General features: G+C 44.9%; 2 protein-coding genes across 14 annotated transcripts in view; both read left to right on the top strand.

Moving 5' to 3' along the window:
- The first annotated feature begins 87,909 nt into the window (after positions 1-87,909).
- Positions 87,910-362,412, top strand: Sipa1l1 (signal induced proliferation associated 1 like 1). Of its 5 annotated transcripts, none has more exons than XM_032908070.1 (23): positions 87,910-88,010; positions 88,525-88,585; positions 219,152-219,212; positions 252,238-254,036; positions 267,199-267,329; positions 271,242-271,430; positions 283,892-284,066; positions 293,442-293,545; positions 296,299-296,456; positions 304,774-305,347; positions 305,944-306,218; positions 310,765-311,034; positions 324,233-324,379; positions 327,434-327,558; positions 329,295-329,413; positions 331,908-332,350; positions 342,911-343,150; positions 343,808-343,973; positions 349,223-349,469; positions 352,463-352,609; positions 358,709-358,823; positions 361,325-361,409; positions 362,040-362,412. In XM_032908070.1, exons 4-23 carry the CDS (start codon positions 252,539-252,541, stop codon positions 362,181-362,183), a joined length of 5,352 nt encoding a protein of 1,783 aa, XP_032763961.1. In that variant the 5' UTR covers positions 87,910-88,010; positions 88,525-88,585; positions 219,152-219,212; positions 252,238-252,538; the 3' UTR covers positions 362,184-362,412. The 5 variants fall into 5 exon arrangements, with proteins under 5 accessions (XP_032763961.1, XP_032763965.1, XP_032763962.1 ...); XM_032908074.1 differs by having other exon boundaries at positions 361,328-361,409; XM_032908071.1 differs by having other exon boundaries at positions 87,941-87,983.
- A 155,440-nt stretch (positions 362,413-517,852) lies between these two features.
- Positions 517,853-576,716, top strand: part of Rgs6 (regulator of G protein signaling 6) — a 509,526-nt gene continuing 450,662 nt past the window's right edge. For 6 of the 9 annotated variants that reach the window (XM_032908075.1, XM_032908082.1, XM_032908079.1 and 3 more), the window contains exons 1-2: positions 517,853-518,236; positions 545,642-545,745. In XM_032908075.1, the coding sequence (XP_032763966.1) occupies positions 545,662-545,745 (84 nt within the window). In that variant the 5' untranslated portion in view covers positions 517,853-518,236; positions 545,642-545,661. The other 3 variants (XM_032908076.1, XM_032908078.1, XM_032908077.1) reach the window with 3 other exon arrangements.

Consider the following 576,716-nt stretch of genomic DNA (forward strand, 5'->3'; position numbering starts at 1 on the left):
GGTGGCTGTTTTCAGACCCCCCCACTTTCCCTTACATCTCAGTGGGAGACAACCATATGCTCTTGACACGGCACCTTCCCTCCTGCGCATGCTTCTCCTCCACAGTCTGTAGATGATGGCGGGCTCTCCAGATGGCTGAGGTGCTGCCCCTAGCTGGCGTCCCTGCCTCTTTTCCATTTACACCCTGCTAGGTTAAAAGCCAACGGATCGGAAGCAGTTGAGTAATTTTCTTCCTGGGGTTTCACACAGTTTCTTTCAGGGACACCCAAGAGCCCTTCTCTGTTTTAGGATAGAAGTATTCCTTCCAACACTCCAGCTCTCTTCTTAGCCCCTAGAACTGACTTCACTGCTCACCACTTCCCGGTGGGCCTTTCCCACCAGACACTCGGGACAGTCCTTGGCTCATTTCAGTAAAACCCCTCCAGCTAGTGAACTTAAACACAGAGCCGTTGCGCCACAGGCTGTATTAGCTACTGCTGTGCTGTGCATCTGACTTCCTCTCCCAGATTCTAAGGCCTGGGAGAAGAAATGGGTGGGGACATGTTCCTATCTCTTGGCTCAGCACCTTGGCTCTCAGAAAATAATCAAAACGCTCAAGTTTCATTCGCAAAGGAATCTTTCGACCGCCCTTCTTATATTAAACATTTAAACGCCATGAATCAAATAGCTAATCCCACTAGGGTAAAGTTTAAGGTGCTGTGGTATGCCTTTGGGTGGTTTTTGTCACTGTGATGGCTAATTACGACTGCCAACGTGATGCGACTCACCCGGAAGAGGAGGCTCTGTGGGGAACAGTCTGGATTAGGTTGATGAAAACAAACCCTTTCTTCTTCAAATTCTTTTATCCAGGTTTATTTTTTTATTTATTTTCTTTTTATTTTATATGTCTGGGTGCTTTGCCTGCATATAATATGTGAACCATACGCATGCCTGGGACCTGCGGAGGCCAGCAGAGGGCATCGGATCCCCTGGAACTGGAGTTACGGATGACTGCGAGTCACCATATGGATGTAGGGAATCAAACCCTGGTCCCTTGCAAGAGCAGCAAGCGCTCTTAACTGCCGAGCCATCTCTCCAGCCCCTTGTCAGGGTATTTTATCAAAACAGCAGGGAAAGTAAGACAGTAACAAACCTTGACCTTGATAAAATTCAGCAAAACTAATTATTCTTTTGCATGTAACTCAGAAGCAACTGCTAAGAGTCCCGTTTCTAAATACATGTCCTGTCTGGAGAAAGGCCCCTGTCTTCTCAACCAAAAATGATTTAACCCTTTGATGGACTGGAGAGGTCTCTCAGGTCAAGCAGAATAGGATAGATGGAACCGTCCGACATAGTGGAAGACATACTGTGAATGGCCGATGAACATTCAGTCAGTCTGACACAGGACAAGGCTCGGAAACAACTGTAATGTGAAGCCCCCCTCACTCGCTGCCACCTCAGGCCCCATCCAGAAAACTGAAGTCATCTGTGGTGAGGATGAGTGGAGGAAGGACCTGCCAGGTGACGGGCCTGACATGTGACTGGGGACAGAACAACCCTAAGGGTGCACAAAGAGAACCAATAAAGTACAGTGCGGACCCCCAAATCTGGGGACCCAGGGGGAGTGCTTGTTGCAAATCGGCTCTATTCACGGCAGGCAAAGCCTCCAGTGAGACGTCCTCGTGTGCCCTTCAGATAGTTCGGAGTGAGGACAGTCTCTTCTCAGAGGAACACACAGACAAGAGCACAGAAATCCCAACCAGTCTGTGAGCCCAGAGAGTGACAAGCTACCTCTGCCTCACGGTGAGCAAACACCTGACAAAGCTACCTGAAGGGAGGAGAGGTTTATTTCAGTTCAGAGTTTCAGAACTGTCAGTCAGTCATCCTGGAGAAGGAATGATGGACCCAGCCCTTTGTACCGGTGTCAAGAAACAAAGAAGGAGACAGGAAGGGGGTCATGGGCTCCTTCCTTCGTCCTTGTTCCGTCCTTGTTCCTTTCTGTTCCTTCCCTTCCAGCCCTGTCAGTAAACAGGAAACAAAGTATCTGCCTGGGACTCCCATCAGCCAGTGTGCTGGGCTCTCTGCTCTCTCTCCTCCCCCTCGCTCACTAGCGGCTGGTAAAGGGGTGGGGTTTCTATGAATGCCCTGAGCTACCTTTGTGCTGTTTTTAGGCTTTCTATTCTATAGACCAGGGGAAAAAATGCTGAAATTAGGAGACATTTGAATGTTCCTCCTCAAGCCCAGAAAAGCTCTCTGCTGTTGCTATGTTTAAGAGCCCAGCGTCGAGCTGTTTGGGCTTATGTCTTGCTGTTATGTAATAAATACATTTGTTGGCTTTGGAAATCTGAGTGCCTCTTGCAAGGATGAAAATGGTGGCCCCACAATCATGTGTGCCCCAGGGACGCTTGGAAGAGGGTGGGAGAAGACAACAGAGTGCTGTGGTAATAGTCAAAGAGGGAGGTGTGCGGAGAAGATATGAATGACTACTGAATTCCCAAAGGAAACAGCAGAGGGGAGGAGAGAAGAGAAGAGAAGGGAAGGGAAGAGAAGAGAGGGATGCTGTGTGTGCGGTGATGCCAGGGAATGTGTCATCAGAAACCAAACAAAAGCCGGCTGTCGAAGACAAAGAGACACAGGAGAGGTGGACGAGCCTATTGGAGAAAGGAGATTTTATTAGCTCCTTCTATTATATAACAATTTACCCTAGTCCCGGCTGCTTAAAATAGCATGCATTTATTACCAGGCAATTGTGTGGTTCAGAAGTGCAGCACTTAGGCTTTGCCTGTATGTGCCCCATAGGCTCCAGTGTTTGCACACGTAGTCTCCTGCTGGGGTGCTGTTTGGGAAGGCTGTGGAGCTTCATGGAGGAAGTGGCTGACCCCCAGGAGGCCATGAGACCTGCTAGCCCAGCCCCATTTCCTGTTCTCTATCCACTCTTAAGTGTGGATTCAGGGTGACCAGGCAGCCTCTTGCATTTGCTAATGTGCCTTCCTCATCTACAGCCATGACCTCACCCCACCCCCATAAGGGTGGGTGTCCCTGCAAAACTATAAGCCAAAAATCAACCCTTTCTTTCTTTGTAAGACTCGAAGTAAGTCTTAACTACCGGGAGACCAACCACACCACCCCCCCAAGTGAGACACGAACGGAGTTCGATGCAAACGCAAGAGGTTTATTTTCGGGCGAGTCAGGGTCGACCTTCAGTCAGCCCCTCACGGCGAGTGACTAGAAGTCAACCCCAAATGTCTACAACAAGCAGTTTTTATACTTTTTAGGGGTACAGGTTACATCAGCAAGGTTACAGTTCAAACATATTGACCTTTGAATCTATTGGCTGGCAAGCACATGACCTGCATTCGAACTCTGGGACCAGAGGGTCAGGTGACTATTAGTCAGTACATTCTGCGGTTTTTCAAGAATGTCCCTGCTCCTCCCAAGAACTGTGGGTGGAGAATGGAACTTGGCCTAGCCTTGACCAGAGGCAGGAAGCTGGAACCTGGCCTAGCCTTGCCCTGAGGCAGGTGGGTGTAAGGCTGGCGAAAGCCCCTAGGGTCCTTCATTTAAGATGATTTGTCTGGGTATTCATCAGGGAAAGAATCAAGAAATGAAGATAGGCATCGTGTAACCGGTTCTCTGCTTGGCTAGGATCTCACTTGAAGTATGGAGTTCGAGTCTGCACTCCTCCACTGTTACCAGCAATGTAGTTGTGCTTGGTCGCCGGATCAAGGCTCAGTGTTCTTGCTGATACACTTCCTCACCCCAGCGCTTACAGGCTTCATTGCCATTAGGCCTGCTCTTGGACTCCTCAGTAACGCGGTCCTTGTAACTTTGCCAAAAGAGTGTAGATGAGACCCACACAGCATGGGGCTGAAGGAAAGGTATGCACTCTCAGAGGACGACAGCAGACAGTGGAGTCCACGGTCTGGATCTATACTTTAGGCAGGCTTCATAGCATGTCTAGAGTCTCTAGATTAGAGCAAGCAGATTTTCCTGAGGGAGTTATTTCCCGTTTTGGTGGCTGCAAGGCCCTTTGGGATGACTCTTACAGGAGAGGCGATAGTGTGCCCTTCTTTATCTGAAAGCCTCTGGCTAGGGGTGGGATAGAACACTGCTATACAACACGTGCCTCCCATGCATGAAGCCCTAGGTTCAATGGTAGCTCGTTTTAGCATGGCATTAACTGGGCATGGTGGTACACACCTGTATCTTAGCACTGAGAAGGTAGAGGCAGGGATATCAGAGGTTCGAGGTCAGCCTTAGCTATATATACTGAGTCTGAGCCTGTCTTAAAATTAAAAGGCCTCTGTGTGAATAGTAATCCCTGGCAGCCTAGAGTGGCATTGCCTCTGCCCAGGGCCAGAGAGAATACTCAGGTCACGTTCTCCTGACCTGAGTCAGGGTCCCCGAGTTCTAGTCCATGGTTTTCAAGCTGCTGATTATGAGAGCAATTTTGTTACCAATGGTCAGGTCTGGGCTGTGTGCTTCCAGGTTTTTGGGCTCTTATTGAAACGAGGCTCCCACAGGATTTGCAGAAGTAACAAGAGAACTTTGTTTAAAGCAGAGAGCTTGGATAGATCAGATCCACTGTTGAGAGAGACAATGGGCCACAAGAGGAGAGGTACCCAAGGGCCCAGTCACTGCCTGGACCTTCTTTTTATTATCATGGTGGTTTGAAAGAAAATAGACCCCCATAGGCTCATACATTTAAATGTTTGATCCTCAGTTAGTGAAACTATTTGGGAAGGATTGGGAGATACGTCCTTGTTGAAGGCGATGGGCCTCTGGGGGTGGGCTTTGAGGTTTCAAAAGGTCACACCAGCCCCCCAGACCTTGCGCCTTCGTCCTGCGGGTTGTGATGCAAAGCTCTCAGCTACTGCTCAGCACCATACCTGCCAGTCAGCCGCCATGTGCCCCACACCGTGATAGTCAGAGACTAGTCTTCTGAAACTGTAAGCAAGTTCACATTTAAATATCGTCATGGCCTTGGCCATGACGTCTTATCACAGCGAAGTCGGAGGTCTATATATAAAGGAGGGATTTGGTTACTGGTAGTATGGTTTAGGTGGTTACCTATTTTGATAGACAGATTCTGTTATATAACCATTTTTCTGTTCTGTGTATCCCTTCTTATAATACATCTGATTTCAACGTTATGCATGCTCAGTTGCGGATAATGTAGGATAGCAAACAGAGGACTCCCTTTAATTCATGTAGAGACAGTTTTGCCTTGTTGCACATGCATCCCAAACCAGCTCTGACCTCTCTACTCTTTTTTTTTTTTTTTTTTTATTAACTTGAATTTTTCTTATATACATTTCAAGTGTTATTCCCTTTCCCGGTTTCCGGGCAAACATCCCCCTCCCCCCTCCCCTTCCTTATGGGTGTTCCCCTCCCCACCCTCCCCCCAACAGTCTAGTTCACTGGAGGTTCAGTCTTAGCAGGACCCAGGGCTTCCCCTTCCACTGGTGCTCTTACTAGGATATTCATTGCTACCTATGAGGTCAGAGTCCAGGGTCAGTCCATGTATAGTCTTTATGACCTCTCTACTCTTATAAACGGATGAGAAGGATCGAATGAGGTCTAAGCTTCATGTTCATTAGGAAGATGAGAAGCTTATTCCATTGTCTAGAGAGGTGTGTGTGTGGCTCAACTCAGGCTGGGGTCCTAGGTTGCTAATAGGTTGCTAGATTCCTTGTTTAAAGTAGAGTGTGTGCACAGCACTTGCAGATGAGAACCTCAGGCTAACAGATGCATTACAGAAGAGGTATGTGTGCATAGCCCAAACCAAGTGGAGTCCCTAAGTTGTTAAGCTATTCCCTATGCTTGCATGCTTCAGGTCTGTCTCTACTGTCTTCCAAACTTGTCAATCTCTAACTAGCTTCCTAACACCAGGCAAATACTTTCATGCATCCGATCTCTCAGATTTCTTAGTGCTGCTTTTAAACATCTTATCTGATTAAGTCAGATTCACCCACCCACACCAGGGGAGGGGGCTATTGGGGTGAGTATACCAGGGAGCAGGAATCTTACGGGCCAACTTAGGATTCTGTCTGCCACAGTGAGCAAACGTTGGTGCTAAGCAGGGATCCATGGCATGTGATTTTAATACATCTCATTGCACAATGGATGTTTATGCCCCCTCTCAAATTCTAAGCTAAAGTCCCAGCCAATGATGGTATATTTGAAGGTGGCTCCTTTGGGGGAGGGGTAATGAGATCAGATGAGGTCCCCAGGATGGAAGCAGTGACCTTTAATAGGAGAGATATCAACCAGGACTTTCTTCCTGTCATGTGAGGACACTCACTATAGGAACATGGCAATTTGCAAACCAAAAATGGGACTAGGTGACGATTGTACCAAACCCACCAGCACCTGATCGTGGACTTCCAACTTCCCAACTTGTGAGGAGTGAGATTGCGTTGTTCTAACTGTCCTGCCCACCCTCTGTTTTGACACTTGGAGCTAAGTAAGCACAAAACAAAGGTCTCCTGAACCTACTTCAACATGGACCTTCTGGAGGACAAGCTGTTTTGAGGCTCTGAACAAACGCACCCATTATTCAGAGTTTCTGGTGAGTCTGGATTCCTCGGGAGGATTTTTCTTTATTCATTTTGTTTGTCTCTCCTCAACTTTTCAAAGGAGGATCTTGCTATGCAACCCAGGTCAGCCTGAAACAGTCTGGAATGTGCTGTATAACCCAGGCTGCCCTATAACTTACCCCATACTCCTCCTGAGTGCTGGATTTCAGGTATGCATTGCCACATCAGGCTTCCTGAAGGACAGTTTGTTCCTTTCTTCACCAAGGAAATGGGTTCTTGTGATCCTCAGGTTCTTGTCCTCAGGGGTCAAGGAGCAGATAGGACCAGGGAAGAGGCCAGAGCATGTGAGGAATGTGAGAAACTGCTCAGAACAGCCCCTTGCAGTAAAAGTCACCTGACATCAGGCCCAGAGGAAAAGAATTACAAACAAACCATGAAACAGCACCACAAAACACAACCCACTCTCTTTTTTCAGGTTACACTAAAAAATAAATAAATAAATAAATAAATAAATAAATAAATAAAATAATTGGTTATTTTATTTATTTACATTTCAAATGTCCCCCTTCCCTGTCTCCCTCCCCCAAATCTCTCTATTCCCCCTCCCCTTTGCCTCTAAGAAGGTGTTCCCTCACCCTCCTAACCACTCCCACCTCACTCCTCTAGCATCCCCCTATGCTGGGGCAACAAGCCCAAGGGCCTCCCCTCCCAGTGATGCCAGATAAAGCCATCCTGTGAGTCTGGTGGTGTCAGAACTCCTGCGGTCAAGCTGTCTCTGGGTGGAATAGGGGTGGGGGACTGGAGCACAGATCCTTAGGTTACACATTTTAGTAAATGAAGATGCAGATTACACTCCTGCTGTCTTCAACTATGACTGGCATCTTCACAAGAGCACAAAATGTCTCCTAGGAAGGGCAGTGGGCCGTAACTGGAAAGTTAAGCAGTCTTTTTTTGGCATGCAATCATTTAAAAATCTAAAGCCATCAATGACACTACAAAAATAATGTTGAGGTTAAAGTAAACCAAACACAACTCTTCAAGGAGTCATAATTCTGGTGAGAGCATCTCTGAATTCTCTGCCACACCGTTGGAATGTCTGTGCGGCTTTCTACATTCCGTGAGGAAGCCGTATGTTCTGGGTATATCTGTGTGTGTGTGTGTGTGTGTGTGTGTGTGTGTGTGTGTGTGTTATATGTGTGGTGTATGCACTTGTGTATGTATGGGGGTTAGTAGTATATGTATATGGTGTGTATGTATAGGGGTTAGTAGTATAAGTGTGTGGTGTGTATGTATAGGGGGTTAGTAGTATAAGTGTGTGGTGTGTATGTATGGGGGTTAGTAGTATATGTGTGTGGTGTGTATGTATAGGGGTTAGTAGTATATGTGTGTGGTGTGTATGTATAGGGTTAGTAGTATATGTGTGTGTGTGTATGTATAGGGGTTAGTAGTATATGTGTGTGGTGTGTATGTATAGGGTTAGTAGTATATGTGTGTGTGTGTATGTATAGGGGTTAGTAGTATGTGTGTGGTGTGTGTGTATAGGGGTTAGTAGTATATGTGTGTGTGGTGTGTGTGTATAGGGGTTAGTAGTATAAGTGTGTGGTGTGTATGTATAGGGGGTTAGTAGTATATGTGTGTGGTGTGTATGTATAGGGGTTAGTAGTATAAGTGTGTGGTGTGTATGTATAGGGGTTAGTAGTATATGTGTGTGGTGTGTATGTATAGGGGTTAGTAGTATATGTGTGTGGTATGTATGTATAGGGGTTAGTAGTACATGTGGAGAGGCCACAGAGGGATGCCAGGTATCCTACTCTATTACTTTTGGTCTTACTCCCTTGAGACAGATTCTCTCATTGAACCTGGAGCAATCTCTGCCTCCCATGGGCCTGGTGTTACAGGAGGCATATACTCAGCTACATGGCTTTTAAATGAACACTGAGGATTTGAACTCAGGTTTTCATGCTTACACAGCAAATGCCCTTGCCCTGTGAGCTACCTCCCTGCTCCTCACCAGAATGTTCTCTCTTCTTGTTCACTGTTTCGGCACCAGCTGGGCCACTTGTTGAAAGAAACCCAAGAATCCATTACACCGGGCTGTCTTTCATACAAGAGAATGGAGGCACACGCTAGCACCCCAGATTGCCCTTCTCTAATAAGAAGCCTTGGTTCTACTCTAGTGTCCCCAGCATCTAGCTGATCATTAGCTCAAAGGCCAGAAGAACCTCCAAGCCCCAATCTAAAACAGAGCCCAAGAAAGACCACCCACAAGGGCTCCTTGCTCACATTGCTTGGAATCTTCTAGTGAAAACTCAACTCACTTCTTGCTCCACTGATGGAGAAATGAGCCCCAAGTGAAGAGAGCCTGGGTCTACAGCTGTAAGGGTCCAAGACTCACCTAAGAATGGACTCAAATAATATGTAAACAAAAAAGTGTTTTATTTTGCAGAAGTCCAGCATGCTAGGGTCTCCCCATTACAAAAACAGAGACACACAAGTGAGCTTGCAAGGCCTGATTCAAAGTGCATTAGGGAATTCCAGAGTAGGTGACCTCTATGTTAATCTGTTGGGTCCATCCCTACGGACATTCCATTACCGAGGTGTGGGGCTGGAAACTTGCTGCTGAGGAAGTCTGGAAGCCACTGCTGACCCATTGTCCTTGCCTCAGGCCAGGTGTCCGGGCAACTTCTGAGGCCTGGACTTACCTGGAATTGCCCAGTCCTTGGAAAGAGAGATTTAGGTCTCATCTCCTTAACTGCCAATCTGAAGCCTGTCTTGGAATCAGCCTAGCCTTCTCTCTACCACGTTCAGATTGGGCTCTTCAGTAACAGAGAACTGACCCAAATCAGATCCCTAGGTTCTTTCTGTTTTCTGAGGGCTTAATCAGGGAAAATGCTGATAGCACATGGGTGTGACCAGTCCCTTGCCTCAGCTCCAGGAGGGATTGGGTGGGGTGGACCTGGGGCCCTAGGTGTTGCCAGAGCCTAACTTCTGGGATTCTTTGCTTAACTGCAGACCTCCTGAGAAGGTTTTCCTCTCCCTAGTTTCAGCCTCCGGCAAATCAGACCTCTGCTTCCATTTCCAGGAAGGGGAGGGTATGGGAAGGACTAGAGGGATTGTTAACCACAGCTAACCTAAGTCAGATCTCCAGGCCACAGCGGTAAGGCATCTCTATGGGTCCTCTGGGGGCAACATAAGCAAGCAGCTTGGTCTTAGCATCCTCTTCTGACTCAGGGCTTAGTCAGCCCTTTTCTGGGCCCCTCTGCAGTTTGCTCCACTCTGCCGTTATTTAGCCGGCCCTTGAGTAAGAGGTGACAACCAGAGGCAGAGCAAACAACTGGAGCCTGTCCCTCCTGGGGGGATGGCAGACCTGACAAAGTCAGTTCATTCCTTTTAGTCTTTGTCTGTCTGAAAAAGTAGAGATCGCTATACCGGCTTGAAGGTTGTTTTTGTTTTGCTGGGTGAACTGGAAATGCTAAGAAACCCACCCCCCCACAGTCCACCCTACCTAATCCTATTCCCCCACCCCTCCACCCCTCTGCTGCAGAAAGCGCAGTACGGTTGTGTCTGTCAACTGTGCTTCTGGGTAGCTGTCACTACCCGTCTCCTAAACCAGGCTAAGAATAAGAGGACAGTATTGCATCTTCTTGATATTTGACAGAGAGGAAGAGCTGTGTCAGGAAGTGTTGAGTAGATTTGAACAAGGTCCTAAGCCACCACGAAGTAAGGGCCTTATGTGTCTTGAGTTGGTGGTTCTTATATAAAATTTGTTTTTTTCTGTTGAGGACATATCTGAAGGAACTGGCGTCATGAAACGAGACTCAGTAATAACTGGGGAACCTACATTGCAGGCAAAAATAACCACTGTGAGCCCCACCACCTACTGGGAGTCCTCCAGCCCCGGGGTAGGGTGGGGGAAGTGTCTATCCTGATCTCTCACCATTGTCATACACACATAATTCTATGTGTAACTCATCAGGAGGTTTCTTGGCTGTTGGGAGGACTGCACCCCTCACATATCATAGTACTTAGGTTGTGCCACACATTTCCTCCCTACCTACCCCAATGTTCTCGATTCTTGAATGAGACACACACACACACACACACACACACACACACACACACACACACAGCCTTATATTTAATATGCCTTGATCAGCTAAATGGTTGGGCCACTCCCAACCTTCCACATTGCCAACACCTCCCTTCCCATACTCCTGAGTTTTCACTAAAATCCACCTTTGCTGCCCAGCGGGGCAGGGGAGCCCTGGGGCCGCTCTCCCCTGGCTCTTACGTGATTGGAATTCTGTCTCTTCTGGAGCTCTCTAGACTCGATCTTATTCCTTTCTCGGCATGGTGATTCTGCTTCCTGGGTCCCCTTGCCCAAGAACTCGAGAGTGCCACTTCTGTCTCTCTGCCGGGTCATTAGCCGCCAACAACTTTATTTACCAATCAGAACCAGCTGGGGGCATGGACCCTCAGCAGGATTCTTGTGCGATTTTGGGAACCCAAATAACAATGCAACCAATAAACCAAATCAACACACACCAGAAAAAAGCATCAGATCCCATGACAGATGGTTGTGAGCCACCATGTGGTTGCTGGGAACTGAACTCAGGACCTCTGCAAGAGCAGTCAGTGCTCTTAACCACTGAGCCATCTCTCAGCAGCACTGAAGAAAATAATTGCACAATACTAGAAGCTGGAAGTTTAATATCATGGTACCTTTGTACCTTTAACATGAATGACCCCTTAACATAGCCCCATGATGAGTAATATGATCGTCAGCTTGATCAGATCAAGACTTCTGGGCTTGACTGTGATTGAGTTTCTGCAATGGGTTAATTGGGGTTGGAAAGATGTCTCAATGGTTAAGCGTACTCACAGCTCTTCTGATCTTCTGATATGCTCATAACCACCTATAACTTCAGCTCCAGGCTATCCAATACTCTCTCCTGGTGTCTAGGAGGACTCGCACACAGACGGCATACAGACAAATATATACATGAATTAACCACCTCTCCCCACAACCATTATTATTGGGTTAACCAGGCTGGGTAACCAGACCAGATAAAAACAAATCAAGTGAGAGGCTAGAGAGAGGGCTCTGTGGTTAAGGACACAAGTCCAGTTCCCAACATCCCATGGTGACTCACAACAGACAGTAACTTGGGTTCCAGAGACTCTGATGACCTCTGTAACACACACACACACACACACACACACACACACACACACACAAATATTTACATGCATAAAATATAAAATAAATATGTATATTTTAAGTGTGCTAAGTACTTCTTCAATTGCGCATTCCTCTCTCTCTGCTTCCTTACTGCAGATGCAGTATGACTGGCTGTCCATCGCCATGCCTTCCTCACCACGATGAGCCTTCAAACTGTGAGCTAAGATCAGCTTTCCTTCCTAAAGCTTTTTCTCTGGTATTTCGTCCAGCAGGAAGACAAGTGACTGATGCCAGCCCCTGTGTATAATGTTGCTAACTTATTCAGGACAGTGACTCTCTTGTGAGCTAAGCTCCAGTCAAGGTCCTTCTAGTGCTGTCATGGCAGGGATTGTGTTTCCAGAACATAAATTCTCAGAGACACATCCAAACCGCAGCGCCGTGTAAATTAAGTTCTGCAGGCTGTAAAAATGTGTGTTTTGTATCTTAAGGCATCAAGTTTTATGGTGGTGCCATAGAAATGCAAGCCTGAGGGCTCAGATCAATGGCTGGGGTCACGCGTGGACACCCGCCTTCTCAGCTCAGTGTGGTTATCGGAACGTTCTTCTTTGTCACAGAGTGTTCTGGTACTAAGCCAACTGCTAACATGCATGTCAGGGAAGCTCAGAAACCAACATGCCTTTCAAGAGTCCCATAATAGGAGAATTATTAAGGATTTGAAGAGGTCGTTTAAATGCTCAGCTGTCCACTATGTTTTACGTATTGCCTTTCGAGGTTTGGGGGGTGCTTAAGCAATCAGGGGTTCAGTGGTTTTGCGAGTCCCCAGGAGCATTCAGCGTGTGTTGTGATTGGGGGTTTCTAGTTTGCGGGCCAGAGACACCGCCGTGGCCTCTTGCACTCGGGTTTTGTCTCCTGATCACCAGCTATTCTTCATTTCTTCTCGACATCCCTTCTCATGCCTCAGAAACATTGATGTCGTGCAGTCTAAGCACACAAGTTTGCAGATACTGGACTGGGTGTGGGAGGGAGGGAGACTCTAATGATGGCTGTAGTGACTTAGGCATTGTGTTCCAAGGGGGATGGTCTTAAAATCAGATGGATTGTTCACGAAGGCAGATGGACAGAGTACAGTGGGAAACAGGACTAGTTGATATTAAAGGTTTCTCCTCTTCTCCTCTCCCCCCCTCTGCTCGCTAATCTCTCCTTCATGCCCTAAGTTGTCTCCAGCTTCAGCAGTGTCCTGAGGGAAAACTTAACAGCAACATAAAACTAGATGGACCCCTGAGCGGCTGAGCGGACACTGCACTGTGGGAGCAGTCCGGAGAGGTGCAGGGGTGCCGTGCAGGGGAGGGTGGCTGCCAATCTGGGACAGGGGTCTCCTTCGCAGGTGCTGGGGTCCAGCCATGCAGCAACCATCCTTCCCCCTGGGTTAGAGGACCTTATCCTAGGAAACACCATTGCTGGAGCCTGTTCTCAAGTCAGTCTTCCTACACAGTCCCCTCTAGGAACGAGAAGACAGCACTCCCCGAGCCCCTGTGTGGAGGAAAAGGAATCTCCAATCTCACCGGGGCAAATGTGTGGGGCATTTTTTTCATCCACTTGGTTTTTTGCACCCGGCAAAGTTTGGGTCCCACACCGTTTATCTGTGCTTGTTTCAATGAAAACTTTTTTATAGTTTCATGCCTAACTTTCCCTGCTCTCCACTAGGTCCAGTGTAAAAGCCAGTATTATTTTGTGCTTCCCGGACTTACTACCGTGTCTCCAACCATGTTTGCTCATGGTTTATTGGCAGATCAGGAAGGCTGCGGCCCTACCTGTCAGCCTCCATAACATCCTGAGTGCCTGGACCAACACTTTATTCGGACCTGGGGCTTTGAGCCTTCCTACTTAGACCCCTCTGAGAACTACTGTCAAGAGGTCGTTGTGGGAATTTTAATCCTTATGTAGATCAGGTGATGTTCCCTTTTCCAAACCGAAGGACTGGCCTGCGATCTCACAATGGAGTTGTTGTTCATGGAGGGTCCAGGTGAGAGGCTCCATCCATCACTGCTGGGGCTCAGCCCAATTGAACCTCGAATCCCAGTGACAGCGAGACAATGACATCACCACGAAGTCCATACAAAGAACCCACTATTCTTCCACGTCTCGAAGGAGAATTACCTTTTAAGCTCTTTTTTTTTTTTTTTTTTTTTTTTTTTTTTGCTGCGTTAGGTGTATAATGTCATTACCCAGACTCTCCCCAATTCAGTTCAAGGGCATAGATGATTTGTAGACCCGCTCTCGAGTGAAAGAGGAGGCTGACGCCTGGCTTGCTGAGGGGAAGAGAACAACTCAATTTGGAAGAAGAGATGATTTCCCAGGTAACTGAAGGTTATATTGACCTCGCTCCCCCGCGGGTCTAGTTCCTGCGTCTCTTACGCAGATTCTCAATGACAACTCCTACCCTTACCATCGTTAGTCTCCACGGAGCATTGTTCTGAGGATTTATTGGTTTATAAAAGGTGCTGATTTCTCAAAATAGCAAAGGGCTGTCTTCAAGTCTCACGTAAAACCATGACCCAATGAGTTTTAGTCTTCACAGCGTGAAGACAGGGGGGACATGTGAGCCGCAGGGTAGCTGTTGTCATAGCTGTTTACACGGAGTCAGGTTTGTCTGAGTCAGGGAGTAGACCGGGCTTTCGTATGAATTAGCTCATTTCGTCTTTACAGCAAACATTCAAGGGAAAGAGGATTTTTCAAAATTTGTTTTGGTTGTTGTTTGGTGCACATGGAATATAGCAGACCCTTAATCCTAGACATCCCCGCCTCTAAAACTGTGAGAAATGCGTTTCTACTATTTATTAGCTATTCGGATTGTGATATTTTGTTATAGCAGATGGACTGCGGCAACACCTAAGAAATAAAACTCTCACACAGGAGAATTCAGCCCATTTCGAAATGATCTAAATGCTTGAGCCGGCATCAAACAGAAAGCTGTGACTAGCAGTGCTCTTGGGACCCGAGCTAACAGGAGGTCAAGGTTTCTGATCAGTGGACCTGGCTAACACACAGTTGGGGTTCCTAATCAGGAACAGCTGCCCCAGGGGCTCCGTCAGCCATTCATTCTACTGCTTGGAGTTTTAGGTGTGTTTCCTGCACTTTTAATGGAGAGCTCACCAGCTTGTGTGCAGAGACTCACCTACTGTGACCTTACCCAACAGCCACTGGTTTTTCCCAGCCCAACCTGGCCCACAACTGTGTCCACTCTGAAAATATTTTAAATTCTCAACTGTTCAGCCGAAGAGAAATGGTGGAGGTCAGAGAGACGGTTCAGCATTAAGAGCGCTCACTGCTTCTGCAGAGGATCTGAGTTTCCATTCCAGCATCCACATCTGGAGGCTCACAGCAGCCTGCAGCCCCAGATCCCTGGGACCTGGTGCCCTTTTCTGGTCTCCACGTGCAACTGCACTCACATGTGCACGTAAGCATGCACAGACACACATGCGCATACATAAATCTTAACATAGAAAGAGGAATGGCTGGTGTACTGGCCAGTAGGAGTATCCATCCCACATTGTACTGCCCAGAGTGCTGTGGAGAGATGCTAGGGAGCTCAGAACAGCTGACGTCAGTTGTCTACTGGAGCCAGGCGCTGTGCTGGGCGCTCTGCTGCCTTATCTGATCTCATTCTATGTTGCCATTAACCCCTTAGCCTTATTGTTTTAGAGGAGGAAACGGTGGTTAGGGGTGGGCAATGCTCGCCAGCCCTCGCTATGCAGCTGGCACACAGATCTGAGCGGACTGTGGTCTGCCTGCCCTCACTTCTGACATCCATTGCTCGGCTTTCCAATGAATGCCTGGAAGCTAAAGACTAGAAAAATTCAGGAAGTGCCCATGGGAAGGGCAGAAGTCGAGCTGGATATTGACAATCATGAGGAAGAGGAGGGAGGTGAGGAGACCACATAGAGCTGGTCCTCCTGCTCTCTCCAAGGTGGCAGAGGGAAAAGGTGAATTAGACCATTCTGTGGGAGGCATTGCTGAGCAATTTAAATCCAGCATTGCCTTTTGAGCCTAATCTTATTATAGCATATCTCTCCGCATTCCTTTTGTTTATGAAGATGTTTACAGGCAGGGATTCCAAGTCAATCAAAGTGCATCAGTGTTAAGAGAAATTATTTTTGTTATGTATTAAGACAACCGGTCCAATTCTGTGATCTCTGAACCAACAAGCACAATCAATTTAGCTCCTGTCGCAACGGTAAAGAGTGATGTGCTATGGGGAGGAAGGCATACGTGAACAACTGCTTCCCTTTTATTTCTCACACATGGTAGGGTGTCCAGAAGAGTAAATCTGCAGTGATTGGAGGAATAGTTGAGAACAGCACATCCAGCTTGAAGTTGGCACAGGGACAGGACCCTTGACTTATGGCTTGCCCTGCCCGGTAAGTTGCAAGTATTTCTATAACCCAGAGCTAAGGACCAGAGAAACAAGCCTGGCTTGAAATATTCCACCTCTAACCATGGGGGACACCATCTCTCTTATTCTGCTGGGCACACCTCACTCTGAGATTGCCTCTTGTAAAATCCTGTGTCTGAACTTTGCTCTAAAGCTTCTTGAACCAGTGTCCTTCCTTGTCATTCATCTCATTCCTGCCTTCAATCTTCTTGTCCTTTTTCCTCTCTGAAAGTAATTTTCCCAAAGACATCGTTCAGTCCGTGTAAGAGGGAAATGACTTCATTTTTCTTTAGCATCTCCAAAAGAACCTTTTCTATTTCAAGAAAGCTGAGATCGAGTGATTTCGCCTCTGTACATCTGGCAACCCATCCTCCGTCCTCTTGAGAAAAGCATCGCTGTCAGCAATCGTGCGGTTTGTGTGGACGCAGCCTAGCTTCCACTCTTAACACCAAACGGTCCAGGCCTTTGGGGGTCACAGATTTGTGGCGCGCGACGAACAGCACAGAGCCTTGAGTTGTTGCTGGTTGATGGGGAAAACAAACGACTTCCTGTGGCACAGAACAGGAAGCATGGAGGTCGGTTGTAGCCAGTCCTCTGATCACGTGATAGCAAGCATTGGGGGTGGAGCCAGCGTTGATCCAGAATAGAGGCAGAAAGAAACCAATTCTGTATGCTAGCATAGCTATCACTCAGGTGCACTGTGACTCTGGTCTCCATGTTACCCAATGAAGCTGCAAACCAGCAGCTAAATCCCCTCCATCTTGATGTATTAATACAGCATAGGGTAGACTATGGGAACCAGAGAGAGTGCTTTTCACATTCTTACTTTTGCATAGTAATGTAAAGCAAGTCCCATGGTCAGTTAGCGGTCTTCCATACGGCTCGGTTGAGTGGAAACCTAAGTTTTGGATTCAAGCATGGTGGCATATGGCCTGAAATCCCAGGACTTGGGAGACTGAAGCAGGAGGATCATGAGTTTGAAGCCATCCTGGGCTACATAGCAAGACAAACCTCCCCCCCCCCGCCCCCCTTCCCATGAAGCTGACAGGGAGCAAGGACAATGAGGGACATCCTTGCCTCTTAAAAACTTTGCACTGGAAATCACCGAAATCAAATCCATTCTTCCCTAGGTAAAACGCGGTCACAAAGCCACATTAGCACAGATGAGCCAGGAAAGAAAGTGCGAATTGTTGGTGATTCTTAGCCACAGATAGGAAGATGGCAAAAATTAGTAACATAGCATGGGGCTCACACTGACAGAGAGGGCACACGGTGTTAGCTCCAGTTTCCTAAAGGTCCCTGCCCTTAGGTGCCTAACCTCTAGCTCATTCTCCAGCTTCCTTCCATCTCTGGCACGCTCACCGCATTCCCAGCGGGCAAACTCATTCCACGAGGCACCAGTGAGCGATAAAGACTTCACTGGAGCTCTCCACGACATCTGTTCTGCTCTCCAAGCTCTTTTCCCTTGCCAGAGACCGCACCTCACCTGTCACCCTTCTCTGGCCAAGTGCTTCCCTTCCAACATCAACAGCTTCTAAAAGTTCCAATGACGATCTTAGCCTTTTGCCCACTCTGCAAAACAGAGACCTGCGAGTAAACCCCAAAGCAGTGACACATTCCCCCACACCCACACAGCCCACTCTTGGAAAGCTCTCCTCTTGGAACAGGGCAATTTTTTTTTGTCAGAAAAATTTATTTCTGTGGAAAAAAAAAACAAAAGCAAAAACAAAAAAACAGAAGTACCCTGAAATATTAAGTATTTGTCTCTATGAAATCAAAATAATTTTTAAAAAATTTTCTAGGATTTAATTTTTGTTTCCATACATTTCAAATGATCTTTAAAATACATGATTTATTTCTTTAGTAGCCTAAAATATATATAGTTAAAGACTTTTGGTCTTTCTCCAACATCATTGATCATTACAGAAGTGCATGCCTTTAATCCCATCACTCTGAGGCAAAGGCACGCAGATCTCTGTGAGCTCCAGGCCAGCCTGGTCTACAGAGCAAGTTCCAATGCTACGCAGAGAAACGCTTTCTCAAAAAACAAAACAAACCAAACAAACAAACACCAAAAAAGTAATCAAAGCTACAGAAACATTCTAACTCACTAATTCACACTCGTTAGGAGCACAGTAACACACACACACACATCGGACAATAAGAGTCATTATTGACTGTATTAGTTCATTTTCTGTTACCATAGCAAAAATAACTGAGGTTGGGTATTTTCTCAATTTGGGAGACTGAAATCCAAGGTCAAGTGGTGAATCTATTTGGCCTCTGGTCCAGGGTCCTCTATGTCTGAGAAACATCACAGCCAATTGTTTTATGATGAGAGTTCATGCATAAGGGAGGGACCACTTCCCAAGGCAGGAAGTCAGAGAGAGACCAGGGGGCAGAACCACATGCCAAGGCAGGAAATCAGAGAGAGACCAGGGGGCTGGGATCAGTTCTGCTCATTTGTTTTTTATAACCACCTACTCATAGAAAGTAGCCGAGACCCAAAGAGAACAACTTAATCTTTCTGAGAGCAGTGCCTGATGACCCTATCGCCCCTACTCTGCCCTACCTTCCAATGTCTCCACCATTTTCACTATTATCACAGTGAGAAGCAAGCATCACTTGGGAACCATTGGGAGCCACACCTAAGTTTTATCCTAGGAGATGGCAGAGACTGTGGAAAGAAGGGCGTTATGTACCTTCCTGATAAAATGGTACCGCCGTGGAAAACAATATGGAGACCAGCAAAAACCAAACACAGAATTGCTGTAAGATTTGTAATTCTGTGTACATACCCTAAAGAGTTAAGAATTTGAACAGATGTTTGCACACCTATGTTCACTGGCAGCGCTGCACCATAACTAGATGGATGCACAAGCCAAAGAGTGGAGTAATTTTAGCCTTGATCAGGAAGGAGGCTCTGCAGCTTGCTGGGTTCACGGATGAGCCTTAAAGGCATTATCATGATAAGTGAAATGAGCCAGTCATGAAAACACAAGACTTGTGAGGCTGCACTTATCTGAGCTTCCTAGAGGACTGACATTACAGAGACATAGTTGCAGTATGGTTCAGAGGCTGGGAGGCGAGAGAGATTGGAGTTATTATTTAATGAGCATACAGGGTGCTGGAAAGTTCTGGAAATAGGTGACGTCACTGCTGTACAGCCAAGCAAGGTGTCAGGCCACACACAACCCATGCAGTTAAGAACGTCAGGTGTGTGCTGTGGGCATTTTATGATTTCTGTTTGTTTTTGGTTTTCGAGACAGGATTTCTCTGGGTAGCCTTGGCTATCTTGGAATTCACTCTGTAGACCAGGCTTGACTCAAACTCAGAAATCCATCTTTGCCTCCCAAGCACTGGGATCAAAGGTGTATACCCCCATATCCGGTAAGTTTTTTGTTGGTCTTTTTGGTAATTAAAAAAACGTATCTTGGGGTTGGGGATTTGGCTCAGTGGTAGAGCGCTTGCCTAGGAAGCGCAAGGTCCTGGGTTCGGTCCCCAGCCCCGAAAAAAAAGAAAAAAGAAAAACAAAAAACAAAAACAAAAACAAAAAAACGTATCTTGGGGTTGGGGATTTAGCTCAGTGGTAGAGCACTTGCCTAGGAAGCGCAAGGCCCTGGGTTCGGTCCCCAGCTCCGAAAAACAGAACCAAAAAAACGTATCTTTCTGTAGGCAGTTTTTTTTTTTTTTTTTTTTAAAACTTGGTAGCTTATGACCTCTAGAAATCATATATTTGGGGGACATTGTCAAAAGACGTTACTAACATGTATGAAAATATTCTTATGAAACTCAGTACTATGTTCAGTACAAATATGCCCAATAATAATAATGGTAAGGATAAGACTGGAAAGACTGAACCTGCTCTTCCAGAGGACCTGTGTTAGATTTCTAGAGCCTACACAGTGGCTCGCAACAGTTAGTGACTCCAATGCCCTCTTCTGGGCTCCTCGGAGAATCAGGCCCACAAGTGGTACACAGACATACACGCAGGCAAAACACCCATACACACAAAAATAAAAAAATAAAATGAAATGAAAAACAAGTTAGAAAACCAGATACAATTTAGTCATTCCATCTGTTCATTATTCATTTTTAAACTGAATTTGTAAATGACATTAAGAACATTCCACCTGTATTTACACAAGGCCTAGGGATTGAATAGATATGGCTCGCTTTTCTTGGGGGATTTCCTATCCAATGAGTAAAAAGGAACTAATTATAGTGTACAGTGAGATGTAACAATGGGCCAAGCGTTGAGGAGCGAGCAGAGACTGCTGCCTCGGATTCAAAGAGGAGTCCTCCATAGCTCCTTCAAGCTGAACCTTTGAGCAATGCGGGTAGACACGGAAAGCAGGTGTGAAGAGAGATGGAGGGAGGGTGCTGGGATACGAGCAAGCCAAAGAAGCCACTAATTCTACCCTGTGAAGTCCCCAACTGGTCACAGGGCATCACAGGACAATGACCACGATGGCTGGATGTGGACAGGAAAACAGTGTCACGCCATGATATGATGGTGTTGTCTTTACTGGGAGGACGACCCAGAAATGGGGCGGAACTCAGAGAGCCATGCCAAAGCCAACAGTGCATCAGAGCCAGAACTAAGACCTTTGCTGGCTCAGTGGTGGGATTCTAGATAAAAAAAAAAACCCAGCCTACCAGAACTTTCTGTGCAAGCTGGGCACCGACCTGCGCCTGTCAGTGCCCGATCCCGGGCAGCTGTTGGGTTTAGTGTCTGACAGTAAAAAGAGTAGAAGACATTTTTATTAAATATGGAGGCTTAGGCAATGCTTCTGGTCAGCATCCAATTTGCAGCACAGTCGTTTCCTACCCTAGCACACACAGTAGATTTACTCCTACAGACTGCCATGAGACTAGTCCACAGCAGAGAAGCCATCACTGTGGTCCAGGGAGTGAGGAGAATAGAATGTGCTGGGGAACCGGACGTCCATGTCAGTCATTCTGTGGGAACAGGGGAGATCATAAGGAGGAGTCAGATGTGTTGACCTTGAGCTCAAGGACAGTTCAGCAGCCATCTTGTCAACCAGCAAGTCATTCTTGTCTTTTGGTGTCTCTGTTCTTTGAGGCCCCCACCATATCCTGCTTCCTGCCTTCTCTTGGGTCCTTGAGACTCCTCTCCACATCAACCACTTCTCTTAAAGAACCTTTGTCCTGACTCTGAAAGGCACTGGGTGTCTAAGATACACAAGCCTGCACAGGTACCCTTCATCTGTCCACGGCTGGGACATAAAAAGTAAGGAGACATCTCCATGCTTTTTGTGAAAAATCCCACAACTCAACCCCTCTTGTGTTCCAAGTCCCCAGCATCCAGCCATCTTTAGTGAGTCAGGCCCTGACAGGATCTTACACACAAGGTAATAACCTTTACCCCTTCCCTACCTGGAAGGCTCCTTAATTTCCCCAGGTGGGGTAGATTCACAAAGAACTGGAAATCTCCTGCCTGGTGTCAGGACACCCAGGTCTTGAAGCACAAAGCCTTGGGTGCTTTTCCCGGAAAGAAAAGGAGGGAATTATCTGTCCTTTGTTCCTCAGATTAGGAAAACAGAAACTAACAGAAACTAAAGCAATTTCCCAATCGCTTGGGCCACCTCCTTGCACACTGATAGTCTTGCTCTCTGATACCTGCAGACAGATCAGCTGGCACCCCCAGTCTGACACCTCGAAGTCTGTCAGAGCCACTGCTCCTAACACCTTTTATCTACCTGTAGATCTTCCTGGCCCCTACTCTCTAACTCATGGGCTCTCCTGCCTGACAAAAGATGGCCGCTGCTGAATGGCACTCCCCACTGTCTCCCCAGTTACTCCTGGTACTCACCTCACCACCCCAATGTGCCTGATCAGATCGATGGGTAGACTCGGTGACAGAATGAGAATGGCTGAAGGCTAGAAATCTGAGCTCTATGTCTGAACCCTCTCTCCTCTCATGTTTCTGAAACGACTTTGGAATCAGGGTCCAGGCCTGTAGAGCCCAAGGGAACACAGTCATTTGAGAGGAAGCCAGCTGTCTCTAGACCCAGGCCAAGAAATCCTAGGAGCTGATGGCCTGCACTCAGCTATGTGGCCAAAAAGCTTCACTTCTTTGCTTCAGAAGTGACTGGGTAGTTGCATTGCTTTTCTTAAAGGAAGCGCCTCTCAGTTGGCTTTCCCCAGGGATGATGGAGTCCTTGGTCCTTCTTCCTCCTTGTCTGCTTACGAGTCTTTCTTGGCTCCCTCAGATGCTTAAACTCTAGTTCACATGAGTGGGCTATTTCTACTTAATCTCTTACATACAGTTATTTAAGGAGGCTCTCAACCTCAGAGTCTCTCTCTCTCTCTCTCTCTCTCTCTCTCTCTCCCTCCCTCCCTCCCTCTCTCATTTTCTACCTGGTGGGCAGCCAGTGAAAGCAAAGTCAAATTCTCTCTGAAGCCCAAACTAAGGGACTTGGTCCAAGTCCTTTACAGAACATTCTCAGCCAGGCTTGCTTGGTGGGGCGTATTTGTAATTTTAGCTACCGAGGAGGCTGAGGCAGGAAGACAGCAAGGCTGTCCTAGGTTACGTAGAGAGTTTGAAAGACCTGGGCAACTTAGGGAGACCTTAAATAAAATTAAAAGCTTAAATAAAATTATATAACTGATTAAAATGTTATTTATTATTATCATCGAGAGAGGTCATATCCGTATGCACACACTGGTCTGTGCATGCTACAGGGCGTCTGGGGAGCTTGGAGGACACCTTTGAGGGACTGGGTCTCTCCTTCCACTTAGGATCTAGGAATGGAAGTCAGGTCTCCAGGTCTACATGGCTCCTGCTTTTACCCATTGAACCGTCCCACAAAACTTACAATCAACCTGTTAAAGGGTCAGGTATAAGTCAGTGAGACAGCCCTTCCCCAGCCTGCACTGGGCCAATACCTAGTAACGTGCCGACACAGCGAGTACGAAGATTCTCCAACACTGGGGGTGTCCTTTTCCAGCCCAGCACTACGGACTTAGGCTAAGTCTCAGTCCATTCTTACGCCAGGTGCCTGGGATGTTTGGGGATGGTTTTAAGAGCTCTCCTGCGTGCCGGCTCCTGCCAACCTCAGCCACCCATCAGTCTAGAAGCTGTATCCATTCCCTTCCTCCTGGTTGTGGTTCACATCTCCCTCCTGCTGCTGTTCTCGCACATGCTCAGAGCAGCTGACGATCTGATTTATGTCTTCCAGATTTGTTACCTCACCCGCATACCCAGGCTGGCAGATATTTTAAGCGCGTGAATCAGGGTGTCTGGCATAGCTTCCTCTGCAGCAGAGCTCCGGCTGCAGGCAGAATGAAGTTGGGAGGGGGAGCAGCTCAACTTATCAGGGAGAAGCTTTGCATTGGTAACTAGTCTGCCTGGCAACAGCACAGGCAAAGAAAGACACAGGGCCCCTTAGTATCAGAGTCAAAGCGTGCACCCCCAAAGATCAGCGCCTTCTACATAGTTTTGCTCTAATGCAGGGGGTTGGTTATGCCCCCCCTTTTTTTTTAAAAAAGGAAGATAAATTTGTCTATGCGTGTTCCAGATGATGTCCCCTACCAAGCCACAAGAGAGGGAGACATGATGAGTAGCAATATCACCAGTCCATGGCCATCCATGGATCATAAGAACTCCATTTCTGGAGTAAAATGGGTGGCTGGAAAACAGTTGGTACCAGGCAGTGTCCTCTATGATTCTGTGTGGTCATCTTGTTTGCAGAATGGGGCTGGAGAGAGAGGCTAGCATTCTTTTCCATTCCCAGTCTCCTGAGCGTGCACTCATGCCTGATTCCGGTCTATTTCCTGCAGAACTCATGCAGAATGAGGGGCAGAGCAGATAAAGAACTTGCATAGACTTCCCAGTACTTGGGGTGACCACAAGACATCTCAGTGTATAGGGCAGTGACTGGCGCAGTCAAAGCTGAACCAGGGTGTGTTGGGTACGACTTGGCCCTGGCTCTATTGATACTCGAGGCATCCTGAAATTGTGTCTCCTTTCCCCTCCCCAGCATCCTTTCCACCATCTGGAGAATGAGCCAATGATCCCACAGAAGTCTTCCCGGGTCTGGCATTCTAGGATTGCGAAGTCAAAGATAGTCTTACCATCCTAAGAAAGCAGACGTTTAAAACGTTCCTGTAAATGTTTATAAGTCAGATACCTGAATCCTTAGATTCTCCCTTCTCATCTCAGCGTGCACACAAGCCTTCAGGCTTCAGTGTCCCCAAGCATACATAGGCCATGGTATCTGGGGTGCATTTACATTTTTAGCATCAGTGTAATTCTATTTGGTTTCGTGCCACAGAAAGTTCAAGCCTGATTCAATTAAGGAGCTTTATAAAATGAGATTTTCAAAAGGAAAGACAACGCATTGCATATGCGAACCCATTGTACTTTATATTGGTATCCAGTCAGGCACATTAGGGGCGACTTGTGCTCAGGCCAAGAATCTGTTAGCAATCCACAGAGCTGAATATTTTACTGTCTTATTTGGAAGCGTGGAATTTAGGAGCTGGCTGGGGCTTGGAAGGTAGGCAGGCATGTATAACAAGGGCGAGAGGACTTTGGTTTCTTCTTGCATACCGCTCCGCTCCTCCTGATGTAGTCTGCACGGTATGGGCCTGAAAAGCAAGCAGACAAAAAGCCATCTGTTAAACCTAGGGAAGAGAAGGCCGTCGGCAACGTAAAACAGAATTGGATTCAGTCTGCTTGCAGAGCAGGGGCGAAATTCCTGCAAGTCAGCGAAGGGGTGGAGACAACAGGGCAGATGACAGGCGGAGGGAAAAGCACCCCAGGTAGCAGCTGCAGCTGGGTTTTTCCGTCAAACCCACACTGCAGAGAGGCGATCCTCCTTGGGAACAGAATGGAAGGCAACTCAGGACTCAAAAGAAGGGAAGTTGAGCCACTGTTAATGGAGAAACCAAAGAGCCTCAGAGATTGGTTAAAACCTCAGGTCTGGGTAAGGACTCAGACAGAACCCAGGAGAACAAAGAGCCTGAGATGACCCACAGTTGAGTAGCCGGGGGCAGCCTCAAGCTATAGACTGGGAAGGCATTGTTCAAGTGGGAAATGTTCTTCAAGGGGCTCCTGTTGAAAGCTTGGTTCTGGGCTGGTGTCACTAGTTTGGGAGGTGTTGGAGACTCTCAGGAGTGTGGCCTAGGCTCTCCCAGGGAAGGGGGCATGCCTTTGAAGATGGCATCTTGCACATCCCTCTCTCCTCCTCTTCTCTCTTCCTCACTATGGTGAAGCAAGCAGTTTCTCTCAGACATAATGTTTTTATGTTGCCGTAGGTCTAAAACCCTTTACTCTGTGCCAATGTATAGTACTCATGGTCACTCCTGAGGAAAAGTGGAGAACTCAGTTGGAATCAGGAGGTTTTGGAGGCCAGGGCACTGAATTCAAAACAGTGACTCTGAAATGTCTAGATCTCTTTTTGTTCCCGTAACTGTGGCTGGGTAACCGTTTAAAGGAACTACACAGCAGTTTTGGCACAGCCAACAGACTAGGAGAATACAGAGCAATCAGGACAGAATTATTTCCTTTAGTCATCAGATGTCGTCAGATATTAGAACTGAATGCAAGTTCAGTCTGTCTCCCCTGTGCTCGCAAGCCATTAAAGATGCAGCAGAAAGGGGTTAGAGCCAACTGAATACATTACCCAAAATTATAGGCATACGTACTATCTCACAGAGCAGGATGAGACAGCTGGGAGGGGTGTTTGTATCAGGACTGACGCCGAGAGCCTCTCCCAGTCTCTCCTGTCTGCTGCTTCCCATCCTTCCAGTGACGTTCACTTGGGATGGCTCTACTCACGCCATTTCAGGCATTGATGATATTTAACATGGAGAAAACCAAAGGTCCTCACTTGCATTACTTCTTAGGAGCAAGGGATTCCTTCTCGAGAGCATCTCCCTCAATTTTCCCCTCACATCTTGTCTGTCAGAAATTCATCACAGACTCCCAAGGCCAAACCAATCGAAATGACATCAGGAGATTAAAGGAATTGATAAAGCTTGGGCCTTCCCCGAGGGGACATGGTCACCTCGTGTTGGGGACCCTGACTTCCAGTCTTCCTGTCCCTCTGTTTTTCATCTTTCTGACAGCATTATGAGCCCCTTCTTAGGATTTGAGTCCAGTGTGCTCTTCAACTCTAACTAAACTGACCTGCCATGTCCCAGATAGTCAGCAAAGAAATCTAACTGGAGCTGTGACAATGACGTAAAAAGACATTGCATTTCATCATGACAACATCAACAAGTAAAGATCTTGAGTCATTTTTCTGTGATGGTGAAGCCAGCGAAGCAGTTAATACAGCAATCATCTCTCCCCTGGACTTACTATTGACTGCCACATGATTGATGACAGGCTACAAGTCTATTCTAAACTCAAGAGCCAACTTCTATGGTCCTCGGAAGCTTTCCTTACCTCAGTGAGTCAGCAACACGAAGAATCACAAATAGATGTGAGAATTAGGGACCCGTGTGTGCCCACTCCCTGCCGCTGCTCCACTCTCTCCATTTCCTTTCACTGGTTTGGGTATTAGCCTTCTTCACTTTCTCCTTGCTGCAGAACTGTGCGCGCTATGGTCCCCACCTACGGATTGAGATACACTGAACCAGCAATCCCAAAAGGGTGGAGCCCTTTCCTCCTCTCAGAGGAAAAGCAGCCTAACGTCTGCAGCAGGCCAGTGCTCCGTGCTCCCCATTCGCCTTGATAGAACAACTCTACATGTGGCCGCTTCTCGTATTTAAGATGCCGAGTGTTGTCTCCTGCTTGTTTATTTCTCCAAATTACCCTCTTCTAGGGGCTTGACACATCATAGGTCTGTCAGATGTCGGCCAATCCGTTAGGCAGGAACTATTCCATATAACACTCCCTGACCTGGGTGTGGTGGCTACCTTTAGTCAGAGCTCTAGGGAGGCAGAACCAGGGGGAATTATCTGTGAGTTTGAGGCTAGCCTAGTCTACATAGTGAGTTCCAGGACAGCCAGCCCTTCATAGAGAGACCCTGCCTCAGAAACAGACAAATGGAAACAACCAAAATACTCCTACTATGTCTCCCAGTCAGTTGTTGAATGAACAAGAGAAAAAGTATGTTTCGGATTCCTGGTTTGATGAGATTTCTCATCTTCACCCCTTTACCCTTTAAACATGCCAAGTACTCTCTACATGGTCTACTAACTTGTTCAGAGAGTGGTGTGCATCCTTAATCCCAGCCCATGGGATCTGTCAATGTGAAACCAGCAAGTTCCAGGACAGCCAGGGCTACAAAGAGAAACCCTGTCTCAGATACAAAAACAACAACAGAAAGGAAGGGAGGAAGGGAGGGAGGGAGGAAGGGAGGAAGGGAGGGAGGGAGGAAGGGAGGGAGGGAGGAAGGGAGGAAGGAAGGGAGGGAGGAAGGGAGGAAGGAAGGAAGGGAGGAAGGGAGGGAGGGAGGGAGGGAGGAAGGGAGGGAGGAGGGGAGAGCGGGAGGGAGGAGGGGAGGGAGGAAGGAAGGGAGGGGGAGGAAGGAAGGGAAGAAGGGAGGGGGGGAAGGGAGGGAGGAAGGGGAGGGAGGGAGGGAGGAAGGGGAAGGGATGAGGGGAGGGAGGAGGAGGGGAGGGAGGAAGGGAGGGAGGGGAAGGAGGAAGGAAGGAGGAGGGAGGGGAGGAAGGAGGAAGGGAGGAAGGAGGGAGGGAGGGAGGGAGGAAGGAAGGGAGGAAGGGAGGGAGGGAGGAAGGGAAGGGAGGAAGGAAGGAAGGAGGAAAGGGAGGGAAGGAAGGGAGGGGGGGAGGGGGGGAGGGGGGAGGGGGAGGGGGGGGGGGGAAGGGGGGAGGAGGGAGGGAGGGAGGAAGGGAGGAAGGAAGGGAGGAAGGAAGGAAGGGGGGAGGGGGGGAAGGGGGGAAGGGAGGAAGGGAGGAGGGAGGGAGGGAGGAAGGAGGGAGGGAGGGAGGAAGGAAGGAAGGAAAGGGAGGAAGGGAGGAGGGAGGAGGAGGAGGAAGAAGGAAGGAAGGAAGGGAGGGAAGGAGGGAGGAAGGAGGGAGGGAGGGAGGGAGGAAGGGAGGAAGGAAGGGAGGAAGGAAGGGGGAGGGAGGAAGGGAGGGAGGAAGGGAGGGAGGGAGGAAGGAAGGAAGGGAGGAAGGGAGGAAGGAAGGGAGGGAGGGAGGAAGGAAGGAAGGAAGGAAGGGAGGAAGGAGGGAGGAAGGGAGGAAGGAAGGAGGAAGGGAGGAGGGAGGGAGGGAGGAAGGGAAGGGGAGGAAGGAGGGAGGAGGGAGGGAGGAAGGAAGGGGAGGAAGGGAGGAAGGAAGGGAGGAAGGAAGGAAGGAAGGGAGGGAGGAAGGAAGGAAGGAAGGGAGGAAGGAAGGAGGGAGGGGAGGAAGGGAGGAGGGAAGAGGGGGGAAAGGAAGAGAGGAGGGAGGAGGGGCGAAGGAAGGAAGGGAGGAAGGAGGAAGGAAGGGAGGGAGGAAGGAAGGGAGGGAGGAAGGAAGGGAGGGAGGGAGGGAGGGAGGAAGGAAGGAANGGAGGAAGGAAGGGAGGGAGGAAGGAGGAAGGAAGGAGGAAGGAAGGAAGGAGGAAGGAAGGAAGGGAGGAAGGAAGGAAGGAGGAAGGAGGGAGGAAGGAAGGGAGGAAGGGAGGAAGGAGGGAGGAAGGGAGGAAGGGAGGGAGGAAGGGGGGAAGCGAAGAAAGGAGGGAGGGAAGGAAGAAAAGAAGGAAAGAAGGAAGGAAGGGAGAAGAGAGGAAGGAAAGAAGGAAGAGAGGGAGGGAGAGAGGGAGGAAGGGAGGAAGGAGGGAGGGAAGGGAGGAAGGAAAGGGGAGGAGGAGGAAGGAAGGGGAAGGAAGGAGGAAGGAAGGGAAGGGAGGAGGAAGGAGGGAAGGAAGGAAGGAGGAAGGAAGGAGGAAGGAGGGAGGAGGAAGGGAGAAGGAAGGAGGAAGGGAGGAGGAGGGAGGAAGGAGGAAGGGGGGAAGGAAGGGAGGGAGGGAGGAAGGGAGGAAGGGAGGGAGGGAGGGAGGGAGGAAGGAAGGGAGGAAGGGGAGGGGGAAGGGAGGAAGGAGGGAGGGGAGGAGGAAAGGGAGGAAGGGAGGAAGGAGGAGGGAGGGAGGGAGGAGGAGGGAGGAAGGGGAAGGTAGGAAGGAAGTAAAACAAGAAAGGAGAATAATATTGGCAGGAGACTGTTCTCTCAATAACAAGAAATATATCAGCAAATACAAACTAATTTAGAAACTTCTAGATAAAGGCAAAGAGAGGAAGATTCAGTGCACATAGTTAGTTTCTTTTAGAAGTTAGGCTTGCTTTTATTTACTGCATATGGAGAAGAACGTCTTGTGTCAAAGACTGGAGTTATTTACTTCAATTATCTTGGCTTTCAATCCTGCCTCCTCCTCTTCCCTCGAAAGACAGAAAGAACATTTTTATTAAAAAGGAAACCCACATATCTTTCTGTGGATCAGCTACCTATGATGTCATGGAAGCACTCATCAACAGCCTCCTTCAGAGGAGTGGGTGTAGGATCTTGGCTCAGATAACATTACTGAATTCTGGTGTCACCTCCAGAGGGACAAGCCTGAGCACATACTTAGATAAGTGATTCTCAGGCCAAGTTACGTGTTCAAACACCTGGGGAGGGGTGCATGCCCTGGGCTCTGGCCTGGAGACTCCAGTTCAATCTGGTGTAAGGTAGGGCCAAGGCATTGGTGGGTATTTACGTTCTCTAGCAATTCTTTCCTGCATTGAAGTTGAAACTCACTGACTGGAGCATTGAGAAGTTCACCTGTGACTGGCTTTGTTGTGTGGCTATCTGCAGCCAATGATGCCAATCTCTGGAGGTGAGAGAAAATCTTACACACACACACACACACGCACACGCACACACACACACACACACACACACACACACACACACACTCGAACACTGTGAGTGATGTAGCTTTACACACAGATTTCTGCTTCATCTCACCCACGACAAAGTGTAAGCACTGTGGCAGCTACTTTGTCAAGTTAGAGGTACGTTGTGTGTTAGTCGTTGCAACCAATGCTCAAAGAAATGACTTAAAAGAAAAAGAAAGAAGAAAGTTTATTTTGTCTTAGGTTTCTGAGTCAGTCATACGGGCCCAGCTCTGTTACTTCGGGTTTGAGGGAAAACTGACAACCATGGTGAGGAGACAGCATGGGGGAAGATGCTATTTGCTTCATCGTGACCAAGAAGCAGAAAAACACAGGTGGAGACTGTGGAGGAGGACAGCTGATGGCCTCCTCTGGCCTCTGCTTGTTCATGCACAGGTACACACAGACGCAGACACACACATACACAGACACACACACACAGAGACACACACACACACACACAGAGACACAGACACACACACACACACCCACACACACACACACACACACACACACACACACACACACACACACACACACACACACACACACACACACACACACACACACACACACACACACACACACACACACACACACACACACACACACACACACACACAGACACACACACACACAGACATACACACACACAGACAAAGACACACACACAGACAAAGACACACACACAGACACACACACAGACACAGACACACACAGACACAGACACACACACAGACACAAACACAGAGACACACACACAGACAGACACACACAGAAACAAACACACACACACACAGACAAAGACACACACAGACACACACAGACAAATACACACACACAGACACAGACAAAGACACACACACAGACAAAGACACACATACAGACACAGACACAGACATAGACACACACATACACAGACACAGACACACACACAGACACACACACACACAGACACAGACACAGACACACACAGACAAAGACACACACACACACACACACACAGACACAGACACACACAGACAAAGACACACACAGACACACACAGACAAAGACACACACACAGACACATGCATACACAGCTACACAGACACACACACACAGACACATGCATACACACACACAGACAAAGACACACACAGACACACACAGACAAAGACACACACACAGACACAGACACACACATACAGACACACACACACACAGACACAGACACAGACACACACAGACAAAGACACACACAGACACACACAGACAAAGACACACACACAGACACAGACACTGACACAGACACAGACACACACAGTCACACACAGACACAGACACAGACACACACACACACAGACACAGACACACACACACACAGACACAGACACACACAGACATATTCCTTAATTGATAAGCTGCTCTTGCAGCTCTGTGAAGGACACAGTTAAAAGTATGAAAAGACAAGCCATAGGTTAAAAGAAAATGTTTGCATGATACATATTCAATAAAGCATTTGTAATCTAAAGTATATAAAGAACTTTAGTGTCTGTGTGTCTGTCTGTGAGAGAGAGAGACCTAAGCAAAAAATTGGACTAAAGGTCTAAACAGGTACTTCCCCAGATGTCCAAGAGCACATATCATAAGGGAATTGCAAATTAAAACAATAATGCCTTTGTGAATAACTAAAATTAATAACACAGTCACTTGAACTTCAAGCCTTGCTGAGGGTGTAGGGCATTAGGAACGGCATTTATTATCCAGAGGACGCCAAGTGGTCTAGCTGATTCGGAAGACGACTTGGCAGTTTTTTAAAAAGCTCACCATTGACTTTCCAGATGATCCAGCAAGCAAAAACCTACATATTTTCCAAAGAGAAGTGAGGAAATATGTGTGCTTATACAATAGCGCACAACTGTCTATAATAATGTTTTAGTTCTCCCAAACTAGAAACCACCTAGATAGCTTTCAGTAGGCTTTTCACATTGATAACTTGTGTGGAACCTGCCCAATGGAATTACTCAACATGAGAGAGGATATATCAGCCACAAAGAAAGAAAGAACTTAAATGTATTTTGTTCAATGAAAAAAAATCCAATCTAAGAAGGCTGCATAATTTATGATTCCAGCTATATACTTTCCCAGAAGAAAGTCAGAATTATAGACAATGTCTTACTTTTCTACTGCATGATAAAGCACCACGTTCAAGGCAACTTATGGAAGAAAGTGTTTAGTGTGGTGCCCCTGGTTGCGGAGGATAGTAAAGTTCATGACCAGCATGGTTGGAAATATGATATCACGGCAGCAGGCTGGCAGGCATGGTGCTGGGGTGGACCTGAGAGCAGACCTGCTGAGGTAACAACCGTGAGGCAGAGAAAAAGAGACATAGGAAACGGTATGGGCCCACCTTCAATGACACACCCCTTCCCACAAGGCCATCTCTCCTAGTCCTCCCCAAACAGTTCCACCAACTTCAGACCAAGCATTCAAACATATTAACCTATGGGGGCCGTTCTCATTCAAACCATCACAGACAGAAGGCAGAGGCAGGAAGATCAAGGACTCAAGGGATTATTGGTTGCCAGGGATCCTGGGGGAAAGTGAACAGAGAACAGAGGTTCTCAGGGCACATGACTATTCTGTGTAGCACCCTAATGGTAGATGCAAGGTATCAGATATGCGTCAAATCTCACTGAGTGTACAACCCAAAGAGTAGACTCTGAGATTAAGTGCACCTATAGTCTTCACCTATAAAAATAGATTTCCCCCTAAATGTTGACAACCAATATGGTTTTCTTGCTATCTTAAAATCTGATCTGAGCCAACAAACATATGTGAAACGGGTAGCCTCCATCAAGACCTTCCTTAGGTTTCCACTTCTTACATTTGAAAGTGGTTACCAAATAGCACAGCTGTGCTGTGGTGTGGAGGGTCAGCTAGGTGTTCAGAACCACAAGTGATCATTCCTGAGTACCAGATGGCTGCTAAAATTCATGACTTATGAACCACCTAGGCTGCTAGCACAGGCTCAAGTCCTAGATGATAACAGCCTAGTAGGTCGCTGGTCCAGATTAAATGCGGGTTTGAGGGCTGAGAATATGGCACAATTGGTAGAGTGTTTGCTTAGTATATTTGACCCCCATCCTCCAGCAATGCCTGAAACTAAGGGCAGGTTGCACATGGCCGTAATGCCAGCAGGCTGGAGGAAGAAGCCGGAAGATCAAGAATTCAAGGTCATCTTTGGATACATAGAGAACTTGAGGCTAGCCTGGGCTACATGGGATCCTGTATCCTAGATTGGTAAGTAGATAGAAAAAAAGATGGATGAGTAGGTGGGTGGGTGGGGGATGGAGATAGATAGATAGATAGATAGATAGATAGATAGATAGATAGATAGATAGATAGATAGATAGATAGATAGATAGATAGGTGGGTAGTTGGAGAGGAGAGGAGAGGAGAGAGAGAGAGAGAGAGAGAAGAGTTTTTAGAGGTAAGTTAATGACGAAAGGGAGCAGAGGAGGAACTAACTCCTGGGGACCAGGATTTAGTTCAGTGAATATTTGGAGATAGAAAAACGTAAGCACCAAAGCTTGCTAACAGAGCCAGGCTCTCCTGATATGGTGGATGGAAATTAAAACCAGGCTGGGCTGGAGGGGTCTGAGACAAGTTTACAGCAAGCGGGCAGACTTTTATAGCCTTATCAGAAACCCAATACAATGGCAGTTGCCCGGAAAAACAAAAAGATGTTCCCAGGGTACAAGGGCATTTGCAATCTAAACAAGGTACACAAGATTAATGTCTAAGACTAATTGTTCTGCCAAGCTTCTATGCCTCCCTGACTTCTACGGAATGCAGAGAGATACAGGTGGCCTGCATGTTCCACTGCCCGGAGGGGGGGGGGTATCTCAGTTTCTCAGGTCCTGAAAGGCACACAGTGCCCCAGGAACCATGGACTCTAACCTGAAAAACCTATGACACATGCCTCCCAAGGCGGCTGGACTAGGGCAACTCCTTGATTCCCTGCAGAAAAGGACGCTGAGTTATCTGACAAAGACTATCTTCAAAGAGGTTTTAAAATCATGTGAGAGGTCACTTTTCTTTTCTTCTTTTTAAGAGAGAAGTCACTGACTGCAGCAAGGTACAAATTAGTACACAGTCGATGTAATATACTAAGAGCTTTACTTCTCTTGTGCCCAATAAATTTTTTGTGCATTGACTGCATTTTTGGGCTCAGTCCCAGGAAGTTGGGAGAAACAGAAAAGTTAATGACATTTGCAGTTGAATAAGAGGAGATGAACACACACACACACACACACACACACACACACACACACACACACACACACGAGTAAGTAGACTTGCAGGGGACAGTCGCAAAGGAGAATTTTCTATACAAAAAGAGAACCTGGTATCTTTTGAAGGACATAGAAGTCTTCGAGGAAGATGATGGATTGCTAGGATTTTTCTAGAAGAAGGCCAGACAAGGTGACAAGCCAGGACATTTCAAGCAATGATGTAGCAAGGACAAATATTAGGTGATACAATTTGGCTGGGGTGGGGCATGCCCAGAGCGGCACAGCCAGCGTGACTGACAGGTGAGATTCAGGCAGACGAGGAGAGGTTTGGACGTCTGACTGGAACAGTGCCTTAGCTCAGCACACGCTTGTCAGGCAGCAAGCAGTACTGGGGCCTCTTTGCTGTCCGAGAACTCGATGCTGGCGGATATTTCTTTCCTTTCTTCCTCTATATCTCTGTCTTTGGTCTCTGTTTTCCACTCCTTTATTAGAACGATTTCTTTTCATTATTTTTAACGACATGTACGAGAGAGAGAGAGAGAGAAAGAGAGAGAGAGAGAGAGAGAGAGAGAGAGAGAGAGAGAGAGAAAGGGAGAGTGGGTATGTTGAGTAAAGTTAGAGGTAGAGAGGTAGAGGTATTTGATCATCCTGGAGCTGGGGTTACAGATAGCAGATAGTTGTCAACCACCAGACGTGGGTACAGGGAACTGAACCTGGGTCTTCTGGAAAAGCAGCAAGCTCTAACTGTTGAGCCTCCCCAGGAGACCCCTGACCCCCACCCTTGTCATTTTCCTCCTTTTGAATTTTCCCTTTCAACCCAGTCCCTTATAAAAATCTATCCCCTTCCAATCCCATCTCTGCACGGAGACATGGCTGTGGCCTAATCCCGTTCCATTCTCTATGGCCCCGCTTTTAAGTGTTTTCTGAGATGTTTCTAATGTCTTAACCTAATTAAGCCGTCAAATAAATAGCTTTCTGATCACTAACTTCTTAAAAATCATTCTCAATATCATTCATTAAAAGAAGAAAGATCTTGTGCTGCCCGCGGTTGACCCCGTACAGTGTTGGTGAGACGGAACAAGGCAACACTGGCCAGGATGTAGGTTAAGGCAGAAATGCATGAAACTAGATCTGGAGGGGCAGCTTTTGGGACCCAAATTAAGACAAAGTATCAGAACCAATTCCCATCAAGGAAGTCTATTGATCTTTCAGATATGTATATCGGTAGACTACCCACTGAAGTGTTCAGGAGCAGATCCAGATTTCAGACTTTGTTTTCCAGATGTTAGAATATTTACATATGCACGATAAGGTAACTTAGGGATGCGACCAAGTCTGAACACGAAATTCAGTGTTTCATGTGCACTTTAGATCCATAGCCCGAAGGGTACTTTACACAATCTTGTCAATGCACCTGTATTTTGACTGTGACTTATCATCATGAGATCATGAGATCAGGTGTTGAATTTTTGTTTGTTTCAAGTATCATCATCATCATCATCATCATCATCATCATCATCATCATGTTACGTTGTCTGTATGAGAGACAGGGGACAGAGGGACAGAGAAAGCAGGGGAAATACTGAGAATGTGTGTAGATGTACCACAGAAGAGACCTGGAACACAGTGACTGCACTGGTATAGTATGTACATGCCCTGGGTGGAAACTCCAAACACTGCAAACAAAAAGACTATGATAAAGTTTATAAAAATGGTTTGAAAGTGAGTTTCAAACCCAAACTGGATTAATTGCTTATTAGGGTAAGCTCAACCCACTTTGTTTGTTGCTTTTGTTTGTGGGGAGTGGTTAGAAAGAGTCTATCTGTATAGCCTTGGCTGTCCTAGAACTCAGTCTGCAGACCAAGCTGACCCCAAACTCAGAGATCTGCCTGCCTCAGCCTCTCGAGTTCTGGGCTTGAAGGTGTACCACCATGCCTGGTTTACAGAAAGACTTCATAATCTAGACTCCTACAACAGGGCTTCCTTTTCACCTCACATACAATTCAAACCAACCAAAGAAACAGGAAGATGCTGCCCGATGTCAAGTCATACCAATAAGTACCAACAAGGAAGCAGACATTGTCACAAATGGGACTTTAGAAGCTCTCATGAGCTACAGAGCTGGGGCAATAGCTCAGGGATAGGTCTCTTGTCTAGATCTGTAAAATCCTCAGTTCAGTCCCCAAACACCATCATGGTCAAATGATTATATTTATTCTTTATAAAGTCACTTCTGGATCTTATATCAAAGAACTTTGCTAGGTCAAGACTTTTTTTAATATTATTTTTTAAAATTTCATGTGCATTGATGTTTTGCCTGTACGTATGTCTGTGTGTGGGTGTCAGATCCTCTGGACTGGAGTTACAGACAGTCACAAGCTGTCATGTGAGTGCTGGGAATTGAACCAGGGTCCTCTAGAAGATCACCTGATGCTCTTAACACTGAGCCATTTCTCCAGCTCCCAATATTATTTTTTTTAATCCTTCAATTGTTTAAAAAGATTAAATTATGTGTGTGTGAGTGCGTACATTTGTACACTTATGCCTGCATGTGCCATGACATATGTCTTAGGCTCAGAGGATAGCTTGTCGTATCCTTCCATGGCGTGGATACGAGAGATGAAACTTCTGTCTCCAGGCTTGACTATAGGCACCTTTACTCACTGAGCCATCCTGCTGGTTCTAATCCTTCGATCTTCTGATTCCTATGATCAACACAGGGATCCAACTTTTCACCCCTTCCTGCCTGAAAGGCCACGGAAGATGCTATTTCTAGGGTGCTGGCAGTTGTGGCACTGTGAAGCATCCTGGGTAACCTGTAGGGACGGTAAAGACAAGTTCTTCAGGAGACCACCCCTGAGTGGAGTCTTAAAAAATATATAAGAGCTAACTAAATAGCTAGAGAATTGAAACATAGTAACAGTTCAGCTAGACATTAGAGTTGAAAGGATAGAAGGGGTGGGGGAGGGGCGCACAGAGGAGAACTTTAATGGGGCCAAGGGGTGCATGCTCAGGCTTGTGGTATAGAAAGCTGTCAGTGGACACAAGTGGACATGGATTGACTGGAGCCAGGCTAGCAGAGCTCTTTGAACGGAAAACCCTTTCCTTATGAGGATCACTGTCCTTGCTGGCCTCGCACCACTCGCCTAATAACTAGTTACTAACTCTGAAACCAAGTAACCCCCACTTAATTGTTTCTCCACAGTTTAGACTAAAATAGCAGCAAGCGTTCCAGGAAAGGATGAAAGCTGCCAGTGTCTGGTGCTAAGTGGACCGATTCTAAAGCTCAGATCCAGAGTTCTTGAGCCTCAGTCAGCTCCTCTGAAACCTGAGACTACAGCCATCTCCAGGCCTGGCAGTTCACTGAGAGAATCCCGTGGCTGGAAGGAAGCCCAGAGGTCTCTCTCCACCCAGAACAGAAATCCTTCCCAAATACACCCAACAGGTGGCCCAAGGGCTCCCGCTTACCACTCTACCTTCAAAGCAAAGTTCGAAGGCCTCCGTTCCCTTGGATCAGAAAGTTCTGTCTCATGTTGAGCCAAATTTTTTTTCCTCTCAGGGATTTCTACCCATTAGTCAGCAATGTCTCCTTCTGAGTCCTCTTTCTTCAAGGGAAAACCATTAGCCGCAGAGACCACAGGCATTAGGAAATGCTACCCTCTAAATACCGTACTTAAACTGCACCAGTGGTTCTACATTTTAACACAATTCTACAATTTCCCTTAAAATATGCAAGAAATCATGATGTTCAGACGGTAAAGGGCTTGCCTCTGAAGCATAAGGACCCCAGTTTGAGCCCCCAATATCCACATCAAAAAGGTGGGCATGGTAGCATATATGGTCCCAGTCTGGAGAGACCTTCACACATAGATCCCTGGAGCATGCTGGCCATCCTGTCTATCCGAATTGATAGGCTCCAGGCCGAGAGAGAGACTGCCTCAAAAAACAAGGTGGACGGTACCTGAGGAATGACACTCAGTTGTCTACACTCACTTACACGTACACGCACACACACATTCAGGACAGGCAAGGAACAATACAGTGATTGATTAAAATAACAGGACAAGGTGATTTGAAATTTCAATGTTTGTGGCTCTTCAGAATGACACTGAATTTTTTGATACCCTTTGTAACACTGTCTCATCTCACCTCACAATGTTTCCAACATTTTCTGCAACAGTCAGGGTCTGCATTTGTCTTCAGCAGTAGACGTTGTACATCTTGGCTCTCTCTACGTCTTGATTCACTGGCTCATCTGAATTTAAATTAGGCTGGTTCACTCAGTTACATCGGGAAAAAAACGTGAATCCCCTAATTGCTTTAAAAGCTGGTTCTCATGGAGGAGAGATCACAAATTCATTTTCATTCCAACATACTAAGACCTTAATTTTTGTAGAAGTCACTTTATTTTAAAAAGAGGAGCCTGATATTGCATGCATGACATTATCAAAGAATGGATTTTTTTAAAAAAAATGTATGAAAATGGAGGGGGTTTGAGAGAGAACACTGACAACCCAAAGGACTCTATGATAACTGGTCAGTTTTTCTACTTTGAGTTTCCACATCGCCCTGGTTAGAATGGTGACCATCAAGAAACCAGGCAGAGAACGCTGGCAAAGGTGAACGCACAGAAACCATGACAATCTGGGAGAAGTGAAAGCTCGGACTGTGACATCAGGCAAACAATTATCACGTGTGTTGTCTCCTACGCAGAATCTAGGTTTGAAGGGTGCGTGTGGCGGAAGCAGAGAGAACAGAGAGAAGGGAGACAGAGACCTCAAGGGCTGGGGGAACACAGAGGGCGGGCTGTGTAGGAGGAGGGAGGGAGCCATCAAGAGGCAGGGTGGTGGGAGTGGGAGATGCCACTGGGAGAGGGGATATGTGAGAGATACGTAATGACATCTCCCGTCCCTACTTAGCCTGGTGGAAGCACCAGGCTCTGCCTCCTAAAGGGTCTGCTGACTCAGCACCGTCCCACTAGGAACCAACCAGCCAGCATGAGATGGGATGAGAGACCAAAGCTAAGTCACAGCTCTGTGTCATTCCATGTTGTCACTGCTCATCAGGCCTCCCTGTGTCCTGTAATGGCCCTTTCCCATTAGTCTTTGTTACTTAAAAAGTCCCAAGCAGGGAGGTTATGGTATATATCTCAGGGACAATGTGGATTCCTAAATGCAGATACCCTGTACACACACACACACACACACACACACACACACAGAGAGAGAGAGAGAGAGAGAGAGAGAGAGAGAGAGAGAGAGAGAGAGAGAGAGAGAGAGGCCTGAAAATAACCTGGGTGGAATTCTGGACATCTTGCCACGTCTGGCTTAGACTTCCAAGAACCAGTTGGGGACTAATAGCTACTACCTTTGTTGTCCTTGTTACAACAAACCTTTTTCTGCGAGCCCTGTCTGTACCATTCACTGACTTCTTTCCCTCCCACAGTGGCTATATATTGCAACAAAAGGAAGCCCAGTGCCTGGTTGGGCAGCAGGGCACGCATCTAGTAAGATCACACAGGCATGGATTAGGACCTGTAGGAAGTTCACTTTAGTTCCACAACAATGGATGAGAAGCCCTGGTGTGTGTGTGTGTGTGTGTGTGTGTGTGTGTGTGTGTGTGTGTAGCTGGAAGACGTTGTTGACTCCTACTTATGAAAGGGGATGAAGGTGACATTGCTCTGCTTTACCCCTGTCCTGAGCTTACAGCTGAGGATTGGGAAAAGGGATCCGTTGGGATCCTGGAAGGTCAAATAGTGGATGGCATTACACTGTGGGCCCAAAACTTATTCTGAGACCTGAGGTTTGCAGGGTTGGGGCTCTGGGCAGGATCTTGCAGCATTGATGGAGAAGCCCCACATGGGTAACAGCTGAGTGGGTGGCAAAGGTAAGGAGAGAAGGAAAGCCAGCCTGCTGTCAGACAAGCCTGAGCGGACTCTCCATTTTGCTGGTAATATAGCATACAGCCCTGGGCAAGCTATGCAGCCTTCCTTCCCCAACCTTCATGTCTTCATGCCTAGGATGGGCACAATAACCTAACAGTGCACAGGGTAACCAGGAGAACTACACAGAGACAGTGAGAACTCCCCAAGCCACTTCCCCTCTTTCTTCATGTTGATGTAGGGAAACTGGCACTCTGCTATGCTGCCAGGAAAAGTATGCAGGTTTTTAAAAGGGTAATCTGATAGTTTCTCTTAACTATTTTTAGCTCTGTGATTTTCAGATCTGCAGTCCACTTCTAGGGGTGTGTGTGTGTGTGTGTATGTGTGTGTGTGTGTGTGTTAGAGCCATTCATAAGCAGGGGAATCACTTCAGTAAACGAGAATGAAACAAGCCTGGGCAACATACAGAACCTGTCTAAGACAACACACACACACACACACACACACACACACACACACACACACACACACACACACATACACCCCACCACCACCACCACCACCACCACCACCACCACCACCACCATCACCACCATCACCACCATCATCCCAACAACAACAACAACAGCAACAACAACAACACCCGACAGAATGTCCTAGTTAGGATTTCTGTTGCTGTGAGGGACTCTATGACCAGAAGCAACCTGGGGGAGGAAAGAGTTTAGCATCATTGAAGGAAGTCAGGATAGGAACTCAAACAGGCCAGGAACCTGGAAGCAGGAGCTGTTACAGAGGCCATGGAGGGTGCTGCTTACTGGCTTGTTTCTCCTGGCTTGCTCAGTCTGCTTTCTTGTAGGACCACCAGCCATGGATGGCACCACTCTCAATGGACTGGGCCCTTCCATTTTACTTGTTAAATAATAAAGTAGCCCACAGGCTTACCTGTGGCCTGATCTTATGAAGGCCTTTCTTATGAGGTCTGATGACGATAGCTTGTCAAGTCGACATGAAACTAGCCATCAGAGTCCCCAAGCATCAGGCCTGTGGACAACATTGCCTGTCATTCTGTACTATCGTCGGGACTGGAAGCAGCCTGGCTCTACTTAAAAAGTCATCAATAGGACTGAAGAGATGACTCAGCAGTTTAGAGCACTGACTGCTCTTCCAGAGGTCCTGAGTTCAATTCCCAGCACCCACATGGTGGCTCACAACCATCTGTAATGAGATCTGATGCCCTCTTCTGGTAGCTACAGTGTATTCATATACATAAAATAAATAAATTAAAAAAAAAAGTCATCAATAATTTTCTAAAGCCTCCACAAAGCATAGATGCCTTCTTGGCATCGTAGAAATAGATGTTATATAAGCCTTAGAACTGCAGATTGTAGAATAAAAAAAAAATCTTAGAAAAAGCGTGGCTTATTATGTCTTGTTATGGATGAAAACAATTTAGGCCCATGGAGGTAACCCCAGTGTCCCAGCTAGAAGAGGACAGAACCCCACTGCACATCAGTTAAATTCATGAGTAGGAAGTCTCCAAACTTAGCTGTGTCCTTCCCAGTGTGGCAGGAAGAGTTGTTTATCCATCATCTAGTCTCCTTTTCTTTTTAAAGACTACTTTTCCTTCCTAAGAGTTCAGAATATTCACCTGCAAGCTGTGGGGTAGCTCAGTAGGTCAGAGTGTTCGTCCATTGTGCTGAAGGCAGGAGTTCGATCCCCGGAGCTGCATGAACTGTTTCCCTTATTTAGGAAGACAGGGGGAGCTGGCACACAACTTCTTTACTCTTGCTCACGTCCCCTCCTAACATGAAGCCATTCTCTCTGCAGTGTCAGTCCCATGCTGCCCTGCGGTGGCAGAGCCACACCCTGGCAGGAGGTACAGGAGTCTGGGAGATCCAACATGAAGACAGTTCAGGCCCCACTCCAGCCTTGGACTCGATGCCCTGTCACTTTGGCATATCACTGCAATCCTTTTCCCTTTCCTGCCACCCTCTCCAGGTTTAGTCACACTTTGTGTCCATTTTCCTGTCACCTCCAAGTCCCTGCTACTCCTCACTCTAGAACTGCCTTTTAATTCTGCTTTCAATTCCTACTCCCTTAGAAGATGATAACTCCCTGACGCCCTGCCTCCTTACTGTGGAAGCGGCTTGGACATGTCCAGCCTGACCAACACCTGTTGTTGTTCACCCATGTGCCCTTCAGAGCCTTTGGCCTGGCTCACCCACCTTTCCCCTCTTGAACTCTGACCTCTCCTGACAGTAACCTCATTCTTGCCTGCCAGATCCAACCTAGGCTCTGACCCAGCTTCCTCCTGCTTCCCCTACCCGCGCTACCCTTGGTATGGAAGTCCCTACCACTCTGACTAATTTTTATGGTTGTTTATTTGGCTCTCTATGTAGCCCTTGCTGTCCTGGAACTTGTTACGTAGACCAGGCTAGCCCTGAACTTTAGATATTCACCTGCCTCTGCCTCTCTAGTTCTGGGAGTAACAACATGTGCCACCACACCTGGATAACAAGTTTTAAAAGATTTGTTTTATTTTTACTTATTTTTTTAACTTTATTTTTACTTTGCTTACATGTAAGTATATGTGTCTGGTGTCTATGGAGGCCGGAGGACAGCACTGGATCCCCTGCAACTGGAGTTACAGATGATTGTGAGCCACCACGTGGGTGCTTGGAATCAGATCCCAGCCCTCTGCAAGAGCAGCAGGTACGTGCTCTTAACCACAGAACCATTCGGCATATTGGAGTGGCTGGTTGAACCAAGTTTGGTGGGGCTGCTCGAATGGGGCTTCTGTCCTAAAAACTCTGGTTACAAGGCTGTCCAGAAGATCATCCCTGCACCCACCAGCACTCCCAATGTTGTGGGCTAGGCGGTCCCTCAGTGAGTAGGAAGCTCTGCTGTGGCCTTCTTCTTGGCAAAGGATGCTAAAACCTGATACCATCCAGGAAGTAGTAGAGAGATGGCTCAGCGGTTAAGAGCACTTACTGTTCTTCCACAAGTCCCCGGTTCAGTTCTAAGCACCTACATGGGGGGCTCACAACTGCCTGTAACATCGTCTCTGCAGGTGTATGATGCACATACATATACTCGGTCACATAAATGTAAAACAGAAGAAATAAGGAAAAAACTAGGTTGTAAAGTGGACATTAACAAGCACCTTAAAGGCCATCCTTGCCCACGACAGTGCGTATAATGATTGTTTAATGCTGGTCTCTCCTCTTCTAGCAGGCGAGCTCTTGAGAGCAGGGGACTTCGTCTACTCTGAACAGTGTCCCAAACAGCGCTTGGATGTACAGTGCTTCCTTTAGAAGAACTTGTTTAGTTTCTGAACCGGAAACCCATGGGAGAATCTTGAAATAGCCCAGGCTCACGGTGTTTATTTTTAGCGACTTCGATCCTGGGCTTTGACTTGGATTCTCTGGTGACATCTTTTTAGCATTGGTCATTCCAGCCTGGGCTGTGGTTCCAGCACTCCAAATGTAAAGCCGACAGCAGCTTCTGAGAAGAGGAAAGTTAGGAGAGCTTTTAAAACCCGGAGAGCGTATAAAAATCCATCAGCGCTGAGAGGATATAAAGGCACGTTAATACCAAAGGTCAAAGACGGGGTTTCTCCTATCTTCTCCCTGACGAAGAAATTACTTTTAATCTAAAGAACATGCCCCAGTAATTTCCAAATGTAAACAGATGGGATTTGAAAGCGGGTGGATTGACAAGCCCGTGTTTGCTCAGCGCAAACCAATAAAAAGAGCGTTCCCTTTGTTCTTTTTCATTTACTTAAGTAAAGGATAGTATCGCTGCAGGGGAGGGAAGTGGGGTGGAGCAGGAGCCTTCTGGGGCTCCCGGGACACACGCAAGGGTTAAAGAGACAATTCACACCTGTGAAAAGCAGAGGACAAGACAGTAGGCGGAGACCGGAAGGAGAACACGGGAGACCGGAAGGAGAGCGAATGGAGGCGTTTCTAACAGTGCCTCCTTCACTGAGGCAGGGATGAACTAGGCCCACCTCCCGAGACCATCACCCAGGTCTTTTCTGCCATGACTTGAGGCTTCTGCTTGGAGGAGTTCATTAACTTCCTCGAGGTTCTGCTTTCTTGATAAAACTCGTGATCCAACATTATGCGATGGCCATTATGCGCTACCCTAGTTAGCAGATTTAGGACAAATTACCATGATCCCTAGAACCCAAAAGATTTTGCTTTGATTCTTCACTCTTGTGTTGTTTCCAGAGAGTCTTAGGTAACTCGGGCTGAATTTACTGTGTCACCGAGTCTGACCCTGAACTGGATCCTTCTGTCTCTGCCTCCCAATTGTTGATATTATAGGCATGGGCCACCGCACCTGACTATCTGGCTCATATGTGGTCATCAGGCTGAAACGAAGACAATGTCTGACACACAGAAGACGTTATCGTCCTCTTAGGGAATCAAGTCACAGAAGACAGACTCAGGAACGGTTTAAATAAATTGATCTGAACTTTTGCAGTCACATTCTTACTGAAAAATGTATTTTTTGAGCATACTGTCTACACTGTGCATTTATTTCAAATTGATAAAAGCCTGGCACAGTTGTGTAAGCCTGTAACCAAGTAGTGGGGGAGCAAGACAGGAGGATCCTGGGGGCTGATAGTAGCCTAGTTGAAGGGGTAGGTTCTAGGTTCACCGAGAGACCCTGTCTCCAGAAATGAGGTAATGAGGTGGAGGGAAAGAAACTCAGTGTTGACCTCTGGCTTACACACACACACACACACACACACACACACACACACACACACACATACACACACACACACACACACACACACTCGAGCACATACGTGCACAAAATAAAAATAAATTATGATCATGTCATTGGATTGATTAACGTTACTAATCTTTTGTAAGCCAAGAAAGTATAGGTGAGTTTAAAATAAAAGCAAAGACTTCTCTCCCCACGGTGTAAAAAAGTCTGGGGGTTGGAAATGGGTTCTGTTGACTCAGAGTCAACATTCTGTCACGTGGGCCTCTTAGTGAGCTCAGTGGTTAGAACCTGATGTGGATGAGGGAGGTGTTTGTTATGTCTGTTGGAACACGCGGATCAAGAAGCAAAGCTCTCTGGTATTTCTCAAACCAAACCATGCAAGATATTGTTAGGTGCCCCCAAATTTCCCCTCTGGTGAGTTTGCTTCCCGGGATGATGTCTGTGTGGGAAGCTTCCTCCTGTAAGCTGAGGCTCAAGAAAGGATGGAGCTGTGTGCAGCCTTTTTGGCTTTGGTTTTGTCAGTTTGAAACTAGAGATATTTTGAGGGTAAGACAAAAAAAGAAGTTACAAATAAAAGTTTTACTTCCTTCTTCCTATAACCAAATATATGAAACATTTTGTCTATTTGTCTGTCTATCTATCTATCTATATTTATCTATCTATCTATAGTCTCAATCTGCCTATCTCTATTTCTTTTTCGGGTTTTGTTGTTGCTGTTGCTGTTGTTGTTCTATTTTTTGAGACAAGTCTTGCTATACAGCCCCAGGTATCTTGGAAATTGTAAAGACTAAGTTAGCCTCGTATTTGTGGCCATTCTCCACTCATGCCTGAGACCCCCGACCTTAGTCATGTGCCACCACACCCAGCTTGGCACAACAGCTGTTGTGCGTATGGATTGGAGCCACAAGCTAAAGGTTCTCCTTAGATTACCTTTATTCTCACCAGGAAGATTTGGAATGTCTGAAGACTTTTTAGGTTGTCATAGTGTGGTGAGAGAGGCATGCGGAGATCGGGGATTCGGCCATACCCTAAAATGCACAGAGGGCTCCATCCCCACTCAGCCTAAATATTAATCAGGTTGGAATGGAGAGACTGCGCTACATAGACAATGAGGAAAAAGTGGGTATCTTGTTTGATCTTAAAGCTTTGGCGTCTGGCTGGGGAGCTGACTCAGTTGGTAAAGTGCTGTTGCACAAGCATGGGGGACATGAGTTTGGACCCTCAGCACCCACATAAAAGCCAAGTGTGGCGTCGAGCACTTGTGATCCCCGTGCTGAGGACAGGAGGACACTGAGGAACTCTAATCAGCCAGGCCAGTGAAGTAGATGAGCTTCAGGCTCAGTGAGAGACCCCGTCTGACACAGCAAGGTGAAGAGGAAAACACGTGATCAACCTCCAGTATCTGCACCAATGCTCAGACATCTGTGTACACACAAATGAACACACACACACACAGACACACACAGACACACACATGGACACACATACAAAGACACACACACACAGAGAGAGAGAGAGAGAGAGAGAGAGAGAGAGAGAGAGAGAGAGAGAGAGAGACATGGACACACACACAGACACACACACACACCCAGACACACACACACACCCAGACACACACACCCAGACACACAGACACATACATAGAGAGAAAGACACACAGACAGACACACAGACACACACAAACACACACAGACACACACACAGGCACACACAAACACACAGACACAGACAGACACACACACAGAGACAGACAGACACATACAGACACACAGACACACACATGGACACACATACAAAGACACAGAGAGAGAGAGAGAGAGAGAGAGAGACACACACAGAGACACACAGACACATATACAGAGAGAGAGAGCGAGACAGACAGACAAACACACACAAACACACACACACACAGACACAGACACAGACAGACACACACACACACACACACACACACACAAACACACAAACACACACAGAGAGAGAGAGACAGACAGACACACACACAAACACACAGACACACACACAGACACACACACACACACAGACACACACAAACACACACAGACACAGACAGACACACACACAAACACACACAGAGAGAGAGAGAGAAACAGACAGACAGACACACAGACACACACACACACACACACTTTAGGTGAGTTGTCCCGACACTGAGGAATTCAGGGCCCAATTTTGGCTTTCATCACTTCTTCTCTAGCATCCCATGCATTGGTCTTTTGTCCTCGACTTGTCCCCTTCTATATAAGCTTCAAATGTCGCCTCTGCCTATCCACTATCTAGAGGAGCTATAGAAGAGCTTTTTTCCTATATGCTCTCTGTTAGAGATAGTACCCATAACCACACAGCCTCCAAGGGCACCCCACACCAGTCAGGGCTATACCTGGAGTAGGACCAATATCCACTGGGGTGGGGGGTGGATGCTAGGCTATGAGGCAGGCTACCTGGCTTCAAATTCCCGCTGTGCTGCTAATTGCTGAGTGGTATGTCTGTGCTTGGTTTTTCCCCTACACCAAACAGGAATATTATTAGATCTGAATTCTTGGGTTTATGCAAAGGCTAATCCTGCCCCAAAAGGTTAATCCATGTTACAGCTTGCAGCTTGCAGAACAGTGCCTGGTCTGTGTGAAGTACTCTAGTAATGATAACTGAGTTATAAGGGCACAGGATACACCCTAGACATACAGATTGCTAGGGCAGACATAAACAGAGACAAGGTGAAGACAGCCAGGACCACATTCCTGGCAGCCATGTGTACGGTTCTGCTTAGACCCCCATCTATCACCAAGCACATTTACTGGCCATTGTTATTCCTACAGCATTTCACTTTTCTATCATCTGTCTGTCTGTCGGTCTGTCTGTTTGTCCATCTGTCTGTCTGTCCACCCACCTGTCCATCCATCATCTGTCTGTTTATCTATCTATCTATCTATCTATCTATCTATCTATCTATCTATCTATATCTTTTTCTTTGTTTTGTTTCAATTTTTTGAGACAAGGTTTCTCTGGGTGGCTGTCCTGGAACTCACAGAGATCAACCTTTCTCAGCCTCAGAGTGCCGGGACTAAAAGTGTGCACCGCCACTACCACCGCCACCACCGCCGCCACCACCACCCAGCTCTGCTTTTGTTTGTTTTTGTTTGTTTCTTTTGAGATAGGTCTTGCTATATAGTCCCAGCTGACTTAGCCATTGTGTATAGCATAAATTAGCCTCAGACTTAGGGCCACCCTCCAGCCCTAAGATCTCCTCCTGAGATCTAGGTTTTAGCCAGGGGCCACTAGATTCAGCTCAGCCAGCAGTGTGGGTGCAGTCAGTTGGGACGCCGAGAGCCTAAACTAATGGTTCTTCTTAGGTTCCCTTTATTCCTACCAGGGACATTACTCTCTTTGGAAATCTTTACTTTCTTTCTCTGGTGCCCATGGTCAATGCATCTGTCAAGACGAGGCTCACCTGGCAGGTGCAGGGAATGACAGAGGCTTGGCAGCGTGACTAGTCACTCATGCTGAGCCCTGCCCTGCACCAACTGTTTGTTTAGTGCAGGCTTAGGCACCGCAGCAGTGCCCATTGCTGTACAAGGGTCTGAGGAGCTCTCAACACATGTCAGACATAAATGACCCTCAGACCGCAGCTGGGATAGGTGCACTCTGCCAAGTCAAGAGGAGAAAAAAAAATTACAGACCCACCTCCTCCTGCACCAATTCCTGCTGTCCAACTATGTAAGCACTTTGCCCCCAGTGGTGGTTATGTAAACTGTGGATTATCCATTAGGCAATGTCTGAGAAATGTGAATGGGGAAAAAGGGAGAGTGGGAAAAAGCTAATAGGTTTCCTAAGAGAGCACCATATGTGTCATGAATAACTCAGATGTTCTTGCTTCAGGTAGATAACTCTGGGGCTGACTGTAGAGTTGTGAGTACAGCCAGACCAGCAGAACACAGGCATGCTGCTGCTGCTGCTGCTGCTGCTTGTAATGATGGTGTTGTTGTTGCTGTTATTGTTATCGTTGCTGTTGTTGCTGCTGCCGCAGGTTGTCAGAAACCAGAACAAGGAGAAAGACTGACGATGACCGGTGTTCACAGAATAGTGCATTTCTACGAAAGGAGAGAAATGAGCATGTTGGACTCCGTCACCCATGTAGCTGGAGGTTAAGAGCCACTGGGATGGGTGTAGAGTACCAGAAAAGCCGGAGAACTTCTGGAGATGTTTTCTATTTACTTGACACCTAAGTTTTAAATATTCAGGGGAGCTGAGAAAGGTTAAAGATCCGTAAATAAATGGAGAGAAATCATGAAGAACAATGCATAGAAAATGAACAAGGGGAAGGGGGAAACTATCTCCTGGGTTAATTTCACACAATTGTAATCCCAGCAGAGTAAGGAGGATGGTGAGTTTGGGGCCAGCCTGGACTACATAGACCCTGTTACAAAGCAAATGCCTGGAGAATACATAATGTATATACTTGGATACCTGTCCCAGAGGTGGGACAAGCTCAGCCTTGCAGGACTCAGTGTCTCAGAAAAACCAATTACACAGACATGGAATGAAGCCAGTCATGAAGCCAAGTAATGAGAAACCTAAGTCAGGGATGGCACAGAATTCAAGAATAGTCTGTGTGTTTAGTGAAGACAGCTGGAAGAAGGCAGTTCTGAGCCAGGCTGGGTTTCAAAAGGCATAGGAACTATGAGAGAGAGAGGGCGGGGGTGGGGGGTGGGGGTGAGGGGTGGGGGGAGTGTCGAGAGCACTATGTCAAAGGAGACATGACGGTTGTGTAACTGTCATTGTCTCAGTTGTGTAACATGACGGTGAGTGACATACACGGATCTCAACGTCTTGGTTTCTGGTTGGTGGTTTCTACCACCTTTGGGTTCCCTACACAACCTCAGCTCCTTTTAGGGCAGCCGTGGTGCATACAATGCTGTATTCCAGTGGACCCAACAGTTGGCATGCAGTCATCATGCAATACATGCTAACCCCTTCCCCTTCCACACGCCGATGCAAACCCTACTTTGATCAGTATAGACTTGTTGGTTTGTAGCTGATCAAGATCATTCCTTGACCTCAAGTGGCATCCCTGTCTCAGGCGAACACATTGAAGGCAGAATTGTGACAGTGCTCTCATTGTGCCATAACCGTTTGGTCACTTATCTACCTTTTCCTAGCTCCTTGAGAAATATAGTTACAAGCTGTATCCCCAAGGCTCTGTGGCACACCGGTGAGGCTTGATAAACATTTTCTAAATGGATGAAAGTGACCTGTAAGGAAAGACAGGGACTAGGGAAAGGTCAGGTGCGACTGCACAGAGAGCATCTGGAGAAACGTGGTGTAGGACAAAAGATTAAGGAAGAAAATGACCTACACGTCCAAAGTGGAGTTAGAGAAACCCTCACAGTTAAGTCAGGGAGAAAGAAAACATCTTACCAACAACACAGGAAAAGAATAGGGGTAGAAGAGTCTGATTGCATGTGTGTGTGTGTGTGTGTGAGAGAGAGAGAGAGAGAGAGAGAGAGAGAGAGAGAGAGAGAGAGAGAGAGAGAGAATGTGATGTGGGGGGTTAGAAACGGAAAGAAGGAAGAAAGAGAGAGGGAAAGAAGAGAAGAGAGACTGACTCCAGACCTAGAAAAGCCACCTGACCCTAAAGCCCAAAGGCTTGTATTCTGTGTAACGCCTAGGCTCATTGAAAGGGGTTTTCAGTTGCAGGAACCAGGACTTATGCTTCTAATAAGATGCTCAATGCCCCCACACAGAGAAAAACTCCTTAACCCAAGAAGGGTGTTACACAGTCGACAAGCACTCAGGGAAGCCTTGAGGTAGTGTGGTCCATGCACAAGCGCTGAGCTTCTCAGAAGGATTCCAGGCTCTTGGACCAAGTTCATTTCATTCCAAAGGGCAGAAAATGAAATATGCATGCTCTTGTTGCCCTATTCTGATATCTTTGGCAGGCCCTGGAAAACTAGAATGCTGTTCTTGAAGAATGGAAGCCAAGACAAAAGGCAGAGTCTCAAAGTAGGAAGATGATTGTTTCCCAAATGGAGAATGAGAGAATCCTCCCAATGCCTATTGAAAAGCAATGCATTGAGACGCAATGTGTTCACACAATGCCAGTACTTGCGGAGTGGAGGCAAGAGGATCAGGGAGTTGAAGTCATCCTTGGCTAAATGGCACACTGGATGCAACCTAGGTTTTGGAAGACCCTGTCTCAAAGCCCACCACCCCCAAAATGCACTCTGTGTCTAGGTATGCATCTACATAAGAAGTTGGCCAGTAGAGAGATAGTCTAGATGAGGTGGATGTGGAAACCCACATACACATGCACACACATACACATTAACCCTTCCCATGGTAGAGCATACCCTGAGGTATTGTGTTGAACCTTAACATGAAAACCACCCCTCCATATTACTTTAGTTAAAAATCCATGGAACGTATTATTCCTTAGCTCCTGTAAAGAAAAGCAGAGAACAGCAAGCAAGAGGGTCCCCCGAAGAGAGCTGGGCCAGACCAACCTCACTTCCTTCTCTGTGGATGACAGAAGGCTATAGTAGCACTCAACTGGCAATATGTCTGACACTGTCCCTGAATATAACTTTACAAGTAAAATTAAGATTCAGAATGGCACCTGGCAGATGTGAAACTCGGAGGATTTCTCATGGCTTCTCTATCACCATGTCCCTCTTGGCATTTTAATCAGTAATGCTAGTGGGGAGGAGGTAGAGTCCTAGTGAATGTACCTTACTGACATGAGCACAGTCATGTCAAGCATCACAGTGCCTCAGACCCATGGGAATGACAGAACCTGGTGCAAGTATTCATATTGACAAAGGGTTGGCCTTTGGTTAGAACCAGTGTGTTCAGACGGTGTCAGCTGAAGTTTCCTCATCTTGGACGTTGACTGAGTTTGCAGAAATGCTTAACCTCATCCTCCTCAAGGATGACTGTGACTGGACCTTCCACTGAGATTAGCTACCCCCACCCCCGTCTGTGCTGTATATATGAAGTGCTGAATGCTTATGGGTATACATGCGTGAGGTGCCTGTGGAGGCCAGAGATATTGGACTCCTCTGGAACTTAACTCATGGGTGTCCATAAGCACCCAGATGTGGATGTAGGAAACAGATCTAGGTCCTGCAGAGAGCCGTGAATACTCTTAACAACTGAGCCATCTCCTCACCTTCTCAAGATTTCTTTTTATTATTTGTAATTATGTACTGCATGGGAGGTGGTATTCGTGTGTGGATTCCTGAAGAGGCCAGAAGTATGTGATCCCCTGAATCTGGACGTATAGGCAGTTGTGAGCACCCTGACATGAGTGCTGGGAACTGAACCCAGGTCCTCTGAGAGAGCAGTGCATATTCTTAACCATTGGATCAGCTCAACAACCCATAGAGTTCCCTTGTGTAACCCTGGCTGGCCTGGAAGTCAGTAAGTAGACCAGGCTGGCCTCTAACTCACAGAGATCTGCCTAGCTCTGCTTCCCAATGTTGGCGTTAAAGGTGTGTGCTCAGCTAAGTATGCATTTTATCACCACCTCATAAATGAGAAAACTAGGGCTCACAATGGAAAAATTGGCATGTACAGCATCCTAGATCCAGTAAGTAGGTAAGCAAAGACTTAAATATAGGCTCTGTGGGCTTCCAAAATCATTGTTGGGAGGCAGGTAAACACATTTACGATGTTCTTATGACATGGAAGCTATCAGGACTAGCTGACGCATTAGACAATTATCCAAAATATCAATAGTTCACCGTCAACACAGAAGTCGAAATAATGAACTGAAGTAGAGTCAATAACTGGAGGCCCAAAAATAGAACAAACAGCCGGGGAAACAACAACTACATAAATACAAGATGGGCGACAGAGTGGCCAGCAGCAACGCGACAGCAAACTTGCTGGTTCCCCTTACAGGGTACGCTGAGTAAATGTGTAATGTGACTACCTAATAAGAAGAATGCAGCTTTAATAGACCTACAAGACCCCAATCAAAGGGAGACTCGTGCTGTGCCGGGCCCTGCTTAATGGCCCTCACCCTGCAGTGTGTTCTGGAATCATGTTTTGAGAGGGATGGCGAGAAAAATAACCTCAAGGAAAATGGGGATTGCGGGAAGCATCTGGGTGCATTCAGCTGCAAAGGAGAAGACAGAGGCACTGGCAAAGCTATTTTCAAATGTATAAGGGCCATTTCTCAAGCTGCTACTTGCAACCAGCACGTATTCCGCTCATGAAGAGACAACCAGCCTGTGGGGACACCAGCTTTGTCTGCCTTCAATGGTTATGACCAATAGGGGCCCTAGGACCTGGTTATCTTATGGGGCATCAGACACTGATCTTCCAGAATAGTCCTTAGAGAGCTGTGGTAAAGAACGCAGGAACACTGGATCTGGGAATGATATACAGATAATCAAATTTGCTGTCTCCTGAACGAAGCAGCACAAATTAAAACAGACAAGAAAACAATATGGAAAAAAACCCTAATGGGCTGGAGAGGTGGCTCAGTGGTTAAGAGCACTGGCTGACCTTCCAGAGGTACTGAGTTCAATTCCGAGGAACCACATGGTGGCTCACGGCCATCTGTTATGAAATCTGATTTCCTCTTTTAGTGTGCACGAAAACAGAGCACTCATGTACATAAAATAAATAAATCTTCAAAAAAAGAACAGCCTAACCAACAGACACACAAACAAGACTGACTATCGGCTTAGAACTTTTGAACTTTATCCAGAGTATCCAGTTGAAAGATATAGGTAGGTAATGTGAATTTGGGGACTATAGTATGGGAATGAGACGCTGGAATTTATTATGGTAATATTTCATTTTAACAGTTGTTGATGAGGGGCTGGAGAGATGGGGCAGCGGTTAAGAGCACTAGTTGCACTTCCAGAAGACGCTGGTTCAATTCCCAGCACCCACATAACAGTTCACAACAACTGTCTGTAATCCCAGTTCTAGGAGATCCGACACCCTCACAGAAACATACATGCAGGCAAAACACCAATGCACATTAAATAAATAAATAAATAAATAAATAAATAAATAAATAAATAAGGAATCATTAACTTAAAATAAGTTATTGGTGGAACTGAAAAGATGGCCCAGAAGTTAGAACTATATACTGTTACTGCAGAGGACCTGAGTTCAGTGCCCAGCACCCTGTTACTGCAGGGAGTCTGACGCCCCTTCAGGATTCTGTGGGTATTGCACGCATGTGCACAACCCTTAGGACCACACACACACACACACACACACACACACACACACACACACACACACACACAGAGTTACAAATAAAATAAATCCTTTTTAAAAAGTTGTTGATGACTTTGAAATGTAGCAACTAGTGGATCCATCAAAATAAAGAAAATGAAAACATGGAAAGGACATGAAAAAGACTCAGAAATTATTACCCAATCCCATGGGATGTAGGCTGTGGGCTAATATAAATATTACGGCCCTGGGGTAAAGTTAACAGGGTCAAAATTAGGCCAGGTGCAGGAGTGCATAGCTATAGTCAAATTGATTTGCTAATTATCAAATTAGGAAGTATGATGAAATGTAAAGCAAATATACAGTATCTTATCGTTATGGAACTTAAAGGTCCGGATGCATTATCACTGGGCGGAAACCAAGGTCTCAGGAGAGTTAGCCTCCAAAGGCTCCCTGGGAAACCTATTCTCTGTCTGTTCTGTGCTCTAATCTCTGGGAGCACTCCTTGATTTTAGGGACACAGTATCTGCAACGTCTCCTTCCATCTTTAGCCATACACCCTTTCCCATCCTGTTTAAGGATACACATGTTATGGTTTGTATACACTCAGCCCAGGGAGTGGAACTACTTTGTGGAGTAGGCATGGCACTGTGGGTATGGGCTTTAAGACCCTCATCCTAGCTGCCTGGAAGCCAGTATTCTGCTAGCAGCCTTCAGATGAAGACGTAGAACTCTCAGCTCCTCCTGCACCATGCCTGCCTGGATGCTGCCATGTTCCTGCCTCATGATAATGGGCTGAACCTCTGAACCTGGAAACCAGCCCCATTTAAAAGTTGTCCTTATAAGAGTTGTCTTGGTCATGGTGTCTGTTCACAGCAGTAAAACCCTAACTAAGAGTACCAGGTCTAACACGCTGTGGGGATCTTTGTGGGGAGTATGTTCAGCCTCTCTTGGGCAGCATAATCCTGGAGCATGGATGGGGGGAGGTAGCTCCCACTTCTGCAGGTTCCTGGACATTCAAGAGTAGACACTGCGTAACACACCAGTTCCTAGTCAATTCTAAAAGCCCAAATGACTCATATTAGTCTTGTGCCCAATACCCTGTGTTCTCAGCCTCCAAAAGAGTTTCTGTTCTGTGCAACTAAATCTCATATTGTTCAAATCCAGTGTCCAGTTCAAATGCACACATTGACACAGTGTTTCTATTTATCGCACAGATCTCCCTTACATGAATATCTATGTGACCAGACTATACATTTATTATGCCAATCGATATAAAGAAAAGGCAGTGCCCTTTTCAAATTATGTATTTAGAAATAGGTTCTGCTACTCATTAAGCTTTTTTTTTCTTTTTTTAGCCATGTGGTGGCTACAATGGGACAGGTGGAATACAATGAAGGTGGGCTATGGGTGTAATTTGGATCTGTTAAAGTTAATACAATGAAATAACTTGAGAGGTTTATTCCAGGAAAACTGGACTCTATCCACTCTCCTTCTCCCTGCTCCTGTCTAAGGCAAAGTCTGCATATATAGTGAAATGGATTGTATGACACCATGGCTGCTTCAGTGGGGAAAGAAAGACAAGTCCTCAGACACCTGCCTGTTTACCCTACAGACACCAGGGCTCTCCCCGTGATTGGATGCTCCAGGCTGTTTCTTCTGAGAACTCCGTCACTGGGCTTGACATCCCACACACTCCGACAGTAGCATTCATGCATTCCTGCCCTCAGACAGTCAGACAGCTCTGGGTTCCCGAGGGCCCACACTAGCCAGGAGAGATGAAAATCACCACCTCTGGCTGAACCACCTGACTGCCTGGGCCCTACCACTACAGCTGTTCCGTTAGATGTGGGGGAGAGGCAGAGAGAGCCGGCCTGGGCCTTTTGTATTGATTTTTGTTTTTATTTTTGCCTATAGCAAAATCTTGTTGACATGGTCTTTCTGGAGCAGACAACTTTAATTCATGGCCAGGCGCAGGAGAGAAGACCTTCTAGGCTGGAGAGAAATTCTACGGTCGACCCCTACAGATGTTGTCTTGATGTCTAAGGGGAAGCTATTCTAACCTGAGAAGTCTTTTCTTTCTTGATTCTGTCTGGGGCTGTAACAGTTTGTTGACATCAAGGAATTTGGCTGTGATCAATATTGTCAGTTCTAGGCAATATCCCCTTTTCACTCCTAAAACAATAAGTCTTCTAACTGTTACCTCAAGCCTAATGACAGAAGGTTGCTGGGAACCAATTAAGGAGATGAGAGCGCATCTGTGGAGCATTTGACAATAGTTCCTGATTATAACTGACTGGAATGACATTCGTTACAGCTCAGTCATAGTTACTTTTAGATTAAGACAATTTATTCTCTGTGTTCTCAGTTACTGCCTACATCTAATAAAAGGCCCTTAACAATTTGGTTTTACATTTTTCCCTCTGAAAAAATATTCTCTTCTATATCAAGACGCATAAGATAGATTGCCCACAGTTCCACGTTTAGTCCTTCTATGATTTATTGAACAATTACCATATTTCAGATCATGTGTTAGGCATTGAGGATCCAAAAATCAATAAATGTTATATCTTCCTTTAAACCGCAGTTCAGTGGCATACACTAAACATACAGCATACATAATCCTATGACCTATGACTTCACACGTCATAAAGCGCTAATCAAATTTCACAAAATACCCTCTTTTTTCTTTTTAAAAATACTTATTTTTATTTTATGAGGTTTTTTGTCTGCAGGGGTATCTGTGCGTCTATGTAGGACGTACCTGGGAAGGTCAGAAGAAGGTATCAGATCCACTGGCATGGAGTAACAGATAGTTGTAAGCTATCATGTAGGTGCTGGGAACCAAACATGGGAACCACAGGGGCGGCACCATCTCTCCAGCCCCACCACACATCCACATATGAGCTGGGCCCTGCACTGTCTGGTAAGGAGAAAAGTAGATAATTTTCTCTGGACAGTGTTTCATCCTGAGCCTCACAGGCTTGTTAAGCCAACAAGACAAATCTTCCTCAAAGACGGCAAGAATAAGTTCGCAAGTTTGGACTCTTTTGTTTGTAACCTGGTCCACCCACAGGAAACAGCAACTGTTGTGAGAAGAATAAGAAGGTAACGGATTCAAACACAAGATGGGCAGCTGCATAAAGCGAGGTTGAGGTTCTGCGCACCCCAGGGAGGAAGTGACTAAGGCATGGAGTCAGAGTTCTGCAGTGTCCCACACAGCCGGCCTCTTCAAACCCAGGCTCCCCACTGAGCTGAATCACTGATGTCTTCCTCTTACCCAATCACCACGGCCTCTCTTCCAACTGCACTGCCGAGCAAACACAGAAATTGTATATCTCAAGGTGGATGGTTGAAAATGCCTTTAGCTCCTGATCCCTGCGTGCAAGACTTTGTCATTGACCTGCTGAGTCATATTTGGCAAGTTCAGAGTTTCTCTCAGAAAAAAATATGGATTGCGAAAAGCTTGAGGACATTTCACTTGCAAAAGCTCTGTAGGCATAAAAATGCATTAGTATTGTCTACCAGAGGACATTTATATGTACATAATTCAATTTGAAAATTCTTTAAATGTTTTAAAATTCAATTATCATTGTGTGTGGGAATGGAACACACATGGTGCGATGCATGTGTGGAAGGCAGAGGATACCATGATACATGTGTGGAAGGCAGAGGAGCATGTGTGGAAGGCAGAGGGAAATACCGCCGGGTTGTCTTGTCCCACCAGCTGCCCAGTAACGACAAGGAGACCCTTGAATTATTCTGCAAGCTTGGCCTCAGCTTGTCAGACTCTCAATTAGCTCCTTTAGGTAAACCCAACCATTTAACGCTGTCTCCCACAGGGGTTGTTACCTCTCCTCAGTACTAGCACCTGCTCCTTCCTCTGTATCTGGCTGGTGAATCTTCTTTCCCAGAATTCCTCTCTCCGCCTGGATGTCTCGCCTTTCCTCTCCTGCCTTGCTATAGGCCGTCCAGCTCTTTATAAGCCAATCAGACGGTGATGAAGAAGATGTTTACAGAACACTGACACAGGTGTTGCCTCACATGCAGTGCACGTGGAGTTTTCCCAACAGGAAGCCTTGTGGGATTGGTTCTCCCCTTCCATTTTTGTGTAGGCTCTTGATGTTGTAGATGGTGGAGTAGCCAGGACTACTCCACCAACCACGTTTACCAGCCAAGCCACCTCCCTAGTCCAAAAACATACTTTTCTTTAAGATAACTCAGTTTTAAATTATTCCATTTTTACTAACATGAGGGCATCGATCCCATTACAGATGGTTGTGAGCCACCATGTATTTGAACTCAGGACCTCTGGAAGGTGTCCAACCACTGAACCTCTCCAGCCCAATAACTCAGTTTTAAATCTTCATTTTTACTAACATGTGTGCATGCGTTTATGTACGTGTATATGCAGGTGTCCACAGAAGATAAACACAAATATACTAGGAAGTGAATTCTGGCCCTTTGAAGAAACAGTGAGTATTCTTAGCAATTGATCTACCTCTCCAGTCCCCAAAAACATATTTTTATTGGAGGTTTGTGGGGTGCAGTGGTGGACACCTTTAATCCTCCCATACAGGAGGCAGAGGCAGGAAGAGCTCTGTGAGTTCAAGACCATCCTGGTCTACATAGTGCGTTCTAATTCAGTCAAGGCTGTACAATGAGACCTTGTCATATAAAAAATAAACCTGTGGATGGCTAACTAGTTGACTCAGTGGTTAAAGTACTTGTTACTGTTGCAGAGGACCAGGGTTCAGGTTTCAAATCCCACATGGCAGTTCACAAGCGTCTGAAATCCCACTCTCAGAGAATATGAGGGTCTCTTCTGACCTCCAGAGGTACTGCATGCCCATGGGGCGTGTACTTGTACACAGGCAAGATGGTCACATAAAATAGTAAGACCGGCCAATACAGACCATCTTGTCCCAGCTTGTTCCTCACTGGCAGGAACAGCTCTTGGGACTGGATCATCCGCATGGTTCTAACACTTGGCGTGGAAGCTATAACGAGGCTGGCTCTTCCTCCACTGAATTCTTGGTCTCAGTGAGAAGTGCATATATGGGGCCGCACATCCTGGCAGCGTCATGGACCTGTGTGTGTGTGTGTGTGTGTGTGTGTGTGTGTGTGTGTGTGTGTGTGTGTGTATGTGTGTGAATTTCTATCCTTCATCTGATTGTTAAAGGCACGTGCCAACAGAAATAGTCAAGGACAACTGGAGCCCCTTGATATAAGCTTATTGGGTAAGAAAAAGGCTTCTGTTCTTTTTCTCGGAGTTTAACTAGCAATTCTGGTCATGCCCCAGAGTTGAGAGAATGACAGAATGTATATACTTTCATGGTAGCTATATGGGCTTCATGAACATCAAGTGCAAGGAACAGAAATGGAGAGGAAAGCCAGACACAGAGATCCTTCTGCTGGCACTGAAGGAAGAGCTGGGATAGCCTCTCTCTCTCTCACCAGCCAGCAAATATACTCAGGATATTGACCTCAACAACGATCAAACTATTATGAAAATGTCAGCACTGTATCCTGCAAAGAGAAGAAACTGGCTGAGCGTTTGATGACACTAAGGTGAATGCAAGGTGAAATAGAAGCAAGACCTGGCTTTAAATGTAACTTCTAAATTAATAACCTTGTCCCGTCCCCCCCCCCGCCAATAAAGAAATTCATGGGGTTGGGGATTTAGCTCAGTGGTAGAGCGCTTGCCTAGGAAGCGCAAGGCCCTGGGTTCGGTCCCCAGCTCTGAAAAAAAGAACCAAAAAAAAAAAAAAAAAAAAAAAAAAAAAGAAAAAAAAAAAAAAAGAAATTCAAATGTGCCAGGTATGGATCTAAAGCAGTACTGGTTTTACTAAATTTATGTCATTTTTTTTGTAACCTTAAAAAAAAAATCTCATTTTCTTCAACAAACCAACATTGCCTTGGGGTGGGGGTGTTTGTCCTGTTTTCTCTTTTTAAGTCCTGATGCGCTGTACGGAGTGTGTGGCGTTACCGTTACTGGCGTTTCAGAGAGACTGTCATTGATAACACAGAGCGGGGAGTGTTAATGTCACAGAGGTCTCTCCAGGTGAGATTGTTTTCTTCTTAGTGACCGATCTGATTTCCGTAGCACAGCTGGGACCCAGAGTGTGTCAAAGGCATGGACACATACTCCTCACTGTAACAGGCCCCAGGCCTAGCTCCCCAAGACCTTAGCACAACTGACTCCATAATGGAAGCTCCATTCAGGCTGCAACACTCAACACACCTCCTGCCAAAACAGAGGCCCGCTCCAGCACAGTGCAGAGTTCGGGGAAAGTCTCTAAATGGACTAACCTCGCCTTTGGCTTCTTCAGTTCTGCTTCTGGCTAACTGTTCTTGTTAACTGAAGTGTGTCAACTCAGGACATGGTTTTTGTGCTTAAAAGCTCACCCTGAGAGAGACTTGGAGCTATACTGGGATCCCCAACACCCAGTGTAGTCACTGGCTGTCCAATAAAGACTTTCTATTGGCTTAAACCATGTCCAAACAATCTTCTCTGGTAAATACCCCACAACACTCATACCTACTTCCTGGTATGGGAACATGAAGAAGTCTCTCAATTGAACTCTAAACAGGAAAATTCTGGTCCTGGGGGTGTAGCTCAGTGGTAGAGTTCTTGGCTAAATTTACAACACTATAAATAATTATAATAATAATTAGCAACAACAATCAATTGCCTGTTTAATCCTACAGAATTTTAAAAACATGTATGTAATTTTGTTATATGTTTAATTGCATGGATGTAGTGCACCATGTGCCTATCTGGTACCTGTCAAGGTCAGAAGAGGGGGCTGGATCCCTTGGCACTAGAGACACAGACAGTTGTGAGCTGCCACGTGGGTGTTGAGAACTGGGCACAGATAATCCACCAAAGCAAAAGGGCTCTTAAATACTGAGCCTTAAATATTCTCTCAGGCTCAAATTTTAATTTTTGATTTAGTATTTTAAAATAGAAGCAGTACCAAATAAAAACACATAAGCAAATGTAGGTTTTAATGAATCATTATGAGGATAACCTTCTTGTAACCTATATCAAAATCAAGAAGTAGTATTTGGCCATGCACTCCCTACCTCCCTGAATGTATCCTGGCCCTGTTATAATGCCCTCCTATCCTAAGAATCTACCATTCTTAGTGGTTCTCAAGGTGGTCCCTGAACAAAGCCGCATCATTACCTTGGACTTGATAGCAATGTGAGTTCTCAGGCTACGTCAAGGAGCACTTAGCGGAAACGCTGTGTGATGGGGTATAGAGCCCAAAACTTCATAAGTTCAGAAATCTAACAGGCGATTCTCACACATGCTTAAAGTTTAAGAGCCACTATTGTGGTAGTAATCGGTCCCTTGTGTTTTTATATTTTCAATATAATTATATTAAAAGATTAAAATAAAAGGTTTCTCATATATACACGTCTAGACACTATAGTCTGTTCTTGCTTAGTTTTTAAATTAGACATGCCTTTGCACCTCTACTACCTTAACAGTCTCTGTGCCGGCCTCCTCTTTCCTTACGGAGCGTTTAACTGCCCGATTCTCACCCGCCCCCCAGTTCCGATGTTGTTGATTGTCGACTCACGGTGCGGTTCAACAGATTCTTCTGTCCTCTGTGTTCCCTGCAAATTGGCAACTGGGTCCAGAGACATAATTGGATTTCGGTTTGACCTCATTGGCAAGACTGCAGCTGTGCCTTCTCTTGTTGGGAGGGAAAGGGGAATGAGAAGTCCTAGACAGTGCTTAGACACACCAACTCCTTAGTGGTCACAGAGAGTGACGGCCGAACCCCGCCTTTCGCTTTTTGTTTACCATCTAAACCATTTTCGTAGAGAACCCTTTCCCATCCACGTGAGTATACAAGTTATCCAGTACTTGAGTGTTCCCTTTTTTCAGTCAGTTCTCCAGATAATGAGTTAGTTCCCCCATCAACTTCCAAAAGTGGCTGGTGATTTCTTTTTAATTTAATTATAGACTCAAAGACGTACACACATTTGACATGTAAGCACTGTCACTACCAATGTTCAGGTTATTCCCTTTTGAGTTAATGCCACTTTAAGTTGGTCTCTGAGCCTTTCTAGAAACTAGGATGGTAATGGACTCCAGATTCCCATGTTTCCTCCCCTAAATCATTTATTTCTTCTAGGAATTGTGGCTTCTTTTACAGAGAAATGATATCTCCAGATCAGGAGGGGTGCTGTAGTGGAGCTCATTTTGATGAGGTAAACACTGTTTTTAGACATTGAAAAACAGTGGCTCACCAGTTAAGAGCACCAACTGCCTTTCCAGAGGTCCTGAGTTCAATTCTCATCAACCACATGGTGGCTCACAACCATCTGTAATGGGATCTGATGCCCTCTTCTGGTGTGTCTGAAGACAGCTACAGTGCACTCACATGCATAAAGTAAGTAAAGTCTTTTAAAAAGGAGATTTATTTCATGTTCTGCATATGAGTGTTTGCCTGCATATGTGTGTGTATACCATGTGTGTGTGTACCATGTGTGTGTACCGTGTGTGTGTGTGTGTGTGTACCATGTGTGTGTACCATGTGTGTGTACCATGTGTGTGTACCATGTGTGTGTGTACCATGTGTGTGTGTACCATGTGTGTGTACCATGTGTGTGTACCATGTGTGTGTACCATGTGTGTTGTGTACCATGTGTGTGTGTGTACCATGTGTGTGTACCATGTGTGTGTGTGTGAGTATACCATGTGTGTGTGTGTGTACCATGTGTGTGTATACCATGTGTGTGAGTATACCGTGTGTGTGTATACCATGTGTGTGTACCATGTGTGTGTATACCATGTGTGTGTGTACCATGTGTGTGTGTATACCATGTGTGTGAGTATACCATGTGTGTGTGTACCGTGTGTGTGTGTACCATGTGTGTGTATACTATGTGTGTGTATGTGTGTGTACCATGTGTGTGTGTACCATGTGTGTGTGTGTACCATGTGTGTATCATGTGTGTGTGTGTACCATGTGTGTGTGTGTACCATGTGTGTGTGTACCATGTGGTAGGGCCTTCAGAGTCCAGGAAAGGGTGTTGGATTGCCTGGAGTTCCAGGTGGCTGTGAGCCACAGTATGGTGTTGGGTATCGAACCTGAGTCCTCTGGAAGAACAGCCAGTTCTCTTAACTGCTGGGCATCTCCCCAGATCCCCCTTTTAGGGTCTTTTAATGAATAACATTTACGGTGGGTGGGTGGGAGGTATGGTACTTTGTAACAAATTACTTCAGGATATAGCACTTCTTTTTTTCTTTTCTTTTTTTCTGAGATAGCATTTCTCTGTGTAACTTTGGCTCTCCTGGAATTCTCTATAGGGCAGAATGGTCTTGAACTCAGGGACATCCACCTGCCTCTGCTTCCTGAGTCGTGCATGACCACCACTAGCTGGCTAGGTATAACTTTCTAGAACACTATTGCCACAGTTTCTATGGCTCAAGAATCCCAGAGTGGCATACATGCTTAAATTAGGGTCTCTTGTGAGGTTACCGTCAGCCAGGCTGCAGTCATCTTACAGCTTGGCAGGACTGGAAGATTAGCCCTCTAATCCTGTCCAGTTGGTGTTGGCTATTTGTCAGGACCTCCTGGGCCTCCCTACAAGGTTACTTGAATGTCCTAATGGCATGGCAGCTGGCTTCCCCAAGAGAAAGTGAGTCATGAGCATCACGGAGGCGTCCGTGTTTTTGATGATAGTCTTGGAAATCTGTCAACTGCACGATATTCTATGGCTTACATGAATCAGAGGAGGAGAGGAAGCTATAAAAGCATGTGCATGTCTGAAGAAAGAGTAACTGGCGACCATCCTCGAGGTTGATTGTATTTAAAGAAAGAAACTAACTCTGCTGGGTAGTTTTTATTGTCGTTATGACACAACCAAGATAGGAGTCTCAGTTGGTGGAATGGCCTTGATCGGATTGGCCTGTGACCAAGTCTGTAGAGAATTATCTTGATTGTTAATTGACGAGGGAGGGCCCAGTCGTTGTGGGTGCTATACCTGAGTAGGTAGTTTTGGGTTTTATAAGAAGGTAGGCTGAGCACAAATCAGAGGAAGCAAGCCAGTAAGCGGTGTTCTTCTGTGGTTTCTGCTTCAGTTCCTGTCCTGATTTCTCACACTAATGGCTTATGTAAGCCAAATAAACCCTTTCTTTTCTGTAATAGCTACTTTTCTATTACTATGATAAAAATACCATGGCCAAGGCAACTTATAGACGAAGGGTTTGAAGTTATGGTCCCAGAGGGAGAAGGGTCCATCACTGTCACTGAGTAGTGGCAAGCACAGTGACTGGAGCAGCAAGCTGTGAGCTCACGCCTTGATCTGTGTCTTAATTAGGGCACCCATTGCTGTGAACAGACACCAAGACCAAGGCAACTCTTATTAAGGACAACATTTAATTGAGGCTGGCTTACAGGTTCAGAGGGTCAGTCCATTATCATCAAGGCAGGAAGCATGGCAGCATCCAGATAGGCACGGTGCAGGAGGAGGAGCTGAGAGCTCTACATCTTGTTTCAAAGGCAAACGGGCAAAGGCTGACTCTTCAGGCAGCTAGGAGGAGGGTCTCAAAGTCCACCCCCAAAGTGACTCACTTCTTCCAACAAGGCCACACCCACTCCAATAACACCAAACCTACTCCAACAAGGCCACACCTACTCCCTATGGGCCAAGCATATTCAATCCAGCACAAATAACAAACAAACATGAAGCAGAGAACAAACTGGGAAGAGGTGAGGGTTTAAACTCTCAAAGCCCACTGCTACTTCCTCGATACCTGCGTTAGCAAGGCCACGCCTCTGCAGCCTCCCTAAACGGTGCTGCCAACTGGAGGTCAAGTGTTCCTATATCTGAGACTATCAGGCATTTATCCGTCAAACCATTATACTAAGTCGATTTTGATGTCATGTGCTACTTCTGGTCACAGTGTGGGACTTAGCTGCTGGTTTAGCTTACTTTCCACTATCTCAGAGGTTCTTTTGCAATTAGAGTCTTAGGAATTAGAATGTCCCATAATTGCCCAGTCGTTTTGATACCAGCTCGGGTCTTCAGAGAAGCAAGCATTAAGGCAGGGTTAAACATGCAATAGATTTTGGAAGGGAAAGCTCTGGGGCATGTCAGGGAAGGAGCTCAGAGTCACAGGGATACAAGGCAAATCTCACAAAGGGAACTGGACAGAGAGGCGGGAGGGGTGGATAGGCACAGGCACAGCCTCCCGCTGCGGCTCAGTTCTTAGGCTGCTTTCGTCTAGACAAAGCGAGACTCCTTCAGCCAAGGCTGCCGGTTGTACGTGTCCTAAAGCCAACAGGAAAAGCTCTGCAGTCAAGTACCCACACTGGACTCCTCTGTCAGCTGATGGCAGCAGAGGGAGCCAAATCCAGGATGGGAGGTAGATCTACACAACGAGAGTTGAGGCTGTCAATCAATTATGCCGCTGGAAGGTGGAGGTGAGAGGCACATCTCCACGGTTCCTACTACTTGGTTACGATGCACAATCAAGTCAGACCGAGAGTACCCATATTAACACAAGGATAAACACTGACGAGCCAGAAGGCTCATCGTATGCTCCCCCACCCTTTGCTCACATCTATATTTACAGCAGCGGAATATAGTAATTGCATGCTGTTGCACTGTTTCTTTATTTCTTCATCCAAGAAGTCCATATCTTATCAGCCCGCATCAGGCTAAAATCACACACACACACCTATCCTCTCTGCTGTGTCACTTGCCCTTGTCATAATCTGTCACCTGACTTTGGCGCATTCCTTCACATTTGAGTGTCAGACATTTAGAACACAGTCTAGTTACTGACACATACTGAGGTAAGTGAAATGTGAAGATCTATCCCCCTGAGCTTGTTAGCCACTCAGCCTGTGACTCAGTGAGCTCCAGGCCAGTGGAGGCCCTGTCTCAGAAGACAAGGTACACAGGTCCCGAGGAGGGCATTTAATGTTGCCTTCTGGCCTCCACACATACATGCCCATGTGTGCATTCCTGTCTGCTCCCCCAATGATTACGCACACAGAGGTCTATGACTCTGAGGGATTTGACTTCATCTGGGACTCCAGAGCCCAAGGTAGGTAGATAGCACAGTGGTGAGAGCTTGGGATGGGAAGCTACAACAATCCACCAGACCTGTGCTGAGGTCATTCGTAGCCTCTGATCCAACATGGGCCCAATGTGGAGTTTTAAAGCTCCAATAAAAGACTTTCAGAATGTACCCTGGAGCAGGTTTGTTTCGTGTCTGTTTGTTTGCATGACCCTGAACATCAGGAGAGCGTGGGGCCAGGGGCAAAGTGTGAGTCAACCCTTCTACTGTTAGAGATACTTCAGTGGGGCCGCTTGAGAGGCATTAACCCATGTATAACTCAGGCATTGAGGGGGAGGTTTTCAGCTTTTAAAGCCTAATTTAAATGACAATAAGTGCAGATTCATAAAGAAGCTGGGGCCGCACAGCGATTGTTCCAGAAACACATGCTTTCATCTGAGCTACGTCTTCCCCCTCTCCTTTCCCATTCACCCCAGCCCCAGAGTTGTCGTAGTACAAAATGGCTCTGTAAATTAGTTAAGTACACAGGGACAAATCCAGACAAACACACGTTCGTGAGGAGAATCCCATTAAGGCTCCCAAGATGAAGGCTAAGATTCTCTCTGTGAGAAAGTACCGTGTGACCTGATAACTCACCCATGATGATTGTGTACTAAGATCACAAAGGGCTTCTTTGGCCTGCTCTAGGGGGGCCTCCGATTGGTCCTCCCCCATTTCCTTCACCTTTACCACGTCCCCTGGAAGCGTGGTGCAGGCCTTATAGATGTTGGTGGCCTGGGTTTTTTGTGCTCCCCAGGGAACTATGGTGAGCACTGTGGGAAAGTTCTGGTGGGTAGGCAGGTCAACACTCCACCTTGCAGAGAAGTCTGTGTTGAGCATATCCATGACTATTCCTGGTCTAAACCCCATCTTGGCCCTTAGATTTAAGGAGAAGGATAAAAAGCAAATGGGCAAGTGGCTTTGCCTCTTGATTTCTCTGGGCTATACTCTTCCCACTCAAACCAAACACCTCCCACCTGTCAAGGAAAAAAAATCTAGTGCTAAAATATAATCAGACTTGTAAAACAGAACATGGGGTGATTATTTTAATTACAAGAAGTTTTTTTTTCCTTTGCTAAAAGGAGCATTTGCCAATGGATTCCTTTAAATAACCAATCCCTTGCATGTTTAAGAGGAGTCATGATTGACAACAGCATGACGCAGGGTAGAGTTTTTTTGGAAACACATCCCATAAGTGTCATCTGGGTGGCCTTGCTGGATGAGGACGGTGGAGAGCCAAGAGAACCAAGGCTGCATTAAAATAGCATTTCTAGAATTAAAGCAGAACAGAGTTACCTTTGAATATCCCCTGTCTGGCTCAGGTGACCTAAAGCTGACTTCTTTCCATCTCTTTGGTAGTCAATGCTTGCTTGGTTAGCTGTTTCCGAGATCTGGAACTAAGGGTTAGGCTCTGGAGTCAGCTGCCTGGAATCAAGTCCCACGAATGATACTCGCCCGTCCTATTATCTTGCAGGAGTTATAAACTCATCTCTTTTTTTTTTTTTTTTTTTTTTTTTTTTTGAGCTGGGGACCCAACTCAGGGCCTTGCCTTCCTAGGCAAGCGCCTACCACTGAGCTAAATCCCAACCCCATAAACTCATCTCTTTAAGGTTCTGTTTTCTCATCAGGAAGAGGGATTGACGTGAGCCTTAAGTACGATGATGTATTAAAAGTGATATGTAACATCCCGTCTGCCTGCTACATACTAAGTGATTAACAGCGATTAATAACTGGTAGATGAACAGGATGCCGTTCCAATGCCCAGGAAATAAGAGAACAGATGTCTTGTTCTATTCTAATTACATGATCCACAAACCAGGCGAAGACTCAACACACAGCTAATTATCTAGTTAGCTCGGAAGAACAATCTACATTAGAATAAATTCCAAGCATCAACTTTCAGCTGATTCCCTTGCATTTCAAACATTCCTTCTCCTGCCTATCATCCAGCCTCTCATTTTCTACTGGGTACAAGGGGCAGGAAAATCTTGCCAGTGACTCAATGGAGATGTTTGTTAATTGAAATCAGAACATCCTCTTCAAGTGCGATATCAAGAGTTGTTCTTGGCTTGGAGCAGTTATAAACTTTCTCCTTTTAAAGATGGTTCCTGCTAATAACACATAGCAGTGGTTCTGATCTGCAGCAGCTCAGCTCCCACCAAAAACCTCTGAGGAATGCGGATTCCCAGATCCTGCTCAGAGTTATTAGAGCACAATAATCAGTGTTTGAAGAAACCCTTGGGAGCAATAGAGATCTATTGTATGGATGGCACATCACCCACTATGTTCCCAGCAGACATTGCTAATGAGATCTCAAGAACTCTTTTCCACACAGTGCCCAGAGTCACCACAAATCAATCAGCATTGGCGTGGCTGGCAAGTGCTCACTGCTGGAAGGTCTCAATTAAGCATTCCTTCGATTTCTTGGATTTCCACTGCAGAAAGATTAAGGCCCTGCCAAAAGACGATGAGAACCCTTAGGACAATAAGAAAGCAGGTTGGTTTCTAAACCTGACCGTCATCCCTGATGCACACAAGAACTCTTGCTATAGCACATGAAATTGCCCTCAAAAGTGCAGGCTTAAAATCTCGAGGGAAGGCTCTGACCAGCAAGCTCTACTTCAGTAGAATTGCTGCTGTTAAAAGCCTGAGACGCTATGCTAACTGCCCAGCTGAGGGAGCATAACAGGCTCCTGCTAGCCACCTACCAATCCCCTAGCTATTTCAATAGTCCAGTTTTTTTTTTTTTTGTTTTTGTTTTTTGGTTCTTTTTTTTTTCGGAGCTGGGGACCGAACCCAGGGCCTTGCGCTTCCTAGGCAAGCGCTCTACCGCTGAGCTAAATCCCCAACCCTCTATAGTCCAGTTTTTAATAGAAAACTAGACCCCATCAAACTTTACACCCTGTCACTGACTAACTTTATCTTTTCTGATCTGTTGCTCTTTTCAAATATCAGTCCGTCTTTGTGGGAGGTGGAGATTTAAATGACTTTTCAATTGGACACATATTCAACAAGCCAACTAAAGAAAGTAAAGAGAAAACATTAAACATTTGCAAAACCCCATCAATGTACAAACATCAGGACCCAAGGAGAGCTGACTGCTGCGACCAATCATGTTTCATAGCTGAGCTATAGAGAAATATGCTAATGGCAGGACCCATATTGTCTCTGTGTCATTGGTAGGAAAATGGATGGAATTGGAGATCATCATGCTAAACAAAATAAGTTAGGCTTAAAAGGCAAATGCCACCTGTTTTCTGTCATGAGAAAATTAGTTTTTCAAAAAAGATATGAGGGGCTGGAAGGTATCTCAGAACTTAAAGTGCTCACCTTCCAGTCATGAAGGCCTAAGTTAGATTCTTAAAGCTCACGTTTAAGATGCTAAATGTCATGACGTCGCACTTGTAATCCAAACCTGGGGGAAGCGGAGACTTGTGGGTTCCTGGAGCTTTCTGTCTAGATAGTATCGACTATTGACAAGTTCCAGGCCAATAGAAGAGACCCTGTTTCAAAATAAAAAGGGGAGGGGCTAGAAAGCTGTTATGTAGAGATATACAAGAGAGAATTGACTCCACAAAATTTTCCTTTGCCCTCCGTCTATGCACAGAGCCACGAGTTCCTTTCCTATATCACACAGACAACGAAAATACCAATAACGTTAACATTTCTAAATGTGGCTAGCACTTAAGGAATGACACGTATAGTTATCTTCTGGCCTCCTTAGGCACATACATACATGTGTGGGCATCGGTAAATACAAAGGATCAGCACACATAAACGTGTACATATATGTATGTAGGAAAGAAGAGAGTCTACAGCCATATCACTCTGAACGCACCTGATCTTGGAAGCTAAGCAGGGTCAGGCCTTGTCAGTACTTGGATGGGAGACCACCTGGCAATGATGGATACGGTAGGCTTAAAAAAAGATATGAAGGGGGGTATTTAGAGGGAGGAAGGGAACCAACCAGAGAAGTAAGGGAGAGAAAAAGGAGTAATGGGGTTGAATATAATAAAATGTATGCAAATGTCATAATAAAATCGGCTAACTAACATAAAGCCAAAGGAAGTAAATTACTTCTCATCTGCTGGGTGAAAGAAAGTATTCTCACTCTTTCAGACAGACTGTTCCTTGGGCTGTGGGCACCAAGACTTGTGCAGGATGTTACCATACTGCCTGTTTCCTTTTGATTGCATTTCTCTATTTGCTTCTTTTTGTTTCAAGTGTTAGAGAGAGAGAGAGAGAGAGAGCGCTAGTTATTAATTTTGATTTAGAGATAGGGTTTCAAGGAGCTTAGACTGGCCTCCACCTTGTTGTGACTTTGAACATGGCGGTTCCCGCCTCCGTTCACCAAATCCTGGGGTTATAAGTGTGTGGCCCCCATGGCCAGCTTCCTTTTAGATGGAATTTTAGTCAACAACATATCAACATTATAGAGTGTGGGATCAACCTATAATCTTTGTTGTTTTTTGTTGTTGTTGTTCTTTTTGTTTTCTTTGTAAACCTATAATCAGGTTTACACTGTTTCTTTTTTCTTCTTCTTCACTATCTGTTGTGGTGTTCCATTATTCAATATCTGAAATGTGTGAAAGTTTCTTATTTAAAAATAGAACTTGAAAAAATGGGAGCTTCCTTTATCTCTGCCCATATTGTCTAATGCATTGAAGTTAACGTGTACAAACCTTCAATGAACGAGGCTACTTCCTCACTAGCGTTTCTGACAGATGGCCACTGCTATTAGTGACAGCAGCTGATTATCTTGGGACTTTAAATATTCAAAGAATTCAACATAAATTCGTAACTAGTGTTGCTTGAGCGTCGATGCATGCTGGGAGTTCTCAGCTAGAAAGAAGACTTGTGCTGAAATTAGCTGGGCCTATAACTCAGTCCAAGCTCCCACTCCAAAGCTAGATGTCTAAATCAGAGCATTGGAGTGAATGGATAGGGTATGTGAGCAACAGTGTCAGCCCTTGGGGGTTACAAGTGAACGCTAAGGAGAGGACATCTGCTTAGATTGTTGCAGTCTATGACTGGAATGCTGTCCAAAGAATGAGGCTGGCAGAAGCTAGGCGAATTCATGGTTCTCTTCATGAGTCCAGTGAGCGTCTGGAATGGAAGTCAGCTGTCTGAGGTAGAGATGACAGCTGTGGCGGGATGTACACGATGCTGCCTGAAGACTAATTTAACTCCTAAGCAAACCAGACTTTGGGTCTAGGATATAGAGCGATTCAGGCTCCACCATGATATACTGTATCACACATCCCTCCAGCATTCTGGCTCTCTTTCCCCCTTGTCCTGGGCAGTCAATATGCCCAGGAGTGAACCCTCAAAATAACTAAGGTAATCATAGCACTTGTGATCCAGGCATCTTGTCTCCTTTGCAGTCACTGATGACAAGTGACCCAGCTATAACAATGAGGCAGAATGGAAGGGTTTGGGGAAAGCACTTGAGCACCTGATTTTCTGTTAAAGGGCAGAACGGGCATAGCATTTCATCCTGCCTTGGCTGCCTTCGAATCTTGGAATCAGTGGCAGGGACCAACTAAAGCACAGAAACCCCAGCTCCACCATCACTGATCCATGAAACTAACCTCAAAAGCTATGTATGTCTAACTGTTGCTGTGGAAGAGTTAGAACTCCTGTCCATGCTCCATCACTCGCCGTGGAAAGCACTCCTAGCTAATGTCATCCCCCGTGATGGAAGTGAGCATCCTAACTGGTATCACACCAGGAGAATGGAGCTGAGCATATGTGTGCAGAACGCACAGTGATAGCATTCATACAGGCAGACTGACAGCATGGTCTCTCCAATCCCATCTGAAGACTGTTCGGAGATTACAGTTAGCTGAGGGTGACTAAGACATTAGAAACTATGAGAAGCAGTAGAGTCTATTAGGGTGGACAGTGTTTCCACCATGGGCTAAGGAGCCCTCATACTCCATCCTTACTATTCTAGGCAGCCGTTTGGGGCTCTACACTGAGTCATAGTTAATCCCAAACTGTGTCCTGGCTCCTAGCTATATGATCTTCACAAAGCTCCTAAACTACATTACTTCCTAATTTCTTCATCCTTAAGATAGAGATAATATTAGCACACACCTTGTAAACATGTGTAAAAATGAACGCACTAACCCATGGAATGACTTCTACTCAACATTGTATACACAGTGTGATGATTGAATGAGAATACCCCCCTCCATAGACTAATATATTTGAATGCTTGGCCCCTATTTGGTGGACTCTTTAGAAAGGATTAGGAGAGGTGGCCCTTTTTGGAGAAGGTGCTTCATGGGGGTGGGACTTTGAGGCTAAAAATGTCAACACTAGGCCTCGTCTATTCTTCTATTTTGCAGATAAGATGTAAGGTCTCAGCTACTGCAAAGCCACACCACACCACGCCACGCCACACCTACCTGCCTGCCCGCCCACTTGCGCCCCGCCCACCAGCCTACCAGCCTGCTATCATACTTTCCACCATACTTCCAGCCATGATGGTTGGGAACTAACCCTCTGCAACTGTAAGCAAGGCCTCAGTTAAATGTGTTCTTTGATGAGTTGCCTTGGCCATGGTGTTTCTTCGCAGAAATAAAACAGGAAGATACACAGTAATATTCAGTATGGGATAAAGCCGGTGTGGTGGCACAGGCCTTTAATCCCAGCTCTCGGGAGGCAGAGGCAGATAGAACTCTGTGAGCTCAAGGTCATTCTGGTCTACATAGTGAGTTTCGGGGCTGCCAGGTGCCACATAGAGGGACCCTGTCTTAAAACAAACAAACAAACAAACAAAAACAAAAACACTAATAAAGGATATTTATTTTATTTTGAAAAGTAGCTAAGTATATGGACTTAAGAGTTGGAATACAGGGGTTGGGGATTTAGCTCAGCGGTAGAGTGCTTGCCTAGCAAGCGCAAGACCCTGGGTTCAGTCCCCAGCTCAAAAAAAAAAAAAAAAAAAAAGAAGAGATGATGGAGGATCACCGGAGGAGGGGTGGAGGGGGGGTGGGAATAAGAGATAGATTGAGTAGGGGTGCTAGAGAGAATGTGGAGGGAAAGTAGACCACCATTACACTCCACTTTCAGGAGACTGACTTAGACAATCTGTTCTTCCTTTCCCAGCTGACCTCACAATTCTAGGGCACATCAAGTATTTCAACAGTGTAACTGAAGAAAATTCACCATGTGGAACAGTGTTAGTCCTTGTTTCCTAATTGCCCATTCCAACAAATCTAATGTTACCAAAGGATCATCTACAGTGCCCAGCCCAAGACATACATAAAAACAAAGGATTACAAGGAAGTAGGACAGAAGCCACTGGGCACTGGGCGCTGCCTATAAATGATGGTGACTAATGAGAAGACATGGGCACCATGTAGCTGCTGTCGTGTAGTTGTGCTTTTGTTTTTCCTATGAAATGTAGTTTCTGCTTTTGGAAAGGAATCTATTAAGAGTTCTTTGAAACAAACAAAGACATTTCTGTCTCTAGAATGAGAAAAACTGGCTTCCAAGACATTAATGAGAGACTGTCTAGACTTGTCCTGAATTGGCCATCAGATGCTGCCAAGCTCATGGCCAACCATCCCCCAAATACCCATAGAGATGGGCACTGGGCCAGGCTTCCTGAGGTCTCCTGGTTGTGTCCAGCTCCCACAGCGGACTCATTATCGTCCAATAATGACTACAGAGTAGCCGCTAACAACCACGGACTGTCTCCACATCCCCTGCTTACATGTCCTCTCAGCAGCCTGGAATCTGATTCTTTGACTTCTCTATTTAGTCAAAGCTTAGCATCCATGCTGCCTTCTCCCACTACATGCATCCCACAGATCACTCCCTCCTCTCCACTACAGCTTTGTCACTGTTGGGGACATGCACCTTCCAACTGTTAGGCAACTCGGGTCCCAACTTCTCAGGTTCCAACTACCTGTTTGTTTCTTTCTTTCCCACTGTGACTCGGGTGTCCCTGATAAAGAGAGCAACAGGGCAGAGCTCATAGATGCCCAAGAACATGGAACTCTGGGAATGACCTGGAGGTCAGTGATCTGAATGACACATCCCTGGGGGAAACACTAACTCTAACCAACCCACAGTTAAAGCCTTTATTGTGCTTTTGCCTCAAGAATCAAGTTGTTGGTTAAAATCCGAGCATATTTTCTCAGACTCTCACTAGAAATCTCAACCCGTAAACTGTTGTCACCTATCTGTCTATGATGCTAAGTGGCTTCGTGGCTCATGGCTCTGCTCTGTGGTGAGGCAGCGTCCTAGCTGGAAGGCTTCTGAACTAGAAACAACACCTTCTTTCATTTTCTCCCAGGGAAGTGTGAGTGTCACACCTTTCCACTACAATACCAGCACTCTGTAACAAAGGTAAGCTTTCTCTCCTGTGTGATTGACAGGTTTTCTAAGAGTGGTAACACTGTATTTGCTCACCTGGAGTCACATGGGATTCAGCCCACATTTGCTAAGCCCCCAGCTACAACCTCACAGCATGCACAACAGTTCTCCCTCAAAGTCGCCCTGACATTTACTTTTCCCTGTTACATCATAGTTCCATATCATAATTCATTTTCATGCTGCCGGACAGATATGAATTATGAGTGGCTACAGATCATCGGACGGTAGATTCTAATCTTTTAAATTCTAACTTATTTTCCTAAAATTTATTCTACATTTTACTAGTATGTTGATTTCGGGGAGAACTTTGAAAAGCTCGCCCACAAAATCCTATCGTATACTGGCTTCTCCTTTAGACGGTGCATTTCTTAGTGTCCAGGAGTGTGTTAACCTCTCTGGCCATATATTCTTTACTGGGACAGACAGGTGGCCAGTAAAGTTTGGAAGAAATGGGACGTGCCGATTTCAGAGCTCGGGCATGGAGAGACACGTTTTTCACTTCCCGCCCATCTCTGGAAGCCCTACTTTAAGTCCCAGAAATGCCAAGACTGCCTGACTGGAAAAACTAGCCTTCATCAGGACGGTATTCGGACCGTAGCTGCTAAGGTGCAGGTGTCTGGTTGAAAGCCTCCAGACCACCAGCAAGATGCTCTTGGAGCAGGAGGCTCTCTCCTGGCTCGGCTCCCTTGCGGAATCACAGGTTACAGTAGACGGTTGTGTTAAGCCTGTGAGATTTAGAGTGATTTGTCACACGAGATAAACAAGAGAACAAAATCCTGGGGAGAGTAGCATCGTGTACTCGACTCTCCCGCTCTCTCCCCAGAGATCAGCTTTTATCCTAACAGCTATTCTCTCCTGACTGGGCTGAGAGGGAGCATATGTGAGCAGGGTTTTTTTTGTTGCTGTCATTTTAATTTTTAAATTAGAGCTGGCAGTAGCTAAGAATGCTGTGGTCCATTCTGTGTGTGTTCTCAGGCCGTGCAGACACAGAGGGCCAGACCAACCTCAGGACATGAAGCTTGCGAAGAGAATTGTCTTTAGCATTCAGAACCTGAAGAAGATGAAACCCATAATTCTGTTTTCTGATTAGTGGAGGGTTCCACCACAGAGAGAGGTATGTTGCTGACAGAATGGACTTAGATGGAAATGAGATATGAATCTTATCACCTGTAATGATGACAGTTAGAACCACGAGATTGAATGGAAATTACACAAGATAGAAACATTCTCTCTCTCTCTCTCTCTCTCTCTCTCTCTCTCTCTCTCTCTCTCTCTCTCTCTCTCTTTTTGTCACCTTCATGGTTGATACAAAGATATAACCTCAAAAGAAAAGAAAGAAACATGGGGGAGACGAAGACAAAGGATTCTGAGCAACAGGAAAGATGACTGTGAAAAGTTAACCATTCAGTATTCACTTAGAATTTTGGATTTTGGGACCTTGGAAATCATGTTACAATGTTTTATGGATTCCCCCAACTAATTAATGAGAAAACTTAATAATAAACTAACGACAAAATAATGGGTTAGTGTGAAAATTCTTGGGCAGGGTGGGAAGAAATCGCAGTATCCATCCTAACACCTGACAAGTGATTTGACTTATTTTAAAGGTTTTCTTGCTGTAAAGTGAGATCTGTTTCTTCCATGAAATTGCCCGAGTTAGCAGGAGGGACAGAAAAATAGTGTAGAAAGAAAGGAAAGGATACATGGTCATTAAGTCAGGCCATCTTTTGAGAAATTTCGAATAATCTTTCTCTTTCAATGCAATCTCTTTGTAAAAATTTAAGCAAATCGCTCTTTTATTTCTGCTACATATGCACGGATGATTAAGTGTGTATAAATAGCTCCCACCTGTGAGATGGCTCAGCAGTTAACGGAGATTTCTGCTAAGCCAGAAGATCTGAGTTTGAGCATTGGGACCTGCATGACGAAAGGAGACAGCCAACTCCAGCAAGTTGTCCTTTGACCTCTCTACAGGTCATGGAACATGTGCCCTTACCACACCATGCACTCACACGCAATAATAAAATTAAAACTTCACACATAGAAATAAATAAATGTAATTTTTAAATTGAAAAACAAACAATCATGGCTACATAGTAAAAGGGGAATAAATGTACTAGGGAGATATACAAACAGAAATACTGTCTAAGAATTCTGTTGCTTCTGAGACAAGAAATAGTCCCACCCGAAGACTTAGGGTGTGTATCTAAGAGACTTCTTATTGCTGTGACAAGATCAGTTTGTGACAGAACACCTCACAAAATCAGCGTGACAGAGGCAGGGTCTGTTCTCACAGTTGGCCATGGCAGAGCAGGGTCCTGAGGCAGGAGTGTATGGAGGCTGGTCACATGGCATCCACAGTCAGGAAGCAGGGAGAGATGAATGCGGTGCTCAGCTGGATTTCTCCTATTTCCCTTTTTATTCAGGCTGAGACTCCACAGCCTGTGGTTTTCTACCCGCTGTGTTAGGATGGATCTTCTCACCTCAGATACCCCAAAGTGGAAACTCCCCCAAAGACGTGCCCACAGATTTGTCTCCGGGGTGGTTTTAGATCCTGTTAGGTTGACGGTCAGAGTCAGGAGGTCCTGAGGAATCCGTGTTTTGTAGAGAGCCCTGAACCATCAACCCATTGCTGCTATCACTACCTTGAGCTCCATCCATTGCACCACAAGAAGCACTGATTTCACTAATCATTATTGCTCATTTCCCCCTAGTATTAAAATGAATTTAAATTGAAGATACTATTTCTCTTCCTAACTGCATGACAGTGTAGAGGAACAGAAACCTTTACACTATAATTCCTCTACACTGTATCTTTATTATGATTCTCCCTCCTTCTATCTCAGGAACTATCGTCCTGTCGTCTCCCCACACTTTTGTCCTGGCTCCTCCGTGCCATTTTCTGGAACTTGCCCCCAGACTTCCGGTTGCAGCTGACTGGGCTGGAGGTGGGCGGGCACCGCACTTACAGCTGGTACCGTTGGGCTCTTTCCCTTCAGATATTTTGTAGTCGTGGGAGATGTTGTTTGGAATGAGTTCACGAGGTATTCTCCCTGCGTGGACCAGAAAGATGTTCTAGAGAGGGAGAGCAGGGTGAAGACAGCTACAGAGGCGGAGGAGTAGCGGAGGTGTGTTCTTGGTGCTCGCTCCCCGCTGAGGGTATATTTTGGAAATCGAGGATAAATTTTTGTTCTTTTCTTTTTCAAACAAAGTTCTTGCTTTGTGTAAAGCTAATTCTGGTGGCCCCACAGATTCTGAAACAAAACAAAACAAAATGAAAAAACAAAAATCCCCAAGAGGCAAAGGGGGTTGTGGATGGCTTCCAATTCATAGGGCCAACAACAAAACACGTACTATTTCATTTAGGTTTTGTTTGGTTGTTTTTTTTTTTTTTTTTGTTTTTTGTTTTGTTTTGTTTTTGAAAAAAGTACCTCAAAGTCAAGTGTGGTAACACACACCTTTAATTACAGCACTTGAGAGGCATAATCGGATGGATTTCTATGAATTGGAAGCCAGCCTGTTCTTCACAGTGAGTTCAAGGCTAATTAGAGCCACATACTATTGACTTGTAACGTAAAAACATCATATCATCACCAACATCATCATCACCATTATCATCACCACTATCATCATTCGTCATCATTGCCATCATTGTCATCGTCGTCATCATCATCGTCATCACCATCATCATCATCTTAAATGAAACAAATCTGGAGAGGTTAAGAAACTTTCCCCAAAGCCAGATAGCTACTAAGGTAGAGGTGGGACTTGTGACCAGGTTAGAATGAATCCACCATGGTGACCTGTATATTCTTGGGTGGGACACTGGTCTCTCTACTCTTGCTCCGATACTGTAGAGCCAGGGATTCGAATGAGTTTGGTAAACCAGTCAAGTATCATGGAGTTGGTCTTAGCTTATTGGTGGGACCGTGTTTTGTGCTGCCCTCTAGAGGCAGTAGGGAACAAGTAAAGTATTACTACCCTTCAGGCCTACCTGGAAGTTGGACATAGTTCTAAGAGGTCTTCAGGGTTTCCCTGACACAAAAGTTAGTGTGTGTTGGCCACACCAATGCAATGACTGAGATTCACTTGAACGATCATGGCTGCTACAAGACCAGCGGGGATAGGCGCCACAACTAGGTCTTCATCCCTGGTCATCCTGCCAACAGGAGCTGTGGTCATTCCTGATAGCCAAGGTTGCGGGGTGTAAGAGATGAGGGTGGTGATGGAAGACAGGAGTGGTGAGGAGAAGAAAGAAATCATATTAAGGAAGTCGAAATGGGCTTGTGGAGGTAGCTCAGTGGGTGAGGTTGAGTTTAAATTCCATATATAGAGATCTAAGAATAACTATGCCAGCACTGGGAAGTGGACACTGGTGGATCATGAGAGCTCCTTGGCCAGTGAGCCTAAATAGTGGTTCAGTGAGAGACCCCGCCAAGAGGCAAAGAGGCAGAAAGCAATAAAGGAAGACATCCGATACCCTCTTCTCTGCAGATGCACGCATGCATACACTGTAACATGTGCATGAGTATGCACACACGTGTGTGCACACACACACAGACACACAGACACAGAGACATATACAGAGACATACACAAAGACACACACAGACACAGACTCAGACACAGATACACACAGACACAGAGACACACAGAGACACACAGACACACACACATACACACACACACACACACACACACACACACACACACACACACACACACGAAAAAGGAGAGACCTTCAGAAACTCTGACCAAAAGTCCAAATGTCAGAATCTCAGATTTTTGACTAGGAACAACCAGACCTACCCGCCCCCCTGCAAGGAAGGTAATGTATTAGCATGCATTTGTCTAAAGGGGTGTGGTCTTGGTTTTCTAAAAAAGAAAAAAAGAAAAAAAAATCTGTCCCATCTGAAATTACTCAGATAGTTGGCTAAAGAGAGAATCAAATTACAGTTCAGAATTGAAGTCTTCCTTGAGGTCTTGAGATTTTCTTGTAAGTTCACTGCGAATCTACCCCACAGTGTGTGTGTGTGTGTGTGTGTGTGTGTGTGTGTGTGTGTGTGTGTGTGTGTGTTATAGGGCCAAAAGAAATAGTGTAAGATTGTATGTTGTGGATGTAGATACACAACACACCGTGAGACTGTGTATTTAGCATGTGCATGACCCTGGGGATCAATCCTCAGTTATGGAGGGAAAATTACATGTAGTGGCCTCAACTCTTTCTCACACTCAGTGGCTCCCGATCCACTCCCAAGTGAAGTGAGTAAGTAAGTGAAATGAGACTTTGTGGACAGTGACTTTGTGATGTGCAGGAGAAGTGGTGCTGGGCTGAGCTGTTATGTGGTCCTAGATACAGCTGAACCATTGGCCCGTACATTCTTCCCTCTTCTCCCTTAAAAGCTAGTAATGATGGCTCCTTGCTGTAAGAGCTCCTAGACAGAAATACTCATAGTTCCCACTCTCAGGAACACACGGCCACATGCAGCTCTCTCCCTGGATGCTACCAGGCAGGGGCAACTCCAGAGCCTCTGTTCTTGTGAGTGTTGTCTCTGTTGGCTGACAATGCTACAAGACAGATGGGTCCTGGGAGGCCTCAGTTGACCGTGCCTGTATCACCAGCACGCCTTTTTTCGTTTCTAGGCATTTAGAAAAAACAGGGAAATAAAGAGAGAAGCCTTTTCCAACATCTTGTCTACCGTGAAATCAGATGAAAGGGATAAAGAGATACGAGTTGGCTGAGAGGGGATTGCCAACCTGGAATAGAATAGTCAAGTTATTTAAAACAGAGCGACGAGCTCCCTGAAAGGAAATACTATTGGAGAGATAAATAAAAAGGCACTGTTCAGAGATGCCTTCTTTTAAACATAACTGGGACAGCATGTACCGATGGCTACATGGAAATAAGTGGCGGAGGATTGGTGGGCTAGAAATTTCAGTCCTGCTGGGATTTTTATTGAATCCATATTTGTAAGAAATTGATTTGAACACAGTAATGTCATGAACAGCTTCACGGGACAAGGGCTTTAAGGGAAGATCACTGTAATATGGAAAGAAAGTTTTGTGCGTGCTGTAAATGAAAGTGTTACCTCAGTGCAGTGCATGAACGACAGTGGTTGTTCTCTCCTTTGCACACCACCCCCTTCGGCACCAACTATGCGTCTGTAAATCCCTCGCCTTTTAGAGTTCTCTGCATCCTGAATATACATCTGAGCACAAGCCCATCTCTTCACAAACCTTTCAGCTCCTTAGGAAACAGAAGAGAAAGCCCAAGGCCCTTGCAATGTTGGTCCTTGGGGCTTTTGTCCTTCTTCTCTCAAAACCGACATTGGTGCCCAAAACCTGGGATGCTTCCCAGCCCCTGCTCCTCTGTCTTCATGGCTCTAAAAGCTCCTGGAGACTTCCTAATAACAAGGCGCTCGCTCTCAACAAGGGGAAGTAAAGGCAGATGAACTGCTGCTCCACCAGAGTGATAGCTGTGTGCCAGCTTTGTTGTTGAACATCATTCATTCATTCATTCATTCATTCATTCATTCAATAAGCATTTCTTTGGTGTCTTCCTTGTGCAGGAACTGCTAGTCTATAGAGATTAGGTGACATAAGTTTATTACCTAGCATTGCTTCCTGAGGTCAGAAATCCCACGTGGCATTTACCTGCTTGAAATCAAGGCTGTGGGCTGCATTCCTGCTGAAGACCCTTCAGGAGAGTCTGAATCTCCTGGGGGTGGGGGTTGTCCATAATTGTTGATTCATGATCTTTTTCCTCCATGATCAGCACGAGTTACATAGCATCTCCAACTGTCCCCATGGTTTTTTGTCTCTTTAATTCTGATTGTCCTCCCACTACCTATGAGGACCTTGTGATTTCATTGGCTCCCTTGAGCAGCCCAGGTATTTGAGAATCTGACACTGGAAGATCCCTTGGCCAAAGGAAGTTGAGGCCAGTAAAGGCAACATAGTGAGACTCGAACAAAGAAAAAAAAGTGAGAATCAAACAAAGAACCACCTGCAAACCAAACACACAAGAGAAAACAGGAGCGTCTAGAATTCTAATTCTATTTCAAGGTGTTGGGATCCTGCGGTGAATACAGATGTGTAGTTCCTGCCCCCAGGGGCCTCCCACTGTAGATAGATAATAAGCCAACCAACAGTTAAAGAGCAGAAAGCAACAGGAAGTTAAGGAAAAAAGGAATCTGGCAGGAGCCTGGGAAGTGTGAGGTTGGAGCGACTTCTGTTAGGTCCTGGTGATCACAACAATCACGATAGAGGAGTGTCCAAGTCGCCTTTGGTAAGCCAACAAGAAGGAATCGAGCACGAAGAAACATGAGGAGAAGGCTCAGAAGTCAGCCAGGATGACTAGACCACTTCATATGCAGAGATTTTTAAAATTGTGCTGCCGGTGAGGAACCTGCCTCCTGTACCTTGGAGCACTGCCCCACATAGCTAGAGCTGCACTTCAGCCCAATTTAGTGAAACTGTCCTCAGCCTGAAAACTTTAGTGTGTGGAGATGGTTCTGACTCTGTAGGACCTGGGGCAATCGGGGAAAGTACATTGCTAAGACACCACCTGATCCAGAGAAGGAGGCTGTGGGGGGCTGTGTGGGGTGGTGGGGGGAAGATTTTGACTTGCCTTTGCCTCTGTCCAAACTCTTGTTCTGCTCCTTCCCGGCTGGAATCCCCTGGGTAAGGGAAGGAGGCTCAGATCTCCTGTGAGAGAGAGCACCAGGGCTCCCGAGAGTGAACAGGCAGACATCAACCCAGTCACCTTCATACAGACTAAGGGAGCCCAGGGACTGAGTCATGCAGATGCTTGAGGGAAAGAGTGCTCCTGGAAGAGGGCTTAGCAGATGTGAGGCCTGGAGGCAGGAGCATACCTGATTAATGTAATTAAGGACAGCGGGGTCATCACTGTGGCTGCCAAGGAGGAAGTTGGAGAACAGAGTTCATCTTCTGTTTGTTGGTTCTACATTCCCGTGGATTCAAATAAGCATGGATCAAAGATATATTCACACACACACACACACACACACACACACACACACAGAGAGAGAGAGAGAGAGAGAGAGAGAGAGAGAGAGAGAGAGTAATCAGTGTCTTGGGACCAAGGAGAGGCAGGGGGCTGCGATCTGGATATAAAGTGAATAAATAAATTGAAAAAAATTTAAAAAGAGGAAAAAAAAAAAACAACAAACGCCAGTGTCTTAGACACATACAGGCTTTTGTGTGTGAGGGGAGTCAGTATTTCCTAAACAATTCTGTATAAGACTCATATGTATTACACGTACTATGAAGAGGACAATGATTTAAAGTGTTCTGGAGGATATGCATAAGTTATATGCAGATTCTGTGCCATGTTCAATACAGGACCAAGAGTTTGTGTGTTCGTGGCAGGGGATAAGGGTGGTGGGAAGGTAGGCCCTGGCCCCAGGCCCTCTGATGTCAACTCAGTATAATTCTCTAGATTGAAATGTGAGCTTTGTGTTTTAATATTATTTTCTTCAAGTTTCATGAGAATCTCTGGGAAGTTTCTTAGCAGCGAGGTGAGATGATCTGACTTATGTAAGCTGGACGCTCTACATCAAACACGTAGGTCAGATATTAGTGGCAGAGCGCAGAGTAGGTAGGCTACATGGAGACTAGCAGGGGGACACCATTGTGACAGTCTTGAAGCAGAGACGAAGAGTTCCCATGGGTGGAGAGTGGTTGCATTCTGGACATGATCTGAAGGAAGGGCCAGCAGTGTTTATTCATGGCTTAGATGTGGGCTGAGAGAAAACAGAGACGCTAAGAATGACATTAAGAAGTTTCCTCTGGGTTTCTGGAACTCTGGGAGGGCAGCATTAACTGGGATGGAGGAGACCATAGCACATTGGTTTTGGGGGGATACCTAGACCATGTAAGTTTTAGATGTGAGACGTTTGTATATTGGGGTGTTGAGTAAGGATATGGACAGTCTGGAGTTTGTGGGATGGCTGGCCTGGAGAAAATGGTAGCAGTCAGTATGTCACAGCCACCAGATTGCTAAGGTCTTAAGAGTCATCATCAGAGTGGTAAGGTCACCACAAGGTGAGAGAGAGAAGCCCGAAGGGAAGATAGATATCCACGGAAGTCTGAGACCAAAAGGCTGAAAGGTAGGACTCTTCACCCGAGGTAAGGAACAGAAAGAATTTCCAAAGGCGGGTCTGCTGGTTTCACGTCTGCTGCCGAGGGTGTGGACACAGAGCCGGGTGAGGACGCAGAGTTTAGGATGAGGTTTCATTGCTGTTTCTGAGAATACCAGTGTCCATGGAGTGGCTGGTAAGAGGCTGCTCCTAACGACTGCAGGAGAATGGAAGGGGAGGGAGGGAAGACAGCAGGGACCGAGCATGCTCTTCCCAAAGACTCTAGATTTGAGGCGAAGCAAGGGCAGACGTGGAATTTACCAAGGTATCTGTCTTAGTTAGGGTTTCCATTGCTGTGAGGAGACACCACGACCATGCCAACTCTTAAAAAGGAAAACATTTAATTGGGGCTGGCTAACAAGTTCAGAGGTTCAGTCCATTATCATCAAGGCAGGAAGCATGGCAGCATCCAGGCAGGCATGGTGCAGGAGGAGCTGAGAGTTCTGCATCTTCACCTGAAGGCGAACAGGAGGAGACTGCTGTCTTCCAGGTAGCTAGGAGGGGGAGTGGGTCTCAAAGCCTACTCTCCCAGTGACACACTTCCTCCAACATGGTCACACCTACTCTGACATTGCCACGGCTCCTAACAGTGCCACTCCCTGGGCCAAGCATGTTCAAACCACCACAGTACACATTCCAGAATGCCTGCAAATTACAGGAAAAAAGCTTCAGGGACCTCGGACTGGCTCAGTGGGTGAAGTGCTCTCTGTAGTTCCAATCCTGAGAACCTACACAGTAGTGTATATCTGTAATCCCAATGCTTCTATGGGAGGCAGAGATGGGAGGATCCTGGAAGCCCAAGGGCAGGGCAGCCTGGAGTTTGTAGCCTAGCAATAAACAACAAAGAGACCTTGCTTCAAACAAGGTAGAAGAAAGGTGGGGACCGATACCTAAAGCATCCCATTCATACGCACATGCAAAAGAAAGATGATTCACTGGAGTAGGGAAATTCGCTGGTCTCAGCCAGAGAACGTATAGTTACAGAATCCACGTCCCTCAGTTGGAGAGACTCGGAGTAGGACACAGGGCAGGAAGTTAATCCCAGCTATGGTCTGAGAGGTTGCCATGACAGAAAGCAAAGCAGAGAGCCTGTATCCTGACAGGGTAAACTAGATAGAGTGTGCAGACGCATGCTGGCAGGCGGAGTGTCCAGGAAGGCCGTGCGTTCAGCTTTTTTCTGTTTGCTTTGTTTCGCAGACGAAAGGAGCAAGGCCACGGGCAGTCACACTCAGTGGTTTGGTGAAGGAGAGCGCGTGATATTGTCTTTATAGAGCGGAGAGGGAAGCACGGTGGCTCCTCTGTAATTTAACAAAGGAAGCTAATTGATTAGAAAGCAAGTGCAGTTTCAGACGTCTAACGAGTACTTGTCTGTAGCTGGGAGAGTAAGGAATCCCACATTAGGGCAGGGTTAAACTACTTGAAGCTAAAGTAACAAACCCGTCACTTTTACCCAACACTGGAACTTGAAATTTAGCGCCCTTCACCAGGGCCTCGTAAAAAGTACTGAAGAAAGTTAACAGGTTTGGCTAGTACTTCGGTGGACTGTTTCAAAGGGCTCTTTGGGATTCGTAAAACAGGTGGCCTTCAGAACGGTGCTGTGTTGATTGGCCACTCTTTAAGGGTGAAACTGTTACATTACTGAGCAAGAACTGACTTAAAATATCCAGGGCGTTATGAAGGGTTTGATCCTTAAAACAAACAGATGCATGGGCTGATGGTGACGTGAGGTGACTTGGTGGGTAAGGGACTGGAGGACTGGCGTTCAATTCCCAGAATCTACAGGGTTGGAGGCGAGAACGGACTCCTACAGATTGTGTGCTCTGAGCCTCTGACCTCCACATGTGCTCGACGGCATACACATGTCCACACCCATTCATGTGTGAATAAAAGACTTTTAAAAGATGCTTCAGTTCCTGCCATCCTATCTTTCTTACCTTCCTTCCTTCCTTTCCTCCTTCCTTCCTTTCTTCCTTCCTTCCTTCCTTTCCTCCTTCCTTCCTTCCTTCCTTCCTTCCTTCCTTCCAGTTGCCTTGCTATAAGACACAGTAATTCGGTTTCTCTTTTACTTGAATCGACATGTTTATTAAACAACAAGGAATCTGCTCTAAGTTAGTGTAAAAGCCGACCACCAATAATGCCTTTTAAAATTATTACAGGGCCAATGTTTTTGATGTCTGTGTTGTTGAGACAAAAGAAGCTTGGATATAAAATTATCAGCATGTAGCAAAATATAGTGCAAATGGCCTACTATAAATGAAACACCCATTTGCTTTTTTATTGTTCAATATAAAAGGGGAATATCTGTCATTTATTGGAAACTTTTATGGGTCTGAAGTGCTACAGAATTTTAAAGCTGTAATAACATGTGGGCTATCCCTCAGTTCTTACAGATGTAGTGTAAGAGACAGTAAAGTTCTCAAGGAGTCTCAATTATTAGTGGCACAGAACCCAAGCCCCCCTCTCTTGGCCCTAGCTACTATTTTCTAATCACTGTGCCACTTAAGTTCCTAAAACAAAAATGTTCAGGCATTTAAGATGAATCAGCAGGTAGATGAGCTTGTCTTACAAGCCTTGTGACCCAAGTTTTTAATTTTTTATTGGATATTTTTTTATTTACATTTCAAATGTTATCCCCTTTCCCGGTTTCCCATCCATAACCCCCCTTTTCCATCCCCTCTCCCCCCTGTGACCCGAGCTTGATTCCCAAAGCTCACATAAAGGTGGAAGGAGAGAATGGATAACATAAGGTACTATCATACCTTCACACTCTTGTCCAGCCAGACATCATCTCTTCCTCCTCCCCTCCCCTCCTCCTCCTCCTCCTCCTCCTCCTCCTTCTTCTCTCTCTCTCTCTCTCTCTCTCTCTCTCTCTCTCTCTCTCTCTCTCTCTCTCTCTCTCTCTCACACACACACACACTATTGCCACAGGTATCCCAAAAGTCTTAACTGTTTAAGTCTTCATATAGTAAGGTCCTTTAGGTTTCTATGTGTATGGGATTGAGTTAACAGTTTCCTCATATTGATATTGACATTTAAAGATCAATTTTTTAATGGTGAGTTCTGTTATACACTATGGAATCTATATTTATTCATCTTTGTTGACATCAAAACTTCATGTTTCTATCAACAGCAGGATATTACTTAGTAAAACAAAAATCACCACAGAAAAGTTTCTCCAATTTAGAAATAAAATGAGATTTCAAACAATAGCCTTTTGGAATATATATATATATCATGTCTATGCCTGGTGTTCTTGAAGGGTGTCAGGTCTCCTGGAACTGGAATTATAGTTGTTGGCCCACCAAATGGAAGCTGGAAATTGAACATCAGTCATCTGGAAGAGCCGCTGTGCTTTACTTAATCCCGGAGTCATCTGTCCAGTCCCTCAATAGCGTTTTGTAATCAGGTATAAAGGTATAATCTGAGGATTCATAATTTTTGTTTCCTGTTCCCTTCTACGGCGAACTAGGTTTTTACAAAGAGAAAAGAAACATGTAACCACAGGAAAAAAAAAAAAGATTGAAACAGAAACCAGAGTTTAGCAGAGTAAAAAACTTGACTGTGGTGCAGAAACTGACATAAATTCCAGGTACTCTTTGGGGTTGGGCAAAGTAAAGTAACTGTGGACACACAAGGACTATTACCTTCATTTTCAACAACAGACATACAGTACCTACTAGGGTACAAAGCCCGCTGAGAATACCAACATGAGTGTGCTACATGCGCAAGAAGCCAGCTCGTGGGGGCGTTAGGATGGGGAAAAGAAAGCATAGTGCGGGGGCTGGAGATGAGATTACACAGGAAGGCTCATAAACCGAGTACATGGTGGACATTTAGAAGTAGAGAGATGCGCTGACTTCTAAAGCCCCAGATCTTCTCTGGCCAAATGCTCCCACCTCCGAGAAGCAGGTCTATGGAAGCCCTGCATCCTCCTCCAGCCTCCCCTTCCCCACCGCTAGGCTTGGGGCAGCGGAGGAGGCAGGTGAAAACTGCACTCGGCTGTCGAGTCGTCATGGCAACCAGAAGTTCAACGGTCCTCACTACTCTGCTTCCACTTCCCCCGGCCCGAGCTTGGGCTTCTAATCTCGCGAGACTTGCCTGAGCGCAGAACCCCGCCGCGGTGATCTCACCCGAGACTGAAGGAGGGAGGAGAGGAGGGAGGGAAGGGATGGGGCGGGGAGAAGGGCCAGTGCAGCGCCGCCACCGCCGGCAACTTTGTGAGCGAGTTCAGTACGTGCGTGAGCGAGTGAGCGGAAAGTCAGTGCGGCCCCGTGTCCCGGGGGGGAGGGCCGGGGAGGGAGGGAGGGTGGGCCCGGGAGACCTCCCGCAGCGCGCTCATCGCCGCCGTCCGGGACTCCCTTCCCGCGCTGTCCCTCCGCGGGTCCTTCAGCCCCGGTGGGCAGTTACCTGTCCCCTCCCCCGCGGCCACGCAACTCCCCTCCTCCCCCCACGGCGCCCAGCACGGTGTTCCGTAGCCGGGACTCTCCCCGGGCGCCGCTCGCTCGTTCCCCGGAGCCGGCGGGCGGGATGAGGGGTTCGGGGGCGCGAGCCGGGGTCCGGGCTCCTGCACAATAGTTGATGCCCCGGGACTAATCACTTCGGCCTCCGCAGCGCACCGAGTGCGGCCGCTGCGGGGACCTCCTCGGAGCGAGGCTGGGGAGCTGTGCTAATCCTGCCCCGGCGGCCCCGGCGCTCGGAGCCTCAGATCTCCGCAGAGGAGGCGGCGAGCGAGCGCGCCCCGACCGTCTGCACGCTTTCTCTTTCTCCCCAGGGAGAGCGCGCGGACGACGCGCCCCGGACGCGCGACTGCACCGGGAAGCCCAGGCCAAGCGGTAAGTGGCTCAGGAGGGCAGGGCTGGGGGGGGGCGGGACGGCACTACTGACAGTGCCCCCCCCGCCCCGGGCTTGGGATTCGCGGTCTGGAGCTGGACGCTCACAGCGGCTGAAAGTTTGATTTCCGATTTAGTGGCGTGCTGGGGATCGCGGTCCCGGCGGGGGCGAGTCTGCGCTTCACCGCGCACAGCGCGCGCGCACGTTCGCCCCTCGGGATCCGGATCGGCACCCCTAGAGGCCCGGATCCCCGCATCCCCGCCCGGTGGCCGTGCTTACCCTTCGGCTCCGGGCTCCTCGGAGCGATCCTTCCCCATCGGTCACTCGGTGAGCTCTTTGCAGGTGTGCTGCAGGGGCCAAGGCCCAGTGGGTTAATGGTGGGGAAAGGAACGATTCGGGTGCGAGCTCAAGGGTGTTAATTTCTCTCCTGGGAGATCCTGGGGACTGAGATGGGGTGGGGGGGGATGCTCCAACCTGCGTTCCTTGGAGGAAGGAAACCGTCATAAGGTTGGAGAGGCATGAGGGTGCTGTCTGTATACAGAACTTTTTCTTTCCTTGCCCTTTCCAACTTCGCTCCTGACCTTAAAGGCAACTTGCCAGGTTCATAAGTCGCTCCATGGCATTTCAATGTGGGCAAGCTATCGCGTTGGGCAGGTTGAAATTTCATTGGGGCTCACCGAATCCAAAACCAGAGGCACGGGAAATAGCTAGCTTTCAAGGGAGGTGTTGTGCCGGATTGTTGGCATTCCTCTTGGAAGGGGAAGCATTGGGGACAGGTAACTCGTAGACTGCCTTGGTGCTTTATGGATTTGATTTTTTTTTTTTTCCTGACGGCTAGTTGAGAGGCAACCTTCACTGAAATTCATACTACCAAGCCGGTGATGCGATGCAAATTTCAGAGGGAGGTGTCGACTCTCATCAGGTTCCAGGTCTATCTGGATGAACTGGGGTTGGCGTTTCCTCTATAAATCGAGCCTTTCATGTTGAAACTCTGACTCAGAGTCTTAAAGCCATTCTTTTTTATACTGGTACTCTGTGGGAGTGAAGTGTTAACTTTCTCCTTTCTCGAATGGAGTATCTCCAAAGCAAAGGTTCTTTGGCTGATCCTTTTGGACAGCCACAACATAAAGCCCTCCGGGATTGCTCCAGCAGTGTCGTTTAGGCACAGGAATGATTTTCTGTATGTTGGTTTAACGACTTTCCCATATCCTCTTGTCCTTTCTCCAACACTGCAATTAAGCTGCCTTTACTGGGGTGGAAAAAAAGCTGATAGGATTATGCAAAGCAGTTAAAAGGTTTAAGTAAAGCAGTTGATGGCCACTGATGTGTCCACCTCTAAGGTGACAACCCAGTTATTAACTAGAATATTATTTCTGAAGCATTTTCCCATGAAATATGTTATTGGCACGAAGGCATTAACAACAGTGATTTAAGATAACCTGGGTGACAGCTTGAACATAAACGGTTGGGGCAAATGAGATATTTGGAGTGGTGACTTGCTTCAGTGTCACATAAGACTTTTTTCTTACCTCACTCTTAAAGAATTCTTGAAATTGACTATCATTAATTAGGTTTTTCCAGCTGACAGAGAAGGAACGGGTTTAGCAAGTGGCTGGAGACAGTAGTAGGTGTAGCTGTTAGCGTCTCCGCAGTTCTGGGACTTCACAGCCCTGGGGCCGCGGGACTTGCTGTGTTTGACTGTCAGGCAGTTTTGTCACTAAAATGACATTCCGAGATTAACTCTTCTTTTGACTCAGTTCTTCAGTGGTATTTCCTTTTATATTTATTTCATATTTGCTTTGAATTACGTGTGCAGTAATGGTGTTGTTTCCTCATTTGAAAACAATCTCAAAGCAGCGTTTGAAGCGCTTCCTCACACCTGAGTGTACTGTAGCTTGAGGACGGCTTGAGATTAGCAGTTATGCAGACTCTGGGGTCTTGGTTAACTGAGGTAAGGTGTGCGTAAGTTGTGCTTTCAGTTGCAGTGTGAATTTTCAGTCAGTGACTTTGAAAATGCTCTCTGAGAGCACAGAGAGCAGCATTAAGTGGACCCCAACTCAGATCTGACTCTTGGCTGACTTAGTGGAAGGTTTATGTGGTAATAAGGCCTGCTGTCTCTTGCCTAGCTGTATTGTTTTTAGCAGAGGTCCAGTCATTGCACAAATGGTCTGACTTTTAATGAAGCTTTTCGGGTTCCTTTTTAGATATGAACCTTTTGCTTCACTGGCCAGATCAGAATAGCACCCTCCCTTTTCTCAAACTCTGATGGACGAGCGTCTTTGTTTCCTTTCACATTGCAGAAGCTGAATCTCAAGATTGGAAAAAGAAAATTTCCCTGTAATTGTAACCTTTTGAGCCTTGTGAGGCAAACAGTCTTTACAGAGTGCCACCAGCAGAGGCATTTTCTCTTGGTTTCTGGGACTCTAGCACTTAGCAAAATCATTCTTGGGCTTAGGGGACTGTTGGTCCAGCGACCATGGGATCACATCCACATCTGAGGGTGTGAAGATACCCCATGTCCAAGATTTTGCATATGAGGAGTTTTGATTTTTCAACTTATTTAAAGGATTCAAATTACTTTTCTTCAGAAGTTGTGGATTTCAAATACCTACTCTGCCACTTTCTGGCTGGGATGACCTTAAAAAATAGCTGTACCCCTTTCCCTGTCTGACACTGCAGGGTGAGCACAGAGCTGTGCACCACCTTTGCTATAGAAGCCAACCAGAACATGGGTGTGAATATATGCCGTAGCTGAAGTCTCTTTTGCCATTGCATTTTGCTGCCTTTGGATGAACAGTCATGGGTGACTGAAACTAGAAGGAGTTTGAGCTGAGTTCCTTTGGCCCAGCTTTCCCAGATTCCAAATGAGGTGCTTCAAGCCCAGGGAGTTGACATCCTTCGTATGGTATAAAGCTAGATATAACCAGCATTCAGGTTAACCAGCCTTCCTGATTTAAACATGTTCCTGTGTTTCCCCTTTTGTTCTTTTCCTGCTGACCATGTTGAAGTTAGTTTATGATCTCATATTTAAGCCTTCAGTGATTATTAAATAAAAGGGAGAAGCAAAACTGAAGGAAACAATATCTACATTAAGGTTGAAAAGTTACAGAAGTAGCATCAATGTCACGTATGGTGCCTAAGCTTTGGAGTTACTCAGATAGCTAAGTTATGGAAAAAGGAATCCTAAATTAAAGTTGTTGTTGTTAATGTTATTTTACAGATAGCTTTATCACCTTAGTGTCCTGATCCTCTTTAGGGACGTTAAATTTTCTTGCTGTCCATCATTTCTTTTCCTTAAGTTTATTTGGGGAAGAAAGGAGTGTGAGCTGTGGGAAGGCGGAACAATTGTCCTGGAGCCAGCTTTCTAACACAGGTGATTCGAGCAAGGGACAGAATGTCCCCGTGCAGTTTAATTTGCAACTAGGTCTGTAATGAAAAGCATCTGAGCTCATCTTTTGAGGGAGAGAACACTTCACCTTCTCATCTCATCCTCCATCTTCTAAGGTGACCCAGGTGTCCTTTTGGGACAGGGTTTCACCCAGTGTGTGGCCCTGGCTGGCCTGGAACTCACCATGTAGATAAAGCTGTCCTTGAACTCAGAGATCTGCCTTCCTTTGCTTTCTGAGTATGGGAATGTGTGTGTGTGTGTGTGTGTGTGTGTGTGTGTGTGTGTGTGTGTGTGTGTGTGTTTTTAAAAAAAACAAAACAAAACTAGAGAGATGACCCTAAAATGGCATGGAGGGGCATTAGGGTTGTGGAGGTGCACCTTAAGGAAGGTGACAAGTTGCTTTTGCAGGCCTGAGATGAGGGCTTCCAGCCGATGGGTTCTAATTGGTTACTTACCATGCTGCAGGTCTCTCTCTAATTAGATTTGTAGTATGCCCAACTTGAAGTTGTGGGAAACAGGTAATTACATAATGTTAGATGAGAGGCTATGCTTTCTGAGGAATGCTGGCTTGGAGATGGAGAGTTGCTGGTTTTTATAAACTCAGAGACTGCTGGGGCTGAAAGGACATCTAGCCATAGTTTCCTGAGGTTCCTTCTGACTTCCCTGAGCTGAGCCGTTGATCCAAGTTTGAACAGGTGTGGTTATTGATTGTTTTGTGGTTCATTCAGAGCTTTGCTTCCTTTTACAATGAGTTCTGATCTCAGAGGATTGCTATTGAGAAATTGAAAGCAGAGGGCTGTGTGCCAGCCGCTCATGTTTCTGCAGCCTGGGCGGCTACTATCACTGGGTTCTTTATTTCTTCTTAGGCCCTCACCTTCTACTTCCTCCTCATCCAGGACAGAAGGCCCAGGGTCTCACTGTTGGTAGGCAGTGCTCTACCACAGACTATATTCTCAGCTCTGATAGAGTCTTTTACCTGAGCCCCCGATATTACCTTCCTGTGGTTAACGCTTTCACATAAGGAATGGTAGATCTCAGCCTGGCATTTGTGAGCCCCTTGCATGTCTTTTCGTGTACTCAGAGGAGTAGTTCATATTGAGCTGTCTCCAGGGAAGAGGCTGTTTCTTCGGGATACTGGTAAAAGGATGTCAGGATTTTTGCTGTCCTACTGTTTGAGTCACCTGTGTGTCCCTAGCACTAAGTGGGAAGTTGGCATCTTCTTCTTATCTCACGAAGAGCAGAGTTGAGGGCTCAGTGGTGTAGTGGACTTGCTTAGCATTTGTGAGGTCCTGAGGTCAAGCCCAGCATTCCTATCCTCCCTCCCCCTGAGCAGCCTCCTCATGACTCCTGATCTGTGTACTGCTGGACTGCTTGTCCCCAGAGACCGAGACAGACAGCAGTCCCCAGAGACCGAGACAGACAGCAGTCTGCTCTTGAATGAGCTGATCATTTTCCATCCTTCCCAGCTTCACTGAAACTTAGAGGAACTCACTAGTCAGCCTACTGGATTCCAACTTCTAAGTAGTGTGTGTGTGTGTGTGTGTGTGTGTGTGTGTGTGTGTGTGTCGTGAAGGGGGTGGGGGTGGAGTCCCTAGCTCAGTTGTGTGGGAGAACTGTACCCAAGCTTGAATGTAGTTCTCAACCCTGACTCCAGTTAGAGAAATTCCTGTGGTACTTCACAGTTTATTCCTATTTTAAAATTAGGGCCTTAGTGCTGAGGTGCAGGGAAAGGAAGGCTACTGATTGCATAAGGAAATCCTGTTTGAGTCGGGGCGAGTCCAGAGTACTAGTGGGGTCTCAGAAAGGCTTGTTACAATCTCATGCTTGCTCTTCTGGGATTGTTCTGGAGCTGTCTTCAAAGTACTGTGTAGCTGAGGCTGCTTGGGTGGGATGTGTGCTGGGGGGAGACCATGAGGAAGGCCGTGGTTACTGCAAGGTCCAGGTCAGGATAGCCAGGTAGGTGTTGGAAGACACTCGGTAGGTGATTATGTATGTCTTGCTTCTTTCCAAAGTGACTTTGTATGATCTTTGGATCTGTGTTTGATAGTCAGGTGAATATATATAGCTCTCTGTGGTCATGGAAATTTCATTCTGGATAGATGAAAGACGAAAGAGAATAAAAGAGTTCTGTTTATTGAAAAAAGTGGTTTAGAAGGAATCTAGAACTGCTTGCCTACACGTAAGGGGACATCAACTTGGTAATTGTGTGGTCCACTTAAAACAGTATAGTAAAAACACAAGTATATATGGTTTGATGGTTTTAAGTTTACTCACCTTTTTGTGAAATCGAGCTCTAAAATTGAAAAAAAAAAAAAGTTTTGTATCCGAAACTGTTCATCAGACAACTTCTACTTTCTTTTCCCTCCTACCCCAGTCCCTGGCAACTGCCAACTTTTTGTCTTTCGATTTGGTTATCCCTTCTTCCCCCAAACACCCCTCTCACCCCCCGCCCCCCGACATCACACATAAGTGGAGTTATGTAGTGTTTGCCCTTAAGTGACTGGCTTATTCTACTGGGCATGTCCTCAAGGATGACAATGTGTAATATATGACAGAACTGCTGTCCCTTTAGGATGGTTGTGTGGGATGTGTTTACCCCTTGCTGATCCTTAGTGTTTTTTGAGACAGGGCTTTTCTGTGTCACAGAACTTTGCTGACCTGGAACTCACTCTGTAGACCAGACTGGCTTCAAACTCATAGAGACCCGCCTGCCTTTGCCTCCTGAGTGCTGGGAAATAAGGAGTGTGCCACCCGCCACAGCTCGCCTGGGTCTGGTTGGAAACAGTGGTACACAGATGTCCTTTTCAGAGCTTGCATTCTTTTGCATGTTAACTTAGAAGTGTGATTGCTGGGCCATGCACAGTTTTGGGAAGCTTTTCATTCCATGTTTTCCCTGGTGGTTGTACCCCAACAGTCTCCGCAGTAGTTCACTAAACTTCCAGTTTGTCCGCATCCTCACCAATGCTTGCGTCCCCCTACCCCCTTTTATATTGTGGCTGTGCTGTATACTCGAGGTGGAATCTCACGGTGTCAATGGTAACTCTGGTGGGTGGTTCTGTTTCGTGCCCTCTGATGGTTTTTGATCACCATGTGTTAAGTTCTCTGCCCATTTTCCATTTTTCTTTTTTCTTATTTCAAATTTAAGAGTTAATTTGTATATTCTAGGTATCAGACCTTTATCAGATACATAATTTACAAGTATAGAACCTCTATAGGTTCCTTTTTTCTCTTGATTGTGTTTGATGCACAAAGTTTTTAACACATTTTATTCATTTGTATTTTATGCATATGAGTGTTTTGACTTCAATATTTGTGGACCACATGCATGGCAGGTGCCCATGGAGGCCAGAAGAGGGTGTTGGAGCCCCCTGAAATTGGAGTTATAGATGGTTGTGAGCCACCATGTGGGTGCTAAGAACCAAACCTGGATCCTCTGCAAGAGCAGCAAGTGCTCTGATCAGCTGGGCCATTACTCCAACTCCATGTTCAAAAAATTTAAGAGTTTTCCATTTGATCTAGACTCTTGATCCACTTTTGAGCTCATTTTATATAATCCATAAGACAAGCTATATGCTATGGCATGTGGACCTCACACAGTTTGCAGTACTGTTGAGAAGACAGTGCTTTCCTTCCCTAGTGGTTGGTGTTCCTGTTCAAGGTCACATGACTGTGTATAAGGGTTCATCTCCACAGAAGTGACTCCAATCCATTGGTTTTGGTTCTGTGGTGTCACTTTTCATTTCACAGGGCCAAATGTTGAGTGATAGGAAAGCTAAAATAATGTTTTTGGGTTCGTTTGTTTGTTTGTTTGATGAGTAGACCAGACACATTTAAAGGAGGAAGTAAAGTGATTTAAATGGCAAAATGTGAGTGAAGCTATCATTTGCAAGTAATCTGCTAAGGGTCATGGGTCCAGCATTTCCTGATTTGCAACGAACATGTACAGAGTCCAATGTCTCGAGGAAGCTTCAGAAAGAACCTTGACTTAGTCCTGAAGATTGCCCACTAACTCAGTGGCTATCTTGTGTGTGTTCAGACACCAGACCGAGTAAAGGCCAGAGGTCAGCATTGGGTATTGTGCTTTGGATGCCAATTTTTTTCAATCAATCAATCAATCAATCAATCGATTGATCGATCTATATCTATCTATCTATCTATCTATCTATCTGTCTGTCTGTCTGTCTGTCTGTCTGTCTATCTGATACAGGTCTCTCATTAGCTTGGAGCTGCTGAACTAGGTGAGACTGGCTGGTTAGCAAGCCCTGGGGTATCTATCTGTATCTACCTCCTACCACACTTGCCTCTTAAGTGGGTTTTGCTGCTTTATATTTGTTTTTAATGAATTCTCTAGAAGCAATCTGAAAAAAATTTTTGATCATTTATTTTGTATGTATAGTTGCATGCATTTATGTGTAGCATGTGCATGCCTGGTGCCCACTAAGGCTAGAAGAGGCGTTGGATCCCCTGGTACTGGAGTTACAGTCCACCTGTGAGCTGCTGTTGAGTGTCAGGAGCCCAGGTCCTCTAGGAGAACAGTTAGTGGTGTATTCATACAGGGAAAGCCGCCTGCTTCACTTCTGACACAGGCGAGCAGCAGCTGTTTATTGTGAAAGTAGTTCTTATTAAATGTTCTTTATGTGGAGGAGAAAAGAAACAGTTTTGTTTCTCGGTTTCCAAGGAGATACGTTTTGGCAAATTTATTTCATCAAGTGCTTTTCTAATTAAGAAAACTAAGGAAACTGCCCGTAATATATCTTGGCTACAGTTTCCCTGAGACCCAGGGAGTTCTCAAGTCTTAGTTTCTCCCACATCCAGTTCATTCCAAGGGAACTGAGAAACCTCCCGGGTTCTGGGTAACCCTGGGTTTTGCGTCAGCTGTTGGAAGAGCCTTGATCCTCTAGACCTCAGTTATTTCGTTAGCCTTCGTTTGTTCTTCTGACAAGTCTGTTGCTCATTGTCGAGTACCTGTACACCAAGCATCCTTTTCTTTGAAAAAGAGGAGGAATTGAGCCGAATGACGTTTTCTTTAGAACCTATTGTTATATTGCAGGAGTTAATTGTAATCAGTGAGATTTAACGCTTTGAGTGGTTGATACTGGAAACATTTTTGAAAGCACTAAAGAGAGAGATTTAGGGTTTTTGTTGTTAATGCTGCTGGCTTTGTTTGCTTATTTTCTCTTAAGACATTTTAGCAAGAAAATTCTGTAACAGTTAGTACTTTAAGTATTAGTTTTATTCTGATCCAAAAATAATACCTACTTAGACTTGGCTCTGAAAGGCTTCTTTCCAGGTCATATCGGTGACCGGCATTTTTGAGTCCAGTCTTTTTCCTGTTACCGACACCCAGGAGTCTCATTCTTACACCTTGTGAATAGTAGGCTGTAATGTGATAACCCTTTCTCCTAGGTGCCCTGGCCTGAGTCTTCGAGAGCCCTGCTTGCTTGTGCATGGCCCTCTGGAAATGTGCTCACCAATGCAGCCACAATGGAGGTCTGAGTGCGGTGCTTTGCCAATCAGCCTGGCATTTGCCCATGCTGCCAGATAGTCCATGTTCAGACCACCTAATCGGACGTTTTGTCTTTGTGAAGTTAGCATTTCCATTTTAATGCTGGAACTCTAATGTAGTATTGACTATACATCAAAAGATTCAGTTATGCTAAGCGAAATATAAGGATTTCTTCCCATGAGCAAGGGCTGTCTGTTGGCTGCTGTAAATCTGGTCTCATTGTTGCCAAAGAACACTGGAAGGTCTGTTTCAGTGTTGGCTCTGTTACATGCTACATGTGATTCTGGCTGCTCCTCTTTCATCTCCGTGAACATACTCACCGAGTGCTTTGTAGATGGAAGACACCCTTTCAGAGCGTACATCAACAGGTAGCCCTGGGGGATGTGAGACACCCTGGGAGGGTTTCGTATAAAGTTGTGTTTTAGTTATCTTTTTTAAAGGGTGTTTTCTCTACACACATGTCTGTGCATAAAGTGTATACAGTGTCTACGGAGGCCAGAAAAGACTGTCAGATTCCCTAAAGCTTTGTCTTAAAAAACAGACTGGTTCACAGAATCAGGAGGGTGTGGGTGCAAACAGGCTCAAGTAGTGCTCGAAGAAGATGGTGATAGCAGAAGTAGGGGTGACAAGCTGAGCCTGGGCTCTGGGTGTGTCCTGGAGCTGACCTGGTTTGCTGGGGAGCTCTTGTGCACTGCAAGTGTGCAGTCAGGGATGACACTGTTTTGCCAGAGCAGCTGGTGTAATAGAGGTGCCATGGACCAAAGGAAGTGACTGGAGGAGCAGGTTTGGGTGGGGAGTTCAAGTTGGGAGTTGACTTGTACATGGGTATGCAGTGCTTGTTGACATCAAGTAGGCAGTGGGCTGGTCTCTCAGTGCTCTTGAACTTGGGTAGCCTTATCTGTGAAATGGGGAAGTATCTACCCTTCTCAGAAATTTGGAGATAAAGACAGGAAAGGCTGTCTTGTTTCTGTGAAGACTTGACTACCCATCTTACTACTGACTTTGGGATGTCTGGAACCATTTAGCTCTCAGACTAGCATGTACTGTGCCTGGTGAGAGGTTTCTCCTGGATCCATCCTGGAGTTCTAGACAGTTCCCTGGGGAACTTGTACTCTAGCTTCCCAGGCTGTCAGAGAGCTTCCTTGTGCATAAAATCAGGGAGGCAATTTAGGGAGTCTGGTGCAGGTCTGCCTCTTGAACATTGCTTCGACCAGAGTAACTTCATTTAAATGGGAAGATACTATATTGGGAAAATGTATTATTTCCCAGATAGTTCATTGTTTTAGGCCTTCATAAGCTAGGTAAGATTATAGTTGTAGGCATAATGTTTTTTGGTACACTGTGTAAAGTTTACTCTTGTGTTTACTCTTTACTCAAATGCTGATTTCTCTGCCCTCATATCTCATTTCAATTATTGTAATGCTTATACCAAGAGTCTACTGTCTCAGGTTTGGGTAAACAGTTCTTACCGTTTACTCTCTGTCTTGAGAATAAATGCTAATCACCCAGTGGCTGGACAAAATAGAAAATAGGGCTGTGAAGAAGAAATGTGTTTCCTTATAGTTGATGCCTTCCCTTGGGGTGGGTGGTGGCTCAGAGGGTAATAGTTCTTTCAGCTTTTATAGAGGACTGGGTTTAGTTCCCAGCACTCACATGGCAGCTCCCAGCTGCTCCTAATTCCAATTTCAGGGCATCAGATGCCCTCTTTTGATATCTGTGGGATCCTGCACACATGGGTTACACATACTAACACTCAGGTGCACATGTACACATGAAATAAACTTTTTAAAAAACAGATACCTTCCCAGTAGTTGTCTGTGGGTTTAGGTAAGAGGTTGGTCATGGTTCTTGTTTCTTTGAGGGCAGTTTTGGATGGAGACTAATGCTCTTCATACGTCGAATGCAGTCTATGATTCATTGTGGTACGACCATAAACTATGGTGATGCTTGCTGTTGTCCTCAGAGTTTGAGCATTAGTCAGGCTGGACTTGAACTCCGTGTGTACTCCATGCAAACCTTGGGATCTTTTCAGGTATCTTCCTGTGTAGCTAGGGCTACAGGCTTATACCATCAAGATTCTAATGGGCATTACTTACTGTGTATGCTCGTTGCAAGTCCTGGGGTGCAGAGAGAGATGATGAACAATACTTTTGTAACTTTAATTTTTTTCAAACTTTATTTTTAATGATGGTTCTTGAATACTTTAAGCTCCTTGTAGCCCACTACCCACCAGAGGTAGCGGGAAAGAGAGGATACAGGGGAAGTGGACCTATTTAGAAAGGTTTTTTGGAGCAACTCCCTTCTGTGTTGTCTGGAAATCTACAGTTCAGTTCACAGGTCAGCAGTGGCAGCTCGATCCACTCGCAGACATGTCACGGATGCACCAGCAGTCCCGTTTCCCCAGTAGTGGTGGCACTACTAGCAGAGACAGCCAAGCCTCTCAGTCTCAGCTCGAGTCAGTAGGAGGGACCAGCAGGAACAGCAGGGGAAGTTCTCCGCTGTGCCTCTTGGGGAAGCAAAGATCAGCAAAGACACAAGACCCACAGGTGTTGGACAGCTAGCTCTACCAGCAAGCCAAGCTCTCTCTGTCACTCTGTGGAGTTCTTTTTCTACCCTCCAAACATCACGTGTCCTCCATGTGCCTTGCTTCAGTATATGCATCCATTCAGCTGGAGCCCACAGAGTCCAACAAGTAGAGCTCAAATACGCAGTGTAAGGCGGACCAGTGCATGCGTGTTGTTAGCAAACAGTCTTCATCCCGTGTCCTTTCACATGCTTGCTTTAGCAGAAAATCCTCTCTCCTGTGTCTGCTTCAGCGAAATGTTCCTTCATGTGTTTGCCCCAGCAAAACACCATCCAACTGACTTTCTAAATAACCTTAAGTTTCTGCTTCATACCTTGGAGGGTCTGGTCACGTAGTATGTTAATGATTGATGAATTGTGTTGAGTGGGAAATGGTTTTAATGATAAGGGAAAGTATGGAATGACTAGAACTGTTTTTAGCTAAGTGTCTTGGAGGCAGGAATTATTTTAGTGCTCTCTGGTGTCTGTCAAGCAAGAAAACCTTTCTTTTTGATAGGCTTTTGGTTATATCTTCAAATCTATTTTTTTAAAGAAAAGTAGTTTCTTTTTGTTTTATGTGCATTTGTGTTTTGCCTGCGTGTATGCCTATATGAAAGTATCGAATCCCTTGGAACTGCAGTTATAGACGGTTCTAAGCTGCCATGTAGGTGCTGGGAATTGAACCCATGTCGTCCAGAAGAGCAGCCAGTGCTCTTAACCACTGAGCCATCTCTCCAGCCCTACATCCTCAAATTTATACAATGGGTCTGTTCATTTGCTTAGTAATTGTTGAGGTACCTAATCCGGTTTTCCTCGATTTGGCTTACTATATATTATTTTGTTTCAGTTTCCAAGAAACTATTGGTATGCTGTATAATATTACCACAATTCTGAAAAACCTCAAACCTTTCTGTTTATGAAGTATATATTTAAAGGATATAGAGCAGTTGTAAGAATCATCACAAAGGGATCCATGTTTAAATCGTCCCATCTTTCCCATGCTTGCTTTTGCTGGCTTTCAAAGTAACAGAGCTGTGCGGTAGCTTGTGCGTAGTAGTTCCTGCTCCTGGGACGCTGTCTAAGCGGCTGCACTTACAGTGCTCATTTACATATTCTGGAAGGTTTTTCTTAGTGTATTTGCATCCTCTCTCACCGACCTGTTTTCCCACTTAAACTGTCCAAGTCAGCACTTTTTATGGTATTTGTAGAGTGGTGTGACCATCTCTTTCCATAAACAAGTAGAACTTTTTTATCAGCTAGAAAAGACTTCCAGACCCATCTGCAGTCACTCCCTATCCTCATCTCTCCCTCTCCCCAGCACTAGTACTTCCTGTGGACTTCATGTAAATGGAAGCAGGTGCTGAGTGATAGGTGGTGACTGGCACATGCTTCCCAGCTCCATCAAAGCACTTCTTAGCATCATTTTCTCCCTCCCTCCCTCCCTCCCTCCCTCCCTCCCTCCCTCCCTTCCTTGCTTCCTCTTGTCTGCCTCCCAGCTCCATCAAAGCACTTCTTATAATTTTATTTGTTCGTTCATTCATTCATTCATTCATTCATTCATTCATTGGGACAGGGTCTTACTATGTAATTCTGGCTATCCTAAGCTCCCTATGTAGCCCAGGATAGCTTTGAACTCAATTTACTTTCCTCTGCCTCCATAGTGCTGAGCTCACACGTTGTGTCTCGGTATCTGGCTAAAGCACACCTTATTTTTGTAGACACTGTCACTTTGGTAGTGTTGTCACAGAGTCAACAGTACAGAGTCCCTGTGTGAGCATGCAATAACTGCAGCCTGTGCTGCAGCCAGACAAAAGGGCAAGCTCTCTGGTCTGGGACAGCTGTGTATGTGGGACAGAGTGAGATTTGGGGCTTTCTTAAAATAAGCCACTCCTCTCCCATGTTCTGTGTTTCTCCATTGAGTTCCCCCTTATTTCCACTCTGAAGTGTTCTTCAGAGTTTTTCAGATTCCTCTCAGAGTCATTGAGCCTTCCCTTCCTTCAATTTGTGGCCTGCCTCGCTGTTTCCCCCCTTCAAATGGGTTCCTGTTTTCAACATTTTCTGTTTCACTGCCACCGTCTCAGAGCCAGCCCTTCACCTTTACATCTGAGTGACTGGGGCAGTTTCCTTGCCAACCAGTGTGCAGTTCTGACTCGAAGGCTACCCTGAAGCTCATGTCTGCAGTGCTGTGTGCACCAAGCCCACACTCCTGCTTGTGTGACTGCTTGTCGTCTCTTTTCTCTCCTGCTTATCGATTTCACTGTCTTTCACCAGATTGTCCCTGCTCTTAACATGCTGGGCTTCTCTTCAGCCCCTGTAACAACCTTTCTGGTTCCTTTGAACCTTTGTCTGTTGTCTGTTTCGTTGTATTTCCAGGTTTACTTTTCTTTAGATTAAAAAGTATGCACAGTCACCAGCAGCCCTCTTTGCTCTCGGCTCCTTCTTGTGAGGTAACCCAGGCTGGCCTCAAACTCCTCCTCATCTCTCCACTGCTGGGGAATGTTGAGATTATAGGTGTGTCCCACCACTCCCAACTCGAACTCTAGTTTAAATTGGATCTTTCTCATCCTTTAAGACCCACCTCTTCAGTGAGAACTTCTTGGACATTAAAGCTCCTCCCGAGTTTTTCTCTCTTTGGAATTCATTTTGCTCTGTCATATTCTTAAAAACCCAAGCATGTAATAGTATAGAGTCCCTAAGGTAGGATGGTGAGAGTAGTACAGATGTTTGCACATCAGCAAGGTCTTTTCCAGCAGAGTTACCTGCAGGAGCAATAGGCACTCACTCCTGAGAGTCCGTCTTGGACAGTCTAATGTAGGGACATTCAGACTCCACATCAAGGGTCAGTTGGGTTAAGTCCTCCACAGTGAGTGTCAGAGTCACCTGGCAGGCAAGCACGGTGAGTGTATACACCCTCCTTTTCCACCTTGAAAGTCCACATCAAAGCGTCAGACAAGTAAGTCACTCGGAAGCGTCTCAGTAAGTTGATGTCTTAGTCCTGAGAGCCCGTGAGCATCTCATTGACTTGCTGGAGTTATTGTACTTGTGCTGTAAGACCATGAAGGTAAGGTTTTTGGTTTTGTCTGCTTAGGACATAGAGCCTAGAGGGATCGGATGCAGCTGACAAGAGGAGCCCTCTGATTTCTTTCCAGGTTTACCTTAGACGGTAGGGACCCTTACTCATTTTGTATGTTTCTTTATTTGCACCAGAGGAACAAGTACTTGTTCATTCCTGGCTGGCAGACATATCAGCCTGCTGCTTCCTGGCTTGTCCTTGTAGGGCTTGCTGCTGTTTTACCTCACTAATGCGTTGCCTGCAGAGGAGCCACCTAGTGCTCAGTTGCTTCATGGCAGGAGCCTGTTGCTTCCGTCACAGGATTAACGTGGACAAGATGGCTGAGGATGCACTCATGTCACTCTGTCCTTAAACTTTAACAAGCTGCAAGGTACACCATAGCCCTGTGAGTGGGGCTGGCCTGCAGGTGGTAGGACTCCTCCCTTATCGCCTTGCACTGCAGCAAGCTATATTGCAGTTTGCAGCCATCACTTGGGAACACAGTTGTGTGAGTACAGTCTGTTTTCCTGTTGGAAGTGCCAGAAAGCCTGTCTATGTATAATAGGGTAGTTCTGACCTCCCAGTCAGCTAAGCTAGTCAATTTGTTTTAAACACTAGTTCATGCTGATGAACTACACTCCACACCCATTTCTCCAGTGAAAGGCAGTCTTCCTATCATGGGTTTCAGCTGGGAATGCAGTTCATAATTAGCTTGTATTGTTCCGCATTTTTGTTTTTTAAATCATTGCTGATGACCAGTTCTTAGAGTTGTCATATGAGTTACCTTTTGGTGTTCCTTGACTCCCAACTTCGTGTGGGATATCGGCCTGCTAGTGTGACCTCCACAGTTAATGTCTTTCACCAAATTCCACTAATAGGTTTGTCCTATGTTAGATTTTGTACTTATCCTCATGTCATTTCTTTTGAGATAGACACAGAGACACTTAGGACATAGGACCTGAAGATTACTGTGAGAGGCTAGGACAGCAGGCAGCCTGCTTCTGTACACTCAACTGGTTTGCAGGAATGGCTTTTTCCCTCATCGCCTGCTGTTGTTGGCTTCAGCCAGAAAACGCAGGCATTAGCAATGAACTTTAGGTAGAAGGTTAAGAGAGCAAACTTCTAGAGAAAGGTCTTGGGTACAGTATTGAATTTCCTCCCTTCAGGGAGTCAATGTTGGAGTCATTGAATGCCTTCTGAGTTCATAGAGTGGTTGTGGGGGATGGGCAGCCTCACAGTGAACGTCTACACAGTGCAGAAGCCCGTGGCATTGGGTTGCACAGTTTCTAGAAAGAGCAGTTAGGTGGAATGTAAATATTTATCATTGCAGGGAAGCAAGTTTAAATCTTAACGGAATTCTTACTAAGGACAGATTTTGTTTTTCCTCCAGAAAACTTTGTTCTCAGCCCAGGGGAGACAGGAAATGTGGGGCATGTATACTTGCTGTGGAATGCTTGCCTTCTCACCTTGCACTGTGGATGTGCTGTGGCTGCTGTTTGTAATCTTGTATTGACTTCTACCTTTTGCCCCGGCATCTGCTTTGTTTGGAAGTGAATGTCTTTAAAGCCCAGGGGCATGTTAGAAACATACTGAAGCGAATAGAGGTATGCAGAGGCTAGTGGAAGTGAAGGCCTGAGAATACAGAACCAGGTGTAAACACCATCCTGGCTGCTAGGAAATGGGCTCTCGGTTCCTTAACAGAACACGTGGCCTGATGGGAAAGGACAGCACAGGCTGGCTTTGGGGAGGAAACAGCAACTTTTCACCAGTGTCTGCGGAGTTGCAGTTCCACACGTTTGCAGAGGACAGTGTGCCTCCCCTTACACACTGTCACTCCTCCCAAGCAAATGCTTGAGACTTTTCTTCATGCTAAGTCATTCCTGGAGATTTTCTGCTTTGGGCTGTTAGATAAGGCTTTTTGGTAGTTTAATAACAAGTCTGGGCTGCTGTTATCTTAATCCTTTGTTTGCTTTAGTATTTAGTCTTATTTAATCTTAGGAATAAAGATTAATTTTTGAGGATATCGTTAAACTTTTGTGGCTGAACAGGACCACTGTATGCCTTCGGAATGGCAGAGAGTGCCATGTGGCTTAATAAATTCAATTCCCAGGACTCCATTTTGTAGCAAGATGTTTACAGTCTTGCTTTTGGCCTACCAAGAATGGAACAGTGGATTCTCTGAGGTCTTGAGTCTTGAGGGAAGGCTTCTGTTGACTGCTTACTGTGGACAGCAGCCTTTCCATCTCTCAAATGCTGTAGAAGGGCAGTGACCCACACATCCCTTAAGGAGTTCTCTGGAAGACAGACATGAGGGAGCTTGCAGAAGTAGGAGCAGAGCTGACGGATTTCTCTGTGAGGTGATTCTGAGGCACACATACATTCTAAATCTTGTTGAGGGGGTTGCTGGAGGTCCAGAGTCTTGTCAAACACTCATTTTATTTGACCTCTTCTGGGGAAGTAAAGCACAGCCATCTCTTGAGGACAGAATGTGAAGCAATTTTAATAGTTTCCATTTGTCCACGTTTACGGTTAGGAGAGTTTAAGTTGTGGGGAGGAAACATTTTTAAGCAAATGCACAACATACTCCAGCACACAAAATCAAGTCTGTTATAAACTAGCATTTTCCATAAAATTTGATACCTATCAAATCTAGGAGTTCTTATTTTATAGTTTAGATTTAGAAATGGAGTTAGTGGCTAAAGTGCTTGTCTGAGTCTCAGTAATCTGTGTTAGGGGCAGGGCCACCCAGACATTGATAGTCACAGACTGAGTTCCATTGCACCCTGTGGTTTCACTTTTGAAAAGGGGACAGTGATGGTGAGTAACTCTCAGGTGATTGAAAAGGTGAAAGGGGAGAAGTAATGAAGAGGAAATGGAGCCCCTCACACTTTTCCTCAGGTGTCAGGTGGGGAAATGTAGCTGGAGGATAGTTGAGCTGATGGGTGGTGGGGGAAAGAGGGTAAAGGAAGGGACAGTTTTCATATTTCTTGGTTTAACTTGAGGTGACTATCCAGTGAAGAGGGATGTGGGCTCTGTGTGGGAGGCACTTGTTTCTCCTTGCTCCTTGTTTTTTTTCCCCACTCACTCCATAGTTGAGGCTGTCCTGTGTGTGAGGCGTTGTGCCAGGGGTTCCAAAGGACCAATCCATGTCCATGAGGTTGAGCTCAACTTGCAGATAAAATAGTTTGAGGGCCAGGATGGAGGAAACCCAGGCAAGATTTGACAGGATAGATTAAAATGTGTTTTGCTTCTCCCAGCTTTGATGGCTAGACCCGAACCTTTTGGAATGTTGTGTTTCTAGACCCTAGTTTTAAATGCACCCCTGAACTACAAATAAATTAAAATCTGGCATAAAGTATATGGATGGTGTATTACAGTATCTTTGTGTCTGTGAAAATGGCAATCCACAAATCTCCTATATATGAAGACAGCTGACAAGAAGCCCTAACTTACTGGTAATTCTGAGAAGCGGGCTGATTTGTACTGAGAAGTTGGGTTAAAGTGGCCATTTTGTTTTGTGATTCAGTCACGACTGAAACTGTGTAAGGTTCTGGTGGCCTACATTTTCTGAAAGGTGTCATGTTTCCAAGCCACCAGATCTATAAAAAGAGGTGAGGGAATCCCCAAACGACCAAATTCTGGTTGGAGGTATGGGTGCAGTAATGCTGATAGACAAGAGTAGTGGCAGCTTCTAAAGAGGCGGAGAAAGGCAGGGCCATGGGGAAAGAGGCTGGCTTTAGAGTGGCTACTAAGAAGCACTTCCCGTGCCGTGTATAGTGGCTGTGTCTTCAGTGTCTTTCCCACTTGTCCTTCTACCCCGCAGCCCTAAGCAGACATTAATGTGCTTTCTGTTTATACAAATCTGTACTTTCTGGACGTTTCCACTCTTGGCTGAGTATTTGATATCACAGGGCAAGTGTGTCCTCAGCTTTTCAGAGCTAACCAGTAACTCTGATTCTACAGTCTCAGAGCTGAGAGTGCCAGTTCACAGAAGTTCATAGTGCACACTGCTAGAACTGTGTTCAGGGTACTCTCAGACACTGTTGAGAATTCCGTCCTAGTCCCAAGCAACCTTTCATCGGCTTTCCCTGACACAAGGGCAACAGCTATGCTAGTTAGTGTCTTGGTGTGACAAGTGCCTGACAATGGCAGCTTAGTACATCCTTTCTGGCCAGGAAGGCACAGGGTGAGGGAGGCTGGGTGCGTCACATGCTGGTGCTCAGCCCCTCCTGCGTTGAGTTCAGGATCCCAGTCTGTGAGATGGTGCCATCCACATTCAGGGTCTTCTGGTTGTAGAGACCTCTCAGGATGTACCCAGAGTTGTGCCATCTAGGTGCCTCCGAATCCACTCAGAATGACAACAAGGATAGCATGCCAGCATTTCAGATAGCAGTGAAATCAAACTTGCTAACTCAGTACAATCCACAGATAAACACAAATTTGATACTTAAATGCTAAGGAATAACATTGGAAAAAATATGAAAAGTTTGTTTTCTGTAATTTAACTATTGTATTTCTGAAGAAGTAGGAAAGTGTATGTCCAGTAAAAAATGCTGTTGTTTAAACCAGCATGATCTTTACACTCCGAGCCAGTGTTTCAGGTGGGTGCTTATTGTTCTGTATGGACTGACATGCATACTGTGTGAGGGCGTCTGTGTGTAGCAGGCTAATCAGTGTGTAGATATTTTTCATTCTATTAGTTGTTTTTGGCAGTTGTGTATTCAGAAACCCTGACTTGTTGTCAAATGTCTCACGGCCCCACCCCAATGTAGTGCTGCAAATTGAGCGCTATGCTTTGTGAAAGGGCCATTTGAAAGCCAAAAGAAAGCTGAGCAGTCCTTTAAACTGTGTACTTTTAGCTTCGGGAACTATTTTTTTAGCAAGCTGTTTGTCTCTTTTTGGGGAGAGACCTACTAGTGCAGGTTTTGTCTCCACAGCAGCTCTGGGAATCTCTGTGGCACTGCCTATTTTTCATTTTGATGTTATTAATTATTGGGTATCATGTCCTTAAGCGTGGGATAAGATTAAGGTGGAGGCTAGAGAGATGGCTCAGTGGTTGGAAGCTCTTGCTGCTCTTGCAGAGGACCCAGGTTTGGTTCCCAGCACCCACATGGTGGTTCCTGATTATCTGTAATCCCCTTTCAGGGGATCCAGTTTCTCTTCCGACATCAAAGGACTCGTATGGTGCACATATGCGGGCAGGCACACTTAAATTGAATAAGTAAATATTTTTAAAAGGCTGATTAAGATTAGAGCATAACGATAGATACCAATGAATAAAAACATTCAAAGTAGGCTAGTGTGTCATCTCTAGCCTGGAAATACTGAATTTTGTGACCCATAGAGCCAGTTAGACAGCCAAAGGGTCACATATGGTAACACGTTATCACAGTAAAGCTCATCTCAGCAACTCATCCATCTCCGCTCCCAGGAAAGGATTCTTAGGAGTTTAAGAGTTTTCTTCTCAGATCTATTGCCTTGTTTTGGGGGCTAGTGGAGTGCTCTCATTTCTTTTGTTACCAGAGCTCAAAGGGCAGTAGTCTGTGATGAAAGCAGTTTTGGTCAGCAGGTTTGGGGGACACCTTCCTCAGAAACAAGGCATCTGCTCTGAGGGCCTCCTTCCCTGAGCTAGGGTGGACTAACCTTAGCAGCATCCTCCACTCAGGTCTGCTTTCTGTTGAATTAAACACCAGCTTTCTGGTTGGAGAGCCTTGAGCCTTCTGCAGGATTGTCATTGGCTCCCAGAATTTGTAAGAAACATGTAACCTTCCTTTCAGGAGGGTTGCTTTTGAGTATCCCCTGAAGAATACTCTGCCATTTGATAGTACAGAAGACTCGCTTTCTCAGAGACGTCCAAGTCCTTCGTAGGAGCTGGTTGGGGCCTCACAGAACAGTGTTAGAACAGCTGATTCTCTCTCCTGGCTCCGATAGCTGATGTTGTGGAACCTGAATGCTCTACACTAAGAAGAGGATTTGAAGGTGTGTGATTGCTCCCTGGTATTTTTAGTCTGCTTTTGGTGTTAGGTAATAGTGTCAGGTTTTAGTTGTCTGCTGTGTCAGTGGTTACGTGATTATCTTTTCCCTCAGGGCTAAGGGAATGAGCAACAAGTTCACAGCCGCCTGAGGAAGTAAGTTATGCCTTGGCATGCAGGGCTGATCACTTGGCACACGCAAGCATTAGCTCACCGTGCCTGCTACTTGGGAAGGCTCCGAAGGTGCTACCTAACTGTTCTTCATAAACCTGGGGCGGCCAGGGAGTGGTGCTCACTGTGTCCCGTCCTCATGTGTCCTGCCAAGTTGCTCCGTCACATTCTTTATTGATAGAAAATTAGTTAGACAAAACCGTTTTCTTCTCCTTTCATGGCAAGAGGTGATGAAACTTATGAGAAAGAACTTATAAGGAAAGATCTGAAGTGCTGCTGTGGATCTGAGCCCTGGGTTTAGACAAGGACCCAAGTAGAGGGGATGTCTTGTGTGTCTCCATCCATCTCAGTTCTTCATGTGTGGAAAGAGTGGAAAGAGCATTCACTACACACGGGGGTCGGGGATCTCAGTGGCATGCACAGGCCTGATGTAGATAAGCTGAGTTATTAAGGGAGATAACTGCTTCAGGAGAGTGTTCGAAGGGCTGAAGAAAGAGTGGCTGGGTATAGTGTTGCATACCATGGATTTCAGCATGCTAGGGGCGGGGGCGGGGGCGGGGGCGGGGGCGGGGGCGGGGGCACAGGCAGGGGCATGGGCACGGGATTTCTGTGAGTTTGAGGCCATCTGGGTTTCATACATAGCAAGACCAGTCAAGGCTATGTAGTGAAAGTCTGTCTCAGAATAAAGTAAAGTAAAATAAAATGAAATGAAAGAGACTGCAGGCAGAGTTTCTGGGAATCGTTGACAGGAGCCATTGTGCAAATAGCCTATGTTAGAGCTGCATTCGTCAGGATGCCTCAAATTGGAAACTGAAGCTAGACTCTTCTCATTTGAGCCCCGTGGCATTGTACACCTGGCAGGCCACCTTGCTGTTTCTCCTTGTGACTGTTGGGAATGACTCCCACGAGGGGTGTGTGTGGTTGGAGGTACCCCCTTCACCAGTCTGCTGGTCCATGGAACAATGAAAATGGGAAGCATAACCTCCCTTCCTCAATTCCACTCTTAAATTCTGTCTTGAGAAGGTGAGCTTTTCAGTTTCAAAATAGAGGAAAAATGAGCAAAGGTGACCCCGTGTGCCTGAATAACCAGTGCTCCTTGTAGCGCCTCCTAGAAAGCATGCACTGATGAATTACAGAAGTATAGGATTGTAATGCATTTTAAAGAAACATTTTTTATAGCAGGGAATGGTGCTCTAGACCTGCTGTAGCTTAGTTCTGTTAATCTGCTAAGAGCCTGTGGTGTTGGGGCCAAAGATAAGAACAACTGCATGCTCCTTAGTCCTTAGTGGCCAAGGCTATGGGTTCCTTCTTTTAATCACAGAGAGCTGAGCCATCTCAGTGGGCCACTGTAAGTTCATTGCTACTACTAGAAGAGTAAATTAAAGATTTATTTATTTATTATTTATTATAAGTACACTGTAGCTGTCTTCAGACACACCAGAAGAGGGCATCAGATCCCATTACAGATGGTTGTGAGCCACCATGTGGTTGCTGGGATTTGAACTCAGGACCTCTGGAAGAGCAGTCAGCGCTCTTAACCACTGAGCCATCTCTCCAGCCCTAGAAGAGTAAATTAATGTATGTTTGTGATGACGCACTCAGAATGTTGGGATAGTGTAACAGCACATATGGCCAGTTACCTAATTTTTATTTTCTTAAAATGAAGTTAGCTCTAGGAGAGACTTAATAGAGTATGCGTTTTTGGGGCGGGGAGTGGAGTGGTGGAGTATGAGGTGCTGACAAGATGGCTCAATGGATAAAGGGCCCAAGCACGATGACTTGAATTTGATGGACCCACATGGTGGAGAGAGGAAGCCAGCTCCTGCAGGCTGTCCTCTGATCTCTGTGGTATATGCTACTCTGTCCCCACTAAACAGACAGAGGTGATTACCCCATCTCAGAAGCCCAGGCAGGTGAGCCTGTGGCTGCTCTGGCTATGAGTAGCTGGTTGGTTAAAAAGCCTGCTGGCTTCACCGCTGGGCCTCCTGAGGGGAGCAGAGCACCACTGCACAGGAGGCCTCGAGTGTCCACAGGGTGTCTTTGACACTGCCCTTGATGTGAAGAGCTTTAATGTGTCAGGTGAATATTTAGATGTCTATTCTTGTGTTTAGAGAAAATGAATCATAGAAAGGATAATTTGTGCGAAACACACTGAGGGAAGTACTCCCTGAGCAGTGTCCCACTGAAGGTCCGAATTCTGTGGTAAACTAAGCTGCAAAGATGAGGGGCACTGCACGCAGCTCCTCTGGTCTCCCCCTGATGATTCTTTTAAGACACTTGCCCTTGCCCTCACAGTGAGTCCTAGTTAAGAATGGCCTCTTCCCTCTGCTCAGACACTGCTCTGCAGTAATGTTCTTTGCCCTCAGCCTCTTTGCTCCTCAGGCCATCCCTGAATCTTCTTATCCTGCCCTCCTGCCCGTTTTTTCCCAGTCTTGCATATCCCTTCTTAGTCTGTGCGTCGCCCAGACAGCCTGTCTGTATTAGACGGTGCTCTTCCTGTTGGAGTACAGGGCCTGTGAAGGCAGACAGACAGACGGCCAGACTGCTCCTCTCCAGCATGAAGAGTGTGCCTGCCCTGGGCTTCATGAGAATAGGCATGGAATGAGTGCCTTGGCAAAAGCAGCCTCCTTTATGGATTTGTATTAGTGAAGTGACAAACTCTTAGCTCTAGTGTTTATCGGTTGGCTTGCAGGGATGACATAGCTGTCCATTTGTATACAGAAAATAAGTGAGCTGTGGTATGTGCTGTGTTTTTTGGAGCCTGTTTGCTTTTTTGGCAGTAAACAAGGAACTCGGATTCAGATGAAAAAGCCATTACTCTAGAGGACTAACTGATAGCAATGAACAGCCATTCTCAGGCACAGACTTGGACATGGACCTGGCTTTAAAGGCTTTTAGTGTCACTGTTGCAGCCAGACAGCTAGGTTTCAGGGTGTCTGGGGCTGAGTTCATGGGGGAGGAATGAGGAGGGAAGGGAAGGGGCAGGGGGACAGAAACTCCTTCATGTTGATGCCACAGAGTCGTTCAGATATGGAATCCAGAACAGCATATTCTGTTTGTCTAACCCTTGTTGGCCAAGCTACAACAGTTCACAGTGAGATGTACTTCATGAGGATGACACCCTACAGCATCCTAAAATTCTTCTCATTTAAGTTTGTGTTAGTCAGGGTGCAAGGTCATCTTTCAAAACCATTCATTTATTTGGAGGAGAGCTATGCCTTAGCCCTGGTGTAGAAGTCAGGAGTTGGTTTTCTCCAGCCAGGTGGGTCCTGGGGACCAAACCCAGACTGTGGGGTTGTCAGTAAGGGCCTCTGCTGCTGTAGGGTGCTCACCACCCTATAAGCCTTCTTGTTACTTTATAAAGACATAGTGACACTTTGAGAATTCAAGGCAGATAAAGATTACATATTAGGAAGGTGGTGAGCCACCTAGCAGACAAATGCCTTAGAAATTGGCTAACTTAGAGCTAAAGTTAACTCTTGCTCCTTACGCAGTATTATAAAGCAGTCATGGTAGAGTCCGGGCTCCTCTTTACCAAAACGATCTTCCACAGGGAAGGAACACATATGCTCCTCGTAGGAGGATTCAGACAGCAAGTCCACATTTGTTTTGAAATATCTTTTATCTGATAAATTTTAAATAGTGATGCCTCAGATCGTAGATCTGCCTCTTCTGCCTCTGCAGTGTTGAGATCAAAGGTGTGCGCCACTGTGCCCCACACATGCTTTAGTTTTCCTCTGTGTACACGTGCATTTTTTTTTTTTTTGGTTTTTTTTTTCGGAGCTGGGGACCGAACCCAGGGCCTTGCGCTTCCTAGGCAAGCGCCCTACCACTGAGCTAAATCCCCAACCCCAGTACACGTGCATTTTTATTAGTTCTCTATAAATGTGTTCATCTGAGTAACTGTCATTGAAACTTGAGAAAATCAGTGAAAGACCACCTTAGGTTTTTGTCTTAGAAGATGAATGAAAATGCTGCTTCAAGGTACGGCTACTGAGAAGGTTTATTCAAGAGAGAGAGGAAGACAGCAGGCAGAGGCATCTAGAAGAGTCCATGAGAGGAGAGAGGGGGAAAGAAGGCCAGAGGGGGAGAGAGAACAAGGAGAGAAGGATCAAGAAATGAGCCAAGGACCAAGAGAGTGCCCTGCAGAAATGGCAGGTTTCTCTAGGGAAGAGAAGCTGGGGAAGGGAGGGGAAAGGAAGGGAAGAATACGGAAGGAAAGGGAATGCCCAGACCCGGGGCTGGAGAGGCTTAGGGTAGGGGGCGGGGCGGGGTGGGAAGTGCCTGGAGGAGCCACAGTCACCAAGCAAGCCTTGTCCCAGGTTTCTTTGGGACCTAAGAAATGTTCAAAAGTCAAAGTTTTAAAGGAAGCTACCATGGAGATGACTAACTGGTTGGTCTGTTCCCAAGTTACTACAGTGGAGGAAATTGACTACTGTGTGAAAAGATGGACACATTTAGAAACTAAAGTTAAATTTGAGAAGAAAAGATTGCTATTTCAACATTTTGATTTAGGAAAAGAAGGCATATTTCTCTTTTTACTAGATGAACTAGTCGTCTTTGGGGCCCACTTTAAAAGGCACATGGCTTGTCTGTCAGCTTGTATTTGTTGTCTCCTGAGAATGAAAGTAGACTACGGATGTGGGTAACTGCAGGCCCCTTCTCCAGTCAGGGACACTCCGAGAGTCTTACTTCTTGATCTTTTATGTAATTAAAAATTATTTCTTTTATGTGCATGAGTGGTTTGTCTGCAAGTCTGCACCTGGTCCCTGAGGAGCACACAAGGCATTGGTTTTCCTGGGACTGGAGTTACAGAGCTGCCATGTGGATGTTGGGAACTAAACCTGGGTCCTCTGCAAGAACAGCCAGAATTCCAAACTGCTGAACTTCTCTCTAGCTCCTTATATAACTACTTTTATTTTGATGATATGTGTTTAAATGAGGTCTCTGTCATGTAGCTGAGCTGTAATTTGATTCATAGTTTTCATAACTGATCAGAGAGCAGGTGTGACTATATAGGGGGCCTGGGCTGGCAGGAAGGAGCTCTGACTTAATTTCATGGTAAGTTGAGGGTATTACTGTGGGACAGGGCATGGAAATAGTACATGGCACAAAGCCTGGGATGTGTATCTGCTCATAATATATTTTCTGTGTTGTATGGGCACATACCATATCTCAGTGTTGCCATAAGAGACTTTTCCCTTGAGATGAGAGCCTTGGGAGCTGGTGCCCCTCACTCTAGTGTCGGCAGAGTTCCTAGAGAGGACTCACCATGCAGTCCCTAGTGATCTGTGGAGTCCCTTTTCTGCTAAGCAGGCACCTTTCGTGAGTCTTCTCAGTATTGCTGAGAAAAAGCCTCTTAAGACAAGGAATTTTTGGCTTGAGCTGTTTGTGACAGTTGGGAACAGTGGTCTAGACTTGACTTGTCTTGCTCAGGTTTTCCCTTGACTGAAGGGTTTTGGATTTAGTTGGGCAATAGCAAAAGAATGTTGGTCTACTAGGCATGCTAGTGTTTTTCCTGTGCTTGCTGACTTAGTCTGTGTAGCTTTATTACCAGCAGTATCCAGTGCCAGGTGGGCGTAGGACATCCCTACCGGATCATTCCCGCCCTGTTCTGAAGTCCTGGGCAGAGGTACAGGTGTGGTGTGTGTGTGGCAGGTATGTGGTGGTTGGAAATGTCCAGTCCTGGGGAAGAAATGCAGGTTAGGCCGGAAGCTGCTCCACTTTGTTGCTGCTCCTGTAGCCTAGACCTGTTGGAGATAGTTCATAAATCCGTTTGTGATTTGGCTTCTATTTTTCATATTTTCTGGATTTGAACAACTTGGTAACTTGATCAAATATGGTACAAAGAGAAGTAGTGAAGCTTTCCCAGCAGAGGCTCCAGCTGCAGCAGGCTCATTACTTAAAAGGTGTTTGAAGTTTAAGCTGAAGCCCTGGGAAGACTACAGTTGGCTGACTGAGTGGGGATCTGGGAAGCCACCCACTTTTCCCATCTGTATCTGTTCTGTATCTGTATCTGTATCTGTATCTGTATCTGTATCTGTATCTGTATCTGTATCTGTATCTGTATCTGTATCTGTATCTGTATCTGTATCTGTATCTGTATCCGTAGCCGTAGCCGTAGCCGTAGCCGTAGCCGTAGCTGTAGCTGTAGCCGTATCTGTATCTGTTTTGTATCTGTATCTGTTCTGTATCTGTATCGATCTGTATTTGTATTGATCTATATCTGTAACTGTATCTGTTCTGTATCTGTATCTGTTCTGTATCGATCTGTATTTGTATTGATCTATATCTGTAACTGTATCTGTTCTGTATATCTGTATCTGTATCTGTATCTGTATCTGTATGTGTATCTGTATCTGTATCTGTATCTAGAAAGCAGGTTTCCAGCAGAAGTCAACATAGTGTATAGAAATATACACTATGTTGCATATTTTTATCTTTTTAATCTTTATAGTACACTTATATTTTTAAATTAATTACCACCTTTCAGTCCATAGGTAAGATACCTTATTTGAATTTACTATAGTATTGACTGTTAGCTGATTTCTGAGATTTTTGCAAAAAGTAGAATCAAGCTAGGAATGGTGTATGCCTGTGATCTCAGCACTGGGGAGGCAGAGGACTTCTGGGATACAAGTATGCATTCAAACACAGTATCAAATTCTTCAGACAAATTTTCATTTGCTTGGTATTAATTAACTAAGAAGCATCAGTGGGGTAAATTTCACAAACACAGAGAAGTAATATACAATGGCATTTGAAAGACAGGCTTCTTATTCACTGATAAATGGATATTAGCCCAAAAGCTTGGAATACCTAGGAAAAAATTCACAGATCATATGAAGCCTAATAAAGAAGACCAAAATGTGGTTGCTTTATTCCTTCTTAGAAGGGAGAACAAAATACTCACAAGAGGAAACACAGGGACAAAGAATGGAACAGAGATTGAAGGAAAGGCCATCCAGAGACTGCCCCACCTGGGGATCTGTCCCATATGCAGTCACCAAACCCAGTCACTACTGCTGATGCCAAGACATGCTTGCTGACAGGATCCAGATATGGGTGTCTCCTGAGAGGCTCTGCCAGAGCCCTACTGATACAGATGAGGACGGTTGCAGCTAACCATTGGACTGAACAAGGGGACTCCAATGGAGGAGTTAGAGAAAAGATTGAAGGAGCTGAAGGGGTTTGGAACACCATAGGAAGAACAATAATATCAACTAGCCAGACCCCCCAGAGCTCCCAGGGACTGAATCACCAAACAAAGAGTACACATGGAGGGACTCATGACTCCAGCCACATATGTAGCAGAGGATAGCATTGTCCAGCATCTATAGGAGGAGAAGCCGTTGGTCCTGTGAATGCTCGTTTCCCCAATGGAGGGTAATGCCAGGGTGTTGAGGTTGGAGTGAGTGGGTGGGAGTGGGAGCACCCTCATAGAAGCAGGGGGAGGGAGTATGGAAGAAGGGAGAAATGGCATAACATTTGAAATGTAAATAATAAAATATCTAAGAAAAAAAGACAGGCTTCTTTAAGATGGTTTATAAAACTGTATTGAAGGAGTGTGTGCTCTGCACCAGCTTTCTAATTCCTACCACTGTTAAAGGTAAAGTCTTATATTTTATGTGCGTGAGTGCCTGCAAGTATGTGTGTATGTGTACCACGTGTGTGCAGTGCCTTGGAGTGCAGTGCTCCAGATCCAGGGCGTCTTGGAGCTACATATGGTTGTAAGTTGCCACATAGGTTTTGTAATTTGAAAGCTGTTTCATAAAAGATAATTCTTTTTTTAACATCTTTTTTTTTTAAAAAGATTTATTTTATATGAGTACACTGCAGCTGTCTTCAGACACACTAGAAGGCATCAGATCCCATTACAGATGGTTGTGAGCCACCACGTGGTTGCTAGAAATTGAACTCAGGACCTCTGGAAGAGCAGTCAATGCTCTTAACTGCTGAACCATCTCTCCAGCTCCAAAAGATAATTCTTAGAAGTGTTTCTCCCTCTAGAGACTGGGCTGGGGAATGACTGGTAATCCGTGCAGGATGGAGGTGTTGTCAATGTGAGGAACTGTTGTATTGTTGTAGGTGTGAAGAACTCAAATAGAATGCCCCAGATTTGGGCACACTATATATTTTCTGGGGACTACTTCTGAAAAAAATTGTCCTGCTCAGTTAACATTCACAGCATTTCTTGGGAAATTGGATGTATTGAATGCTTCTTAAGCATGCATTTAAAAATTAGTTTTTATTTATATGTATGAGAGTGCATAAGTGCACTGTGTGTGTTCTGTGTGTGTGTATGTGTGCTGTATGTAGATTTGAGAACAGTGTGTGGGCTTCAGTTCTGTCCTTCCACTTATGTGGGTTCTTGGGGTAGATCAGGTTGTTAAGCATGGGTGGCTTTACACTTGGCAGCAAACACCTTTCCTGCTGAATCATCTCACTGGCTCTCTTAGTGACTTAATTGCCTCATTCCACAGTTTATACATAACACAGATTTTTAAGTTTTGTAGCTGTACTTGTTTACATACATTTATCATGCATTATACTCACAGTGATTGCCTGTAAACTCTTTGAGACAAACCAAACTCAGTGAAGAGTGTTCTCTTGGTGGAGGCCTCAGTGCTGATCACAGCAGGTTTTATTCAAGAGTCATTTTACATTTTATTTTTCCTAAATAATGTTATGTCAAGTTTCAATAATAAGTATACTAGAAACAAAGTGAGGGCTTTGTTCTTCTGTCTTTCCCAGAGATTCTTTTTTAGGATGTCATGTCTCTCCCCCTACATTGTGTGGGGGCAGCACAGGGTGTGTGTGAGCATTCATGTGTTTGTATGTGTATTTGTGTGTATATTTGTGTGTGTGTGTGTGTGTGTGTGTATTTGTGTGTGTGTGTGTGTGTGTGTGTATTTGTGTGTGTGTGTTTTTTCCTCTGGCACCTACCTACACCTCTGTGTCTAACAAACCTCTAGAGAAGTTGATTTCAACTCTTTCTTGCCCTTCTTTGCCCTGTAAGGCGAGGCTGTAGATGTCTCAGGACTGACTTTAGTGATATTCTTTTTCTTTTTTGGGTTTTCAAGCCAGGGTTTCTCTGCATAACAGCCCTGGCTGTCCTGGAATCTCCCTGTAGGCCAGGCTAGCCTCCCAACACTAGCAGAATTCTGAGTGTTGGCAGCAGCTGTGTGGGACTCGAGGACGTGCTCTCTTTCCCAGCTCATTCTTCTGAGATTGACGTTTCCCTGTTGTCAAAGCTTCTAACTTTTTAGCTATCAAAAGCTAAGTTTCTCTCTGACAATTTTGGTAGAACCATTAAACTTCAAAGATAAAACATACAGAGCATCATGCAGTTCTGTTTTCCCTTGTCAGCTCCCTCAGGTTCTGTGTCCCATGGTCTGAACCACTTGCTTCTGCCTTCCACAGTACGGCCTCTCTTGACGCTCTCTTGGGATTGCCTTGGGTTTCACCTTTGATGAGTTTTTATTCTCTGGAGTAAGTTCCTTTCCTTCCTTGTTGTGCATGCCTGTGTGTGTGTGTGTGTGTGTGTGTGTGTGTGTGTGTGTGTGTGTGTGTGGTGGGTGCATATGCCTGCCTACCTCTCATTTATTACAATTGGGATATAAAACAAAATTTGTTTCATAATTGTGTGTGGGAGCATACTGATTTTCATATCTTATGTGTATCCTTTAGTCTGGCTAAATTAATTTATTAGCCTGAACAGTTGTTTTGTAAATTCTCTTGAGTTTTCTATGTCAGTGATTTTTGTGATCTTTAAATAAGAAACTACACACCCAGACATGGTGGTCTATGTCTTTAACCCCGTCATTCAGGAGGCGGAGGCTCTTGGTCTATAAAGTGAGTTCCAGGATGGTCAGGGCTACATAGACTCTGTTTCAAACCCCCACCTCCCCAACCAAGTTATATATTTTTCTTCCTAATTCTTTTATATATTTTTTCTTCATTTGCTGTGGCCAGGAGCTCTAGGATCGTGTTGGCTCAGAATTGTCAAAGAAGGTACTCAGGTTTACTCTTGTCTCAGGGGAGAATAGTTCTGTCTTTTCCTTTAAGTTTTCTGCTAGTTTTCGTCCCTTCCTTCTTCCTTCCCTTCCTTCCTGTCATTCATTTATTTCAGGAAGTCCTCTACCATTCCCAGTTTGTGGAGAATTTTTTTTATCTTAAAAAATCTATATTATGTGCGGTTGTGGCTTTTGTCAAGTGCTTTTACTGGACAGGTCCTCTGCTTTGCTCTTTATTTTTTGGTGTGGAGTTATAGTCTCTAACCCCCTTCCCCCCAAGTTAGACTAATCTTGATTATAGTGATAAGCATTGACTCCTTTTTCATGATGAAGCTTTGTATACATAGGTTTCATTCCCTACAATTTTTACTAAAGTTTTTGTGTCTGCTTATGAGGTATACTGGTCTGTGAGTTTCTCGGTTTATAACAGATCATCAAGTGTCACATTAGCATTAGTCTGGCCTTATAAAACAGGTTGGGCACCTGTCCGTATCCATGTCCGGAGGAAGTGTGTAGCACATTGAGTGTGTGGTAGAGTTTACCAGTAAAATTGTCTGGATTTGGATCTTTTATTTTTTGATAGGTGATTTAGAATTTCTTTCTTGTGTCAGGTTTGTTCGCATAAATAAGTTATGTGTTACTTTTAATGTGTGTTGGATTTCTGGTTTCTGGTTTTGTGCTCCATTCCCACCCTCACTTTTAACATTGACAGGCTGTGCGTTGTCTCTTCCTTGGTCAGCCTTACTAGATGTTTGTCAGTTTGGTTGATTTTGTTAAAGACCAAGCTTCTGCCTTAGTTAACTTTCTGTCTTTCGTTCCTCCACTTGCATTCTTTATTATATTCCTCCCTACTAACTCCTCTCTCCTGTTTCTAAAAGTTAGCCTTTGGCCACTGGGCGAGGCTCATTTTGCCCTCCTTTCTCTGTGGAGTTTGGAGACTTGAGCAGGAGTGTACACAGTTTTGGTTTTACTAGCTTCATGACTGACAGTTTGTTGCCAGTTGTTGTGGGGTTAATAACTGCACAAAATACTCTAGGAACTATTTTTTCTTTTGGTGCACATTTTGAGCTTTTTTTGTTACTCTGTTTATTCAAATGGTTTCTTTTTGCAAATGAGCACATTAGGCCTATTACATAGAATACAGATTTCCTTGACCCAGGATTCAGAGACTGAGTTATTACTGTTTTAATCTCAGTGAGTCATTTAATTACACTGCCTGTTTCTTCACAACGTGAGCCTTCTATAGCAGTTCAAGGCAGTAGTCCATGGGACAGGAGCCTGTGTAATGTAAAGGTTGTGAAGAGGACACAAGAGTGCGGTGCAGTAACCATGTCCTCTGGGTCGTCAGGGATTGATTATTGTGCTATGCCTTTTGTAACTAACTTGTCTTGCCCTTAAAGTGCTGCTCACTTCCTGTAGCCCATTTGGCCCTGCTTGAAGGCAGATTAGATGGCTTGCAAATGCTGCTACCTAAGAGAGGCTCAGGAACTTAACAGGCCTCGATTGCTCTGGGTTCAACCTGACATTTTGGGATACTTTGCAAAGACTCAAGTCAGCCAAGTGTCTGTTGTTACAGAAATTGTGTCTAGATGCCATCGAGTTCTGGCATGCCAGCTCGATTTCACCTGTCCAGGAAGCAGGGCTTGGCTTTTAGAATGGAAAGTAGAACACCAAGGATCCTTGCAGTTAGAGCTGGTAGAGAGCCACAGATGGGAGCTGGGGAAGGTAAGGACGCACCAAGGGGAGCAGGGATAATGTGGCTGTTTTACAGTCCTTTCATGTCCAGCTCTATTTGATCTCTCTTTAAAAACCCATTTTATATGCCTGAGGTTTTGTCTGCATGCATGGCTGTGCACCATGTGCAAGCCTGGAGCCTATGGAAGCCAGAGGATGGCATGATTATTAGCCACCAGGCAGGTGCTGGGAATTGAACCTGCATCCTTTGGAAGAATAGCCCGTTCTTTTAACTACCTAGCTGGCTCTAAGTTCTCTGTTTGATCTGTTAATTGTCATAGTACTTCTATTGTCATTGCTATCATCTGATATGAAAGTGAAGGCGTTTGACGACTGAAGCTCTGACTCCTTAGCTCCTCTCTGTGCTATGCATGGGAGCTTCCTGAAGCATAGTTCAGAAATGAGGAGAGATGGAAGTTTTCTCGTTGTTTATTGGGAAAAGTAGAATAAAAGGAGTCCTAATAATTGCTGTTATTAACGTAACATGGTTGGTCTTTGGACTAGGTTTAAAGCATTCATTGACCTAACTTAATTTAATGAGTTTCAAGTTCTCTTTCCCTAGTTAGTGTGTTTGGAAAACACTAGGTTATATAAAGATGATAAATTTATAATAGTTTATTAATTTTGGAGTTATCAATATATTAGAAATAGTTTTTTTTTTTTTTAAATAGAGAGTTGAGCTGTGTAATTCTGACCTTTGGTAGTTGATGGCATTTGTAAGCAGCTTTAGTTCTGAAAACTGGGGATTTGCTGCTTGTCTGTGCTGAGGATCCGTGCCCTGAGTGATGCGCACGGTAATTGTTCTGGTAGGGCTGTCTTACTGAGTTAGGATCTTGTTGACAACTGCAGCGCACTTTTGTGTGTGCTCATCAGCCTGTTCGTTCTTGCTACCCTTGTCTCTGAATGTGTGTCTGGTGTCTAAATCATGTTTCCTTCCTGTGACCCAATTCCTGTGCAACCCACAATGTCCATTCTGATGCTGTGAGAAGTAATTATGTTAACCTTTTACAAAGACAGAGGAAGTCTGCTTGAATTTTGTTGTAGCTTTTCTTTTTGTTACTAACCTTAATTAAAATTATTTTTATTTTATGTCGGCATGTATGTTTGTATAACACACTTATATTATCAGATGTCTCAGACCCTCTGGAACTGGAGTTACAGTGGTTAGCCACCATGTGTGTGCCGGGAACTGAACTCTGTTTCTTGCAAAAGCAGCAGGTGCTCTTAATTATCAAATGCTCTTCACTGCCGAGCCATCTCTCTAGTCCCTCACCCTTTCTTGTCGATGAGCCACCGATACTGTCCGGTGATTGAAGGCTGCCCTTGGATTCCTCCAGTGTGCTTAACTGTCAGATACTTCCCTGTAGAAAGAAGCCAATGCAGCTTAACAGTTTTTTTTTCTGCTACTTAAAATTTGGTGTAAATGAAGTAATTCTTATCATGGTTATGTTAACTAAGTAGATCTGGATTCGGGACACCTGTGTTCTGGTCCAAATGCCTTCCTGTGTCTGTCCTTAGACTAGGTCCCAAAGGGCCTACAATCGTATGGAGTTTGATGTTGGCACTGTTGTTGTGTGAGCTGCTGTTGTTTTGGAATAGTTTTAGGTTCATCATCTTGTACTGGTTGTTGAAAGCTGTCACCAGACAGAGTAAGCTTGGTTTTCAGATAAGCAGTGATATTATTTAAAAATCTGTCCCACCCGTTATAAACATTGACAAGAGGCAGCAATAACAACAGCCTAAGCAAATGTACTTAAGAGCCGCCTCAGCGTGTTGGGAGAGGGAGAAGGGTATGCCTGTCCACCACTGTGGGAGGGGACTCACTGTTGGTAGCGGTCAGTCACTTTAAGAACAAATCTTTCTCTTCCCTTCTCTATAGGAATTAAGGCCTGCATTTGGACTGTGTAAAATCAATCTCATGGTTTCTCTGGGTAAAGGTTTTTATTAATAAGAATCACCTGAGAGACATTAGAGCCTTTAAAAGTTCTTGTCTGCTCTTGACTTAATTAAAGGGAAAAGTATTTTAATTTCTTGAAAGAACAAATATCAAGTGTGCATGGAGAAATGCATGGTCAGGGAAGGACCAAGATGGGTTAATATGGAGCGAGTACCTGGGTCCATGGATAACAGGGAGTGCAGGGCCTCAAGAGAAGCTCTGTGGCCATTGTGCTGTTTAAAGAATAGGGGAAAAGTTAATTCCCAGGGAATAAGAGGACAAAGATTTAATGCCAGAGGTGGCAGGAAGCAGTGGACCTGTATTTGAATAGCAGGTATGGACAGGTGATTGAGAAGCTGTGGACAGGGGATAGACCGTGGACAGATGCTGCTTAGGCACACGATAGGAACAAGAGCTTTGGATTTGCTGCAGTACACACCACAGAAAGGTACACAGTTGTCACAGAGCTACTGTATGCTTGTTTGATTTTTTTTTTTAAATGATTTTTTTGACAGTGTCATGCTTGTGTACTTGTATACAATACATAGTGACAATACATTGCATATACAGTATGTATATAGAATACACAGTGACAATACATCATGAACACAGTGTGTATACAATACACAGTGACCACCACTATCCTTTTACCCCTAATCCTACCAACTCTTTTCCAACTAGTCACCCTCCTACCCTTTCCACCTTCCTTCCTTCCTATTCTTTCTTCCCTCTCTCCCTCCCTCCCTTTCTTTTTCTTTACAGGCCTTATGTAAGTGTCAAAGCTGTGGTATTTTCTTCATTGCAGCGGCTCTGTCCCATCCAGAAGACAGTGAGTGGCTCAGCATACCTCCCCCATCTCTGTCACAGGCTCTTACTCCCTGCTTGCAGGGCTCCCTGGGCCTTGGAGAAGGTGATAGAGATGTCCTGATTGCTGCCAGGTGCTCCCTGTCACTTCTCTCATCGCTTTGCCCACTTCTGAGTCTTCATTTTGGTTGTTATCCACTGCTGAAACACTTCTCTGAGAAGGCTGAGAGCTTCACTAATTTGTGGCTATAAACATAAACATTTAGAAGACTACTTAACTCCCATTTGTCAAGACATCAGTAGTGTCTTATCCCATAGGACCTGTGAGCCTAGTTGTAGGCCTTTTTGACTAATTTTCCAGGGCTAAGCTCCCTGTTATCCCATGGGGTGGGCCTTGGGTCTAATCAGGAAGCAGTTCATTACACAGAAGTATTCCTAACAGTCTCGGCTCTGTCGTCTCCGGCAGTTCAGTATTTTACCACTGGAAGTCTGTAGCTAGAAGTGCTCTCTTCTGACCTGCCTGTGTAGTACCTTCTGGCGCTGTAAACACAACAGAAAGCAGGAAGCTCTCTGTGTCCAGTATCTAGTATGTGATGTGTTCAATAGGATCTCACTGTGTAGTTCTGGTGGCACTCAGAGTGTTGACAGTAGCCTGTGGAGTTAAAGGAGTCTCTAGGCGCCAACTCACACCAACTCATCAGGGCTGTCAGGCAACTGGCACTGGGATATTGGTTTGAAAATCTGTGACCCCTGGTATCAGCTGTCACCACCTGCACAGAGTACTGCCATGTCGGCTCCTTTAAGATGAGACAAAGGACAAAGCTAGCACTGTGCCCTTGCGCTTTAGGTGCTTCTCATGCTGTTCCGCCAGGCAGTACAGTGCTGTAGGGTGGGTAGTGTGGCCATCCCATTGTACAGGTGGTGGTTAAGAAACTTGCCCGAGATTACACAGTGGGATATGGTCCGGGAGAGTGCCCTGCTCGTGGTGGTCTTCTGATTAGTGTGGCAAAGCTGGGTGCTTCAAATGCCTGATGACTGCAGGCTGGAAGGAGATGTCATTTGACAGAACACCAGCCTCATATGCTTGAGGCCCGAGGTCTGATCCCCAGCACCGTGTAAAGCCTACAGTCAGTACTCTGCACTCACTTGAAAGGTGTAGGTAGTGTCAAGAGTTCAAAGGTCCTCCTCAGCTATGTAGTGAGTTTTGAGGCCAGGCTTAGATGAGACATGTCTCAAAGTGAGGATTCGAGCCTCATTCTCTCATTTCTTTTAAATAGCTTGTGTCTCTTGCTTTTGGAATGACTTTCCCCCTGAACCACCCACATTTTTGCTCATTTAAACACTCTTAGCTCCTCCATTAATTACTTTTCTTCCTGGGGCTTTTTGAATCAGACAGGAAGAAGAACACTCTTGGGGCTCCACACCCTTGGCCAATGCCTGTGTGTGCATTTCACACTGTGCTCAGCCAGACTGTAAGAGTTGGAGTCAGATTGTATCCTTTTGTATCCCTGGCGTTAGGCTGTGCTGCTGTTTGTATCTGTGGTGTTAAGCTGGGCTCTTGCTGCATAAGGATTGGTTAGGTCTGAAGGATAGGAAGGCTGGTGAGATTTCCGGGTGCACTCACTTGTTTCTCTGCCTTTTTGTTCAGATGGAGGTGTTTGAAACACCCCACAAGTGACTGGAGCAACAGCTCAAGCCGAGTGCTGGCTCCTCAGACGAGACCGTTTGGTCCCTGGCTCCCAGTACCTAGGTGGCACCTCACTGTAATTAGTTGCAGGGGTTCTGATGTCTTCTGGCCTCCATGGGCACTCATGTGGATATTATATGTGGGCAAAATACTTACCCCCCTCCCATCCAAAAATGAAACTCGAATCTTTAAAAACATAGAAATACCCTGATAAGATACAGTAACGACTGCAGTGCTTTGACTGAGCCTCCTGTGAGAGCAAAGGCAGAGGTTATGTAACAAGGTGTGGGCTGTGCATTTGGTGTACTTCATGGAAGTGACATTTGAGTTGGCTAAGGACAGGCATAGCAGCTGAGAGAGCACTGATGGACCATGACAGGGTTGACAGCGATGGGCCCATATGGTGACTTTTCTACTACACTTACGGAATGGAAGACCCTGTGCTTACATGCTGCACTTAGTATAGCCATTTTGGGCATGAGGAAATCTTTGCAAAAAGATGTTTAAGGGAACATTTACCATGCTGTGGTTTAGATTTAAGGTAAGTCCCTAGCACATGCAGTATGAGATCCAATGTTTATAAGGCCTTTTTGGTGGGAAAGTGCTGCTAAAACAATAGGCCCGTTTGATCTGAATTAGACTTGGCCTTCAGAAATTCTTCACAGTCTTGAAGTCACAAGGAACTTTCTATTTAATAAGCATGTCACTTGTTCCTGTCCAGTCTGGGGTTTCCTTTGACTGTCTCCCTCAGATGAGCAAGGCCTTTCAGCGCTGTGGTATTGGACTTGTGGGTTTGATCCAGTTCCTTTTTGTGGAGGAACACTCTGATGTAGGGAATTAGATGCTGGGGAGAAGCAGGGTTAATTGCTTGTGTAGAGGGAAAGTGATAAAGACTGTCCATGATGGAGGAGGATGCTGGAGCCAACAAGTCTCTTTGTTAAAATGTGTCTCCAAAATGCTTCTGAGGTGCGTACACCCAGAGCGCTACAGAAAACCATGCTTCGGAACTAGAGGTGCCCAGATGAGAGCTTCAAGTTGGTCTTGTTTTTAGAAGGAAACACCGGAGAAAATAGTCTCACCTACGCTGTGAGGATTGTGCTTCTAGTTTACTGATCCTAATTCTCCTAGCACACAGACGGTGTTTTTGGATGTGTGAGGACTGAGTAAGCACTTTCCGAGATCTACACCTATTGGCTGGTTTTCAGTTTGGGACTTAGTTTTGGTCCCTGATATCCAGCATCTGGGATAGTTTATCTGTAGGCATATATTTTTCACAACCTCCCCTCTAGCCCACCACCCACCAGAGGTAGTGGAAAAGAAAGGTTATGAAGAGATTGGGGAAGTGGATTTATTTAGAAATAGTTCTGTGGGGTGAGTCCAATCTTCCTTGTTCTTAGTCCAGTCCACTAGCAAACACCAAACATGGAATCAGCAATTTCAGTCTAGAAGAAACCGAGAGGTTTGCCAATGGGCCAGAAACAGAAACTTGAAGTTCTTTGGTGAGTTTCTCTTTATGAAGTCACCACAAGCTAAGCTTAGCAATACAATGTAAGGTGAACCAGTACATGAGTGTCATCAGCAAAGATTAGCAAGGTGGAGCAAGTCGAACCAGTTCTCTAGCTTCCACTGTCTGTGGGTCATATTTATATTCTTTCTAAGCAGCAAGCGTTCTTCCACCTGTTTGCTATAGCAAAACATCCTTTCATGTGTCTGCTTCAGCAAAACATCCTTTCATGTGTCTGCTTCAGCAAGACATTCTTTCACTTGTCTGCCCCAGCAGAACACTCACTTGTGAGTCTCCAAAGAAACCAGAAATTTCAACTTTCCTTATAATTAGGTATATAGTGTGAAGTTCTGTATAGTTAAAATTTTCTAGTTGATACATTAAAAGAAAGTAAGGAGAAAGAGGCAGAATTAATTTCAATAATTATTTAACCATCATGCAAACATGTAATGAGTAAATTAATTATATAGGTATTTCATATTCCTTTGTTCGTGTTGTCTTCAGAACCTGTTGTACTTTTATACTTGTAACACATCTGAGTTTTGAATGGTGTCATTTCTAGTGGCTAAAAACTCCCATACTAAACAGTGTAGTGAGTATACCTGGTCTATGGCGGGAGCACAGTAAATATCTGTTAAGGAAAGGAGAGAACTGAAAAGGGGAGTGGGAAAGAAAGGCAGGAAGGTAAAAGAAAATGCTGGAGCTTAGAGGGGAGTGAACAGACAGGGGAGTAATCCTGTGTGGGTGTTCTGGTACTTCCTGACTGAAACAGTGACTAAATTATGGTTGTGAAATTGAGTTGCAGATTATTTCCAAATGTGTTATCATGTTGATACCAACTTCCGCCAACATTGATTTAAGGCTTGTCAGGTGTGCTGCCTTCAAGACTTAGACTGGTTAATGGTTTAAGCCAGGTAGTTTCCTCTTGTCACTGCGCAGCTTTTCCCTGACTTCCCTTGGCCTGCCACCTTCCTGTGGGCAGGAGTGGCTTCTCAGATATGGACAGATATTCATAGATCTGCTGAGGGAGGGACTGTTAATAACACAGAAGACTTGACATCTGACAGCTAGTCTTAAAGTTTGTCCCTAATTTTCAATCAAAAGGGTGAGTACCATCTAGGACAGTTACGTGCTGGCTTCTGTGGTCTGAGAGGTTACAGAATGCTCATTACACCTGGAGAAGACTTCCTGAAGATTTGTCTGTACACGTCTTTTGTATAGCCATATACAGATGTGGCTCTGTGCCAGCCATTTACTGGAGTGAAAGGCCCTGATAGCCCTTTAGTGTTTATGTGAATGTGACTGGATTTTATGGCTTTATTTCCTGAGCCGTTAGGATGGTTGGCTTTTGTCTATGTTAAATAGAATTGGAAAACAGACACTTTTTGTATGATTCTTTTGCTTTGATTAAAGTGGTAAAGACAAATCTGAGTTAATTCTTAGAACAGTGTGGTATGGAAATAATAAACCCTGACTACGAAAATGGGTCAGCATCCTTACAGAAGAGAGATGAATTGGTATGCAGAGATGTGTTTGTTGAGATATTAATGTATAGCACATACTTTATACAGGATATTAACAAACCACTGTAGCTTATAGGAAATTACAGTTATTATAGAAAAAGAGAAGTTCAAAATGTAGGCTTTCTGTAAATCAGGATATTGTACAATATTTTTGCCATATTTGCTTATTTTGAAATAATGTATCACAAATTTGAAAACACACTAAGAACTTACTTAGTTTAAAATAAATCTGCAGGTCTTTGTCATAGCAGAATCTGTTGCCTTGATTTTTATTGAGAAAGGTATAAGCAAAGAAGTTAATTCCACCTTACCCTGTATGTTTGGGAGACCATCTATGGGGAACCGGACTTGCCATAGACAGCCATGTGAGTGTCTTATCTACTTGTGCACCAGTGTTTTAGCAATGGACAGCATGTACACTGACTTTCTCTTTTCCAGAGTTGAATGTTCTAAATGCACCCAAGTAAAAACTTAGCTGATACTTTCAAGGCTAAATCTCACATTCTAAGATACTTTGATTGCCTGCAAAAACAGATCTGCATTTCTTTCCTAAAAGGACAACTTAGAATCTACATGGATTGGGCAAGGAGGGTTTAGGTGAGGGAGCTGGGGGTCCTCCCTCAGAAAACATTAGAAGCTTGAGCATAGCAGCTCTGTGACCATAAGGATTGTGGTTCGTAATGCTGGCTGCACTTCACAGAATCAACCATGGAACTTGAGGGTCTTAAGATTCTCCAAACCTGTTGAAATTAGTCTCTGGGTGGTCCTGCATTTCAGCCAGTATACAGGTGGCTCCCCACAAACTGTTCTGAGACTTCTTGACTGTGTAATGACACACACACACACACACACACACACACACACACACACACACACACACCCTTACTTACCTGTTTATTTGTAGTGATTTCTGATAATTTTTAGTGTTGGGACTTGCTAGTACTGGAGACTGGGAGACACATGATAGGGTTAGTGAGGCAGTTCTTATGCGGGAAGGAAGTCTGGGGAGCAGACGCTGGGCTCTAGGAGTTGGACAGGCAGTGACAGTGGCAGTTAGAAGAGCGAGTGTCAGTAAACTGTACAACAGTGCCATTGAGTTGGTTTTGTATTGGCCATCTACTCCGGGCATGGGTCTCGTGTGCGTATGGCTAATGTACCCAGTGAGGCTCTGTTGGGGAAACCAATTTTCCCATTTCCAGCATGTGTCAATTGCAGATAGCTTCCTTGGATTGCATGTTAAGGAGAAGCCTTTTAGAGTGATATTTTAAACACCCAGTTTAGATTCCCAGCAATTCCACGGGGCAAGACCGTTTCATGATTGGAGATATTGGGTATGTTTTCCTTCTTTTGTTTGGCAGTGGGCAATGTTGTATGACACACTTCTCAACTTACTGACCATTAAACCGGGCTGTTGTAATTCAGTACTGGGCCTTTGTGTATGTTCCTAAGGGTTAGCAGAGATGTCCTTATTGTGATACAGACAGGCAGACGAAGATGGAGGCATCTCATGGAAGAGAGTGTGGGTGAGAGCCGGAAAGGGATGTCTGTCCGCTGCTGATAGAGCCGTTGCTTTTCTTGTCTTACCTGTAAGTGTGTAAATCCTAGTCTGTCACTTGTCAAGAGAGAAGAAAGGAGGTGGGAGGGAACGCGTTTGGGGACGTTAGTTGTAATATTCTGTGGATATTGACATTCCAGTTTTTGAGACGGGGTTTCTCTCTCAGACTGGCCTGCACCCACTGTATACCTTAGGCTGTCCTTGAACTTGGCACTCCTGCCTCAGACACTGACAGTCACAGAAAGCATGAGCCTGAAGACATTACGTTTCATCCTAAGTGAATTAAAAGGAGCCACCTCCAGCCACCCACCCACCCTTATCTCTGAGGATCTCTGAAGCCTGCAGTAGAACAAAGTAAGACCAGCAGTGACCTGGGAGGTGTCTGCTCGGATGTCCCTTTCCACATGATCTTGTTCTTCCTCTCTCGGGGTAGGGAGGTGGGGGTAGGGTGGCACAGAGATCTGTGCTCCCAGATTAGCACAAGGGAAACCAAGAATGTTAAACATGCAGGGTTTTCCCTTCTGAGGGAGGGACGCATAACCCAGAAGGCTGGGAGTGGATGTGGTTTAAACCACCAGTCTGGTGACTTTTGCTGTATCTGTGTGGCTGAGACCATGCCAGGTCATCCCCAGACCCTTATGATGAGCTTGTCAATTTATCTACCCTATCTTTATGGAAGAGGTCATGTGTACTTTATGAAGCGTTTCAATACAGTCATGTTTTATACTTTATTGTATATATGTAGGCTGAGTTAATTATAACCAGGAAGTTTACCCACTTGTGCTGTGCCTAGAGTAAACTGCTGCATGTGGGACTTGGGAATTCTGAACCAGCACTGGCTGTGGAGTTCCGTTGACCTCTACTACTTCTTGCTTCCCTCAGATGGCTGCTTCTCAGAGGAGGTTGGGATTGTTTACTGGTTTTGTCACTTCTGTGACACTGGGCTCGTAGTAGTTCATGTCATTTTCATATCTAAGTCGTAAATTTTTGCCTCATGTGTATGCTTTCTTCCCGTGGGACAGTGGTAGATAATAAGACTCCACATTGCACTGAAACAGACAGGAATGAAGAACAACAGAAAAAGTCTTGTGCCTGGATCCGGTACTCTTTTCTGTGGCCCAGCGAGATGGAGACATGGCTGTCGCACACTGAAACACTGAATTGCAATGGTACTAGAGGGGGCAGAAGTGGACTGCGGTTATGAGGGCGGTCAGGTCGCATGAGCAGGGGTGATGCAGTGTCTGCCACAGCACTTGAGGTTTCAAGTGTCTTCAGAAGTAGTGAGTGCCACTGGGCACTGGACGCCCTGCTGTGCTTGGAGAACCTTGGGGTTTTGGCACCACCTCTGAGTGACTATTGATGGCACATTCCAAGGAGAGCCGGTCCACAGTGTTTTAGAAAGGATCTCAGATGCTGAGTGTGGAGCACTGTAGCAAGTAGTCCCAGAAGCTCTCAGGGAAAACATGGTTATTGTTCCATGTCTAACTAATTCAGCTCTTGAGAGTGTTCCTGTCAGTGGTGGAGGCGAGCGGGCCTTCATCCTGTGTTTTTCCAAGTCTGTCTGAAGCCTTTTCACACTGGGTGGGCTCCCAGAGGACCAAGCAGGCAGCTTTCAGCTTGCAGGCAGATAGGCCCAGAAAAGTGTTGATACTTTCCTTCGGTCTCAGCCTTCAAAGCAGGAAGAAGCCAGAGAGGCTAGTGGATGGGGACTCAAGGAAAGAGATGACCCCAGTGACTGGTGTCTCAGAAGACAGGCTTGAATGTGGGCAGAGGTTTCAGGATTCCCCCTGAGCCTGCAGGAAGGATTCTGTATCCCTTGATGTGGCAGAAGTACGTCTTGATATGACCTTTGCCTCTTTGCCAACTCCTCTCACCCTGTCACCTGCCTGCTCTGTCTGTCCCAGTGTGCAGTTTTTGGATAAGGTGACTTCCTGGCTGCCAAGGCCCAGGGCCCTCACTGTGCTTTCTCCTCACACCGGGCCCCTCTTGCTGAGTAAGTTCTTATTGCCCCTCGGGCAGCAGCTGTGGAGCTCCCTGCTTTCCTACAGTAGCCACCTCATTGCACATGCGTGGGTTACACACTATGGGGGAGATTTAAATTGTTGAAGTGTTAATTGTGTCTCTAGCCTATAATACTGAGGAGAGTGACTGCATTTTATCTGACTTTGAAGTACCTAAGAAGAACTCAGTAAATGGCACAGATAGCAATCATTTTTGAGAAAAATGAGTATAATTATGATTCAGTTTACCATAATGGTGGCATGGTAATGTTTGGAACTTAACATCTGTAGTATATATAGTTCAGTTTTTTGTCTTGTTGACCAAAATGTTTGAGAAGTCTAGTGGTGACATTTTCTTGACTCTTTTATTGAATATGTCAGTAAGCAGTGAGGATCCCAGGATGCAGTGAAACTTGATAACCCAAGACCTTATCATGTCTTGGGTCAGTTTCTTCTAGAACCCCTTGAGATGTATCAGATAACTGTAATCATATATTGAAGAAACATCTTAAGCCTCAAAAATGATAAGAGGAAAATTTCAGGACTGAAGAGATGGCTCAGTGGTTAAGAGCACTGACTGCTCTACCAGAGGTCCTGAGTTCAATTCCCAGCAACCACATGGTGGCTCACAACCATCTGTAATGGGATCTGATGCCCTCTTCTGGTGTCTGAAGACAGCTACAGTGTACTCATATACACGAAATCAATCAATCAATCAATCTTTAAAAAAAAGAGGAGAATATATCCCTCCCCTCCTCCCTCCCCTCCCCTCCCTCCCTTCCTCCTCCCTTCCTCCCTCCTCCTCCCTCCCTCCCCTCCCTCCCTCCCTCCTCCCTCCCTCCCTCCCTCCCCCCCTCCCTCCCTTCCCCTTTCTCCCTTCCTTCCTTCCTCTCTTCCTTCCCCCTTCCTCCCTCCCCCCCTTCCCTTCCTCCCTCCCTCCCCTCCCTTCCTCCCTCCCTCCCTCCCTTCCCTCCCTTCCTCCTCCCTCCCTCCCTTCCTCTTCCTCCCTCCCTCCCTCCCTCCCTTCCTTCCTCCTCCCTTTCCTCCCTTCCTCCCTCCCTTCCCTCCTCCCTCCCCCCTCCCCTCCCCCCCCTCCCTCCCTCCCTCCCCCCCCCCTTCCTCCCCCCCTCCCTCCCCTCCCCCCCTCCCCCCTTTCTCCCCCCCCCCCTCCCTCCCTCTCCCCCCCCCCCCCCTCCCCTTCCCCCCCCCCCCCTCCCTCCCTCCCTCCCCCCCTCCCTCCCTCCCCCCCCCCCCTTCCTCCCTCCCTCCCTCCCTCCCTCCCTCCCTCCCTCCCTCCCTCCCTCCCTCCCTCCCCCCCTCCCTCCCTCCCTCCCTCCCTCCCTCCCTCCCTCCCTCCCTCCCTCCCTCCCTCCCTCCCTCCCTCCCTCCCTCCCTCCCTCCCTCCCTTCCTCCCTTCCTCCCTCCCTTCCTCCCTCCCTTCCTCCCTTCCTTCCTTCCTCCCCTCCCTCCCTCCCTCCCCCCTCCCTCCTCCCTCCCTCCTCCCTCCTTCCTCCCTCCTCCCTCCCCCCTTCCTCCCCCCCTCCCTCCTCCCTCCTTCCTCCTCCCTCCCTCCTTCCCCTCCTCCCTCCCTCCCTCCCTCCCTCCCTCCCTCCCTCCCTCCTTCCCTCCCTCCCCCCCTCCTTCCTTCCTTCCTTCCTCCCTTCCTCCCTCCCTCCCTCCCTCCTTCCTTCCTTCCTTCCTTCAAGTAATGGTGTTAAGGAGATGGCAAGCAGAGAAAGATTAGTGAGGAACAGATTCTGTGAAAAGGAGTCAGGTATGTACTGTGTGTGACTGGACACACTATATTCTGATATGTTGTTGGAACCCGTAGTTGTAAAAATTGATTAGCATAATAGAATCAGACCATCCTCACGCTAGCAAGACTGGCTGACACAGGCATTTTGGAGAGCAGTGACTCCTATGGCTGTCTTGGGCCTAGTCTTTGGGAGCTACTTAAACTGAGGCTTCTCAGAAACATTTAAGCTGTGAGGTAAAGTGTTTCCAGGCATTGGATAATGTAACAGGCATTCTTGTTCCTGTGCAGAAAGCTAGGAAACATATGTAATCTTTAGAAAGCTTGCCTATGTGGTAGGGTGTACAAGCTGGCCAGGGCAGTGAAACATGGGGCGACCAGCTACTCCTACAGCAGAGTGCAGGTCTGCTGCCCCAGCCTTCTTCTGTGTTCACTAGCAACACCTTATCCCATATTCTTAGGGCCGTCTTTTCTACTGGACACTAATCCTTTTCTTGTCAGTCTGGGAAAAACTGGAAGGTGATCCTCTTTTTCCTGTATTCAAAAGCAAAGAATAATCTCTTCCAAATATGGGCATACTACAGTGATCTACTGTTTTGAATATAGAAACTTTGTGGTTTTTCCAAGTCTTGTGTCATTGGTGTCTTGTTCTATACTCTGGACTGGAGGAGTGAGACATTTCAGTGTCTAAGGAAGAACTACTCCCTAGAGTCACCTCCCTCCGTGTGACTGTCTCCCAGAATGCTTGTTCTGTGTCCAAAATGTTTATTCAGAATTAGCAATGAATAAAATAACCTCACCTACTGTTCAACTGGATATTTATTTTAGCAACTTTGAGTTTTAAGTTGAATCATAGCCATCCTGGCTTCCTTCCCTCCCTCCCCCCTCCTTCCCTTCCTCTTCCTTCTCTCCCTCCCTTGTTCCTTCCCTCCCTTGCTCTCTCCCTTCCTTCTTATGTATACATGTGTCACAGCTTGAGTATACAGGTCAGAAGATGACTTGTGGAAATCATTTTTCTTTCCCCTAGTGTGTTCTGAGGTGGAATACAGGTCATCAGGGTTGGCAGTACTGAGCCATTTTGCTGAGTCGAAACCATAGGAATTAATACTGAGAAAAAATTTAGAGATATTCCTGAAGCTTATTGTTGAATAATATACTTAAAGCATGTTGTGGATGTTACATTTACCTGCTGTTGATTTTTTTCTGATAGATAAGCAATAAAAGGAAAGATAATTAAGCAATTTGTGGGACCGAGTTTCAAAAAGATGAAACTGTATTAGAGTTTGTTCCAAAGCTCTCCTCATCACTTTGAGTCTTCTGCTGTGCTTTATGATAATCTGCATGGCGTGCGATGCTGCTGAAGTGAAGGAAGGAGAGAGTACGTGAGCACAGTTACAGTCACGTGTGCAGGTGCTCTGCTGGTGTAGAGTCTGCAGAGAGCCTGTAGTAAATCTGTCTTTAAAGAAAATCCTCGATGAATCATAATTTCAGTAGATCAACAGATAGACTATACTTAGTCTATCTGAAGTCTATGTGAAGTCTTTGACTTCATAACAAAGAAAACTGTATATCATTTTGTCAAATTTGTCAGGAAACCAGATTGCTGACTGTTTGCTTTCACTGAACAAGAGTTTGTCCCATTTGAGTTCACATAGGCTGATGCTATGGTTGCTAACGTCTCCACCACAACATGATAAGCCACTGTGGACTGAGCTGGGGTTCCTCTTCCTTGGAACCCCTTTTCCTTCAACTTTATTCTTAAGATCAGGATTGTCAACTGGGAGTTGTTTTCCTGACCTCCATGCACAGATTTGTGCATATCAAGTACAAGTCAGTGTGCCTGGTCCTTGCTAGATACCATGTGGTTTTGTCTCCGTTGAGGCTTTGTGTAAAAGAGTAAGGATAAGGATGGAGAATAAGTCTCCACATTTAGTTAAGGAGTGCTGTTAAGTCTGATCATCTCAAATAGGCTCGATGGCGGATCCTCTACTTTGTCTAGACTGATACTCTGCTTCTTAGAGGTGGAAATATCATATGTTGTAAACAAACAAAACCCCCAGAACAACAAAGAACACTTCTTTATGTGTATGCGGGTGTGCATCTCGTGACTGAATGCCTTGTATGTGTAGGTCCTGATGGAGGGCAGAAGAAGGTGTCGGATATTCTGGTACTGAAGTTACAGGCAGTTGTGAAGGCATGGGAAGTGAGTTTGAGGACCTGCATTTGGGCCTTCAGGAGGAGCAGGAAGCTCTCTCTCCATTCTGTCTTTCTGAGGTGTCAGAAACTTGAGAATACAGAGAGCAGACCGACAATGATATTAATAATCCATTTATCCAGTAGCTGTCTAATCCATTTACCCATCCATCTGTCTTGAATGGTTTGTTTGCCACCACACCCTGTGCCTTCATGGAGATGGTGGTGGCTACACAGACTAATTCTTAGCATGCATCAGGCCCTGGGTCAGATGCCCAGCACCACACAAACTGGGTGAGGTGGTGCATGTTCCAGCCTAGCACTCAGGGGATGGAGACAGGATGACCACAAGCCCCACGTAGTTTGATACCCACTTATACGTAAAAGCACTAGAATTGGATTTTATTGTAAAATTTAGTGCTATTCAAAATGGAGATTTATGAGCTATGTCTAGTTATAGAATGTTTCTCCTAAAAGGGTATCATGTGATAACTAATTTACCCACAGATGTTTAAAGTAAACTATGTTGTTGACAAGGTTTTAAAAGCCCATTTAAAGTTGAGTTTCTTTCTAATGCTGTCCCGTACTTCTGGCTGACTTCTAATGATATTGAAGATGACTAACAATCAGGTACGTGTGACCCTGAGAGGAATTGCTTTTGAGAACGGTATGATTGTTCATTTTAAGGTTGTACAAGTGAGTTGTCCTATGTTGGGTGTGCGCACATGTGTGTGCATGCGTGTGTGCATGAGCATGCCAGAGATACCTTCCTCAGTTGTTCACCACCTTCTCTGTCGAGGCTGTCGGGAAGGGTTTCTCACTTGAGTCCAGAGCTTGCTGGTTGGCTGGTCTTGCTGATCAGTACTCTGAGGATCTGAACTCTGTTCGTGACTTGTTCCAGGGCATTCTTTCACACACTGAGCTGTCCCTGGCCATAGCTGAACAGTTCTTATATGGACAGTATACCAATATCTTAAGTTTCCATACCAGAGACTCCAGTTTATCCTTAGCTTTGTTGTCTCCATGTCTGTTCATCGTTCTTCTTTCTGTCTTTGGTTTCAGTGTCAGTCAGGCTCTGCTTTCCCACGCAGAGTGCAGCAGCCCAGTTGCTGGTGCTCTTCACTCACTGCCCATGACGCCCTTTCAGAACTTGCTTCACAGTAGGGCTGAGGGGTCTTTAGTCTTGTCTGTAAATGCTATATGTATGTGTGTGCCTGCGTATGTACATGTGGTTCTGGTTGTGACAGTCCCTAATAAGTCTTTTGGTAGGTTTTTGCCTGTAGGGCAGCCTGAACTCAGCCTGTGGTTACAAAACTGGGTAGGGTGGTTCCACCTTCTCCCAGCAGCCTCAGTCCCCCTTTCCATGCTCTTTCTGTTGATACAGCACATACACTGCTTACTTGCTGCTCTGCTTAGCTTTTGATCAGCTGAGTTTTGTTGGTATCATTCGATTAACACAGTACTCAGATTTTCTTTTGTGGAGCCGTCTTTTTGCCACAAAACCCACTGTTTCATCTTATGCTTTGGACAGCAACCTACCCTGAGATGGTAGAGTTTATATTGTACTTAATTGGAATTAATTAGTGTGTATATTTGTGGTATGTATGTTTCTGGGGTATGTTGTATGTATGCGCGTGTGTGCACACATGTGAATGTGTGGTTTGTACCTGGGCATGTGTGTATGGGCATGTGTATATTCACATATGTGAATGCGGAAGCCTGAGGAAGATGCTGGTGTCCTCCACCAGCAATCTTACTATTTTTTTTTTCTTGAATCGAGGTCTCACTGACCTGAAAGCTTTGTTTCAAGGTTAGCTATCCATCAAGCTGTTTGGATCACCTGTCACTGTCTCACCGAACTGGCATTACAGCCACACAGAGACTGGCTTTTTATATAGGTGTTGACATTCAAGCTTAGGTCCTCAGGCTTGCAGAGCAGGCACCCTCTCTCCAACAAGCTGTCTCACCACTTGTGGACTGAAATTTTTTTATTTCATTTGTTTATTTTGTGTATGTGTAGATGAGAAGGTATGTTATTCACGTGAAAGTCATAGGAATTTCTATGATTGGGGTTGGGGATTTAGCTCAGTGGTAGAGCACTTGCCTAGCACGCACAAGGCCCTGGGTTCGGTCCCCAGCTCCGAAAAAAAGAAAAAAAAGAAAAAAAAAAAGAAAGTCATAGGACATGTAGGAGTTGGTTCTCTCTTCTACAGTGTGGGTCCCAGGGTAGACCTCAGGCCATTAAGTGTGGCAGCAAGCACCTGCTGAGCCGTCTTACTGGTCTCACATGGTAGGTTTTTTTTTTTTTTAATGTATTTTATATTATTATTACTATCATTAGTATTTTGAGACAGGGTCTTTCTATGTAGACTAGTTTGTCTTGAGCTTCTGATCCTTCTCCTTTAGTGTCCTGAAAGCCTGGTAGGATTGAAGTCATGAGCCACCATGCCTGACCTTGATTTTCTGTTTTTAATGAATGAATCTTTACCAGGTATGACAAATTGGTACATGGGTTTTTACCGTGAAAGGCTTATGGTCTAAGTAGAATTAAGTAGGTAAAAATTAACTGCAATTCTTTAAACGTAATTTGTTGAAGGTTATTATTTTTAATTTAGGTATTGTTTGTAAGCTCTGAATTATGTGCACATAAGTTTTCAGATCCATCACTACATGCCATAGCAGTTTTGAGCCAATCAGTGTACTTGCGTATTCTGCATCAGCTTGATAGAAGTACAAGGCTTCCAAGCTTTTTGATACACTGTGTATTTAAAAGTGAGTATTCATGGACTGGAGAGATAGTTCAGTGGTTAAGAGCACTGACTGTTCTTCCAGAGCTCCTGAGTTCAAATCTCAGCAACCACATGGTGGCTCACAACCATCTGTAATGGGATCTGATAATCTCTTCTGGTGTCTGAAGACAGCTACAGTGTACTTATATTATTTAAATATAAATCACCAACAACTCAGAGACGAGCCTTGTGCAGGCTTGGCACTACTGGGATGCTGAGGTTAGATGGTCATCTTTGTAATTGGTGATGGTTGATCCCAGAGATAGATGGTGTTGCTGTGAGCATCTGGCCCTGGCTTTCTGAAGGAGGCAGGTGTCAATGGATAGTGAGAATCTTGGGGCTTCCTGCCTATGACAAGGATTTCTGCTGACAGCCTGTTGACAGACGTGTGCTCATACTGACCGACCGACCTCCTGTTGTCGTGTGCCAACAGTCTGTTGCCAAGTGCTCAGAGACACTGCAGATGCAGGTGGTGCCTTTCAGCGCAGTGGTCATTAAGAACTCACTTTCTAAATGTGTTTACCTTCTGTAGGCCATGAGCTTGCCATAAGGTGTCTTCTAGTCACCCTCAAATCAAAGGAAACCTTCTTGGCATGAAGGTAATGACACACGTTGGGGGCATCTAAAAGCCCATGTTATCCCATGTCAGTTCTTATTCTAGTGTGACTTTACAAGAGGTCTACTTAGGAAGCGAGGTCTTTGAACTGGCCCAAGTTGCTTCTGTCAGCTCCCAAGGGGACCTATGACTAGGCTCACTCAGTCCTGTAGCTCCTCCCAGCACTTCTCACCCTACTCCTACTCTACAGCTCTTCCGCCCAGGGGCTGGGCCTCCATTCCCTTCCCCACCTTCTTGTCCTAAGCAAACCTGCCATTTTTATGTGCTCTGTTGCTCCTCGGCTTGATCCACCTGTCCTTTCTTCTGTTTCTTCCTCTCTCACTGCTCCCTCCTCTCAGGCTCCCATTTTCACTCAGGTTAACTACTTTAAGTATGCCCTTAAAAACAAACAAACCCCACAGCCATAGCTACAGCTCCCTATAGGGGGGTTCAGTGAAACAAGAAGGAAAAGGCGTGGATCCATGCAGTTCTGGGGACCAGTGCAGAAGAGACTGTGCTGCCTAATAGAAGACGGGCAGGGGGTTAAAGTGGGATGAGCTCACCTGATCTTGGGCATCCCTTGTAAGGTGGAGTTATTAATACCGTTTCCTTGGACTGTCACCTTGATTATATGAGGTAGAGAGTATTATGTGTCGGGCATTATACACACTCACATAGTAGCTATCGTTATTTATAAGGGGAATTACTAATTAAAAGGCGGGTTCAGATTCTTGACTAAATGACCATGGATGCACTAGGTTCGATTTGTTCTTGCTATCAGCTCAAGGTATGAAAAGAGTTTGGCCACTGGTATTCCTGCCTCGCTTCCTTACTCTAGATAGTCATCTTTTTCTTTTCCTTTATTTAAAGATTTATTTAACTTTAATTCTGTGTATATGTGTGTCTGTGTGTGGATGTGTGCACATGAGTGCAGTGCCTGTGGAGTCAGAAGATGGCACGGGATCAGTGGGTTTAAAGACTCCTGTGAGCTGCCTGCTGTGGGTACCAGAAGCCACACTCCATTCCTCTGTGAGCAAGAGTAGCAGGCACCCTTCATGCTAAGTGACCTCTTCATCTCTATGTAGCTATCTTTCACATAACACAGCAGAGGTCTCTGGTTTAATCCTGTGTAGTGAAGATTGCTGGGCGTGGTCAAACAGGGAACTCTGTGCTCTGTTCCTGTCTCACCTATGTGCGTTATAGGTCATCTGCATCTGTGCCTTTTAAACTGTGTGCTTTAGAAAGTTCTAGTTCCCCATGTGCTCTTCATACCTGTTTGCCAGCATGGACTCATATGTGTACATGTAGAATTTGAAATGTTCTGTAAAATGTGACTGTACTGCTTTTCACCTCCTGCTTCCTTCTCCTAGCATGTTACAGAGAGCATCATTTCCACAGTGTTGATGTCACTGTCCAATAGGGACTGTCAGGCTCTGCTTTGTGGCCTGTAGACACTTTTTTCGCTTATTCTTCTCACCCTGTAGCATATTCACACATGTGCACGCGCCACTTTGCACTAGCATTTACACACGTGCACCCGCCACTTTGCACTAGCATTCACACATGTGCACCTGCCACTTTGCACCAGCATTCACACATGTGCACCTGCCACTTTGCACTAGCATTCACACGTGTGTACACATCACTTTGCAGTGGAGAGTCCATGTTTTGGATTCTCTTGAAGTCAGTAGGAACACAAGTTAATAGTTTTGTAACACTTGCTAGAAGTATGTTAATTCCTGTTTTAGAGACTGACACTCTGGATTATAGCTATAGTCTTACAATTTTCTAAGCTTTCCTTTGAGGGACTTGCTTTTTTTAAAAAAAAAAATAGATACCAGAAAACATTAAACAAATAAAGATATATGCTCAAGAGCAGGAGAAGGTAGCTTACACTTTAACTGAGACCTTGTAAGTCTGTCCAGAGGTAGTAAAAGAAATAAAAACTATGATTCTTTTTAAGTTTATTAGGGACATTAAGTCTCCTAATCTTACTGGAAGTTGCAGTGGTTCTAAGTTTTGGTGAGAAGCCTGTGTAGCTTCCTCACACTGACCTTGCTGAGTGACTGCTGGTAAAGCCACTTCAGTACTGCTGCTGTTACATGCACTATTGAAGCTCCCATCTAACTTTTGTCACTTGCTTTCTATAATACTTTAGTGATGGAAGGAGATTTTCTGCATATTACTGAGGAATGTCACAGTTTCACTGGCTGATGGCCAGGAGTTGCATGGTAGCCTTCAGCTCCTTAGTCCTTGCTTTTTGTGTCACACCGTTGAGGGTGCTTTCCTGTGCTGACCTGGACATAATTTTGATCCTTGGTATTGTCATAATTATTCATTTATTCAGCAGAGTTTTATTACAGACACAGAGTCCTTTGGTAGTAAATTTTTTTCTGGTAACTGACTTGGACCAGACTACAGGCTGTGGATGTGATAGGAATTTGTGTGTTGCTCTATAGATGGATCAGATTGGTCTACAGTTTCGTGTCCCTAACTTCAGGAGGAATCTGTGAATCCACATTTGTCCATATCCTGAGCACCTTTCTGGAAATGGCTCAGAAGCACAGAGGACTCACTCACAGAAGCTAGCTGGTCCAGAATCATGATGGTGTTTCTCCTGTTCACCCTCCTTCCCAAGAGATGGGTGCTTTGAAGCTGTGCATTGTGGCATCTTCCTGTTTCCCTCTGGAGACAGATTCATAGTCCTGAATTGTAGGGGTAGGATACCCTAGCTCTTTAAGGGAGTTCATCTTTGAAGAATATATTTTGGGCTTGAACTATTTAAGCTCTGAAGAATTAGCATCATCATATGTAGCATATGAATAAGGCCCTGGCATCACAGCCAGGCAGATGCTCTTTTTCCTTTCTCCTCTAAGGGGGCTGGAGTGTCAGTTTTTGTCAAAAGCATTTTGTCTTGCTGGGCTGCCTCCTTAATGACCCTTCAGTTAGAGAAAGTAGACCTTTTCCCTTACTGCATCCTGGCTGGTAGAGGTGGTACTGCCCGGCGTGTGGTGGAGGGATGGATTCTATAAGTAAGTGTATTTTGGCCAGTGAGAGTCAGTTGTAGCAGTCTCACAGGGAGAGGGTGGGGAGCCTGAGGTATTGGACTGGAACTTAAGGTATAGATTTTCAGTAGCATAGAAAAGTCAGGAAACCCAGTAATAAATGTGCACATATGTATGTGAATGCTTCTCCCTTTGAAGGCCTGGAGACAGCAGCACTCCTTTTGTAGAAAGCACACTTTCCCACATCTTGGTGTCTAAATATGGTTTTCTCACTGTATGGAAGGCAGTTGTGGAGTATAAGTACTGACAGTTTGTTGAGAAGTAAGGACCTATGCAGTCCTATTTTTAAAAAGGATGGATTTATTTTATGAGTGTCTGAATGTATGTATGTGCATCACACATGTGCTCTGTGCCTACAGAGGCCAGAAGAGGGCATCAGATCCTTTGACACTAGAGTCGTTGTGTGGATGTGGAAAGAAACCTATGTCCATTCAAGGGAAGCAAGTGCCATCTCAGCCTTAAAGTGTCTTAAAGTGTCACCCACTAAATAACACTCACAAAAGGAAAGAAAGTAGCTTTACTGTGGAATCCTGCCAGCTAGTAACTCAGTTTAGTAGTATGAGCCCACATTGCCATATCGTAGACAGAGTAAGAAATTGTGTTCCACCCGACAGAGTGCAGTTAAGGAGCTCTTGTATAGAGAGGAAATGAACAATATGTTGAAAATGAACATAACCTAATTGAAAGGGACTATCAAACAAACACAAATCAAGGAAACAGTACACAAATGAGACAAGGAGTCTTCTCAATTGCCATGATCACAAGGAGCAAGGAAGATGAGGGAGTCTAAGCATAGTGGAAGGTTCTGGAAGTGGAAAGTTGGGTCTGCTTACTAAAGTAGACATTATTAGAGAAAGGTCAATGTGGCCTACGAGGTAGATCATGGTCTTTCTATCAGTGCTACATTCTGGGTTCTGTTATCACAACTGTAACACTTTCATAGCAGAAGGCTGGGGTTTGTAGGAAGTACTTGTCAATCAGCCCTTATAGGCATTGACTCTTTTGTGGTTAGGTGTCCAGGGAAAAGGGTTATTTCTACTGTTCCTGCATCTTTTTGTAGGTTTATCAGAATTTACAGAGTAGAGCCAGGCCAATCCATTCAGTTGTTTGAATAGCTCAGAACTGTTAGCTTATCCCATTTACAGGCTTGACGTCTGCGTTTGCTGGCAGCTGCCCTGCATACCGCTTCCTTTCTGGTCTCTGTCTGTCTGGGGTCAGTGATTACCGTCTGCCGTTTGCACAGTCTTCCATGATCATTACGTCCCGTTTCCTGCCTTTGTGGAAATTGTCTCTTTGATTGGAAAGCGTGGCTTACTGAAGTTGCATTGTCACAGTGTAGACAGATTCTGTATTTTAAGTTACTCTGTGTGCTGCTCTCTTGAGTGTACTGATGAGCTGATAAGGCCGTTTCTGTCCCCATCACGTAGCATCTGCTTCAGTTCTGAGCATGTCCCAGGTTTTGAGTTTACTTTAATGATGTGTTTGTATGTGGGTATGTGCACATGAGTGCAGGTGCCCACAGAGACCAGAGGTGTCCGATGTCCTGGAGCTAAGTCACAGGCAGCGATGAGGTGTCCGATGCGGTACTTGGCATCAGAGAACCGGTTGCCAGCCTGAGCTTGTGGTTTAAAGTGCTGGGCCAGTTGGTCGCCTGTCTAAAGAGGGTAGACTTCCCAGAAAGGATGTGCAGGTAGGATAGACGTGATGGTGTGGCTAGTTCAAGAACGTGGTCAGGTTCTAAGTGGTTAGTCCCCAAAACGTTAGGAGTGAATATTTGGGAAGTGATCTTGGTTTAGAGATTTGTGACTTAGATGGAGTGTGGGGTCTAGCAACAAGGGTCATGGTCACTCATGAATGCCTTTCCCCGAGAGAATTACCTTAAGCTGTCTGAGAATCTGCCTTTCCTCCAGAATACAGAAAAAGAAAACCCTTACTGAAGACGTGGAGCTACTCCACCCTGACATTCCTCCCTACTGAGGCTGAAGTCTGCTGCGGGTCCTGTTCTCCTTGGGTAGGCTAGAGGACAAGCTTCTCTGTGGCAGTCAGACTGACTAATTTTCATATTTCTCGGAATGATCAAGGAAAAGCGCCTTTAACGACCCAGAGTGCTAGTTACACGGCACTCAATGCCACCCACACACGCAGGCTTTTCTGTAGCTATTTTCCTCTAGCTGCTTTTACAGTGTAGGTGGCCTTCTTCGGATTGCTTTTGACAGGAAATTGAACAACCTTTCTTTTTTGGAATAGAATATATTTTACTGCTGAGAGTGGAAAAAACAAACAACAAAAAGAAGTGTTTATGTTTGAAATTTTATTATGAGTTTGATTTAAAGACCAATTTAAGTCCAGAGAAAAGGACATGTGTGCATGCATGTGTGTGTGCATGCGTGTGCATGCATGTGCATGCGTGTGTGTGTGTGTGTGTGTGTGTGTGTGTATGCGCCCGCATGTGTGTGTATCCAAGCGCTTGTGTATGTGCAGGGGTCAGGGTTACATTGCAAATTGGGCGCTGCAGTTCCCGAGTCTCCCTGGAAACAGCTGAGCCTCTGTCCTTCAGGCCTCCTCCTTTTCTTGTTTCTCCTTGGTCAGGAAGTAGGCTTTGACCTGGTCTCCATTTCTGACTCTTGATGGGGCCCTTCCTGTTGTGGAGGTGCGGAGCCTTGTTTCTAGGACCTGAGTTGGTCCTGCTGATGTCATCCTGGCCTTTAGGTTCCACATCCCTCAGTAACACTTGCTGAGAGTCTGGTTCACTCCTTGTCCTGAGGTCTTTGTGGGAGGTCCCACCACCCACCACAGGTTTGCTGGAGCCCCGGACTTTCTGTCCCTTGGGCTGTGAGTGCCTCTGCTCATCTCTGCCTGGGCCCATTTAGCTCTGCCAGCGTATGGTGGTTAAGTCTGACTTAGGCAGTTCATATGTATCACCGAGGATCTGAGGCAAAATGTCAGCCTTTATTCATACTGGGTCTGCTTTGTTTCATCTGGAAGCCTCATCCAGTTTGGAGGGAACATTTCTGTTGGAATCTGTGTGTTCCTATGTCATATTCTTTTTAAATTGGCATGTTTGTTCTTGTACCATGTGTTTTATCAGTGCTAGTCAGCTGCCAGGCATGCCTTGTTTATGCAGTTAGCTAGTTATAGCTCAGTTCATGAAGACTAGGAAAACAGAGCCTCCGTTTGGAGTGTTAGTGGCTATCTTTCCTCATTCTGTGGGTGTACTCTATCCCACAGAGGCCAGGCTTCTGGAAACGGCATGTCTCCTGTCTGCACTGTGTGACTCAGAACCCCTTCACTGGTTCTTTGTCTCACAGGTTGTGTCTAGAGCTGTGTGTATCTTTCAGCTGTGGCAGCATAGGAAGGGCCCTTGTAGGCCCCTCTTCAGTTCTCTTCTGCTGAGTCGTATAATGCCGTGGTTCTCGGGCACATGTTACCTGGGTAAACCTGTTTTGAATGTAAAATTAAAGTAAGTTTAAAAATCTTTTTATGCTTGGTGAATGAAGGATGAGACTCTTACTGTTCAGGATGACAGGCTGGGCAGAGGAAATCCTTGTCTCATCAGGAACTGGGGATTCCATGCGTGAGACTCAGCTCTGGTTATTATTACTGTTTTTAGGCTTCATTCTGTATGACTGGGAAGAGTTTGAAGTAGAGTTTAACCTTGGCAAATGAGAAAAACAATCCTTTTCTGGGAAGCTCTTATGAATATAATTTGATTCAAAGATTTTTGGAGATTGAAGCATTTATTACAAATGGTTAGTACCATGCATGTTGGTGAATACCGTGAGTCCCAGCACTCAAAGGCAGGCAGATGCAGGCAGATTTGGTTAAGTTCCAAGACCAAGTTCCTGGTCTGCATACTGAGATCTAGACTAGCTAGGGCTGCATAGTCAGACTGTCTCAAAAATAACTAAACCAAATCACAGCAAACCAAACTTCTTCTTCCGGTTACTGATACTAGTGTGAACCTTATTTTTTAGTGAGTAATGTATAGAAACATAGCTTTCATAGAAAGTACTTTATGGCTGTGGTTGGGAGCTTATCTATCTCAAATGAGCAGTCTTTGGAATTAAAGAATTTGGGAGCTAAAGATATGGCTTAGGTTAAAAAGCACTGGCTGCTCTTCCAGAGGACCCAGGTTCAATTCCCAGTCCGCATATGGCAGTTATAGCCAGGGGACCCAGTGTCCTCTTCTGGACTCTGCAGGCACCAGGTACTGAGATAATGACACATGTACAATTAACAAGACACCCACCCAGTGTAAAGCAAGGATGAATTATAGATTTACTGTGGGTGTATGTGTTAGTGTGTTTACATGCGTGTGCACACATGAGAGTGTCAACTTGGTGATGTTCCTCAGGAGCTCTCTACATTGTTTTTGAGATGAGGTCTCAGTGGGACTTATGATTAGGGTAGGCTGACTGGCCAGTGAGTCCATCCATCTGTCTCCCTTCCTTAGTTATGGAAGTACAAGCATATGCCACCATGCCTGACTTTTATGTAAGTGCTAGAGATCAAACTTGGATCCTTATTACTCGGGTGGCAATCACTTTATTGACTGGGTTGTCCCCTCAGCTCCCAGAACTGTAGAAAGTCTAAGTTCTATAAGCCTTAGAAGGCTTTAGAAGGAGGTTTCTCAGTCTTATTTATTTCTCCTTTGGGCTAGGCAATTCTTCTTTGGGGAGGGGGAGCAGGGGTGGGGGAGCTGGTGACAACCCCATGTCCCCTTCTCTAGTTATGACAACTGACAATGTCTCTAGATTGCAAGGTTTCAAAGGGCATGGAATTACACCCTGCTGAGACTCTCTGCTTCAGAACAACCCTTTGTGTGTGAGGTGGAGGTGGTTTCCCACAGTTAGGTGGTGGCTGAACTATCAGTGTCTCTTCCTGGCAAACCTTTTACAGGTCCTGGGCCTGAGTTCCTCCTGGTGTTCTGAACTGGTTGCCTGGGGTGTAGCCCTAGAATATCAAATGTCTGTCTAGTCAGGTTTAAGTGTAGGTTCTTTGTATAAAAGTGGTTGTTGGTTAGCCTACGTTTATTAAAGTGCATAAAGTTCCACATAAAGATTGAAATTAAAAGAAGCTTTGGATTAGAATTTTATCAATACTATTTTTTGATTGTTTACTTACTGTGAGGTAGTTGCATATTTTCTAAAAATTGAAAATAGCTATTATACTAAAGCTTACAATTATTTTAATTTAGATTTCGAGAGATTGCCACAATTTGGACTCACAAGCAAGATTCACTGCAAGCTTTGAGATGGCATGAGGTATGTAGGTGGATCCAGCATCAGTTCCTGTTGAAGAGAGATGTCCCTTACACTGGTGTATCAGGCTGCGACTTACTTTGACTTCCCCAGTGTGTGTTTCCCCTTTGCCATTTCCCTGTTGATGAGTAGCAGTGAAAAAGCAGACGGTGTGGAGGGCCCACCCAGTTCCAGTCACTGACTTCTGAGCAGTACTCTCCTTGTTACAGTGTTGTTAGGGCCAGAGCTCGGGCCCTGGCTATCCCAATGCGGCAGGGTACATTTCTGTTTTCCATAGGTCACCTAAGCAGACACTTAATAGTGAGAAATAGAAAAAGGAGACTCCGTGGCCACAGTGGGAAGAGGAATAGTAAAAGCCACCCAGTGGCCCCCACCCCTTGTCTAAGCCTATCTGCATCGGACTCCGTGAGAATTAGGTTAAACAGATCATAAGGGCTTCATGAGTAAGTAGGCCGAGTCAAGGTGGGCCTGCTTATCCTTGTGTGGCTTCAGTTTCTCCCGTGAGATGGTCTGATGAGTTGTGAGAACTGTGTGAGACAGGGTCCGACTGTCTTTCTTCTCCTCCAAGACTCTGGGAACCGACTGTTGTCTCAGTGGTCTGATAGCCTAAGCTGCAGGGGTTTCTCCTTAGATGTCTTGGCTCTTGCAGGATGGTCATGTTGACAGTCAAAATAGTTCAAGTTCTCCCCCTGGTTATTTAGGCTGCTTAGGTTTCTATTATATGCTTCTGTTTCTGTTCATGATCAATAACGCTGAGATACGTCATGATAGATATGTCTTCTCCATTTTTCTTATGTTTTGATGTGGTGTTTCTGTTTCAACCCTGTTTTGAGCAAGACTGTGCTATTGAGTTCACACCGTACAATTAGAAGCACTCAGCGTATGAGCAGGGTGGTGGCCGGCTCGCTCCCTTCCCGGGACATCGTGTGCTGCCGTTCACCTTCATTTTTAATTTTACAATATGCATTCATAGTGTCAGAAAATTGTCAAGACAGAAAGAAGAAATCACCCACAAACTCCAACCTGTAATGTATCCCTATATTTATAACTATAGCCTGGAATGTTTTTGATTTCTTGGTTCCTTGTTTCTTTTTACAGAAGTCAAAACACATTGACTAGGTCTGATCTTGGTCATCAGTGTGAGTGCTGTGGCTTGGCTTCTGTTTTCTCCCCTCTGCTGGAAACAAGATGCTTTGTGGTCCTCTGTGAATGTGGCGTTTTTATTGTGTTTAACGTTTTCTCAGTAGTCAGAATATCTTCGTTGTTGGTGGACACACCTTTAGTCCTAATGCTTGGGAGGCAGAGGCAGGTGGATCTGAGTTCGAGGCCAACCTGGTGTACAGATCGAGTTCCAGGACAGCCAAGGTTACACAGAGAAACCCTGTCCAAAGAAAAGAAAAAAAAAAGAAAAAAAGAAAAAAAAAACAAAAAAGAATTTAGTTCTGTGGCTTTTATCAATTCATGCATGGCACTGTGGTTTTATTGTGAGTAGAATAAAATTCTCAAATGTTGCAATTAGAAATATTTCAGAAACTCTTATTACTTATTACCTAGAGATCACAGAATCTTATTTTAAGTGAATTTTGACATGGGAGAGTTAGAATTTTTAAAAGGAATATGTATGTTTAAGAAAATAAAAAAGTTGAGATGTAGAGATGAGGGGTAGTTAACTCATCAGATGATGCCCCGCACACACGTCAGTGTGTGGTGTTGGAGTTGGATTTACAAAGGGATGCAGCATGAGCCTGTGGGTGTAAAGCTCGCCAGGATGCACGACAGAGGACCAGGTAGATGTGTAAGAACCATCGGGGGAGTCAGCTTAGTTTGTGGGTCCCCTGTAATAGCATCTAGAAATTTTACCAGATTAATAAAACCTTTAGTTGAACACCTGCTCCTCCCAGAATAAGCATAGGTTTATTCTAATATTTCTGTGACTATTCTAGCCTTTAGCTTAGTTGTGGAAGGAGGATGGTGTATGAGAAGGAACCCCGACCCAGAGTGAAGGGGGCACTTTCTCAGTGTCCCAGAGCTACCATAAGTTAAATTCTCAAATTCAGACCAACCGAGTGTTTTAGTTTATATAGGTCTCTGACTAGTGCTGAAAAAGACCTTGAGAATTTTCTTATCTGCTGTTTGTTATAAGAAAAATTGCCTAAGGGGTCAGCCCTTCTGGGTGACTAGGTCCAGGAGGCAGCCAGGGTTATCCGTGCATCTCACCTCTGAGAACCTTTGTTCAGAGCGTATGGCGCCCAAGAGCCCGCTGGGTAATTGGAGCACCACTTTCAAAGCAGCCCTCTATTTCTGACTTTCCTTGAATTTCAGGAGAGAAACTAGAGAATGCTTATCTTTAAAAGTGTCTTTAAGCACTCAGCATACCCCTAGGCTACATTTTCATGGCCATTCCTAGTCTCATATTTAATAGTGGTGGAATTTAAGAAGTTTTAGATCTCTGAAATTTTTAGCCACTTGAAAAGGCCATTCTTTGGTTATTTTTATTTTTATTATTATTACTTTATTAATTACACATCTCAGAAACTCTTTTTCAAAAACAGCATCTTCGGAGCCTCAGGAATTGCTGAAAGTTGAAGCAGGAATGTCCATGATGGCAGCCTGCAACTGTGGTGCTGAGGGGAGGAGGAAAACCAGGGCAAGCTGCCCCATATCTGTGCATTCCACCACCAAGGTTCCAGAGAGCCAGTGTGAGAGTCTCTGAGATAGATGGCATCCGTGCTGAAATATACAGCTTTTCCCTTCCCATCTGCTTTCTCCTGATGGTGCCAACTGTATTGCGTGTACGTTGTCACAGGCATTGTCAGCACATCAACTGTGTACATTGCATTTATGTTGTGGTAGGAGTCGTCAGCACACCAGAAATGGTTTAAAGCATAGCTTTTATGTAGATGTCCTGCCATTTTATTTATTCATTTGTTTGTTTATTTCTTTATTTGAGACACATTTCACTCAGCTATGTAGCCTAGGCTGGTTTTGGACTCATGGTAAGCCTCCTGCTGTAGTCTCCTGAGTCTTGAGGTTACAGATACGAACCAACTAAATCTAGGTTGCATTTCATCTTTTTATATAAGGGACTTGTGTATGTAGGTGTTGGAATCTATGGGGCCCTGGAATCAGCCTTCCCTCAGGTACCAGGAGTCTCTGATTTTCACCTTCATCTTGGAAACTGTTTGTTCTATTGCTGTGATGAGGCACCATGACCAAGTCAGCTTATGAAAGTGGATGTTTAGTAGGTCCTACAGTTTCAGAGACTTCCAGTTCATGTTCACCACAGTGGGGAGCATGGCAGCAGGCAGGCAGGTGCTGGAGAAAAGCTTCCTGGGGGGAGGGGAGGTTAACTAAGAATGGCCAGCCAGGGCTTTTGAAACCTCAAAGCCCACCACCAGTGGCACACCTCCATCTGCAAAGCCACACCTCTTATCCTTCCTGGTGACATTCTCATTCAAATTACCATATCTTACTGTATTTTAAACTTCATCCTTTTTCTTTCGGGTTCTTCTCTACTATTGAAGTATGCATTTCCTGCCTTTCCTCTGCTATGCTGAACATTCATTCCTCCATAAGGAAAACTAGTTAATAAAACGTGTCCAGGACAGCTTTAGCAGAACCTTTCATCTAGTGAGAGCTGGGAAGCCAAGGCCTGTCCTTTAGACTGAACTGCTTAGTTTAATAACCAGAAGCACTAACAACCAGAACTACTGACACCTAGGTTGCTTGTCTTAGCATCAACTTTGGAGGATGCTGGTCTGGTCTGTCTGCTAAGTCTAGGTGGAGCCATGGTTCTCAACCTGTGTGTTAGGACCCCTGTGTGGGGAGTGTTGAACAACTGTTTATAGGGATTGCACATCAGATTTTTACATTAAAATTTATAACAGCAAAATTACGGTTATGAAGTAGCAATGAAAATAATTATAGTTGGTGGTCACCACAACTTGAAGAACTGTATTAAAGGGTCACAGTTGAGAACCACTGAAGTAGAGCTTTCTTTTGGGGTGTGTCTCCTTACTGAGTTCTCCTTAGAAAGCAGGAGAGGAATGCTCTCTGAGCAGTTTTTGGTGTACTCTTCCCTTCTGAGTGTGGCTTTTCTAGTGAGGGGCTATCTGAAGCAGTGGCCTGCCTGTAGTAGGCCTGGCACAAGCTACAGAACCTTGTGTTGTGTCTGTATTTACATAGATTATCACTCTTCTCTTATTAAAATTATTCATGAGCACTATTATTCTAGAATTGGATTGGGTAAGCATGCCTTTTTCTTTCCCTTTAAAAGCATCTTTGATATATTCTTTGTAAATACTCAGCCAGAAAGAAGCATTAAATGTATAATGCTTGATGACTAAGACCGAATTCTGTGCTTTATATAGGAAAACTTTCTCGCAGGTTTCCTGAGTGTTGTCTTCTGCTCTGTGTTTTTCCTTCCTTCCTTGGATGGAGTCAGGTTTCCTAAGTGGAGGTTGTTTAAGTGCCCTTTTACTTCACGTCACTTATTTACATTCCAGCCATCTGCCTCTAGGGAGAGAATGGTCAGGGAAGCTCAAAACCCAACAGAAGGGATAACATTGATCACTTTTTCCTTAGAGCACATTTGCTAGGCCCTGTCCTTACTGAAGAGTGTTTAGAACATTAAAAGGCATACAGAGGCTATGCTGCTGTAACACAGGAGGGTGGGAACGTGTGGTTTTTTTTTTTTTTTTTTTTTTGAAAAAATGGTTGATATCCAGAACACACATTTAGAAAGTACACTTGTAATCCTAGTGTTATGGAGGCGAAGACAGGCATATTCTTGGGACTCCCTGGTCGTCAGTGTAGCCTAATAGGTGAGCTCTGTGTCCCAGGGAGAGACCTATCTTAAAACGCTGGCTCTTGAGGAAAGGAGCTACCCTGGAAGTTGGCTGCCATGTAATGCCATGTGCACACACACAGACAGTCGGACAGACAGACAGACACACATACTACACACACATACACACACACACGCGGACACACACACACATACTCTCTCTCTCTCTCTCTCTCTCTCTCTCTCTCTCTCTCTCTCTCCCTCTCTCGCCGTTTTATGGAAGGCATGGACAGAACAGGGAAGTAAGTTTTGATGGCACATTCTTTAGGCATTTCTTGGTCTTAGGTATGAGCTGGCAGGAGTCTCAGTCTGAGATGATGTCGCCTTGCTGGGCCAGCAGCACAGAGAGCATTGCTTGGACTTGCTCCACAGCCACAACTGTGGAATTGGCTGTCACCTGTTACTTTTCGTCCTCCCTGTGCCCTGTGAGTTCCTTATCACCAACAGATGAGAATAGATGTTTATATCCAGCAGATTTCCCCTCAGCTGAGACTGGATCAGGTACACAAACAAGGTTTTGAATATTCTGAATATTATGCTCCCCCTTGGGAAGACTTGGTAATGTTCCTTCAGTAAGCCAGTCAAATTGCACTGAAGGTCCAACAGATGCAACCTGAGGTGAACAAGACAAGGCTTTGTTACTTAAATGATAATAATCTGAATTATTGAGGGTGGGTAGTCAGTAGCAAAGGGCTGTATAGAAGCCGCTTCTCTGTGCCTGTGAATGACTGACTGGCCTTGAGTGTGGTGTGCTCACATTTACTGCCACTGCTGTTGCCCTTTTCTCTCGTCAGGACTAGCTCATGTGCACCAAATTCTTTTCTAACCTTATGTTCTAGAGAACATAAGAACAGAGAGTAGTTTCTCACAACTTAACCATACTCTGCTCACAGCAGTTCCTGGTCACAGGACTTTGAGCTACTCTGTCTTGTGGTCTTCGGTGTGCTGTCTGCTTAAAATATTTGCCACTCATTTGGGTGGGGTTGGAGAGATGACTATACTGTACTTTTATTCCCTTCCTCCCTTCCTCTCATCAGGGCCCAGGCTGTCCTTTAACTCAGAGTGTCTCCTTTTCTCACTCTTGGCTTTCCTTTCCTGTTATCTAGTAAATTTGGAATTTCCATGCTGGACATGGTGGCTCCTGTCTGTAATTCTAGCACCCAGAAAACTTAAGCAAGAGCCCTGCAAGTTCTAGGATACAGAGTGAGTCCTTGTTTCAGAACAACGGGAGGGAGGGAGGGAGAAAGGGAGAGAGAGGGAGAGGTAGGAAGTAAAAAAAAAAAGAGTTGAAAATTCTGAAGAGCTTGTATCTTGTGGATATAGGCAGACTAGATGAGAGTAGGAAGTGTGCAGGGCTCACAACTGTCTCCTTCTGCCTCTGCGTATCCACAAAGGCTGGTGTGCAAAAGCATTGGCTTCTGGAAAGTCAGAACATCAAGTGCCAGGTGCAGGTATCGAGAAGCTTGGCTTTCCTGATTCTTCCGGAGTCAGAGGGCTCAGGAAGCCTGAGTAGCAGGGAGTGAGCTTCAAACCTGGCCTTTTTGTTTTCTGTTTTGTTTTGTTTTTGAGACAAGTTCAATGGCCTTGATTTGCTTGGTGCTTGCTCTGTAGCCCTCAGTGCCCTAGACATTACTGCAGTCCTGCCCTTTCCCTTCAAGACACAGTGGCTGGAAAACCCTTTTAATGTGTCAGTCTTTAAGCACAGTGTATATAAGGAGGGACGTCGTGAGTGTCTTAAGTAACTTCCATGGATATCATACGTGAATGCTAGGTACCATCTGAGGGAAACCAGGCCATGGTGAGGACTTGTTTATCTCGGGAGGACAGCTTTGCTGTTCTTGTTAGGGAAGATTTTTAAAGCATGAGAATTTAGTGATCAGTGCTGTAGACTTGAAGGAAATCACTGGTCACATGGGCCTGCACATGTGTAGGGTGGGCTTCTTGGAGGAGGAGGCACCTCCTGAAAGACTGTTGTCCACAGTAGCTTCCTAACTAAAAGGTGTTGTACTTGGGGTAAGCTTTTGAAAGCTGAGGTAACTAATCATGGTTGCCGAGATGCAGTAAACTCCATGTTTTAGGAGGAACTCTTAAAAAAAAAAAAAAAAAAAAAAAGCTGTCACTACAATTAACATTGGACCCTTTTTTGTTATTTAAAGGTTTTTTGTTTTGTTTACTTTTTTTCTAGTCAGTTGGTCAGTAGGTTTGAGAAATTAGTTAGGCTAACATTTATCTAAAGTTTCTGCAGGGTTGGTGAGCAGGGAGGTGAAAGTGCTCGTGTCGGCCTTTGCCTCCTGAAGGATTACTCCACAAAAGGCCTCCTGACTTCTGCAGACATTCACCTGGACTGCACATGTCTGAGAGCAGACAGGCCGGCTCCCACCACAGGGGAAGCAAGCTCTTAAGGAGTGAAGGGAACCACGGTTTCAGTTCAGGATGCCAACTCCGTTTGTAGTATTTCTGAGCTAGTCCCTCTTTCAGTTACTAGGAAGGTTTGTTTACCCCTGGAAAAAAGGAATATTTGTGTAGGGATCGCATGATTCATGATGAGTTCCCTAGCATAGAGCTTCACAGGTTCATTTACGCATTTGTGTCAGCTGTGATTTGGTGTTATTTCTTGCATTTTGTAAACTGTTAGAACCTTATCAGATACAACTTATAAGTATTTTCTTCCATTCTGTGGGCCATCTTTTTACTCTGTTGGTAGTCTTTCAAAGCTGAGTTTTTATGAGAAACTTCATGTCTTAATTTTCTCCTTCTGTCTTGTCAGAGGTCATTGCAAAATCCCATGCTGTGAAGTGATGACCTTTTTCTTTTATAATTTCATTTATTATTTTTATACTCCAGATTTTATTCCCCTCCCAGTCCAACCCCAAGGATTTCACATCCCATACCTCCCCACCCCTGCCAACAAGAATGTCCCCACCCCACTCACCCACCAGAACTCTAAACTTCCTGGGGCCTGCAGTCTCTTGAGGGTTAGGTGCATCTTCTCTGACTGAACCAAGACTGGGCGATCCTCTGCTGTATATGTGTTGGGGACCTCATCTCAGCTGGTGTATGCCTGGTTGGTGATCTGGTGTCTAAGAGATCTTGGGGTCCAGGTTAATTGAGACTGCTGGTCGTGATAGGTCCCTTTTTGTGAATGCCCCATAGCTCCAGTAATGGTGTCAGATCTTGGGACCTCCCCTTGAGCTGGAGGAGCCCACTTTGGGCCTGTCACTGGACCTTCTTTTCCTCAGGCTCTTCTCCATTTTCATCCGTGCATTTCTTTCAGACAGGTAAAACTATGGGGATGACTTTTTTCTTCTGGGAGTTTTTTAGTTTGGGGTTTTGCTCATATATCTTTGACATACTTTAAGGTTTTGCATATAAAGTTCCCATTTTAGAGTTTTGCATTTACATCTTTTGACATACTTTAAATTAGGGTTTTGCATGTAAAGTTCCCATTTTATTGTGTGGCATGCAGAGAGTCATTTCCCCCGTAGCTTGAGTTGAATGAGACTATCGGGATGACCTCAGCAGTCTTGCTGAGCTCTCTGACCTTATCTTTGAGGGTTTGCCCTGGTTCTGGGTTCTCTCTGCTGGTTTACGTCTGCCTGTATGCTATAACCGCACTGTTTTGATTACTGTAGCTCTCTAATGTAGTTGATACTAGCAGGTGTGGTGCGTCCCCTCATACCCGTCAGGGCAGAGTTCTCTAGCTCACTTTGGCTATTGGTTTCCTGGAACTCCATTTTAGGAGTTTTGGGTAGAAAGTGTCCTGGAATTTGGACAAGGATTGGATTATATCTGTAGATTGCTTCAGGCAGTATGGCATCATGACAGCTACGTCGTCTGTGCACACTGGAGGGAGGACTTCTCTTAGGTCTTCTCCAGCTTTTATCATAGTTTCCTTTGAACTCAGTATGGCTAGAATTTGGGTTTGCAGTGTTCTTTCCAGATGCTCACTGTATAGGGGGTCACAGCTCAGTTTTGCACCCAGCCAAGTATCTGAATTCATGTATGAGTTCAGTTTTATTTTTGTGGCCTCTTTTGGACTTTGCATCTAATATCTGTAGATATAGGCGGGTTTAGTTTTTCTTTCCCAGCTTGAATGTCTTGTTTCTTTTTCTCGCCTGAGTGCTCTGGTTAGACCTTCCGATACAGTAGTGGGTAGAAGTAAGGCCGTGGCAGTCACATCCGCACCTTGTTTCTGGTCTCTGAGGAAATGCTTTGTCATCACTGAGCGTCATTGTGGGTTTTCATGACTCAATTATGTTGGGTGCTTTTCTTCTGTTGTTAGTTTGTTCCTGTTTTCATTGTGAGGAGGTGTGTGTGTGTGTGTGTGTGTGTGTGTGTGTGTGTAGGTGTTTCATTGGTTCGTGTTGATGTGGTGTCTAACAGATTGATTTGCATGTACACTGTACACTGTACATTCCAGGAATAATTTCCTGTTAGGATGCCGCTCAGTTCAGTTCACTTGTGTGTTCCTGACGGTCCTTGTTCTTGGTGCCCATTAGAGCTACTGGCCTGTAGATTTCTTACAATGTTGCTTGGAGCAACATTGACGTCAAGAGGACATGGCCCTTTTAGGATGTATTCAGAGGTGACCCTTCTCTCCAGGCTTTTGAAAGCTTGAGGATTGACTTTCTTTTAAATGTTCACCCAGATAACTAGTTAGTTCAGAACCTTTTTTTGCCAGGTTTTTGGCTCTGGTCTCCCCTTTTTGCTAGTTACCAGCCCGTGAAGCTTATGTTTCTTCATGGTACAGTTTTGGTACGTTTTTGTGTTTCTAGAAATTTGTCCACTTAATGTAAGTTATCCTACTTGCTAGCTTTCTTACAGCCCCCTTGTTTCTGTGGACTCAGTGGCAAACAGTCCCCACTCTGTCGTGATTTTAGTAACTGTGAACCTTTCCCACTGGTGAGTTCTACTCTCTTCCTCTCCCCCAGAATAAACTTTTGGTCTCTGCTTTTTCTTGTTGTTTTTCCTTCTCTTTGTTCTTTTTTTATTCCTGCTTCCATCTCTTCTTTTTCCCTTCCTTGCTTCTGTTTAGTTTCTTGTCTTTCTGGTTCTATAATTTATAGTTAGTTCAGTGATTTGGGATTCCCTTTATATGGAAAAGTTGACTGCTGTGCCTTTCTCCTCAGCCCTGTCTCTGCCGTAATACCGTGTGTTTTGAAATGTTGTATTTTGTTCTCTTGGTTTGGTTGGCTGTTTACTAATGTATTGCTCAGTACTGATGATTTTATGATTTTTCTGGTTTTATTCCTGTAACCAACTTGTAACTTCTTCTTGCTGTGGTTGGGGAGGAGGATACTTTACAACACATTTAGCGTTTACAGTGTATTGAGACTTCATGGTGTGGCTGTGGTTTATCCTGGACAGTGCTAGAGAAGAATGCCTGGCCCGCTGGTTAGTGTTCTCTTTGCAGTGGGTGTAGCTGGTTGCTGGTGCCTCATTCTCTGTTCAGTTCTATTTAGTGTTGAAAGTAGAGCATTAAAGTCAGCACTTGCTGGAGAGCCAGTCCTTGTTTTCAGGATTTGAAAGTCGTTTGGTGATCTGCCGTTAGATACACAAAGCTTGCCGCTGTGCTTTTATTTTCCTGTATGTGCGGCTGCATGCGAGTGTCTTCTTAGTCTCTGGCCACATCAGGATTGGTGACTTTGAAGCTGAAAAGAATTTTTGGATTGGCCAGTTTAGTGAAATCTAGTTGGAGGCTTTATCAAGGATATTGTAGTATAGGTTAAGAATGGGGTTTAGAAGAAAGTCACTCATAACTTGAGTGGAAGAATGTGCCTCACAGGGGTTGGGGAGTGACTGAGACCTACAAGGATAACTATGGGCTTCTCGAGAGGGCAGTAAGCAGTTACTGTCTGTCTCAGTGTTAGCTCTGCCTTCCCTTTAACTTGAAGGTTACATTTCAAAAGGTTGCTAAGACCATGTGTTTCCTTCTCTCTCTCTTTTGCTAAGGGGTTGTGTACGCTCCTATGTGTGTACGTTCACTTTTGCACGTGTGCACATAACAGCTCTCTGAAGATACTCTGGGTGAATTATAATCTGATAAGATTAAGCCAGAAGCCATGCAGGCTGACTAAAGGGCAGTAAGGTTCCTACATAACTGTGGTTTTATGGCTGGAAGACAAAGTGGCCTTAAGCTCTTTGGTAATTGTTCTGGAATTTTTGCTTTACTGCTGGTAACCACTTGGACTGGATCTCACAGGGAGTGAATCTTATTCATGACTACCAAATATTCCTCAGTCTTCTTGCCCCCATGACATTTGGCCTAGTTAGGAACAAGGGTGCACTGCCTGGACAGCACAGGCAGAGGTCTTGAGAAGGTGCCATAGGGGCATGAGATGATACTGACCAAAACTGACCACAGTGTACTACTGCCTGGGCCTTCTCCCCGCAGGTGATGCCAGTACTCCAGATGCGTCACACACATTCTGTCGCTGTGGTTGTCCCTGGTTAGGAACAGACCCTCCATACCACCTACTCTCTTCATCTTCCAGAAGTCTGGGTTTGTTTTTGTTTTACTTGTAGACCTGTTATCTTTATTTCACCGTTTCTTTAATCTTGGATTCATTTAGTTAACCCTGCAAGTTCTTAGGAGATGCTAAAAGAAGTTTAAATAGAGGCAGACCATGTGTCTGTGTGTGGTAAGTCCCAGCTCACATTCACCTTTCCCTCCAGCTGTTCTGCTTGTTCTCCACATGCCAACATGTTGATCTGGCTTTTTAATTTTTATTTATAATTAAAAGCATTACGGGGTTGGGGATTTAGCTCAGAGGTAGAGCGCTTGCCTAGGAAGCGCAAGGCCCTGGGTTCGGTCCCCAGCTCCGAAAAAAAGAATCAAAAAAAAAGCATTGGGTTCCTGTACCTCAAAAGCCTAATATAATTGAGGTCATATGTAATGTCTGTACATTTTCTTTCGCTGATGTTTGGAGACCTGTTCGTGGTATATAAACCTAGTGCAGCCAGCATTCCACTTTGGATTTGCTTTCACGTGAGTTCTGGACCTGACTTTAGAGGGCGAGGCAGAGCACGTTCTCTGATCTCCAGTGCCAACCAAAGTAACCTCAGTTAGAGTGTGTGCCTAGGAGGCTGTGCTGGCCACAGGTCGTTCTTGATTTTAGTGCATCTGAGCTTCGGAAGGCTCTTCAGGGCAGACTGGTCTGTTCTAAGGCCTGAGGAATGTGCTGCGTGACCAGTGCCTACCTCATTTCCCACACACAGGACTAAGTGAAAGTTCCTGCAGGGGCAGGAAGGGCAGGCGCCTTGTAAGTCTCCTTTAAAGGACTCTTGGTCTTAGAGTAAAGCATTGAATGACATCTCTTTCTTTTGAATGGTCGTCTGTCATGACAGAAAAGACTTCTTTCTTCTTTTTGATTGCTTAAGAGAATAAAAGCGCAATACCTGGTAGATGACATTCAGAAGCTTCAATGTTTGAGATGGTCGGTTTTCATCTGCCACGTTTGATTCCACAGTTGTAATCCTGTCTATTCCCAAGCTCCTCAAACCCTCTAGTTAGGGCTCTTAGCAAAGTTCTGAGCTGTACTCCATTTACACGTCACATGGGGCCCAGGAGCCTGAGGCCCTGCAGGGCAATGAGAACAAGGAAGGCCGGCTGTGAGGTGGTCAGGGCCAGAGGGACTGTCCAGTGCAAACAGCCTTAGAAGTGGCAGAGCAGTACACGTGGAGTGATGTGGAAAACAAAATGAAGACGGCACGTGGAGGCAGACATTCTATGGGAGCCCATAGAAGGTGCCACACTGTTCACAGCAGTCTCCGCTGCTGGTCCTGGGTGTGCAGAGTCCTCTCGTGACTTTTTAAAAAATAGCAGTGACAGCTCTTGCACAGGCCATCTCTTTGTGGTACCTTTCTTTCCTTGGAACATATTTATTTCCTCAAGAAGGCATTCTTAAGTTTCACCTTTGTAGATAGCTGAGTTATGTCATTGACTGTGAAAATCTTGTCTTAGTTACTATTCATTGCAGTAAAGAGACACCATGACCAAGGCAGCTCTTGTAAGAGAAAGCATTTAACTCATCCGTGTAATACTTGGTGAGTGTCACATTCAGAAGCGCCAGTGTTTGAAATGGTCAGCTTTCATTTGCCACGTTTGCTTCAGCAGCTGCTATCCTGTCTTTCTCCCAGCTTGCTTACCACTTCAAAGGCTTATTTGTCCACTATCAATAAGTGGACATGGCCCCAGGCACGACAGGAATGGCTCTACAGAAGTAATTGAGAGCTACATCCTGATCTGAAGGCAGAGAGGTGGGGGAGGTGTGTGTGGGGGTGAGGGGGTGGGGGGTGTCCTGGCATAGGACTTTTGAAACCTCGAAGCCTGCCTTCAATGAAACACTTCCTTGAACAAAGCATACCCACTCCAACAAAGTCACACCTCCTTCCCAAAAAGGAGTCACTTTCCGATTACTAAACATTCAAATATATGAGCCTATGGAGGCCATGCCCATCCAAAGCATCACAATGTGAACCTTTCTCTGTATTCATCCTGTTTACACAGGATTTGTGTCATTAAAGAAATGTCAAATATGTAGGGAAAAGCCCTTAGAACAAAGCCATTTTTGCTAGCAGCCCAATGTTGTGTGTATTATAAGGGAAAGTTTGAATCAGTAGATTTATTATATTTGTATTCTGCCTTTAGCGTATTCATTCCTACATCCTCTGCTTTTCATGAATCACCTTGTAAGCCAATAGTTAGCACTGAGGATTATGATGAATAAGTTAAATAAATAAATAAGACTCCATATCTTATACACAATAAAGCTTAAGACATGGCTCTATTGAAACTGTTTATAAAGTACACAAGAAAATTTCCACAAGGATGAGGTGAAGATTGGTACGTGACACCTTCCATAAAGATAGGTTCTATAAGGTGACAGCTCATGATAGGGTCTGGGGAGTATCCAGTGGTCCCAAAGGGCAAAGGTCACTGGGCTAAGCATGTCCTTCCTCAGGCTTCTGGATGTAAAATAGGTTGTACATCCCTCCCTCTGAAGGAAGGGACAAGTCTCGGTGTCTAGCATTCCTGTTTTCCTAGTGCTTCCCTGCGAGCACAGGGACCTTTGAGTTTCTACCGCGAGGGGTGGACTCTAAGAGTCTCAGACTCTGGCTGGGTGAGGTTTCCTTTCTCTGCTTCCTGTTTGTGGCTTAGGAGGAGCCCATAGTTCCCACCTTCCAGCTCCAGCTGCCATGCAAGCTGCTGCCGAGCTTCTCTGCTGTAAGAATGGGGGACTCTTACCCTCCTGGCATTGCCAGCCCCATGCAAACCCTTATAAACCTGCCCAGGTTAGGGTGTTTTCATCACAGCAATAGACATAGGACAGCATAAACACTTTAATTGAATGTCACCATATCGCCCATTATCAACTCAACTTTCCTTTGTTTGACTACACAGGCAGCTTTCTCTATGCATCCAGAGCTGAACTTGGCATAGTGCCACCCCAACCCCCCCTTTTTTTTTTTTGAAGGATTTGAAATCTAGAAAGTGATGCAGGGACATCTTTAGGAGCAGTGAGGGGAGGATTTAAAAATTGACAAAGTACAGTATATAGACTTCGTTTCTTATTAGCATATGTCAGAGGATGTAAGCCATAGATACTCAGTGAAGCAGAGCTATGTAGATGTACCTGGAGTTTTAATACTTTTTCCAACAACATTCTTTTCTTTCCAGGATTTACTCAGCTACCTTATGACATTTATATTTATGTATGAATTGTAGCTCTTATGTAAATGGAGTATAGCACACTGAATCGGTTCAGCTGCAGATTTTCCTTATCCTTCAGTGTCTCAGTGGCAGGCTTTAGGCATTGAGAGTGCCACAGTTGCTGCTAAAATATGGATGGGCTTTGAGTATCTGCTCGCCAAAGGGCAGTGTACTAGAAGCTTAGTTCCCAGTGTGTTATATTGAGGTGCTGAAATAGAAGAGGTGGGGCATAGTGAGGTACTTAGGTCCCCATAACATCACCCTCAGTTCATTCTCACAAGTGCCAGTAATTATATGAGAAAAACTGGTCCCTGAATCTCATTTTATTTTTGTCTTAAGTGTGTTTCCACCGTTATCCCTTCACAGAAGCTACCATGTTGTGAAGTGGCCAAAAGTCCCTTACCATAGGGCAAATTGATGGGCTATCCAGTCTAGGACTTTTAAGTGTCAAAACTTCATTCTTTGTAATTACCTACTCTCTGGCATTTTGTGATAGCAATAGAAAGTACACAGTGGCAAACCTTGACTTAAAGTACACAGTTTATCTAGAGAGATTTCTGGTTTAAAGACTATTACTGTTAGAGTCTGTTTCAAGGATTAACACCTCACCTCTTCCAAATAAATACACAAATGTATCTTCTAGGAGTAGATACTGCTTTCTTCTCTCTTGCTAATAGTACATGATGTGGCTTGCAGCTCACTTGGTTTTACATGAAGTCTTAGCGTGTACCCAGACTTTCATTATCTCACCTCAGCTTCCCAAGGAGCTGGGCCTAATAAGGTGTGCAGTCTTCAGTTCTGCTTTACATTCACAGTGTTTCTTCTTTAAGATGCCTCAGATAGTCTAGGCTGGTCTTAAACATGACACGGAGCAGAGAATGCCTCAGACTCTGAATTCCTAGTCCCCGCCTGAAATTCTAGCTATACTCTGAATGTTCAGCTTGGCTTAGTTTGCTTCGTGGGTTTTGTCAATTTCACAAGTGAAAAGTGGATTCTCACTGTTATTTTTCTGTCTGTTTCTCATGCCGTACAAGAACATACTTTCAAGTGCTTAATGGTAACTTCCCAGTGTGTGGACTGACTCTTGTCCTCTGCCTGTTCATCTCGCCATGTAGACTCTTAAATAAAAACAAAGTGCTTTTTCAGTAGATGCCTTCTCCTTCCCACATGGTTTATATTTTGCCACTTATGGTAACTTTTGCCATCTGTACATTTTTCAGTGTTCATTAACTTTCTTGTTAGATTTTTATGTCCTATTAGAAGAAATGTGGGCTCTCTAACATTATGAAAACTGTGTCTTGCTTTCTTTGAAGATGCTGGTGTTTCTGTTGCTGTAAGCATTCTTGTTACTGTGCTTTATGTGGCTGAGCAGCCCTTTCTTTGTTCTTTCCCCTGATTATCTGGCTATGCTGTCACTATTGTTGAGACATTAATCTCTCTCTCTACACTGATTTATTGTTAGTGTCACATTTTATCTTACATGAAATTCCCCCAAGTGTTTTTAGGTTTTTTTTTTTTTTTTTTTTTTTTGGTTTATCCATTGACTCAGGAACCAGTTTTACTCCTTTTTAATTATTATAGGTTCACCACACTTTCACTGTCTGGCAAGCGTTAAGGCTAGCCCTCCTCACTAATCTTCCTTTCCATAATTAGCCCAATTATTCTTCATGATTTTCCCACAGGAGCTGTGGAATTAGCTTTGAGTATTCTGTAAGAATATCTTCTTGGTCTTACTAGAATTATAGCAAATAGACATGGGAATTTAGATATCTTTGAGAAGCTTTGATCTCCTGTTTCTCATACATTAGATATTTCCCATCTTTTTTTGTTTTGTTTCTTCCCAAAGTTTAGTTTAGGAAGATTTATTACTGATCACATAGAGATAGTTTCTTTCTTTGTGTATTGGGTTTAATTTCTGTTGTCTTGGTTATGTGAAATATTCTTTTAGGATTTAGTATCTTAGGCAAAAGTTGGACATTCCTCACCACAGTGCTCTGGGGTCTTGAGTGGAAAGTCATGGGAATGTACTGGTTGCAGTGTGAGGTGGGCAGGAGTGTGGGTGGACCTCTACCTAGCTGTGCTGTGGCGTCTGCTCTAGCCTATGCAGACCCGTGGGAGTGAGAGGTGCCACCACCGGCTCCCATCATGCTGTTTGTCTCCTTGCCTGTTAGCTTTTGTAAGATGTGAAACAGCAGAATTGCTTTATAGCCCATGCTGGGAACTTTTAGTTTGATTTTTGTCTTTTTCTTGTGGGAGAAGAGAAAATCTCTTTCAACACAGTGATTCTTTAGATAAACATGTTTTTTTCCCTCTCAGCCCTCCCCTGGTCTTTTGTTTCTGTGGTGCTGAGGTGGGACCTGGAGTCCTGCATAGGAGACACACACTAAATCACTGACCATGCATCCCCTGCCCACGGCTCCCAGTTGTCAGAAATGCAGTCTGACAACACCCTCTACTCTTACTGAGTCATCCTAATGACTGTGCCCCTCACTGTAGTGTCCTCGGGGAGCATGCTGGGGACACAGGTGCTGCTGGTCCCCTGCAGTCCTTCTCATCCTGAGTCCTGTTCTTCACAGGACTCCACCTGTCTCCAGCCACTTCAGCAAGCTTCATCACTTCTGAGGTTCTTAATGGTCACTCCTAGGTCATCCCAATCTTAATGTCAGTTCTAAAGGCTCCTTCATTGAGTGGGCAAGGAGACATGATTGCTTTAGTGTTGTCATACAGACTTGCTCCAGAATCATCTTGGAAAGCAGAATCTTGTTTTATGTGATTGAGTCGCCATTTTGTCTCAGCATCTGGCCGAAGGGTCGGAGGAAATCAGTTTGGCTGAGTGGGAATTGGAAGGCAGAGAGGCAGTGTTGGAGCCAGCTTGCAAGCACCTAACGCGCCTTGCTGAGATTGCTGCCTGGATTTCGACCTTGCTCTTATGTGCTGCTGCTGCTGCTGCTGCTGCTGCTGCTGCTGCTGCTGCTGCTGCTGCGCCTTCTCCTTGGACGAGCTGCAAAGCCGTGGGCTGGTTGCTATGGGAATTGATGGGTGCTGCTGGCAGAGGGAGAAGGAAGTTCTTGGAGCTAACCCAAAAATCTTCAGGGAGCAGGCTTTTTTTCCTTCTGCCTCTGGCTTCCCTGCTTGCTGCTCTTGGATTTAATTGGGGGCAGCGTCTCCTGGAGTCTGGAGTCCTGAGGTCCTCACCAGAAAGACTTCTAGGAGGAGGGGTACAGGGGACCAGCAGTTGGCCTCTGAGGCTTTGCTGAAGTCACACAGCCCTTGTGTCTATACAGTCCAGGAATGTGCTGCACAAGGTGGAGGGTACCCAGGGGTTAATTCTAGGGTCACAACTTTTCTGTCTTCACCAACACCCTACACAAAGACAGGTAGGGCATTCATTTCTTATTCTGGATTTCTGAACTATCAGGGTAGCTAATGGACATTTTGGTGAGTTGGTACTCCTTGGACAATAATGAAGTTACGTGTATTTTATATAGAGCTAGATATGGTGATGCACAGCTTTTTTTTTTTGGATGTAATAAGCAAAGGCGAGGTTTATTACGGAGATCTATTACGGAGATCTCTGGGCCGACACGTATCCCGCGCAGGAGACAGAGGTGTCGACCGATGCACAGCTTTAATGCCAGCTCTCAGGAGGTAGAGATCTGTGAGTTTGAGACCAGCCTGGTTGGTCTACATAGAGAGTTCCAGGACAGCCAGGGCTACACAGAGAAACCCTGTCTTGAAAAAAGTTATCAGCTTTTATTTATTTAATTAAACTGATGAGTAATTTCAGGCACTGATTTAATATAAACTAGGTTATTTTAATGACAAATCATGGAAAATGAATGTGAAACACCGATTTCCCCTTCAGGAGAGCATATGAATGACTCTGGTGTTACAGCACTTGATGGGACAGAAAGAGCCACCTACATTTCTGATTTCAGGTCCCTGTTCTGTCATTTCTGATTTTTGCGTTTACCACCAATGAAAATGTTTTTAGGTGACCCCCAACCCCCCAACTCTCCACTCTCCCTTATTTTGACCTAACATTGAATTCCAGGCTGGATGTGAGCATCTAACTAGATCTGTTCAAACCTTAACTATGTTGGCCTTAGTAGGGGCACTTAACAGAGGGACCCACAAGGCACTGTGAGAATCGGGTAATTGCAGTTCTGTGGGAGGGAATCCGAGGGAGGGTTGGAAAGAAAGGGCATCTCACATACAGGTCTGGCCTGCTTAGAGCCTGTTCCTGTAGCTGTGTAAGACGGTGGTAGAGGTGCTTTGATGACGTGGTGGTCTGCATGTGCTTGGCCCAGGAGTGACAGTTTTAGGAGGTGTGGCCTTGTTGGAGTAGGTGTGGCCTTGTTGTAGGAAATGTGTCACTGTGGGAATGAGCTTTGAGACCCTTCTCCTAGCTGCCTGAAAATAGTCTGCTCCTGGATTCCCTTGGATAAAAATGGAGAACTCTCAGCTCCTCCTGCACCATGCCTGCCTGGATGCTGCCATGCTCCTGCCTTGATAATGGACTGAACTTCAGAACCTGTGAGCCGGGCCCAGTGCAATATCCTTATAAGAGTTGCCTTAGTCATGGTGTCTGTTCACAGCAGTAAATCCCTAAGACAAATGAAGTGGTGGTAACTGCAAGGCCAAGTGACCTTCACAAGGGATGCTCTAGAAGCCAGGTAGAGGCTGACAGACATGGAGAATGTCATATTCTGTCCATTCATAGGCATTTGCAGATTAGCCATTAGTATTTGAATGGAATCTTCTACCATTAGTATTTGAATGGAATCTTCTACTAAAGAAGCAGCACTTTACCAAGCGTTGACCCTTGTTTCTTAGCCTCAGAATCTTTTAACTTCTCTGGCTTTTATTTATCAAGGAATCTTGCAGATGTCTACATGGGGTATGAAGGGTGAACTCCAAGGAGGATTACCATAGAGGAGGACATTGATGCGATAGACTTGCATCAGAGAGAAGAGCTGTGAGCTTGGAGGCCTAGAGTGTGGAAGTTAGTCCTACGTGTGGTGCATCAGTTGCTTCTTCAACGTAAAAACACAACCCTTACCTCAGAGGGAGTGAGACAGTTTATTCTGGGCAAAATATGAGTGACTGTGGCCTGGGGACACAGATTCAGGTCACCCCAGACAATGTATTAAGAGTTTAATGCAGTTTGTAGTAAGAGAAAAAGAGAGCTAGACAGCAAGGCCTTTTTATTTATGTGGGTGGAGATAGCAGGCGGGCGGGCCTCTGCTCCAGGTCTCAGATGCTATCTAATGACATTTTTAGGTTGATGGAAGCTAGGGGTCTGTTACTGCATTCCAGAGGGGTTTACCTAATAGTCACAAGAATGTTAGGTCAGGTACAGGGGCAGACAGTGGATGACTGTCGGGGGACTAAGGTAGCCCAAGATCATTTTGACTCCTATCTCTTCACAGTTAGCTAATCACCTTGGTAGTATGTTTAGCAGAGGTGTGTCTTTTTTTTTTTTTTTTTTTTTTTAACTTTCCGTGACTTTGTTTGCCTCTCTATTTTTCTCTTGCTATGAAATAGGTGCAGCTCTTTACAGGAAATAGGAGAAACGGAGGTTTCTGTTGTCTCTGCTCCGACCACACTTACCCTAGCAGGGTCAGGCTTTTGTTAACATTGAGATCTAAGCTCACAGCAGTAAATGTTGCCCAGAACCCCAGGTCTTACATAGTTAATTATATTGCCCTGTGTTGTTCAGGCCTAACTATTATGGTAGAGTAGAGCTGTGGATGGTGCTGGTCTCCAAAGTTGGTCTCATGCTCCTTCTGTAAGAAATGCCCAGAGAGGTGGCCCTTGAATTAGGCCCAGTAGGAGAGATGAACTTTGGAATTAGAGAGTAGTGTTTTGGGAGACTTCATGAGCAGGGGCTATGCAAGGGAGGCTGGAATTGCTCTGTAGAGGTTGGGTTCGGCGTGTGTGAGGCAGAGGAGAGAGCTGAGCCCTGAGACTGGAACTGAACCCTGCTGAAGAATTTGGATCCTCTTTCTGTGGGTATTGAGAAACTTTGGCAGTTTTTCAGACCGATAAGGTATCTTTTTGTTTTAAAAGTTCTTTAAAAGACAAGCCAAAGTTAAAATTCGTGAGGTGGATGGTGGTGCAGCTTTTAATCCCAGTGCAAGGGAGGTAGAGACAGGAGAACCTCTGTGAGTTCAAGTCTCAACCTGATCTGCATGGTGAAGTTAAGAAAAGAAGTGCAGTGGGAAGGAAGTGAAAAGGGAGTGTGCGGTGAGCGAGCTGCAGTGAGCTGCAGCCGTGGTGCTGGTGCATCTTTAGTCTGTGTTCTGTGGGCTAGAGCTCTGATGGAACTTGTAGTGTGGTGATCAAGGTTCAGGGCCACTAGAAACACAGGGCTGTTGGGAAGCCGCAGCCAACAGCCCTGTGTGGTGCTTGTTTGTGAGCCTGTCTGAGATCTGAAGTCTACAAAGTGAGTTTTCTTCATGAGACATGTGACCAGCCAGGCAATTTAGGTGGGATTTCGTTTGGCCTTACTTCCAGAAAAGAGCCAGCTCTCCTGGTCACTTATTATTGCCCAGAAATTCCTAAGGGCCCTGGTTGAACCTTTACCCGTGTATGCTATTTATAAAAACAGAGCATTCGACTTGCTTTACCAAGGAAATAAAAAAGTAAATCTCTTAGCACCAAGGTGAGGAGACAGTTTGCTGTCAGCTGGTTAGCACTGGTTTTGAAGCAAGCATATTGTCTGCTGCTTGAGTCTAGAAGTGGTGCATAGGAGGGCACCGCCCGACTGAGATTGACTCCTGCAAGCAGGTTCTAGTCCATTCTGTTCATTACTTCCTGTGAGTGAATCTCTAGTACCCAGTAAACAGTGAGGACCGTGCTCTTTGGATGGACAGATGCTGGGCAAGTCCTAGGACAGCACTCCTGTCCCCCAGGAGTAGTATTGTCAAGGGTGAAAAAGCTGGTAAGATGCCTTTTGGGCTTTAGTCAGTCGTAAAGACTTTAAAATGCCTTGGTCAGATTCATTGTTTCTGTGTCAGTTCCTTTAGACCAAACAATCAAATAGAACTGAAGTAACTGAAAACCATCACATCTCATGGACTGACTTAAACATGCAAAGCATGTAGTATAATTCTCTTCCTTTGCTTTTAAAAGGGTCAAGATCCCAAATTAACATACTTCCTTCTATGCCAAGATTTCAGTTCCTTGACTCTAAGCCCAGAGGAAAGATGGAAATCCAAGGAGGTTTGCCAAAGCATTGAGCAGCAATGAGATTTCTTCTCTGGCAGCTTGGAATTTTTCTAATTCCAGTAATTAATTATAAAAAAGTATTGTTTTGTTAACATTTAGTAAAGAATTTTAATAAGTGGATACGTTTTGTATAAATATTAAAGTTTTTTTCCTCCTTGACAGACAAATGGGAACATTTGAAAGTGTCTCTAAAGGTTTTCTGTCCCTCACAGAGCCTGCACTTCTGTGACTCTCATGTGTTTCGGAACCATTGTGGTGGAGCAAAGTCTTGTTTTTCACCGGTGGCTGCTGGAGGATCTGGACCCTCTCAGTGTTGCTTAAGTTGGGGCAGGTTCTAATAGAACGTGGACATAAATTTTGTGCTTAGTGTTCTTGAATTAAACTCCTCAGATTCTGTTTTTAGACCCTTGAGACACTTCTGTGTTGTTTGTCTCTCAAGATATGTAGCACTTTACAGTTTTGTTTTGCTATTTTAAAATTTATTTAAACAACATTGCCTAAAACCTCCTATTCTGTGTGTGTGTGTGTGTGTGTGTGTGTGTGTGCGCGCGCGCGCGCGTGTGCGCGTGCATGCGCGTGCATGTGCCATGGGCATGTACTTGGAGGACAGAGGATAGGAATTGTTTTTTTGTTTTTGTTTTTCTACCGTGTGGGTTTCAGGGATCAAACTCAGGTTGCTGTACTTGGTGACAAGTGTCTTTACCTGCTGAGCTGTCTCGCTGGGTCCTAGTTCTACTTTTGTAAGTTTTAGTTTAATATCCAGTGTGTAGAAGCCAGTGGATAATGTAAGATGAGACTTAATATGCCAGGCAGCCTGGTATCTTCCTGGGTTTGGGTGCAGCGTTGGCAGAAGCTCTGGCACTAGTTCCTGTCTGTAGTGCATTAGCCATGGTAGCTCATGTTCCTGAAAACGATACCCATTGCCAACTGTTAGGTACCAGAGTCGAGCTACTGTTCTCCCCAGCTCTCTGTGGACACAAGGACACCTTCATTTACTTCAGTGGGGCTGGGATAAGATTCTAATCAAATTGACATTCATTCTGAGAAAGTCAGTGTGACATTCAGTCCAGTCCTCAGGACTGTAGGGCATTTAGAATCAGAGGATCATTGGAAGGAAGAAGCACAAAGCATGGTCTTCAGGGTAGTCCTGAGACAGGAGATGGGTATCCCTTAGAGAGCCTGGGACTGGCTCCCAGTCCTGATTCCCAGGTTATATTTCTTTTGCTCCCCCCACCTCCCCCATCTTGGGAGGTTGGGCGACATTTGTTCTTTGTAAATGGCTTGCGCTCTGAACATGACTGTGAGAACAAGTCTGTGTTCTCCTTTGCTTGAGCTTTGGGTAGTATTGATGTTGGGCCCTCAAGCGGGGGCTGGGGGGATCTCTCCACTGCCTTCAGCACACTAAGAGACTTGGTTGAACATCTGTCTCTTAATTAGTAAATTCAAAATTGAGTGGGTACTTTTAACTTGGGTGTCAGTAGGTGAACGAACTACTATTGTGTTAACATGTGACTACCTGTATTCCTCACTAGAGATTCTGTGTTGCCCTAGGCCAGGGTTAGTGTAAGGATTAGAAGCAACACTTCCCCTTTAGAGACTAGGATATCTATTGAATGTCTGTTGCATAGCTTAGGGAAGCTTAGTGGCCCTGGCTTCAGATAGTGATTACTCAGAGTGAAACTCAATCTTGTTTCTTCATTGGGAATTTTAATTTGAACCAAAGTTTGATTTTAGCCTTGCAGAATTTCTGTGTTTTGGTGTGATTTGGGAAAGACTGGAGCTCTCTCAGCCTGAGTAACTCCACCCTCTGCCTTGTTTACTCTCTCCAGGCATGGAGGCAGCTGGTTGAAGTAGGTAGGTGTTTTTCCTGTCACTGTCCTCTCCCTTACTTCTCTGAGACGCTTTCTCATCCTAACCATCTTGTTCAGCTTGACTAGCAGGCCAGTGAGCTCCTGGAAACCCACTTTCCCCTGACTCTGGCACCAGGGTTACAAGTTCATACTACCCTGCATTTTAGGTTTGTCCTGGGGAGCCCAACTCAGATCCACATGCTCACAAAGCTGGCAAGACTTCACCCACTTGAGCATCTCCTTGCTGGTGTTTAATGATTAAAGTGCCTATATGCAGGACTTGGGAGGTAGAGGCAGGAGAAGCTCTGTGAATTCTCACCAGATTGGCCTACAGAGAGAGTTCGAGGACAGCCCAGGCAACACAGAGAAACCCTATCTTGGTGTTGGTGGTGGGGGTTTTAAAAGTGCCTACTTGATCTCAGTGTTTGGTGCTTCTGATTTTTATACTCTGGTTCTAAAGCTCTCCATCAGGTTTCTTAACAGTTAATTAATTGGCAGATATTCTTATTTGAAATGTTGCTGGAAAGTGCATCTTCTCTTCTAGTTTACATCAAACAAAATACACAATACAGGTCTTACTGCCGGCTGTGACGGCTGCTTTCTTTTGCCTGTTTGTTTTAAAGGAATTTGTTCTTGTGATGGCAGGATAAGTAACAGAAGCTAGTTTTATTTTATTTTTTATGTGTAGGAGTGTTTCACCTGCTCATATGTGTCTGCATGTGTTGGGCATGCCCGTGTTCCAGGACACCAAAAGGAGGAATCATATCTCCTGGAACTGAAGTTACAGACAGTCGTGAGCTGCCATGTGGAACCCAGGTCCTCTGGAAGAATAGCCAGTGTTCTTAACTGCTAAGCCATTTCTCCAACCCTACAAGCTGCCTTTAACTAACTAGGGGAAGGACGAAGGGACAGCATTGTGGCTGGTGTTTGTCTGACTTTGCTTTCCCGTGAATGTTTGTGTTTTCTAGTAGCAAAGTTAGAAGGAATGTCATGGTCCTTCTTTTGATGTTTAGTTATGTCCTTGAATATTTTCCATCCATTTAACTAATTTCTGGAATACTATTTTGAATTTCTTTGTAATACTGCACCTTGTTTTAGACTAATTTGTCTGATGTGTCATAGACAGAGCTTCTCTGTATTTATTTTGCATGTGCATTTAATAGAAATGTTTGTAATTACCTAAAATAAGAGTTGCTGGGTCAGAGCACTGGGATGGCTTCTGCTTCAGAATATCCGCTCTTGATTCACTAGGGGTAGAACTCACTGCCTCCCTCCTGCTCCTTTGAAAGACCATTTGCGTGCACTCACTTACTGAACCGACCCTGCAGACGAGGAATGGATGTCTTCAGAAAACCTCACGGGACAGCAGTTCGTGGCCTGTGATCTAAGGACACTGAGCAGAAGCTGGGAATGGACAGAGTTCCTCGTGTTAACCTCGGTTGTATTGCAGTAAAAGGATGCCACAGGAAAGAATTCTTACAGTCACATTATTCAGATGTTCAGAGCTGGACCAAGGTCGTATCTGTTCTGCTGTGTCATCTGTGCCTTGCCTTCAGGTTACCCTGGGGAGTGGAGTGGTGATGTCCTTGGAGTTTTCAGTGGTGTTTAGGCTACATTTAAGAATGGTAGCAAGTGCTTTGCTCACCGTTCTGATGAACTCTGCCATTGTGGCAGTCCAGCCTTGGTGTTTAATGTCACTATGGAGTACTTTCCCTTCTTTCCTAGTGGCTGTGGGGATTTAAAGCAGCATTTAAGGCTTCTCTGTTAGTGTGTCATGCAGAGTATTTACTTTTTCCATCTATAGTCACTGAACTTAGGGATCGTTATTGCAAGTCCACATTTCCCTTGGGTTTGTGGTGTCTGTCTCGTGACAAGGAGTGATATGCAGTGTGTGTGTGTGTGTGTGTGTGTGTGTGTGTGTGCGTGTGCGGGCCCTGGCTCAGGTGCTTTGCTGTGGCATGTAGAACCCCTGCGAAGGAGGGGTGTGCAGGTGGGTTCTGTGCTTATGGATGGAGTGACTGAGGACACCTACTACCTAATGCCGGGTATAGTCTGTCAGGTGTCTTCCTTCCCTTAGTGCTTTTTCTTGGACCTTTGTTGTTCTCGCTGTTGTCCTTTAACACTCACAGCGCCAGCCACTGCAGGGACTGTCACTTAGTTTCTGTGGACCACTTTGACTGCTAAGGTCTCAGCGTGTGTGGGCCTATACCTGATCCTCTGAATGAAATACTGTTCTCTTAGAAACAGTGGTAACTTCCTGGTGATTTCTACTGTGTCAAAGGGTAATTGAGACTCTTACATGAAAGCCTTACATAAAATTCCAAGTACATGCTAAGCTTCTAGCTGCTGACATGTGATGTCTATGTAAAACATAGCTCTCATCTCAGAAGGGAGGAAGGAAGGAAGGAAGGAAGGAAGGAAGGAAGGAAGGGAGAGTTTATTCTCAAGCTAAATCTCAGTAGCTGTGGTCAGGATGTAGATTTGGGTCACCCTGAATAATATGTTCTCATGTGGAAACATTCATAAAGTTCATGTAGCCACAGAAAAGCAAGCCGTAAATTCAGACATCTTTTCAAATGCACTGGTAGGAATATCGGGTAGGCAGGTCCCAGCAAGCAGGGGCAGTTTTACTCTAGGCCTCTATAGGGTGCTGCGTAACGAACAGCATTCTCAGCTTGTGAGCAGTCTATCAGTAGATTCTAAGAGTCTTATGCGATAATTACGAGGATGCTTTGTAAGATAGATAAATAGTTTTCTTAAATTTTTTTTTTAGATTTATTTATTTTATTTATATGAGTACACTGTAGCTGTCTTCAGACACACCACAGAAGGACATTACAGAGCTACCATGTGATTACTGGGAATTGAACTCAGGACCTCTGGAAGAGCAGTTAGTACTCTTAACCACTGAGCCATCTCTCCAGCCCAGGTGAATTGCTGTTAAAAGAACCAAAACCAGACCAAGATAACTTGGTTCTGGATCTACAGTTCCCTACAGTCAGTTCAGCCATGTATGTAGAGTCTTCAACATAGGTGTGGCTTTTCCTGGGAACTTCAGATCACAGTGATTAGAATGACTATAGCACAGGTCTAGTTATAGTTTCTGTTTGTGCATTGCTCATTGTCACTTGGTGACCTGGTTGCAGGAAGTGGCCACACTGCTGTTTGAAGCTCAGGCTGGGTGTGTACCTGTGTTGTGGGGGTCTTTGTTGAATGTAGCCTTCTTCTGGGGCTTGGCGTCTGATATCAGCTACCTTCTCTGGTTATTACTTGGCTAATCCAGTCAGCTGCTTAACCTGTGATTCCTGTCTTTGGCTGCCCCATCACACCTGAGCCACAAAGCCCTCAGGGCTAGCTGTGATCTGAGGCACTGGCTCCTTTAAAATGCCTTGCTATAACACTGGATCCCTGAAAGCCCTCAGACCCACAGACAAGTATACCAGGGATTGTCAAAGTTGGGATTTCTAAAATGGGTCGAAAGATTTGATTTGGGGAAATTGAAAAGGTTTTAGGAAGTTGTTTCCGTGAACCGTAGCCAAGGCCTTTCTTAATAGCCGACCTTTAAATTTCATTGTTCAAGAAAGGCAGCTGCTTCAGCAGGATGTTTGCTGCAGTCAGAGCGCTGGTTGGCTGGTGCAGACCAGCAGGGGTCCTTCCTGTGGCTGCTGTCCGAGGGCCAGGGAACTGCTGGTGTTTTGATTTTAGGATCTGTTGTACACAAAGCAAGACTATATGGAAGGCTGGAGCAGGACACAGACTCCTTCCCTGGTTCTAGTTCTCTAGTTCAGTGAGAGTGGGCAGAGCAGCTCCACAGCCAGCCTGGCTGCTGTTGTCTCTGTGAACAAGTGAAAGGACTTGGCTCTTCTTTAGGAAGATTAATGGAGCCTCGAGCAGAATCCTATTCTAACTCCCTTCTGAGCTCCTTGGAGCTGAAGTCACCATTTTCCCTTTAGTTTGGAATCCTAATCCTCTGGCAGATATGGACAAGCCGGTTCCAAGGCTCTGGCTCTGGCGACCCCTCCACGTGCAGTGTCTCAGATCAGTCAGTCCCAGCAGGCATGCAGCAGTATCTGGAGCCCTAGAACCACAGGGGACCCTCTTTGGTGGGTCAGACACAGCCCTAGATAGTAAGGAGATCAAAGATGTATATAAAGATGACCTTAATACAGCTTATGAGGAAATGGCCCAGCCGAGCTGTACATAATGTACCACAGGATGAATTAGATGGGTTAACAGAAGCGATGTGCAGATAAAAGGGAAGAAGGCAGGCATCTCCAGAAGCAGAATTGTTCTTTAATCAGAACAACTGAGGGTTGTAGTCACTCCCCTGAAGGTAGACTGTGCATGTGGCTCGAGGGCTTAGGAACTGTATAGGATGGGAAAGGAGGAGCATTGGCGTCAGTTCCCTGTAGTCTGGAAGTAGTAGATGCCAGTGGGCTTGGCGTGTGGCTCTCCCAGGAATCACCCTTGTTGTCACAGTAACTAACATTTGACAAGACCTACAGAGAACTTGCTAGATCCTTCCTGGTTCTCATGCAGAGAGGGAGACAGACTGCCCTCTTCTTCTTAGCCCTGATGCTAAATCCGTGCTTTTGTCTGTACAGGTACCTTTCAGATGGTTGCTGGCTGCTCAGAAAACTGCTGTAGGGAAACTGCGAGTAGTACCTGGAGGTAGGCCGGGCTCTGGTGCCTCTGGACTGTTGCCTGGAAGTTGCTTACTTTGCTCTTTGCAGTGTTTGCCTGTGAGTCCTTATTTGATTAAGTGAGTGGTTGGCAGTAATGGTTGATCCCAAGGGGTTGCTTCTGTTCTATTTTCTCCTTCCTTACAGCACTTGGAGAGGAAAGAGAAGAACTGGTGCTAGTTTAAAGCTTTAGCTTCTCTAGACTTCCATGTTGTTGAACTCCTAATTGGTATTGTCGTTACTACATTTGCTTCTTGTATGTTATAGATTTGGAGAATTCCAAACCCTTATTGAGGAACTCATGCTGACAGTAATAACCATAGAGGCCATTATCACTTGACGTGTGCTCAGGCTTTCCTAAGCACTCCTCCTTTGTGTACTGATTGGTAATAAGGCAGATGGTTTCTGTAGCTCACACAGCCTCTACTACGTTGCTGAGCCAGAATTTGAACACACATCTGTTTGCCTTTAGTATTCCTTCTTTGTTCAATGTTTTTCTTATTGCCGCCCCTCCACCCACTACTGACTATGCCTCTCCTCTTCTGTAAAGCTGTTGGATGCCATTCCAGTTTTACTCTAAAATAACTTTTGTTTGTCATGAGTATTTTCTGTCTGTAGTGTTGCTGTTGGCCTGACATCCTATCTGCTCTGATCAAACCTTCTCCATTTACTGCTGATGCTGCTTAGAAATCATGCATTTCTTTTCTCTTTGTACTATATAAGGGGAAAAAGGACATTATTTTATTTTACATGTGGTACCATTTTCTAAATGGCAGTTCAGTCTAAGCAGCTTCTAGCAGTCTCCTGAGACAGTTAGATGCTTCTACTCATCTGTAAAACACAAGTCAGGCTTTGCATAGTCACAGTCAGGGACTACGAAGTGCAGGTGAGGGTATGGGAGCATAGTGACAGATTAGTCATGAAGAACTTGGAGTGGTTGTTATTGTTCAGAGTGGGGAGGCAGTTTAGAGGGGATAGTGCTTGCTCCAATGTATGTGTGGCTCTGGGTCGATCACCCCCCTAATTTATTGTTATAAGTTGTTGACATCTGTATATTAAAAATACTGCTTTGTCAGTCTCATGTCCTAAATACTACAGTGGACAGCCCTGTGTTCCATTCTGGTCTGCGCAGCACTTGGGTAGGGTGGTGTGTGTTATGAATCTTAACTCAATAGCATGTCTAGACAGCACCAAATGTGTAATTATGTAAAGTCACAGCTAAAGAATCCTGGCCAAACAACTTTAATAATTATGGGCAACTTTGACATTATTTTTTTTTTTTGTTACTTTGTATCCTTACAGTGTTAGCCTATTATTGTAGAAGAGTTATTTTTAGACAAGACAGAATGTGTAAGATGTGTTATGAATCTAGTTATTAAAGTAAAATATATCTTTCTTCCAAACAACCTTACATTGTTGGTTTGTAGAACTGAGTAAGGTTGAGTAAGAACCATCCCTACCTGCACTGTGGATGAGAAGCCACTCTTTTGAAACCATCATGATCGGATGCCACAACTGCCGTCTCCACCAGGTTTCTTCTCAGCGGAGACTGGCTGACACTGCAAAGTAGTACACTGCTTTAAACACAGCTCAGACTGCCTGGTTCTATCCATCTAAGCTTCATTTTCTGTCTTCCTCGTGTAGTCTAGGCAGTCTGCTCTCTCCTCCAGCTCTCAGCCCTTAGTTCTTCACAGGAGAGAGGGGCCAGCATCCCTTCCTCTGTCGGGCTGTCCTCCCTCCAGCACAGTGTAATTGCATTATCAAGTTATGGCTTCCTTAAATGTCGTTGGATACACAGTCTCTTCTCTAGAAATTGAGGTTTAACATCCATCTCTTCCAGCAGTTCCTTGTACAGTGTGTCCTGTGCGGGTGTAGGTACCTGTCTCTCTGTAACACAGCGTGCCATTAGATGACATAGTTTTTAATATGATAACTTTTCACCCATGGCTACTGATCGTGTCTTTAGAAGCCTGCTGTCCTGAATATGTTCTGTTTTCTTCTGATACCATTTTGTCCCACAGACATCCTGCAGGGTTTCATTTTGGAAACTTCATGGTTTAGACTTTGTTGCTGTCTTGACTGACGTATATCAGCTTTGTTGTTGACTGTTACTTAGTCCAGCAAAAGGTGTTCACACATCATTCACACATCGTTTTATACGTGAGAATTTGAAGCACTCTGAGAATTTGGGCCCTTTCTAGTGATGGGGTTAAAGATACATTAGGTCACAATCTGTATCTAGTGCTTGGTTGAAAACCTTATTTTAGGGATGCCTCCCTTAACAAAACAATATCGCCATTGCAAATTGGGTGAACTTTTGGTAACTGGGCTCCCTTCCTACCAGCAAGAGGTAGGAAGTAAGGAACAAGCCAGAAAACTTGGTGTGCATCTGTGCCATCAGGACGCAGTGCTGTAGCTATGCTGACCGGGAGGAGCTAAGAAGTTTACTCGTCTTTGAAGAGGCTGAAATGATCTTGGGCGAAGTGCTGCAGCCCTGCGAGCCCAGCCCTTGGTTGGTGGGCTGCACAGGGAGACCCTGCCAGAGCGGCAGTGCTTACTGAAATGGAAAGACTAAATAGATTCTATTATTTAGCCTGCTCTAACTTGATGTTTATTTGCTCTGTCATGGGGTTTTCTCCATGTTACTCCATCGTAGGCATCTGGGCTTTTCAGTGTTTTCGTTTTCTCCCCTAATGTTAAAGGAACCAGCAGGTGTGATATGGGAATGAATGTTCTCCAGTCAGTCTTCTGAATTATGGCTTCTCAGTGTCCCCCATAATTACTGAATTTAAACAGGTAACAAATACTCCATTATCCTGACAGTCCAGTTAGTTCCAACATGCTTTAGGGGAAAAGGGGCCTCTCCACACGTTGAGTGCAAGAATGGATGTCCAAGGTCCTACAATACTTGGGTACTGGAAGACAAACACATCTGGAAGAAAACAGTGGCCTCCAGAGCAAGGGTCTCTTCCTTCCTATATGCTGTGTCTGTCAGGCTTTAAGGGAAACTCATTTTCACAAGCATACAGTGCTGACAGCTGAGCTTTTCCAAGGATCCTCTAGCCACGGCTCAGAGCTGGCACTCCCATGCCGCCCACTGAGGGTGTGGCAAGGGTGTTGGGCAGCTCAGGGACTCAACAAAGTAGAATTCTTTCTCAGGAAACATTAGCTTCAGGTGATAACTCTTGGAGAACTGGGACAGTTCCCAGGCCACTCTCCATTTTGCTGGGATAAACAACAGCATTAGTAGAACCTGGTTGGAGGCAGAGGTAATAAAATTCACTGTTCTAATTCCGTCCTCTTAGCAGGCTTCTATTACATTTTGTTTACTTAACCCTGAAAATAGTGCCTAAAGTACAGATTTGTATTCATTATCGGCTAAATTAAATGTCTGTTCTCAAGAAGGGCATTTGTTTTGCTTAGTGTTCACCACTTTTGACTTAAATGGGGATTTATAGTCTCAGGCAAGTCGGCCCCTTTTTTTTTTTAAAGGAGTTATTTTATTTTTAAGTGTGTGTGTGTGTGTGTGTGTGTGTGTGTTCGTTCGTTCACACGTGCTGTCTATGCAGATTAGAGGCTAGTCCTTTGATCCCCTAGAATTAGAGTTCTAGATGGTTGTGAACCACCTGATTTGAGTGCTTGTAACCCCTGTGCTATTCCTCTGGCTTCTGACCAGTTAGTTTATAATGAACTGTTTTAGATTGTTCACAAGAACCAAATTTAGAGTCTTATTTTTATTTAGTTGTTCAGTGTTGTTTGTTGTTTTTTTAAGTAGCTCTCCCAGATGGAGAAAGAGAGTCAGGGCTCTGCGCATGCTTGGCAAGCGCTTTAACACTGCGCCGTAGGCCCCCATGTTTTGACCACAATCTTGTCTTTTATTGTATTGTCTACAGGAACACTTTCTTTCTGGGACATTTGTTATTGTAACACAACACTAGCAGTTCTCTTTATTGCTATTTCAGTGTCTACACTTAGGCTGTTGCTGCTTGATTCTGTGTGGCCCTGGTTGGCCTGGAACTCATTGTATAGACAGACCAGGCTGGCCCTGAATCACAGAGCTCCACCAGCCTCTGCCTCTGAGTGCTGTGGTAACAGTGTGGGCCATGCCTGGCTGTGGTTTCTACTTTAAATGTTCTAAGCTCCAGTTTAAATGGGGGTTGTGTTTCTAATGACATCATTGTCCTTGTTACACTAACAGGGCGACTGAAAATGTTAAAAAGAGGCCTTTGAATTATCTCTTTGTTGAAGGTTAAGTTTCCTAAAGTAGTTTACCTAGGTAATAAGAGTAAAAACAGAATGAATTACTTTTAGCCTTTGCACTTATTTGTAATTAAATATATAAACAATTACCTTTATTTAATTAAATGTACATACAAAATACTTTGTTTTTCTCTATTGTAAGGATGATTATAGTTTATAATGTATATAGTAAACATTTCTAAGTATAGAAGTAAGGTTTTTTAAATCAAATTCCTATTGATCATTTAATAATCTCATTGATCACTATCATTGATAGTGGTTATCGATGTTGATAATAACAAGGAATGAAGTAGAAATGTGCACATTTTAGAAATAGTCTCAGAAAGACTTGTTTGTCCCTAGCTTTCTGATTCTCGTTTTCTTGTTCTTGCATTACTTGTTATTTTTTTTTTTTTTTTTTGGTTTTTTTTTTTGGTGCTGGGGGTCGGACCCCGGGCCTTTCGCTTTCTTGGCAAACGCTCTTCCCCCGGGCTAAATCCCCAACGCCTATTTTTTTTTTTTTTTTTTTAGTGAAGTAGGTATGGAAAGAAGATAGTAGGAGTTGAGGGGTGCCTGTGTCAATCTGTCACAGGCAGGCAGTAATTCTAGGAGTACCTTCTGAATAGTGCTTTCAATGTGCTGAGGAATTGGAGTGTGTGGTCACCATGAGGGGAGGGGAAGAGGCGTGAGAGTGGAAATCCCGTCAGAGCTGGTTTTCAGAATAAGCACGTGTACTAGACTGAGGATTAGAATCATAGAGCTTCAAATGGTTCTGAGGAATGAGAGCAACTTGACTGATACAGGAGCCCCACTACTTCATGACCAAGGGCAATCCAACATATCCTTTCTTATTCACCAGCCTAGTGACAGATTAGCCCCCTGTACCACTACACCATTAAGCCTAGTTGACCTGGTGCCAACCGGAGCATCACCAATAAACACAAGCCTTGACCATGACCAGAGTGGAAAGGACAGTTCTGCTGAATTCAGGTCATGTTTTGTGTCATTGTAAGTCAAACTCTTAGAGGCAGGAGCTGTCTGTTTTTAATGTTAGAATTGCACCTGCTGGGTCTGTGCCAGAAATCAGGGTTCGCAGCTGGAGCACAGCTTACTGTTGAGCATGTGGGTGACTGTCCTGTGCAGAGGGTCTCTCATTCCCTGAGTTGCTCTTTGCCCACTGTAACATGCTACTCATACAGCTCCCCATACAGACTTGAAGATTATGTTAACCAGTTTTAATTAAAGCTATAAAGGAGGACCATGGAGCGAACATAATGTCAATAATGCAAACACAGATGAGCTGTAAAAGTTTGACAGAGCTGAGCCTTCTCCCAGGATAAGCTTATATGAACCACAAAGTTAACCAGAAAGTACATTCTGCCTAAGAAAAATCTAGTGCTGGGCCTAGAGAGATGCTGGCTGAGTAGTTCAGAGCATTTTGCTATTCTTGCAAAGGACCTGAATCAGTTTCTAAACATACATAGACCGCTCACTACCACCTGCAACTGCAGCCCCAAGGGAACTGACATCTTCTGACTCTGGAGGGGCCTCCATTCCCCACCCCCTTAAGAAAGACAAAGAAAAGAGGAAATCCAGGGTTTTTGTAGAATAACCACTTAGTTGGTGGTAGTGTTGGTGGGTAGGTAGCTGAGACAGAAAATGAAGACTTTTGGTAGAGTAGTTTACTGATTTTATCTGTTAGGATGGAGGAAGACACAGCCTTTAAGGAACATCCTTTAAGGAGTCCCAGGCAGGGACTGTAGATGTGCCTCTTTCTCTGGAGAGTAGGGTAGCATGCAGTTAGGCTTGGCTTGCTCCTGTCAGCAAGACGGTTAATTCCCACTTGTCCCTGTGAAGTTCTTAAACAGGGTCTACACCAAGAAGCAGCCACTCCCATTTCAACCCAGCTCCTATGTTTCTTAAGGAATCATTGAGTTAACTTTTGTAAAATTTTAGTGTATTATGTACCCATCCCCCAACATGTTATTGGTAGTAATGCTGGGAAACCCAATAGTTTTTCTATAAAAGGTAGAATTTCCCTCAGAGAATTAAAAATGAGCCTGTAGCCATGGTCAGAAGAGCCATAGTCAGAAGAGGAAGGAGGGAGCATTCTCCGCCCTTAGGTTCTGGTATTTGGAAACCTTTGCAGAGAAAACAAGGGAGAAAAATAGAGCTACTCATAGCTGCTCCATTATAGTAAGAATTTTATCAAATGCTTTGCAAAGTCACAAGTCACTGGGTGTTTCCTGCAGGTGTCGGATGGGGTGGGGTGGGGTGGGGGGGGGGGGTGGTGGTGGTGGTGGTGGTGGTGGTGGTGGTGGTGGTGGTGGTGTGTGTGTGTGTGTGTGTGTGTGTGTGTGTGTGTGTGTGTCCGTCCTTGAAAAGGCGGAAGGGTAGACTGAAGGAAGGCAAGCTGAGGACAGCATCTATACCACCCTTTTAGTGTTTATACTGGTTTTGCTTGAAAAAGTAACCATTAATTCAGTAGTAAGTCCTTTATAGGAGTGGAAGGCTTTTGTGGATGTGGAAACACAGTTTGACAGACTGCAGAGACATGGCGTAGGAACCAGTTTTACAGTGTTTTGAGCATGATAAGATCTTGTTAGTTTAATCGTGGAGTTGCAAGCTCTCCCTTTGGTCTCATCACGGGGTTGAAAACATCAGATCTACTCTGAGTGACTACTGTAGAAATGGGAGGTAGTTTCTGTCCCACCTTGGAGGCAGGCTGCATGGTGTGCTTGGGCATGAGTGTGCCTTGTGTGGAGGAAGCAGAGGGGTTGTGAAGTCCCTGGAGACAAAGGTGGGCTGGATTGTAGTGGTTAGAGAGCGATGTCCCTGAGCTCCTGCATCTGCTTTCCTGCCTCTAACACTAGCATCTCACAAGGAAACCAGGCTCCCAGGGAAGTGGCATCTGGCGACACTGGTGACTTGCTCTTCAGCAGCCTGGCTTTGTGGGTGAGCAGCCAGCTCTGTTTTTTTTTTTAAAAAAAGATCTGAAGGTATCTTTTAAAGTATTTCATAAGTCAGCTTTGTTCAAAAAACACTTTGTTTTTTCCCATTAACCCTAGAAATGGGTTTCTGTATCAAGTGTTTGTCTCACTCATATAGAGGTTGCTGTTAATTTGATACATTTCATGTTGTTTTTAAAAACTGAACATGAAGTAAAGTTGCCTGTTTCCCTTGATGCACATGCAGTCAGTGACATGTATGATTGTCACGCAGTATCCCCACCCCCTGCAGCTGCTGATCCCTTTTTTCCCATTAGGAGGTTTCATTCGTATGGATCATTGATGAAAGTGAATTTCTTTGTTCCGTATAATGTGCGAGAGTCGTGTGAGAGGTGAGCTTGTTGCTTTCTCCAAGCTGTAGAATCCCATGTTGTATGCTGTGCTGAGGTGTGCTTGTCCATCGGCCCACTGAGGGACATTTGCGGTTGTTACAGTTTTTGACAAATTCCACAAAAATTTATTATGAACATTTGTGCATAAGTCTTTATATAGAGGACTATGTGGTTGGTGTACAGTTGACCTAAGTTGAATTCTTACTGTGTGGGCTCAGATTGGCTTACCTGCTAGAGCTGAAGAGAGTTCCTGTCCCATCCCCCCACCGTTTGGAAGTCAGTTGTGTGCTGCCACGGTTATCTACAGGTGACACGTTAGGGTCTGCAGCCCATTCTGCAGGATGGCCACTGCACATCCCACCACAGTGTATGTGACCTCCACCCACTCAGCATCCACTCAGCATCCTTGTGGACGCTTGGCTCTGCTGGAGTGCTGCCATTTGGGTGTGGTAGAGGACAAGAAATGATGTCTTTGGTTTGTATGTCTGTAGTTCCTTGCTGGCTAATGGGTAAATGCCTACTGTTTGTGCATCCTTTGTTGTAAAGGATGTCCTTGGATTTCCTTTTGCCCCATATAATTAAAATGGACTCGTTACATTTCTTGGATTAGCCTTCAAAGAACTTCTTTAAAATTCTTATTTTTATTTATTTAGTGTGTGTGTGGGGGGTGAGGACATATCTTGCATGTCACAGCTAGCACACAGAGGTCAAGAGGTCAGGGGATAAGTGTATGGAGTTGGTTCTCTTAATCCACCTTTACCTGTGTCTGTTCATCAGGACTTTTTTAAAAAAATTCTGAGTGCTTTGTTGTATCTGTGATTTGCAAATTTTTTTCTAGTGTTTATTTGATTTATTTATTCATTTTAAAGGATTTATTTATTTAATGTATGAGAGCACACTGTCACTGTCTTCAGACATCAGAAGAGGGCATCAGATCTCATTACAGATGGTTGGAAGCCACCATGTGGTTCCTGGGAATTGAACTCAGGCCCTCTGGAAGAGCAGTCAGTGCTCCTAACTGCTGAGCCACCTCTCCAGTCCTAGTGTTCATTTTTGCATATTTTTTTTTTTATAAAGATAGTCTAATTATGTACCTCTGGCTGGCCTGGAACATACTATGTAGAGCAGGCTAAACTCAAATGTAGAGATCAGCCTGCCTCTGCCTCCTAAGAGCTGGGATTAAAGGCGTGATTATAATTTATATGTGTATTTATAAAAATAAAGCCACAACCAGCTATGTTTTTACATACTCTTTTTTTTTTTTTTTTTTTTTTGTTTTTTTTTTTGGGGGTGGGGGCCGGACCCAGGGCCTTTCGTCTTTTTTGGGAAGCGCTCTCCCCCTGAGCTAAATCCCCAACTTTTTACATACTCTTAATAGTGTCTTTTTGAGAGCAGAAGTTTTAATTTTGAAGAGGTAGGATTTATCTTTTAAAGACTTACATTTTGAGGATAATTTCAGAGACTTTGGCTTGTTCCAAGACTAGGAGAGTTTGCCTGTGTATGGTTTTACAGCACACAGTTCGCTGTAAATAACTTACTTGTCTTTAATATCAACATAAGATAGATAAATGTTTCGTTTTCATCTGGGTCTTTCGTCATTTGTTGAAAAGATGGTTTTTCCTTTGAATTTCCTTTCAATCTGTATGAGTTACTTTTCGCTTTTGTTTTGTTACTGGAGCAAAATACCTGAGGAAAGCAACTTTAGGAAAGAAGTGTTTATTTGGCTCTGTGAGAGGGTGCAGTGTTATTTCCTGGGGGACCAGGCTGACAAAGCAGATGGGAAGTAGGCCCTGCTCTGGTACTTCATGGCCCGCCTTTCCCAGTGACCAGACACTCCAGGGAGGCTCCACTTCCTAAAGGTTCCTCAACTTTCCAAAGCAGTGACACCCAGTGGGGACCAAGAGTTCAGGCATGAGCCTCGGAGAAACACGCATTTTCAGTCCATTGCAGTACGATCTCTGGAAGTCAGTTAATGCCCCTGTGAGGGTTGGTTCTCAGGCATCCCCTGTATTTTCCAGTCACAAACAGGAGACTTTAAATGGGACAGGGTATTTTCTGTGACTGCTCACATTCTGGGCTGAAGAATAGAGGGACGAGGAAGAGAGCAACATAGAGAGAGAGAGAGAGAGAGAGAGAGAGAGAGAGAGAGAGAGAGAGAGAGAGAGAGAGAGTGTGTGTGTGTGTGTGTGTGTGTGTGTGTGTGTGTGTGTGTGTGTGTGTGTGTTCCTGTTCCTTAAAGCTGTAGATCAGTGTTGTCCCTGACTGCCATGCTTTGAGAGTGCCTCAGCCTGGGATGAGAAGAAAGAAGAGGAGAAACACGGGTCATGGAAAGCCCCTCCTTAGCTTTCCAGCCAGAGCTTAGAGCCTGGGCTATCCCAAAAGCCTGGATGTGGGATTTGTTCTTCTAAGTGGGCTGCCTTGTCTGGCCTAGTGGGAGAGGATGCACCTAGTGTCACGGAGATGTACCAGGGTTGGGGTATGCGCAGAGGGCCCCTACCTGCTCAGAAGAGGGGGGTGGACTGAGGTATTGTAGGAGGGGGTGACTGGGAGGGGGCAGTGAGTGGAATGTGAAGTGAATAATAAAATAATAATAATAAAAACAATTATTTGAATAAAAAAGAAGCACCATAATGGAAATATAAAAAAATAAGTACTTCTCTATCACAATCAAACTAAAAAAGAAAAAGAGAAGAAACATGGCCAGTGGGAATCCCCTCCTCAGTTCCGCAACCAGAGGTCAGAGGGTTGATGTGCTCCCTCTGGCCTCCTGTCTGGGTCAGGCCTTCTTATATGAGTCTCACCCATGCACAGGGCAAAGTGGGGCCTCTGCTTCTCTTACTCCTTGCACTTACAGCCTTTGTGCTTGCTGAACCCACTGCAGTGTTTGGCAGAGCCTCCAAGAAGCTGCTTCATAGCTGGGCAGTGGTGGCATAAGCTTTTAATTCCAGCACTCAAGAGGCAGAGGCAGGAGGATCTCTGAATTTGAGGCCAGCCTGCTCTACAGAACAAGTTCCGGATAGCCAGGATACACAGAAAAAAAAAAAAAGTAAAAGAAAAAAGTTGGGAAAAAAAGCCGCTTTGTGAGTTATGTTGTGGTTATGGCCGTCTGAGTAGAGGAGCTGGACTGTGTATGACTCTTTGATCTTGCCCTGGAATCAGTCCCTATCATGGTTAAATACAGATTTAGAGTTGTGCTTGGGGTGCGTGGCAGAGACCTTGAAATAATAGGCTCTCTATGCAGAGCTGTTTCACAGACTTAGTCCTCTGTCGACTGCATTGTCCAAGACGCGAGCCACGTGGGAAGCTGCCGGTTGTGGAATCACTGTTAACATTTCAGTGGCTCTCGTCTTCTTCCTGTCGACAATTAGGAGGACAGTATAAGGCAGCCATTGATGGATGCTGTTCTCATGCTTGACTTCTTGTGAGAAAGGTGTCTGGAATGTCCCGTCCTCCCTGTTCTGTTCCCATCTCTTGTCACAGCATCGCTGGCTTGGTTTCTGATACTTATGAATTTAGTTGAGTTCCTTCTGTGACATGAATTAATCTGCCTTCATTCTAACCCCCTTTGTCAAAGCCAAAAGGGGAATTTGAGAACATGGGGAGATGAGAAAGGAGAGGGTGTTCCAAGCCTCTTCATTCTCTAATGACTTTTAAAAGTTGTGAAATAAATATTATCCACACAGCTGGTGAAAAATAACTACAGTTTAGCAGATTCCTAGTGGAAATGGCTCCATGGTCTAGAAATTAACCAATTTATTTTACGTTATTGTTTATCAGTAGAAACCCATTAAAATCAGTATGGAAGGAATTTTATATAGTTGATCATAAATCTCTTGAACTCAACCTCAGGAGGCCTTGTTAATGGAGTCACAGCAGGGAATAGGAACAGATAACTAGGAAGGCCTAATATAAGGTAATTAAGAATAGCTCACTCGGCATTTAAATTATAGAAAATGAGAGTAAAATATAAAGCTAAAGATGGCTGACGGTTCTGCACTATCTTTAGCGATACCACACTTTAGTGATCTTGTATTCTGGTTGTTGCTGTGCTTTTGTTATTTAAGACTAATGGTAGGAACCTTTGTGGAACACAAGTACTGCCTCTACCTTACATGCTTTGTCTCATGACTTGCTGACAAGAACCTCCTCAGACTGACCTGATGAATGGGGAGCACATGATGCAAAAGAGGTCAGTCATGGGGTTAGAGGTCAAATAGTTTGCCTCTAGACATTCTGCTCTTACCTGGTTAGCCTGACATTCCCTGGGTGTTAGTTGTGGTATAGCTTAGTGGCCAGGATGCGTCCTAGTGTGCTGGCTAGGTTTTGTTACTTAACACAAGCTAGAGTCATCTGGGCAGAGGGGTCTCAGTTGAGATGCCTTTATAGAAGATTCACATATAGGGAAGTTGGGAGTTTTTTTAAAAACTGATTGATGAGGGAGGGCCCAGCCCATCGTGGGTGATGCCACCTTTGTGCTGGTGGTCCAGAGTTGTACAAGAAAGATTGAGAAAGCCGTGAGAAGCAAGCCAGTAAGCAGCACGCCTCCATGGCTTTTGCTTCAATTTCTGCCTTGAGTTTCTGCCCTGGCTTCCTGAGTGACAGAATGGGACCTTAGAGTTATAAGATGAAATAAACCCATCCTTCCCCAAGTCGCTGTTGTGCATGGTGTTACGTCACAGCAACAGAAACCTCACCCTGGGGAGCTCCCATGAGCAGGACTCTGGGTTTGACATCAAGCACAGCAAACAAACTAACAAACCAGCAAACATCAAAACCACTGAAAAGCTCTGTACAGTTGAATTGAATTAAATTCTGAAAGAGAAGAAATTATAAAGATAACATAAGTACTAAATATTAATTGTGCATTAAAAATACAGCTGAAGTATATTGTGACCATGTATGTCAAAACTGCAAAAAGTAAGCATTGGAATTGATCATTGTTCATTTTGAACCAGACCTGGGTGGGGAGGAAAGCCTCCGTTTTAGGATTCTTTCTCATGAGAGTAATTCTTCTGCCAGTTTATCCCATGTGTGCTTGATGTAAGTAATCAAAAGCATTCCCTTTTCAGTAGCATTGATTGAAGTGAGTCTTATGAGTCCAGTGCCAGGGATCAAATCCCTGATGGCGTTAACCTCTTCTCCTCTCCAGATGGCTTGGTGGGGAGAGGACTTCTGTTCTGGTGTAGACGAGATGGCCGCTCCTCTCCATTCTTTCTCCTCTCACCCAATTAATGGTTGTCAGAGATTTGATACTTGCAAGAGAGTAGGACCCCGAAGGAATCAGGAATGGCGTTAACATCCTGTGCAGATGGATATTTTTGCCCGGAGCCTAATGTTTATATAGCCTCCTCTGTGACTATTTAGGAAGCAACCAATCTGGACAACCTGTGTGGTATGCCCTTTGACAGACACAGCTGTTGGTGAAGCACAGATAAGATCTGTTACTCTGGTCACAGAGCAAGTGACTGTGAAGTTGTTCGCCAGCGACATACCATAGTGTTTGTTGTAAAACTTTTTAAAGTGCCCAAAATGTAAAGATTATTAGAATTAATTAGATGTTAATTAACTTTGAGACAAGATTGTATGCAGTAATCCATGCTGACTTTGAAATCGATGTGTACCCCAGGTTAGCTTTGAGCTTATAGCTACTCTTTTGCCTCAACTTCATGGACACTGGGATTACAGGCATGAGCCTGACGTATTCTTCATATAAGCCTAAATATTTCTATTAGACAGGAATTGTGGAAGTGCTGGGAGTCAGTTTCTGTTTGAACATAACAGTTGTTATGTAAAGCGTTTGAATGAGCTGGTGTGGAGCCAGCTTTTTAGTATTTTAGGACGAAGTCACTGTAGCTCTCGGTGAACACCTCCCAAGTCCACTGTCTGCACTTATGCTTCATACAAATTTATAAATGGAGCGTTTGATTCTGCTCTGCTGAAGTCATCGGCAACTCCTGGGAGATTGTATCTGTGCAGAAGTCTGTGGAAATCAAGGAGACCCTGCCTAATTACAGTTGCGGCAGCCAGAGAGAGCGAGATGAGCGCTCCACTCTGGGGTCTTCCTTTGCTTTCCAGGACTCAGTGTTAGTAACCTGTCCCATCACTCAGCTAATTCTCTACATCACAACCAGAGTTCCCAAACAAACATATGTCTAGCTGTGTTCCTTTCTTGCTAAAATATTTCTATGGCTTCTCACATAGGTCATCCTCATGGTCTCAAATACTGTGATGGGAACTGTGCCAGTCTGGGCAGCCATGTTATATGTCACTTCCTTCATTGACCTTGGTGCCCTGAAATTCTGCCCCCGTCCCAGTGTCTGTGCCTCAGTGTGGCCTGACAGGCTGCAGTTTGAGGCAGTACAGTTTGAAGGCAGGAGTTGGGAGACCTCTACTACTCAGAAATTGTATGCTGATATCTTTTTATTTGTTTTTAATGCTTTTTATATTATCTTTGACTTGCAAATATTAGTTAAATACTTGAAATCTTTTTAGTAACAGGCATAAAATTAACAGTTACAACATACCTGTTCTGTTAGAATGTTGCATCTTTCTGGGATAGCCTTGACTTCCTTCAGAGCAGTGGCTGGGCAGGACTGGCAGCACTTGTCAGCCCAGCCATTGGGGCGCGATGTGCTGGGATCAGGGTTCGAGGTCCATTTCAGCAGAGCACTTTGCTGTCCCATTGCGTTGCTGTTCTTGAATGATACAATGACTTGCCTTACAGCAGGAGTCTTTGATGGTAGGCTTTTTGTTAGTGTGCAGCAGTATTTGAAATAGAGAGAAATAATTTTTTGAGTCAAGATAGAAATAGAATTGTTTTCTTATAGCATTTCCACTTGGATTTTGTCCATAGCCATGAACAATGTCTGTACATTGAGTTACAATGGAGGTAATTCTGACTTCTTATTTCTTCAATCTGTGAATGTCTGATTCTGCCCAGAGGCAGGAGTCCCTCCTCCAACTCTGCATGATATCTAGGGATTATAATGCTTACCAGGCATGAGCAGTGCTAGGATGCTTGATTCTTTGGGGTAAGGGATAGAATGGATATTTTTGCCAAAAAACAGAAATAAAAGCAAAAAACAACACATAAAAAAAAGGAAAGCCAAGTCTCACTGAGTCAGTTGATTTGCTCTGGAGCAGCCATAGCTTTTAACACATACAGTGCTGGGGACACATTTCACACAAGGTGTACTGTGTAAGAATGCTGCTGTGCTCTAGAGCTCTGATCACAACAGAGTTGACCCCCAGCTTCACCCTTATTCATCCTTTATGTGACTTGTAATCCAGGAAGAAGCCTGTGTAACTAGGCTGTCTTACCATGCTGGTGGTGTTTATCAGGCCTCTTCTCACTGTGCCCGCCGTACCTGGCCTCTCTCCAGGGGCCTGTGGGACTCTCCTACTCTCCTAGGTCCTTCCAGACTGGATCATTTGTTTCCTGCCTACAGAAAATACCACAAACTATATTTGGCTATTTAATAATCACAAATGGAGGGAGATGGGGAGTGGTTAAGAGCACTGACTGCTCTTCCAGAGGTCCAGAGTCCAATTCCCAGCAACCACATGGTGGCTCACAACCATCTGTAATGATATCAGATGCCCTCTTCTGGTGTGTCTGAAGACAGCTATAGTGTACTCTTATAAGTAAAATAAATCTTAAAAAAAAAAAAAAGTCACAAATGGATATGTGACAGAAAAAGACCCAGTCAGGATCTAGGTGCTAACGTTGCTTTTGTGTTTGAAGTTGTATTTTGCCAAACATCATGAGCACTTTTAACCGTTCTTTAATAAGGCAGTGAAGCTTGTGTGTGACCTCAGGGCTTGAGTTGTACAAATTAACTGTCTGTTGGGAGCTCTAGAGAGGGACTCCAGCAGCCAGCATCCCTACTGCGAGGACACTGGAGTTCCAGCCTCAACGTCTGCAAGAGCAGGGCCAGGACCAGGGGTGGAAGGGCTGCTCTGAATTTCTTACCCGTTCACTTGAAACTCCTTGGCCATCCCTTACTTAAGAGGCTCAAATGTAGCGTTTGAGTGGGCATGGAGCCATCCCAAATAACATTTCTATTACAAAAGACTTGAAATGCTGACTCTCTGCCATCAAACACAGACTTATTTTTAAGCCATGAATCTGCCTAGCGGTCTTTCCAAAATTTAGAGGTGTAACTAGTGTTATTTACAGATTTAACTTATTCCTCAATTTTTTTCTTCTCTCTCTCTCCCTCTTCCTCCCCACCTCCCCAGACAGGGTCTCACTGTGTAGACCAGGTTGGCCTAGAAGTCACAGAGATCTGCCTGTCTTTGCCCTCCTTATTGATGGAAGTAAAGGCATGTACTCTTGTGCCCGGTGATATAGGGGAATTTTAAAGGAAACATTTTAGCTTAGGGAGGATTCCCTCCTCCTCCACCCAGTTCATTTTTATTTTTTGTAAAAATTTTAATGCACCATTATTATTATTATTTTAAAGACCTATTTATTTATTATATATAAGTACACTGTAGCTGTCTTCAGACACACCAGAAGAGGGCACCAAATTCCGTTACAGATGGTTGTGAGCCACCATGTGGTTGCTAGGATTTGAACTCAGGACCTTTAGGAAGAGTAGTCAGTGCTCTTAAACACTGAGCCATCTTTCCAAATGTATTTATTTGTTCTTTTTTTTTTTTTTGTTTTTATGTATCAGATCTCATTACAGATGGTTGTGAGCCACCATGTGGTTGTGGGAATTGAACTCAGGACCTCGGGAAGAGCAGTCGGTGTTCTTAACCCCTAAGCCGTCTCTCCAGTCCCCACCATTATTATTTACGAATAAATGCTTTGTTAAAACAGTATTGGTGATCTAGACTTGACTAGGATTGATACAGGTGTGGCAAGGACTCCTCCACATTTTGGAGCGCAGGTATGCAGGAGTGTCTCTGACAAGCATGTTTTGCTGAGCCTCTCCCTTAGCAAATGAGCCCCCATTGTACGGCAGGAGGCTTGTCTGCGCGCTTAGGATGCTGTCGGTGAGCACTGCTGTCCGTCTCACCTCCAGATTCTCTACCTGGTAACCGTTTGGATGGATCTGCCTGTTGCCTTCTGTTGTTGGGCCTTCAGCTTTCTCTTCCTCTCTCAGCCCCTTTGCTGTGGAGTGGTCTTTCACCAAATCACTTCCTTGCCGCTGACCCTGTGGGCTAGCACATGCTGTCACCAGTGTTCTCTAGCCTCTGTTTTTTGGCATCCTGGAGAGAAAGTATAGGGTTCACATGATGAATGAACTAGTCCATGAGGACACTCCGGACCATGGGTGCCTCCACTCAGAGAGCATGTTTTCTATATCTGTCCTTCCTTCATACTGCACTGTAATTACATTAGTGCCCTCAGCCCTGACACAGCCCTGGCATTGCTACACTGTTTTTTGGAGTGGTTCTTGGTAGTTTCCTTGTATACAGTGTATGGGGGGTATTTAACCTGTGTGCAGTGAGTAGGTGGGTGAGCAGGAGAGGACAGAGAGACTGTGGTTTTCTGGTGTCCACGTTGACCTACTCAGCCCTTAGGACATAAGGCAGTGAGCTGCATAGATGCTGGGATATGAAGAGTCAGTTTTCCACTGTGCCTCTTGCTAACACAGGAGTAGCTTGGCTCTCATACACACTGCATGGCTCACTGCATTGGTCTGCTGTCCTCCATCTCTGACTGGAGGACTGCTGAGGGACTCAGTACTCACTGTCTCTAGGCTCTTTATGGAACAGTTCTTGCTGTTTGCTGGGCTTCAGAGCTGCAGAGTAAGTAGGAGAAGGCTTTGCCTTATAGTGTTTCCAGAGTTGGGGTGGGGATGGATACACTGGTACAAACCCCATCCTCAGTTTGTAAGTGCTGAAGTGAAGGGTAGAGATGAGGATAGAGGATTGACATAGGAGGCTCTTAGGCCTGTGTCTTCTTAGAAACATTACGTTTTCTCTCTGGCAAGTAGTGCTGTTCCTTAAGCCTGTTCTCTTGGAATGGTAGGTTTGAAGACAAAGCCACTTGAGAGGCCATGCCAAGGTTTACAACAGCAGGAAGCACAGGCTCCAGGCTGCTTTGCACATGTGGCACCAGTGTTAGGTGTCTACATGACATAGGCTACCACCTTACATTCTAAGGTGGAAGGAACAAAGAATGGACTCTGAGCAGCCCTTCCATGTAAGCCATCCCTCCTAAGACATGTTTCACCAGCCAGAACTTCGTGTTGACTCATGCTGGAGCTTCATGGGAAGCCCTGGCAGGCCATTATAAACCAGGTGTCCTGCTTCCTGTAAACTAGCTGAAAGATCACTTGGCAATGAAAGGGAAGGGAGGTGGAGAGTAGGTATTAGGTAAACAGTGGGTAGCCTCGGTTCCTTTCATTTGCACACTCACTAAACGCTGGTGAGTGACTGTGCGAGCAAGTGAACGAACTGGCCATGGAGAGTCCAGGCATTTGGTGCCTATGCTGCGCTATGGTCTAACGGTGTGGTTTGGTTTTGGTTTTGCGTTGCTGGGGGTCAGACTGTAAGTGCTCCACCAGTTAGCTACCTTTTCAGCCCTTGAATTGTGAGATAGGGTTTTGCTTTTAGCCCAGGCTAGCATGAATCTCGGGAACTCCTGCCTCAGCCTCTCCAGTGTTGGGATCTCATATGTGCCACCACATCTGGCACACTGTTGGTTTTTAGTCTTAAGATCAGGGTGTTCTCGGGTACCTGGAAAATTAAATAGCTGGAATTGCTTATTGGTTTGTTCTCAATCACATTAGCGAATCTTTAAGTCCATGGATTAGGGGAGACTTACAGGGTGAGGGACAAGGGATTTGTGTTCATGACTGGACTAATCAAATTTACTTAAATAGTTTTACTGAATTACTGTTATTTTGACTTGTAATGTCAGTGTATAATTTATCTTCTGTATTTATAGGATATTTTTCCCAGAGGTAGGTAGGTAGCTGTGTGTGTGTGTGTGTGTGTGTGTGTGTGTGTGTGTGTGTGTGTGTGTGTGTCTGTGTCTGTGTCTGTGTCTGTGTTTTATTTTTTATCTGTGTTCTGTGGTGATTTTCCTGACATGTATGTTAAAGTCTGTATAATTGTACTATTGGAAAACAGTGTTGAGACCAAGAGCTAGAAAAGATAGTTGGTACAGGTTTGTAATCCTAGTATGTGCTAGATAAACCAGGAGTATGGTGTAGCCTGGGCTATACAAGGAGAGTCAGTCTTCCTGTGTTTCCTGAAATAATTTAAAAAAAAAAAAAAAGGTTTTCCCAGACTTTTAGGCTTCTTAGAAATTGAGTGAGGGCGATTAAAAGTTTCCAAGGTCATATCAATCCCAGGCATAGTTACTTAGCAGATGTAATAGGGAACTCGTGACTCTTTCCATCTTCTTACCTCTGAATAGAGGTCAGAAGAAACCCTGTCTCCGATGTGCATGGGCTTTTCTGTGGTCAGGGTGGCCCTGTGAACTTGTACTCTGGGGAGAGCAGTTCCTGTGAGGAAGCCTAAATAGGTTTTTGTTGGCGTACTTTTAGGGTATCCATGCACTCTGTACACTGAGACACTATGACTTCATTCTGGTGTACTGAGCAATCGGAAATGAGTTTCCCCAAACCACCCTCCTGTGAAGAAAGGCCCCTTGTATCAGTTATGTAAAGGACATTCCAGGACCCTCAGCTGCAGGGTGCTCTGTCTTCCCAGCTGCCTTCTTGCCTTATGGACGCCAGGTCCAAGAAGAAGGCGGCCTTGTTTGTTGCATATAAAACTAGTGTCACTAAGGCTTTGCTCAAGCAACTTAATTGCTTAAAAGCCTGGCGAGACATTCTTCACCAGATAATAATTTAAATAATGGTTAAATTTAGAACCCAACTTACATTAGTTTAAACATAGCCATTGCCTTTAGAAAGCTGATCTGACACACTGGGGCCTGAGGGTCTAATATCTGAATTCAGTTTTTGTATGTCTGTATTAGACTTTCAAAGGCAGTTAGCACTTGAGACTAAACCCGTGTGCAAACCATCTGGCTTGGGACTTGGGATTCAATATCTGGCTTTTTAATTCATTAGAGAATAAAATCTGATTTTTGTACAGTAATTTTATTGGATATTTTGTAGTTTGATGAGGAAATATTAGAGAACATAGTGGAAAAATTTGAAGGTTAATTTTACGTTGATAAAGTCACTGTGCTGCTTCATAGTTTCTTCAGAAAAGCCAGAGATTTCCCTTAGAGGGCAATGTGAGCATTGCTAACACAGGAAAGGGAGGACAGAGGAAGAGCAGCTCTCCTCTAAGGCTGGAAGTCAGCCGCCAGGTCCTGTAATAGTGAGCTTCACCTGTGCAAGGGGAGCATCAGTACAACATACAGATGCCCCCCAACCTCACTGTCCTACCTGTATGCACCTGACACACAGCGCAGTGTGTAAAAGTTAGGCTTGAGTACTTTTAAATTATAGATAAATTAACATACATTGCTTTGCATTGATGCATTTGAATTATTGCCTTGAATTTTATGTGAAATTGAAAAAAAAAGCTTAAACCGAGTATTTGAATTAATTTTACTTAAGCAGGAAAAACTATTACAACCTAGAGCCAGTATTTTATCTACATGACTCAAAAATGTGAAAACACTGGGCTGCAGAGATGGCTCAGCACTAAGAGCACCACCTGCTCTTCCAGAGGACCCTGACTCAGTAACAGCCATCTATAGCCCCATTTCCAGAGGCTCTGACACCCTTGGTGTCACCCTCTGCGTGCCAGGCATACATATAGAAACAAACAAGACAAAACAAAAAACCCACCCATACACATAAAATGAAAAAGAGTAAAACACATTTAAATTATTTCTTTTCAATTATGTGCATAGTTTTAGTTTCTTTGTGGCATGTGCACATGAGTACAGGTTCCAGTGGAGGTCAAAGGAGTCAGGGTCTCTGGAGCTCCAGCTGTGGTAGGCTGTGGCATGCCTGTTGGAATTGAACTCAGGTCCTCTGTGAGAGCAGTAGTGCTCTTAACTGCTGAGTCATCTCTCCAAGGTGTTCCCCCAGGTTTGTTTTTATATAGGAATACTTATATTAGTTTCTGGACACCGTTCTTCTCGTAGTTTTAATGACTGTCATCATTCACCTTGGTGAATAGTTCCCTTGAAGCTGAAACCTTTTAGTGAGGCTTGTGTTTGACATTATGTCTCTGATATTTTCAGCAACAGTAAACCATATATTATTTTATAACCCTACTGTGTCTGTACTGTTATTTTCTTACATCATAACAAGTGTCATTGAAAAAATATGGTGAGGTTCTAAGTGCATTTTATTTGTAAGAGGAAATATTGTCCATATTGTTAGAATATTTGGTATGTTTCTGACATAAGTCTACTATGGACAGTTTTGGATTATATAGCTCATCCTTGGGATAATTTCAAGATCACCATGCAATTGACTTGCTATATAGTGACATTGTCTGAAGCAGTGGGGAGGGTTCTACAATTCTTTTCTTATTTGTTGTATATTTATTTAGATAGCTCCAAGTACTTGCTTCCAATAGCCACTCTTTATTCATCACACAAATGCCAAATCTATAAAAAATGTAGCCTTCAGTATTAGCTACCTAATAGTAATGTACGTATCTTATAGAGACCATTTCAGTCAATGGTTTTAGGAATGGAGGTGTTTATTGTGTAGCTTGGTGTTTTTAATATCTCAATTTTTAATGTTTTACAGGTTGCTTCCTGCTGGTAGTTTACCCTTCTTACTCCTCAGAATCCTCCCTTTGAGGAGGCAGGACATCCATGTTTAAAAACTAAAGTAAACCAGATTCACATACTGGTGGATTTCTGACCGGTGCAAAGAAGGTGTTGGCTACTGATTGGCTCTGAAGTCTGGATGCCAGTCTTGATTTGGTTTTCCAGTGACGCCTTCATTTCAATAGACACTTTTTCTGAAATGACTGTGGCTCTTGGAAACTCAGCTGTCTTTGGGTGCTGTCTACACTTTGAGCGGCAGTTGAAGGGAGCCCTCTTTAGTTTTAGTTTGGTTTGACTTTTTCTCACACCCTCCTGTATATCAGGCATCATGCTAAGCTTTGGGAAGATAGAATTTTCCATGCGATCATCATAGAACATGTGGGTTAGTGGACGGCATAAAACAAATAGGACATAGGAAAGTCTCTACACACAACAGGAGGCAGTAAGAACGTGTGAGAGCCTGAGGGTAAATGGCTTTTCAGTCATGCTAGGGTTGGGTCCAGGGCCTCACATGTGCTGGGCACGCTCTTCCCCCTGAGCCGTGTCTTCAGTCTCTGCTGTTTATTAAAAACCAAATGAACAAGAAGAAGATGAGCAAGAGCCTTGCAGACTGAATTTCCAGACAGTGGAATATGAAAAATGCATATGAGCATTGGGTTAGTGCCTCAAAATTGAGATTTGCCGATTGTCTACAGGCTTTTGGACCTTGTCAGTAATTTGAGATTTGGCATCAGATGTAAAGAGGAACCTTGAGTGGCTTTAGTAAGTATATAAAACAGACTGTCAGGAAGATAGTGACAATCCTTTCTGAGGTTCTGAGGCATGAAGGGATTGGTTACCTTCCTCACACCTGCCCCCGCCCCTGTTGGCTTATTGTGTTGGTGCATTTCAGAGCCCTTCCTTGACTGCAGTTTAGACTGTCCAGTACCCAGCTAGCACTGGTGTCTTATTTGTGCCCTTGAGTTTGAGCAGAACGAGATGTGGAGGAGAGGATCAGAGCCTCTGCGCTTGTGTGGAGACATGGGTTCTATTCTTACCCCGAGGAAAAGAAGAAAGGATTGTCTATGCTCTGAGGGAAATTTTCTGGTGGCCCATGTCTGTCGGCACATTCTTGTTTAAACTTTTCTGATAGTGAGGAGCCAACAGAGCCTGCATAGGTCTGCAACAGAGACAACAGGGTCTTTGTTTGGACCCTCTGAAAAAGACTGGCCACTGTATTAAGGCTGGAGTGCAAAGAAGTGGTGTGCTAGCTGAGACTTTCCTGCCTGCAGCCTAACTGCATGGCTGCAAAAAGGATTCGCCAAAGGGAACACTGTGGCTCCCTTGAAGTTTTAGAGGAAGGGAGGCAGGAGAGAACTTGTTACATAAGGTTGGTTTTATTAGTTCAGAAATGTAAAGTTTCAGTATGACTACGTTTTCCCAGTAGTATGAAAGATCAGGTCTGTGATTTATGAGGAGGAGGTGAGGGAGCTGTTTGAAGGCCACCTTCTCAGTGCGTTCCTCTCACTCACCCTCTCTAGTTGGGACTGTGACAGAACTGTTGAGTGTGAGGCCACTGTTGAGTGGGCAACTGTGTGTGCATGTGGATGGCGCTCATAAGAGCCCTGAGCATGAATGATTTCTGTTCTTTAGTCGACACTTCACACTGGGTCAGGGCTCTCCCGGATTATACTCTTGGTGTTCTAGAAGTTCTGAGGGCGAGTCTTCTGAGCAGACGAAGCTTTTAAGAAACCATGATAACGGTTGGCCTCGTGACCCGAGCGGGGTTGGCGCTGAGCTGTGCTGTTGTGGCCGCTGAGTTTCACAAAGCCGGTTGCTTGTCCCTCAGGATCCCAGGACGGACGGGCTTCGGTGTGCCTGGGAAAGGCCATCATGGAACTCAACTCATTTCCTCCTTAGGTGTCGTGTTTGCATTCCTTGCTTCCCATGGCTTTGCAGAACTAGGAAAGTAATTGAGTTGTCTGCTGGGGTGACTGAGGACATGTATTGACACCTCCTACTCTTGAAAATGTGCTTTGATAAGGTGTCACAGAGGAAGTAGCTCTTAGAGAAGTCAGCTCAGGGTGTCTGTTGGATTATTGCTCCAGAGTACAGCAGTGTCTTCACTGTCTGAGCAGAACAATGCGGGTGGGGTGGGGGTGGTGGAAGTGGAGTGGGGGGTCAGGGATTATATTCAGGCTGATAATGATACTGTAGCAATGCACTTGTACTTGGAAAGTGTGGTCAGGTGTTCTAAATGGAAGTGTGGTCAGGAATGCTGTCAGTTCAGCAAATGTTTTCTTTAGTCTGAAGTGCTTTACATAGTTTCTTGTTAGTTGCTCTTTAAGTTAAAGACCTTTGCACTGTAGATTACTGGCAGTACTGACTCCGGAAAGCCCATGTTTAATAGTTACTGTACATCATCAGACCCTTAGTTAAGCAGGCGCTCTTGGATTGGAGCTGCGTATAGCATGGGCCATCGAGAAAGCAGACCTCCACCGGGTGCAGCTTTCCTCTGCTTCTCTCAGAATCGGAGTCCTTTAGAGTTTGCTTTGTGTTGCTTTTTGCCGTTCTGCGCACTTTCATACATGAGTCCTCTGGTGACTCACTATACTTGTACTGGCACTGTCCTTGCCTGGCTCTTGGTGCTTAGAAGGTTTTAGTCTTTTGCCATTGGCTTTGCTATTGTAGATTTTTATAGAATTTCTCTTTATAAGGCTGAGGAAGTTCCCTTTGATTACTGTCGATGAGAGTTTGTTTAATTGAGAATGTGTATGTTCATGCATTTGTGTATGTGCACATGTACATATGAAGGCAGAGATCAGTGTTGAGTGCCTTCCATCTTACCTTTTGTTTTCTTTTTCTTTTCTTTTTTTCTTTTTTCTTTTTTTGAGACAGGGTTTCTCTGTGTAGCCTTGTCAGTTCTGGAACTTGCTCTGTGGACCAGACTGGCCTTGAACTCGGATTTGCGTACCTCTGCCTCCCAAGTGTTGGTATTAAAAGTGTGCACCAGCACTGCCCAGCTTCCCTCTTACTTTCTGTGATGGTGTCACCCAGTGAGTCTGACGCTTACTGGTTTCACAGACTGGCTAGTGAGGCCCTCGGGTGGCCCACTGGTCTTTCCTTCTCCCTAGAGCCTGTGCTTACACACGCTTGCCGTCACACCAGCCTGTGTGGGTACTGGGGGTCTGAGCTCAGGTGCTCGGGCTGCATAGCAAGCCCTGCACTGCTGAGCCATCAGCCTGGCGCCAAGGTTTAACTGTCCAATCCTAAAGAAAGGGTTGTTTGTGTGCTTTCCCTCGCGTGTGCACACATGCATCATCTTTGCCTGGCTTTGGCATTGTGTGAAATTGAGTTCATAGGGTGACTTCGGCGTCTTCTATTACCTAGAAATTTGTGAGGTTTGGATTGTTTCTTTTTTAACTATTCTACAATAAAGCCATCTGGGCCTGGGATTTTCAGTGTGGAAAGATTTTTAATTATTAATTCAGTTTCCTTTTATAGACCTATTTACTTTTTCTTCTTACCAGTGTTGATTAATCCTTTATACCTTTCTTTGAGTTTGATGTGTCCTGCTTACCTCATTCGGTGGCTGTATGGTCTGAATGTGACTTGTCACCCCTGAGGTGCCAGTGGAACCCATCTCCACCGTAAGGCATTACAGTGGTGAAGGCTGCTCTAACTGCGCTGTGTGATTAGGGTAAAGTAAGGCCCGTGCAGAGCTGGTTTATAGACTAGGAAGAGACGCATGCCTCACGCACCTTTGCCTCACGCACCTTTACCCCGTCAGAACTCCAGCAGCAGGAAGGCATTCCTAGGTGCAAGCTCCCGCCCTAGTCCAGAACTCCAGGCCTCAAGGCCCCTCCTCTCAGCCACTTACCTTGCTGTGTCTAGTGGCAGAATCCATTCTCGGGACCTTCGCAGTCTTTGCACCGTCAACAGTTGATGTTTTACGAGGGTGATTGGTGGGCTCTTTTCTGTTTTGCTGTAGTTTTTCCTTTCTTGGGGAGTCTAGTAGAAAATTGTCAATTTTACTGATTTTTTTAAAAAAATTTTTTGGCCTTACTGTTTTCTCTATTATTATTGTTAGTTTATTAAATGAGATGAGTTGAAGTCATTCTTTTGTTCTGTTAAAGTTTAAAATTAAAATTCTAGGTGCTAAAGTATAGCTCAGTGGTTAAATGTACTGTCTGCTTTTCTAGGGATCCTAAGTTCAATTCCCAGCAACCACATGGTGGCTTACAACCATCTGTAATGTAATCTCATGTCCTCTTCTGGCCTGCAGGTGTGCATGCCGATAGAGCACTCATATACATTAAGTAAGCAAATAAATGCACAAATAAATATGTTCAAAAAATGAAATTCTGTATCAGAATTAGCTGTATTATATACATTTAAATTTTTTATTATGTTAATATTTAATTTTACTTTTGATAGTTTTCTGATCAGTGGGTTGTTTACAAATTTGTGTTTAACTTCTTCCAGGATCTTTTGGTGTAGAACTTGAACAAATTTCCTATCAGCCTAGTACTTGTGAGTTTAACCAGATTTGCTTTGTGACACTGCAGCTGTCCTTCCTCCTTGTTCCTTGATCTGAGTGTCCCGCTGTGATGTTGGTCAAGTGGCTGAGTTCTTGCATACAGTTCCGTGCATTTTATTTTATTTTTGGACTGGTGGTTGTATCTGTTACTTAAAGTGGATTCAGAGGTTATAGGCGAATTGTCTCTCTCTTCAGACCAGTCTGTTGGAGTGCATTCCTCTGGAGTTCTGTTACATCTCCCTGGTGAATTGACCTGCCCTCATTCTGTGTCTTTCCCTTTGTTGCCTAGTGATTTCTGTCTTAGAATCCTTTTTTCTAACACTCAGTGCCCCTACTCTTTCTCTCTCATGCAATGCTGGTTGTGTGCCTGCTGCACCCTGCTACTCCAGCTGAGCTAGCTACTCCAGCTGCTATCTTTGAAGAACATTTAATATCAGCTGTAATAAGAATGTTACAATGTAGTCTTTTATATACATTAAAATGTGCTGCATGCTCCTAGCTTTTTTTGTGAATAAGCTAGTGGTCCAAGTTGTGTTACTGTACAGCTTTAAGGGGGCAGATGGTCACTCACTGCTCATGCAGGTTCTGCTGAGTTCAGTCACTGGGTTAAGAGTCCCCTGTCTGCAATTCTCCCTCATTCTCCTTCGTAGCCAGTAACACTCTCTGGTCTGTTCCTCCGGCTCTTTCTTTCGAGGTGGCTATTTAATGTAATGACTGGGAATGTCAAATGAAGTTGTCTAGTGTAATGAGAACACCTTCTTCTTCCATTGCCTTTGAGAGCCATCCAAGTGATGGTGTCTGTCTGAAGCTTGCTGCTTTCTGTTGCTGGACAGATCCTTCTATAGTTACCATTGAAAGACACTTTGGCTAATTCCAGTTTGGGGTACTTATGAGTAGAGCTGCCATAAACATAGCATTTAGGAAAGCCCTACCCACCACCCCCCTTTTAAACAGCTCTGGAGTTTGAACCCAGGACCTCGTCCAATCTAGGCAAGTGCTGGTTCCTTGAGTTTATCATCTACCCATGACCCCTTAGCTTTTATTTCTCTAAGGAGATAGCAGGTGTGATTTTGAGTCCTGGGCCCACCAAACTGTTTTCAGGAGTGGCAAAGTGGCCAAGCCATATGCCCCATCATGTTTGTTTGAGAGCTCCCATTGCGTTCCTTTGACAGTCCTAGTAAGTACAGAACATGCCACCCCATGGTTTTAATTTAAATTTATCAATAGCCTATGACTTTAAATGTCTTTCATGTATATTTTTTCATCCTTCTTTTGTCTTTGGTGAAGCTTCCTTTCAGTGTTAGGTTTTCTATGAACAGTTTCTGAAAAAAATTATTTGAAGCCCCTGGGATGTCGTTTCTTGATGGCAGAGGTTACTGTGGTATTGCATTTGTCAGGCGGTTTGGTAATGTGGCACTGCACCTGCCCCCTCTCAGTTCACATTTCTGTCCTTGGAATGAGTGCCTGTGACTCCCCTACTCCAAGTCATTCAGATTTACTGCTTTTATGCAGTAGTCATGTGTTACCTCTCAGAACTGTTAGAGAATCGATGAGATGTCCTGAGGAACAGCACAAAGTGCAGCTGGCAAACTCTGACCTGAGCAGACCCCGCAGGCCACTCTAGCTTGTAGGCCTTAGCTGCAGGTGTTGTCTGAAGGGCTAAGCTGCCCAACTTCATGACTGAGCAGCCACCAGAGCCTTTGAGAAGCCTGTGGGTACTGTTGAGCAATCCCAGACACCAGTACTTTTCTCTTTGGAGAACTCCTCTACCTACAACTTTTTCTGGCTCTGCTGGTGCTCTCCTGGTAAGTTAGAGCAAAAGGACGGTGTGCTTTCCCCTATTTTACTGCAGCTTTCTACTGTTCTCTGGAAGGTCCTACACTAAGTTTTGATGATGTCTTACGGCAAGTTTTGTTGAAAAGCCTTTTATGAGTTGGGTGTTGTGGCACTTGCCTTTACCCCCAGCACTCAGGAGGTGGAGGCACGTGTGATGTCTGTGAGTTAAAGGGCAACCTGGTCTACAAAGTGAGTTCCCTATTGTAGTGTTCTCCTTATAAAGTAAGGAGGGAGGGAGGAAGGGAGGGCGAGCTACATATGAGACCATGCCTCAAAAAACAAAGCAAAACAAAACAAATTCCCTTGAACCATTTTATAACATTTTATAATTTTATTTTCAAGTTCTTTAGCATTTCCAGTGGGGAGGGTCTATCTGAATTTTTATCAGTATTAATATAAACAGTGACAACAAAAATTTATTTGGTGTCATTATAACAAAAGTAATCAGATCGCAAGGAGCAATTCATCCTGAGATTTGTGGAAGAAAAAACAATTCCACCATTTGGGGCCAAATTTGAATCAAGCTTTATTAAATATTAAATACTAACCAAGAAGAGATGGACTTTGGTCAGGATCTCTCCCTGAAATTTCTCAGCTGAGTGGCTCTGAGACACATATTAAAGAAGTTTATAAAGACAAACTCGTAGGCCATTGTACTTTCCCATGAGGCTTTGTTGGAAAATAACGAGAACTACAACTCCCAGTATTCAGGAAGTTACCTGGTCCTTGAGCAGATGAAGCTTACAGGTTAATTTTGGATATTCCAGAGTTTTCCATATTCTTTCCACATTTATTATGTCACTTGGCGAAATTAGTAGGAATGAAGCTTTAGCATCTTAGTGGACAGTAAGGGAAACTTCTCTGCATGTCTTTGTCCTCATTCCACTCACAGTGCACAGTCCTGGCTGCTGAGTGTGCTGTCAAGGATGCTTGTGTACTAGTACCCCTGCCAGAACATGGCGTTTGTTGCACAATACAGGTCTTATGTTCTTAAGTTATCAGTCTCATTTTTTTCTCATTTCAACCTGTGAACTGGGCTAGCAAGCCTCTCAATGTAATAGAGAAGTTATTGGTCTCCTCTACATTATCATTAGCCTAGGTGATTTTAGGACCGTAATTTGAATTTCTTCCTAATGAATGGACAGAACCCATTTTGAGGGACATTAGTAGCACACACATTTTTTGCAACCTACTTTTTATGAGTTCAACCTTTGCTCCAGCCCACCACCCAGCTAAGGTAGTGGAAGAGAAAAGTTTTAGGATGGGGGAAGTGGACCTGTTCAGCAGTAGTTCTTTGTGGGCGAGCTTGACCTTTGGCAACAGTTCAGTCCTGAGCAGTTCCAGACCAGTCCTAGGCAGGCAATCAGCACACATAAACTGGCAGCTGCTGTCCGGTTCTGAAGGCAGGTAGATGGCACACACAGACGGGCAGCTGCAGACCAGTCATTTCAGCAGGCAGACACCAGGCACAAACCAGCAGCTACTGTCCAGTCCTGAAGAAACCTTTAGGCTCGCCCACTGGCCCGAGGTGTGACCAGAGAAGCAGCAAACTGCACAGGAACATCACAAGCAGTTCTAGGAGAAAACGAAACCAGTGCTCAGTGCTTGTTTCCCACTGTCTGTGGGGACATTATACTCCTTTGTCACAGGTCCTTCCAGATGTTTGCTGTATCAACACACACACACACACACACACACACACACACACACACACACACACACACCCCAAAATAACAGTTAGCCTTGCTCTATTTGCTTGAATTAAAATACTCCTATGGGTGTCATCCGTATAACTCAATGGTGCATAATAGTCTTATCATACTTGAAGCCCCGGGTTTAGTCCCTAGCACTAAACAAACTAAAAATTGCAAAGCACAGTCTATAGACTTGTTTCCGGTAGTTAATGCCCTGCTGTAGACATACTACTTGATGCTGAGTTAGTCTAAGGAACCTGTGCCTTCGGGTGCTGAGAATGGAAACCAGCATACAGAGCACGCTGCACTGTCCTGCCACTTAATCGCTGAACTGTCCCATACTCTGCTGTAATTGTTTTATTTCACACGGCGGGAGTGTCTGGGAAGCACTGAAATTGGCTCCATGAAGTTGATGAATTGAATGGCAGTAGGACTAAGAAGCTCTTCATAAAAAAGTTGAGAGCAAAGTAACAAACCGTAATAGGAAGTGATTTTATATGATTTATAGCATTATAGCTGCAGTATATAAAGAATATGAAAGAATAACACTTTATAACTGTATTGCGAGGTACAACACTTGAACAAGCAGTCACAGGAGGATTCACAGGCATATTGGTTAGGAAGTCTAATATCTTATCTGTAAGCCTTGAAAGATGTCCTCAGAGTCATTTATTAGGAAGTACAAATTAGATGCATGGTGATATATATATAACATTATAGTCCTAGCAGGATAGTGTGTGAGGCAGGCCACTCATCCTGGTGTGAAGTAGCCAAGGCAGGCCACGCACTAGGTTTGGAGCAGGTGAGGCAGGCCACTTATCCAGATGTGGAACAGTAAACTTAATCATGTGTGCTGCTCCTGAAAGTAAAACTCAACCCAGCCTTCGACTTAGCATTTGTACTCCTGGGGGTACAGATGCACCATGTGTGCCATGTGTGCTCTGGTGGAATGTCCAGTTTCATAGTGGCATTTGTAATAAAGTGTTCATCAGGAGCACTGGGGAAATTGTACTTTTGGTGTGTTGCTTAGGACTTGATGTAAATGTTCCTTCTCTCTCGCTGTACCTGAGCAGCTCAGAAGTGGGCTGAAGCAGTCTGCTGTGCTAGCAGTCGTAATGACCATCGGCTTTGGAAGTCACCAGGACCTGCTGAGGTGACAGCAGTGCCAGTTTTTAACTGAGCAGCAGGAGGCCAACATTGGAAAAAACTTGAAACATGCACTTAGCAGTTGTGGGCTTTTATGTGCATTTTAACTTGAAAAATCATTTTGGAAAACTAATCTTGTTCCCCCGGTGTGTATCGGTCACATCCTGGAACACTAACAAGTCTTTGCACTTCTGTCTTGGCCCTGACTGGTGTCTAGAACCTTCCTACCTTCAGGATTGAGGCATGCATTTGGCTATTTTAGTTTTATTATTTCAAAGGTCTTGATGGACTTTGAATATTTTAAAGGACCAGGAAAAAATTTTTTGGCTACTAAGCTGGGAATAAACTATCCTAGTTTTATTAAATATAAAATTCTGCCAGTGTTTTAAAAAATGTTTTGGAGAACCAAAGTAAAGCACCAATAAGATCATAATATTAATAAACTAGCCATTCCAGAGAAAATATTTTTCTCCCGGACTAGTGCAGATTTAACTAGAGCTTGACATAACTCATTACTGATATAGTTCATTATAGTAGGATTGTACTGTGCTCATGCATTCGTGAGATATCTCATCCTACCCTACACACTTACTGTGACCGGTTTTGCTTATGTGCTTTGTATACATACTTCTACAGGCTGTAGTGCTTTTGAGGACAGGGACTGTCCATTCATTTCTTCTAGCATATTCCATAGCTTACGTTACATAGCCAGAAAATGTTGGTGTCTTTACTTCTATAGAACATTTTGTGGTTAAACACACACACACATGCACACACATGCACCTACGTGCACCTTAGAAAACTTAAATTTTATTGCATACTTTTTTCTCTTATAGGACAAAGTTGTAATCGATTGTAAAAATGATCTTGAAATTTTTAGCTCTCGTGCTTCTGGCCTCCTTTCCCTGTCCATAATATATGTCAGTGTGATGAACTTTGTCTAAGTTTAGTTTTGAGTGATGTGTATAATATTAATTAGAAAGAGGAAATTTGATAGGCTAGCTCATTTTATCCTAAGAAGGTTATGATGGAATTTTATAGCAATTTCTTAATTTAGCTTTGATGTTGAACCCATCTGTAAATATTAGAGTCCTAAGTGTTATGAGTACATCACTTGGCCACCATCAGAAGCCGGTTACCCAGGAAGGGGGCAGGGCACGTGCTAATTCCATTGGTTTGATCTTGCAGTTTCTAGCAGTTTTAGGAGATGAATATGTTAAACTTATTAGTTGACAGTTGACAATTATTAGTAAAATATTTTAAAATTTGCTTTGTGTGTCAGCTTAGGGTGACTGTGTATAAAGTTGGTAATTTCCAGAGGTACTGTGTACAGAAAAGTTTTAACTTATTTTCTTTATAATTTACAGCTATCTTATTTGCTGAGCCTAAAGCACCAGCAAAGTTGCTGTTAAAACATGGTAACTATGTAGAGTTTAGACAACTTACGACGTACGAGAAGGCTAAAAAGATACTGGTACATATTTTAAATTGCCCTCAGTTATCATTATGTAACCGATACTTTTACTAAAAATGTATTTTATGTTACTTATTTTTGTTTGTTTGTTTGTTTGTTTGTTTGAGATAAGATGTTCTATAGCTCAGGCCTTGAAGTGTAGTGTACACCTAATCCTCCTGCTTCCTCTTCTCAAGTGCCAGGGTTGTATCATAAGTAGCTGTGAGTTATTATTGCTGGCAAGCTTTTAAAAAATTATTTTTTTCTGTATGTGTATGTGTGTGCCTGGCTGTGTGCTTGCCACTTGTGTTTCTGCGACCTTGAGAGGCCAAGGCCATAAAAGGGTATGATGTGCCCTGGAAGTGGAGCTCCAGGCACTTGTGAGCCACCATGTGATTATTAGGAACTTACCCGGGTCCTCTGCATAGTCAGCAAGGGTTTTAACTGCTGAGCTGTCTCTTAAGCCCCCACGTTTAATATATTTTTAATAAAACTATCTTTGCTTTTGATTTTTGCTTAGTAGAAAACTGTTTATCTTACAGTTTATTATGTTTCAACGTGTGACACCTTAGTTGTCTTTTTTCCTCTCAATATTTTTCTTCTCAACATAGTGTCAGGCAGTGTAATGCTATGAAATGTGTGCATTATGCGGATTCATGATCTTCATTTCTGAGCATTAATAAGCTGTCAAATAAGGTCATCAGTATCATTTAATTAAAGAATCGGCAGTCTGACGGAAATGCATCCTTTATCTTATTGGAAACCAAAAATAAACTAGTTTGAAGTTTGTTTTCTGTGGTAGTTATCTAAATTACATGAACAAAGAGGTGGTAAAAGCAGGGATGGACCAGACTTTATTTTGCAGTAAGATATAAATAGTATATGTTGTTCAGAATGGAAATGTAGCTTTCGCCTGCAAGGCTGTGCTGAGGGGACAGTGTCATGGGCCATGTTTTATTTGAACAGTATTGAATAGAGAGGGAACACTGTTAGCAAAGTGGTGAACATTTGCTGCTCCAATCCTGTGGTTTCCTTTTGGGTTTAGCTGGGGACCTCCAGCGTTTCCAGCGTCAGTACATGGAACTGTCACCTGAACCCTAGGTTTCCTTCCTGGTGAAGTACTGTTGGAGACATTTTGTAATCATTGTGCCTTTAAGAAGATAGGAAGAAGCTTGGTGGTGTGCATTGCATTACAAGTGAATAGATGGTGAGCTCGGGGCCAGCCTCTAGTGTGTATAGTGAGTTCCAGGTTAGCCTCGACTACATAGTGACACTGTCTCCAAAACAGACAAACAAACAAACAAACAAAAGCACAGACAAACCCCGCAAGACATTTTCAATGAAATACATTTTGTAGACAGTTGAATACTTTTTGAGGGCAAACTAATGAAGCAAAGTAAGCTGCAGTTTGTAACTCTAGTCTGTAGGATCACTGATAACCCTTTCCCCAGTTTCTTTGTCTTTCAGGTCATCAAAACCCATTTCTCCAGTTTTCTTCCCATTCTTACTTTCAGTTTTTCTCTCTACTGAGCATTTAACCTAATTTTCTGAACTTTAATTTTTTTTTAAAGATTTATTTATTTTATGTATGTGAGTACACTGTAGCTGTCCTCAGACACACCAGAAGAGGGCATTGGATCCCATTACAGATGGTTGTGAGCCACTGTGATGTGGGTACTGGGACTTGAACTCAGGACCTCTGGAAGAGCAGTCAGTGATCTTAACTGCCGGGCCATCTCCCAGCCACCTGAACTTTTAATTTTTAAAATTATGTGTGTGTGTGTGTGTGTGTGTGTGTGTGTGTGTGTGTGTGTGTGTGTGTGTGTGTTTGCTTCTGCTCTCTCGCCTGGTGCCAACATAAGTTAGAAGAGAAGAAGCATTGGGTGCTTTCAGACTAGAGTGTACAAATGGTTGGGAGCTGTCTGTGGGTACTAGGAATTGAACCCGGGTCTTCTGCAAGAGCAGCAGGCTCTCTTAACTGCTGAGCTAACTCTCCACCCTGCATCCCCTTGCAGCTCTCAGTTACTTTTCTCTTCTACCTTGCGCGTGGCACTGGCTCTCCTTAGGACTGCGTGTCTTCGTGCTTGGTGTGTTACCTGCCTTCTAAGTGCAGCTGTCAGTTAAAACTACATTCACTCCCATGTCATCGGAGTGTTGTTCAGCTTCTCTAATTCCAAGGCTTCAAACACCAAGGGTTAACACCACAAACGTCCAGGCATCTCTCCAAGTCAGAGGACGGCCATAGGTATCACAGCTACGCCACACCTGCTGTATGTTGTTTTCTCTGAGTGCCACCAGGGGAAAGGGTTTGAGGGTTCATCCTCCCATAGTCTTAGGGGGTCACTGTCTTAGCCACACTGGGTTCTGTCTTAAGTCAGTACATGTAGTTTCTCAGAATTTTCTAATACAAGAGTTTCTAAGACAGTTCAGGTCATGAGTATTAAAGATCTTTGTGTGTATTTATTCGGTAACTGGTAGCTGCTCAATTGTATTGGCTTCAGAATGGGTCTGGTTAATAGAGGAGTCAGCCATGCGGCTTTGTGGGGTTGACTTGTTCATTGAGAATGACCTGTGTTTTAGTCACTTACACCTGGCTCCTAAAGCAGATGTGATGAAGCCCCAAGCCCTGCCTCTAAGAATCCCTGGAGCAAGCTTCTGGGCTGTTACTCTATAAGGTGGGCAGAGTGCTCCTTCCCAGCATCCTGCCATGTCTTCCACTTGGCCTTTCCTTAGTTGTTCCCTTTGTAACAAAGCAATTATTGTGGTCATTGGTCTCTTGAGTTCTGTGAGCCATTCTAAGAAATTACTAAACTGTAGGAAAGGATTGTGGAGACCCAGTTACTTCATCTTCAGGAGTACAGAGAACTATTCTCATGTTTGGCGTATGAAATGGGAACAGTATTGTGGGAATATGGCCTTGACTCGAGACATCTAAGCCAATGGCAGATGCATGTAGGAACATTGACTTCATTGGGGGATTGGGTATTATCATGGACATCAAGAATTGGGCAATTGGTTGTTAGAGGAAAAAATCTTCAAACATAGGGTGCTGGGGTGTGAGCAGAAGAAAGTTTTTCTTTTAACCTGGTGCTACCAGTCAAGGTACATTAGAAAAACAACCAATAGTTGTATGTGTGAAAGAGCATATTTGTATAGAAATGTATATTTATATCTATAGGGAAATTGGCATTGTGTTCCTAATTGGAGGAGAAGAATTGTCATAGATGCTGGGGGAGGCTAGTAGCAGAGATTAGCAACTCAGGCAGGCCACGCAAGTGCAAGGCAGGACTCTCTTGCCCTTTTTGGGCTTTTGTTGGCCTTTTAGCAAACTGTATTGGAGGAGGGCTAACCACATAACTTGTGTTACTCTTCACTATGGTTGGTTTTAGCCACATCTAAAACACCTTCATCTAACACCTAGGTCAGTGGGATTTGTTCTTTTCTGTTTGCCCTATTTGGAAGCCCAAGGACATTGCATATGCAGCTCCCCTTCCCCCAATTCTAGATTTGTATTTGACCAGATTAACTGAGCACTATAGGCTGGGCACGTTAATGCATGAAACTAATGATCATGTCTATGCCAGCGGTAGTCAGGGTAGAAAGACACTGTGTGATTGGCTAGGGTTTTAGACTGCAGATGCCCTGAGTTCATCCTCCAGACAGACAGCAACTGCTATGCTTTGCTGACTGAAGATCATGTACAGTGAGTGCTGTTATTAACCAGCCTTTCTGAGGACGCCCTTCATCCTATTAAATAGGACACTTACACTTTGAGCCTGTTTCCCCGTGCTTATTTTTAGTGAGAAGATTTGTATATTGGCTCAATTTCAAATTTTTCATAAAGATTATTTAGAATTCAGGCCAAATGCACAGTTGTTACTGTAGAGAGGAAAGCACACATTGCTTCTGGTTCATTTATGTGTTCCGAGAGAAAGAATGAAGAATTCCTGTACTAAATCATATTAATAAATTCAGCGACTGTTTGGCTGATACTTAGTGTGTACCCTTGAGAGTAAGAACTAGTGGTTTGCCAAAACATTTTCTAGTATGTTCCATAACGGTGTATTTCTTCTGTTAATCTGAATAATTCTTCTATAAGCAAGATCTCACGTCTACTTAGCAGTGAAAGTTTCTTTTATGGGCCATGAAGTTGCACTTTTCAAACACTACTGTTAGTTAGCCCAGGCTACCACTGATACGTCTGTGTAACTTCATCTGTCTGTGGACTTTGTACCTACTGTCACAAGGCTAAATACAGCCCATAATCCAAATTCAGAGCTGTTTGAACCAAGGGAAATATTACCTTTAATGCCATATTGAAATATGTGGTTTATAATTCTTTTAGATTACTAGCGTCTGTCCAAGGAACCCTTACTTAGGGTGGGCTGTTCTTTTGGTTACTGAGTGAGTGCACCTAGTCTAGCCAGGCTCTTGCCAGTTAGATCATTAGGCTCACAGGAACACAGCATCTTCCAACTTCATAGTACCTCTGAGTGATGATCTCTGAGCAGCCATATTTTGTATCAGTGTTTTTGTTCTTTAAATACCTATGTTCCCATAAGTGTGAAGAAAGCTTTTTTAAATGTTGCAACTGGGCTCTGGGAATTTAAGAATCTTCTTCAATAAATAATGAGTGAGAGCTGCAGTTTTGTTTAATTTTGTTTAGTGATCATGAAATTGCCTTCATATAATTTAAAATTTTAAGATTATGTTAATTTCTTTCATGGCATAGTATTTTTAGATTTTAACATTCAGTTTTATAGTTCCCCGCTAAAATCTATTACACTTTCTGTTGGGATTTGTGTGGTTTGCAGTTCTCATGTTTCCACCTTCTTGTAAACAGATATGTGAGTGTGAAGTTGCTGAATGGTAGGACAGACCCTCGGATCTGTCCTGTGAGACTGCACCAGGATAGACCCTCGGATCTGTCCTGTGAGACTGCACCAGGATAGACCCTCGGATCTGTCCTGTGAGACTGCACCAGGATAGACCCTCAGATCTGTTCTGTGTGGCTGCACCAGGATAGACCCTTGGATCTGTCCTGTGAGACTGCACCAGGATAGACCTTCGGATCTGTCCTGTGAGATTGCGCCAGGATAGACCCTCAGATCTGTCCTTTGTGTTCTAGAGCCCCTGAGCATTTCATTGTTACACATCTTTGTCGCCTCCCACATCTGACTTAGCATTAAGTCTAGTGATAAGGGAATAAAGGGACCTCTTTATATTTCTCTGACTGCTAGTTTGTTTACTCTCTGGTATATTGGGTTTTGTTTGTTTGGTTTCGGTGGAGTTGTAGCTTGAACCCAGGTCTTTTTGAATATGAAGCAGAATACCATGGCCCAGTTTCTCCAGTTGTTAAAGTTAATGCTATCAGTTTCTGGGTCCTGTCTTTTCCATCTTCTCCATTTTTCTGTATAGTCATTTGCCCTGCCTACTTGTTTCAGAGTTATACATGCAGTTGTTCATCTTGTTAATGTTTTTGGTTGTTGCTTGTGACCTGCTATTCTGTCATGAACAAGTCCTGCTTGCAACAATGGAGAGAACTTCTTATTAGCGCTTGTGGCCTTTCTGTTATTTACAGTTTACCTTTATGACGCCGTACAGTATCTTTTATTATCTATCAAAAGTTTTATAATCTTGCCTTTCACAAACAAGTTAGGTTAAATTGGGAACTATTTTTATACAAAAGGTAGAATGAGAATTTAGTTTAATTTCACACAGACGAAAACATGTGTACAAGTACCATTATTAAATGTTTCAGTTTCTGCATTAATTTTACATTCTTCCTGTGTAGTGGATAATAGTTGTGAGAGGGGACAGCTGTCCAGTCCTGACCTTGCCGTGGAGGGTTGCTGTTCTTCCTGGTCTTCTCTTGTAATGTAAGATTTATACACAGCTGTGAGTTTCTAAAAACAGCCATGGCTATGATAGATAGATAGATAGATAGATAGATAGATAGATAGATAGATAGATAGATAGATGGATGGATGGATGGATGGATGGATGGATGGATGGATGGATGGGTGGATGGATGATAGATAATGGATAGATGATAGTAAACTGATAGGTGGATGGATGGTAGATTGATAGCATATAAATATAAATACAAATACATGGGAAAGCACATGTGCATGTATGGCCACTCTCTCCATCAGTGAACATGCCTAGAAGTATTCACTAGTGTCAGCAGCGCCTGGTATCTGGATTTTTATTTGTAAACACCATTCTTGGAGAAAGGAATCACTTTGGAGAAATTGGTACTGTCGGGATTGGAAAGTACAGACAAAGACTTTGAAACATGTGATTTCAAGAAGTAAGAATTTAGGGACTGGAGAGATGACTCAGCAGTTAAGAGCACTGGCTGCTCTTTCAGAGGACCTGAGTTCAGTTCCCAGTAATTACATGGTGGCTCACAACCATCTGTAATGGGATCCAATGCCCTCTTTTCATGGGTCTGAAGACAGCTACAACGTACTCATATACATAAGATAAATAAATAAATCTCTCTCTTACACACACACTCACTTTTTTAAGAAGTAAGAACTTGATTAAGAATGATGGGGTTGTGTCAAGTGATGTTTTTACTGTTCCATTCCAGGCAGACTGAGCTCCCACATAAGCAGTGGGAATAGCTGCTAACAGTACAACAGTGGTAAGAAAGGGCGAACACTGGATACACGACTGGCTGCTGTGACCATGAGCAGATGGCAGCCCTGCTGAAGCAGCAGTGCCGTCCTTCTCCTTTCTTTCCAGACTATTCTACAGAATTCCTTCATTTTCTTCCTGATGTAGATACACATTGCAAAGACTTCTAGGCTTTGACTCCAGGGGTCACACTGCTCTGAATATTTCTGTTCATGTTGTCGGGAGACACATTGCTTTTCATGGTTCAGGCTCCTGTACTGAAAGGTAGGCAAACAAGAGAAATACGTGCAGGTATAGTTAATGGAAGATTTATGTGCTCCTGGATCTTTCAGAAGAAATAAGGTCAAAGGAAATGGGTTGCAGTCGTAATAACTTAGGCATGATCCATTGTCTTAGGGTTTCTATTCCTGCACAAACATCATGACCAAGAGGCAAGTTGGGGAGGAAAGGGTTTACTCAGCTTACACTTCCACATACACTTCCACATTGCTGTTCATCACCAAAGGAAGTCAGGACTGGCACTCAAGCAGGTCAGGAAGCAGAAGCTGATGCAGAGGCCATGGAGGAGTGTTACTTACTTACTGGCTTGCTTCCCCTGACTTGCTCAACTTGCTCTCTTGTAGAGCCCAAGACCACCAGCCCAGGGATGACACCATCCACGATGGGCTGGGCCCTCCCCCCTTGATCACTAGTGGAGAAAATGACTTACAGCTGGGTCTCTTGAAGACATTTCCACAACTGAGGCTGCTTTTTCTGTGATAACTCCAGCTTGTGTCAGGTTGACACAAAACCAGCCAGTACATCCACTTAGCCAACTTCTTTGTCTTTCTGGAGCATTCCTTAAGGCACAGGGAGAAGACCTCTGCATTGAAGTTTTCCTGTTTCAGGGGAAGGCCTGCTGCAGGGAAGGGTGGCAGATGGTCAGTCAGAGGCTCCTTTGCTTCTCTGTACTTTGCAGATGTACCTGGACCTAATCTTTCTGGTTCAGCGTCCAGGGCATTCCAGTTTCCCGCTTGTGCTGGCCGTGCAGTGGAGTGAACGGATTCCACTCCCGAGCATTTTCTTCTCCCCTTTCCTTTCTCTCTTGGTAAAGCCCGCTGGGATGAAATGCAGTTTGCACTGTGGGGCTGTGGTCTGTGGTCCTTGTCTTCGGTGTAATCTCTACCTCTCCTAATCATTTGTTTGCCATTCTGCAAATTACAATAGTGAGTTAAAGTTTATGGTAAAATGGATTATCACAATTAATGTGAGACCAACTCAAGATACACAAGCTATGGAAAGTATGCAGGCTTAGAAGTCTGAAGTAGTCAGAGTCAGGGCTGCTTCTTCAAAAGTTAAGATTTCCCGTGCCATCGAGAGTGGAAGAAGCTGTTGCGTTGGCGTTGTGTTTGCTTTGGTCCTTTAAAGCCTGAGAGCTGGAAGCAGGTGGTACTTTCAGCCGGAAGTCAAGGTCAGTGCCCGAGCCACATTTCCTAGACGCTGATGCTGCTTTCAGGATGGTGCTAAAGCGCAGGGCCTTAGGTCAGTGGCTCTCTGCCTTCCCGCCTGCTGCTCTTCTCTGTCCTCTCCTCTCTAGGGCATTCATTCACCTTCTGCTGTCCCTGTGTTTGTGATTGCAGCTCATTCCCCAAGTCCTGTGTGCATCTGTTACATGCTGCTGTGGGCACAGGCTTCGCTGCAGCAGTGTGTGAGGGCCTCTGATGTCATCCCCCTCCTGATATAATAACTGTTAAGATGCCCTATCTTCTGTCCAAAATGAAGGCAGCTGAATCAGAGACAGCACAGTTGATTTTTTCATATCGAACATAACTGTAAAAATAGCTCTGTATTTGAAGAACCTTGTATTAGTCCTTGCCCCAGCCTTAACTGTTCTGAACACAGAGAAGAGTCACTTAGCAGTCCCTCATCTGGGTTCCTGTGCGAGTCTGGTCAGGACATCAGCATTATATGACTCTGGTCCACCCCTCTTACCTTGCTCTGTGGCAGACAAAACTATACTGTATAGGCTGCCTGTCTTCATAAATAAGATTTTATTGGGATAAACTCAAGGTCTTTGGCAGCTTTTGTCCTTCAAAGATAGCTAGGTAGACAGAGAGCTTATGGCCAGCAAATCATGAAATACTGTGTCTGGTCATTACAAAGACAGTCATTTGGCTGCTCCTATACACTCCTCTGTGTGCCCGATCAGGCTTGTCACCAGGTTCTGCTACTAGTATTCGTGTTTCTTTTGATGTTTTCAGATTGTCTCGGGGATATCCTAGCAGACAGTTGTTCAGGAAGATAGGGTATATTTGTAATCTCTATGGTTTTCCAGTTTTCACAGATCAGCAATGCATGAGAATTAAGTTGTTTGCATCTTAAGATGTCTGTTGATGCAAATATGCTCTCACCTCAAAGGGAAGAAGTGTAAGTTTATTTTTGGGCCAAATAATAACATCCATGGTTAGGACCTCAGGTTCACATGGCCATGAGAAACCTGCTCCACACAGTACCAGTTTCATGGAGTTTTATGGAACAAAAGAAAGCAATGGATCAAGCCACTTTTGAAGTATATCGATGGGAAATTTAGGTAGGAGGGCTACAGCAGAGAGGAAGTCTTGTACGGATGCTCAGATGCTTTATGGTGCTATTCTTGGTTTAGGACTGGTAAACTGCTAGCCTCTTGGTACATTCTAGAAGGTCTCCCCTGATAGTCAAATGGGTGGTCAGATAGAGGTGGGCAATAGGTGTCTATTAAAGAGACTAAAGGCAGCCCAAAGTAATTTAGCCCAGTGTCTGTAACATCCCAACTCTCCACGAATTCTAATTCCTTGTGGAAGCTTTAACATGGGTGTCCCCCATCCCCAATCCTAGGGGAATTTATCTCAAGTATAATATGTCTGAGTTTTAAAGTTTAGCTATGGTAGCCAGCACCTGTACCTTGTAGTGGAACATGATGCTAATGCAGTTGTACTTGTGCTGTGAGAGTGGTGGACGAACCAGGGTGTTTCCAGAGGTATGCTGGCCACTTGTGAGGTCTGATCTGGTGGCCTGCCATTTTATTGTCTTATTTGTGATAGTTCTTCATGTATTTGGAAAGTGTTCTTTGGTGGTGAATAAGTGTGTTGTAAATGTCATATTCTATTTTTGATCTCCCAGCTTCCCTTTCACAGCTCCACAAACCTTTTTAAAACAAATCATTAGTAATGTGACAAGACATACCACACCACAGTCAAGAGCAAGAGAGAAATGAACACCCCCATGCTCCCTGCTTCTCCTCTCTTTTAGCCTTTTCTTACCATATATATTTCAGAGCTTCTCAATCATGGACTGGTGTTTCCCGTAGTGGTCTGAGTGAGTGTTCCTTTATCTGCTAGCAGTCAAGGCCATCCTCCACAGACATGTCCTCAGGGTAGTCTGATCTAAATAATTGCTCAATTCAAATTTGGTTCTCAGGAAATCCTAGGTTTTGGGAAGTTGGCATTCAAAACAACCATAGTAAGGTCCTTTTGAGGGTGTGATTTGCTATTGTGTTTTGATGTTTTATTAATATTTTCTATGTTTATTGCAATGTTACTTATACTGGCCTTAACTCCCCAGCCTCCCAAATTGCTAGACATGCGGTCAAGGTGGGTTCCCACAGTACTCTTACTAGATCTTCAGGCTGGGCAGCAAGCACTCAGATGTTTCATTCGTGAATATTGAAAAGCCATTCCAATCTCCAAGAGACTTTGTTGAGGCAGATATGTGCATTATTTTTCTGCTCAGGCCTATTTCCTCAGATTCCTGAGTTTAGAAATTGAGAAATTGAAGCTGGCTTACCCAGGTCTATGCTATGTTAAGAGTAGGTTAATTAAGTGATGTAGGGATCAGGCTAACATGCTTCTTACATTCTCTTTTAAATCTACATAATGTTTGAGGTTCATTTCTTATTTTTCACTTTTTGTTTTAGAAGTCCAGAACAGAATTTCTCAGTTGAAATGTGTTGCTTATTTTGATTATAGAAAGTTGGACCTGGGGTTGGAGAAACAGCTCAGCAGTTAAAGAGCCTCCTGCTCTTACAGAGACCCAGTCTGTTCCCAGCAGCAGCTCCAGCCTCAGGGGCTCCACTGCCCCTTCCTGGCCTCCACAGGCACCCAAAGCACATGTACACACACACACACACACACACACACACACACACACACACACACACACACACACACACACACACACACACAAATGAAAATAAAGTTAAAAAAAAAATAGAAAGTCCAAGGCTGGGTGGGAAGTGCACAGCTTTAACCTCCAGCACTTCAGCGGCACCGGAAGATGTCTGCAAGTTCAAGGGCAGCCTGGTCTACATACCAAGTCCCAGGACAGTCAGGATACTAGAGATCTGTCTCAAAATAAATAGATAAAAAAAAAGTTTGGTCTACAGTTGACATAGATAATCTTAGAAATCTTAATAATGGACTAGTGTTGTTAACACCTCCAGTCTAATATAATTAATACTGCTTGCTTCAGAAATGCTAGCCTGTCCACCTCAAGCATAGGTCCTTCGTCAAGATTGTGTGAGCAGTGTAGTCTGGTGGCTTTCATAGTTCTTACAAAGTGTTTCCTCTTTGTTTGCAGGTCATGTGTCATTAGTGTGGATGCTGCTGTCTTACGTCTGTGGTCATGGCACCAGAATACAGTGAGTAGCCACGCCATGCTTAATGTTGCAAACTTTTGACTTTCTGGGTTTGAATATCTTCCTGGGGATGGAGCCCCCAGATGCATGTGGGCAAATGGACTATCATTTAGATAAACCAATATGCATGTTTTGAGTTTCTGATTGCAGGGAGAGAAATATAAAAGCAAGAAAAACAATGTCGTCATGACCTACATGTTCCTGTATACACACTGTTTGTCTGCAAAGGCAAGCAGAGTGGGCACCAGTGCTGTCTGTTGTTAGTGTTCTGGGTCAGGGGAGCTGCGTGCAGTTGAAGGTGGGCCTGGTAAGCGGCAGTCCCCAGCTACCATGTCCACAACTGGTTTGCCAGCCCTGGCTCCATCGTCCACTCTGAGGCAGTGTCTAGCCAGGGGGATGGTCTCAGAAACAGCCCTGTGCTCCAGTTCTAGCTTGTGAGACCCTACACTAGGGTTGCAGCAAGAGACCTACCCCAGTGGGTAACCCTGAAGCTGGAGACCCTGAGGCAGGTGTAGCTGGATCTTCTGGCAGAAGTCGTCTCATACTTAGGACAGAGCTCAGGGAAGCCTCTGCTTCTCTCCCTGAATATAACTGTGTGCTGTTGTGAGCTCTGGTATGGCTTCAGCCTGAGCAGGAAAACCACACAGGGAGGAAGACGAAGTCTAGAATCCAGAACCCAGGGCAACCAGCCCTGAAGCCTGTCCCTCTTGGGATATGCAGTGTTTGAGCCAGTCCATTTCCTTTATGTTAAAGCCAGTTTGAGTTAGGAGCCAAAACACCCGAATGATTCACTTAATCCCCATTTTATTTTTAGTAATCCATTAGTTTCCCCCGGGGGATGTGGGAGTAATTGCAAAGCAAGGCAAAATAATACCATTAAATTAAACTGGCACGGTGTCGGCATTGACTGGCATCCTCTTCGCTCTCAGCAGGAGTCAGCTGTAGTGAGTTAGTATTCAAAATGTGAGGATAACGGAGCAACTTTGAAATGCTCTCTCGTTTTCATTTTCGTCCAGAAGCTTTTGCCTCTTACTCAGCTGGCCACAGAGGCTAGAAAGGGTCTGGGCCATGGGCACTAGCCTTGTTCTCAGAAAAAAAAATGTGTCCACAGGCAGCATGGACCTGTTCTGTTTCCTAGAACACATACTTATGTTTTAAAACACTTGTTTTTATTATAATATTAAAATTAATATGAGTGCTTCAGATGCAAAAATGGTGTGAAGAAGAACAAATACACATCCATTCATCTCTTTAGCACAGGAGAATTTTGTCAGTCACATCAAGCAGTTAAAGCCTGTGCTCCCTTTCTAGGTCCCCCCCACCCCCCCATCACTATGCCTTTGTCTACTTTTGAGATGGGTCTCATGTCTCTGAGGCTGGCCTTGACCTTGCTGTATGGTTGAGGCTGGCCTTGAGCCCTGGCAACTACCTCCACCTCCCACTGAGATCACAGCTCTGTTCTACCAGACCTGATTTGGGTTTGTTTTAACTTCCAAGAAGAAAGAAGAAAAGCAGATGCCACACACCACTGTAGAATCACAAGGAGGTTTATGAGAGCTACAAGGGCAGTGCAGGGCTGTGGCTTGGCCACAGACACACTGAAAGCTGTGCCACTGGCACCTCCAGTGCTGCTTGACTAGTCTGCCTCGGCTTTTACTGCGCTTGCCCTCCAAAGCTCTTCCCTTGGCTGCTCACTTAGGCTATTTTCTTTCCTACTCTGAAATCTGCAGCTTTGGGATATCACAGGGCACTATCCCCACCTCTGAGCTACTTCCTTCCCTCAGTAGTTTTCACTCTGCAGTCAGGGCACAGGCTCTGCACGCACTTCATCTGTGTTTCTGCACTAGAGCAGTAGCTGGTGGCCCACAAAGCTTCCTTCTGGGCCTTCTAAGCTGACCAGTTTGTCATTCTACTGCTTTTATTTGTGGCACTGCTTACAGAAGAGATCTCTCCCCTCCCCAAGCTGACTGCAGTCCATGCTGACACAACACCTCTGTCACTGGTAGCCTCTTCAGGAGGCTTTGCTGTGCCTCTGAGCCAGCGTTCTTTCCTTTTATTTTTGTTTTTAACCTTGTGTGTGAGTGTTTTGCCATATGCATATTTGTCCACACATGCCCACAGAGGCCAGAAGAGGATACCAGGTCCTCTAGGAGTTACACCCAGTTGTGAGCCACCATTTAGGTGTCAGGAACCAAACCCTGATCTTTCGTAAGAGCAGCCAATGTTCTTAAACCTCAAGCCATATCTCCAACCCCCACGTAGTAGCATTCTTGACAAAGTGTAAGCCACTTAACTTGTGCATTATCAAAGCATCTCTCTCGCTGCTGGAGGGTTTCTGGCATGCAGTGGGAGTGCTGCCTTCAGGGGCAGGAACAGTGAGTACAGTTGTACCTTTATTCAGAGACCCTTGTCCCATCGGCAGAGAAACACTTCTTTTTATTCCACAAGGGTCATGTTTACTTAATTTAACTAAAGTATTTGCTAAAAAGTAAACTACGTTTTTTTCCCTCCATACTTTTATCTGTACAGGAAGAAAATCAATGTCTTTTATTGAAATTAAGTTTTAGAACTTTGTCTTTCATACATGTGTTCTGTTGTTATTAATAGAGTGGGTTCTTAAATTTTTTTTTAATTGTAATTTTCCGCACAACCATCATTAAACCATGGACTCAGAATCATTGTGTGTGTGTGTGTGTGTGTGTGTGTGTGTGTGTGTATACATACATATACACAGACATATACATACACATATACATACACACACTGACCTGTGCATGGCTGCTCACACATGCATGCGTATGTGAAAGTTAGAGGTTGATTAATGTTTGGGTACCCTCTACTGCTCCCCATCTTCTTTTGGGTGGGAGGTTTAGACAGGATCTCTCAGGTATGTAGTTGTGGTTGTTGTGGAACTATATGTGGACCAGGCTACCCTTGAATTCACAGGGATCCCCCTGCCTCTGCCTTTTCAGTGCCTGCTTCCATGCCTGGTCCCATCTTGAGCTGGGGTCTCTTACTGAATCTGGAACTTGCCATTTCAGTTAAATTTCTCGACCCAGCAAGGCCCCAGATCGTTGCTGTCATGCCAGGTTTAGGTGAGTCTAGGAACTGAACTCAGTGTATATAGCAAGTACCAATCGAATTGTCTCTGCCATCACAGATCCAAAATCTTGCATTTAAAAGTTGCTTTTTAGCCAGATGTGGCGTAATACATTCACATACAATCCCAGCACTCTGCAAGCTGAGGCAGGAGAATCATATACTGAAAGCCAGTCTTAGCTACATGATGAGGTGCTGTTCCTAAGAAATAAATGGTTGCCTGTTGGATTTGCAGTACAGCATGGTAATACTCAGTTCATGAAGCTTGTAAGAAAGTATACTAAATCTTAAACATTTGTTGGCAACATATTATGTTCAGTATATTGTAGGCAGAACATGGTAGAGCACACTTTTTATCTCAGCCCTTTGGAAGGCAGAGGCAGATAGATCTCCAATTTTGAAGCCAGCCTAGTTACATAGTGAGTTCCAGGTCAGCCTAGGCTACTTGGTAAGATGCTGTCTCAAATAAACACATATACAAACTTATGCATGACTGTGTGTGCATTTAAATAAAGTTGTTATTTTGGATGTTTGACCCATGGAATTTAACTCCTAAGTCTGTAATGAGCCTTATGTCTATTTCCTTTTTAAATGACTTTGGCACCGTTTGATTTTCAAGCTTAGCCCACTGAAGTCTTTCTACAGGCAGTTCAGTTCACCAACACTACTCTGTTTCTTGTAGACTTGTGTCTTCTGTTAACCTGAGGGTAGACTTGTTAACTTGGATTGTTTTCTCTCCTCAGAAGGACATTGTGCCTTTGTGGGCTGAACAGTGGGCTGAGGAGCTGCTTCATGGACTCAGACCTGTAATTAGTCTCTGCCCTCTGCACCAGAGATTGTTGGCCACAGCCTAGTGAGTCTAGGGAAGCAATGAGTGGATCATGTAAACAGGCACAGATCACCCAGGGTGTTCTCTAGTCTCTGCTCTGAGGCTTAGGTAATTAGAAAAGGAGACCAGGGCAGGTTGGCAGGGCATGGCTGAGAAGCAGAAGAATGTTTTTGGTTTCCAGGTCTTTTCTAGAAGGCTGAACCAGCTTGCACCTTTTTAAGTGAACAAGATGGGAACTGTTGCTGGCCTCCCCACTGTATTCAGTGCCCACCATTGCCCTTCTGAAGGGAATGGCCAGGACTGAGTGTGGCCTGACTCACAGGACTCCTGAGGCTGCAGCAAACCTGGGCACTACTGTGTCTGCCTCCTTCCAACTCCCACCCTTAATCTTTCATAGTTAGAACGGAAGCTTGAGATTTTTCCTTTCTTAAAGTGATGCTCCCAGTGACTTACTGGGAACAAAGTAGGTGGAAGTCATGTATTGTGTTCATTACATAAAGTTAAATCTTATATTCCTAATAATAATGTTGGTATATTTTAATTTAAATATTAAAATGGTAAAATATTTTTTTACATTTTAATTTTTTCTAGAGCAGGTTTAAAATAATCATTGAAAGTTGAAGACAATTGTAACCGTTCTTTGAGACAGAGAGAGTGTCTCTTAATTTTTTGTGGTTATGTGAGTTTTTCCTAACTCTCCTCATCTGTGCAAGAGCATGTACGCTTATCTGTCCAGTAGCATGTAGGCTTATCTGTCCAGTAGCATGTAGGCTTATCTGTCCAGTAGCACATAGGCTTATCTGTCCAGTAGCACATAGGCTTATCTGTCCAGTAGCACGTAGACTTATCTGTCCAGTAGCATGTAGACTTACCTGTTCAGTAGCATGTAGGCTTATCTGTTCAGTAGCATGTAGGCTTATCTGTTCAGTAGCATGTAGGCTTATCTGTTCAGTAGCATGTAGGCTTATCTGTCCAGTAGCATGTAGGCTTATCTGTCCAGTAGCATGTAGGCTTATCTGTTCAGTAGCACGTAGGCTTATCTGTCCAGTAGCACATAGGCTTATCTGTCCAGTAGCACGTAGACTTATCTGTCCAGTAGCATGTAGACTTATCTGTTCAGTAGCATGTAGACTTATCTGTTCAGTAGCATGTAGGCTTATCTGTTCAGTAGCATGTAGGCTTATCTGTTCAGTAGCATGTAGGCTTATCTGTCAGTAGCAGTAGCATGTAGGCTTATCTGTTCAGTAGCATGTAGGCTTATCTGTTCAGTAGCATGTAGGCTTATCTGTCCAGTAGCATGTAGACTTATCTGTTCAGTAGCATGTAGGCTTATCTGTTCAGTAGCATGTAGGCTTATCTGTTCAGTAGCAAAAGACCCCCTCACCTGTAAGGCAAGTTGACTCTGTAGTGTAGACACATTTTATTTCCCCTATAGAATATATATGGGTGGGTGCTTGAGAGGACTGTGTTTTGTCAGGAAGTAGAAGAGAACTTTAACTTGCCTTGTGACTTGTACATGGATCCAGTGCTTGGTCTGTGTTGTAGTGCATGCATGTGAGCTGGGCTGGTTATTTTTTATCAGTCGGGGTTTTTTGTTTTTTTGTTTTGTTTTGTTTTGTTTTGTTTTGTTTTTTTGTGAGACTTTGTCTCATTTATTTTGGAGTTGTTGAAAATCAGTTGTTTAAATTAGTATTAAGAGATTTTAGGGTGATTTTTCTAAGAAGCTGATTAGTAAATATTTTTTGCTAATAAATACTCTTGATAAAATTTATTAGTTGAGATCTGTTTTCAAATAGAAATCTCAAAGCCTTTGGATTAGGGATTTAGACTGTTATAAAAATGCCTGTTCACTAAGAACATCCTGTTTCTCACACAGACTTGTTGACTTGTTTAGTGCCGAGTCAACCTCACAGCCATTCTCTTTCTGTAATTAGGAGCCAAGAGACATTCTGTAGTACCACAAGCAAATCGCTCAACTTCAGTGCCCCTAGTTTGTATATTGTGGGAACAACTGAGTCACTAGGCAGCACCTTAATAGCTGACTGGAAATGCAGTGTTTCCCATTAATGACCACGTGACATCAGTCGATACTGTCTAGGTCACTTGAGTAAATTGTCTCTCTATGGTGTGGGGAATGTCTCTTGCTAGTGGGTGCATTGAGTGTAAAGGTCAGCCACGAATTCTAAAGTTTGTGGGTAGAAAGGCACATAGCGAGGATTTCTAGTTAATCTCCAGAAGCAAATGCCTTCTCAGTTTTTCTGAATGAAGACTGATCCCAGAACGACTTACCGCTTTCTTTTCATCGCCCCTCACCCCCAGCCCCATTTATAATTAAGATCGTTTAGTATGTGGTGTTAGGGGTCCCTTCTGCAATCTGGAAAGCCCTTCAGAACAAAGTCTGTTCAGATTGCCCCTGTCTCTGTTTTGTCTGAATATTTGAGCCCATGGCTCCATTTAAAGGTGAAGAAGCCAGTAGGAAGCCATCTCCTCATATGTGAAATCTGGTTCTGAAGGTCCAGGCTCCGGCATCTTTTTGGGATTGAGTTCTCTAATTGCCCTGTTGTTTCTGTTTACTGTTTTTTGCAATAGGTTCTTACTATAAGACCGTCTGTAACCCAGTGTAGCTGAGGCTAGGTTGGTGCCACGTTTCTGGTACTTTTGAGCCTGAGTTGCCGAGTGTTCAGGGTATAGGTGTGGGCCATCACACAGTTTCTTGAACTTTGATGATCATTTAAACTAGCATACTTTCTAGTGCACTTGCTCAGAGTATCAGAATGTTAGTTAACAGCCCGGTAGCAGAGATTAGAGTAGCTTCCGTGTAGAATGACGAGTACTTTTGAACTGTAGGCAGTAAAGAAACAGAAGACTGAAACCACCTCTGCCTTTACCACCCAGACACAGCCATCACTGATGTCATCGTATGGTATGTTCTCATGCAACTCAGAGCACACCACTGCAGGGCCGGGGACACCAGCTGTTCCCCAGGATGTCCTGAGACTGACAGCCGTGAGAGCCTGTGCGAAGGCTTAGGGTATATTACTCCATCCCCGCCCCTGAGAGAGAGAGAGAGAGAGAGAGAGACAGAGTGTGTGTGTGTGTGTGTGTGTGTGTGTGTGTGTGTGTCTGTCGGTCTGTCTTTCTGTGAGGCACCACCACATGAACAGCTGCTAAGTAGAGAGGCCAGTAACTTTGGAGAAGTTGCTCTGCTCCTGTAATAAAGACAGAAAAGAAAAGGCAGATTTTGAGAGCCTGTGTGTGGCAGCAATTGAGGGCTGAGCAAGCGAGTGTCTGCACCCCTCTGGTGTTTTGAAGTCTGTCTGTCCTACTTCATTCTGAGAAGCATCCTCTCTCCTGTGCTCCCTTCCATTGTGCTGTAATAGTTTAGCGAACTTAACAGAGCTATGTTACAGAGAACATGCAGGAATATACACTGTGGTTATCCCACTGCATTCCATCGTGCTACGTGTATAACTTTTTGAATTATTACTGTCTGGATTTCAGATATCTGCTGTGGTAGGAAAGTATCCTTTGTGGGGTATTTATTCTCTGACATCCTTCACAAATGCTAGAAGTGGCTTGAATGCCACAGTCCTCTTTTTCAGTGTGCTGCTTCTACGTGTCTGAGTTCAACAGCCATGCTCACCCCAAGTCTCTTCCTAGATACATTGCAGCATAAGCAGCACATGGGAGCTTTGTTCCCTGCTTTCCAAGTAAGGAATGCAAGCTGCCCTAGGGAGCTTTGCCTTTTGTGGTGTCTCATTTGAATGCTTGTGGAAAGTATCTTTTAATTTCAATTTAAAGTGTTATCATTTAAAAACAGTAATTGAGCCTGGCCTGGTGGCATACTCCTATAATCCTGGTCTGGCTTCATAAGACCTATCACCAAATAAATGATAAAAGTCCTAGCTGCCTTTGCTGTCTGCTGTCCTTTGAGTGGCTTTGTGTGGTACACAGAGATGCTGTATGATTAGTATGGTGGTTTTAAGCTCTTGTCTTGTATGCATGGATGGTTTTATGGAACAACATTCAACAGATTGATTTCAGTTAACTCCTCTCAGCTAGGATGGTAGTGACTTAGAGGACGCAGCCTAGCTGCTCGTTTGCTGCATGGATTCTAGAATTCCAGCAGTCTTGGAGTCAGTGGGCTACATGCAATTGCTGTTCCTGTAGAGGCACACCGTGACAGATAGACCATCGGCAGGTACAGGCACACAGTCGGTAGGCTCGTGTAGGGCATGAGCTTTTGATGCAGACTGTCTTCAGTGGGTCTCTCAGCCTTCAGTCTTGTTCCTTCACCCGGGCCTGTGTTCCCATCAGCATTCCTTCCTCCTCCTCATCTGACTGAGCTGTAGCGGACAGTGCAGAGTGGCTGGAGCTGGGAGGAAGATTGGAAGAGTGTCCAGATAAAGGGTCTGCTGCCCCGGGACAACTGAAGCCTGCCACTGCTTCTCCAGCTGTTCACATGGCCGCCCTGTTTTCTGATCAGGATCTGAGGGTGGCTTTTGAACCGCAGCTAACTTTTCACCATCTGGTCAGTTTCCATGGTTGATTCTCAGTTAACATAGAGCTTGACTGAGTGGCTGATGTACTAGAAATAAGCTTGCTTTTAAAATATTCTAATTTTCTGTCAGAATAATCCCTCTTTTGTTAATTCTGCAGGGAAACTCTGAAATCAGTTGAACTTAATAAAAATAAAAGAATCTTCCTTAATTTTCCTCTGGGAGTTCTATATTTTCTAGAGAACAAGGAATGATTTTTCTCTTAAGTTTAAGACAAGACAAAGAACTGTCTAGTTTTCCCTGTGGGTTAGTTTACAACTATCTGTACGGTTTTGTTGTTTGGTCCCCCATGAACTAGTGAATTAAGATTTTGTTCTGAAAACTTTAATATTCTTTGACTCCTCGAGATGGAACCACAGCTTAGAATGACTGCCTCAGGAGTAATTTTTTGACACTGTCACAGGGAAACCTGTCTTCAGAAGGCAGTACATCCCATGAAGTTTAGTGGGCAGCAGACCGGAGTCTTGTCTGTCTGTCCCCAGATGCCAGGTTCCTTTGGATCTATGTGCTGCTGCAGCAGGGTCTGCAGACAACCAGCACTCACCCTTCCTGATGCTCCTCCCTTGAGGCAGGTGTGGTTTGGAGAAGCTTGCATATGTGTCTTCTGGTATTTATGCAGAGGGGCAGAGCAGACCAACATGTTTCTATTTCAGAATGGGGTGGAGAGGAGGGAGAGGGTATGAGATTGGAATGAAGACTTTGGTCTCTTCGAACCAAGGTTCTTTCTCTTCAGAGCTTTGGTCACAGTCTTAGGGTTTTACTGCTGTGAAGAGACACCATAACCAATGCAATGCTTAAAAAGACAACATTTAATTGGGGCTGGCTTACAGTTTCAGAGGTTCAGTCCATTATCATCAAGGAGGGAGCATGGCAGTGTCCAGGCAGGCATGGTACTACAGAAGGACCTGAGTGTTCTACATCTTCATCTGAAGGCAGATAGGAGAAGATTGGCTCCCACGTGGTTAGGAGGAGGATCTTATTGCCCACTCCCACAGTGACAAAGTTCATCCAGAAAGGCCACACCTACTCCAGCAGGGCCACACCTACTTTCTAACTATGCCTCTCCCTTGGCCAAGCTTATTTAATCCATTGCAGGTCCCCAGTTTTTTTCTGAGTTTCCTTACATAGAAATGTGGGTACTTCAGTTATGTTAAACCTGGTAATTTGGCTTTTGACTATTCCTGTGTGCTGGCAGAAGGTCTGGAGTGTCTCCCCTGACACTGTCATAGCAGAAGGCCTTGCATCAATGGATCTGTGGGTTCAGTCACTGGTGGGGTCCCTTCCCTGCCATTGCTTCTCTTTGAAATCTCCCCTTTCCCGGTACCAAGTCTTTTTCCTTGGGAGGTTCTCATTTCTCATATGCTCACTTTTCTTTCCTCTACTGCTCCCTTCTTGTGAAAAACCCAGGGCCTTGCGCTTGCTAGGCAAGTGCTCTACCACTGAGCTAAATCCCCAACCCCCTTCTTCTCTTATCCTTCCTAGCTCAGAGCTCTTTGTTAGTTCTTCCAACAGCTATCCCAGGCTTCTGGACCTCTCTGGATCATTTAGGTGTTTTACTCATTGTAATCATCTCTGTCCAGATTCACTGGACAGAGATAAGTCAGCCACTGACACTTGATAGTTATAGTCACAAATTTACCAATCGAGAGGTTTCTGTACAGTGACTCAACGAAGGTTACCAAACACATTGTACTAATCTCCTAGTTTAAATGGACCATCTGTTGAGGCATGAGTGATTGTTCTTTTCGTGAAAACCAGTGCACCCAGTTAAATGGCAGCCCAGAGTGGCCAAGTAGCTGACTAGCTTGTGCTCTCAGATGACCTCTCTCCCCAGGAGTTTACTTGTATCCTTTGAACTAAGCAGTGAAAATGTTTTGTGTTTTGATTATGGGTGCTGAGGGTCATGCTTGCTGGAGACTATTAGATAAAATGGGAAGTGAGACTGGAAATAGGAAGAAAAAGAGGCCACTTGTGACGTCAAGCTGGTAAGCCTGATTTATGCACCTGCTGGTGTTGTGCTCTGGAAGATCTGTGCTCAAGGTCTAAGCCACAGAGCCTCAGGTGACTTGCACAGCATCTGACATGTGCACTTTATTTTGCATTCAGACTTTCTAGTGAATTCTGCAGAGTCAGCAGGCATAGTCTTCAATGTATAGGCACTATACATTTCTCTATAAGACAGGAGTCAGTGCCTTTAGGTAGTTTGGCCTATGAAAAGTTGCCAGGTCTGTTTTGTGCCCTCTTCCTTCCTCTCCTGAGGGGTGTCACCCTAGTTCCACAACATTAAATACTGCCTGTCTCTGACTCCCACTCCTGTGTCTCTGCTCAGCCTTTGTTCAGACTGGTACTTCATCTATCTTCCTGAGTGCCCCACTCCCATGGATAGCAGGCTCAGTTGCCTCCTGGGGAGAGATCTTGTCTGGGGTGAAGGTCTCCTCCTGGTACCTGGGAACCCTGCTGTGTAGAAAGGCTACTGATTGTTGCAGCCAGTGTTCTAGCTGTCTCTCTCTCCCTCAGAATGGAAGACTCTCGCTTCATTGCTCCGGCTGAGTGCTGTGGAGCTGCTCTTGATTTGATTCAGCTTTACACCGTAGCTGATCAGCAGCATGTCTTAAAGGTTCCACCGCTAATACCCAGACCTGTTCACTTCCTTCTGCTGGGACACATGTTGAGCAGGGCTCAACCACCCCTTTATGATGAAACCTCTGCAAGAGCTAGGGTCTTGTCTTGCTTTCTTGCCTGGGTGGCCTTAATGTCCTGGGCTCAAAGGATCCATCTGCTTCAACTTCCTGAAGAACTGGGACTGTGTGCCTGTTCCAGTTCTCTGTTTTTCCTTTTCCTTTTTCTTAATGGTACTAAGCATCAAACCCAAGGCATGCATGCTAAGCAACTGCTCTACCATTGAGCTACATCTCCAGGCCACGTTGCTTTTAAAGTTTAACCCCATTTTCAAAGTCTCCAGGTTTCTCGTAGTCAGATACCCATCTGTTTCTTATCTTATGTCATAGTCCCCCTCTTTTTCCAGCCATAATAGCTTACTTTACCTCAGACATAATGTCTGCTCATGTGTTGGGGTTTCTGCTCATTTTCTAGTCAGCCCAGAATGCTTCCTTTTATAGCCAGCTCTGAGAGGCCTTTTCTCATTGAGTATGAGTGTGGGCAGGTTCACCTGTTTCCCTTAAAAGAGCCAGAGCTTGGCAGCAACTGTCTGCTGCTGTCCCTTACCACACTATTTTTTGAGACAGGGTTTCCCACTGGCTTTGGAATGTACAGTAGCCAGTGAGTCCCTAGACTCTGATAGCCCTTTCTCCCTCAGCACTGTGGTCATTGCTTGTGGCTTTTTACCAAGGTGCTAGGGGTCAGCTCTGCTGGCTGAGGAGTTACCCACTGCTCTGGAGCATCCTGGCATCCTCCCAGTAGATGCCAGTAACACACTCCTGCTCTCAGTCCTGTGACCATGGATGTTCCCGAATACTGCCAAGACTGAAGGCAACTGCAGGTAAAACCCACTCTTCTAAATATTGAAATGTTTTCTTTAGTTTAGGAATGAAGTCAAAATCCTTTTTGTTTTCCGTTTTATTTTTATAAGTGGAATATAACGTTTTAAAGCTATTATAAAGATTGTTCAACTTACACCATTACTAAGTATAAGTCTATTTCCACCCTACATGTTTCTGTAATTCCATATTAAGCTTTGCGTTAGAAACCTTAAAATATTCTGAAGGGATTTGTTCTTTCAGTGTTTCTATATTTTTCATCTGCTCCCATCACCATGGAGCTAAACACTGTGAAAGACATCTTAGGTTAAAAACAGTAGTGACTGAACTGGAAAAAAATTTTTTTGCATGTTCTTTTTTCCTCTGTTCTGTTCTTCCCTAAACCTTTGTCAATGAAATGGGATATTGCTTTTAATGTGGGGCTCATGGTAGGGAGGGCCCGCTTTCTGAAATATGCTCCCCTGGAAAATTAGCAGCAAGTGTAATTTGGACAGATAGATGAGTGAACTGTGAGCTAAGGGAAGATGTAGGAAATGCTTGGGGAAGGGATCATGCATCTCCTAGAGCATCACTCAGAGAGCAGGCAACAGAATGCATGTATGCTGATTCTTCATGTGGCACTGTTTGATTCTTTGAATAAGCCGGGTCCTTACTAGTTCCTTTCCTCCCTCTCAGTGCTAGGGACAGAGGCTAGACCAGAATTCTCCCCTTGAGCTGCACCCTTAGCCTCACCCACATGCTTCTGGGAGACATGAAAGCAAGCACATGGAGAGCTCTGAGATATCAGAGTTAGAAAAGGGCCTCAGCGGGGCCTGAGGGCTTACTGGTACAGGGCTTGCACAGAGCACAGGCAAGGCTGCGGTCCACTGCCAGCTTGCCAGGTTCAGCACCAGTGGCACCCCAGGGAAACACTGGCTCTGCTGACCTACCATGAGGTGGTTGGAGCCACACAGGCAAACACCCCTGTGGGTGATTGACTAGTGAAAATGTAGGTTTTAAATCTCAATATTCTAGTCTTCACTAATTTTGAAGCATTTTAAATGCATACAAACTAGCAGTAGCTGTCAGTGTTTCCATTTTCTGCTTAAGTTCAGTGATAACTTTTTACAGAGGAGGGGGGCATGAACAGTGTCCCAGGCATTTGTTGTGGTGCACACTGCTTAAATAAATTACCCCACCCCCACCACTCCACAGTGGTGCTGGATTCTTCCAGGAAAAAAATAATGAAAAACCAGAATTTGTATTGAGATTGTAGTAAAAAAAATCATGAATTCATGATTTTATCATGTGTGTTAGTAATAAGCTTTTAGAGATGACAGTTTGAGACACTGTGCCCTTTTATTATCTGATAAATAAGCATAGAACAGTGAGAACCTTTAAAACTGGTATCCAGTTCTTAATTCATCATTGGAGTATTCTGGGCTGGATTCATCATTATAAACAGGATAAAAACTTTTCTGTTTTTGCTTCCTAACCAAATGTTAATTTCAAATTTTCCAAAAACATGTTTTCTAATGACTGAAAAATGAGGCGCCTTCTTCTTCCTAGAGTAGGAGTGCTCCCATGAGAGTGAGCTTGCATGGTTGTGGGAGGGTTGACTTCACTCTTCTGAACCACGCTGTCCTTCTCCTTAGGTAATTATTGAAATACAGGCAGAGACCGTTTTATTAATATACAAGCTTATGCTTCTTATAAACATTTTTTGTGCATTTTAGTGGCATTACTATAGGAATTAGATTTTGTGGTACACCTTTACCATTGATTTTTATCACTTATATACCCATCTGTTTTGTTTTATTTATTAATTATTTAAACATGCTCTTTCATCAAAATATTAGTTACAAGCAACTATTCATGAGTGAAAACCAGTTATGTGTTTGGGTGCATTTGTCCTATGAGTTAGGAATGCAGTGACAAGCCAGGCCAGCACCTTGAGCAAATACTGTTTGCCTTCTCAGAATCAATACTCTCAGGTTGACACATGCATCTGGTAATACTTCTGGGGACCCGGTAGCTCTCTCTGTGTTTAATTCCACTGGTGTCTTTTGTCAAGCTGGTCTGTTGTTCTTCTATCTATCCTGAACTCCAAGAGAAAGAAGGGGGAAAGCAAGCCCTGACCATGACTGTCCTTTCCATAAGGGAGCTGTGGTGAGCCAAGAAGGGGTGATGCGGACTTCTGCTCAGTTCCCATTCATCAGACCAGGAGTGGTTTAGAGACTGATTTGTTCTCTGGGGCTAGGTTAGTGTTCCACACATTTGCCAGAACACGTGAGTAATCTGTGGTGAAGAGCTGAGAGAGGGCCAGGCTCAGGTAGAGGGCCGTGTGCCTTACTTACCTCAGGGCCTGAGGACACTGTGTTCAGATGTGTTTAGAAGTCCTGGACCTTTGAATTCTCTTGATTCTTGCTTTCCTAGAATAAATTATGGAGCATGTTCTTGAGACTCTTTTTTTAGACACCTTTCTCTAGCCAGACTGCCATTTTCTAGGGGACTCAGATATTAGGGTAACAGATACTCTGCTTTATTTAGTTAAACAGTATTTTTTTTTTTCTTTTTCTTCTTTTCGGAGCTGGGGACTGAACCCAGGGCCTTGCGCTTGCTAGGCAAGCGCTCTACCACTGAGCTAAATCCCCAACCCCGATACTCTGCTTTAGAGTCTCCCTTATTGTTAATTAATATCATGGGGGAACACGGAGAACTTGGTCTTGCTTAATTTTAAACTAAAACATATTTGGTAATTTTTTTTTTTAAATTTGATTTGGTTTTTGTTTATTTTGGTGTTTGGTTGGTTTTTTGGTTGGTGTTTTCAAGACAGGGTTTCTCTTGGGTGTCTTGGTCCTGGAATTCACTTTGTAGGCCAGGCTGGCCTCAAACTCATACATATCCAACTGCCTCTGCTTCTTGAGTACTGGGATTAAAGGCACAGGCTGCAACTGCCCTGCTTAAATTTGTAGTTCTTAAAAGAATTTTTTTTTGTCAGTATGTTGATATTTTATTTGTTCTTACTGACAATAAAACTCCAGGAAGATGATTTGTTTCAACTCATATCAGCAGAGAGCAGCACAGGTGAACTGGCCGTGATCTAACTCAGGTGAGTCTGCAGTGAGCTCACAGGTAACTGTTTCTGTACTGACAACTTTGAAGCTTACACTGTCCTGCAGGACCGCATCGTTTCAGGAGCTGCTTCGGTGCCCGGTTGTTCTTAACCTTTTGCAGGCATGTGTGGTGTTAACTTCCTTTTATGCTCAAAGGGATGTGTTGTTGTTGTTCTTTTTAACTCACTGTTGCTCTCTTTCTAAACTGTAACATCATACAAGGGGGGACATTTTACATCCTCCTTCAGTTTTGAACCCCTTTGGGGAGAATAGAAACATACAATATTTATTAAATTATGGTAGCATAACTAGTGTTAGGTACCTTTTTCTTTTATGTCTAGTGTATATTCTGAATTCACATGTTACTTGACACCAGATGCCATGTTTAAAGGGCAGAACTTGAGACCTAGTACTACTGCTTCCTGTCTTTTTGTTTTAATATAATTTTATTAAATATTTAATTTTTAGTCTTTTGACTTTTATATCTTGAAAGCAGTGTGTTGCATTTTGAGTTTTTGTTTGTTGTATTATAAACTGAGTTCTGTTAATAACATTTTTCTGTCTTTATTTCGGACTAGCCTTGACCTCACTACATAGCTGAGGCTGTAATTGAACGTACAGCAGTTCTTACTCTGGCCTCCTGAAGTTCGGGACTCTGGTGTCTTCTACCTTATTGTCTTAGCCATGAATCTCCTTTCTTGTCTATCGTGCTGTGACAGGGATTTCAGACATTGCTGCCACTTTGTACTCTATTCTGTCAGATGCAATGCCCTGTGCTCTGACTCACCCTCCTCTACTGTCATTCATGATGAAGCCATTCATGGCTTTTATCAGTCTCAGGCACTTGTCTTGGCATCCTTTCTCAGTTGGTTCCTAAGTGTTTCTAGTTAACTCCTGGTCGAGGGCCTGCTCTTCTCCCCATTGTAGCTCACACAGGGCCAAGCTCTGATTCTGTGCATGTTAGGCAAGTATTCTAACAATGAAGATGTATCCCCAGACTCTGGTGCCAGAGGTGGGCGGCGTCCTCAACTGTTCTCCCCCTTAATTTTTGAGACAGGGTCTCTCAGTGATCTGCGAGCTCAATGATTGGCCACACTGGACATCCAGTGAACTCCGGGTCTGCTTCCTTAGTGTTAGGGTTGCAGCTGTATGTCACCGTATTTGGCCATTACTTGGATGCCAGGTGTCTAAATTCAGGTCATCTCGTTTGCTCAATAACCACTTTACCCACTGAGGCATCCCTAAGTATAAACTCTTCCTCATACTCACTGGTACACAGTAAACATACAGTAAATAGTAGCTCCTCTATATCGATTCATCTCATCCTCCTCCCCACTAAGTGGTACAAATCAAACCCAGGACCTTATAAATACTACCCAGACACTTACCGTGATGCCACCTCCACCTCCAGCATGGAAGGTTGAGGTTTGTCTTAGTTATTTTTCATTGTTGTGAAGAAACACCATGGTTATGGAAATTTTTACAAAAGAAAGCATTTAGTTGGGGCCTTCCTTACATTTTTGGAGGCTTAGTCTGTTATCAGAGTGGGGAGCATGACAACACACATTGTCCTGGAGTAGTGGCTGAGAGCTACCTCCTGATCCACAGGCAGCAGATAGAGAGAGAGTCTGGGCCTGGCATGGGCTCCCACCCCCATGACATACTTTCTCTAAGAAGGCCACACCTCCCAATCCTTCTAATCCTTTTAAAGAGCTCCACTCCCTGGCAACCAAGCTTTAAACATATGAGCCTAGGGGACCCATTCATATTCAGAGCGTCACAGGGCTAGAGGTGTAGCTTAGAAGGAGAGTACTTACCTGTCATGCAGAAGTCTTTGCTCTGATGTTAATAAATGTTAGTAAAGGGGTTATTATGGATGTTTTATTCTCTCTTGAGCTTGTTGTCAGCTCTTACTTTTCAGCAGTCTCTTCCCACTTTTTATTAGTTCTCTACTCATTTAAGACTCAAGAATTACTTGACTCTTAAGTAGGCAGAAGTTACTTTATAGGTATAATGAACACCTTCTCCTGCTCTGATCTTGGGGTAACGATTTGTCTTTTGTTCTCCGCCCCATGTTCTTTTTTTGTCTTGTCAGCAAGAGCATTTGAATTTAACTCACTCTATCACTTGATGGTGAGGAGGGTCAGTTCTTTTGTCCAAATGTTATTTTATTTTGAGTTTCTGTTTACAGGGTTCAGTTTGACATGGTATTTTTCATTTTTCTGTTCTTTTCCTTACTTTTTCTGAATCCTGTTGTCTTATATGATTAACTGTGAATGTTATTCTTGTTTGACTTCCATTTCTCTTGACCTTGGAGATCTACTCAATTCAGAGGATTTTTTTTTGGAACTATTTTCTTTTTCTTTCTTTTTTTTTTTTTAAAGATTTATTCATTTATTATATATATAAGTACACTGTAGCTGTCTTCAGATACACCAGAAGAGGGCATCGGATCCCTTTACAGATGGTTGTGAGCCACCATGTGGTTGCTGGAAATTGAACTCAGGACCTCTGGAAGAGCAGTCAGTGCTCTTAACCTCTGAGCGAGCCATCTCTCCAGCCCTTGGAACTATTTTCATGTGTAAGCTTCCTAAGTCTGGTTTTGGGAAGGGAGTTAATTTTTTTACTGAAGAGTCTTTAGCTAATTTGGTAATCAAGCCAAACTACACTGAGTTTCCAAAAAATTCTGCCCCAGGTGTAATCTACCCCTTCCACACGAAGTAATGCTGTCGAGTCCAGTCTGCAGCTCACTCTTCCCCTTGGGTTAGTGAACGTGGCAGGCTCCCTAGAGTAGAGCCACTTCATTTGCTGTCCAGCAAATCCTTTATCATTGTAAAGCAGTGCTCATGTAAGGGAGGCTTTGCCCTTCCTTTACACTGGACATGTTCTCATAATTTTGTTACTGAGCTCTCACTGCATTTAATAAAAAGCACAGAGAATGAATGCATGTAATGTCCAGCACAGTTATATTTTTCTAGGAAGCTTCTTTATAACAAAAATACTTGTAAAGGAGGAAACATTTTCCTTCTCAAAATCAACCTTCCACTCCCTCCCATCTCTTCTGTTTTCTCATCTTTTCACATACGCTCTGTGTTCTCCTGCATAACCATGTAGAGTAGAACGACGTTATTTTAAAAGTTAACAGTGTGTCTTAAAGTTTGTCCTGTTAAATACTAGCCATCTCATAGTGCAATAAAAATGGGAGAAATGTCATTTTGAATGTATTATCTTAAAGAAAATTATTAAAATAACTCAAGGAAGAAATCAGCAGCAGGACTAATATGATTAAAGTTAAAAGACCACCAAGTCTGAAGTTTGCCAGCAGTAGAACAATAGAAAAATGATTCCATAATTACTGTCATAACAATAAAATATTATAATATACCTTGTAATAAACAGAACAAAGACCATATAGTGTCTTTATGCTTTGTTTTGCATTTTGAGATGAGGTCTTCCTATGTAACCTAGGCTGTCCTCCTCCTGACCCTCCCCAGCATTGCAGTTACAGATGTGTGCCACTGGGTCTAGGTACAGTGCCTTCATGAATTAAGAAATAAGAGCTACTGTATATTACTGTATATTAGTATATATTACTATACATTACTGAAGGCAAACTTCAACATTTAAAAGAACCCAGTGCTCCCCAAATTATTTTTTTAAATGCATGCATTTAAAAAATAAAATGCTACAACAAAACGAATTTTTCAAGAAACATGATCAGTGATTCTAAACTTAATTGCAGGTGCTGATGGGGTCAGTAGGATTTGTTATAATGTTGTCATATTTGAATTGCTATAGCAGTGACATGGAGTTGGGGGGAGTTGGAGAGGAGAGAAGGAGACGCTGCCAGGCACAGAGGGACTTGTCCTTGATGTTGTGATTATTATCGGTAATTACAAAGTACTGCTGACTACAAGAAGCAGTTGTAGGACAATGCGACAAGTAAAATTGTGTTTGGGATGAATTAAAGGCATGCATTTTGAAAAGAAACATTTAAACTTATAGAGGAAAATGTGTCTAGCACTGGGAAATGGGAGAGTATTTTAAAAAATATATAGAAATATCAGACTACAAACTTGACCTTTTCAGAAATTCAGATGAGTACGGGGATGCAGCTCTTTTGGGTGGAGTACTTGCTTAGCATGGACTTGTAAAAACCTGATGTGCTGGCTTATGCCTGTGGTCTCAGCATCCAGGAATTAGAGGCAGGAGGATCAGGTACTGAAGGCCAGTCTTGATTGCATAGTTGGTTTGAGAGTTTGAGGCCACCCTGGAATACTTAAAGCCCGACTCAAAAAAAAAAAAAAAAATTCAAATGGGAAGTGAGAAGATATACTTTAAACAATAATCAGACAAAGCTTAGACAGGGGAAAGTATGCATGCATGCAAAATTCACATCTGTAGTACTAGATATATTCTAAATTATAGCAAAGAGGCAGTGACTAGGAAATAAGTGGGCAAAACACAGTAGATTAAATTAAGAAACTTATTTATATTCTCCACCAGTGCCATACCAATGAGGCAACAACATGATATCCTGCATTTTCCTATTGGCATCAGTTCAGAGGTGGAGTTAGGAAACTTGGCATTGTGTGTACAGTGCTGCTTATATGGCGCGTTTACTCGGAAGGTCAATGTGACTTTTTTGGTGGGGTTTGGGCACTGAACTTGGGACAGCACAGTTAGTAGGCCAAGACTCTGTTCTTTGATCTATGTCTTTGGTCTCACCTAGATGTTCTCTGCTGGTGTTCCAAAATGTTCTACCTTGCTTCAGGGATTTGCCCAAGTTCCCAAAGAAGGTGACGAAATAACTGTCCTTCTGTCTCTCTAGTGATACAGAAGAATGGGAACAGTCCAGATGTCACTCAGTAAGTTCCAGTGGCGTTCCATACTCTCTATCAAACAATACTAACGTCTAGAAGCTGCTAGGGAGGGTCTGTATGTTCTGTGTCTTCCTGTAGCAGTGCAGACGTGTCCTGGTTTCACATGGAAGAAGAGATGCACAGAGAGTGCTTGGGAGCAAAGCATTTCCTCCATCACAGCACACTGGATCACACCCCACTGGCTACTGTCTGCACTCCTGTCTGATGTCTGTGTCTGCTGAGAGTGAGAAGTCCCCTCAGAGACGAGTCTCTGGAGAGTTGGAATTGTAGCTGTGACCTTTATTTCTTTCTCATCAACGACACATTTGACATTATATATCTTGACATTTACTAAGTCTGGGTGACTTAATGTGGACATTTATATGTTTGCACATTTTGTAATTAAAACATTTTCTGTAAAGTCTAGCGTGGCACTCTTCAACCATTCTCATTGGATAGGACGCACTGAGGGCCACCAATGCCGCTTCTATGTTAATTGGCATCTCTCTTCCCTGTTTGTCATTGTTACTGACAAAAGATAAAAATACTCAAGGGCAGATAAAAGGAAAAGAAGTAGGATGGTAGAATTATCAACAGTTTGGGTTGTAACTAATTTCATGGTGGCAAAGGTTTAGACTTGAGTGGGTTTAAAGATTGCAGAAAGCACTGACCCCTTACTCCACAGGACTGGAAGTCCGAGTCTTTGGAAGGTCACGCTCAATGTGGGATGGATCATAGATAAGGGCCAAGATCACTTCCCGGTGTAAACTTGGAGCCCCTTGCCGTGGAGGAATTCTACTGAGCTTGGCAAAGCTCATTTCCTGTTTTCTAGGGAGATATGGGCTGGGGATCCTGGCATTTGTGCATCTCCAAGCAGAGAGGAAGCCTTTTCATCTAAAGAAGCAGGGAGAGTTTACAAGTCACAGTTACTGACCTGATAGTCATGGGAAGGCTGTAGGACTTGGAAGCTGACAAGAACACAGCAGGCTAGGCACATGAGACATGACTTATCTGCCACAAAGGGAGTGTGATGCTGCCACCCAACACCAGATGACAGGGTCAGATGCATGGCTTCTTGCCCTGTAGACACTTCAACTCAGAGTCTGTTCCTTTCTGTAGGAATGGCTGTGTTAAGTGTCTAAATGGCATTTTTAGCTTCAAACTGGGAAAACTGATTTTAGTTGAATAGGGAAATGCTCTGGATATGCAGAATCCAGAAACCAAGCAACACTAGAAGTCGTTATTGTAATCTTAATGTCATTTTCCCTAAGCAAATAACTGAGTCCCCACCAATTCTCTTGCACTGAGTGGGTAGTTTGGTACCCTGTTCAAACAAACCCTGGTCCCACACAGAGGTTTATTCTGTTATCTTAAAACATCAAAAAGTAGCCTGTTGTTGTGGCATATGAAAAGAAGTCTTCATGTAAAAGATGTTGATCAAAAAAGCCAGAAGGAAAGTAAATGGGTCAAATATAGATGCTGATGGTGACAGAAAATACTAAAAACAAGAATCATTTTTTAATTAGAAGAAATAGAACAAAGAAATATTCAAAATGAGCCCCAAAATCACTATGAAATATTATTTAAGATGGAAAATGAAATTGAAAAATATCTCTTGGATTTAAAATAAAACACACACACACACACACACACACACTGGAAGGGTGGAAGGCCAGGGAAGAAAGACTGGAAACTCCTGGTACACTCAGGACATTTCCAGACAAGAGAAGGGAGACTGAGAAGGAAAGGAAGTTAATTTTCAAGACAGAAAATGAAAGTTCACACACATAGTACATATTTTTGCTGAAAGGCCCAAAGGATGTCTAAAATAAGGACTATAGGGTGACTCTTGTCGTGGCCACCCTAAGCTCAGAGTTCTAGGACAAGGCTTTGCTTACTACCTGCAGCTATAGACCCAGAAAGACAGCAAGCACTTGAATCCCAGCTAGATGGGCCAGACTGGAAACCTGTACAGGAACAAAGGAAAGAAGGAAAAGAAAGAAACAATCATTAAGTCTGGGAAGAATAACGTATAATCAAGGGAGCAAATATAGTTATAAAAATATAAATCCTGATAAATATGTACCTATTTAATGTAGCTATGGGTACACATATAAACAATTATATGTAGATATAAGCAACATACACAGAATATAAGTGGACAGGGAGATGATTAATGGAGGTTTGTTAGTTTCTTATTTCCTCAACTTCAATATCTAAGCTTGATCACACACGTTACGGCATCCTGAACCTGTCACTTAGGAATATGAAAGGCCGTGGGAAGCCGGGCCTGGGCTTAAGGTGTTTGCTCTAAACCTTGAAAAGATTAAAGCAATGGTTTACTCTCCTCCTCATTTGCCCATGGTGCTAGGCCGTTAGAGTATGTATGCACTAAAGCTTCACAAGGCAGAAAATTCAAAACCAGGTAGTGTGGCAGTGGTAGGCCTTGGGCAGCAGCTCAGTCACTTCTAAGCTGTGAGATTGGTTCCTAACCTGTTGCAGAGCATGCTTTTCTGCTGTAAGCGTCTGCTGCAGACTCAGCATTTGAAAACTAAGGCAGAGCACTGCACCAAGGTGCTTGCACAGTGGTGGACAGTGGACTAGAAAACCTGAAACTGTCGGGTGGGTCATGGATGACTGATGAAGACAAAGGGAACTTGGGGACAGGATCAAGGACAAGATCAGCAGACAGAGCTCCCAGGACCTGCCAAAGCAGGAACAATGTCCAGCAGGTGGCTTTAGTACAGCCACATGCTTCCAGGGCTCCGTGTGAGCAGGCCTAGCTACTCTTCCCTCTTCTTTCCTGTGAAAGGCTCTACTAATCTCCTTTGCCCCAGGAGCGGGAGAATGCCTGCTTTAATTGTATCACCATTAACTGAGCACTGGCTTTCCTAAGAGGTGTTAAATGATGTCATGGTGATTTCTCTGTCTTTACTTATTATAGTCACAATCTCAGCAAAAATAGACAGGCCTTGAGTCTGTGTTCTGTTAAAGACATTTTCTTGCTTCAGCACAATCTCTTTTAAACTTGTTTTAACTGCTGTTTTTCAAGAAAACTTCAACAAACAACAACAAAACAGCCCTTCAGTTTTCTTAGTAACAGATCTGATGTTAGAGGTAGTAACATTAAAGGTAATAATAACACACAATGAGGTTAGGGTTTCTGTCAAGTAGAAACTTTGGTTTTTAATGTAATGATCTTGATTTTTTTTTTTTCATTACAAAAATCATCATAAGTTTTTATTGTCCCTCACAAGGAATGTTTAAAAAAGCAACTTTCTGAAAGAGAATATATCCAAATGTCTGCATAGGTGTAAGATATACAAAGGAGAAGGCACAGGCTATAGTAAGAGAAAAGGCAGCAGGAAGGGAGTCTTATAGGGTTGTGTCCCACAGCCATCACTGCCTAGATTCATAGTCTCATGATACCAGGTGCTTAAGTCACTTGCAACATCCTACCTCCAAGTTCAAAGTTCAGGGCTGGTGGGACCATGAGAGACTGGCTTCAGCCATGAGAATGGCCTTGTATTTGGGCAGTTCTGGTTTATCCCTAAGGTTGTTGTGTCCATCAAGAGGTTATAAATGTGGTGTTTCCGAGCACCTTAGAAACAGAGCCCATGAATAGGCACGTGATCAGACTTTCAGCCTCACTGCCCACGTGATAACTTCTTGTTTGAGCCACTCCTGTGTGTGCTGAGACATCCTGTCTAAGCTGTGCTCCATCCCCACGACAGTCTGCAGGATGAGACTTGACATTCCAGTGGGCAGTCACTGTCTCTTTACCGTGGGACCATGGGGATAAAAGGGGGTGAGCAAGAGCTAAAGGACTTCCGTTACCAGGTTTTATTTTTAAATACTTGATTGGTGATTGCTTATGTTTTACTTCATTGCCCCCCCCATTATAAATTAAAGTTGAAATAAAGTGTAAGGGAAATCTCAGTCAGAAATCAAGAATTGTAAGTTTGAAGGAACAGATTAAAAACTAAAGATTTTATATAATGCGTATCTTTGTATATGCATATAATTAGTTTTAAAAATACAAGGTGTTTAATTTCTGTCTTATTTTGGGGGATAAGTGGTCAGGATATTGTATAGAGGGCTCCTTCTTGTTTTCAGAGCCAGGGTCTATATAAAAGTTGGACAGTGACAGGGAAGTTGTTGGATCAAGTCCTGTTCTCTGTCTTCAGAACAGCGGCTCTCCTTGCTGGTCGTCCTCCTTTTCTGAAGCTCTAAGTACACAGGTCTTGTCACTGGCGAGCAGGTCACTGTGCTTGGCCCTTTTCTGTTCTTCTTCTCCTAGCTCACTCAGTGTTGAAAACACACAGACTGTCCTGAGTGGCTGTGACGAGGTTAGGACTAGAGTGTCTTAAAGAAGGTACATAATAGGCTGGTGCAGGGCTCAGTGGGAAGACTGCCAGCTCGCACACAGCCCCGGGTGTGTTCTGCAGCACTGCATAGAACCAGGTGTGTGACACACAGCTGTAATCCCAGCTCTGGGGAGGTCAAAGACGGAGCATCTGGAACTCAAGCTTTATCTTCAGTTATACGGCCAGGTCAAGGCCGGCTTGGGTTACTTGACACTCTGTCTTAATTTTTTTTAAAAAATAAGAAACATATAATTGGTTGATTGAAAAAAAAAACTTGAAAGGTGGGGACAACAAAGATGTGACTTTTGTATTTGAGGATAAAAGGTCAAAATTATTTGCCTATCATTGATTCGAACTTCCCTCCCATTTCTGTGCTGATTAACCTCTCCCCCGTCACTGTCCATGTAACTTTCCTGTGAACTTTTCAGGGGTGCATTGCTGAAGATGTTTTGTATTGGTAGGTGTTTCACTGGGAAGGATCAGCCGGTTTTAAGCAGGTCACTCGTGGTTTTTTAAAGGATTTATTCACTTGTGTTTGCTTTCATGTTCTTTGATGGCGAGAGGACCAGGGAGAGATGAGCGGGTGCTAATCTTCATTCACTGCTGACATGGACACTTGTGAGGGGAGCTGAAACGGAAGCCCCTGTGCGGCTGTGCGGTCATGACTCCTGAATGCCAGGCTGTAACTGTGCTTTCTTGTTGTATCGACCTAGTGACTGTCCACACTACTCCAGCCCACCCTCATTTTACCTGCGATCCTGTGGCCTTCATTTCTAACCCTTAGTTTTCAAGAATACTGTTCACCAGGGAGGAAGTACCCAAACATGCAGTTAAGTATGGGTTTCCAGAGCAGCGGAGGGACCTACTGCAAGGAGCATGGCTTGGGGTTAGACCAGAGCAGAGTGTCCCCACCTCGTCTGCACTGCAGGGTTGACTTGAACAATGCAGTAGCGTCGCCTCACATGGCTCCAGTGTTATTAGAAAAGTATGTTCTGGAAGGGTAACCTGGTCTGACAGCCCCAGTAAGCAGTGAGACTTGAGAATCTGGTTCATAGGTGGGCTCTGCCTGGCTCTTTAACCTTTATGGCTTTCTACTTTCTGGCCCTGGCCTCCTCATGTGGAGAATCTGGTTCTCACCAAGGTCATCCTCACAGAAATTGACAGTTTTGTGTTTGGAATGTTGCCTTAGTAATTGAAGCCCAGTCATCTGGTAGTTCTTAATGAAATGGCACCTTACCCATTTCCTGCAGCCCAGTGAAGGAAGCCATGTGGGAGGAGCCTCTGCTTAGCCCTGCCTTCCAGGCCCTCTTTAGGCCAAGGTCGATCTGGCAGCTGTTGAGGGTGCTCTGAAGTGTTCCAGATTGACCACCGGTGCATCTTTAGAAGCTCCTGCTACTGTCTCTTATTTTCCTCCTGGATGTGTTTCTAGTAGATCCAGGCTTAGGGTAGTCTTCAGAAGTGGTGTGACTGTCAGGGAAGCCTCCTTCTGTGTTAGCTAACTGTCCATTCTCTAACTGCCAGCCCAGAAGTGCTGAGCATGCGCCACTGTGTAGAGAGCGCCTGTGTTACACACAGCCTGCTGCCTTGGGTTGCTGGTGTGGCATTTCCCTCCTGAACTGTTTCTCTTCATGGAGTCTGAGATCCTCACCTCACTGGCGGCTTCTGAGGACTGAGGCAGATGACAGAGTCCCTCCGCAGCCTTTAGGCACAACTCATGTGTAGGAATCCACACACAGTGCAGTGATGAACAGAGCAGACTGTCTGCAGTCTGGGTTTGAGGAGGTACTAGTGATGGAGTGAGCTCCATCCTTTCCTTTCAAAGTCCTCCTTAGGTGATGTTCCAGAGAGCACCATAGGAACTGCTACTGTTGATCCTTGGGGCGCTGATTTGGATTTGAGCTGTGCTTAGAACAAACTGTTCTTACTGCCACCCCTTGACTCTTGAAGCTAACTGTGGTGCACTTTTTCAAATGCCTTTGTTAAATTGTCTTCAGAACATAAAATGTTCAAACAAAAAACACCACTATGCCCTTAACAAAGCCATTTTGAGGCTCCTTTCTTAAGCTGTCTGGTTTCTACACATCACTTTTCTCTTCTCTCAGCTAGGTAGCTGCAGGGATTTCAGGCTGGGATGCACCTCTCTGAGCAGGAGGAGGGTGGGTTCCAGCCAATAAGCTGGGAGCCTGCAGAAGCTTTCCTTCTGAGGCTGGTTCCTCTCAGAGTTCTTTTCGAATTCACTAAGTATATCTGTGGGTGATGGGGGAAAGCACTTCTTCAAGGTCACACCTCTCCTTTAGCCATACTGAAGTCTCCCTGCTGCCACCTGCACAGCCACTGCCTGGTCTTCAGGGCTGCTCTGCAGACAGCTGCTCTTTGAGGCTATAGGAACATCACTTAACTGAAAGTTCTAGAGGAGGGGGATGGTGACATGGACAGATACATTAGGAAAGTAGATTCAACCCAAGGAAGGGGACACTGGCGGGGCCACCCGTGTTTGTTTGCCAGCTTTGTTTGATTTCCCAGGGTCATTGATGTTTTGGGAGGAGAAGACATGGAGATACTGGTTGTGAAGGGACTCCTATATCAAAATGAAGTTTAAAGAAAACATTGGTCAGTGAGGAAAAGCTAGTCATCTCCATGCAGCCATGAGTGGGACACTATAAACATGCTTTTCTTAAGTAGCCAGGCTCTTTGAGTCCTCTCTCGTTGTAATTAGAAGATTTAGCACAAGGACATCTCATGGAAGCACTTGATCTGTTCAATTTTGACTTGTTCAATGATTTTTGAATGATAGAGGATTAACATGGGGCCATGTTTTATAATTATTAGTTGAAGGTCTGTTCATTGCCCTACATTCCCAAATTACGTTCTGTGTTTTTAGCAACAAATTTATGTTTTTATAATAAGTATTGTTCTGATTGTAGATTGCTCATTTTAGTAAATAAAAAAAACAAAGCCTTAAGTTAGAATCTAACCAAAGATAAACATAAATCCTCTGGTAAGCTTGTGTGTGCGCATTCTCTCTCTCTCTCTCTCTCTCTCTCTCTCTCTCTCTCTCTCTCTGTCTGTCTCTCTCTCTCTCTCTCTCTCTCTCTCTCTCTCTCTCTGTGTGTGTGTGTGTGTGTGTGTGTGTGTGTGTGTGTGTGTGTGTGTGCGTGCGTGCCCAGGATTCTTCTGAAACATCAGCCTGCTTTATGCTTCAGTATGTTCTGCAGAACACACAATGTAATGATGAGTCTGTGATTAAATTAATTAGGAAGCCTCTTAGAACCAAATGTAGCGACATAATACTTATAATCCCAGTATATGGGAGGCAGAGGAAGAAGAATCATGAGTTCAAGTCCAGCTTCAGCCACAGAGTAAATTTTAAGACAAGTTGGGCTATATGAGACCCCCCCAAAAAAAAAAAAAAAAAAAAGGAAGAAAAATCTTCTGATTTAGATAGAGTTGGTGGTGACTTTTAAATTCTAAAACTTTCAGCAAGGTTTGTGGATGATGATGTCCTAAGAGAGGTCATAGTATTCCTACCTTACTCGGTTCTAGAAATCTTTTGTGAATAACTAACTAGGTTTGAGCACAGTTGAGGAAATCTTGACAAGAATTTCCTGCTGAGCACCTACCCTGGTATCTAGGGCTGCCCCACACCATGTCGTTTCTCACTCTTCCCCAGATTGTACTGGGAGATCCCTGGGTCATATCTGAGCTTCACTGTTCAGTTGGTAGCACTGGGGAGTATTGAAGTACATACTGGCATGCGGAAGGCGCTTCCTTACCTCACTGGTCTGCTGCAGTTCCCTTACCCACGCACTGCACATTTTCTTGTGGAACCTCTAGGCTTACCTTCATGCCCTGGGCACAGAGAAAGTTTTATCCTGTTCTATTTATTTAGTTCCCTTGAGGTCTATACTGTCTCTCTTCACTGTTTATTTATTTCTCTGCTTGGTAATATTTTATTTCTGTCATGGCCAGAAATTTAGAACTCATAGCAGAGAGGTAGTTAAAGTTAAATCCAGGGCAGCCAAATATCCCGTCTAGTACAGTATTGCTGGAGTTCTTGTCTTCGTACATACTGCCTACCCCAGCTTCTAGAACCCAGATGGCCCAGAGCCTCTTCCCACAGTAATGGTTTTAGTCTGTAGCACCTGTGCTTTCCACCTCATCCTAAAACACACGCTGGTCATCTTCATAGGAATATCCGGTCAGTGATAGTGTAGCAAGTGGGAGCAAAAGTAAATCAGGTTCATGAGGTTAGTTTTTGTTGTTGTTGTTTGTGTTTGTTTTGTTTTGAGACAGGGTTTCTCTGTGTAACCCTGACTGTCCTGGAACTCACTCTGTAGACCAGGCTGACCTTGAACTCAGAGAATCACCTGTGTCTGCCTCTCAAGTGCTGGGATTAAAGGTGTGGGCCACGACTGCCTGGCAAGTTCCCTAGCTTCTAAATGATACTGAATGGACACCTGGGGAGATGTCTCAAGGGATAAGGTGCTTGGTGTATGAGTGTGAGGACTTGAGTTCTGATCCCCAGACCCATGTAAATACCTAGTGAACATAGCAGCCCACTTACAATTCCAGCATGTAGAAGGTAGAACCAGGATTTTAAGTTAGCAAAGTCAGTCATACGAGCAAGCTCTGGGTTCAGTTGAGAAACCCTACCTCAGAGACTTATGGGGGAGAACAGTTGAAGGCTCTCAGTGTCACCACCTGGCCTGCATAGGCACCTGTGCCTGTTCACCTGCACGTGTGTGTCCACCCACGTGTGATACGCATACACACCACACCAGATGCATTTTTTTTTGCATGCACAGCAAAAAAAAAAAAAAAAAAAAAAAAAGATGATAGGGAATGGTGGGCAGAGAGAGAAGCAAAAGCAGATAGCTGTCAATGAGGTCAAGGAAGAGAAGAAGGACCAAAGTGCCAAAGTGCAGATGCCTCACAGAGCCAGAGAAACAAGGGCTGCTTTTAACTCCCATGTGAGCCACTTTTATTATTACTAGGGACTTGATATTCTGAATGGCTGACTTCTGTGGTTTAGTTAAGATCCCTGAGGAACCAGTTTGTGCTGTGAATGACCTCACAGTTAGAATGGAAAGTCCTGGGAGGAGTCATGGCTTATGCATACCTTGTCCTGTACTGTATCATACTTTATCTTTTTACCATCTGTCTCCCGTCTATACCTGTGCTTCCCCTGAAGAAAAGATTTCTTTCGGTTGGGGATTTAGCTCAGTGGTAGAGCACTTGCCTAGCAAGCGCAAGGCCCTGGGTTCGGTCCCCAGCTCTGGAAAAAAAAAAGAACTTAAAAAGATTTCTTTCCCCAAGTATTTCTAGTCCTTGCCTATGTTCATGTTCTTAGGCAAGAACACGGGCTCGCTGGGAACTACTTAGAAGAGAATGGAGCATCTCTTCTAGAAGAGGGGTGTTAGCAGAGAGAGGTGACTGTATAAATTTTAGGTGATGAAGACTTTGCCCTGGTAGAACTGAGCTCTGGACTGACTGGTAGGATTAGGAGTCTAACTAAATGGATCCTTGTAGAAGTACACAATATGGAGCACTGTGAAATTAAACATACAAGGAGGACATGCTTTATGTGCCTGTTCTTCCCACATATGCATGCGCAGTGCTGTACCGCCGTATCACTTCCCTGTCTAACTCCGTTCATTGCATCTGACCATATCCAACAATATCTTGGCGGGTGTGGTGATGTTTGCTTCCGTTGTTAGTGATTGTCAGCATGTTTGCTATCTCAGCCCACTCATGGGGAACAGGTGCAGTGCTATTGATCTGCGTGGAGAGACAGCCTGAAGAGTTTAGCTGATAGCTTACTAAGCATCTTTACTTCTATATTGCTCATCAGTGGCCAAAACTTATATTGTATCTCAAAGGGAGTTGATACTGCAAATAAATAAAGAAGGGAGGGGGCAAGGAAGGGTGAGGCAGGGGTGGAGGTCGGACCACTACAGCTAAAGAGAATTTTGTTATTTAACTCAGTTCATCTTCAGCTTTGGGTTATCAAACTGTGTACTCTCTCCCCATGTGCTCATCTACATTTTTAAATAAAAAGAGTTATCATAATAAGAGTAATTGCTAAGAAATTTTCATATTAAAAATGTGTTAAAGCATGGTAAGAGGCGCTGGAGAGATGGCTCAGTGGCTAAGAATACTTATTTTTACAGAAGACCTGGGTTTGGTTCTTAGCGCCCATGTGGAAGCTCTCTGACTCTTTCAAGGAGCCTGATGCTTCCTGAGACGCAGGAAGTATGTGCATGTATGTATTACACACACACACACACACACACACACACACACACACACACACACACACACACACACACACATACGCCGGCAAAATATTCATTTGCACAAGTAATGTTTAAAAAACAAAGTGAATAGATTTAGAAAAGAAACTATCAATGGTGGACATTGGACATTTGCAGGTTGGTTTTATTTACTGTGCCTCAGTTCTAGCTTTTAGTTTACTCTCCTCACCTGTCTTTAATAAAGTTTGCAAGCAGAGTTTGGTAGCAATTGTCTGTAAGCATCTGGGGAAAACTGAGGCAGGAAGGGCCTGGAGTTGAAGGGTAGCCAAGACTGCAGAGTAAGACCCTGCCTCAAAACAAAGGGTTGGGGAGGAGTTGATTGTGGTAAATCTTTTCTAAGAGGAATTGGAATGCGGCAAAAATGAGCTTTAGTGTGATAAGACTGGCAGCTTAGAGGATGAATGTTGTAGAAATGGAATAGAAGATGGTTTATTTTGGTTTTCGTATGTCTGTAAGAATATTAAAAACATCTGACTTTTAAGAATTATTGTTGTTAGTATAATAATTCTTTATGCTAGTATATTACTTCCTTGAAAGCGACTTTATTGAATACTACTCTTTGTTGTTGTTTTAGCAGGGCAGGTGCTGCTGTTGGTCCAGTGGATTAGTTGCCCTTCATTTTATAAGTAGTACTTGAACCACAGCTGTGCATGCTGGCCTTGCCTGGAGGCTGCTTGTAAGCAACAGTTAGCTCTGTGTTCTGTTAAAGGCTCGCAGTTGAAAGAGCAGCATATAAAGTTCAGGAATGTAAAGGAAATCATAACAGTCTGACTGTAGAAGTATCTAGAGGCTCAAAAGCCAGATTGAATTAGATAGCAGTACAAAACCATTGTCCTTTTCACAAAGCACAGACAGAGGAGTACGAATGAGAACAATGGGCGTTTATCTGACCGGCTGACCAGACCTACCCTGCAAGAGCCTAGCGAGCATGGAGGCAGGGAGCATTTTTGAAACACCCCTAAATGTTCCAGCTTTAAATAGCAACGAGTCTCCTAAACTGATTCTGCGTGCTGCTGGAGAAATGAAAGCTGGCTGCCTTGGAGGCAGGAAGCCGACTAGCGAGATGCTTAATTACTGTGGAAGTAAGTGCTTGTTACCATTGAGTGCAGCATGCAGTGTGCGGTCCTCCTCGGTGTCAGAGCGTGATCTGTAGACAATGCCGCCCTGTCAGCGCGGTGCTGGTTCAGCAGCATCTTTCCAAACATGTATCTGGCAAGAATTTAAAGGCCACCTCTTGTGTGTTTGTGGAATGCTGGAGGAGGCTGCTCTGCCTCTCTCTTCAGGATGTACGCACCCATGCAGGATTCTGTGCTCAAGCTCTGTGCCTGCCGCCTCCTGCTTGACGAGCTCCTGAGGAAGTTCGTCTTCCTGTCCGTCACCTGGGAAGGATGGTAACAGTCCTCTATAATCTGGTGGAGGACATGGAACCAGCTGCCTTGAGCGGTCTTTTGCTTCTGTCGTTGTCGTCGTCATCATAAATCAGCCCTGATGGGGCGGAGGGGGCCGCTCTGCTTAAGGAAACGCAGGCATTTTGTGAATTAGTGAAAGACTTCCAGCTCAGAGTAGATGGAAGTCGGGAGATCTCGGGAAGAGGTGGCTGTGAGTGCTGGGCTCCTGCAGTGCTCTTCTTGTGGGTAAGTAAGAAAGTGGGGTACGCTGGCTCCAGGAAACAGCGTTCTATGTGCTGCGTGTGCTTGCACTTGCCGACTATGACAAGCTTTTGTAGGGAAATAAGTATCGATTTGAAAAATGAAAGGTTTTTTTTTTTTGGTTCTTTTTTTCGGAGCTGGGGATCGAACCCAGGGCCTTGCGCTTCCTAGGCAAGCGCTCTACCACTGAGCTAAATCCCCAACCCCCCTTTTTTTTTCCTTTTTCTTTTTTTCGGAGCTGGGGACCGAACCCTGGGCCTTGTGTTTGCTAGGGAAGCGCTCTACCACTGAGCTAAATCCCCAACCCCGAAAGGTTTTTTTAAAAGTGAGTGTTGTAGCATAATCAGTAACATCTTGTTCAATTTTTAGTGTTCTCAGAATGCTCTCTTGCATTGCTCTAATCACCTGGTTAGGTTGGTTTTGTCTCAAACTTCTGGTCAGCACAGTGGCATGCACAATGTCTACATAATTAGAGGTCATGGGTGCAGAAGTCTGTACTTCCTTCCCAGGTTATGAAACCATTCAGCAGAAATATGCAAAAACAGAAGTATTCATACCCCTCTTTCAATGTAATTGGTGGGTTTTATTAACTGTTTTTATTTTTCTTTCATATCTGCTTTATTAAAAATGTGGATTTTGGATCTATGTGCCACAATTCAGTATTGATCCTCCTTTTCATGTGCCTACTTTTGGCTGGTGCATATTTATTTTAGGAATATTTGTAAGTACTAATTTCAGGTTGTCCTCTTCTCTTTAGGGGGAGCATGGGATTATGGCAACCACAGAACCCCAGTGATGCAAGTTCTGTTCAGTCTTTTCTGAAGGAAGCCTGCTGTTAGAGCGAAGCACAGGAACTGTTGTGGATTACAATGTTTGAAAGATCCGGGTTCTCAGTGGTCTGAAAACTCGGCATCATTTAACCTTTTAAATGACAAGGCTTAAGATCTCAACACTACTGCTGTATTTTCTGGAAGCCATTCTCTAAAGCAAAAGTGCATATTTAAAACGCAAACATGGTGATCCTTTCTCCAGGGATTTAAGTGATCACTTTTTACGTCATGACCAGCTTGAAGAGGTCGCAGACCGAAAGGCCTGTCACTGCTGACAGAGCCTCTGTTGTCAGCACAGATGGCACCCCCAAAGTTCACACTGATGATTTCTACATGCGTCGCTTCCGGTCCCAAAATGGCAGCTTAGGATCATCAGTCATGGCTGCAGTAGGGCCCCCTCGAAGTGAAGGTCCTCACCATATAACCTCAACCCCCGGAGTCCCCAAGATGGGGGTTAGGGCAAGAATTGCAGATTGGCCTCCAAGAAAGGAAAATGTAAAAGAATCTAGCCGTTCAAGCCAGGAAATAGAAACCTCAAGTTGCCTTGAGAGCCTGTCCTCCAAAGGCAGTCCTGTGAGTCAGGGGAGTTCTGTTAGCCTCAATTCCAATGACTCAGCCATGCTGAAGAGCATCCAGAACACCCTGAAGAACAAGACGGGGCCAGCGGAGAGCATGGACTCGAGATTCCTCATGCCTGAAGCCTACCCCAGCTCCCCCAGGAAAGCCCTTCGCCGAATCCGTCAGCGTAGCAACAGTGATATCACCATAAGTGAGCTTGATGTGGATAGTTTTGATGAATGTATCTCCCCAACCTACAAGTCGGGGCCATCATTGCACAGGGAATATGGTAGCACATCTTCAATCGACAAGCAGGGGACATCCGGAGAAAGCTTCTTCGGTTTGTTAAAGGGCTATAAAGACGACAGAGCTGACCGAGGTCCAACTCCAACCAAACTCAGTGACTTCCTCATCACTGGTGGGGGCAAGGGTTCTGGTTTCTCCTTGGATGTGATCGATGGACCCATCTCACAGAGAGAGAACCTCAGGCTATTCAAGGAAAGGGAAAAACCACTCAAGCGACGCTCTAAGTCTGAAACTGGAGACTCATCCATTTTTCGTAAATTACGCAATGCCAAAGGTGAAGAACTCGGGAAGTCATCAGACCTTGAAGACAACAGATCAGAGGATTCTGTGAGGCCCTGGACATGTCCAAAGTGCTTTGCCCACTATGATGTCCAGAGCATATTGTTTGACTTGAATGAAGCCATTATGAACAGGCATAATGTGATTAAGAGGAGAAACACCACGACGGGAGCGTCCGCAGCCGCTGTGGCGTCCTTAGTCTCGGGACCTCTGTCTCACTCAGCCAGCTTCAGCTCGCCTATGGGCAGCACAGAGGACCTCAATTCCAAAGGGAGCCTCAGCATGGACCAGGGAGATGACAAGAGCAATGAACTTGTCATGAGCTGTCCGTACTTCCGGAATGAGATCGGGGGAGAAGGTGAGAGGAAAATCAGCCTGTCCAAGTCCAATTCTGGCTCATTCAGTGGCTGTGAGAGCACGTCCTTTGAGTCTGCCCTCAGCTCTCACTGCACAAACGCAGGAGTGGCGGTTCTCGAAGTGCCCAAGGAGAGCTTGATGCTGCATCTAGACAGAGTGAGACGGTACACTGTGGAGCACGTGGATCTTGGAGCATACTATTACAGGAAGTGCTTCTACCAAAAGGGTGAGTGAATGCTTACTTTAATCTTTGTAATTTGGTCCACTCATGGGAAAAAAAAGTGAGTGTCTATACTGACTGTTTTAGCACTGACTGAGACACCTGTGAATCTTTGTCTCTCATGGTGGTACAATGTTTCAGTAGTTCTACTTTGTGATTCCGTTCTTTGCATTTAGAGATCGGTTTTTCCCCTTTTAAATATTAAAATGTCTTAAAATTAAATAGTGTTTTTTTTTAAGTTAAAACCTATTTAATTTAGTGAGTAAAATTAAACTCTGTTTTTTTGACTTGCTATGTCATATTTGGGGACAAATATGTAAAGTTGAAGTCTGTTAAATACAGTGTTTTTTAATTATGAAACAATTTCAATGCTGTCCTCTACTTTTTAACACTTTCCTTTGCCTCCTGAGCCTTTTTATCAAAGTTAAAATATATTTCTGTCCCTTTCACAGGACCTCTGGTAAAAACACATTTCATTATTTGATTAAAATCTTGAGCCAGTGAGTCTCAGACAAGTCTTGAGTATAGGCCTTCAATTTGAGTAGAAAAGATACTAAAGTGGAGAAGTGCCTTGAACAGTTAATATATTGTGGCCTCTTTTCTATTCTTTCATGGAGATGGTAGGCTAAAGTGTGTGTGTGTGTGTGTGTGTGTGTGTGTGTGTGTGTGTCTGTGTGTCTGTGTGTCTGTGTGTCTGTGTGCGCGCGCACGCATGTGCCTGAGCCTGAGATTGTATCGTCTTATTTTGTTCTTTTAAGAAAAGCAAGATTTTTTTTTTAAATATACTGTAAATGAATACCTTATCAGTTTCCTAGTGTTTTTTGAATAGCATTAGAATTGAGGACTACATCTGTCCTGCAGGCACCCAACTAGAAGCGTGATGATCATTATATACTGTGTTCCTGGGGTAGACCAGTAGTCTTTGCAACTAGGTGGAGGCCTGTGTTGAAGCTTCTTGGTTCGCATCATCTCCAGTGAGGTTGTGATTATAACACACTACATTATTACACCACACTGCATTACAGTGTCTGAAACATTGCTTAGATTGTTCTCCTGCTGGCTTTATGAGGTTACTCACTCTAGAATCTCAATGTTTTAAGATTATTGAAGGATAGACCCCATTGAAGGTTCACTGATAAAAGAGTTCTATGTCTCATCATTAAACACTTGTCTCTCTTATTCCCAAATGGCTTCTAGAATCAATAGAACGGAAATCTCAGTTTCATTTTAAAAATGATTTTCCGGAGATCAGATTTTAGAAATGGTCTTTCTCTTGCATGTGAGAGCAGAAGGTTCCTCAAACTCAACCAACTTTGCATTTAGGGACTGATGGTTCTTTGTAAAGATGGACATTATCCAGTGCCCTATAAGGTTAGCATCCTTGTCTTCTACATCCTAGATGCCACTGAGTTTTCTCCTTACCCCTCCACACTAGTGAACACAGACCGAAGTGTATCTGATACTGCCAAGTGTTTCTTTGGGGGTAAATTGCCTCTAACTGAGAACCCCTGCTCTCTATTTCCTCAGTTTTCCAGGCTAACATACAAGGGAACGTACACTGTCTTTTTTGTGCACTAGTATTTTTTTCTAACTGTGCAATGTAATAGTCTTCGCCATCAACAGTTGTGGACTAGGCCCTATGCTAAGCCTTTGAATGACAGTTTTTTGTTTCTAACTCTTAATGCCCATGAGGGGGGTGATATGTTACTAATCATATTTTCCAAAGGAGAGTTCTAGGCTTAGGTGATAGACTGTGTGAAGCTCCTTTGTTCTCTGTCTCTGTTCCCTCATGTCTGTTACGTAAGATGACAGGAAAGGGGAGCCTCCTCTTAGATATTTTTATCTTTCAAAGGTACAGAATGAAAATTTGAATACCTAAACTCTAGCACAAGCAGGCTTACTGATACATAGCACTTCATATATTCAGTTGGTAGGTTGGAGCATAGAAAGTAACCTGGTTACAGCTGGCGTACATGCCACTGCCTAATTGGAAATACCAGTTAAAGCAGGAAATTGTTAAAAAGTATCTGAAGTATTTAAGACATGAGTTGACATTACTGCTGTGGGTCCGAGTGCTTTTGTGTTAGTGGCTCTGCTTCTAGTGCTGCCTGCTGTCCGTGGTGTACACCAGGAACATCCTCTGACACTGAATCTGGTTGATGGTTCCCTCTAACTCCCTAGCTGTCACATCTAAGCCACAGCTTTCTTCTTAGTGACCTTCCAGTCTTTCTAAACCCATCAGTTTAGATTTCAAATATAGTTTAAAAACTACATTTGTCTTTTCTGCTCATTTAGTCAGCTTTATAATGAAATAAGTCAGTTGATTTCCGCAGCTCCTGGATGAAAGATGCAGTGAATTCTGGTCCAGCATGGAGTCTGGTGGAAGCAGAAAGTATGGATAGACAAGAAATGGCCAGCTTGTCCCAGTGGCCTGTGAGCCTGGTGCTGGGAACAGTGAAACATGTTTAATCCACTAGGTCACTTCAGGAAAAGTCATGGAGCGGTTCTGCTCTTAGAGCACCATTTGAGCTGCACACCTTGGAATGTTGTAGTTGTTTGTCACATATTGATAATGTCCTACAAATGATGACTGAATAATAACATGAGCAGAAATTAAATCCCTCAAAGCATGACTGTACATGTAAAATTAATGTGATAGCATAAAATGTAATTAAAACCAATTCTGTTTTGTAATTTTTGCATGTGGCTTTGGCTCAGTGAAATCTGTACCTATCCTTACCTCTTTCCCTCAATCTCTTTGTGGAAAGAGTATAGGGCAGACAAGAGGAGTTTACTCCTAGTACCAAGGCTGTGGCACCCCTGGTGTAGCTGTCACCTCAGCCCCTTTGGGTTCTCATTCCACTCAGCTGTTTAATGTGTTTCTGACTACTCCATTGTGCCTTCTCCAGGACAACAACAACAACAACAGTTATTATGTACCTTATATAAATATAATTTATTATTATTATTCCTTTACTGAAGGACAGCCTCCAATCAGCATTATGTATATTATTTAATTATGTTCAGTTGATTAAGTTGTAATCACTTTGATATATTACATTGTTTTTTATGAACTTTATTATCTTGTAGGTGAAAACTTTAGGGGCCACTTGACTCTGACATAAAAGCCTCATTTTTCTGGATAAACACTGGACAAAGAGAGGAACCATCTTTTTGTTATTTTGTCTTCTCTCCCCCGGAGCTGAGGACCCGAACCTAGGGCCTTGCGCACTAGGCAAGCACTCTACCACTGAGCTAAATCCCCAAACCCAGGAATCATCTTTTTAACCTCAGATAAGCAACACTCATGCTCTTTCCTCCGCTGCTAACGCTTGTCTGCTTTTGTTGGGTTTTTAACCCAGCATGAAGTGGCAGTACTTATGTAGTTGACATTTATGGTGCTTCTACTTCATGCTTTATGGGGTCTCTCACCTGATTCTTTTAGGAAACTGGCATGAACCTGTCACTGTGGGCAGTGTTCAAATGATAGCACCATACACCAGGCAGCAGGGCAGCATTGATTTACTTTGCTGTTTTTCTTTGAAAACGTTCGTAGTTTTATGTTCAAATTTTCTGCGATCACCACGATCAAAGGCCAATGAGATTTTTAGACAGCAGATATTAAGGTGGAGAAACTAACTCCATGGTGGCCTGTAACCAGCGTGACTTGTAAGAAAGGGCTCTTTCCAGCTGTTCCCTGTGTTATGTGGCCCCACAATGGGTTTCTGTTGTTCGTTATCCAGGACAAACTGCCCCTGTAAGCCACCTGATGAGAAACTGACACCTGATACAACCCGATAGCTCTAAGCCCACGGTCTTACTGTTCTTACTTCCTCTTCCGACAACACACATGGAGCAGACCTGCTGCTGAGTTAAGGAAGGCAGGGGGCTATGTGTCCTGTTTCAGTGGATTGAGAATCCCAGGTATGGATTAGTCCCTAGTTCAGCATCTAACGTCTGAGACATGCTGCTGTTAGGCAGAGCAAGCAGCTTGGAGAGCTTGGACTTCACAGAGGTGGCTTTGATCAGAAAGAAAGGATAGCCCCAGGACCAAGCATAGCCACGTGTATTCCGAAGTCTGCTTATGTGGTAGAGAAAAGCACTATGGGATGCCCTGTGTTAAGGGTTCTTTCTGGGTGCTTACTCTGTTTAATTTTCTGAGGCACATTGTTTCATCTTCAGGTACAGTCAGCAGGACTGTCCTCTTAAACGTAACATTTCACTCACCTTCCATATATACTGGAAGTCAATTTTATTAAGATTATGCCAGCTGGCCAGCTCATTTGAAAGTAGGTGTGGGGGTGTATATTCCTTCACAGAAATATGGGGCATGAATTTGTTGAGAGGTTGACTTCGTACATGTTTTAGCAAGCTGGCCTTGAACTCTTGGGCCCAAGTGCTGCTCCTGCCTCTGCTTTCTAAGTCACTGGCAGTACAGATGGGTGCTCTGTATCCTGCTGTCACCGTCTTTATATCTGATTAAGGTTTGCAAGCCACCTACAGAAGAAAGTGCTAACTCTGTGTCTTTGGAAGCAGGTATCCTCTCCTCCCTTGGCTATGATTCCCCAGATAGACTCTTGACATTCGTCCCCTTGTTACTTATCACCTCCTTTGTGCCCACAGAGCATTTGGGCTCTTGAAGTGTTTCCTTCCTATCTCTTGGCCTCTAGCTAATTTAATATTCAAATATTCAATCTTAAATATAATATACATTTGCTTCTTTATTCAACTTGTTTTTTATTCTACCTTATTAGTGTGGCTTTTCATATACCCCAGTTATCAGGGTGTATAAAAAAGGTCTTTCAAGAAGTTTTATTCAGGTGCATTGATTATCCCTATCATTTATCAGTTTTCAGGCTTTCTCAGTTCTTTCCACACGTCTCAGCAGCTGTTTTCTGCCTACAAGGGGATGGCTTTGAGTCACCCTCTCTGAAACTCTGCAGAAGTTGTGACTTAGGGGTTTTTGGTATCGCTATCCTTATGCAAATACCACCATTGTTACAAGATTCTCTGACTTTGTTCTTCTTAGTTTCCAATCATTTTGGAAGGCCAGCAGATTGTAGCTACAGTTCTTTATGCCCCATTACCAATCCATACATAGTTGCTTATTTCTTGCTGGAATTCTAGCAGTAGACTTTTTAAGTCTTTTTAGCCATATTCTGTCTTCCCTGTTCAGAACCCAGGCTTTGCCAGGGCCCATCTTTCATTTAACCAGCCAGGTTGTCTAAGAAGCAGATGATGCAAGAGGTACGGACAGTGGTGGGCCAGGCGATGGCACCTGTAGAGTGGAGAGGGGGAGGAAGCGGAGCAGTGGAGTAACCCTTCAGCCCGTGGCTGGCCAGCAAGTCCTAGCGACTCTCCTGTCTTGGTCACCACAGCAGGAGTTGCAGACTCAGACCACTATGCCTTCCTTTCTGTGTGGTGCTGTTTGAATTGCTCCCTGTTACTCAGCTCTAGAAGGGCTGTGTGGCAATTCTCCTTAAACAGCCCTTTCACAGGGTTTCCATTGGAGTAGTTGTGTGTTTATTTTTTTGTTGTCCTAACAGTGTGTGCTCACACTGTCCTGTGTGCTCCCTAACACTGTGTGCTCAGCACTGTCATCCCCAGTTCAGTGCTATTATTTTTGCACTGAGCTTTTCCCTGGAGTTAGCTGTGTCTCTGAAGTTGCGTACTCCGCTTTTCTTATGTTTTGTTCTTTGTGGTTTTTCTCGTTGTCTTGATTCTGTTTGTGACCAAAAGTGCAAGTGTGACCCGAGTTCTCCTCTGCAGCTCTGAGGGGCTCTTGCTCCAGCATAGCCTCCCCTAACACAGACAGCGAGTACTGGAAAAGTTGTGACCGCTCCACCAGCAAGTGTCACTGTGGGGTGAAAGGGTAGTGAGTACAGTAGGGAGTAGAAAGCCCTCACTTGTAACTAGGGAGCATCTCCTCGCATACAGCAGTGTTTCCTCCCTGTCCTATTGAGCACTAAGTTAGCCTTACATCTTCTCGTGTCCTTTCATGAAGTGTGCTCCTCTCATGAAGGAGCCCTGCCTGTCCCCCAAGCCTTGCCATCTTCCAAGGCCCAGATGCTCTCAGAAGTCATCCAGCCACCATGGTGCTCTTGTTTCTGTGGGGCAGAATAGAGTTGTATTTTGCCACAGCAATCAAAACACACCAGAGCAACCAGGACCACACGTTAGATTGCTTGGGGAATGTCTTAGAACTGAACGTTTGATGCTAATGTGCAGTTTGAGATGAGGGACTTGGGTATCCTGTGTAGCCTTGGGTATGATGGCCGAGAGTCCACTGTAGACACCCAGTAATGAGTGAGGTTCCTTGTCTCTTCTCTTCAGGAAATGAGACCTCAAGTGACTGTGTGGTTATAGTGGTTTTGTGAGAGTGAACCAGCCACCAGTTGAACTCTGGATGAATAGGCGTTCTCACTGAATCTGGTTTTCACTACTGTGAACTCACATAGGTGTATGGATGGCTTTGCTAAGTCTTCATTCTAGCATTGTCTTAGCTACTTTGAACTGGTTTACTTTTGTTTAACATGTTCTCGAATATAGTTTTTGAAAGATAATTGTTAGACATTTGAAATAAAAACACTCATAGTTCTTTAACTCATTGCCCCTTTATGTAAATAGTTTTATGTTTTTGCTGTTATCATTTTGGTGGAGTTTATTAAGGTCAGCATAGCTTAATAATAAATTTCGCTTTTTGCTGGCAAGCAAGGAGGCCGTTGTGTGCTTCAGCACATGCTCTTCTCCTTTGGTTGCTTGGTTGGTTGCTTGGTTGGTTGATGGGTGGATAGATTTCTACAGTTCTAGGTAGTGAACCCAAAGACTTCAGATTCTAGACAAGCACTCCATCTTTTAAGATTTTTCTTCGTTCCTTGAAAATGTTTTAAGCGGCAAAACTTGATTCAGCTTTTTTTCTATCCCTCAAACCAACCTACCTCCCTTCCTCCCATTCTTCCTTCCTTTTCTTCTCCTTCCAGTCAGGGTTTTATTATCCAACCCACCTAGTGATTCTCTAGCTCCGTGTCCCCAGGATTATGGTATATATCACCATGCCCACTGTCCCACTTTGAAGAGTTGCCTGTAGATGACTCGGAACCTGGGAGTCCTGAGTGCTTTATGACTGTGGCTCTCACTCGTCATAGCAGAATCACAGTCTTAGTGCAGTGTTTTGGAACAGATCCTGGCATGTGGCCAGCCCTGCACACACGGCCCCATTGGTTCCCTTCCCTTTTACCTGTGGTGCCCAGCCCTGGTTTGTTGTGGAAGCTCTACACATACTATTAGAATAAGCTTTGGGGATGAATAGAGACTCTGGGTGGCATGCTTTTTGAAGTTTCTTTAAACAACTGCCTTTCTTTTTAACCTCCTCTGCTGCCAACTTAATTTTCATTTTAAAAGCAACTGTTTCCCACCTTCATCTCTGTTGCTGTTTTTTGCAGTATTTAGTTCTTCTAGCTTTATCTTCTCTAACAGTAATTTCATTGCAAGAAAACAGAACACAGGGACTGATTGAACCCAACAGGGAGAAATGAACAGCTTCAGAAAAACCCACGTTCTACTCAGGCCCTTCCTAGTTTCATTCAGATTCCCTGGTGAACTTGAAAATATTAAAAGCTAAAGTCAGAAGGGTACCCTGTACTGACAGTGGCATAGCTAGGAACCCACAGTGTTCTGTTTAATGAGATAATAAGTGTGAAACAGGAGGGGGTGAGTTGATTGCAGTGTGGGCTTGAACAGTGGCCTCTGATCCTTTGTCTCCTAGTAGACCACTTACTGCTGCAGTTTGCACCCCATGTCCCCCCCACCCCCGTCACTTACTGTCTTTTCTAAGAAAATGGGGAGTTTTGACTCTTTCTGTGTAGTCAGTTTGGGGGTGACTCTAAGATTAGAGTAAATATTTTTGTGGCTTTGATGTGTGTTGCCATGCTGTTTCCTGAAGTGTTTGGTGTTGATCCACACTGTTGCCCCCAGTATGAGTGATCCCTCTACCAAAGGTTTCTTTGTATTTTTTTTTCCATCTCAGAAGTTGTTTCCAATTATGTTAGGCAGAAGATAGCTATTTTATTTGGTTTGTCTTGTGTTTTACTGTTTATTTAAAACTTTAACTTGATGATTGTATGTAAATATTTAAGCCACAAATTATAATTTTCTAAGTTATTGGGCAAAAACTAAAATTTCTCTTAACTGTTCATAATTGTACTCAGTCTAAAGGACAGTGTCTCTAAGAACTGGTAATACACAGACGACCGATATGGGAGCCAGTGTGAGCAGCCCAGAGGCTGGCTGAAGGCTGCGGCTCCTGAGGGTCAACCTCCCTTTCTCCTTCACAGTTAAGGGACAGGTGTGCCTTGGGTTTTGTTTGTTTGTTTGTTTGTTTGTTTTTGATGGAATGTGTGAATGTGTGTATGTAGTAGCTTATAAAAGGTGAAGTGACTGTATTTGACACAGTTCCTGGAACTCTCAACCATTCCCTTTTCTTCTCTTTACTTAAATACTCAATATAATTGTGAATGTATTGACCAGAAATAAATCCTCAATGTAGAATGTCCCAGAAACAGTTGAATTCCTGAGCATTCTGTGTATCATTTTGTCAGCCTTCATAATCCATAAGAAAACTCTAGGAATGGATCTGTAACGGATGTGTCTGTTGTTGAGCTAGGTTCCCCAGGAACCATGCAAGGCATGGTAGGCTACCTGTGGTCCCAGTCCAGAGAGGAGCGGAGCCAGCAAATCTTCAGAACAGGCTGGTAGCTATACAAGCCACACAGCCAGCTCCTGGAACAACACAAAACCCTGCCTGCCTCAATATGTAAGATGTTGAGCCATCTTGGAAGATACAGAATTGACCTTGGGCCTCCACATGCATACATATACATGAGCATATATGCCCACATACATGTGAGCATACCTCCACAAATGTACATATACTACATGTATACACAAACAGATAAATATCTGTTAGAATGTTCACTGTGAAGATTGGGAGGAGTCAACATTATGGGATGGCACTATGTTTCCTGTCGACACAGAAAACACTGGCCTATTAGTAAGTCTGAAGATTTGATCTAAGTAAATAGCATCTCTCTGGCCACCAAATTGTGTTTAACTCTTTGTTGTTTATAAGTTTAAAAGACTTCTGGGAATACAATGCAGTTATAATAACTGAGAAAATGAGCTTTGATATCATGAGTGAATACGCTTTATTTGGTGCTGTAGTGTGGTGCCATGACTGTCCTGAATGCTGTACCTCTGAGATTGCCTTAATCTCAGGGTGACATGAGTCCTTGGCCGAGTCCTTCCCTTTGGTAGTTGCAGCCTTGGTGTCTGCACTGCTCTGTGCGGCCTTTACACTGTTACAGTCTGCTGATATTCTGCCCTATGGAGTCATCTCCCACAGCATTTCCAGTCATCGCCTCGCTTTTCTTCCTACCATGTTCTTTACCCTGAACTCCCTGCCGGATGCTGAGAGAAAGATGCTGAGATGGATGGACAGAGGCAGGCGTGGCCAGATGACTAGACTGACCATGTAGAATCTGACACATTTGTCTTGAGATCAAAATCTAAAAACTAAACTCCAGCTTAGAAGAGGAGATGAGCTCCTCTTCTGTCCTGGGGACAGTACATCACGTTAGGATTTTATATTGAGTGGATGTGTGTCGTGTGCAGGAAGGTTTACTTCTGTTCCCATGATTCTGAAAGCAAAAAGAGGGACCATGCAGACTCGGACTTTATAGTACAGTAAAATGAGGTGAGAACGTGAACTTGCAGTCTGATGCTGATAGAGTGAATGTAACGTGGGAGCCAGACAGAGGCCCTGTGTGTACCAGTGGGGCTGGCACAGACGGACACTCACTGACATGCTGCTGTGGGGTCACAGCTAGAGTCCCTTCCTTCATTTTGTAAAATTATGTCTGTACAAAGAGATCTCTCCAGCCTTATCAGACCAGAGAGGGGTGTCTTTGAAGATAGAGTCTGAGGAAAATGTGTGAAGTTAGTTGACAGTTATCCTATTACCTCAGGCTCAACTCTGAAGTAACTGGAGAGTGGGGGATGTACAAATATATGTCAGGTTCTAATAGTATAAAAAATATGTTTTCATTTTTACTTTTTAGTTTTATTATGGCTTACTTTATATAGGGTTAGATTGTTTTTAAAATAATACTCTTATCTCCCAATTAGCACTAAAATGACTTTAAATTTATACTTTTTTTTTAATGTTCCTATACCTTTGTATTTGAGATATATGAAATACTTGTTTTCACTGATGTGTTGGGAATTCTTAATACTTTATAAGTTTTACTTTTACTGTGTAAACTGCTCCAGTACACTCCAGTTTTCAGCTGCTCTTTTAGAAGACACCTCAGGGGCACTCCAGGTGAGACCACATAAGATGATATAGTCAAATAAAGTATGCTTGTGGGAGTTTGGACAACTGAAGAAATTTAATTGACCCTCACATGTGAGAAGTCTGGGTTGAAGAATGACTCCAACTAGTGACGGATCATAAAGACCTGTCAGGAAGCCATGGACAATATCCAAGGCCTCAGAACTCATGAGTACATTTAAGCTTTGTGGTGATGGGTTAGGTTGACATTTTAGGAGGTGTATCTCACTGTCCTGGGAACTTGGGGGACAGCAAGTAAGGTAGATGAAAGTGGAATGAGCATGGGGGAGCTCGGCAGACAGTTGAGAGTTGTGAGGCTTGAACACAAGGGCAAGCCTGGTCTCACCTGACAGTGGGTGAGTTTGGAAACTGTGCAGTTCCTGGGGAAGGTTCATGTAGAGTTGAGAAGTCAGAATGGGTGAATTACCTAAGAATAAGAAGTAAAACCGACTAAGTCAAAGGATGATCAGAAAAGGTGACTTCATATTATTCGGGAAGTACAATTTTTGTTTTGTTTTGTTTTTTAAAAGACCATCTGAAGTAGATGTTCCCGAGTTTGAACAAAATACAAAAGAAAAGCACTGGTTGTTCTCCCTCTGAGGCAGCTGAATAGTGGCAAGAGTTACAGACACTAAACAGAAGTTTTCAGTGGAAGAAGAGGACAGAGATGGCATAGGAGAATGAGCAGAGGAAGCGTTGAAGAAGTGGTAGAGGCATCTGTATGTGTTCCTAGGGGTGCAGAGTGAGCCCAGGCCAGGATGGAGGGAGGCGAGGCTTGCTGTCTTACAGGGAAAGGAAGACAGAGGCTGCTGAAGGCAGGCAGACCTATGCGCATTAAGGTGGTGGGTGCTGAGTGTGCCGCTGAAATGCTGCTTTGCTGTCCTGTTTCATGTTGACAGCTCTAGTGCTTGCTGAAGTTGAAGGGGTGAGGGAAGATTGTAAACGTTAGCCCTGCAGACACAGGAAGCTGACCAGGGAGGCAGGGCTAAGGGGGAGCATCAGGCAAGGTTACTGCTGACAAATCTGGAGTGGTGTGTCTCCGTGAATGTCTCCTGGAGCTGAAGCAGCAGCCCCACAGTGTGTGTGAACTAGAGTGTCTGGATGCAGCAAGGAGGGCAGAGTGTGGCCCACACACTCCTCCCCCGGGCCCACAACCATTCTGCACTGGGAACTGAACTCTCTGAGGGTTTCTAAGTTGCTTGAGTAGGTGGTCCCCATGCTGTCTTGTTTTCCTTTAAGTTCTTGTCAGCTCTTTTATACTATTTCTGTCTCCCCACTTCTGTTTTTTTCCTTGTTGTCAGTTGTTCTCTCACATTGCTGTCTGCATGCAAGTCTGTATCAGCCCTACACCCTGGACTTTGTCAACACCGGGATTTATCTGTCACCTCTCTGAAATAAAGCTGTGGGCTGGAAGACCAGACAACCAAGCTTGTTAGAATTGTGTGCAAAGTAAGAGTAAATATCCCGTGAGTGTGATTCTCATGTGCTGTGCTTTGAGGGTGTATGTGAGTGTTTGGATCCTGTGGTGTTTATTGGCTTGTTTCTCAGTTGTCCATGTATGAAATGCTTGCTGCCTGTATTCCCATTGTGTTGTCTTATTTTGAATTTCCATGGATTATAATATTCTTAGAACCTGCAATGTTTGAGTCTATCTTTTATAACTGTATATAAGTATTTATTTGTAAAGCATTTCCTAAATTTTAAAGCCATATTACTAGATATGCTAAATTACTTATTATTCTCATGGATTTTCAAATACCTACATATTTTATATGGAAGTAACATGTTTTCAAATATGCATTTTATATGCCAATAATGTACCATGTTATGACTTACTTAGTCATGTCACGTGTAGCCGACATAGAACAACGTAAAGCAAATGTTTTGGGAGTTTGAAAAGTAAGTTATCTGCTTGTCATTTATTTGGTGTTGTATGGATTTTCTCATCTGTGACCATTTCATGTACATATCAATAGTTTTGAGCCTTAGAGGTAAATATCCAAGTGCCAGTGAGTATCAGTTTTGTTATTTTCTATAAATAACTCTTTTCAGTGCTAAGGATTTACTCGAACTTCATGTATCCTAGGCAGTCACCCTGCACTGGTCTGGACCCCTCCACTAACAGTTAACTTTGCCTTCCATCCTCTTGTTAGATGGAAACTTTCCCTACACCCAACCCTACCCACCCCACTCAACCCCCACCAATGCCATGCTAAGGCTTGGGGCCTTGAACAGTTGAGAGGATCCACTGTACCCACTGGGGTATGTGACCACAGTTTGTCTCATTCCATGGGAATTGTTGATAAGGCCAAGAACCCCCTGGCCAGCCTCCTACCACCCAGGCCACAGTGAAGCTTGTTTCTCTCAGCTCTTCTCCCTGCCATAGGCTTCCTAGATGCATAGGACTGCTCAGTGGGTCTTCTTCCCAGGGCAGGGACATCTCTCCAAACTCTCTTATATGTCTGAATAAAACCTAGAAAGGCCTAGCATGAGGTACTTGTAAACCGCAGCCTAGGAAAACAATGGGACCTGGAGAAAGCACATTAAACACCTAGAGTAGTGAGCTGTAGAGTAGTCAGAACTCAGCAGGCCTCTCCGTGCTGCCCTCCAGCAAGCCTGCGTACCCTCAGTGTTTACAGCTCAGTGAAGGATGCTAGCATTTGTTAAATGTACATGTATCTTACCAGTGATTTCTGGGAAGTAACCTTGAACCCAAATAGAATATGATGTTTCACACTGTTAGGTAAATGTCTAACTTGGTTTTATCTTATTTTACCTAAGAACACTGGAACTATTTTGGGGCTGACGAGAACCTCGGTCCAGTGGCTGTGAGCATTCGAAGGGAAAAACCAGAAGACATGAAGGAAAATGGATCTCCATACAACTACCGAATAATTTTTAGAACTAGTGAGGTAAGTGAGCAGGATGTGAGACTTAATCCAGGAGGGAAATGGAGCAGGAGAGGAGAGGAGCTAGGGATTAAAGTCACTAAGATAAGGTTAGAATGTCCGTGGAACAAAGAAGGACCAAGGCTGGGGAGCTAGTTGATAAAGTGCTTGCTAAGGCCTGAGTTCAGTTCCCAGCACCCACATACTGTCGTGGTGGCCTGTGCTTGCGATGAGGCAGAGCCTGGAGCCTTCTAACTCGACAGCTGAGCCTACTGGGCAAGTTCCCGAGTAACCCTGTCATTAAAAAGAGTGGATGACTGGGGACGGACACTTGAGATGGCCTTTGGCTTCTACACATATGTGCATGGTAATTCTTGCAAAAGACAGATCGGTTCTTTTGGTGGTGATGCCTGGGAAAGGTGTTGCCTCTATCTGGCTTTTTGGTCTTGCTTGCGGTTAAGAATGGTGAAGGAATGAGAATTTCTGCACAGAAAGGCAGGTCCAAAGAAAACTGGAACCCTTAAGAGTCACAGATTAGAGGCATCTAGAAAGCACTCAGCACCTCAAGGAACCAGAGCTCTCACAGGTGAGACAGAATCACCTCAGGCTTCTTCATTCATTCTTCCTGCTACCGTGTAGACTGACCCGGGAAGTGTCTTCCCCTTCACTCCAAGGCCTAGAACAGACTATTAGAGCCAGAACATGATCTGCTTATGAGTGACAGGCTCTCTGAGGTCTTTAGATACTGTGATTACTTTATTTACATACTGTGTGCTTGTGTGCGTCAGGTGGGCTTCAGAGGGCAGCTTGCAGGCATTGGTTCCTCTGTCGCCATGTGTGTTCTGGAGACCGAGCGCTCTAGATCGTAAGTCTTGGCAGCAAGTGCCTCACTAGGGAGCCAGCCCCTGACCTGTCAGAACTCTTTAGGGATTAAATACGTGGGACTTTTATTTTAAGATAAAGTTTAAGTTTTTAGGAAAGGTAAAATAAAAATAGCTTATAAAACATTTAAACCAGAAATCCATGTGGATAGTTTGGAAGCTATGCGGTCTTCTTTGCCTTTTCTTTCTAAGCACATATTTAATTATTTCAGTTATCAATGTATTGACTCAGCTCCTAACTCATTTTAGGATTGTTTTTATAGAGCAATACCTAATACACCTGAGGTTAAGAAAAGGATGGTTTTGGAATTAGTTTAAATAGAGCATTTAGCTGAATTTCCCTCATTGAGTACAGGGTAAGTTTCAGGGGTTGGCTTCACTTCTAACTGTTTCTGAGCATGAACTCTTAGGAAATTAAAAGTATGGGTTTGAAGGCAACAGTTTTATATCTAATGCACTGTTTATAGTGGCTAGGGAGGAATGGCCAGCCTGCCTGTGTTCACGGGCTATTCTCCTGTCAGCTGATCGGCTCTGAGGCAGCAACCTTTCCCTCTTCCCAGGTCTACCAGACTTCTTAAACCACCTTGTCTAATTTTCAAGTGGTTTTCTGTTGCTGTCTTTATTCACTCTAGCAACTCCCCTATCCCTGTGTGTGACACACACACACACACACACACACACACACACACACACACCCACACACACACACACACACACACCCCTTCCAGTTGATGCTCCATCTTACCTTTGCTTTTTTATGAGTTGTTTGGCCTTTGCCATGATCTTGCCCCTCTGGAGCAGAGGTGGATCTTCTCTGTAGTCCTCCTTGTCCTCAGGCCCTGCAGTGATGCCCCTCATCTTGCCTGGCAGGCCTCCTCCCTGTCCAGAGCTAACTTCTACGCTGTACAGGACAGTGATCTCTGGGCCCAAGTGGCTCTGGTTTTTCCTTCTGCTCTTTGTCCCTTCACTGTCTCTGCTTACTCTGCTCTCCTCTCTCTGGTCTTCAGTCACAGTCCTGGTCGCCTTCTGGGCCTCATCAAGCCAAGCCTTCCCCTTAACCTTTAGCTGAAAAGCCTGAGTGTCGTATAAGCCATGGAGAACCATTCCACTTGCTATTTAGGATCAAATTAATAACCTTCTGTCCCTGGCTATGTCTGTAATTCTGTTTGGGCCAGAAATCTTGACATCATACTTGACTCTTCTCTTCTCATTACTGCCCCAAATTTAGTCTGCCAGAAACTGTTGCAAGCTTGTCTTCAAATACTGTGTGTCTGGAGTCCAAGCACTTCTATCCCCAAGGCTGAGGCCTGGTCCTGCATCCTTTCACCTAGCCTAGGATCTCTAAATACAAGCCAGATCTCCACACTCTTCCTTGAGAATCCTTTAGCCTTCTCCATCCCTCTGAATAGAGCCAGCCTAGGGGTCAGTGTACCTGCTGAGGTGCCCTACCCTGGCCTGCAACTGCCCTAGCTCCATCCTCTGACTGCCAAAGGACTTTGGTGCTCTGCTCCTCCTGGGCATCAGCCTCCCCATCAGGTCCTAGGCTTCCAGAATTCTCTGACTCATGCTCATGTAAGCCACAGGACCCTTTGCTGTCACAGATCTGAATTTTCTGCTCTCTGCCATTGAAGTCTAATCTCTGACTCCATGCCTTTTCAATAAGACCTAACACAGCTGTAATACTGCACTCACTCTTCTGTTGGTTTTCTGTCTCCCCCGTAGGAATGGGAGCCTCATGAGAAGGGCGCTTTAATGTGCTCATTGCTGTAATGTGGAATAGCCTCTTGGCTGGGTGAGCGATGGAGCGGGGCTTCTGATTCTTGACTTTCATCTTATTCTTGACTTTATTTCTCCAAGTGTGCCTGTAATTTCTTCTGGAAATCTGGTGACACTGCACAGTGGAGCCAGGGGCACAAAGTGCTCCCCCAGCTACAGGGTCTGGCATCTTTTGTGTTCTCAGCCCCACCACCCCACCATGTCTGTCCTGTCTCTGGGTCAGCTGCCACAGATCTGCATTCCCACTCAGGCCCTGATTTCCTTTATCTGTAGCTTTGTTCATATTTCCTCTGCTGGTTTCTTTTTTGTAGAAATGTTCTTTTATTCTTTAACACATTTTTTTCTTTTTTCCCTATTACAAATTTTTGAGGTCACCTCTTCTGTTAGGGTTTTTTTCTAGTGGCCTGGGCCACTGTCATTCTGTTTCTGCCTTTGGATTGTCTTGTTGCTTTCTTTAATGAACAGTCTTCCCTAGATTCATGTCTGTGTTTCTCATCTCTCCCTGATAATGCCACACACATTCCCAGACATGTATGTGACTGTCACCTTACAGTTTCCATGTTTAATGGAATGTCCCCTGTGTTTCATTTCTTAGATCAAATAGTAGTTAAATTCATGAACAGTTTTGCCACATGGACCTTTCGAAAATCAAGACTCCTTTAGCTTCATGCCTGGCTTTATGTTTCTCCAGCAGATCATCACTATTACTAGAGAGCGTCATTGCTTGAGTTAATATTTAACAGTAGCCAGAGTGTTTTAAGAAAGGAGAAGTCATTGTCAGCTGTTGACTGCAGTCATTGCTAGAATATATCAGCGGCTTATGTTCTTCAGCCACGTTAAGAAACAGCATCCTCCTCATGCTATGTTCATCACTAAAGAGTATCCAGCCTCATGCTCAATGTTCATTGTCTCCCTGGGATGCCTCTCTAGTCCTCAGTGTGCTTCCTGGTGCTGTATAGTGAAACAGAGACCTTGAGCTCACGGATCACTGAAGGCAGGCTGTCTTCGTCTCTTAAGTATCTAGCTCAGTACTGTAACAAATAGGTCGTGAGTTCTTTTGAACTTCGTAGGAGTTCTTGGACATGCGTTAGCCTCATTTTTCACGTATAGAACATCCTACATTACTTCTCCCTCACGTACCACCTCACTGATTTGACCAACCACTAGCCATTGTTTAGCTTGGGACAGAGCTATTGTCTAGGCTCCAGAGCATAATGCATACTTAATATCTAATGCTGTCTGTCGAGAGGCCTCACTATAGCCCTTCTCTCTCTTGTAGCTCATGACACTGAGAGGGTCTGTCCTGGAGGATGCCATTCCCTCCACAGCCAAGCACTCAACAGCCAGAGGATTGCCGCTAAAAGAGGTGCTGGAACATGTGATCCCAGAGCTCAACGTGCAGTGCCTGCGTTTGGCCTTCAACACGCCCAAAGTCACCGAGCAGCTTATGAAACTGGACGAGCAAGGGGTAGGTGTGCAGTCCTTGCTGCCTGGGTTTCCTTCTGACGTCCGGAACAGACGGTGGTGTTTCTTCTTAGTGGGAGGACTGCTGTTATTGTGAGGCCAGTCTGTGATTGTTCATCTGACCTTTCTGAGTCGACTTCTCTGTGACAGTGCTGATAGAGGGCTTGAGCCGTGCTCTGCTCTTTCTGTGGCCACTGGCCCACACAATGGATTTCTGAGTATGTAGGGGAAAGACATGGCAGTATTAACAGTAATAGTAAGTAAAACGATGGAATTAACATTACTAATAATTAGAATGAGAATGGCAGGCACTGCTGAATTGTCCACCAGATGCTATCCAAGGAGTTTAACATAGTTATCCTATTTTACCTTCCAACCTTAAGAGAATGGTGCTGTTATTGTCTCCATTTAGAGATAAAGAATCTGAGACATAGAGAAATTATATAATACATCCAGTTTCTCACCTTCTAAGTTAGAGAACCAGGATTTGAACATAGTCATCTGACTCTAAGCATGTGCTGTTAGCTGTTACCATTCCTAAAAGCTTAGATTTAAGAAAGCCTACTTTTTAATACTACTAAAGATGCATTTTTGCCTAGGACTTTAAGTATGAAAAATTAAAACTAGGGTGTGAGTCAGTAGCTTTGTCAAAATGCTCAAGGTTGCTGCCTCCATTTCTGTTCCCAAGCACATTGTCCTTTGATCAAGGTGCTCGAGTAGATAACTTCTGCAGATGCCCCAGAAAGGACAGGGCTGCTGGGACTGGAGACCACCGTCATCCCTGTAGCACAAGCAGCATCCTGCATGGGGTAATTGAACACACGCCTTACAGACATTCCGTCTATGTAACCTTACCTATAACTTCTTTTAGAGTTTCAGCCATTTGCCCCCTAGCAGTGGGGAAAAGTGGGTTGAATGGTGCATGTGAAATTTGACCAGGTGTGATGTCATTTTTTCTATATTGCATTAATTAAAAATTCTGATTTTATTAAATTAAAATGAACACCTCCTCCAGAAAATAAATTTCATAATATCGTAAGTCTTTCCTTCCATTCACTGAACATATAAGATGAACTAGAAGTTGGTGGGGCTTCCTAAATCCTCCTCCTTCTATCACGCTTACAACTGTGTGCACATCATAGCTAATGTCCCTTCAGTGTAAATACACAAAGAATCTTGGGAGTGTCCGTTTGTCTCTATCACGTGGAGCTTTGACATACACTGAATGCTTTAGAAGGTGGCTGCTTCGTGAGCCGCAGTGCTCTGAGGACTGTCCTCCAGCTCGCACTCTGATCACTAATAAAGGAGGAGGAAGTAGAGTGGCCGCTCCAGCTTTATTAGTTCAGTCATTTCAATTACTGTGCTTACCCAGGAGGGAGAAACCACTCAGGCATTGACAGTACAGTCTTATACTTAACATTCGCAGTCTCTACAGAACAGATTACTTCATATAAAGGAGGTGTTTTATTGCCATTTCCCTTGTTTTAAACATATTAAATTTAAAAATTCATGCTCCAGTTGTGTGTTTTTATGGGACGTCTGGCACATTTTGTGTCCTCTTAGTGATTGCAGTGTGCAGGCCGCAGATGGTTGTGATTCGTGATGAGCATTTCATGGTCCCTCCAGCACAGGAGCATAACAGGAACACCATGATGAGTTTAACTCAGTTACATTTGTTTAATTCACAGAATTGGCCATTATTCTCTAATTATCACTTCCCTATTTTTGGTTACTAAAATATTTTTCCTTTATAAATTATTAATTATAATATATGATAATTGTTTTATTTGGCTAAATATTACAATATGGCCGTCAGTAGGTCCAAGTGGTTTTATTTTGAAAAAGATGTCTTAAACATTATCTCATTAAATAGACTTTCACTGTTAGACGGTGGATCTAGCAGTTAAAGCATGGCATTCTGTGTGAGCCGCCCCATACCTGCTTGACTGCTCTGCCTTGTCTGTCTGCACACAGCCTTCAGCTGGAGCCATGGTGCTGCAGAGCTTTACACGCAAGGCGGGGATGCTTTGGGGCCACTTTGAGAAATAGATTCTTTTGGAAATAGGCACTTTAAAAAGAAAGTCCCTGGGCCGTGGTAGCACACATGTTTAATTCCATCACGCTGGAGGCAGAGGCAGAGGCAGATGGATCTCTGGAGTTGGAAGCCAGCATGAGCTATAGAAGAGAGCTCCAGGGCAGTCGGCTACACAGAGAAGCCTTGTCTTGGACGTCCCTCCACCCCACCCCCACACACTACCAATGAAAGAAAAGAAAAGGAAATGTAAGCAAGTGAAGTGCACAGCACATAAATTATTGCAACATTTCTAGTTTCCATCATTTGTTCTCTCTCTCTCTCTCTCTCTCTCTCTCTCTCTCTCTCTCTCTCAATTCAAGCTTTCTGTGTATACTTGCATTAGATTCTCAATGTGATACTAGGAAACTGGACTTACTAAAGAAACTTTTCAGTCTTACTGTATTATCTTTTCTACCCTTATTAAACTCCTAGAAAGAGAAAACACAAATAATGTTTACTATATTGTGGCTTTTTTGCCTTTTGTGCTTGATTCTGTCATGAGTATAGAAAGCACAAATGAAGTAAGCAGAGTTTTTTGTAAGGTTATACAACAACATGCCGCCCACACCTCCAGTCACTTGCCGGTCATTTGACAGAGAGTTGGGGCATGCCTGCCGGAGTTGAAAGACTCTTGAGGAAACTCATTTTGAGACATGAGTGAACACTCTGTGGCTTGCCCAGGCTTGCCCATTCTCCATACTCTTTTGTTTCCTTAGCTCTTTTTTCCTTGGCTATTTTAATCCTATTGTTCCGTTGGCCGTTGGCCGGAGTTTCCACACTGGCTGTAGTTTACTAGGAGTTTACCTGCCTGCTTTGTCAGGTCTCTGCTGCCCCTGTCCAGGGCATCTGTAGGATAGAGGCTGACTAGACAGCATGCATTGTACTTTTACTGCATTCCCATCTCACCTGACATTATCTGAGTTAATCCTCACAGTGTCCCTGAGCAGTTCACTCCAAGAATTAGCCAGTTTTCTGTTCAGCAACTGAGATCCCAGACATTTCCAGCATTTTCTGCCCTCTCACCTCTTGTAGGACTGAACACTGGCTACAAATGTGTATAAATACTACCTTTTAAAGAATTGCAATGTATCCTTTGCTTTTTCTTGTCTCAAATACTTTTTTCCCTAAAGGAAATTGTGAAGTGCTAGGACTTTGACTGTTTATTCTGTGAGTGTTGACATTGTGTGGCCAAGTCAGGCTCTTTTCAATTTTGTCAGTCTTGTCCTCAGCAGTCATTCCAAGCCACCTACCTTTTGCATTGGTAATGGCAAATTGTGGCATGCCCTGTTTTCAGGAGCTGACAACTGTGTAATACTCAGTACAACACTGGGCACTTAAAAAAAAGTCAAGGAATCTTAGCTGCTATTGATGGTAATAAAATGATCACTTGTTAGTCACTTAAATGCACTGTCTTATTTCATCCTTTCAAGGTCCTGTGGGAGCACTCCTATTAAAAATAAAGTATTGTGCTCTGCATGCAAGCACAAGTGCTGTAACTCCACACATACTCCTCACAGACTGATAAAGACTGGAAAATCAGTAGGCTAGTAAAACCCAGCCCATAGTCATGAAAGAGACAAAGCCATACAGAATACAGTAACAGATGTGAAGCTTAACAACGAACTGAAGATACCTGCAAACAGAGAGACCAAGGGGCATGAGTTAGGATTGGCTGACAAGATCAGAATGAGGTGCCCCTTGAAGGGGAGGAGGCTTGCTTCAGGCCCAGGAACACGGTCACATGTTCCAGACCAATCAGTAGGAACAAAGCCTAGCGAAAGGCTCCATGGATTCATGGAGCAGCAAGCAGGCTCATTGAGCAAATTGGAAACTTGGACTAAGCCAGGTACTGTGTGAATAATTTACATGAATTATCCAGGTACACAGACTTCACAGCCCACATGCCAAACCCTGTGCTGTATGCCCCATTCTACTCCTAGAATGATGGCTCCAACTCTTAGAGGCACCCAGTATGGAGTAATGTGTTAAACCCGAATAAATCAGAGTAGGGCTGGCTTGTGCATGTCGGAGGCTCACTTGCTAGTTTGTAGTAGAGAGAATCAATAGTTCTGCTTCATTAGGAAATGTCAAGTCTCATATGCCTGGTAGTGATTTGACTAAATGAATATCCATTTTAAAAGGTGTTCATTTAAGAATCTGAAAATGAGGACGTGTTGTTTTTAAAGCAGTTACTGTTCAGGTTGATGTTAAAGAAGACGAGTGACCACCGTGTGGTACAGCTGTAGCACCTGGTAAGGGTGGCTGTCAGGCAAAGGCAGTGCCTGCTCTGTAATAATAGAATAGCACTGACCCTGTGATCGGGTATGCACGGAACTCTGCTGACTTCTGTTCACTGCCACGGTGCGTTATTTTATTGTGAGGCTAAATGAATTTGACGGGCCACTGTCATCTTTATGCAGGTAGCTTATTTTGAAAAAATGACCCATAGGGGAAACATTGTTTCTAAAACCAATTTTCTGTGAATGACACTTTGGCAGAACAGTGACACTCCTAGAATTTAAATCTCATAGATTATGTGAGTAGCCAGTGCATGTTTGACATCCAGATGGTACCTGATAACTCCTGGACCTGGGTGAGCATTCTCAGCATTGCACCCATCAGTCATCAGGACTGTGCTGTCCATGCTTGCCTGACTGAGGCAATGACAGGATATCACTGATGGCATTTGTGTCAGGGAACAGAGGCTGTGGTAGGAAAGCAGTTTGCACTGATGAAGCACAGAAAAACTGAGCCACAGACAGTAAGGCTCCTTCATCATCTGAAGAGTGGCTGGCACACAGACCATTTTAAATTATGGCTTATCTTTGAAATCCAGCCTTAAAGGAAAAATTTAGGCCTTTTCCCCCATGTAATTGGTATGATGTCTTCAGAGAACCTGAAACCTAGGTAATGTGGCCATGTTGGCTTGAGGAGCTCCGTTCTTCCACTTTCTCCCACCCTTTGTTCTACCCATCACGGAAGCTCGCCGGGGATGCCTGAAGCACAGCATTACTGTTTACATCACGTTTTCTCAGAGCCTTCCTGTTTACTGGGTGTGTTGTTATAGGCCGTCCTTCCCATGCTGTGTGCAGAGGCCTAGTCATGTGACCCTGTTCTATGGCTCCACCACCGAGGTAATGCCTTCAGCTTGGTCTTTGACGAGCAGTGGAGTTGATTTCAGTCTTTTACACATTAAGCCTTAAGGAAGACTTTTTCCTATGTAACTGAAAATCATCTCAATGTCAGCTTAGATGTATTTATTATTAGCTCAATACTTTGAGATGAATCTTTTCATTTTTGGAGTTTTTTTTTTTCACAATACACCTTAGAATAATATTAAATTATGTGTTTAGAATATTTTATTTACATTATGTCAAATATAAGAATATATTAGCATAGACTCTGTGCAAGCATATATAATTTTGAAATTTGTCACAAAAAAACCCCTAACTTTCCTACCCAGCCCAATAACCATGTTTTTCTCTCCTTCCCTTCCTTCTTTTGCAGTCAGTTTGTATTTGTATTTCCCAATGAGGATAAAATTTAAGTGCTGCATTTTTAAAAATTACAGCACTGATGCTTTCCCAGTCTATGCCAGGAAGACAATAAAGATTTTCATCTTCAGGAGGAAGTCGGAGAGTTCTGTTTATGAAGACCAAACCAAAGTGAACACAGTCCAGGAGTCCCCATTCCCAGCAGGCAAACTGCTCCTTGTAGACTAGCTGCCTCCTCTTAGCCCCCAAGAATAGCCAGGGAGCCCAGCAGGAGAGCATTTTTAGAAAACAGGTTGAGAGTCCTGCTTCTGAAAAGGTGGAAGAAGGCCTCCCACTCTTTCTGTTCACAGTAGCCAACATCTTGGACTTATATATAAAATGAAGACAGAAAAGGTTGGAAGGTGGCTAGAGGTGGGAGGTAGGCGGCAGGGTGGTCAGGAGGGTGGGAGGTGGTCAGGAGGGTGGAAGGTGGGCAGGAGGGTGGGAGGTGGGCAGGAGGGTGGGAGGTGGGCAGGAGGTGGGAGGTGGGCAGGGTGGGAGGTGGGCAGGGTGGGAGGTGGGCAACAGGTGGGCAGGAGGGCAGGAGGGTGGGAGGTGGGCAGGAGGGTGGGAGGTGAGCAGGAGGGTGGGAGGTGGGCAGCAGGTGGGCAGGAGGGGTGGGATGTGGGCAGGAGGGGGTGAGAGGTGGGCAGCAGGTGGGCAGGAAGGTGGGATGTGGGCAGGAGGGTGAGAGGTGGGCAGCAGGTGGGCAGGAGGGTGGGATGTGGGCAGGAGGGTGAGAGGTAGGCAGCAGGTAGGCAGCAGGTGGGCAGGAGGGTGGGAGGTGGGCAGGAGGGTGGGAGGTGGGCGGGAGGGCAGGAGATGGGCAGGAGGCAGGCAGCAGGTGGGTAGGAGGTAAGAGGTAGTCAGAAGATGGTCAGGAGGGTGGGAGGTGGGCAGGAGGTGGAATCTAGGCAGGAGGTAGGCAGGAGACTGCAAGATATATGAGGGAGGGAGGTGAACAGGAGGTAGGCAGGAGGCAGGAGATGGGCCGGAGGTAGGCAGGAGGCAGACTTGGCTGTAGATGAGGTTCTGGCTTTTCTTTTTGGCTCCCAGTTGGTTTTGGAAGAGGCCAAACACTGTTGAGTTCTGATAAGCATGGACAAAACTTTTAAAATATTTTATAAATAAACAGTGGAACTTCCTGGCACTGGGGAGGCTCTGCTGGAGGGAACAGGTTGAGCTGAACTTGCATCTCTGGATCCTGGTCCCCACGTGGTGGCATCACGTGGTACCAGATATTTAGGAGGTTTCTGTAAGGCTCACCTGCACTGCTGTGAAGTCACATGGAGGATAAGAATGATGGTCTCCTGCTCCCCCTCCCCCTCCCCACAAGCCACAGTAGCATTTTTGCAGGGCCTTGTAGGCTGCTAGGACTTCCCTGTCCGACAGCAGTTAGCCTTCTCCTCCGATGGCAGGAGAGACCAGGAGAGGAGCAGTCCTCAGTCTTCTGTGCGCAAAGCAACTGGCTCACCCTGTTCTCCCAGCAAACACTGCATGCCCTGAGCATGGCAGTCTGGTGCCACTGAGGTGTCGTGGACAGTGGTCCTGCCCACCTCAGCAAGGTGACAGGAAAGCAGAGACTCTGGAGAGTTTATGTCCCGTGCTTTGAGAACTGCGGCACAGTGAAAGAACGCTTAGCATGTTACACTACATAAATGTCTAGATTACACATTTAATTCTAAAGGTTTGTAAAACCTGGGTTGTCCTTGTGGGGCTGATCACCCCAGTGTTCTTGTGGCCTTTTCTGGGAAGATGGGTAAAATGCAAGACTTGCTCAGATGTGCCTGAGAGCCATATTCCTGAGGAGCCCTGAGCTCTGCCTGGGTCCGCCCTCTTCCCAGGAATGCAGGAGCTCCTGAGTCAGGTGGGACTGCTTCCCCAAGTGCTCAGAAGCAAAGCCCTTCCAGAGCATAGAGGCATTCCTAGATTTTAGAATATTTCGGTGGACTACTGATTGAGCATCCATATTTGGAAATTTAAGAATGTTCAGGTTATATCTGTTTCTTGATGTGCGGAAGTGCCTACTTTGTAAAAGGACAGAGTTTGGTACTGCTGGTTCCAATTCCTGGGCGTACCAATGCTTCTGATGGCAGTTGAAATTGCTTCACTTTGCTGATGTACAGCTTTTGTCCTGTTGAACTGACTGGTCAGTTTTATAGATAGAAGTGCCTATGTGTAAGGCCTGGTGGGGCATGCCTTTTAATCACAGCACTCAGAAGGCAGAGGTCGGTGAATTTCTGTGAGTTTGAGGCCAGTCTCATCTATAGAGTGAGTTCCAGGTCAGTACTACATACTAGCCCTGCATAAAAATACAAATAAACCAGAAAAATAAACATTTGCTGAGTGATCAGACACTAGGATCAGGCCCAATAGGAGCAGAACTGTATTCCATTACTAAAAAGACAGACAGACTTATTAAAATGTGCACTGCATAGATCCCGCCTGTTTCTACAGTGGTTCTGAGTTGACTCTTACTGTTTTGCACTTTATATTTAAATACTATATATTCATATTCAAAGCCTACACAGATACGTGTGCCTCTCGAAGCAAACAGATCCATTTCACAGAACATGCCTGCAATCCCATGGTGCCGCATGCCATTGACACTGGTGACCCTTCTCTGGCACATTTGTTACAAATACTAGCAGGAAACATGGTCGCTAGCTAAGGATTTGAGGAGTCTTGAGTTCAGAGAATGCCGCCTACGCTTAGTTTTATTGGAGCAGAAATCAAGTTTATAGTCATTTTGTCAGTTTCAGAGACTAGAGCAGGTGGCATCTGGCAGTTTTAAACTGAAGAAAATGTGACAATCTAGCAGATTTCCTAATCCTCTTATAAAACACTGTTCCTTTCAAACCAGCGAAACTAGAAACCAGCTGGTTGTCTTCGGAAGTGACCATGGTTGCTATCAGTGAGGAGAAGGGCACTTTGTGTCCTCTCCTGGAGCCTGCCTGTCTGGTGCTTTCAGGTTTCCTTACTTATCTTATTCTACAGTAGACTCTTTAACATGATAAATGAATCCCGTGGAATTTTGCAATGAAACCTTAGGCCTGTAAGAAGTTCTTTAAAATAACCTACAAACCAAGAGGGATAAAATGCTTCCCACCAAGCGGGGTGACTTGTATTTGTGGCCTGTGCAGGCTGATCTGGGAGGTGCAGCCAGACAGCACAGAACTGAAAGCTCCCCCCTGTCTGCAGATCACTATCTCTTTGATGGTTCTCCCTGTGGGGTGAGGAGGTGCTGCCACTCAAACCAGGTTCTGGGAGCCTGCTGTGTTCAGGAGAGCCTTCGTGATGGGCAGAGAGTGCAGGACTCTGAGCTCAGTTCTAAAGCTGAGATGATACTTCTTCTTGTGGGGCTTCTCCTGCTATCAGTAGCAGCCAGCTGAGACAGGGCTGAAGTGTCAGTGATTATACTTTGGTATTTTGCTTGCTTTTTTCCCCTCCCAAGTGTGATTGATATACAAAATAAAACTAAGCAAACCACATGTATACTTGTTACCATTAAAGTGATGCAAGGACACTGCCACCTTCCATGATGCTTTTCACCCAGTCCAATACTAGTTTGTTTAGCTATTTGCAAGGTTGAGACTTGGGCTTTACTTTGTCCCCATGTGTGTAGAGACAGGTAAGCAGAGTGGGTCCTGTGCAGTTGAGCCCATGTCTGGGCATGTTGAGCTCTCTTGTCAGGGTAAAAGGATGAAAAGCAAGCAAGCAAAGGATTTCTTTCCTAAGATGCTTTTCTGTGTGAGCACCGTTCTGAACCACGTGATTTAGAATGTTGATAAAGGCAGAGCATACATAAAGGCTCATAGGCCTCAAATGGCAGGGGCCTGCATGTGTTTTCAGAAGTCAGAATTTTTCAAATTGTAGAAGGATAATAAAATACATGTACAACATGTTAATATTCCCAGTGTGATATGGGATAGCACCCCACAGTCAAGCATGAATATTCATGTGGGGAAATATGAATATTCAAACTAAGAAGAATAAATTAAAAGTTAGGATGTCATCCCTTTATCAGTTTTTGCTGCCAAGGGTGCTTGCTTAAATTGATTTCTTTTATTTTCAACTTGAGAGTTGCAAATAAATGGCTTTCAACCTATGTGTTAAGTGACAGACACAGAATAAAGCAAGATTGTCAGGCTTACTGGTGTACCCCTTTAACCCAGCACTTGGTAGGTAGAAGGCTGATCTCTTGACCAACTTGTCTGTATAGTATGGTCTGGGCCAGTAGGGGCTACAAAGAGACTCTGTCTTAAAAAAAACAAAAACTTAAGGCAGGACTTCCTACTTTTTTGCCATTCCCTTGTCTGTCAGATGAATAAGGTCAAGCCGGCTGTTCTGAGGATCAAGCAATAAGTGTGGGTTCCATATTATGTGATATGTGTCAGGTAGCAGGTATTCAGTCGACACTGCTTACTAAAACTTCACCTTACCAGGCACAGTGGCTGCCTGCAGTCACAGCTGCTCCAGAGGCAGAGTAGAGGGCTGTTTGAGCTCTGGAATGTGGGACTGGCTTTTATGCCATGCAAGGTTGGGTTCCAGTGAAGTCTAAGCAAACAGAGCACCAAGTGACAGCCTCAGCCTCCAGCCTTCAGCCCCCAGTTTTTTCTTAGATGAAATGTCAGCTCAATGACTGCTGAACCATTGTGGGAGAAGGTTAAAGAGCTAACATTGTCCATACTAGTTCCATACTAGTTCTCAGTTTCTCCTTATTGGGAGTTTAGTATCCTTTTGAAAGTTTATCAGATGACAGGCTTTTCAGTGATGAGTGTCTTGATCACTGTTGTATCTCACTTACGTCACCAATAGCCTTCCATGGCCTCTCACAGAGCCAAGCCTCCGCTGCTCTTCATGACCCCTTCATGCCTTCAAATCCAGTACCACTTGGGTGACTCTTACAACATTACTAAGTCCAGCTGCAGCACAAGGTACAGCCTTGGCTATCTCTGGAACACAGCTTCTTTGTGCTCTCGGAAAACACTTCCCAGAAGATTTCAACTCAGTGATGCTGGTCTCTTCTTAATCACAGCTAATTTCTTAGCTCCAGCTGACCAGCACCAATTGTTCCTTCTATTTTTCATTCTAAAGCCAGAGCCACATGGCCAAAACTGCTGTGTTCTGCTGCTTGCTGAGGCTGTAACATGGACTGCTCCCTTATTCTATTACCTCTATTGTTTCCTTTCTCCTTCACTGCTTAAGCTTGGCTGTCCTGGAACTTGTTCTGTAGACTGACTTTGAACTCAAAGATCTGCATGCCCGTCTCCTAAACACTGGGATTAAAGGTGTGGTCCACCAAGCCTGGATTTAAGTTTTTCTTTACCCACACTGGCCTTGAACCCTTGAGATTTGTCTGGCTTTATGTCCTGGTATTAAAGATTTGCACTCCCATGCCTAGACCCAAACTTATCTGGGTGGGATCTTGCCCCAAGGTCACTACTCTCTTAATTCAAATTAAGATCCTTGAACACGGGATTCAGCTCTATTTTACTTCCTGGTGTCCCTTTAATACTCAAAATAGATATTTTGTATTTTTCCTTTCTCAACCTGCTATGTTTGTTCAAAATGCTCTCCATCAGACTTAACCAAAGAACAAAGTCTCTATTGGGCTTTTTTTTGAGACTTCCTTTGTCAATGCAATTAACATAAATCTGTTTATCTTAGCCTCAGACAGTCTCTTTAGACAATGGCAAAAAGCAGCCACATTCTTCATCAAAACATCACAAAAACAGTCTCTTGGCCACATATCAAAGTCTCTTGGGCCAGCAGGCCTACACAGTTCAAATGACCCTCAGCACCACTGTCTTCCATATTCCTAGTAGGTCGGCCCATTAAGCCCCACTTACAGCATTCCATGGCTTTCCAGATCCAAAGTCCCAAAATCCACATTCTTCTAAACAAAAGCATGGTCAGGCCTAGCACAACATTACCCCACTCCTGGTACCAACTTCTGTCTTAGTTAGGATTTTACTGCTGTGAACAGACACCACAACCAAGGCAGTTCTTATAAGGACAACATTTAATTGGGGGTGCCTTACAGGTTCAGAGGTTTAGTCCATTATCATCAAGGCAGGAAGCATGGCAGCATCCAGGCAGGCATGGTGCAGGAGGAGGAGCTGCTAGTCGAAGACTGACCTCTAGGCATCTTCGGTGAGGGTCTTAAACCCGCACCTACAGTGACATACCTACTCCAACAAGGCCACACCTTCTAATAGTTCCACTCCTTGGACCAAGCATATACAAACCAAAACACCTCCAGAATCCCTCTCAAGGCATTTGCCTTTGAGGACAGTTTAGAAGAGAAGATTCTCTAGCTGTGTGCTGGTGACACTGGTCTCTACCCAACCTCTATGCTAGAGTCACAGTTTAGCACATTGTTCAAATGGTGGTGGTGTATATCTGCTCAAATTCTTTAATACCAGGGTCATTAATGGGTTTCTTAATTCAAAACAATTCATTTTAAAGTACATTTTGATAAATAGAGATCTGCTTTTATTTAAAGGCCTTAGATCTGTAAAGGGGAGCTCTCTGAGGCTTGGTTGGCAGTTTTGTTCAGGTTGTTGCGCAGGTCTCATACTTTGTAAATCATGAAAAGAAATAGCCTGAAACCCCATCTGTTCTCATGCTGTATGATCTGAATGCAGCAATTCCAATTTACTCTTCTGTTCTTTCTTTCAGTTAAGTGGATTAGAGGTGGTTGTTCTGTTGGAGTTTTTGGATCTGAGGCAGAAGAATTACAAAGATTCTCTGAGAAGGAAGCTAGGCTGGATGTGTGTCCTACAGGACTTGTTAGCACTGGAAGGCAGAGCATACCCACCACTATTTACCTCACTGTACCTCCTCTCTCCACAGCTGAACTATCAGCAGAAAGTAGGCATCATGTACTGCAAAGCGGGCCAGAGCACCGAGGAGGAGATGTACAATAATGAGTCCGCTGGCCCGGCCTTTGAGGAATTCCTTCAGCTACTGGGAGAGCGAGTTCGCCTAAAAGGATTTGAAAAGTATCGTGCGCAGCTCGACACCAAAAGTAAGAAATACTTATACCTTCCTGCCATGCTTGACTCCCTGCGTGCTGATGTGCATTTGCTTTTCATCCACACACAGACTGCCCCTTGCTGCAGAAGACCAGGCTGGGAGGACGTAGCCCTGGCACCATCAAAGACCACAGCCCAAATGGCATCACTGCCATCAGACCTTGGGTGGGTCAGGGCTCCGACGCAAAGGTGCTCAGTGCAGCAGGTGGAACTGCCGAGATTCCACACACAGCTGAGTGTTAGAAGGAACTAAAGGCCAGAAACAGTCTGACTCTAAGACCCATACACTTTACTTTTATTAGTTTATTATATAATCCTTGTATTCTTCTACATAGCCAACCCTTACATAGCTTTCTTGTTCACTTTTATGTTCTTTTGTATATTATTTGTATGCATGTTTGTGTGTATGTGGTGTGTGTGTGTGTGTGTGTGTGTGTGTGTTGGTGTGCGCGTGCGTGCGCGTGCACTCGAGTGCCTGTAGAGGTTAAAGACAAGCTTTGTGGAGTCTGTTCTCTTTTTGGGTTGATTTTTTTAATCTCTTTGTTCTTTTTGTTCTTTTTGGTTTTGAGTCAGCATCTCATTATATGTCTTTGACTCCCATGGAGCTCACCATGTAGACCAGGCTGACCTGGAACTCGTAAAGACCTTTCTGCCTCTTCAGTGTTGGGATTAAAGGTGTGTGCCACTACACCCAGCTTCTTTTTACCTTTATGTGAATTCAAACTCAAGTTGCATGGCTTTGTGGCAAATGACTCTACCGTCTGGATCATCTTGCTACCCCAATTGTATTCTTTGTTTCTGTTGCCTCCTGTTCTGTTAAGATGGTGATGCATGATGCATGCGGGTACACGTGTATGTGCTTGTAGATGCCATAGGGCGCCATGGATGTTGTTCCTCAGGAGCCAGCCATCCGTTGTTTTGAGACAGGCTCTTACTGACCTGAAGTTTACCACAGAAACCAGACTGGAGGTCAGTGAGCCCTAGGGATTGGCTGTCTCCACCTGCTCAGTGCCCGGTCACCAAGCTTGCACCACCACACTCAGCTGTATTAATGTGGGTTCTGCGGAGTCAAACTTAGGACTTTACCCATGAGTGATCTCTCTAGCCTCTGTTTATCTTAAAACGTGTTTAGATGTTATGACATCATCTCGTGTAGTGTGTCATTGTACTTTGTGTTTACCCACTGCCTGTGTCTTACTCCCTGCCCTTGCTGGTCCTCTCCCTCCCCAAGTACTGTCCCTTCTGCTCCTTTGTTACCGGAATCTACAAAAATAGGCCTATTGGTTTGCTTCAGTATGTTGATTCAAGGCCCAGCAATGAGTCCATCTGTTTAACTATAGTGCAGAATCTGAAAGTTTCTACCCCATCCCCCAAAGCTCTTCAGGAGGGTGGTTAAGCTCTCGGATGTTGGTTTGGGAGGCAGTGTGTCCACTTCTGGTGCTCCTCTGTGTGGAGATGATTTCAATCTTATCTGAAAATCTATCTTTAGACAGCTGTGACCTGTTTTCTTTGAGAGGGTCTTTGGATTAGCACGTATGTGTTGCAGGCTGTAGTAGTCTCTCTGGTTTCTGTACAGGAAATTAAATAAGGCATTGAGTCATGAAAACAGAAAAGCATTCATAAACTCCACTGCAGGGAGGAATTTCCTGTTGCCATAGTTTTGCTGTTGGCAGCTTAGAAACACTGTGCAAGAGCGACTGTGAAAGCCACAAATAGCCCAGCCGCTTAAATACTATGCTAATGCCCGACCCTGCTTGCAGCTGTGTATGATCCTAAGTTGTTAGGTGCCCTTCAGCTCTTTGTGTCCAGTGCTCTGATGTCCACCTCACAGGCTCTGTGCCTGTCACAAGTTGTGGGGCTCTGCAGATCATCACCACAGAGAACCACTGAAATAAGAGCCCTACTTCTGTAACTGAGTGGTTAGCTGGAGCCCGGGAGATTGTGTGCTGTTTATTGATCCACCTGTTCTGAGCCAACCTGTTGATGATGTGGTAAAGTCATCCCTAAGGTGACAGAAGTGCACCCTGGTGGTGTCTAATAAAGCAGTCAAATCACCAAGACAAACACTGCGTGTATTTGGCCCAAATCCTGTTAAATTGACAGCTAGAGAAAGGCGGACCTGGTCAGGCAAACTGGGACTGCGCAGTTGAGAGCTGCATAAAATGTTCTGCAAAAGTGTCCCTTCTCACTGAGGAGGGTCCAGAAAGAGTGACTAATCTGCTTTTACAGAATAGGCCCTCATCTGTTCTTCTTTGGTGTGACAAAAACACCCAAGGCTACGTAGTTTGTAAAGAATGGGTTGGCTCAGTTCTGGAGGTGTGACCAGTGGGGATGGTGCTGGCGTTTGCTGTGCCTCTATGGAAGCCTCACAGTGTCAAGGCACAGGGGGAGGGGAACACATTATAGGACACAGAGCCTATGGGCAGGGCTGGACTCAGGAGGTAGAGACAGGAAGATCGGAAATTCAGTGTTGTCCTTGGCTAAACAGTAAGTTTGTGATTAAACTGGTTTTGTAGGATCCTGTCCCAAAAATACATAAAGACTTGTTTCTCAGTAGAGATTTTATGGACTTGCAGGTTTTACCAAATTAAAATATTTTGTGTGGTTTTACGTGTGTTTAGCCTCTCAGGTCTCCAGTTGCACACAGGTCATATCTGTCACTAGTGTTCCAAAGGCCAGGGAGGCTCTGGTTTTGTTTGCTCAGCTTTTCTACACCTTTATGTTTCCAGTGTGATAATTTCTATTAGTACCTCCGCAGCATCCTTTCTCTTTGCATTCCGCATAGTGTCTTAATTCACAGTAATTTGATCCAGTGACATTTCCAATAAAATATGGTATTATCGACCTGAAGTTGTACCTGGTAATTTTTTAAATCCTCTATTCTCTGAGCCCCATTGGGTTCATCTTGTCCTGTAATTTTTTGAATGCTTTTTAGGACTTCTGTTTGTGTCTTCCTGGATGTCTTCCTGATACTGGATTTTCCTAGATTGAGTTTCCCTCACGGCCCCACCTAGCTGCTTACTTAGGAGGTGCTGCATTTGTGAATGGCACCACAGCGTGGATGTCAGTGCTGCATATCCCAAACGCACTACTTGGTTTTCCTGAGGCTTTGATAACCTTGGCTATAGCTGCTTATCGTAGTAGCCTGTAGTATTCCTGAGGCATGAAGAGTCATGAGCTGACTAACATCCTGTTGAATTTGATGTCTTCATCATGGGTGAATTCACATGTCTTCCCACTCTGAACTCTGAACAATTTGACTGCTCCTGCTCTAGTTATTTTCTTTGTTTGGCTTTTAGAAAGGAACCCTGTGCATATGCAGATTATTTTTCCACCTAGTACTTAAGGGTGCCTTGTTCAGATGTTAAACCTTCTGGCTCCGAGCTTTGCCTCTCTTGTATACTAAGCTCAGTACCAATATTCTACAAGTCTTAGTTGCCTCAGACTTCCCGAACTCCATTATATAGTGGTTTCCTTCTTCAGACTGGGCTTAGCCTATCCTGTTCCACTGTCCCAAAAGACAACCTGGGTAGTGAACTGGGACATTATAGGGCTCAATTTACTTCCTTGTTGCCACCTCTCACTTCCCCCATCCTCCATCCCAACAGAGACCACAGACTCTCTAATGTGGTCCTTTGTTGGATGTTTGAAATCAGTTGGTTCAGATAGCTTGTCAAATTTTCTAATTTATAGTGAGAATTATGGCTGGGATAGAAGTTCCAGATTCATTTTTACTTCCTTCCTTCCTTCCTTCCTTCCTTCCTTCCTTCCTTCCTTCCTTCCTTCCTTCCTCTCTCTCTCTCTCTCTCTCTCTCTCTCTCTCTCTCTTTCTTTCTTTCTTTCTTTCCTTTCTTCATTCTATGCATACATGCATAATCTTAGTTAAACCCCACAGATTGCTGGCTACATCGGCTTTGGATACATGCACATGCCCATGGCTAGATAGCTGGTAAGCACTGTGGACTGTGACAGATCTGCTGGTGTGGCTGGTTATTAGCATTCAGAGAGGTCTTGAGCATGAATCCACAGCTTGACCTCCAGTCTCTGTCCCTTCCCTTTCTGGTGCACTTGACCTTTTCACACCCAAATTGTCTGGTGAGACAGTTCTGCTCATCATCCTGATTATTTCTTCTGCTGTGAACCAAGAGAGTCAGGAAAGCAAAGCCTGGTGAAACAATGGAGCCGTTTCTTCTCTTTTATACTCATCTATACAAAGTCCGTTTTCTCATCTCCGCGTTTAAGATTTGGAGCAAACAAATAAGCTTGAGATAAATATGTTGTCGGCTGGAACAGAGCTCTGAAGAAACATTTAGCAGTGCGTTTTTGGGCTTCCCATTTGTTCCCAGATTTGGTTGGCAAACACACTGAAGAGAAAAATAAACTTCCCTCTAAGACATTGATTTGAAAGCTGGAGACCACCCTCATTTTAAACTGTACTTATGGATGATTATTTGAGAAGTTACTGCCTGAATGAAGCTTGGTTGTCAAGTCTACACACAGGGGACTCTGAGGCCCTTTGTTAAGCATTCCTCAGCACCCTGCTCTCACTAATTCGCTGCAGTGCCATGTGCCTCCCCAGGATTGCAACTGCAGCCAAAGGGCAGCTGGGGTCTGTGATGCAGACTAGAAACTAGTGAGGTTTAGAAAGACACAGAACCGTGGGGCTGGAGCCTGGCTCAGTGGCTGAGAGGACACGCTGCTGTTCTTCCTGAGCACCCAGCTCCAGCTCCCAGGACCCGGAGGCTGCTCACGGTCACCTGCAGCTCTACTGTCAGGACATCCAGTGCCCTCTTGGATTCTTATGGACACAAAGTACATACATGGTGTACTCATATGTATTCAGGAAAAAGTCCTAATAAAAATAACAAGTCTTCAGGAAAAGAAAAGCAATCCTTATGTAGGCATAGCCTTGATGCAAGAGAGGAGCAAGGCAACACAGGGCCACTCAGAACTCTAGACACTGACTATAAACTACACAGATGAAGAAAAGAGTACTTTCTAAGGACAATGCACGTTTTAATCTTAATTGGACAAAATGTTAAATTTAATATTAGTGTGCATGTATATGTGTGTGTCTGGTGTGTGTGTGTGTCTGTCTGGTGAGTATATATGACAATGGACACACATACACATATGATAGTACCTATGTTGAGGTCAGAGAAGGACTTTGGGGAATCACTTCTTTCCTCTCAAGGCAAGATTATTCTTGTTGGTTCTGCTATGTATGTGTGCTCCAGGTGCGTCTCCTGTCTCTCGCTCTCCCATCTTGCCTGGGATAACTAGGATAACAGTTGCATGCCTCTGCATCTGGCTTTTTTATGTGGGTTCCAAGGAATGAACTTGGGTTGTCATTCATATATATATATATATATATATATATATATATATATATATATATCATTTTAAGCTGCTGAATTATCTTGTTGGACCTAAAATTTAAATTCCAACCAAGACATTTACTGAGGATCCTATAAGCTAGCACTTTCCCAAACTTTATTTCACTGTCATATACCAAACAATAGAGAGGTGACTACTTTACTGATAGCTGAATTACACCTCTGGGTCCAAAACTTGCCCTGTCTCAGAAGAGCATGCCTGGTTCCCAGTGTGTGTCCATAACTGACTACAGCATCCCCAGATCCTAAGGGAGGATTACATGCATGTGAAGTCTGTCTCTAGCATAGAGATCTTAAACAGCTATTACTGTGCTATTTCAAACTAGGTACGAATTATAGCCAGGTTCAACTCATCCAAATCCTTCCCAAACAGTTCCACCAGCTGGAACAAACATTGAACTCTATGAGTTCATTAGAGCCATTCTCTTTCAAACCACCATGATGGTATCTGTTTATCTATGTACTGGAGTACTCAGGGTCATCTTAGCTTCAGACCACCATGATGGTATCTGTTTATCTATGTACTGGAATACTCAGGGTCATCCTAGTTCAAACCACCACGATGGTATCTGTTTATCTATGTACTGGAATACTCAGGGTCATCCTAGCTTCAAACCACCATGATGGTATCTGTTTTATCTATGTACTGGAATACTCAGGGTCATCCTAGCTTCAGACCACCACGATGGTATCTGTTTATCTATGTACTGGAATACTCAGGGTCATCCTAGCTTCAGACCACCATGATGGTATCTGTTTTATCTATGTACTGGAATACTCAGGGTCATCCTAGCTTCCAACTCTCACAGGTATTGGCTGCACCTTGGAGCTGCTTCGCAGACTTGGAGCCCCTTCACGTAGAAATGCTGCCGTTGATTTGCCGTCTTGCCCACAGCTTCCCAAAGTGTGGCAGTGTCTTACTGCTTTACTATGGTCTTGTACAATGGACATTCTTGTCTTCCCTTGGCTGTCCCCTATCTTAGTATCATCTGCTTTGAGTAGTGAAAGTTTTATTTGAGATTTTCAGACAAGATCTCACCATGTAGCCCAAATTGTCCTCTAACTCAGATCCTCCTTTCTCAGTTGACCAAGTTCTGGCATTATAGATGTGTGCCCCACCATGCCTGCTAAAGGATTTCCTTTTTATGACATAATTGTCTAGTATGACAGTATTCATCATTATGTGCAACTCACTGATGCTGTGAGTTGGAGGTGGTCATATGACTGTCGAGATGACCTGGGTTTACTACTAGTCAGGTGGTGGTGGTGGCGAACACCTCTAATCCCAGCACTTGGGAAGCAGAGGCAGGCAGATCTTTTGAGTCTGAGGCCAGCCAGGATGCAGAGTGAGTTCCAGAATAGACAGGGCTAAACAGAGAAACCCTGTCTTTTTAACCATAAGAAAAAAAGGATCTGTAACTACGCTATAGATCAGCAATAGCTTTTCTGAGATCGTTCACTATGTATTTTTTGCAGCAAGATTTAAACATCAACTTAGTTTACATTTCACAGATTGTCATCCTCTTAAGACTTTAATGGTTTCACAGTCACTAGAAGCAAAGCAAGAACACAGAGTACTGCAGTCATAGAAGATAAAGAACATTCTCTTCTCTTCTGTCTGGTACCATCCACACTTGTATCGTGTATATAGTAACTTCAGGATTGGGAAACTGCGCTTTTCTCGGAAAGGAAGTTCTTACTGTTTTGGCTCTAGTCTCATCTCTAACCTTATGAACCATTTTCAAACTGTTCAAAATAATAGCAAAACTGTGGGATTTCTAAAGATCCTGAGAAAAAGGCTGGCCAGGCAGCATCCAACACATAAAGTAAGGTGTAGAGAACAAAAGGGCTAAAAGTAGAAAAGAAGATTGCTGTCCAGAGAACGTCTCTTTCTGGAAGTCCTGTTCTTAAGACAAATGCAGTTAATAAATGCTGGTGGCATTATTTTTCTAGCGCTCAGTTTTACTTAAAATCAGTTTGAAACACATCAAAGCTGCCACATTCACCTCAAAGTCTTGCAGGATATTTATAGCAGGTTAATCTGCAGATATTTATAGCAGGTTCCTAAATTTAGATAAGTTCTTCATGCTTAAAACCAGCCTTAAACAGTTGAGAAAGACACTTTATTATAGTAATGGTCTTTTCTGGTGGTGGTCATTAATATTTATGAGGCTTTTTTCTTGAGTACTTAGATGTTGCTGTGTATTTCACAATTATGAAAAGTCATTTTCGCTTTATTCTATATTTAGTTTATTTCTTTGCATTTTTCATGAGCTTCAAAATGAAGATCCTCCCGTAACCTCCAGCCCGAAGCTCAGGAATCAAGATCATGTTCCTAAATCTGAGAGTTCCAGCCTCTGTGCTTGGAGCAGTGCCTCAGAGCCGTGGGGACTCCTGCATCACTTCCCTAAGGAGCTATTGAAACCAGGCTGCTTTTGAGTCCTCCTGCCCACTGTGCATCAGTGCTGGGTGTGGCCTGTCGATTTTGCCTTTTAAAGAGGCTTCCCCACTAATGCTTGCATGCTGACTTTGAAAACTCCTGCCTGCCTTTTATGCACGCTAGTGACTTTGTCTTGCTTTGTCATTCACTAAAACACAGTAGGCACCATTCACTAACATGCAGTCAAGCGTGGTCCTCAAAAAAAGTGTGGTTGGTGGTTCTAGTCTACCCCAAAAGAATGCTCTTAGGTTTTCTGGGTAATCTGGAGATCCAGACCTCTGAGTCTCAACAGCCCCTTTCAGCTGACTGGTTCTTTGTTGTGTTGTTTTGTTTTGTTCTGACTATAGGTGTCTGTGGGCACATTGATTGGAGAAATCACTTTTATTTAGGTAGTGGAGGTTGTTTTTCTTTAGGGGAATGAGAGTACAGCATGATCTCGCAAGCCTTTAACACTTGAGGGTACTCCTTCGACTTTGGTCCCCAGTGCTAACCTCTTATCACTCTTAATTGAATTGGAAATACTAAGAAATTGGTTTTCGATGCCCGTGAAGGTGAGTGGGAAATTATTTTTTTGTTGTTTTTACCAGACCTAGATTGGCTTTAACATTTCTTTCAATTATAGACAGCGGCGTGAGTTTATCGCTGATGGAAAGCAGACCTTTGACGCCGTAGCTGCTGACAGTGTTCTTGCTTATGTTCCTGACTACTCTGCCCAGCCCCTAGGCTGCTTGCTGGGACCATCAGAAATCTTACAGCATTTATTTATCACTTTATATAGTTTTATGTATATTTTGATTTTTTTTTTTCTTAAAAACAAGACCTTGGCAATATATAGTCCTGTCTAGCTTGGACTCTGAATGTAGCCCAGGGTTGCTGTGAACTTGTGATGTTCCTGCCTCAGCCTCTTGAGTACAAGGATTGTAGGGGTGACCACCCTGCCTAGCAATAGCATATTTTAAATTGTTTGATAATTAGGTTTCTATTTTTATTTTTGTATGCATATGTTTATATGTGTATTCATGTATATATGTATACACACATACATGTCGGGTGCATACATGTGTATATGAATGCAGGCATATCTGCACATCAGTGTGGTGAGTGTGAAGACCAAAGGTTGATATTAGATGTTTCCTTGATCATTACTCAGCTTGTTCTGACAGTCCCCTGTCTCTGTCTCCTCACTGTGCTAGAATTACAGCAGGCACCACTGGAGAGCCTCTCACTGTGGGGCAAACACTTTATCCAATGATCCATGTCTCACTCCCCACCCCTCTGTTTGTTTGAGAATAATTTACTTTATTTGTTCACAAATTTTCTAAGAAAACATCCATTCTGAGAAAATATCCATCTATAGACTTCTTAGGACTGCAAGAGAGATTTGGTATTTAAAAATCTGTCAAAACACCTATGAGAGCCTTACCTACGCTCCTGACTTTCTCAGTTGGCTTTCCAGGCAGTCTTGTAGATGAGTCCTTTACCAGCCCTTGCAGTTTTCTCATGCCTTGTGTATTGTTTTTCCTGAACTGTAGCTGACTCCACTGGAACCCACTCTCTGTACACAACCTACAAAGACTATGAGATAATGTTCCACGTCTCCACCATGCTGCCCTACACACCTAACAACAAGCAACAGGTAAGAGAAGAGCCACTGTGCCCACGCCCTACCTACGCGTTCCCCAGAAGCCTGAGCGGCACGAGCTCAGTATTGTACCTGTCACAGCAGCACGACATTTTGTGCTTTGTAGAAGCAAGGGATAGTGAGGGAGCTGAAAACAAATAAAGAAACTCAAATTCTGGGTCAACAGCCAGCTGGACAGCTTTCTGAATTAGTCATTTGCTTTCCACACCGGGATCGAGGTTTTCATGCAATCTGAAGAGAACAAGTTGAAGTCACTGTGATTGGATGACTGCAGGGTTTAAAGGGCCTACACACGTGGGCGAAGATTCTTCCCAAGAGGCCAGTTATTAAAGTAAGAAGTACTAATGCTTCATCTAGAGTCCAAGGGAAATTGAACACAGCAGCAAGAATGTCAGGGAGAATGGCAGTAGGGTCCAGAGCCGTGTTCTTTCTTCATCAGGAAATGGCAAGGCATAGAACTGATAAAGTCAAGTGCAACTACCCTGAGGCCTGCAGAGATTAGGGGCACTCCTAGTCACCAAACGTAAGAGGAGCGAAGGAATCGGGATGTGCAGACTGTCGCTGAGGAAGACGGAAGCTGACAGGACTGTTTGGACAGTATGAGCAGTTAGAGAGACTAGTTCAAATTAAATGTCAGATGAGCCTGACATACATTCTCTCCTTCCATAGCCATTACAGACTGGCCCAGCTTCAGGCCTGACTTCTAGTGGGTGTGCGTGTTTCATTGTCTGTTGTACAAACGGGGCTGGCTGCAGAATGCATCAGGGCTCCTTCAGTGGTCTCAGTCACTCAGCTAACCTCACATCTTGCTGCCTTGGGTTCACTCTCAAGCCTAAGTAACAGAACTTTGCTTTTCTAGGTTAGTTACCAAAGTGATCAAAAATAGGAAAGAAAATGCTGAGTAGCCATAGATCTGCAGTACGTCCACCCGAAGACGATGAGCTCTCTGCTGCAGACTCTGTGTGTGGGTTATAGACCTCTGAGTAGAAATCACTATTCTAAGAGAGATAAGGCAGACACATTCTGACCAGTCAGTAGAACATCAATGAATAATCATTGAGGAGGAAAAGATCTGTTGCTTTGCAGAAAAACGAGATTGTCAGGCAGGGCACTGTAATTTATGCCAGGATGTAGTTGTTGAAGTGCTGGGCAGAGTAAGTTACTGTTTCAGTGCGCAACTGTAGATAATTTAATTTGGGGAATCAAAGCAAAAACATTACAGTTCTAAATTAAAATGTTAAAATCTCTACTGCTATATACTAAGAATTTTTATTCTCTAGATAATTTGTTTTCTTCTGTGTAGATAACTTTATACATAGAATATATTTAAAGAGTATATCTTTTAAGATACTTTACATGTATTTAAAATAAATGCAATTTTGTTTACATTTAGCAAAAAACAAATGGATTTGAGTCCTTATCAAAACATGAATTCCACATATCAAGACATATTCAAGAGTGGTTTTGCAGAATAAAGATAATAACCTGTGTAGAGTAAAGAGGCAGTGTTTATCTGTGATCTCACTGTAGTAATGAATGTTCTGGCTACAGTCTAGATAGCAAGCAATTCACACCAGTTCATCTCCATCCTGTCTGATACTTAGAAATGAAGTAAACTTCCTCACTGGACGATAACTTGGAATGCTTTCAAATTCCTAAGGTTAAAAGTATGTTTTTCCAGTGCTGCAGAGTAGCTTGACACCTTGTTACCCTTCTGGAGGACCCAGGCTTGGTTCCCTACATCCATTGGTGCCTTACAGTGATCTGTCACCTCAGTTTCAGGGGATCTAACGCTCTTAACTGGCCTCTACAGCTATCAGGCATGCACACAGTGCACACATATACAAGCATGTAGAGCATTCTACCGTAAAAATGAAACAACAGGCTTTTCTAAAAGTATGTTCCCCAGACATTTTTCTCTAAACTTCCAACTAATCTAAAAAGCTGCTGTCTTCCAGCTGGAGGATACGGGGTTGTTGGTTTTATGTAATTTACACGCTTTAATATCCCTCGAGAATTTAAATAAGAGCCGACTTGTGTGAGTGTAGGTTCGTGTGCAGCATCATTGTTGCAGTTTTTAGTTGTTTTGTTTCCAAGAGCTTTCCCAAAACAAATGTCACTCCAGCTTTTTCTATAGGCTAATCACACTGTCTGAGTGGCCTCCTCAGAAGGAACTGTCTGGCTTGATGTACCTGAGTTTGACAACCATGACCTAGTGTAAGAGCAGGAATCAGAGGGCAGTCTAACAGCTCTCTGTAATTAAGGAGGGTGTGCAAACCTAAAACCTAACCTGCCTTTCCATTGTTATTACTCGAGGAATTGTATGGATTTCTGTGTTCCCAGTTTGCAGCACAAACCGTCGACCAGGGATCTCCTTCTCCTCAAGTAAAGGAAACTGACGTAATCACATTGTAATTACTTCAGCTATTCCCCATTTCTAAAGCTCTGGCGAGTTTCTGCAATGGCAAGTTTCTTGCCTGAAAACAGAACACAACTGTTGCTATAGAAACTGAGGTTCTGGGCATGTCTCTTTAGTTAGCTTTTTTGGCTATATTCTTTATGCAAATTTTAGAATATTCATTTCCACATTTCTCCTTGGAGAGGATTCTAAGACAGGATAAAATATTGACAGGAACTGTGTTCCCAGCGCCGGCACTCATTGTGGACTAGATACCTTCAATATAGGGAATGGTGGAGGGTCTCTTAAGTGTCCACACTCATGGTGGTGCTTGCTTGTTTTCTTGTAGCTCCTGAGGAAGCGGCACATTGGGAATGACATTGTGACAATAGTTTTCCAGGAGCCTGGAGCACAACCATTTAGCCCGAAAAACATCCGATCTCACTTTCAGCATGTTTTTGTCATTGTCCGGGCTCACAACCCCTGCACTGAGAGTGTCTGTTACAGGTAGGCATCTGGCTGCACTGGCTGAGTGGGTGGGGCTGATGGCTATGCACACCCCACCCCCACCCCATTCCCACCCCCAGCTCTGCGTTCTAGAGTATGGTGGGAAGTCTGTTACTGTCATTTTTCTCTCTGTATCATGTGCACAGTTGGCTAAATGCGCATGATGATGTCACTGTCGGTGTTGGCACTCCCTCGGCTTGTTGGTTAGACACCTGTCCTTTCTGTTCGCACCCCCTCCTTAGGTGCTGTCCTTCATCCACACCATCTGGTCACCAACTCATTAGTTACTCACGCTGCTAATTACATCTTTCTTTTGGCAAGGCAAGAGCAGAGATGAACGTTCATAATAAATAGGAGTTTGTTTTTTAAAAAAACATTGTTGCTATTAAAAAGTCCTTTACTCTAAGGTTTCTAAGCATACTCTTAAAGGCTTTTTCATGTTTTATTAGACATTTGTTGTCATCGCTTCAAATACCGTGAGTATTTCCCATGTGCTGACTACTGACTTTGTCTACCTACTACCATGTAGGTAGACAGTGAACTGGTTTGAGCACTGGGAAGTATGGCTAGTAGACTGCCATAAATGCACTTTTTGTTTAAAATTTACTTATTTATTTTATACATGAGTACACTGTAACTGTCTTCAGACACACCAGAAGAGGGTATCAGATCTCATTACAGATGGTTGTGAGCCACCATGTGGTTGCTGGGAATTGAACTCAGTGCCCTTAACCCCTGGGCCGTCTCTCCAGCCCCTCCCATACAATGTATTTTAAAGGAACCTTTTTCTTTTTGAGCCTTTGTCTAAATCAGCACTGTCCAATGGATACAGTGCAAGCCGTGTACTATTTTGTTTTTGTTTTTTTTTTTAAACATTTATTTATTATGTATACATCATACAGCTTTCTGTCTGCATGTATGCACCTGCAGGCCAGAAGAGGGCACCAGACCTGATTATAGATGGTTGTGAGCCACCATGTGGTTGCTGGGAATTGAACTCAGGACCTCTGGAAGAGCAGACAGTGCTCTTAACCACTGAGCCATCTCTCCAGCCCGTGACCTTTGTTTTTTAATTGCCAGCTTTTTTGAATTTTGAAATTATAATTTAATTACATTTTTCCCTTCCCCTTTCTCCCTCCAAGCACTGCTGTATATCCAGCCCCACTCTCCTTCAAACTCATGACCTCTTTTTCTCTAATTAGCCATATTCTTACAAAAACAAACATATACATAAGTAGGCAAAAGAAGTTTTGACACTATTTTGATCCAGTGTTTTATTTACTAAATATATCTGTTATTTCTATATAATAAGCTATATAATTTAAAACACTCTGATTGATATCAATTGTAACCCTTCCCTTCTCTCTTGGTGGCAGCAGTGGTGGTTTTTACAAGACCCATTCTGACTGTGTAACTCTGGGACTCCCTCTGTAGACCAGGCTGCTCTTGATCTCCCAGAGATCCAGCCTGTCTCTGCCTCCTGTGTGCTGGGATTAGTGGGAGAAAGGGCCTGCTGCAGTGGCCCAGCGCTGGGACCTTTCTCTGGCCTAGGTTGAGTACCTTTGCTAGAGTGCCTCTTAGCTAGTTCCCTAGCTTTGCGTTGATTGCTCTTGGTCTTCATTATGATTGTTACACAAGTGACAATGGAGTTACATACCAGATCATTCCAGGACATTTTGTGAAGGCTTTGTCTGCATCTCATGTCTGTCAGCGTCTAAGGTTTTTTTTTTTTTTTTTTTTGGTTCTTTTTTTTTTTTTCAGAGCTGGGGACCGAACCCATGGCCTTGTGCTTCCTAGGCAAGCGCTCTACCACTGAGCTAAATCCCCAACCCCGCGTCTAAGTTTTATATTACCTAAATTTTAATTTGATGTTCCTTGTCACACTACCCATATTTCAGATGCTAAGTAGCTACTCTTGACTGTTAGCCATGCCCTGAGCACTGCCCTGGCAGGGTCAAGGCCTTCTGCAGTTTCTTGTTCACAGTGCATACACAGATACACAAAATGCTGAAAATGGTGGGTTTTCTGTCACTCTTTGGAATTCTTGCATAAGCAGCAATCTTTTATTTTAATGTTATATTTTATATGAGTCTTTTGATTACATTTGTGTCTATGTACCAAGTGTGAGGCCTGTTGCCAGCAGAGGCCAGATCCCCTGAAACTGGAGTTGCTGTAACAATTGGAGGACAGGGTCAGTAGAAGTATAAGTTACAAGGATATTTAATCAAGAAAATGGGATTTACTGTAGCATGTGCTGTAAACACAGATGTCTGGGACGCGGCAAGAAGTAGCCGGTTCAGGAGTGCTCACGCAGCACTGGTACGCAGCAGAAAGACAGAGACAGCAGGGTAGGGCTGTGCTGGGAGAGTGACCCTGAAGTACTTCACTCAGTGTCTCCAGTGAAAGTAATCCTACAAGCAAGTCTGGAGGCTGTAGTCTGTCTGCATCTGTTTCTTTTGTCCTGAATCTACCATGTTTGTACCCGAGAGAACAAAGAAAATCTCTTACATGGATCTAGGGAATGAATATGTGCTAAAGTTTACCCTGTGTTTATCAGGATGCTCTCCAGCCTCTATTGTTACTTGTTAGATTAGAATGTTCTTAGTTGCCTGTTCCCAGCTGATAGATCAGATTAGATGAGAACAGAAGGGGCTGCACTAAAGTAAACATGCACTGAAAACCATTAGTTTGTGGTTATTATTAGAAGACATAAAAGCCAGTCACATTAAAGATACAGGTTCAGTAAACATAGTAGTCTGGGTCGTCTATGTGAGAGCACCCATGAGTCACCATTTCCAGTCATGAATCAGTGGATCTAGCAGTGACCATCAGAGGTCACAAACACCACAAAAAGAGACAAATGTATGCCTCATGATAGCAGAGAGCCACCCTACCCTTGTCTCCTTTCCCAGATTAAATGTGATTGTGATCAAGCCTTTTAGTCAGGGCACTGTAATGTAGATGGCCAGGGAGCAAGTTATACTACACAGAAGGTACTCTGTGAGCATCCACAGTCCAGAGTCTCCAGAAGATGCTTTGCAAGAGAGAAAGCCGTAAGAGGAGTGGACAAGACCCTATAGAATGAAAAGTTAGTAAAGATGAGTTGATTTTTTTCAGGATAGCATTCATAAGGCCTTGGGTTCAGTCCCTAATGTCTCTCCCACATAGTTAGTTAATTTCAATGTGTGGATCATATTGAAACCATAATTTGTCCATACATACAAACATACATGTACAAAATAAACAAACTTTAGACATCGGAGACAATTGGAATTTGGACCATAAATGTGGTGAGATTAAGGAATTATTAACCTTAAAACTAATAATAAATAATTATAAAAATGACCTATGGTTTCCATAGGTTTGCATTTTTGAGAGTGGGTGTGATACAGTGCAGAGGGCACTTGGAGTTAGACCACCTTGTAAAATTGCCAGGATCCCAAATTTTCTCTTTTATGCAGTCAGTGGCTGCCTGTAGGATCTGCTGAAATCCAGCTAGTAGCCAAGGGAGTATGGTGCTCATCCACAGGCCTGCCTGGACTCTGAGAAAGAAGGCATCTTTGAGGTTCATCTACAAAGAAGTCAAAGGAGGCAAGAGATGCACCAAGCCGCAGTTAGCCCCAAAGACTGGCCTTCCTGTCATTCTTTGTGCTTGAAACTCAGCAGCCCAACCTGCTGCCTGGGCTCTTCAGACCTGCCCTCTTCTCCACTTCTTCTCTTGGCCCCTCTGACCCCTCTCCCCACCTGACCTTCCCAGACATGTGCTGCCCGGTGGCTCTGCTTGGGATGCCCTTGGGCAGACTACCCCACCCCATACACACACACATGCTCACCCTGGCTCTGCTTGTGCTGTTGCACAAATTCCCATGTGCATGCACATGCACACACACGCACACACACACACGTGCACACACACACACACACACACACACACACGGACACACACACACACACACACACACACACACACACACACACACACACACACACACACGGACACAGACGCTGACCCACAGACACAGCTGGAGCTCCTTGAGCATCATGTGGGACATGAACAGTGTTGGAATTGCACAGCTCCTGAACAGATGAGCTGCACCTGAGTGTGTTCATGTACTGGGCCCAGGTCTGCTGCTTGCAAAGTTCCTCCAGCAATAGCTTCAAGAAGGGACCACTTCTACCTCTAGGGTGTGTTCAGTGTTTTCTTCTTCCTTTTCTTCCTTCTTTTCTAGACAGGGTCTCTCCATGTAACCCTGGCTAACTTGGAACTTGCTCTGTAGACCAAGCTGGCCTCAAACTCAGACATCCATCTGCCTGCCTCTGCCTCCTGAGTGCTGGGATGCTGGGACTAAAGTTGTACAGCCCCCCTGCCCTGCTGTGTCACCTTCTCTTATTTCTGTCATCTCTGCAGTCCTGGGGACTGTGCAAGTGCCCCCCTGTGCGGCATTGATAGGCCACTTTTCACTTTTATTCTGAGGTAAGATCTCACTACATTAAACCGGCTGGCTTGAACCTACTCTGTAACCCTGGCAGGCTTTGAACTCAGAATCCTCCTGCCTCTGCTTCCTGGGTGGCCAAGCTTACACCACTGAACCTCCCGCCAGACCTGGCTTTATTTTTCTTACCAACTTGAAGTTGAAATCAATTGATACTTGCTGTTTACATGCTTCAAAAATTCAAGTTACTTCTTTTAGCTTTTTTTCCTTTAGGTTGTGAAGGGGTTTTTGTTTGTTTTTGAATTTTATATTTATTTATGTCTTCGATGTTTACATGGCCTGGCATACAGGTAAAAAAAAATCAGAGGATAACTCCCATCCCATGTGGGCCCTGGGGATCAAACTCATCATCCAGCTTGGCAGTCTGGTGGCAAGTACCTTTACCCACTGATCAGTCTCACTACCCCCTCCCCCATGAGCCTCCACTCCTGTAAGGAAGAGTCATGTATCGTGGGCTGGCCCTGAACTTGCTATGTAGCCAAAGGTGACTTTGGCTGGGATCTCAGGTCTACCCATCCCCCATGTGTGACTCTAAAGTTCTAATTTCTTATTCTGCTCTGTTTGCATTAATACTTTTATTCAACTGTCCTTAAAGCATCCTTGTTTGCCAATATGTATCAAGATACGTTACTTCATTCAAAGTCATTGATGCTAGTGAATGTTACATGGTCCAGACCAAGCAGACACAGCCTGGTGTTGGTCTCTTAGACCAGGAAATTTGTGTGGGTGATCCCATTATCAGGTACCAAAGGGAGAGAAGGGGAAAGGTGTGGTCCTTTCCTGGAGGTGGGGGTGGAGTAGGCGGGGCCTCTCTTGTTGATGCTCAGAGTTTGCCTTCAGCCCCGGCATGCCCCAGGAACCATGCAGATCATCATGCTTTTCTGGAAAGTGATGGATTTGTACCCACTGTTTACCTGGACATAAACATGGGGCACACCCCTGTTGTTTTCACGGACTTTGGAGAATATATCTTTAGATTAAAATGGACACATACACATTTTCCTTTGGGGAATGTAAAATTGAAGGCAACTCTGAGGGGAAACTCACAATTTTAGTTTGAGGGCAGTGACCCCTCTAAAGTCCCTTTGGTTTTTTTTTGGTTTGGTTTTTTTTTTTTTTTTCTTTTCGAGCTGAGGACCCGAACCCAGGGCCTTGCGCTGCTAGGCAAGCGCCTACCACTGAGCTAAATCCCCAACTCCTCTAAAGTCCCTTTCAATGCTGCCTTTCCCTGACTTCATCAGCCTCTAAGCTCAGCTTGTCCTGTGTGGTGTGTCTTAGTCCTCTGTGCTGCCAAGGGAACCGGGCTGAGAAGGGTAGGCCATTGCCAAGATACAGTGCAGCAGAGGAGCCTATGGTAAGTGTGGCTGAGGAGAGGCCCTTTGCAGTCCACCTTAAAAACAGAGGAACCACTTATTGTTAACCCCAGGGGTCTATATTGAGATATTCTAGATAACATTTCTTTTGAATTGAGATAAGATATTCTAATTAGCTTAAATCAGGCCTTACCTTCGAGAGTTTACCATCTGTGTCATCTAAGTCAGTGATCCTCTTAACCTTGTAGAACCGTGAAAGTTAATGTGGCTAAAACAAACTGCATGAGAGGCGTCTTCTGAGCCCTCCTCTTCCTCACAGTCTTCCTGAGGATTCTGTTTCTAATACCACAGACTTGATTACTGTCTGTATCACTTACCTCCCCATCTGTGGTGAATCACAGATAATTACATGGTGAAGACTCAGTTCTCGCCCTCACAGTTCGTTCTAGAAGCTTCTAATTATTGGTAGGTTGCCTGTGTGTGTTTGTCTCAAGTTCTGTCGTTTAATAAATAGATCTGTATATTCTTGGAGGCTCGGGGGCAAGTAGACGTGCTCAGGACCACAGCCCTGCTGAGCACGCACCTCTCTTTAGTTACAGTAGAAACAGCTGCTTCCTGAGGAAGAATAATGGTCCAAGTGAAATTAGCAAAAAATTGCCAACTTTAAGATGAAAGATATTAAACATTTCTGGATCCTCACAGGATCCCTGGAGAAGATCTACCAAATCTGGATTTCAGTGTTCTCTGCTCAGCTTCGGAAGAGGGGAAAAGCTAACATGATCAAATTAAAATTACACAGCTGTCAGCATTCAAGCCAGACAGCTCACATTGACAAGAAAAACTGCCTTTGTAATAGTGTGTAATTAGACCCTAATTCGTGCACAGGGAAGTCTGGGCCTTCCCTTGTGCAGTCAGAGCCTGGGTGTTGGCTGACACCTCCCTTTGTCAGGAAGTGTGGAAAGCACACATCATGTATAGCTTTGCCATTTGACCTGAGTGCAGTTTGTTTTTTTTTTTTTTTTTTTTTTTTGGTTCTTTTTTTTTTCGAGCTGGGGACCGAACCCAGGGCCTTGCGCCTCCTAGGCAAGCGCCTACCACTGAGCTAAATCCCCAACCCCTGAGTGCAGTTTTAAGATAAAACCTTCACTGTAGATCTATCTATCCCAGCTCTAGAAGATGCAGACTTTTTTTTTTAAAAGTTTCCAAATATGTTAAAATGAGACCTCCCCACCCCTTTTAGGGGAGGGTAAGACAAGGTCTTATTTTCTATGCTGTTAGGAAACTCACTCTGTATCCCAGGATAGCCTAAAACTCACAGTAATCCTCTTGCCTCAGCTCCTGAGTGAGGCAGGGACCTTCAGTTTACTTTGAAAGCACTCTCAAGTTGTATCTTTTCTCTTGAAAATTCACATAAAACATTTTCTAGTGCACAGTTTTATGGCTGACCCCATTTTAAACCATGTGGAAATGGGGACCATCTCTGTTAGTTCTGTCAGGCTAGGCCGAGGTGCCAGGTGTGGTCTGAAGACTGGCATATGACATAACAGCCTCTTTATTTCTACCTAACTTCTGTTGTTTAAGGACAGTTTTGATAGGTTTTTTTTTTGAGATTAAAATTAGATCAGTACAATGTTTATGGTTATTTATCATGGGCTTTTTTGTTTTGTTTTTTTTGCTCTGTGTATGGAAAAGCAATGATGGCAACAAGGTTTCTTAGGTCAGTCTGACTTAAACAGGAAAGGAAATGTGTTTCTTGCAAAACCATAGACCAAATGAGAATATTTGGACCAAAGAATAGCTCTGTTAAAAAACATGATTTCCAAATATTGTGGCAAGTCTATAAAAATCATAATTGCTATTGATGTTTTTATTTTAAAGTAATGCTTTTAATCTAGTCTCACAATTCCTCACACATGGTCCAAAAGATAGTATTTGCTTTATTAGAAAGTACTTGTTTCTCAGGCCATGTATCTCCTCAACATTTCCCTGAGGAGCTGTGTATCTCACCCGCAGCCATTCTTCTCAAGTGGAGGACACATCTGTGTTCTGACAGGATCTCTGTTCTGAAAAGTTGTGTGATTATAGCAACCTCCACTGGATATAGTCTGCAGGTATTTAAAACAGCCTTTATTCTGTCATGTGGAACACTACAGTAAGCCACTCCTACCCCTCATGATGTTATGGTTCGTCTCCTACCTGCTAAAGAAGTGAAGTTTTGACTTTAAGATTTAGGTAAAAAGAGTCTGCCTGGAAAAAACTTAAGAAAACTAAAAAGTTTACTAACTAAGTAGAAGTGTTTGTTCTTTCTTACACAAAAGGAGTGATTGTCTTACCTTTAGTGTATGCTCGGCCCCTTTCCTTAGTACTGAGGATCAAACCCAGAGTCTGCATGTCTGCACTGGACCAGTGCTTTGCTACTGAGCTGCAGCCCCAGCCCTTTGTCCCCATGGTGTAATAGAAGACAGACATACCAACACAGTCTCATCCTTTGTTCTTTGCTTTGTCTCTCAGTGTGGCAGTCACCAGGTCCAGAGATGTGCCTTCTTTTGGACCTCCCATCCCTAAAGGGGTCACCTTCCCCAAGTCAAACGTGTTCAGGGACTTCCTTTTGGCCAAAGTGATTAATGCAGAAAACGCTGCTCATAAATCAGAGAAGTTCAGGGCCATGGCAACAAGGACCCGCCAGGAATACCTGAAAGATCTGGCAGAAAAGAATGTCACCAACACACCTATTGACCCTTCTGGCAAGTTTCCATTTATTTCTCTGGCCTCTAAGAAGAAGGAAAAGTCTAAGCCTTACCCAGGAGCTGAGCTCAGTAGCATGGGGGCCATTGTGTGGGCAGTCCGGGCCAAAGACTACAACAAGGCCATGGAATTCGACTGCCTCCTTGGAATCTCCAATGAGTTCATCGTCCTCATTGAGCAGGAAACAAAGAGCGTGGTTTTCAATTGCTCCTGCAGAGATGTGATAGGGTGGACTTCCAGCGACAGCAGCCTTAAGATCTTCTATGAGCGTGGAGAATGTATTTCTGTGGAGAGCTTCATGAGCAGTGAAGATATCAAAGAAATTGTCAAAAGGCTGCAGGTGAGACTGTCTCCTCTTACCATTCTGACTCCTAGAGGCTTCAGCAGACTAAAGCCGGGGCGCAGAGGCTTGTGGGGCATAATTGGCAGCTCTGGCATTTCCTTTCCTGACGTGTGAAGCAGCACAGTTTATCTGATACCCCTGTGTTCCATCATTTGTTGAGGAAAAGTGGCAGCACCAGACATGTCTGGGGTCACCTGCACATGACCCGTTCTCACTGCCCTGATGACTGGTGTTGCTGTAGCTGCTGAGAAAGCTGTTTAATGAACCTCTTAATAACCCACCATGGATTGTTTTTTTTTTTTTTTCTTTAAGGGCCTTTGAATGCAGAATACAGGTTCTCTTTGCTGCCAGCTCACTGTAGGTCTCTTCCAGATTTTCCTATAACGTCAGGAAAGCCACTGGACCCTTTGGAGGCAGCCAGTGTGTTGCTTGCCTACCAAATAGAGACCAGGGGAGAGGAATAACCAGCCTGCCCTTCAGCCAGCTATAGGATGTTAGGAATAACTGAAGGCAGTATTTTTTTTTTTTAATTCTGAGTCCACTGTTAAATAACTTACAGCACTTAACCCAGTACCTCTCATTCCCTTGTCTAGTTTGTTTCAAAAGGTTGTGAGTCAGTGGAGATGACTCTGCGAAGAAATGGGCTAGGCCAGCTTGGCTTCCATGTCAACTATGAGGGCATCGTGGCGGATGTAGAACCCTATGGCTACGCATGGCAAGCAGGTTTGAGGCAGGGCAGCCGCCTGGTGGAGATCTGCAAGGTGGCAGTGGCCACCCTTAGCCATGAACAGATGATCGATCTCTTGAGAACGTCAGTCACAGTGAAAGTTGTCATTATCCCTCCCCATGATGACTGCACCCCTCGGAGGTAGGTCTGAGTTTGCTGCTGCTGGGCCACATGGGACCTCTCTTAATATCTCTTAATAGACAGGGTAAGTAAGTTTCAGGATAGCCAGGACTGTTAAACAGAGAAGACCTATCTACACACACACACGCGCGCGCGAGCAAAATACATACAACATCTGATTAATTAATGATTAACCATAAGTAAATGTTAAGAATTAGTTGATGAAACCGAAACCATACTTCTTTTTCTCCCTAAAGTGACTAGTCCTGTGTGTGAGCACTCAATGGATTCATCATTGGCAGATGGTAGAATATAGATCACCACCGTGGGTTATTTGTGCCCCTTCAAGACTTAGTGGACTTCAGTTAAAAATCAGAATAGCATTTATTTAAGCCATTTAACAGGTAGGCAGCCTGGGGTTTGTATGCCTGTGTCAAAATATCCTGGGGTACTTAGTCTGAGCAGGCTAAGGACACTATCTTCTAGATAGCTGAGTGTTCCAAGAAACCAAGAGATATCCACATGTTTTGGTTTAGCCAATCTGGGATGGAAGAGTAGCCTAAAACCATCCTATATGTGTCCCTGTCCAGGAAAGCAGGGTCTGCTCACCCTGCCAGCCTTTGTAGAGTCCAAGTCCATTGACACTTACAGTAAGTCTTTGCTGATCTGGAGACACGTGCTGGTTCAAAGGGCACTCGGGCTCTTACCTAGAACTTGTCCAAGTGCCCTGCTCTCCTCTGCTGTCCCCTGGCTGCTGTCCTTTGAGTCCCCTAAGCAGGAGCTAGGTTATTTAGTCAGGAGGAGCCTCCGCTCTTGGAGTCACACACAGTGGCTCTGCTCTTTCCTCGAGGCTGCAGCTTTGTGTGGGGAGCTGGAAGGAGGCAGTTGCTGTGAGACTGGACAGAATGGAATCCCATTGCCACCAGCCTGAGTAATTCTTACGAGGAAGCTAGGCCAGCAATAAAGGGTGGCTCACTGGCCACGCTCACTGAGGCCTGGTTTAACTTCCTTGGAGTGTTAGGAAATACCATTGACTGAATTTTTACTTCAGTATTCTAGGTCCTAGAGAAAGAAATACACTGTTACATGAATTAATGCATTTAATTCTTTTAGCAGTCCTATGAGGTGATATGACTATTATTCGTGTTGTAAGAAACCAGGCAGGGCCAGTGGGATAGCTCAGTGAGTCCAGCCACCCCCACCAAGCCCCATGACTTGAGGTTGACCCCAGGATCCCATGTGGCAGAAGGAGACCCCACAAGTATCTTCTGACCATGTCCTACTGCAAGTAAATGAATAAACACATAGATAAACAAATGAACGAATGAATGAATGATAATCTTACAAAAGAGAAAGTAACTTAAGTTCTCAGGCTCCTCAGGCATCAGAATCCAAGTATAAACACTATTCTATAGGGTTGGCACAGACCCTTACCCTGTGCATTAGTGTAAACCATGGGTGTGCTGGTAAATCTGCAATTCTTGGTTCATGGTATCATTTCTCCCACTGGCCTCTTTGAAGCTACCACCATGTAATCTGGAAAAGTCTGCACTGGGCCAGATGGGACAGCCTGTTCTGACATCAGTGCAGGTGACTTCCATACACCGTGTGAAGGAGCCACACCTGTCTTCCCCTGGAAAACCCACATGCCATTCTCTCCAAGCATGCACTGCTGCCTGCACGTGCAAGGGCTGAGCTGGGAAGCTGGGTAAAGGCTCAGTGCTAAGCCATATCCGTCCCCGCCGGCCACTCTGTGCAGGTGGGACATTGTGCACTGTGCAGAGGCCGTTGGAGGCCTAGAAAGCTGTTCACTTGTGCAGAAGTGGCTTCAAAGGGAACAGTGAAGCATTAACACCTTGCGACAGTTTTCAACAAAATAGGATGAAGCTCCTGTCTCTTCCCTCCGCACTTCACACTCCCACTGCTGTTTTCCTAGCAACTAATTACTCTGTTCTCTGAGTAATTGCTCTCCTCTTTGTCAGTCTTCCTAGGGCTCTGGGTAGGGTGGGCCAGGCCTCCACAAAGCTCACTACCCAGCTGCCAGTTGCTGGAACCTTGAGATCATCCTAGGCAGCCACACAGTGACCATATGTCAGGCAGGCCATAGAGTGTGTGTACGCACTTAATTTGAAAAGGCAGCTTTTAAAATGGAAGTCAGCTTGACAGCAACCCTCCCCCCAAAACAATACATATATTATTATATAAATAATATAAAAAATCAAGGACCTTTTCCCTATTCTTAGAAAACAGGCCAACCCTTCCACAAACTGTAGTTTGCTTAAGAGAAGGGACATAAAGCAAAGCCAAATTTCTGAGTTCTTGACATGTGCCTGGTGGGTCTTCTTTCTTTTTTCACAGTACCTACCCTGTGGCTGCTTCATTTTGTAACAAATGAGTGAGACAAATGGAAGGCGCTGCCTAGAGTAGCCAGACAGCCAAGAGGACAGCACAGTGAAATGGTTCTGAGGGCTGCCAGAGGCCCTTCCTGAGGGTCCTCATCCATCCCTTCTCCCTGAGTGCGAAGGCCCTCACTGTCGGCATCTCCAGAGTCTGTGACGAGCAGTGTCTGACCTCCAGGGCTGCAGCTCATCCACTTAGAGATGTGCGGCTGGCGGGTTAGATGAGGCCCTCCGGCTGGTGCAGCTTTGTTCTGCAGGTGCTGCTCTGCAGTCAGGGGCCATTCAAGAGCTAAAAACAGTTACATAGAAAGACCAGATTATCGTTAGGACTGTTACTTCGTGCTGGGGATTTGAGAGTCAAATTATCTTTTAAATGGGAATGGGTTGCAAAGTGGTTTTTTTCTTGCTTTGAAAGTTAGAGCATGTCACCTTTGAGCTAGAACGTATCTGTCCAAATCTCATTCTCCAGATGAGTTCCATCCAAAGGACTTATGTACTTCTTTAGAGACAAAGTCACAGCTAGGGACCAAGCTGTTCTCAAGCATTGGGTTTTAACATTAGGCTTTAGTTTTCCTTTGGTCACATTAAACCCTGAAATGCCTGCTGACCACAGGCCTGGATAGGTTTCCTATAGGTGCTGGCAGTTTCTTTTGTCATAGGCTGCACTTTGTAGATGTGGTTCACTGTGGGTGAAGGATTTGTGGAGAGTTAAGAGTGATATTCTCTGGTTAGGGACTACAGTAAGCCAAGCCTGCAGGTACGCTGTTCAGTGGGTTAAAGCCTGGCCTGTCTCCTCCGAACTGCAAATCTCTCTGGCTATCTATGCTTGTCCAGAAGGCCAATGTAGTGCAGGATCCTCCCTCCCCCCGTCAAGGACTCACCATGCTATGGCTAAATCAGGACCCATCTGCTTCCTGTAGTCTGTCTCACAGTTACCTTCACTACCACATTTTATTCCCAGGAGGCATGGAGAGTTTTTCATGACTACTTACGTATGGCATTAAAACTACCACCAGCTTTGTCCTTCAGGGGACGTCCACTCTTGATTCCATCTGCGGTCCTTAGGTTTTACAGAAATAGGTAGGATACAAAGCCTAAGTGGTCCCTTGCTATGAGGACAGTAGGAAATGGCAGGTGGCTGCAGTTTGCTTCCCTGTGACCTGCATGAGAGTCAAACATAGATACCTCAGTAATTTCTCAGTGCTAACTATATGTTAAAATGATAGAATTTCAGATATTTTGGGTAAAACAAAGCATCTTAAATCAATTGCACCAATTTTGTTTTACTTTCTAAAATTAAAATTCCAACCTTGGCTCCTCCGTGTGGCTCCTCCCTCTTGCCTTGGATTCGGTCTACATTATCTCCAGAGCGACTCTTCACAGCCGCTTGCCCTCCTTCAAGTCTCCTCCTGCTGCTCAAACCTCGCAGTCCCTGTACTTAATGATGCAATCCCGATACACAGGTTAATACTGTAGTGGGGATAGAAGTAGTCTGCCTGGCTAAGGACAAATGGACACCCCCTCCCCCGGCCTTCTCTCTCTCTCACACTGTGTAGAGATAAAGAATGGAATGTGGCTTCCTGAGGACCAAGGTTTCAGGTGGAGTACAAATGGCAGGACCTGTGTCCCTGGCCCTTGATGTCACTCAGGGAGAGAGAGATTTCTTCCTTTGAAAAGAAATGAAGTCTAGTTTCAGATTCTGCTTGGCCTTCTGTAGGGGACTAAAAATTGTTGTATTTCTGTAGTATGTTTTCTTCCTCCTAGGCTAAATTTGGGTTTCTGATGGGCTTGGGTATCTTTCCTGACTTCATTTCCTGGCTCTTGGGATCCCAGCCCATGTAGAGCCGCCCTCCCCTTTAGGGGCCCAGGCGCAGCTCTGAGCGGAGCTGTGTGGAGGGAGCTGCTCGTTGTCTGCACTGAGCTGCCTGCTCTGCTCCTTCAGCTGCCCTCCCTCCTTAGCGCTCCAGAGAGGCCTCGTCCCAGTCTCCATGGTTGGGACCGAGTAAAGGAACATACTTGTGATTCTTCTGGGGCTGTGACTAGGTTGTGGAGGGAAACCTGCAAGGCCCAGAGACTTAAGAGAGACTGTTCATGGGAGTCAGTGTGTCATCACTGGCATGGCAGGGCACAGTAGTCACTGTTTTCCTCCTGGTCCTTCCTCCTCATAGGAGTTGCTCAGAAACCTACCGCATGCCAGTGATGGAGTACAAGATGAATGAAGGCGTTTCCTATGAGTACAAGTTTCCCTTCCGGAGTAACAACAAATGGCAGCGTAATGCCGGCAAGGGTGCCCACTCGCCCCAGGTTCCATCGCAGCTGCAGAGCCCCATGACTTCACGGCTGAATGCTGGGAAGGGAGATGGAAAGATGCCCCCTCCAGAAAGAGCCGCCAACATCCCTCGAAGCATCTCCAGTGATGGGCGCCCACTGGAAAGGAGGTGAGTGCCCTCTCAAAGGTTGTTCTATCTGAGCCCCAGACTCAGATAGCACCAGCTCTAGGCTTTCCCATGTTTCTCAGAAGTAAAACTGAAATGCCCATTAGTGGCCTCCAAAGTATGGGAGCTTTCCAAGCAGAATATCTACCCCCACCCCCACCCCCACCCTCTGCAGTGGATTTGTATATGCTTTGCTCTTTAATTTTTATGTGATTATCAACAGAAATCCTTACCTCATAGTAGTGGCCAATTGGATTAAAAGATCCATGATCTTAAGGTCATGGTTGACTGTATTATCTTCAACGTCTTAGGCAACTTATAAGCTAGAAGTAGTGAGATGCGAGAGTTTGGATAGATACCTGTGTCTCTATCATTTTGTTTGGAAAGGACTTCGAGAGCAGTAACTCATAGTACAGTGGATTTCCTGTAGCTTGGAAGGCAGAAGCAAGCAGTGGGGAAGGGCTAAGGCAGTTAACACTGAGGTCATTAAGCAAAAGGAACGGGATGGAAGTCCTGGAACGTGAGGAGCCAACTCCAGTCAGACTGAAAGTCAGAATAAAATTCTTCTAAAAGGAGGGTTTGCCTTGACAAGGCGTCATGGTGTTTAACCATGGTTCTGTGAGCTCTACCACCTTAAACTGGAGCCTCAGCCTGATAGTAAACTGGACCAAGATCTTTCAGATGTCAATAACAATTGAACCTGAAGTTTGAAGTCATTGCTGAGCTCTAGTCTTCTCTATGGATGCATGGAGATGACTTCTCTCTGAAGTACGTGCTGGAAGCTTCTTTTCTCCTGCCCACTCTCAATTTGTCCTCGCTTCTGCTTGTGTTGCTCCTGTTGATTCTATGGTAGCCTCTGGAGCTGGGGTGTTCCAGAACTGGGGTAGGTAGCAGAGTCCCTGTGACAGAGCTTTCTCCATCAGGACAGGCTGCCACCAACAGTGTCCCCAGTAATTGGTCTACTTCAGGGGCAATGGAAAGTGGGGACCTCCCTGTGGAGTATAGAGGAGTATAGCATGGTGTGCTCTGCATGGTAGTCAAGCTGTAACTCCGTCACTTAGCCATCTTGGGATACTAGACTGCCACAGAGAAACAGTTTGTAAAAGCTCACACATAAAAGCGGCCTTCTAAAACCCTTCATTGACTATGAAGATTTATGCACAAAGCCTTGGTGTTTACCCAGAGCCACACCATCCCCTCTTGGTCTCTCCTTGCTTTGATTATGTTTGAGAAGGAAAAGCTTCCAAGAGTTCTCTGAATAAATTCTCTGTTCCACATTTGGCTCTTCCTAAGGTGTGTTAACCACGGCTCATGCTTCAGCTCGTGTTTTGAAAGATGAACCTGGAAGTCGTTGTTTAAAGGGCCCCCTTTCTCCTGCCAGCCCCATTTCTTCTTCCACAGAACAGTCCAGAAGCTTTCCCATGTAAAATCATTTGAGTCATTCCCTTTCACAGTGTTCCACATGACAGACAGAGTGGGATGAGCTGTGGTGTGTGCTGACTCTAAAATGCAGCAGAAACGAAAGATTAAGTTCAGCAAAATTGCCGTCATGAGACAGAGGTGCAGTTTGTAGCTCACTAGTTTCAGTACTGGCTTAGTAACAGTCTCCATTGCTGTGACAAATACCGTGACCAGGAGTAACTTGGGGACAAAAGTGTTTATTTCATCTTACAACTCTCAGGTCACAATCACTAATGGAAGTCAGGGTAGGAACCTCGAGACGGGGGTTGAAACAGAGGCCTCAGAGGAGTGCTACTAGCTAGCTTGATCCTCGTAGTTTGCTCAGCCTGCTCGCTCTTGCTCTCTCTCTCTCTCTCTCTCTCTCTCTCTCTCTCTCTCTCTCTCCTCCTCCCTCCCTCCTCCTTCCCCCCCCTCCCTCTCTCTCTCTCTCTCCCTCTTTCTTTCTTTCTTTCTTTTCTTTCTCTTTTGTTTGCTTGTATTTTTCAAAACAGGGTTTCTGTGTGTGCCTCTGGCTGTCCTAGAACTCACTTTGTAGACCAGGCTCTGGCTTCTGGCTTCTGGGATTAAAGGCATGTGCCACCACTGCCTGGCGCAGCCTGCTCTTTGATACCACCATGACCACCTACCTAGGGGCAGCACTATGCTCTGGCATTTTCTCAATTGAGGCCCTATTAACATTTAGCTCTAGCTTATATCAAGTTGACAGAATATTAGCCAGGACAAATGCTTTGGGAATACATGACCTCTTGTTTCTAAGAGGAACAGCTGGGATTCTAGAGTGGCTTCCTGCATGTGTCTGAGCCTGCTCCTGTCTTATCCCCACCTAAGAGAAGGTATGACTCCCTCGGGGAGGGCCAAAGACCCCAGGAAAGACCTTACTTCTTACTTCTTTGGGTGGGGGTAGAGAGGACAGGGTGAGGCTGCCTAAGATTTGAACCCTATCCACTGCCCCTTCTAGCTTCAAGTTGTGTGGGATGTTCTCTGCAACCCCTGATAGAATCTCAGATTCTAGGTTATTTTTTGAAGTCTTGTCACTCTTTTCTGGATGTTATTAGGATGACCCCTCCAGTTTGAAATTTATGGTAGCTGTCTATTGCAAAACATTGTCAGTTTCTACCCTGTTCCCAGTTTTAACTTTAAGCAAGCCCACCCTCTTGCCAGTTACATTTGTAGCTAGGTCGTTTATGAATTTTCAAGATGAACCTTTAAGGTGAGTCGTGTGTGTGTGTGTGTGTGTGTGTGTGTGTGTGTGTGTGTGTGTGTGTGTGTGTGTGTGTGTGTGGTGTGTGGTCTACATAGATGCCCTCAATTCTGTGTGTGGTCCACACAGATGACTGAGACTGTGTGTCTGGTCTATACAGATACCCATGATTCATGATTCTGTGTCTGGTCCACACAGATACCTGTGTTTCAGAGCCTTGAGTTTTTCTTACAGTCATTTGATTCCCTTTCTTCTGCCTTGGAACATTGTGCTGAGCTGTGGAAAAACCAGCTCTCTTGAGACACAAGCCTGCCTGCCTGCCTGCCTGCCTTGGGTCCATCACGGTTCCTTTTGGGTAAATGTTCATGTACTAGTGACAGAAGCCTGCTCTATACTTCATGGTTTTCAGAACCACAGGCCCACAGGTCATGTTTTAAATTTACAGGAAAGATTATTTTCTTTTAATATTTAAGGACACAGTCTATGTAATAATAATATATATTAGTGTTTGAATTTAATAAGAAAATTTCAACTGCATAGGGTTCTTTGTACATTTGTACCATTTGAAATCTGATCCATTCAGTTTGAATGTGACAATTCTATGCTTCCCAGGTGTGCTTCTGCTTATGTAATTTTACAGTGTTTGTGGAGTGTTGTTGTTGACAAAATTAATAACAATAACTTAGAAATAGGTAACGTGATAGAACTGATTTATCTAGAGTTCAAGAGTGAGGATGAAGTAAAAACTTGTGTAGCTACATTGCTGAGTTTAAGCACACCAGGGATGGATCAGTCGTAACTGTCTGGATCTGCGTTACTGTACTCAGAACCTAACCATGTCCAGGGCTTTGGATAGGCAGCAGCACCTTAATATATGCAAGAGTTTTCCACTCTACTGAACAAGTAAGATGGTGACAAGCCTTCACTGGCTGGTGCGAGGATCCCTGGGCTGTGAGTGCACTGTCACCCTCTCCCTATGTCACAGTTTCTTGAGCTGGCCCAAGGATCTTTGTGTCACAGAGCATGGGGCTTTGCTGGGGCCAGGCCACTGAGCCACTCAGCCCTCACTGAATGCCAGCATTTGCCACTCCCCCTTCAAAACACTCCTTGTCGCTAAGGTTTTGATGAGTTGTGCCCCTGCCCCCAAAAGGTCCATCTTCGAGGGGTTGGTCAGGTGGTGCTGCTGGGCGGCACCATGAACAGTTTGTATGTGGGACCCAGTGAGAAGTCTGGGGGCCACTGGGGAACAACCTCAAAGAAGACCGTGTACCCTCTCTGTTTCTACTCTTTGTTTGTGGCTTAGAATGTGAGCATGCTCTCCAGTGTATACCCTGCCGCCCTCTATCACACTCACGAGAGACTTAAATAAAGAATGCTGCAGTTCTAGGACTTTGAAGCCCAGAGTGTGAACTCAGTTTTTCTTTGTAAGCGACATGCTTGTTGTATATTTCTGTAGTGATCAAAGCTAATGAATGCACTCAGCTTCCCAAACCTGAAGTTTTGTTACTTCTAATCACTCTTTCTGCTTATGTCTGCCCTCATCCCTGACCCACTCCAAGATAATCTCCGTCTTCTCTTGAGTACAGGGGGCAGTGAGGGGAGTGAGTTCATGTTTTGGGGAAAGGGCATAGGTTACCTGTGGCAGTCAGAGGTCAGTTTTTTAGAATCAGTTTTCTCCTTCCACCTGAGAATTAAAGTCACAGGACATAGGAGAATTAAAGTCACAAGACCAGAAACACCTTTACCCATGAGCCATACCCCTCACCCTCCTACCCTGTTTTGAGTGTGGTGGTGGGGGGTCTCTCACTGAGCCTGGATATGGCTGACTCAGCTGTAGATTGTCTGGCCAGCAGGCGATAGGGAGCCTCTGTCCCTGCTCCCCACAGGGAGGGCAGCGAGCACCCCTTGCTACACTTAGCTTTATGTGATGCTGGAGTGATGCTCATGTTTGTGCACAGCAGACATTACTGACCGAGTTGCTGTCTCCCCATCCTTGAGTCGGCTTTTGTTTTAAGCTTCTTCCTTCTTGGCTTGAGAGTTCATACTTCATGCTACTTTTTAAAAGTCTAAATTATTTCCAGAAGCCTCCAATTCTGAGGAGCAGCCTCCTGCTAGCAGAGTCATGTGGTAAAAATGGAGATGCACCCGGAACCAAGCCTTTCCTGACACTCATGGTTCTGCACAGTCCTCGGCTCAAGTCCTACTCCCCTGAAAGTCAGCTGAGCCTCACCACCCCCCAGCCCCCATTGTCCCTAAAGAGTCACATTCTCCTCAGTGAACACTCAAGCCTAGCCTGGTCCCTTTCCACCCTTCATAGCTCAGCTCCTATCTGTCTTCTGAAAGTCATTTTCAATTTCTCCAAAACTTTCTTTTCCTGTCTCTCCCTTAATTTCCCCCTCTGGGAATGCTAAGATCATCAGATTTGCTCACAGAATTTGTTCTGTTTTATCCTAATCCTATTTGTCTGGGGTTCTGATTTAGCCTGCCTTGTTCATCATTGAATTCTAAGAACCAGCAAACACTGGAACATCCACAGGGTTCCTGTGAATAATAGAACTTGCATTGATTTGGAACAGAGTAAAGGGTCTCTTTACAAAAACTAACGGTAACTGCCTTGGCTGTGCTGAGCGTTAACGCGGGGTCTGAACAGAACTAACAGCACCGCCTTCACTTACGCTGGCTGTTTAGCAGACTTTTATTTTAACAAATATCCTGATAAAATTTGTCTACATTAGCCCCACACGAACTACAAGTTCTTGACTGAATCTCTTATGACTGAACCTGAGATCGGTGTTAGGTTTGTCTTCAAGGTAAAGTAGAAGAGCCGAGGCTGGGGTGAGAGAGACACAGAGGCACTGGGCCCAAGCCCTTCCTTCATGCTGCTGGGGGGTGGGGGGTTGCGGTGGCATGCTCGCTGGCATCTGCTGTGGGACTAGAGTTCGTAAGATTTGCATCTCCACATTGTTAACTGATACTCCAAGGGGGGCTGCTATTCAGGCATTCAGAAAATGGCCCAGCAGAAAGAGCTGGGCAGGCCTCCCAACCCACTCTCATGTGCTCACTCCAGGATCGCCCAGGGAGTGACAGGCAAATGCTCCAGTGTGGTGCCAGGCTGAGGCTCTGAACTGTCCAGAAGCCCTTCCTCCAGCCTGGGTTTTATACCTGTCCTTGGAAAACCTTACCACAGAAGCCTCCTCCCTGCACAGCCACCTGTGTTATCAGATACTTTCCCTGGAAACTAGGGCACCAGGGTTGCAGGCTCTCCCCTCGGTAAGCATGTGTTGGGGATAGTTTGTTTTCAGGGACATTGTATAGTCTCGAGTAACAATGTCCTGGTTAATTCAGGCTGTCTACTATTCTGAAAACAACCCTGATGGCCAGTGCACAGCAGAAGTCACAGGGATGATGCAGAATCCATGTGCAGCTTAAACAGGCCTGAGAGCTGAGCTCATCAGTTGGAGTTGGGGAAGAGTGGCATGTACTTTCAGTGCCCAGTCTGACATGCCATGTGGAGGTCAGCCTCTCCCCCTCACACATGTACATGGCCTTTCAGACTTTGCTCACTAACCTGGCTTTCTAAAGTCCATGTCGAGTACGTTTCCTTCATCTTCCTTCCCTCCAACTGTCACATCTTACTTGGGTACTACTTAAGATGACTGTTGAGTTCATCTGCACCAACTTTAAGCTTCTTACTTAACCCTCTCATGAGCCCAGTTGGTTGTATTTAATCCCTCTATGGGGAAGGGCGCACGATGACTGGGAGATGAGTTTTGCAAAGTCACGGCCAGTTAGTGGTGAAGCTGAGATTAGCATTAACCCATCTAACTTCTCAGCCAGCATGTTGCACAAGTACACAGCCACTCAGTTAAAAATCAGTGAAATGAATTCCTGTTCATGAACTGGATGGGCTGCAGTCACATTCACCAAGGTCAAGGTCAGCTGCAGGTTCCTGTGCACTACACAAGCCTCACACTTGCACCAAGCATGGGTTCTGCTGTTACCTCTGGAATACTGTCTTTGGACATCTGTAATACTGTTTGAACAGGGAATCTTACGTTTTCTTTATATGCTGGGTCCCACAGGTTAAGTGACTGGTCCTGCTGACAGTTACTGTACTTTTTCTTTCCCCTCCTCTGGAATCAGCCTTAGATATAAAATTGATTCTTGTCAAGAGGCACCCATGGTGTGTGCCAGGCTGTGAATGCTCCCAGCTGTGTCTGAGCAGTTGGCCTTGTTTGAAAGAAGCCTTGTAGGAGGCTCATGAAGGGAAGATTTCCAGCCCCTGGCTGAAATTGGGACCAGTCATAGTTCTTCCCAGAGTACACAGTAGGAAATCATTAAAGACAGGGCTTTTGGCTGCTTGGATGTGAGCACAACCTGTGCAGAAGCTACTGGGTAGAGCAGTCATTCTATAACCTTAAATGGCTTCAGAGAAAGTTCTTCACATCATTCTGGAAGAGTCCTGGTCGGTATAAATACTGATAAGGACAGATAACTTGGTCCTGTTCCCTGAGTGGATCCAGTTGTAATTGCTAAGTTGTGGCAAAATGCTGTGCTTAATTATGGGCTGGAGTATCTAATTTGTCAGTCACCCTGCTATTTGAAAGCCTCTCGATCGTTTTTCTCATTGGTCCGTGCTTGCACTTGGGTGACAGAGGGCCTTGTCCCTGTGGGTATGTCTAAGCAGTACTGTCACTTTGGAACTAAAAGAAGGAAATAGAAGTATAATTAATCCTAAATACTCAGGAAACTATCTTGCCACTAACTACTTGGGCATTGAGAAATCCTTTCTGATGGATTGGTAGGTTGTAATCAGTGATTGTCTGGAACAGTGGGTTTTAAGACTCATTTCAGTACACACTGACTATGGGTCTGTGGGTTTATCCATGGAAATCGCAAGGCATCGATTATGTTATTACATATCTAGGTTTAGGTTTGATAATTTTCTTTAGTATAATTTAATCCTTTGAAAATTTCATACACTATATTTTGATCACAGTCTTCCCTCTCCTACCTACAACTCCTCCCAGATTCCCTCCCTTAAACTTAATGCCTTTTTTTCCTTAAGAATCTATCAAGTCCAATTGATGGTGCCCATACATCTGAATATGAGACATTCCACTGGAGTGTAGTGCACCTACCAGGGACCACACTCTTAGGGAAAGCTGATTCTCCCTCTCTCAGAAGCCATCAACTATATGTATTTCTCCAATGTCTTAGTTACTTTCCCCTTGCTATGAAGAGATACTATGTCCAAGGCATCTTACAAAAGAAAGCATTTGATTAGAGGCTTGCTTATAGTTTCTTCAAGGCAGAGAACATGGCAGCAAGGTAGGCAGGAATAGCACTGGAGCAGAAGCCAAGAGCTTTTCTGATCTACAAGCAGGAGGCAGGGAAGGAGGGAGGGAGGGAGGGAGGGAGGGAGGGAGGGAGGGAGAGAGAGAGAGAGAGAGAGAGAGAGAGAGAGAGAGAGAGAGAGAGAGAGAGAGAGATGAGCTTTTGAAACCTCAAAGCCCACTTATAATGATAACTCTTCCAAAAAGGCCACACCTGCTAATCCTTACCAAGCAGTTCTACCAACTGAGGACCAAGCTTTAAAGATGAGCCTCATTCAAGCCAGCACACTCAAGGGTAGGAGCATATGAACTTCTTCTCCCTCCATGCTGGAATGATTCCTGGCTTGATCTTGTGCAGGTCTTGTACAGGCAAACACAGGTGCTATGAGTTCATGAACACAGTTGTCCTGTTAAGTCAAAAAGACAGTGTTTTCCTCTGTTACTCCCTGACCTCTGGCTTTATACTCTTTCTGCTCCCTCTTCTGCAGTGGTTCCTGAGCTTTGAGGAGGTAGTTTGATGTCCTGCTTGTGACTAAACACATCATAGTCATTTTGTGGAGTTCGCTCTGACCAGTTAAGAGTTTCTGTGTTAACCACTGCTCTCAGCACAGAGGAACTTCTCTGATGAGTTCTGACAACTGCACTGATCTAAGGGTGAACAGATAGAAATTAGAGGTAGTTTGATACGGTTTCCATTTAACAAAATAATAGTAAGTTCAACCATGGGTTCTCAGTTAAATTATACTATCAGGCACACGTCCTCCTGCGGAACAGGCCTTCAGTCCAGTCAGGAAGTCGTTAGTTACCCCGTAACATTTGTGCCATCATTACACTCAGGAGCAGGTCTTGCAACACGGGTTAGTATTGCAGTTCACAGACTTAGCTGATAAGACGATTGAACGGTTTCCCTGCAGCAGCAGCGAGAGACCCTATCTCAAAAAATTAAGTAGTGGGAACATACTTGAGGAACAGCGCCAAGTGTTATGTTCTAGCCTTTGTGGACACACACACACACACACACACACACACACACACACACACACACAGATTATTGTTTATTTTCTATGGGATTAACGGGTTTTATAGCAATTGAAAGGTATTTAATCTTCATTCTCTAAACATGTGTGCCATTAATACTCAATGTTTTGGTCCAGCTGGATTATTTTAGAAGAAAAGGGAAGTTACTGTGCACAGTAGTCTTTAAAACAGATTCGGCTGTGAGGGCTCAGCACAAGTCAGGGAGGTCAGCATGAGGAAAGCCAGTGAGAAGAAACTGCTACCCTCTCCAGGGCACCACTTCTAAGTGACACGATGCCCCGCAATAGCCCGAGCTCTGCAGAACTAACTGGGCTGCCAGCACCTAGACAGTCACACCTCCTGCATCGAGCAGGCCTCTTAGTCAATGGCATGGTGGATGGCATCGGAGTCCATATGTCACAAGGATAAAGCTGGTTCTAAATTTTCTTTGCCCAGCACTCATGTATTTGGAGAAGTAAACACACTGGGGTGGCTTTCCTCCAGTCGCCCTGTGTGGGTCCTTGCATGCGGACAGTCAGAGACAAAGCCACTATTGAGTCACATGAATGCAAAGCAGAGGTGGGATGAATGCCAGCCTTCTGGAAAGGCTGTTCTTCATTTTGAGCTCACTCCAATAATCAGTAGAAGTTTTCTGATACATTTGCCAAGGGACAGAGCTGATGTTGAGAATGAGCATGAGGTGTTTTAGTTTGATGTATGTTTTGCAGAACAGGGTACAGGACGAAAGTTCTAAAGATAAAAGTTATGTCTTAACTTTGCCCGGGGAGCCATGTGGCTAAACACTTTGCCATGCCCAGCAGCATAACTCAGCTGCCCAGATGTCCTGTTGGCCCCACTGGGGCTGGCTCATATTCTGTGTCCATCCTGACTTTCCCTTTTGTCTATAGCATTTCTTCCTTTTTGCAGTGACAGGATCAAAGCTGTACAAAATGCAACCACATCTGAAATCTGTCAGTGTTATTTGCTCATGGAAGACAGACTCTGGGTCAGAAAGGCAAGTGGCATCACGTGGCCTTGAGTCTGTTGTTCCCTAATTCTTACTCAGTTTTATTGTTTGTAGCTTGCGATTTCCACTGCTCCTGCAGTCCAGTCCTGGTTATATCTGAGTGGATAGTGGGAAACCACAGAGAAGCCTGAGAAGAGAGCATAGGGACACCCAACTTTGGTGCCCAGATATTTGTGATTCCTCTCCTCTTCAAACACGGTAGTACTAGGGGCTGGAGAGATGACTCAGTTGTTAGGAGCACTGGATGCTCTTTCGGAGAACCTGATTTGGTTCCCAGCACCCACATGGCAGCTCACAATTGTCTGTAGCTCCAATTCCAGGGGATCTGACACCCTCTTCTGATTTCTGTGGGCACCACATGCACAGGGCTCATGTATATATAATGCATGTATGTATGCAGGTGAAACACCCATACTCATAAAGTAAAGTAAAAGTGAATCTTAATATAAAATGTGCCCTGATATGGTTGAACTAGGTTCCTCCAGACACACCCTGGGTCCCGCCATGCTCATTGAGGTCTGAGTGGTGATGCTAGAACAGCTGATGACATAGCAGATGCCACCTGGGAGCACGTCTTACTCTAGCAAGCGTAGAACACAGAGCAAGTATCTGAGGGCATTGTAAGGATGGTGCTCTCACCCTACTTATATATGGAAAACCATATGGTGACGAGACTTGGTCAACTAGGAAAAGCATGGCTTACGGTGATGGTGGAAGATGCTCAGAGGTGGCCTGATCCAGCTTCCCATCAGTCTTCAGACTCTTCTGCTTGTCTCAGGTCACACTTGGAGCAGCCTTGGTAGTTCTCCTGCCTCATGTGGCCATAATGGTTTGTACTGAATCTTAGCCCCTGTAATTCCATTCCTGTTTCAACAGTTAAGAAAGCACACTGATTTCATTATAATTGCTTTTAGCAAATTATAAATTCTAAAAGTCAACACTTTTCAGCTGTTTTAGATCTTCCACAGGTAGGAACCCCTGGCTAAGGCAGGTGTGGGGGATTACTAGTACTTGCTGCTCTAACAAAAGACCTAGGTTCAGTTCTCAGCACCCATATCGGGTTGCCCACAACCTCTGTAGCATCTAGTACCCTTGTTTGCCCTGTACAGGTGCCCGGCATAAAAGTGATGTTTTCATATATAAGCTAAAGCATTCATACATGAAGATAAGTAAGGCTCAGTCCTGTGCTGTTGGGACAGAGCCTCATGGGGAAATAGGTACACATGAGACTGACCATGCTCTGTGTGTGGCTGATAGTACACGGAATAGACTGCTGTGTGATCTGAAGACGTTCTGCTCTGTGCATCAGATACAGTACGGGAATTGGGGGTTAATGGGAAGCGAGGGAGGCATTCTAGACAGGCAGTAGATGAATGGAAAGGAAAGCATGGGTGCAGTGGCACTCTGAATCTTAGTACACAGTCAGCCTATCCAGAGTACAAGACACAGGGAGCAATTAGGGAGCATGGCTGTGAGAATGGAATCCGGTCAGATGGTGCAGGGCCTTGAAGAAGGTGGCAGGCAGGGTTTTGGTCCTCTGTCCTGTGGACAGAGGCAGACTTTGGAGAAGCTTCTAGCACTGGTTGACATTGTGGAAGAGCATTGGTAGGAGCTATTGGAGGGGTGGAATGGAGAGAGCCTGGAAGTCAGGAGACCATTGAGTGAAAGAGATCAGAGGATAGTCAGGGCGTGGAGCCCATGATGTCAAGCCATATTTTCAAGACCACTACCTACAGGACCAGGACATATCTTGTGTGTAGTCCACAAGTGTGCAGTATTATTAGGACAGTGAAATCTGAAAGATAAGAGGAAAAAGAGTGGGGTTTCAGTATGCTTAGCTTGAGATAACAAGTAGAGGAGGGGCTGGCTTCACAACACAGGGAGAGAAGCTGTTAGTTTTGAAGAGGCTTGATTTGAATAGCTGAGGAGAGAATTGAGGAGCCATGTCTAGGAGACAGCCAGGAAGAACTCAGATCTGCGTCAGAGATCAATGCAGAGCTAGACTCCTAGCAGCCCTCTTTCCTCTCCCTCTACTGGGACAGCTTCTTGGAATGGTTCTAAGCGTCCTTCTGCCACCTGCTGAGCCAGTCACCTCCCATCTGTAAGCCCTGGAGGAATGGCTTTATCCAGTCAGCCACTTGGCCAGGTTTCCACTCTGCCTGCAGCTGAAGATGGCTTCCCATTAGAAGTCTGTTAGTCACGCCAAACCTATACAGACTGTCAGCTAGTAGAAGGACTCTTTGACTTCTCTGTGGACAGCAGCTCATAGAAAATGCAGTAGGCTTAGCCAAGTAACCTGGCCTACTGTGACCTGGGACGAGTGACTTAGAACCCACTCCCTCTGCTCTCACATGGAGGCAGCCTGCCCTAGCAGGGACCCAGGCATCTGCAGGCATTCACTTCTGAAATAAAGTTCTCTGCTACTGAGTCAGCTCACAGCTGTCAACACTACAGGTATTTCTGTGGCTGCATGCCCCATTGTCTACTAGAATAGAGAGGGTCGAGGGAGAAAGTGTCTGTCTGTCCTGCCCGCAGACCTTCGTTGATAGTTGAGCAGTATGCTGAGGCCAAGACACAGCGCATCTCTACTGACTAATCATCTAAATGTATCATTTTATCTAAGTCCAACAAGTGCCATTCTAGAAACTGTTTAAATGCTTTTAGTGTCATGCTGCTATCAACCAAAATTATAAAAACTACTTGCCAGAGCCTGAAAATTGTAAACTAGTAATGAGATAGAAAAACAAAGAGACACCCGTGAACTGTGCTCTTACAGTGGCTGTAAGGTGGGTGGGGTGAGAAACTGGAATCAACTGGTTAATGTCACTGGCATCCAGTTTCCCTCAGCCCTGCCAGCCTGGAGACTGCACAGCACTTCACTTGATTGAATCCTGACTGCTTTTTTGGAAGCATGTATGTTTTCCAGGTCTTTTCCCCCTGTAATTTTTGATGGGTTCCACCCTCTGAGAGGTTCTTTTCCAAAAGCTGTTCCCTTAGGGGCAATGTTAGGGAGGTTTCTCTTGTGGGCTTCCCTCTGACCTCACTTCCCCTCTCTCCATGGGGCCTCTGCTTTTGTGCTGTTTATATGATATCTTATGCTGTGCCCTTGGGGTTTTCTCCCTGAGTTGTTGACTTCCTATCTTCACTTCCTACTTGCAGGCTGTCTCCTGGTTCGGACATCTATGTGACAGTCTCATCCATGGCTTTGGCGAGATCCCAGTGCCGTAACTCCCCCAGCAACTTGTCATCGTCCAGCGAGACTGGCTCTGGGGGTGGCACTTACAGACAAAAATCCATGCCTGAAGGGTAGGTATGGAGAGGAGTCCATCATCAGTATCCTCTGTGTTCAGATATGTAAAATGAAACCCATTCAGACAGGCCACACAGAACTGCATGAAGCCAGCAGGGAAGATGTAGCTAATCCTCCAGACAGAAAGAAGACTGTCTCACCATCTAGGTCAAACCACTGAAGAACATGGTCAGTCTCAAACCTGTGTGGCAGCAAAGTTAGATAGCATCAGTTCCTCCATCACACGGGCCATTCGGGGTCACCAGAAGAATTTTTTGTCATGTTTTTCCTCCAAAGTGAACTCAGCAGAAGACTCCTTGCCATGGAGTTTATATTGCTGCTGATATGGAGAACATGATACCCACATCCAGTGCTCAAAACTGTCTTATGAGAGGCCTGTGTTTTGTTGATTTGTTTTCTGTGGGTTTTTTGAGACTGGGTTTCTCTGTGTAGACCTGGCTGTCCTGGAACTCTAGGCTGCCCTTGAACTCATAGGGATTCTCCTGCCTCTGCCTCCCAAGCACTGGGATTAAAGGCATGGGCCACCATTAACCAGCAGGTGTTTGTTTGTTTGTTTGAAATCCTCATTGACCCTAAATTCCCAGAAGTAACTATTTGCTTCTGAGAAAGCTTATTGAACAGGCTGGTTGTGGCTCTTGGCCTAACTTGTCCAAGGCCCTAGGTTTCATCTGCAGTACCACTAGAAAACAGAGAAAAACTTTCAGAGTGAAAAGGAAGGGGAATGCACCGAGTTCCAAGGCTGCTGAGGGCGCTGCAGTGTTTGAGGCTTGGAAGTAATGGGCTGGGAAGCCCAGTATGCCACACACAGGCTGCCTTTGCTCAGAATAAGAAAACCAAGCTGTGGGTGCTGCTGGCCCTGAGAGAGAACTTGAGCCATTCAAAAACCAAATGCTTCTAGTCCACGTTTTTCTAAAGACTGTTTAATATACAGGCATGTAATTTGATTATTTTTCTGAGATTTTACCATGCTAAAAACTAGCAAGCTACTCATAATGTCTTTATAGTGGGTATTTATTTATAATGGCTGGCATTTCTGTTGGGTCTTTTTTTTTTTTTCTTTTTTTTTTCTTTTTTTTTTTTTTTTTTTTTTTTCAGAGCTGGGGACCAGAAGGGTCTTTTTCTTTTAAGATTTATTTATTTGTATGTGCATGAGTGTTCTGCTCACATATATGAATATGCACCATGTGTGTGCTTGTTACCCTTGGAGATTAAGAAGTACAGTTATGGATGGTTGTGAGCCACATGTAGGTTCTGGGAATCATGCTCGTGTCCTCTGGAAGCGCTCGTAACTACCGAGCCAGCCCCTTGCCTTTTTATGACTCTTGAGCAGGATTTTGTTGTGGGGGAAGGGGGCTTGCTACATATTTATGTTAACAGAAGGTAGGTGATAAAACCACTCCAGAATACTCCTCCTCCAGCCTGTTGTCTCCCTCAGTAGCCTGTCTGAAGTGTCCACATCTTAACATGATTGCTTCAGTGATGACTAGAAATAATTTTAGCTTTTCTTCATGGGTCCCTGCAGAGGGATTGCAAGTCACTTATTTTATCATACCATAAACCCAACTGATTACTTCTTATTTTAATTAGATTTTATATGGTATGATTTGCCTTCACAACTAGGTAGTCAACATCCCTCCATCATTAGTATAGCACTAAAATGTAAAGGAGTGAACCAAAAAAAAAAAAAAATGTTTCCTGTCTGCTATGTGCTGTTGATGTCTATCAACAAAGCAAGTGGAGATGTTAGTATGGTTGATGATAAAACTATGAGCTCAGTGCCTGAGTGCTCCTTTTGGTAACAAGGCAGTGATTCTCTCCTGGCATGCAGTGGCTGACCCTGTGCCCTAGGTGGTATTGGGAGGCCTGTGATCTTTAGTGGACTCACCTTGGATTGCACAGGACACCTCACAATGTGTTTTGTACCTGGAGATGTTCTTTAAAGAAGGATGGCGCTGATGCAGTGATGCCTCCTGTCCACAAAGCTACTTCGGTGGTGTTAGTTTGGGTTCTTCCTTGTTACTGTTTTCGTTTGGTTTCTGTGTAGCCCTGGCTACAAACTCAGGGAGCTTCTTGTCTCTGTCTTCTAAGTGCTGGGATTAATGAATTCGCTCTACACTCAGCCTACAAAAACTCTTTGTATGCACATCTGTGAGGCAAGAGGTGGTCTGGCTCTCGCTCTGGTGCATCTCACTGTTGCCCATGAATGAAGTTTGATCCTGAAGTTTCCCTTAGCACTAAAGCTGTATCCAAGTCAATGATGAAGCGTTTGTGCTCCTCTGGGCATCTGTTAATGTTGGGCATGCATGACATCATAGCGATAACCAGCATACAGTGGTTCTCTGTGGACAGTGTGCCATGTTGGTGCCCTCCCTCCCCCTCAGTGGGCCTTATGTCCACACCTGTGTGGGATGAGCTTGTTTATTCCTTGGTCCTAGGACATTGAAACTATTCTAATTAGCTGGGAGATAAAACTGAGACAGCACTCGGAGGCTGTGTTTTGTTCTACTGGGTCACAAGTTTCAAGGGGAAAATCAACCTGGCTCAATAGACATACACTAATTTACATGCCAGCTTACCCTCTTCTGAGTTGCCCTTCCCAACAGCAATTTAAAGTTCATACATTTAGAAAGTGGCTCATGCAAAATATAAGCCGTATTGTCATTTTTTTAGACTACAATTTCTGTGCTCAGAAATTGGTTGATCCCAGAGTGCATCATTGAATTAAGAGGAGCAGCCCCGCCCCTGAGATGTATGGTTGAGAAAATGTATATGAGTGATTTAAGGGGGTTGATGGTAAATGGCAGTCTGGATTGGACTATGTGGACTGGTGAACTTGGGTTTCTTACTGTCTGTGCCTTCTACTGGCAAGCTCTGTGCCCCAGTTAACACTCGATTTTAATAATAAGCCTGCCTGCCTGAGGAGATAGGTGTCTACGTGCACAAACGTGCAAGCAGAAACTGGTAAGACCTGTCGTCAGAACCAGGACTCTCCTCATCTTGTGGGTGAAGATTCTGATGTGTCTTGCTTTTGTTTGGGGGAACCACCACAGGTTTGGGGTGAGCCGAAGATCCCCAGCTTCCATCGACAGGCAAAACACCCAGTCGGATATTGGTGGCAGTGGAAAATCCACACCCAGCTGGCAGAGAAGTGAGGACAGCCTTGCCGACCAGATGGGTGAGTGAGTGATTCCTATGAAAGTGCTGTCAGATCAAGGTGACCTCTTGATATCATCAAAGCAGTGTTATGAGCACAGCCCCAGTTAGCAAGTGCGTGGGAACTAATCTCTGCTAGACTGCATATGAAAGCAGCAGTAAGACCGGGGCTCTCAGGGACTTCAAACGTCAGTCAGAATGACCCAGGGATGAGTTCTTGTATCCTAAGCACCTTCCTCCCTGCTTGCTGGGTTTGCTTGGTTGGTTGGTTTCACCTTGTGCCTGGAAAGTTTAGCATTCTTAATACTGAATTTTAAGGGAAACGAAATCTCAGCACAGGGTGGGAAGACACTGAGTTTTTGGTTACATTTGTAGCTTGGTTAGACACTGTCCTACCTGATGGATACTTTTAAAAAGTCTTTCCCTCCACTGTTAGGCTATCAGCCAAGAGAACGTCTCAGTACAGCAGCAAGCCCTCAGTGAGCCCTCAGTCAGGTGCTTGGTACATAGGCAGCCCTCTGAGGATGTGGAGAAGTCCATCCACCTCTAGTGGCAGCACAAATGCTGATCATCACAAGGGATTTCGCCATTCAGAAATTAAGCTTCAACAGGCACATAAGAAATTTGATGTCAGCACAATTTGTACACCAAAGGCTTATGTACTGTCAGGTTGGGGTCTTCATCCTCCCATCCTGTACCTCCATCCCACAATCCTTTTCTCTTTTTCCCTGGAAGTATTATCATCAGTATGGGTTACAGAGATGCACAGTTCATACCTGTAGGTTGATGCTTTGTTCTGTGTGAGTGACTGTCCCCATGTAAATGTATGGAAGTTGAGGAAGAAAGAAGTGATTCCTAGGTTCTGAAACAGTCTTTGTCAACAGTCACTTCATCCTCTGTGCCTTGTTATTGAAGCCGTCTCTCAGTCGTATCCCACCCATCCCCTACTCAGAAGGCCTGGGCATGTTGTCTGCCTCCCTGCTCTGGCAGAATGCCTTTATCCCATGTGCAGTGGTACTGTTGGGATGGGAACATCTCCTCTAAACAGGTTCTTCTGCAACATTACCTTAGTGGCCATGGGTCCTTGTGTTTCTACCTTACTGCCACCATGGTGGCGGGTCACACCTCAGAAGCAGGCTGCCTGGTCCTCTGCAGGTCAGGAAGGGTGTTGGAAAAATCCATAGTTCCTGCTGTTAGCTGTAGGCTAGTCGGGGAGGGGGACCTCATCTTATTTTGGGGACGTCATCTTGAATGCCAGCATGGTGCCCCAATAGTGAAAGCTGTCATTTGAAATAAACTAGCTGCTGAGTGTCTGTTCTGTCGTGCTCAGCCTACAGTTCTTTTGTCCTTGGGCACCATGAGTTCACAGGTAAAATGTTCCCAGGTGTCACAGTAAGTAATGTGTGATTCCATCCATGCCTGAGTAGGGAATGGACACTGAGGTAGATTAGCCTCACTGCAGTGAATGACTCATAAGTTTGACCCATGTGTTCTGAATCCCCCCATCCCCAAAGGCAATAGTTGGCTCCAGACTTTTGCTGCATCGTTTGTGGCACTTGGCTATGCTAATGTGTATGATGTGGCATGTTGTCACTAGCCGGAAGCTCTGTCCATCAGCCACCTAGTTTCTGGCATGCTGTCTTTGGGGTAGACTCCTAACAAGCTTGGATGCCCAGAGTTGGTAGGGCAGTGAGCTCTTAGAGGTGACATTTGTACCTGTTCAGTGCCTGCACCACAATGTCCTGTGCTGTGTTCCAGAGCCTACATGCCATCTCCCAGCAGTATCTAAGGTACTGCCTGCTTTCCGAGAGAGCCCCAGTGGGAGGTTGATGCGGCAGGATCCCGTGGTTCACTTGTCTCCAAACAAGCAAGGCCATGTAAGTTCATCATAAGCCTAACAAAATAACTGGTCTCCAGCAGTGTACTGTAATTCCTGTAATGTGAAAATGGGACCCCTCCTCCACCCCACTCTGTGGCAGCAGACAAGGTACCCTACACTTTGGTCAAATCAAGTATGTCACTTAAAATAATTTTGACGATCTCTTCTTACTTTCTACCTGCTAGAAAATTTCAAGTTATATTTCTGCTCACTTAAGAGGTACATTTAAGACTCAAGACTGTCTGTGGGTACAGCCCCAAGATGGCAGCTCAGGCACAAAGTTGAAGAGCTCTGCAACATGCACAAGTGTGGTGTATACCTGTTAGCCCAGCACTCACTCAGAAGGCAGCGGAGGAGTGTGCAACCTGGGCAGCATACTGAGACAGCGTCTGAGACAGCGAAGTTAAATAAAATAAAACAGTACTTGCTCCCAAGAAAAGCTAGAGTTCTGTTGATGAAGTGAGAGAGTCGGTGCCTATCTGAAGTGTGGAGGGGAACATCTGTCTTCCCTCCCCGGTCTTGACCAGTAAAGGGCTCCTCTCCTTTCTCCACCAGCAGATACACACACAGCTTTCTCCTCATCTCTTGTCTCCAGTAAGTAGCTAGGCTTCCTGTCTTCGTTGGTTAAGTCTCACCTCGCAGACTGAGCTCTTGAGAGGTTTGTTGAGTATGTGGAAGGCCCTGAGTTCAGCTTGCAGACCATCTGTGCCCCAGAATTCTCTTCAGATTCCTTTTAAAAGGCTGGGTTTTTGGTGAATTCTATAAAACCACATACACAACTTTATTGAGTTGTTGCTCACATAACATAAAATTTATCCCATTAATTGTATGATTTAATGGCCTTTAATATATTCAAACAGGCTCAGAGTGGCTCAGCAGGTAAAGGCCCTGCCACCAAGCCTGATGACCTGAGTTCAATCCCCAGAACCCACAGGATGGAGCAGTTTGAATTCTGACCTCCACACATCCACTGTGGTATTTGCAAGGCTCATACATTTAAGTAAATAAATAAATAAATAAATGTAATTTATAAGCATATATACATACTGCAAGAGCCATACAGCCTACGCCATGATCTAATCTCAGAACATTTTGTTATCCTGAAGGCCTGTACCCACTAGTCCCCTGTACCCACTAGTCCTCACCTCCAGTTTTTTGTCCCTCTCAAGACCCAGGGACTCACTACTGGACTCTGCCTATGCTTATCGCCATTGCACACGGATGGGAATTGTGATGTGCAGTCTCCTGTGTCTAACTTTTATTAAACACAGGTTTAAAATTCTTATCCAAGTTGTAGCTGCAGCTGCAGTCCATTCCTTTTTGTGACTGCATAGTATTCCATTGATAGATGGAAAGTTGTATATCCTATTTTTGATCTGTTCATGAGTTACTCACTGTGCTTGTATCTACTTTTGTCTATTATGGTTAATACTGTTATAAATACTCATGCATTTTTTGTGAATATACATTTTTATTTCTCTTGAGTCTGTACCAAGAATGGAATTGTAGCTGTTTCCCCATCGCTACTGCCCGTTTACACTCCAAATAATACATCCCTCGTTCATCTGCTGTTTGGTGCTGAGGTGTTTTGTCTGTGTAAAGCCTTTCCATGCTTTGATCCTTGTACCCCGATAGCCAGTGACACGTAGCACCTCTCCATGTGGTGCTTAATTGTCATCTTGAGCAAGGTCCCAGCACACAAATCACTCCATTTTTAGTTGCATTGCTTGAAACACAAAAGCCTTTAGTTTTAGATAAAATTTAGTTTTCATATTTTTGTTTTGTTTTTCCTTCTGTTTCTTGTCCTTGTGTCCTACCTAGGAAACCTGGTATAAGCCATGTTCACAGAGACTTATGCCTTTTGTTTATGTTCTAAAAGTTTGACTTTTACATTTATGTCTTCAGAGTCTTCTAAAATTTCTTTTCATAAAGTAAGGATTCAGCTCCCCGCCCCCCTTTTTTCTTTTGTCTATGTGAATATCCAGTTGTCTCAACACCATTTATTGATGAGACCTGCCCCCAAGCCCAGCTGCCAATTGAATTATCTTGGGATCTCTGTGTAGATACTAACTTTCAGCACTGTTTGGAAAGCTGTTTCCTAAGCTAGAGCTAACTAGGGGAATCACGAGAGTTCAGACTTAATCTTGGATTCTGCCTAGAAAGCTACTGAGTAAGGCTTTTAGAGTCAAGCACACTTTCTGTTTAGTAGCCCTTTGTAGGATGTCAATGACCGCTTATATTTTTTCTGGCTAAAGTGATCTCCATGTCATTGTGTTGTTACGGTGGCTTAGGTGAAATAATAGGGGATTCTTGGAAGACATGCACTGTCTCTGCTGTGAACACCACTGATGAACCAGCCAGTCCTAGTGCTATGCCAGGCTCTCTTACATTCCTTTGACTTGTTAGGAGAGCTCTGTGTGCCACCCCTGTGAGTCTTTCTTGGTGTTCAAGGTGTGACCCCTGCACGCAAGTAACTCTTGCTTCTGTTGCAGTCTGACAGCCACTACTCCAGCCACTCCAGCAGCAACACTCTGTCCAGCAACGCCTCGAGTGCCCACAGTGACGAGAAGTGGTACGATGGAGACCGCACCGAGTCCGACCTCAACAGCTATAACTACCTACAGGGCACATCTGCTGACAGCGGCATCGACACCGCCTCCTACGGCCTCAGCCATGGCAGCACGGCCTCTCTGGGAGCCTCTACATCCTCACCTCGTTCAGGGCCAGGCAAAGAGAAGGTGGCACCCCTGTGGCACAGCTCCAGTGAAGTGCTCTCCCTGGCAGATCGGACCTTAGAGACTGAGGGCCATGGCATGGACAGGAAAACAGAGTCCTCCCTGAGCCTGGACATCCACAGCAAGAGCCAAGGCGGTTCAAGCCCGCTGACAAGGGAGAACAGCACCTTCAGCATAAATGATGCCGCATCTCACACCAGGTAAGGGGTCTCTGAACCTCTGCCTGCCCTCAGGGTTCCCCACATCCCCACTTCAGTGTGCAGTGATGTTCTTGAGGGCACTGATTTTGTGTATATTTATTTTAATGCCATTTATTTCTCAGCAAAATAATCCAGTAGTCTTTTTTTTTTTTTTTTTTTTGATTCTTTTTTTTGGAGCTGGGGACCGAACCCAGGGCCTTGCGCTTCCTAGGCAAGCGCTCTACCACTGAGCTAAATCCCCAACCCCAATAATCCAGTAGTCTTGATGCATTATTTCACATTGGAAGAAACTTGCAGATATATTCATTATAAAGGTTTTTTTTTTTTAATTTTCCTAACTGCATTCCAGAAGTAAAGTTTTCTAATTCTGATTTTCAGCACTGACATATAATGAATACAAAATGCTACAGACTGCATTTTAAACAAAGTAGTCTTCCTGAGATTGGAAGCCTTCCCTCAGTGCCCAGCCCCCACTCACTCACCCACCCATGCTTCTCTTCCTGCCTCTTGACAGGGACATGCTAATGGTGGAGATGCCCGTCGAAAAAGCATAGCTAAAATTCGACTTGCCCCTTCCACATGAGGAAACATACCTCCTCCAGTATCCGCAGGCACACGCCACTTGAGCAAAATAAATACTGCTTTTCATTTCCTTAAATCCAAAGTGTGCTAGGACTCCCTGACTGGGAAGGAAGCATCCATTTCGGCTCTAAACGTCTGTATCTCAGGTCGTTTCCCCTTTTGGCTCTCACTGTTGCCAGTTGCTGGTCAGTGTGTGACTGTCTAACCTGGCTGCCCCACAGGAAAATGGCAGAGAAGACCAATTTAGTTTTATATTTTCCGGTCATGTGTATAATGTACTAATAAATTGCAGATCACCCTGGTGGGAAGAGACATTGACCTTTATCGTACGTAGCTTAGCGCTCAGGTTCCTGTCACGTCTCTGGTCCTGAAGGGTAGGTTCAAGGTGTCTCTTCTTCCCAGGCTCGGGGCTGTATGTGTACATGCACTTCTCCCTTCTCTGTCCTGCCTCTAAATCCTCTCACGAACCCTCCCCTCTCCTCCAAATTCATGACCTCCTTTTTCATTAGTTGTTATTAAGTGCATATATGTATAGATGTATAATGTATAAATTTGTAAATGCAACATGTGGTCCATATAATGTTACTTGTATTTATATTTTCAGGACTGGCCATCTGTCACTGACCAGCCCAGTCCGTTGGTGTGCTTCTTCCCTGAAGAGACACCTTGGCTGCTCCCAGCTTTCTTTGGTTGCTTGTAGTTCTGTGTAGCCTTGTGGGCTTTCCCCATGCAGATGGCGTGTTTGTTGGTGTCATCCCAAACTCAGTCATGTTAGTGAGACTTTATGGGTGTGACTTCTGATGTTCTAAGAGTGGTCTGGAAATGCCATGGCCCTCAAGCAGCAACGCCCTTGAGAAAGTGGCCTCAGAATCTTGAATACCCAGAATGCTATTGTCCTGCAGTTTAGGAGCTATAGTGTTAGGTTCAGCTGGGATAGGGTATGCTTAGGAAAGTAGAACAGGAAGGCGGGCCCCACACGCTCTTAGCAGTACAGACTGTATGACATTCCCAACCTACTGGCTGCTTCTGGTGTGACCCTCCATCACATTCGATAGACCACGCCCTCCCTCAGCTTGTATCAGAATAGACCAGTTTCTACAAAACCAGATTCTTGTTTCCTTGGTTTTAGTTGCTCATTTTAGAAGGGTCCCTTTTCCTAATAACAGTTGTCCACTTGAGAGAGATTGTGGGTCTAACCTGAGGCAGCAGAAGTGAGTTATGGAGAGATTGTCTAGAGTGATGTAATCACAGAGCAAGATTAGAAGGAGCTGGACCCTGATGCCAATATACAAAATACTGAGTCTGTGCTGCTGACAGGTTCAAGAGTCTGTAACAACCCCACCCCGACCACCCCAGCCTCCCCACTCCAGCCTGGAATCAGGCACCTGGGTCTTCATTGTTCAGATGTGCCGACCACAGCTGCCAGGGCCTCAGAAAGGATTCTCTACTTTTTCTGCTTCAGATAGGCCATGTGGAATCATTGAAGTCATTGCTTAGAAATACTGTGCTGTTGGAAGTCAAGTTTAGTAGAAAAGAATGTGGTCTTTCAGGAGGGCGGCAGGGCTCCCCACCCACCGGAGGCTTGAGTCACACCAGTTTCTAGACTCCAGTAGAGAGACACGCTTTGTAACTTGGGCCTGTTGGTTTTGGCAGAGGGAGCTGGATAGTCAGAGCTGAGCAACCTCCCCTTTCTGGAGGAAGAGGACTCAGCCACCCAATGTGCATTCCTCAGGATGCTGAAACCACAGCAAATTAGAGTGTGTGTGTCCTCAGAAGACAGGAACAGCAATTAACGTGCTGATCCCTTGACAGCGCATAAAAGAGCTTGTACCTGGGACATGGTGACAAAATTTAAATTACAGTGATTAAGTTTCCCTGCGTATTTCTGGTGAGGTTGGGCCTTCCCCCTCTGTCCTCCGGTCTCCCTGTCGATGAGTGCGCAGGTTTTTTTGTGGCACCCCTTGAGAATTACTTTAACGAAGGTTGGTAATTACATAGGGATGTTATATTTGAATGTCATTAAGAGAAGTCATCGCACAGATAACTTGCTATGGAACGTAGAGAATTTGCAACCTAGACTTTAATTTTTATTCTTTTTATAATTGTTCTTTCCTGTTTGTATCTTAAAGGGAGTCACTCAAAAAAAAAAAGATTTATGACAAGCAGAGGAGGTAAAAGTAACATTAAGTTTAATATATTCATGTAAAAAATTAATATTTTTTTGAGGGGTGGGATGTTGAGACAAGGTAGCCTTGGTTGTCCTGTAAGTTGCTTTTGTAGACCAGGCTGGCCTCAAGCTCACAGAGATCAGCCTGCCTCTACTGCCCTTGTTAGCAGACCTTGTCATTGACAAATGCGAGGCACATGGCTCACTGGAGGGGAAGGCTTATCCTGGTTCACGGTTTCAGTCTAAGATGTGCTGGGTCCATGGCTGGGGTCCAGCGTAAGGCAGGACACAACATGGGAGCAGCAGGAGTGGTTGGTGGAGCCTGCCCCACCTCCTGGTGGCCTAGAAACAGAAGAAGGAACAACAAATGCCCTCAGAAACCTGTTCTCCAGCAAAACTCCTTTCTCCAAAGTTTTCACCACCCCCAGTAATGCCACTATGTTGTGAGTCCTCAAGTGGGTCACCACTTTATCAGCTCTAAGCCCTTTGGTTCAATCAGTCACCCCTTGGCCACTTGGGGCCAAGCTTTTAGCCAGCAGTTCTTAACCTGTGGGTCATAATCCCGTTGGTAAACTTCTATCCCCCAAAATATTTATATTACGATCCATAACAGTAGCAAAAGCAAAAATGAAAATAACTTTATAGTTGGGGGTTAGCACAATGTGAGGAACTGTATTAAAGGGTCACAGCATTAGGAAGGTTGAGAACCCCTGCCTTTAGCACTTCTGCCTCTGGGGAGAGAGAGTATGTCATACTGAACTCCTAGAAGGTCAGCCTGACATGCTTTAGTACCTAGCCCTCTTCAGTCACTCTAGTTAGCCAGCCATTCTGCTTGCCTCAAAACTCCTCTTAGCTTCCCAAAGGCCTGGAGGCCTCTAGCCAGTTGGGACCCACTTAAGCAGTCGCATACATATTTTTATTGTCACCTTATAAAGGACAACTTCCCACCTAGCACACATACCCTGAGCTCACATGCTCTCCAGTGTCAGCACATGGATCCTGATGGACAAACAGGAATGCCTTAACCCAATGGTCCTCTACCAAGAGAACTCAAGAGTCACATAATTCTCAACTCATGACACTTCTATGCTTCGGTTCAGGCCTCCTGTGGTCACATCTGCTTTCATGTTTTAAAGTTTTAGTACTTACGTGTGTTGGTTCTTAAGGCTTTGTGTGTATAGCATGAGCTTTTGAAGACTATTTCTATATGTAAGCATGTAACGAAGATGATGTTGGTCATTCAAGACCAAGAAAACTGCTTGCCTGTCACACAGCTCAGTTTGTGAATGGGCCTTTTCTAGTAGACCTCATACACTGATGAATTGTTCGTGCGGAGAAGCTGTTTCCTGGGCATGGGCAAGGAGCTTACATTGAGACTGAAGGGATAGCTTGGGTGGCTAAGGCCTGCTGGGCTATCTCTGTGTGTCAGTCTTACAGCTGCTGGGGTTTAAATTTTGCCTCCAGATTCTGAGCCTCTTTTGGATGTAAGAGAGAATGGTTCTTGCTTTGTTTAGATAACTTGCCTTTGTTTTTATAGGCAACATTTTTTTTGTCCTAAATCTCTTCTGGCTGGAATTTTGTCAGTTGTTAACAGTTAATTGCCTGTCTTCATTGCCCCACCCACACCCCCATCCCAAGCACTGGCAAATGAACCCAGGGCCTTGCATTTGATAACCAGACACTGTACCAGTGTTTACTTTTTGGTTCTGAGCAGGGTTTGACTAAGTTGTCCAGGCTGGCCTTGAACTTGTGAGCCTCCTGCCACAGCCTCCCAAGTAGCTAAGATCACACAGGCCTACACACCAGATTTAATAGTCTTCATTTTTCTCCCTAAATTGAGAATACTATTTTTCTAAGTATTTTGGACTAATTCAGAATTTGAAGTGAGCATTAGGAACACACTGCTTTGCTTAATGAGCAAGCTTCAACTAATCTGGATAGAGTGTCTTGTTGAATTTCCTCTACCTACAGGAGTGATTACTATTATATCTGGACCTCTAGTGACCAGCAGGAGTGGGAAACAGAACCACTGTTGCTGACATTTGATGTGCATGCTCAACAGTGAGCCCTTCCTCTCCAGGGTCTGATGCAGAGCTGCCCCTCAATCCTGCCCTTCACAGCGGCCTTGCAAAGGCCTGGCATAGGCCCAGCGCAGCAGCAGCAGCAGCACAGAGCCCATTATGTGCCACTGTACACGTCCTCTTAGGGTAAGGAGAGTTGATGCTTCAGTAACCCTGCCCAAGGCCAGCCTGCAACAGTGTTCTTCTATCGACGTCTTGCCGCATCCCTCCAGCTTCAGCCAGAGCACTTGCTTGAGAGAGACGTGAAGCCTGTCTAAACATGGAGGCAGATGTTTGGGTTTTGGTTTCGTTTTTTACTTGTCAGGTTAAGAGAAGATCTGGTTGATTGTATTTACCTTAACCTAACTCTCGGGTATAAGTCAGTGACTCTACTTTGCATTTACACGCATGCGTCTCTCACCCTTTTATGACATGCGTTTTCTTCTTTCAAACCTAATCATGCCTTTTCACAAGCTAATTAACTAACTAGCTTGCCTCCCTCCCTCCCTCCTTCCTTCCTTCCTTCCTTCCTTCCTTCCTTCCTTCCTTCCTTCCTTCCTTCCTTCCTTCCTTCCTTCCTTCTTTCAGTTTTGTTTTTTATGGTACCAAGTTTGAACATGACATTGTCTCTGCTATGCCCGTTAGATGGTTCTGTTTGACAGATGTTATGGTATGCTATACACCTTTAGTCCCGAGGAGAGGCAGGCACATCTGTGTGTGAGTCCAGCCTGGTCTACAGAGAATTCCAGGACAGCCAGGGCTACACGAAGAGACCCTGTCTTGAAAAACAAAAAACAAAAAAACAAAAAAAAAACCCAAACAAACAAAAACAAAAAACAAAGAAATGGTTGTGTTCAGGAGCATCTTTTTGGCTCCTTATTTACATAGTTAGGTGTTGCAGGTTAACTCAACCTGTGTCCACCGTGACCTGTGAGGCCTCTGCTGCACCCCAGCTAGCCACTCGTTCCCAGGCTGAGTTTGCATGCTTTCTGCTCACCAGACACTTGCTTCTTCAGAAGGAGCAGTTTTCTTTCCTGTGCTTACTCTGCCCCCCACCCCTTAAGCCCCAGACCTCACTTCCTTGTCTCCCCCGGTGCTTTAGCATTGGTGTCTCCTGAAGCCCCCCAGAATCACGGAACTGGTGGTAGAGAATTGGCCAGTGTTGATCACAGTGGGAGGAGTCCCGCTTCATCATTATCCCTCATTATATGTCACCCAAAGACTTGTATTTACACAGCCTATCCCAGGAAACCCTATCAGCTGCCCTCTCTTTGGTCATAGACCAGCATCCAGCCTTTGCTCAGATTGTGTGTCACAGCCATTTGACAGGTGACTAATTACTGCTTTTCCTCTCTGAAAATACTCTTTCCCAGGGTAGGACCAAACACCAAGTCCTCGTGTCATGTCCTAATGGTAGATGGCTGCAGGCATCCTTCCCATCAGACAGCAGCTGCTGCCACACTGGAGAATGGTGTCCGTGGTGATGCACACTTTCAGAAGGGCATCCGCAGGCCGAGCACTGGGGTGATTCCTGGGAACTTGGCTGATCTGTGCTCTCCCACCCTGCGGTCCTTTCTGCAAGCTTCACCCACCTTAGTAATGCCTCTTCTGCAGGTGGCCAGACTGCCACACCTTTGTCCTTCAAAGCCATGAGTCAGCATGAGAAATCTGCCAGGTCAGGCTGGCCCAGGTTCTGGTCACCCTGTCCTTGCCCTTTTATTTTTGTATGTAGTGATACACGTGTGTCCTCTCTTTCTTCCTAAAGACTCCAAAGTTGTTGTATTTTTCAGGAAAAGGGAAGTGTCCTAGAGTGTAGATGAAAACTGAAGTCACCAAGCCCGAGGACATCTGGCTGGATTCTCACTGATCTGGCTCAGCCATGCTCACAGTTAAACAGGCTTTTCATGTAGTAAAAAGGGAACTGCTACTGCACTCGTCACCCCAGTGGGTCTGCTTCTCTTTCCTTTTGATTCATAGTATTGGCTCATTACCGTACACCATTCTTAGGACGAGATTCAAAGCACTGCGGGTAAGACAGAGTCACAGCATATTGAATTAACAAGAGTTCTCCAGGATAATGAAACAGCCCAGCTGTCTGGCTCCCCTTCAGCACAGATCTGCCAACTTGTCGTTGGCTGTAGTATAATTAAACTCCAGAGTCTCTTGGTGAAGTATGTGGCTGTGGGACCTTGAGGGAGTCATGGGTGGTCATAGGCCAGCAGGCGATCAGCTTCAAGGAGTGCCACCGGAGCCTGGGCTGGAATTGTATAGGACAGGAAGAGGCAGACCATTTTAGAAGATGAAAAGTGTATAGGCTCAGGTAGCAGATTTTAGTTCTAGGAAATAGGAGAATCCTTTAAAAATGTTTCAAAACAGTTTTCTTTGACTCAGAATGTAATAGAAGCCCTCAACTCTGGCTTGATATGAAACATGGTATCCTTGGCTTCCAGTCCTGGGTCTGGGCAGACATGAGTGGTCTGACCCGGTTAGAGCAGTGTGACAGCTGAACTGCATTCGAGCAGTGGTTCTCGGTTGGGCTGCATACTTCAGGGGAGATTTGTGCCGTATCAGCAGACACTGATTGAGCTCTCTTTCCTTAGCATCTCTGGGCTTAGGATAACCCTGAAGTACCTGTTCTGTCCTGTCCTGGCTGAAGGCTCGGCTTCTGCTGTCAGGCGTTGTACACACTGAGAAAGCCAGGCTAGTGAGTTTCCATTTGTTTATGTTTGTCCCCAGATAGCGGTTCTTAACTCGGCTGTCTGATTATAACCATAGTAAACATAAGTGTGCTGGCATTTCACACCTGGGGCTCAGCATTAGCCATCATATCCGTAGATAAAATGAATAATTAGGTTCAGTGGTCGGTCAGTCAGCTATCCTGGTGAGGGTACACAAATGATGCATGATACAGAAGCATTGTCTGTAGACCTAATTGCCTTAATAACAATTAAGCAGCACCGAGTTTTAAATACAGTTTGAGTAAAGTGCACTGTGTGCATCTCTCAGTCTCCCATTTGAGCTGGTTTTCCAGCGTACCACAGACTTAGCTGTACCCTCCATCGTACGCTGAGTGGTTAGAGTTGCCAGGACTATTCCAGGCACGAGGCGTGCAGCAGGAAGCAAGAAAAACACCTCAGCCCTCGAGGAATTCACATCCAACCCGGGAGACAGAGTACAGGCAGAATGCAGTACGTGGCACCTGCATTGGGCAGATGCAGAAGAGAAATGACAACGCACGTGTGTGAGTGAGAGCCGGCTGGGTTCCTGCAATAGTGGGCAAGTGGAGGTAAAGTCCGCCTTCAGAGTCTGATGCTAGTGCAGACTCTCCTGAGAGCCAGTTAGGAAATAATGTCAGATCCACAAAGAAGAAGCCGCAGCTACAGAGCTCGCCCTGCTCTCGCCTCTGAACATTTCCCAGCCTCCTCTTTGACTTTCTCTTGGCCTAGATTTGTGCAGCATGATGGAATGATTTGTAAAATAATGAGCTGTTTAATTTATTTTCGATTCTACTGGCAAATCATTTCTTTTGACTCAACTTTAGTCTTTTAAAGTCCCAGGATTTTTTAATAGCTGTGTAATATCAAAGTACTAGAAGGTAAAATGTGACAATTCAGTGTAATTCAGGTACAGTAGATTTCAGAGCCTGGGTCATGGACCACAGCAGCCCATGGGAACATTAGACGTGTGAGCTCTCGTGTCGCCATCCCCATCCCACCTGAGCCAGCGTCTCTGGAGAGGGGACACCATCAGCATTTTTAACATACTGCTCTGTGAGAGCTGGCTCCTGTGACTGTGCAGGGTTAGGTTTGTAAGTCAGATGTGCTCTAAACACCTTGGGACCTCATAGCTGTGCTCTAAGTGTGTGTGAAGAGATCCTAAAGCAGGAGATCCTAAACATCTGCAAACCAGAGACTAGAATCTTATCTCTAAGTAAGTAACAGACACTCCCCGTCTTCACCACCCCTTGCTGTCTAAAGCTGCTCTGAGGCGACCCTGCTTCTCTGCAGACGCTCAGAGCCAGCTGTGCTGTCTCCCCTGATGTTCTGGGCCTCTGGTGCTTCTAGGTACACCCTTCAGCCTTTTGAAGTCTTTCCTCTTTACTTGAGTCCATTCTCACACTTACCTTTCCGTAGCAGAGATCTGCTGTTGTTTAGTCCTTACTGATTCAATATGCCGTGCTTGTGCTTGGGAAACAGTTTTACATTCTTTAAGATAGACTTTTTTTTTTCTTTCTTGAAGTTATATGTGTTGGGGTGGGGCATGTCCTGATGCCCTCAGAGGCAGGAAGAGGATAGAGTCTCTCCTCGAGTGACAGGTTCTGGTATGCCACTGGAAGCCAAACTCTGATCCTCTAGTTGAGCAGAACATGCTCTTAACTACTTAGCCATCTCGCCAACCCCTCGTCTTTATTTTAAAAGCAACTAGGTGGAATGTTTATCAAGAGCTAAGGTTGCAGTGATTTTAATTTATGGAGCCCTTGAGAAGTTGTGGGGATTTCATCTACCATCTCTAGCTGGAATAATATTTGGAGGAAAATGTTTATGGTACTAAAGTAAGACTAATAATATTTTATTCTGTTTTTTGAAGTTTGGATCAACTCTTCTGAGTTCATTATAAAAATAGAGAATATGGTTCTTTGTGTTGTGAAGTACTGAGAGCATATTGGAAGCTCTCCAAGTGGATTCTTCCACAATACTTTTCCAGATCCAGCAGCTGATCCTCGAATACTGACAAGACTCCTCCCTGTTTACAAAATATTCTTCCATATTGTGGTTCAAGATCTGTGGGTCTGTTTTCGGTCCCCAGCTCCGAAAAAAAAAAAAAGAAAAGAAAAGAAAAAAAAAAAGAAATAAAACCCAGGTCTGACCAGTTGAGCTTGGTTTTCACCAACAGATACTGCCTCAGCCAATAGCGTCTGGGTTTTGTTTCTGCCATAACACTTTAGAGTACTGTGATAGTTTCAGAGTTGCAACAAAGTTGCCAAGATACAGTTCTCTCCCCATTGCTGAGTGGTGCCTCTGTCACAGCCGCACGTCACTACAGATACTATCACGTCTGTTCATTCAGGAGGACTAGTGTTTGACACATACAAGTGCCTCTGAGGAGTGCAACTGTGCATCTGTTATAGAAGTCACCTGACCTTAGAGTTTTCCTAAGCAGAGCTCAGCAGAACTCATAGTGTAGACGTGAACCCTGAGGGACCTTAGAAGGAAGTACCTGCACGTAGGTAGCTCATATAAGTTCTCCTCCCCAGCCTTGAACACTTTGCCTTTTTCAGGCCTAAAAACTTGTCTGGGGATGAGCCAGCTTTTGAGTCAGTATGAATGCTGCATGCTACGGGGACATAGATGTCAGTGTGCCCTTGGTCTTGGGTGTCAAGAAGAGCTGTGTCCCTGACCTCCTCTACTCTTGAGCCTGGCCTCAGCGTCGTCATGCAGGCAGACACTGAGATGAGACTTCTACTGCTCCTCGTCCTAGCCCTTTGCCCCTCCCGGACTTCAGAGAGCCAGTGGGCCTGAAAGTGCCCCTTTTACTTTTAACCTAATGTGCAGACCGAGCCCCGCTGACCATTGTCACTTTGAGAGCAGACATTTAAATTTCAGGATGCGAACGGGCCAGCCAGCTGGCCATCCCTTTTAATCATTTCTTCAAGATTCATTTTTCTTTAACCTGACCTTCACCCCCACCTTGAACAGCACTCCACAGCAGCTTAGACACCGTAGTCACTGTCTCTGTCCTGTCTTTCCACAGTACCATGAGCTCCCGACACTCTGCCAGCCCAGTGGTGTTCTCCAGTGCCAGAAGTTCACCCAAAGAGGAGCTTCACCCCACCACGTCCTCCCAGCTCGCACCTTCCTTCTCTTCCTCTTCCTCATCTTCCTCTGGACCTAGGACTTTCTATCCCCGCCAGGGCGCCACTAGCAAATACCTGATTGGATGGAAAAAGCCAGAAGGAACCATTAACTCCGTGGGATTTATGGATACAAGAAAGTAAGAGGTCTTCTCCATCTACTTAATGGTGGGTTTTCTCTGCACACAGAAAGAACTGGGCAAATTCTCATTGCCAGTGCTCCTGGGCTGGGGTGTTAGGGTTGGAGGGATTTTCTTTCTTTTAAATTAAAAGAAAAAAGTATTTTTCATATAATATATTCTGATCACACTTCTCCACTCCTCCTAAGAGATTTTATTTGCTAAGTAAATTTTTTCAAGTTATTTCTCTGCTTTATTGCCTGAGTAAGATATACTGTACACAGTTCACTCTGAGATCTTTAGCTATCCTAGGAAAGAGCTGTTTGAAAGGCACCCTTCGTGGTGACTGAGCCTCCAGGGTTCTGTCAGTCACGACCTTTCTGTAGACTGCTTCTTCACTGGGCCAGTCGGACTCTGAGGACACAGGGCTTCTCCAGGTGCTATTCCTGCTGTTTGACCACCATTGTGTAAAGGTAGCTCTGGGGACCGCTCTGATCTGTCCAGGATGCTGCTGTAGAAGAGCGGTTTACTCCTTAGGCTTAGTTTGTGTTCACACTGACTCTGCTTATCTCACAAACACTGACCTAAGGGGTTCTACGAGCCAGACCCTTTGTCTCTCATCCATCACAGCCTCCATGAGCCAACCCTGTTGACCCCATTTCCACCCTCTTTCCCCAGGCGACATCAGAGTGATGGTAATGAGATAGCCCACACTAGGCTTCGAGCCTCAACCAGGGACCTTCGGGCATCCCCAAAGCCAACTTCCAAGTCCACCATTGAGGAGGATCTAAAGAAACTCATCGACCTTGAGAGCCCAACTCCTGAATCACAGAAGAACTTCAAGGTAGAAGGTCCTTTCCTTACATGTCTCACATATGTCACGTTTGCCTTCTGCTCTCCATGCCCCACTCTGCTGAGCATGAGTAATAGCACTTTCCATGTGTCCATCAAGGGAACTGCCTCCTGGCCAAACTCATGGCTCTCTGTACTCAAAGCCTCTTCTCCCTCAGAATCCTAGAGTGTGCACCTTCCCTAGAGCCAAGTCTTCCTCTCCATCCATCCCAAATGCTCGCTCAGCACTGTGTGGTTTGTCAGAGGCTAGCCTTCTGCTGGACTGCTTGGCAGGGTTTTCTGCCTGCCTCCTGGTCTGGAAGACTTCTCAAGATTCTCTGCATCTGCATCCCCAGAAGCAAAGGCCTGAGGAATTCCTCCTCTCCCAGGCGTGGGGTGTTTTGGGCAGCCCCAGGATAAAGGAGGCCATTCCAAGAAGATCATGGTGGTGTACTCTGAGGGTTTTTTCCCTTTAATTTCTTCTGAGTTGAATGATGTCCAGGGTGACTAGAAAGCTTGTTTAAGTATACCAAGAAAATGTTGGAAGTGAAAGCTAGAAAATTCTTCCCGCACCCCAGCTTGCACTGTGGTCAGAGAGAGCACTGTTCCGGAGTGACCTGTGCTCTAACCAGCAGCCTGTGCCCCTGTTCTGTCAGGCCTTTCTGTAAGTGTGTGTGCATGTGCACCACCCACAGAGGTGGAGTGTACACCCTAAGCTGAGGAATCAGCATGGGCAGGAATTACATGTTCCCTGGGGCCACTCTGGGGTTTGCTGAGAAAGAAATGGCTTATGTCATGATTTATGGATATGGCTGTTTCTCATTTCTGTCATTTCTGTTTCGGGAGCCAGCACTTAGCAGTTCTGAATCATCATCCAGGGAACAAATGGTTCCCTTAGCAACCTTGAGGAAGATGGTGCTTGAAACTTAGCTATCAGAACCTAAGGTGACATGTTAAAACTTTGAAGTCCCAGTTTCAGTATAAAAAAAATTATTCTAGATGTACTCTTTGAGGTTGGAGGGTACTAAAATCTGACCCGGAAGGAATCTTTCCTCTAAATCTTACTTGAACATCTTTGGTGGGGGTGGGGGTGAGGGGTGGGGGCAGAGCTTCCATTCCTTGGATTTGCTCATGCAGTGGGAATAATTAAAGTTAAACATCTGTCTTCCTTTACTCTGGGCCTTGGCTTTTATGTCTGAAATGAATGACTTTAGCATTGCTGTTTGAATCAGGGTGAACTTTCTCTTACTGTGACGACTGATAGGAAACAGTCTGCAAAGACGGTGTTCCTGCAGGCTCTGACAGACACTGCAGCAGAAGACTTGGAGCAGCAGTGGCAATGTGCTGTTCCCCTCCAGTTTGTCTTTCTTGAGCTGGTTTTGTTTCAGATGAGTTCAGCTAAGGAGCCCTGATGTATCTCTCTTTGGTCTTGGCCTTGCGGTGTAAGGGAGGCTAGTATTGCCTTGGGAAGCCTCCCAGGCCAGTCCTGGCTCAGGGTTTCAGGCCAGCAGCAAGAAAGAGACCTAGGAGAGCTATTCTGGACTAGAGACCCGGAGCCCACTCATGTGCCACAATGGGCTCCCTATCCTATGAGCTGTCGCCCGCTGATGGAGCTGCAGCACTCACCCACCTCACTGGCAGAATGGGGTGCCTTGTCTGCTGCAGGCAACTCTCGGTCCTCCTTCCCAGTTAGGTGGACCAGAGCAAGGGGCTGCATGTAGCGCTGCTCTTTTACTGTGAGTGCTGGTGACTCTAGGTCGCTGACAGTCAGGGCAGTTGGAAATGGTTACAACTGGGACTAACATCAGTCTGCAGGACACTGTTCCCCTTGAAAGGGTCAGCATGAGGTGTAGGAGATCTGGTCACTGCTGGCAGGAGTGCAAATAGGACAAGAAGTCACCTCTGATGGGCTGTGATCAAATTGGGGGATCAGTGGTCTCCAAATGGTTCAATAGTTTTAAAGTTCAGAAGCCGCCCCGTCTATTTTCAAAGTAAAATCATCCATGAAAACAAGATGTAGAACTAAACTTTGTGATAGGAGAGGGAGGTCTCTCCCTAGCAGTGAGTGATGTGAGAAACCCTCCGGGCTCCTTGGGGCACGCTTTGAGAACATGCTGCACCCGTGTGCTCTCAGAAATCCAGGGCTGCAGCACACACAGCTGTGAACATCTTTTCTCCAGGGCCGCAGCACTGGTCAGTAGCCCTGGGTAATCCACACAGGAGGCACTTGGTGGGTTTGTTTACCTTTAAGCCTAAGGACTTAAGGTGAGGTGTGTGCTGATGCTGCCTGTCTCAGGGGCAGAGAGCACCCAGCCAGGGTACACCCTTTCCTCACTGCCCTGCTTCCCTGCGGTTCAGGATCCCACAGCAGCTACTAAAGTGCTGTCCAGAGGGCTGCAGATAGTTCCCAGAGGCAAAATAGGAGTGGGTTTGGTTCTCTCCTATAAAATCTTCAGGCTAGAGATGCTCATTGGGAATTAAAAATCTCTTCTAAAGCCTAGAGTGCTGGGAGGGAGGGAGGGAGGGAAGGAAGGAAGGAAGGAAGGAAGGAAGGAAGGAAGGAAGGAAGGAAGGAAGGAAAAGAGAAAAGAGAAAAGAGAAAAGAGAAAAGAGAAAAGAGAAAAGATCCAGCAGGGTGTGTTGAACTCTGGGAACTGGGCCTGGCAGGCAGGAGCCTTATATAATAGTTCTAGAACCTTGGAAACAGAAAAGAAGTGATTTAATTTAAAAAAAAATAGAACTATTTTTTTAAATTAGAAATCTATTTAATGTCCACTCCTCTCTCAAAACTTGTGAGAGAAATAGTCACTTCCCGTTACTGATCACACCAGTTTAATCGTAGGCTAGCTTGCACAGACCTTGGATTTAACTCACCATGATTTTAGAAATCTACTTATTGTGTGCGTGTGTGTGTGTGTGTGTGTGTGTGTGTGTGTGTGTGTGTGTGTGGCAAGATGTGCCCGCACGTCTTGGCGTGTGTGCGTGTGTGTGTGTGTGTGTGTGTGAGTGTGTGTGTGTGTAAAATTATCTGTATGAGTGTGTACCTGGCATGTGCATGCATCCCCCTTGTTTATCACTGGGCTGATTGACTCTCAAGCTTCTGGAGAATTCTCCTGTCTCTGCCTTCCATCTTACCATAGAAATGTGTCTCAGTTAGTTCTACTGCTGTGAAGAGACCATGACAGCTCTTATAGAAACAAGCATTTAACTGGGCTGGCGATAGTTTGGAGGTTTAGTACTTTATCATGGTGGGGAGCGTGGTGGCACACAGGCAGACGTGGGCTGGAGAAGGAGCTGAGAGCTACATCCCAATCCACTGGCTGAGAGAGACTCTAGGCTTAGAGACCTCAGAGCCCCTTCATCCCCAGTGACAGACTTCCTCAAACAAGGCCACAGCACCTTATCCGTTCCAACAGTGCCACTACCAAGTGACCAAGCGCAAAACTAGGAGCCTATGAGGGTCATTCTTATTTAAATCACCACAAAGAATCACCACAAAGAGCTTGGATGGCAGGTGTGGGTCATCTCCTCCTGCTTCCCGCATGGATCCCAGAGACCTAAATTTGGGTTCTCTGGCTTTAAGAGACGCGCTCCTGCTGAGCCGCCTCTCACCCCTCTCATACTACATGAGTTACAGGTTAGTCCTTCTTTACAGTACAGTGTGTCTGATTAATAGTGTGCATGGCCCTGGAAGGTGGGGAGTTGGCTTGATTGGCTGGGTTGATAAGTGGGAATACACCAGGCTCGCCGCACACAGATGAGCCAAGTGTCGTCTTTGTGTCTGAGTCTGTGCTTCCAGCCATTCCCTCTTTGCTTTCTCAGGTGGTTGTAGAAAGGCCCTCAGGGACTGTCTGCAGCAGTGGCTCAGACCTCCTGGCCCATGCTGTCCCTGTCAAGGTGAACAGTGTTCCACAAGAGACTGATTAGGGATGACTTGGTTCAGGTCCTCAGCTGGCTTCTTCTGCCTTGCTGGGTATGTAAGATGGATTCTCGGGAGCTCGGCTGTTCGCAGAAAAACCACAGTGGAACTTCTTCATGAGAGATTCATCTCTGGAACTATTTGCCATTTATGTATAAAATCCTTGTCATTGTAAAGCCAGGCCTCCATAATCACATGGATATAGAAAGGCGCAGTAAAGCCAGGTAGCATGGCAGGCCTGACTTTATTCCCAGCATGTTGGAGGAGAAACAGATCAGTCTCAGCTGAAGAGCTCTGTCTCATCAAAGACAAAATCATCTCCGTGGGCTGGCAGATGGTGAGAGGATGGAGTTCAGTCCCATGTGACAGTGGAGAACAAGAACCAAGGCCACCGAGCTGCCCATTGACCTCCACACATTTGCCAGTGGTATATGTGGCTACATAACACATCGCACAATAAATAACATTGTAAAATGATAACTATCTTCAAAACTAACGAAACTTTATCTTCATTGAGAAAATAGTATTGAGAGCCACCAGTATGCGTTCATGTTCTGCTGGTTAAGACTTACATCTCTGTGTATTAGTGCTCTGACCACATTTGTCTGTGCAGTACATTCATGTTTAAGCCAGAGAGGGCGCCAGATAACTTGCAACTGGAGTCGCAGATGGTTATGAGCTGCCGTGTGGGTGCTGGGAATTGAACCCTGGTCTTCTGCAAGAGCACCCAGTGCTTTTAACTGCTGAGCCATCTCTCCAGTCTTGAGTGCCTGCGTTTTGATGATCATCTCCTGGTTGCCCAGCAATTACAATGCCCGGCACCTGGCAGCCTACTGAGGCTCCTGTCACCGTTCCTTGGCTGTCCCCAGGGGCCTCCTCTCGGTTTTCTAGCTCCTGCCAGGCACATTTTATTGAGCAGCTGCAGTGATCCATCAGGTGCCTTGCCCACATTTATGGCTGAGGAGTCTAGGCCTGGGAGATTATAGCATCTGCTCAAAGACACGGCTTCAAGTAAAGTTCATATTTAAGACTGGGGTACTGGTGCACACCTTACTTTAATCGAGCAGGTGGACCTCTTCAGTTCCGGATTAGCCAGCATTACGTAGTAAGACACCCCTCATCGCAAAAGCAAACAAAAACATCATTTTATCTTGTTATTCAGTAGCACATAACATTGATAAATCAGTCTCATCCGGAACATGAGGACAGCTTCTCTCCCCCTGCATGTAGGGCTGGACAGAGCTCCAAGACTGGCAGGGCGCACATCACTCACTGCTTCGCCCACCAGCCTTGGTCTTGTTCTGTGACCCAAGCCCCTGACTCCAGCCTGTCTTGTTTTTCAGTTCCATGGACTGTCCTCCCCACAGTCCCCGTTCCCCAGCACCCCTACCTCCCGGCGGGCCCTGCACAGGACTCTGTCTGATGAGAGCATTTACAGCAGCCAGAGGGAGCATTTCTTCACCTCCAGGGCTTCACTTCTAGACCAAGCTCTGCCCAATGATGTCCTCTTCAGCAGCACCTACCCATCTCTCCCCAAGTCGCTTCCACTGAGGAGGCCATCTTACACATTGGGGATGAAGTCGCTGCATGGTAAGTGTGCCTGCAGTCGCAGCTGGGCAGGCTTGCGCAGGGCCTGCGGCCCAGTTTGGCAACAGGCCATTCATTTTCTTGGGGGTAGTTCGGATAAATTCCTACTTCTACTTCACCCTTCAGTCCCCCATCTCTCCTGCAATAACAGACCACTGGTCACCTCAGCATTGGTCAGCACAGGTTGCTAGGCCTACCCATGACCCGCTGGATTGACTTTGAAAGAATGCTCTGGGAATCGGTGTTCTTGTCAGATGTCTTAGCTGCTGAAATAGCATTAGGCAAATGAAGCTGAATGAAGTTAGTAATTTCCTAGAGATATGTGCCCTGCTTCCCTCAGCTGCCGAAAGATCCCAGCGTGTGAGAAGATTGCCTTCACTGTCTGCCACACTCATTTATATCATTTACTGCTCCAGCCAGTCAGCAGGGGATCCTCCAGGAAGAGAACTGGGGATCCTGACACCTCTGTGTCCTAGCCCTCGTTCATATGTGTTGTCTTATTTGTGGCCCAACTAGACCCCTGCTTTATAACAACCATGTTCTGGGACTTTAGATTTCTTTCTTCTCTCTGCCCAAATCCACTCAGGCCTCACTGAGAACCATCGCTGAATCCAGTAGACACACAGCACAGCGTTCACGCCTGACTCTCTGCTGTACACACATTTTAACCAGACTTCTCTCTGACTTCCCTTCTGAGAAGTCTGCTGCAGCAGTCGTGTATCCCAGACCCTTGTTCTTTCCCCTTTGCTGGTGCTGTGTCTTCCAAACCCCGAGGAAAGCTGCACTTTCCTGAGCCCTCACTCACATGCATGAGTGTTCGTCTACATCTCCATCCTGCCAAGGGTCACCAGGGTCCCTCACTACTCAAGGCTCATGCCGTCTTCCTCTGCTCCCTCCACCCACCTACAGCTTACGTCAGATTTCCTTTGCCCTAAGACGTCACTCCCATGAACCACAGCTAGTATCTGAAGTACTGCTTCCTGCCCCCACACTCTGGAGCAGCGGTTTCTCACCTTCCTAACACTGTGGCCTTTCGATACAGATCCTCATGTTGTGCTGACTCAATCATAAAATTATTTTCATTGCTACTTCATAACTGTAATTTTGCTACTGCTATAATTGTGATGTAAGTATATTTGGTGAGAGAAGTTTGCCAGAGGGGTCATAACCCATGGGTTGAAAACCATTGCTGTAGAATAAGTCCCTCGGTGGAGGCCTCATACACTCTCACCCTTCTCCACCATGCAGGGGCTACTACTTCTGAATCCCTGTACTCCTATGACCCTTCCTATCTTGAAAGTTTTTCTTCTCTTCCTGTACTTTTTTCCAACCTTCACAAGCAATAAAAAGTACTGGCCTGCCCGCATCTCCCGACCCCCACGTGTGCACTCATGATCACATATCTGAATGGGTCTAGCTCCTAGAGGCTTATCCACTTGGGGTCATTGACCCACGGAGAGCCATGAAGGGAAGGGGCACATGGCCCCCGCTATGCACCTTTCCATCACCTGCTAGAAGCCAGGTGGTACCCAGGTGGTACCCAGGTGATGGCCTGTTCCATACTCAGCAGCCTTGTTGCTGTCTACACTGAAATGTGTGTGGGAGACATATGTGGTAGTTTTATTCCCTTTCCCCTAGATGGAGCCTGGGGTGTCAGGGATGAAAGGGCAGAAAGGTTGTAAGTGGCACACAAAATTATCTGTTCTGCCTACGAACCCTTGGTGGGATCAGCCTTAGGCACAGCTGAGCAGTGGATGACTTGCAGGATTCATTGGCTTCGTTTACTCACAACTTAGCTCAGTTTAAGTGCGTTAGTATCCAGCAGCTGCACTTCAGCACAGCCCTTCACGTAGTTTGGAAGAGAAGGCACGCAGTAAATATACACTGACTTACCAGGCTGGCATCATCCACTCGCCTCTCAACCTCTGTAAGCAGCTGTCTCCAGAACCACGCCACTTTGCAGTGAGCTTTGCTTAGCTCCCTGTTTGCAGGGGTTTAGTGGTATAGCACGTTTGAGGGGTGCCTGTATGGAGTTAAGTTACATCCAATGCCATACCCATCCTGACTGCTGCTGCTAGAAGACCTCCCTGCTCTCACATGTCTGTCTTCTCAACCCTGAGCAGTAGCAGAATGCCTTCTTGTGGCCCAGGTCGCCCTTGGTACTCAAAGCAAGGGGCTTTTATCATTGTCAGCTGTTATGGGGGTTTAATGTTTGCAGTGAATAACCTTTGTCTTAGAAAATGGTAGACGCTGGATTTGATTGTTATGATGTTGCTGATCGGGTGTCATTCAGGTGATAACCTAGCATCCCCGGGATGGAGAATAATGACAAAGTCCCTTCCAAGGCTGGCTCTTCTGAGAGACTTAGCACTCTCACTGTGATCTGGTCTACTGCTCATCCAGACTCTTGACCACATCCAGCCATGGACAGTAGACCCTCCCTGGGCATCCAGCCATGGACAGTAGACCCTCCCTGGGATGCAGAGCACAGGAGTCAGGGGTGCACTTGTCCTTCACCCCTCCTAAGCGCAAAGCACGGAAGCTGGGGGCAGATGTTGGCTCATGGCCCACATAAAAAAGTCCTGCTGCTCCTCTGATAGTTATCAGTATTCCTTGGCCGTAACCCCAGTCCAGCTTGATATCGGACTTGGCCTCTTCTCCCCAGATGACTCTTTCAACACTGTGAGGAGAAGCTGACCACTAGAGCTACCCAGCCTTGTGCCCATGTCTCACTGAGACCTACATACAGCCTCAGTGCCAAACTTAAGTTTCTTATGACTCAAATTCTTGGGGGAGAGATGGTTGGAGGTATTTTTAAGATGGAAGGAAACTAGAGGAAGCCAGGTCAGCTTCAGAAAGGCCACTAATGGCCTGCAGGAGTAGACCTTGATTCCATCAACAAATGGCTTACATATGTACTGTGGTAACAGGAAATGAGTAAGTTCTTAAGTGCTTCTGCTGTGGCCACAAGTGTTATCCTGTTGTCCCCTCTGTAGGAGAGTTCTCTGCTTCCGACAGCTCCCTTACCGACATCCAGGAGACCCGAAGGCAGCCTATTCCTGACCCTGGCCTGATGCCCCTGCCTGACACTGCTTCGGACTTGGACTGGTCCAACCTAGTAGATGCCGCCAAAGCCTATGAGGGTGAGTGAGGTTGCTAATGACCACATAAGCCGACAGAATCCTGAAGGCCAAGCCACGGGGTGCCAGGATTTATGATCAGATCTGATCAGTTTGCCACCCTGGGCACACTGACAGTGTGCTTCTCCTGTACAGCTGGAGCCCAGAGCCAAAGCTCATGGTTCAGAGCTGAGTAGGGTCACATGCTGGGCTGGGAACACTTTATTTATTCAGATAGACCCTGATGTTTCTTCTCTCCAAAGTTCATAATGAGACTCCTGTGACTTGTAAATGCAGCAGTTCCCATGATGCTCTGGTTTATAGAAACAAGGGACTAACCAGAACGCAATGTGTGTTGACATAGGCTGTCTATTGTCTGTTCTCTGGGAAAGACTGCCTTTGGCGCATGTTTATCCTTTCCGTTTTCTTTGATGCTGAGATGTTCTTTATAAAGTCATGTGGCAGAGTTACTGCTCCTACATGGACAAATTGAAAGTGACTATTTCACCTGGTTTCAGTTTAGACCACGAGGCTTACTAGGCCACAGAACTCAGAAAGAGCAACCATGATCGAGACGGCTGTCTGTGCCTGCCTTCGTCTTTAGCTCAGGACACTCCTGAGTCTAGCCTATAACCGTGAGCTCTTCCAGCTGGCCACTTTACGCCCCAAAGTAACGCTTCCGAGACCGAATTATTCTAAATAGAAGCTTTGGCTTGTTCCCATTAGCTCCTAACTTGTGTATCCCATTTATTCTATCCTCACTCCTGCCACATAGCTAGTGACCTCTCCTTCAGGTTCATTCCACCGTCTGTCTTCCTTAGAATTTGGGGTGAAACCTCCCTCCACCTGACTCCATCTGAGAATCCTCTCTCTGTACCGGAACGTCCACCTCCCTATTTCCTGATGAGCTAATAGGCCAGCAGCGTTTTATTGACAGGTGATGCTTCCATACATTGCGCAAGGAATTCTCTACATTTTCCCCTGTCAGTCCAATAAAAGGCTCTTTCTCTTACAATAACGAACTGTATACAATACTAACAATTATGAAAACTGTCAGGCAAGATTTACATTTCCAGTGCCAGTGCACATGCTTTTGGAGACCTTGGAGAAGGTCTTCTATCAGTCCTGTCTTGGTAGGTTCAGAGTTCTGTACCTAAATTAGTTTCTATCAGAATTTGCAGTAGCAACCTAAAACCTTTTCTTAGCTTAAGAACATGTTCTTAAGTCCTGTACAACTTCAGCTTAATTATGAGACTATAACTGTCTTGTCCTCAACCCACCACAGACTCGAGTCTGCATCTGCATACCTGAGCATGCAGGAAGTGCAGGCAAGCAGTTTCCAAAACTATAGAAATGTCAGAAAAAGCTGGCTGCCTCGACAGGGCCCCCAAATTTCTCTGTAATGTTGGAGCATTGATCTTCAGCCTTCTGACTCAGACTGTCTTAACAGACTTTCTGTGAAGCAGAAAATTTGAAAGACTCACCTACTTTTTCGCCTTTCGTCTTGTTTGTTCAGTTTGGACAATATGTTGTCTGCTGCTGAAGGAAGGGCAGCTGAGACCAGAGGCAACTTGTCACAATTGAAGCAAACTCTGTACAGAGCTTCACTGATACTCATAGCTTCTTTGAAGTAAAGTGGGGGTGCTCCAGGAGCAGACCTGTCTTATTGTCAAAAAGAAGAAAAGAAAAAAGAAAAAGCCTTCCATTAATAAAGCATCTTTCAATATCATATTCTGTAGATCTTTGATGTTTTTGAAAACTATCTATATCTGAATGGCAAACATTGCTTTTTTTTTTTCTAGCTATTTACTATCTGTTCAACCTTGAAAACATACTTCTTTACCTAACTAAACTAGTATCCAACATGGCCGTGAGTTTAATTGTCTATTAACTTGCATCTCTAAATTATCCCAAAGAGTTTGTAATAGCAGCTTTTTAAAAGGATTAGAACTTAACATTGCATTTTTCAGGATTACGGAGGTACAGTACCTTAAAAAGAGTTGATACATAGGATGTCATAACCAAATATAACCTTGAATTTGTATTAATATGCAAAGATCTATACAGTGTAGGACCTTTGGCTAGTAGTAGCCCTACAGTTTACATTAGATTCAATGATCTACCCTTTATTCCCACTGTTACCTTTACTCCTAGTCACCCTTTTTTCTTTTTCATCCCTTCTCCTCCTTTTCCCTCTAACACCAGAAAAAGAAAGAGAGAAAAAGAAAGAGGACAGGAAATCCCTGAATCTGACCTTCCTCACCTTGTTTCCTCCCAGTCCAAGACAATTTGTAAGCACCACCCCCTCCCCCTAATGACAATACACATCCATTGTCCATTGAAAGACCAAAAACCATCTACCTCACCTCTTGGGAATGGGAACATCACTCTGGTAAAACTGCTTCCTGCTGATTTGGGGCATTATTTTCCTTTGGGGGGGCCTCCTAAAAATGAGGGTATTGGTCAGTCTTAAGGAAGTGAGCTGTAGCAATTGCTATCCTTTCTGCTTGGTGAGAACTTGAGGGCTTAACTGAAATCCTAGCTGGAACATTTTCTGATGCTGGACAATCTTACTAGCCGTCTCAAAATTGTCCCGGATGCAGATTTTGAGGAAGCAGCATTGAGGCAGTCTAGGTAGGACCACCTGGGCTACTTGTCTTCTCTTCTTTGGTGTCTGGTCCTTTTGCTTTGCAAGCATATAAACCTTCAAAGGTATTATATTATACATTTCTGCATTAGCACAGGTATGGAATGTACTCTGCTCTCTGTTTGAGCTGGTAAGGCATCTGCCTGTTTTATGTTAGTTTAGATTGTATAACCCAGCTGTAATATAAATTTCTGTCTATGCCATTCAAAAGAATGGCATGCTAAGTTTTGAAGACTTTGTAGCCAACAGGATTTATTGGCTATGCATTGGTGAGGTTCCAGATATAGACATGTCCATGTCTCAGAGCTGTGCCTGTGCAGAAGTCATCAGCATATATTTTACTTGGTTTGTTCTTAATTTCTTTTCCTGTCTGCAGCCAAGATCTTCAGTGAGTCCCCCCTGTCATAACTGATTGTTATTAATTATGCAAGAATGCATAGTTTTTCTTCTATTGAAACAAGAGCACATCCTCTTCTCCAATGTAACATACTTCCTGCCTTCCATTTTGAGATGAGGACCTGTTTATGCTGCTTTAACTCATTAGTCTATTCTAAAAATCCAGTGATTTCAGCAGCTGTCCTCTCTGTTTTGTTGGCATTTTAAAAACTTCAATCAATGAAGCATTATTTAATCTGTCTCTGGGAGATCCTATATTCCCATTCTTGTCTACGACCATTTCCCTTAAAGTATGAGTAGATCTCTCCATAATTGTGTGACCTGTGGGATTATTAAATTATCTGTCACACTTTCGATGCCATAGTGTCTAAAGAGTTGTTGTATTCTAATGGATACGCATGTGGAAGCATCATCAGCTCAGTCAGGAAAGGCATTTCCAAGACAGTCATCACCTCTAATAAGTGCAGTCTCAGAATCAGCCTTTGTAGAACTCAGGGCAAAAGCATATTGAAACCCGGAGTATGAATCCACCATATGATGCATTAACATATGCACTTCAGTGAAACACATCATCTGTTGTATGGCATTGCTCTGAGGTAGCATCATTAAGCAGAATCCGGATTCTTAACTTAGAATATTGCATCTCTATAGACTGCCATTCTAATTCCTCAAGCTTTTGTGGATTTTCTCACCTGGAACTACCTTTTGTGCTGTCACTTTGGGCTTCAGACTGGATTCGTGTGATGATTCTTTACTCTGATTTAATGAACCCTTTAACCTCTTCTGTGTCCTGAGCCTACTAGTCTGTCTTTCCGTCTTCTTAAGTCTGTTTTATTCTGATCTTTTTTTTTTTTTTTTTTTTTTTTTTTTGGTTCTTTTTTGGAGCTGGGGACCGAACCCAGGGCCTTGTGCTTCCTAGGCAAGCGCTCTACCACTGAGCTAAATCCCCAACCCCTTATTCTGATCTTTCTAAAAAGGATATAGACATCTATACTCATTATGGATTTGCATGTTGATAATCAGAGCAAAATCATACAGCAAATGAGTTAAAAATTTTAACAGAAAATATTAACATATTTTTTAACATAGAAAATATTTTCTTTTTTTTTTTTTTTTTGGTTCTTTTTTTCAGAGCTGGGGACCCAACCCAGGGCCTTGCGCTTAGGCAAGGGCTCTACCACTGAGCTAAATCCCCAACCCCAAATATTTTCTTTTTAATACCTAACTCCTTAATGATTTCCCAGTTTCCTACCAAGTCTGTTGACTTTTCAGCTTTTCCTGGGGTTTCCCCATGTCTGGCATCTACCATGTCTCTCTGCTGTTCAGCTAGCACCTTGCAATGGCTGTTGGCTCGTGGCTCTGCTCTCCTCCAGTTGGTTCAGTGGGCTACCCTTGCTGGTTCTGGGCTGGAGCTGCTGTCTGCCCTTCTGGGAGAACAGATCTTCACGGGTTCTGGGAAGGTAGCTCCCGTCCACCGAGGGTTGCAGCCTGTTCTGGCTCCTGGCTGTACCTCACAGAGTAATGTAACACCCAAGCTTCATTTCTCTGAGCTGTCCTCCTGCCTCTACAGGCTCTATCCCCTGGACACTTATTGGGCCACCCAGCTCTCTGGGGCACACTTCGACCTTTCTCTGAAACCGAGGCACCATGCTGCAGCTGCTGTGCCCTCAGGCCCTCTCAGGACAGCTCCAGCACCGCCCGCTAGGTTAGCTGTTTCCCGTTCCATCCAGTCACCAGCCCTCAATGCACAGTGGGACCTCTAAAGGACCTGCACTAGGCCTCTGCAGTCTCCTGCTCCCAACCAGCTAGAAGACTATCTTCCACTTGGGACTGTCTAATACCTGAATCTTTGTTTTAAGCTTGGATTTCTGACTAAATTTGAATTACATGCCTACCACGTTGGACACCATTTGTGACCTTGGGCTTTTCCACCTGGCCTCTTTGTTCCCTGAAATAACGATTCTGGTACTGAGTCATTCCATGAATAAATTCGTGGGCCAAAAGCTTTGCCGTGTTCCCATTAGCTCACAATTGATTTATCCCACTTATTCTCTGTCCTGCCAAATGGCTAGTTACCTCCCCTTCAGTTTCATGTGACCACCTTCCTCAGAGTTCAGGACAAATCCTCCCTGTGCTGACTCCGTCCCAGAATTCTTTCTCCCTATTTCCCCTCTAAGTTAATAGGCCAACAGCATTTTATTGATACTTCCAGATACTGCACAAGAGAGCTTCTCTACACTAACCTGGCTTATCAGTTTGCTGTCTATCTCCATATAAATGTGAAGTTGGGGTATGTCTAAGCAGGTGATGTGGACGTAGTGCTAAAGCCTGTCCAAGTGACCAGGCATCTTGGGGAAAGCATCCTTTAAGAAGTTGTTTCAAGAGGCTTAGTAATTTTAGCTTTCAGGGCATTTATATCCTTATCCCTTGGTCTATAATTTGGCCCAAGTCCTCTTTTTGGAGAAGCCCTCACTAGAGCCCTGCTTTGATAGGTAGGGAAGTGGTTTAGAAATGGATCCACAGCAGCTGTCTTTTCAAGGGGCTCTTACTTAAAAAGTAAGACTTCACTGTCACTGTCCCTTAAACCGAAAGAGCATAATCTCTCCCTGGAAAGGGAGGTAGAGACATTAGACTCCAAACATGATCTGTCTGTATGTTGGTTAAACTTGACCACTGGTTGAGTTTGCAGCTGTGCCTTAGTTAGGGTTTCCATTGCTGTGAACAGACACCATGACCAAGGCAACTCTTATAAAGGACATTTAGTTGGGGCTGCCTCACAGGTTCACGGGTTCAGTCCAGTATCGTCATGTTGGGAGCATGGCAGCATCTAGGCAGGCACGGTGCTGAGGAGTGGAGAGTTCTACATCTTCATCTGAAGGAAGCCAGGAAGGGAGTCTCTTCTCACTGGGTGGACCTGAGATAGGAGCTCTTCAAAGCCCACCCCCACAGTGACACACTTCCTCCAACAAGGTCACACCTTGTAACAGTGCCACTCCCATGGGCCAAGCATATTCAGACCATCACAGGACAGGGGCCCTGGAGTGCGCCCTGTGCTTGACACTCTCTCTCTTCTCTTCTAGTCCAGAGAGCCTCATTTTTTGCTGCTAGTGATGAAAACCATCGCCCCTTGAGTGCGGCCTCCAACAGTGACCAGCTAGAGGAGCAGGCCTTGGTCCAGATGAAGTCGTACAGCAGGTTGGTCACCCGTTGCTGAGGGCATGAATATACACACCATGTGTCACCTCCAGTAGTGGCAGATGTGACGAAGAGGATATGGAAGGCCCATGGATGCGCTGAGGGATGCTGAGCGCAATACCAGACACTTGGCTTTCAGTTAGAACACTTCATAACTGTAAACACAATTAAACTGCTTTTGATGGCTTAAGGATAAAATTATGAATATTCTTTATTATTTAATATCATAAGTCACCTGTGCCCCTGAGGCTTGTTAGTCTGGGTTTGAGTCGCCACTGTGGCTGTGTTGTGACTGTGCTCATGTTTGCTTAGCTTCCAGCATTCTGGCTTGGCTTGCCGCGTTAGAAAACAGCACCAGGCTGGCTGAGAGTGTTCGTAAGATGGAGCAAGTCAGTGATGTCAGTAATAGCTGAAGCTCAGAGCCTCTCGACTCTGACCCTGGGCCGAGACTTACACTGCACAGGGCTGAGGCTCCCGCTTCCCCTGAGTCCCTGTGGTCCAGGTGTGGACTGAACGTGATGCACTCCTTCGCATCCCAGCAGCCAGCTGGGAGCGCACCGTGAACTTGAATGCAGAACAGTCAACCGGAGACTCCGCCCATGTCCTTCTGAGGATGGTTAGGAACCAAGGAGTGTAAGCCAAGTGTGGTAGTGTATGCCTGTAATTCCACACTTTGGAGGCTGAGACAGGGGGATCAGGAGTTAAAGACCAGCCAGGCTACATTTTCAGACCCTGTATCCCTCAATAAAATGGATGAATTTCACACCTACGTAAATATTCAAATTCCTGTGAAAAGTTGTGAGTCTCAGATAACAGGGAAGGTGGCGAGGCTAACCAGCTACACTGTTCCAAGTGGGCTGCTGCCCAAGGACTTCAGAACAAATCTGCAAGGCTGTGAGCATCATTCCTTGTTAACTGTAACAGAGAGCTGCCACAGTCCCTCTTGTCATTGGGACAAGTGGGTTAAGCTGAGTGGCGGTCTCCTCAAAACTGTGGAGAGAAAAAAGACAACCCAGAAGGAGAGTCTGAAAGTGCTGCACTGGGATGTGCTCTGCACTGAAACATGGGAGTCAGACCCTTCCAGAGGGAGGTCAGTTTATGGATCCTAGGATGAGGGCAAGATGGGCCAGGCAGACCTTTATACTGTCAGTGCACCGAGTTCATTCTAAAAGACCTGTGGGGTTGAGGTAAGCTCCTGGGGTTCCTTGGGGGCCAGCACCCTGCAGGGCTTTGTGAGAGGCAAGTCCTTCCCCACCACAGCTTCCGTTCTGCTCAGCACATTTGTCCTTTAACCCAGCCCTTATCTGACCTGAGGTACCACACTGTGGGTTGCAGCTGACCATTCCCCCTTTATGATCCACTCACTGCTGACTCTTGGGTGTTTTGCCTGAGGTGTTTGCCAGTCAGTGTCACTCACTAGTGGCCCTGTCTTTTTAAACTGCATTTTGCTTTTGAAGTCTATTGCAAACATACAATTAAAAGAAATCAATAGCACACTTCATTATGGGTCATGAATGCCAACTTAACTTTGCCTTTTGAAGAATACTTCTTATTCCACTACTTAGACAACCACAGGTTACATCCCTGGCTCTGCAAAGAGCCCTCCGCGTTTTCCCCACAGAAGTCTTGGCCTTCCGTTCTGTGATTCTTAAGGTCACATGGCACAATTAGAACTTCCCCAGGAAACTGTTGGCAGGTCACAACCATAAGGGATTGGGGGAAAGCTGACAGGTCCTCAGCCTTGGGTGCTAGGAATGCCAACACCCACTGGGTGGTCCTCAAGTGCCACCACACACAACTTGTTCTGCTGCAAGGCGTGATTAGCACTTTAACCTAACAGAGCTGCTTTCCTGGTCCTAATGGAACTTGAGATAGTAAGCTTAGAGTGGCAGGCTTTTGAAACATGGAGCTTCCTCAGCATTTCAACACGCTTAGACTAGCTGAGGTGAGCATTGATGTTGCTTCAGTGGCCTGCTTAGAGGCAAGAACTTCTGGGAACTCTAGATCTATTTGCTCTGTGTTGGCGGTCCCAGTGCAGATCCTGTATTAGCTATATACATGTGCAACACACACACGCACACGCACATACACACACGCACATATACACACACATACACACACACACATACACACACACACACACACACACACACTGGTAGTTCTTTGGAAGCCCAAGAAGAGACCTTGAGAACTCACGTACGTGTGACTGTTGGATCTGCTAGCACTCCTCCTGTACTACCAAAGGTCATTTTCACACATTACCACTACCCCTTTATAAGAGGTAGTGTCTTTAACAGAGGAAGCTGCTAGTTTGCCATCACTCAAACCGCTATCACCTCTTATTAAGATCATTTTCTCTTTTTAAAGTAAAAAAATGCATATTGGATTGCCACACTGAATAATTTGACATTGAAAAACATTTTACAAAAAAAGGGGGAAAAAACCCAAACCTACAGTCATGGAGGTGCCTGCCAGCATGGCCTTTTGTTTCTCCTTCCTAGCAGTAAGGACTCCTCTCCCACTCTGGCTTCTAAAGTGGACCAGTTGGAAGGTATGCTGAAAATGCTTCGAGAAGATTTGAAGAAGGTAAATGTTCTCCGTGAGAAGTATTGCAGAGGCTGTGGGAACAGTTGGGAGAGCTAGAGGTGTCGGTGAGGCGTGCGTGGGCGTTTACACGAACCGTTCCTCTGTGCATGTGTTTAGGGCATCATAGACAGATGTTGGTGCTGTGGCCACACATGCGAGAGGCCTTTGTCTTATAGTCCCTTTGGGGGAAACCTTAACTTCAGTCAGGTCTCTCTGGGCTCTGGCCTGGCCTTTGAGCTCTCCTGTCAGGTGTCAATGGCACAGATTGCCGTGTAGTTCTTGTTATCTCTGTTAGCAGACAGGGAGAGCTGAAGGTCAGTGTTTCTTGTTTGGCTTTGACTTTATCAAGGCAGCAGCCAAAATGCAAAGCTAGCTGTGAAGTACATATTAGTGTAATTACATGTGGAGTAATCCTGCAGTACTGACCTCTCTGGGAGCCCCAGGCTTGGATCTGACATGTTTAGGCATTTAGTAGACTGGGGAGTGGGAAAGGACCACCTAAAGGGACTCAGAACTGCTTCTCCTGAGAGCTGGGCAGGTGTGGGTGCCCCTGGATCACATGTACTTCTGAGAGCTGGGTGCGGGATACATGAACGCCCCTAGGTCACGTGTGCTTGGCTTTTCCCTCAGGAAAAGGAAGACAAGGCCCACCTGCAGGCGGAGGTTGAGCACTTGCGGGAGGACAACCTGAGGCTGCAGGAGGAGTCCCAGAATGCCTCGGACAAGCTGAAGAAGTTCACAGAGTGGGTCTTCAACACCATAGACATGAGCTAGGGCCAGCTGAGGGAAAGGAGGAGGCAGGCTGCTCTATATGGGCACCCTAAAGCACCCATCCATGCCTTGGAAAGTATTCTCAGAGTCCCCAGCTTCCCAGTCTGCTCATACTGGACAGTGCACAACACAACAACTGCAGATCAACAATCATTATCTGCCTTTTATAGAAAAGAAAAAACAAAAAATTAATAAAAATTTTAAAAGTAAAATAAAAGTTTAACTGCTAAAATGTGAATGTCTTTATTTTTTGCACAGTATCTTTATCTGTTATGTATTTACAAAGAAACTGGGCCCAGACCCAAGTGCCCCTGGCCCTCGGTCTCTGCTTCCATCAGCTGATCTATTTCAGGTACCCCAAGCTGTCCCTATTCCCCTGACAAAGTCTGTGTACCTAGGAAGTAAGTTTTTCCTTTTTAACTGTTTGGGGGTGGGGAGGGGTGTTTCCCTAAAATGTCCCTAAATGCTCTGCCCTCTGCAGTCCTGTCTGCTGGAGACCAGCAGGTCCATACCACTTGCCCTTTGGATCTTGCATCTTGTCCCTTCTTTCTCCAGAAGAATCGTCCCCAGTACATTCCTAAGACTTTATTTGGTGTAAGTGAACCCTACTAAATAAGAAATCAACCTCTTCCACCTTCCTGGCTCCTAACATTAATTGGCTTCTGAATTTTCCCAAAGGAAGACCTTACCTGTATACATTCTAAACACATTTTGGTCAAAAGTCTCTCTCTCTCTCTCTCTCTCTCTCTCTCTCTCTCTCTCTCTCTCTCTCTCTTTTTACACACACATACACAACACACACTGTTTGACTTTTTTTTTTAAAGATGTAGCAAAACTTTTTTTAAGCTTGTTCAAAATTACTAATAAATCCTTCTCACCAAAGCAAGACTTCACCAGTATTTGTAATTAGAAAAAGCTACAGCAGCCAGTGTTAAACCATGAGTTTAATCCTTGCCTGTTTGGAGCAATGCCTGAACAAAGTGGGCTTTTGGAACTTGCATGTCTCAGTGTGGAGTTTATGCACAGCATTTTCTGCATCCTCTTGATGCCATCCAAAGGACTCTGCTGCAGAAATTACCCCTGCACTGTTCCTCCTGTCTAGTGATGCAGGCTGTTCTGGGCCCCTTACCCTTGCTGCTGTACAGACATGGGGCTGGTCAGTATTGACTGGCTATGTGTTAAAAGTTCCCTCCTGTTAAGTGGAAAGCCACTTGCCATGGTTTCTACCCCTGGGAAGCAATATGGATTCCCCCCCCTCCCTCCTCTCTCCCCTCTATCCCTCTCTCCCACATCCCCCCCACACACAGATCTTTATGCTGTACTTTCACAATGTGATTTCTCTGAGGTTTTTTCCCCCCTATTAACAGTTCTACCGCGAAATAAGAGGATTTGGGAATGCTTTGTAAAGATGGGGTTGACTCTAATGTCTGTGAAGGAGACTGTACATTGCCCAATGTCTTTCTGTAAATGAGAAATACTGCTAACATCCGAGCATTCTGAAGTCTTGCTTATCTTTCCCAGTTTCCTTTTCATTTGGTTTTCCTGTTTCTTTGGGGACTTGGGGCAAGCTGTTTATTAGAGTTTTGCAACAGAGTTCTTGTTTGAAGACTCTAAAGACTACTTGTAAAGTTCAAACAATAAAGTTCATTTTAAATGCTCTTTTAAAATGGGTTGGTGTTCTTGCTCCCAGTTTTTTCACTTGAAAGACCACCCAGGAACTCACTGGTCCTTGCTTCCTGATTTTCTCATCAAGCTCCATTAACTCTAAAGAGGATGCTGGAAAGTCTGTCCTTTTCAGGAGTTAGCGGGCGTCTTCGATCTCTGTCCACGGGTCTGGGTGTGATTATGCCAGGGCACTGCACGATCAGTTTGCTGCTTCACTGTCCACGTGTGCTTTCCCATCTCACCTCTGAGACCCGCGTGGCTCTGGCTTTGGTTTTCATTTTGGTTTTGGAAAAGCTGAGTCTGTCCTTTAATTCTCATTGTCAAACCTTGTGTGCTCAGAGAATATAAATGCTTGATAATATTAGACTGTACAAAATATAATTAGAAAAGTTAACCCACTGGAGATAATCAATGCATCCCAAAGTCAAAAACACAAAACCAGATTAAATAAAACACAGCTGGATTGAAAACAGCACATCACCAGCCCTCTCCAGTGACATAGCTAATTTGAGAACTGACATACTTTCTTCTAGTTGATTCAACAATTTCTACAAACTTGGATTGTAAATCTAGGATAATAAGGGTGGATATCACAAACACTGACCTATTCAAGCACAGCTGTGGTGTCGGAGAGGCTTAGAGATAGAGCTCAGTTGGAACACGTTCACCTCACACCAAGCCCTATGCCGAGGCTTCAGTGCTTGCTGCAATGTGGTGACAAGCACACACGGGAGGCTCAGAAGCTCCAGGTCAGCCTGGGATATAAGCCTGACCTAAACTGAACAGACAATGAAAACAGCTCGGCTTTGTGCCTTGGTACTAAAGGTCTTGGCACTGGTAGGGACCATTGGCTTTCTTGGTGGGAAATATCTAGGCAGGCCAACTTGGCTGGGCTCCAAAACTGTTGGGGGTGATGAGCGGGTGGGATTTCTCCACGGATGAGGATGGAAACAGCTCTTCAAGAACAGGTGGTTAGTGGCGTACCCGGCATGTGAGGCTCAGGCAGGGGGATTGAAGGTTTATGGACAGAGTGAACTCAATAATGAGACCCTACTCAAGCAAATAGTCCCAGGACAAAAGAAGCAGGCCTATCCAACAAGCACTTCTATTCCCGCTAAACGCAGGACATTCTGGTTTCGGAAGGAGGTTCTTATACCTTCCCAGGGTGAAGAAATGGTGCAAGTTGGCACATCTTGGTAAGAAACATAACCAGTAAATACAGTTATCCAGAAGCTATGTAATTAGAGATCAGTGATGCCACAGAAGTGTTGGGATTTTTGCCTATAATAGAGGAATGAGAATTCCTCTACTAATGACCTGTCCAACAGGAACCCTCGTTCTTTGATGAGACTGGTGTTGACTTGGTCTAAGGCCCACATTACATCTCTTCGGATGGCATGGGAAGTCTAGCAGTTGTCCAACTGCTGCTGAGTATGCAGTGGCCACAGCCACAAGCATAGATGGTCACTGTCCGCCCAGGGCCATGTTGTTTTCCAGGAGCGAATCCCAGTGCAATGGAACGTTCTTAATGAACCAGGCCACTCTGCTTGGCCTGTTGTGTGCTTTATTCCTCTGGATTTGAGTCCAGTGGGACCTCTCCTGCGGCTTGCCTCCTCATCCGCTGGGCAGTTGGTTAAAGCCACTTGACAGATCCCCAGGAGCTATGATTTAACAGGTATGGCGTAGATACTGTTAGGGTTTAAATCTCGGGCCAGTATGGACAGAACACACCAAGCCAACATGCATCCACGTGGAGAGGTTTAATGAGAGGACAGGAGAAGAGAGGAAAGGAGGCCGGCCATGAGCACGTGGAGGGAAGGCGGGGGACAGGGAGAGAAGGGAGAGGGAGGGGGCGAGAGAAACAAGAACAAAAAGAGCAAGAGGAAGAGGAGGGGGCAAGCAGCTCTTTATATAGTGTCAGGTACAGCTGGCTGTTGCCAGGCAACTGTGGGGCGGAGTGTACCTGGCTGTTCCCAGGTAGCTGGGGGGTGGAGCTTAGAATACCAACAGATACATAACACTGAGTGTCCAGTAAGCTCCCAGGTGATTTAGGATGGTGTTAGAAGCATCTATTTTCGAAGACACAGACACTAGGTGCAGACATGACTGGGTTTTTTGACCACCCAGCACCTTACAGGGAGAAACCACTTTAAACTGTGCTAGTGTTTGGGTTGGTTTTTGTTTGTGTTTTTGTTTTTAAAGTCCCTCTTTCCCCTTTTTGCTATTATCTGAAGCTTTCTTTACCTAGAATTTTCTACCACTCCACTATTCAAAAGTTCCATGCCCTGTAGATATGATTGGAATTCTTTTGCTGTTTAATTACATGAGGCCAGTTGCCAGATTAGCAAGGGGTGACCCTGATGACTTTACAGGGGTGACAATTCAGAAGATAGTACCACCTAGAAAAGTGGGACCCAGGGTGGAAGTCAAGCTCCTGAGCCGGGCCCTCAGCAGTTGGCCACAGGGAGGTATAGAAACTGGGTGAATGGGATCTAGGCTGGGAGTATTCATTCATGGAAGCCAATTCTGAAATCAGCCTGCTCTAATCGCCAGATTCTCCAAGAGCACAATTTTCCAGGGAGTTTCCCAGCTGCCCATGGACCTGGTCTACAACTAGAAACCTTTGCCCAAATGTTCCCTCTGTCCAGTAATAGCCCATTTCCTCTGCCTCTGGCCAGAGAGGAGAAAGAGAGGGAAGGCATTGTTTACCCTCTGTATCCGCTACACAAAGTTTAAGCTCAGAGACTGAGGTAAGGCACTGGCTGTCTTTATGGAGATGCTAATCGTCCCTACAGCCCTGGTCCTTTGTGGCTCTTTGCATTGTTCTTCCTGGACCCATGGAGGTATGCCCTTCCGGATCCTCATCCTTTGACTCCAGACACTGTCCATCTTGCCTTTGTGAGTGTGAGTCAGCACAGACCCAAATGAACTCACCTTCCCCTTCTCCTATTACCCCTCATTCTGCCCTTTGCCACACTAGCTTTCAGTCCTGTGAGCATGCACCTCTCGGGTTTCCTTCCATTACCCTGTGAGCCTGTATTATTAGGCACCTCTGCGAGACTTCACAGCCTCTAAACACTCCCCGCTCGTCTTACCCTTCAGTGTGGACTTCTCATGACCCATGTTCAACCCAAGTGACCCCCCCAACAGCTCTGGGCGTCCCTAGATAAGTGTGCCCACACATCCTGCTGCTGCACCTGTGTTTCCTCTTCCTTACAAAGGACTCTGCTTTCAGCGGGCCACCTTTCCATGCAGCTGAGACAGTGTTAGCACACTGAGGGTCTCCAGTGCGTACTGCCAGCCACAGCCCTCCTAGGCTTGTCCTAATTCAACATCCAAGAAGGGAATCCCACAGTGACTATAACAGTAATATCAGACTTCCTTTGCAAACATAAGTGGCTCCAGAGGGATGTGCTGTAGGACTCTCAGGGAACTGTCAAGAATACAAATCACACTAACAAACCCAGGGAAGCCATTTCCTGTCCCAAGCCATCACATGAAACAGGTAAATACACACTGACCTTCCCAAGCCTGAGTTCCTGGGAGTACAATCCTCAGAGAATATGGATAAGTAAGTTTTATTTCAACTTAAATAGCAAACTAGACTCTACCAATAGTTGCGGGGAGGTGGTTCTTTGGTTATTTGCCTCTGTGGCAAGGTAGGATGGGTTTGTAACTGACCTGGTAACTTTTCTAAAACGCTTACGAGTATTCTAAGAATGAAGGTTAACCATTGCAATGTTAGACAATATGCTTACCCAACCCTGTTGGGGCAACGATAAACCCAGTGTAGGCACATCTCATGCCTATTTAGCAAGTGCTGTACATGAGGCAGCGGCCATTGTAGGAGCCAGGCTGTGTGGACAGGTGGTGAGGGTGGACTGTTGGGGGAAGAGAAGGTGTAGGCATAGGCTCCTTGCTCACTGCGTTTAATGGTTTCACTGTGAAAGGCAATCCAGCCTTGACTCTATAGCCCTAGAGGCAAATATCAAGATCTGTGGATTAAAGGTACAGCAGCTAGAGTTTTGTTTCCAAGGTCGATGGATTTAGGGTAGTCTCTGAGCTTGGGCGTCAAGGGTCAGCCTTGAAGCCAGTTGACCGAGATACCATTTCCTCTCTTCAATGGACCTCATCTCTCCTAAACCTTAGAATCATGAGGCGGAATTAGGACTTTAAAAGATTCAGTTCACTCAGTTCTGCCCGGTCTGATTTCATTAGCTCTTTACTGACCTGCCCCATGTCCAGCCACCTGTGTTGGGAGATGTCCAGTGATGGAAGCTCACCCCTGCCTGAGGTACCTGCTGATTGAGTGTGTGTGTGTGTGTGTGTGTGTGTGTGTGTGTGTGTGTGCGTACATCTATATATGTACAAATGTGTGTGCACATACCTATGTACATGAAGGTGACGGTCAGAGGTTATTAACCTTGGGTGTCTGTCATTCCTTAGGTGCTGACCACCACTTATTTACTGATTGTTTGATTGATTGATTGATTGATTGATTGATTGATTAGTGCAGGTCTCTTACTGCTCTAGAGCTCACAAAGTAGGCTGTGAGGCCCCCGACCCCATGATGCTCCTGTCTCCCCGTCCCTAGGCTGGATGATAAGCACAGTCCACAACCTGGACTCTGTGGATTGAATTCGGCTGAGCCGTTTTCTCAGGCCCTGATTTATTTTGTTAAGCCCTTTTGATTTTGAGAAGAATCCCTTGAATTTTTCCAAGAGCATCGCTTCACACTGTACCCACAGAGCCAACCCTATCTTCCCGGGTGACAATCATGGAAACCTTGGGGATAGCAGTTCTATCTAAATGTTATCACCAGAACAAAGCATTACAATCTCCCCAACTCTTGCTGCAGCATCATGGTTTCTGAGTTCGCCATCGTGAAATAACCCTATACAGCGTGTATTAAGGGTAAACCCAGTTATGCATATTATCCCACGAGCTCGCACAGCAGCCCTGTGGCAGGATGAGGTCTATGGATATCCCCACTTATAGAAGCTGAGGCCTTGAGAGGTCAAATCACTTCCAGCAAGGTAGCAGCAAATGAACACAGAGCAGAGTGAAAGCCTGGCCTGTGGTACCAGAACCATTGCCAAACCACATTCTCCCTTGCACATCCTGGTTGTGCGGAACCTAAACGGACAGTATCGACGCCGTTGGATGGTCATCGTGGGGGTGAAGAGACAGACACTCAGATGGAGACCGGCCCTAAATATTAGAGGACTGGGGGTTAGCGACATCTGGTGGGAGGTGGTTTAAAGTGCTGCCATGCTGTCTCTCACAGCCGGTGTCCCCACTTGCACTTCATTTCAGAGAAAGACCTTCCTGTCCAATTTCAGGACAGATCTAGAGGTCATGGAGGCTTGGGTTCCTGTTAGAAATGAGAGCGTGTGGGGCTGGGGATTTAGCTCAGTGGTAGAGCGCTTACCTAGGAAGCGCAAGGCCCTGGGTTGGGTCCCCAGCTCCAAAAAAGAACCAAAAAAAAAAAAAAAAAAAAAAAAAAAAAAAAAGAAATGAGAGCGTGGGGGGGTTGGCTTTGGGAAGGCTCTGCCACATAGCCACCATTGGAAAATGAGCTCTATGAGGAGAGGGGAAGGGACTTGTCATAACGGTATTAGAGACAACATGATGGGCCCTTAAAGGGGAGGAGAGGCTTCCCCTGAACACGCTGGGGGAGCTTTGGTAAGAGGGATACCTTAAAGGAGAGAGCCAGCCATCATGGACAAGGTGACTGGGGGAGAGGGAGGGCTAGAGGAGGGGGTTCAGAAAGACCACCCAAGTGAAGACTAGTATCTGACTTTTGGACTGTAAATCGCTAGACCACGCAATTTAGTTCAGCACAGCATAGCCTAGAGTGTGTCACGTGCACGTAACACTGTTGAACACAGCAGTCTGCTCACAACACAAGGGGCAGCAGGCAAGCATTACTCGGCTTGAGAAACCTCTCTGGTTTGCCATCAGATCACGAGGCCAGGGCCTCCCCTAAGCAGTCGTTTGCTTAGTGCCTGGCCAATTCTCAGCCCTGCCTAAGCTATGCCCTGTGTTTCTTTTTCTAAACGAAGAAGCTTGATGGAAGCTAATCAAAAACCTGTTTCAGAACCAACTATAAATAGTATACATGATATCTCATCCTTAGACTAAACTACAACATTAATTTTGTTCTTGGAATTAATCCCCTCTCATCATCTATGTAACTGCAACATCCCGCTACGGGCATTGCACGTCAGTGAACAGGTGGGGACCACGATTTCAACGTGGGTCCCTGTTCTCAGCAATTCTAAATACAAAGAGAGTTTCTAGTTTATACTTCTCAGCCCATCTGTCAGAACACCAGGCCCAAGGTCCTGGCAGTCTGCTTGCTAAAGCAACAGATGACCGACCGAGAGAAACATAACAAACCCAGTTCTCAAGTGTAAACCCCAGCATGAGTCCAGATGCTTCTACCTGCCTGCCAACACTCCACAGAAGGGTCCCATGGGGTCCTCTTCCTCCAGCCCATGGTCCAGATACCTAGGACCATGTAATCTACTGCATAATTAATCACTTAAAAAAACACAAAAAACCCAGCCTCCAGTTCATTGACCATTTTGTGGGCCAGAGATTTGAGCATTGCTCAGCTGTGTGATTGTTCTGCTCCATGTGGGCTCTCCTAGGGCCTTCAGTCACTGGCATGCAACCAGGCTGGTTTGGAGAGTTCAGGATGACACCCATTCCTGGGGCTTTGGTGGGAGCAGTAGTCTGGGCTCAGCTGCCCATCCCCCCTGCCCCCATCTGCATGTTCTTGAAGCTCTTCCCTGGGTTCTTCTATCAGGTGGCTGGCTGGGTTTTTCACACCATACTCAAGGCTCCCACAGGCTAGGTGGGAAATGCCAGTGTTCTTGACAAGTAGGTGCAGATCTGCCAGACTGCTTTCCTACACCTTGTCAAACGAAGGGGAATCAGAAGCCTTCTCTTAGAACAAAACCCGTCACTCTCCTTAGGACAGCTCCATTCTCGCTGGCACTAAAGCCTCCATCCGGTCAGAAGGCCAGAAATGTCAGCTGGAGTCACAGGCAGCACAGGGAAACACTGATCTCCCTGGAGGCCCTTACTCCCGTCCCTAACGCTGTCACGGCGGAGGGGGTGCGGCAAGGCCTTTTCGAACTTTGGGACTGGACAGTGGAGTCAGTTTCTAGCTCTTGTCTTGGAGGTCAGTGGCCTACAGCTCATCCATTGATGAGCACCCTCTCCTGACTTCTCACCAACCTGGTCTCCATGTTATAGTTTACCACCAGCAGAGACCGAGAGGGTAAGGCCATTGACATTCAGCCCAAGTCTCCTTCCCCCCACCCCCACCCCCCAGAGGCCAGGATTCTCAATGGCTGCCTATTGTAGCAAACTCTGGGAAGATCTGATGTGTCTGTCATCCTCCATTACAATCTGTGGTAAGGAATTTCCTTAATTAGTGATCAGTGGGTGAGGACCACTGTGGGTGATGTCCTTGGGCTGGTGGTCCTGAAAGCAAGCTAAGCAAGCCCTGTGAGGCAAGCCAGTGAGCTCGCTGTACGTGCGCACCTCTTCATGGCCTCTGCATCAACTCTTGCCTCCAGGTCCCTGCCCTGTTTGAGTTCCTGTCCTGACTTCCTTTGGTGATGAACAGTGATGTGGAAGTATAAATTGTGTCCTCTCCAACTTTATTTTTGGTCACGGTGTTTTGTCACAGCGATAGAAAGTATAAGACACCAGGTGTCTATTACTGTGACAAAACAAGCGAGACCAAAAACAAGTTGGGAATGAAGGGGTTTTTTGGCTGACACTGATCCATCACTGGAGGAAGTCAGGACAGGAACTCAAGCAGGGCAGGAACCTGGAGGCAGGAGCTTATGTGGAGGCCATGGAGGGGTGCTGCTTACTGGCTTGGTCACTCTGATTTCTTATAGAACCCACGACCACCAGCCCAGAGATGGGACCCTCCCCCACTATCACTAATTAAGAAAATGTCTTGCAGCTGGATCTCATGGAGACATTTTCTCAACTGAGGCTTCTTCCTCTCTGACTCTAGCTTGTGTCGAGCTGACACACGAAGTCAGCCAGAGTTGACCCCGTGTCAACACACAAGCATAGCACTATTGAGCCACAATTCTTCCTTTCTTACTCATCCCCAAGGTCTCATATTAAAAACGTAAGTTTAAAAGTTCCACAGTCTTTACAAACTGAAACACATTAAATTTTCAATCTCTTTAAAATATACAGTCTCTCTAAACATCCAAAATTTCTTTAAAAGTCCAAGGCCTTTGAGCTGTGGGCTCCTGTAAACATCCAAGTTAAGTTAAATGCCTTCTTTGAGAGGGAAGAAGCAGGGCACTGTCACCATCTAACCAAGCAAAACTAACCCCAACAGTATAAATGACTCAGTGTCCATCCACACAGGATCTTCTGGGCTCCTCAAAGTGTCTGGGTCATTTCTCCTGTTCTGCCCCCTGTCGTATGTTAGGCTCTGGCTGTCTCCATTCCACTTGGTGGTTATCCCATGGCACTGGCATTTCCAAAATGATGCAGCCTTCCACTTAACTGGGCTGCACTTTCAGCCTAGCCTCTCATAGGCTCTCTTCAAAGCCTCAACTCTGTTGCCTGACCCCTTCAGTTCCAGGCCTTCAACTGCTACTGAGGCTGCACCTTCACCAATGGCCTTCCATGGCCTCTCACAGTGCCAGGCCTCAGCTGCTCTTCATGACCCCTTCATGCCTTCAAAACCAGTACCACCTGGGTGACTCTTACACATTACCAAGTCCAGCCACAGCACAAGGTACAGCCTTGGCTATCTCTGGAACACAGCTTCTTTGTGCTCTCAGAAAACACTTCCCAAAAGATTTCACCTCAGTGATGCTGGTCTCTTCTTAATCACTGCTAAGTTCTTAGCTCCAGCTGACAGCATCGATTGTCCCAGGAAGGCAAAGGTTTGCTTTAGTTGTTCTGGAATCTTGTTAATCACAGCTGAATCTCCAGCCCCAGTTAAGGAGAACAACAGAATCTTAAATCAACATAGCAAACAATCCCCATAGTCTTTAATCTTCCCTCTGAGATTTCACAGGCCAGGCCTCCATCTTCTGCACCGTTCTCAACATTATCTTCCAAGCTCCTACAGAACATCCCACAGAGTGCTCCACACCCAATGGCTCTTCTAACCCAAGGTTCCAAAGTCCTTCTGCAGCCCTTCTCAAACCATGGTCAGGGCTGTCGCAGCAACAACTCACGACACAGGTACCAATTTGTCTTAGTTAAGGTTTCTATTATGGTGATAAAAACACCATGACCCAAAAGCAAGTTGGGAAGAAAAGGGTTTATCTGGCTTACATTTCCAGATCATAGTCCAGCACTGGAGGAAGTTGGGACAGGAGCTCGGGCAGGGCTGGAACCTGGAGGCAGGAGCTGATGCAGAGGTCATGGAGAGTGCTCTAACTTGTGTCAAGTTGACACAAAAACCCCAGCCAGTTCACCTGGGAAGGAAGAACCTCAATTAAGAAATTGCCTCTATCAGCTTGACCTATAATCATGTCTATGGTCCCTTTTCTTGACTGATGATTGATGTGGGAAGTACCCAGGCCTCTGTGGGCAGTGTGACCCTGGACAGGTGGACCTGGATTAGATAAGAAAGCGAACTGAGCAAGCAGAGGAAAGCAAGCCAGAGAGCAGCTTCAGTTCCAGCCTTGACTTCTGCCTTGCATCCCTCAAAGAAGGACAGTGCTGAGGAAGTGTAAGCCGAACAAACCCTTTCCTCTCCAAGTTGCTTTTGGTCAGTGTTTTTACCATAGCAACAGAGGAACTAAATTAGGATACCTTATGACCTCCCTGGGGCCACCTAAGGGCTAGCAGAAGGTCAAGAGCCTGCAGGGCAGTGAGGAGGAAGGTGGCACTGGGAAGTCACTCCTGATTTTCTCTGCAGCACCAGCAATGGCCACACTTCTCTTGCCAGGGAAGTGATGCACCAGAATTCAAGTCTGCAGACACCCTCTGCCTGCTGCCTAGTGGTACTGAGAGGCAGCCTGGCTATGTGTGAAGTGTGTGTGTGTGTGTGTGTGCACGCGAGCCCGTGCTCAGTGTGGGAGATCTGTCATGACCAGCTCCAGCTCCCTTCAGCACCCTCTATCAGCTGCACCCCAATTCCTTAGCTTGCCAGAGGGCTAGCCTAGTCATAAGGAGCAGCTGGAAGCAGACTGGAGAGAAACCTCAGCTAACCCAAAAGATCCACGGTGGCCTTGGTGAGTGCCTCCTGGTGTCACTGTGCCCCTCTGAGAAGCAAATTGTTAGAAGACAGAAGGGACAGCCACGTCCTGTGTGGATGCCTATCAACTTCTAACTGTGCTAGCCACTCTGTGTCCACGGCTTGTGCGCTGTTGAAGGCTGAGCATCACTTGATGCTCCCCAGGGAGGTCCAGGGCTGACCACTGCGTCACGTTAGGGACAATCTCACCCTGACCTACTTTGGCACTTCAGTCCTCCTTTTGGATTATCCTGTAGAACAGTGGTGGGGAGGACTCTCACCTCACCAGGCACAGCTCTCTGATGGTCAAAGGCAGGGTGAGTTCACGGGCACCCAACGCCCGACATTTGTCTTAGGGTTGGGATGAGACTTGTCGTCAGAGTTTTAATGTCAGGTGAATCATCACAATAGCCACTATCCCTCCAGGTGTGTCGTGTGTCTCAGTGAGAGAAGGCAAATGCCTAAAGTATAACCAGCCAGTGCAGGGGTGTACAGGATGTCACCTTTTCAGCCTTAGGGACACCTCAAAGTCATAGTCACAATCTGCCCCAAAAGCGCTTTCTTGCAGAGTGTTACAAAGTTCTACACCAGCTCAGGCTCCACCTCTCTGCAGCTTCCATCCAGAGCACACTCCTGAAGGCCTGGCACCGCTGGCATTGTGCCAAGAACACAGCACCTCTCTGCTTTAGAGCCACTCAGGAGCCAAGGAGTCAGCCCCTCACGCTGATAAGTTTGTACCCAGTTCGGCTGGATTCTAAACCTGTGCACTCACAGGGACCTCCAGCCTTCTGAGCCACCAGAGACGCTGAGGAAAGCCCTTCACTTCCCCTTCAGAGGTGGCTTTTTCCTCCTTGGTGCTTTCTTTAGCACTAAGCAGTTCCAGCTTCTCGCTGGATGGCACCTGCTTGGCCTCTTGTCTCCTCAGCTTCCTGGTTACTTTTACCTGGATTCTGTCCAAAGAGCCTAAGGCGGAAATGAATGAAATGCTGCCGCTTGGTTAGGGGCTTGGTGTGATTCTCATTACCAAAGGCTACAGTGTTGCTTTTGATCCGCCTGACCCACTGCCCTGAGTTCACAGGCACCCAACGCCCGACATTTGTCTTAGGGTTGGAATGAGACTTGTCATGAGAGTTTTAATGCCAGGTGAGTCGTCATAATAGCCACTATCCCTCCAGGTGTGTCATGTGTCTCAGTGAGGACCTCAGGATGCTGATAAATGGACAGGACCTGTGGCCACCCAACAGACCTGTTTTTTGTTTTTGTTTTTTTTAAAAGAAATAAACAAACAAACAAACTGGATGCCCCAGCCCTGGGAGTGTCAGTCAGCTGGTTCTGAGGCTTTAGTCGAGACTACTCAGTTCTTCAAGGTCATGTCCTGCCCCCTCAGACCATTCCTTTCCCCATTAGCCCAGGCTTCCTGTTGGGAGGGGCATGGCAGAGACAGACCTGGAATCCGTTGATGAGCATCATCCCAGTGGGGTCTGTCCCTCTCGGCAAGCTTCTGAGATCTGTATCATCACCATAAACCTGGGGCAGAGACTCTGTGATGCTCTGAGAGGATGAATGTGCAGTGTTCATGGGACCCACAGCAGTTCCTCTGTGTGGGCTGAACCAGTGAGGGGCTGAGTGCCTCACAGGCTTCTCTGAGGCGTGAGTTGGGGCCATCCTACTCCCTTCATTCCTTTGGGGTGGTGGTGGGGGAGCGGGGGAGAGTCAGTTAGATTTAATTAAATGACTTTCCTCTACACCAGCCAAAACCAAAATCAAGGTATCTTTAGATAGTTCACTTACTAAAGAGGTGAGTAGCCTCATTACCAAAACCTGACGCTTAGAGACTCCCTCTCCCAACGGAATCCTGCTAACGTCTTCTCTTCTGTGCATCGACAGTTTAACATTTCAAAGTTCAGAGGGAGGAGGCAGTGAAGTATCGTGGGAAGGAAGATCTCTACAAAATTAGCCACGAAGTTCGTGTTCCCAGCTTCCAGGCTGCTTATCAGGAACACAGAGAATGACATGTGAGCGCGACGTAGGTCGTGAGTTTGGGAGAAAATCACAGAGGGGCCAAGGAGAAGAGAGGCCATGGGTATGTGGGTAACCATTCCCTTTAGTAAATCTGAACTTTCCGGAGCCAGAAGGTCCGCCAGCACCTACTTGCACCCGTGCAGGCTCAACAGCATGCTGTGGGCGCCCTCTGCTGTCTGTGTTTGGACTGGCATTCAAGCCAGGTGGGTTGCTTCCTGAGCTCCAAAGACAAAAGTCTGTGGCTACAAGCCGGTGGCTCTCCCGGATTCAGTTTCTAGAAAGACCATAGCTCCATCAGAGTCTGCGCTAAGGAATGGGACTGGCCCAACTGACCACTTGAGTACTGACTGCATCTTTCAGATTTTTTTTTTCCTGGAGATGGAAAGACTCGAGGGCCGAGCAAAAGGAAGAGGTCTTGCTGTGTGCGCGAAGGAGCAGCAGGGAAGGGAATCCTGGCGGGATGGAGGTGGCTGCTGATAGGTTATTTCTGCGCTAGGGCAAGAAGGAAAGAATCTCTGGGGAGGGGGGTCCGAGAGATTCCTTTTTCCCCTTTCTTGGGAGGCTCTCGCAGCTTTTGTAAACCTCTCTCTCTCCACATCACTGCTGAAGGAAGCCTCTGGAAAGCTGCCCCAGGGAGTTATGGGGCAGGGAAGAAGGAAGCGTATACTCTGTGCCAGGAATTCTGGGAGTGACCTTAGAGAGACTGCTAGGCTCTGAGGTGCAGAAACACAGACTATCCCTTCCTTTAAAGGAGTTCCAGTAGCATTCAAAGCTGATGTTGGTCCCAGGATTGGAGGAAAACAGGGGTGACTTGCTCAGGCTTGCAATTCCAGCACTCAGGCTGCAACAGGAGGGATCTGGTTAAGGCCCTGTCCAGCCTGGGCTACAGAGGAGGAGATCGTGTTTAAAAATCAAGACAAATCAAACAACAAAAACTGATGGGAGGGAGAGAAAGGGTCAGGAATCAGGATTCATTACATGTAGTAGATCTAAGTGGAGATTTCTGGTTTCTTTGGAGACTCGGGTATTTATATTTTGCTGGGGCAGATGTGAACGGATGTCTTGCTAAAGCAGAACGGTGAGAGAACATTTTGCTGAAGCAGATACAGGTGAAAGGATGTTTTGCTATAGCAGACACGTGAATGGATGCTCGAAGTTTGGAAAGAATATAAATATCTCCCCACAGACAATGGGAGCTCTGGCTCTGGTTTGCCTTGCACCACCTTGTGGGTCTTTGCTGATGACACACATGTATTGGTTCACCTTTCATTGCAAGTTGCTGAGCTTCGCTTGTGGCGATGTCATAGAAACTCACCTAAGAACTTCTTGTGAGATTCCTGCGACTTCCGGCCACTGGACTTGGCAGACTAGCAAGTCTTATCGTTTCTTCTGGATTGAACTGCCCTTGCTGATTCGTGTGTGTTGCCTGCCAAGCGGACTGGACCACAGCTGCTGATTTGTGTTTGGTGTTTGCTAGTGGACAGAAAACAATGAAGATTGGAATCTCCCCAAAGAACTATTTCCAAACAGACCACTTCTCCCATATCCTAATTACCTTTCTTTTCCACTACCTCCAGTGGGTGGTGGGTGGACTAGAGGGGAGGTTGAACCTTATTAAAGTAAGTTGTGAAAAATATATGCCTATGTAGATCATTGCTATGGTGACCCTGACCATGAAATCATTTTTGTTGCTACTTTATAACTAATTTTCCTACTGTTATGAATTGCAAGGTAAATATCTGATATGTGGATGGTCTTAGATGGCCTCTGTAAAAGGGTCGTTCAACTTTCAAAGGGGTCATGACTCACAGGTTGAGAACGGCTGCTCTAGAGGCACCACTTGAAGTGAGACACTGGCTCTTCTGAATGACAGCAATGCAGACAACGGTAAAAGGTTCATTCAGTCTTCGTAGAAATGTAAGATTGACTCTAGATGTCAGAACTTTCAGAAAAGACATAAGATTCTTAGAAGTAGCTTTAAAAGCTTTCTTATGACTAGCACAGCTATGCACACTTGTGACAGTTTTGTATGTGGACACAATGCATTTTGACCATTCACCTCCCTCTCTCCCTCGTTTCTCACCTAAGGGCCCACTTCCTCTTTCCAAATATAGAAATAGTCTTAACTTGCATCTTGCTCTTCACTATGAAATTTGCCTTTTAAAACGAGGTAGAAATGCTAGTGACTATTTAGAGGGGAAAAACTTTATTGACAACACTGTCCATTTGAATATCCCTTTTTAATATAATGATTTACATCTTTGATAATTTATATTTATTGAAAAGGCATGCACAGGAACAAATACAAACACCAGGTTCTGTTTATAGACCCTTGAAAAACACGGGAATGAGTCAAGAGGATGATTCAACATGGAAAGCTTGGCAGTGGAGACCTAAAGAGAAGAGGCCAAGCAGAGGAAGCGGGGTACTCAGAGAAACGGTCTGTGTATGTTTTCAACAACCGGACACAAAGTGAGGAGCCTGGCAGAGTCACAATAGGGGAATCCATGCCCCTATTAATGCTGACAAAGGCAGCTAATGCCGCTGACGCAATGTGTCCAGCAAAGATAAAGAACTAGAGGCAGTCAGAGGGAACACTGTCAGTCAGACGGAATGTGACTGTCAACAGTGGCCACGGCATACAGAAACAATAGCTTATTGAAAGTTTTAGTATAAATGATTTTGAAATTTGATGCTAGTACAACCAAAATAGAAAATATGGATTAAAAGCTAAAGACATTCTCTCTAGGGTGAGAAATTCAGAATAAGACTTTTGGCTTATGTCCAACGGAGTAAACATACATACACTATATCCAAATTCGCTAAGACCTGATGATTGCCTGCATTGTTGACAGCCAGAGGAACACAGATGTGTGGAGGTGAACTGGATGTCTTAATTCATTTTACAAACACTGAAAATGTTTTTAAGTGAAGAACTGAAACTGAATCTCGATTTTAGGCATTAATTTCAAGAGAGATTTTCGTGAAAGACATTCGGTCTTTCCAGGCCTCCAATTTGGACTAGGTGGGCTGGAGGCTGTGCCTAGATATCTGACAGCATCCCAGTCATAAAGGAGAGCCCGAGCCCTAGAGCTGTGGTTCTCAGCCTTCCTAATGCTATGACCCTTCAATATGGCTCCTCATGTTATGGTGACCCAACCATAATATTATACTAGTTGCTGTTTCATGGCTATAATTATGCTACTGTTACGAATCATAATGTAAATCTCAGTGTTTTTCTGATGGCCTTAGGTGACCCTTGTGAAAAGGTCATCCTCAAAGGGTCACAACCCATAGGTTGAGAATCACTGCCCTAGATGAAACCTGGGGACACAAGAGAGACAGCACAGGGTCCCCAGCCAGGAATGCGGGCAGGGCTCCTGTTTACAAGCAGGCTCCATGAAGGGGCCTCAGTGGACCCAAAGACCTGGGTCTTGATTTCCCAACATCCTGCCACTTGAAGATTCAAATCAAACACACCAGAGGCACATGGAATCTAAGCTTCTCTTGATGTTGTATATTTTCCTTGTGAATATTTTAGTACCTTATCATTTAATTGGAATCCCAATTCAGGACTATGAACTGACTAGATTAATTCTTTACATTGCCAGTTCAATATAAAAAAAAAAAATCTGGTCCTGGTATCTTTTAGGTTTCAATCTGTGGTCCAACCCATCACCTTCCTATTTCTCACAGAAAGAACATGAAAAGAAAAAAAAAGTCTTCATAAGTTCACAGGGTTTCTGAGCCAGCACACGCCAGCATGCTGAAGAAAACAGATAACAGACTTTCAAAGGAAGGTCAAAAAAAGCAGGGACTTTATTATATATTAAAAACCAGAAGTTTTGTTTATTTTTTTCTACTTTTGAAATAACATAGGCAAACTCTTCTTTTAAGTTATAGAGCGTGGGAATGTCTTCCTTTTTCTTTGTGTGAATGTACTGATGGATGGTCTGGACTGGGTTTAGCTAAATCATCTCAGAGAGAAAAATGCATAAGTTTGCCTGCAAGTCCCTCTGGCTCCAGACATGACTGGTTTGTGCTAGGACCAAGTGCACAGTAGAGGGGCCCGTGGACACCCTAGGTCATTTCTAGATCTATTTTTCTAGTGTCTTGAGTTGCTATGGCTTCTGCTAAGGCAGAAGGAACCCAAGTTCTGTGTCAGCCTGGGCTAGTCTTTTTTTTTTTAAGCTAATTAATGTTAATATTACTTAATATCAACACTGAACAATAAAGAAAAGCATTTCCAGAATGAGTTTGTCTGAGCTACCGTACCTGCTGGTATTACCTGGAACGCCTGTGTGGGTGTCCTTGATAGCTGGCTCCTGGTGGTTTACATGGCACCTTCAGTGTCCACAGGGCCAAGCAGGCGGCCTGAAGAGGGAGCACAGTGTACCAGGCACTGGGGATCACTGGGAGGTGTGGGCACAAGTGTGAGGAGGCAATTGAGAGGCTGAGGAGTATGGCCAGCTTTTTGACTACTTTTGTAAGACAAGAGGTTTATTTTTCCAGCACGTTGGGGTTGACCCTCAATCAGCCTCTCTTGCTGAGTGACTAGAAGGTGACACTGGCTATAACAAGCAGTTTTTATACTTTTTAGGGGTACAGGTTACAACAGCAAGGTTACAGTTTAAACTGATTGGCTAAGCATATTGACCTTTGAATCTATTGGCTGGCAAGCATATGATATGCATTTGAACTCTATCTGGGACCAGAAGGTCAGGTACATTCTGAGGTTTTTCAAGAAAGTTCCTGCTCCTCCCGAGAACTGTGGGTGGAGAATGGAACTTGGCCTAGCCTTGACCTGAGGCAGTGGGTGTAAGGCTAGTGAAAGCCCCTAGGGTCTTTCACCTTAAGGGTTCCTACGTCTATCATTCTTCTCCACCTTATCCCTCCTCAACCTTAGCCATTCGGGTAGAGGAAAAGGGGCCATCGATATCGTTAGAACGCTTCCTGCTGATTAGGGGCATTCCTTGGTGATTTTGATCTTCGCCATCAGGCTATCCAATTTCCTTTTCTCGTCTCTTTGCTCAGGACGACTTGACAAACCCCAACAAACTACAACCACAGCGACCAACCACCACCTGGCCCACAAGCTCCTTCTAGTGGGGCTCTAGCATTTATATACCCTCTGAAAAGTCCCCAGAACTCCAAACATCACATACTTGCCAAAGCTATCTGTTGTTGGCAAAATCACGCCTCTGCCAGAGCATGAGGCAAATCACAGTCAGCTGCTGTGAACAACCTAAAGCAGCCCCATATCCCACACCTGGGATTAAAACGAAAGCACATTACTATATAACACTTCTACGTCTTTAAAAAAAAAAGAAACCAAAATTCTCACTACAGAGGACAGCCTCGGCTTTGGCCCTGAGTGTTGCTCTATGAAACCATGAGCCTAGTCACCAAGTCTTTAAAGAGACACAAACATTTCTATCTCCTTAAAAATTTCATTGGGCTCACATGGATAGCAGGCTTGCCTAGCATTCAGTAAGAACTGGGTTTGAGTCCCAGGTACACAAGAGATGGGAGTGGAACCACACTCTTGTGATCTCAGCCTTTGGGAAGGTGGAGGTAGGAGGATCAAAAGTTCAAGGTTATCCTTAGTAGCTACGTAGAGAGTCTGAGACCAGTCTAGGCTGTGAGAACTGTCTCAGTAACAACAGATAAGAAAATGTAAAAATGTCCCAGTCCTGAAAAGCTTTTATCCGAGACATGAGGGCCAAAATTTGAATCATAGCTCTTAGCGAGATGCCTCTGCATTTCCATTAACCAAAGCTCAAAGGTTGCCACATCTCTCCTGTCCTTGGCGCCCTCTGTGGCAGACAGTCCACAGTCCACAGTTGCTTCAGTTGCTGGCTGAGGCAACACCTCTCTTCTACAGCTCTTCTCTCACAACTCCCTGCTTGAGTCCCTCATAAGCCTCAGATGAGGGAAATGTGAATGGTTTTATCTCTAGGCTAAACTGGCACTATTTTACTCTCCTGATCTCCTTAATTGTTTCATACTCCAGGGGTGCTGTGTTTTAAATATTTGTACTTCCCCCAAATTCATGTCTTGAAACCTAATTTCCAGTGTAGTAGTCCTGGGAGCCGGGTCCTTGGGTAAGGTCATGAGGTCTTGAATGGAGTTAGTGCCCTTGAGGGAGCCCGTTGACCCCACTGCTATGTGAGGATACACAGAAAATGACACCCATGTGGGGCTTCCCAGCCTGCAGGCCTGTTTGACAGTTGCCCAGTGGAGGGGACCCAGGGTATAGCTGCTGGAAGAGACTGAATAGAGGGCAGTGTCTAACCCTTCACCCCAATAACACACATTCCCCAAAGACACATTCTTTTAGACTCCCCCTCACTCCTTCCCTGGATAAACCGCTCTCTCATTGCTCTGAAGCACTTTACTATATTGCTGTGCTGTGTGACAATTATTTCATAATATAGAGGTCACTCGCCAGGGCCCAGGCCCTTGAGGGTATATCTGATTTGTTTCTGTTTCCTCACACCAGCTACCACAGCTCCCAGCACACCCTAGGTGATCTTTGTTTAAGGGAGAGACTAGAATTCCACTACCAAGATGCAGACAGATGCAAATAGAAGAAGCTAGAATTCCTCTTCCAAGGCACAGATGCTTGCAAATAGCTCTGTCCTCTTCAGTCTCGTCCTGCATTAGTTCACATGGAGTCACCAGGAATGGGCTGTCTGAAGAATTTAACCCTTACACGATAAAGTGTGTATCCTCTGTAAGTGTGAATTAGTATTTTTACCTGTTTTTATGTACCCGGAAGGGAAAAAATTTACATTTATGTGTAAGTGATTTTTTTTAAAGGTTGTATCTTCTTTTTAAGGATTTATTTTATGTTAAATTATGTGTGTGTGTGTCTGTGTGGATATGGACAGGTGAGTACGGATGCCTTCGGGGACCAGAAGATGGTGTCAGGTCCCATGGAGCTGGAGTTATACGTAGGTGTGAACTACCACACATGGGTCTTGGAAACCAAACTGGTTCCCAAGAGCGGCAAGTGTCACTAAGAAACCTTTCCAGTGCTCTCTCTCTCTCTCCTCTCTCTCCTCTCCTCTCCTCGCCTCTCCTCCCCCTCTCTCTCTCTCTCTCTCTCTCTCTCTCTCTCTCTCTCTCTCTCTCACACACACACACACACACACACACACCCCCCCCCCCATACGGGTATAGATCTCAGAGCTTTGTGCATGCAAGACAAATGCTCTATCTTGAGCCACGTCCCCTGCTCCTATAACGTTTGTATATGAATAAGCCTGCTGTTTGAAATCTTGAATGTAAGACCATCTTTCAAGATGCCAAGGTTGGGACTGGAGGGGCAGCTCGTAACTTCTGTAACTCCAGTCCTAGGGATCTGATGCACGCTTCTGGCCTCCTTGGGCACCAGGTATGCACACGATACACACATGTAGGCAAACACTCATCCACATAAAATAAAAATTTCAAAATATCAGGACCATTTCTACAGTTCCGTTTCTGCCTAACTGTCAACTTCCGAATGGCTCCTGAAACTTAGGTGTCTTTCTTTACTTTCGTACTGATGGCATGCAGGGCCTTCTGTGCCCTTTCCCGTTAGTTATCTGAGCTTACCTCCAACAATACACTAGTTCCAGTCTCGCCCTGGCTGGGAGACCAGGTTGCTAGGAGAGTGGTGCCGATGTGTTTAGTCAGAGGAGAAAGATTCTGAGTGTGCAGCTCTTTGAAGAGGAAAGTGCCTTGCTTCAGGGTGTCAACAACACTAACCCACAGGGAGGGCCTCTGCGGCTGCGTTCTCTGTGTGGAAGCCATAGAACGGTGCTCCAAGTCTAGTACGCAGGTTACAGAGCACAGTTGTACTACTCTTCAGAAAACACTTCGGTCTCAAAGGACACGAAGACAAATGAGGCCTTTCTTAAAGCACCAGCGTGGCTGGGCCTTTCTGCTCATTTAGGCCTCAGTCTGTACATACACAGGGTGGGACCAACAACAGAGCGGGGTGTGAGTCATTGTCACTAGTGAGGGAGCGCTGAGAAGTGCAAATTTACAGGACACTAATGTAAGGGAGGCCTTGGGAACTCAGTGAAGACGGGGTGACTGACAGGGCTCTTCAGCTGCAAAGGCCGCTTCCTTAATCACAGTAATCCTGAGCCTCGAGTGCCAGCTGTTCTTAGCTCTCACTGCGACAGCTTGGGGCTTTAAGTGCCAGCAGCGCTGAGGGCTGGACACATTCCACCTCATCTGAAGTCTTTCATGAAGTCCTTTCTGCAGTCTCTCATCTTCTACCACCTTTTAGCTCTCACTCCTCCTCTCTTCCCCCTCCCCTCCATCCCTCCGTCCCTCCGTCCCTCTGTCCCTCCGTCCCTCCGTCCCTCCCTTCCCCCATCTATTTTGTTCAAGCTTTCCCTTGGTAGCCCCAGCTATCCTGGAACTCGCTCTGTAGATCAGGCTGGCCTTGAACTCACAGAGATCCGCCTGCCTCTGCCTCCTGAGCACTGGGACTAAGGGCGTGCGCTGCCACCACCGGCTGGTTTTAGCTTCTGTAGCTCTTCACCTCGTTCCTTCACTGGTCTAATTCCACACACTCTCTGCTTCTGGATGCTCTCTGCAACTCTTTTAAAATAAGTATTTTATTTATAACTGTTACGGACTGAGGGAGGGAGAGGGAGTGGGAGAGAGCAAGAGCACACCCCATAAGCCATGGTCCGCACGTGGATCAGAGGACAGCCTTTGGTCTGGGGTTTTTCTGTCTTCCAGGGTAGGGGTGCTGGGGTTGAACTTGAGTTGTCAGACTTGAGCATCAAGGGCTTTAACTGCTGAGTCACTTCCCAGCTTCCCTGGAACTCTTCAGTTGTTGTCTTGTTGCTGGCTCTGCGCAGCCCCACGTGTCACTGTGTGGGTAGCTCAGCCCACTGCACCCTGTATACAGTGATATTGCCACTCGGATGAAACTTTAACCTCATCACAGCATGAGGCAGCCATGGCCATGCATGGAGGAACATCTCAGACTGAGCCACTGAGGGTGAGAGGAAGGCAGAGTATACCGTGTACGTGCACAGCCTCATCTCTGCTGACCACACACTCGTTTGGTCATACCAGCTTGCACAGGCCCACCAGGCCTGCCTGTTTTAGTTTCCAGGAGTTAAGAGAGGCTTCTCTCTGGTCTGATTGGAGATGACTTGAGGGCTGTGGGCCAGGTCTTGCAGACCGGGGGTGGAGGTCTAGAGGGCCCTCCTATGCGGCAGCTGCTGGAGTGGTAGAGTGGAAACATCGGATCTGAAACCAGGACCAGAGCAGAGTTCCCTGAATAAGCACCCATGAGGTATTTGGAGCAACCCCAGCTCTTGTCATGAGATCCCTCCATTTTACTAAAAGCAGTCTGAGCGACAGATCTGTAGACAGAGGTGGGGCACAAATTGCAGAAGGTATTCTCTGATGAAACTTCGGGAGTGGTAACAATGTTGCCTATGTTGGAGTCGGGATCCATGGAAACAAATACTGATTCTCAATCAGCCTTGGTTCCCGCTTTAGCTTCTATTCCCAAGCAAAGAGCCGCTGTGGGCTGGAGACTGGGGATGAGAAAGGGTCCAGTAGCTGTCCATCAAACAGCAAACTTATTCACTCTTGAGAGTGCCACTTAAAGGAAAGGAAAGAAAACAGGACTAGGGAGATGGCTCAGAGGGTAAAGAGCATGCTGGGCCAAGCAGGAGAGCCCAAGTCAGGATCCCCAGTGTCCACATAAAGGCTGGCACAGCAGCTGGAGCCCCAGAGCTGGGGGGTGGAGTTGTGGACAGGTGGATTCTGGGAGCTTGCTGGTTAGGTGGTCTAGCCAATCAGTGAACTCCAGGTTCAGTGAACGACCTGGTCTCCAAAAATAAAGTGAAGGGCAGTGGAGGAAGACTCCCAGTGTCAACTTCTGCACATGCACATGCACACACATGCACATGCACATACACATGCACATACACATGCACATACACATGCACATACGCATGCACATACACATGCACATGCATAGGCACATACACAGGCACACACACATGCACATACCACCCACCCTCCCACCCAGTCCCTCAAGGAAAAAGAAAAGCAAAACAGCATTAGAGAATGCAGCGCATTTTTTATTTAACATGATATTTTCCTTCTTTAACCACTCTTGACTCAAGGGAAAGCTGAGACCTCCTAATCTGCCTCAAAACCAGACATGGGGGATGGAGGGGAGCGAGTGCCTGGCCCTCCTCCTGGACGAAGCCTGTGCAATTCCTGCATCGTGTGTCAGGGGCCTTGTGACTGCACATCTGCACAAAGACCTCTCTGAGGCCTTCAGTACAACATGGAGTTCTGCTGATGCTATGGTCATTTGAGAGAAATTGAAATTTTAATCCCGTTATATAATTCTGAGGATTGGGAGAGGACCTCCCCTCCCCAACAATATGCCTTTGACTCAGAGTCTGCCAGATGAATTAACACAGACATTTAGTTTTTGATTCATCTGAAATATCTTATATGCAACCCCCACCCCTTCGTCTCTGGCCAATGTGAGGAAGAGCCTCCCACTGGGCCAACTTCATCCCAAGATTTTGGTCACATATCCCACCCTAGCTCATACAGTTTAGTCATTTACAAGCAAAGTTTTCATCCATTATTAACTTTTAGTTACAGAGAGAATACAAATGCAGACATACACAGAAAGACAGACAGACAGACAGACAGACACACACACACACACACACACACACACACACACACCAGTTGATCTGGGGTTACTCTTATCTTCAGTTAGTCTATAACTCCCAGAACCAGAGCACTGCTGGTCACAGTCATGGCACAGGCTGCAGAGGGTGGGAAACCCAGTGTGTTCTTAGAGCTGCAGCCCCATCCCAGCTTTGCCTGATGGGAGTGAGTCTCCTGTTGCCAGGAGACAGCAGGTTGATGTCAATCATTAGAGGCATGAAACCAACCAAGCCCTAGCCAACCTGGGACACTGAAGGACTTTGAATTCAGAATTACAGAAACAGTGATTGCCTCGAGAAGGAATTCCTTCTTAAGGTGCCCTCCAGAGTGGGAAAATTTTTGCCAAAATAACCCAAAGTCATCTAAGTTTCAGTTAGATAGAAAGAAGCCAAATGAATGAGTTGAAATGGCCCCTCCACTCATAGTTATTTGACACTGAGAATAATGGCTTATAATACAAATAATGTTACATGCCTATGATTTAGACATCTGGTATAGTGGTCGCCCCTTGTTTGCACTCATCTCCGTGTGTTCATGGATTCCAGAGAACAAGATGAATGCAAAGACACAAACACTGGATCCACATTGAGCTCTCTATAGCACCAGGCGCCCCTCTTTTTCTTACCAGGATCGCGTCTTTGAACTAAGTTCTAAGGGTAGACAGAATGGCCCAAGGGTATGAGAATCATTAAAGACACCAGCCCCTAGTCTACCTAGGGAAAAAAAACCAGAGACCATGTGGTGTCCTTGCAGGCAAATAGACCAAATTATAATTTCTTCCTGTTCCTCTCCTGAGTCTCCTGATCAAGTTTCCTCTCAGAGAGGAAGAAGTCAGCTGTAGGAGGTTTGAGTGAAGCCTTTGTTCACAGTGAGCTGTCTGGAAGGTGAGCCTGCTGTCTCATCCTGTTCAGGGTTAGAGGAACCAAGGAGAGGAGGCACGAGAGGGAGGGGGATTGGGGATAAAGTCTCTCAGGCAAATTAGAGGAAGGTTGAGGGTTGCTGCTTTAGGGTTGCACCCACCCCGTCCTCCTGGAATTGGGAGTTTCCCTAGTTTGTCCATTCATGTTTACGCTAGCTCGCTTAGGATTTTCTACTCATTTGTTATGTTCAGCCTCTATCACGTGCCTAGAGCTGAGCTCTCTTTGGTTGCGGAACCAGCTCTTCCTAGCTTTATAGAATGCTCCCCATCAAATCCTGGAAGTGGGAATCAAGACCGAGTTGCCCTGCTCTGTCCCTCCCCTCTTCCATGCTAGGGACCGAAGAGAGTCCACCAGAATTCTAGGCGCTCTCTCTCTCTCTCTCTCTCTCTCTCTCTCTCTCTCTCTCTCTCTCTCTCTCTCTCTCTCTCTCTCACTGAGATTTAAACCGACCTTGTTTCCACTTTGGTACTTTGCTCACATGCTATTTTTTGTGGTTGTTTTCGAGATAGACTCTCACAATAGAATCCAAGATGGCGCCCGACTTGTAATCTTCCTGCTCCAGCCTCCCGAGTTCTGGAATCACAGGTGTGGGCTACTGCACTGGACTGGAAAAAGAAAGTTTTCAAACCTTCAAAGCATGAAACAGGAGGAACCTTTGGGTTAGCATTTAGATAAAAGAGAAAACTTGTACTGTCTCTCTTTAGAGTCTTCCCCCACTGTCGACTTACTTAAAAAGATGTTGAAGGAAGATCTTTCAGAAGTCAAAGGTGTTTAAACTCCTCAATTTCTCTATGTTTCAAAGTCAGAAGAGCCTAGAAAAAAGTTTTGGTTTCCTTTAGTTCCACATGCCCTGACTTAGGATTCTTCTCGATTCTAAGGCTTTTGAGCAAACAAGGCAATGACTGTGCTCTAAGCATTGCTAAGGAATGGCAACAGTGAGCAAGTCCTGAAAATGTTAGCCATCTTTAAGGCATGGGGGTTCCGGTGGCTGCTGCTTGCTTCAAGCTGTGTTTGTTCTTAGGCCTTTTGAGACCAAGGATGGGTAGCAAAGCAGACCCTAGTGGTTTGAATGAGAATGGCTCCCAGAGGTTCATATGTTTGAATGCTCCATCCCCAGTTGATGGAACTGTTTGGGAAGGATTAGGAGGTGTGGTCTCATTTGAGGAGGATGACACTAAGGCAGGATTTGAGATTTCAAAAGCCCATACCATTCCTGGTTTGCATGTTCTCTCTCTCTCTCTCTCTCTCTCTCTCTCTCTCTCTCTCTCTCTCTCTCTCTCTCCCTCTCTCTCTGCCTTGTACTTATAGATCAAGATGTGAGCTCTCATATACTGCTCCAGCATCATGCCATCATGCTACTTGCCTGGTGCCATGCTTTCCACCGTGATGGTCATAGACCCACCCCTGGAAACTTTAAGTTCCACATAAATTCTTTCTTCTTTTAGTTGCATTGGTTATATTGTCCTATCACAGCAATATAAGAGTGACTAAGACACAGACTTACAGATTACCCTTTGGGTGAACATTCAACCTCGATGTTTCCAGAATCTATTAATATAGCAACGGACACTGCAGACATTGCTCCCTCGTACATACAGTCTACAATACAAGCCTGTTTTCTACGTATTCTCCAAAGGCACATAGTTTTAAGTACTCATTTCTCTACTGTTGAAGAAAATAGAAGAGACAGCGGCATTCTATCCAGGCAGGTGCATGGCTGTCCACACTGGTCCCTGGGTTGGTTGGAGGCACAGTGATGAAGTCACAGGTTCAGTCCGCCCTTAATCTGGTTAGCATGGGGTCTGATCACAGCTGATTTTCCTAATGTGACTTAGAAGTATGGACATTAGTCTTGAGAACCAGCTGAGATGTGCAGATGGCCCAGCATGCCTCTGTCACTCCAGGTGGGGAGGCAATGTCAAGTTCACACTGGTAGCTCATTCTAGGCTGCTACAAATGGCTTCCTTTCTGGTCCTGTTGAAAGCAGGAGGCTCCTCTTTCCATTTCAATCATTGTTTGCTTTGGCTCTGATGTCAGAGGAGCGGAGGAGAAGGCATGGCTTGACAAGCTCTTTCCCTGCTGAGATGAAAGGGGAGGATGGGCTGCCAGCTGAGAGGGCATCTGGGGCTTTCCATTGGTCACTGCACCCATGGGGTCAGAAAAGACACCTTCATCCCACCACAGGGCCAAGAAAGGCTGTGCCAGAGCCTCCAAGGCTGCTTTTGAGAGGAGAAAAAAAAGCTAATGAAGGAAGCCACAAAGAGATGGCAAGGGGACCCAGGCTGCCAGTCTGTCTATAGCTATTTCCCATTGGCCTTTGTTATGTGCAAGACAACTAGGAGACATTCAAGGCCGAGTTCCTCAAGGACAATAGCAAAGAAGTAGCGCTTGCAAGCATCTGCGACAGGGTCATAGATTAACTGGGTCATTGTCTCATTGGCACTCAGCTGGGTCTGCCCTCCCTGCCCTTCAGAAAGCAGTTGGCAGTTCATTCCCAGAGTTTTGAGGAATCTGGGAAGGTAATTGGTAAGTTCAAAAGCACCCTTCAGAGACTAGCCTGGGTTGGCTGAGGTAGGATCACGCTGGGTAGTCAGGTGACCCCAGCCCAGGAAAACCCATACGTTTGATTCTGTTTTGTATTTTCAAAGGTGGGATGAATCAAAGAACCACATGCCAAACTGCTGAGGGCCTGATGCACATGCAAGAGTACCAGTTTCTTCATTTTCAGCAAGAATGTAAGTCAGTGTTGGGTCAGCTGGTCAACCTGAGGGCACCAGTCTGGAGAGAGGGGCTACCCTGCTGCTCATGAAGCTGGGTAGGCAAAGACTGGCACTGGCTGGATGTGGAGTGCGCGCACACCTGCCACTCCCTTTTAGCATATGCACAGCCCACTGTTGCATACAGGGCCTGGGGTGTCCAGAGTTTTCAGAGGTTGGAAATTTAGATTAAGATGAGAAGTATCCTGATTTGGAAATTGGGTCTGGGGAGATGGGGATGACTCAGTCAGTAAAGTGTTTGCCACGCAACCACGAGGATCTGAATTCAAATCCGAAGATGCTTCAAGAAAGGCCAGGCATGCTGGCATGTGTCTATATCAGTCCTTGGGAGACAATGTCAGGGGGATTCTTGGAGCTTGATGGCCAGCTAGTCTTGCCAGGTTGGTACACTCCAGGGTCAGTGAGAGACAGCCCCTCTCACGCAGGTTGGGAGGGATGGAGGAAGGCACCTGACATTGATCTCTGACCTCCACATGCATGTGCACACATGAACATGTGCATAGGCATATACTACATGCACACACATTGAGTATAGCTACGGGCTATGGAGTGCCTAGTAATGCATTGCTCAACTCTGGGCTGCATATGAGACAGCGATCTCAAAAGATTATGTAGCTTAGTGACTGCACAGCTGTCTCTGGGCAAGGCTGTTCCTAATGCTGCGATCCTTTAATGCAGTTTCTCACGTTGCAGTGAGCCCCAACCACGAATTTACTTTGCTGATACTTCAAAACTGTAATTTTACTAGTGTTATGGATCATAATGTAAATATCTGATATGTGACCCCTCTCCCCCAGAAGGGCTCACGGCACACAAGTTGAGAAATGCTACTCTACGGCATGCTCACAAGGACACAGTCATTGCAGCCTCCAGCTAAAACGTAAACAGATTTGTTTTGAGAGCTAACTTCAGAACACGCGGGGCCAACTGGTTGACCTCAGTGGTTTCTGATATCTACCTTTGACTCCCCGAGGCCTCTGTTTCCCTATGGTGGACTTGGGTGGGAAGAAGGGTCGAGCCTGCCTTCTGTCATAGCTCGCTCTGCCTTTCTAGCTTTCGGTGAAGCTGAGTCAGGATAGAACCATAGGGAAAGTTGACCAGACACAGAAGTGGGATGAAGCCCTTCAGTCTATGTTAAAGGCCCAGTTGCTGGGACCCTGGGGCTCCAGGTCGGGGAGAATTCCAGGGCTCAGTGAGGGAATGAGCTTGTTGTATGAATGAGGACCTGGGTTCCGTCCTCAGCACTCTAATAAGAATCTGGGGGAGGTGCTTCAAGTCTGTAACCTCAATGCTGGGGAGTGGAACAAAGATGGGGGAGGGGATTTCTGGAGCCCACTGGCCAGCCAGTCACTTTTATTTTAACATTCTTATGTAGAATATCTCTATATAAAAGGAATAATGTCTGGGTAGGTAGCCTTCACAGGGAATTTTGTTAAGTGTAATAGCATTTGTGTGTGTGCATTTGTGTGTGTGTGCATTTGTGTGTGTGTGTGTGTGTGTGTGCGTGTGTGTGTGTGTGTGTGCGCACACACGTGTGCATGCAATGGTTCCATTAGGAACTGGATTCTTCTTTCCTTTAATGTTCCAAAAGGAACATCGACAACACTGATAACAACGATTCATCCATTCAACAGGTGCTCCTTGAGCCGGCACAAGCTGGATGCGGAGTATGGGTGACATTAGAAAGCCGGCAGGGCTCAGGGAACCCACATATTAGTCAGCACGGCAATGTCTACCAGGAACTTCTACATCATCATCTCATTTCTGCTTCACATTAACGTTACAAAGCCAACATTACCACGATCTCTGCTTTCTGGGTGAAAACCTAGCTAATCAAGATCCAGCGACCCCTGCCCCATCTCCTCTCTCCAGAGAGCCCATCAGCAACTTTCAGCATCTAACTAGCCTCTGAAGACCTGGCCCCTCCCATTGGCATTTTTGATGGAGAATTTACATAGGTGTTGAAAGTCTTTCATTTTTAATAATTTCTAATAGAAGTTATCTAGGGATGCCATCTATTGGGTTCCTATTTTGTGCCGTGATCCATGCTGAGTACCTAATAGGTATCATCAGAGCTGTTACATGACGTAGGCATTGTTACTTTCATTTACTTATTTTTGGTTTCTTTGAGACAGGATCTCTCTATGTAGCCTTGGCTGTACTGACGCTTTCTCTGTAGACCAGGCTGGCCTTGAACTCACAGAGATCTGTTTGCCTCAGACTGCAGAGTTCTGGGCTTAATGGCAAGTGCAACCTTGATTTTTGTTTTGTTTTTGTTTTTGTTTTTGGTTTTTTTGTTGTTGTTTTTTGTTTTTGGATATTTTTCATTTACATTTCAAATGTTATTCCCTTTCCCAGTTTCCTGGTCATAAGCCCCCTGTCACCCACCCCACCCCCTTCTTCTATAAAGGGACAAAACGGCAACCAACAGATTGGGAAAAGATCTTTACCAATCCTGCAACCTTGTTTTTGAAGATAGTGGAGCCCAGAGAGGTGATTCTGCATCTTCTTCAAGCCTACTCAGAACACCGTTGTCTGCCGCTAGAGGGCGCTGACCCTGCAGCCTGAAATCAGGCAGTGCGCGCTGCTCTCAAGAGTTAGGTTTCACTGAGGCCAGCCCAGAGCAAAAAGCTAGCAAGGAAGCAAACAAACAAAACGGGATCGCAACAAGAGTCAGGGGACTGGTCACAGGAAACAGCCAACGACAGATGGGAGGACACCCAAAGAAGTGGGAGATGCCATCATCAAGTGGTAATGCCCTCTCTGACACACCAGAGAGGTCCCATCCCTTCGAGCACTTGGTTTAGCTGGCAGCTTGTACCAAAGGCAGGCATCTCTGTGAGATTGTCAATGTCTTCTTTAAGCTTCTTTCATAGGACGGATTTAGGAACACAACTGCGTGTCCCATCCAGGCATTTGACATTGTGTGGATAAGACAAAACAAGAAACTGGCTTTCAGCTCCAAGGTCTAAGTCAAGTATTGCTCTTCTCTAGACCTTTCCAGGGTTTCAAAAGAGTTGGGAGGCTCTGCAGGGGTAGAGTTTCTCTGTTTACAGCATGTCCTATTGTCCTAGCTGAGTTTGCGGAAGGAAGCGTTTTCTTAAGGCTTCAAAATAAACAAGCAAGTAGGATGTGATCAAAAGCCATCAACTAAAAGGTCCCTGGAGAAGATCCAAGCAGGACTCTTATCAAGGTGGGCAGCCTTCCCCAGCAGCCTGTCAAATCAGCAGTCTGTCAAATGGATAGCAAGCTGACCAGCAGTGCGGGCGTTCTAGAATGTTAGAGTGGGAGAGGCTTCCGTCACTGCTGGGCCACATCCTTTGCTTTAAAAACTTGAAAGCACCAGCAAGATAGAATGACTTATCCAAGGTCACCATGCTGACTTGGAAACACCACTCTGCCATCCTGAGAGCTAATTGAGATTTTAAAATAGTTGACTTACCAAAGTTACATATCAGCAAACCTAGTTTTTCCTAAATGTTTAAAAATTTATGTCATATTTTGTTATGTATTAAAGAATCCTTAACTAACTGAATAAAATTATGTCAAATCTTTTGTCTTATAAATATATACTCTTGCATTTTGATTAAAACATTTAAGTGAGTAAGGCAATCTTTATAAGTCCTTAAACATTGCATATAATAATAATAATAATAATAATAATAATAATAATATCTTCAGTAAACCTAACAAGATTGTCAGTGGTGATCAAACTTTGCCAGTAAATTTTAAAAGTTCTCTTAATACATGACATATGCACTGAAAAACCAATCTAATTTTTTTCCATTTGTGTGTGTGTGTGTGTTTGTGTGTGTGTGTTTATGTGTGTGTTTGTGTGTGTTTGTGTGTGTCTCTGTATGTGTGTGTTTGTGTTTGTGTGTGTGTGTGTGTGTGTGTGTGTGTGTGTGTGTGTGTGTGTGTATGTCTCTGTGTGTGTATGTGTGTTTGTGTGTGTGTATGTGTTTGTGTGTGTGTGTGTTTGTATGTGTCTCTGTGTGTGTGTTTGTGTGTGTTTGTATGTGTCTGTGTATGCGTGTTTGTGTATGTGTGTGTGTGTGTGTGTGTGTGTGTGTGTGTGTGTGTGTGTGTGTGATTATGGATGGCTCCTGTGTCTTTAGGGATGGGTCAGGTCCTTGGCTTTGCCAGGCTAGTATCTCTGATCAACCCCAGGGCCCACAATCGAAGGTTAAATACTTAATCTTTTAAAAATTACAATCCCAAGTTTAAAGTGCTATTATCCGGCAGACAGCATACGGCATCCAGTATTTTAAATACTTTAAGTCCAAAATGTACAGATTGTCTCTCTGATCCTGACTCCATTCTCAGCAAGCGGTGGTGAGTCCCTTTTTTAATGGGAATCTGAAGCCTCCAAGGTGATTGAGTCACCAACCCCACTGAGAAACTGTTACAGCGCAGGGCTGTGGAGAAAGACTCTGGCAACCTGCAGTCTCTCAAGATGCTCAACGCTCCTGAGCACACACATTCCCACTGCAATGGTCTCCTTCCGATGCCCACAGAGTAAAGCTTGCTCTTTCTGCTTGCTTGCTGCTTCCTGAACTTCCCCCTCTTGTCCTGGTCTGTGAAGGGCACCTGCAGGCACTCTCTGTGGGTATCTTTGGCTCTAGTGTCCTGTGATCTCTGATTCTAACATCCCTTTAGAGGTGGTTTCTACCACAAGGTGTTTTCCTTTGGCCTTATGGTCAGCCTTTGGGCAGTTTTCCTAAGTAGCTGGTGACAACCTCCCTCTCCCTGCCTCTTGGAAAGGCACCTTTCAAATTGCCTTATAGTGTACCCCCAAAGCCCCGTGCCCAGCTCCTAAAGCTAATGGCCAGGTAGGGTATAGCCAGCCTTGTTCTGTTCCTGATCTTACAGGAGAGACGTTTTAATCAAACACTTTTTAAGACAACAAAATTTCTAGTGTATTTTAACACTTTGTATTTTACTTATTTATTTTTGTAGAGTGTTTTTGAACTCAGGACAGCCTGTCCTGACCAGCCACAGAAATCAAACCAGAGCAGTATATGTTTCAAATGGATTCTAAACCCTTTAGCAACTTTATTTATATATGCAAATATTCAGCTGGGCAGAACTCTTGTGTATAGCAAATGTTTCAATCTTGGGCTACTTTGTGGAAACCTACCTGGAGTTGGTGCAAGCCTACCTTCAGTGTTAAAAAAATGACAACCAAAAGAAACAATATCTTGTGGCCAGGTGGATGCATATAAATATCTAGTTCTTGACAATAAAACAAAACAAAACACCAAAAACTAAAAAAACCCAATCCTTTATAGCCAGGTGTGGTGGTTTATGCCTGTAATCTCAGCACTTGGGAGGCTGATGCAGGAGGATTGCAAGTTTAAGGCCAGCCTGGACTCTATAGTGAGACAGTGTACCCAAACAACAAGATGTGTGTGTGTGTGTGTGTGTGTGTGTGTGTGTGTGTGTGTGTGTGAAAATACACAAATGAAATAACTGGTCATACCAACCAGTGTTCCCACATGGTTCCCTCTCTCTCCACTAGATGGGGTTTGTACTCTCTAGTTGGCCACACTCTTGATTCTTCTTTAGTGTCCCCCACCCCCGTCCCCGCCCCAGGTCATCATGTGAGATCCTCACAACCTGTTTCTTATAATAGCATCAAGAGGAATCATTGGGGCTGGCAAGATGGCTCAGAGGGTGAAGATGCTTGCTGGCAAGCCTGACTACATAAGTTCTATCCCTTGACTCAAGGCGAGGTCGCATTCCTGAACATTGTCTCCCGATCTCTACTTGTGCAAACACAAATAAATGAATTAATATATTACTTTTTAAATGCGGGAATATTGTTGTCTTATCAAAAGCTGAAAATGGCTGCCAGGATCGCATACTCTGTGTGTAAAGTACAGGCTTTTCCGGACTTTTAACAGGTGCGGTCTTCTCAGCCTGGCTTTGACTTTGTGCTGTGCTGGCTTCTGGACTTGCAATTAGCATGTAAATCACTAAGCCCTGGTAAAGGCTGCTTAGGAGCTGAGCCTGATCTTTGGTTTCACAGCTTGCTGTGACTTAACTCTTGTGCAGTGGTGAGAAGGAAAATACTGAATGCAGCTCCAACAGCCTTCCATTCAGGTCAGTTTCCATTTCAGACAGCACCTAGATCTGTGGGTCACGACCCCTTAGAGGGAGCTGACTGACCCCTTCACAGGGGTTGTTTAAGACCACTGGAAAGCACAGATATTTACATTATGATTTATAACAGTAGCAAAATTACAGTTATGAAGTAGCAATGAAAATAATTTTCTGGTTGGGGGGGTCACCATGACATGAGGAACTGTGTTGGAATGGGGGGAGGTCGCAGCATTAGGAAGGGTGAGAACCGCTGTCCTAGAGTGAGCTCTCCTTACAAACTTCCAAGTCAGCTGCACTATCTGCACTTCACACAAATGTAATTGTCTTTGCTGCTAGCGTTTTCTTCTCCAATCTCCCTTGAAATAATTGAGTTATTGCACTACAAGTGTCTCTGGTGAAGGGAGACTTAAAAGCTAATAGAGATATGAACGCAGAGGTCTCAGCGTTCCCCTCAGGAGTGGGGAGTGTAGTTGGAGGGCGAAGACAATAAGCCAAGGTAATGTCTAACCCGGCTTGAAAGGAAGCTCTGTAATTGGGGAAGGGGAGAGAGAAAAGTCCCAGGGTTCTCGATTTGCAAATTCATTCTGATGAAAGGAAACCATTAGAAAAGGCTTGGTTCTTAACTTTTGACTTAAAGATTAAAAAAAGAATTTAGAAATAGTTCAAACTTCAGTATGGGCAGAATTATCCCTAATGACTCATCTTTGTAAATAATAATAATAATAATAATAATAATAATAATAATAATAATAAATTTTAAAAATCAAGGTGGAATTTTTTCATTGTGGAACCTAAGCTATGTTGACCTCACTACGAAGTTCACACTGGTCTTGAACTTACAATCTTCCTGCCTCAGCTTCTTGAATGCTGGGATAACAAGCAGATGCAACCCATGCCTAGGCATGGAGTGTGTACTTTAAGGGGCCAAGGAAAAGGAATGTTTCCTTGCAAAGGTGAAAACTGGGCTAGAACAGAGCTGCACCCTTCAGACCGTGGATGGAAAGGACCTCAATTCCGGGTCTGAGAAGGAGGCAGCTCTGGTAGGTTACTGTGTTTGTTCAGTTTTCACCCTTGGGACAAAGTAATACAGGCAGGTTAACTTGGTAAGGATGAGGCCGTCTGTGTATCTCACCCTCTGGGAGAGCCAAGGAAGGAAATGTCAGCACCAGCTCCGCTCTGGGCGAGGACCTCATGGGGGGAAAGGGGCCCAGGAGGGCAAGATCAGATAGCCAAGCAGAAAGCCAGAGGCCTGGTGTTCCACAATCCCTTTTGAGAACATGGCTGCTTGCTCACAGACCTCCTACTGAGTCCTAAATGTTGCAACACCTCTCAGTGTAACGGCCCTAAAGGGTAAGCTTGTAGCAGTGGACCTTTGGGTGACACTTTGAACCATATCCTGAGCACAGGCAGGAGTCACCATAGTGACTTTTGTTTGATCCGGGCTGCTAGGCAGGCTTTATGGGGTGGAATCTTACTTAATGGGTACAATGAACAAAATCAATCGATTCTGGAGACATAACCCAAAGCCACCATATTAGAGGCTTCTCCCCAAGCCCTGCCTCACGCTCACTCCAGGTGTCTACCTTTCCTGACTTGTAAAGATGGGGAAAGCCTCAGGTTTCTTAGTCCCTCTGAGATTTAAAATAACAACCTCCAAGCAGAACAAAACAAGCAAACATCTTTTTGACTGAGGTGAGTTACAAAATCTGTTAGATCTCAGCAAGTTATGATGCTCGGTTCCACAAAGTAGCCGGAAATCTAGCTACCTTTTGAGGAAGAGTCTCCCCTCCCGGTAGGTCAGGCCTTTCCAAAGAAATGATTGTGGGTCCCCTGACAATGGGCCAACGGACGCCTTGTTGTTAGTGGTGTTGCTCTTATGTCAGTCAGGGGCAGAGCAGAAGGCAGTCCTTTGTTCATCCTACCTTGGTGGCCAAAGCTGTTTTATGCCTAGGACTTATAAAAATCAAATCAAGTCAAGTCAAATCAAATCAAATCCAGGCAGCACAGCATAGAAGAAAGGCAGATAGAGACCTGCAGACTTCCACGCTAACCACAGACGTGCCCGCCAGTGCACGACATAGGCGGGCAATAGGCACTCGCTTACCAACACTATGTGTGCCCTGCTGCGTGGATGAAGGATGTCATCCAGGAGCCTGTTAGCCCAGTGGTCAGCCTGCATCGGGAGCCGCCACAGTGTGTGAGTACGGCGGTCAGACGGGAGAGAAAGAGAAGCAGAGCGGCTTGAGTGTTATGAAGAGAGATGGAACTGGAGACTCGAGGGCTGGGAGCCGCTAGCCCTGCCACGGGCGGCCATGCTGAGGTGCCAGCCCAAGCTGCCTTTGAGGGCCACCTCTGAGTTTGTAGCTGTGCTGTGACAGGGGTCAGTGTTGATGTTTGTGGTTTGTATTACCACTAGAGAACATGGGAATGTCCCAGGGCAGCCGCTGCAATGGCCTGATTGTCTAGGGGCTGTGCAGAACTGGCCCTGCTTCTCACTGGATGTGGTACTCTGGAGAGCTGGCCCCATCTCTCATCACTGGTGGAACTTTGGAGAACGGGCCCTGAGGGCGTGAGTGTGGGAGAGCTGAGTCTGCTGCTGGTCTGCTGTGGGGTGGCACGGGTACAGAGGCGATGTCCCCACCACCAACTCTGGAAGTGAGGAGAGCTGCCCACAGGTCCATGAGGTTGGGAGAGTTACCCTTGCCCCTCATTAGCTACAGCACTTGGGAGAGTGAACCCGGTACCTCTCCTGGGCAGCACAGTGCTGGCCCCAGGGAAGGGGGTACGGGAGAGCCAGCCCTGAGGACCAGAGTGAGGGAGAGCTGATCCCACCACTTGTCTGCCATGAGGTAGCATGGGTGCAGGGGTGAGCCCCCAACCCCACCCATTACCACCTGCAGCAGTTGGGAGAGCTGGCCCTGGGGTCATGAGAGTGGGTAAGCTGGCCCTATCCCTTGCCTGCTGCAGCACTTGGGAGTGTAGCCCCTCTACCTCACCAGTAGAATTGGCCCTGGTAAAGCCTAACCCCCGCCCCCACTTCCTGCTCCAACCGGCCCTGAGCTGCCCTGAAGGGCAAGGGTATGAGAGTTGGCCTTGTCATTTGTCTGCCATGAGGTAGATGTGGGGTAATGTCCCTATTCTCCTTGCCACCTGTGGTAGTCACAGTCAGAGCTGGCCCTGAGGGCATGAGAGCAGGAGTGCTAGCCCTGCCCCCTCACTGGCTGTAGCACTCAGAAGAGTGGGCCCTGTACCTTCCCTGGGCAATAGAGTGTAGCTGGCCCTGCTAGTGAGGTGAGGCAGCCCAGGAGGTGTGAGAGCAGAAGAGCTGGCCAAGCCCCTCCCAGGTATAGCACTTGGGAGAGTGGGCCCAGTGCCTTGACTGGGCAGCGCTGTCTCTGGCTCTGGAAGCATGGGTGCAGGTCCATGAGAGCAGGAGACTGACCCTGCCTCCTGCTGATAGCCACACCGGGAGGCCTCACCAGAGCAGAGCTGGAGAGCTTGCCCTGGTGGTGTGGTGGGCTGATCAGCTCTTCTACCATCCTGGCCCCGGTCCAGGGCTCTGAGTTGGCCCACCCTAAAATCTTTACCATCCGCAAAGGGATAAGATGTGTGAGAGGGCCAGCCCTGCTGATCCAAAGCTGCAGGGTCTCCATGACACAGGGCAACAACAGGATAACTGGGAGGAGTCCTGATGAGGATCCAATATTGATGGAGTCACAGAAGCCAGAGCCTCGAACCAGACCAATGACTCATTGCAATGAACATTTGCAAGTAAAGATGTGTGGACAGAGGGATATACTGTGGGACACACTGGGACAGGCTATAGCTTCTGTAATGAGGTGTTTTCTATGCCTTTGTGGGTGTTGTTTGGTTTTGCTGTTTTGCTGTTTGTGTGTTTTTTATTTGGTGGGCAGGTTGCAAGGGCAAAGGGCAGATGTGAGGGGATGGGGAGATGGGTAGGACCGGAGTGCATGATGGGAAACTCATAAAAATAAAAAGTTAAAAAAAAGATCTATGACTGGCTGATTCTGTGCCACATGGCTATATGGCTATAGGATGTCCAGATAGTTGGTAAAACATACTTCTGTGCGTGACCGTGAGGGCCTTTCTTCAGAAGGCCAGCATTCCAACGGGCATATCGTTCACTTGTACTGGTGATGTGGACAATCTATCATCCAGTCCACTGAGGGCCCAGATAGAGCAAACAGAGGGACCTTGTACTGGGGGGACATCTTCCTCTCCCGCATGGCTGTAGTGCTCCTTGTTCTAGAGGGGTGGTTCTCAACCGTCCTCATGCTGCAACCCTTTAAAGCAGTTCCTCATGTTGTGGTGACCTCCAACCATAAAACTCTTTTTGTTGCTACTTCATAACTGTAATTTTGCTACTGTTAGGAGTTGGAACGTAAATATCTGATGGTCTTAGGCAACCCTTGTGAAAGGGTCATTCAAGCCTCCAAAGGGTTAGGGATCCACAGGCTGAGACCATTGTTCTAGGCCCTCTCCTCCTGCTCCTCCTCTTCCTCCTCCTTTTGAGACAGGGTTTCTCTTCATAGCCTTTGTTGTCCTAGAACTCTGAGAACTGCCTACCTCTGCCTCTCGAGTGCTGGATTAAAGGTGTGCATCACCACTGCTGGACTTGTTCTAGGACCTTCTGAGACTGCTCTGCTGGTTCACTGGCCTTCGGACTTGGGCTAGAGCCATACCATCGACTTTTCCTGAGGCTCCAGCTTGCCGACAGCAGATTACTGCAGAGTGGGAAACCACTCAGCTTCCGAAGCTGACTGGGCCGATCTTTGATAAGATTTTGTGTGATTCACTTATGTGATTATAGAAGCTGAGCATTCTCATTTTGTTTATATATTTAATTGTTAGGAGTAATGTATGTGTAACAAAATGCACTGCGTGTGTAGAACATGTATACTTATATGCATAAAACAATTCAGAGTAATATATATTTATATGTATAAAACAAGGCAGTATAATAATATATATATTTATATACTATATAATCAGCACATACTATTAGTTCTGTTTCCTTGGAGAATTACTCGAAGACTGGATTCTTTAAGATTTCTAAAGTTAGCAGTCATATAAATGTTCCCCACGTTCCCTCCTCAGGTTGTCAAACAATTTCTGATGATTTTAAGGTGAAACAGGAAAAGAGAAGGGAGAAGAGAAGACAGGAGAGATCTTACCAGATAGGCACAGACTTGGAACAGGCCTAAGACTAGGAAACACAACTTAAGGAGCTCTCAAAACTAGTACTGAAGTAAGAAACACTGTAATGAAGAATTAAAAGAAGCTAAAATTAGCATAAATATCCAAACAGTCAAAATGCTGAACTTGAACTAAAGAAGTTAACCTTTGACTTCCTAACACATTTTTTTTTATAGATCTTGAGTGATCATGTATCAAATCCATATGGAAAAACAAAAAGCCCATGAAAGATAAAACACTCCTGAACAATAAAAGCATTTCTGGAGGAATCACTGTCCCTGATCTCAAGTGGTACTACAGAGCAATAGTGATAAAAACGGCATGGTATTGGTACAGAGACAGACAGGCTGATCAATGAAGTCCAATTGAAGACCCAGGAAGTAACCCACACACCTATTGGACACTTGATGCTTGACAAAGAAGCCCAAACCACACAGTGGGAAAAACGAAAGCATCTTCAATAAATGGTGCTGGTCTAACTGGATGTTTGCATGAAGAAGAATGCAAATAGGTCCATACTTATCATCCTGCACAAAACTCAAGTCCAAGTGGATCAAAAATCTCAACATAAAACTAACCCTACCTCTGACAGAGGGCTAATATCCAAAATATATAAAGAACTAAAGAAGTTAAACTCCAACAAACTAAACAACCCAGCTGAAAAATGGGGAACAGAGCTAAACAGAGAATTCTCAACAGAGGAAACTCGAATGGCTGAGAAGTACTTAAAGAAATATCCAACATCTTTAGCCATCAGGGAAATGCAAATCAAAATGACCCTGAGATTCTACTTTACATCAATCAGAATAGCTAAGATTAAAAAAACCTCAAGGGATAGCAGATGATGGTGAGGATGTAGAGAAAGAGGAACACTCCCCATTGCTGGTGGGATTGCAAATGTGTACAACCACTATGGAAATCAATCTGGAGGCTTCTCAGAAAATTGAAAATAGTTCTACCTGAAGACCCAGCTATACTGCTCTTGGGCATACACACCCCCCTCCCAAATGCTCCAGCATACCACAAGGACACTTGCTCCACTATGTTCATAGCACCTTTATTCCTAATACCCAGAAACTGGAAACAACCCAGATGTCCCTCAAACAAAGAATGGATATAAAAAAGTGTGGTTCATTGACACAGTGGAATACTATCCAGCTATTAAAAACAGAGATATGAAATTTGCAGGCAAATGGGTGGAACTAGAAAATATCATCCAGAGTGAGGTAACCCAGACCCAAAAGGACATATAGTTCATATTCACTACTTAGACGTGGATATTAGCCAGAAAGTACAGAATGCCCATGATACACCCCACAGACCCAAAGAAGTTAAACAAGGAGGAAGATCCAAGTGAGAATACTTGAATGTCACTTAGAAGGGTGAATAAAATAGAGAAAGGGAGAGAACTAGGTGGGAGAGGGGGAGGGGAGGGGAATGTGGGGAGGTCAGGATCAGGTATGGGGAGAGACAGGAGAGAGGGATAGAGGACCAGGAGAATGAATGGAAATCTGCAGTTGCCAGGGGTGGGTGTTGGGGGGAATCTCTAGGAAGTCCCAGAGACCTGGGATGAGAGAGGCTTGAGGGGGTCAATCTGGGTGATCTTAGCCGGGATGCCTAACAGTGGGGACATGGAACTTGAAGAGGCCACCTCCTGTAGCCATGCAGGACCCCCAGTGGAGAGGTAAAAAATACCAACCCATCCACGAGATTTCAACCCCAAATCTGTCCTATCTGAAAGAAATGGAGGGATAAAGGAAGATGGAACAGAGACTAAAGGAATGGCAAACCAATGATGGACTCAACTCAACCTACCCCAAGGGCAAGCACCAATACCCAACACTATTAATGCTGTATTAATATTATGCTTGCAGGCAGGAGCCTAGCATAACTGTCCTCTGAGAAGCTCCACCCAGGAGATGACTGAAACAGAAGCAGGCACCCATAGTCAAGCATTGCATGGAGATTGGGTACCCTTACCGAAGAGTTGGGGGAAGGGATTGAAGGCTCTGAAGGGGATAGAAACTCTTCAGGAAGATTAACAGTGTCAACTAACCTGGACCCCTGGGAGCTCTCACAGACCGAGCCACCAACCAAAAAGCATACATGGGTTAACCAAGGCCCCTGGCACATATGTGGCAGGTGTGCAGCTCAGTCTTCTTGTAGGTCCCCCAACAACTGGAGCAGGGGTTGTCCCTGCTCTTGTCTGACTGTCTAATCAGTTCCCCGACAGGACTGCATTGTCTGGCCTCAGTGAGAGAGGATGCCTCTGAGGCTGTAGAGACTTGATAAACTAGGGTGAAGAGATATCCATGGGTGGGGGGAGTGGAGGTGGTGGTGGTGGTGAGGGGTGGTGGTGGTGTTGGGGGAGGGGGGTAGTGAGGTGGGGGGGCTAGGGGGGATCATCCCCTCAGAGGAGAAGGTGAGGAGGGAGAGAGAGGAACTCTGTGAGGGGGACTAAGAGGGAGGCAATGTTTGGGATGGAAATAAAAAGAATTAGAATGGAAGCGAGAAACATTGTAATAAAAAACTACGGTCAAAATGCTGAACTTGAAATAAAGAAGTCAATCTTAAATTATTTTATGCTGACACTTACATCAAGAGAAACTGTGGACACAGCAGTTCTCCCAGGTAAGGAAAGCAGCGAAGTTGATTTAGAGAACACTATTGATGAGTTCGTGTCCACTAAAGCCAAAGAATTAAAGTGATAATAAATCTATTTTAGGTATAAATAAAATATTTAAAGTAATGTGGTTTCTAGATACTTCAGTTTTTCCATTGTTTTCAATAATGTTAATGTTCTGAAAAAAAATTAAGCATCAAAGTAATCCACATTAAAAATGTATATAGAGGACACTCCTTTCACATCAGGTGCCAATATGACTTGATACAGCGTCATTGTCTTGTCTTTATTTAAAATGAGGATACTTTGTTCATAGAGATGTTTTCCACCTTACTCTTGATTTTTAAAAACACTGTAGCAAAGTGTCTTAGATAGGGTTTCAATTGCTATGAAGGGACACCATGACCACCACAACTCTTATAAAGAAAAACATTTAGTTGGGGCTGGCTTATAGTTTCAGGGGTTTAGTCCATTATTATCATGGCAGGAACATGGTGGCATGCAGGCAGTCATGGTGCTGGAGGAGGAGGAGCTGTAAGTTATAGATTTGGATCCACAGGCAGCAGGAATAGTGTGACACGGGGCCTGGCTTGAGCATTTGAAACCTCCAAGCTCATCCCTGGTGACTCATTTCCTCTAATGAGGTCACACCTACTCCAACAAAGCCACACCTCCTAATAGTGCCACTCTCTCTGAGCCTCTGGGGCCATTTTCACAAAGTATCATTTCTCCTTTAAAAATAACTTTATATAAAAGCTTGCCGAAAACCCCCACCACACACCAAAATGAACATTTATCTTGATGGTCGTGGGCTTAGGTTTTGTCCATGTGTCACAAAACTATAGTTACCCGGGAAGAAGGAGCCCAGTCTGCCTTCAACAGACTGACCTCTGGACACATCTGTGGAGCATTTTCTTGATTAATGATAGACAGGGGAGGGCCCAAGCCATGAGCCGTGTCACCCTGGCAGGTGGGCCTGGTTGTAAGAAAAAAGCCGAGCAAGCCAGAAAGCACTGTCCTCTGTGGGCGTTGCTTCAGTTCCTCCCTTCAGATTCTGAGTTGCTTTTGGTCAGGGTTTTATCGTAGCAACAAAGAAGCAAGTGAGTGGTGGTGTGTGTTCATGTATCTTTTAGCTTTGTCTCGCCTGAAGCGTCTCTCCTCCCCCACCCCCACACACGCTGGCGTGGTGGTTGATGGTGGGCTAGGCAAGTGTGAAGGCTCCTTTACCCCTGCCTGCAGAGTTGGTTCTTTTGCTGAGGATATGTGTGTGCCTTGTCTTTATACATTCATGACTCCTTTTCTTTCATCATCCCATTGGGCAAGGTCTATAAGCCACTCCTGAATTACTCTGACGGGCTCCCCAACTTTCCCAGAGAGCAGGACAGAGGACCTGCTGTGAGGGGTTGTTTGTAATTTACCATGGCCCCTTGGGTTACTGTCAGTCTCCTAACGGCCTTTCTATGTTCCAGGGCCACACGCAGGGCACAGCATTGTGTTACTTGCTGTGCTTCCTTGGGCTCCTCTTGGATCTGACCATGCCTTAGATTCCCCTTTCTTCTGATGATCTCAATAGCTCTGAGGAGCGTCTGTCAGGTAGTTGCAGGATGTCCCTCTATTGAGACTTGCCTGAGAGTTTTCTCATGAGTATGTTGGCGGTATTGGCTTTTGGCAGGAAATTCCCGAAGTATCTTTTCTTTTATCACGCCATCTCATTAGGGGTAAGAACTGTCAGTGTGATTTACAACCATCAGTGTTGACTTTGATCACTGGTGATGTCTTTTCAAATTTTCCAATGTACCAAACCCCCAAGTAAGGTAATTTAAATTACCCTCATGGTAATTTAAGGAATAGGAAAGTTTGGCTATTCTGATCAGTACAAACCCAAAAATGTAACCTTTACAACCACCTGGATTGTTTATAAACTGTGTTATCCTGGGCCAGCCTTTGCTTTATCCAGGCCTCTGCTTCTTATCTAGAATAAGAGGATGAAATAGATTTACAACATTGTGTGTGTGTGTGTGTGTGTGTGTGTGTGTGTGTGTGTGTGCATGCACGAGTGTGCCCGAGCTATCCACTACAGCAGTGATTTTTTTTTTAACCGCCCTCCTGCTGCAACCCTTTAATACAGTTTCTCATGTTATGGTGACCCCTGACCATGAAGTTATTTTTGTTGCTACTTCACAACTGTAATTTTGCTACATAATGTAAATATCTGATATGCAGGACATTTGATATGTGACCCCCGTGAAAGGGTCATTCCATACTTAGAAAAGGTCACAAGCTGCAGGCTGAGAACTCCTGCACTAGAGGCTTCTGTGATGCCTGCTCTGCTACATTTCACAGAATATTTCCAAGAGACAAAGCGGGGTTCAGGGTTTGGGGAGGATAATTCTCTGTGACAGGCTCAGCGATCTGACTTTTACCTGGGACTATCAAGTCCTGACTCTTTCTGAAGAATCCTGGTATGAAGCCTGGCATAGTGTCACACCCCTGGGACCCAGCGCCACAGAGGGAGAGGTAGGGAGACTGTGATTTGGAGGCCACAACGTCACTCAGAAAACAAAAACAAAATGAATGCCATCAATGCAATGAAGGACACACTGGACAGAGTTGAAGGCTTGGGTTCCCAGCCCTACTCTGCCCTCTAAACCACAATTCCTTCAGCTGTGGTAAAAACGCTACCAAGAATACTCAACTCTATATCATCATTGGCGGTGAGAAATGAGCACCCGAGAAACACGCCCTGTTGAAGAGCTTCAAAGTTCACTTCCAATATTCATTTCAAACAGGCAAGGACATGGATCTGGGGCTGTACTGAGGGACATTGAGAAGCGGGGAGGTTTGTCTTCCATCTTCTTAATAAATGTCTCTGCCCGTGCTGACGTGTAACAAGTGAGGCAGGGAGAATGATGCAGGAAAGGCAGAGACCCTGCCTCCGCACTTCCGCTAAGGAGTTTGCTGAGGACCGGATGAAGCACTAGGAAAGGTCTAGGCTGTTACTGTGGCTGAGGCAGCGGTGCGATCGGAGTGTTCGTACCCCCAGTTCCAAGCCAGAGCACAGACTGGGTTGATGTACGTTTATCCTGTAGAGCCTTCCGTCTCTCAAAGTGCTGTAGTCAGAAGCCAAGGGGTCGTTCTTATCCATCAACATTCTTCCTCCTGATCGTAGGAGAGCACAGCTTGTTCTTCAGGCTTCCAGAGTGCCCCTGCCACTCCAGCTTCCCTGCCTTCCAATTGGCTATTCCTTCCTTTCCACCCCTCTAGCCCCGCCCTCTCTCATTGTCTTACAACTCTCAAGAGACTGTCACTCCTTCCTAGGTGATAGAGAAACCCTAATCTCATTCTTCATGTTTTGCGAACTCTCTGCACAATGTCAGGTTGTGGGTTTCTGTGTTTGCTTCCATCTGCTGTGAGAGGAAGCTTCTCTGATGATGGCTGAGCGAAGCAGAATGTCATTAGGGTTGTTTTACGTTTACATTCTTTTAGCTGAACAGCAGTGTTTGGGTTTCCTCCAGGTCCCTGGCCTATAACACTGTCTCAGGTTCTTGGCCACCCGCGCAGTGTCAGGGATAGGCTCCGCTTCACGCGATGGGGCTTAAATCCAGTCAGATACTACAAACGCTAGTCAGTACGGAGGAAGCCTGTAGGTAGGCAACAGCTCAACCTCTCTGTGTCCAGTGACTTGGGTAGGTGTTGTTCTCAGCAATAGGGCCTTGCCATCAGTTTGTGGAGAGCAACCTTGGCGATAGCCTGGGTAGTTTCGGGGTTCCCGTGGGGCCGTCTGACCAATGACCCAGCACTAGAAGCTTCGTATAGCGATGAGGGAAGCATCCTGCTTAGTTCTCAAACAGCTTCCACAGCAGGTTCACATGCTGCCACGTTCGCTTTCTCTTGCCTGATGTCTAGCCCAGGCATCACGCTTGTCAGCCGCAAGAGTTCCCAAGAATCACTCCGGGCTGCTCACAAACGGTCCATAAATGCCACAGCAGTGGCGGCTGTCCATTGTTTATCGCACAAAACTTTAAGACCAGTTGCACCTCCACAATGGTAGCTTTAGCAAAGAAGCACAGGTGTTCGGTTGCTCGTGTTACACCTTTCCCACTGTTCAGAAGCTCTTTGCTACGGATTCATTTCTTGTGGTTTGGGAAGAACTGTCACGGTTTTCATAGGAGCCTGTGAACGTTCGATTATCATGATGATATGATCGTGAATGCTTTGGTGGACCTGCGAGTGCTAGGACCCATATGGTTGCTGACAACTGTCCGTCACCATAGTTGCAGGGGAATCCAACAGCGTCACACAGACAAATGTGTAGACAAGACACCAATGCACATAAAATAAAAAGGAAAAACATTTTAAAAGGTACATTTATTCATTTATTTATTTCTTTATTTAGTGTGGGGATAGAACTCATAGTGTTACTCATGTAAAGTACCAGCTCTCCCTCTGAGTCACATGTCAAGTCCCGTTTTCCTCATTTTGACTCTGGGAAGCTGAGGTTTGGAGAGGCCAAGTGGTTTGCCTAAGGCCTTCCAGCTACTAAAGGCAGACTTGGGTTTCATACACAGTTCAACGCTTTGGCAGGTACGCACTGGAGGACACTGTTCAAAGGTGCCAAGGTGGTTCAAATCCAGGCTGGTCTGGCCCTGATGTCGGGGTTCCTTTCACTACAGCACCCCTCCCTCCCTTCCTCTCCTATGCTCAGGGTGATCTCACAGTTTTGTGACTAGTGGCCCATGGCGACCTCTGAAGAGGCATCTGGTCATACTGTGAACCGCTACAGGCAAGACTTGTGATAAAGAGCCAGAGCCAACAGATTGGTTCATGTACTTTGCAACCGGTTGGATGACTTCAAAAGTTATTTCCATACGGGGGGCAAAACACCAGCCTTGTCTCGGCCTGCTCCATCAAGTCCCTGTTGGGCCATAGCCCCAACTGTGACATAAACAAATTGGTGTGGTAAGGGACTTCCGTTCATTCATTCACTAATCCATCAATATGCAAACTCATTCTAACGTTGCAGCTGTGTAGGCGGTACAGCTGTCAATCACACGGGAGAGATGAAGTGTCTGTTCCTTGAAGTGTTTTTTTAGGGTCACAGGACCCTTTTATTTGTTCCTTTTCCCAGTGTGGCCACATTGATCAGTTGTAGGGTTATAGTGGTCCACTTCACCACAGGGCTCAGACATTTGGGGAAGCAGGACCTGGGAAGTTTGACCGTTCTTATTTCATGCTGTCGCCAGACAGGTGTCGAGCTGTAGAGAAGTTATGGGACAACACCCTGCTCTGGGGTTGGGGGGAGCACAATCCGAGGCATGGGACAGCTGGAACTGTCTCACTCAGGGGGCCCCAGGCCTGCAAGGAGGCCACAGCCATCTGGTTCTCAGGCTCTCGATACCCAGGCACCACTGGATGCCGTGGACAAGCTAAGAACAGAGTGGGGGCCCCCGTGGGCTGGATCTAGCCTGGGGCTGAGGGAAAAAAAGGGGGAACTCTAGTTGGTCCCTTGAGAGGAGTCCTTGGCTTGACAGTGGCAGGCTTGGGCTTGGGCTTGGCTTGGCAGCATGACTGGGAGTGCAGGGAGTCCTTCTATGGGAGATTAGATGGTAGCTCTGTAGGGGAAGGCCTTCTCCTGTTGTAAGACACCATAGTGGCCTTACCTCAGGAGCGCCACCCACAGAGCACAAATTGACAAAGTGACCGCTGCAATAGCAAGAGGTTTTTTAATCCACGTACGTGGGGTTGCTCATCCATGCAGGGAGAGGCAACCCCGAACGCAAAAAGCATACAACTTTTATTCCTTACAGAGGGCAGACTTCAGGGTTAGCTGGCCTATTCTCATGGGTGGTACACAGGACAAAGGATCTGGTCAGGCATTGGCTGGCCTGCTCAAGGGGCTGTTCTTGGCTCAGTTGGTCACTTTCCTCGTCCAGCCCTACACCTGGCCTTGGAGAGTCACTGGGAAAGGGCTGAGTTGACACGTCCCTTAGAGGTGGGGGGATGAACTGGGTGGTCAGGCAGGGTCAGGATGACATCTTGCAGTTGTTCTTGGAATTTACCACAGGGAGGGGTAGGGGGTCTTTCCGAGAACAGTCGTTATTGCTTAATTAGCTTAGTCAGAATCTTGATCACCAAAACTTTATCATATCACTGGGCATCCTGACGTCAGATGTATCCCTCAGAAAGGTCACAAGTTTGTCATAGGCATCCTGACCACCAGATGTATTTCTCAAAACCTTGTTTTTACAACTTCGTTTCTCATATCCATGAAACTATGAAACTTTATTTCTTCACTCCATGGCTTCCCACAGCAGATCCCGATGAAAAGAGGGAGTCTATGGTTTCAAGGCGTTTATTGTCATGGCGGAAGGTGGATGTGTAAAACCGTTTCCTACATCTCAGAGTGGGCCTGAGATTAAATACCTTTTGGAGGAAGGAGTGTCTGGGGAGAAAAGGTGACTGACTAAGCCTCCAGGCCTTTAGGTTCCTCATTACAATGGAGATCTGTCTTGAGCTTGGGTGACCTGTGGTCAGGTCCTCTACCTGTGGAGGGGCGTAGGGTGTTGCCCTTATGTGACTGATGGCCACAAATCTGTGGAGGGCTGTGGCTAGTGACATGGGCCTGGTGCCCAGGAGTCAGGCGAAATGCCTACTTTAGGGTCACTGGGGTTTCTAGCCTTAGTGCAACAGGAACCAGGCTGCCTTTCACGGTCCCACAGTAGATCTCCTCTCTCAGTTTGTCACTATTACCTGTCAGTTTATTGACCCATTGAGGACAGGAGAGCTGGTTAGGGCTCCTGGGGCCCCAGTCCCGACCCTAATCACTCCAGTGATGCATCTTCCTGGTTCCTTCCTGTTACTCTCTGCTTCCTGTCTGCCACAAGTGAATGAACCTACTGTCGGCTTTCCTCCCCCGAGGCAACCTTGGGCACTGAGCCAGAAGAAAGCTTTCCTCTTGAATTCTTTCAGGTCACAGCTAGATATCTGCAACTAGCACAGGTACCCATAATGCACTTGGGGGATGGAATAGGTATGCCATGTTGAGTGGCACCCATGCATTCCTGATTCACTGTGTTTCTGTCACGATTTGTTTACCGGTTTTTGTCAACTGCCCTTACATCATCCAACTCTGTAATTTTTCTCCTTATAGTTTCAAAACGAGGGATTATATAGTTTTGCTGATAATGGGATCATCTGAATACCCTAGGAATGCACCTGATCATGACAGATTAGTTTTAATAAGCTGTGGGATTTATAATTGAGAAACATGGGAGATTGATCTGTGCTTGGCTTGTGTATAAGCTTTGATAGAATTTGATTCTACCTTAATAAAAAATAATTGAACAGGGCTGGAGAGATGGCTCAGTGATTAAAAGCACTTGTTGTTCTTGCAGAGGTCCCCGGCACCTCTGTGGATTGCTAAGCTGGTTCTGCAGTGGGAGCCATCAGTTATTTCTCTTGGTGTTGAGCCGTTGGAAGAGGAATGTTGGTCCAGACAGGGTGCGACTTTGAATGCCGGTCTTTACCACTCTCAAATTACTGTCGGAAGACAACTTTCTGACCAGAACTCTCTAGAGCAGTGGCTCTCCACCTTCCTCATGCTATGACCCTTTAATACAATTCCTCATGTTGTGGTGATAAAATCACTTTGTTGCTACTTCAGAGCTGTAATTTTGCTCCTGTTATGAATCGTGATGTAAATATCTGATGTGTGACCCCAAGGGGGTTGCAACCCACGGGTTGAGAGTCGCCGCTCTAGAGGCTAAGCAAGCAGCGGCTCTCACAGAGGGGGATGGCAGCGCCTCATCACCGCCCCGTGTGGCTCTTGACCTCTACCCTTTGGAGGTCTACTTTTTGACTTATTGACTTCTGCGCTCTTCTGCTCCTTTCTAGCACTAATGTCTGCTTTAGAGGATTGGTGGGGCGGATATCACCCTCGGAGCAGCAGTGAAGCCTTGCCCATGCTAAGAAAGTGCCCTATGGAGATTCTCCCCAACCTTTGGCCAATTTGTCCCCATTCCTTCTGTTTCTGTGGATTCTTCCGTCCGTTTCTCAACCACTACCATCTTGAAGAAGATTTGCCTCAGACGCTGACTTTCTCTGCAGCCTGTCTGTCCTGGTGCATCTTGATTACTGCTTTCCCTATACATTCTGTCATTTCTGTTTCTTTCCCAAACCCAATTAAAAAAAATTTTTTTTTTTAATTTTCAGGTAAAAAGACCTTTTAATTTCTAATTGTTTTAATTGCCTCCGGGAGACAATGCCTACACTTCTCCTACTCTTTGGAGTTTGTTGAGGTGTTCTTTGTGGTCTTAATATTCGGTCAATTTATTTTTCCCAAAAACCTCATAAGAGGAAAGAAAGCCTGTGTCTAGGTTTTAGGATATGAGGTTTAATGTATATCAACTGAGACGCACCTTGTTAATTATTTAAGTCTGCTATATCTTATTTATTCTTTGCTTCACGTAGTGCTTTTTGGCCTTAAATCTAGCTTACCTTGTAGTTAATATGATGACCTCTGCATATTTCTTTTTTGGTAATTTTTTTTTTTTTTTTTTGGTTTGTTTGCACCTGTCCTGATTGCCTCAGCACTAACTCCCGTCTTTCCATCGTGGGGTTGCTGCCTTTGTGCACGTGGGACTTTTGTTTGCTGAGTTAGGCTGTGCTGTGTGGCCCAACCTGAAAATCTTTTAACAACTAAACAGTGACATTGCCACTAATGATGGGATAGGGGTGTTTGGCTTCCATGCTGACATTTTGATTCGTTTTGCTTTAATGAATTCTTCTGACTTCGTGGTCCCTTTCCTTAGCACCTGATCCCTGTCTAGAGCTCCTGATACTTTTTGACTCTAAAAATAATTTAACATTATAATTTCATTTAATGTCCACACATTTTTCTTTATTGAAAGCATATTTTACGTGTTTTGCCTTTACGTATGTCTGCGTACCATGTGCTTGCAGTACCCAAGAAGGCCAGAAGAGGACACTGGTTCTCTGGAACTGGAACTGGAGTCAGACCAGTTCAGCCACGTGGGTGCCTAGAATTGAACCTGGGTCCTCTGGAGGAGCAGCCAGTGCTTAAACTGCTGGGCCATCTCTCCAGTCTCTGCTCTTCTCTCTTTAGAAAACACTTAATCATTCCAGATCATGAGAAACAGTGACAGTGATGTTTTCTCTTCTAGCACGTGGGTTTGGAGACATTCTTTCCTAACGCGCCTTTGAACTGTTACTCACACTTCTGTAATTTGTTCGTTTGGGTTTTAAAATGGTAACTTTGACTCCCAAAACTACGGGTATTTCCACCTGCAGATTTAATTCATTTTTTTTTTTCCTTTTTTTTTCGGAGCTGGGGACCGAACCCAGGGCCTTGCAGTTGCTAGGCAAGCGCTCTACCACTGAGCTAAATCCCCAACTCGGATTTAATTCATTCTTATTCTCTCACTCTCCAGGGTCTTTTTGGGCTCTTAGGCTTCCAGCTGGTAAAGAACTCAAGTTCTCCAAAGCCTCAGGCTCCAGATTGGCGGGGACCAATCAGAAAATGCTACCATGTCAGCTGACAACTTGACACCTAGGAGGTGGGTTTCTGGGCACACCTGTGAGGGCTTGTTTAACTGTAGGCTCCGATGATACCTGCAGGGGGTTATCTTGATTATACCTTAATTGAAGTGGGAATTCCTGCTGCGATGAACTGTAGCCTGCGATGATCTGTGAGCCAAAATAGATCTCACAGGTGATTCTCCCCAAATCACCGTTCAAGGTATCGTGTTACAACAGCAGGATGGGAAACTGAGACACCAGCTCTTCACTGTGTGGTCTTTACATTGTCGGGGAAATTGTGTTTAATATTCTATTCCCTGACTCTAGCTGGGGCCTTTCAGGGCAGAAATTGAAGACCTGAGAACAGGCTCTTTAATTTTACCTCCAACATTCTTGTGTCAAGGTTTTGCTCTTGCATGATCTGGCTGACAATTGCTTGGGCGTTTCTTCAACCTCTCTACACCCCTGTTATGCCTGTCATTATTCTTTCTTTCTGTTTTATTTTCTTCTGGCTGCCCCTCTTCGAGTTAGCCCTGGTATTTTTTATAAAATTCCTGAGCTCCTCCTTTGCCAGCTCAAGTTTGGTCTCCTGTCAAATCTTGAAGTCTCCCTTTTGTTTTGTCTGAGGTTTGTGACTTTTCCTTTGCATAGGTTGCTCTAGTTCTTAGCCGAGATTTGCCCTGTGTTTGTATCCCTTTGGAATGCGTCTCTGACTTTACTTGAAAACCTTCCTGTTCCTTTTTCATTTTTTAAATGATATGCTTATATCAATATTGCTTCCACTTACCTATGTTAACCCATCTTGGTTTGAGATACTTTTTATTAGCATATGTGATGGGTATTTCTGGTTGTCAACTTGATTACATTGGAATTAACTAAAGACCCAAGTGGCTAGGCACACCTGAGAGGGACTTTTAGTTAACTGGATCAATTGAGGTAGGAGGACCCTCTTAAAATTCTTATCACTTGAAGTGTGAAGACCCACGTTTAACTTGGTTACACCTTCTGCTGGCAGCCCATATAGGCCATGGGAGAAGGACGCTTGCTCTCTTTGCCTGCTTGCACTTGCTCTCACTGGCAAGTCTGTTCCTTCTCTGGCATTAGAGCCTACTTCAGGATTCCAGTGTCAACTGAAGACCATCTGAGACATCCAGCCTTGTGGATTGAAAACAATGGATTCTTGAACTTTCCATCAAGAGTCAGCCATTGCTGGATGAGCTGGATCATGACCTGTAAGCCTCTCTCTCTCTCCTTCCCTCCTCCCTCTCTCTTCTTTCTCTCTCTCTCTCTCTCTCTCTATATATATATATATATATATATATATATATATATATATGTGTGTGTGTGTGTGTGTGTGTGTGTGCAGCGTGCGTGCATGCTGCTATGTATGTGTGGATATACATACACATATATGGAAATATATATTATTTTATTAGTTCTGTCTCTCTAGAGATTCTTGAATATTATGACACCATTAATTATACATAGTAATGGGTTTATGTGACATTTTCATGCACATATGTAAATGTATTTTGATAATATTCCTCCCATTTCTCTCTCTTCTTTCTCTTTATCTCAATGTCTCTCTCTCTTTCTCTTTGTTGAGACACAATCTTATATGCAGTCCTGGCTAGTCTGGGGTACTCACTCTGTAGACCAGGCTGACCTCAAACTCAAAGAGCTCTACCTGCCTCTGCCTCCAGAGTGCTCAGACTAAAGGCATGCACCAGCACACTCAGTCTTTGCATGTGCTCATGGGCATGTGTCTCTGTGCACATGTGCACACGTAGCTTGTTTGCAGGAGTGCTGAGCTATCAGGCTTTAAGATACAAGGGATTTTATGCTTCTGGGCCAACTGCTTTCTGCAAGTCTGGCTCATCAAGGGAGGCTCTGGATGGTCCATCCACCCTGGGAGACTGAAGAGGTCTGCTGTCTGCAGCTACACTTGTGTGATGAAGAGGTTGAGTTTGCATGGGAAATCCTTTCTCCTCCAGGCAGGATATTTTATGACGCCTTTTTAGATACCCCTAAACTCTTTTGTGCATGCTGTTTTGTCTTCTTGTAGCTGTTTCGAAGATCTCTTTCAGCGTATTTGAAGCTTGTGAATTCTAGTTGTCTCCTAGTTTAGCTAAAATTGAACTTTTTAATGAGGTCTCCCCTCCTCTTTTCATTGGCTTCTGTCTGACATAGGAGAAGGGGAGGTTGAGTAGCAAACCTGTGCTCGCATCAGATGTTCTGAAGTAGGACCTTCTTAAATGAGAGCCAGATGCCTCCTCCAGCTTCAATCATCCAGTGGCTCCATGACTCAAAGACTAAAACCAAACCCTGTTCTTAGTGCGCATCATCTCACGGGATGTCCAGGCCGCACACGTCTCCCCTGATTTATCTCAGGACTCTCCCAGTGTGCTTCACGCTTCGGCTATACTGGCTTCCTTTCAGGCTCTTAGGGCATGTGAGTTTCTTGTCTACTAAAGAATTCCCTGACGATAAAGGCTGCCCCAGCCCTCCCAGCATCCTCTCTTGTCCTTACTATTTCGTTCTGAAATTAAATGGCTTATTTTTAGAGATGCTATCCTGTACAACGGCCTCCCAGCTTCTTGCTTTACCCCCATAGAACTGAATGTATGTTTGTCTCTTGTCCACTCCACTTTGTCCATCTTTCTCCTCAGCCGTCCCCCTCTTTTTCTGTTTCCTCATTTCCCGCCTTCGCTCTCCCCTTCCCTCATTGCCTCAGAAGTACAGGGTAGGAACTGCCGATTTCTTGCTCACCGTCACACCTTACACAATGCCTGTCCTGTGCCTGCTCCCAGGTTCCTTGCCTGTTTGAGTTCCCACCTTGACTTCCCTCAGTGAAGGTCTGTGATGTGGGAGTATAAAATGAAATCAACCCTTTTCTTCCCAAGTTACTTTTGTCATGGTGTTTTGTCACAGCGATAGAAACCCTGACTAAGACAGCATACTCCTTACCCAGTACTCACTCCCCTCCATTGGAATAGACTATATTACCACCAGTGCCCCTTGACACCCACCCACCTACCCACTCCTCACCCAAACTGGAATTTCCCAGTTAGGTATTAAAGAGGCAGCCCCCACTTCTGGGGTCAAGTCAACCCTTTCTGCAGAAGTCTGGAGTCATCCTCAGTCATCATCCAAAGCCCTCCTTCTCTTCCTCATCCACAAAGGACCCCACATCCCCTGCCTGGTTGAGACTTCCTCCCTACTTCTCCATCTCTAGACTAAGAATAAATGCCTATCAGTTTCTTATTGCTCTTGTGTCTCTAAGATGGGAAGGACACATTTGGGGGTCAAAATAGGAACAATATTTCAAAAGGACGGCCTGGAGCTTGTTACTTGGGCTGAAGAGCAACCAGGTTGGAAGGAGGCTTTGAGACTGTTTCTCAGAAGGGCTAGTTATAGGAACAGGAATATTTTGTTGTGGAAAAAGCCAGGTTTAGAGGCAGATATTAATAGCCTTCAAATGCAGGAGGTTTAATCTCGGAGAAAATTGTTTTCACCAGAAGAATCATCTTGGGAGCTTGTTAAAAAATATGGAATCCCGGGCTCTCCCAGACACTTGATTTCTAGGCTATGGAGTGGGACTAAAGAGTTTTATTCAGTTTTGTTCTTTAATAAGTACCCCAGGTAGTTCTTTTCATTAGAAACTGTTGAAGAATACCATTTATAAGCAGTGGTGGTATTACTGTAGGACAAGTTGGGCCTCTGGCTGATGTTACAGACAGGCGGATGGGTGCCATGCAGGTGTCTTAAGGTGGTGGGGCTGCCTCCTCGAGTGGAACCCTTTGGAACTTACCAACCCTTGTGTGGGCGAAGGAGAGTCATGCATAAGTGACTGACAGTTTGGGTTTCAGGAAACTCAAATACTTTGAGAAATGTGTATGGGTGTTTTGCCTGCACATGTCTGCATACCTGGTGCCCTTGTAGGTCAGAAAAGGCTTTGTATTGTACCCCTTGACATTGGAGTTACATGTGAGGGTGAGCCACCATGTGGGTACTGGGAATTAAACCTGGTCCTATGGAAGAGCAGTCAGTGCTCTTAAGTGATAAGAGATCTTTCCAAACCTCCCTCCTCTCTCTCTCTCTCTCTCTCTCTCTCTCTCTCTCTCTCTCTCTCTCTCTCTCTCTCCCTGTGTGTGTGTGTGTGTGTGTGTGTGTGTGTGTGTGTGTGTGTGTGCATGTTTTCTGGAGCTGAAGTTACAAATGGTTATGGTCACCCAATATGGTTGCTAGGAACTGGATTTGGGTCTATTTCACCAGAATCTCAAATACCTTTAGGTGTTAAGGAGTAACATCAATTGGAATTTGGCAGTGGGAGAGACAAAGGCAGTATGAAACCAGAACTAATAAAAATCAGACAACAAACTAAATGAAATGGTTTCTCTCTCTCTCTCTCTCTCTCTCTCTCTCTCTCTCTCTCACACACACACACACACACACACACACAAAACAACTCAACAGCAACTAACGGGAACAGAGAGAAAGAAAGAAGGCAAAGCAGGGATTGTTTGTCGTTCAAAGCCTCCAAGTTTTTGAACATGGAAGGAATCCTGACATTTTCGACTCACACACACTCAGAGTGGCCGCAGGAGCGAGACTGCTGAAGTGAGCTGCAGCCTGAGTTATTAACTAGATTAATTTAAAGCATGATGGCTCCACCAATTAACATGGAGAACCGGCTTGCATCTGCAAGCAAAAGATGGAGATGGATGCTGGAAGAATATTCCCAGGACTCCGTGAGACCAGGGCCCATCTGGTCAATAATTCCCCAACAGCCCTGGAGCCAGGAGGCCTGTGGACATGCTGACCTCCAGGGGACAGGTCACTAGTGAATGATCTCAGGATCTGGTGGAGGTTGCTATAGAAACAGGCAAGCTCTGGAAAGTAACTCTAGAATGGCCTGAGGGAGGTTCAGAAGGGTTGGGGTGGCCCATTATTGTTTCTCAGTGTTTATTAAGTCACACATTTAATGTTCACAAGAACCCTGAGCGATGCATTTAATCACCTCTGTTCCACGTTGAGAAAACAATCTCTGAGAGACGATTCAGCTCACCCAAAGGAACGGGAGGAATTTTCCGGATTCAGTGTGTTAGTTCTTAAGGATTAGTAAGTGGCAGATTTCACACTGGCCCCATCTCTGCCTCCAAAGCACACAGAGGTTTCTTTCGTTAGCCAAGGGCCCACCTTAGTGATAGCTGAAGTGTGTTGCAAACTTTAAGGGAATTCCGACAAGCCAAAGGAGACGTCGGAAAAAGGCACAACTGAGCAGGTCACCAGAGAATTAATACAAGTGAAGGGCACAGATATCGCAGTGAGAGATGCGCAGGGGGCACAGGAGAAGAGCAATTGCTTGTTCACAGGGTGTCCGTGAATTGTCAGTGAGTTGTCTTAAAGGACACCCTATGAGTATCTATGACCATCTTAAAATGTACATCCTGTTTGGCCCCAAAACTCTACTCCAGGGTCTTAGTTTTTATCCATATCCATCCATTCATCAAAACATACATATATACATGTGTGTAGAAGAAGCAAACACGTGTAGATATTTCAGAGCTATTTGTAAGAGCAAAAGGACTGGCAGTGACACACATGACATGGACTAGGGATGTATTAAATACACAGTAGTAACACATGACGTGGGATAGAATGTATTAAATACGCACTAATAACACACATGACATGGACTAGGGATGTTTTAAATACACAATAGTAAAACCTGAAATGAAAAGAAGTTTGCAAAGCCCACACTTAATTACTGGTTAATTCTTCCCCCTGATAACAGGGAGACCCAGGAATAACCAGAGTACTTTGCAGAGGTGTGTAAAGTCTTGACCTACATAGGACAGTTTACAAAAAAGTTATCTATTCTGGAACCTTTCTGCAATGCAAAAAACAGGCAGATGCTATCCCAACCTAAACCCATGGGAGCAGAGCATCCAGAAGGCTGAAACACTGCTCTGAACAAGGATGAGAAAAGACAGAGTGCGGGATGATAGCATTTTGGGCTCTGCCCAGGGTTCCTCATGGTACCCAGTGTTTGGAGAACTAGTGTTAGTGGAGGGAGGTCACACTGAAGATGGGTAAGTAAGGTTTTGAAAGGCTCCTTGCTGTACAGAGACTTAGCAGAAATAGAAAGGAGAGGAGGAAAGAAAAGAGATTCTTGTGTTTGCCTTATAATGTCTGGCCAATGCCTCCTATTGGCAGAATATAGACTAAAGCTAACTGAGAAAAGGAAGATTTGAATGTGCTTCAAGCCTGCTCAAGGCAGATGAGTGTGCAGAACACCCAGAAGGAAGACACACGAGAGCTAAATGAGCAGCTTAAACCTGACATATCCATATGGGTACTGGATATTTTTTGTTCTGAGTGTTTTTTTTTTTTATCAGTTATTGGGATAGCGAACTACTAATGTCTCCTCAGAGTCCTGTTAATACTACCTTAACCTATATGACTAGCTACACACACACACACACACACACACACACACACACACACACACACACACTCACACACACACACACACTGAAACCCTGAAAATTAGGGACTGTCGCTCGTCAGCTTAAGTAAGACTATTTGCATTAGATCCTGTTAGTCCTAGTTAGCCAAACTGTCAACATCACACAGCCTTGTGTCACTGGAATCTCCATTGAGGGATTGCCCAAGTCAGATTGACTTGTGGGCATGTCTGCGAGGGATTGTCTTGATTGTTAATTGATGGTGAAGGGCCCAGCCCATTGTAGGCAGTGCCATTCCCTAGGCAGGAGGTCGAGGGCTGTACAAAAAAGTTAGTTAGCCGTGATCCGGGCATGAGCAGTGTTCCTCCATGGATTCTGCTTCAAGTTCCTCCTTGATTTCCCACAAGGACAGACTGTAACCTATGGGCTAAATAAATGCTTTCTTTCCCTGAGTTGCTTTTGACTAGAATGTTTTATTACAGCAATAGAAAGGAAGCTAGAAGGGTAGTATGTTAGAATTTGCCTGGTATTGGGATCCCTAATAGGACGGCAGCGATGGGGATTCTGATGCATGGGATGCAGAGAAGACAAGCTCTTGCTGTGGGGGGATAGTAAGTGGAAAAAGAAAACTGGGCAGGAACAGAACAGCTTCAGTCAGACCCTGAGGGGTGTGCATGCACCAGGAAGGCATAACCTACCAGGCAAAGGAGCTACTGGTCGGCATAGGTAGAGCTGCCCATTCTTAGAAGGGCCTGAAGCCAAGGACCACAGGGCCCTGGCAGCACAGTTACACCACTTCCTTGGAGGGTGACAGCATTGCTAAACTTTAACTATTTATTTTTTTGATATGTTTTGGCTGTATCTTTGTAAATCGATACATAGTTGAATCTTTGGTTTTTGCTTTTATGATTGTTTCTCGTTGTCCTATCATCTCTGTTGAGTTACAGCTACAAACTTTGGATTAGACAGCTCTTACGTGGACTCTGAGAGACAGGTAACTGCCAATGTGTATAAACGATTCCTCAAAGGATGCTTAGAAGACCTGCATCCTCTGTGATGCTCTACATTTAACGAGTGTTCACTGCCCACCATTGGCAGGCCACCAAGTTTTAGTAGTGTACATTGATCTTGTTTACTTTGGGCTTCATAAAACTTGCATCATAAAATCCCTAATTGCTGGCTTCTTCTCTTCAGCAGAGTATTTTTTAAGATTTCCCTATGATTTTGCATATTCTGGAGTCAGGTAGTCTTTTTTTTAAAATATTATTTATTTAATGTATTTGGATCCACTGCATCTGTCTTCAGACACACCAGAAGAGGGCATTGGATCCCATTACAGACAGTTGGAAGCCACCATATGGTTGCTGGGAATTGAACTCAGGACCTCAGGAAGAGCAGTCAGTGCTCTTAACCACTGAGCCATCTCTCCAGCCACTCCCCCCCCTTTTTGTTGTTGTTTTAAAGCTAAAGTTCTGGCTATCAAAGCACCACTTAAAAACCCATTAGCCCTTTTGTGTGAATTTGAATTGAGATTGTCTCACTTGCAGTTGTTACCAATGAAGTTGCTATAAAAATATTTGTTCAAGAACTCTTGCTTGTTCAAGTACGCATGCTTCTGTTTTCAGATTTTTAATCAACTTGGTTGAGGTATAACACACAATAAGCTGCATTCATTTAATGTATTCAATCTCAGGTCTTTACTGATAGCACACCTAAGAAGCTAGCCTCACAGCAAAGATGCAGAAGCTCCAACCCCCAAGGGCTTTCCTGGCCTCCTCTGCGGTCTGTATCACCCACACTCACACCCCCCAGTCCCACATGCACTCATGAACACACACACATGCACACATGTGCATACACACATACACATGCATACATGAACAAACACACATGCACACATGTGCATACACACATACACATGCACACATGAACACACACATGCACACATGTGCACGCACATACAATACACACATGAACAAACACACATGCACACATGTGCATACACACATACACATGCACACATGAACACACACACATGCACACATGAACACATGTGCACACACACATGCACACATGAACAAACGCACATGCATATGTGTATCCATGCACATACACACACACACATACACCAGCACACCAGGCTTGGGCTAGGCTGATCAGCCTTTTGTCACTGTAAGTTAGCCTGCATTTCCTAGAATTTTAAATAAATAGATTCATACAACACACACAAACTCTTTCATGCCAGTGTCTTTCACTTAGCATAAAGCATTCAAGATTCACTCATCCATGTTATGATTTGGGACTCGATTGTTTTGTTAAATACTTAATTTATTTTTTTGAAAATTTTATGCAAGAATACTGTATTACCACAACTGTCCCGTACCTCCTTCTTCTAACTCTTTTGGTCTGTTGTCCTTCTAATTTCTTTTCAAATTCATAGCCTCATATTTTTTTAATTACACACACACACACACACACACACACACACACACACACACACACACACACACACACACACACACACGGCACCTATCCAGAGAGGCTTGCCCCTAGAAAAAACTGTTTCTTGCCATCATTAGTTGCTCTTCATTTAGGGAGGGCCTTGTGAGCTTTCCCCAGCTGTGTTGACATTCCGTTGGTCAGGTGTTCTTTAGGCAGCCTTGTTGTTGAGATTTCATGAGTGTAACCTCTCTTCCATGTCCTGAAGACGTATGTGGTAACAGGTGTCCTGTTCCTCTGTTGTTGTTGTTGTTTTTAATTTTCTGTCTCCTCTCTGATGTCTCCTGAACATTCAGTGTGGGAGTTGTGTTATAGATGCATCAATGGGGATGGACACTCCATGCCAGTTGCTGTCTGCATTTGACCAGGTATTTCCAGAGTGAGCTCCTTCTACTGCAAAAGTAGTTTCGTGGATGGGGTAAGAGCTAGACTTACCTGTGGGTATGAGATAAGCAAGCTGAATTGAGTTAAAAACTATATGGTTTAGAGAACCGGCAGTAGTGGGCTTTCCTCAGGGGTCCTTGCCTCACCAGCCAGGGCAGTGAGAAAGGTTTACCGTGCCAGGCATGAAGCCCCTCCTTTTGAGTGGGCCTTAAGTCCATTTAGATAGCTGCTGCTTACCCTCAGGATGTAAGTGCCATTATTTCATCTTTTGGAGTTTCTTGCTGTCCTGATCATTGTGGTTCATAAGTTCAAAGCTGGGTAGGACTACTGATTGTTTATCTCCATTGGCAGCTCGCATATCAGGGAGCCTGACTAACTTACCACAGCTGCAGGGCCAGGGGCCTCTGTGCTTCCTCTTTTATTATTTTTACTCTGCTTTTAGTAATCTTTTAATTTGTCACACTGTGAAAACTTACATTTTTTTCTCTCCCTTGTATGTATTTAATTTTGTTTATGCATCTTTCAATATTGTGCAATCTTTTTCCTTTTCCTTTCTTTTTGCTTCTTCTTTTGTTCTTTCCATTGTGCTTTCAGTGGTATTTTGACTTTATCACTTTTTAAAAAGTGCTGCCTTAAAGTGAAAAGGCGGAAAAGGTGTTTCAGGCTTGCCCACCTAGAAATTAAACAGGGTCAGCCATGCTAATGTCTGACAAAGTAGACTTTACATTAAGATTGGTCAGAAGACTTAGAGGAGGTAATGCCATATTGATTAAGGGGTTAATAATCCATCAAGAGGACATTTTATTTTAAGCAATTATGCACTGAACATTGGCATGTCCAAGCTCATAAAACAAACACTCCCGGAGGTAATAGCACAAATCAATAAAATAATATCAAGTAAATGTAAAGCCTTATTATCACCAGCAAGCATGCCACCAGACCCCCCACACCCCCCAAAAAACAACAAAGAAACATCAGTGTTAGATGATAGCATATATCAAATGGAGACTCAATATTCTACTCAACGAGACTAGAACACACATTCATGTCAGCATCCCATGGAACTTTCTCAAAAATAGATCACATTTTAATACACAAAACAGATCTTAACAAATAAAAGAAAATGGAAAGAATTTCTTGTATTCTGCCTGATCACAATGGAATAACACTAAAAATTAACAGCAAAAAATTATAGCAAATATATCAGCTCATGGAGACAGCAAACCACAGGAGCAAAATGTTGAATGAGTCATGAAAATCAGGAGGCACATGAATCCTGGGACTGGATGAAAACAGAAACATCACAGATGAGACCCCATGGGCTACAAGGAAATCTGCTGTAAGAGGGAAACTCATGGCCCTAAATGTCTGAGTTAAAAACAACCCAGAGAAAACTCCAATAGGTAACAGTGATGTCCTCCCAAGGTCTTAGGAAAACAAGAGAAAGCCAACCAAAAATCGGCCCATGGAAAGAAATGATCAGGATCAGGGCAGACGTCAATGAATGCAAGTGAAGGTTCACTGCAAAGAATCAATGAAGCAAAGAGTTAGTTCTTTGGAAAGATAAACAATGTTGGCAAACCTTTAGCTGAAAGTAACCCAAAACAGAAGACTCAAATGAACAAAATTAGAGATGGAAAAGGAAACATTATATGAGATTAATTAGGCACAGAGGACCATTTGGGCACACTTTGAGAATCTACATACATTCTAGTAAATTAGAAAACTTAGAAATTGATACATTTCTAGACACAGATGACTTACTATGATTAAGCCATAATGGTATAAATAGCTTAAGTAGGTCTATAATGATCAAAGAGACTAATAATTTCCCAACTGACACAAAGAATAATGACCAGAGAGATTCACTGTTGAATACTAGAAAATCTTTTTTTATGATTATTTTTTATAAGTGCTCTATCTGCATGTACACCTGCACACCAGAAGAGGGAATGGGATCCCATTACAGATGGTTGTGAGCCACCATGGGGTTGCTAGGGATTGAACTCAGGACCTCTGGAAGAGCAGTCGGTGATCTTAACCGCTGAGCCATCTCTCCAGCTGCAAATTTTTAAGAAACTAACATATTAATGTCACTAAAATAAATTTATAAAATGAATAAAGAATTATACGAGACTACTTTATAACATCATATCGCCCTGATACCAAATCTGGGTGAGGACAGCAAAAAGAGAAGATCACAGGCCAATCTCCCTGAAAAACACTGATGCAACTTCTCCATGAGTTATCTTCAAACTGAAGTCAAGAACACATAGAAAGAATATTCACCATGGTTATGAATGCAAGGATGGTTCAACATGTCCAAATCAATAAATGACTCTGGTATTGTGGGTAGACTCAAGCACAGAAATCACAGTGTATGTAGAAAAGACCCAACGTCCCTTTACAATAAAAGGCTTCAAGAAACTAGGAATAGAAGGAATATATTTAATATTACATAAAGACTACCTAACACAAAACTACAGGCAAAATAACACTAAATGTGGAAAACTCAAAGCATTTCTGAGAAATCAGAAATAAGACAGGGGTGTGTGTTCCTTTATCTGTATTTAACACAATCCTTGAATCTTAGTTAGGAGAGCTGCACAAGAAAGAAAAGGGATACATGTAGGAAAAGAAGAAGTCAAATGATCTGTCTGCAGGCAAATCAAAACACTAGAGACCATGAAGACCCTGCTAGGAAACTCTTAAAACTAACACACACTTTCAGGGAAGTTCCGGGACACAAACTTAGTAAATGAAGCCAATAGCTTTCCTATACATCAATGATTAAAAAAAATTGTAATCAGGAAAACAATCCCATCCATCATGGCTTCACCCAAAATAAAACACCTAGGAATAAGGAACAGAAAGACTTTACATTGGAAAATTTAAAATACTGAAGAAATTAAGTAAGACACTGGAAGATAGAAAGACCCCTGTGCTCGCAGAGCTACAGAATTGATGATGTGAAAATGGCTCTTCTACTAAAAGAAGGCACTCTACAGATTCAATACACCCTATCAAACGTTCTTCATAGGTATACTAAAAGTGACCATAAACTTCTTTTGGAAGGACCAAAGACTCTGAGGATCTAGAATAATCGGTTACCTGAATTTTTGACAAAGATGCTCAGAACATACTTTGAAGAAAAAGACTTCATCTTTAACAAATGGTGATGGGAAAACCAAATAGCCATATGTAGAAGAAAGAAACTATAATCTTATATTTCACCCTGTACAAAGGTCAATTTAATATGGATGTAAGACCCCAAACTCTGTTTCTTAGTTAGGGTTTTACTGCTGTGAACAGACACCATGACCAAGGCAACTCTTATTAAAGGACAACATTTAATTGGGGCTGGCTTACAGGTTCAGAGGTTTAGTCCAGGATCAAGGCAGGGTATGGCAGAATGCAGGCAGGCAGGTATGGTGCAGGAGTTGCTGAGAGTTCAACATCTTGTTCCAAAGGCGAACAGGAGGAGACGGGCATCCTCAGACAGCTAGGAGGAAGCTCTCAAAGCCCATACCCACAATGGCACACTTCCCCCAACAAGACCACACTTACTCCAGCAAGGCCACACCTTGAAATCGTGCCCTGGGCCAAGCATATTCAAACCACCACACTCTGGAACTCCTAGAAGAAAATACAAGGAAACGATTCTGGCCACAATTCTGGGTATAGAGGCAGGCGAAGACTTTTGAAAGCTCCAACAGCTCAGAAAACAGAACGAAGAACTAACAAAGAGATCGAGCGACATCAAGGTGCTTCTGCACAGACGCTGAAACAATCAGCAGAATGAGTGGGCAGTGCACAGAATGGGAGGGAATCTTTGCCTACTCTCATGTTCTATTTTACATTTCCCTGAGGTCTTAGGATATTGGACACTCTTTGAAATAGTTATCCGCCATTTGTGTCCTTCTGCTCGGTTCATTAGCTCCTCTATTGATTGCGTGATGTGTTTTTCTGAGCTCCCATCCTGGGATTCCCTATAGAATCTATATATTAATCCCTTGTCAGATGCAGAGAAGGCAGAGATTTGTCTCCAATTTGTGCGTGTATTTTCTAAAGGATGCTCTTTCTCAGTTCATTTATTACTAGGGACTTTTAAATGAGGTTCCAGTAGACTTCCTACATGGCAATCGCACCAAGGATTTGTCTATAAATAAAGGCTACTTTACTCCTTTCCGATCTGAATCTTTCATTTCTCATCCCTCCTTTATTCAAGGACTAAGATCCCACCCCCAGGGCCATGTTTGAGAGGCATAGGGAAAGGAGGCAGCTTTATCGCGTTCCAGGTCTTAAGAGAAAACAGGCTTTTGTCACTAAGGGTGGAGTGAGCAGCAGGGTTCCCTCGGTGCCCTTTCTAGTCAAGAAAAAAATCCCTCCTACTCCCTAGATGCTAAGGGTGTATATTAAGAGTTGATGCTGGATTAAAAACAAAGACAATTTTTTTTAAAAACAAGTTCCTTGCAATAATCCTCCTGCCTCAGCCTTTCAAATACAGGAATTACAGACATGAGCCACCCTGCCTGGCTTAGATGTTGGATTTTCAGTGCTTCTCTGTATCTCTTAAAATGACTTTTTTTTCCAGCGCACGTCTTAAAAATTTTGATTAGACAAAGTACTTCGCTCAACTCCCTGAGGCTTAGCTGAACGTGCATCCATGGGACTTCCCTGACATTGTGTTAGATAGCTAGTCACATGGTGACAGGCCAGAAGGAATTGGCACTGGATCCCTTTCTCATATTCAGTCAAACACACACACAAAACAGCAGGATTTATTTGTTGGTCAAAAGAATGGGAGTGGAGATGTGCTTCTGGAAGACAGTGTGGTAGCTTGCCTGCCCAGAAAGTTATTAATGGGTATAACTGACTGGACGCCTGTGGGCGTCCTGATCTTGGAGGATTACTGTGTAACAGGAGGCTGGCTGATATACGACAAGGATATATTATTGTATGAGATGCGTTGCTGAGCTCTCTCCTGCAAAAGTCAGTCTAAGCCTGTCAGTCACCCGAATCGGGTAAAGACCTTCAGAGAAAGTGGCTTGTCCCAGAGATCTGGGAATGTAGGTGAGGGCAATGGTCGTTGGCTACTGCTCTGCTCTTGCCTCTAGAGAATGCGTTCACAGGCTGGGGTGGTTGCTCAGCAGATGAGAGATCGTGCTCTGCCTTGTGATAAACCCTGCGCATGCTCCATCACAGTCTGTGTGTCTCCTCTCAGTCCGCTCAATGGATGGAAGCCTAGGGCCATGATAAAAGAGTCCAGACCCGTTTTCCAGTGACATTGATGGAGTTTACACTTTCTATATGTTGTTGGGGTGGATTTGTTAAAATTTTGCTTAGGGCATTTATAGGTGTATATATTGATCTGCGGTATTTTTCTTAAGTTGTAATCTTCTGATTGGGATATATTTGCATTTCAAATTTCTAGAAGAGTCCATACAGCGTGAGTTGACGCCTTCTTTAAATATTTAGTGGAACTGCAAACTTCTTTTTAAATTTTTTTGAGATGATAATTTAATTACAACAGTTCTTTCTCCTTTCTCTAAACCCTCCCACTTATATACTAATCCCTACTCTTCTTCAATTTTATGGCCTCTTTAAAAAAATAAATACAGTTCAGTCTGTATGATCTGTTCAGGCTTGACCATTTAGTACCAGACAACCAATCAGAGTGTGAGCTTTTCTCATTGAGTCTGGCCTCCTTGTTCAGCTCATGTTGGGCGGTCACGGTGAGACTTTAGGGTGTGGCTTCTGACATTTATAGGAGACTCAGTCTTTCAGAAAACTCCCTCATCTTCTGGCTTTTACAATCTTTCTGTCCCGTCTTCCTCAGCGTTCCCTGAACTTTATATGCAGAAGTATTTCATAGGAGTACAATTTCACTGGTTGTGGATTTTCTGTATTGGTAACTGGAGACCCTTTATTAGGAAGCTTTTAGCTATAAAATCAAGTTCTAACATGTTGAGTGGCATTTGATATTTGGTCCATAGTGTCAAATTTATTATCCTATAACTAGTCATGGTATTTCCTAGTGTTTAATAGAATGTGGTTTTGTAAATACTCTCATTCTTGATATTAAGTTCTGATTTGTTTTTCCCATCTTGTTGATTTTTCTCACTCATGCGGTTTTACTGTTTCTCATTTGTTTTCACAGATATTTTACTTTAATCTTTAACACTTCAGTTATTCTGCTCATATTGGTTTGATTTTCTCTCCTTTCTTCTAGCCCAAGGTCATGGATGTGATGGCTTCTATTTTCTCTTCATTAAAACCTGGAAGTGCCCCACATTAACACTATAGCAGGGCTCACTACATTTTGATGGGTGGAATTTCCAATTTTTGTCACATTTAAAGAGCTCACTAATTTCCTTTTGGTTTATTCTTGGACTTGTGGATTGGTTCAAGATACATTAGTTAATTTTCAAGTGAAGGACGTTGTCCAGGGATCTTGCTAGTTTAATCCTACTGTGGTAAGAAATCTTTTTTTTTTTTTTTTTTTTTTTTTTTTTTTTTTTTTTTGGAGCTGGGGACCGAACCCAGGGCCTTGTGCTTGCTAGGCAAGCGCTCTACCACTGAGCTAAATCCCCAACCCCTGTGGTAAGAAATCTTATGCTGTGTGACTTAAATTCTTTTGGTCTACTGAGACTTGGGACTTACAATAGACTTATCATGGTGGCCTTCCCCTGTAGACTTTGCAAAAACACTGCTGCTGCCATCAAGTGAAGTGTCATAGAAGTCAGATTGGCTGTTTTGAAGTTTGTTTTGTCTTTACTGATTTTTGTCTCCATTCCTTCTGTTATTAATTGAGATGGGCCATTAATCTTTCTAGATTTATTAATCCTTACAGTTTCATTATGTAATTAGAAGTTGTATCATTAGCTGTCTAAGCTTGTTTGTTTGAATATGGACTATTGCCGTACAACATAGAATGGTTTTGGATTTAAAGTGATTTTCCTACCCCAGCCTTCTGAGTCCTGGGTAGACAGGTGCATAAAACCAATTGGCTCCTTTTAGAGGCTTTCCATTCATTTTATTCTTTTAAAAAAGATGTATCTTATTTATGAGTATGAGCAAGTTTATGTGCACCAAGCACATGCAGGAAGGTCAGAAGAGGGTATTAGATAGTGGACCCAGTAGGCGATAGGCTTCTATGTGGTTGCAAGCTGTCATGTGGGTACTGGGAACTGAACCTTAAGAGCAATTGCTCTTAAGCATGGAGCCTTCTCTCGAGGAGCACCACTCACCCGACTCCTGGTGAATTGATCCCTCACGGTTGTGAAATAACCACTGTATCACTGGTAACATCCTTGGTGCTAATCTTACCAGCATTAGTCTTCACGCCAATGCTGTCTGGATCAAAATAGCACAGACTACCTTCTCCGCACTTTTACGTACTTGCCACTTGGGGTTTTAAAGTGAATGTGTGTTTCTTATAGTTGTGCGTTTGCTTCCACCCATATTCTGACCTACGTGACGATTAAGTCACGGCGCAGCTCTGTTTCATTGATAGTCACTGCTGTTATGCCTCCAAGTCACTAAATTTCATGCATTGCTAAATAGCAGGGTGGATGCTTTGCTAACCTCTAGCGATGCCTCTCTGTCAAACCCTCCTACCTGAGCCCCTCACCGAAAGGAAAAACTTGAGACTAGTTATCAGTGTTATCCTCTGAATTAAAAATAGGGGGGCTGGAGAGATGACTCAGAGGTTAAGAGCACTGGCACTCTTTTGGAGGTCCTGAGTTCAATTCCCAGCAACCAATGGCAGCTCCTAACCATCTGTAATGAGATCTGGTGCCCTCTTTTGGTGTATAGGCATACATACCTGCAGAACACTGTATATATAATAAATAAAAAGTCTTTTTAAAACACAGGGGAGAATGTTTTTGTCATTGACATCCTTTCAAAATGACAGTCAACAGGACTGTAGTCTACATGCCCGGACTTGTTTCTTCTGCAAGATCTAAAACAGCAGTCAATATGCAGGCTAGATTCACTCGCATGGGTTTCTTTCTCTGTCCATTTCTCCTCACTGCTGCTGGGCCTCCTTGTTTCCCTGATAAGCTATGCTCTCCCTGCTTATATTTTTTCTTAAAAAAATTAATTACATTTATTTAGTGTGTATGTGTGTACACACACATATATAGAGAGGTCAGAGGGCATCTTGTGGGAAGTGATTCTCATTCCACCACGTGGCTTCCATGTGACTCAGGTCGTCAACCTTGGCCAGCGGGCTTGGCAGCAAGCTCCTTATTTGTGGAACCATTTCACCAGCCCAGCTACACATATTTTTCCTTTTCTACTGTTCTCTGGGTTGGTCACTCTCTTTCTTGCCAGTGCCTTTTCTCTCTATTTCTGATCCTCACTACAGTGGAGCATGGGACAGACTGCATTTTATTCTGATAGTTTTTACTTTGTTCATGAAGCCCTGGACCCTTTGACATGTAACAATAATAACGAGGACTGGAGAGATGGCTCAGTGGTTAAGAGCACCAACTACCATTCCAGAGGTCCTGAGTTCAAATCCCAGCAACCACATGGTGGCTCACAACTATCTGTAATGAGATCTGATGCCCTCTTCTGGTGTGTCTGAAGACAGCTACAGTGTACTTATATACATGAAATAAATAAATCTTAAAAAAACCCCAATAATAATAAGTGTTAATCACCTTTCTCCCTGTCTGGTGCTAGGAGACAGAGTATGTGTGCATTTTTTTCTCAAGGCCAATAGATTTCACAAGTTTAACTCTGTCATAAGATCCATGATTAAGGCCTGCAGTACCCTAGGACTATGCCATGTGCTACAGGGAAAAAGCTTCGGAGAAAAAGAATCCCCTAGTTTTCAGTCTTGGAAGCTAGTCTATATAGTATAGGTCCTGTTTAGATGTCAAAGAAAAGTGGCTTACCCACGGCAAATGGCTAATGCTCACAGTTATGAAGAAAGAGGTTTTGTTTATTTGTTTTTTTGTTTGTTTTTGGGGGGGAGTTTGCAGTATCTTTAACCAAAATGGCATCTTTGGCATCTTTGGGTTTAAGTAATCAGAATGTTTGCATTCTCAGCTCCATTAGTAACCATCTTCACAGAGACAATCACGGGCTGCCTCAGTGGAAACAGGATAAACAGATTTTTCTGGATTTCCACACCCCTCTCATATGAAGTGTTTAATATTTAAAGGGTTTACTAATTCTTTAAAAATGGGCAGGAAACATAAATAAGTGGACACACAGTGTGTACTGAATCATCATTAGTGACTAGCATTCATTACCTAATAGCTAATCATTGACTGCCTACTATGTGCCAGGTCTTAGACTGGGTTCTGAGATGGGCTAATGAAAGACCAATTTGAGCTTGGTGGATCTGCATTGGGAAGGAACTTGGAAATAATGGCTTGGGAAGTACTTACTTCATTTCTAAAAGCCGTCTTTCCTGGATTGCATCTTTCCTGGATTACAGTTGAGAGCAGAGTTTGTCAAACTTCTCCACAACAGATCAGGTGGCAACTATCTGAGGCCTTGTGGGCCACACAGCCTTTCACCTAGCCGCTTACTGTGATCTTAGAACTTGAAAGCAGTCAAGTATAAAACATAACTGAGTGGGCATGGTTGTGTCCAGTAGCTCTGACATCTTGTCAATCCCTGTTCTAGAGGGAACACAAGTATTCCAAGAGGCCATTGCAACATTGTATGATATGGATTATGAAAGAGGTGATAGGGAATGTTCTAGATCCTCATACTTGAGGTCTCACCTTTGGGCCAGAAGCACTCTCATCACCAGCGAACTTGGTTTACAAACCATATCTCTTACTCACCTGGCCCAGAACTGTCATCTCAGCACCTGCCCCACAAAAGGGAAGCTCTGACAGAGGGGGAACATCCTATCATCTTGAGGAACTCATTGACACTGCCATGTTAACATTGCTGCTGCTAGAAGTGAAAGCAGTGACATCAGAGAAATGTCTTAAGTCACTGACAATGGAATTGACTGGAGGGGGCTCCGATACTACTGAGACAGTAGTTTATATAAGGAACTGCCTAAAGCCAGACATGGAGCTGCATGCCTAGAAGCCCAGCACTTGGGAAGTAGAAGATCAGGAGCTCAAGGTCAGCCTCACCCGTGTAACAAGTTCAAGGTCAACCTGGGCTACATGAGACCTTATTCTCTACCTGCTCCTTGAAAAAGAGACAGAAAAAGAAATATCGGTATTCATTAAAAAATATATGGAAGGATTTAGGGATGAAATGGCTGGGTTATAAGAAGGTGCTCAAAGAAATCCCTACGGGAAAGAAAAGATCGACAACAAAGAAGAGAGAAGCAAGCAGAGCCAGGAATGACTCAGCACTGAATCAGGGTCCACGCCGGGCTCATTACCCAAAGATCCCTCCTTCTGTGCACTTTTGAAAACTTTCATAATGAAAACGTTAAGGGAGAATCTTGAACTAGATCACATTTCTCATCTCTGATTTTATGGGAAGCTCAGCTCATGATTAAACCATCCCAAGAGCGTGGCACAGAGCAATATTTTTCTTCTTTGAAGTCAATTCAGAAGCGCTTGACAGAAGGTCAAGTGAAAAGAGTAGAAAAATAATGGCTTTGTGGAGGTTCACTTCATGTCTTAAAGTAGATACCCCTAAGGCTGGGGCTGGGGGCTCTGCTCAGAGGCCAGGCTGCACGGTGCAGAGTCATGGTCTACATTGGACATAAGACTGTGTACCTTTGTGCTCCTGAATTTGGAATCAAGCATATATGACTGAGGTATTTGGTGGGGAGGATTATGGATTTTTAAGTGGAGAAGAGTTACTGCATCTCTCAGTAGACCAGTGAGAAAGAAAAGCAAAGACAACCAAGAGAGGATTGGTCCAGAAACGCCATTTTCTAGTGCAGTGTCCTTGTGAAAGCTGCCAAATGTTTGAGATCTCATTTCAATACCTGTAAAATCATTTAGCCTCCTCTTTCTGGCTCCTATGAAGAGGTAATGAGCTCATGTAATGATCCTGGGACTGTAAAAAATGATAACTATTTTGTTTCTCAGGTAACTTCTCAGGAAGACCTTCCCGCTCCTCTTCCTCTGAGCTGGGTCCACTGAGTGGTAGATCCCAAGTTTTACTATGCCCTCCACACTGTCTTTATCCCTGATGCCTTTACACCTGGGTGTTCCTTCTTCTTGCCTACCGCGCTGGCATAGTTACTGTTTGCATCTTCTCACCGGTACGCAAGTCTACAACCTAAGAATGTGAGAAGGGAGCTGGAGGAGCCGAGGTCCTCCATGGCAGCTCTGGGTTGTATCCATCCAACCTCACCTTTGAAGCACACACGTTAAAGAGCTCAAAAATCTAAAATTACCTTTAAAACAAGAGAGAAAATAGGGCTAGATGGAGAAATATGGCAGAATATTTATGACTGATGAATCAAGGGAATACGTTCCTGGGCCTAGATACTTTACTCTTTGTGTACAAAGCTTTGTAACAAAAGGTGAAAAGAAAGTTGAACTTCAACACATTGGTGATTACGCACTCTTCCAGCTCCTTATTTAGCCCTTCCGGGAGCACAGTGTAAGAGTCTCTCGTTAGCAGTTTTTGAGGGTTGCATCTATAAACCAGTCCTGTTTCAGGGTCCTCACTGTGCTGCTCCCGCTGGGGCTGCTCCAGCGTGAGCCTCAGGCTGGGGTAAGCTTTCTTCCACACCACAGGCTTGGCTGTGAGCTTCCAATCCTCAGGGTGCATGGAAAACTGGTTTTTAGATGTTTTAGGTTCTTGGTTTTAGAGAGTGTTGAATACACAAATATTCCTTCTTTTCCAAAATTCTTAATGTATTCTTTTAATAAGCACCATGGGCAACTGAGGAGACACAGAGACGAGAGCCCTGGCCTTTGAGGTTCCTTTGTGGGAACAGAGATTCATGGGTAACACCTTTTTTGATCCTCATCCTTCTGATTTTTCCATGGCTGTCTGTGGAAATACTGTAGGATTTAGACCTGAAACAACACCTTTTCTGCCCACTTCATCTTGGTTTGCATGGATGTGAGTCTGTCGAATATTGGAAAACACAATGATATTTGGAGCTGGACCAGGAAGAGACACAGGGACTGAGTGCACTTAGATGAAGTTGGCAAAATTTACCCAAGTCTGCCTGTCTCTGAGCTGCCGTACATTTGGCCAGTTTGCTGGTTTCTAGAAAACCCAGAAATAGGAGCCTCAGATGTTTTACAAATGAGCTTGTGCAATCACTTTATCATACCAGGATGAGTAGAAAGGCAGGATTACCAAGGCTGGCTGGCCAGAGGATACAGAGCTGAAACACCTTTCTAGCTCAGAGAGTGAAGGGTGCCTTAGCCTCCTTTCTTAAGTCAGAGGGCATCTAAACTAAACATTTGTTCTGAGAAAGCTATAGTCGAGAGTGAAAATATGTATTATGTATTTAGAGAAGATAGAAATTGCATGCGTAGACAGAGTGTGTAACCATCAATGCTTAACAGAAAAACCAAATGAAAATTTAAAATGAGCAAATGATTTGAATATAAAATTCAACAAATAGGATGCATTTAGAGTAAATAGGTGCATGAAGAGTGCTCACCATTTTCAACCCATTAGCAAAATGTAATTAAAACCATAATGTTGTCTCCCAGCTACTAGAGTAACTAAAAAATCCCGACAGTACTAAGAATTGAAAAAATACTCGGGATGATGGTGGAAATATTGCATAACCACTCTAGAAGGGGATTTGACACTTCCTGTAAGGTCAAAACCACACTCACCCCGAGAGCTGTCCATCTCACTCCTATGGAGTCACTCTGAGAAATGAGAACTTTATTCCTGGCTTCTTTGTTCCAGATCTCCCCCAGATGGAAGAAACCCAGTGTCCCCCAAAAGATGAATAAGCAACAAAGCATGGAACCCTGGGGTTCCCCTGGCAAGAGAGAGGCTCGAAGCAAGGAACTGAAGGATTCCTCAAGGCACCAGGCTCAGTGAAAGAAGCCACTCAGAGAATTGGAAGAGGTCATGCTCAGAAAACGTCATGCTCAGAAAACGTCACGCTCTGAAGGTTGTTCAGATGACATTCTTGAAAGGACAAAATGCCGTGACAACACTGTGGTTTGCAGGCATGACATCACAGGTAAGAGGAGGCACCATCTTGGGTTGATGAAATTGTTCTGTATCCTGAGTGCCACCAGTTACATAAAGGAGCATTTGTGCTAAAGTTCACAAAAACCTTTCCCGCATGTTACGTTCAATAAGAAAATGACATTTGAGTTGTTTAGTATTTCTGAAATAATTTCTATAAGTCCTAAGCCTCAGCGATTAGACTAAGGGAGACCTTAAGATTCACTTCATTCTGTTTCTGTTTTTTTTTTAAATTAAAATTATGTTTAATAATAATACACAATGATGTAATAATTGTGTAATATTTGTGTGTCTTGTGTGTGGTATGATGTCACAGAGTGCAGGTGGAAGTCAAGGGACACCTTGCAGGAGTCAGCTCTCTGGTTTCACCACGTGGGTCCTGGGGATTGCACCAAGGCAGGCAGGCTTGGCAGCAAGCCCCATTACTTGTTGATCCATTGCATTGGCCCTGTCTGTAATTTTTATTAAGTACTTCCTTTAGAACAACTCCGAGATTTGTCTAAGTTTAGTCAATTGCTTATGATTTGAGGGTAAAAAGTCAGGTTTAATACTAGGAAGGATATACATGGGGTTTTAGAAAAAGGTAAATGAATGTCTTTTTTTTTTTTTTTTATTAACTTGAGTATTTCTTATGTACATTTGGCAAACATCCCTTCCTCCCCCCCTTCCTTATGGGTGTTCCTCCCCACCCTCCCCCATTGCCGCCTCCCCGACAGTCTAGTTCACTGGGGGTTCAGTCTTAACAGGACCCAGGGCTTCTCCTTCCACTGGTGCTCTTACTAGGATATTCATTGCTACCTATGAGGTCAGAGTCCAGGGTCAGTCCATGTATAGTCTTTAGGTAGTGGCTTAGTCCATGGAAGCTCTGGTTGCTTGGCATTGTTGTACATATGGAGTCTCAAGCCCCTTCAAGCTCTTCCAGTTCATTCTCTGATTCCTTCAACGGGGGTCCCGTTCTCAGTTCAGTGGTTTGCTGCTGGCATTCGCCTCTGTATTTGCTGTATTCTGGCTGTGTCTCTCAGGTTCGATCTACATCCGGCTCCTGTCGGTCTGCACTTCTTTGCTTCATCCATCTTGTCTAATTGGGTGGCTCTATATGTATGGGCCACATGTGGGGCAGGCTCTGAATGGGTGTTCCTTCAGTCTCTGTTTTAATCTTTGCCTCTCTCTTCCCTGCCAAGGGTATTCTTGTTCCCCTTTTAAAGAAGGAGTGAAGCCTTCACATTTTGATCATCCGTCTTGAGTTTCATTTGTTCTAGGCCACTAGGGTAATTCAAGCATTTGGGCTAATAGCCACTTATCAGTGAGTGCATACCATGTATGTCTTTCTGTGATTGGGTTAGCTCACTCAGAATGATATTTTCCAGTTCAACCATTTGCCTACTGAATTTCATAAAGTCGTTGTTTTTGATAGCTGAGTAATATTCCATTGTGTAGATGTACCACATTTTCTGTATCCATTCCTCTGTTGAAGGGCATCTGGGTTCTTTCCAGCTTCTGGCTATTATAAATAAGGCTGCGATGAACATAGTGGAGCACGTGTCTTTTTTATATGTTGGGGCATCTTTTGGGTATATGCCCAAGAGAGGTATAGCTGGATCCTCAGGCAGTTCAATGTCCAATTTTCTGAGAAACCTCAGACTGATTTCCAGAATGGTTGTACCAGTCTGCAACCCCACCAACAATGGAGGAGTGTTCCTCTTTCTCCACATCCTCGCCAGCATTTGCTGTCACCTGAGTTTTTGATCTTAGCCATTCTCACTGGTGTGAGGTGAAATCTCAGGGTTGTTTTGATTTACATTTCCCTGATGACTAAAGATGTTGAACATTTCTTTAGGTGTTTCTCAGCCATTCGGCATTCCTCAGCTGTGAATTCTTTGTTTAGCTCTGAACCCCATTTTTTAATAGGGTTATTTGTCTCCCTGCGGTCTAACTTTTTGAGTTCTTTGTATATTTTGGATATAAGGCCTCTATCTGTTGTAGGATTGGTAAAGATCTTTTCCCAATCTGTTGGTTGCCGTTTTGTCCTGACCACAGTGTCCTTTGCCTTACAGAAGCTTTGTAGTTTTATGAGATCCCATTTGTCGATTCTTGATCTTAGAGCATAAGCCATTGGTGTTTTGTTCAGGAAATTTTTTCCAGTGCCCATGTGTTCCAGATGCTTCCCTAGTTTTTCTTCTATTAGTTTGAGTGTGTCTGGTTTGATGTGGAGGTCCTTGATCCACTTGGACTTAAGCTTTGTACAGGGTGATAAGCATGGATCGATCTGCATTCTTCTACATGTTGACCTCCAGTTGAACCAGCACCATTTGCTGAAAATGCTATCTTTTTTCCATTGGATGGATTTGGCTCCTTTGTCAAAAATCAAGTGACCATAGGTGTGTGGGTTCATTTCTGGGTCTTCAATTCTATTCCATTGGTCTATCTGTCTGTCTCTGTACCAATACCATGCAGTTTTTATCACAATTGCTCTGTAATACTGCTTGAGTTCAGGGATAGCGATTCCCCCAGAAGTCCTTTTTTTGTTGAGCATAGTTTTAGCTATCCTGGGTTTTTTGTTATTCCAGATGAATTTGCAAATTGTTCTGTCTAACTCTTTGAAGAATTGGATTGGTATTTTGATGGGGATTGCATTGAATCTGTAGATCGCTTTTGGCAGAATGGCCATTTTTACTATATTAATCCTGCCAATCCATGAGCATGGGAGATCTTTCCATCTTCTGAGGTCTTCTTTAATTTCTTTCTTCAGAGTCTTGAAGTTCTTGTTGTACAAATCTTTTACTTGCTTGGTTAAAGTCACACCGAGGTACTTTATATTATTTGGGTCTATTATGAAGGGTGTAGTTTCCCTAATTTCTTTCTCGGCTTGTTTCTCTTTTGTGTAGAGGAAGGCTACTGATTTATTTGAGTTAGTTTTATACCCAGCCACTTTGCTGAAGTTGTTTATCAGCTTTAGTAGTTCTCTGGTGGAACTTTTGGGAACACTTAAATATACTATCATATCATCTGCAAATACTGATATTTTGACTTCTTCTTTTCCGATCTGTATCCCCTTGACCTCCTTTTGTTGTCTGATTGCTCTGGCTAGAACTTCAAGAACTATATTGAATAAGTAGGGAGAGAGTGGGCAGCCTTGTCTAGTCCCTGATTTTAGTGGGATTGCTTCAAGTTTCTCTCCATTTAGTTTAATGTTAGCCACTGGTTTGCTGTATATGGCTTTTACTATGTTTAGGTATGGGCCTTGGATTCCCTATTCTTTCCAGGACTTTTTTATCATGAAGGGTGTTGAATTTTGTCAAATGCTTTCTCAGCATCTAATGAAATGATCATGTGGTTTTGTTCTTTCAGTTTGTTTATATAATGGATCACGTTGATGGTTTTCCGTATATTAAACCATCCCTGCATGCCTGGGATGAACCTACTTGATCATGGTGGATGATTGTTTTGATGTGCTCTTGGATTGGTTTGCCAGAATTTTGTTGAGTATTTTTGCGTCGATGTTCATAAGGGAAATTGGTCTGAAGTTCTCTTTCTTTGTTGGGTCTTTGTGTGGTTTAGGTATAAGAGTAATTGTGGCTTCATAGAAGGAGTTCGGTAGTGCTCCATCTGTTTCAATTTTGTGGAATAGTTTGGATAATATTGGTATGAGGTCTTCTATGAAGGTCTGATAGAATTCTGCACTAAACCCGTCTGGACCTGGGCTCTTTTTGGTTGGGAGACCTTTAATGACTGCTTCTCTTTCCTTAGGAGTTATGGGGTTGTTTAACTGGTTTATCTGTTCCTGATTTAACTTCGGTACCTGGTATCTGTCTAGGAAATTGTCCATTTCCTGCAGATTTTCAAGTTTTGTTGAGTATAGGCTTTTATAGTAAGATCTGATGATATTTTGAATTTCCTCTGAATCTGTAGTTATGTCTCCCTTTTCATTTCTGATTTTGTTAATTTGGACACACTCTCTGTGTCCTCTCGTTAGTCTGGCTAAGGGTTTATCTATCTTGTTGATTTTCTCAAAGAACCAACTTTTGGTTCTGTTGATTCTTTCTATGGTCCTTTTTGTTTCTACTTGGTTGATTTCGGCTCTGAGTTTGATTATTTCCTGCCTTCTACTCCTCCTGGGTGTATTTGCTTCTTTTTGTTCTAGAGCTTTTAGGTGTGCTGTCAAGCTGCTGACATATGCTCTTTCCTGTTTCTTTCTGCAGGCACTCAGCGCTATGAGTTTTCCTCTTAGCACAGCTTTCATCGTGTCCCATAAGTTTGGGTATGTTGTACCTTCATTTTCATTGAATTCTAAAAAGTTTTTAATTTCTTTCTTTATTTCTTCCTTGACCAGGTTATCATTGAGTAGAGCATTGTTCAATTTCCACGTATATGTGGGCATTCTTCCCTTATTGTTATTGAAGACCAGCTTTAGGCCGTGGTGGTCCGATAGCACGCATGGGATTATTTCTATCTTTCTGTACCTGTTGAGGCCCGTTTTTTGACCAATTATATGGTCAATTTTGGAGAAAGTACCACGAGGAGCTGAGAAGAAGGTATATCCTTTTGCATTAGGGTAGAACGTTCTATAAATATCCGTTAAGTCCATTTGGCTCATGACTTCTCTTAGTCTGTCTACGTCTCTGTTTAATTTCTGTTTCCATGATCTGTCCATTGATGAGAGTGGGGTGTTGAAGTCTCCTACTATTATTGTGTGAGGTGCAATGTGTGTTTTGAGCTTTAGTAAGGTTTCTTTTTACGTATGTAGGTGCCCTTGTATTTGGGGCATAGATATTTAGGATTGAGAGTTCATCTTGGTGGATTTTCCTTTGATAAATATAAAGTGTCCTTCCTTATCTTTTTTGATGACTTTTAGTTGAAAATTGACTTTATTTGATATTAGAATGGCTACTCCAGCTTGCTTCTTCCGACCATTTGCCTGGAAAGTTGTTTTCCAGCCTTTCACTCTGAGGTAGTGTCTGTCTTTGTCTCTGAGGTGTGTTTCCTGTAGGCAGCAGAATGCAGGGTCCTCGATGCGTATCCAATTTGTTAATCTATGTCTTTTTATTGGGGAGTTGAGGCCATTGATGTTGAGAGATATTAAGGAATAGTGATTATTGCTTCCGGTTATATTCATACGTGGATGTGTTATGTTTGTGTGCTTTTCTTCTCTTTGTTTTGTTGCCAAAACGATTAGTTTCTTGCCTCTTCTTGGGTATAGCTTGCCTCCTTATGTTGGGCTTTACCATTTATTATCCTTTGTAGTGCTGGATTTGTAGAAAGATATTGTGTAAATTTGGTTTTGTCATGGAATATCTTGGTTTCTCCATCTATGTTAATTGAGAGTTTTGCAGGATACAGTAGCCTGGGCTGGCATTTGTGTTCTCTTAGGGTCTGTATGACATCAGTCCAGGATCTTCTGGCCTTCATAGTTTCTGGCGAAAAAGTCTGGTGTGATTCTGATAGGTCTGCCTTTATATGTTACTTGACCTTTTTCCCTTACTGCTTTTAATATTCTTTCCTTATTTTGTGCGTTTGGTGTTTTGACTATTATGTGACGGGAGGTGTTTCTTTTCTGGTCCAATCTATTTGGAGTTCTGTAGGCTTCTTGTATGCCTATGGGTATCTCTTTTTTTAGGTTAGGGAAGTTTTCTTCTATGATTTTGTTGAAGATATGTACTGGTCCTTTGAGCTGGGAGTCTTCACTCTCTTCTATACCTATTATCCTTAGGTTTGATCTTCTCATTGAGTCCTGGATTTCCTGTATGTTTTGGACCAGTAGCTTTTTCCGCTTTACATTATCTTTGACAGTTGAGTCAATGATTTCTATGGAATCTTCTGCTCCTGAGATTCTCTCTTCCATCTCTTGTATTCTGTTGGTAAAGCTTGTATCTACAGCTCCTTGTCTCTTCTTTTGGTTTTCTATATCCAGGGTTGTTTCCATGTGTTCTTTCTTGATTGCTTCTATTTCCATTTTTAATTCCTTCCACTGTTTGATTGTGTTTTCCTTTAATTCTTTCAGGGATTTTTGTGTCTCCTCTCTATGGGCTTCTACTTGTTTATTTATGTTTTCCTGGAATTCTTTCATGCATTTTTGCGATTCCTCTCTGTAGGCTTCTACTTGTTCTCTAAGGGAGTTCATCATGTCTTTCTTGAAGTTCTCCAGCATCATGGTCAAATATGATTTTGAATCTAGATCTTGCTTTTCTGGTGTGTTTGGATATTCCATGTTTGTTTTGATGGGAGAATTGGGCTCGATGGTGCCATGTAGTCTTGGTTTCTGTTGCTTGGGTTCCTCGCTTGCCTCTCGCCATCAAATTATCTCTAGTGTTACTTTGTTCTGCTATTTCTGACAGTGGCTAAACTGTCCTATAGGCCTGTGTGTCAGGAGTGCTGTAGACCTGTTTTCCTCTCTTTCAGTCAGTTATGGGGACAGAGTGTTCTGCTTTCGGGCGTGTAGTTTTTCCTTTCTACAGGTCTTCAGCTGTTCCTGTGGACCTGTGCCTTGAGTTCACCAGGCAGGTCACTTGCAGCAGAAAAGTTGGTCTTACCTGTGGCCCCGAGGCTCAAGTTCGCTCGCGGGGTTCTGCCCATGGGCTCTCCGCGGTGGCAGCGACCAGGAAGATCTGCGCCGCCTCTTCCGGGAGCCTCCGTGCACCAGGGTTCCAGATGGCCTCCGGTGTTTTCCTCTGGAATCAGTAATGTGTGCAGAGAGCAGTCTCTTCTGGTTTCGCAGGCGTGTCTGCCTCTCTGAAGGTTTAGCTCTCCCTCCCACGGGATTTGGGTGCAGAGAACTGTTTACCCGGTCTGTTTCCTTCAGGTTCCGGCGGTGTCTCAGGCAGGGCTCCTGCTGCTCCTGGGCCCTCCCCCACAGGAACCCAGAGGCCTTGTACAGTTTCCTCTTGGGTCAGGGATGTGGGCAGGGGTGGGCAGTGTTGGTGGTCTCTTCCGCTCTGCAGCCTCAGGAGTGCCCACCCGACCAGGCGGTAAGGTCATGAATGTCTTTTTTTTATCATTTGAACAATATTTAATGTGCAAGGCAAGAGCTGAAGGAGTGCGAGAGATGGCTCGTGTGTTTCTCACAGAGGACCTCAGTGCAGTCCCCAGGATCCACACTGTGGAGCTCACAATCACCAGGAATCTAGTACTCTCCTCTCCTCGGCCTCCTTGGTCTTTGCACTCACGTGTGAAAAGCTCCTCACAGACACAGAGGCATACACACAATTATACAAAAGAAAACAGAAGTGAGAAAGAATAAAGAGTTATTCTAACCTTATTAGAATGCACTGGCATTTCGGTCAAAATCGGAAAAGGGACTCAGTCTTCTGATTGTCACCTTCCTCATCCTTAGCATAGAGTTTACACCCAAAGGGTCCTGGATAGAGAGCCAGGGGCTGTGACCCTTACTTCACTCTTCCCAGACAACCTGAAGCATAAAGAGCACAGCCTCTCCTCCAGTCAATTCCCTTCAAGGAGTCCGGTCAGGAGTTCTATACACACCCTATTTCATTGGCCAGACTTTAGTCACGTGGTCAAACCTATCCGCAAAGGAGACTGGGAAGTGTGGAAGTGTAGTCTCTTAGCTCTGCCCACTGTAACACGTGCAAAAGGCTGGGGCTTATTACTAAGGGAAGAAGGTGAAGTGGCGTTGGGCATTCAGTTGGTAGTCTCTGCTCTAGTGTGACATGTGACGCACTAGGATCTCCCGTGAGACCGAAATTTAAATTGATTTTTTAGAGAAGATGGCAGGAAGGCAGTTTGTAATAATCTACTGGAGAATTCATTTTTCAGGGCATCACCTTGTGAACAGGCTTTGGAAAATGATGCAGCCCCACTTAAAATCCCTTTCTGGGAAGGATTGGCATTCTGAATGAGTGAATACCCTGTCCTACTTGCCAATAGTTTAAAGACTATTTTAAATTGTGTGTTAGTGTACACGTGTGTGCACATGTGAGCGTGTGCAAGTGAGCGCAGTGGCCCTGGACCTAGAAGAGGGTGTTAGGTCCCCCGCTGCTGAAGATAGAGGGTGGTGTGAGCCACCTGTTAACGGGTGCTGGGAACCGAACTCAGGCCCTCTGGAACAGTGGGGAGCGCTCTTAGATGTGAACCATCTCATCAGACTTCAGGGCAGTGAAAATACTGTGTCTGACACCATCACTGTGTGTTTGTCCAGATCTGTAGAGCGAAAAAGTGACCATAATGTAAACAATAGAGTCTGCACGAAGATAATGCTTCAGTGTATTTCTGTCAGTTGCAACAAATGTACCCTGGTTATTGGGCACACCAATAACCAGGGGGATATATATATATATATATATATATATATATATATATATATATATATATATATGCAGGAAATAGATGGGAGAGGTTTGTACTTCCTTTTGATTTTTTTATGAACCCAAAACTGCAATAGGAAAAGTGTATACATATTTTAAGTGTTTTCTGCTTCTAGAAGTTTTAGAAGGAATTACAAGTTAACAGCTCCTAGCTGGGTGTCGTGGGGCCCACCTTTGATTCTAGTACCTGGGAGGCAGAGGCAGGCAGATCTCTGAATTTGAGGCCAGTCTGGTCTCCGTAGTGAGTTCCACACAGAGAAACCTTGACTGAAAACAAAACAAAATGAAACAACCACAAAAACAAAGCAGAAAAACAAAACTAAACAAAAAACAAGTAAAACCAACCACAAAATGGACCACGACTTGTTTGAAGATCAGTGCGGTAATACGGCAGCCTGGAGGAGGAGGCAATGGTCAGGGCAAAGGTTTAGGAATCATTCGTGCTTTCACAGACCAGGGTGCGTACAGGAACCTAACTGCTCTGTTGACTGGCTCCTGTGAGCCTCCGAGTCCTCTCTCGTTCGTTGCCTTGGCAGGGTGGGACACAGGCAGGCTGCCTTCAGGTATTCTTTCTCAGCACAACTCTGTTTGCTCCAAGGACTCCTCCTCGGGTGTCCACTCGTGTTATTTCCTGGTAAACAAGCACTTCCGTTATCTTGGCCTTTCTCTTTCAGCGGTTACCCTTCTCTAGCCGATCGATATCAGTTGCCATGTTTCCCCCTCCATTCTGTGGCTGCGCGCGTTCCTGATGTATCATTTAGCATTTGAACCCATGAGGAGAGGCAGCGAAAAGCCAGAACAGCTAAGAGAGGTAAGGAAGGGGAGAATACCGCACCACAGCCAGAGGTAGTAACGGCAGTGAAATGGGCTTCATCTGCTGCAAACCCCACCAGCCACATCCTGCAGCCTTGGCTGTGACTCCTGCTGTGCCTTTCGGTCCTGCCCAGCCGGACCCTGTTGTTATTTGAGCACGTACCACCAAACCGGCCCCAGTAGAATTCTTTTTCCTCATGCCTTTTCTTTCCTCTGAAACCGAGTTCCACACCTCCACCGCAGGCCAGAAGTACCTAGGGGCATCCCTCTGCCTATGAATTCTGGGCACTACCATGTCAATTACTCCAACACTAACCTCCTTGGCAAGACCTCTTGGGCATGCACTTTATGCAGGGCACCAGAGTTTTGTAGTAGGGTTAACTCCACAATGGTCATTTCCTAAACCACCTAGCCCGACCTTCCTACTAGCATCCCCTTTGCCCACAGAGGGCCTGTTTGTCCCAAATCCTCATCTTAGAGTCTGCCTCTGAGGGAGTAACTGGGAAAGATCCAGCAATATATTCTGGAAGGAAAGCACATTTCGTAGGCAAGCAGACTGTGGTGGTTTGCATATGCATATGTGGTGGCACTATTAGGAGGTGTGGCTTTGTTGGAGGAAGTGAGTCACTTTGTAGGCGGGCCTTGGAGGACTCCTAGGTCTCAAGTCTAGACTCCTCCCTGTCTGCCTTTGGATCAAGATTTAGAAATATTGACTCCTCCTCCAGCACCATGTCTGTCTGTGCACTGCCATGCTTCCCACCATGATGATAATGGACTGAGCCTCTGAAACTATAAACCAGCCCCAATGAAATGTCCTTTGTAAGAGTTGTCTTGGTCACGGTGTCTCTTCGCAGCAGTAAGACCCTAATGAAGATATAGACACAATGCAGGTCACCCTCAGGCTTGTTTTCTCATGTAATTGTTCCATATTAATTCTTAAAAGAAAAACAAATAAACAACAATGCCCCCGTCCCCCCCCCCCCCCCCCCCAGCCAGAGGAGGTGAGAAGAATCGGAAAGTGCCCAGAGGGAAAGTTTCTTAGCCTGATTAAATTGAGCAGAGCGTCTGTGAGGAAGCAAACATGACTCATGGATTAGACTGCTCCGGGAACCAGAGCACTTTCAGAGAACCCGACCTATAAGGGAGTTCTAGAAAAAATGGAAGCAAGGCATTGAAAACGACTCAATTAGTTACAGCTTAGTGACTGAAGGGACTCTGGCAAGCATGGCTTTGGCAGGCTTGCCCTTCCCCCCACTCCCTCTGCCTTGCTGAAAATTATTAGGTTATATCCCTAAAGCGAGCCACCAAGGTCTATGCCCTTACTTGGCACCTTCCTCCTCCTGAGGTTGACTTCCAAAGTCCAGCTATCAAAATGCTGAAGTCCAGCAATTAGAAGACCCCTTGGGCTCACCCAACTAACATGCCCAATCAAAACTAAACCTCATCCTACTAGGGTTCCCTCTTGTACCTTTATTAAGCAGCCATTTTTCTATGCGCCCCGTCTCCTTTCTCTAGAGGCAGTCCTTTGTCCCCTCTGAGACAAATATCCTCCTCCCTCTCCCTTGTTCCCTTCTCCTTCTCTCCCACCCCCTGTCTCTTGTCTTTGTCTCTTATCTCTGCCCTTTGTCCTTCTAGATCTCCTTTGTGCTGAGAACTCGGTGTTGGGGACCAACCAGCCAACTGAAACAGACAGCAGTGGGGGCCACCCATCCTTCTAGGGACTGGCTGTGAGGCTCTGTAGTGGTTTCATCTGTTGGGCTAGGTAGAGGTACCAGATTGAATCCATGCTTTACCAGAATGGGAGGCATTTGGCTTTCAGAAAGGCATCCAAAGTGCTAAAAAACAAAACAAGAGACAAGACGAAACAAAAAACCAGTGAGCTCAGGGACAGGGCCAAAGAGCATTAAAACATAAGTAGTCAATACAGTTGATATCATAGCAACGTGGTGCTGATTGGTTTAGAGCACGTAGCTTTTCATGTGGCCCCCGAGGGGTCAGCGTGTATGGAGTTCCTGATGGCATCGCTCAAGCTCCTGAGTCCTTTCTCTTGGCCTGGCGGTGCTGCTGCCCAGGTACAGGCTGTCTTCTCTGTGCTGGGATCTTTACAACAGCGGCTGGTCTCCTGGCTGCTCTGGCTTTAGCTTCACTTCTTTCCCTTGTTCTTGCCAGAAAGATTGTTTTAAAATTCAAACCAAATTACCATTAAAATCTTTTAGTAGCAGTAATTCTCTAAACAAGGAGTGTCTCAGAGGTCCAGAGAATGCATACTTGAAAAGTTTTCTTTTTCTTTATATTTTTCTGCTTCGGTTTGTATTTTTTTTTCCTGAATTCAAAGTGTAAACACTGGAATTACTTACACATTCCTATCTCTTGTAATGAATGAATCTCATGTGTATGTGTGTGTATGTATGTGTGTATGTATGTATGTGTGTGTATGTATGTGTGTGTATGTGTGTATGTGTGTATATATATGTGTATATGTGTGTGTATGTGTGTATGTATGTATGTGTGTGTAGATGGGTGTGTATGTGTGTATGTGTGTGTATATTTATGTATGTATATGTGTGTGTATGTGTGTGTATGTGTGTGTGTGTGTGTGTGTGTGTGTGTGTGTGAACACGATCAGCAGAAGGGATTCCATTCTTGTAATCCTACTCATCCTTGGGTACCAGGCATTACCCCTGTCTGCCATGCTGCCATTCTCAGTGGAGAGTTTCATGGTTTATTTTTCATTTTTCTTTTTTCCTTTCTCTCTCCCTTCCTTCCTTTCTTCCTTCCTTCATCCCTCCCTTTCTTTCTTTCTTTCTTTCTTTCTTTCTTTCTTTCTTTCTTTCTTTCTTTCTTTCTTTCTTTCTTTCTTTCTTTCATTCTTTCTGAGACAAGATCTACTGTGTAACACTGGCTGGCCTGGAACTCCCTATGTAGAACAGGCTTGCTCCAAACTCACAGAGACTTGCCTGCCTCTGTCTCCTGAATGTTGGGATTAAAGATGTAGATTGTCATACATGGTTATTTCACGTCTTTCTTACTTCTAATCATATGTCTTAATGTGTGTATTGAGAATGGCTCAAGAGTCCTGTGCTGACATGAAAACGTGAATGTTCTCGAAATTACCTGCGAGATGACATCACAACAGCAGTTGGTTATGAATTAACACTTTCAATAAAGAGCTTTACGGTCTCTCTGAGGCGTCTAAACCAGGGCTGTGACAAGCCATTTTGTGCCTGTTTTTCTGGGTGTAGATACCCTGCCCACTCTCCCTGACACATTTTTTCCCCGCTGGGAAAAGTTGAGAATGGGGTACCTGAAATCTTCCTCCCTCTACTTCACCGTTTGGGAATAGGCATGAACTTTCACAAATAAACCAGCTACTCATTACTTTTTTCCTCTTTCTCTTCACGTCAGGAACACGCACTAAGTCAGGAAAGCAGTTTTAGTCTGTTTTTGCTCCTGTAAAACGCAGTATAAAAATTAGGCTATACCAGGTGTGTTTGATCTCCAAACACCCCCACAGCACATGAGAGTGTTGAAGGTACTGGTGCAGAAACCTTCCTCTGCCTTTGTAAACAGTTGAGGTGCATGGAAACGCTAATGTTACTTATTAAGAAGAGGAGAACCGTGTTTAAAAGAAATGTTGTTTGCACCAGAGAGATGGCTCAGCGGCTAAGCAGTGGTTAAGGGCACCTGTTACTCTTGCAGAGGACCTGAGTTTGATTCCCAGCACCCACATGGCAGCTCACAACTATTTGTAACTCCAGTTCCAGGGGACGGGTAACCCTTTCTGACCTGTGTGGGCAAATACACTTTAACACATAAAAATAAACCACACACACATGCGCGTGTGCACACACACACGCACACATGCACACACACATATTCATTCAGGATTGTCCTGCAAAGTGAAATTTGTGATATAATCTATAATTGACTGATTTGAAACTAAATCAAATCCAAAGCTGTTTCTTTATTACAAATAGTAGATAAATGGCACTGGGAATTTCAAATGTCCAAACAGTGCCTCAGGGTTGGTCGCTACTTCTCTGTGGAGGGAACATGGAAATGATGAATTTTGACCCTTTAGCATGACATACCCACATATCTGGAACCTAGCTCAAAGTCTGCCCATTTAGAAATGCATTTTAAATGAATCATTTCATTACCACGAGATGTTCTAGCTGGTTGATTAGTTTTCTGTTACTTCCATCAAACTGTGAACTCCTTGTCATGAATTTTTATCTAATTTGCATCCTTTCAGTTTAGTGCCTGCAGCAACAACAACAAAATGGCTCCCATAAATGTTTAAAAATGATCATTCCCCATCCCAAACCAGACTTAATTATAGCTACTACATTCTGTGTAAAATGTAATAAAAAGCAGAAAATGCATTCTGGGAAAGGGTAACCTTCTCATATGACTGAAAGGAAAGCTGTTAATACTTAAAGGGTTACCCCTCAGATTACCTCAGCTGTCCGCAGTCCTGAGCTGGCTGGACAGGCGACTGGATGTAGAACTGTCCACCCTGAGCCAGCGCCCAGCTCTGTCATCCTGCTGGGCTGGATTCAGGTTGGTCTTTTGAGCGTCCACCCTTACTTCTGATTGCCTTGGTGGAGGGCATTATCATTCAAATTAGTGACATTAAATCAGGAAAAGAAAATGGTGTCGTGTTATTATTACCTAATTGTTTTAGGGTCTTATGGCTGCGAAGAGACACCAGGACCACTGCAACTATTATGAAAGCAAACAGTAAGTTTGGGGCTGGCTTACAGTTTCAGAAGTTTAGTCCATTATCATCATCATGGTGCGTCCAGGCAGACTTGGTGTGGAGAGAGAGCCGAGAGTTCTACGTCTGGATAGGCAGGCAGCAAGATGACACATTGAGACAGTAGGCCTGGCTTAACCTCCTGAGACCTCAAAGCCAAGTGACACACTTCCTCAAGCAAGGTCAGACCTGCTAGTAGTGCCGTGTCCCATGAGCCTATGGGGGCCATTTCCTTTCAAACCACCACACTAATGCAGCAGCCTCAACACCTCCTCACAAGGAAAGAGGCGCTTGGGATGCTCTGTACACATGCGCTAAAGGGAGCACTTATTTTAGCTTCAGAGTAATTCTGAGAAAAGTAGCAGCCTGTTCTCTCTGTTTGGCTTGAGAATAAAAGATATGGCCCCTGAGAACCTTCTTCTCTGGGTAGCTCAAGACTGGTGGCTCTCTGGCACCCCCTCTTTGTGTCTAGAAATGGCAAAACATTTAACCAAGGAATCTGCAGACACACTCCAGATGTTTCAGGCCTGTTCCAGCTAAACCCAAGGCATGAGAAAATAAAAAAGATGGGTTTTAAATGGATGCGTTTTTTCTTTTTCTGATCAGAAGAGCTGTAGCAAATCCACCAGCATCACTCCAACGCTCCTTTAGTGGGTGTACATTAAGACAGGTCACCCCAAACGCCTGCCGGGAGAACTCAATTATTTAACTCAGCTCTAGGTAATTTGGCTGAAAGCAATTTGTACAAAACGTAAGTTGGTCAATAGGAGAACTTGGGTCAAAAAAAAAAAAAAAAAAAAAAAAAAAATGTTCTCTTCAGTCTTTGCCTAGTGATTTGTGTTTCTGCTTAGTCATTTATTCCCCGTTTTGGCAGACGACCAGCCCACTGAGTTGGCACATTTTGTATCTCCAGCGTTTAAAAGACAGGGAAAATTTCTCCCTCATTATTTTGAAATTTTAAGTTTGAAATAGATTTCCAAAGAGTTATTCCTGCTCTGTACTGTGTGTGGTGATGAAAAACCAGAAGTATCCTAAGTGCATAGCTAAAGAGAATTATTGAAACAACCCCAGGCCCAACAGCAGTACTGAAACATACTGTGTTTCAAAGGCTTATGAGAATTTTCAGCAGTCTGCCCCAAATTACTGTTTTGTTTCCTTTTAAACTTTTGAGTGAAGGTCTTGCTCCTGTCAAAATTGTAATCCTTCTAGCTCAGCCTCTTTAGTGGTAAGATTTCAGGCATGCACCACCATTCTTTATAGATAGATACATATATATACATTATATAACGTATGTATATGTAGACACTACATATATACACATATATAATTTAATAGTTTTTTGAGAGTTTCCTACATGAACACTGTATGCTCATAACTCCTGACTCTTTTTCTCCCTCTCATCTCCTCTCAATTCATGATATCTTCTTTAATTATTACTGTTACATGTACATACATATGTGTATTTGTATGCACACATGTATAGAGCCTACCAAGGCCATTTAGCTTTGCTTACGTGGACATGTGTCCAGGGTTGATTCCCTGGAACTGAACAACCTATGTGTTCATCTCTAGAGGAGTCTGGGTCGTCTTCTCTCAGCAGCCATTGACCAGCTGTAGCTCTTCTAAGTGGGAACGTAAAGAATTCCCCTTTCTTTCCCCCATTCTGACTAGTAGTGTTATTGTATAGATTTCGTTCAGGTAATCATAGTCTTGAGAGTTCATGGGTTCCTTTTTCCTGCCATGTCGAGGGGATACAATAGGTTTCCTGGGGCTCTGTCTCTTACGATCTTTGTAAATCCCTTCTTCCTTGATTTTCCCCAGAGTTGTGTTGCAGATGCATCAGGTGACCCCACAGTCACATATTCTGCAAATTTCGAGTGTGGACGGTGGACCGTACCAGGAAACTTGGTAAGATTTAATGGGTTCCCAGCTCACATGGCGCCCAGGCACCACCCACCTGAGATGGTAGCGTCTCTATCGTCTCCCTGCTCCCTGCTAGATTCTTGGCCCAGAACATGAGACTCTACCCCTCATGTCCGTCACGTAGATCAGGACAGAGTTCTCCATGATAATCAGGTATCTAGAGACCCCGAGGGTTTAGCCACTAATCTTTCCTACCCAGACATTGCTTCCTGCAAAAGAATCTCTGATCAACAGGTAATCTGTTTTTCATGACGAACAATCAATAAACAGTTTGGAAACAAGGATTGTCTCTTCCATCAAGATCTGCCATGGGGAGAACCAAGAAGGCCTTCGCCTACAGAGCCACAGCCTACGTCTCCCACAGAAGGCCCCTCCATGCTCTCAGACAACCGCTGCTAAGTTAAGGACGATCAAAAATGAGCTAAGCATCCTCAGCCCTCGGGCCCCCAACTCCATTCCCAACTCCTGGAGACCCAGTGGTGCCTGGATGTCCAGGAGTTTTGGAGCCCCCAGCCTCATCTCACTCAGGCCCATGGACTCCCGACCCTCTCTGTTTCTGACTTCTCTGTGCAGGTTTTCCTGTCTACTGGATGCCTGGGAGCTGGGAACCCCAGCTTCATCGTCCCACATCCTAGGCTGCATTTTCCCACCCCTGAGTAGTGTATCAGTGCTTCCCTGGAGCCCAGCACCCGACAGCAGCAACTCAGGGTAAACATAGTCAAGCCCTCCACATTTTGCCTACCTGGCAGCATCCCTACTATGCTAGCGGCAGGGTGAAACTCAGACCCCACATTGGACCAGTTGTGGATCTCTGTAACAGTTTCCATCCAAGGAGCAACTTTGATAAGGCAGAGAACTACACTTATCTGTGGATATAAGGGTAGGAGAAAACCGTTAGACATTAAGTTGGTTAGGAAAACCAACACAATGGTCCCTCCTCTTATGTTTGTGCCCTCTCCAGCCATGGGTAGTTAGGGTTACAGCAGCAGACATGGACTCCCTCTCTCCTACTGAGAGGGTCTTAAGTCCGGTTCGGTAACTGTTGTTATCCTCAGGATGAAAGTGCTACCATTGGGCCATAATGGATATCTCCTCAGACCAGTGCATGGCTTTACAGCAGGTAGGACCATCTCCCTTAGCAGCTTGCATCAGAAGGTTCTCTTCTACCATTAATGCTCCTCAGGGAGGAGCCTCTTGGGTCAGCTCAACTTTGTTCCTCTGAATCCTGTGTCTGAAGTGGTGGTGTCTTTGGCAATAGGGCCTTCCCTTCAAATTCTGGGAGGCAACTGAGAGTAGAGTGCCAAAGCCCTCTCCAGGAGTGGAGTTAAGGCTGCCCCAAGGCCATCCTAAAGATTTAATCACTCCTTTTGAGGGGGTCCAGACAGTCTTGAGCCAATTTGAAAAGAGCCTCACATCCATTAAGCCTATTAAAAACATTACCTGTCCGTACCCCGACCATAGGAAAAAGAGTAGTTGTTGAGGCCAAACACGGACAAAGATCATGTGTGCTTTAATGGGGTCACTGTCCACTTCTCCCAGGGCAATTCTAGAGAAGGACACAGAAAAGAAGGAGTGGATGCCAGAGAGAAGTGAGGACCCCTGTTATTAAGGTCCTTCATCTTATTTATTAAATCGAGATAGCGACAACCACAGAAATTTTACAAAGCCATGGAAACTGAACAACTCTCCACTGAGTGAAAAATGGGGCAAGAAAGAAATTAAAAACTGAAATTAAGAACGAATGAAAATGAATGGACGACATACCCGAACTTATGCGGCACAGTGGAAGATATTCTAAGGTGAGTTCATAGCACTAAGTGCTACCATTAAACAAGGAGAAAGAGAGAGGGGGAGAGAGGGGAGGGGAGGAGAGAGAGAGAGAGAGAGAGAGAGAGAGAGAGAGAGAGAGAGAGAGAGAGAGAGAGAAAAGGAAGGAAGAGTGAAATGCCATGGATCAGTAGGATTAACATAATAAAAATGTCCATCTTCCAAAAACCAATCTACAGATTCAACACAATTCCCTTCAAAATTCCAACACAATTCTTCACAGACCTTGAAGAGCCAACATTCAGCCTCATGTGGAGACACAGAAAACCCAGGACAGCTTAAACAATCCTGAGTAATAAAAGAACTGCTGGAGGTCTCACCATCCTGGATTTCAAGTTGTACTATAGAGCTATAGTAATAAAAACAGTGTGGTATTGGCAAAAACAAAACAAAACAAAACAAAACAAAAAACCGGACACATTGATCAATGCAAATGAATTGAAGACTCAGACATAAATCCACACACCTATGAACACCCGACCTTTGATAAAGAGAACAAAAGTAAATACAAGGGGGGAAGGGACAGCATCTTTAACAAGTGGTGCTGGTGAAACTGGATATCTGCATGTAGAAGAATGCAAATAAATCCATGTTTATCACCCTGCATAAAACTCAACTCCAAATGGATCAAAGACCTCAACATAAGACTAGATACGCTGAACCTGATAGAAGAGGGAGCAGGGAATGGCCTTGAGTTCGCTAGCCCAGGGAACGACCGAACAGAACACCGTTAGCGCAGGCACCAAGATCGACAATTACTAAATGAGACTTCATGAAACCGAAAAGTTTCTGTAAGGCAAAGGGCACCAGCACTTGGACGAAGCAACAGCCTACAGAATGGGAAAGGGTTTTTTACCAACTCCACATCCAAAATATAGAGAGAACATAAGAAAGTAGATATTAAGAAAACTAATAACCCAGTTAAAAATTAGGGTACAGATCTAAAACCCTGTAGCAAGTCAACTAGCTAGACTAGCCAAATTGACAGGCTTTGACTTCATCCAGAGACCATAAATAAAAAGACACTTGACATCAACCTTCTCCTCCCATTGATGTCCAACAAGGCCATCCTCTGCTACATATGCAGCTGGAGCCATGGGTCTGTCCAAGTATAGTCTTTGGGTGGTGGTTTAGTCCCTGGGAGCTCTGGTTGGTTGATATTGTTCTTATGGGGTTGCAAGCCCTTTCAGCTTCTTCAATCTTTTCTCTATCTCTTCCAGTGGGGACCCCATTCTCCGTTCAGTGGTTGCTTGCAAGCATCCACCTCTGTATTTGTCATGCTCTGAAAGAGCCTCTCAGGAGACAGCTATATCAGGCTCCTGTCAGCATGCACTTCTTGACATCAGCAATATTGTCTGAGTTGGCTGTGTGTGTATGGGCTGGATCCCCAGGTGGGGCAGTCTCTGAATGGCTTTTCCTTTAGTCTCTGTTCCAAACTTTGTCTCAGTATTTCCTCCTATGAATATTTTTGTTCCCCCTTCTAAGAAGGACTGAAGCATACACACTTTGGTCATCTTTCTTCTTGAGCTTCATGTGGTCTGTGGATTGTATCATTGGGTAATCCAAGCTTTGGGGCTAATATCCAATTATTAGTGAGTGCATACCATGTGTGTGTATTTTTGTTGTTGGGTTACCTCACTCAGGATGGTATTTTCTAGTTCCATCCATTTGCCTATGGAATTTCATAAAGTCATTGCTTTTGATAGCTGAGTAATATTCCATTGTGTAAATGTACCATATTTTCTGTATCCATTCCTCTGTTGAAGGGCATCTGGGTTCTTTCCAGCTTCTGGCTATTATAAATAAGGCTGCTATGAACATAATGGAGCATGTGTCCTTGTTATATATTGGAGCATCTTTTGGGTAAATACCCAGGAGTGGTATAGCTGTGTCCTCAGGTAGTTCAATGTCCAATTTTCTGAGGAACCTCCAGACTGATTTCCAGAGTGGTTGTACCAGCTTGCAATCCCACCAACAATGGAGGAGTGTTCCTTTTTCTGTACATCCTCACCAGCTTCTGCTGTCACCTGAGGTTTTTTTTTTTTTTTTATCTTAGCCACTCTGACTGGTGTGAGGTGGAATCTCAGGGTTAGTTTGGGTTTTCTTTATTATTTTCACTTTCAGTCTTGACCTGTTTTATCCATCTCCTCCCACAGATGTCTGTGTTTTTATAGATTTCTTTAAGGGATTTGTTTGTTTCTTGCTTAGGTACCTCCGTCATATTCAGAGAGGCCATTTTTTTTTGTCTTTTTCTTGTGTTTTGGCTATGTTGGAATACTCAGGGCCTGCAGAGGTAGGGCCCTGGTGGAGACATCTTGTCCTGGCTGTTATTGGTCATGTTTTCATGCTACATCTTAGTGAGGGGGAATAGGAGGATTTTTGTGCTAGACACTGATTTCTTGTCTTGTCTTTTTTTGGGTGTTTTGTTCCTTTGTTTCTGTTTTCTCTCTGGTTCTTAGGAGAATGTGGTGACTGTGTTGCCTGGTAGGAAATTCTTCTGTGGTCCTGGTCCTGGTGGGTGTGGCCACTGGAGGTTCCAGGTGAAATGTGTCTCTGCTTCCCTGACAAGAGTGGCCGAGGTAGCATTATAGATCCTTCATGTTCCAGTCAGATTCTTATCTTACTTGTATCTGGGGCCTTCCATCTCTTGTTCTACTTCAGGAGGCATTTTCCCAGAGACTCCAGTCAATCTTAGAAGGCTGTAACGCCACAGAATTGGCTTGTCACCTTTGTGAGTTCCCTTTGTCTGCTTCCTTTGGGTGATCCTGCTCATGGGGGAGTCAAACCTCTGCGGTGAGATCTCTGATGTGTCTCAGCACTACAAAATGTGTAGGCTCGTGCCCTATGTGTGAACCCTGCAACCGCAACAGGGGTATGCAGATGTGTCTGTAATTTCTTCTAGAGGGTGATGCCCTGAGATGCTGTCTCTGGTATCCTGAGGAATGCTAGCTTTTGAGATAGAGCAGTCAACTACACCTGACATCTTTCCTTTTCTGCCTCACTCTGCTTTTCCCATACTCCTTTATCCTGGGGATTGTACTCCGTAATAAAGAGTAGCACATAAGCCTTTTGCCTCGGGCTCTGCTTCTGGGAAGCTCAGGCTGGGACGGGTATGAAACCTGCCTTGCATTTACCAAGTATGAAACTGTGGTTTCTGTGTCACACTTGCCTTTGAAATCAGCTTGACTGTCACACTGTGCTGAGGACCCAGCAGCTGGAGCTGGTGGTGGGTGCTCCAGCTTCCCAACTATAGAGAGCTCCCTGGTGTGTGGCGAAAAGGTAGAATTAGAGATGTTCAGGCCCCATTTCAATGTGACAGCGGGGGGCTATGACTCTAGGATCCTTCATGGGGAGACTCTGCTTCTGCAAAGGGAATTATGCTGAAATGATGGTAATTGGCAAAGCAGACATTGTTGCTATAGTCACTGCTGAAGTAAAAACCGGCCCTTATATATATTTCTCCAATAGAGGAGGAGGAATTATCCACTAAGGGGGTAAATTAAAAGGAAATGATCGTGGGCTGTGAGACGGCTCAATGGGTGATTGCATTTGCCACACGAGTCTGATGTGAGTTCAAACACTGGAACCTATGGTGGAAGGAGAGGACCAGTGACCGTCTTCTGGCTACCACATATGCACCGTGGCACACCTTGCACACACAGGCAATAATATTTAGGAAATATACTATAGCTTGTGTAAGAGAGAAACCTGTCGCAGCTCTACGATGCCTGTCAGTGCGACAAGAAAGTACTATTGACTAAAAATCTCCAAACTGTTGGACTACCAACACAAAGCTGGACACAGTAGAGTTGCCACAATGTTGAATCTTTATTCTTTCTAGAACTCACACAAGGGCCAGCAGGATGGCTTACTGAGTGAAAGTGCTTGCTACCAAGCTTGACAACCTGAGTTTGATCCCTGTGACTTACACAGTAAAAAGAGAGAATTGACTCTGGTGCTTTGTCCTATGACCTCTACACACACCATACTCCTGCACATAAATAAAAATGTAAAAACCAAAAGCAAGCAACCAAACAAACAAACAAAAAAATCACAAACCTCACATGAAGTTCAGGGGTAGGCCCTTTAAGAAGCAATTGAGGGCTCAGCCTTGCAGGTAGGGTTGGATCGGAAGGAGTGGGTCTTCATCTTCTCATATCAATGGAGATTGAAGCCCTTGACAGCAACTGATTATTTGATCTTAGACTTTCCAACCCACAGAATCATGAACCGGTGCATTTCTGTTTATTTGAAGTCCCCCACCCCCACCCAGTCTCAGACGGTTTGTCATAGTAACACAGAATAGACTGGCATGAAAGTTTATCAAAGGACTGATCTGCAGGATGTCTCTTGTCCAACTAACTCTTTCTGCAATCATACTAGTCCTATGTGACCTGGAAGTGAAAGGATCTGACCTAAGCTCTTTCTTTGTCTATTTCTGTACTCTACCCATCGGCCATTTGCAATCGAGCCAAAGAAAACCCAGTAGAAATAAGATAACCAGTCTGAACCTGGTTTGCCTTGAATGTGTGTAGGACAGAATGGACAGTCTCCTGTCAGTGACAAAGTTAGTGGAGGTCTTTGCTTCCTTAGGAGACACCCAGGGCCCTGGTGCCGGTTGTGGAGGTGTTTTGCCCAATGCATTGTTTGAAGAGTTGTTGCTCAAGAAGTCAGGGTCTTTGAGGCACACAGAGTCCAGAGAGCTTTCGGAGTCTTGCTTCTGCTTAGGCAGCTGTGGAGGGAAACATTTCCAGTCAGGGTTCTGGCTTCTTGTCATAGGACACCCTGCAAAAAGATGTCAAAGAGCGGACTTTCCAAAGGCCTATGGTACTCACTGCTGCTACTGTCTGCAGCTAGCAACTCCCCCTGGAGGGCCGGAACAGGACATCCGGAGGAAGATCATGTGCAGCCAGAGATGCCAGGCGGCAGTGGAGGAGGAAGCTGCTGGGTCCTTCACCCTCGCAGGGTAGTCTATGATGATGAGTGGCTGATTTAATTGGATCTCACAAAATGTCCTACTTCTCCCTCGGCCCATAGAGACTGGCCCTTCCGAGGTTCACATTCCAGCAGGTGTGAACACAGCGGTAAGTATGGATATGAGAGACGCAGCCGGCCAGCTGCTTCACAATTTTCCAGGGCTTGCCCTAGCCCACACGTTCCAGGGCTCATGGGCAGAAACAGAACCACACAGAATGCTTCTGACTAGTCCTGGTCCCACAGCCCAGGCCTACAGCCCTTGTGCCATAGAGGGGCAGGGGCTATGCAGAGGAGCTCAGAGTAGGGGGAAAGTTTAACACAGACTCGAGGGTATGAGACCAAAGAGGGAACTGGGAGGGAGGGGGTTGCTAAACGAGAGCATTTTCTCTAGAATCATCTATTCACAAAAAACATAGGGCAATCAGATTCTAGACATGCAGGTGACAGAAGCCAAAACTGGTTCTCCGAGATACAAAAATGTCCTCATTGCTTGTCCCTGGGTGACTCCATGTTCTTTCTTTTTGACTCTGACTCTTACCTCTCTTCACACTGTGACCTGGGGATTCTTTTGTTTAGCTCTTTAATCCCTGCCCCCTTTTCTTGAAAGTGAACCCTGAGAAGCTTCCGCCTCCACTCCATCTTTGTGGACTCCCTGCAGTCCATTTTCACTCTTGCTTCTGGAACTTTCCACGTGGCTGTTCCCATTACTTTGGGGTCACTGGTACACCTGAAACCTCAGCTTCATTCTGAACACTTCTCTCTTTATTTCCATTCTAATGTAGCCGTTAAGTTCAGGAGGCTCCGCCCTCCCTTCTCTTTTTCATTATTCCTGTGTCTGAAACCCCACAGAGTTGTTTGCTGTGTTTGTTTTGAGCTGGGTGAGTTAGGAACAAAAGCCTTCCATTTGTCTTGTAGTTCTGGAGGCTGGGAGGTAATGCTCAATGGGCTATACCGGGGGGAGAAATTTCCTGTCTCTCTTCTCTCTCTCTCTCTCTCTCTCTCTCTCTCTCTCTCTCTCTCTCTCTCTCTCTCTCTCTGTGTGTGGCTTGTTTTTATTATTTTTAATTAATTGGATCCCCTGGAGCTGGAGTTACAGATGGTTGTGAGCCACCCGATGTGGTCCTGGGACTCAAACTTTGTCCCCTGGAATAGCAGTAAGTGTTCTTAATGGTTGAGCCATCTCTCCATCCTGGGAAAGACCTTCTTGTTGCAACAAAACATGACAGAAATCAGGGGAGAGGGGGAGACAACTGAGACAGAGCTAGAGGAAGATGAAGAAGGAGAGGAGGGAGGAGGGGAGGACAGAAGAAGAGAAATGAGGAAGAGAGAGGGAGGGGAACTGACTTGGCCTGTTATGTTATAGCCAACACGGATCCATTTATCACTCATGACCTAAGCACCATGAGGCCACAATTGGGGCCAAAACTGGGATTGTACTGGGGATGCAGTGGGAATGACCTGGGAATGCACTGGGGATGCACTTGGAATGCCCTGGGAATGCAGTGGGAATGCCCTGGTAACAAGATTTTTAGCACCTGCTTCTTGGGTACATTCAGACCATAGGCATTAAATCATACAGAGCTGCCACATGGGCCCCAGGTTCCTCTTTTCCCACCCCGTCCTCTGGAAAACTGCACTCTTTGATAATCTCCCCTGAGCATCTTTCCCTGAGTCCTATCGCCCTCCCTCACCCAAACCTCCAGTTACTTCCTGGCTCAGGGAATTGGCCTCCCCTCCTAGACTAACTCACTTGGCCAGAGCAGCTACACACCGTGATAGATGTATCATGCCTAGTTCCATCTGAACACCGTGCCAGCCATTTCTCCACTAGCTTAGCCCTGGTGCCTGCTGCTCTGCCTGGGAGAAGCTTGAAAATGCGCAGTCACCCACACGCCTGCCCACACACCGGATAATGGATGGAGTGACTCCTGCGGGCAGGCCACCCTCCCTGAGGGGTGCCTGTTTTGGCTGGGATTTGGGCTCCCTAGCTCTACAAAGAGCAGGGCCCAGCAGCTGCTTTCTCCTCTGTTGTAGGAGTCCACCATGTGTCTTGAAGGACGCTCCCAACTTGTGGATACCCTGGTCTCTGACCACCCTTTGTACGGAAGCCCCAGGCTGCCATGGTCTAGGGGAGAGTTATATCTAATAGTGTAGTTGGATAGAACCTTGCCGACCTAAAGCGTGTGTAAAAGAAAACACAGCCTTCTTTTTCCTTCGCCCTCCATTTCTTTCCCTTCCTTCTTCTCCCCTTCCCTCCTCTGAGTTTACTTTCCTTACCCCTCCTTCTCTTTGCTTTTCCTGTGGTAAAATCAATATGGTCAGGTCCACCACTGTCACCCTGATCCAGCGCGGGACTGCATAGGCCCAGCCATTTGTAAAGCTCTTGCTTCCCCCAGAGACAGTACCCATGGAACACTGAAGCCCCGCCTCCAGCGATTCCCCTCTACTTCCGGCTCTACAGATCTGCCTCGTGTTTGTCCTTTTGTGTCAGGTGAATATCAGTTAGCATTGTGTGCCCCGGGTTCACTGTGTCATTTCACTTCTGCTCCTTTTTGTGGTGGAATGGTAGAGTATTGCGTCTAGACCAAAGTTGATGCGTTCATCCGTGGGTTGGGACATGTGACAACGTCTGCCTTTTGGCAGTTGTGAATGACGAAGCTACCGCTATGGGCATGTATGTAGCCAAACCTCTGATTTTGGAATCGCTCCCGAAGAGTGATGAGGGTTGCAAAGCAAATTATTCAAAACACAGGAATAGGTGGAAGAGATGAGTGATGTCCCTTCCTGGAGTGCTCTGTGCTGAGCTGTGTCACAGAACCACCCTGAACAGGACCATCTCATTTTCTAGGGCGACAAGTTTTGAGTCCCTTTTTTTTTTCTTTTCTGACTGATTCAGTCGTTTTACAACTGAATTGACATATAGAAAGCCACCAGTAATTCTATCCAGCTGCAATGGGAGTGATTTCGACCAAGGAGAAAGGAATATTAGCTCAGGGACATAATTAATGCCCTATAAGGTGTTTTCACAGGGTTACTGGAGTTGGTAGAAGAAAAACAAAAATCTATGTCATTTTAGGACTTATTTGTTTTATGTGTACCCCATGTGTGCAGTGCCTGAAGAGGCCTGAAGAGAGTGTGGGGTCCCTCGGGACTGAAGTTATAGATAGTTGTGAGCTGCCAAGTGGCTGCTGGGACTCGAACCTGGGTCCTCTGCAAAAGCAGTGCTCTTATTTGATGACTATCTCTGCAGTCCCCAAATCCTTGTTGTCTGGACAAGTATGTTTTTCTTCTGGCTTCATTGTGTTCCTCTTTCCAAACAAACCACCCTAGTGTGTGTTTTGTGTCTGTGTGGTTTCCTTGTCTTGTCACCGCGGCAAAGCACCTGACATAAGCAACTGAAGGAAGAGTTTATTTTGGCTCCTGGGGAAATCATGGCGGCGGGAGCTTGAGGCAACTGGTCAGTTTGCATCTATGGTCAGGAAGCAGAGGGAGATGAATGCCAGTGTTCAGCTGGTGTTCAGTATGAACTCTGGGACCCTGGCCTATGGAGTAGTGCCTCGCACAGGCAGGGTAGGTCTTTCCACCTCAACTAACCCAATCTAGAATCCTGTTGCAGGCATGCCAGATGCTCACCTAACATAATGAGGTTTGTGATCAGAGATCCCTCAGGCCGACTAGAACTACTAACAATCAACATTAACACCTGCAGTGAGCTTACCACTGTGTCTGCTAGCTATGTCTCCTAAGATGCTCCTGCTAAGGCTAGGGTCGAAGCAGCAAGAACCCTTGTTTGGGTACTGACCACCAAGTCCCAAATTTCCTTTACCAGATTTTTTCTTCTTAGATGTATTTATTTATTATATATATGTACACTGTAGATGTCTTCAGACACACCAGAACAGGGCATCAGATCTCATTACAGATGGTTGTGAGCCACCATGTGGTTGCTGGGATTTGAACTCAGGACCTCTGGAAGAGCAGTCAGTGTTTTTAACCACTGAGCCATCTCTCTAGCCCAAATTTCCTGCCTGGGACTTTATTTCCCATGTCACTGGCTGAAACCCCTTCTCTCTCTATTTGCATATTGTAATTTCAAGCCTTCTAACTGTGACCCTCGGAAGCTCAGAGGGACAGAGGAATCTCGGGATTTGTGGATCACTGCAGTTGCTCCGTGGATGTTAAGCAGTTGTAAGTCGGTCTGAGAAGCTGTTTTAAAGGCTATAGGTGGCGTTTCTGCTCCTTGGACAGACCATCAGCTCCCCTTTTGAGCCAGTAATGAAATTTTCAACTTGGACCCTTTCCCTTATCCTACTCTCTCAGGTTGCTGGTAATACCAGGCACTCAGCATACAAACCCTCCCCTCAACCCCCCACCTCCTTGGGACTCAGAAGACTCCAGAGCACCAAGGCTCTGCAAAATTATTTACAGATGGACATACATAGATGCCTGCCCCTGTTTCTCCAGCCTGCCCAACATGGGCTTACCTGTGTAGATTTCTGCCTTCGATCTCTTCCAGGGACAGCACATTGTGTCACCCATCTGACAAACCCTTAGCTCTTACACAACCTTACTGCCTATGCATCCTGGTGGAGGATGGGTGAAGTAGGGGTGGCCTCTGCTCTCAAGGATGTGCCAGGGCCTCAGAAGACTCCCAAAGACTTAAGCTAAGAGGCACCATAGAAAGGAGGCTGTGTCTGACTTCAGAGGTTGGGGTTAGGAGGGGTGGGGCTACTGGGACAGGTAATGGGTAGGTAGAGATGTTAGCTGATTTCTTTTTTAATATTTTTATGGATATAGAGTTTTGCCTGCATGAATGTCTGTGCATTACATGGGTGCCTAGTGCCCACCGAGGTCAGCAGTGGGAATTAGATCCTCTGGGATTGGAGTTACAGACAGCTGTGAGTCCTACCCCCACGTGTGCTGGGACACAGACTGTGTCCTCTGGAAGAGCAGCCAGTGTTCTTAACTGCTGAGCCATCTCCCCAGCCCTGTGTTTGCTATTTTCTTCCTCAGATCTTTGATCAAGACCTTGACCCCACTGGAGTTGCCTGTCTCATGGAAAATGCTCTCTCTCACTTTTAGACACATGTTTATGACTCTAGCTCATTCCGTTTTCTCTTACTACTATTGTTGTGATTTTTGCAGTGGTAGGGATGGAATCCACCGCCTTGGTAATCCCAGGCAAGTGCACTACACTTAGCCACCATCCCCAAGTCCCTCTGTAAACCCCTCTGTTTATTATGTTGGTTTGGTTGGTAAGCACAGTGTGAAAGAGAGTGAGAAAGCTGGAGGAGGGGGCAGGTGGGATTTTCATATCCAACACTACTTCTTGGCTTAGGAAGGTAGCCTATGTCTCTGCTAAGCTCATACATGCATTGTCCAGTTTAGCCAGGAGAGTGAAGCCTCTGCCTTCTGAGAAACTCTACACCCCCCACTGTGGTTTTCGACTTTCATGTCAGTCGGTCATGATGGAGAAAGTTGACCCTTCTCTGCCCTCCCCTTCAGTTAAGATTCAGTACCCAGAGCCGGAAGTAGAGCTGAGGCTCGGTGAGTAAGGTCTGCACCTTCCAAGTATAGAGGCCACACTGGAGTGCCTCCGTCCCTTTTGCACCCCACTTTTCTCTTGGCTTACCTTAGCCCTGCCTGCCCCACCCTCAAGACACAGACAGCATTGCTTATAGAGAAACTTCATTCCCCAGTACACTCACCCTCCCTTAACACTGATCTTGGCTCAGACAGCTTCTATCCCCACTCCCCCCTTAGTCCTAACCCTTCTAAACTACCTATCAAGAGAAACTGGTGTATTTACATTATAAGCAAATTGATGTCTGGCCAGTAACACCCAATTAACAAAAGCAAACAAAAACAAGCAAAAAATAAAACCAAATTCAACATTTCTCTAACGTAATGAAGTTTTTATTTATTTATTTTTCTTCATAACTTTGCCAAGCAAACTCAGGATTTAAAGACATGATGGTAATTTGTGGAATGCCTGAGTAAGCTGCCTTTGGATTTTAGAAATTAAAAGAATTTTTCATTTCAGTTCCTGCTAGAGCTGGTTCCAAAGTGGGCAGTTTGATCTGCTTTTGGAACTCCCACGGAGAGGGCAGAGCAGGCTACAAGGGCAGAGTAGGATTTTGAGGCTTTCCTTAGCCATTACAACATCAAACTTGGATGGGGTTTGAGGAGGAGCAATGGTTCAGGCTACAGTAGAATCTGAAACATATAGGCTGTAAGATCTCAGTACGGTAAGTTCATTTGAACGAGACGGAGTAGAAAGAAGACCTTGAGCTGTTCTTTCCAGTGCCAGAAATGACTCTGTTGGTCCAGTCCGCCATTGGGCGCTATCTGCAGGGATCTGTGGGGCTCTGTCCTGGCTCCGAATGGCCAAAGTGTTACAGCTGTCCAAGGCAGAGGGGGAGCCAGAGCAAGAAGGGGTGCTGCCCCCAAATCAAATCGGTGGCAGGTGGTGGGACACGGAGGGCCGCTGCCCCAGAGTCAGTGGCAGGCAAAGGCGGATGGGGCACAGCAGACTTGTGGGAAATGTCTGAGGTCGGCGCAAGCAGCTTCCAGCGACGAAAGCTTCGGAAGAGAATTCTCTTCCACAAGGTGTTACAGTTTTGCAAGACAGGCACTCTCCGACGGACTTTGATGAAATGACGCCTGCCCTTTATTCCCCGTGGAGAGGGTCTTATATAGATTTTGCGGTGGGTTGGGGTCTAAAGGCAGATGCTTTCCATTGGCTTGGTCTGAGATGTTAGGGTTGCCTCATCTGCATGGGGAAGGGCTTCAGGTGTTGCCCCTAAATGCCACAGTCCTCTCCGTGGGGTGGTATGGTCACATGTTCCAGGACAGGAACCTGTCTGGGACTAGATTAAATGCCTACCGTCCTCAGATAAGAGAATCACCAGGGTTTCTGAATCCGCTCAACCTTACCAAGTTTTCTGTTTGATGGCACAGTCCACTGCCTTACAGTACTCCTACCACTGGCCTCTTAAAGACACAGCATCTCTCTTTAGCCCTGGGAGAGGATGGTTACTGAAGGGTAGGATTTAATTCTTTCTTCCCTCCCTCCTTTTCCCCTTTCAAGCAAGAGAAATGATACACATTTCTAGGGATTGAGAAATGATCTTTTCTCTTGGAAGTTTAGATTGGAATGATTGAAGCATAGGATGGGGCTCCATTCGATCCTGAGGATTTCTAGGTCGAGAATGACCAGTGGAGGAGAGGACATTTTCTTCAGTGGTGTAGCCAAGGAACACATGTCCCTGTGAACAACTGCCACCCACACTCCTGTAAAGAACCTCACAGAATTAAAAAGAAAAAAAAAAAGACGTGGAAAGAGGTTTATGATGTTGATATGGTGGTGGGGACTGCCCAGACGCCCTCCTGCACGGACCCTGCAGGGGAAGACCTACGTTTTACAGTGCTTCGGGCCCTCAAACCTTATGTTTATATTGAGAAAATGATGTCACACCTCTGCTATGGTTTGAATGTAACCTGTCATCTACATAGACTCGTGTTTGTCTCCAGTTGGTGGCGCCCTTTGGGAAGGTTGTGGAACCTGTAGGAGGCAGAGCCTTATGGAGGAAGAGAGCCTCTGGGGATGGACCTTGTAGCCCAGCTCTATTTCCTGTTTGCTGTCTCCTTCCAGAGTGCAGATGTAGTTGACCAGCCAGTTTTCTACTAATGATATCGCTCCTTTCCTGCCAACATGCATTTCCTCCTTGCTGCCATGTTTTCCCTGGCGGTAATGGACTATATCCTTCTGGATTCATAAGCCAAAATAAGTCCTTTCTCTTTTAAGTGGCTTTGGTCATGGTGCTTTCACAGCGACGAAAGGTAACCAACACAGTCACAGAAGGGTAAAAGGTGTGAACCCACGTCTCGGTTTACAAACCTACCCAAACCCACCAATCACTAAGCTCAAAATCCCACCAATCCCTGGGCTTGGCTTTTGAAATCCCACCAACCCCTCCACCCTGTAAGTCCATACCCTGCAAAGTTCCTCTCTGGAAGAAACCGGTTCCCTGCTGCTCTTCAACAGAACAGAGGCAGCCCCCTTTTAGGGTCTTTCAGTAAATCTCTTGTGTAAGTTGTGTTGTGCAGTGTGACTTTGTGGAATTCCTTGGCTCCCAACTCCCTCTCAGAGATACAACACTTCCTCTCGGAAGCCTTTCCCCTCGGAGCTGTGACACATACAGTCTGCCGTTAGAAGATATAAATTTATTGACGATAGTGGCTTTGTCTGGGTCATGGTGATGGTGGCCGCGGCAGGGGCAGCGGAGGTGGCAGGGGAGGGGTGGAGGGTGGCAGCAGCGGCAGTAGCAGCAATAGCAGCATCGCAAATCACTGTGTACATCACACAGTGGCAATCAGTTTACCGTGATTAAGTGAATAAATATATAACTGAGTTGTGTTGCAATAAGAAGTGGTCCACGTGAGTGGCTAATGATGTGCTCTTTCATTGAGTATTCTATGCACCCAAGCTATATTGGTATACACGGAGCGGACAGTTCATTAGGCGTCATGGGTAAAGCCTCCAGCAAGACCAGTGTGGCTCCTACACTCGGAGTTTGCAGTCTGGGAGGAGATGCAGGCAAAGCACAAATCATTTCAGTGTACTGTATGTTTGAAAGGTACATTTACATTTTTACTTCTTTGTTTTTTGCGGAAAGTAAATTGGGTATTATACTTGAAGGCTACGCAGAAGAGCTTGACAGGTTTTGGAAGGGAACCCAGGGCTTTCCAAGGAGCACATCAATTAGCTGCAGTTTTCCCTGCAAATATGAGAACCCTGACTGTGGAGCTGTAACTATGGTGGGAGTTATTCCTCCTCATATAACAAGCAGGCTGGTGAGGCCGCGTAAGGATAGCCCCGGGAGGCTGTCAGTGTTTCGAGATCTTTTTAACCTTCTGCTCTGCCATCCCAGGCACCATGGCTATAACGAAGCTCTTTTTCCTCGGGCCTCCATCTTCTTTTTTGCTCATTTAAGAAGGAAGTAACAAAGAGGGAACTGAAAATCCTCCTGAAATCACTGTGCGATGTTTTTCTAAATGCTGTATATTGGAGTTAGGGAGATGGCTCAGTAGTTAAGAGCACTTTTTTCTCTTTCAGAGGACCGTGGTTCAGCTTCCAGCACCCACCTGGCAGCTTACAACTAATTGCCTGTATCTTCATTTCCAGGGGATCTGACACCCTCTTCTGGCCTTCACGCATGCTGTTCCGTCTCAAACAAACATGGGGACAAGTCTCGCTCAGTGTTTGTGGCTTCTCCCAGCACTCCCAGCATTCCTCAGTAGCTGTGGCTCCTCCCAGCACTCCCAGCATCCTTCAGTAGCTATGGATCCTCCCAGTACTTCTCAAGTCGCCCCCAATCCTAAACTTCTCCCTCCCAGGAGCTGGGTTTTCACTTCTTTTCCCCAAATCTGATCCCAGTGTAACTTAGTCATTTTGAGTCCTCTTGGCCTCAGGTTGCCTCTCTTGGTTGGTGGCCCCTCTCTTGCGCTCCCTCCCCCTCTTCTTATAGTCTGGTTCAGTCCGCAGGTCTTGTTCAGACTGGACCCTTTCCTCTGCCTGCTTTCTCCCTATGTCTACAATGCAAATCTCCTCCGTACTTTAGGAGTACCCATGACGTCTTCCTTTCGTTCCACGTTTTCACACACATGGGCATCGGGAGCACACACAGTGCACATGCATGCATGCAAGCAATCAAGCATATATATATATATATATATATATATATACATATATATACACACACACACATATATATGCATGTATGTATGTATATACACATACATACGTATATATAAATTTAAAAATGTATATATACATTTATGTAAATGTATGTATATATATATATATTTAAAAAACGTTAAACACCATGTGTTTACCATTACACACAGGGAGTCTGAGGATAAGCACCCTCCCTATTTATTTTATGCGAGCATGCATATGTGTGCACATATCATGGTGCACAGGTCAAGGTCAGAGGACAACTTGAAGGAATTGGTTCTCTCATACTTTACAGTCACCCACCCATTTCATATATGTCCTTTAGAGGGGTGGCTTGAGAGAAGGAGATGAATGGTTGAGAGAGCTTGAGGAACTTCACAGGTTTCTGTCCTCCTTGTAGGGACATGTATATAGTCTATGGTGAGGACAGAAAGGCTTAAGAGGTCCTACTTTTGTTTAAAGGGTCAGTTAAGTTGTCTTAGCGGATCTTCTCCATCAGCTGCTGGAGAACTAAAAAGATGTCTCCCTAGGATTATTCTGGAGAATTGCTGTCTTGATTAAAATCACAGCCACAGCACAGTACTCCCATGAATTAACCCCTGCAAAGATAACCAAGCCATGAGTTTTGGGTGTACAATGTCATCGCCTGTGCCCTGGACAGTTCTCAGCCTGACCCTATCTGCCCTTGGGGTTGGGGTTGGGGGTGAGTTGTTCTCAGCCTGACCCTACCTGCTGGGAGCAGGTGAGAAACGCTACAGCAAACTCATCTGGGCACTGCTCCTTTAATACCCTCCACCCGCATCCCATTGGTCCCAAGAAAGTATCTATTCTAAACAGCAGTTTCTGATTGGCTAGCACTGTTTGCACTAGCAATCCTTGTTCTCTCAGGCAGTCCTCAATCAGGTCCTCCTCCAGGAATGCTGGTGTCACAGTCCTCTGTCAGGTCCTCCTGCAGGAGATGCATTTGCAACTGCACAGCCCCTAGCGTTTACATAAAGGCAGTCCTGCTAGTCCCGCTACAGAGTGTCTCTTTAAAAAGATTATTTTAGTTCATGTGTATAAGTGTTCTGCTTGAACTATGTATATGTATGTATACCTATTGTTCACAGAGTTACAGATGGTTGTGAGCCATGATATATGTGCTGGAAACCAAACCCAGGTCCTCAGTCCAAACAACAAGTGATCCTAACCTCTGAACCATCTCTTCAGTTCAGATGATCTCCCAACCATCATCAGCGACATCAAATGTACACTGAAGACCGGCATCTCTTGTCTCTAGTGGTTCGCAACCTTTTTTTTTTTTTTTTATTAACTTGAGTATTTTTTATTTACATTTCGAATGTTATTCCCTTTCCCCAGTTTCTGGGCCAACATCCCCCTAATCCCTCCCCATCCCCTTCTTTATAGGTGTTCCCCTCCCCATCCTCCCCCCATTGCCGCACTCCCCCCAAAAATCCTGTTCACTAGGTGTTCAGTCTTGGCAGGACCAAGGGCTTCCCCTTCCACTGGTGCTCTTACTAGGATATTCATTGCTACCTATGAGGTTGGAGCCCAGGGTCAGTCCATGTATAGTCTTTGGGTAGTGGCTTAGTCCCTGGAAGCTCTGGTTGCTTGGCATTGTTGTTCATAAGGGGTCTTGGGCCCCTTCAAGCTCTTCCAGTTCTTTCTCTGATTCCTTCAACAGGGTTCCCGTTCTCAGTTCAGTGGTTTGCTGCTGGCATTCGCCTCTGTTTTTGCTGTATTCTGGCTGTGTCTCTCAGGAGAGATCTACATCCGGCTCCTGTCGGCCTGCACTTCTTTGCTTCATCCATCTTGTCTAATTGGGTGGCTGTATATGTATGGGCCACATGTGGGGCAGGCTCTGAATGGGTGCTCCTTCTGTGTCTGTTTTAATCTTTGCCTCTCTATTCCCTGCCAAGGGTATTCTTGTTCCCCTTTTAAAGAAAGAATGAAGCATTCACATTTTGATCATCCGTCTTGAGTTTCATGTGTTCTATGCATCTAGGGTAATTCAAGCATTTGGGCTAATAGCCACTTATCAATGAGTGCATACCATGTGTGTTCTTCTGTGATTGGGTTACCTCACTCAGGATGATATTTTCCAGGTCCATCCATTTGTCTATGAATTTCATAAAGGCATTGTTTTTGATTGCTGAGTAATATTCCATTGTGTAGATATACCACATTTTCTGTATCCATTCCTCTGTTGAAGGGCATCTGGGTTCTTTCCAGCTTCTGGCTATTATAAATAAGGCTGCTAGGTTCGCAACCTTCTTAACGATGTGATCCTTTAACACAGTTCTTCATGTTGTGGTGACCCCATCCATAAAATAATTTTCATTGCTACTTTGTAACTGCAAATTTACTATTACAATGAATTATAATGTAAATATCTGATATGCGGGATTACTGACACGCAGTCCCTGTGGAAAGGTCATTGAACCCCAAAGGGGCTGAGGCCCAAAGGCTGAAAAACCATGGCTCTAGAGGGTGGAAAACTAGAGGAGCTTCAAAAGTCCATGATGGAAACTGTCCCTTACATAGGAGACATACTGTCCCTTACATAGGGACATAGAGGGACTGGTAAACTGGGTCCCTGTGTAGGGGTATAGGGTACAGAAAGGAGGATCACAAGGGTACTAAAAGGTTTGTAGGTTGTAGTTTTGTAGGGTATCTGCTCAGAGCAAAGATTTTGTCACCCTGATTCACTGTGAGACATTTAAGTGCTATGTGACAGGCCAAGCCGATGAAAAGGTACAACTGCCACTTCATACTTTCGTCTTCTGTTATGACTCAGATAATTTTTCTGTGTGGACATACAATCCCCGATGAGGAAGAAAAATGGGGAGAGGAGGAAGATGAGAAGAGGAAGAAGTGGAAGGAGGAAGAGGAGGGGGAAGGAGGATTAGGGGGAGCAGGAAGAGGGAGGAGGGGAGGGGGAGGGGGAGGGGAGGAAAGAGAGAGGGAGAGGAGGACAGGGAGAGGGGAGAGGGGGAGGGGAGAAGGGAGAGAGGGGGCAGGAGGGGGAAGAGGAAGGGGAGAGGGGGAGGGGATATGAAAGAGAGAGAGGGAGAGAGAGACAGAGAGACAGAGAGACAGAGACAGAGAGAGAGAGGAGAGACAGACAGACAGACACTCTGGCTTTAGGCCAGCCTTCCTGTTTTTCAGCTCTCCTTCCAACCCTGCATGTTTCTGTGGTCTTCCCATTTAATCTCTGGGCAGACAGACATCTTTGATGAACATACGCGGTCCGTTTCTTCTAGTATGCTCTGGGTGCTCCTCGGTCGGGTTGATTACAAGGCTGCCTGCAGACCATATCTTGGGTGTTTTATAATCAGCACCATGTATTTTTTTCCCCCAAACCCTTGGGGGTGTTTCCCCTGCCGTAACTTAGCCTTCCAGAAAGGCTGTAGCTGCAACCCACACACCCCGTGAGTCACAGCGAAATTTGATTCACAGCTAGTGGAGTCTTCAGCAGTCGAACCATCCTTAGTGGAAAAGATTGAGCTGAGGTGCAGCGAAGGAAGATGTGGTTCAGCTTGGACTCAAAGCAGCAAAATACTCTCTAAACCCCAAATTCCCATTCTTTATATGTACATCTATCTGCTTGTTTAAGACAACATTGTGGCAGGACTCCTGGTCAAATAGCATGTAAGAAAATGGGTTCCTGAATTAAAGGGTAAGTTAGTTCACCTATACTTGAGGTTCCCCGGGCAGGCTACTTTCATAGTTCTGGAAAGTAAAACTTTCAGTTTGTTAGAACCTGCCAACAAGTCCTTCATACTTAAAAAAAAGTTATTATTTTGAATGTCCCAGTTTGCTTTTTGTTGCTCTAGTGAATGCTATGACCACAGTTTCCTGAAGGGAAGGGTTTGTTCCACATCACACCTGTAGGCACCAACCCATCACTGAGGGAAGCCAGGGCGAACTGAAGGCAGGAGCAGAGACCATGGAGGAACGCTGCTTACTGGCCTGCTCTCTGACACTCCAGTTAGCTTTCTCATATAGGCCAACTGCCTGTGTAAGGATGGTGTGTCACACAATGGGCTGGGCCTCCAGTCCCACAGGCCAATCTGATCAAGGCAATGCCTCTATGGAGGCTCTGTCTTCCCAGGTGACTCCAGGTTGTATCAAAGTAATGATAAATTAATCAACATAACATGTGTGTGCCTGAGTATATGTATGTGCACCATGTGTGTCCAGGCACCCAGGAAAACTGAGTCAAGATCTTTGTAAAAGAGAAGCTGCTATTAACTGCTGAGCCATCTCTCCAGCCCTACCCAGTCTTTGGTTTCTGTGGTTGGTTATTGGAGTCTACAGAATATCATGGCTTGTGAAACACTTACCTTGGTTTCCAGTAGGTTCGTGAATCAGTCCTCATTCTAGTGAGTATCGATAGTAAACAAACTCAGGGTTGGAAGCTCAGGAAGCAGTGGGCCAGGCAGGTTTCACCAGGCATCTGTCCTGTTGTTCTTCAATCTGGAGTCTGTAGGAGCCATAGTCACCTAAAGGACAGAATGGACCTGACATGCAAGATGACTTATCCACGGCAGTCAGGTGATGTGGAATGTTGACAAAAGTGTCTGTGTGACCTCCTCAGCCTTAGAGCCATCAGATTCCTTACATGGCAACTGGCCTTTCCCTAATTAAACATTCCACCAGGACAAGGTGGAAGTTATGTGGTCTTTTCAAGGTCGGCTTTAGCACAGACACAGAGAGAGGCATTGGGTAACTCAGTCACAGACCCACCCACCATCTTGAAAGGGGGCTGAGATTCCCACATCACATATCATGATACGCTGTGTCAGAAAGAAGACATCTGAGTCTTGCCAGTATCAGGGTTTATTGGGTAACAATAAAGCCATGAGGTACAGTGGTTTCATTGGCACTAATTTGCCAGATATTCCTTGGCTCTGTCTGAAGCAAAACCAGTTCTTTTAGCCTGGTCTCAATTACAATTATTACCTCTCAGGCCACACAATACATAGTAACTATATCTACATATAAGTGTGTGTGTGTGTGTGTGTGTGTGTGTGTGTGTGTGTGTGTGTGTGTGTAGCTCAGAGTGACTACAAAGGGTTAAAGTGGCCAGAGAAGATAAAGTTGGAATATAGATAGAAATGGGTCTCCCTCTCCCTGTCCCTCTACTCTCCCTCTCACTCCTCTCCCCCATCTCCTCTCCCCTCCCCCCTCTCTCTGTGGGCTATGGTGAACCAGATTGGGGGGGTCTCTGGGGAGTGGAGCAGAGAGCTTCAGAATTGAATCCAGCTACAGAGGCAAAGGGTTGGAACCAGGCAAAACAATGGGCAGATGGCCGAATGGCAGGTTCAGTTGGAAAATACACTGGGCAGGTGACAATTCAAGTAGGGAAGTGTAGACCGAGTTCTGCTGAAGCCCTTGTCACAGTCAGCAGTTCTCTGATACGCACCGTGACTCAGCACATGACAGATTGGTTGTCACTGCAGTGCTAGGTGTCCACATTTTTTACGAGGTTCAGGTGACAGAGTCCTATCCCTTTCTTGGTCTGGTGTGTGATAAGTTCTTAGGCCTGTTTTTCTTGGTATGGTTTTAACATACCCATGTGCCTGTACAGTTCCAAATCACCCTGATAAATTCCACACTCACATATGGAATCTATTAACTGATCTGAACCAATTATGCTGGAAAGTATTTTTGAAAGAGAAGAAAAGCACCTTTTCTATCTTAAACAATGAGCCATTTATCAGTCTGTGCTTCCTGGGTGGTGCTGCTCTCATGTCCAGTCAGGTGCAGAGTCTCCTGTCTTCGAAACAGAGTAAAAAACTGTACAGAGAACGGATTCTCTCAGGGCAAGGCATGCTCTTCAAAACTACTGTTTCATGGACTGTGGAGTAAGTCAGGTCAGGACACACCCTGATTCTAATTATGTAGCCTCACACAACTGTACCATGCAAAACAAAATCCAATTGCAACAGCCGCAGACAGTCTGCATTAAGGTCTCCTGGGCTCGTCTCTGGGCACTCACGTCCGCCTCTGCTGGTGTCTGGATATCACCCGGCAGACATTTTCTTTAGCTCTTCCCTCTACTTCCTTTTAGTGATTTTCCTGCTATTTAGAAAAGTTGCTGAACATTTCTCTTCCTCGTTTAAATATTTTTTTCCAGCATATTTGATTCAAATCAGTTAATAGATTCCAAACATGAGTGTAGAATGCTTGACTATTTACAAGTTTTACCAAGGAGAGGTTTTAAGAGAACAGGCTTATTCTGTGAAATGAATTTTATGGTGCACATCATTTTTCTGTGTCTTTACCTCAACAACACCTCTTTCTAGCAGTAGGATGAGATTTCTCTCCAATAAAGCACCATGGGAGATTTAGGAGGCAATCGTAATTGGCCGGACCAATTTAGAAAGGGAAACTAAGGGAGCCTGTTCAGCACCTGAGAGGTGGCTCTCGGTCTGACGTTTTTCAGGCTGTGGTGACCGATAGGTAGGCCTCGTAAAAATACATTCATGCTTTGAAAATAGATAACTGCCAATAATCTTCAGCCCAACCTGTACAGCCTTCCTATGATTAGCTCACAGTTTCTTTCTAAGACGCCCAGGCCAGCCTTGGAGATGGGAGCATGTGAGTTGCTGATGTGAGTAGACTAGAATTGACTGGCTAGAAATGGTCATGGTTAGAGGACCCAGGCCATTCCACTAACCAGGACTTATGCAGAGAGGGTGCAGGTGGGGCAAGAAGGCAGCCATTCCCCTACGTTATTCCTTCTCTTTCCCTGTTTGGATATTTCCAGTTCTCAGCTGGTTGAATCCATGAATGTCATCTGTGAACAAGGAAGGGTAACTGTATAAGGACTGGGCAGAGTAACAGCCTCTTTTTAAAGGTTCCCACTCCTTACTTTTCTGTGCTTTTGTGCTGACTTCTAGTCTTTTCTGTCCTGCTTTGACTTGGCAGCTGAATGCTGTCTTTAGAATATTACATTTGCTTTGCATGAACTTTGCATGGAAGACTCTGTCTCAGTACCTAAGAAGCTGGGGCTTCGATGAGTTCACAGAACAGGATGCATGATGTTCTTTTTGGATTTATATTATCAGAGCAACTTCTCAGACAAATTAATTACCAGCATATATCAAAGATATTGTTCAAACTTACTGCCAGGGAAAAGGCATATGAATAAGCTAATTTAAATGTTTCATACTTGATATGGAGTTTTGGAAGAAAAGGGACATAAATAATTCACTGTTGGTTTTATCTGAGTTTTCAGGTAAAGCTCATTAGACATGGATGGGGTGGGATTACAAGATCCATTCTTAGTTAAGATGTTACAGGTATGGATGGATGCTCGTGGAGAGAATATCAGGTCTGTTTGTTTGTTTTTCCAGGAATGGGGTCCCTGGTAGGTTGCTATGATGTTTTGCATATGCTTGGCCCAGGGTGGCACTACTAGAAGGTGTGGCCCTGTTGGAATAGGTGTGTCACTGTGGGCATGAGCTTTAAGACCCTTGTCCTAGCTGCTTGGGAACAAGCCTTCCACTAGCAGCCTTCAGATGAAGATGTAGAACTCAGCTCCTCCTGCACCATGCCTGCCTGGATGCTGCCATGCTCCTGCCTTGATGATAATGGACTGAACCTCTGAACCTGTAAGCCAGCACCAATTAAATGTTGTCCTTTATAAGAGTTGCCTTGGTCATGGTGTCTGTTCACAGCAGCAAAACCCTAACTAAGACAGTTGCCTATGATACAGTGGACATCCCTACACCCATATGAATGTAGATAACACTAATTGGATTCAGTGGGAATAACCATATATACATGGAAATGAGGCTGAAGAGGGATGATGGGGGGAAGAGACTTGGGAAGAGTTAGAGATGTTGGCAAATAAGAGGTAGAGTTGATAAAAATAAAACAAATTCATATATGGAGGAGAAAAAAGCCAGATCATTAGACACCCCAGGAAATGGGTGAAAGGTTGATAAGCAGCTTCCAAGACCGGAAGTCAGTTGTTGGATGTGTAGGTCAAGGTCCTGGTAGAAGGCAAATGAGTCATGTGACTTCAATTGAAGAAGAGACTCTTAGCTTATATGCTGAACTTGGGGTTAGTAACAAAGGACAAAGGTAGTTACAGTCATCAAGGGTAGTCATATGGGAGCCATTCCTTCTTCCAGGCCTGAAAGGACAAGGGAAGAGGACTGGGGTTAGGACCCAAAGAGAAGATCTGCATGTAAGGAACTTGGTACCAGGAGCTAAGGCTGGGTAAGGAGTGTGTACTTAACCAACCATACCATCCTGCCTTTTGCTTTCTCCTGCTTCCTGTTTGGTGACTCTCACTGGCAAACCCAACTCATGCTGGAAGAAAGGCCAAGGACCCCATGGGTGCAGCAGTTTCCATGCCTGAGATGTGGAGGAGGTAGGGCCTGGGAGCTAACAGAAGACACAGGGCAGGGAATTTCCTACAACAAACTCTGGAGTTCATTAGGGACTATCAGAAAATAACTGCTGCAGATAAAAAGAGTAGTTATTTCTCCAAAGGAGCAGCTGATCACACCAGACCATGAAGTTCAGCCTCGGTTCTGGGACACCGTCCTTCTTTTAGTATGGATACCAGCAATTAGTTTGATCTTGGTTTTATTATAAATGGTCACTGGGTAGGAGGCTCTCTGCTTTATCCAACTCTGTTACAGCACTGCCAGGAACTGATTTCTTCTTCCTTCTTCCTCCCCCTTTCCCTCCTCCTCTATGTCTCTTTCTTCTTTCTATTCCCTTCTCCACCTCTTCCTCCTTCCCTTACCTCTTCCTCCTCCTTCTTTCTCCCCTCTTCCTGTTTCTTCTCCTCCTCCTGTTCTCTTCCTTTTCCTCCTCTCCTTCCTTTCTCCTCCTCCTGCTTGTGTTTAAAACTTTACTTCGACATTATCATTCTTACAGTACTATACTTGTATTGGTTAATAGAAACCAATTATGTTTAAGTTACCCACACAATTTTGATTAAGTCTTGTCACATGGTCTATAGTTTAAAAGACCAGGAGGTAGGATAGCCCCCTCCCTATGGGGGATGTGTCTCTGAAGTTTTAGGTTTTGATGTTTGAGTCTAATACTGTGTAAAAGATATGATTTTCCTTGATCATTCCAGAAAAATAAAATTCCATGGTGACCTCCAATTTGGCTAGTTTGGGTTACAGATCACTGTGAAACAGTGTGAATGTGAGATTAAAATTCAGTGTTGCTGAGGTCTGGACAATCTTCTTACCCTTGTATCTTCCAAGTAAGAAAGGGAGAACCAAGCTTCATTTTTTGAAAATGTAGGGAGAAGATACAAAACCCCATGTTATATAAGTAACCAAGAGGTGGCTGAAGGTATACAGAAGGATATGGACAGGTTATATGCAAATGCTACAACATCTTGTAAATGGGACCGGACCATCTGCGAATCTGAGCACCTATGAAGTCCTCAAATATAATTCCCTGCAGGAACCCGGGCCTACAGTACTTCTTGACCTCCCTGTGGGATATGACACCTGTCCAGTACTTTGTCTGGAGACACTTCTGCCCTCAACTTCTGTAACATCATACCTGTTACTCCACACACCCCTCCCACTATACTTATCATCCAACCTTCCCTGGCCATTGACCACTTATGTTCACTAAGTTCCTGGGTATTCTTCATTATCCACACTCTTTCAGAAGTCTGATATCTGACTTAGCTCTCTACCTGGAAAACACACAATCCATTTTTTTTCAGTGTAAAGAAAACTGAAAAGAGTGAAAAGAGTCACTTTCAGACTCATGGTCAATATATTCTGAAGTCTGGTTTCTCCCACTCATTCTTATTGAGAATATGGACTTTGAGGTTAGATGGCCTTTAATTAACAGTCTAGCTGCTGTGAGCCCGTTACATAAATATTATCAGCTTCCTGTTTTCTCTTGGTCTCAGTCTTCACTTATATGATATGAGAATCACTTAAACAACTCAGGACATGATACACGTCTGATAAACGTCTAGTAGTTATTAACATAGTTATTTGTAATACAACTTTTCTTGAATTGTTACTATGGTCAATAAATCTTTATCCAACACTGACGGTCATGTGCGATCTGGTGGCCTTTCTTCTTCCCAGTTAATACATGTGCCCTTTAAAGACAAAATAGTTCTGATGCCGAAGGAGTGGCATTTGAAACCCCAAGCCAGTCATAGGTGACTCCTTCAAGGCTGGTTCCTTTGATTGACACTGTTGTCTGTCCCCTCCCCCATGCTTTTTGGTGCTCCTCTTGGTTACTGACATTGTCAATTCTCACCCAGGAGTCCTTCCTCCTTGCTAAGAGGAATCAAATTTTATATAATTACTGGTTGTTGATGTTTAATCGAGTACTAGCCTTTACTTTAGAGAAGGGCGTGTGGTACAACTCTAGCCAATGGAACACGTGGAAAGTCACTTGCAGGGTTCCTGGAAGAGGACTTTTCTAAAGCAAATAAAGCTGGAACAATCGGTCTCCCAGCCTTTGGGTATTGGCAGGTGAAGCTTGAAGTTATGACCGTCTTTCTCCCGTGATGTGTCAAGACTGAGTTTATATCAACACTCTCAGAAATGAAGAACACAGAGAAAGAACTTGGTTCGTGACATTGTGGGTTAGCCAAAAAAAAAAAAAAAAAAAAAAAAAAAAAAAAAAAATCTAGCCTGCTAAAGGGTTTGTGGCACTGTGGTTGGTTGAATCCCTTTGTTGCCCAAATCAATTAGAGTTAGGATTTCCATCATTTCATTAAGAAAATGTCTAAGTGATTCAATTATGGGTCATGGCAAGCGAACATCTCCATTACTGTTTTAGATAACAATTATGAAGGATTCTTTTGGTAAGTCATCTTTTCTAAAGTCACACAAGCAATTCTGGTCCTTCACTTGTGACTCTGGTGAGCTCAAAGGAGCCCCTGAATGCTTCACAACATTTTCTTTCATCAAACCTAATTCTGAAAGTCTAGGTGCAGACATGCAACTTTCCTGTGAAGGAAGGATGGTCTTCAGAGAGGTGAAAAGGTCTCAGGAACATACTCAGAACTGTCCCCCTCTGGGGACAGTCAGGGAGGAAAGCTCTCAAATGCACAACTTCTGCCTGGGCTCACAAAGAAGAGCAGACACCGTTTCTTTGTCATACACATCAAATAAAAAAGCATATCTGACTTTTGAAAGAAAAAGATAGTGTAGTATTTCTCTAAAGGCCCATCAATCAATCTCTCACAGACTAAATAAGAAAAAGCCGGACTGACATCTTAATGAGGCATAAAATTGGGCATTGGCAGCGTGGCCTGAAGCCATTGTAGTTGGGCAAATGATGTTGACAGGGTGTTTACAGTATCGGAGGGAGCACTGAGGTGATGTGTCTGATTCCTGAGAAGGGAACTAGATCCTTAATCCTTAGCTCTTGCTGGCAGGCTGGGTTCCTAACTCACTGGATAAACAAATTCATCTCTAGCTTCTTCCTTTCTGTGTAAAAGGACACAATGACATTGGCCTAGTCACAGCAGGCCTGGGCTCAATGGTACACTCAAAGAAAGACCTGGCACTGGGATGTGGGAAACCCGGACCTGTCTGTTAGCAGTGCTGCTCTCTTTAAAGCTGGGGTAAAAGACGGAGAAAGTCTTTTGAAGCTGCTCTGTGGTGTTATTACCACTCTCTCTATGGCAGCCATGTGGGGAAAGTCATATGACTTCTTTTCTTGCCTGATATAGCTCTTTGAAGGCAAGCAGCTCATTTCCAGTAGGAACCCCCTTAAATCTTTTCCGAATGTGCCCCTCTCTCCACATGGTACATATGGGGATCCTGGTTGGCTGGCTTTAAGGTCCGATACATCTCTGGACAGTTGGATTCCTTTTTAGTGAGGCTCTAGACCAGTGGTCGTAACCTTCCTAATGTTGTGTGAAGGGCCCAGCTTAACATTACAAATCCCATTTTGCCTTCAGACTTCGTTTTATGATTAACTTGCCCTCTGAATGAAATCAGCAACTGGAAAAATGCCAACTTGTTCAGGAGCCATATCACCCTGGTGACATTCACAGTTCTCCTGGGCAAATAGCCACTCCTCTTGTAGCAATAACCAATCAGGTCTTAAGGGGAAAGTACCTAATGTCTAAAGTAGATTGATTAAGCTAGCAACCATTGTTCATACCAAGCTGAAATCATTACTATCCAATAGAAATGTGCCAATTAAATATCAACCAATCATGTAACTGCCAAGTTGGAAAGTCTCTCATCCTGTTACCATGATAATTAGGCAAAGCTTGTACCAACTCCTTGCACCTTTCATACCTTCTGTTCTGGAGAAGTTGGAGGGTCTGAGCTGGAGCTTAAATAAAGACTCTTTGATTTTGCATGTGAGTTGGACTCCTGGTGATCTCTGGTAGTCTGTGGGGGACCTCGTCTGGTCATAACACTGTGACCCTTTAACACAATTCCTCATCTTTGTGGTGACCCCAACCATAAAATTATTTTGTCACTATTTCATAACTGTATTTTTGCTGCTGTTATGTAAATATCTGAGATGCAGGATACCTGATATGTGACCCCTGTGAAAGAGTCATTTGATTTCCCAAAGGGGTTGTGACCCACAGGTTGGGAACCACTGCTCTAAATAAAGTTTCTTGAAGATTAGTATATCACACTATTTGTGTCATGACTTTGAATTTGCAGGAGTCAGAAGGAAGGGGGTCTCCTCCGTCAATGAAGAGGTTCTTTTGAGAAGGGCCTTGGCATTAATCAGGGCAGTCCCATCAGCCATAAGTGAGTCTGAATAGTTCTTGCTGGGAGGAAGATATAGAGTAAAAGTAGTAATTGTACTTTTCATGTGTGTGTCAGTTGCTTTTCTATTGCTCTGATAAAGGACCATGACACAAAGTGGATTACAGAAGAAGGAATTTATTTTGGCTTACAATCCCACAGGGAGAATTTTTGGGAAGAAGAGAAAACATGCCAAGTGGCTAGGACAAGACACACTGAGGGAAGCCATGTCAACCAAATGCAGGAAGCACAAAGACCAAGTAGGAAGTGGGGGTAGTGCTATAAACCCTCAAATCCTGCCTGCAGCAGACTTCCTCCTAAAAGGTATTTAAAGGTTCCACAACCTTCCCAAACAGTGCCACCAGCTGGGAACCAAGTGTTGAAATGCAGGAGCCTATGGAGACTTGTTTCAATCAAACCACAGTATTTTACCACATTTTCTTTTAAAGCCCATCCTCCAGGGAACTGCTTATCCACAGTTATATAAATAAAAACACAGTTCTTGCCTTGATACAAATAGGATGTTTCAATAATATCTATACAGAGATAAAATTCTATTATTATTAAAATAAATGAACATTGATAGATATCATCTTAGTTACAGTTTTATTGCTGTGAAGAGACACCATGACCAAGGCAAATCTCATAAAGGCAAACATGTAATTGGGGCTGGCTTACAGTTTCAGAGGTTTAGTCCATTACTGTCATGGCAGGAAGCATGGCAGCTTACAGGCAGACATGGGTGGAGCTTAAGCATGGGAGACCTCAAAGCCCGCTCCCACAGTGGCACACTTTCTCCAACATGGCCATACCTACTCTAACAAGGCCACACCTCCTCGAGTGCCATTCCCTGTGGGCCAAGCATTCAAACACATGAATCTATGGGGCCTGTACTAGGGTTTTCATTTCTGTAAAGAGACACCATAACCAAGACCACTCTTATAAAGGACAACTTTCATTGGTGCTGGCTGATACTTTCAGAGTTTCAGTCCATTATCATAATGGTGGGAAGCATGGCAGCATTTTAGACAGGCATGGTGCTGGAGGAGCTGAGCGTTCTAAATCCTATTCTGAAGTCAAACAGGAGAAGACTGACTCCCATGTGGCTAGGACGAGGGTATCAAAGCCCACCCCTACCGTGATCCACTTCCTCCAACGAGGCAACATCTACTCTAACAAGGCCACACTCCCTAATAGTGCCACTCCCTGGGCCAAGTATATTCAAACCACCACAGGGTCCAAACCTATTTAAACTACCACATAGTACTACCTGGCTCCCATAAGCTTACAGCCATAACATAATGCAAAATGCATTTAGTCCAATTTCAAAAGTCCCCATAGCCTCTCACAGTCTCAATGTTTAAAAGTTCAAAATCTTTCCTGAGATGCATGCAATCTCTTAACTGTAATTCCCTTTAAAATTAAAACCAAAGAGCAGATCACATATTTCCAGCATCACAAAGATTTACATTGCCATTCCCAAACATCATAGTGAGGAAATACTGGACCAAAAGAAGGACAAAAACAAGCTGATTGAACTCCAAACTCCGCATTTCCATGTCTGACATCCAACTCCTTTCAGTTTTGTTGACTGCAACACAATTCTTTCTCTTGGGCAGGTTCCACTCCCTGCTAGTAGTTTTCTTCAGCTGGTATCCTGAAGCTCTGAAATCTCTAACATTTTGGGGTCTCCAAGGCAACATCAATTCCATAGCTTCTTGTTTTAATGTCTGGGATCCACACGTGATCTTCTGGACTCCTTTGAAGGGCTTGGGTCATTTCTCCGGCTCTGCCCTATGTAGCAATGTAGGTTCTGACTGACTCCACTGCGCTGCTGTTCTTGATGGTCATCGCATGTTACTGGCATCTCTAATATGCTGGGATCTTCCACTGCAACTAGGCTGCATTTTCACCAGAGTCTCTCTTAGGCTCTTTTCATGGTGCCAAGCCTCAACTTTTTGACATGACTCCTTCAGTCTTGGGCCTTTAACTTCCACCTTTACCAATGGCCTTTCATGGCCTCTCATAGAGCCAAGCCTCAGCTGCTCTCCATGACCCCTTCATACTTTCAACATCAACACTATCTAATCCCAATGCCAGCATGAGGTCTATCTCTAGAACACAGCTTCTTTCTGCTCTCAGAAAATACTTCTCAGAAGATTTTACCTCAGTGATGTTGGTCTCTTCTTAATCACCACTAATTTCTTAGCTCCAGCTAACCAGCATCGATTGTCCCAGAAACCCCTTCTATTCTAGACTCTAAAGCCAGAACCATGTGGCCAAAGTTGCCAAGTTCTGCTGCTTGCTGGTGCTGGAAGATGTCCCTCTTGTTCTATTACATCTTACTCACGAAACTGCATGCCTCTGTGTTTTGAGTGCTGTAATTAAAGGCATGTGCCACCATGCTTTTCTTTACCTGGACCTTGTTCTGTACCAGACTGGCCTTGAACTTAGAGATCTGCTTGCCTCTGTCTCCTGGGATTAAAGGCATGTACCACCACACCTGGACCTAAGCTTTTCTTTATTTCTTTTCACAAGATCTTTGTAAGCACAGCCACTCTGCCTCAAGATCTGGACCACAGGGCTGCTCTCCACTTCTGGATTGTAGTTCATTCCAGATGTAGTCAAGTTGACAACTGAGAATAGTCATCACGATCCTTCTCTTATTAATTTGGCATACAATCATACCTCTTTATGTCCAAATAAAAACAATAACAGGTCGTAATAATTCCTAATATGGCATAACTAACCCTTGTTGAACTGTAAACACACAATTAAGCTTACCTGGGTGAGATCCTGATCCAAGGTCACCACTCCCTTAATTTGTTTATCTCCTTGAAGACAGGATTTAGCTCCATTATACTTTCTGCTGCTCCTTTAATACTTGAACCATACATTTTGTATTTTTGTTTTCTAAGTTGGCTATGCTTGGTCAAAATGCTCTTTGCAAGAATGAACCACATGACAGAGTCTCTGGTAGGCTATTTTGAGATTTCCTTCCTCAATGCTATTAATCTACATCTCTTTAGCCTCAGGCAAACTCTTTAGACAAGGGCAAAAAGCAGCCACATTCTTTACCAAAATATCACAAGAATGACCACTAGGCAACATTCTAAAATTCTTCTCTGGAACCTCTTGAACCAGGCCTCCAGAATTCAAATCACCCTCAGGACCAATGTCTTCTATATTCCAACTAGGATGGCCCATTATACCCCACTTAAAGTATTCTACTGCTTTCCAAATCCAAAGTTCCAAAGTCCACATTCTTCCAAACAATGGCATGGTCAGGCCTATTACAGCAATATCCCAGTCCCTGGTACCAACTTCTGTCTTAGAGTCTTATTATTGTGAAGAGACACTATGACCAAGGCAATTCTTATCAAGGCAAACATTTAATTTGGGCTGGCTTACAGTTTCAGAGGTTTTGTCCATTATTGTCATAGCAGTTTGCAGGCAGACCTGATGCTGGAGGAGCTGAAATTCTACATCTGGATCAGAAGGCAGTAAGGAGGAGACTGGAATCCCACACTTAATGCTTAAGCATAGGACATCTCAGAGCCCACTCCCACAGTGACACACTTCCTCCAACAAGGCCACACCTCCCAACAGTGCCCTTTCCTGTGGGCCAAGCATTCTAACACATGAGTCTATGGAGCCAAACCTATTCAAACTACCATGGAGAGTAACATTTTAGTATAACTGGAATAGAATACTTCTGAGCTGTTGCAATAGACAACTGTGACTTCCACTAGTGAGTAGAATCCTCTTTGTCCCCTAGGAATGGCATCCTCACTCTTTCCTCAGGATAATATCTTCCCTTTTCCCATGAGGACATGTAACACAAGCATTTAACACATGTATCACAAGTGACTCCAAACAGAAGGCTGAGATCTCCCCTCCTCCAGACAATCATGGGAAATGGGAAATATGAAAGGCCAGAACTTCAGAAAGATATCGTCTCCACAAGGGGAGAGCCTGTAACAAAAGAACCATGACACGTAATACTCAAGAGACAAAAGCAGAGAAGCTGAACTCATGTGATGGTTTTTGAGTTCCCATATCCCCCAGATGACCACTCTGCCACGATGGCTCCCCCTCACGCAGCCTGAGAGAGCCTTGACCACTAAAGCCACTTAGAATGGGGGGTTCTCACTTTGCAATTGACATTTGGATTCATATTGGTTGCCTTATAGCTATTTGCAGTTGCTGATAGACTAATCCTGGTCTTGTTTGAATGTCACTCAGCTTCTCAGCAGCCAGAACTGTCCTTGGATTTATTCTTCACTTGGTATTGGTCTTCTACCCTGGGCTTCTAGTAATAGCATCATTTATTGAACTTCTTGATATATTTTCTTTCTAGTGTGGTTGAGAGAAAGTCTACAGGGGAGATTTGTCCTGGTTTATGGTTTCAGAGACTTAGGTTTGCGGTTGGTTGGCTCCAGTGTTTTTAGGTTGGTGATGCGTTTGATTGTCATGGTCAAGGGTATAGTTGGCTAGAGATGCTCACCCCATGGCAGCCAGGGAGAAAGAGTCTCCAGTAAGAGCAAGGGGCCTGGGCTACACATTACTAAGAACATGGCCCCTGTGACCCACTTCCTCGTAGACCTCGCATCCTAATTTCTGTCACTTCCTAATATTGCTACTATTTTGTGAACCTGTCAAGGGTTTAATCTATTGATTAGGTCAGTGCTCTCAGGAGATGATCAGTTTCCCGAACCTATCACCTGGCAAGTAGGCCCAGAAGACTCATCCTTTAGAGGTTCTGACCTCGACAGTCGTCTTTCTGCTCTTGCCTGGTCTTCTGGAAAGCACATGGAATGCACAAAGGAGAATGCAGATCACTGGCCCGTGTGCCTGTCAGGCTACACTCTCAGGGCTTCCTTCTGGCAGTCACTCGAATTTTAACCCACAGTCCTAGCACTAGACCTTCCTGGCATTAGTGCCTGCTGCTCCTAGGGAGACTTTATGCCTCTTGTCGCTAGATTAGTTCCTGTCTCCATGTACTGAGAGAAGATGACTGTGAAACAGTAAATGGCCATTGGTCATGTGACCTGGCACGTTTATCCTTCTCCCCAGCTCATTCACTGAGCAAGTGTCAGCTCAAAATTGAACTCTTTGCCCTTTGGAAACTTGAACTTATATTCTCTCATCTAAGTACTGAATAACTGGGGCCCAACCTTGCTTGACTTCTGAGATACGATAAGAGCTGTGCATTCAAGATGGTATGGCTGTAGATAAATTTACCTTCTCTCTTTCTTCTGTGGTTTTGGAAGGGTTGTAGATTTACTAAAATCCAGCACAAATCAGAGATCAGAAACATATATTTGAATAGAACATCATTAACTAGTTAAACATTTCCCTCTTCCCCCCCTCTTCCACCAGAGGAGGGAGGGTTCTGACGAGGCCTGCCCATCTCCTGTAGGGCAAACTTATTTGTCTCATGCCATTTCCTGCCACTATCCCATATGGGCCATTAAACAAATATTTCAAGGGATTTCTTTCATTTTACTGTGGTTGCTGATGGATATACACATGAGAAATCCTGGGGAAAAAGCTGTGATTACAAAGGTTGATTGGCTGAATTAAACGAAGTTGGAATGTTGCCAGTCTAGAGTCACAATATCTTAGGAGGCTGAGTGGTGGTGCCAGTACATATCTTTAATTCCATCACTTGGGAGGTAGAGGCGGGCAGATATCTGTGAGTTCAGGGCCAGCCTGGTCTACAGAGTGAGTTCCGAGACAGCCTGGGCTACACAGAGAAACCCTATCTTGAAAAACAAACAAAAATTATCTTGGGGCATCTTTAACCCACCTAACAGCAACTTATTGTCCACCTCTGTATGTGATTTAATGTCTTCGTGACAATTAGGTAAGTTCTTTACAAGCAGACAATTTCCAAAAACCAAGGGGCTGAGAATATCCACAGACAGCATCTAAGGCCATTAGCAACATTTTTGCTGCCCCCTATAACCACCTACCTGATACTTTCATCCATGTCTTCGAAAGTCTGTTGTTTTATGACCTTCTTTGTTCTATTTCTTAAAAAGCCCATGGAGTCGCTACATCTTTAGAGCGTGGCGTTTGGGGAGCGTCGAATCTGTGTTTTCCGATCTCGCTCTTAATTTGGCTTCAGAATGAGCCGTCTCTTTAAGGTGAGAACCGTTTCTGTGGCTGACTGTTTTGATACTCGAGCTGAAGGAGAGTAATAACATAGGCACAGGAGCCAGTTTGGAGAAATAAGAAGCCTTTCCCACGCCCCGTGACCTCAAAATAGTAGCTCCCTTCTGGCAGCTATCTGAACCCTGACCTGACCCTGTTCCCATGCCTGCCGTGAGGAAGCTGGCTTTCCCTTCGCTTGCAGGCAGACAAACGTCACAGTGTTTGTAGATTTCTCATGGATCTCTGCATAGACCCGTGGCAATCACTGACTTAAAACACTTAAGAAAGTTCAAGGCTGTAACAATAATAATTCACTCTGTCACAGGGCAAGCTGGATCTCCACAGCAGCTGATGATGGCTCTTTTAGCGAAAGGAGTCAAGGTGCTGTCTGTCCAGCAGAGGGCACAGGCCCACCTCATCCCCAAACCAAAGGACTGGTTCCGGTGTTGGCAAGGGGAGAGGTCTCCTCCTCCTGTGCCTGGTCCCTCTGCTGACCTGTGCCTGGTTTGTAACTGCACTCTTTGCCTTGGATTTCTTGAGATTTCGGTTGGAAGGCGAGCCTTTGATGACTGGGCCGCCTCTCTAGCTCATCCTTGGGATTTCTTAAAGCTCCATGGAAAATGTTACATCCAGGCTCCTCCTGAGGCATTCGCCATCCACCATCTCGCTCTTCTTCCACAGATCTCCTCCAGGATGCAAGAGATCACCTCAGATGTCGTCTGGATTGAAATGTTAAAAGTTAAGCATTCTAACCCAATGAAGAAGACAATATTTTATCTTTTTGGTTTTGTGTTTCTGTAATTTAAAAATTATATATAAAATTATTTATTAATTGTATTTATTACTTATACATATATGTGTGTGTGTGTGTGTGTATGTGTGTGCATGTGCATACCTCAGTACATGTGTGGGAGTCAGAGGACCACTTGTGGGAATTGGTTCTCTCACTTCATCATATGGGTTCTGATTTCAAGCGTAGGCCTCAGATTTAGCAGCAAGCAGCCTTACCCACTGACTCTTCCTGCTGGTCCTTTGGGTCTCCTGTAGCTCACACTGGCCACAAATTTCTCTACGGCTCAGCATGACCTTGAACTCCTGACCATCCTGACTTAGTCTCTCAAGTGCTGGGATGACAGGCATGGGCCGCTATACCCAGGAAGTGCTGTCATTTCACTTGAGAGGCAGTGTGGAATTCATCTAGGTACCTGCTCTCAGGGGAGCAGTTTATAATGAAAATCATCACACTAGCTTACTCCTACGATTCTAAGAGTAAATATTATATATGGACATTTTCAACAAAGGAATGAGGCCTGGCCAGTACAGGGCCAGGAATCAGACAAATCACAGGGCAAGACTGGGGTTTGGGGGGAGGTAATTGCTTTGCTTGGCTATGGTAAATTTTCCTTTGGGAAACTGGGAGGCACAGGAACCACCACCTACCCTGTCCTGCAGCAGTGTGCAGAACAGGTCACATGTTGACTAGTACTTCCTTGTGATGGGTGAGCTCCTCTTCCCCCCAGAAACCTTTAAGATCAGACACCTTGCTTTGTCTGACAGAACGGGAGGGTCTTACTCAGACCCCTGCTGTACTGCTTGCTGCCGAGTTGATTCCACTCAGGGTCTCCCCACCCCCACCGCTGCTCCCACTCAAACCTAACAGGTCACACACGCCCTAAACGATTTTCGTTTGGAGATTGGCAGTGCTCCCTCCACAAGTACTGGACATTTCAAGAATGCCAGGCAGCATATTGGATACCAAGTATGCACAAACAGATGTAGGCTCCTGCTCTCTTGGGCTGCTCTCTGGAGAGTTAATCCCATTAATCAATTAATCATTGACCAAATGTGCAAGTGCAGCCCAGATCTGTCCTGCAGAGGAGAGGTCTATGGGGGAGGGGAGCAGATGGGAAAAGGGATTTGGACTTGTTCGTGGCATTGGGAGTGAGCATCTTCTTGAAAACTTGGCAGCTATGTTGAGGTCTGAACAACGAGTAAGAATTGGGCAAAGGGATGGCCTGGTGTGCATGGAGACCTGGAGACTCCTGGGGCATGGTAGGTAGAAGGTACTAGAAGACCTGAGTTGGAGCAGGAAGTCACCAGGGAGGGGGGCAGATTGAAGAAGCTTGGGCACAGCTCAGGAAGGTCCTTGCTGAATGATGGTGATGGTGGGGATGCGGCTGTTCTGGCTCTGTGACGTGGGGAGGGCGACGAGGCAAGAAGAGCAGAAAGGAGAGAAAAAAAGGACAAGAGAGTGGCAGTAGTGAAGGCCAGAGGGACTCACGGTTGAAATCAGAGCTGGGCATAGTGGCACATGTGTGTGACCCAGCACTCAGAAAGTGAGTGGAGGCAGGAGGATGAAGATATATAGAAAAATCAAAGCCAAAAAAAAAAAAAAAAAAAAAAGGAGAAAAAAAAAAAAGGAGGTGTGTCAGGCAGCTTGAAATCCACAAAGCTTGTTTGCACAGGAATCATCCATCCATCCATTGTCACCTTCAAGCCTCCTCAAGTGTAAATGTGACAGGGGCCTGAAGGTGGCAGGTCCACTGATGCGTGCGGGAGCAGAGCAAAGCTCAGTTATGTTTATCCGAGCAAACGTCCCTGGTGCCGGACCCCAAGGAGCCTTTTCCAGCCCTGCTGCGTCTTCAGCATGAGTGGCACTGAAGACGAAGCTGGGGGGTGGGGGAGGGGCAGGGACTGGCGTCCAGGTTATTTTTAGCACATCCTAGGAAATAGCCAACGTTCTCATTTGGATCCTCATTAAAACCCAGAGCCCGACTTCACCCAATTCTTGTTCCTAATATCTGCAAACTTCCCCCTTACCAGATAATTGACAATAGGCTTCCACAGACGTCTCAGCACTTCTGCACAGCTCTGGAAACATTAGGTCTGACATGCCATCAGGTTTGCCAAGGCAGCAGGAATCCCAGGGGGCATGTGCGGTGGAGCGGAACAGCGGGGACAGCACAGAATGACTGATCTCTTCAGAAGGCCTTCTAGGGAAGCTCTCCTAGGTCGGTGTTTTCCATTGTCTCTGAGGCGAAGTTAGGGGCAGTGACTTTGGGGACACCGCACGCATGGTGTTGAGGATCAGGCTTCTTTCTTTTTCCTTCCTAGTTTTTGTCTTTGCCCTTAAATGGTGGCATTATCGCTGCACCACTCTTCTCTTCTTCCTTCCCTTTTCCCCTTCCTCCCTCCCTCCTTCCCTCTTCCCTTTCTTCCTTCCTTCCTTCCTTCCTTCCTTCCTTCCTTCCTTCCTTCCTTCCGTCCTTTGACAGGGTCTTTCTGAGTTGTGCAAGCTGGCCTTGAATATACTCTATTCCCTTTAAACTTGCAATCCTTCTGCCTCAGTTTTGCAAGTAGCTAAGATCATAGACCCGTGTCACCAGGCTTGGCACTGGTGATTTAATTTTTTTCCTTTTCAGAACAATAAGAACAGTTTTTAAATTTAGCAACTTAGAATCACAGAGGAATCAGGGTCTGATGTACCTCTGCGCTGATCTCCTGGAGGCATCTAAGCTCTCCACACCCTGACCCTGGGTAGGATGTTTTGCACACTTGGCTTCTGGTTCCTCCTTCCTGCTCCCAACATGAGAACGTGTTGGCCTAATATAATATATAGCATATAGTCTCCAGTTTCTAGGATTCTGGCTCTATTAATGGTTTTTTCTTTAGTTTGACTCATTCATTTTTCCCATGTCTTGCGTGTGTGTGGTGCATGCCTGTGAGTGTGGGTGTGGCCATAAGTGTGCACATGGAGGCCAGAGCAGGATGCCATGGTGTCTTCCTCTTTAAGGCAGGGTCTCTCACTGAATTGGGAGCTTCCTATTGGCTGGCTGCTTAGCAAGCTCTCAGTGTCTACCTGTCTCTGTCTCCCGGTGTTGGGGTTACAGGCGTGTGCAGCCATGTAGGCTTTGTATGTTAGTGCTGGGGACTCCCACTCAGGCCCCTCACACTTGCAGAGGAAGCGCTCTTACACACTGAGACATCTCCCCATCTCCCCGGCCCCTTCCTAAGTATTTTACAAATACATTTTAAAAGGCTGTGGGGTGGCTCAGTTGATGTTTCTTCCTAAGTATGAAGGTCCAGGTCCCATACCCAGAACCACCCAAATAAACCTGTGCACAGTGGGTCGTTTGGCAATCCCAGTACTAGATGAAAAGGCATGGGGAGATCTCTACTGCTTGCTGGGACACTGTCTCAAAGGAGGGAGATGGCATTACTGAGGGTGACACCAAGGGAGTCCTGTGGCCTCCATGTGCTTACACATGTGTGCATAGGTACACGCACAGGGACACATACAAACACCACATATATACACACAGCACACACACATATACACAGACATAGATACATACATACCACACACATACCATATATATATATGTATATACATACATATGTCACACTCATACACACACATGTATATATAACCTCACAGTAACACACATACACCATACATATAAACACACATATATTTAGCATACACATCATATACATACATATACACACCATACATGTGTACATACACATATTACTACATATACACACACATATATATATACAACATATATATACACACACCACATAAACATATGCATACCCACATATATATTTCACAGACACACATAGATGTGTGTGTGTGTGTGTGTGTGTGTGTGTGTGTGTGTGTGTGTGTGTGTAAATAAAACTTTGCCTATACCAAGTTTTGGCATGAAAATGAGGGGATTGATGTGCAGTAGGTCTTTTATTTGCATAAATAAGCACAGATCTAAAATTCAAATGTTTCTTGTGTACACAGTAAGACTATGTTTGCTCACTGGCATGATGGCAGGTAGAGCTGCTCTAGGAAAGTGTGTGAGCTGATTTCACCATACCTTCCTCTTTGCAGATGGTCTTATCTACCCAGGCTTCCAAAAATAGAACCATAGGTTTGGCTGTGCATTGTTCCTACTACCTAGAGCTAATAATTTAGTAAAGAAAAAGAAACATGAGGCCTAACTGTTAGAGAACAAGTGGAGAAAACATGTAGTGAAGTGTGTGTGCATGTGTATAAGTGAATATGTATGCATCTGTGTGTGTGTGTGTGTGTTTCCTTTGAACACTAGACACTTGCTGGTTATGGTTCAGGTATAGAATTGAGGGGTGGGTCATTTGTGGACTTGTCCTCATTTTAAAGGGTTACCATTGACAAGTCCACTCTTTATGTGTCCCTGTGGTCTGTGCCATCTTCTAGAGATACACTCTTGTTTGAAAGTTAGTGGTAATCAGTCATTAGCTGGACAGAAGGTTGTTAAGTCACGTGTTTGCTCTGTATGACATCATCCTGTGTGAGTCACCAGAGATGCAGAGGTGAGGGCTCTCCTTTTCCCTTAAAGAGCTGGAGTGTTTCAGGAGATGGAAATGAGAGAGACAGCGTGATAAAGTGTCCCACACTGCTTAGCAGGTCAGGGCACCTGTGTCTAGGAGAGGAGGAATGCTGGTCTGGGAAGATGTCTGGGAAGATGACCTGATTGGTTTTTATTGTTCACTTTGTGCAAACAAGAGTCACCTGGGAAGAAGGACCCCCTCACCCTCCAACCCCAATTGAGCAAGTGCCTTCACACTGGCCTCTGGCATACCTGTAAACATTTTATTGTTTGTTAACTGATGTAGAAAGGTCCGACCCACTATGGGCAGTTCATTCCCTTCACAGGTAGGCCTGGGCTGGATAAGGAAGGTGGCTACCAAACATGAATCTGGAAACAAGCCAGTAAGTGGCACTCCTCAGTGATCTCTGCCTTGGCTCCCAATGAGCTCATGCCCTGACTTCCCTCAACGATGAACTGTGTACATGAAAAAACCCTTCCTCTCCAAGTTGCTTTGGATGATGGTGCTTATCACAGCAGGAGAAAGCAAATTAGAATAGGAGGCAATTCTCAGACAGAGGCTGTCAGGAGCCATTGGCAAGTGTGCTGTGTGGGAGGGACTGCCCTACTAAGGAGACTTAGTATAGAGTGTGACTTAGTAGGGCCGAAACAGAGTTTGCTGTATGTGTGTGGAGAAATGGCAGAGAGTATGGCTGCATGCAGGCAGAGGCTGGAACAGAAGTTGAAAGTTATACATCCCGATCTATAAGAAGAGAGAGACAGAGAGAGCCTAGGCCTGGCATGGGCTTTTGAAATTTCAAAGCCCACTCCCAGTGACATACTTTCTCCAGCTCGGCCACATCTCTTAATCTTTCTAATCCTTTCTAATGCTGATGACTAAGCATTTCTGGGTAGAAGGGACTGCTCTGCTAAGAGGAATGTATAGGGTATGACTTAGTAGGGATGAAATAAGCTGTATGTGTGTGTCTGTGTGAGATGGAGATACATGTGTACATACAGAGAAAGGCAGGGAGTAAGGGTTGTGGGAAGGAGACAGAGATAGATAGATAGATAGATAGATAGATAGATAGATAGATAGATTGATAGATAGATAGTAGCATGAGATCAGGCTACTCAGGAAAGGTTACTGGTCTAGTAGGCAGGTGTGGTTGTTTGAATAAGAATGTCCCCCATAGGCTCACATATTTGAATGCTTAGTCACCAGGTCGTAACACTATCTGAAAGGATTAGAAGGATTAGGAGGTGTGGCCTTGTTGGAGGAAGTGTGTCGCTGGAGGTGTACTTTGAGATTTCAAACATCTGTGCCAGGCCTAGACTCGCTCTGTTCTTCTGGCAGGATGTAGAACTGTTCCAGGTACTGTTCCAGAGCCTGCCTGCATGCAGCCATACTCCCTGTCATGATGATAATAGACTGAGTCTCTGTAAGCAAGCTCTCAATTAAATGTTTTCTTTCATGTGGGTTGTCTTGGTCTGGGTGCCTCTTTACACCAATAAAACAATGTTAAGACAGAGGCTGGTTCCAGGGCTTGGAGTATTGCTGTGACAGGTCTCACCATTCTGTTTGTTGGAGGAATAGGGAAGAATTTGGGACTTTGGACTACGAAGGCCGTTGGATGCTTTAGACAAAACTTAATGGACCATCATAATAGGAACATGGAAGACAGTGCTGGGGGGCAAGTTAAATTGTTGGGGGACACCTCAAGAAGTTTCAGAGGGGAAGAATCTTAGTAAATGGCCTAGAGAACATTCTTGTGATATTTTGGCGAAAAATGTGGCTTCTTTTTCCCTTGCCTTAAAAATACGCTTCAACTGAAGAGTTTTGAATTAGTGCCATTGGAAGGGGAGATTTCAAGTCCAGTATTGACTCTGTTGTGTGGTTATTAGTAATCACTCTTACATAGATCTATAATGAACAGGATCAAGATGGATAAACAGAAATGCAAAATGTACAGTTTGAGAGAAAAGAATCACCAGGATGTGTAATGGAGCTAAGTCCAGTGTTCAAAGAGATAAAACGTTTAAAGAAAAGCCCATGTTAAATGTAATAAAGAGGAGCGGTGACCACAGGGCAAGAGCTCACCCAGCTAAGGCTTCCAACTTATGAAAAGGAATTAAAGAGAAGCTTAAGCAGTGATGGAAACCATGGGCAACAGAAAGCTGATGCAGATGTTAGTTAATAACAAGGCTGAGTACCAGCCCCACCAAACAGCAGAAATTGGCATCTTCAGCCATATGGTTCTTGCCTTAGAGTCAAGGATTCAAGAAAGGGGTTATAAAATCTTCCTCTGATGCTAAGGGAACGTTTCAGGGGTATCCCTGCATGGATACTCAAGGAGTCCATTTCACCAAGCTCTAAAGGTGAGGCATGCATTGTTTTGGAGACCCCAAGATGCTGGAGATGCCAGAGCTGTAGAATATTTGCCAAGGAGAGCTGCAGAGTGGTATGGAACCACCCCAAGAGAGAGAAGTGTGCCCCAGTCAACAAAGCTGAAAGGATTTAGGGAGCTTTAACATCACACATGGAGATGCAGAGAATTTGGAGTTTGTCCTGCTTGGCTTTGGTCTTTCTTTGGTCCAGTATTTTCTCACTATACTCCCTTTCCTCCCCTTTGGGATGGTAATGTATGTTCTGTGCCATTGTATACTGGAAGTATGTGAATTGCCTTTGGAATTTGATTTTACAGTTGTTAAGTGGCCATGAGTTACTTGTTATGAGTCCCAAAAGACATTTTGAACTTTTAAACAGGATTGAGAATATGATAGATCATGGGGACTTTTGACATGGCTACAAACCTATGTGGGCCAGGGAGTAGAATGTGATAGTTTCAATAAGAATGGCCCTTATAGACTCATATATTTGAATGCTTAGTCACCAGTGGCACTATTTGAAAGGATTAGAAGGGTTATGAGGTGTGGCCTTGTTAAAGGGATTGTGCCATTGGGGGTGGCCTTAAGATTTCTTCTCCTTTTAAACAAACAAACAAACAAAAATATATTTGTCTGTCTGTCTGTCTGTCTGTAAGAGACACAAAGACCAGAGTTAGTCAACACACTCTTGAAGAACAAGATAGAAAATTTTCTTCCATCAGATTTCAAGGCAGAGTAACGTAAGGTTGGTAAATTAACCAAAGACCAGAACTCAATGGATAGGCATCTGTTAAGATGACACTATGGGGCAGAGAGGAAAGCACAGTCTTCTCTATAACCTGGTGAAGTTGATTCTATCCTTTAACCTTCATGTGGGTCCCAAGGCTTGGTATCAGATTGCTATAAGCACTTTTCCCTTCTCTGTCATCTCTCCAGCCCAGGGAAGCTGTTTTTATTGGGTAGAAATGATAATTATTGACACTGGTTATTAGTATAAGGGCCTTAATGAGAAGACATATAGCACTCACACTTTAGTAACCTATCATACTTATATTTCCAAGTTTAAAAACAGGCAAAATGAGCTAGAAGATGGGGAAGAGGTTTGTTAATTTATAGTTAGAATTTCTGTTAGGTTTTCCAATATTGAGTATCATTATGTGTAAATTATATCTTCACCAAACTTATGTGCTGGAGCCTTTATCCCATTTTACTTCATTTAAACTCAGAATTTATGCACACCAAAGGACATTACTGAGACGTGAAAAGGCACGAGCTGGGTGAGGTAACACACATCCTTAAGTTTAGTACTTGGAAGTAGGGACAAGAGGATCTCTGTGAGTTTGAGGCCAGCCTGGTTTACATAGCGAGTTCCAGGACAGCCAGAATTATAGAGAGAGACCCTATTTCAAAAATAAATAAATAAATAAATAAATAAGACAAAAAGGTAAATCATGAACTGGGAGAAGGAACTTGTTATTCTCACACAAGCAAACTATCTAGAAAAGAATCCCATAAATGAAAGAGATGGATATTCCACTTTCTAAAAGGTAGAAAATGATCCTTATGTAAAGATACTCAAATGGCCAAAAACAACAACAACAACAAAAGCATTTGAGAAAACAGACTATGTCAATTCAAAATGTAAAATCAATTTACCAATACAACCTATCCAGCAGAACTGTCACTATTAACAAGACTGGCATGTCAAGTGTTAAGGGTGTGGAGAAGCAAACAGACACCCAGTCTCCTTTCTGGTAGGAATACAGACCCACTAGGAAGTGTGGCCTTGTTAGAGGAAGCATGTCACTGGGAATGGGGGAGAGGTGGACTTTGAGATTTCAAAAGCCTATGCCAACCCTAAGCTTTCTCCCCCTCCCCTCTCTGGATGAAGCTCTCTGGAACTGCTCCAATACCTGTCTGCCTACCACCATGCTTCTCACCATGGTGATAATGAAGTAAACCTCTGACACTGTAAGCCAGCCTCCAATTAAATGCTTTTTTCTCCATAAAAGTTGCCTTGGTCATGGTGTCATGGAGATAGCAAGGGACTAGGTGGCTAAGGCAGCAGCATGGAGGTGTTAGCATTGCAGACTGAAATCTCATTCAGTCAGTGAGTCAGAAGAATGCTGGGGTGGGAAGGCACTCTAGGCTGCTAGTGATGAGACTGATGGGCACACTCTCAGGGAACCAGAGTGTCACCCCAGAACATCCCTTCGATGTAAATGATTTTAGGCGAAAGGCAGCTAAGAAGCATTAAAGCTAGGGTGCTCTCTCTTAGATTCCCCTATGCTGAGTAAACAGCAAATTCTCCACTAAGACAGCTCTCGGCCCAGTGACAAACTTCTTTTCCCTTTCTCTTCCCCTTACTTCTGTTTCTATCTTTTGGAAGCTTGGAAGTCTTTCATACTGTTATTTCTTCATATTTACTGTTCATTGTCAATGGGGTTATACAAGCCAGAGTTGTAAGCTGCCATTCTGCCCCCTTGTCTTTCTTTCCGTTTCCAGTATAGGGAATCATACCTACAGCATATACACACCAGACAACCACTCTATCACCAGGTTTTATCCGCAGCCCCAAAGTAATAACTTTTTGGAATTCCTATCCAGGGAGGTTCTCCTGAACCCTGTAGACCATATGCACCAATGAACTTGCTTGTTTTCATCTTGTCACAGGGGTGTGCCCCAGCTTTGGGCTGTGAGAGTTGAGGAGAAATTATATCTTCTTCCTGAAAACAGTGCAAAGGGTCAACAGCTGCAGGCAAAGAGCAAGAGAGGGGCCAAGAGATGTTGAGAAGGGTGTGGTGATTGGGTGGGGGAGATACTTGATCAGATGCCAAGATTTGCAGGCTGGGTCATGGATGGCGCTTTCCAGGTTGAGGTTCTAGGGAAGGATACAATTTGGAGATATCTGAGCTCCTTTTGGAGTTGTATCTCTTGGGGCCTGTGTGGCACAGTGACAGCATCTGTCACAATGATACTTGACTGCTTTCCTCATTCCAAGGCTCTAACTTTGTTCAACTTTCCAGAAGTTCTATCTGTGCCTGAGAATATAGCCTGTCATGGTCTGACTTCTCATCTTAGAGAACTGATGGCATTTGGTAAGTGCCCTCCCAGGTAAATGTTTCTCTGTTTGGAGAGGGAAAGCTGTAATGAACAGAATCAACAGCCATGGTTAGTTTGCACCACGTTGGAATATCCAGCAGAGATCTCCCCGAAACGCTGATATATCCCTGCCCCTTCTCTGCCTATCACTACTTAATCACTATGATGCAAAAGGTAGTACTCTGGTATTCAACATCTTGGTCCGACCACTTCTCTGTATTTTCTCCAATATCAAATCGTTCCTTTCTTTTGACTTGCCAGGATGTGCAAGCCATCACTCTTCCATCAAAAGTAAGATGCTGTTGTACCATAGAAATATCATCTAATTGGTGAAGTTCAAGATCCATATTACAGATGGGTTAGAAATATTAATTACATGGGCTTCCCAACCTTGCATTAAAGATATACCAAACATCTTACCCTGTGCTTAGGCAAACCCAACATGTGTTAATTCCGATACAGACTTCTGAAGCTCTCTGAGTTTGTTGATCATTGGATTGAGGGGAAGATGAGTCAGAGGTGCTGATGACAAACACCTGCGAGATGCTCAGACCTGTCGTTAGCTCGACCACAGAATCCACTTAAAGATCTTCTTTTGACAGCTGCTCGGTCTACAATTGGTTGAAGAATCACCACAGATTCTGTACATGAGGAGAGCATAGCTGCCACAGTGTTCAGGGAACCCCCAGAGCAGGTGAAGGAAGGGACTGGCTAGGAGGAGGTGCTGATGAGGAGGGCTGATGTTGCCTGTCCATAGTGGAGCTGAGGTCACCTGAAGGGAGAGGTAGGATGTAAAGGGAATCTGACATAGGTCAGAATGGAGAGAAATGGGAATAAGCAAGCAGTTTGAGTTAGTTGAAGCAACCTCAACTCTGTTACATAAACCTGCTTATTGTGCTTTCTTGTGGGTTGGAGAAAAAATGTGCTGAGAGCAGCCATCCTTACAATAAGGATCTCTGGTCAATGTCTTTCATTGTAACTCATGCCCCAGGGAGAGAAATGGGCCTATCTGAGGGTAGTGTTTCTCCAGCAAGATTTATCTACCGCCACTCCTGTGAGAGGAGTTCACTGGAGATAGATCCATGAAAATGTTATTATCTAAGTAGTTGCTCTCAGTCACATTTGATTCAGATTATGATGAACATCTTTGGAAGTCTATGAGTTTTTATTTCAGATAGTGATGCAGCATTTCCTTTTAACATAAATTCATATGCCCCCCCCAAGGTGAATCGATGTAAAGAAAAGGCATTCTTAATAAAAGTGACTGAGTACGTTCATGAGCGGTTGGTCATCAGCCTGACAGAAGCTAGAGTCACCAGGGAAGAGGGAACCTTGATGGAGAAAATGCCTCCTTTGTATTGGTCCCTAGGCAAGCCCTTGGTACGTTTTCTTGATTAGTGATGATATGGGAGGTCCAGGGCCTTATGGGTGGGGATACCCCTGGGCAGGTGGTCCTGGGTTCTATAAGAAAGCAGGCTGAGGAGGCCATGAGAAGCAAGCCAGTAAGCAGCGTTCTGCATCTGGTCCTGCCTTGAGCTCCCGCAGTGATAGAGTGTGACCTGTAAGCCAAATAAACCCTGTCTTCCCCGATCTGCCTTTAGTTATGGAGTTGATCGCAGCAATAAAAGACAAGCAGAGACAGCTGTCTTTCTGTGGCTGTGACACAATGCCTGATAGATGGAGTAGCCTTGGCTCACAGATCTAGGTTTCAGGGGATTTCAGTCCACCGTAGCTATGGATATGGCTCAAGTCCATGGCAGCAGGAGCATGAGGTAGGTGGCTGGTCCCATTACTGCAAGAGACAGGAAGCCAAGAGCTCAGACCGGAACCAGAAGCAAGTAGAAGCTTCAAGACTAGCCCCAAGGGTCTCGCCTATGCCAACAGGGTCATAGCTCCCCAAATCCCCACAACCTTCCAAAACAGTGCCCCCAGCTTGGCACCACATGTTCAAACACCTGAGCCCATGGGAGGGACTTCAAACTCAAACATGTTGAGCATATTCATGTTCCTCTATCAACATATTGACAAACGGGAGCACTAATATTAGAATAGCCAACGCTAAGGGAGACCTTTGTCTCCTGCTACATTCGGGTTGAGAAGTAGGAGGGTCAATGGAATGAGTCATGTCACTGCACAAGGGCTGCAGTCTTCAGAATTCTCAGTTAAGCCAGCCTTAAACTGTGTGTCATGACCCCCACAGGGGTCACCTATCAGACATCCTGCATATCAGATATTTACATTGTGATTCCTAACAGTAGCAAGATTACAGTTACCACAGTTATGAAGTAGCAACAAAAATGATTTTGCAATTGGGGGTCACCACGATGTGAAGAGCTGTATTAAAGGGTCCCAGCATTAGGAAGGCACAGGCCCACTGCTTTACACAAAATGCGGTTTCGGCAAGATTATTCTTTAAAAATGGAAATAATCCCAAGAGAAGACTTTTTAATTTCACTTTGATGCTAAACATGTACTTAGTCACTGAGCTATTCCCAAGGAAATTTCGTGACAATGGGGACGATTTCAGAAGGAGCCAGAGGACTTCTGTGGCAGCTCTCTCTTCTGTTGTCCCCTGAGGAGACATTTTTGTCCTCAGGCCAGCTGAGGCCTCACAGGAGCTCCCTCTCTAATTTTGAAAAGATGTTTTTTTGAAGACAGTATGTCCTTAATTAGGAGCCCACCTCCATGATAGTCAACCTGTTCTTAATATAATGGCGTTCATCTACATTCAAGGTCAGCACCCTCATTAAAGAGCTCAGTACATTCCCCTGTCTCTTCGAGGAAGTGAGGGAGTTGCTCTTCTGCTGTGGTTTGTCTCTCTGTAGTCTCCCTGCTCATTATGTTACAATGGAAACCAAGCCCCTCAGCACTGCAATAACAACTGAGCCCAAGTTTCACTTTTCTTTCCTATCTTGGAATTCTCCATGGGCTGTGAGCTCTTTGAGCAGCACTAATCATTCTTGACTGGTTCCTGCTCCAGCCTGGCTTTAAGTCAAACTCTGGTCTCTCTCTCCTGAGTGCCACCGAGTGCTGATCTCCTTTTCCCAGTTGTTTTCTTTCAGAAGAATAGAGCTCTGTCTGTATTTGGTGCACACCTAGCCCCTTTCTCCTTCTGAAGAAGTATTTTCTTGAAGATAATATGGGGCCATGTTCTTCACACGAGAAACTTGTGGGTAGATGAGCATCTTACGTTTTTCCAGGTTAAAATTGCTTTGCTTCTGTCTGTCCTGCTTATGGTCACAGTCAGGTGGCTCTCCTTCAAGTACACTGTCTTAACCTGTCTCCAGCTGTTGTTCCAGTGTCTGGTGGGGGCCTTCAAGATGCATCAGAACAGTGTGGAAGAACTAGAAAATATGTCTCATGCACACACACCTGTACACACACACACCTGTACACACACACCTGTACACACACACCTGTACACACACACCTGTACACACACACCTGTACACACACAGCTGTACACACACGCACACCTGTACACACACCTGTAAACACACACACCTGTACACACACACCTGTACACACACACACACCTGTACACACACCTGTACACACACACACCTGTACACACACACCTGTACACACACACACCTGTACACACACACCTGTACACACACACAAACACACACACACACACACACACACACACACCTTTACTAGGAGCCTACTCCTGTAACATAACATTCCCAAGACAATGACATTAATCTGTGCTCAAAGTCAGCTCCCTCAAGAATAATCCATCCTTAGAAGTTCTTTTGAGTACTTTGGTAAAGTCTATTACATCTCAGCATTGTATGTGGAGGGGACAATCAAACCATGTATACTTTTTTAACTGATACTAATTTATTTAAGGAATAGTACATTTACGTTTGAAGTTTCAAGTGACGGAATGGACTTAGGATTCAACTTGGAAGAGAAAGTTGGGGTCAGCCTTCTCCTTGGTTGGTGGAAGCCTTGACATTTCCCTTAATTTTCCCACCTCTTTCACCCACAGTCACAGATAATGATTTGTATTCATATCATCTTTCTCCTTGTTGGAGTGATGCCTTACAGTTTTCTAGTATTTCCAAGCCACTGGTAGTTGTGTGCATTGTTGTATAACTATCCCACATCCCATCCTCTCATGACCTGCTGACCCTGCCCCACGCCAGCCTATTTAGTTATTGACAGACTCTTACCTCCTCTTAGTTTCTGGTGGGATTAAGTCACATAGCACACTTTCTTATGCTGCTAAACCAAGAACCTGACCCAGCTGTGTTTCGGTGTGTGTGTGTTCTACGAAATGACATATAGACTCTTTCTTTGACCTCATATGTAGATGCCTCAATTCCCACTACCTCAGGTAGTGATTGTGTTTGGAGGTGGGCACTTTAAAGAGGTAGCAAAGTGAAGAAGAGGGTACTAGAATGCCCTCCCCCCAATCCCCACCCTCTGCAATGTCACTGGTGTCCTTTGACAAAGAAGCCATTTGGATACAGAGAGGCCATCCCGGGCCTACAGATGCACAGAGGAAATAAAGACCGTGTGTGGATACAGAGAAAGTGGCCACATACAGAGGCCTTGGTAGAAGCCAAATCCACTTATGTCTTGACTTAGAACATCTGTGAGAGAGCTGCCATTTAAGTCCCCCTCTATTGTGGTCTTTCATTAACTCAGTGGTTCTCAATCTTCCTAATGCCATAACTCTTTAATACAGTTCATCATCTTGTAGTGATTCCCCAATCATACAATTATTTTTGTTGCTACTTCGTAATTATAATTATACTGTTAGGAATCATAAAATAAATGTGTTTCCTGATTGTCTTAGGCGACCCCTGGAAAAAGGTCATTAGATCTCTAAAGGGGTCATGACCCCTAGGTTGAACTACTGCATTAGGCTAACACGGTGTACCACTAAACAGTCTAGTCAGAATCTTAAAGGATCTCTTCCTTGGGTGCTAGGCCCACCAGCCTGCCTACTTTTGTGTATATGTGTGTAGCTGGATGCTGTTTGTGCTATGTCCGTTTTATTGGTTTCTTATATTTACTATCCTTCCAATCTTTTTTCACCCTAATCCCTTCCAACTCCCCAAGGTAGGAGAGAAAGAAGGTTGGGGGGGGGGAAGGAGCCTAGATCTCTGTAGACTACTTCCTGGTGGTTAGGGGCTTTGGATTGCTAGAGGCAAGTCCAGTCTTCATTGTCAGATATCCAGTAATCCCACAAGCCAGCAACAGCAAACCAGCAATCCAGCAAACAGCAGAGACCACAGGGGAAGCAGCAGTCACAGGTCCTCTCAGGACTCTCCCATTTATGCCCTCCCTACCGTCCCCAGAGTCAAACTATCTGTAGCTGTCAAAAATCACACCCCTCTTAGAGTAAGATCACAGTCAGCTGCTGTGGACAAACCGAAGCGGCCCCATATCCCATGCTTGGCATTAAAACAAAAACATATTCATATAATGTAACTCGGGTTTTTTAAAGAAACCAAAATTCTCACTGCAATGGACAGTGGAGGAAGAAAACTGAGAAGGAAAGTATCTGGATCAAGGCCTGGCCATTTTGCTTACACAGGCTGAACCATCTCCTGATTCTTGATTGAGTTTCCATTAGCAGCAACACGAGGGCCCTAGCTGAGGCAAACACTTTGTGTTTCCAGGCAGAGGAAGATGCTGTCTTGATGAAATTTTGTAAATAGGCCTCTGTGTTTTATAAGTCTAGGTTTCTTGAGGCAAGAAAATTGTATTGGCCCCAAAAGGAAGGAAAACGAATCCTCTGTGGTTTGAGAGTTGGAAAGAAAATTTGCCTGATTTCAAGCATGGGTTTACACTATGGAACTGCAGGCCTGGGAGTCAGTGACGAGGGAGGAGTCCTCCAGATAACCCAAGGGGGTTGTGAAAAGACCAGGCTTTAGGGAAACTGAGGCTTAGGGAGTACAGTTCCTTTGGCACATCGAGTGGGTAAGGAGATCTAACCGCCTTGGCTGGCTGCATAGGGATTTGTTAAAATGCAGATTCCCAGGCATACAGTAAATTGGCTGAATTAAAATCCCTGAGTCTGTGGCCTGGGGACAAGCATATTAGGAAGTTTATCAGCTGAGTCATTGCTGAGTATGCACAGTGTTAATTAATTTCCCTAATTAACTCCCCAGCCAGACAGGAAAATTCCTGAAAACAGATGGCTGAGAAGTCTGGGGTCAAGTTCTACCTGAAGGTCTGTGAGATGGCTCAGTGGGTAAAGGCCCTTGCCACCAACCCTGACAACTTGGGAAACTTTAGTTTCCTGGGATCTACAGGCTGGAAGGAGAGAACCAACTTCTGAAAGCTGTTCTCTGACCTCAACATGACCCTGTTGCTCACATGAGCTCACCCAAGGGTGTTTTCTCTCTCTCTCTCTCTCTCTCTCTCTCTCTCTCTCTCTCTCTCTCTCTCTCTCTCTCTCTCTCTCACACACACACACACACACACACTATAAGCATAATAATAAAAATATCCTATCTGAAACTGGATGCTTAGGTCATCCATCACTTTGGGTATATTCTTATGGGCCAGGCTAGGTTGGGCTGGATCTTTGAAATAGGTCAATTACCAAAGCATCTGTGTCAGGACTATCCATTGTAGTTGCTGATGACCTAAGTCATTGGGTTACCCAGCTTCTATGGTGAGGCACTCTCGGGTGATAGCATTTGGATCTTGATACTCTCAGACCTTCCTGGGGCTGTGTTGGAGGTTACATGGATGGAGTGATTGATGATATCTCAGAGACCTCCCCTCACTACCCCACCTCCATCAGTTAAAGCATGCCAAGAATGACTGGCAGGGAGACAATTTACCTCCACTGTCTACAAGTGAAACCCGGAGTCAGACTTCTCCAAGATGAAGTGGCAGTGAGATGAGATATTTGGCCTTGGCCTTGGCCTTGACTGTGAGTGCCCTCTGGGCTGCAGACCCTCCTGTGACTCACCTGATTCTCCTGCTATTGTGTAAAGCCTGTGTGCTCTTCATGCCAAAAGCAGTGTAAACCAGTCAACAGCAAATGTTAGCAAAGTGCCAAGGGTGAGGATACCGACGAGGACTGGGAGCTCCTGGCTCTGTCCAGCTGTTCTGTTTCCACGGTGCAGTGCTGGGTCATTTCCCGATCCTCTCTGGACCTCTCTCCTTATCTATAGCATGCACAGAAGCTACTCACAGCACAAGCCATCATCTAGGACTTCTAACTCGGCTTTGCTTGCCAATGTGAGCATTTGTGATGATGTAAAATCAGCTTGGAGACGCTGGCTACATGAAACGAGATGCTAAACTCTGACTCTGTGAGAGGATCAGCTAATAATTCCCTCTCATAGATTTATGTAATTTTAGAGACCCCCTCCCTATCCAAGAGTGAAAATTTGTTGGTCTTTGGGATTAGGAGTTTATGACTGGACTTTGTTAATTGAGGAGAAAGATATATGAACGAATAAAGCCCCAGCCCCATATTTGCTCCTGTTTGAGTTAACGCATCAATTAAAAGAGGAACTGTCCTACATCAAGGTGGTCCCTCTACAGAAACATTTATGTGTATAGTCTGTGAGGTCTCGATCTCTGTCCTTTGCCTGAGGAGTTTTCGTCTCAGGTGTGCAGCCCTGTTGAACAATCCATGGACCTTGACTTAACCACTCGAGTGTTTCCCATAGGGATTCGTTTATAACCCTCATTTTGGTCCATTATCCTATTTTTTGGGGATAATATGATTTTACTGCACTCTAAAATACGCATTTCAAAGAAAAGCAAATAAGATGTATGGTAAGCATGCGGAATTGAGTTAGGCCGATAAAGGCTTGCTTGGAATACATCTGATGGCGCAGAATAGCCGTGGTTTCCAGGCAGTTACATTTCAGATATTCAAACACTCCTCGTCTCGGTGGCCAGTTTTTCTTTTCTCCTAGAGACTGACATTTGTGGCAAACCATATACAATGCACAGTTGTCCTGAGACAGCGGCCATCTCTTTGGTGAGGGTATGACTGCAGGGGTGTGACCCACCAGGTGAGGAGTGGGGTCTGCCTTGCAACTCTCAGTTTCCCACAGCTCAGACACAGACAGGCCTAGCCTCGAAGGGGAGATCGCAGCTTGGCTTTTTCCTTGGCTTGCCCATACTTTTCCAGAGCATGGGTGGAGAGTGAGGATGGATGGGGCCGCGGGATAGGACATGAGATGGGAAATGGAGATGGCAAGTGGGAGTGGGAGTGGGGCTGGGAAACAGGGATGGGAAGGAGGGAATGGGGCTGGGGAATAGGCGGTGGGGATGGAGGGTGGGAATGAGGAGTGGGAGTGGGAATCGGATGCGGAGTGGGGTTAGAGAGTGGAAATGGGGAGAGAGGGTAGGGAGTAGCAGGGTGTCAGGACAGGTTTGCTCCAGAAGGAGTCCTCAAACTCTAGAGTTCGAATGGCTTGAATGATCACAGGGCTTGGCAGAGTGATGGGTTTTAGTTCCCATTTCCAGAATTTCTGATTTAGAAGCTCTCTTCTGGAAACAGGAAAGCAGCTTTTAAACCTGTGTGTCAATGTGGTGTGTGTGTGTGTGTGTGTGTGTGTGTGTGTGTGTGTGTGTGATGTTTAGTGGACAAATGAGAAGTATTTAATGTCTGAAACACTCTTACTAGGAATGCTTACTTGAAGGAGTAGCCTGGGTCTTTAGAGCACCCTGTCTGGAGTGGATATGAGTGGCAGTTAAGAGTGTGTGCTGCTCTGGCAGAGAATCTAGGCTCAGTTCCCAGCATAGCATGCAGGAAGCTCACAGCCGCTTGTCACTCCAGTTCCAGGGAATCTGGCATCGTTTGGCCTCTGCAGATACTGGACTCACACATACCTGTCACACACATACATGTAGAATTAAAAGTAAACGTAATAAGGTTTATATGTGTGTGCTTCGGGACAAAGTTCTTATGTACGTCTTCAACTATATTTCTAGTCAACATTGAAGGCTGTGCTAATTTTTGTGATGGTTTGAGTGAAAATGGTCCGAATAGACTCATATGTCTGAATGCTTGATCTCCAGATGTTGGAACTGTTTTGTAAGGACTAGGAGGTGTGGCCTTGTTAAAGGAGGTATGTCACAGGGGGGTGGGCTTTGAGGTTTCAGAGGCTCATTCTATTTCAGTTCTTTCTCTCTCTGCCTCTCTCTCTGCCTTGTGGTTGATTGTTGTCTCAGCATGGAAACTCTCATCGACTACTCCAGCATCATGCCTGCCTGTCTGCTGCCATGATCCCCACCGTGGTAGTCATAGGCTCACCCTCTGAAATTGTAAGCAAGTTCCCCAATTAAATACTTTCTTTCACAAGTTGTCTTGGTCATGGTGTCTCTTCACAGCACTAGAAGAGTAACTAAGACAATTTCCATAAGATGAATACTGTAGTTAGATTTTCATTGGTACAATGTATGGCAGTATACTCTGTGTGTAAGCTGGGATGTAGCTCAGTGGTAGAGCTCTTGCCTAGCGTGTCTGAGACTCTGAATTCCGTCTCCAGTACCACAATACTGAAACAAAGCAGAATGATTTGCAAATAAAGGGAATTTTGCACGTATAATTCAGCCTTGCATTAACTCACTGTCCTTCTGTGGGCCAAGGCAAATCTGTAATGTCTCTTATTACAAATGCAGGCCTAGGAGATCCTTGCCTGTAGAGTTGAGAGAAGGAGCTCATGGTCTATCAGTACCATCAGCATAACATCTAGGAGGCAGACTCCTGGCATTTTCCAGGGATCTACTTTTGGTAGCTGCTGTATTTATTTCTTAAAAGGAGAAGAGTTAATAGTGTCAACAGTGAAGAAGAGCTAAGTTTAAGAATGGCGAGGAGAGGGCTGGGGGGGAGTGACTGGTGGTTAACTGATGTTATGGAGCCTAGGTTAACTGAAGAAGAAGAAGCAGGAAACAGATATTTGAAAAATAGGTCAGAACGCAGAAAAATGGGAATAAGAAAGTATTTTTTGTGTTAATTGAAAAGAACTCCAAAAGCTTTTCTGATAATTCTTTCTTGTAAAAATAGCAAGATCTGCTCAGGGCTTTTCTGGTTATGGCATTTTAAACACTGTCTGCTCATGTGTACATAAAACCTAATGGAAGCCTTTGGGTCTTGCTGGAAGTCAGGCTAAAATACCTCGATGCCCAGGCAGTGCTTTTTTAGATGTCTCCAAAAGGACAGACAACAAAGGCAAAAAGTGGACAAATGGGATCGCATCAAACGAAAAAGCTTCCTACAGTAAGGTAAACAATCTACAGAGCTAGGCAACAATTCTGAGAGAGAATTCTGAGAGAGAGAGAGAGAGAGAGAGAAAAGAGGAGAGAGAGAGAGAGAGAGAGAGAGAGAGGAGAGAGAGAGAGAGAGTGTTCACAAAACAGATCCTGAAAGAGGCCAGTGTCCAAAATATATAAGAACCCAACTCAATAGCAGGAAAACAAATAGAGCCATGTAAAAGTAAACAGAGCACCCCACTGGCCATTCCTGCAAAGAATATAGCAGAATTACCAGTGGAAATATCAAAGACATTCAACACCATTCGTTGTCAGAGAAATGCAAGTGACACCCATAGGGAGATACCCTATCACCCCAGTTACAGTGGGGATTATCACAATGACCAATGGGAGACATGTTGGCAAGGATGTGGAGGAAAGGAAGTTGCTGCACACAATTGAGGGAACGTGTGGTATAGTAAGAGCTGTGTGCGGTGGCAGACACCTACAATCCCTAGCATGCAGGAGGTTGAAACGTGAGGAATAGGTTCTCTGAGCGTAAACCCAAAAGATATGAAATTCATAGGTCAAAAATGTGTGTGTGGGTTGGGGATTTAGCTCAGTGGTAGAGCGCTTGCCTAGCAAGCACAAGGCCATGGGTTCGGTCCCCAGCTCCAAAAAAAAAAATATGTATGTGTGTGTGTGTGTGTGTGTGTGTGTGTGTGTGTGTGTGTGTGTGTTCATTGAAACACTATTGACAACAACCAAGACACAGAAACAAATTAAGTCTTCGTCAACAAATGAGTGGATGGAAAATACGATGCATCTATGCAACAAAATATTATCCCTCCTGAACAAATAAAAAGACTCAGGGCCGGGGAAATAGCTCAGTGGTTAAAGCACTTGGCACACAAGCATAGAGACTGGAGTTTCGATTCCCAGAAGTCATATAAACGCTGGATGAGCCTGACCTGTAATCCCCACCACTGAAGGTAGAGTTAGGATCCACAGAGCAAGCTGGCTTTCACTAGTGATGTCTACACGATCTGGAGGTAATTGTGAGACCCTGCCTCAGTGAATAAGGGGGAAGAATGATTGAGGATGATCTCTGAAGTTAATTTCATGTTTCCATGTGAATGAGCACCCAAGTGCACGTACCCTTACATGGTCACACCTGCACATGTAAACATGCATGTATAGCAGGTGCAACACAATACACATACACAACTGAAAAAAGGGGGAAAGAAGAAAAGTCTCTCCTTTGCACAAATAAAGCAAGCTAGACAATTATACACATGGTGTGGGCTAAATATGGAACCTGAAAAATGTCGATTATGGTAACTAGGAGGTGAGAGAGAGGTGGAGAGATGCTGGTCAGAGGGTACAAAGCTATGTTTATGTGAGATGAAATTGTCTCTCTCTGTGTGGTGTGTGTAGTGCAGGCATATGAGTGTGCATGTATGATGACACCAGAGGAGGGTGTTGCTTTTCCTCTACCTGTCTCTGCCTCATTCCTTTGAGACAGGGTCTCTCACTGGAACCTGAATGTCACTTATCCTCCATCTAGTTTGTCAAGTCCCTATGGCCATGGTCTCTCTGCTCTCTATGGAGTTAGAGGGACACATGCAGCTATGACTGGCTTTGAATGTGCTTGCTGGAGGTCCAAATGCAGGTCCTCGTCATTACAAAGCAAGCATCTTTCCCCACTGAGCCATCTACCCAACAGTTGCAAGATATAATTAAACAAAAAATTAGTTCCCAATTCCCAACTCAATGTTTCTTACAAGGACTCTAAGAGTGATTGGTATCAGAAGGACCCTGGGACCCCTTCATCTCCATGTATGCTCATTTGTGACTTAACACAAGTCAAATGACTGAAGGAGAGTAACTTGTAACCTCTCTTTCATGACATTCAATCTTACAGTATACTTATTCCTCTTTCCAATTTCTTTCTCGCCTTCTGTTTTTCTTGGAATTTGTTGTGTAGTCAAGTCTGTCTTTGGCTTCTCTGTCCTCCTTCCTTAGCTGGGATCATGATGTGTGCCTTGGTGCCAGCTCTTCTACTTTTCCATTAAGAAAAAAAAAAAAAAAAAAAAAAAAAAAAAAAACCCCATCGTTCTTGAGATAAGACCTCACCATATAACCTAGGGTGACCTCATGCTCATGATCCTGCTGCCTCTACCTTCTGAGCACTGGGATTATAGGCATGTGCCAGTGCGATCAGCTTCACAATATTTTTACCGTCTATATTTATTGTTATGATATACTTTGATCTACATAGTAAAATAAGGCAAGAAAATTTCCTTATGTGTCTTACCATAACTACCTTCCTGTGAATGATTAAAAAAAAATCTAAAATCTCCTACTGTGGGACATTTATATCATACAGCACAATACGAAGCAGCCCTCACGGTGTACATTAGTGGTTTAGACTTATTCATTCCATGTAACCCCATACCCTCTTTGCCCTTAGTAACTATCATTTTACTCTGTTTTTATGAGTGTGACTTAAAGAAAGGCTGTGTTAACTATTTATTTTGTATGTGTATGTGGTGTAAGTTGGATACTACATGTGCCACAGTGTCCCTGTGCTATACCGAGGACACCTTGAAAGGGTCGAATCTCTACCTCTACCACATGAGTGCTGGGCCTTGAACTCAGGTTGTTAGGCTTGATCGCGAGGACCCTCTGAGCCATTTTGCTAGCCCGAGTTTGACTCTAGAGTCCGAATACAAATGAGATCATAGAATTTTTTTTCTGCTTGTGCTTGCTTTATTTTACTTAACACATATGGTGGTTTGACTGGCCCCCATAGGTTCATATGTTTGAATACTTGGTTCCCAGTATTAGTGGAACTGTTTAAGAAAGATTAAGGGGTGTGGCCTTTTTGGAGAAGGTGTGTTATTGGGGCAGTCATTGAGGTTTCGAAGGCGTATGCCACTCCCTGTTGACTCTGTCTTGTGCTTGTGGATCAAGATGTAAGCTCTCAGTAACTGCTCCAGTGCCATGCCTATCTGCCCGATGGCATGCTCCCACGGTGGTGGTCATAGACTCTAAACATCTAAAACTGTAAGCCCCCAATAGATGCTTTCCTTGTGGGTTGCCTTGGTCATGGTGGTTATCATGGCAACAAAAAAGTAACCTAGACGGCATCATATTTTAAATGATCGCCTATGCTGCCATTACTCTTTCTGTCTCTTTCCTCTTCTCCCTTTTCACCCCCACCCCCCACAGATTCAAATGTACAGACACACGCTTTCTAAGACAGGCAGGGTCTTGTTATGTGGCTCAAGCTGGCCTTGAACTCATAATCCCTATGCCTTTGCCCCCTAAGCGCTGGGATTATAGATGTGAACCACTGTGCCTGGCTCCAGAGTTTCAGTTTCTCCACCTCTATCCGCTGAAGCTGAGAGCTGAACCCATTTGAACTAAATCATTAACCTTAATGTCTCCCTTTAAAAGGCTGGGTAATATTCCATTGTGTGAATGATTATCACAGTTTCTTTGTGCATGAATCCACGGAGAGCTACTAAATTGCTCCCTAACATTGGCTACTGTGAATGATACCATGTCGGTGAGCTTGGGTGCTCAGCTATGTCTCTGGCAAACTGACTCCTTTCCTCTGAGTAAATAGCCAGAGTGGAGATTACGGGGTCACATGATTTTATTTTTAGACTCTGAATAGCCTCCATACTGTTTCTCCATAATGGCCACCTTAATTCACATTCCCACGTTCTTCCCATTCTTCCCACACTTGCCATCTTTTGTTGTTTTGATAACAGCCATTCTATTTGGGGAGGGTAATACCTCGATGTGGTTTTAATTTGCATATTCCCAAAGAATAGTAGTATCATTTTTTTTTTTTCATGGACCTGTTGGAGTTTCTCTGCTTACTTTTAGATTGACTGTTTTTTGATATTGGATTGAGTTCCTTGTGTGTTTTGGATATCAACCTCTTAACTAAGTTTGCAAGTGTCTTCTATTAAAGGGCTGCCCCTCCTCTTCGATGGCTTCATCTTCAGTGTGAGAGATTTGGAAAACGCTGCAGACCATACTTGTCTATTTTCGCTTTGTCATCTGATTTGGGGCTTGAGCGCTATAAAGACATCGTCTGCTTTAATATTTCTCGGTAGGAGCTTTATGCTTTCAAGTCTCATGTTCTGGTGTTGAGGCCACTCCAAGCTGGTGTTTGTGTGCGCTGGAGGAAAGGGACCTGGTTTCATTCTTTTGTGTGAGCATATCCAGTTTTTCTCAGAACCATTAATTAAGGAGATTGTGTATTCTCTGTGGGCTTTGCTGGTTCCTTGTCAAAATTTAGTTGGCTGTACATTGTTAGGCTTGTTTCTTGGCATTCTCTGTGTACCATTAGCCATGAGTCAGGCTTTATGCAAGCACCACATCACTGTGATGACTAAAGCCTGCACAATCATCGTTAAAGAATGAGTTGTCTTTCTTTGCATGCATATAGCCAAGGGGACCTATAGCTATGTGCACACACACCACACCACACACACACACACACACACACACACACACACACACACACACACCACACACACACACACACACACACACACACACACACACAAACACCATACACACACACACACACACACACACACACACCAAACACACACACACAACACACACACACACACACACACACACACCATACACACACACAGCATATACACACACACACACCACACACACATACACCATACACATACACATACACATACACACACACATACACACACATACACATACACATACACACACACACACATACACCATACACATACACATACACACACACACACACACACACATACAACACACTGAGAGGGAGAAGATCAAACTAAGCACAGATATAAACAAATGTAATTTTAAAAGGAAACCCATTATCCAATATCCCTGTGTTATGGCCACCTGTGAGAATCCCAGAGCCTAAAAAGAGGATCAGAGATTGCCAGTGAAGGGAATTTGTCTAATGCCCAAGGTACATCCTATCTGTTACTGGTCTGACTGCAAGGTTCTAGCAGGCAGCCCTTGCCTTAGGGTCTGGGAAGTGCCTTTGTGAGGCCAGTGGTTCTTAACTGCTTCTATAAACAGCATTCCACAGTTATTTTGGGTTTGTTTAGCTTTTTAAAAGTTTGTTATTGCTGATGTAATTTTTGCCCTGTGTATAGTAGTTGGAGACATATCCTTGCCTCCTGACTATTAAGCTTCGGGACTTTGTAAATACAAACTTTACTTTGACATGACATCACTTCCAAGTCCCAAAACTTAACTACCCAGCCCTAAGATATAAACACATTTGTTCCCAGACACGGGTTTTGAGACTGCAGATCATGGACTAACATTGGAAAGAGGAAAAACCCCCCAGTCTATATTATCATTTTGAGTTTGTTTGCCATGGACTGACTCCTCCCCACATGGTTGGATAAGTAATAGTAACAAAAATGATGAGTGGTCTCTTACAGGAAAGCCCACAAGCTGCAGCTTACAAGTTCTTGGTCAAAAGTAGATCCTTGGATCTCCAGTGCCAGAGATTTGGACTAATCAATTCTGAGCCAAAGCTCAAGAATCACTATTGCCAAGTTCCAGTAAGAACTCCCATCATGGTGCTGATACTGTGGCCTTTGAACAGATCTTTTTTAAAACTTAAAAACAAATGTGTTTGGTGAGTGTGTGTGTGTGTGTGTGTGTGTGTGTGTGTGTGTGAGTGTGTGTGTGTGGAGTGGAGGTGTGTGAATGTGTGTGTGTGTGTGGAGTGTGTGTGTGTGGTGTGTGTGTGTGTGTGAGTGTGTGTGTGTGTGTGTGTGTGTGTGTGTTCATGTTGAGGTCAAAAAAGCAAGTTGCTGGAATCAGCCTTTGCTTTCCTCCCTGTGGATTCTGGGGATCCAACTTAGGCCATCAGGCTTGGCTGCGAGCCCCGTTACATACTATGAGAACGTTTGTTTTTTTTCTGGATGTACCATGAGGAAAAGCTGACCCAAAATCTAGTTCCTGTCTTTTGTCAAAATGGAAATAGTGTGGTCCTTAGCTGTTAGGATAGAAGGCTCCACATAAGCTGGGGAGATGGTTCAGTGGGTGCACATTTGTGAGGACCTGAGTTTGAATTCTCAGGACCCATGTAAGCCAGGCAGGGTAGTCTGTGTCTGTGATCCCTGTGTTTCTGCAGGAAGATGGGAAGCGGAGATAGGAGAATCCCGGAAGCTTGCAGGCCTTGTGTACATAGCTTCAAACGACCAGGAGACCCTGTCTCAAATGAAGTGGAAGAAACACTAATACCCAAGGTTTTCCTCTGACCTCCGTAGACACACTGTGGCATCCACTTACACTCACATATATGGAGGACACATATCACACACACACACACACACACACACACACACACACACCCCAAACTACACATAACGTTGAAGGAAAAGATAAGGAGATTTGAGGAAGAGTATCATCAGCTGTCAAATATAACGAATCCATAACCCAAGACATGGGCTGTCATGTACCCAAACTCATTATCCTCCACAAGCCTCTAACGTGTTTCAGAGACGCTTACATGTACTATGCACTTCATGTTCTATCTCTGCTCTTAATGCTGTTATTAAAATGAAGTAAGCAGAGCTGTCCTAACGGCAATTCTATCACAGGCTTAGCTGTGGCCCCTCCTCTGGTAATGAAGAAATCAAAAGACTCAGGATTTTACACATTGCTATGTTTATTTTATACCTTAGGGTTTCTGGAAAGATTGTTGTGTGTGGCAAGGCCTTCAGGAATACAGGGTTGGCTATCCGAAACAGGCTGGGTGGGATTGTATACATTCACAGAGTAGTGTGCAGAGAGACCACCTTTTTATCTCAGTTAACGGTGAGAGAATTCTTCAAAGAAACCTGTAAGGGACACTTTTCAAAAGCGAGGCGTCTTTAGGGGTCAGAGGGATAACTCAGTGGTTAAGGGCAGTGGCAGCTTTTCAGAGGTCTTGGGTTTGGTTCCAAGAGCCCACATTCTGACTCACAACCGGCTATAACTCTTGTCACCCTCTTCTGGCCTCCAGCAGGCATTGCACACACACGGTGAGCATACATGCAGGCGAAACATCCCTACACATAAAATAAAACGGAAAGATAAAAAGGGCCTTTGTTGTTCATCTTGAGAACAATTATATCTCGATGTATCTTTGTAGACCATCTATTCTGAAATCATATTGAATTACAAAGCACATTACACAAGCAGTTGGACAGACCAGCCTGTTTGCTCACTTTATTTGGGTGTTACTAGTTCCCAACCATCTGTGAATGAGTAACAAAAGCTTGTGTATTAGGCACCTTCTCTTCCCAGTGGCAAAATACTGGAGGTAAACAATTTACAAGGAGGAAAGGCTTCTTTCTGGCATGAAGTTTTAGAGATTTTTAACCCGTGGTCTCTTGGTCCTGTGCTTTAAGCTGCTATGGTGGAAGATGCTGGTGGGAGCACTGTGTACCTCATGGCTCCGGGAAGTAGACTGTGGGAGGAGCCAGTCTCCTCATACACCCTCCACAGACCCTCCATATACCCTACTGGGCCCCACCTCTGACTTAAAGTGCTTACCACCTCCCAGTAGGGCACATACAGAGTTCCTGGGCACATCCAGGTTCCACTCACCGACCCCTTCATACTTCAGAGTACAGTTCCTAAACACAGGTCATTCTCAGTGTGGCAAGCGCACTAACGTTATGTGAGGAAACAACACTGACTGGTCTATTGTTTTTGAATCCGTATATTATTGAAATCTGTGGTTATCGGTGTCATTTGTAGGTGTTGGAGCCTACCCAAGATCACCTGCTGACTTAGCAGCCTTGTCCTCTGGCTTCGCTCAGTCGGAAGCCATCTTTAACAGTCTGCCATTTTAGAAGAATGCCTCTCGATTTACATCTAACTGGTGTTTTTCATTATTTACATATTTATGCACAGCAGCGCTGACAAATGTGCATATTGCCAAGGAAACTTGAAATTTTCTCCTCCAGACTCATGAAAATGAAGAGTCCAGATCATTCATCCTTAATGACTTGGGGTAATTTAATTTTTTTGTTTGTGATTAATTCATTAAAGTATAAATTACTGATTCATTATTGGTGTTGGTAACATTGACATACACATCTACTGGTAACTATTTAGTAACAACCACCTTATCCTACCTCCAACTACAGCTTCCTAAAATAATTTCAGACAGGCTTTTAAGTAGTCCAGTGAGGCCTCGGACTCCCTAAGTAGCCAAAGATGGCCTTGAACTTCTGATCTCTCGGCCTCCACCCACTGAGTGCTCATATTACAGGTGGCTGCCATTTACTCAGTGCTTGGGGAAAGCCGAATCCGAAACCCAGTCACAAGTGGTCAAACATCACATTTCAGGACTTCCAAATTAAGCTGTCCATTCAAGTCACCCTTGCTCATTTGAATGTCAACTCTTCTCTTCTAGCCCAAGGATATTGTACATAGATTCCCTTTTGTACCAGCCACAAAGCGCTCCTAACGCTGTGTGTGGTGTAAACGTTGAATAAATAAAACCACGAGGTTAGCAACAATATCTCTGACGAACGCACAGGCTCATTTTAATTTAGAGGGCACCAGCCCCACGTCAGTGAGGGATTTAAAAGCTACTGGGATAGCACCCCAGGCCAGAATCGTGAGCATCTTGGCGCCACTAAAGTTTCCGTACCCGGTCATCCTGGCAGCGAGGAGAGGAGCCTTGGTTTGCTTGAGACAGCCCCTCGGTTTTCTAGGCAGCTGCTTGGAGGCCAGGAATCTGCAGATTATGTTTTTTTTCCTCCGCCTGCTGCACAGAGCCTGATCCATACCTTGGGCGGTACTAGGACAGGTGAGCTTGGCGGCGGCGACCTGCGGACCTGTTCAGGTGTCAGGGTCCCGCTCGATGAGCGCCACTCAAGCCAGGTGCGGGCACCCAGGTGCGCGGCGCGGGCCTGCAGCTGCTCTGGGTCCCCGACAGCGGGCGCCGCTGCGGCAGCGGCGGAGCCGAGCGCCTGGGCTGCGCGACTCCGGGCAGCTCCTTGGCGATCGGTCCCGCCGGGTGGCCAAGAGCTCCGCCCGGGGGCGCCCCGGGGTCCCTGTTGCTGCGGGCGCCGAGGGGGCGGATCCGGTCTGGACGGGCGAGGGGCGAGGGAAACACCCCGGGAGCCCCGCGCCCTGGCACCATGCGACCCGCCGCGCCTCCTCCTGGGTCTGGGGCTGCACAGTCTGCTCGTTGAGCCCCTTGCGGTCGCCGCCTCGGAGAGTGGCACCAAGGAGGTGGAAGAGGAGGAAGCAGAGGCGACACTAGGGAGAGCAGTGCCCGGACGGATTCGGCTGCCCCTCCACCCCAGAGAGCTGGCGACTCCCGGGTTCCCCAACCTTACCATGCTCCGGGCGCCAGCCGGGCTTTAGGAGAAACTGAGACGCCGGAGCGAGTCGAGGCAATTCTTTGGTTGCTAAGGTAATTGTACTTAGACAAAACGGGACAAGAACCAGGGGAAAGGGAAGAAAAGCCGCACCCGCGTCCCGATCTGTGTGGCTTGCATTCCTCGGGGGTGGGCGCCTGTCCATTTCAGATGCGTGACAGGTGCGGGTGTGTGTCTGCAGTTTGGGACTGTGCACGGCGAGCTTACGTAAGTGACTCGGCGAGCTGGCGTGCGGACTTGTGTGGGATGGGTGCAGGTCTACATGGAAATCGCCTTCCCGGCTTTGGGGTGGGACGCGCTCCGCGCCTGGGCCTGGAGGGCGTGCGGGGCCCCAGAGGCTCTCTCTTCTTCCCAGCCATTCAGTTCCGAGAGCGCAGGTTGGGAAGTCTACCTCCAGCAACTTTTCTGGTGAATAAGCTCCTGGTTTGTGAAAGGGCGAGGCTCGGTGGTGAGGTGAGGAAGGCAGGGGAGGGTGGAGAGGTCTGAGGTTTGGGAATCATCTTTACAGACAGTAGGTGTAGCCTTTTCTGAGCGGGTCAGGCTGCTTAAAAAGTGTGATGAGAGAAGTGACCCAGAAAATTTAAATTTGTTCAGAGGAAAGCTGCGGGTTTTCATTCTTTTTTAATTTGACAAAGTGGGAGCGTTTTCTCTCTCCGGGAGACAAGTGGCATTTCTAAGTCTGCAAATAAATTCAAGATGTTTTGAATCTCGTTGGTTTGGAATTATTCCCGCAGCACAGCATTGGTGTCTGCTTAGAAACTGGACCTGTAGGTAAGTTCTGATCCATGCCCTTTTTAGCAGACCCAAAGGAAAAATTGAAAGGCAATCATGAGGCGTAAAGTCCACCATTACATACTTTTCTCTCTAGGGACAATGGGAGAGTAAGACCTGGGTTGGTGCCTGTCAGAATGTTGTTGCAGGATGGGTTGCCAGTATGTGCGCGATGGTCGGAAGACCTTTGCTGTGGAGGTCAGCACACTATAAACAAGGCGCTCACAAGTCAGTTTTCACAAGTAGGTAGGTGGGTGATTGTGCAGAGTTGGATCTGGGCTGCCTAGAAGTTTCTGTGACTCCTATATTATTTTATCCTTGCTCTGAACTTACTTTTCATTAGAAGGGACTTACTCCATCAAAGTGGAGGACGGAGGGAAACAGGGCTGTTTCCCCAGACATACCTTTGGATGCCAAAGACAGCATGCACCGAGAGAGCAGGATGATACAGTGTTTGAGTTCTTTGATATGGCTGTTAATCTAAATCGTGTGGATACCGAGGTGATCTCGGGCATTGTAAGTTCCAGTGTGAGGAAAGCTTCCTTCCACCAACTCCTTCTTTCCCTAAAGCAGCTGCAGAGTTTAGAAATGTCAGCTGTTGGGAGGTAATCCGGTGAAGGGGTTAGCTCTCGGTGTTTTCCTTTCCACAGTCTTAACTTTGCTTTTCATTCTCCTTATGAAATTTCAGTTAACATTCCCTGAGCTTATTCTGCTGAGAGACTTTCAGTAAAATGTCTTTCTTTGAAGCTATCAATTCGTCACATTAAATGTGACAGGAAAAGGATGCCTGTGTGGCTGCCATGTCTCTTTAAATGAGACTTATTTGTTTATTTATGATTTATGAAATCAGATAGCCAACATAATTTTTTTTTAAAATGAGCAAACATTACTTACGGGGGAAAAAGGACTCACTGGGCAATGGAATTTGCCAGTAAATTTCAACATCTTACTGTCCCACAGGAATGGAAGTGTGTGTGTGTTTGTGTGTGTGTGTGTGTGTGAAGGTAAGATCCTTCTGGTCCCTGTGTTTCTGACTTTCTCTCATATGTTTCTATTTCCTGAGGTCCTGCACATTCCGGGGTTAAACGTAAGATAAGAGGGAGAAGCTGTCTACCACATTTTATTATTTTCTTTTCAAAAGGGATGCTCTCAGAGGGCTCAATACTGGGATTAATTTTTCCTTTAGCTCTGCGGCTTGTTTTAATTCTTAGTGCTTTGAACCTCAAAGTGCCTTTAACCTCCTTGCTTATTTTCAGAGCATCTGGGAAAGTACATTTAATGAATTTCATCTTCATTGTAACATATGGTGCCATATAAATAATTACTCTAATACCGTCCTGCTGTATAGAAAGGAATAGAAATATGAAATAAACCTCCGTGCAGAATGATATGGATAGGGAATAGTTAAAAAAAAAAACAGTTTTACTTTCCCCTCATGATTAGAGAAGTACCACTCACCTGTTGGAAACAATCTGGGGAGAAGACTCTATAGAATGTCTGTCCCACAGACTGACACATCTGTTGACATTTTTTCAAACTACATTCCTCCAGATGTTGAGCTTGCCAAGCCCTCATGGACCTCCCTCCCTCACCCTGGATTTTCAAATGTCACAAATAGAAGTTCTATCTTGTTGAACGCTTGGGAAGTAATGCCTAATACCTTAGGTGATTTCAGTAGGATTTGGTTGCAGTTTTCCATTCGAGGTCCTTATTTTTCAAAAACAGTCGTCTGCCCTTCGGGAGCCAGTGCTCCTGCTTCTGGCTGGGAGGCGCTGGGATGCTGGGATGGGGCACCCCTTCAGAGGTCGGCAGTACAGCGGCAGAAGGAACGGTGGCCATTGGTGGGAGAGCCGGGTTGTGGCTGTGGTTTGTCTGTAACTCTTCTGGAAGGGCAGGGGACTTTCGGATTTAACTCAGTGAGCTTAGGACCTATGTGTTGCCTTGACTTTTGATGAGAATGGTCTCTGTTTGAAGAGGGATAATTCAAACAGGCAGCTGGGGCTCACCCCCAGAGGTTCTGGTTCACTCCTCCTGGAGTTAGCCTGTGAATTTATCCTTTCATCATATGTCTGACTCTGCTGACCCTGTGAGACCAATAACCCTTTCAGAGCCAAAGTTTCCCACTCCCGGCAGCAACCACATTCCCCAGGACTTACCTGCCAGCAATTTTGTTTCCAGCAGGTTGGTCAGGAAATGCTGGCTTGAATCAGTACCAGTTTTCTCTACAGGAGGTAAACTTTCCAAACTAGTCAAGATAGAAAAGAGACACCCAGAACTTGGGACTGTGGAGTTTGTATTAAGAGTAATTATTAGTCACGTAACCCAGTTCTTCAAACAGCAGGGAATGGAAGACTGCTTACACATAGGCAATTAAATTGAACAGTAACCTTAATGACTTGCATTAAATAACTAGGAATACGGGCCCGAGACCTTATAAACCTTGAACCAAATGCCCCTCGGCTGCATCCTGCATCCTGTAAGAGGCTGTCACATGGCAATTGGTCCTCCTTCTCTGTAGGTCCTTCATCTGCCCACGGAACCAGCTGCTGATCAGAAAATGATGTGTTTGTGCTGAACACATACAAAACCTGGCCCCATTTGTTATTAGCTAATATCATTTATTACCTGTGGAGGTTAGTTTTAATTGTCAATGCAACACAACCGAGATCTACTTGGAAAGAGAGTCCCGGCGAGGGATTATTTGAATATGTCTGTGCAAGATTGTCTTAGCTGTCTTTGCTGATGGGGAGGAGCCAGCCTGAAAGTGAGTGGCACCATCCCCTGGTTTGGGGCACGGGACTTGATTGGAGTAGGAGAAACGAGCTAAGTATTAAGCATGCATGCAGCATTCTCTCTGCTCTTGATGACTGATGTTTTGGGACCAGCTGTTTCCAGCTCTTACCCCATGACTTCCCCACGGTGATGAGGCAGAAACTGTGAACCAAAACAGACCCCCCCACCTCTCTCTCTCTCACAGACACAGACACACACACACACACACACACACACACACACAGACACACAGACACACACACAGACACACACACACAGACACACACACACACACAGACACACACACACACACTTATATGTGTATATATATTGGTCCATGTATTTTATCACAGCAACACAAATGAGACATTTCCTATCCTACATTGTTTGGCTACTATCTGCATAATATTCACACCATATTAATTATTGTAATTAACCTAGAGATGACTTAATGTATGCAAAGGAGTACTCGAAGATTAGATGTAAAGGACTTGATTTTTCAGGATTGTGTCTGTGGAGGGTCCTGGATTCATCCCCTATGGATCCTGGAAGAAGACTTTTCCAGAAAGGGAAGAGAGAGTTTATTAATAACGACATAAACCATGAAAGCAATAAATAGAGCGGGCAATGACTCCCTGCTATCCCCTCCTCTCAAAAGTCTGAGCTCTGCTCATTTGAGAGATGGGTGCCCATTTTGCGATTGGGCAAACTAAGGCTTAGAGAAATAAATTAACTTGCACCCAAAGATAGGATGTAGTTGCATCAGAAGTCAGACCCAGGCCCTTCTAGTCTGGAGGGAAGTGCTTCTTACCTGCTTCTACTGAGCCCCTGTGGTTGCCTGTGATAGGCAGGAGATTCAGCCTGCGAGGGGTTCCAGGTGGCTGCCATAGCCCACTTAGAATATTTGCTCATCCTTCCACACTTTTCTACTGAAGGGAAAGCCCTCCCTTCTACTTGGATACTAGACACAGAGTACAGAGGGCACTCGTGTTTGGGACACCACAAACATATTTCATTACTGGGCTGTGTGGGAGAGGCTTACTGCACAAGCAAGATGACTTGACTTCCAATCCCTAGCATTCAAATAGAAACCTTACCTGTGATGCCAGCACTGGAAAGGCAGAGACAGGGGAACCCTAGGACTGCTGCCCAGTCAGTTTAGATAACTTGGTAAGCTTCAGGTTCAGCAAGAAAAGCTTTATCTCAAAAGGTGGAGGGCTAGCAAGATGCTCAGTGGCTGGAGGAGCGTCCTGCCAACCTTGATTCCCTGGGTTTGATTCTTGGGACATCCAAGGTGAAAGGTGAAAGGTGAAAAATGACTCCTCAGAATAGCTCTCTGATCTCCACACGTGCATTGTGGCACACATACCCCCCCCCAAGTGAGAGAGGAAAGGCACCTGATACCAGCTTCACAGGGATTAGAGGGAAGTACCTTATACAGACTGCTGGCCTCCTTAGGTGCACATGGGCATGCTCACACCCTCACGTGTGCGTGCATGCACACACACACACACACACACACACTCACACACTCATTCAAAAATACAGCACACATACACACAAGCACTCACACAAACATATACCACAGTCACCACAGTCACATATACATACACATACACACACACACACACACACACACACACAATCAAATAAAAGTGTAAAAATCAAACACTTGACTGGACAAATGAATTGGTTTTTTATCTGCAGTTATTAAAATTAGAGTCGTTTAGACATCTCGACTTCTGTGGATAGTCTGGTAACGCCATCAAAGGAGAGAGCCACCTTTAAGTTGAGCCCTGGAAGCACTCACTTCCTAACTCTCTAGCATTCGTTTCCCTCCGAGGCTGTGTTCTTGCTAAAGGGAACCATTCGCACGGCCTGCTGAGAAGAAGTCTCCCACATCAGTGTGCTACAGTGCTGGAATTCTCTGGAAGTTCTCCAGCCACTGGCATTGCCTTCACTCTGACCAGGCTGGTCCAGAGCCCAGACAGAGAACCACTGCTGTTTGAACTTCCATTTTTTTCATCTGTCAGATAAGCGCAGCCGCTCCATCCCCTGAGTGGGTGAGACTGATGGCAGAAGGTTGTGTATCGTGTCAGTCGGTGAAAGGCTGGAGAAGATGGATGTGCCACGTGTGTGTGTGTGTGTGTGTGTGTGTGTGTGTGTGTGTGTGTGTGTGTGTGTGTGTATTTTTTCTGGGTGGCTTTTTCTCAACTGGAAACACCCAGAATTGTCTGGGAAGGGAAACCTCAGTTTAGAAAATGCTACCACCAGATTGCCTGTAGACAAGGCTATAGGGTGATTCTAGCTCTTGGGGGCCTGTACCCACCCCTGGGCAGGTTGTCCTGGGTTCTATAAGAGGTGGGCTGAGTAAGCCATTAAGAGCAAGCCTCTAAGCAGTACATCTCCATGACCTCTGTACCAGCTCCTGCCTCCAGGGTCCTGCCTTGTGTGAGTTCCTGTCCTGACTTTCTTTGATGACGGACTATGATGTGGAAGCATGAGATGAATCAAGTTAGTTTTGATCTTTATCACAGCAATAGAAAGCATAACTAAGATGGGTATTTCATGAAAATATTTGTTAGCCGATGTTTGTGCTGCTGGGGATTGAAATCAGGGCCTTGTACATATTAGGCAAGCACTGTGCCACTGAGCTACACCTCCAGCCTTCTTCCTACTTTTTATTTTAAAACAGGGTCACTCCAAAGCCCAGGCAGGACTTGAACTTTCAAATCAACCCCCTCAGCCTCTGGAGCTGCTGGGATTACAGGCTTATACTCTCAGACCCAGTGTTTTGACAAGGAATCATTAGATGTTTATTTGTGAGAAATGAACCCTTATATTCTTGTGGAGGACTTAACAGTATCTATGTAGCATATGATGGACTGAGTCCTTCTCAAACCCAGCTTCACAGATCCTTCTTGGGGACTGGATCGGCCTCATGTAAGGCTAATGGTCCAGACATCTGAGTGGAAGAGGACAGAGCACCCCAGATCTCCCCTTGGCAGCCAAGATGCTTACGAATCTTGAGGCTGAAGGCAGGGATGTTGGTGAAAGCACCTGTACCTGCAATGAGATGGCCTCAGACGCATCGGGCAAACGGAAGATGATGGGTTGGTATTGTTGTGGTACCTGGGCAGCATGGGCAGACTAGTCCAATGAGGATGTAAGCGGGGCGGTTATAATCTCATCTTTACTGGAACTCGGGTCTTATTTATTTCCTGTGAGACTGCGTCTTGCTGTGTTTCCAGGTTGATCTTGAACTTGAAGACTCAATTAAATCTAAACTTCCTGAATAGCTAGGACTACACTGCCTCCTGGCTTAAACTCAGATCTTCTTGGACTCCAAAGTCCTAAGTCTGTGATGTATCTCAAGTTGGAGGCTAAACAGATTCCTCCCCTCCTGAGATATTTTCAGTCATTTTGGAGATGAGGTAGACATAATAAAAAAATAATAAATAATAACTGAAAGGACTGTGAGTGTCTTCTTAGGAAGGGGTAGCATTTACATGGCCGGGCACCGACAGATAAAAACACAGCTCTCACCTCAAAGCAAATGAGAGAGGGTTTATTCTGGAGCCAAATTTGAGTGACCATTGGAAGCATGGATCTAGCTTACTCTAGGTTCCAGGTTCCCATGTGACGGCAGCCTCATGGAGTTATAAATCAAGGCATTTAAAAGTGCATTGGTGGAAAACAGCAGAGACAGTTATATGAAAATGGGGGAATCTCTCCTTTAGGCCTCATATGCTATCTGATGACAGTTTTGGCTTTGAGGTTGATGGAAGCTAGAAGTCTGACAAGTTAATAGATTTCAAAAAGGTTTTGAATCTGTGACTAACAGGTAAAAACTGTTAGGTCTAGCACAGAGGTGAGCAAGCAATGGCTACTGCAGGGAGTAGGGCTAAAAGTAGCTTAATGTAAGGTAACTGGACTCTGGACCTGCAACATTCCAACCTCCCCACACCATTGCACTTCAAATTAGTCAATCAGACTTGGTAGATGCAGCTTCTTTCTAGAAATTCCTGTTCATAAGGAAGTAGACAGGAGGTGCATATGACACTATTAGTTTAGAGAGAGCATATTGGACCTGTCAAAGAGACAGGTTTTAGAAACTAGGAAGAAATCTCAAAAGTGAGAGAAATAACACGATTTTTCAAGTGAGAGATAGTGATAATAACTGGTCCTTAAATCTTATAGAGTAAAAACTAACATAGTGGGTTGGGGTTGTGCCTCAATGTTAGGGCTTATGCCTAGCATGCCTAGGGCCCAGTGTTCTGTCCCCAGTCCAAAAACCTAAACAAAAACTAACAAAAACCTTCATAATAAAAACCTTCCTAGGTCACAGTTGGCAGAATGGCACTTGGGCTCTTTACTGACCCCTCCCGCTCTTCCCTGCTCCCTGTCCATGTCCCACCACCATTCCTTCAGCTGCATTATGGTGTGTTTATATATTGTGGGTTTCTTCCATTAGGAAATTCATTCCAGGAGAGCAGGGACTTCCTTATTCCCTGGCAGAACTTGAGCGTCTGCGGTGGATTCTGGTTCATAGTAATTAAGAACAGTATGTGGAAGGAACAAAGGAAAAAGCATTAGCAAATGTTGCAAGTTGAAGTATATAATAGGACGAACTAGGTCAGGTAAACAGGGAACCAGAAATTGTGATTTTTCTCTAAACACGCTTGCTTTGTAAAGGCACACACAAGGCTTTCCCTCCCAGAAAGAGAGGCATGTAAATCTATTTTTTCTTAAAATATGACCCTCCAACACCTTTTAAAATAGAGGCGTGGTACTGTTGTTGTAAAAATATAAAAATAAAACAGTATTGGTGTCTTTTATCCCGCTAGGTCCGCACCACGGTGTCCTAAGATATCTGCTAGATATCTTGGCGGAAACACATCCCCACTCCTCAGCGGCCCAGTGTCTCTTGCCACCACACACTTTCCTATACTCAAACCTTCACATAAAAGAACACATAGCACAATAATCTTTGACCCAATTGGTAAGATATAATTGCCCACTTAAACATACAAAGCCCAGTACCATCCAACCATCCATCCCTTAAGAACATTGATAACAACTTGTAAATACACAGAGCAGAATCTTTTTTTTTTTTTTTTTTATTATTAACTTGAGTATTTCTTATTTACATTTCGAATGTTATTCCCTTTCCCGGTTTCCGGGCAAACATCCCCCTTCCCCCTCCCCCCCCCTTATGGTGTTTCCCCTCCCCCCCCTCCCCCCCCCCCCCCTCCCCCCCCCCCCCCCCCCCCCCCCCCCCCCCCCCCCCCCGCTCCCCCCCCTCCCCCCCCCCCTCCCCTCCCCCCCCCTCCTCCTCCTCCTCCTCCTCCCTCCTCCTCCTCCTCCTCCTTCCTCTCTCTCTTTCTCTCTCTCTCTTGTCTCTTCCTCTCAGTGGCAAGGTTCTGGTGAAGTCACCTGATTCCTGACTAGGCAGCTGTCCTTGGGGCAGTGGAATTAGCATCAAAATACAGTAACTTCAGAGCAAACCACAACATGGTACTCCATAAGGTTTCTTTCCTTCCAGTTTCTTCTTTTTCTCTGAGATATGTAGAACAGACTTGCGGTCCTCCTGCCTCTGCCTGCTGAGTACTGAGATCACAGTGCGCCACCATCATGCCTGGCTATGCTTCCTTCTGTTTCTGTCCTGAAGTCAAAGCAGCTACCCACGTGTGGTGGCGGACGGCAGCTGGTGCTGGCCTTCTGGCTTGGAAGGTGTTAGAGACAGTCGAGCTCTGCCTTAAAACTGACGGGCGGTGATACCCAGAGAACCCCGTGGTTGTATTTTTAATTGTTAATGCTGACTAGAGAAATCAGTGTGCTCACTTACAACCCAGAGCAACACTTGTTTGCATTTTAAGTGTTTGTGACCTCTCTAGACGTAAAGACTGAGCACTTAAGCTAAACAAAGCAAAAACCAGTTTGGTACACTTGCCCTAAACTGCTGGGGAAGTATGCATGCGTTTAGATCCCGAGTCAGGCAGGAGGCACCCTTGATTTTCTACCTTATATCCTATTGCAAAGGCTGAGTTCACCATCCAGTCAGAATAGAAAGGGTGCTTTCAGGAGGAATGGCCACATCAATATAGCTGGAATGTTTCTCTTTGGGGGAAGACACTAGGGCTCAGCGGCCAGCTTCCGGGTATGGGGCAGTAGACAACACAGGCAACAGTAGCCGATCTGCAGTCTTTGCAAGGGCAGGACATGGCTTTGAGGAGGGCTGAGGGGAGGGGGACATGACGGACAGAGTGCTCCTGAGACAGCCTGTGACAAACAGAACTTCCTCAGTGGACTGGTGTGGGAGCTGCATCTCCCTTGTCACAGTGGCTGCAGGGTCTGCTCTCTTTCTGCTCCTTGTCCTCCCTGTCCCTACCACTCAGTGAGTCCCAAGCCAACAACCTTTGGCTCAATGCTTAAGAATGCTTAACTGGAGAAAAAAAAAAGACCAGAGGCCGTCAGGACGTCATATAAACATGGAGTACAGACAGAGTCCACCCCAATGAGAGCAGAGCGACAAAGAGCGAGGTGTGTATGAGCAGACAACACTCCCTTCCCCAGTACAGGTTCTTAAATACATCTGGTGTTAGTGAACTTCAGGGGTCAGAGAAATCAGGGCTGGGAAAATCTGCGCTGTGGGCAAAACAACAATGAGTTAATATTTGTTATGTTCCCTGAGACAAAAATACAAACATGCAAGATGACAAGTGACACTTTCCTCTTGTCCTATCGGCAGCAGAGGTGTACCACGGCCCCTCTCACTACAGCTGGCTGCTCTGGGGAATCTTGCACCCAATGCACTGAACGTTTGCAAAAGATTTTGCCTTATAGCACTCAGCACAGAACCCCTAGGCTCTATACAAAAGCAACAAACAGAGAGAGAGAGGCTGACCACTGATGCTCCCTGTGCTAAAGGGAGACATAGCTAAATGCTTACATGGGCTTTATTTAAGTTCCTTGATATGGCTGATAAGGAAGTCCACAGACATCTCATTCCAGGGCATAGGATATTCAGCATTACACTAAAACATATACTGTCAATTCCAAGTCCCCACCCCCCCAAGCTTCCTTTCTCTTTCAGGAGCTTCTCTGAAAACCCCATGTTCACTGCCTGCATCTGCAGTATAGCCCGTTCCCCTGCCATCCCGTTTTAAGGTATTTGTTAAGCCCCAATTGCTAAAATTTTCTAATATCCCTTAAAGGAAATGATCAGTAAACTATCGAGTCCAACACGGCTTCTTAGGAACTCTTGGTTGGGAGTTTCCTGTGGTTGGGATTGGCTCTGTGATTGGATATATGAAGAAGAATTACGGTCAATAAGGTTAGGATTGTAGGTCGTTACAGAATTGTAGGTTGAAATAGAATGTTACCTTTCCCTCCAAAAGAACTCACATTGCGTATCCTTCCAGTAAACATGCACGGTTATTTCCCTCACAGATAGCCACTAAGCTGGCTCTTAGCATCATATTTATATCATTAAGGTAAAAGGTGTGTATGGAACCCCCTTTCCAGGCTCCTTAAGCGTATGGATGCATCTGACAGATCCCTTTATGCTGTAGCGTATTCACAGTAGCGTATTCACTCACAGTAAGATGCTCTGCCCTTGTCTATCCACCATTGACGGGCATTTGAACGTTTCCAGCTTAAGCGCATGTGCAGAGTGCCACTACAGAACTTTCCTGCATGCGTTCCTTGTGGTGGACACGGAAGACTGGATGGTGAACCTTCAGAGTGTGCTCGCCCTCCGTTTCCTTAAGTGGTTGCCCCGACTTAGACTCCCAGCATCAGTTACAAGCGTTTCTGTTTCTCTATAACCTTGACGAGACCTGGGGCCATCAAACTGTTAGGTATTCTTATGTGTGTTTGGTGGAATCTCATTCAGGGTTTGGTTTGTATTTGTCTGGTGACCAGTGTATATCAGTTTTAATTAATTAAAAAATGTTTAGATTATTTTCTTTGAGCAGCATTGATGGCTGAACTCCGACATTAAAAAGGGGAAGCAAAGTAGTAGAGGGGAAAGCTCTGTGATTTCTCCTTCTCTTCCTTTCTCATCTGGGCCCAGCAGAAAAGATGGCTAGGAGAAGGGTCATGCTGTCATCAACAAAATGGTTCCTAGAAACATACAATCAATGAGCATGTTGAAGCAAGTATTCCACTTACAACCCCTGTATATACATTTTCGGGGTCAATTTTTAATAACTTTTTACAATCAGTGGTTAGTTCTCAACCTCATTGACTGGACGTTTTCAAAAGCAAGAGAGATCTAGGTCCCAAAGTAAGAAGCTCTTGTGGTAAATCTTCATTCTTGTTACATTCTATAGAATCAGCCAGGGAGAGGATGTGGGATATTTTGTATCCCTTTCTCCAGGCACATCTGGATCCTGGATGCCCTTCAGGTAATTTCCTAACTCTCTGAACAGCCGAGGGTCGCTTCTTTGCTTGACTCCTCCTCCTGGATTTGCCTGTTGATAGCAGAAGGGCGCCCATCCCCTCAGAAGGCCACCCCTTCCCTCAGAAGGGTGCCCCTCCCCCTTCTTTCCATCCTTCTTCACTAGAGTGCTTTGGCTGGACCAGGTCACAAAGGAAGAGCTTGCGGGATAGAAGACATTTCCTCTGTTATTTCTCTTTGGAAACCCACTCAACCCGTTTCCTATTGGTCTAGAGAATTACCTTTCCTAGGGAGCAAATATTTCTTTTTTCTTTTGCTTGCTGTGGTTCTGGACACTGACCCCAGGGCCTGCAAGTGTACCACACAGAGCAACGACCTAGCCCTCGTGGTCTTGTTTTTAAGAACCGATTCCTAATAGCTGTGAAAGTGATGAACCATTTGTGTTATGTATTTAAAACATCTTTTCCGGTCTCTGAGGCCCATCTTACTTTTGATGAATAGGTGATCTTACTTTAAATATAAGTTATTAGTCTCATTTCTTTTCCAGTTATATTTGCTGCCTGGCTAAGACATTTTACTTCTAAGGTCTCAAAGATACCCCATTTTCATTTGCAAAAGCGTGATGGTTTGGGTTTTATGTTGATGTCACAAAACAAAAGCAAAAACAAAAAAAACCCCAAAAACCTGGTTTGATTTTTTTTTGCCTATGGTGTGAGAAAGACTTTGATATTGACTTTTGTCAGTGTGAACACCCAATTAACCCAGCACCCTCATTGAAAACCCCCTCCGCCATGCTGTATGTCACTTTTGCTATCACATGGGTGATCAGATACACGTGGGTCTGTCCCTGCTTTCTAGTCTATGCCATTTCCTGTTTGTCTAGCCCAATGAGGTGCCACACTGGCTTAATCACTCGAGTTGAGTAATGGGCCACAGCATATGTTCCTTAGCTCGTGATTCAGTCAGCTTGTTTGTAGGCACTTGTGTTACTTTATACGTCTTGAAGCCACCGTCTGATGGGATTCTGCTCAAGATCGGTTAGGTCTCTGGCTCAAATCGGGAGTGAGTTTACATCAGTGTTGGCTGTTTCAGTGCACGGGTGTGGAGTGAGGGCGCTCCTGGCATTTAGCCAGCATCTCCATTTCCCTTGGTGCTTTTGTAGCTCTCAGTACTGTTCAGGTGCTGCATAATTACCTTCTTCGTATTTGAAAGTTGCTTGATTTTATTTATAATTAACACTTTTAAAATCGTATTTTCTAATCACTTGTTGCTAATATACAAATGCAAAATTGAGTTTTGTTTATTAGCCTAGTATATAGTGACTTTGCTAAATTTAGTGTGTGCGTGTGCATGTGCATGTGCATGTGTGTGTGTGTGTATTATGCATGTGTAGAGGAACATGTATATGTGTATACATGTATATGTGTGGGGGCTAGAAGTTGGTGTTGCACGTCTCCCTCAGTCTTACTTATCTTTATGTTTGCTGAGGCAGGCTTTCCTTGAACTGTGAGCTCCCTGGGTTGGCTCTCCAGCTTGCTCTAGAAAGCCCCTCCCTTTGGCTTCCCAAGCACCGGGATTGTAGGTGAGCGGCCATGCTTGTTCACCTAGTCAATGGTATGCAGGTTCTGGGATCCAAATGACCTCTGGTGCTCACTGACCCATCTTGCCCATTCCATAAACGAACTCCCTGCCCCCTCTCTCTAAAACTCCAAGATCCGCCCCTCCCTACTCTCAACTTCATGTCTTTATTGTTGAAACACAATTTCTGCTGCCCATATACTCATGAGCTTGGTTTATCTGCCTGGGCCCACTCCCTTAAAGAAAATGGACTCTCATTCCCCAGAACTGAAATCTCAGTTGATGGTTGGAGTTCATAAGCCCCTCCCCTAAGCTAGTATGTTGATCACACCAGTGTTGTAAAGGCAACCACAGCTGCTGTTGAGTTCATGAACATATGGGTTCCGGTTCATTCTGGTCCTCTCTGGCTGGCTCTTACAGTCTTTCCAATTCCTCTTCCCTGATGGTTCCTGAGAGCTAGCGCCTCTCTCTCTCTCTCTCTCTCTCTCTCTCTCTCCCTCCCTCCCTCCCCTCCCCCCCCTATATGAATGAGTGATAGATGTCAACACTTATTCTCTGCATTGAATGGGTTATGGGTTTGTTAACCATCGACCACTGCAAAACCTCCTTCTCTGAAGGCATCAGAGAGCTAAGCTTATCTATGTATCTATGTGTTTAGGAGGAAGTGCGCCACTACATGTTTATTTAGCAAAATGATATCAGTAAGTTCTCTCCTGGAGCATAAGTTCTTGGTCAGATTTGTAGGAGCAGGCATGTGTTTCTTCCTGTGGAGGGGACATTAAATCCAAGCAGAAAGCAATTGGTCATCTCCTTAACCTTGGTGCCTCCACTGCTCCTGTGGGAATCTTGCCACAGCAGTTGTTACTGTAGCTCACGGGTTCACAGCTAGGTACCACTGGTGATTTTCCCCCCTGCAGCCATCAGCGTGGCACCTTCTGGTATTGTGAAAGCCAATGAGCAGGAGGCATCTTCCTAGTCACGACCAGCTAGATCTCGCCGTGACCTGTGACCAAAGTGTGTGATGTCTTTGGCAATAGGGTCTTGCCATCAAGGTGCAGTGGGAAACAAGAGCAATGGCAGTAACCATGTCATTCTGGGGCTTTCAGGGTCAGTGACTCAAGGGGAGGCATCTCACACTTGGCGATGGACAGTGTCTAAGTGGGGCGGGGTTGGGGATAACTGACACTAGGAATGCTTGTAAAAGCCATACGGAAACCTATTTTATAAAGCTTCTTAGAGTCACAGAAGAGCTTAATTGGAGTTACGCTACACAGAGGATACTGTTCCTCTAAGAGGCCGTAGACTGACAATCATTCACTTCTTAATTCGAGTGCAGGTTATTATAGCTGTCCCATGTATAGAACCACGTCACTGGCGAAATAAATCTTTACTCTTCCTTCCTAATTACTTTTATTTCTTTGGCTTGCCTCCTGTTTCCTAAGGCTTTCAATATAACAGTGAGGAGAACTGGTGTTGTATTTCCAGTGTCAGTGGGAAGTTTTAAAGTCTGATTATTAGACACTGTGTTGCTCTCTAGGGTATTGCAAATGTCCTTTATCAGGTTCAGTAACTTCTCTGACACTTGGTTTTAGCTAAAAACACTTTTGGGAAGAGATGCTGAATTCGAAGGCCTTAGAGCAGCAGTTACGTGAGGTGTCATTTCTGTATTCCGCCTTTCTTTCAGATCGGGGTCCCATGTGTCTGTATCGCCTCGGGGACCTTCTTCTATGTCTTACCCAGCTCTACTATTTTTATTTTTTGAGGGTTGGTCTGTTATGAGATAGATCTTCAGTGGAGGAAGTGGTTCATTCTAATTTTACTATTTCTGTCATTCATCTGCACGGTGTGAGTGAAACCACGCAACAGCCCTCCGGGAACGTATTCAATTGTTATTTCTAGTCATTTCTACGGCTTCTGGCTGATAGGTCTTTCTTCTGTTGAGGTTTTGCTGCCTGCAGAAGAGGAAAAGCCTATTGTTGCTCTAAGTATATGCACCGTGGAGTCAGAGGAGAGACAGATTAGACACTTAAGGATTTTATTTTTAGCATGTGTGTATGCGGGTTCGCGCACATGAATCCACAGCACGCAGAGGCCAGAAGTAGCTGGATTCCGCGGAGCTGGCATTACAGATGCCACCTGACATGGGGGCTGGGACCTGAACTGGGGTTCTCTGAAGAACAGCAAGCGTCTTAACTATCGAGTCCATTCCTCCAGCCCTGTGTATTACACTTAAATTCTTACTTTGAAGGTATGAACATTCTGACTTACCTTTTGACGAATTTAAAAACTTTTAATTTTAATGTGTGTGTGTGTGTGTGTGCATGTGTGTGTGTGTGCATGCGTGTGTGTGTGTGCATGTGTACATGTGTGTGGGTGTGTGTGCATGTGTGCATGTGTGCATGTGTGTGTGTGTGTGTGCGTGTGTGTGTGTCTATGTCTGATGTGCTCTTGCACATCATGGTGCATGTGTAGAGGTCAGTTCTTGATTTCTACCTTATGCATTCTGGGATTTGAACTCAGGTTGTGAGATTTAGGACTGAGTACCTTTACTTGATAAGCCATCTTTCACCTACCCCCAGTTTCTTTGACTTAGGGTTTCTTGTAGCTCAGGCACCTTAAACTCTCTAAGTAGCTCAGGATAGCCCCCGACTTCTGATCGTTTTGCCTCTACCTCCAAAGTGCCCATATTACAGGCATGTGCCAGTATATCTGGCTTGTGTCTGTTCTTAGAAAAATAAAGAAAACAATGATACCACAAGTACTAAAGCTGATACATATATATATATGCATAAGTATATTATATACACACATATATATTATACATATTATATATATACATATACATATATATATATATATATATATATACATACATACATGGAATGCTTTCCTTCTTGGATGCCCTGGAAGCATGCCATCTTCTTTATCTCTTAGTCATCTCTTTCTTCTGAACTAAAATTGGCAAGGCATCTCTGTCACCCCCATTTCTTCAGTGGCCATCATACCCTCTGTCATGTGAAGTGGGAGAAAAAGGAAATGTTACTTCTTCAGTCCCTTCAGACAGCGGCGTTAGAGACTCTTACTCATATCGCACACTTACAACCTGCAAGAGGAGAAACACTCGAGACCTCAGAATCCCAGCTCTCATGTTGTCTCTGTCAGTAACCAGGTGACCTCAGAATAACACCTTCTCTAGATCTTAGTGCCATCTTCTGAAAACATAAACCAAAACCAAAAAGAAACAAAAAAATCCAACCAACCAACCAACTAACCAACCAACCAACCAACCAACCAACCAACCAACCAACCAACCAACCAATGATCAAACAAAAACCACTCTTGGTCTTGTTTTCTAAAACAGACATTGTTTTATGCAAAGCACTGAGTGTGTTGGCTCTGTGGGCTACACACTATTCAGTTCTGCCCCTGTTGTACAAAAGCAGGCACAAATCATAAGTAAGCAACTGAGATTTGTCTATAATCTTTAAATATAGTGACAAATTCAAATTTCATATAATTTTCTCGTGCCATAAAATAACTGCCTTTCAACATTTTCAGCCATTTTTAAATATTCAATCTTGCTTTGCATGCAGAGCATGGGAAATCAAGCAGCAAACCAAGGTACCATTTGGCTCTGGTTTGCTGACCTTGAACTAGTTGGAAGTCAAGGGTTAGGCATTAAAATGTCAGTCTTCAAATTTTCATTCTGATGAACAGCGTTCAAAGAGTCTATTTGTTTCTTGTAGATGATTTAAGGATAAGGAAGAAGATTTTTTGTTGTTGTTTTGTTTTTTGTCTTTTAGACAGGAGCTCTCTGTTACCCAGGCTGGTTTTGAACTCACGGTTCCCTGTGTTAGCCTTCCCAGTGCACGGGCATGTGTCACTGATCCAGCCGAAGGTGTTTCTTTGTCTCTGTTCCTACTCTGGCTCTCTCCTCTGGCAGGCAGAGGTTTCTGGTTCACACTTTTCCTAAGTCTCAGCCACGTATTTTGCCCTCTCTGGCTTGGTGAGCCTGCTGGTGATTCATTTTGGTTTTGCTTACCTGAAAATGTTATTTTTCTCAATTTTTGAGAGATAATTTGCCCGAGGTAGAATTTTTAGAGGGCTATTTCCCCTCCATCTGTCAACATTCAAGGGCTGTGCTATGATCGCCGAAGCGCTGAGCTGTTTTGTTTTTAGAGAGCGGTATCTATCCTGAGTGGCAGTTTCCTGGGCCTGGTTTTATTGTTTGTTGTTGACTTAGGAAAGTTGTGTCATTGTCTCTCCCGCTCCTGTTCTTTCTTCTGGATTCTGACTCAGTCTGCACATGATGATAATGATGTTTCACAGTTCCAGAATGCTTTCTGTTAATTTTTTTCTCTCTCAGGTTTTTAGTCTGGGGATGTTCAAGCTCACCGGACCTACCTTTCTCTGTGGCCATTTTGCTTGTGCTGAGGCTTTGGGAAGTATTCGTCACTGTTGTTTTCGACTTTCCGTTTTTCTTTTCTTTTCTTTTCTCTTTTCTTTCTTTCCCCTCTGAGTTTCTGCTTCTCTGTCTCCATTACCATTTACCCTTTCTAAGATCACAGTTATTGGGGCTGGGGAGCTGAGCTAGCAGTTAAGAGAGCTTGCTATTTTTCCAGAGGACCCAACTTCCTAGCAGTCATACCAGGTGACTAATAATGGCTTATAACAGCAGATCTAGAGAATCAATACTTTCTTCTGACCTCCATAGGCACTCACATACAAGGCAAACCCCCCCCCAGAGAGAGAGAGAGAGAGACAGAGAGAGAGAGAGAGAGACAGAGAGAGAGACAGAGAGAGACAGAGACAGAGACAGAGACAGACAGAGAGGAGACAAAGACAGAAAAAGACAGAAACAGAGGGGAGCTAGAGACAGAGACAGACAGAATGAATAAAACATATCTTTAAAATCATAGTTATTTAAATTTCCTGTCAGATGGTGACACAGTAGTTCCCACATCTGTGTCATACCGAGTCTGGTTCTGATAGGTACCATTTTTTCAGAGTGTGTTCTTCCCTGCCTCCCCACCAAACACCTCTCCGTGTACATGTCCATGTGTTTACATTCGTATGTCCATGCGTAGTGGAGGTCAGAGATCCATGTCAAGTGGCTTCCTCTGTCACTCTCTACTTTGCTTGGAGACATGGCCCCTCACTGAACTCAGAGCTCAGCAGTTTAGCTGGACTGGTTGACCAGTAAGCCCCAGGGATCTTTCTGTCTCTACCTCTCCTGCTGGCTTTTGTCAGATGCTGGGGACCAATCCTAGATCCTTATGTTTGTGCAGCAAACACCTTACCTGGGACATCATCTCTCCAGGCCTCTCTTTGCCTTTTCCTGTGCTTTGTGGCCCTGCTCCTGAAAGTCACACTTGATGAACTTGGCAATAGGGAAGTGGGTCTTTTGTGTGAGGTCTGGTGAAAGCTGGCCTCCCAGTGCTGTCAGTGCCACAGGCTTTGAATTAGTCGTTATGATCGTCTCTTCTTTTGACTTTATGCTTTCTAATGTCTGTCTAGGAAATCCAGTCTTGGAGGTCTTTAGCTGTTAGAGCCTATAAATGCCTCAGCACTGTTTGTGTGGTGGTAGGATTCCTGAGGGAATGCCATAAACATGCTCAAGACTGTCCCTTGAGGAGTGCAATGATGCTTTCCCTGTAACACAGGAAAGATGGAGAAGAAGGTGGCTCATGGGAGAGTGTCTGTAGTCAAGAATTTGCCCTCTACTAGCGTCTGTTGTGGAATAAGCCATCAGACTCTATTCAGTTGGAGGAGAAGCACATGAGCAGCTAGTAGGACAGTTTAAAAGCAAACAATGGGAGGGAGTCAGGGTTGGTGGGCGTGTTGACAGCTCAGCTGAAGTGTATGCTTTGCATTTAAAATGCAACTCTTCTTGTTGGTCAAGGGATTTCCTTCCCACCCTAAAGCATTCATTTGCTTGGATGTGAGCTAGGAGTTGCTGGAGGGTTGAGTTTCTCAGCAGTGAACCTTTGCCAAGACCATGAGACAGGAAGAGGGGTACAAGGGAGATGGAGGAAATTTGAAGGGGGTAATTACAGCAATGTGGCTGTTGAGAGAGAAAAAGTACAGGTGTTGTGAGAAGAGAATTAGATAGTACAAAGGTTAAGTTTGAAGGCTGCAGTGAGTTGGACAGAGAGAGATGGTTGGGGATGGGGGATATCTGTGTTGGGATTTGAGAGGGGATCCCCTTGGGTGATGACAAGGTCCAGGATATGGCCCTGTAAAATGGTGTCTGAAGAGGAGGTGGTTTTAGGTGAGGAAATAAAGTAGCTGGAGAAACAAACTTTCCCGTTACATCTTTGATTCCTATGTCAAAGTTACAGAGACTGAATAAGTGGGGACAGGAGAAGAAACCTTCAGATAAGAGGACTCTGGAGTCTTCAGATAATGAAGGCCTTAAGTAAGAAGAATGGAAGGAGAGGGGAGTGAGCATGGGGCTGGCCCAGCAGAATGTCATAGGGCTGTAACGAAGGGTAGATCATCTGAGGCAGCCAAGGAAGTGCTCCCCTTACATCCTGGTCTTGAGATGCACAGACTGAAGATCCCTGGGCTGTGGGGAAAGGCACAGTTCCATTAAGGTCACAGAAGCCACAGCCAGGGATGAGCTGGAGGACATCATGGGTATATCATCATCTTACTTCCAAAAAAGAGGTTTGGGGAGAACCTGTGGAGGTGGCAGGTGTGGGGTAGGAATCTGAAATAGTGGTAAGAAGAAGCCTGGTACCCTGGCTTAATTTACAGGAACTGGATGTAAAAGGCATCCTGCTGGCAGGTGAGCGTTCCATGTCTCCATCTTTCTGTAGGTTTTAAGAGCTTTGTTACAGCCAATGTAAAACAATGGCCAAGGCACTCTTCATAAGCTGGATTATTTTATATAAGGTAGATTAATTTGTTGAGACTGCTGGGCAGCTGGGCGACTTAGAGAAGGTTATATTTATTCGCATGTCTTGGGTTGGGTAATGGAGATGTCAATCTTCCCAGTAAACTTGGAAGGAGAAAAAAAGAAACATGGATTAATTGAGTAGACTAGTATTATTAACATAAAACTATGGATCCCTGGACTTTTGCACTATACATTCTTTGTAGGTTATTTCATTGGAGACCAAGAAAAATATGTTGAGAAGATATTGGTTTCAGTCCTGGGTTGGGATTTCTAGTCCCTGCTTACTTAGGGTAAGTTCCATATGTTATGTTCTCTAGCCTCAACTCACTCATCCACAGAGTGAGAATGCCATTCACTTATTTCAGAGGCTTGCTGAGCTGCCAAAGGGAATCCATTGGGCAGACAAGGCCGAGGAATACTGACAGGGATCAGATGACAAAATACATTACTCGTGATCACACAGCACTTCAGTGACCTCGAATGACAGATCTGGTACCTGACCTGGGAGCCTTGTTTTCACTGCAAAGTTGAGTTTCTACTTGAATACAGGGAAGTCTCCAGGGCAGTGTACACAGAGGGGTGTATAACAGAGCCTCCCTTGCCTTAGCATGTCGGTCTGACCTGGGATGAGGTGAGGGACCAGGTGAGTGGAATCTAGGCCAGTGCTTTCCAAACCTGGCTGAGTCTGAATCTCCCTTGGGGCATTGAGATAAGTCTCCAGGGACTTCCCTCAGCCACTGGATCAGACTTTCTAGGGCATGGGAACTAAGAATGTGTTTGTTTAGATCAATGGTTCTCAACCTTCCTCATGCTGTGACCCTTTAATACAGTTCCTCATGTGCTGACCCCCAACCATAAAATTATTTTCATTGCTATTCCATAACTATAATTTTGCTACTCTTATGAACTGTCATATAAATATCTGTGTCTTCCAATGGTTTTAGGTAACCCCTGTGAAAGGGTCATTTGATTTCAAAGGCATTGAGCTCTACAGGTTGAGAACCAATGGACTTTTCTAAGGCTGCTAATGTGGTTCTGCTCCTCAGGCCTTCTTTTGGGAACCTTAAGAGTTCTAGAAGGACTGGGCAGTTATAGCTCAGTAAAACAGCAGATGCCTGGCAGAGCTACCTATATTGGCCTTTAGTAGTTGAGCACTGTCTCCTCGCTTTAAGGTATGATCCTCCAGTGAGCTGCGCTGTGATTGGGCCGATGAACCTTGAATGTATAAGAAATGTTAAGTTGGCAGGCTATGGTAATGGAAAGAGTTGTTTTTTTTTTTTTTTTTTTTTTTTTTTTAATCTTTATTAACTTGGGTGTTTCTTATTTACATTTCGATTATTATTCCCCTTCCTGGTTTCCGGGCCAACATCCCCCTAACCCCTCCCCCTTCCCTTCTATATTGGCTTCCCCTCCCCATCCTCCCCCCATTACCACCCTCCCCCCAAGAATCACATTCACTAGGTGTTCAGTCTTGGCAGGACCAAGGGCTTCCCCTTCCACTGGTGCTCTTACTAGGCTATTCATTGCTACCTATGAGGTTGGAGCCCAGGGTCAGTCCATGTATAGTCTTTGGGTAGTGGCTTAGTCCCTGGGAGCTCTGGTTGCTTGGCGTTGTTGTTCATAAGGGGTCTCGGGCCCCTTCAAGCTCTTCCAGTTCTTCCTCTGATTCCTTCAACAGGGTTCCCGTTCTCAGTTCAGTGGTTTGCTGCTGGCATTCGCCTCTGTTTTTGCTGTATTCTGGCTGTGTCTCTCAGGAGAGATCTACATCCGGCTCTGTCGGCCTGCACTTCTTTGCTTCATCCATCTTGTCTAATTGGGTGGCTGTATATGTATGGGCCACATGTGGGGCAGGCTCTGAATGGGTGCCCTTCTGTGTCTGTTTTAATCTTTGCCTCTCTATTCCCCTGCCAAGGGTATTCTTGTTCCCCTTTGAAGAAGGAGTGAAGCATTCACATTTTGGTCATCCTTCTTGAGTGAGTTTTTTTTTTTTCTTAGCACCACTGTTTTCCAGTCTTCCCTTTTGAGGTTGCTGCCCACATGGTCACATGAGAGCTGTGTTATCAATGGAGCTAGTACACGACTCTGTCATTTGTCACCCCCCACCCAATTACTTAACATTGATCTCTTCTTTAAAAAAACAAAATGTTGGTTTTAAAAGGAGGAGGCAAGCAATAGGTTGACGTAGCATGGTGGAGAAGGAATGATACAGGGGCTTTGTTCAGTGGCATGAATGCTCAGCCATCTTCACAGCCATGGGCTGATTTCCTCTCTAATTGATACTTCCATGACTAGGGGTGTTGGGGGCTGGGTACTGAGAGTAGCAGGCCTGATGTTCAAGGCTCTGTGTGACACTGCCTCATGGCTGGGGCTGCTCTTTTCTAGTGCTGCACTAGGTCACCTGAGGAAATGCTTACTTTCCTGAACTTGCCTGGGGATGGAGTTAGTACTAGGGAGCTGGTGTGGTAGGGTTTATCTCCATTCTAATATAGGAGACCTGGATAGATCCTAGCTTAGAACATGACAATTCTCTCTCTCTCTCTCTCTCTCTCTCTCTCTCTCTCTCCCTTCTCTTTCTCTCCCTCTCTCTTTCTCCTTCCCTCCCTCATTCTCCCTTCCCCTCCTTCCTCTCCCCCTTGTCCCTCTCTTAGACACCTGGGGATTTTACATGGATAAACTAGCTATTGAAAATTTTATCTGTCTATCTGTCTGTTCTTTCCTCGGTCTCTGTCTTTCTGTCTTTGTCTCAGTGTTCCTGTGTACATGTGTGTGTGTGTGTGTGTGTGTGTGTGTGTGTGTGTGTGTGTTCATGTATGTGTGGGTACACATGTGTGCACATGCATGTTGAGGCTAGAGGATCATCCATCTTCCCAGCGCTAGAATGACAGGCACAGGTCACTATGTTTGGCTTTTTCACATGGGCTGTGGGTTTAAACTCAGGTCCTCCTGCTTGCAAAGCAAGGAACATATCAGTTGAGCCATCTTCCCAGTTCCCAACGGTTTCTATGATCATCTATGTCAGGTCATTTCCATGGCTTTTCCTGGTCCCTGCCCAGAAGCATGCCTGTGTAGTGCTTCCTCTTCCTAGCAAAGCTCTGGGTTTCTGGAATGACAGACAAATGCCAAAGCTCAAAGCATAGGCTCAGAGAAGTTCAGGCAGGCTGGCGCTGAGCTATGACTCCAGGCTCACCCCAATACCTCAATACCTCTTCCCTTTCCAAGCCCTTCTTTCCCATTGGCTTAGCTTGGGTTTGTGTGTATGCGTGTGAGTGTATGTGAGTGTGTTTGAGTGTGTGCGCATGTTTGTGGTGTGTGTGCGTGTTTGTGTGTGTGCGTATCTGGTGTGTGTGCGTGTTTGTGTGTGTGTGTGCGTATCTGGTGTGTGTGTATGTGGTGTGTGTGTATATGCATGTGAGTGTGTGTGAGTGTGTGTGTGTGTGTGTGTGTGTGTTGGCTTTGCTTGCTCCAGAAAGGCTGGAATGAAATCAATAGGCACTTCTCGTAACTTCAAGTTACAAAGGCAATTTAAGTTTAGCCTGAATGGCAGGCCCAAGGCTGACTTTTAAAAGATCTTTGGTCAGTGTGTATCATGGACAACCAGTTGTTCTGTTAGTCCCGTGTCTCTCCTTACCAGTCTTCCTACCGACTTGTTTCTTTCACCTAGATTGCTTGCATACTCCAGAGCTGGATTCCTGGTTTCAAACTGGCTCATAACAGTACACCCTGTGGGGGATTCCACACATGGGTCTTAATATATTGAACACTTAAAAAAAAAAGATGGGACTTCTCCCTGAAGTCCAAACTGATTTGAACTGGCTGCATAGCCCAGGCTGGCCTCAAACTCATGCTTCTTCTGCCTCTGCCTCCTAGTGCTGGATTACAGATGCCTACCATCGAGCCTGGCTCTCTGCAGTTACAGCAGTGCATTCTCCACACAGTGTCTCATCAAGGGCTCACTGTATCTTGGCAGACTGCTATCTGCTTTATCATTCATTCAAAAAATATGTGGGTGCCTACTCTGTGCCAGGCCCTGTTTCAGATTCCAGGGACATAGTCAATAACTCATGCCAGCCAGCCCTGCCTACTTGGTGAGTTCTAGGCCAGGGAGACCCAACTCAGAAAAAAGTGAAGTGATACACTGGGTGGTCTGATCTGTACATGCATGTATGCCTGCACACATGTACACCCATGTGCACACAGGCCCTTACACCAGACCTTGCCATTTTTTATTACCAGTGTCTTCACTGAAAAGAAACAGAGTAATCATATTGTAAAGGATGGAGGCCTAATTCCCCAGCTCTGTCAGCTTGTCATCGGTGAGCCCAGTGATAAAGCCCAGCCCACATAGCCTCCCACCCAGACCTCTCTCGGTGTTTGTCGACGTATGAACCGGCGGGTAGCTATATTACTATTTTAGAATTGATTCACTCCAGGCGTGGACACATCAGACATCTTGTCTGAGTTTCGACACTAGCTGATAGAGTCACCCCAAACAGCACCTCTTCTCATGGGCACTAAACTCACTACATTTTTACCCAATACTTGGCCTTTATCTAGCAGCATTCAGGCTGATCTGAACTCACAGAGATGCTTCTGTGGTGGTGCAGAGGGAGGTGTGTGGGGAGAGACCGGACAAAGGCACAAGACTGTGAAGTTAGTTTCTAGGTCATTACCAACTTTCCTATTCCAACACCGCTTTCTAGGTGGGAAAGAACAGGCTCGTTAAAGTGAAAGGGTTTGTTTTCAAAGAAAGCCATGCAAACTGTACAGGGCTCTGCATTACGGATAAATGAGGGCACGTGGTGGACCTGGGTTCTGTTTCTCATGCCCTGTTATAGTCTATGGTAAGCTAGAGGAGCAGGCAAGGAAGTAGGTTTCCGAAACGAAGCGGTACGCTCACTTTAAAAGTCACTGACTAGAATAATACCCTGGGTTTCCCTGTAGCAGTCTATTCATAGCAATCCTGCCACCACCAAGAGCGGTGGGATAGGGTGGGCCTCTGCAGTCTTTCATGCAGTCTAGCTTTAAAATGTATTCTTAGTCAAATGATGTAGAGTAAGCTTCCACTCTGCATTGGGTATTTTGGGCAATAACATTCTTAGCATAAATTACCGATTCCTGTCTCTTCTCCATCTTCCACCCTAATTCGTTTTTCCAGAATGACCTTTGGTACCAATGCAGTCTATGGGAGGATGTTTCCGAGTTCTTCTCTTGGACCGAATGGCCTTTGAAGTATGGTATTTGTCCAAGTTACTTTGATGAAAAGCCCATGAAATTTGTGCAGATAACTCTAGCAGGCTCCTAGATTAGTGATAACATTTAGAAAGAACCTCTGTGGCTTTACACTATGCTTTCCCATTCAGCCTGTCTGAAGCTCCCCTGTGAGAGAACTCACCCTTCAATGTGGGTGGAATGTGGAGAAAGTTCCCATGGCTCTGAGAAGGGAATCCAGTGTGTTATCTACGTGCTGAGCTCACACAGCAAGTGCAGTGTCATGACAACAGTTGAGCTCATCTCATTACGCCCGTCTTTTATATGCATGTCATTATCTTATATGCATACCATTATCTTATATGCATGTCATTATCATTTATATGCATGTCATTATCTTGCTATTGTTTCTACAGGGTTTTTTCCTCTGAAAGGTTTGAATTAAACACATTCGCTTTTTCTTAACTCAGGTGAGGTTCATATAATATAAAATTGCTCATCTTCAGGGCTGGAGAGATGGCTCAGCAGTTAAGGGCACTGGTTCTTCTTCCAGAGGACCTGGTTTCAAGTCCCAGCAGCCACATGGCGGCTCACAACTGTCTATAACTTCAGTTCCAGAGGCTCTGATACCCTCACACAGACAGACATGCAGGCAAAACACCGATGCACATGAAATAAAAAATAAATTTAAAAACGTTTTAAAAATTACTCAACTTCAAATGTAGAATTTAGTAGCATTTAGCATTCATAGTAAACCACAACCCTCATCTTTTCTAGCTTCAAAGTGTTTTTATCATCCCCGAAGGAGACCCTGTGTTTGCCAAATGACCACTCCGTTACGGTTTCCCCCTAATGCTGGCAGCCATCCAATGTTTTCTGTCTCTGTGGATTTACTTCTTCTGGACACTTTATATAAATGGAGTCATGTAATACATGATTTTTTTTCTGACCAGTTGCTTTCATACAGCAGATTCTTTTTTTAATGGATCATTCACACTGTAGCCTTTATCAGAACTTCATCCCTTTTTTATGGGTGAATAATATTCTATTCATGCACTGGTGGGCAGTCGGGCTGTTCCTACCTGTTAGGCAGTGGGACTAAGACTACTATGGGTATCTTAGTACTGGTATTTGAGTATTTGTTCTCAGTCTTGGAGTGCACACACAGAAGCAGAGTTGCTAGGTCACATGCTAGTTCTGTATTTGATGCTTGAGGATCACTAATGTGCTTCGGCTGTGGCTGTATCGGTTGATATCTCTATCAGTCATCTAGAGGGTTCTTATTTACCCACATCATTACCCACACTTGCTTTTTGCTGTTGTCTTTGTGTTTGCTTGTTTGTTTGTTCCTTCTTTTTCTCTGTGTGGCCCTGGCTGTCCTGGAACTTGCTCTGTAAACCAGGTTGGCCTTGGACTCAGACATTTGTCTACAGAGTGCTAGGATTCAAGGTGTGCATCACCGACACTTGGCTAATACTTGTTATTGAATTTTATTTATTACTATCATTGGAGTGGTAACTTCTTGGAATCTTGGTTTGCATTTCCATAATGAAATATCCATATATTACTATATGGATTGTTGTTAAGGCAAAAATCAGCTTCAAAATGATTGAATTCATCTGTTGCTAGGAGATTAAGATGAGCAGATGTCTTCTCCTAGAGTACTTGGCTTGGCCAAGAACCTTGTGCTTTGGGGTTAGAGACCGTTCAGTATATCTGGCAAAAGACACTTATCTGACTTTAAATGCTTTCCTTTTTAAAGACAAGTTCATTCTTGACTTAATGCTATATTCATCTATTTTGCAGTGTGAGAGAAGACACTCAGGATGGCTCAGGGATCCGGAGACCAGCGAGCAGTGGGGGTTGCTGATCCGGAAGAGAGTTCTCCCAACATGATTGTCTACTGCAAAGTAAGATGCCCAGGGGGCCACTGGGCGTGCAGCCTATGTGTGTCTGTTCTCAGTGAGGGCAGACGGATGGCGAGAGCTAGGTGCTATCTGTCTGAAGTGCTTTTAGGATAAAGGAGGACTTTCTTCTCATGGTTTAATCCTGTAGGTCAAGGAAACATTTTATATCATTTAGTTGTGTGTAAACCCCAAGATTGCCTGAGCAATACAACAGAGTGTCTGCTTCTTCAGTGGCCTCCACAATGCTATGCAGATCCAACTGGAAGGTCTTTGAACTCACAGTAGATGGAAGGATGCTGTCAGGAGATGCAGAAGTGTGGCCACTCAATGCTTGAAGTTGGTAGAAGATATAAAAGGCCCACAACACCCAGAATCCAGTCTGCTAGCTTGCAAAATAGGTACAAGGAGGGTGTTCTCTCTCATCAAAGGAGGAAGCTAACTCTCCCAGCTTCAGGTCAGAGGTCCTTGTGGAGGAATAGTTTTAAAGGATTTTCAGGATCGTTAAGTGATCCGCTAGGTCATGAGATCTGTTCAGCAAAGGCACAGAGCTGGGGAAACTAAATGGCCTCTGGATGGGCTCATGGATGGCAAGGAACAAAAAAAGATAAGACTGGGGCCAGAGGTGTGGATGCAGCCAGATTGTAGTGTATTGGATTATGGGTAGTTTAATCTTGAAAACATTGTGTACCAAGAGTTGTGCAAACCAATCTGTTTGGGATTCAGGGTTTTTCCAGAGTGAGTTATTAGATAACAAGGTGGGGGGTGCAGATGCCCTGAGAGGATTTCCACATCAATGAAGAGGGTGAGGAGGATGCTCTTCTAGCTAGAAATGTATCCCTCAGAATGGAGAGGGGTCTCTAGGAGGAAGTAAAGTCTGAATTATGAATAACTTGAAAACTGAGCAGATGTGGAAGGAGAGGCCATGGAGGGTTGGAGACGTCCGGGTTATGAACCTTGGGCGCTGGGGAGACACTGCTACTGTCAGTTCTCATAGGGACATTTAGAAAGGAAGGAGATACAGCCCATACGTTTATTTTTATCTGTGTTAAATTTAAGGTACTAATTACTCTGTGTGCTTATGAAAATTTAAGCTAACCAGTATTATATATTAGTAAGGAAATGGGTTAATTGTTTATTCATTTTGATAAATACTTGAGTTGTCTGCTGGGATCTGTGCCTGCTGCCATTCTGTATTTGGTCTGTGTTAATCAGAGGGATAGTGTTGAACTAGACAACCCCGGATGATCAGTATGGTAGTGTGTGTGTGTGTGTGTGTGTGTGTGTGTGTGTGTGCGTGCACACGCGTGTGTGTGTAAATAGGACTCTTATATTACTCCAATGGTTAGAATCCTGCAATTATTTGTATCTTGAGAGAATGTTGAGAAAGCCTATCTCTAAGAAAGATGGCTATTGAGTTATAATAAATAATAAATATAAACTTCATCAACGGAGCCAGCAGTTTAATGAAGCACACAGGGGTGTGTTTAGAGGTGACTGTCGTAAACTTCTCCCCTACCTCAATCCCTCACCCCCTGCCACAGGCAGGAAAGCCTGGGGCCAGAGAAGCAAGAACATGGTTTGGAGTTCCACTTGGGTTACAAGGTCACCTTACAAAGAGGAAATTGCTGTGAAATCCATTTTAATAATGCAAGACATCTTTTGTCCACCTTGGTCCATACTGTGGACTGTATTAATTTCTCTTTACTCTTTAAGCCTTTTAGGGATAGAGACACTTGGAGAAAGGATGAATTATGACGTATATAAAAGCTCACATTGTTAGTAAGTTGAACAGAATCAACTGATGCACTGAGTTGTCCTTTTGAGGCAGAAGAAAATAATACAAAGATTATTAAGGAGATTATTACTTTAAAATTTATTTTTTTTATTTTATGCATGTGACTGTATTGTTTAAGTGTAATGTATATACCCCCCATATGTGTGTGGTACCTGAGAAGGCCAGAAGAGGGCATCAGATTCTCTAGAATTAGATTTCTATAGATGGTTGTGAGCCACCTTGTGAGTGCTGGGAACCAAGCACAGGTCCTCTGGAAAAGCAGCCCGTGTTCATAGTCAATGAGCCATCTCTCCAGCCCCACTGCACCGCTGTCAACAAGGAATGTGAAATGACGCTACCTGAATACCTTTTCACTAAAATGGGATTCTGGAGGTTCAAATCTTTCTACAGGTTCGTAGGATGTTTAAAATTTCCTTTTCCTGTGGGAGCAGGGGGCCTCCCTTTTGCTGTTGTTGTTGTTGTTATTTAAAAAAACAAACATTATTTGTAGTTCTTTAGATCAATGGCAACTAAGAAGAGGAGTGTACCTTGCTTGTGACTCATTCATGTGAAGAGTTAGTATGTGCTCATACATGTTCACACATGTTCACATGAAACATAGTGTTAAGGCTCTAAGACAGTTAACTGAGTTTGTTCAGTCTGTTAGGAAGGAAAAATGCCTATTGCCCCTTTCTGGAGCAGAATTAAGCTCACACTAACTTGACTTACTCAAGCCCTGGCTGTGCTTGACCCTCACCATGACCATAAAGCGTTCTGCTTCCAATGCTCTGAACTGCTGTTTGGCTACAACAATGAACTTGTCCTCTGGGGCATGCTGCCAGTACAGGGTGACTCTGGGAGCTGAGGTTAATTCCCAGAATTTTCTGTAAAACTCCTTTAGTGAGACCATTGTTTTCCAAGGTTGTAGCCATACACCCAGACCTTTTTTCAGCTCTACAACAGACATTTTGTCTCCTTTTCTCTCTTCGACTGTTACTCTTGACGCGGACAGTCTCAGGGAGAGACTTTTGCTTGGATGGTGTTGTGTTGAGCCATGTGCCGAGAGAGAGAGAGAGAGAGAGAGAGAGAGAGAGAGAGAGAGAGAGAGAGAGAGAGAGAGAGCCTCAGATGAGCTTCTGGGTAATGGATGATGAGATGGGCACATTCACAACATGAAATGATTTTCAGTTTTCTTATTTTTAATTGACACATAATTGTGCAGACGCATGTTAGCTCTGGGTGCATGTACACTGCCCAGTCATTAGCCTACCCCTTGTCTTAGGCGTTTATTATTTCATGTCATTGAAATATTCTAAACCCTCCCTTCTAGCACTTTGAAACACTCAGGACGTTGTCGCTAACTCAATTGTTGTGACTCTCAGACACCGTTTAGGATGATTGTGACACACAAGCGAGCCCACGGCTTTCAGAACATACCTCATTTTCTTTTCACATTGCCATGTCATTAACTGTGAGAAGTTGTCCTTCCCCCAAGGCATGATTTATTTATTGACTTGAACTGACATGCTAATTTGGCTTTTTTCATCTTTCATATTCACATTTTGGATCAGAGGTGTGTATGAAAAATGTATTGGTTGCATTAAAGAGCTATTTAAAAGAAAACCTTAATCATTCATTAAGACACCCAAGGCTTCTTCATATCCCCGATCCCTTAGGGTTCTGGGTCACTGAACCACCTAGTGTGGTGATGAGTGTGGAAGCTAGCTGTCTATCAAACTGTCTAGAGGGTCTTTATAAAACACACCAGTCTTCAAAGGATGTCCTTACCCAAGCATACTGTACTTTAATATGTCTAGGATGTGTGCTTAGAGTGTGAGTTTTAAAGTGACCTCAAGAGAGGTTGATTCTCAACTAAATCAGAAAAGTATTAACTGGATGTTTGTCTTTCATTCCCCTCCCACTCCACCCCATGTAGGTATATTATGTATTAAAAAATTATGGGATAATTGGTGTTTAAATTTGGTTTAAAATTTCTATTTACATCTCTATATTTTTAAGTGTGTGTGTGAGTGTGTGTGTGTTTGTGTGTGTGTGTGTGTGTGCACATGAATGCGCCTTATGTTTGTGCTGCTGTGATAAAACAACATAACTAAAAACATCTTGGGGAAGAAAGGGTTTATCTGATCTACATCTATCACTGATGGACATCAAGACAGGAACTCAGACAGTACCGAAACTCGGAGGCAGGAGCTGATGCAGAGGTCATGGGGGAGATGCTGCTGACTGACTTGCTTCTTATAGCTTGCTCGGCCTGCTTACTTGTAGAACCAGGACCACCAGCTTGGGGTAGTCTCACCCAAAAAGGGCTGGGCCTCCCCATATCAATCACTAATTAAGACAGATAAGAGATGCTGAGTGGCTGGTCCAGCTTTCGTTTTTATTGTATAGTATGTGTATGATGTACATGTATGTTGGGTATGTGTGCACATGCTCCATCCTCAACTTATCACCTTTTCTCGCTTCCTTCCCAGCTACAAAATACTTTTTACTACAGAAATACACCCAATGTCCATGTAACATATAAAGGAAAAAATATGAATTCTATGCATTGACACTAGCCCAATAAATAGCATTATCAGGCTTCGTTTTCTCTATTGTCAAATGAGAGAATTCATCTAAATAATGTGCAAATCTATTTTTGTAAGGAGTTCAAAGTTTAATTCTTTACATTTTGCTTTTTAAAAATATAATACCCAATGCACAAGCTATGCACATTTAAAGGTCTTTAACCTTTCTGGGAGTGTTTTATATGGTCATTGATAATCCTAAATTGGATTGAGATTAAACAAAATTTTGTCAGGTGTCAGGAAAATTAGTTGTGATAATTTAACATTAGTAAAAGTTAGACAAGATGTCTTCTTGGGCTGCCCTTGACGATATAGCATGAAGAAAGCATCAAGTTCAAGGCTATCCTTGGCTACTTAATACGTTTAAGGTTAGCCTGGGCTACATGAGACTGTCTCAAAATCAAACAAACAAAAACCAACAGAACAAAGATCTTTTTGTGGCATCTTGCTTCTTTGGGCTTGCTCTGACACTTACAGGAGTCCTGTAATTATTTCTGACTATAATTTCATGCTGTAGAATTAGCAAGAATGGCTTTACAGTAGCAACGGTGACAGTAATGCAGAGTGTCATGGATGAATTAGGACTTCCAGTGGGAGAAGAAAGAGCCCACAGTGTGGTGTTTTGGAAGATTGGAAAGCTTTGTCACTGGTAGCTACCCTCCCTGTTAGTTCCTAACCTACTGGCTCCTTTCCTATTGGTGTGATACCCATGTTTCTATGATACCCATGTTTCCGTGATATGTGTGTTGTTGGGATAACGATACTGATGAGGCTTTGATACCCATGTTGCTGTGATACCTGTGTTCTTGAGATCACACTGTGTTGGTGTGATACAACTGTTGTTGTGATACTGATGATGCTGTGATACCCATGATGCTGTGATACCCCTGTTGCTATGATATCCTGGTTGCTGTGATACCCATGATGCTGTGATTCCTGTGATGGTGTGATATCTCATGTCATCAAGGACCCTTGAAGTCCTGGGGCAGAAGCCAGTTTAGGCACACGTCCTGAGAGTAAGCACACCGCTATTTTGTTGCACAAGTGGTTAGTGGTATGCAGCAGGAAGGGCAAAACCAGCACAGAGGAGGCAGAGCTTTGGAGGAACCTAGGAGCAGGATATTATTGTCTTGGGGTTCTGTGAAAGCTGCGGCAGAAGCAGGATAGCTGAGGGCCTGAGAAAACATAAGCCCTGGTGCTGAAGCCGTGATGAGATTGGAACCATTTGACCAGCAAATGTGTGTTGATCTTCATTTGTGGGACAGACAGTGATAGATGCTAGAGATGCAGGATGAGGGCCGAGTCCTGAGTAGACCCATGAGTCAATGCGGGGTGGGGTGGGAGCAGAGGGTGGTGGGTAACTAGACAGGTTTGTGCTGGTAGAGTCAAGGAAGGGGGAGGGGGATGAGGAGGGGGGATGAGTTTATAGCCCCTAGGAGATAAAAGCACCAGAGAACTCAGCACATCCCTTGCCTCTTGAAGAAGTTGGTGAACAGGGAGAGAAAAATGAGGAGACCGAAGGACAGGCACACGCCAAGTTATTACTCTCTGGAAACTTCAAGAGGCTCTTTTTATGGATCTAGGTTTCTGCAATGATGGCTTGAGATGCCAAGCCAGATTCTGAAAGATCGAATGTGTTATCCCAGGAGGTTGGCGTCCTGCAGATATTGTCCCTTTGTGCTCCCACATCCATGCTTCTTCTCTATCATGCTGTTCTTCTACATGCTGTTCTCCGCTGCCCTAGCCCTTACACATATGTAAATAAACACTTAACATATTTGCATCCACTTAGTCTTTCATGGCTTTATTTGCTTAAAAAAAAAAAAAAAAAAAAAATAACTGAAAAAAAAAAAAAAGCGTCTACAAAGTTAATCCAGCCAAAACTTGAAAGTCAGTTAGGTCAGATTATTTAAAAGGAGTGCATCTTTGGTCCTGAACATTTAAGAGTTTGTTTTCTTTCATTCTTTTCTTTCTTTTTTTCCACCCCGCATTAAATAAAATCCCCAATGACTAACTTCAGAGAGTCTTTTGCTTGCTTAATTGTTCAGACTGCATTTTAAGACTGTTTCCATTCAAGTTTTGGGGGGGGGTTATTTTTTACTGCCTTAGGGGAGAAAGAGCCTTTCAGGTTTCCCCCTCCCTGAAGTGGGCTTGCTAGGAGAGCAGCCTCCCATCGCATTCTCTTGGTTGGCAGGACCAGAGGCAAGCAGGCAAGTCCCAGACCCACGGTGTCAGCCTTGGTCCACAGACAAAAGAGATGTGTTTCCACGTGGGGCACAGCTCAGTGTGGTTTAATCGGATGTGTTGCTGTGGGTAGAATTTTTTTTTTTTTTTTTTTTTTTTTTTTTTTTTTTTTTTTTTTTTAGGAGCTGGGGATCGAACCCAGGGCCTTGCGCTTCCTAGGTAAGCGCTCTACCACTGAGCTAAATCCCAGCCCTAGAATTTTCTAATTTGAGAAGCCTTGGATGTGCTCACGCCTCCATTTCACCTCCCCGTTCCCCTCCTCATTTCACTTCAGTCACGCCTCCATTTCACCTCCCCGTTCCCCTCCTCATTTCACTTCAGTCTGAGGAGACTTTGCTCTCTGGCTGACGGTTTATCTTAGCATTGGCAGTCCTCTGCAGCCCTCGAATGGCTGTCAATCCCCGACTGGCACAGTTTTGAACAAGGAAAGTTTAAAGTGAACGAGAATGAGTGAAAGGAAAATAAATGCTTAAAACCATCGGGATAGAGGAGGGGGATTCTTTTAAAAGGCCATGAGCATGCCAGCCGGGTCAAAACAGAAAATGGACAGCGCTTTTGACAGTGAGCTTCTACGTCCTAGACGTGTACTTTAAGGAGGGGTGGAAAACATACGCACAGATATAAGCAGCCATCCCAGCCCTGGAAAGTGACAACCACAGACTGGAAAGACATCAGAGGTTCACTGAAAAGAAATGGTTAAGTGGTAGCTAGGGTCCTGGAGTCCTAGTTGGATGAGGCCACAGTAGGATTTCTGTTCTGGCAAAGGCTAATCTTTGCCAGGAAAGGATGCTGGCTACTGGTCTTCTGGGACAGGACCAGGGTGCGTGTTCTGATTTTGAAGAGTGGTTTTTAAGGCTTTCTGTAGGATTCTTAATGTATTTGTTGAATGTGAGGATCGTGTGGATTTTCTCAGACCCCTTTTTGGTGGCTCGTTCATTTCGGCACGATTGTCCTTACTACCTAGGTGGCCTCTCTGTCCACTAAAGGACATCTTTAGGATTTTCTTTAGGAATATCTGATGGTGGTCTGTTCTGTCTTAGACCTGTTTGCTTCCCCCTCGGGATGGAAGACGTTTCTAGATTCTAGACTGGCAGCTGTCTCTCTCCATGTCTTGGCTACTGTCATTATCTTGTGTCTCCCATTGTTTCTGTTGGCAAGTAGCTGTCCTTCTTCTGAGGGCAATCTATTTTTTCCCTGCTTTGGTTGTTTTTAGAGTTATTTTCACTTTTTTTGTAGTTTTTTTTGTGCCTGTGCCTCTGTGTTCTTTACTGAGGCAGGATCTCTTGCTGAATTTGAGGCTCACTTATTGGGCTTGTCTAGCCCTCTGCCAGGCTCATGGTTTTATGTGGGTTCTGGGGATCTGAACTCTGGTCCTCATGCTTTTGCTGCAAGCTCCTTATCCACTGAGCCATCTTCCCAACCACAGTGATGTTTTGTTTTGTTTTGTTTTTTAATTTACTCTTCTTAGGGCTGATAACACATTGTTTCATTTAGTGCTTGAAGATTTCTTGTACAAAAACTCTAAATATTGATTTGTCTTTTCCTTCTTTTTGGGACACTGTTCATATGTTCAGACAATTTTTTCCTCCAGCTTTTGAATCTTTTTCTTTTACATTGATTGTTGTATTTTTAATTAATTAATTTTCATGGGTTCCAATATATTTCCCTTTTTGTATCAAATTTTTAAAAATATTTTTACTTATTCTTTGAAAATTCTATACAATGTATTTTGACCAGTCTTTCCTTTCCCCAACTTCTACCAAATCTTCCCCTATATCCCTACCCACTAGCTTAATGTTCTTCCTTTCTTAACAAAACAAAATAACACCCCCTCCCCACAAAAGGGAGTCTGGTTTGTGTTGGTCGACTACTTCTGAGCACATGGTCTGCCCTGGAGAGGGGTGACATGCTCATTGAACTCCATTGAAGAAAACTGATAGCCTCTCCCTGAGGTGGACATCTTTGATAACAGGTGCCTTCCTCAGTCAGTCTCCTCATTTGAGAGAAGGTTTCTCACTGAGTCTTGAGTATACAGGCCGAGTAGACTGGCTGGCCAGTGAGTGCCTGAGATCCACTTGTTTCCATACTTCCTAGCACTGGGGTTACACACATGCTTTACTTAGCCTGTTTTTTTTTTTTTTTTTTTAAGTTATTGTTGGAAACCCGACTTAGGTCCTCACATATTTGTAGCAAACAAATGCTTTAGCCACTGAGACATCTGCCCACCCCAGACTGATTGAGCTAAATCAAATTATTCAAAAATAGAATTAAAGTAACTCCTCTTTCACTCTTGACAGAACTAGTGTACTTCTGGGTCACCTTTAAAAGAAGTTCTCTATGTCCAGCCTAAACCCAAGGTGTTCATTCGTGCCTCATGCTCTTGGTGGCTGTGACCTCCTGTGTTTGTTCTGGAAACTTCTTGGGACTTTGGGAAACCACTCAGCTTCCCACTCAAGTCCTTTGCTTAAGGAATTGCTAGGGCCTTTGCTTAGAAAATGCATCCCTGGTCCTGGGCTTCACTTTCCTCTTAGCTTTTGTCTCCTTTCAGATCACAGACACAAGCTTTTCTTCCAAAGCTCTCAGTGCTTTCAAACATATTTACTAAAGTATTTTCCAATCTTTCTGTTGCTCTTACCTGGGGATTTATTCTGAAGTATCTGGCGAGCTGTCACCAGAACGACCCAGTTGACCCTTACAATGTTTTAATTTCTAATTTATTGTTTATCTTTGAGTTTCAGGATGTAGCTGGTGAGGCTTTGAACTTACAGTCCTCCTGCCTCATCATCCCTGATGCTAAGCTTAAAAGACATTTGGTGCTGTACTTGGCTCTGAAATGATCTTTGCAAAAGACATTTTCCAAGATGTTTTTTTTTTTTTGCAGTAGGATGGTGATACTGGAGAGGAAGGGGAGGAAGGGAAACCCTCAGAACACGGAGAAGGTGGAATTGACCTTGGTTAATTTTATACATGGAGGATAGAGAGAAGGATTCAAGGTTAAAGGCCAAGATGCAGGCTTTGGTGACTAGAGATGTCAATCACTGAAGTAGGCAGGAGGAAGAGGACATGGAACTGTAATGTCATTAGAGTCACAGAATTTTTTTTTTTTTTACCTGACTTAGTTCTGTAAAAGTCTACCTGTGGGATGGACAGTGGTTCCAGGAAAACATCTCAAGTATGAAAGGAACCTGAAGAGACGTGTTGTCTGGAAGAAGTCGTCCTCAGCTGAGCGGTAGTCTAGAACAAATTCAGGAAGTAGCTTATGCCTGTCAGTATATGTGACAATTAGAATATTTCTGTGTTTGTATTAGGACACTGTAAAGAATTCTCATACACACTGTGGTTCTGGACAACAAAAGTCTGCTTCACTCTTCTGGAGGGTAGAAACCTGAGATCAAAGTGAGGCAGGGCTGGTTGCTCTGTGAAGGCTGGAGGTCAGAGTCCTTCCCTGTCTCTTCCCACATCTTTGTGGTCACTGGAAATCCTTGGCACTTCTCAGTTTGCAGGCTCGTTCCCTGATCCGCCTTTGCCTTTATCTCATATGATCTGCTGTGTTCAGCTCTGTCTTCCTCCAGCCTTTTGAGAAGAGGACTATCCTTGAGTTTCGTCCCCATACCAAACCCAGTATGACTCGACCTTAGCTAATTATTTTCAAAGGGACCCCCTTCTCAAAATCAGGTCATGCAAATCAAATCAACCAACAGTGTACTCCTTGGACTCTAGCTTCTGGCGACTCATTGCCTGGGGAATAGAGGATGCTACCAAACCCAGTCCCTGACCCGGAGGAGCCTGTCTGCCTAATAGAGGAGAGCGGAGTGGACCAGGATTAGAAAATAAGCTAATGTTTATGGGCCACTGCTCGCTGACCAGGTTCTGTGGCGGGTGCTGGGCTCACTCTGATGCCTGGAATCACTAGAAGAACTCGTGGGCAAGGCAGATAAGGAAACCAAGAGCCAGGGGAGTCGTGGCTAGGTTTGAGTATGGACTCAGAATCGAAAACCATGTGTGATTTATTCCGAAGCTTGTAGATCCAGGGAAGACATTGGTGTCCGTAAAAGAAAAAAAAATCTTGAGACTATTTACAATGTATTAAAATACAGTTAATGTGAACCACGCTACCTATGGAGGAAGAGGACATCAGAAGAAAAACCACTGAAATTACATCCTTAAGAAAGGGATTCTGGGTTGGGGATTTGGCTCAGTGGTAGAGCGCTTGCCTTGCAAGCGCAAGGCCCTGGGTTCGGTCCCCAGCTCTGAAAAAAAGAAAAGAAAAAAAAAAAAGGGATTCTGGGTCCTGGGGCCATGTGGGCACAGTTGCAAAATATTCACAGCAAGGTGTGTTTTCTGTCAGATACTCATTGGCTAATGATGAAGTTCTGTTCCTTATGCCATGTCCCTGTAACCCCATTGTTTCTAAAGATGTTGTCAATCAAAAACGCATGTCATATGCCTAACTCACAAAACCAACATCAAACTCAGCCATACAGCTCACAGTAGCGTCAATCGTTTCTTCTGGTCCTCATGTAATGGACAAAGGTGTGAGTCACCGCTGTTAGAACGCTCACACAGAAATCTACTCTCCTGGGAGACCGGGAGAAGATCAAAATTTGAAGTATGATTTTTTTAATTGTACACGTGTGTCTCTTTTGTACCATCAAAACACAAAAGAGACTTAAATCATCACACTGAGTACTACCTGCCCTACACACAGAGGATGCATGGGTTGCAAGTGTGACTCACTCTTCCCATGATTACCTGAAGCAAGACAACAGAAACACTACTACTTCTCGAGTTCATGTGGTGAGAAGTGTCGGTATAGCCAAGCTCCTTAACAACTGCTTTTATTTCTTCCTTCCTTTCAAAAAAAAATCTGTTCTATTTTAAAATTAAGAATCCAAATAAAAAAGAATTAAAGCCCAGAGAGGAAAAAGGAAGCTCACATATGTCTTATGCCTAACTTGCCAGTGTGATTAAAGTTAACATTTTGGCCTGGATCCTCCCAGTTTTGGATGTGTGTTGGGGTGGGTGTTATAAGCTAGTGGGTTATCATTGCTATGTGAAACTGTATGCTGCCCTCTTGTCTGTCTCCTAAATATTAATCTACGCCACAAGCTGCCTTTATCATTATCAATTTTGAAGGTGGAATAACATTTGGTGACGTTAAATAATGCACAATTATTTTTTATTATTTATTATATAGGATCTTATGTATTTGGGGCTGGGGTCAAACTCTCTGTATAGTGAGGTGGGCTTGAACTTTTGATCTTCCTGCCTTTACCTCCCTAGGGCTGGTGTTAAAGGCATGTACTAATATACCCGGTTTATATGGCTCTAGACTTCAAACCAAGAGTTTCATATATGCCAGGCAAAGCGCTCTACCAACTGGCTACGCCCCTGTCCCCTGTAGCATAATTTAGTTCATTTTATTTATTTAGTTATTTATTATTAGCACTGAATTTAGAATTCTTAGGTCAAAAGGCATGACTTGTGTCACACGTGACTCCTGCTCTCTATTATTTCCTGCGAGGTTAGCACATCCCCAGGTGGTGCTTCCCTGGGACCCAGGAAAGGGTCCCTGTTATTGATCTTGGAAGCACAGTGAGGGGATTCCCAGGAGTGAGGACCCATTTCTTCCCTTTGCTCTCTGCCTTCTAAGCCATGTTCCCACCCTGCGGTCTAAGGAACCCTACAGCAGCACCCAGCTTCCCCTGAGAGCTTTGCGGATGCCAAGGTATCCAGAAAATTTTCATCTTGGAGCCTGTCCAAGCCATTTGCTATTTTACCCTCTATTTGTTTTTCTTAAGCAGCTAACTAAATAAGAATACCATCTCAACCTTGCTCCACTCCCTGCGGCATTTTCCCTGCCTGCACACCCTCCCTGCCTACAATTTAACCACGGGGTAGCTTCTTATATTTGAAAGCTAAATACAAAAGCGCAGCTCTGGAGACCCAGCCAAGTTCTGCAGCCAAGTTTGAAGAATAAAACTTTAAAACAGCTCTTCTGTCACATACTTGAGAGGGGAGGCAGGCTTTGCTATAAATAAAGACACATTCCATTTCTATCTCGTCCTTTGCAGCCCTCTTGGGTAAGGCTCTCTGTGTATGACTACAGTGTTCTCTTGCTGCCCACTCTCCCTCTCAACTTTCTGTTTTATGCCTTGTCTTGTTTCCAGGCTCAGTAGTCTTAGGGTCTAGGGACCATGTGTGACAGAGGAGAAGATGGTCCCTGTCCTCAGGGTTAGGTGTAATAAGATCCAGGAATTAAGAAGCCATGCTTTCTCTTCATCCCTAACATTTTCTGGCAGCTACATCTTGTATCAGCTTCTGCTGGCTGCTGTGACAACTACTTCCAATGGATTGGCTTAAAACAAAGCAAAAAAAAAAAAAAGTCTTGCGGCATCAGAGGTCTGAAAGGATTTAGCAGTGCTGGGTACTCTCTTCAGGCTCTAGGGAAGGTTGAACTCCCTTTTCTACACCTCTCCGGCACGCAGCCTTATATCATTTCATCCTGCATGCATCACCGGACCCCCCCTACCCTCATGTTTCTATGTTTCTCATCTAGAACTTCTGCTAATCACAAGGAATTTCATCCAGTTAAGGCAGCATCATCTCTCCACTTCAAAGTCCTTAACCCAGCCTCACCTACAAAGCCCCCATTGCCTGTATAGTAACACATTCATTCACAGCTTGGAGGGCATATGGATACGAGAGCCTGAATGAGCATGGGTGTCTTTGGAGGGACTGTGTTCTCCTTACTACTCTGTCTGTCTAGGAAGAAGACAAGGAAAACTCTTCTGGAATTTTCCCTCCTTGTTTCACAGCTGTGGATGGGGGATGTTGACAGTGGGGTTTTCCTTCCCATGGTTGTCATGAGGGACACGGAGCGGTCAAAGCCATTGTATTCTTCCCGTTTGTTTTAACTGGGAATCATAGCAGGGCAGAGAAGTACATTTCAGACAGTAGGGAGGATAAGAGGGATATTAAAGGCCTCAGTTATAGTTGGAGCCCATAGTAGACTTTTCTCAAGACACAGATATGTCTGTGCCATGGAGTTGTAACCATGCTGATGATGTAGTCCCAACAAATAAGGAACAGCCCATTTATATCTAGTATGACTTCCTCACAACTCCACTTGTCCCCAGCTATTCTATTTTTTTTTAAATCTATAACATCAAGGCATATAAATATGTATTTTTTGAGATAGGATCTTGGGTAATCTAGGTTGGCTTTGAACTAGATATGTAGCCAAAGATAGACCTTGAACTTCTGATCCTCCCCTGTTTCCACCTCTCAAGTGTTTGGAATACAGGCAGGTGACACCCACCATACCCAGTATACATGGTGCTAGGGAACCAACCCAGGGTTTTGTGCATGCTAAGCAAGCAGTACCGGAGGGTGCAAAAGGTATACTGAAACTTCTGAGGGAGAGTAGGACCTTGAATGTTAACATGGCTCAAGGAAGTTGAGTCATCTCAAAGACCTACCCAAGAAAACCTATGATGAGACTCGTTATGTAGTGAGTGGGTAGTAAATATTTTGCTGAGGAAGGTTCAACGATGGAAGAAACAACTTTAGGGCTGTTGTCACATGTCACTAATCTGTCCCCATGCTAGTTTTGTATCCCTGAAGTTTAGATTGGTGTTTACACCTTGAAGTGATTTGGGGGGATCAAAACAGAAGCAATACTTTATGCTGTGTGAAAATAATTTAAGTGTCAGTGTTCGCATTTTGAGTTTTTCTGAAACCCAGTCATAACATTTGTTTATGAATTATCTATGGGTTTTTTGAGCTTCCCCCTAGGAGTGAAGTGGTTGTGACAGGCATGATCTGAGCAATCATCAAAGCCTAAAATATTTACTAAGTTGCCTTTTGCAGAGTTAGGGGCTTTGGAAGGGGCTGGAAAAGCATCCATAGACGTCCTTGTTGGGACAATCCTTTCAAAGGTTGGTAGCCTCAGCACTGCCCCGCCATGCCAGCTCAGCACCAGACACTCACAGATGGTCAGCTGGGAAGAGTGTATGTAAGAGCATTTAGAGCCTGCCTCGTGGTCATGTGTATAAACGATGTCTGCATTAACCTCCTGGAATTCTGTGTCCCTGCCAGGTAATGTTATTTATCCTTGTGCATTATTGAGGAGACTTTTTTTTCCTCTTAAGTACAAAACGAGCATAGAGGGTCATTGGAAGTGTTGGGCTGTGTGTTCTGAAATATCCCATGGACACATGCTACCTGCTGCTTCTATTCAGAGGCAGTGTCCAAGTGGTTCACATCAGGATCCATGCTGTACCAGGCATTGGGCCAGGACGTTGGGCACAGGGATTGCCCACAGCTCAGAGCTCTGTTGCATATTAGTTTGAGTTTGAGGAAAGGAGCTGAGGGTGGATCGACGGTGCCTAGGCTGCTCCACGGGTTAGAAGTAGTGCTGGGGCTCAGTCTTCTCATAGCAGGCTGTGAGCTTGAGACCTGGAGGGAAGAAGATAGCCATCTGCGGAACAGCTAGACTCCATTCTTTTCTCAGACACAGCAGGGTGTCACCACCTTGTAGGCAAGATGCTGTAGTCTCTGTGTTACCCTGTCTGGTGACAATACTGAGGTCTGTTAGTTCCTTCTAGCGCTTCATATCTTTCAGAGAGCCTCCTTCCCTCCCTCCCACCCCTTATCCATGGGTCCAGCCAACTTCAGAACAAAAATATTCAGGGAAATAGTGAATTTTTTTATATGGCATTTACACTGTATCAGATATTATAAGCAATCTAGAGATGATTTAAAGTATATGGTAGGATGTGTGTAGGTTCTATGCAAACATAATCCCATTTTACATAACAGACTTGAGCCTCCAAAATTTTTATACTTGAAAGGGGCCAGGAAAAAAATCCCTTCTGGTTACCAAGGGACAAGAGTCCTGTATCCATGAGAGTGCCGTGGAACACAGAAAGGAGATGTCATCTTGTTCTGCCTGGGAAACAGCCGAGTGTCAGAAAGACGGTGAGTCTTGCTGGAGTCTTCCGGCTTTAGTAACGCAGTTAGGCTTCCTGATCTAGGTTTCTGTGGTTTGATTATCCCCCACCACAGAACCATGCCACTGAAACTCCCTTTGCAGTGAACTCAGCATAAGGCAAAAGCCAGTTAAATGGCTCCTTGGTGGTAGTCATTAGCAACTTGCAAGACCAACGTCATGTCCCAGGCATCAGGGACCATCCTTCTACAGTCGTTACTGTGCAGAGCTCAGGGTAGTCCTGAATCCTGGCTCTCCCATATCAACACATCTTTTGTTTTGAGTTTCAGCCCCAAATAAAAGAAGCAAAACTAAAACAGCAACAACAAAAATAAGTGAGAGAGAGAGAGAGAGAGAGAGAGAGAGAGAGAGAGAGAGAGAGAGAGAGAGCGCTAGCTATTCTCACTCTGGGATCTCTTTGCACATGGCTCCAACAGAGGAAGGGTGGAATGTGTTGAGAATTGTTGGGACCCATCTTCTAGGAAAGTTTGTGTTCTGTGGGTCACAGGACTACAGCATGAATTACCACTGCCAACTGCAAACTTGTTTTAAGCACACTTTTAGTACTAGACAGGATTGTTCTCAGGTATGTTTAGCAAATGCTACCTTGTTTTTGTCCCAGTCTCTGCAGTAGTGTCCTCAGCCTGCCCAGTGTGCCCTCGGCACCACACTCTTCTAAGTACCATCTCCTCCGAGTGATGATTTAAAGATCTACGAATCGCTGAGTACCCACCCCCAAACCCCAAACACCTGGAGCTACCTGATGGACATGTGCCTGAGTCCTCCTCACTGAACACCCACTGCTGTCCCGGTAGAGCAGACATCTGGGGCTCAGTGACTGATAGACCAGCATCCACACTGCATCAATGGAAACCTACCCGATTCCTCTTGATAAAAGCCACTCCTCCGCCCGTGAGAACATTTTCATCCTATTTATATTATAGTATCTCCATTTCTGTATAGTCCTGTGCATCCTGGAGAGTTAGGTGACTTTGTTGTTTGTGTGAACATCATAGAGTATACACAAGGCTTGGATGGTAAGTGTATAACCCAGTTGGCTTCAGACCCACCAAGTTCTCCCTGTGCTGGCCTCATGTGTGCTCGGATTGTGTGCCACCATGCTTGACACTGATCTTTCTAACTAGGAGTGAGCTAGGATGCAGTGCAGTGATGCATTACCTCACCCATCCTTACTGTTGAGTCTAACGTTGCTCATCCTCATTACGATGCACAGTGAACTGGGCATAGTCGTGTGCCTGTCGCTTTCACATGACTGGCGAAGCAGTGGGTTTGTTTCTTTGTGCTATTTACAATGGTTATCTCCATTCGTGGACAGTAGTTGTCCGCTTCGTTATGATCTGAGACCACAGCTGACTACACGGTCTGGCAAGTAGACCGTTGTTATGTGGTCTATGATTGTATACTCAGCCACACCAGGCTTCTGTAAGTGCCTGCTTCCAAGTAGAGCGTAAGTAAATGCTCGACAGACTGTAGATCTAGTTACCTTTATCAAGTGAGTTTTTTTTTGTGGGGGGAACCAAGTGATTTTTCCCTATGTTGGTCACATATTATGATTCTGAGGTTCAAAGTTGGCGGGAGTTACTGAGATTGGCTGCCCTCCGGGTTGTATGCTCTCCCTGTCGTGAATGGGTGTTACCAGAACATCGGCCTTTCCTGTACTTGCTCTTTTTCTCCTATCTCTACCTTTCTGGTCTCTATCCATCTATCTCCACAGGCAGAGAGGATGAGAAAAACTAAGAAAACACAGTCTCGACTTTTCTCATCAATTGAAAAATATCCTTCATCTGGCTCCCATTAGTGTGTTGTGTGTTGGGTCTTAGTGACAAGAGCCTCTTTCTTCAGACACTTTCTTAAAAATATTTTTAGTGCAGACAGTCCATCACTGATACTTCAGAACATTCAGTAACTATAGAAAAATACAGAGAACGCCATAAAATGTGTAATTGTCCCAGAATGCAGTAAGTAATGAAGTATCTCCTTTTGTACATTAATGACTTGACAAAAACCAGAGGCTGCACTTGATGTTTGGAAATGCCACTTAATAGATTGCAAGCATTCCCGTGGTTTTCAGTAGTATTCTGGATCACAGACTGGAAACGTTTCTGTAAAGGTCCAGATAGTAGCTATTTTAGACTTTGTGAAAGGAAAGGGAGAGCGGCCACAGATGGTATGCAAATTAGTGGGTGTGCCTACATGCCAATAAAACTTTATAAAAACAGGCAACTGGCCAAGCTTAGCCCATGAGCTAAACTGGAGTTCGCTTCTCTAGGGTATCGTGTTTAATGGCCAAATAATCGACTTTACCAATATGTCACTGTGACCTAGACAGGCAGCATATAGCTTGTGTGTGAGGCCTTGCTCTCTGCCTGGTGCACTCCCCGATGGGAGTCTCTTTATCTCTCCTTTATTCCTGCCCAGGACACTGAGGTGTAGGTTTCACTCTCTCTAAGTTAAAGATGCAGAAACTGGGATTAGGAATGGGTAGGTAATTGCCTAAGAGTAGCTGACTGGTAAGTCAAAACTTAGATTTGTTTTAGAAGCCAAACCCATAAGAACTCATTATATCCTTATACCTTTGGGGTCGTTTTCCTTAGGATAAATTCCTAGAATCAGTATAACAAGTCTATTCGAAGGCTTTGCCATATCTTGCCAGGCTGAGAGAGGCAGAGCCAAATCTCTCTCCCTCTCTCTCCCTCTGTTCCTCTCCCCCTCTCCCTCCCTCCCTCCATCTCTCCCTCTTCCTCTCTCCCCTCCCCAACCCTCCTCTCTATCCTGATATCATATAACAAAGCTGTGTGCCTACATCATTATCTATAATTCCTCTAATGCCTCCTTTCAATCTTTGCTAATTTCATAGCAAACAGACTTCATCATTTGAAAAATCACATCAAAACGATACATGCAGCTGAACATTTATGGTATGTGTCTTAGTTAGGGTTTTACTGCTGTGATCAGACACCATGACCAAGACAACTCTTATAAGGACAACATTTAACTGTGGCTGACTTACAGGTTCAGAGGTTCAGTTCATTATCATCAAGGCAGGAACATGGCAGCATCCAGATAGGCATGGTGCAGGAGGAGCTGAGAGTTCTACATCTTCATCTGAAAGTGGCTACTGAAAGACTAATTTCCGGGCAGCTAGGGTGAGGATCTTAAAGCCCACACCCACAGTATGCAAATTAGTGGGTGTGCCTACATGCCAATAAAACTTTATAAAAACAGGCAACTGGCCAAGCTATAATAGCGCCACTGCCTGGGCTGAGTATATATAAACCATAACAGTATGCATCTTTCTTTCTTTTTAAAAAAAAGATTTATTTATTTTATGTATGCGAATACACTGTCGCTGTCTTCAGACACACCAGAAGACATCAGACCCCATTACAGATGGTTGTGAGCCACCATGTGGGTGCTGGGAATTGAACTCAGGACCTCTGGAAGAGCAGTCAGTGTTCTTAACCACTGAGCCATCTCTCCAGCCTAAATCTGTCAATTTTACTACTGGAATGAACGTCTCATTCATAACCCTCCTGTAAGGGGGGACATTTTATCTTTTCCACTGATTGCATGGAACCTTTCATATAAGGGTACGTAAGCTGATGTCACAGTGTTTATTATAGAAATGGCCCCCTTCCCCATGCTGCACAAGGAATTGCTACTACAATTACACAAAATTAAATATGAAAGTTTGGGGTTGCTATGCAGTGGTTCAACTAGCCGTGTGGATAAGGATGATCTTGAATTTCCTAATCTGGGATTATAGGCATGTGTTACCACAGCACGTGGCCCTAGGGATCTAACCCAGAGCTTCACGTTAGGTGAGCACTCTACCAATGGTGCTGCTTCCCCAGCTCCAAGTATTTGGTTTTATCAGTACTTGTTAGATACTTGGAGTCAGAGAGAGAGAGAGAGAGAGAGAGAGAGAGAGAGAGAGAGAGAGAGAGAGAGAGCGCACCAAGCTGTAAAAGAAAACTTCGTTCTGTTATGATGCTTGTCCCTTTGTGTCTCTCTTAAGTCACTGAAATTCACGTTCTTTAATTGGAATGCCTGCCTTGCTGTGACCATGGCAACACATCTTAGCTGCCATGAGCAGCTCGCATCTTGACAAAATATTTCTTTAGAGATTGGCTTTTAGATGAAAGTCATTATTCAGTATATTTTGAAGAGTCTGGATGAACTAATGGATGGAAAACCCATAATTTTATACTAATTATGAGAGTGAAATTAAGGTATTATCTACTGATCGCCTACTGTGTCCCAGCCAAAATGTTATTGAAATTTAGTCTTCATGGCGTTCTCGTGTTGTGGATGTCACCATATTTTACATATGAAGCTGCTAATACACCAAGAAGTGACTCAATCTGGGCTCTCCAGCTGTAAGCAGTGAAGCTGGACCCGGTCTACTGTCTGATTCTCACAGGCTTGCTGCAGAACAAACTTGGGGGTAGCACATAGCAGGGATCAGTATTGATTATCAAACTAGAGATCAAGTCACTAGGATGTAAGACAGCAACAGGCTCAATGGGCTTCAGTGAGTCTGACCAGGATTTCAAAACCCATGCTCCTGTAAGGATCAGGGATGGGATTCTAAGAGCCCAAAAGGTCATATTGTATCTTGGACCTCTCCTAAAGACAGAGGGCAAGGCATCTTAGATGCTATGCCATATATATATATATATAATATCATATATTCATATTATATATAATTTTGTTTTATTTTTTGTGTATGGATGTTTTGCTCACCTGAATATCTATGAACTGCATGTGTGCCTGGTGCCCAAGGAAGCCAGATCTGGAACTGGAGTTATAGATGATTGCGAGCTGCCCTGTGGGTGCTGGGAATTGAACCCAGATCCTCTGGAAGAGCAGCTAGTGCTCTTAACCACTGAGCCATCTCCCCAGCCTCATATGTGAGAATATATTCTAATTTCATTTATTTATTAAGGATGTGTATGTGAGAGGCATGCATGTGCCGGGGTACATGTGTACGGTCTGAGTGTGAATTGCAGAAGTGAGTTTTTGTGACTACCATGTGAGTCTCGGGTATCAGACTCAGGTTGTGAGCCTTAGTGGCGAGCACCCTTATTTATTACTGGACAGGAGAATTATTTTTATATTTTTACTGGAGTTATTCTCAATTGCTTGACAGTTGTACTCTAAACTCCTTATGTTGTCAGTTAAGGGCCCTTTAAACTGAACTGAACGGAACTGAACTATGGTTTCATGGTCTTCACCTAACTCCACCAAACGTACACGCAGGTCTCGGGGCAACCACTCAACCCAAACACAGCTTGGGCTGGTCCTTCCTCTCTGCTGCTTACCTGCTCTGTGCATTTAGAATGTGCCAGTTGCCCCTCCCCACCGTCACCCTCCACTGCTCAGAATTTTGGGCCTACCTCAGTACTGTGATTCAGATACTGAGACTCCGTTGCTGATTTTGACAGACAAGCAGGATAACCCTTCCTATCCCTCCCCCCTCTCTCACCCTTATTCTTGATAATTTGTTTGGCATTCATATCTTTGAAGCCTACCTATCTGTGGGATCATTTTTGCACAGTTTCTCCCCCACCCTCCTCTGCAACATTGGAAAACCCTTGAGGGTGGGCTCTAAATTTCTCTTTATTCCCTGTACAACTTTGCTTGGTTCCTCTTGTCTAGCAGTTTCCTAAGAATAAATGATGACATGTTTCTATCTGTTCTTGAAAATCCTGACTCTGGATCAGGTATTGTTTTGAGTCTTGTTATAGATTTGAAAATGCTCTCTGCTCCCCCTCCCCCCAGACTCTAGGACCTCAGAAGATAATTGTATTTGAAGACATGGTTGTTTTGGATGTTATTGGTTGGAGGATCAGAGGGGGCGGGTACCGGTGTTGTGTGGGCCTGTACTTTGTGCTAATTGGTGTCCTAAACAAGGGCGGCTCGGGTATGTTCAGAGAAAAGGCCACAGGAAGGCTGGAGTGGTGCTGCCACAGAGCAGGGTCGTGCTAGAAACAAGGCCTGGAGCAGACCCCTTGTTCCTGCAGGGAAGCATGGGTCCATGCTCATCAGCACCCCTACCGGACACACTTACTTGTTTTAGCCTTTCAGTTTGTGGCCTTTTGCTATGGTAGCCTCGGGAAACTAACATAAGCCGGGTCTATTGGTATTCCTAGATGACCCTGTGTGGACCTGGAGGCTGAGGAGGGGATGTCTGATACCAGAGGTACCCAAGTGCCTTCCCAGGGACCTGTGCTCCCGTCTCAGACGTCTGCCCCTGGCTCTCTCAGCACCAGATACTGGGCGCGCATCACACAAAACACAGCCTTCCTGGTTCTTACCACGTTCTCCCATGATCCCATCCATTCTCAGCAACAATTAAAAAACAAAGCAATGAGAAGCAAAACCACCCGGATTTCTGTGGTCATTTGGGAAACTATGAAGACCGGGCACCAGGCTCTGGTAATTCCGCAGCAGTTGATGACCGGAAGGGCTGCCCCTACACAGGCAAGGGGCCTTGGCGCTCTTTGGTGTCATGTGATCAGGCTTGTGGAGGAAGGAGCCTGGAACTCTGGCAGGGTAGAAGGGGATGCTAGCCTTCCCTTGGAGGATCTAAGAGGTGAGCTTCCTGTCATGGGCTAAGATAGACTGCCAGGCTGGGCTTACATACTGCAGTAAACTTACTGGCTGGGGCCCAGCCACAGGCAGGATCCTCAGTCTCCCTGAATCTCTGGTTCCTAACCTATAAATGGAGATAATGGTGGTGCTCACCTCCAAGGCGAGCAGAGAGAGTGATTTCATGCATGTCAGGCGATTAGATCCCGATGCTAAGCAGGCACCCCATAAATGCCCACTCGTCTAGTTCTGTATTCAGGAAAACCTTGTCACCGTTTATCCAGAGTGCTGTATATATTTCATAAAAACCTCTCTGCTTCGTTTTCCTTGCTCCTCCCACCCCCCTTGGAGCATCGCACCCATTAAGAGATGAAGCACTAGTTTACACACACAGATGCAGGGCTGGCCTAGTGGGGAATTTGCAGGAAGGCTCCTGGGATGAATCTTGGCTAAGCTCCTGGGCCTCTCCTGCCTGAAAGTCCCCGATGCTACCTGCTTTCCCTGTTGTTTAGGTTCCAGTGACCAAGCACTCAACTTGGTGACTGGCCTCCTGGGGCCCAGCAGAGTCACCAGGGGTCTCTCTAATTAGCTGTATTGTTGAACACACAGGCATGTATCCTGCAGGCAAGAAGGACTGCTGGGGAAAGATGCTTAACCTGAAATCCAGGAAGCAAGGTGGGGCCCACTAAGGGCGTGTTACCTGTGATCGGGGTGCTGGGAGAGACCAGGCAGGAAAATGTCAAGGACCCGGTCCCTAGAAACCATTTCCTCCCTGCTGATTCCCCTCCAAGGTCACCCCTGAGCAGTGCTGACTCGTTCAGCTCATATTTGCTGACAGATTTTCATTTTCCATGGGGATTTATTAAGCACATCTGTGTGCCAGAGCCATCCGGAGGCCTCAGCAATAAATAAAAGGTGAGGTAAGGCTCTAGCCTGCCTTCAGGGAGTGGGTAGCTTTGTCACTGGGAGAGGGACAAAGAGTCCTGTGGCCAACAGGGCCTGGAGTTGGTGGGTTGCAGGTGTTGTCTATGGGATTCTGGGAGTGGGATCTCTTCACTCAGCTTGCGTTTGGGCCCGTGGGTTACTGGGAGATCATATTTGGATTTTATTGATGTGATATTCTTCTAAGACTGAGCGTTGTAAGAGAAGGATTGTGAGTATCTTTAAATTGTGAGTGTGTGTGTGTGTGTGTGTGTGTGTGTGTGTGTATGTGCTTGCGTGTGTGCACGCATGTGTATGTATGGAGGCCAGAGGTCAACCTTGGGTCTTCTTCCTTAGACACCATCCACTTTACTTTAAAAACAGCACCAGCCTGGAACTCAGCCAAGTAGAGTAGGCTGGCTGGCCAAGGGCCCCTGGGATACCCCTGTCTCTACATCCCCTGTGCTGGGATTAATTAGAAGTAAGTGCTACCACACCTGGCTTTTTAAATGCAGGTCGGTTCTGAGACTCAAACTCAGGCTCTCCTATTTGTATTGATGAGTTAGGATGATGGCTAAGCTAAGAGCTGCAGGCGGAGGAGCCGTCAGGAGGAAGGTGGGGGTTGCAGAAGAAGGGAATCCAAGAGAACATAAAAAACATAAAAAGAAGATAAAAAGGACCATCTGGGAGGGAGCAGTACCTAAACGAAAGAGCACAGTGGTCTTTCAATAAAGTTTTATTTTAAAATTGGGTGGCGGGCCTCATTTGGCTTGTGGACCACAGTTGGCTGAAGTAAGTGGTTAGTTAGAAAGAGTTTCCATAGAATCCTTTTAGCATATGAGGGAAGTAAAACCAGGAGGTTTGGTTATTTGGTCGGCGCAGTAAAAACACAGCCTGATTACTTTGGTTTCAAAACTCATACTTTTCTCAGCAAACCATGGTACTTGGCTTCCCCTGTTTCAGAGTGAGTGATAGAAAAGAGGTGATAAAACAAGTGCCTTGTGGTCCCAGACCATGGCAAAAGCTCCAAGAATGTGCAAGATGCTTTTGAGCCTAGCCTTTCATTTGCTTGTTTTATGCCTTTTTTTTTTTTTTGACAAGGTCTTATTTTGTATTTCAGGCTGGCCTCAAACTTGTGCCAATTCTCTTGCCTGCGATTCCCAAGTGCTGAGATTATAGATGGGAGTCACAGTGCCCAGCAAGAGGACAGGCATATATTTTAAATTTTTATTTATATACGAGTATGCAAGTAAGCACCACATATGTGCAGGTGCCTATGGAAGGCAAAAGGAAACATCAGATCCTTTGAAGCTAGAGCAACAGGTGGTTATGAATATGCCTGACTTGAGTTCTGGGAACTGAACTCAGGTCCTCTAGAAGAGCAGCAAGCCCCTTTCATTGCTTAAATCCCTATATTAACCCCCAATGCTGGCATCTTTTTTTTTTTTTTTTTTTTTTTTTTTTTTTGACAAGAATCAGACTAAGTTTCCTTGTGGAAGTAGTTTGAGCTAACTCTTGAAAAAAGATGTAATTTTAGCAGGAGAGGGGTCAGGAGGCAGAAAAGAGCCTTTTAGGTGAAGAGAGAAACTCAAGGCAAGTTTAGAACATCCAGGACTATAAACTCAGCTGAGCATAGTGACCTTGGGTGTCAGCAGAGATAAGGATGGATTATGAAGAGGGTTAGAGGCTGAGGATTAAGATCTGGACTTAAATTGGGGGATGCGCCGAGCCTATCTGAGGAGGATTGCAGCGCACACATTACTTCAAGAAAACCTATCTGATTTGGTCGTATGGGGATGTTTTGCCAGAGACCACACAGCCGTCAAGAATTCATTTGGGAACTTACTGCAGAATCATTTCATGATGGACAATCTAAAGGAATCAGAGCATGAGACCCGTGCTTCACCCGTTCTCAGGACCTGGAGACATGTAGAAGAATGGTCAGAAAGCCATGTGAGCTCAGATCCACCAAGGGACAAGAGAGGGCAACAGAGGTGGGCAGAGTGCTGGGCTGGGCTGCTGCGTTGGAGGAACCAAGGGAGGAGGTGCCTCCAAGTAAAGGCAGAGTTAAGGGCATGCAGGTCACACACACACACACACACACACACACACACACACACACACACACACACACACACACACACACATGCCAGAGCCGGGACCACCATCTGAAGACTGGCCTCAGGACTCCCATGAGTACACCAATCCCTTACATGAAATGGCAGAGCATTGCAAATACTCCTGGAAGATCCCCTGTGTACCTAAATCCAGATACTTTATAATACCCAGCACAATGTAAATACAATGAAAAGTTTTTATATATTCAGTGAAGATGTAATTAAAAAAATACTTTTGTTCCTTGGTTGACTCTCTGACACCCTCCCTTTCTGCCCCCAACCACAGAGGCCAGGCCTTGGTGATTACATAATTACTGTGGGGGATAGATACCCAAGAGCTGTTTCGAGTGTGGGCTCCTGTGTAGTCAATATTAAAAGAAGAGAGAAGAGGGGCTTGTCTTTGCTGTCTGTGACTCATTTTCTGGTGTGGAAATCCCACGGGTATCCTGGACTGAGACTCTCATCTGCTTTTGCCCCAAAGCTTTCATCTCCACATAAAAGCACTGAGTGGATTCTTAGATCTATTTCTGTGGGGTGGGGTGGTCATTTGCATTTGACTTGACTCTGTCTTTGGCCCTGCCCGGTGTCCCCATTCAGTTCTCATTCAGAGGAGAAAAAAAGGCTAAGTGCCTGAGGTGGCCCATTTGTGGGAGGCGAGATTATTGCAATGGTAACCGTCCTAACCTCACAGGTTCCTTCAGAGATTCATTAGGGGCTTGCTGTACAGTGCTATGAAAATGTTATCTCCTGGGCCATACTTAAACAAATGTCCCCCCATCCCCCTTCAACCCACTGAATATTTTGCTTTCAAAAGTGTTAAATAAACACACACACACACACACACACACACACACACACACACACACACACACACACACACGAACAACAGCAAACCCAATAAAGACAATTATAGAATGTCAACTGGAGATGGTTTCACCAGTTAAAACAAAAGCCAGGTTCCCCCTCCTTCCTTCCTCAACTTGTGGTGTCTACGACATCATTGTTTGGTCTTAAGTGGAGAGTAGACCCAAGAAGTGGCGGCTTGAATTCATATTTCCCCTGGTGTACTTCTCCCCTTCCTCTTCCACTGGAACAGTTACAGTCTACCTACCCGCCCAGCCTAAACCAGCCTTCTCTGGAACGCTGTGGAGATTGGAAGTATTACATTGTTCTTTAATTGGTCACAGATTCAGTTCTGAAGTATTGTGATACACACTCATCTCATTTGACTTTACAAGAACTCATGAGCCATGCAGGCCAAGTACCATCATTGAGTCTATCATAGGTGAAGGAGCTAGGGCTCAGAGTGGTTTGTGAATTAGCCCATGTGACTTGATCCTGGTGGTACAAAGGTCATGGATTTTAGCTTCAAATTAGTTGTGCCCCATGCCTTTGGCTGGCATTTGGACTTCAGCGTCCGCTCTCCTTCTTAAGCGCTTCAATGTCCAAGCAATGTTACAGTATCATCTTGGGCTCTGGAAGGGCATTGATTGTCCAGGGCCCCGGAGCAGAAACCGCAGACTTCAAATGACAGTTGCCCTCGGCAGAGGTTTGGCCTTTAGCAAACGGAGGTCTTTTATTAGGGGAAGGTATTATGGTTAGGCAAGAAGCTTGCCAGATTTTCCAGGAGTGGGAGTCCAGGCTTCCAGGGACAATCATTGCTGAGTATGGAGTACCAGGCAAAGGAAAGCCCCTGACAGCCAGCCCTGCTTGAGGCCCGTTGCTCTGAGTTTTGTGCATTATTTAGACATTGTTGCCTTCGGTACAAATGCCAGGTCTGTATGCCCACAGGTCTTACAACTCTGTTTAGCCAGCCTCAGATGGGAACGATTAAAGAAAACACACATCTGTATTGAACGGACCCAGACCTTGTTATCAATCTTCAAATGGTATAGCAGTACAGATGACATTGCCTTATATTGTATTAGGTTATCTAGAGGTGATACAATGTATATGAGACGATATGTTCAGATCATATGCAAATTCTATGCCACTTTCCCCAAGGGACCAAACATTTGAAGATTTTGCTGTCAGTGGGATTCCGGATACACCTATTCCTTGGTGGACACTGATGGAGGGCAGTGTTTAGTTTTAGACCCAAACTTGTTTGCCACGGTTTAGAGATCAGCCTGCTATCCATTTTGTGGTGCTTCCTGTGTGTGCCAGCCTGCACTTCAGTGAGATCGAACGGTTGTCCTGCTGCAGAGCAGAACTTAGTGACTCTGCCAAGAGCTCAGCCCTCAAATAGTTTTTAAATATTCTTAACCCCGGGAGCTGGCCCGAGAAATGGCTTGTTTGTTTCCCCTGGACCACTCAGTACATAACCCCTGACTTCCTGCCGAGTGGAGACACACAGAGTGCCAATCAATAAGCACTCTTACTCCTGTATTTTGAGCAATGAGAAGATTCGTGAAGGGGGAACCCCTGAAAGATGAATTAAATATTATCACTCTGTGGCTTCACACTGCCTGCGCTGAGCTGTACCCACCATCGTTTTACCTCAGTGAGGGGATTTTAAAAGCAGTGTTATTGAGACATAATTCGCTAGGATACTCATGCAAAGGGTGCAATTCAACACTTTCGGTGTAATATAATAATGTTTTTGATATATCGTAATCATTAGACATTTTCTTTTACTAGGCAGAGAAGTTTATTAACCTTTCCTCAGACCCTATTCCCAGGCTTCTTCAGCTTCGTTTGTCACAAACGACAATTGCAAAGAGTGTGCGTGTGGGGAGGGGCTGGGCTTAAATATTAGAGATCTAGATATTATCAGATCCATTCACAAAAGCATTTTAGGAAGCGGCCATGCTATGAAATAGCAAACCCCGTAACTTCTGCAAGTTCCATCTCCTTTGGAAGTTTCCTCCATCTAGTGCCTACTTCTTTGAAGCCTTATCACCATTTTCCACAAGATTTAGAATGTCGTCATCATCATCATCATCGTCATTGTGGTCATCATCATCATCACCATCCTCCTCTCCAGTGGCAAGTGGTCCTTTTCCATCCAGTGATTGATTGATTAGGCAGGGCTTCCTGTCGTCAGACTGTCGGCGCCTGGCCGGGTTAGGGTTCTGGGAGGCATTCCTGTCAGCTGCTGTGGGCCTGTGTCAGCTGCTGATGTCTTAACTTCAGGGTTGTTAACCTGGAGCATGGTTCCTTGCTTTGCAAACATATCCCCTCTTCAGAACCAGAGATATTGTCACCCCCTGACTTTTTAAAGGAGAACTGAAGGTTCTATTGTCTGCTGTGGCCGGTCCACGAACCACAAACAGTTCCTCCTTTTCCCACCATGTACACTCATGCCCGCAGTTTGGTGAGATTTTCCTAGTTCATGATAGTTTCTTTCATCTTGTGGGAGAAGAAATGGGGCCCTACATGAAACTAGGGTTCACACTAAGGGCGTCTCTGTCAGACCAGCTGAAATCAAGCACACACGTGGGACACAGAGTGGCAGCTAGAGGGCCATTAAACATTTTTAGCATATGGTATACTTGGCATCAATTTTGGGCATTAATTAGTTTAGCCCAGTCTCCCTTATTAGAATACCATGGGCCAGGTAATTTATAAACAAAAATTCATTTTGTTCACAGCTCTGAAAGCCAGCAAGATGCCATCAGGCAAGGCCTTCATGACATGCTGGACACGGTAGGAGCCTGCCAGCAAGTGAGTCAGAGGGGTGGGACCCAAGCCACACGTGTGTTGATGGTCACCAGAAGTAACCACTCCCTGAAAAGTGGTATTAGTTTTAGTGCCTTTAAGATTCTATATCTTAGGACCATCACATTGGTGATCGAGTGTAGGGTGTCATACAGGTGAAGATAGAATGAGGCCTGCATTGGACGAGAAGGAAGGATGGGCAGGAGAAACGTTTTAGAGAGAGGAGGAGACAGGAGTGAGGCAGGAGAAGCAGTGGAGAGAACATGGAGGTGGATGTTAAGATCCACTCTGCACATTCACAGGTGGTTATGAATGCTCCTAAGGGATGGGTGTGTACAGGGCTTTGTGTGTCTAGGTGGGCAATTATATCTTACCAATTGGATCACAGGTTATTGTGTTGTGTGTTCTTTCCTGTGACGATTTAATTGAATTTAAGAGAGTTTGTGGTGGCTGGAGACACTGGGCTGCCACGGAATTGAGATGTGTATGTCTGGCATGGTGGCCCTGCCTTGGGAACTAGATGGGTAGAGAGGTTGTTGCCAGGCTCAGAGAGAAGCCATCAGTAGTGTGATATGGGATAGAGCCAAGTGGGTGAGAGGCTTTGTTGACTGAGATGAGGATATCTTGGGGCACTGCGGTGCCAGACCTCGTGTGGGGTAAAAGACAACTTTATTTTTTATAATTTTACAGCAACAGTCAAGTTCTGCATAAGTCCTGGGTAAGACGAGGAAACCAAATATTTTTTCAACCATCACCACTGTTTTCAAAACTCTTCCCCACAAATGAAAGCTCTGTACCTATTAATAATAACTCTCCCATAAGACCTGGAATGGCCTTTGATTGTAATTTTCAGATTGTGTTAAACCTTTAAGGATTTTTTATTTACTTTTTACCTTTTCCGTCCCTTCCATTTCCTTTCCTAGTTCTTCTTTTGAGACAGGGACTCACTATAAAGTCCAACTTAGCCATGAACTCACAATGATTCTCCTGCCTCAGCCTCTTGAATGCTTGTCTACCACACCTAATGGACATTTTCCGTCACCTACACTTTCTTGCTTTAGAAGTTTGCTTTTTTTAGGGGAAGCCCACATATTACACATCTTAGTTATGTTTTTGCTGCTGAGATAAAATACGAGAATAAGAGCAAATTCTGGAAGAACGAGTTTGTTTTGGTTTACAGTTACAATTACTGGGAGTTAGAGTCCCAAATGGCAGGGACAGCATGAATGTGGTAGCAACAGTGGGAAGCTGGCTGGTCACATTTCATCAACTCACAGGAAGCAAAGTCCATCCCCAGTGGCATACGTCCTGCAGTAAGGCTGTTCCTAAAGACTCCATAGCCTACCCAGTCAGCACCAGAAACCAGGGATCAATCAATCAAATACATGAGCTTATTGGGTGTGTGTGTGGGGCATTACTCATTCAAGCCACAGCAGTATGTGATACACATTGGATTCTCTGAGGAATCTGCCTGCAGGACATCACTGGGGCCTTGTTCACAATGCTGTGGGAATAGGGTGGAAGAGAGCTAGTTGTAAGAAAGCAGATGTGCTGGTCAAAAAGCCCCATTCTTCTCAGTGGAATTGGGTTTTTGACTTGGGGGGGCTATGGTTTGAATGTCCCCATTCAATGTAGTATCCATGTGATGGGTTTAAGATGTAGCACCTTGGGATTGGGGATTTAGCTCAGTGGTAGAGTGCTTGCCTAGCAAGCCCAAGGCTCTGGGTTCGGTCCCCAGCTCCGAAAAAAAGAAAAAAGAAAAAAGAAAAAAAAAAGATGTGGCACCTTTATGGTATGAATGAATGCTGCTTGATGAATGAATGCTGCTGTCTTGGGAGTGGGCTACTTCTGGCAGGAATAAATTCCCGGTAGAAGCATGGTTTGAGCCCCACCCACTCTCTCTGACTGACATGCTTGCATGACCTTCTACCATGGTCAGTGTAACACAAAGGCCCTCTCCAGGAGTTGGCACTGTGCTTTTGGCATTGCTGGCCTTCAGAACTGTGAGCAAAATTAACTTCTACTGTTTATGAATTACCCAGCCCACAGCATTCTAACAGAAG

Source organism: Rattus rattus, chromosome 7, assembly GCF_011064425.1.
Source record: "Rattus rattus isolate New Zealand chromosome 7, Rrattus_CSIRO_v1, whole genome shotgun sequence".
Classification (NCBI taxonomy): Eukaryota; Metazoa; Chordata; class Mammalia; order Rodentia; family Muridae; genus Rattus; species Rattus rattus.

Bases quoted from the DNA above. Each gene is read 5' to 3' on its own strand.
- Sipa1l1 (XM_032908070.1), top strand. From the start codon at position 252,539: ATGACCAGCTTGAAGAGGTCGCAGACCGAAAGGCCTGTCACTGCTGAC. The intron at 254,037-267,198 runs GTGAGTGAATGC...ATTTTACCTAAG, and splicing joins GAAGTGCTTCTACCAAAAGG to AACACTGGAACTATTTTGGG. The intron at 332,351-342,910 runs GTAAGGGGTCTC...GTCTTTCCACAG, and splicing joins GATGCCGCATCTCACACCAG to TACCATGAGCTCCCGACACT.